At 45.3% G+C, this 417593-nt stretch overlaps 11 protein-coding genes, 1 non-coding gene and 4 pseudogenes across 30 annotated transcripts; 6 read left to right on the top strand and 10 right to left on the bottom strand.

Annotated features, from left to right (window-relative positions):
* Positions 1–4538: 4538 nt before the first annotated feature.
* On the top strand, positions 4539–5318 carry LOC117027497 (transcription initiation factor TFIID subunit 9-like; annotated as a pseudogene).
* An 8918-nt stretch (positions 5319–14236) lies between these two features.
* Positions 14237–15066, top strand: LOC117027059 (metaxin-3-like; annotated as a pseudogene).
* A 28357-nt stretch (positions 15067–43423) lies between these two features.
* Positions 43424–51348, bottom strand: KLF17 (KLF transcription factor 17). Its single transcript, XM_033113509.1, has 3 exons — positions 51289–51348; positions 43905–44754; positions 43424–43668 (listed from the first exon to the last, which is right to left on the bottom strand). The coding sequence occupies exons 1-3, from the start codon at positions 51346–51348 to the stop codon at positions 43424–43426; spliced, it is 1155 nt and encodes a 384-aa protein (XP_032969400.1).
* A 35718-nt stretch (positions 51349–87066) lies between these two features.
* On the top strand, positions 87067–87308 carry LOC117027674 (cytochrome c oxidase subunit 7B, mitochondrial-like; annotated as a pseudogene).
* Positions 87309–103081: 15773 nt separating this feature from the next.
* SLC6A9 (solute carrier family 6 member 9) lies at positions 103082–133604 on the top strand. Of its 6 annotated transcripts, none has more exons than XM_033114909.1 (14): positions 103083–103309; positions 108828–108942; positions 120512–120668; positions 121258–121389; positions 121768–122038; positions 127286–127418; positions 127656–127790; positions 127890–127993; positions 128352–128589; positions 128678–128812; positions 128920–129019; positions 129096–129196; positions 132057–132227; positions 132343–133604. In XM_033114909.1, the coding sequence occupies exons 2-14, from the start codon at positions 108913–108915 to the stop codon at positions 132535–132537; spliced, it is 1902 nt and encodes a 633-aa protein (XP_032970800.1). In that variant the 5' UTR covers positions 103083–103309; positions 108828–108912; the 3' UTR covers positions 132538–133604. The 6 variants fall into 6 exon arrangements, with proteins under 6 accessions (XP_032970805.1, XP_032970800.1, XP_032970801.1 ...); XM_033114910.1 differs by lacking the exon at positions 103083–103309 and adding an exon at positions 103493–103542; XM_033114908.1 differs by lacking the exons at positions 103083–103309; positions 108828–108942 and adding an exon at positions 114193–114472.
* On the bottom strand, positions 133605–137693 carry CCDC24 (coiled-coil domain containing 24). 5 transcript variants are annotated; one of them, XM_033114916.1, is made up of 9 exons: positions 137557–137693; positions 137228–137408; positions 136831–137006; positions 136573–136689; positions 135777–135854; positions 135167–135221; positions 134434–134503; positions 134242–134320; positions 133605–134154 (listed from the first exon to the last, which is right to left on the bottom strand). In XM_033114916.1, exons 2-9 carry the CDS (start codon positions 137351–137353, stop codon positions 133908–133910), a joined length of 948 nt encoding a protein of 315 aa, XP_032970807.1. In that variant the 5' UTR covers positions 137354–137408; positions 137557–137693; the 3' UTR covers positions 133605–133907. The 5 variants fall into 5 exon arrangements, with proteins under 5 accessions (XP_032970807.1, XP_032970809.1, XP_032970806.1 ...); XM_033114918.1 differs by having other exon boundaries at positions 133605–134158; positions 137228–137400; XM_033114915.1 differs by having other exon boundaries at positions 137228–137400.
* Positions 137694–138127: 434 nt separating this feature from the next.
* Positions 138128–148063, bottom strand: B4GALT2 (beta-1,4-galactosyltransferase 2). Of its 5 annotated transcripts, XM_033115830.1 has the most exons (8): positions 147980–148051; positions 147697–147869; positions 145814–146169; positions 145355–145590; positions 142161–142351; positions 141859–141981; positions 141643–141747; positions 138128–138999 (listed from the first exon to the last, which is right to left on the bottom strand). In XM_033115830.1, exons 3-8 carry the CDS (start codon positions 146115–146117, stop codon positions 138849–138851), a joined length of 1110 nt encoding a protein of 369 aa, XP_032971721.1. In that variant the 5' UTR covers positions 146118–146169; positions 147697–147869; positions 147980–148051; the 3' UTR covers positions 138128–138848. The 5 variants fall into 5 exon arrangements, with proteins under 5 accessions (XP_032971721.1, XP_032971719.1, XP_032971722.1 ...); XM_033115828.1 differs by having other exon boundaries at positions 147777–148063; XM_033115831.1 differs by lacking the exon at positions 147980–148051 and having other exon boundaries at positions 147697–147946.
* A 918-nt stretch (positions 148064–148981) lies between these two features.
* On the bottom strand, positions 148982–152281 carry ATP6V0B (ATPase H+ transporting V0 subunit b). The gene is made up of 8 exons (XM_033115360.1): positions 152141–152281; positions 151341–151389; positions 151026–151109; positions 150819–150896; positions 150552–150621; positions 150387–150438; positions 149980–150170; positions 148982–149288 (listed from the first exon to the last, which is right to left on the bottom strand). The coding sequence occupies exons 1-8, from the start codon at positions 152205–152207 to the stop codon at positions 149262–149264; spliced, it is 618 nt and encodes a 205-aa protein (XP_032971251.1). The 5' UTR covers positions 152208–152281; the 3' UTR covers positions 148982–149261.
* Positions 152282–153899: 1618 nt separating this feature from the next.
* DPH2 (diphthamide biosynthesis 2) lies at positions 153900–157678 on the bottom strand. 2 transcript variants are annotated; one of them, XM_033115357.1, is made up of 6 exons: positions 156850–157678; positions 156523–156635; positions 156059–156282; positions 155175–155858; positions 154910–155086; positions 153900–154828 (listed from the first exon to the last, which is right to left on the bottom strand). In XM_033115357.1, the coding sequence occupies exons 1-6, from the start codon at positions 156994–156996 to the stop codon at positions 154704–154706; spliced, it is 1470 nt and encodes a 489-aa protein (XP_032971248.1). In that variant the 5' UTR covers positions 156997–157678; the 3' UTR covers positions 153900–154703. The 2 variants fall into 2 exon arrangements, with proteins under 2 accessions (XP_032971248.1, XP_032971249.1); XM_033115358.1 differs by lacking the exons at positions 156059–156282; positions 156850–157678 and having other exon boundaries at positions 156523–156601.
* Positions 157679–158982: 1304 nt separating this feature from the next.
* Positions 158983–179191, bottom strand: IPO13 (importin 13). Of its 2 annotated transcripts, XM_033114687.1 has the most exons (20): positions 178247–179190; positions 175686–176422; positions 170318–170458; positions 170070–170211; positions 169795–169961; positions 169460–169580; positions 169229–169376; positions 168622–168803; positions 168515–168541; positions 168210–168344; positions 167811–167954; positions 166625–166705; positions 165666–165803; positions 165381–165477; positions 162365–162417; positions 160098–160164; positions 159951–160009; positions 159708–159797; positions 159241–159422; positions 158983–159149 (listed from the first exon to the last, which is right to left on the bottom strand). In XM_033114687.1, exons 1-20 carry the CDS (start codon positions 178328–178330, stop codon positions 159053–159055), a joined length of 2892 nt encoding a protein of 963 aa, XP_032970578.1. In that variant the 5' UTR covers positions 178331–179190; the 3' UTR covers positions 158983–159052. The 2 variants fall into 2 exon arrangements, 1 of the variants encoding a protein (XP_032970578.1); XR_004423883.1 differs by lacking the exons at positions 158983–159149; positions 159241–159422; positions 162365–162417 and having other exon boundaries at positions 159716–159797; positions 178247–179191.
* Positions 179192–184370: 5179 nt separating this feature from the next.
* ARTN (artemin) lies at positions 184371–190658 on the bottom strand. The gene is made up of 4 exons (XM_033113345.1): positions 190530–190658; positions 188711–188772; positions 188239–188377; positions 184371–188162 (listed from the first exon to the last, which is right to left on the bottom strand). The coding sequence occupies exons 2-4, from the start codon at positions 188768–188770 to the stop codon at positions 187699–187701; spliced, it is 663 nt and encodes a 220-aa protein (XP_032969236.1). The 5' UTR covers positions 188771–188772; positions 190530–190658; the 3' UTR covers positions 184371–187698.
* A 3137-nt stretch (positions 190659–193795) lies between these two features.
* Positions 193796–367622, bottom strand: ST3GAL3 (ST3 beta-galactoside alpha-2,3-sialyltransferase 3). The gene is made up of 12 exons (XM_033113627.1): positions 367471–367622; positions 351289–351433; positions 307501–307548; positions 288320–288362; positions 265191–265283; positions 220021–220115; positions 216806–216869; positions 215847–215942; positions 215363–215549; positions 198741–198887; positions 198399–198545; positions 193796–194235 (listed from the first exon to the last, which is right to left on the bottom strand). Exons 2-12 carry the CDS (start codon positions 351401–351403, stop codon positions 194146–194148), a joined length of 1125 nt encoding a protein of 374 aa, XP_032969518.1. The 5' UTR covers positions 351404–351433; positions 367471–367622; the 3' UTR covers positions 193796–194145.
* LOC117026700 (40S ribosomal protein S25-like) lies at positions 291227–293570 on the top strand (annotated as a pseudogene).
* On the bottom strand, positions 302661–304079 carry LOC117026677 (elongation factor 1-alpha 1-like). The gene has a single exon (XM_033113626.1). It carries the CDS (start codon positions 304062–304064, stop codon positions 302676–302678), a length of 1389 nt encoding a protein of 462 aa, XP_032969517.1. The 5' UTR covers positions 304065–304079; the 3' UTR covers positions 302661–302675.
* On the top strand, positions 358839–358973 carry LOC117027900 (U4 spliceosomal RNA). Its single transcript, XR_004424016.1, has one exon. It is a non-coding gene; the product is annotated as a U4 spliceosomal RNA (small nuclear RNA).
* Positions 367623–370437: 2815 nt separating the features above from the next.
* Positions 370438–410101, bottom strand: KDM4A (lysine demethylase 4A). 4 transcript variants are annotated; one of them, XM_033114670.1, is made up of 22 exons: positions 409976–410101; positions 407371–407547; positions 406555–406730; positions 403019–403133; positions 401607–401800; positions 399486–399535; positions 398617–398720; positions 398065–398202; positions 397120–397364; positions 396211–396410; positions 394745–394971; positions 385701–385821; positions 381168–381349; positions 379429–379633; positions 378899–378975; positions 378137–378192; positions 376353–376461; positions 375850–376035; positions 373565–373735; positions 371548–371667; positions 371170–371262; positions 370438–371056 (listed from the first exon to the last, which is right to left on the bottom strand). In XM_033114670.1, the coding sequence occupies exons 2-22, from the start codon at positions 407506–407508 to the stop codon at positions 370916–370918; spliced, it is 3048 nt and encodes a 1015-aa protein (XP_032970561.1). In that variant the 5' UTR covers positions 407509–407547; positions 409976–410101; the 3' UTR covers positions 370438–370915. The 4 variants fall into 4 exon arrangements, with proteins under 4 accessions (XP_032970561.1, XP_032970558.1, XP_032970559.1 ...); XM_033114667.1 differs by having other exon boundaries at positions 370806–371056; positions 394745–395127; XM_033114668.1 differs by lacking the exon at positions 409976–410101 and adding an exon at positions 409686–409770 and having other exon boundaries at positions 370916–371056; positions 394745–395127.
* Between the last annotated feature and the right edge of the window lie 7492 nt (positions 410102–417593).

Genomic DNA, 417593 nt, shown 5'->3' with positions numbered 1-417593 from the left:
TGCATTACAAAGAGGACCAAGAACACAGCCTCAAGCAGGGAGCGGCTGGAAGAAGTATGTCTAGAGGGAAGAAATTTGCTGATCTCCCTAGAGAGGGAAATTTCTAGAACAGGAGATCCTGAAAAAGGGCAGAAGGGACAGTGGAAGCAGCTCCCAGCTTCATCTTCTGCAAAGCAGCCTGCGAACATGGAGGACACATGGGCATTGAGCAAGGGGGATGGATTGGGGCTTGTTAAGGCATTAAGGAGATCAGCCCCCAAGCCAAGGCCTGCTGAAGATCCAAGCAGGACTGGAGGAGCAGGCAGCCCTCACAAGTGGGCTATCAATGTTGTAAACTGTTCTGCCTTGGGGGAGGGGGGGCAGAGATACAGCAGCTGCAGCCACAAAACCTAGCTAGACCCCAAAACATTGGAGAACTGGGCCTGGAGGTATAAACCTTGCCCTATTCCTGAGGCCTGATTCCGGGATGAATCCTCTGAGCTCTAAACAGTGTCCTGGGGAAGTCAGGGCCTTGCAGGGGAAATTGCCCACAGGGGATGGAAATGGTCCTTAGAGCCAAGAGTGGACAGAGCAGTGGGAGAGGGTCCTCCATTTCTGCCTCAAACATTTGACTCTACTTATTGATAATTCATTGTGTAATTATTTGTTTAATATATGTCTCCCTTAATACATTCATTTTTATGAGGACAGGGATCATGGTACATAAATGTATGTATTGCCAGGAATTGTTCTAGGCTCTGAGGATGCAGTGGGTGAATGAGAAACAAACATCTCCTGGTGGGGCTTATATCTAGTGGAGGAAGAGAAACACTGAGTATATAAACAATAAAATAGATAATGTAACTTTTGATGGTGACAAGCGCTATGAAAAATAAAATAGGGTAACAGGATGGGGGACTACTTTATGTAGTGTAGTTAGGGAAGGTTTCTCAGAGGAGCTGAAATCTGAGCTTAGGTTTAAATGATGGAAACAGCCACAGAATACCTGGAGAAGGAATCTTCATACAGGAGGAAAAACGGCAAAGTACCTAAAATGGAAAGAACTCTATATGTTGGAGGGACAAAAAGAGAAGAGGGCAGTGTGGTGGGTGTTGGGTGAGGAGGGGAGAATAGGAAGACTTGAGATCTGGGGCAAGCATTGGGGGCCATGGTCAGGAGTTTGTTTTTACCGTAAGGGCAATTGTATGTCATCCTGTCTTGGCCATGGTCTGGACTCTATCCCTCCCCTTGGAGTACCACCTTAGCTGCTATCTTTGGAAATCCCACAGAACGACTCATCCAGAGCTTCTCATCCCTTGGAGAAACTGAGTCCAGAGATTGAGGAAAAGAGGGTGAAAGAAGATGCCCCTGTCTTCACCTCTCTGGTGAGCCACTGCCTGTACTTCCTCTACCAGACTGCAGGTGGCACCAGGTCCCACAGCCAATCCCAGGTGGAGCTTGCTTTGCAGTGCTCACCCAGCTGGTCCACTCTGGGAACCCAGCAGTCACTTCTGAAGAGACTCTTACACTGCAGTGTCCTATTAAGAGGCCTGGGAAAGGGACTTCATGCTGGAGCACTCTAGAGTTCCAGAGCCAACTTTAAAGGAGTTTTTACTTGAGAACAATATGAAGCCACTGAAGGGCATATGGGGATGGGGATGGGGATGGCAGGAGAGTTGGGAAGAAGGCTGAAAAGAGTCAGATTCATCTTTTAGAAAGATCGTTGGTGGCCTGCCAGGGCGGAAGGTGGAGCCGGAAGCAGCAGAACCAGGTAAGTGGCAGTGATTGAGTCCCCTGGAACTAGGAACTGATTGGATGTGGCTGTAGGACGCAGAATAAGAGTCCCAACAGCCCGTTTCTCCTCAGTATGGCTGTTCACAGCTGGGCCCAAAATTAGTAAACTGGAGCTCCCAAGTGCCTGGCTTCTCTCCTCCCTTTCCTCCTCTCCCTTCTCTCCCTTCCCTCTGCCTTCTCACCCTCCTCCCTTCTCCTCACCAAGACTATGCACTCCTTCAGAGGGGCAGTGGGTATCCTCACCCTCTCAGCTCTCCCAGCTTGTGATGTGCCCTATTGTCAGTGGCTCATTACAAACTGTGGGAAAGGCGAGTCAGTCTGTACATGGTGTGATTGCAATCCAGACATCTCAATCTGACCTGGTCTTGCTCAGGTTAATTACAAAGAACATTTTCCAACTAATAAGGACAGATTTCTCACTTTTTAAAATGGGCAAAGAACATGATTGGGAAAGTTAGAAGAAGAGCAACAGCCGATTAAATCTATAGGTAAGCATTCAGCTTCACTGGTATTCAAAGAAATGAAAAAATGGAAAACTATAACGAGATACCATTTTTTGCCTATCAGATAGATAAAACTTTAAAATAATTGTGATATCTATTCTTGACAAGAATATGGATGAAATAGGCAATCCAAAAGACTACCAAGTACCATATTTCAACTAATCTTATCATCAAATGAAAGATTCACCTTCATTTATATTCTACTATGAAGAATTTTTTAAAGCACTATCAATTTAAACGTAATATGCCATTGATTATAAGATGACTTCCCATTTCAGAGATATTAAAATGAAGTAGGAAAAAACAGTGAGTACACTAAATGCCACTGAATTGTTCACTTTATGATAGTTAATTTTGTTATGTGAATTTTACCTCAAATTATTTTTTTTAATGTGAATCAATAAAATAGGGTATTCTGCCTCTTTATATGATAGGAGAGTATAAAGTAAAGCAACTTGTACTTAGGAGAGAATATTGTGACACTCCCTAGGACACTGGGTTTTCAGAAACATCATTGAGATATATTTTCATGGGGTTTACCTTATTTCATGGAATCTAAGATGCTTTGATCCTGGAACTTTTTTATTTTTTTTTTTTAAGGGGAACAGGACTTTATTGGGGAACAGTGTGTACTTCCAGGCCTGTTTTCCAAGTCAAGTTGTCCTTTCGATCTTAGTTGTGGGAGGGTGCCGTTCAGCTTCAAGTTGTTGTCCTTTCAGTCTTAGTTGTGTCGGGCGCAACTCAGCTCCAGGTCTAGTTACCGTTGCTAGTTGCAGGGGGCACAGCCCACCATCCCTTGCGGGAGTTGAACCGGCAACCTTGTGGTTGAGAGGATGCACTCCAACCAACTGAGCCATCTGGGAGCTCAGCGGCAGCTTAGCTCAAGGTGCCGTGTTCAATCTTAGTTGTGGGGGGTGGAGCCCACCATCCCTTGAGGAAGTCGAGGAATCGAACTGGCAACCTTGTGGTTGAGAGCCCACTGGCCCGTGTGGTGGGAATCGAATCGGCAGCCTTCGGAGTTAGGAGCATGGAGCTCTAACCGCCTGAGCCACCGGGCCGGCCCCCCTGGAACATTTTTGATTTACCAAAAGGTATCAACAGAAAGCTTTTGCAGATCTCTGTCACTATTTCCTCCTGTTGACAAGGATTGTCAGAAGCCACTCATTAGCTTCAGCAGAGGAAGAGGTGCCACTTCTGCAGGCAAGGCATGTTCACAGGGGCTAGGATTTTGGGTGCTCTGAGTCATCTGAATGCTTTCTTTTCTGGTCAGTGCTCCAACATTCACATGAGAGACCTGGCAAGGCTGTGACTGTAACTGGTATTGTACTGTAGTATCTCAGTATCGTACTATGGATTTGATTTTCAGTTATAATCAGCCCCATGACTGCAAGAGATAAATTGTTTTTGTCATAGACATAGAAAGTCGATTGTTTAGGACTTGTCTTGAGCCAACATTTTAGGGTTTTGAATTTGACATTCTTTTTCTTTACTCTGTCCAGGAAGAAATCCCTCTTCATTGCAGTTTGCAAATTCCTTCTGCCCTCCATATTGTTCTGGGGCAAAGGCCATTTGGTTCCCCAAAGCTTTGCCTTCAATGCATCTTTCATTCAGGCGATAATTGATTTCAGGTGATAATCTATTAGCAGAAGGCCAAGGGCTGCCTTTGTTATTAGCTGGATTTTCACAGCCCAAAAATAAATTAATGCCTGTTCTGATCCCAATTTCTTTATCAGTTAAAACTCATATTTCTTAGTTATGTTTTCTCATAAAAACAAGTAGTGAAAATTGTTCCAAGAGGAATACGAAAACCAAATTGACCTATAACCATAGAAAAAACTAAAATTACTGTTATTGAGCTACAATTTTAAAAGGTAACAGACTGAAAATTATAAATAGGTGAGTTGTAGTTGACCTTCAAGAAACAGATCAGTCCTCATTTTTTCCAGTTGACTATTGAGCATATAAGACGTTGAAAATCTTCTCAATTCAACTTATGAAAGTAGCACAATATTAGAGCCTAATAAAGAGAGAAATGCCTTTGAAGAATACATAATTTTCGTCTTATACAAACTAAGGAAAATAAGAGAAGACTGGAACCTGCTCACGGGTCAGGGTGCATGGCGGGATGGGCCTAGAGGGCCAGACAGGCAAGGTGCATCAGGGGTTGGGAAAACCACTCCAGGCAAAGAACTTGCATCAATACCAGAACAGAAATACATTCGTGTGGGTGATTTAGCTCCAGAAGTCTGATCACTGGATATCATGGAGTCTGTCAAGATCGCTTCTCCCAAGAGCATGTGAAAGGTGCACAGATGATGACACAAATTCTGAAGAATATGGAGATTACATGAGGCAAGAGTTATAAATCAGGTGTTGGAGTTTGCCTCCCGATTTGTGACCATAATTCTAAATGATACAAAAATTTTTTCAAGCCATGCTATGAAAGCTACTGTTGTTGCAGGTCATGTGCAATTGGCAATCCAGTGTTGCGCTGACCAGCTTTGTATCTCTCCTCCTCCAAGAGATTTTTAAAATTAGATTTTGCAAGGCAAAGAAATCAAACCACTTTGCCATTGATCGTGCCATATCCAGTCCCCAGATTGCCATTTGATGGATATTGCTTGACTGCTCCAAACTATAGACTTAAGTCTTTATAAAAAAATAAATTAAAAAGGCATGTACTTCTGCAGGAAGTATAACAGTTCCATGGTTAAGTGTTGGTTCAGTTACTAGCAGGCCAAATACTCCCACTCTAGGCATACCAACCCCACAAACCATGTTTGTTTCAACTAAGGTAAGGACTTCAATGTCCCTCACAGGGCAATGGTTTACAATACAAATGCCCACTTCATAGTCGCGAGCTGTAAAAACATCAATTTCTGCAACATCAGCAGTTCAGAATGTTCTGATTAATCCATCGTTAATGGGGTCCAAAAACATTCTCATAACCATTAACATAGTGTCATCACAAAATACTGCCAGTGAATCATCAAACACATTAAAAGAAAACATAAAGATGGTGATGACGGTGATGATAACTAAGAGTATTTGTAATCTAGCCTTGACGTATGTAACATGCATACTTGGTCTTGAATCCGCTGTACTGACGTTAAACATGCATACTGGATGTTTTTATGTTGTTTTAGAAAATGTAAATGGTATTTAATGAGTAAATATTGTTACCATACTTTTCAATTCAGATGTTGGATTTTCTTTAATAGGTAATTAAATAGGTAATAATTTAATAGGTAATAATTTTAGTAATTTTTCATTAGACTTTAAGTGTAAAAAAATAAAGTTTTCTTTCATGAAAAAAAAGAAAACATGGAAAGACACCCAACAGATCCTGAAACCAAAGCCAGATGAGACCAATAAAAGAAAAAATACATGATCCCACATATAAACAATGAAGCAAAAATCCTAACTAAAATGTTAACAAATTAAATCCAACAGTGTATTTAAAGAATAATTCATCACGTCCAAAGAGGATTTATCTCAACATTGCTAAGATGGTTCAGTGTTGGACTATATATCAATTTAACTTATTATATTAATAAATTAACGATAAAAAGTATTATTGTCTAAAATTCAACACCCATTAATGAAATAAAAGAAAAAAATCCCCTAGCAAAGTAGGAAAAGAACAGCTTTAATTTGATACAGTTTGTTTTTAATAAAACAATGATACAAACCTACAGCAGAAGCCATACTTCATGGTGAAACAATACACACATTCCCACTGAAGTCAGAAACAAGATGAAAATGACCTTTATCATCACTGCTATTCAAACTGGTGTCAGATGTTCTTTTCTAATTCAAGAAGAGAAGGAAAGCAATAAAATGTATAAACATTAGAAAAGAAGAGGCAAATTGTGGTTATTTGCAGATGACACTATTGCTTACATAGAAAAACCAAAGAAAATCAATTGACAAACTATTAGAACTAATAAGAGAATTCCGCAAGGTGACCACATACAAGATCAATGTACAAAAATCAATAGCTTCCCTATATACCAACAATAACCAATTAGAAAATGTAATAGAAAATAAGATTCAATTCACAATAGCAACCAAAAGTATTAACCACCTAAGAATAAACCTAAAAACAGAATTTATTTTGGGCTTTTACGAATAGTTCAAAATTAGGAAATCCATCAACCTGATTAATCACAACGATAAAATCAAGCTGAAAACTATACAATTATGTAGCAGCTGAGAAAATTCAAGAATCTTTAAGTAAAAACTTTAAGTAAAACAAGAAGCAAAGGACACTTTCTAACTATGATAAAGAGTTGGTTTGTTTTCTTTTTCAGAGAAACTAAGAGCAAACATCATATCAAATGGCTAAATATTAAATGCACTGCCATTGAAGTCAGGAGCAAGGCAGGGACCATCACTATCCCTCAAAATTGTTTTGTGTAAAAATGAAATGGAGGATTTGAAAATGGGAGTAACAACTTCTTTAGCAGAACCCATTCCAGAGTCCGCCAAAATAATAGACAAGATGACTTCAATTTTATATTACACAATAGCATGGTAATTTAAATCTCACCCAGAGACAGAGATTTGTCAAAAGGGTCTTAATTTCTTTTCACTCTTTCAAAGCCATTGCCAAACACTATCCAGATACTATTCATATTGTTTTGTCCTGTGCTTGAAGGAAAGACTTTTTAATTAGCCTAACAGTCCTGAGACCTTGAGCTGGTTTTGGCCATGGGGCAATGGGGGCTGATGACAGAAGTGCATGAAATACAGCTAAGCATCTAAGGGTGCAAATGGTGGTCACACCAACGGAAATGGGGTTCTAATACCTTTTATCACTTTCCTCCTGCTCTCAAATTGTAGGGACATTTGATATCCTATCACAATTCTTACCTTGTTTTGGATACTGAGAGCTAAGTTTATTCCTTTTTTTTTTTTTTTTTTTTTTTGTAAGGAAAAAAACCCACCAAGATGGGTTCTAAACAAGTTGAGGTGGGGAGGGCTTTTAAGCAGGGAGTTTACTGACGTTACATGTTTGAGTCCCATCTCTAGGAAGATGCCCACATACATTGCTTTACAGCAAAAGCCCAGAGTAAGTTGGAGGTGAGATGGGGGTTGTTTTGAATCTCCCCGTACCACCTCATGAAAACAGAGTACTGTGGTGAGGTCTTTGGGAAGCATACTTTGAAACAGATACTCTGATCTGTTTAGAAAGTACTTTTGGTGCCAACACCTGTGGAGGGAAAGGGAAAAGCAGGTCTGGGCCTTTCTATTATTCACATTATTCTATTAGTCAAAAGAAGAGTTTGGACTATTAGAGAGACAGAGAGACAGAGAGACAGAGAGATAAATAAATAATGGTATTTTGCAAATGTATTATAAAGGTAACAATTAGAACAGATATAAAACTTCCTAAATTACAAGAGAAATGTTTTTTTAAAGAGCTAGAGAATAAGAGAGAGACAAGAAAACAGATAACCATGTAGTAAAATATTTTATAATTGAAAAAAAGGTTTTTATCAATAAACTATTGATAATTTATTTTATCAATAAGTGAGGCTAACTCACATATTAAATGAAAGTATTTTCAAACTGTCAAGCAAAGCAAAGTTTAACCCTATGTTACATATAAGACACGCCTAAAACAGAGAAATTAAGAAAGTTTAAAAGTAAAAGAATAGACAAATATTCACTGGACAGAATGTGAAACACAAAGAAAGCACGGGTTATGACGTTGATATCTGTCAAGGTAGAATTCTGACCAAAAAGCATTAAAAAGAGAAAGGAGAACTTTTTATAATGTTAATAGCTAAATTAACAGCGGGGATATATATATATATATATATATATATATATATATATATATATATATATACTCAACACAGCAATCAACTTTCATAAAGTAAAAACTACAGGAAATAAGGACGTAATAGAAACACATTAACAATATATGGTGATGGAAGGAGAACTGACTCTGGGTGAAGGAACTGACTCTGGGTGGTGAACACACAATGGGTTTATAGGTGATGTGATACAGAATTGTACACCTGAAATCTATGTAACTTTACTAACAATTGTCATCCCAATAAACTTTAATTAAAAAAAAAAGAAGAAACACATTAACAAAAGAAAAGTTTGACACATTACTCTCTCTCCAAGACAAAGCAAGTGGGCAAAAAATGAATAAGGATTTAGGAAACCTAATCCAGTGCTACTGAAAATGTCGTTACAGACTGGTGTCAGTTCATGGACTGTGGTTACCAGATGCAATGAGATAAGAAGCTTGCTCAGAATATAAATCAATGTACCGATTCCTTCAATGGAAAGTCTACCCCCCCAAAAATCAGCTGAACTAGTCTCCTTGATAGACTGGCTACTTTTAGTAGCACTGACCTAAATAACTAATCTATATGGTAACTTACAAATATATATCAAATTCTGAATCCTAATATTAGAAAATATACTTCCTTTTGATGTGTACATGGAATGTTCATAAAAATGGGTATCCTGGCTCCCGGCCTCCCTGCCAGAGCCTTTCTTCTTGAATAAACTTTCTAACTTCTGGGGGAAAAAAAAAAAATGGGTATCTTGTGCCATAAAGAAAAACTGCAACAGAATGCAAATAACAAAACAGTCCTCTCTGACTACAATGCTAGAAGTTGATGATAATAATAATAAAGTTTCTTACACTTGGAAATTTTTTTAAATGCACATACTTTTTAATGATTTCTGCAGTGAAAGGGAAAAAATTTAGAATTCTTGAAAATAATACTTCTGATCATGAAAACATCACATCTGAATAAACTATATACAACAAAAAAGTTATGAGAGAAAATTTCATACTGTTAAATACTTATATCAATGAAAATGAAAGTAAATAAAGAAAATATTGATGTCACAAAGATAGAAAAAGTTCAAAGAAAACCAAAGGAAAGCTTAAGGAAAGAATAATATAAGAGTGAAAATTAGTGAATTTAAAAAACAGCAACAGTAAAAGTAGTACAATAAAAAGGCTTATTATTATTTGAAAACATTAACAATGTACACAAACTATAATATTAGATGACTTTTTTTTTTAAGAGAGAAAGTACAAACATATAAAGTAAATGACAAGGAAGATATAGCCATCAAAACAGAGCCGCCTAATTTGTACAACCTTATGCATTAAAACTTTCGATGAAACAGATAATTATCTAAGAAAATATAATTTACCAAAATTGACCTCAGTAGAGATATGAAGACCAAAGAGGTAGAATTCTGTAGAAATACAAATTTGTAAAACAGAAACCCAACAAAAAAAGCATCAGACCCAGATGGCTTCACAGGGGATTTATACTAAATCTTTAAAGAAAAGATAATCGGAAGGTTACTTAAACATTACTATAGCATAGAAGATGAAGAAACACTTCCAATTTCTTTTTGAGAAGTAAGTGTAACATTGATAGTAAATTAATAAAAGAGGTAAAATATTAGCAAACATAACTAAATGACACGTTAAACAAATACACATAACTAAATGGGGTTTATTTCAGGAATACAAAGATAATTAATATTAGGAAATCTCTTACTATAACATACCAAATTTACATACCTAAGGAGAAAATGAACTGATAATCTCCATAGATGCTGAAAAGGCATTTGACAAAATTTAAAGCCCATTCATGTTAAAGACTTCAAAAAAAACAGGAATTGAAGGATATTTCCCTTACGTATCTTGATCCCAAATTTAGCATCTTAATTAATGGGCAAACAGTAGGGGCTTTCCTGCTTGTGATATAATAAATTGTGGGGTTGTTTTGGTTTTTGTCCCAGACTCCTGGCACAGAGCTTTAAAAACCCTTGAAATTTACTGAGTGATAAGAATGTCTTGTTTTTCACAACGAGCCCCTTGATAGTAGAACTTATAAACTCAATACTTTATAAACTCATTACTTGAGTTTGTTAATGAGGTGATTCACAGCCAGGATTCCTGGGGCTAGGGGGTTGGTAGCTTCAGGATGGGGGCTGGGGCCAGAGGAACCAACCACGTGATTAGAGGGTTGTAACTCTTCCCCCACCTCCACCCCAAACCTTGGGGAACTGGGAGAGGGACTGGAGATTGAGTTCAATCATGAAGCCAATGATTTAATAACCCTGGGCCATGAGGTTAAGGGAGAGTCCCTGTTTGGTGAACACCTAATAAGCTGGGAGTGTAGAGGCTCAGATTTACAAGGGGAGGGCATGGAAACTCTGTGGCCCAACTTCTTCCCCCAAGACCTTGCCCTATGAATCTCTTCATCTGGCTGATCATTTGTACCCTTTATAATAAAATGGTAATTGTAAATATAGTACTTTCCTGAGTTCTGTGACTGGTTCTAGTGAATTATCAACCAAATGGAGCTGTGGGAAGCCCCAAATGTGTAGCCAGACAGACAGAAGTACTGGTGGCTTGGGAACATACAGCACTTTCAACAGTGTCTGACGTGGGTGCAGTGTGTGGATCCAGAGCCTTAATTTGTTGGGTCTTTGCTAACTGCGGGGGTAGTTCGCGTCAGAATTGAACTGAATTGTAGGACACCCAGTTGGTATCAGACAATTGGTGTTGGAACTCACAGCAAAGATCAGATACAAGACAGGATGCCCACTATTTTAACATAAGAGAAAGCAATTAGAGGCATAAGAATTAAAAAAGAAGGGATAAAATTACATCCATGTGCAGATGATATATTTCTAGGAAACTTACAATAAATGGAAAACCTCCTACAGTAAAAGTATTTTATAAAATAGCAAGATGTAAAATTAACATACAGAAATAATGAAGTCTTCATAACCACTGGGAAAAACAGTAACCACTTGGAAGAAATAATAGAAGAGATCCTAGATTCCATTTATAATAGCAAAAGTAAAATAAAATGCAGGCACAAACTTGATGAGAACTGTATAAAAACTACATGAGGAAAATTATAAAACGTTCTTACAGGACAAAAAGTATACTTGAACAAATGGAAAAATGTACCATATTATTGATCAGAAGAATCAATATCAGAAAGATATCAATTCTTTCCAAGTTGAAATTTGTAAACTTAATGTGATCCCGATACAGATATCTTCAGGTTATTTTTTTTCCCCTGGGGCCAGACAAGTTAATTATAAAGTTATTTTGGAAAATAGATACAAGACTAGCCAGGAATGTCCTAAAAAAGAAGAGCAAAGGGGGACTACCCCACATTAAAACATTTATAAAGCCCATCTAATTAAAATATTATAGTATTGGTGCACAAATAGACAGATAGCTAATGGAATAGGATATTAAATCCAAAGATAGATACAAAAGTATGTGGAAATTTAGTGTTTGATAAATAAATGGTGCTAGAACAAGTGATAAATAGCCATGTGGATAAAAATAAAATTGGATCCATTTCTCGCACCTTACACTAGGGTAAATTCCAAATAGGGCAACTATCTAAATGTAAAAAAATAAAGTCATACTAATACTAAAGGAAATGAGGAGGATTGTCTTGAATATAATTCCATATCTAGATTCAATAAAGAAAAAAAATGGATAAATTTGTCTACCTATAATTTTAAAACATTGCATGCTCAAAATACCATAAGCAATGTCAAAAGTTAAATAAATAACTGAGACAAAATTGCAACTAATATCCCAAAGGGCCAATACCCTTAATATATAAAATTTTTCTAAATAGTTAAAGGAATTCAAATCCTAGTCTAACAACTCTGTAAAAAAAGGTGGGAGTGGGGAATTATAGAAAACTAAATGCAAATAGCTCTTAGCTATATGAAAAGATTCTCAACCTTGTTCATAATAAGAGAATGCATACTAAACTAAACTGAGATGTCATTACTCATCTATCAGATTTGCAAAAAATCCAACCTTGACAACACACTGAGTTGGTGAGACTTTGGAGAGACAGGTACTTTCATGTATTGCTGATGGGGATGAAAAATGATATAACCATGGAGGAGAATTTAAAATATTTGGCAAAATTACATGTGCATTTACCCTTTGCCCAAGCAACCTCCCTTCTAGGTACATATACCAAAATAAAATGGCACAAACTTGAAATGATGAAATGCTCAAAGCTACTTATGGCAGCACATTTTGTAATAATAAAAAACTGTAAACAGCCCACGTATCTATCTACAGAGGACAGGTGAATAAACAATGGTCCATACATTCACTGGAATGTTATTCAGCTATAAAAAGAATGAAGAATATCTCTATATATCGCTAAAGGTTGATCTCCAGAATAAAGGTGAAAAAGAAGCAATATGCAGGAAAGTGTGTATAGTATACCTTTTGTGTAAGAATAAAATGAAAATGAAAGTATACATATTTGCTTCTATTATTTCCAAAGTTAAAAGTGTGTAAAACAAAAACTAATAAAAATAATCATTTATCAGAAAAAGAATAGGGATGGAAGCAGTATCTTTCTGCCTATTACCTTGTTTTATAATTTTGATAAAATACACACAATTTTAAAAACAAATTTAACTACAAGAGAAAAAAGTAATCATGATACAAAAAAACTGAATAAAAATAAACCTAATTGTCTATCAAGTTTTGTCATAATCCTACAAAGAAGAAATCTCAAGTGACTTTGTAACACAGTATGTTAGCTGTACAGTGTATAGTGAGTTAGAACTGAAACAAATACAAAGAAATCTTAAACAGTACTCAATAGACTTACTATTAATATAATATTAGTATTGTTTTTCAAAGCTACTGTATTTAGTATAAAGCAAATCTCATTAGAAACCAAGATTTTCAGTATAAGAGAAAAAAATGTATGTATGTATAAAATCAAAGAAGTTAAGTAAAAACTATATAATCTTGAATTTAAAACTATATATCTTGAATTAAACTATGGAATGAAAATATCAGTATGAACTTTTGATTGTTTATTCTCTCTAAAAAATAAGTATTTCCTTTCTATGTTAACTGAAAAGCCCTAGAAGCAATGGCAATCTAGTAGTGGTAAGTACCTCTAATGGTCAGATTGTGGTCTCTAAAATGCCATTTTCTTCTAAAAGGAGCCAGTGCTCCTTGAAGAAATAGACAGTTCCAATGCTGGAGTGGGAAATATACAGAATGAGTCTAGGATATCTTGTAGCTGAAAGTAAAACAACTATCAAAGACACTGGCCCATGTTAAAATGACAGGCATCAACTGGAAGAGGCTCTCATTGGCCAAATATGTAACAATTTCGGCATCAAGAAACATTATGACTACAATGAATGACAACACGTGGAATCTATAAACATCCATGAGTTCATGATGGTAACAGTTTTCTGAACCCTCATTGCTACGTGCTGATCTTTGTGACTCCGTGCCATAATAAGCTATCCCAAAAGACTGGTTTTGAAAAAACAAAAAACTCAAAAACAAAAAAACACCTTAAACTAATTTTTAAAAACTCTCATAAAACTCATTGGTCACCTCTGGATATTTATATCAAAACCAAAAATAAGGGATATTCATCTCATTACTCTAAAAGATGATTGTTTTTCTTAAAATGACTGATCCCAATGTCAACCCAATAAACTTTAATTAAAAAAAAAAAGTGACTGATCCAGCTGCCTTTTCTGCAGGTTTTGTATGCTATCCAAATCAATGATGAGAAAAAGTTGTTTACATATTAATAAAAACTACATCTAACAATGCAAAAGAAATAATGGGGGGGGGGAAGAAATAATGGGAATAGAAAATTCACTATTTTTGTAACCCCTTATGAACCTACACAACAACCATCAATCACTGCTAAAATGATTGGGTGAAAAGTTGATGGCAAACTTTAAACCAGACTGGAAACACATGAACCCACTGATCAATCTCAACATCACTAAAAGTTGGACAACATCATCATGTGCCTCCTGATGTGATGTAATAGGACATGTAGAGCATTACTTCAGAAGTATTCTTGACAAAAAGAAAAAATCATCAAGCCTCTAGATGTAGGTATCGGTTTATAGAGAATATGGAGCGTAAAAAAATAAGTTAAATGACATCACAAGGTTACAAATCCAAATCCAGAATGTGGGAAATCCTACATGACAAATTACCCAGTTTCTTTAACCAATAAATGACATAAAACTAAACCAAAATGAAACCAGTTTCAAAAAAGAGGGGTCATTCTACTGATTAAAAGAGTAGCAAAGTGTGGCCCCAGCAAGATGTCAGCTCAATGTCACTGATAACACATGGAGAGGTTCAGGAGGAGATGTACCAATTTGGACAATAGACAACATTGTTTCTCAGCCAGCAAAAATACTACATTTTTTAAGAAAACAGAAATGTATTGCTGATAATGAACGCTCAGCAAAACAAGGGGCAGATACGCTGGCTTACATCCTCCTCCTTGAAACAAAGCTGCTTCCTGTAGTGCTTCCACATTCTCGATTGAGTGACAATTCTTTACCATGACAAAGCCATGGTTTTGGTTTGCTTCATGAATTCCTTTTTTCTTGGGTTTGATCCTTCCTGGAAGAATATCTAAGGGAGCACTGAATAAGATTCTCCTGACCAAAAGAGAGCCTCCCCTCTACTACCTCTGAAAAGTGGAAGCACAGATATACAGAGATGCCAGGGAGTGCCGAAAACTTCTGTCAAACTCATTCAGAACAGCTCCATTTTGTTTTGGAGATACATCTTTTACCTTGGCTGCCTATGTGTTTGGTTTTCTTGCAACTCTTTATAAATTACACTTTCCTAAAGTTCAATTACATGAACATTTGAAACAGCTCTCTAACCTGTGTGTTTTGTGATGATGTAAACAGTTACATTAGGCTTAGTCTTAAAAATGGATGACAATCTTCCCCAAAGCCTTCAACTTCTTCCTCAGTGTTGGAGGAGTTCATTAAGAGGACATGACTGCCAGTTGACCCGTGAGCTGGACCCCAGCAATCGTAGACTCCTCAACCCCTCCCCTGTCCTTGGAATATAGGCTCTGCCCTCTATTCTCACACTAGAAGCCTTTTCAAAGATGCCTTGAGAGAGTAATGTGTTGAAACCATCTGGACTGGATTTGTGACTGAACCCCATTAAGGGCTCTATATAAACTGAAAATTCTGGCAGGCAAATGCAGAGATTTACTTGTCTTTCAGCCACCCAAGACAAGCTTAGTATATAAGTTCCCTTGCTTATTAAAACTGTCACCTACGAATCTGGATTGTATGCCTCTCTCTTCCATCTCTCCTAGCACTCTGTGGGAGGTAAGGGGTGGGGCTTTCAAATTTCTTCCAAGGAATTCCCCAGGTTTTGCACCAATACTTGGAAACTGCCAACACTCAGGTTGACTCCAACAGAGGGAGAAAGTAATTCCTTACAGGGGCCATCACCCTGACAGTTGTCAAGCTTTGTGCCCAAGCTTTTGCCTTTGAGTCATATGATTGTTGCAATAATCTCTTACACTAAGTGAAGGCAAAAATAAAATACCATTGATAGGTATAAGGAAGACTCTAAAACAAAAGAAACTTTTTATGCCATCTTTTGTTTTCTTTTCTTTTTTAATTGGGAAGCTTGTATTCTAGGTTGGCAGTGCATTTTAATATTGAGATGAATGCTAAGTGAATTTGGAGAGAGGAAAAAAGAAAATACATTGTGCTGTATATATTTTTTAAAAAGAAAGAAAAGAAAAAAAACCTGCCTCAATCTTGGCAGATTTTTGCCTTTGGTTCACACATTTCTGATCAAAAGCTACAATTCTGTACTGAAGATGCACTCTTAATTTACTCGTTAATTTATTCAATTTATTAGTTTTCGTAGACCAGTATGAAAATCTACTACATGGCTCTTTGGCTAAGGCTTTTTTCTTCTGTTTATAAACTTGATGCCTATTTTAGCAGCTAGGAAAAATGTAAATTACTTCAATAGAAAAGCCTGTATTTAACTTTGGGGAGAGAGAGAGAAGAGAGGGAAGGAGAGAGAGAGAGAGAGACTTAAGAAACCTACCAACAAAATAAAATATGTAGATCCTGATTTAAATAAACCAACCATAAAAAGACATTTTGAGACAATTGGGGAAAACTGCACATGAACTGATTATTAGATGGTATTAAGAAATTATTATATTATCAATTTTGCTGGGCATGATAGTGAAACTGTTGTTATTATAATATTAGTCTGTATGTTTTTTTACTGAAGAATTTACCAGTGAATGATATGATGTCTTGGATTGTTTTAAAATACTTAAGCAAAAAAAAAAATTGTGGTGGGGGGCCGGCCCGGTGGCTCAGGTGGTTAGAGCTCCATGCTCCTAACTCCGAAAGCTGCCGGTTAGATTCCCACATGGGCCAGTGGGCTCTCAACCACAAGGTTGCCAGTTCGATTCCTCGACTTCCTCAAGGGATGGTAGGCTCCGCCCCCTGCAACAAAGATTGAACACGGCACCTTGAGCTGAGCTGCCGCTGAGCTCCCGGATGGCTCAGTTGGTTGGAGTGCATCCTCTCAACCACAAGGTTGCCGGTGCCCCCTGCAACTAGCAACGGTAACTGGACCTGGAGCTGAGTTGCGCCCGACACAACTAAGACTGAAAGGACAACAACTTGAAGCTGAACGGCACCCTCTACAACTAAGATTGAAGGGACAACAACTTGACTTGGAAAACAGGCCTGGAAGTACACACTGTTCCCCAGTAAAGTCCTGTTCCCCTTCCCCAATAAAATCTTAAAAAAAAAAAAAAGTAGTGGTGGGGAAGATAAATAAGGGCAACATAATGTTAGTAATTGTTGAAGCTGCATGGAGGCTCATTATAGCACTCTCTCTATTTTATGTATGTCTGGAATTTTCCATAATACAAAAGGTATAAATTCCCTCACTCACATGTCTCCCCAGGTAAAGCCATTGAACTCAAAAGAGAAAGATTGGCCTTTTGAGCCTCTTCTTTTGCTTGGCCCGCTCCAAACTCTTTGGAGTATACTTTTTCTCCTAATAATGTCACTTGGGCCCTTGAGCCATTCTCTACTGCTCAGGTCCGCTTCTATTTCTTTGAAGTGTACTATCTCTTCTAATAAACTACTCCTTCACCACTTCATTTCTGTGTCTCATTCAATTCTTTGCTTGAGATGCCAAGACCCTGGGTTTCTTTGAAATATACTATCTCTTCTAATAAACTACTCTTTCACCACTTTAGAAAAAGAAAGAAAGAAAAGAAAGATCAAGTGTTAGATCAAATAAAAATTGTATAATGTAAATTACTTTCTTTTAGTTGCTTTCTTTGGTCTTGAAAGCTTCTTAGCAGATAGAAGTTAAAATATTAAGGACAAAGAAAAGACCATTGTCACAGTAGTCGGTTAATCCCATGTTTCCCATGAGAAGGATAAATAGTTATATGGCAGTTTTATGAGCCCAAAACAGGAAAATTTCTCAAAAGGCTCTCTAACATTCCATCCTTCCTTCTTCCTTTCTTTTTTTCTTTTGTTGTTGTTGTTTTTAATCAATGGGGCAAATGGGGGGAAATTGAGGCATGAAGTAGCCTCTTATTTGACTAGAGCAAAATATAGATGAGGGCTGATAGCCTTTGGTTTGTGATACTTTGGTTTGATAGAAACATAAGAACATTAAGGCTATAAGGACAATCATTTGAAATTGCTAAGTGCAGCTAACTTTACCCTAATAAACAGAGTATCATATAGAAACAATGTCCTCTTCAGCAAATGGCTCATCTTTTAAGAATTAGCACCTGGCTTGCTCCTGGGCTCCAGGAGAGTATAAAAACCCTTAACCATGAAATACTTGGTAACTATGCAAGCCAAACTGATCCCAAACCATGAAATAGAAAGCACTCCGCTCATCAACTGGGAGTGGGACCTGCAAGTCCAGGCCTACATCTGCATATACAAATAAGTTGCATGAGCGGGCTGCTTACATTCAGAGTAGTCTACTCCTATCATATGTCATCCATCCCTCAGCTATAACTATGACTTCACAGAGAGTTTGCTATGATAAGTGAGCAAAGAGGGACAACTGTTAGCCTTTTTGCAGAATACACAACAGAGTGTTTTATCCTATGTTCCGAGTGTCTCTGAAGAACAGCAGAGAAAGGAAATCCTTCTAGTGGGTAGAACTTCAAGTAGCACAGCTTGTAGTCCACCTTCCCTAGTAAGGAAGATGTCCTGAGGTAAGGTCCTATGGTGATACATAAAACATGGTACATTGTTAGGCTGTCTGCTCAGGGAGTTGGAAGGGTCAAGATAAGAAAATTGATGACAAAGAAGATTGGAGAAGAGGTGTATACGTGGATTTAAGACACTCTTAAAATAGGTCCCAACTATGAGAATATTTATGCACCTTGTGAATGCTCAAAATGGAAGAGACTCTCCATAATCTGGTAGACAAGATGACCTGTTCTGTGGGTGTCAGTCAGCTTTCCTCCCTAGGCATTCCAGTACTTCCTCAATGGATTCATAAGTTAAATGGACTCCATGGTATGAACTTCCCCTTATCACGGTTGACATGCTTATTTCTATTACTGATGCCCAATTTGCTAGCAACAGTAACTAATCCTTAGCCCCTTGCACTTGGTGACAGCCAGGCACTGGAGGTAACATGATCACATCATAAAGTGGTAGTGATTTGATTCCCACTGGACTAGACACTCATTTTCTAATTTGGATTTGTTTCCACTGCTCACCATGTCTCTGGCAGTACCACTGCCCAAGCCTGGTTAGGTGCCTTATGCACAGTTAAGCTGAAAATACAGTAAAGGATACAAACAATAGAAATGAAAAGAACCAAGAAAATGACTGAAAAGTAAATAAAGTTTTGAAATAGATCAAAAAGAAAGTGATAGCTATAGAAAACAGGCAAGGAAGATTCAACAGATGTATAATTGGAATCTCTGAAAAAGAAAATCAAAGCAGTGGAAAGGAACTAATTTTTTAAATTCTAACTCAAGAAAAAATTTTGAAATTAAATAGGATATTTAAAAGGCACCATATTTACCTGGATAAATTGATTCAGTAAAATCAACTCTGAGACATATCATGATGGGATTATTAGACTTTAAAGATAAAAACATTCATAGGGACTCCAAGCAGAAAAACTAAGTCATTTAACGAGGGGAAAATCAATTTGGTATTATGTTATTGACATAAACACTCAATACAAGAAAACAGTGGGATAACATCTACACAGGGGAAAAAAATTGTGGGACAGTTAACCTGTAATATCAAGGCTGTAGGAAAGCAACTTTAGACATGCCGGAAGTCAGGGAATATTGTTTCCATTAGTTCTTCCTGAAAGGCGGTGGGGATGGAGCTGCATAGAAGCAGTTTTTGTATGTTATTGAAGTTAAGCTGGCATAACTTCAAACTAGAGTGTTAAAACTTTAAGACATTAGCATAGTCCCCATGGTAACCACAAAGAAAATAGCTATAGAATTTATACAAAAGGAAACAAGAAAGAAGTTAAACTTACCAAAAAAAAAAAATCAATGAAATACTAACGAAGACAGTAATACAGGAAATGAAGGACCAAAACAATGCTATAAGCCATATAGAAAACAAATAGCAAAATGGTAGAATTAAATCCCTCCACATCAGTAATTACTTTAAATGCAAATGGGTTAAACACTCCAATCAAAAGTAGATATAAGTAGAATGTATTAAAAACCACGATCCATTTATATGCTATTTACAGAGACTCACGTTAGATCCAAAGACACAATAGGTTGAAAGTTAAAGAATGGAAAAAGATATTCCATGCAAATAGTAGCCAATAGAGAGTGGAAATTGCTTGCTATACTGATACCAGACAAAACAGACTTTAAATTTAAAATAAAAAAATGGTTACAAGAGACAGAGCAGGATATTCTATATTTTAAAAAGTTTCAAAACAAGAAGATATAACAGTCACAAACATTTACAAGCATAATAACAAACCATCAAAATATATGAAGCAAAACCTGACAGAATTGAAGGGAGAAATAGACAGTTCTACAATAAAAATAGTTGGAGACTTCAATATTCCACTCTCAGTAATAGACAGAGGACTTGAACAACACAAAAACCCCAACTAGTTCTAATTATAGGACATTCTACCCAACAACAGAATACACATTCTTCTCAAGTGAACATGAGACATTTTCCAATTTAGGCCATATATTAGACCACAAATCAACTCTCAATAGACTTTTTTAAAAAAATCAATAGCATGCAAAGTATTTTCTTTGACCACACAGGGTGAAGTTAGAAACCAAAAACAGGAGGAAAATTGGAAAATTCTGAAATTTGTGGAAATTAGACAACACGTTTAAACAATCAATGGATCAAAAAGAAAATCATAAGGGAAATTAGAAAATACTTAGAGGTGACTGGAAATGAAAATACACTGTTTTCATATGCAGAGTAATATAAATTCACAATAAAAATATCAAAACTTGTGGGGTGCAGTAAAAGCAGTGCTAAGGGGAAAATTTAAAGCAGAAAATGCTTATGTAAGTAAAGAAGAAAGATCTTAAATCAGCAACCTAGCTTTACACATTAAGGAGTTAGAAAAAAAGAACAAATTAAACCCAAATCTAGCAGGAGGAAGGTAATAATAAAAAATAGACCAGAGATAAATGCAATAGAGAAAAGGAAGAGAGAAAATCAAAGCAACCAAGAGTTGGTTCTTCTAAAAGATTAACAAAATGAACAAACTTTTAGCTGGATTGATTAAGAAGACTACATTTGAATTCAAAAGTTTTTCCATCACTGTCCCTTTCTTTTCTTTTTCTTTTTTCTTTTTTAGAATCCAGTCCAGGACACCACATTTCCTTAATTGTCATGTTTCCTTAGTCTCCTCCAATCTATGATAGTTTCTTCTGTAGTGCCTTGTTTTTCATGATCTGGACATTTTTGAAGAGTACTGGTCAGGTATTTTGTAGAATGTTCCTCAATTAAGGTTTTTCTAAAGTTTTCTCATGATTAAATTGGAATTATGTATTTTGGGGGAAAATACTACAAAGGTGAAGTGCCCTATTAGGGATACATGATATGAATATGACTTACTCCTCTTCTAGAAACAACCTTATGGCATCCTTGAAGTTTTTCTCTTTGCCTTGACAGTTTCCCCCACATCGTGGGCATGACAAACAAGGCGGTTTTTACTACACTGTTGAACAACTCTGGAAAAATTAGGAGCATAGCAATTCTTTTTCTAAATCCTTTGAGGGTGCACTGTCTTAGGATACCCAAGCAAGATGGGGAGCAAATCTTTGCTGATAGTTAGTGACTATCTGGGCCGGGGCACAGGCAAAAATAACGTGGGTGCAAAAGAGCTCTTGATCATAGAGAAAGTCAAGATCAGAAAAAGTCACCAGAAAAAAAAACAAAACTGGTCTCTTCACAAAGATAAGAGCAAAGGTGACTGAGAATGAGAAAGGGCTACACCCTTGCGTATGTTATTAATCGCTAACAATATTTTATTCCATCCTGACAGAAAGTAACATAGGACCATGCGAAATTTCTACTCCTTCAAGAGTGAGAAGCCCTATTGTTTCACAAATGTCTCAAGTTGAACTATCCAAAAATGTAATGCAAGTCAGTCCAAATGTTAACAGACTCTTGAGGACAGGATTCATGCTTGGGTGAGGCCACCTAGGCACAAGAGACAAAAGGGGAAAAAAAAAACATTTTTCTACCTAGTGTTGAGCACAGATTATGTACCCAGAGTCCAGGGGTTTTTTTCCCCCTCTGACCTACCAGTCTTTTTTATACATGTCTTTTATTTACTAACTTTATTATACATTGATAGTTAAGTATATACAGCAATACATATTTACAAAGTCACATCAAACAATATGTTTAAATGATAATACCAGGTAAAGCTTTAAAATGTTTTTAAAACAAAATTAATCTAACCAGTCTCGTTCTGGGCCAATTACACAGAATAATCTATTGGTCTGCAGGAGCTGCACCGCCTCAGAGCTTGTTAGGTTCAAATACTCCCGTCCTACTCCAGACCTGCAGAATCAGAATCCCCAGAGGTGGGGCCCAGAAATCTGTATTTTAATAATATGATTGTTACAAACACTAAAGCTAATGCAAAGATGCACTATCTTAGGACAATGATTTTTAAGACATGGGTTGACTTTACATCTTAATTTGAACATTCTGAAGAACAAATGTATAATCAAAAATACATTGGTTAAAAATTCATTTGAAGATTGAATGGCAATTAAGAATTTTATTTTCTCTCCATCTCTGAATTTTAATTTCTTTGAAGGCTTCCAAGATCCTAAAGTAAGCTAGCAATTGTAGGTAACATAATTAAATTATCATGAAAGAATAATATAATCACTGTTAATAAGAAGAATTTGACAGAAAAATATGACCTCTTAAAACTTTACCCAGTTAGCATAGGCTCACATAATTTTCTTTTTTTTTGAGACTTACAGGGCAATGTAAAGATATCAGTTATTTAAATTATGATTCAACTTAATGGCATACCCATATTTACACTTAGAATTCTTAAATATTAATGTAAATAATAATAAACTGTATGACTCACAAGGCAATTTTAAGGAACTTAGGTGATTCTTTCAATTTAGTTTTTTTATTTAAACCAAATCCAGAGCCTTACATAAATTAAAGTGACATATTTGCATGTTTGTTTCTCACAGTGGTAAAATCAAGAAATCATTAAGCCCCAGACTCCCCCAACAGTTTAATTTATTAAAAGGTTTACTTGATTAGGTGTATTAAATTAATTTTGATGACATTTTAATTTTTGATTTAGTTTACTTTCTAAATCTCCGTTAAAAGTCTTAGTACAAAGTAATTTCTTAAAATCTTTTTTATGAATATTAATTGTTGACTTGATGTCAACTTGCATGTTTTCATTCTTTACCTTCAACTCGGTGGGAATACTACTAGCGCCAACAGACAGGTAGCTTCTCTTTCTTATCAAACTCTTTAGGCAAAGGAATTGTATTAGAGGAATATTATTTAAAATTTTGCCAGTAACTTAGTTGTTTATATAGTTATTTATACGAAGTTCTAAATTTTTATTAGAGTGTAATGTTTACCTTTTAACTAAAGTTTTAGAACTCATTCTAGTCCGATTTAATTTTTTTTCACTTGGTGGGCACTTCTTTTCAAATAGAAAACTACCATAAGATTCAGACTACTAAATACTGACTTCTTCAATAGATTTACTGTATTTGTTTAAAGGATCAATGTAAATTAAGTCAGCAACATTGAATTTGAGAGGCTTACTTTACACCCTTTATTTTCTACACCTGCATGAAAGTGCGCTAGTCTGCCTTATTCAAAGGTAATTTCCTAAATTAGTCAAAGGAAACCAGAAAAAGAACCAGCTTTCTTTTGCCCTGCTGGTGTGCTCACATCAAATGCTTCTGTATTTGCCCTGTTTCATAATCTGAAAAGCCAGTCTCTCCTGGGACCCAGCGTCCTCTTGGATGGCCCCTCTCTCTACTCACAAAAAGGGAAAAAACAGCAGTTAAAGAAGTATACTAATTCTCTATCCACATGAACAGATCCAGTGAAAAAAGGCAAATTTCAGAATAATGCCATTTATATGAATTTTAAATCTCGTAAAAACACTTTACTTTGTCATTTATACAAATGCAATAGTGAAAGAAAATAGATCAGTAGTTGCTTGGGGATGGAGGGCTGTGAGTGAGAAAACAGTCTGGATTCTATGTTCTCCCCATGATAGCAGCTGCCTCTAGTGAGGGGAGAACGAGGCAACTGGAGATCGGACAAGGACAGGCCTTCCAGGAGTCGAGAGCAGAAGCCAGGGTCTGGGACACCCGGGGCCATCAGGCTCCTAGAACCCACTCGCCTCACCGCTCATCCCATCCTGGGCCCCAGGCAAAGGGACTTGGGTGGCTAGCGTTCAAAATTTTAGAGACCAAAGGCTGGCAGATGGCCCTGAAGGGGACTGGTTCTTTTTATGAATCGCTAAAATTCCAAGGCTTGTTGGTGATGGATGGGCCATAGGTGATGGGAATCCAACCGAGACCCAGAGCAAAGTTGGAAGGGTGTCAGATGTCACTCACAGGACCCCAGGCGTGTGTCACCCTGCTGGGTTGAAACAGTCTTTGTGGTTGGGGAAGGGAAGATGGGCATTAAAAAATAGCATTACCATTTCTAGGTGACCTGATCAAATCCTTAGGATTTCAGCCTAGAAGTAATTTGATTAAATTTACAGCAATCAAAGAGATAGAATCTGTAGGATGAGCGACTGATTGGATTTAGGGATTGAGGTCCCATGTGTGTTGAAGAACTCGGACAAAACCGTTGAAGTTCAAATCTAGAATCTGCGATTGACTCCCTTTGTGGCCTCCAGCAACTAACCTCCTTGGGCCTCAGTTTCTACATCGTATGATGACAATTATAACGTCCACCTCATAGAACTGTGGTGAGGACTAAATGGGCTAATTCATGTAAAATGGCTTCCTGCACAGTGGGAACAGTTGGAAAATGATTGTAATAACATCTCTGTAGTCTTTGTCTCCTGAGGTCGATATTACATAGGTCAAGACTACTGCGCCTGGTGCCCTGGGCTCCGCCCTGAAGGGCGTGGCCGACCAAAGGCGCCAATCAGCGACCCCAGTACATCCAGCAGGCGCAATAAGAAGCCAGGTCCTGTGCCCAGCAGCTCAGTTGATCCGCCGCTGAGAGGTTCCTGGCCACACTTATGGTGAGTCTGCGCCTTCCAATGCAAAGGCAAAAGTCAGGGTCTTGGGGTGAGAGGTCAGAAACTCCTAGGTGTACGGTCGGAAATCCTAGCAGGGGATCCGCTCCATGGGAGAGGAGAGGCTAAAACATCTGAAAAGGTTAATTTCTTCGGGGGGACCTGTTTACTGAGCACTCGCTCTTGCCTGCCCTGCCGAGGGCGTTCCCTCTTACAGACAGATGAGAGCCTGCAGAGGAGACAGTAGTGGGTCTGGTCCTGTGGGCTGCTGTCCCCCAAGGCTCCTCGAGGGCATGGCCGCTGACCTGCTGGTTCCCTGGAGTCCTTAGACCACCCCCTGGTCCTGGGGACTGCTAATGTTGGTGGAAGGGATGGAAGGATGTTTACAACACGAGGCAGGCAGATGAGGCGGAGGGGTCTGGGTGGGTTGGGTTAAAAATGAGAGATCAGGAGGGAGGGTGGGACTGCTGACTCCTTTTTTCTTTTTTCCTTCCTTCTCAGAAAATCTTTTTATTTGTATTTTCCCCAGCTTTATTAAAGTATAATTGACAAATAAATTCTCATATAGTTAAGTGTACAACATGATGATTTGATGTATGTGTAAGCTGTGAAATGATTACCACAATCAAGGTAATTAACACAACCATCATCTCAAGTGCTTACCTTTTTGTTTTTGGTGAGAATGCGTAAGAGCTGTTCTTAGCGAATGTCAAGGGTACAATGCAGCGTTAACTGTAATCACCATGCTGTACATTACATCCTCAGAACGTATTCATCTTATAACTGAAGTTTGTGCCCTTTGATGTTGTACAAACATCTCCCATTTCCCCAGCCCCTAGCAACCACCATTCTACTCTGGTTCTATGAGTTCAACCTGTTTTTATATTCCACATATACGATACAGTGTTTAACTTTCTCTGACTTATTTCACATAGTATAATGCCCTCCAGGTTCATCCATGTTGTCGGAAATGACAGGGTTTCCTTTTTTATGACTGAATAGTATTCCAGAGTGAGTCATGGTGGAAATGAAATGAGATAATACCTTTGAAATTTCATTAATTTAACCAAATCTCCAACACCAGGTCTGAGGAAGCAGGGCATCTTTGGAAAAGTCTCTGGGGCAAGATCTCTGCAGGGGATAGTGGGGCATTCATGCATTCATCTAGATTCCCACCTCCACTGGTAGGTAGGAGTAGCATAGTAAGAGGTAACATTTTAGAAAAGTCACTCTGTGTGGGGGTGGGAGTTGGGGGACAAGCACACTGGATGGAGTCAATTCCAGACTCAGGCCAATTAAAAGGCAATTGCAGGCTTTAGGCAAGAAGTGATGGAGAGCTGGACTAGGATAGTGTCAGCAGGGATGGACAGGCAGGGCGTGTGCAATTAGGATTTGAGTTAGGTTGGATCCCTGAGCTTCTAACTTTTTTGCAGGATCCCACAGCTAAAGATCCAGTTCAGTTATCGGGCAACAGCAAAGAGGCTTCCATGGACCCTTTACTTCAGACACTTGAGGAAATTGAGGAGCTTCTCCAGGACCTCTCTGAGACACAGGAGGCAAGAAGCGCAGCCCCCCCAGAGCCACAGCTGTATCTACCTCTGACTGCCTGTGATGAGAACAGCCAGCATGAATCCATTCAGAACGAGTTGATGACTCCCTTGAGGCCCACAATGATGATATCTGTATGTTCTAATGTCCCTGGGACGGTCTTTGTCCAGAATTCAACAACACCCCCTGTTAAAGTCCTAGATATGCCCCCTCGAGACCTAAGTGAGAATTTTTCCATGGACCAAAATGTAACCTTTGATCAGAGAAAACCCATAGCACCCTCCTGGATGACAGATGTCACTGACAACCCAAAGACATCGTTCACTGACTGCCAAAAGATAACCATCGCTGCAAACAAGAGGACGATCCCCAATGAAGGTAGCCAGATGAAGACCCTCAATGATGACCAGACCCTCTATGGAGGCCAGATGACCTTCAGTGGGAATCAAACCCTCTATAGAGGCCAGATGGCCTTCAGTGGTGATCAAACCCTTTATGAGGACCAGGTGACCTTCAGTGGGAATCAAACCCTCTATAGAGGCCAGATGGCCTTCAGTGGTGACCAAACCTCTGAGGACCAGGTGAAGACCCTCTATGGAGGCCAGATGACCTTCCGTATGGACCAGACCTTCACTGGGGGCCAGGTGGCAACATACAGTGGTGACCAGACCCCCTATGGGGATCAGAATATGACCCTTACGGGGGACCATATGACAACCTTCACTGATGACCACCCTCTCTATGGAAGCCATATGATGCCATGTCAGTCATCATCGCCATACCCAGGATGCCTATACTTTTCAAATTCCCATTTGACCCAAGGACAATCCCTAGAAATGCAGAAGTCAAAATTCAAGACCCAGAAATATCAGTTTCAGAAGAATCTTGACATTTTGAAGCCCTACTCTTGTGCATACCAAGACTGTGGGAAGTCGTATTCAAAGCGTTCCCACCTCCAAATCCATGAGCGCAAACACACTGGTGAGTGAGGGCTGAGGGTTAGGGATGACTAAAGATTTGGGCCTTTACAAAGCTTTGGGATCATTTGAGATTGTTGTCCCTCTGAGACTGAGAGCCCAGGAGACCCTAGAAAGGGTTGGCAAATTTGAAAGGGTAGATAAAGCAGTCCCAGGGACAGACTTTAGTTCTAGGCCAGAGCCAAACTGGCTGCAGCCTTTTGTGTTGTTACCTGTGCTGGGATGATGGAAATAAGTGGAGGAATTTGTTGGACCTCTTATGGATAGTCTCGACACTACCTCTACTGGGACTGTCACTTCATGGACCTCTCCTTAGACCCAACAGACACCCTCCCTCAACCTCCTTATCCCCCGACTGCCTTTCTCCTTGACCTCTACTTCTTTTTTTTTTTTCCTCTCTTCCTTTCCCTCCTTTACAGTTTTCTTCTCATCCTTCCAGCTCAGGCTGCCCGCTTTCTCTTCCTCTTTCACTCACCCTCTCCAGTCTCCTCTCCTTCGGCTCTCCCTCTCCTACACCAATATGCTCAAAAATTTTTCTTCCCCATTCACTTTCAACTTTCTTGTCCCAGGCTACCCTGAAGCGTGACAAGTGTCTGTCTTTCTCTCTGGTCCAGGGGAGAAGCCCTACAAATGCAATGCGAAGGGATGCACGTGGGAATTCACCCGGTCAGATGAGCTGAACAGACATAAGAGAAAACACAGCGGGGAGCGACCCTACGTGTGTACCACATGCAACAGGAATTTTGCACGATCTGATCACTTGAAGCAGCATCAAAAAGTCCACAACCCGTGACTACGAACCCATCAGCCCATGAAGAAATGAGTACAACTGAAAAGATTCTCCCTACTAAGCCTTTGTTTGCTCGGCACCTAGCACTGTGCCAGCACATAATAGGTGCTTAATATTATTTGTAAACTTTTAAGGTTTTTATTTATTTTCTAAAACATTTTTTCTCTTCATTCCCCCTCTCCAGGGGTAACTGTTTTTATCATGTGCTATGAATCCTTCTAGCTCTTGCTCTGTGTGTGTGTGTGAGTGTGTGTGTGTGTGTGTGTGTGTGTGCATATATATTGAAATGTATACATAGTTCAGATGTATAAGAATTTAACATTCTATATCTGAGCTTATGTTTCTTTGGAGCTCCATTTCTATGGGGTTAAGAGGTGGGGGACACTTGGTCGCTTCCAGTGTAAAACCGTCTCAGGTAAAATAAAACTCATTTGGATGAGTACTTAATCTATTTAAAAGTTGAACCTCCTGTCATAGCTTTTTCTTCTCTCAGGCAGTTTCCTTTTGCCCTCTGCCAGAATACAGGGGCTGGTGCCACTGGAGGACGGTGGTCAAGTGCTGGCAACCAGGGGAAGGATCTGTCCTTTCCACCGGACCTTGGGCTCTTCTTTCTTCATTGCTTCTTCTGACAGGTCTGCAGCTGGAGTGACCTGTAGTGTGGTGTTCTCCTGAGGAGCTGAGCCATCTTTCCCCATTGACTAGGTCCTTCTCCCAGCTCTCGCAGGCCTTTTAGGTCTGGCTTTGACTCTCATCCAACCCCTAGCTTGTGTACTATCCTCCTGCCAAAAAACTGGGTAAAGTCAAGGATGTGATGTATCCTACTCCTCATTTCCAAAGGGAGAACTCTGAAAAGTTCTTTCCCTTTCCTAAAAGGGAAGTAGGCCACAAATCCCCAGGGCTTCAATTTACCCTGTAACATTTGAGGTTCTTCCTGACCCTCCCACTCTCACCTCACAGAGTCTTTGAGGGACCCAGGCAGCAGTTGGGCAGTTACTTCTTTTTCTCCCCCAAGCAGCCAGTATTGTTTTGAATAGACAATGGTTTTAGGCACTCGTAGGTAATGGGGTAGGTTCATGGGTCATCCATGTGTCCCACTAAAATGCAGCAGTTCTTATCAGGGACTTGGGGCAAAGGCAAACCGGAGTACACATAGACAATACATCTATACCAATAATACATTCAGTAGGGGAGCCATACATAGCAAAGGAGGTTTGTAGGGACCCAAAACGACCCACCCATAGCTGGGGTTGAGCAAGGGTCTTAGTAGTGGCCTCAAACCCAGAACCAGAGAGCTTTATTTGTTTCCTCCTCATCCTGGAAACAGGGTTTCAGAGATCAGTCACCTGTGCACAAGCAGCCAAAAGCCCAAAAAGGGCAATTCTCTCTCCTATTCCCTTTGAACCTTAACCTTGGCATAAGCCTCTAATACTCCATGGGCATAGAGGGACCTTGGCCTGCCCCCTACTCTTATTTATGTTTGAATGCCACGAGGTCCAGGTAAGATTGGCAGTACGCTCTGATTCATCTCCAGGGTCACTGCGAGCCCCATCAGGTATTCCATGCCCCAGTACGGGGCCCTGAACTCCACGGCCTATCAGTCTCCTCCTTGGAGACTGCCTGCCAGTAATCAAATACGGAGATCGTTTTTTTGGGAAGGCCTTTGCCCAGGTTGCCCAGGAGAGGGCACCAGCTTATTACTCTTAGCTGCTCTTTCTCCTGGTCAGTCTTTGCTATTTTGCCAGTGGCCACTTTCTCCATGTCTGGGAATTTCACGTCCACATCAGTTAAGACCTGGACTGTGTCGTGGACCAATTGACCTGACCTCACGAGGAGGTTGAACGGCCTGGTGAGCAGCACGAGTGGGAGCAGCAGACAAACCAGACGTTTGAGTCTGCCTAACAGTCTTACCACCTACTGTTCTCAATCCTTCATTAGAGACCACAAGCGTGGCTTACAGGGACGTGAGAGCCTCTGCAAATGTGGTCCAAACATGGACTTTGTCGTAGGTGAGCCAAACTTGTCAAATAGTACCCACTGAGGAAGGTGGTCTTGGGTGTTCGTACTTTCTCATCCCCCTTTCTTCCTCCTTAGGCAAAGTGGCCATTGTCCAGGATTTTAAAAGAGGGGGTCTGTAGTCATATACCCCATAAGGCACCATCTCTGAGTTTAACAAGATGATCTAAGTTTAACAAGATGATCTTTTTCATTGTGGAGGCAAACTAACAAGTCTCTAAGGTCTCTTTGGGCCACTGGACAAAGTGATCCCGAAAGACTCTACCCTCTCACTGAAGGCATGAGTCACAATAACACTACATCGCAGGATATCCCTTGGTCCCAGGGACATGCTAAGAGCCAATAGTTATTGGATGCAATTCAGCACGTGAGATTGCTGGCAGTTTTTGGTCCCATTGCTGGAGGACCACGAACAGCAGTCAGGGAACTGCTTCGTAGCTTTCCCAGAGTCCCTTTGTTGGATTTCTAGTTTGACCCACTAGGGAGCCCAGCTAGGGGGTGGAAGGCAAGGAGGGCCAACGGTTCCTCTCAGAACTGAAAATCTTCTGTAACTAATTCACTAGCATTCCCCAACGCCCATTGGCATGGCTGTGAATGTGCTCCTTGAGACCCCCAGCCTTTTTTTTTAATAATGAGTTTTTATTACTTACACAGTTCTTTTTTTTAAATTTTTTTTTAAAGATTTTTTCATTGGAGAAGGGGAACAGGACTTTATTGGGGAACAGTGTGTACTTCCAGGCCTTTTTCCAAGTCAAGTTGTTATCCTTTCAATCTTAGTTGTGGAGGGCACCATTCAGCTCCAGGTCCAGTTGCAGGGGGCGCAGCCCACCATCCCTTCTGGGAGTTGAACCAGCAACCTTGTGGTTGAGAGCCCACTGGCCCATGTGGGAATCGAACTGACAGCCTTTGGTGTTAGGAGCACGGAGCTCCAACCACCTGAGCCACCGGGCCAGCCCGAGACCCTCAGCCTTTTTATTTTTCCAGAACAGGGTCGTGCTCAATTGGCCACCCTGCCCACTGCATCAGTTTGTTGAGTTGCCAGGTGTCAAGATGGTTGATCAAGACAACAAGCCAAACTGAAGGTAAAAATCGAGGCTTTATTCACTTAATGTGACAGTGCAAGCAGAGGTGAAAAGGAGAGATGCTGGCTCCCTAAGGCTCCATTTCCCCCAGGAAACAGCACCAGGCAAGGGTCAGATGAACAGAGGCAGAGAGGAGAATTATCTCACTGTCAGGAACCCCAAACAGAAGGTCCTGACTTCATGGACCTGGGGGACCTAGGGGAGGAAAAGGAGAAAGGGCTAGGAGTGGAAAAGAACTGAGCCTGAGTGAAGAAAGTACCTCACTAAGGGCCCAGGAAGGAGGCCTCTGACGGAGGTGACCAGGCTAGAAACAGAAATATACACAAAAACACATCTGGCCCAGTGGGCCCCGAGTCCTTGCAACAACCTTCAGAAAACATCAGTGCCCTGGCTGTACGCTGTGGAGAGAACAACTTCCCCCATGAGGCCAGCCAGGCAAAACGTTATAGTCAGGCCTAAAAAATCATACATAGGAATTTGGCCTGGAACCAGATTTCACTCAAGTTAAGAACTGGAATATTACTGATACTCTTGTATCTGCCTATGTACTTCCCACGTCCAGCCCTCTGTCTATCCTCCAGAATTGACTGCCACTCTGAACTTTGTAGACGTAAATTCCCTTGATTTTCCTTGTATATCCACACACTAGGGTGGGGAACCAAAGAGATATGAGAGTACACTTGGGTCTCATGTTAAGTACAACCACCATAAAAAGAAAAGATAATATAGCCTCCTTCATTATCCAAACCTAATCTGCTGGACGGTGAATTTTCAGACATTAACCGAAATATGAAAAATAACACATTCCCACCCCATCTAAAAACCCCAGCTACTTTCCTCAAATTTCATTAAAACACTCATATAACAATCCACCAAGGATTTCACATTATGTAAAGCACTAAAACCCCCAATTACATATTTATTTAAAACCTAATGAACTCATCAGTAGACGTGGTGTGCAGCAATGTTACATACGATGCTGGATGCTAACTGCATTCTTCTTATGTACCCCAACCAACGTGCTCTGTGACTGCATCAGTCTGCATCCAATCAGGAGAGAAAAAGCACACAGCGGTTTAAACAAGGGAAGTTTAATAGAATGAATAAACTATGATAAAAGAGCATCTATAAGATGTAAGAAAATATTACATGGTACCTTAGGGCTGAGAGCATCTAAAGAGGGACAAGCTTGGAAGGTGGGGTTCAGATCTCACTGAAGAAGGTATAGCTGCAGAAGGTAAATGGCAGAGAAGTTTGCTGGTTTGTAGTCATTGGGGAAACAGAGCTGGTTCACAGTCACTGATCAAGCTGGAAGCAGCCCTCCAGAGTGCAGGTGAGCTGTAGAAAGGGACCAGGTGCAGGGAGGGAGTGGAGGTGCTGATGTGGGCAGGAGGCATGGAACCCACAGCGTCCATGATGGAAGGGCTGTGGTGTTGGGAGAGTCAGCTTGGGAGACCACCTTGGGAGTCAGCAGAGGGACTGGGCGCACTGGTGTGGGTGGAAGGCCTGGGATATGCAGCATCTGCCTTGAGAGCTGCAGGAAGGTGCTCACCAGGCTGAGCTGGGGCTGCAAGGTCAGTGAATAATGAGCCGGTGAATGAAGAGACAAGTAGACCAGTGAAATAAAATAGAAAGTCCATAAATAGATACGAGTACATATGGAAAATAAGTATATGATAAAAGTGACAAAGCACTGGAGCAACAATGGACTTTAAAAAATGTGCTGGGACAGCTACTAAAATTAACCTACTAGCAAAAGCTAAAATCAGATCTGTGCCTCATTCCATACGTAAGAGTAAGCTCCAAATGGATCAGGTATCTAAAAGTAAAACATGAAATCATACTAGTACTAAAAAAAAATAAGTGAATTTCTCTATAATCAGAATTTAGAGAAAGGACTCAAATCCAGATGCAATAAAAGACAAAGGTTGGTAAAATTACATGAAAATAAGAATTTTTCAAATGGCAAAAAATATAGATAAAATCAAAGAACTGGCAAACTCTTAAAAATTGAGAGGAAATATCAAAACCCAGAGGAAGAAAATGGACAAAATCATGAAACATCACACAAAAAATTTTGATAGTCCATAAATATACAAAAAGAAATCTAATTCATAATTAGATTATTTTTTCATAATTTCTTTCACGTTTTCTTACTCATAATTTGAAAAGTGCAAATTAAAACTACGATGAAAGAGTGACATCAGTGAAAACGGTGGAATAAGGAACTCCAAAGTTTTTCTCCTCCATAAAAGCACTAAAAACACTGGTAAAAATTTTCAGAACTCAAGAAATTAATCAAAGGCTTGCTACACTCTGGGGAGAATTTATTCAAGAAAAATGACTGAATATCGTTAAGAAGAGTGAGCTTTGTGGCATTTCAACTTGTCCTAGTCCCATCTACCCCAGCTCCATGGTAGCCTTGAAAAGCAACAGCCTGCAATTATGATGTAAACCAGCAGCCCAGCAGCCACTGCAGGGGCAGAACAAGATTGGAGTTCCTTTAAAGCTCCATTCCCAGAGAACTGTCATTATTTGATCTGTCTGGTGGTTCCCTGGTAGACCCCAGTTGCAAATCTGTCTATATTTGACCTGACTCAGAACTTGCCCAGTGCAAACAGCCTTTTCTCTAAGGGCATTATTCAAAAATGATTAGCGGCAATTGTTGAACATCATACCTGCCCAAGGCAGTAGACAACAGTTGGGAACAAAATATAAACTAACCAAAAAAGTTAAAAAGGAAAAGCTGGGGAATAAGACATCCATAGGAGACTTTGGAAGGCTGCAACATATTTCTGGGAATCTAGAAGACTATGCACATGCATAGGACCTTGCTCATGCTATGGGCTCTGCGTGTGCTCAGGGAAGACCTGAGAAGGCCCCAAGCTCTCATCTCTCGCTAACCTTGAGACTGTGTGCAAGCAGGATGTGAGGCTAAGCTGGAGTTGTTGGTTGCCTGGCTGAACGTTGAAGATGTGCTACCCCAATATGCACGCAGAGCCATTTGGCAAAGGCTGAGAGAATCATTGGTTCCTGGCATCTAAGGAAATCTCTATCCAGCCATTAGCTGACCATGAAGGTCAGCAGACTTCGGTGGTCACATACAACAAAGAATACCCTGTTTCCCCGAAAATAAGACCTAGCCAGACAATCAGCTCTAATGTGTCTTTTGGAGCAAAAATTAATATAAGACCCGGTAGTATATTATATACTATATTATATTAATTATATATATTATATTATATTATATTATATTATATTATATTATATTATATTATATTATATTATATTATATTATATTATATTAATTAACCCAGTCTTATAGTAAAATAAGACCGGGTCTTATATTAATTTTTGCTCCAAAAGACGCATTAGAACTGATTGTCCGGCTAGGTCTTATTTTTGGGGAAACACGGTGCGGCCTTTGTAGAATTACTTCAGAATAATCAGATAACAACGATAAGCAGATAACAACAACAAATAACAACAACCAACCATGGGGAGGGGGGAAGTTATATTTCTAGAGTTGCCACATAATATTATTTAAAATGTCTAGTTTTCAACAACAAAAAATTATGAGACATGCAAAGAAATAAAAAAGTATAACTTACACATGGGGTGGGGCAGGGGGGAATAGTTAGTAGAAACTATCCCTGAGGAAGCCCAGGCATTGGACTTACTGAACAAAGAATTTAAATCAGCTATTTTAAATATGTCCAAAAAACTAAAATACGAAAGTGATGTCTCAGCAAATAGAGACTATAAATACAGAAACAGCTGGATATCCACTTGCAAAAGAATGAAGTCACAACACAAACAAAAATTTACTCAAGATGATCAAAGACCTAAACGAGCTAAAACTGAAAAACTGTTGGAAGAAAACAGGGGTAAATCGTTATAACTTTGAATTAGGCGATGCTTTCTTAGATATGACACCAAAAGCACAAGCAACCAAATTAAAAACAGATAAACTGAACTTCACCAAAATTTAAAACTTTAGTGCTTCAGAGGACCCTATCAAGCATATAAAAATACCTCCCACAGAGTGGGAGACAGTATTTGCAAATCATATAGCTGATAAGGATCTAGTGTCCAGAATATATAAAAACCCTTACAACTCACTAATAAAACCCTTACAACTCACCCAATTTTAGAATGAACAAAGGATTCGAATAGACATTTCTCCAGAGAGACTACAAATGGTCAATTAGCCACATGTGTAAGAAAAATACGAGATATGCAAATAGCCAATAAGCACATGAAAAGATGTCCAACATCATTAGTCATTAGGGAATGCAACTCAAAATCACAGTAAGATACCACTTAACATCCAGTAGGCCGGCTATGATAAAAAAGATGGACCATAACAAGTGTAAGTGAAACGGAAAAATTGTAACCCTCATACATTGCCAGTGGGGATGTAAAATGGTGCAGTCACTTTAGAGATAGTTTGGCAGTTCCTCAAAATATTAAACAAGTTACCATATGACTCAGCAGTTCCGTACCCAAGAAAACTGAAAACATATATCTACCCAAAAACCTGTGAATCAATGTTCCAATCATCATTATTCATAATCATCAAAAAGTGGAAACAACCCAAGTGTCCATCAACTGATGAATGGATAAACAAAATGTGGTCTATCCATACAATGGAATAGTCAGTCACAAAAAGGAATGTAGTCCTAATTCAGGCCCCAACATGGATGCATCTTGAAAACATTATGCTAAGTGAAAGAAGCCAGTCACAAAAGGTAACATTCTATGATTTAATTAACATGAAATGTCCAGAATAGGCCGATCAATGGAGACAAAAGTAGATTAGTGGTTGCCCAGGACTAGAGAAAGCAGAGAAATGCGCAGGTGATTATAATGGGTACGGCGTTCCATTCTGGGGTGATGCAAATGTCTTGGAATTAGAGTGGTGATGATTGCACAACTTTGTGAATATATTAAAAATAGTGAATGTACACTTTCAAAGGATGAATTTTATGTTATGTGAATTATTATTTGGATATTAAATGAATAAATAAATATGCTATCCTGGATGGAATCCTGGAATGGAAAAAGGACATTAGGTAAATGAAAACTAAAGAAATCTAAATAAAGTGTGGCCTTTGTTAATAAAAACTTATCACTATTGGCTTATTAATAGTAACAAATATATCATACTAATGTAAGATGGTAATAATAGAGAAAATGAGAATGGAATATATGAGAAGTCTCTGTACTATCTTCCCAATTTTTCTAAAATAAAGTTTAACTGCCCCCCCCAGGGCAATAAAACAAATCAGTAAGATTAAATATTTATAATTGAAATAGAAATATACTCATCTATTAAAAGACAAACAACTTTCTCCACATTATAGCAGATTATAGCCAATGAGCTGAACGTTCTTCAATAGAAGACTGATGAGATAAACATGGTACATCCATACAAGGGAATTATATGCATCAATTCCAAAGATTCTAGTAGTTCTATATTTGCTGATACAAAATAGCCTTCAAGATGGACTGACAAACACAGCAAGAGACCCAACGGTGTGAATGTTATTTATGTGTTATAGATTGGTCTGAAGGCACATAACAAAAAGTAGCATCACTTTCAAGGAGAGAAGTTCAAGAGTGGCAGGACTTTTCACTCAATATGTTCTACCTTTTGCATTTTGTACTATCTGTACATATTTTCCATTTAAGATGTTTTTAATGAAATAGGCAAAGAAAAAGATAGAAAAACTGAAAATAAGAGGGCTTGTTTATCTTTTATCTCAGCACTCAGCTGCAGGTATGAGTTGGCATGAGAACTGGATGAATGAATGAATGAATGAAAACCAAAGGAGATACTTATTGAAAAGAGGCATTATTTTCTTGCTATATTGAATGTAGAAGTGGAATAGATGTGCCAGTGTTTTCTAAGAGCCTTTTTTATACACCGTCCCTCTTACCCCTCCTTTTTCCCAAAATCTTTCTGCGTGCATCCAGGGCTTCATTCTAAAGGCTTCTATCCACAGTTCCCCAGGACCTAGGACTCCCTTTAAGAACTATCTCATCTATACATGGCTAAAGGGATGTCCTTCTCGGGACGTGGTCCAGGCTCAGGGAAGTGGCCTTCGGGAAGGCCTTAACTGCCGTCGCAGAGCCAGAAGCCCGGCAACCTCCAGCACCATCTTGACAGAAGCAGGATCATTTGTATCCTAGCACCTGGGGGTGTTGCCAGCACAACCCACCAGCAGGGATCATGGCTGGAGGTTGGGAGGGGACCTATAGAATGAAGTCAGGAGAAATTCTTCTCAGCTCAAATTCCTCATTCCAAACACAGCGCTTCACAATCTGTTTGACTGGGCAGACCACCATCTGCCCCCTTCCCTATACGCAATTGCCTCCTCTTCAGCCCAGATCTCCTACCCACCGTCCATACAAGACAATGGGCTTTCCAAATGCAATTGTAATCATGTTTTAGGGTCAGCCTTTCCTGCACTTGGCCCGGAGCTCCAGGAGGAGCTAAGTGACCACTTAGCCACTCAGACTCCTGAGCACCCCGTACATTTTTGAATGAGAATGAATCATATGAGGGTTCCAACACTGCAGGATCGATGTCTGAATAACTTTTGGAAAGCCTTCCCCCTTCCCAGGCCCTATTTACTGTCCTTCTCCCAAGCTCCCTCCCAAACTAGCCCACAGTACCCTCTGGAACTCCTGCTCCATAACCTGGGAACTCCCCTACCTCCTCCACTTCTGCGAAGAAGCTCCCTCTTCTGTTTTCCTTCACATCCTACTTCATCTCTTCCTTGTGGAGACCTCTCATTCTACCATCCAAACTATCTTTGGAACATAATGCCACTTAAAAATCACTATTCTCCCTCCCCACCAAAAACCTGTTCCATTGGATACTCTACCATTCTAGTCACTGTTCTCAACTCACCTCCTTGGTCACTTTCACTCGTTCTTAGAAGGTGTTACCTTCCTCATCTACTCCCTCTCCACCCAAGGTTTAGCCATACATAGTCCTAGGCACCATCCAAGGATGACACAAATAACACCTTGAACTCTCTACATTTCCAAAGACCTTCACTTCTAGTCCAGTCCCCTTCTGTGACCATATCCTGGATCTCATCACCATTCTACCTCCAAAACCACCCAAGCAGCATGCTGATCTTCACCACCATTTCTCTTGCCAGCCTCACTCAACTATTCTTAATATACCACTTGTCTCACTGCATTGGAACCTATCAGCAGCTCTACTGTGTCTGTTCCTCAGCATCCTCTGGACTTCACATTCCCGCCCACCCCAACCCCATCTTAAATTCCAGGGTCCCTTGAGTCTTTTGCCACTCCCTTGTTTCTTTATCCTGCTGTGGCACTCACCTAACAAAACCCCAACTCCTGCTGACTCCACAACTACACAAGCAACTGGTGACACAGGAGAAAGTCCCATAACAGGGTAGACTGACACTTCTATAAATTGTCACCAAGCTCAGCCAGGCTCTTGACCTTGCCCTGCAATCCTTTTGTTTCTCTAGTCAGTTCACAGCCCACTGAGTTAACAACCACCCTTTGAAAAATGCCTCAAAGAGAAACTTATCACAAGTGAAGCAGGAGGTTTAAGCAGGAATATTCAGGGCAGCACTGTTGTGGGGACAGAGCCAGGAGTGCAGTTTCCAGGCTCTCGCCCTCACGTGGAACGGTGCTCACTCGGGTAGTAAACGGCCATCAACTGTGATTGGATGGCCATCAGCTGTGGCTAGTTGGCCGTCAGCTGTAACCAGTGAGCCATTGGCCACTAATATAACTGTCGTGGCTACGCTAGCAACAAATGGGGGCTAGCAAGAAGATGATGGCTGGTAAGAGTGGATTGCAGTTAGCACGGCGGGTTGCAGCTAGCGAGGTTGCTTGGCAGAGAAGCGGACAGTGGGTTGCGGATCATGTGGCTCCTGCCTCCTGTGTCTCCAACCCAGCCGCCAGCGAGACTATAGTGGTGTGACTCCCCTATCTATGGCTCCATGAGTGTTCCTTTTTGTCCTCACCATGTCCTGTGTTCCTATGCGGGGAGCGGGAGCTGAGACCCCACATGACACCCTGCATGACTATGACATTAATAAATCTAAAAAGCATAATTGTGAGAAAAAATAAATTCACAGAATTCATTACAATATGATTCCATTTAGATGCATTTTAAAGATGGGGTAACAGACACTGCATTTAACTTCCCACTTTAAACAAATAGAGAACCACAGAAAATATATGAAGCAGTGGATTTCGGCAATGGACAGTAGGCAGCTCAGGACTATGACTCCTGAGGAAAGGGAGGAAAACCAAACTAGAGCATGGTGGTCCGAGTTAAGGAGACAGAGTGAAGTTTGAGAAGACCAAAGTGGCTTGAATTTGTCAGGCAAAATACTTGAAGGGATAGAGGTTTGCAGAGAGTATGCTAAAGACTAGAGAGGTGTCCCTTTGAGTCTTCTCCTGAGTACTGTACTGATAAAACATAAGAAGAAATTACCCAAGACTAGGAAAAATATCACTGAAAAGAAGTAGGCAGAAAAATTCCTGGAGCTTACACAGGGCTGGAAATAGTTGTTCCCCCTAGCCAGAATGCAGACATAACATAGGGATCAGGTAGAATCTTCGAGAATTTGCCTTAGTAGTGAGTGGGGCAAAATTTGCTCTAGATAAAAGGCAGTTCTGGGCCTGTCCAAAGGAAAAAAAATTAAGCCTCAAAGGGATCCAATAAATTCTTAGAAGTAAAATGCATATCAGAAGTAAAAGTCAACACTATTTAAAAGAATACCAACAACGTAAATTCACAATTGCCTGGCATCCAGTAAAAAATTATCAGTTATTTAAAGCAGGAAAATAAGTACAATTACCAGGATAAAAATCAATTGATAGATCCAGAAATGACAAACATGATGGAACTAGCATCTAAGGACATTTAAAATATATTGTGACTATGCTACATATGTTTAAGAAGATAGAGGATAGAAATGAAAGATACAAAAAAGATCCAGATTAATTTCTAGAGATGAAAAATACAGTATCTGAAAAACACACTGGTTGAACTGATTAGACACTGTGGAAGAAAAGATCTGTTAGTTTGAAGATATCTAAAATGAAGCAGAGAAAGAAAAAAAGACTGAAAAAAAATTGGACAGAGCGTCAGTAACCTGTGGGACAATATCAAGAGGTCTACTATATGGGAAGATTATGTGTCAGGAGTTGTGTGTCAGGAGGGGAGGGACAAAAAGGCCAAAGTTTTTACAAATTTTATTAAGACAATAAGCCTCTGAAGTTCGATAAACCCCAAATGGCGTCAAGTTCAAAATCACATTAAACCAATCACTATAGTTTAAGAATAGATACATATATGGTAAAAGAACAAAGAAAAGCAAAGACAAGATTAACCAAAATTCAGGATAGTGGTTACCTCTCTCCATGGAGGGATGTGATCAGACTTCAAACGTGTTAGTACTTTTTCTCAAATAACATAAAGGGTAAATATTTTTATTTTTATTATTCTTTAAATTGCATGTACACAAATACTTTTTGCATGTACAACAGAGAACACAATAAAAAATAGAAAATAAATTAATGAAGTTCGTTCATTCTTCTTGTTATTTATAACACAAGCCAAAAACTTGAGTCATCTTTGACCACTCCGTCAACCAAATCCACTTATCTTTCAATTTTTCTACTCTCCCACCTCCGCTTGAACCAACACCCTGGTTCAAGCCTCCTTCAACTCTCACCCAGAGCACTAAAACCCTCCTTTCCCTTAAGGTAAAGAAACCACTTTTAAATGGGATTAACTGTATCTCTTTAGCTTGAATCCATCATTCTTGCCCCACGTGCTATCTGAAGCAACAGATATAATTAAGTGCCCAAGGCCAGTCAGGAAATGGCAGACAGGGTTCAGATTTTACTGGCTTTACTCAAGAGCCCACAATGTCTTTCTCACCCACTGTCCTGCCTGGTGTTGAAAAAGACAATACCGAGAAAGGCTTAGCGCCAGCCTGGCATAGTGTAATCACTGGTCAAAGGAGAGATACATTTCTTCTCTTCCAATCACCCCCTCAACATGGAAGGGAGCCCAGGTGGGAATTAAAGAGACCTTGGGTACTTGAGACCTCAGTCCCTATGGCCAGAAATTGAGTCATAATCAAGTGCCCTCTTCCCCAACTTTCTCATTATCTACTGCTCTTGCTTGGCATTTGGGTGAAGGCACCTGGAGGCCCAGCCCAGTTACATGGGGGCCACTAGGAGAACGGATGAGAGGGGCATGCAGCACAGGGTTAGGGTAGGGATGAGAGGGGCAGGGGCACACACAGCCAAGGTTGTGGGACTTTCCCAGATGCCCAGAAGTTCAAGTCCACAAAGGTTCAGCTCTTCTCCTTGGCAGCATTGAGCGCTTTCCAAATCTTTGTGATCTTTCTGCCCTGCAGCAAGGCTCTGCCATGCACTGAGTCTTCAGCGTCCAACACCGGGCATGACCAAGGGTAGACATCCAAGAAACGGCAGCTCCTCAGCTCTGACTCCGGCACTTTCATCCCTGACACACCCTTTCCTTGTTTCCGTGCCCTCCACCATGAGTCCCCACAGCTGTGATGCTGTATTGTGGGCACAAAAGTATTTGCCAAATGGATGCTTGCAGACCGACTCTCGTCCGAGCAGTTGCCAGGTCGTGTTGGCTCTACCTGGAATTCGCTTTCCTCTTCATTCACCTATTCAATTTCAACATTTAAGAGGTTACTTAGATGTTACATATGCTTGCTTGCTGAGCTCAAGGGTCACCTTTCGGACCTTCCCCTTTAGGTGCTCCTCTCCTCCATGGCCACTGCACCGAGGGTAGACCCCATCCCCTCGTTAAGACGTCTGCCTCTGGAGTAGACAGATCCTGGCTGGGATCCCAGCTCTGTCATTTGAAAGCTTGGGCCCGTTCCTTTATTATTCGTTTGCTGCTCAGTAAAATGGCTGGCTGAGAAGTCCAGAAATGAGACTCTGAACTACCTGGCTGAGTTGCCAGGATAGGCAGGATGCCCTCAATCCCAGGGGAGGGGCAGGGCAGGACAGGCCCTTTAATCCCCAGTATTTGGTAGTCCAATTACCTGGGCTCTGTAAAGAGAGGAAAGAAGTTATAGTGGACTTCGGACTTCTCTGCCCTGGTCTCATGTCCCCTAAACAGAGCCTAAAACGAGAACTAAGTATCGATGTTTATTTGGGTGGTGTAAACCCAAAGCACTGAGAGTGAGAAAAAGGAGGCAAGCAGGAAGAATGGGAAATAATGCAAGTGAGGTCCTGCTTCACGACAACCATCGAAGCGGCACAGTAGGTGTGTCCACTGGCTACTTGGGAGATCTCCCCATTGGCTGTACTACTTGGAGAAATGGTGCCTAGCAGCAATTCAGGGAAGAAGGAATTTAATCTGCCTGGCTCTCTTCCGTCTCTCACTAGTCAAACATTACCCCAGGAGCAGTAACTCCCCTACATTTCTGGGTTGCTAGTGGCTACTGGTGCCAGATCCCATGCCCTGTGGTGGGACATCCCTTCCAAGTCTGGAAGTAGTGGGACGAGACAGAAATTCGAGGCATGTGGCTGGTGAGTGCTGGACAGAATCTGATTCAATATATAAGATGTGTCCAAAACAGTCTAATACTGTTTTATTCCTTTACCAGAAGAGGAAACACGGCATAGTGATCAAATACCTTTCCCAAGGTCACATGGCTAGTGTAAGTGGTAAATTCAGGATTTGAACATAGCCTAATTCTGGAAACTGTGGAAGACCAAGATAAGGAACTTAGTTTTTTTGTAGCAGACAAAGCAGAGTCACTAAAGGGTTTCAAGCTAGGGAGTGACGTAAGATAAAGAGCTTTTTAATAAAGCTCCCAATCTCTACTTTGCTCCATCTTCCCATGTGGCGCAACTCAGCAAAAGTAGGTGGTCCCAGAGAGGTCAGGGCATCCAAGACAGTTTTTGAAGAGTGGCTGACTGGGTCCAGAGCACATATGGGCTTCAACACTGCCCATAATCTTTCTCGGCCTTCATCTAAGCCTATACCTAGCTGGTCAGCGGCTGGCAGGACCTGGGTGGAGAAGCGAAAATGAGGGGAAGAGGAGGTTGAACTAAAGACCAGGAGCAGGAGGACCAGCTATCTGTCCATCGATGGCCTGTATGTCAGGGGATCCTGACGCCCGTAAATGAGTCCTTTGGTGTTGCCTGAGATGGTCAGATCTCATAAACTGTCGGCTGCACTGATCACATTTATGGGGTCGGTATCTGGTGTGTATCCGCGTATGTCGTCCAAGCTCATCGGAACGGAAGAAAGACCACGTGCAGCCTTCCCACTTGCATTTATAGGGCCTCTCACCTGGGGAGAGAAGATGACAAGGGAGGGAAGGAATTAGAGGAATTTAGGCCAGCAGATAGGAAGGTAGGGGTCTTATTCTATGAGGCAGAGCAGTCAAGGTTGGGGAATCAGTATAGCTTGATCCCAAGCTCGAAGGATGGGGGCTAATCTCCAACCTTTACAAACCAGTGGTCCAGCACAAATCTAAAGCCCAGTGACTCCTCCAACCCACCCCACCTGTCTGACACCTCATTTACCTGTGTGTTTGCGTTGGTGACTCACGAGGTGAGAGCGCTTAGTATAAGCTTTTCTACAGTCCTCATACTGGCAGCAGTAAGGCCTTAAAACTGGGGACCTCCTCTCAGAAGCCCTTTCCTGGGCCTTGGAGTTCTGCTCTGCTCTACGTGGAGCAGGTATGTGCTGCTTGGGTAGGAAGAGGTCTTCCTGGGAGGCTGGCTGGCTCACAAAAGAGTCCGAGGATTCTAAAGCCAGCAATGATGGGGACCCAGCTGGGGGAATTCCATAGTTGTGGAGATCTCTAGGAGACAGTATCTGAGCCAAAGAGGGGAGCATTGCCTGGCTCTCAGTGGAAGGCATGCTTGGGGCCAATAACATTTTAGGTGTTAAAGAGTCTCTGTTAGCAGATACGGTTGGAGGGCCCGAGTAAGGCGTTGTTGGTGCACTGATGTGGGACGTCATTGGGATTCCAGTGGGAGCTGAGACGGGAGGCTCATTGGGGGGCATCCCACTGAAGGTCATGGCCATCCCTGATATATCGGGCTCTCCTAAGGGCATCATCTGGTGCCCCTTGAAAATCATTCCTGGCTGAGAGGAAGACATTCCCTGATAGCAAATCATCTGGGGAGCAGTGAGAGTTATTTGGGGGCAGTAGTTCACGCCATGCTCAGGCAGCAACACACTGAACTGGGGCCCCACTTCACTTGCATTCTGCCTGGGTGCCTCAGCAGGGACCAAGGGGACATTCTCCAGCTGTGGGCACTGAGGGAAATGTTGAATGCCTGATGGGTCATGGTTCCAAGAGGTGTGCACTCCACTGTTTCCGGGAGATAGATCTATGTCCAAGACGCACATTGACTTCTCAGTATCCTTGGAGAGAGAGAAAGATAAAATTCACCCTCGCTCAAATTACAGTGTCCCATGTCCTTCCTCCCCAGCTCCGGATCGCATCTGAATCCAGGCCTCCGTCATCTCTGGCCTGAATGATCTATCCTGCCTCCAGGCCATTCTCCAGCCTGGGCTTTTCTAACATGCAGGTCTGGCTGATAACGCAGTGGAAGCCTGGGTGTGACTCATGCCACTTTTCCTCCTTGGCATGTTTTTGGTTTTTATTGCATAAAAAGCAACAAAGATCAAATAAAATATTCTACAATCTATACCTTCAACCACTCTGAGAAAACCCTTAAACTCCAGATTATGTTTAAATGTGAGAGTGAAAGAACATCTCAAACCAGCAGAATGGGTGCAGAAAGCCACAAAGGTAGGAAGAATGGAGGCTTCAGATGAGTCCTGGCTTTAGCAAAACTTAGAAACCATCTGCAAATATTTACCTACAGAAGAGGGTCTCACCTGAGTGGGAACTGCTGTGGGCAGGTCTGAGATCAAGGATTGGAGGAGGTAAGAAAAAGAGGCAGACTTTAAAAATCAATTTTTAAAAGGGTGGGGATTGTCTTGAAATTCAGGGGCAGTATCCCTTGATGACAGACTGATATGAGGGGAAGAAAAGAAGGGATTGGTGGTAGAACCTCTTGAAATAAGATAGGATCCAAAAAAACATATTTAAAAAGAAATTGTCCATTGTTGTAGCAATAGAGCGAGCTCTTGAGCTGGAAAACTGGGAAAGCTACCTCCATTATTTCCCATCCACGCCTCCACTGGGGCAGTAGAGAACAGACCAAGCCATTCAAATATGAAAACCAAACCGTAAGTTAAAAAATACAGACAATATCCATAAAAGGTACTAAAACATCAGAAAAGAAATTAGAGATTGTAATTTTCCAAAAGAAAAAGAAAATTTACCCGAAAAATGCTGCCACAGATCAAAGAAAAATTAGCAACAAACACAAATTTTAAAAAAAGAAAACTTAAGAAAGCAATTTCAGCCTTTACAACAACTATAGGATCACAGGGCAGAAAGAGAGAAATTCAAGGAAGTTATATCCAGACAATAGGCTACAAGTTATATTAAAGCAGAGGGAGAGGGCAATGATAAGCGTTGCTCGAAGGACTTCTGTGGTGTGGCAATATTTCACAGGTCTTTACTCCAGGATAATTCACTAAGCTGTACACTTTAGATGTTTAAACTACTAAACATTTAAAGAAGAACGCTGTTTTTAAAATTCTTCCCAAAGATTTAAAAAAGGAATATTTCCCTAACTCATTCTATGAGCCCAGAATTGCCCTGACACCAAAGCCCAACCAAAACATCACAAGAAAACAACAGACCAAGATATTTTATGAATATAGATGCAAAAATCCTCAACAAAAAACTAGCAAATCAAATCAATCAGAACATTAAACAGATCATATAACACAAACAAGTGGAATTTATCCCAGAAATGCAAGGGTGATTCAATATGAAAATCAATCAATGTAGTATCCTAATATCCTTCATAAGTAAAATAAAAGCAAACAAACAAAAAAAAACATTATCTCGATTGATGCAGAAAAAGCATCTGAAACAATCCAACACCCTTTCATGATTAAAAAACAAATAAACAAACAAAAACTATGAATAGAAAGAATCTTCCAACATAATACAAGGCATTTATGAAAAACCCACTGCCAACATCATACTCAATGGTAAACGACTAAAGGCTTTTCCTCTAAGATCAGGAATAAGGATGCCCACTCTCACCACTTCTATTCAACATTGTATTGGCAGTTCTAGCCAGAGCAATCAGGCAAGAATAAACAAACAAACAAACAAACAAAAGGCATCCAAATTGAAAAAGAAGTAAAACTATTTCTGTTGTCAGATAATACAATCTTATATGTGGAAAATTCTGAAGAACACATACACTGACACAAACCTCTGAGAACTGATCAACAAATTTAGCAACGGAGCAGGATACAAATTCAACACACAAAAATCAGTTGTTTCTATACCCTGACAATAACCAATCCAAAAAGGAAATTAGAAAAACAATTCAACTTATGATATTGAGAAGAACTGAATACTTAGAAATAACCCAAGAGATTAACTCAATCACTGAAAACTACCAATTAAAGACTTAAGTAAATGGAAAGACATGTTCATGGATTAAAGGACTTAACAGTCAACTGTTACCCAAAACAATGTATAGATGCAATACAACCTCCATCAAAATCGTTTTTTGGCAAAAATAGAAAAATCCACCCAAAAATTCATATGGAATCTCAAAATAGCCAAAACCAATCTTGAAAAAGAACAAAATTGGAGAATTCACACTTCCTGATTTAAAACTTACTACGAAGCTACAGCAATCAAAACTGTATGGTATTGGCATTAAGGATAGACTTATAAACCAACAGAAAAAAACAGAGCCCAGAAGTAAACCCTCACATATATGGTCAAATGATTTTCAACAAGGGTGTCAAGACCATTCAATGAGGAAAAGACAGTTTTTTCAATAAATAGGGCTGACATAACTGGATATCCACATCGTTCTTAGCTATGACTCTAAAGACATAGGCAACAAAAGAAAAAATAGACAAAATTGGACTTCTTCAAAATTTAAAAATTTTGTGCATCAACGCACACTATTAGCAGTAGAAAGGCAACCAACAGAATGGGAGAAAACTTGCAAATCACACATCTGATAAGAGACTAATATCCAGAATATATTAAAAACTCCTAAAACTTAACAGGAAAACAAAACAACCCAATTCAAAAATAGTAAAGGACTGGGGCAGCCGGTTAGCTCAGTCAGTTAGAGCTCAGTGCTCTTAACAGGGTTGCCGGCTGGATCCCACATGAGCCACTGTGACCTGCGTCCTCCACAACTAGATTGAAACAACTTCTTGACTTGGAACTGATGGGTCCTGGAAACACACACTTAAAAAAAAGTAAAGGACTTGACTAGACATTTCTCAAAAAACATACAAATAGCCAATAAACACATGAAAAGATGCTCAACATCACTAATCAAAACCACAATGAGATACTACTTCACACCCATTAAAATGACAAATATAAAAAAAAAATTGTCAGCAAGATGTGAAGAAACTGGAATTCTTGTGCACTTGGGAATGTAAAATGATGCAGCCACTATGGAAAACAGTATGGCAGTTCAAAAAATTACAAACAGAATTAACATGACCCATAAATTCCACTTCTGGAAATATACCTATAATAATTAAAATCAGGGACTAGACTGAATAGATATTTGTACACCCCTGGTCAGCAACATTTTGTACACCCCTGGTAAGCAGCATTTTTCACAATAACCAAAATGTGGAAGCAACCCAAGTGTCCGTCAACAGGTAATGGATAAACAAATAGGATATATACATATTAATATAATATTTATTCGGCCTTAAAATGGAGGGAAATTCTGTTACATGCTTCAACCTGAGTGAACCTTAAAGACTTATGCTGTAAGTGGATTACACAGTCACAAAAGGACAAATAATGTATGATTCCATTTATATGAGGTACTTACGAAAGTCAAATCCAAAGAGATAGAAAGTAAAATGGTGATTGCCAGCAACTGGGGGATGGAGAGGAGATTCGGAAGTCAGTTTAATGGTTAAGGAGTTTCAGTTTGGGAAGATGAAAAAAATTCTGGAGATGGATGGTGGTGACAGTTGCCCAATAATGTGAATATGATTAATGCCACCATACACTTAAACATGGTTATAATGATATTTTTATGTTATGTAGATCTTACCACAATTTTTAAAAATGTTTTTTAAAAGGACACAGAAGGGGTCCCCACTGGCCAAATTTGTGAAAATTTGAGAATCAAAAAGAACAATGATTGTTGATTTTAATAGATTGAATCTGAAAACTCACGATCCAAAAGTGACAAAGGGTAAGCTATTATCCCAGTGTCAGCCATTGTGAACTGAAGTGAAAGAATTTCGTATTTATTCTGTCTTTCCAGTAGGAAACTGTTATTTCAAAATCACCAACTAATTCCAGTAGTTTACAGAAGAATACAAACTAATAAATGTAGAAGGAATGGTAGAATTAGAAAATCATTATTTTACAACCCCTAAAAAAACTTTTGATCAAGGAAAAAATATTTGGTTGAAACCAGTAGCTGAATGATTGCTGGGGAACTGATCATTTGGATGCAGCCAAGGTAACATTACACAGATTACTTTCTGACAGCAAGCCTAAAAATAAATTTGAATAGAGACCAACAGGGTTTTTGCGACCTTAATTTAAGGACCAAGCCTAGTGTCACCAAATTGTGGGGAGCCAGATGAGTCTTCTGATGTAATGCAAGATGAAGCCTACTGTACCTATGAGGCAGTCTTACCAAAAATCAGGAACCCAATTAAGCTTTAAGATCTCACTCTAAGAGATAATACAAGAGATAGATGATCAAGCTAAATTACATCATGAAAAAGCAATCTGGTAAATCCAGAAAATGGAGTCTATAAGAAAAAAATTAGGATCATGAAAAAAGAAAGTCAGTCAGGAAAAAAGAAAACTATTCTAATTTCAAAGAGACCCAACGGACGTAATAAGCAGATGCAGTGTGTGGTCTTAAATTGGATCCTGGTTTGAACATATCAGCTCTAAAGGACATTTTAGGAACAACTAGGGGAATTTGAATAATAATTGCATCTAAGATGTATTAAGAGATTATCACTAATTTTGATAGGTTTGATAATGTTTTGACTATGGAGGGAAAACAATTTTTTTTAAATCCTAGAAGGGTTGGGGAAATCCTGTTTTATTCACCATTATATGCTCAGCATCTAGCGTAAAGTAGGCACACTATAGCCCTCAAATGTCTTTTAGATGGGTATTTCTGGGGTGCTCAGCCCCTTTTCCCTCCCTCTCAGTAATGGCCCTCTTTTATTTGCCTGATCCTTCATAGGTAAAAATCTTTGGAGATGGCGAAACACACCTTCACCACTACCTTGGCCTTATTATTCCCCCAAATTCACTCAGGGCCCCATCTCTCCACAGAACCAGCCCAAATATAGGTCACCGATGACTTCCCTGTCACTAAGTCCAAAACCTTGCCAGACTCCTCTTTGCTGGACCTCTCAGGAGCTTCTGAGGTTGGGAAGTCACTCTTCTTGAAATGGTTCTTTCCCTTGGCCTCAGGAACACAATGACGCTCTTGCCTAGTTTTTCTCCTTCCCTTCTCTCCAGCCCTCCTTTTCCTTTGCAGGTTTTCCTTAAGCTACTCTCGGGCAATCTTTCTCATGCTAATGATCCATTTCTGTTTACATTCCAATTATTCTTAAATCGATGCTCCAGGGCAGACCTCTCCTGAATCTTCCAGTTACTTAATGCTCAGTCCGTTTGAATAGCCACAGTCACTTTGGACTGTCCAATACACAGGAGCGTCCTTGCACCCCTCCCAACCCACCCCCGGGGTGGGGGGTTGGGGGGGTTAATCTATTAATCCTGTTTCTTCTCATCTTTTTCCGCTCTCAGATGTCACCACTATTCTCACTTGATTGTACAGGCTAGAAATCTGTTGTCCTGGGTGTGCCTCACCACCTAGATCCACGTAATCACCACATTGTAGAGTCTACCTCCAAAACATCTCCAGGATTTCCATCTCCACTCTCACCTCTCTGTGGGGCCGCCATCTTAATTCCTGCTCGGATTATCACACGGCGTTCTAACTATTGCCTGTAATTCTGCCCACATTCGCCAGGGGACTCTTTTAAAAACATTTAAATCTAGGTTAAAAAAAATTCAAATCTAATTGTGACTGATCATGGTTAAACTCATCAATGGCTTCCTACTGCTCTTGGAATGACCAACTCAAGCCCCGCACGACCGCGATGGTGCGGGGGTCCCTGCCTCCCCTCCCCTTGGGCCACTCTCCCGTCACTCTCTTGGCCTTCAGTCCCATAGTCCATCTTTCACTTTCTCCAAGGTAGCGGTATCCTGTCTCTGGTCTCAGGACCCACAAACCCTTCACCGAACCAGTTCTCCAGTCCCAGACCAAATCCGTAGCTGTCTTCTTGGCCTCCTAAATCAGATTAAACATCTCTATTTGCTCCCGTGGCCCCTGTACTTCTCCATCACAACAATTTGTACTGCTAATCATTAAGCTATTTATCAATAAAATGGTATAGTGTCTTATGGTAAACTCACCGTTGTATTCCCAGGGTCTGGCAAAGGCCTACCACTTAGAAGGGCTCCAATAAATATTTAATTTTTTCCTCCTACCCGTTTCCCGCTAACTTCCTAACTTTTGTCTCCTTTCCTCAGTACTCAGATCCCTCTCCTGGGACCTTTTCACGCCCAGCGCCCGACACAGGCTCTTACTTAGGCTCGGTGAGTATTAATTCGATAAACGACACACGATTTCGGTCCTCGATCTCCCATCCCTCCCAACCTCTTCCTTCAACTCCTAATGCCCAGGGGTCTGCTTCCCTCCACTCCCGCAGCCTCGTTACTCCAGCCCCCACGCCCTGCCCTGGGGCTGACGCCCGCCCCACCTCTGAGAACTGGTGCTGAGCTGCCGGCCAGTGGCTCAGCCCTTGGGCCTTCTGCTCCATCTCAGCCTGGGATCCACAGCACCTCGGGACTGTGTGCGGGTCCAAACCACATCCGAGGAGAGCTGAGCCCCGCCGCCACGGCGTCGCAGGTCAGTTGTCGCTGCACCTCCACGCCACAATCACGGCGCTCGGCTTCTACTTCCCGCCGCGCTGGGGGGGCGGAGCCAAAGGCCGCACCCTTCGACCCACCCAGCGGAGGCTGCCCCACCCTGCCGGGTTCAGCCTGTCCAGACTCAGCAGGGCCACTAACAGGACCGCTTACCTTGACCACTCCATAAGTGTTAGGTCTATCCCATCCTACCTCCCCATCCACCCTTAAGCCTAAGCATTTCTGCTTGGCCCAAATGGGGGTGGGGACCCGAGGTTTCAGAGTTCCAGCCAGGCTTTGTTGATCTCTTGAGTGGAGAAATGGGGAAGGAGGCTGGAGAGAATGGCAGATGGGGTGTAGGATCTCTGCAGACAGGAGAGCCTCCACTACCAGCCCACCAGATTACGGCTCTTGTCATAAGCTCCCAGAGGCCTGGATCTTCTTTGCCAGGTACCTCTCTGTCCCTTGTACAAACCCAAGACTGGGAGCTCCGTGGTACAATGTCTTTATTCTACCATACTTATCCAGTACCTATCGTGATGGGCTCTGTGATTTGGAACTAGGGATACAATGGCAAACAAGACAGAATAAAGTCCTTGCTCTCAGGAATTTTCATCCTAAATGAGCAGACAAATGAATTTAATCAAGTCAATAATTATAAATGGTGGCCAGTACTATGGAAAAAAACATAATATTGAAATGTGAGCTGAGAACTAAGGGCCTAAAAGGAGTCATGCATAGGAAGATTGGAGGGATCTAGGGCAAGAAAGAACTTGGTTGCCGTGCCAGAGGGAAATCAGGACGCCCAGGCGACCTCGGTGATATGTGCAGGCAGGAGAGAAGAATGAGCTGAGGATCGAGACGGGCAGGGTGTTGAAGATCCTGGCTGGTAGTTCGGATTTTATTCTAAGTGATAGGAAGCCACTGAAGGATATTAAGCAGGAAACTGATGTGATCTAAGTTTTTGAAATAGTCATTGGGTTACTTTGAGGTTTATGGATTATAGGGGACAAGATGGAAGCAGGAACACGAATTAGAAAGCAAAAGAATCTCGCCAAAAAATATGTCAGTATTTGGTGGAGGTTGGTGATGGTGATTAGAGAATATTTTTACATTAAATGAGATAGGACTTAATAATGGGTTGGAATGGGAAAGGGCTGGGAGGAAAAGAGGCATCAAACATGATTCCTAGATTATTGGCTTGAGCAACTGAGTGATGACTGCACCAATGGGGATATGGAAATATGGGAAGAGCTTTGGAAGCAGCTGAAATAAGAATTCCATTTTAGATACGTTGGTTTTGAGATGGCTACTAAATATCCTCAGGGAGAGGCTAGAACTGTAAATGTAAGTTTAGGTGTTTACAGCATTAGACATGGTGGTTATAAGGCCATTAGAGTGGATACATATTTCAACATGCCTGTATTTAAAAAAAGGGACTTGTTGGGCGGGCCTGGTGGCTCAGGCGGTTGGAGCTCCGTGCTCCTAACTCCGAAGGCTGCCGGTTCGATTCCCACATGGGCCCGTGGGCTCTCAACCACAAGGTTGCGGGATCGACTCCCACAAGGGACAGTGGGCTGCACCCCCTGCAACTAACAACAGCAACTGGACCTGGAGCTGAACTGCACCCTCCACAACTAAGACTGAAAGGACAACAACCTGACTTGGAAAAAATCCTGGAAGTACACACTGTTCCCCAATAAAGTCCTGTTCCCCTTCTCCAATAAAATCTTAAAAAAAAAAAAAAAGGGACTGTTCGACTGCATCAAATGTTGCTAAGAACCAGGTGAGTGCCTATTGGATTTGGCAAGATGGAGGTCTTTGGCGACTTTGACAAAAACAGTTACAGAGGAGATAGAAGTTAACTGGAGTGGGGAAAAGAAAACAGGTAGGTGCTGCTGAGATGGAGATACTGAGACACTATAATCAACTCTTTCAAAGATGTTTTTCTATGAATGGGGCCAGAGAAATGAGGTGGTAGTTGGAATGGGGATTAAGGGAGGCTGACGGGGATCCACCAATAAAAAGAAACCAATACCGAAGCAGAGAGAGAGAGAGAGAGAAAAATTATAGGAGCAACACTGATAAGTCAAAAAAGGACAGGACTCAGGGTACAAAAGGACAGGACTCAGGGTACAAATAGACAAGTGGGCCTTTGGTGAATGCAGGGACATTTGCTCTATTGTAACAGGTTGGGTAACAAGAGTCTTAAGTACCTTAGTGTCTCTAGCTACTAGCATGGGTTGGGGCTGAGAGCAGGTCCTTGAGAAATAGTGGCTCTGCTTCTATGGAGAATACCTGCTCAGGTATCACCTCTATGGACCATGTCTGATTTCCATTTGATGCCTCTTCCAGTTACCATGCACCTAGTGTTTCCTCCCGTCACAGCACTAAGAAAATATTTGTGGAATGAATCATATTTGATACATGGAGCAGATCATTTTTTAACACACCACTCTTCTATAGGATAAAACTATTTTCATAATTCAAATTTAATATTTGCAAATGATTAGGAAATGAAATGAATAATAATAATGGCCAGAAAAGAAATGTAGAAGTGAAAAATTTTCTTTTACAAAGTTTTATATGTATATTCATGCCAGTAAAATAAATAAAACAATTAGTATTATGGTTCAGAAAATGAAAAAAGTACAACTATTTATTTCCACATCTATCTAATTGTTTGAACTTTGATCCTTTAGTTGTAGACTGATATAATATCCTATGTAAATGATCCGCCAATAACTAAAGTGAATTTTAGTTCACAAAACTGCTGAACTGTACCACTGACATAACATTTATTATTTTCCTGATTTATCTTTCATTTTAAAACAACTAACAATATTTAAAGAATAATTTCCATTTTAAAAGTATGATTTAAATCCAGTAAAATAGTTCATCTATGAACTAAAATTGGCACTTAACCAAACGAAAATATTTTGCCTCTCATTTTGCACTGTTTCACTGTTTTTACCCAAAACTCCAAATGGTTACATTGAATGACAGAATTGAAATAAGTCAAGTTCTATCTCTTTGCCTTTATAATCACTGACTGTAAATCATGATTGTTTGTTCTGAAGCTACTGTGTAAATGCAGGGAGAACTAATAACACCGGGGTTGGCGGTATGACCTGTGCCTAAAGTCAGCTCCAAACATATGTGGCTGAGTCTGTGTGTGTTCGGGCGACCAAAAAACGGCATTCTCCAAATTAACTTCTATGCAAAATACAATGTTTATTAAATGGTCCGTAATAAAAGTATGCTAATGTAAACTTGTACCAATTTTTGTGGGATTTTTTTCTTTATTTTCTATTGAGCTATAATTGACATACAACATTGTATTCGTTTCAGGTGCACACATACATAAGGATTTGATATTTGTATATTTTGTGAAATGATCACCACAATAAGTCTAGTTAACATCCAACACCACAGTTACATTTTTCTGCTGTTGTTGTGATGAAAACTTTAAGATTTCTCAGTGACTTTCAAATATACAATACAGTATTATTAACTATAGTCACCATGCTGTACATTACAACCCCGGAACTTATTTATCTTTTTTTTTTAATTAAAGTTTATTGGGGTGACAATTGTTAGTAAAGTTACATAGATTTCAGGTGTACAATTCTGTATTACATCGTCTATATGTCACATTGTGTGTTCACCGCCCAGAGTCAGTTCTCTTTCCATCACCATATATTGGATCCCCTTTACCGTCATCTACCACCCCCCTATTTATCTTATAACTAGAAGTTTGCACCTTTTGACCACCTTCACTCATTTCACCCATACCCACCACCTACCTCTGACAACAACCAATTTGTTCTCAGTGTGAGTTCAGTGTTTTGTTTTAGATTCCACATATAAGTGAGATCATACAGTATTTATCTTTCTCCGTCTGACTTGTTTCACTTAACATAATGCCCTCAAGATCCATCCATGTTGTTGTGAATGGCAAGATTTCCTTCTTTTTTATGGGCGAATAATATTCCATTGTATATATGTATCCAACATTTTCTTTATCCAGTCATCCATCGATGGACACTTAAGTTGCTTCCCTGTTGCACACCCTCATGTTCATTGCTGCAGTATCGTAAATAATGCAGCAATGAACCTGAGGGTGCATATAGCTTTTCGAGAATTAGTATTTGCTTTTCCTTCAGATAAATACCCAGAAATAGAATTGCTGGATCATATGGTAGTTCTATTTTTATTTTTTTGAGGAATCTCCATACTGTTTCCATACTGACTGTACCAATTTACATTCGCACTAACAGTGCACAAGGGTTCCCTTTTCTCCACATCCTCACCAACTCCTGTTTCTTGTCTTTTTAATGATAGCCATTCTAAGAGGTGTGAGGCGGTATCTCACTGTAGTCTTGATTTGCATTTCCCTGCTGATTAGTGACGTTGAGCATCTTTTCACTAATGGCCATATGCATGTCTTCTTTGGAAAAATGTCTATTCAGATCCTCTGCTCATTTTTAAATCAGTTTTTTGGGGGGTTTTTTTTGCTATTGAGTTGTGAGTTCTTTATAATTTTTGGATATTAACCCTTATCAGAGATATGATTTGCAAATATTTTCTCCCATTTGGTAGTAGGTTGCCTTTTCATTTTGTTGATGGTCTCCTAATGTTTATATATTAATAAAACTAAATAAACTCAATAACATCTACAGTGATTGTTTAGAATTTGCACTAACAAAAGACTTTTTTTAGAGAGGAGTATTTTGTCACAGACATTATTTAAAGTTGCGAGCTCACAGTAATAATAAAAAGCAGACCAGTGGCCGGTTAGCTCAGTTGGTTAGAGCATGGTGCTAATAACACCAAGGTTGCCGGTTTGATCCTTACATGGGCCACTGTGAGCTGCGCCCTCCTTAAAAAAAAAACACAAACAAGCAGACCAATTTTTAGTTGGATATCTTATTTTCATGTTCTCTACATATGCATTCCCTTATAGCCTGCACCTGGGACAGACACTTTCTCTTCCCTCTGTTTCTCCCATCTACTAACTTCACTTTTTTAAATCAAAATTTAATGAGTGTCTAGTACAGGCTACTCCCTTTTACTCAGCTTGTGGTCACCTCCTTCAGGAAGCCTTTGCTGACCCCATCCCACTTCCATGCCCTTCTTCCGGAGATGGTCCTTGGGTAAACAGTAGGGATCAATTGGAATTTATTTCCATGTGACCACTAACTGTGGTCAGGAAAATTTTCTAAATGCACCATCTGGTTAAGAAGTAAAGTCTGTCCAACAACATGAATGGACCTAGAGGCTTTTATGCTAAGTGAAATAAGTCAGACTGAGAAACACAAATACAATCTGATCTCACTTACATGTGGAATCTGAAGAACAAAATAAATGAACAAACAAAACAGAAACTGATTCACAGATACAGAGAACAAACTAATGATTACTAGATGGGAGGGGGTTAGGGGATCGGTGAGAAAGGTGAAGAGATAAAGAAGTTAGATAGGTGCAAAAGTAATTGCGATTTTTGCAATAATGTTTAACCTTTTAAACCACAATCACTTTTGCACCAACCTAATACAAATTAGTAGTTACAAAAGAGTCATGGGGCTATAAAGTACAGCATAGGGAATATAGTAAATAATATTGTAAAAACTGTATAGTGTCAGATGGGTACTAGACTTAGTGGGGGGGATCACTTCCTAAATTATATAAATGTCTAACCACTATGTTATACACCTGAAACTAATATAAAATAATATTGAATGTCAACTATAAAAAAAGTTGTCGTGGGAACATATAGTATGGCATAAGGAATATAGTCAATAATATTGTAATAGCTATGTACAATGTCAGATGGGTAATAGACTTATTGGGATTATCACTTTGTGAGGTATATAAATGTCTATTCGCTATGTTGTTTTGTACACCTGAAACTAATTGTTAAAAAAACGAAGAAGTGAAGTCTAGAGTCAGGACTTGGTTTTGAATCCCAGCATTGGCTTCGGTTCTCAGATTTTGGGATCTGTAATTTAATCTTCTTTATTGTCATTTTCTTTATTAGCTACCGGTACCTGAGAGGATTAGCTTCGTGATTTATGAATGATCCATTAATTCCATTCATAAATAATCCATGTATTCTATCAAACTCTCCAGGGCAAGGCAGGACAGGACAGAGCCAGTACCACCCTTCAGCTTTTTAACCTAGAGCCTATTTTTGTTGTGAACATCTGGAAGAGGAGGGGCTCGTGGGGAAGACGAGCTTACTCTGGGGCCTTGCTTCCGGCCCCAATCTAAAACTACACCCCATCATCTGTTGACTATCCTAAAGAAAGATGCCGTAGGCCTGGGAATGGTTCAGGGATAGGCATTTCCTCCTGTTTTCCCCTGTCACCCCCCACCCAGAACCCAGGACTCTAGTCCTGGGTCAATGAGCTGTCCCCTCACCCACTGCTCCCAAGGAAAGAGGGGGTCATGAGAATCTCCAATCTGTAACCAGTCAGTCAGGAACACAGGTAACAACCTGGGCTCATTATTGGCCTCTGAAGTGGGTGGATGGGTGCAGGGGTAGCTTATAGGATTGAACCTTTAACATGTGGAATCTGATGCTGTCTCCAGGTAGATAATGTCAGAATTGAGTTGAATTATAGGACACCATGCTGGTGTCCAAGAGTTGCTTGGTGCTATGCGGATGTTACCAGGAATGATGTTTTGCCCGGTTCTTGTCTTCTTGGCCAGAATTCAGTCAAGAGACAGAGTTAAGCGAGTTACAGAAAAATAAGGTTTATTAGTAAGAAAGTACACTCTGAGACATGGAACGGACTGACCCAAGAGAGGGAAGCAGCCTCCTCACATTGTGTGAGGGTTGTTATTGCTATGGGTAGAATTGTGTCCCTCTCTCCCTCTCCAGTATCTTTGTCTCTTTCTAGTGGCCTGTCCCGTCCTCCCTTCTTGTTCCCAATGTTGTTTCCGAGGACGCAAATATGAACCTGTCAATTTCCCATTATTTATTTGAGAAGTTCATTTTCAAAGGGCAAACTGTAATTGTATGGTCCTGAGAAGCAGTATGTACCTTTTTTTTTTTTTAACTTTTACTGGGGAATAATGTTTTTGTGTGTGTGTGTGTGTGTGTTTTTACTCCAGGACCCATCAGCTCCAAGTCAAGTCATTGTCCTTCAATCTAGTTGTGGAGGGCGCAGCTCAGCTCCAAGTCCAGTCGCTGTTTTCAATCTAGTTGCAAGCGGAGGAAGAAGAGGGCGCAGCCCACTATCCCATGAGGGAATTGAACCGGCAACCTTGTTGTTAAGAGCTCGCGCTCTAACCAACTGAGCCATCCGGCCGCCCCAGTATGTACCTCCTGATAAGCGGAATGTTTTCCCTCCATCTCCGGCATTTGGTTTTGTTTTTTTCCTTCTTCTAACAACATATCTTCTTAAGCGGCAAGGGGCCTTCTAACCAGGCCTAGTTCCCTCCTTCTCCTGCTCATTTCTACCTTTCTACCTACCCTATCATGGAAGCCTCCCCAACATACACACATTGGAATTGGGTCCAGGAACCTGAAAGAGTGATAAAATGTGTGTACATGATAAATGGTTCTTAATGTCTCACCTCCCCATTCTTGCGCTGAAGCAGAACCAGTTCCTTTAGTAAAAGTTATAGTAAAGGTGATTGAGGCTATACCAGGAGCAACAGTGGCAGAGGGGTGTCGGGTGGATTAGAATGTTCGCGTCAACTATTCTCTTCATGAGAAAACAAAAGAAATCTTAAAAATCTAATAAACTAAAACGTGGGTTTGTATTATACTCTACACTGGTAAAATCAGGGGAAAGACATGTTTGTTTTTAAGGCAAAATTTCAGATAAGTCTGACTTGTCCAAAATTTCTTGCTTGATCACATAAACTTGGGTTTTGTATAAAACTAAAACTGCTTCTGAGCTAGCAGTTTCTATGAGAAAGGGTTTGTTTTGTTTTGCTTTGTTTAACCCGTTTAAAGTGTTAGAAGTTCAGCCTCTTTGTTTCCTGGGAGTTTGGGCAATATTGGATTTATATAAGCTCTTGTTAGTCTCTATAAACCAATCAGAAAAAAAATCTCCCTTAATCTGAGGCTTTATAATTGAATTTGTTAATACCCTTAGGAGGCAGGAAAATATTCCACACTTGCACAATGAGATTTAAGGCGTTTCTCATTTACAGTCTTACTGAGTTTGCAGCTTCGGTTTTATAACTTCAGTCACTAGTTGGAGTGGATGCAGAACCACAAAAATTCACCAGTCCAGATCTCCAAAGACTCTTCTTTCCATTGGGCACAAAATATTTTAAGTGATTTGGTCTCACAAATCAACAGTCAGACAAACAAAAAGAACAAACCAGATTCTCTGTCACCTCTCACTTTACTAAGAGATCACCTAGCAGAGATTACCAACGGTCAAATCATAAAACCAGGTTCCTGATCATTGCTGCTCCCCATACGGGAATCTCATCACTCTGCACAAATTAGACTCTTGCATACACAGCATGCTCTCAGCAATGCAGTCCAGCCTGGCCTAGTAGTCTGATACCCTCTTGGAAGGGATGGTTTTCCACCTCCTGAGGAGGGCAAAACCCAGTTTTTCCCTACTATGTCTTTCTTCCCTGTGTGTCTCCTTTACTTTTACACAGAACATGTCCCTTCTCCCCCACCAAGCCTTCGGTGTGACCCAAAAGTCACCTCATTAACACAACAAAAGACACCTTTATGTTCTCATCACTTAGGGAATTCCAAGGGTTTTAGGAGCTCTGTGCCAGAAACCTAGATGAAGACCAAATATATATTTCTTTTTATAAATCACAACATCACAGTAGGGAGGTGGCAGGGTAGCTTCAGATCAACCATCTTCCTTGGTGGCCACTGGCCTACAAGCAACTCCAAATCATAGGAGTAAAGGCTGCTCCATGGTAGCACCCTCTTGTTACCCTGCCATCTCTCTCCAGCTTCCTTTTCTCCTGCTCAACCAGGCACAGAAAGCAGACCAAATCCACTCACTGCACGTCCAGCATGGGCATAACATTCCAGTCTCCTTCTGACTACATCCAACATCTCTACAAGTAATTTTCTTAGACCACTCCTCTTGGGAGGGGTATGAAATATCCTCCTCTTTGTTCACATGAAAAGGAAAGAAAAGTCAAGGCTCTTCTCCCAAGTCCAAGACTCATGTCTCTAACTTCCTCTTTCCTTCTTCCTTTTCTTCTGCTTACCTGGCTGGGGGGAGGGGGAAAGGGTGGGGATGGGTTGGGATGGTGATTAGGGATAGTAGAGGTAGTGGGAGTGGGTTACCTCTTAGGTCCTCAAAGGGGTGGCTAGCCTTTAATTATTGCAGGTTTTTTTTTAGAATCTAGTGTACTAAATGATGCTTTGTTCTCAACTTTGGGCCCTCTGGAATAACAGGAACAGTCCTTTTAACGTCCTTTTATAACCATTGTCATTGAATTGATCAGGCTAAAACCAGATTTAGCTGACAAGTTGTTCTCTTCTCCAGGTACATATGTGAGTGGTTTTTCCCAGTATGAAGTGTGATTTAATCAGAACACGGTATGCTCTCATGAGATACAGTCATGAATGGTGGAGGGTCTATGTTGACTCCACTTGAGTGTGCTCCTTGTATAAAGTGAGTTACAAAATCTCCTAGGAGAATGTCTCCCCATGCATGTAGCCTGAGGCAGTCTCCCAGCTCTCGTTAAGGACACTTCTTCCAGACCTCGCTATCCTTCTTGAAGGAGAGTCTGGCTTCAGACTTTAGAAGGTAACGTTTCCAAGGAAGATAGTGGTCTATGTGAGGAGGTGCCCAGGGCTGGCTAAACCTCTTGAGCAATGGGTAGGTATGGGCTTCCTCTGTCCAAACTCACACTTTTCCATTAACCAGTCCCTACTTTAATATCACATTGTCTTAATTTCAATATATTTATAATAAATACTGCTCCCTGGCAGTGTAGGTCTATAGCCTGAGTTTTCTCTGAAGGTAGTTTGTAATCTTAGCACTTCACATTTCCACAAATATTTTACAATGTTCTCGTCATATTGGAATTTTCTTTGGGATTACATTGAATCTATAAATCCATTTTTGGAGAAACTTTACACATTTAAAGTATTGACTCTTCCAATCCATAAACATACATTTCCATCTATTTAGATCTTCTGCAATGTCTTTCATTGGAGTTTTATAATTTTCCCTGAAGAAGTCTGGCACATATTTTGGTAGACTTATTCCTGGGACTCCATTTTGTTTTTTATGCCACTGTGAAAATGGTTTTTTAATAATTTTAATTTTGGTTTCTTACAAGAATGTAGAAATACAATTGACTTTTTTAAATGTTGATTTCATATCTAGAAACGGTTCTATGTTAATAGTTATTTATCTTTAGATTAGAGGCATACTTAATTTTATTAGCACTTCACTTTATTGCACTTCACTGACATTGTGCTGTTTTTTACAAAACAACTTTTTACAAAAGTAAGACCCTTCACCAGCAAAAAGATTATGACTCCCTGAAAGTTCAGACAGTTGGCATTTTTTTAAGTTAAAATGTGTACCTTGTGTTTTAGACATGATGCACAGTTAGACTACAGTGTTGTGTAAACATAACTTTTATATGTATTTGGAAACCAAAAAAGTCATGTGACATGCATTATTGTAGTGTCTGGAACCAAACCTGCAGTATCTCTGGGCTGTGCCTATAGTTAAGGTTTCTAAATACATATAATCATAGTATCTACAAATAATGCTGGTTTTATTTCTTCCTTTCCAATCCTTTACCTCTTATTTAATTTTTGTCCTTTTTATAAATTGTAGGCTATGATCTCATGAACAATGTTGAATCGCAGCGATGATTACAGATACCCACGTCTTGTTCCAATCTCAAAAGGGAAATCCAGTTTTTGATCATAAAGGGCAATCTTAGCTATTCTTTATTGGTTGACACTTTATAATTTTTTAAAAGAATGATTATTAATAATTTCTAGCAACTATCATAACTTCCCCCCCTTATTAAAAAATGTCTCAAGTGTTTATTGTTTCTTTAGCCTAAGTAAACAGACTTTTTTCAAATTGGAGAGGAACGATTTGGTTGCTTATGTTGAAATTAGCAGAAATCCTAACCTCGCATTCTTTTATCCAGCAACCACACCCACCAGCCATAATAGAGCCGCTGAAACAACTTGAATCTTGCCAGCTCTTTTATTAAACACTTTGAGTATCTCAAAAGCTTTGAGTCTGTGAATGGACAAACAAAATGTAGTATATACATACAATGGACTATTATTCAGCCTCAAAGAGGAAGGAGAGGGGCGGGGTGGGGGGGAATAGTATGAAAGTGGTTAAAAGGTGAAGACTTCTAGTCATAAGATAAATGAGTACTGGAGATGTAATGTACAACATGATGACTTCAAATTAATCTTAACTGCTGTTAAGATTAATTTGAAAATTGCTGAGAGAGTAGATCCTAACAGTTTTCATAACGAGAAAAAAAGTATTTGTAGCTATGTAAGGTGATGAATCTTAACTAAACTTACTGTCCAATTATTTCACAATACACGTATGTCAAATCATTATGCTGTACACCTTAAATTTATGCTGTATGTCAGTTGTAGCACAATAAAAATAGAAAAATTACATTAAATTTTAAAAGCAAGGAAAGTCTGACATGCGCTATTACATGGGTGAACTTTGAGTACATTTATGCTAAGTGAAATAAGCCAATAACAAAAAGACAAATACTATATGATTCCATTTCTATGAAATATCTAGAGCAGTCAAATTCATAGACAGAAAGTACAAGGATGGTTGCCATGAGCTGGTGGGAAGGGAGAAATGGGGAGTTGTTGTTTAATAAGTGTAGAATTTCTGTGTTACAAGATGAAAAACGTTCAGTTTGGTTGCACAACAATGTGAATATACTAACACTACTGAACTGTACACTTAAAAATAGTTAAGATGTTAAAAAGAAACAACAAGCCCAAAATGGAGTCACTTTTGGTCATCTCCACCAAGACTTAATACCTAACCTAAAAGTAGTTTCAGCCTCTTCCGGGAGTGGAATTTTAAACCAGTTTGGAAATAATTCACTCTTTTAACTTCCTTGTCCCATCCTCATTCTACCTATAAAAACCTTCCATTTTGTACAACCTCTCAGAGCACCTTTCTGCTTACCAGATGGGATGCTGCCAGGTTTATGAATCATTGAGTAGGGCCAATTAAATCTTTAAGTTTACTCGGTTAAATTTTTGTTCTGTCATAGATGGTAAATTTTATGTTATTGTGTGTTTTACCATAAATACAAATAATAAAATAAAAAACAGAGTCTATAGTTGTATCAGTGCATCTGGCTGTTGGTTAATAAATCAGGTGTTTGGATTTTTTTTTTCCTTTTGTGGCATTATCCATATTTTTTTAAAGACACTAATCAATTTTTAAATAATGACAGCGGCACTTACAGTATAGCAGCACTTGGTATAACAGCTAAACAGTACAATAGCACAGAAAATCCTTTGGTGGTAGGAGATTTACAACTAAAGATGAGGATTTGAGCTCTGAGCTGAATGCAAATTTTATCAGATTCTCTGGGGGCAGATTCTTTGGGGGTAGTGTTTCTCTAAGGGGTGAATCAGGAGGTCATGATCCATCTTCAAACTCTTTTCCCACTCATATCCAAGTCTCAAACAGCTATCTTAACCTGGACATCTCCTCTAATTGTATTCAGAGTGAAATCCTTATGGCCTGGAGCATTCACTAATGTAATAATTTGGTTTCCTACTTTGTTATATCCATCATTACTTCCTTTCCCTATCTTTGCTACTGTCCACTGAGACCGAATATGTGAACAAAGATTTGCCAGCCTTTTGAGATGGCTGTTCATACCTACACACAGTTCTTCTGTTTATATTACCCAGAAGAAGCCAATGGCCCATCAGTGACATCTTCAACCAGACCTATGGCCACCAGGCTGAGCAGCTGATATTCCTCTTATACTTTCTCCAGTTCTGCAGTAACAAACAACTCTTACGTCTTACAATAGCATTTATTCTTGTTCATGTTAAATTTATGGCTGCAGTATTCCTATTTTCTTCATTCTGGAACCTAAATAGGTAAAGCAGCCTTTACCTAAGACATCCTACTCATGTTGCAGAAGGCTCAATGGTGGAACCACACAATGGCTCCTAAAGCTTCTACTCAAGTCTTTTGACAATATGGATAGACCTAGATAGTGTTATGCTAGGTGAAGTAAGTCAGACAGAAAAAGACATATGATTTCACTTATATGTGGAATCTAAAGAACAAAATAAATGAACAACAATAGGGATTCGTAAGGGTTCTTTATAATATGCCAAAAGGAAATATGAGTCTCTATATGGTAGACACAGAGATGCACCACCAACGTGCCCATTCAGGAAGAACTTGTTTTCCAGCTGCAGGGACTGCAGTAGGCAAACAGCCTCTAGCTGTCAGGCTATTTCAGGACCTGCCACATCTGCAGAGAGCTGCCTGCCCAAGGTCATACACTTGCCAGCACCAAAGGGCTGGGGGAGACTTCAGGACCTAAAGGACCAGATATTTTGGCCTAACATCGAACACTTTTATGTGCAATACGTGCTCCAGAGCGCCCTGCAGGGTCAGTTGCGGCTTTGTAGGACCTGCATCATCATTCAGGTTCTTCCTCTGCCCAGTCCTGCTTCCTCCCTCTTCCTTTCATACGTGTCCACTCCTAGTAAACAACGTCAGATTCCAACTCAGCATCTGCTTCTGGAAAATCCATCTGTGATATGGATTACAAATGTCTTCCTCTGTGACTTATGATTGGTTATGCTGCAGTTTTTTCCCAGTAGTCCTGCCTCATTGCCATGATCTATTTACTTTACGTTTTTCTCCCTCTTTCCTTGGAGGTTTGACTCACACATGGCTCACTGTCACTTTCTGCAACACTACTCCTGTGATAATTACTAATAATTTCAATATGCAGATATCTTTCTTCTAATGCTTTGGCCTCTCAGTTCCTTAGCATCTGCTCCTCCAGTGGTCTTTTCATCCATCCTATTTCAGTTGTTCATTCCTATGGATATACCCTAGATTGTGTCATTGCAAATGATGGCAACCCTTCTATAATCCCAATTTCATACACTCTACTCTCCAAACAACTCCTATATTTCCAGCTCACACCTAATACTCCAACTCCAGTGATCCTTTGGTCTAACTGCTACCTACAATCCATTAACCTTACCACCTTTTCACTGTCCCAGACCCTGTCATATACTTCCTTTCTTCCTGTCATGGATTGAATTATGTCCTTCCAAAATTCATACGTTGAAGTCCTAATCTCCTAAGTGATTGTATTTGGAGTCTTTAAGGAGACAATTAAGATTAAATGAGGTCATAAATTTGGGGCCCAATCTAATAGGAAATGGTGTCCTTATAAGAAGAGAAAGACGTTATGTTGTGTGAAACAAGTCAGACAGAGAAAGACAAATACTATATGATGTTGCTTATATGTAGAATCTAAAACAACCACAACAAACAAACAAAAAACCAAGCTCACAAATACAGAGAAAAGAAGATTAGTGGTTAGCAGAGGTGGGGTGGGGGTGGGGGCAAATGGGTGAAGAAGGTCAGAAAGTACAAACTTCTGGTTATAAAATAAGTAAGTCTCAAATATATAGTGATGGAAGGAGAACTGACTCTGGGTGGTGAACACATAATGTGAGATATAGATGATGTATTACAGAATTGTACACCTGAAATCTATGTAATTTACTAACAATTGTCACCCCAATAAACTTTAATTTAAAAAAATTTCTCTTCTCTTCTTGGATTACTTGTATATACTTTATGATATAATAAAACAAATACTACTTTTTGCTTCAAACTGGGAACACACTGCTTTAAGTTCCAGGAGGGTGTTTGAAGATGTAAATAATAATTGGAGATCAAAGGGGAAAACTATGTTCCAAAATAAAGCTTACAAATCTTATGTGAAAAAAAAAGTAGTTATACCACAACAACAACAACAACAACATAAATAAATAAATAAATAAATCAGTCCTGGGGATGTAATGTACAGCATGCTGACTATACCTAATAATACTGTATTGTGTAGTTGAAAATTGCTATGAGAGTAGCTCTTAAAAGTTCTCATCACTAGAAAAAAATTTTTGTAACTATGCATGGTAAAGGATATTAACTAGGCATATTGTAGTGATCATTTTGCAATATACCAAAAAATGTATGCCAAAAAATGTATGCAAGTGGACACTTTGGTCAACATTGCTCAAGCAGTAATTTGCCGTAATCCGAAGTGTCTGGACGCTGGATGTTAACGGTAACCACTTTGAGCACCTCTTGTAATTGCAGAAGTCAAACGTGACTTGTATTCATCTTTTGTTATTGGTATATATTTAGTATTACAATTTTAATACAGTTTTCCTTTCTTAAAATGTGTATTCATTTTTTGGCACCCTCTGTATTCAAATGTGGAATCATTATGTTGTACACCTAAAACTAATTATAATATTATATGTCAATTATACCTCAATAAAAAGTTAGAAGAGGAAGAGACACCAGATCGCGCGCTCTCTCTCTCTCTCTCTCTCTCTCTCTCTCTCTCTCTCTCTCTCTCTCTCTCTTTCCATGCACATAGCAATAGCAGAGGTCATGTGAGGACACAATGAGAAGGCAACTGTCTGCAAGCCAGGAAGAGAAGCTTCACCAGAAACCAACCCCGCTCGTGCTTTGATCTTGGACTTCCAACCTCCAGAACTGTGAGAAAATAAATGTCAGTTATTTAAGCCACCCAATCTGTGGTATTTTGTTACAGCAACCTGAGCTGACTAATACATTTTCTTACCCAGTTTATATTCTTTGATCAATCATAGTCAACTATTCCAAACACTCTCAACTCCCTTGCCCAGATCTTAGTTTGTATCACTTGCTTGGCAAAACCTAAACCTTGGTGAAATCCAATTCTCCCAGTTACTCCATGTCTGCATCAATGCTGCCAAATATGGCTGAAGAAAAGCAACTATGTTGACTGGACTACTTTAAATTCATGACCACTTATCTCCAGTGGGCACTTAACTTCCCAGCAATTATTCTACATTTTTCTAGTCCATTAACTCGCCTTCTCTCTTAGTTAATTATTTCACATTTTTTCCTCCCTTTTCATACAGGTTCCATCCTAACTCCCTGCTGATGACCTTGCTTCTTATTTCACTAATCAAGGCCACCAGGAGAGAATTTCCACAGCTCCTGCTATCAATTCCACCAATCTACCAGCATCTATCCACAAGCACTCTGCTGTCTCTCCTGGGCTGCCTGTGACCTCATTTTTTGCATCTGCAATTTCCCTAACTTTCCTATAGCACGAATATTCACTCTCTAATGGATAATTGCCACCAGCATTCAGAGATGCTATCTCCCACCTCCCCTCGAAAAAACCCTGAAAACAATAAGGCAAAGACTTCCCTTTACTCCCCTTCTAACTATTGTACTGTTTCTCTGCTCCCCTTTGAAACAAAAACCCTCAAAATAATAGTCTGTGCTCACTATCTCCAATTTCTCTCTATCTGTTCTCCCCTGAAGCCACTTCAGTCAGGTTTCACCCCTGTTGCTGCTCCAGAGCTGGTCCACTCTCTGCCCTCATTTTACTCAACTACCAGCAACATTTGACAGAGTTGGTCAACCTCTTCTCCTTAAACACATTTTCTTTACTTGTTTTCCAAACAACACAGTCTCCTTTCTTTTTACCTCAGTATAACTTTTACTGCTTCCTTCTCATCTCCCAGATCTCTAATAAGAAGAATACACCAGACCATTTCTCTGTTTTTTAATGGAACTTAGGTGTATAGAATTTACTAATAATCTTGGAAAGCTCTTCCCTCAGATATCCACATGGCTTCCTTCTGGCTTTACTCAAAGATCTCCTTCCCAGTGAAGTCTTGCCTTGGACACCCTGTCTCAAATTGCAATCCTCTTACCATCTACCACATACATACTTTCTATCACCTTCCTTTGCTTTATTTTTCTCATCAGCACTAAGTACCACGTAACATAATATATATTTTGCTTCTGTACCTTGTTTGTTTTCTGTCTTCCCCATTGGAATGTGAGCTCCCTGAAGGAAGGAATGTTTGCCTTCTTCTAGTCACTACTTTGTCCCCAGCATCTAGAACAGTGCCTGGTACAGAGCAGGTGCTCAATAAATATTCACTGAATGAATGGCCAGTAGTACCAACTTGCCCATAAATACAAGTAGCTCATTCTCTACCTCAAGGACAATTTGGAAATATGTAGGTGATTTCTACCCATGCGAAGAAAAGTTCTTCATTTGATTACGACTTGGTAATTCACCTACGGTTTTAGACCAGAGAGAAACTCAGCAATGAGTAAAAGCTTACACAGTCACCATTAGTCTAAGACTTCTAAAGCGCTTCACTCCCAGGTTTAGGCAACTTCATCCTTCCACAGTGATCAGGACACTCAGTTTCCAGGTCAAATTGTAAAGGAAGTATGTAAAGCCTTATTACACTAATACTGTCACTGCTCTTATCACCCATGATTAGCTCAGGATGGTAGAAAGCCAAAATGAGGTTTTGGAAAGTAAATTGGCCAAATGTAGAGACCAAAAATGGCCAGAGGTTTTGCCCGTAATTCTCAAGATCATGAGATCTATAGCCAACAGAGGAACTGGATAGGCTCATGAAACTTCCTGCTATACTTCCAGTGGTTATCCACTTGGAAAACATTTACATATTAAATGGAATTTTGCTACATTATTACGAAGCATTACTGAAGTGTGTCAAAACTTTGTATTCACAGGAACAAGAAGCCTAAACAATTTCCCTGGTAAAACTGAGCTATAATCTACAAACTGAAAATTGAATACACGTTAAGATTCATCAAAGGAAAGAAGCATCACTTGAACTTCACTGGAAGGGACCATCTCAGTTTGTACTTACTACTCAGGTATGCTGGTCCATGTTTCCCATCTTAAGAAGACATCTGCCCCAGGGACATGGCAGCTTCTTATACCTATTTCATGGACTTTTAACCTTAAGAACAACTTGGTAGATACTTTATAGTGGCTCATTATTTGCCCTCTGGATGCCAATTGATACTTATCCTAACAAAGGAGACTGGGAGTGGGCCAGTTTGTGAGCAACATAAGATGTTACAACTTTAAAGAGAATACTTCTGTCACTAATCTCTCTTCTGCAAGGAAAAAAGCTTAAGAAAATTAGCAATTTTTTTCCCACTGGACAGAAAAAAAAAGTGCTTGCTTGATTCTTACCTCAAAAATTCAGGGGCGGCAGGTTAGCTCAGTTGGTTAGAGCACAGTGTTCTTAGCAACAAGGTTGCTGGTTTGATCCCCACATGGGCCACTGTGAGCTGCGCCCTCCACAACTAGAATGAAACAACTACTTGACTTGGAGCTGATGGGTTCTGGAAAAACACATTTAAAATAAATAAAAAGTTAAAAAACAAAAAAAGTTCAAAGACACAGTGAGTGTGCTGGTCCCCTCTCCTCTGGTGAAGAGGCCGAATGAGGAGGTCACCAGGCAGTTACCACGGCATCTCCAAGTGTTGGATCAGTTCCTATGGGGACACCCTTAATACCAGTTTCCCTCCTCTAGAAAAATTTTTGAAGCCTAAGGACGCAAAAAAAAAATTATTTTTGATTGCTGCTGGAACAGAACCAATAAAACCTTCCCAATGCACCCTGTTCCCAGTGTAATTTCCAATACTTCCATACTCTTTCCACAAATAGCTATCACCATTAAAGGGTTTTAATGTTTCATTCAAAATGGATTAGTTCCTGTGGCCAGCAGCCAATGTAGTTATAATGAATGTTGTATTAATTCTTACGATATTTCCCTGAATTCAATACATCACTGTATTTCAATCTTCCGCTATTCAGTTGCTCAATTGCCCAATTAGACTGTTGGTGATCATTTATGGGGATTTATTTCATCTGTGGTACATGAGCTTACTTTTGGCACCCAAGGAATTGGTCTGGCGTATGTGATTATGGGGATATTATCCCGGTTATGCACCACTTCTAGTCTCTCCCCTAAGCAAAATTATAGAACCTCAGAGAAATAACTGAAACGGAAAGGCTCTGGACATTAACTTTCCCAATATATGGTGTTGCCAGGTCCATTAAGAAAAATCATCTAACATTTTAGAACAAGTTGGTAATGTCACACACTAGAAGATATTAACACTCTAGAAGATATTACAGAAAAAAGACTTCTGCTACCAGCAATAAAGCCCTCCTGCTTAAAAACATACTGATACTCGATAAATTTCAAAAATATATATTCATACACTTTGCTAGAACTATGGAAAATCTCAAGATGCCTAAAACAGATATGAAAAGCTGGAATTAGTGATATACTAACCTGGAAACTAGGCTATCATGAGGAAATTGCCAACACCAGAAACCTAGAGCTTTTGGTGGTAAATAGACATTATGGGAAATGGGAGGTAAGTCTTGGGCCTGTATGAAGCAAAGTGATAAGAAAAACCTGTCTGTCTCTATTGCGACTTTGAGTGAAAAATCAAAATAATAATAGCCTCCCTGGAGAAGTTTTAATCATGAACCTGTCCTCTCAGGAGTTTGGGGTTCAAGTTTATACAATCTTAATCTTACAAATTGTTTAGCCTAATATAAGCAAACAATAAAAAAGAAAATTTACCACATAAGGAAATAAACCACCATAAGACAGAGTCAGCAGAAATAGCAACAACAGATTTAGGGTTTAACATTTGAAAAACAATCAATGTAATTCATCATAGATTAAAGAAGGAAAAATAAGATAATCTCATTAAAAGTAGAAAAAAAGCATTTGAGAAAAATCCAACATAATTTTGAAGAAAATGAAAAGATGGAAGTATATGCTTTACTAGATACCAAGACTTATTATAAAATATGACAATTAAGACTTGCAGGCATTAGTGCAGGCACTGACAAATCAAAAAATGAGATAAAATATATATCCTAGAAACAAACTCAAGCACATATAAAGTGTGGATATGTGACAGAGCTGTCACTGAAGAGCAATGGGGGAAAGACGGTCTTTTCACTAAGTGTTGCTGAGACAGTTGGCTCTCTGTATGGAAAAGTGAAGTTGGACTCCTATCTCATACCATATACAAATCATTTCCAGGTAGATTAAATAGTTAGTCAGGGTTAGTCCCAGAGAGCAGTTTCCAGGCTCTCAGCCTCCCGTGGAAAGGTGCTGGCTCCGGTAGTAGACTGCCATCAGCTGTAACTGGTTGGCCATCAGCTGTTACCGATTAGCCATTAGCCATTGATAGAACTGCCATGGCTAAGCTAGCAAGCACGGATTGCAGTTAGGAAGTGGGGGCGGTTGGCAGAGAAGCTGACGGCAGATTGCGGACAGTGTAGCTCCTGTTTCCTGTGTCTCCAACTCAGCCTCCAGCGATAATATAGCGGTATGACTTCCCTGTTTATGGCTCCATTGGTGTTCCTTTTTGGCCTCACCATATCCTGCATTCTTATGCGGGGAGCAGGACCAGAGACCCCCGTGACATCCCGCATGACAGGGTCCTCTCAAGCAAAAGCAACCATACCAGTAATTTGAACTGGGAAAATTTAATATAAAGAATTACTAACTAGTTACAGGGGATTGAGTACTTAAAAGAGTAGACAACTCCAAACAAAATGGGTATGGCAGTTGCAGGGAGCAGCCACCACCTCTATGGCTAATGCAGAGTAACTAAGAAAGGAACAAATTAGGAAGTCAGCCCTCACCCAAGGCTGAGATGCAGACCCTGTTAGAGACAGTGTAGCTGGGCTCCACTGTGTGGGCGAGAAGGTGCCACAGATCGGGACTGGCAGGCAGGAAACCGCCCACTGGGGTGCTGGTGAAAACTGCTAGTAAACCATCTGTCAGGTGCCAGCAAAACTCTGAGAAGCCACCTGATGACCAAAAAGCCACTTACTGGCAGCCATGCCACTGGAACAAGTAAAAGCATCAGAACTTGGAAAAGTACCCTCCTCTTACAGTATCCCTCCAGCACCCTCTTCTGGCAAGATCTACCACTGTGTCAGAACCGTTTATAAACACCAGCTCCAGTAGTACACAAAGAAGGTAGAATTGGAGATGAGCGGTAATAAATTGACAACTGCATAAATACCTAAATGTGAAAAGCTGAACTGTAAAGCTTTTAGAAGATACTATAAAAAAATAACTTCATGGCTTCAGTGTTCCTAAGACAACGATAGCACCAACAATAAAGGAAAAGATTGATCATTTAACTAAACTAAAATAAACTTTTATTCAATAAAAGACATCAAGACAGTGAAAAACTAATTCTGCAAATGGTGGAAGAAATTTGCAGAAATATAATTAATGAAGAACTAATATTCAGAAATATTACGGTTCTAATAAAAAGAACTGTATGTGGCAGATGTATTTTCCAAAGATTGCATCATCTCCCACCCCATGTGCTCCTGTACAATCTGTCTTTGTACTCCTCCATGGAGAGGTAAGGTCTGTGTCTCCTCCTCTTTAGAGATTGCCTTGTAACCAACAGAATGCAACAGACGTGATGCTGTATAACTCCCAAGGCCATTCCACTCCTGCTGGGTCCACTTGGGACACTTAGTGTTGGAGCCCTGCGCTGACGTAAGAATTCTGATTATCTTGGGGCCTGTGCGTGAAGAAGCACAGGTCACGTGCAGAGGCCCCATGAAAGGGTTCATCCAACTTCCCCAGCTCCCGTGCTAGTCAACAGAATCAACCACCGGACATGTAAATAGAGACACCTCCAGATAGTTGTGCCACCACCACCACTTCCACCCCCATCGCTGAGTCATTCTCAGACTTTGAGTCCACAGCTGAGGCCCAAGACATCTCAGAGCAGACACAGGCCACACCTACTGCGTGCCGTCCAAATTCATGAACTGTAGTGAGCTTAGTAAAACACTTGTTCTATTCCACTAAGTCTTGAAGTGATTTTCTATGGAGCAATAATTAACTGAAACATCTTACAAATCAATAAGGAAAAGAAAAAACGATCAAGCTCATAAATACTGAGAACAGATTGGTAATTGCCAGAAGCCGGCAGTGGGGATGGGAGAAGTGGGTGAAGGGGATCAAAAAGAAAAAAGAAAAAAGATAGACAATTCAATAGTAAATTGGGTAAAAAAAATTTAAACAGGCACTTCACAAATGAGGAAATCCAGTGGCCAATAAACATATGAAAAGTTGGCCAACCTCATTAGTAATCGGGAAAATACAAATTAAAACCATAATGAAATGCACCTGATAGAATGACAAAATTTCCCCCCCTTTTCCGCCTCCCTCCCCCCACTCCGGTTCAAGCCATTGTTTCTCAGTCTAGTTGTGTAGGACACAGCTCCCTGGCCCATGCTGCTGTTATGACCCTTGTGCTGCCCCTCCTCGCTGAAGCAGTGGGTCACCAGTCCTTGGTCGGCCGCTCACAGCAGCCCATGGCAGCTCACGCTGGCTGCCGGTGACCAAATTTTTTAAGTCTGACAATTTCAAGAGCTGGTGATGGATGAAATGGGGTAATGGGAATTTTCTTAGCCTGGACCCTCTAGAAAGCAGAGCCTGAGACAAGGATTAAGATGCTAATGCTTTATTTGGGATATGCCAGCTGAGAACAGTAACAGTAAGGTGAGGGAGGAAGAGAAGCAAGGCAAGGAAAGATAGAATGCAATGTGACATGTTACTGTGCTGATTATTGCTTTACAATGAGCTTCAAAGAGACATAGCAGGTTCTTCATTAAAAGCGGCCATTCTTCATGTGGGAAGGGTTGCAAGGAGGAACTACACTTCAGAAGAGAGAAAGGAGGCTCCTGGCTCCCTCCTATTCCTGTTTCCATTAGTAAAGGTTTATGCCATGTGAAGTTACTCCCTTTCACTCCCAGACTGCTTCCCATGGTTCTCTGGCAGATCTCCATGGTGAGGGACTTCATACAAAACTGGAAGTGGCCACGTGGCCAGGTGCAGTTCAGGTGCTCAGAAAGCGAAAGAGACAACAGGAGACGGCTGAGGGAATCTGAGAAAGCACATGAGGTTTGTGTCACAATAAAAAACATTCATATACACTGCTGACAGGACAGTGAATTGGTACGACCACTTCAGGAAGACGTTTGGCAGGATCTGGTAAAGTTAAAGATGTCCACACCATGCAACCTAGCAATCTACTCCTAGGTTCATACCGTTTAGAAATCGGTGCATATGTGAACCAGATCACGTGAGAAAACTTGTTTATAGCAGCATTATTTGTAGTGGTCAAAAGCTGGAAGTAACCCAAATGCCCATCAACAGGAAAACCATTTGTCGTTTGTTCTTATCGTGTTATACTGTACACACTGAAAATGAACAAACCACGATTACATATATCCATATGGAAAAACTCAAGAACAAAATGTTAATTGAAAAAGAGAAAATCACTGAAGCATACATATATATGACACCTTTATATACTACTCAAAGATGCACAAAATTTAACAATATTTTTTAAGGTTATGTACATAACAAAAAGCAAGGGGATTATACTCATAAAATTTAGAATAGTCATTATCCTTACAGAGGAGGGAGGGGAATGAAGTTGGGAAGGATCTTCCAAAAGGCTTCAAAACTATTGGTGAGGTTCTACTTCCCAACCTGGACGATGGGTGCATTGGTATCCATGTATGCCTTATATTCCTTATATATTATCATTCCCTATAGTATTATTATTTGTTATATTACTTTTTGGGATGAAAAAAATAATTTGTTTAATAATTTATAAGAAAAGTCTTTTCATTTGAAACCTATATAACTTCACTAACCAATGTCACCGCAATAAATTTAATTAAAAAACATTTTAATATGTCAGTCTGAAGAATCTTGGTTAATATGGACCTTGAACAAAATAGAATGCTCAGAGATGATTGTTAAGTTGGTGATGCTTACTCAAACATTTTGCAGAAGAGAAAGTGACATGGCCTAAGGACTCTCTGTGCTTGATCGCAATAACAATGTAACCCTACTTTAGAAATCATTTATTAGATCCTGATTCAAGCAAACAATCTTTTATGTCAAATTTATATACAACAGTAATGGTAGCAAATTCAACCATGGTTTTTAGAAAAACATGTCTATTGACTTTATTCTAGTCAAGGAAAAAGAAGTTTGTACCCTTACTAGTAAAAAATACTACTATACATTCCAGAAATTTTCAAAGAAAAAGTATTAAACACCAGACTGAAAACTGAGACCTATGATCTTGGGTTGGTATCTTTCTTTTTTTTTTTAGTTAAAGTTTATTGGGGTGACAATTATTAGCAAAGTTACATAGACTTCAGGTGTACAATTCTGTATTGCATCATCTATAAATCATATTGTGTGTTCAGTTCTCCTTCCATCACCATATATTGATCCCCTTTACACTCATCTACCACCCCCCAGTATCTTTCTTTTTTTATTGGAGTGACATTGGTTAATAACATCATACAAGTTTCAAGTGTACAATTCTATAATACATCATCTGTATATTGCATTGTGTGCTCACCACTCAAAGTCTGGTCTCTCTCTGTCATTGGGTTGGTATCTTACTAAGAGAACTAGAAATAAAAGTACATAAGGAATAATAATTATATTGGGAGTAATAGTTTTGTTAATGACTTGCATGTTAATATGTGACAGTGAGTTATATGTTAATTAATTATAATACATAATTATTATAATATCTATATACAGTATCATTCATTCATTCATTCATTCATTCGTGTATGTACATATTTTTGTCCAGCCTTGACTAGAAGGAAATCCTAGGTCACTAATTGGTATGGGGGAAAACTTACAAAGAGAGTACAAAAATCTCAAGAACCTGAGAATATTTTATTTATACAGGTGCTAGGGACTGATAATTTCTCTTGAAGAGAAGATAAAGAAAGCTACAGAGTAATTATCACCCAGTGAGCAAGGCAAAAACCTTGTTAGCCGACTAGTCAGTCTAGGAAAAAGGCGGAAGTTCCAAGTGAGATTCAATTTGAATTGCTCTGTTTTTATAACTTACAGATACTCTCGCAGTGTTTCCTGACATTAGGAATTAAGAAGAAAAGGGCCCTCTGAGAAGTCAGATTGTTTTTACCACACAGATTGTCTTAATCTCTCAGGCTCAGAACCCCTAGTCCCAAAGCTTGTGAGAATGCCTATATTTGTAAAATATATTTTAGAAAATTTCAGAAAATCATTTATTATGTCTATTGTAGGGAATAGTGTCAGTTCATAAAACATGCTTGTTAATATTTACTTAAGTCACTATGAGTTGAAGCCGTTCCATACGTCTCTCTTCCCACAGCTGCTTGTATTAACCACAGTGTTGGCAGTTTCTAACTCATACACAATGCAAAGCTGAATTTCTTACCCAGGGTGATAAGACAGATTAGGTGATGATGGTGATGTTGATGGCAAAAAGGAATGGGGAAATGATAATGATAGAGATGGAGACTGCACGCTGATGGCAAGAGAATGGAATGGGAGAGAGGTGGAACAGAGGTGGTGTTGGCCATGGAAACAGGAATGAGGCCAGCCATCATGATAGGATGTTAATGACTTGCATATAAATATGTGACAAGATAGGATCAAGATGAGGAGGTGGGATGTGGGTGGGGATAGAGATGAGACTGGGGTCAGCCAGGGAATTAAGATGGGGGTTAGAGGATCTAAGACATAGAAGAGATGGGGATGGATATACACAGGATAAAGACAGTGTGGAGGACGATGGTATCAGAATGATGGAGATGTCAATGGCTATGAGACTAAATATTTTCTTGGGTGAACGGGAAAGGCGAATGGGAAGAGATGTGGGTTATAAAAGAATGGGATAAAAATAAGAACGGAATGAGAATTGAGTGTGCTGCAATGGGCATGAGTGAAAGATTCGCGACTTCCTTCATCCCCAAGTATTTACTGGGCAGCTACTGTGTGAAGAACTATTCTTGGTGCTGGGAATACAGGGATGAACAAGACCAAGTCTTTCCCCACATGGAACTTATATTCTAATGATGAAGACAGAAAATACATAAATTTTTAGATAGTATTATTATGAGAAGTACTACAAACGAAAGCAGGATAAAATGATAGAGAGTGATGGGGAGCACCATTCTAGAAGGGTGGTCAGGAAAGACCTCTCCAAAGAGCAGACATTGGAGTGAAATGAAGGGAGAAAGGGAGCCATGCAAATGGTTCAGAAGAGCTCCTGTCTCAGGCCAACCTCTCTGCTCCGAGAATAGGTTTCTTCCTCTCTCAACCTCTCAAAGGGTCTGTTCTTCGAATATTTCTTCTCTCTTGCTTCATCAATCTTCTCCACTCTGTTGGGAAAAATCCCATAAATATAAAGAAATAATCTGCTATTATTTATCCCATCTTTAAAAAAAATCTCTCATGACCCTAACTTGCCCTCCAGGTAGCATCCACTTCATTGTACCTTTTTTTATAGCAAAATTCTTTGAAAGAATTGTCTGTTCACCTAACTCCAGCCTTTGTCCTTCCTTTCTTGGACAGACTCCCATAAGCTTTTGCTCACACCATTTACTGAACTGCTCTTGTCAACATTAAGAATGACATTCTTGTTATTAAATCTAGTGGTCCACTCTCCTTAGCTTACTTGACACGGTTGACCACTTCCTCCACCATCAAATCCCTTTTCCACTAGGCTCTCAGGATGCTACATTTTCCTGCTTTTCCTTCTACATCACTATCTTTTCCTTCTGAGGCTCATCTCTCCAACCTCTTAATACTGGAGCTCTTTGGCCTCTTCTGTTTTCTATTCTCAGGCTTACATCCTTATATCCTTATATCCTCAGTGCTCTCATCCAGTCTTACGGCTTTAAATTCCACCTTCACATTGATGACTGACAGATTTACAGCTCCCGCTCAGGTCAGTCAGTCCCCTGAATCCAGACTCATAAACCTACCTAACTGGATTTCTAACAGGCATTTCCACTAACACATCCAAAACTGAATTTTTTTATCTTCCCACCCAAACCCACTCTTCCCACTATCTTCCCAACTCTGTTAATGGAACTCACTCTTTCTAGTTACTCAGGCAAAACAAAACAAAACAAAACAAAACAAAACCAAAACGACAAAATCCATCCTGGGAGTAATCCTGGACTCCTTTCTTTTTCTCTCCCCACCCTTCCAGATTCATCAACAAGTCCTTTTGTATCTGCCTTTAACGTACGTCCAGAATCTCACCGAGTTTTATCACATCGTTGTCACCACCTAAAACCAAGTCACTGTCATCGCTAGCCTGGCTCTTATTGTCCCAGAAAAGGAGGAGAAGAGGGAGAAGGGAGTCCAAGCAGCAGAGGGGAGAAACAGTGTGATGTGGCAAAGGAGAAGCTCCAGGTAGCTGCATATTATAGGAGCAGAGAGTGGGTGGCAAAGCGTGGGGAGAGCTGATGCTGAGGCGGTATCAGGAACCGGAGTGCGGAAAGTCTGAAACGCTATCCTAAGGAGCTTGGGTTTATCCTGAGTCCATGAGGAGTCACTGAAGCCTCATCAGCCTGGCTCCAGCATGGAAAATAGCCTAAGCAAGTAGACAGGGGAGACTAATTCAGAGGCAGTTGCAGTCAGGTAAGTGAAAGATGATGGTGACCTGGGCTAGGGTTGTGGCCACGGACATAAAGGGAACAAGGAGGCAAATTCAAGATATTTAGTAGATAGAATCAACGGGACCTGGCAGTTAATTGAGGATATGGGAGACAGATTTTGAGCTGGGGGGCTGAACGGATGATGATGCTTACTCACTGAGAAGAAAGGCTTTGGGGAGAAGGGGAGAAGTCGAGTTCAGACTTGATGTTAAGTGCCTGAAAGTGAATATAAGTGCCCGAAAGAGCTAAGGAGCTATGGCTGAACTAGGGAAAGATATCTGGATGGTAATTGAAGCCATAGAGGTGGAGAAGCTAGCCCAGGAAAGATGTGTAGAGGGACAGAGAAGGAGAAGACCCAGCTCAGAACTCTGAGCAACACAAACATTTCAGGGAGGAAGAAGGACCCAGAGGAAGTCAGAAAGGGAGGGGTTTAAAAGTAGAGGGAAAACCAGGAGAGCAGCTGTCACAGAATCCACAGGAGAGATTTTCAAGACTAGAGGAGACTTCTGCTGACATGCCCATCAGGTTTATCAATGTAAAGGTCATGGGTGACTTCGGCAGGAGCAGTTAGTAACTCAGTGGTGTCTGAAGCCACACAGGGTTGAAGAGCGAGAGGTGAGGAAGAGGTCTGGCTACAGGGCTGAATTAACACCTTTAAATGATTAGGGTTCCCATCCCTCCTATAAGTGATACAAAATACATTTTCGATTTTAAAATAATGTAAAACTCACATGTATGCTAAAATTCAAATAAGCCCTTTCTAAATTACTTTAAATGCAAAGGTAGTTTATTGCCCCTTTTCATGGACTATGGCTTCCTGTTCCTATCACATTATTCACTGTGAGACTCCTCTTTGCTGGCTCCTGAGGTGCGTGCGTGGTCCGTCCATGTGCTAATCCCGCAGGGTCTGGCTCTGATGGAGATGAGGAAGAAGGGAGAAGGGAGAGCATGGGGCAGGATATGTGATGGAGGGAGATTGGGGACTTTTTTTTTTTTCTTAATGAGGGAGGTTTTTGCGCGTTTGTAAGCTACAGAAAGAAATCCACAGACTTGGAGGCTAAAAATGCAAGTCAGAAAGATTAGTCAATAAAACAAGAAGGCCAAAGGTGGGGTGACCCAGAGCACAAGAGGGACAGAGGATGTGAGACCCCACCCATGTACTACTGGGGCAGAGGCACCCCCTAACCACAGTGGCCACAGCTGTGAAGGACGGTGGGGCATTGGGTCTAAAGGAGGGGGCAGGCATTGACTGTGGCCAGGGCAGGAGCTAAGGCTGGGCAAGAACGGGAAAAGAGAAAGGAGGAGTTGGTGCCTATTGGGTTGGAACATGGTGCTGACCCACCCAAGTAGCCAGAGGTAAAACTAGACACAGGCTTTTCCTCAGCACCCCCAAGACGAGGGCTAAGGAAAGAAGGAGAGACCACCAACCCAGGCAGAGCTTACAGAGCCTCCTCTGGCCAAGGCCCCTCCCCAGGGAAGTTCTCCTTCCTGCTGAGGCCCTACACACACACACACACACACACACACACACACACACACACACCCTGTCAAGATGTTTTCTATCCGTCTGCTGGAAGGATCTGGGAACTGGATTGTCCTGAAATATCTCCCACCCAGGCCTGTCTCAGCCTCTGAATTTCTGCCAGTAGGGTGTGCTGGCTGTGACTTCCTGTGTGAGTCCTCATTAAGACATACATTTCTGCTGGAGGTGGGCACTGGTGCCTGAGAGGAGGGCATGCTTCTGGGGAAGGGGAAATGTGTACAGAAGGCAGAGGCAAGGCCACGCAGTTAGTGATGTCATAATGGTGATTCCAGAAAGCCTAGATAGAAGGGCAGAGGGTAGCAACTGTGTTGGAAAGGGGTATGGGCCGGGGGTCCCCAATGTTAACTCAGATTGTTTCTTAGATAGCTTAGGTGAGAATGAAGAAGTATATGGAGTGTCTAAGGCCCTTCCCAAGGCTCCCTTTGGTGCCAGCCAGGAGAAAACATTTTCAGAATGCAGGGTTCTGGCCTTGGAGAATCATGCTAGCAGAGCAGGGGTTAATGCTACAACAAGGCCAGAATGTTCCAGATCGAGGCAGGCAGCTTGGGAAAGAACTGCCCATCACGCAATGAATCAGACACCACACTGAGCAGAGCCTGAGATCAAGGCCAAGGCAAGAGCGGGGGAGGGCGACGGAAGGGGCAGGTTAGTAAGAGAGAAGCCTCAGCTCTCTCTCTGAGTAACAGGGAGAGTGACCCTGATGACCAGGGATGGGGTGATGAGGTGCTTGGGACTCGCTGGAATGAAAAGCTAAGGAGAGGTCTTGGCCTGTCCTTCTCGTATCCAGAGGGAGAAGAAAGGTCACTGCTGCATGAAGCTAGGCCTCCAGGGTCTCAGGGAACCCAGGCTCGTGCTTCCAAGGTTCACTGACAGCCCCACGAATACACTCCCCATCCCATCAGCTCACCTGATCCTGATCCTGATGCTCGTCCCAAGGCGCCCCCACCCTTCCCAGTGGGGTCCGCTTGGTACTGGGTCACTGCCCAACCTGAGCCGCTGTGGGAAATGGTCACTCCTCCTTTGAATAATATCCGTCAGCCACAGGAGAATCAACCCCCCCAGGAGGTTACACACCCTCCCAGGGTTACAAAGTGCTGTCCATCCCATGTGCCTAAAACAGTAGCCAATTCTGTGGGACAATTCATGCTCCAAGGCTCCCTGTGGAACCAGGCTGAAGACAGTCTCCAGATGAAACCACATTCACATCCTTTCTTAACTTTCCTCCTCAGTTCTCTCCTCTCCCCTCACTCATCTTCTCCCGAGAGTACTCCTCCAGTAAATCATTTAAATCAGAATCTCCATGGCAGGCTCTGTTTTAGGGACCCCAGACTACCAAAGCCTTGTGTCACTCATAACCAGCCTCATCCAAGACCCCATGTTAGCCACCATCCATTATGTCTCAAAATTCGGCTTTACCCAGTACCTAGTACCTTGTAATAAATCCCTTTTTTTTAAAATGAGTATTGCAGATTCCGTGGCTTGCAACAAAGAACCATGATGAATACAATGACTCACATCAGAAATGGTTGCAGCCACTACCCTTCAAGGGAGTTGGAGTCTGACCTAGGACTGGGGTTGGTCATCTGACCTGGTTGGGTTTTAAGGCAATGAGGACCCTATTAGCATTAGAGATGAGACCATGAGGACTCTTTACTTATTTATTGTTTTTATTTTTTTAAATAACATAGTGAACACCCATGAGTCCAACATTCATCCCAAGAGCTAAAATATTATCAGTAACTTAGGTCTACCCATGTGGGCCTCTCCTCTCCAGTGCCCAAGAGGTCACCAGTGTCTGAGGGTATTATCACATATGTAGTTGCCTAAGTAAGATATTGTTTTGTTTTTGTTTCCATGCTTTATGAAAGGAATAGTCTTTTTATTATTATTATTATTATTATTATTATTATTATTACTATTATTAGTTTCAGGTGTGAAAAGAATAGTCTTTTGAGATTTGCTTTTTCACACAAAATTATGTTGCTAAGATATCCATGTTGTGGCAGGTAAAAGAATATCATTCATTCTTACTGCTGTGTAGAGTTTCATGTGTGAATATATACCACAATATATATCACAATCTATCCATTCTGTGGTCAGTGGGTATTTGAATTGTTCCCTTTTTTTAAGTTTTCTCTTACAGGTAGTGCTACTGGCAACATTCTTGTCACATGTCTTCTGATGAACATGGCCAAAATTTCTCTTGGGTATATACTTGAGTCGAATTCCTAGGTACGGGATTATTTAATAGTGTAAGATAATGCTAATTTGTTTTCCAGTATAGCTGCTCAGTTTGCGCACCCATTATTAACGTGTAAGAGATTTCATTGATCAATATTCTCTTCAGAAGGTATTGTCATACTTAGTTTTTGCCAATTGAATGTATGTAAAACAGTATCTTATTCTGGTCTTGATTTATAGTTCACTGATTATTAATAAAGTTAAGCATTTTTCATCAATTTATTGACCATACATGTTTCCTCTTCTGAGGATACATTTTGTCAAATTTTCTACTGAATTCCTTCTTTTTTTCTTAATGTTTTATAGTAGTTATTTATATATGCTAAATAGTAATCTTGTGTTGGTTATATGTTACAAGTATCATCCCCGTGCTTGCAATTTGTATGTTTATTTCTTCTGAGGTGCCTTTTAATAAACAAAAGGAAGACAGCTATTAAAGATTATTTTGATTAATGTTATGAATACTATTACACCAAACAGTTCTCCAAAATTGGAATTATGATAAAATCTGATCACTGGTTTTCTGATTTGTATTATTTAAATGGTTATAAACAGTTCTTGACTTTAAAAAATATGAAGTCTTTCTAAAGACATGTAGTTAGTTAGCATACTTTCTCTTAAAAACTGCACTGTCGATCTATTTCCATATTTAATTATTTGAAAGCTCTTAGTCATTCTTTTTGTACACACAATTTGCAGCTTTCAAATCATCATTATTATAGCATTTTATTCATAAAATATTAAATATTTATTTTTACTTCAACTGACGGAATTTCAGCATATAAAGCAAAGAAGGACATTTTCCCTGAGTTACGTCTTGAATGGTTATCTATTTTTTAAAGTTAACATTCAGATATTAATAATAAATCTAAATAACACGGCTTCCTTAATGTACTGATGTTGTTATGTTGATGAGATGTGATACAAATCTATACAGTCATGATGGAGGATCACACACAAATTCAAATATGTCAGAAATGATACTGAAGTAGGGATTTGGCTATTGAACTCTCTAAGGACTAAGGCCAAAGCCACAGCTGAAGAGCAGATGTGAGCCAAATACCCAGTCTGCAGCTACACTTTGGCACATCGTACATCATAAAATTATTTATATCTAGCCTTCTATATATGTTTGCACAGGCAGTTTCTAGAATGATGATGAGCAAATGTTGAAGATGGTTATTTTGGGGTAGTGGCTTTTGGGGCAATTTAAAAAACTGTTTTAGTACTTTCTGTATAGTACTTACATATACTTTGTATGACATGTATATATCCTTTATGAGAATTTATTTAAGGATCTTTCCACAATCGCAATATAAATAATTACTTAACAATAGATTTTACTGGTTTTTTTGCTCATTGCTGTGTTCAGAATATTATGCCTTTCTTGTTTTTCAGCTTACTTTTCTCATTCATTGTTTTATTTGGCTGAAGTACCTCCTCTAATAATCATTTCAGAGAGAACTGAGGGGCAGTCGTGCTGGATATTCTCCATTTGCTGCTTTTGGTCCACTTTCTACCTTTTCCCACCCTGCTCTGTGTTCCCTGGAGGCTGACCTACTGGAATTGCATCAAATGTCCCTGCTTCCCAACAGAATCCAACGTAGAGTCGGCTCCTGCGTCTCTAATCCCTTCTCAGCACAAGCCCAAACCCAAGTCTCCTTTACTGAGATAGTCCCGAGATTCTTTGGGGGTGGATTCTCCCTGCCCCAGTAAGCCAAATGAACCTAACTTTGATTCAATACAGGTGTGTTCCTAGTGGTCTTTTGCTGGTGGGTTTGATATACTATACAAACTCATTCCCCTTGACTCTATGGCTGGAGAAAATAAAATAGCAAATTAAAAGCAGTGTATTATTACTCTCAAGCTGTGTCTAAACCCCACAAGCAAAGAATCAGAATACATTCAAGTGATGATTCCTAAAAAAAGAAAGAAAGAAAGAAAGAAAGAAAGGAAGGAAGGAAGGAAGGAAGGAAGGAAGGAAGGAAGGAAGGAAGAAAGAAAGAAAGAAAATCAGGTGGTAACTGCCAAATCTTATGATTAATGAATTCTGGAGTGGCCTAAAAGAAGAGTACTCACAAATATTACAGAAGAAACAGTTTGGTTCTCCCCTTTCTTACAACGTGCCTATGAAAAATGGTATTTTCATGTTGCACTGCAAAGTCAACTGACTATAGGAAAAAGACTTAGTCTGCATTTGACATAAGGATATGACTCAGTAACATCGTTCTTAGTAGTAGGCAGCTGTATGATTTTTTTCCATTTTATTGGTGTATAATTTAGATACAGTAAATTGTACAAATCAATTTTAAATACATATACCGTCATAGAATCACCACTCAAATGAAAAATGGAATAAGTTCAGCCTTCTAGAAGATTCTCTCGTGTCTCCTGCAAGTTAGTACCACTCCCATGGGTAACCTCTGCCTGGCCTCTACCACTGTCAATTAGTTTTAACTTGATACAATTGTAATCATATAATATGGACTCTTTTATGTCTGACCTCTTTCAATCAAAACATGTGAGGCTCACCCATGTAGTTGTACAGTAGTCCCCCCCTTATATATGTTTTTGGTTTCCATGGTTTCAGTTACCCATAGTCAACTGCAGTCCAAAAATAATAAATGGAAAATTCCAGAAATAAACAATTTATATTGTAAATTGCATGCTGTTGAGTAGTGTGACGAAGTCTTTCGCCATCCTGATCCATCCCATCTGGGATGTAAATCATCCCTTTGCCCAGCATGTCCACACTGTATATGCTACCCAACCACCTGTTAGTGACTAACTAGCTGTCTTGGTTACCAGATTGACTGTCACGGTATCACAATGCTTGTGTTCAAGTAACGCTAATAGTATAGTAACCCAAGATTACGTCACAATGCCTCACTTCATCTCATCACGTAGGCATTGTATCATATCATATCATCACAATGAGGGTGAGTATAGTACAATAAGATATTTTGAGGAAGAGTGACCACATTCACATAACTTTCCCCCGTTTTCTTCCACCCCCCCCACCCCCAACTCTGGTTCAAGCCGTTGTTTCTCAGTCTAGTTGTGTAGGACACAGCTCCCTGGCCCATGCTGGTATTATGAGTTAGGCTGAGGCAATAGGTCAGTTGGCTGCTCACAACAGCTTACAGCAGCTCTCACTGGCGCACTCACGATGGCTGCGGGCCACTGTAGCCCACAGCAGCCCACAGCAGCCCACAGCAGCCCACAGCAGCCCACAGCAGCCCACAGCAGCCCACGACAGATTATGCCAACCTCCGGCTGCTCATGGCAGCCCAGCTCCAGGAAGAACTGTTGTTCACAATCTTAGCTGTAGAGGGCGCAGCTCACTGGTCCACGTGGGAATCGAACTGGCGACCTCAGCATTAGGAGCACGGCGCTCCAACCACCCCAGCCACCGGGCCAGCCCACATAACTTTTATTATAATATATTGTTATAATTGTTTTATATTATTGTTAGTTGTTAATCTCTTACTGTGCCTAATTTATAAATTAAACTTTATAATAGGTATGTACATATAGGAAAAAACATAGGATATATAGAGTTTAGTACTACCGTGGTCTCAGGCACCCACTGGGGGTCCTTGGAACATATGCCCATGGATAAGGGGAGACTACCGTATTATCCATACTTTGTTCTTTTTTATTGCTGCGTAATGTTCCATTGTATGACTACATAGCAATGTATTTACCCATTCTGCTGTTGATGGACATTTCGGTTGTTTCCCGTACAGGTTATCATGAATAAAGCTGTCATGCACATTCTCGTCCATGCCTTCTGGCAGACAGAGGCAATCATTTCTGTTGGGTATAAATCCAGGAGTATATTTGCTGGTGATGGAGTGTATGTATGTTCAGTTTTCCAAAGTGATTGTACCAACTTACATTCTCACCAACAGTGTAAGATTGTCCTGGTTTTCCTCATCTTTGACATTAAAATATATGATTTTTAAAGGACTGAAAAATAATGTTATCACTTTTAAATTTCAAGGGTATAGGTGTGTATAAAATAAGAGATGTCTGACTACTTGTATATTTGATCTTAATAAAATAAAACAATCTCTCTAAATTCTGTCTTACATTAGAGTTAAAAATACATTCAGTTAAAATTTTGATCAGGTATTTGACGAGAAGTTCCAACAAGCCAGCCACTGCATTTGCCGCAGCTCTGTCTTCAGGCTTCAGCTTCTCGATGTTTTCCTTAGCCAAAAATGCACTAAGTTGTCTCCGGCTCAAAGAATTCAGCAAACAATGGCAAGGCAGATTCACCAGAAATGAACACCTGATTTCCATGACAAATATGGTAATGCTGTATTAGCTAGTGGAGCCACTTTCTGTGTTGCTATGTGGACATATATAGCAACACAAATTGGAATAGAATGGAACCTGTTACCTGTTGGCAGAGTCACCCCAAAGGAATGGAGTGATCAGTAATCATCCCAGCTAGTGTAATACTGAATTGTTTCAAAACCAACTCATAATTGATGCCAAGTAAAAGCACTATGTGCCCATTAAAATACAACATGATTGAAGAAATAAAGTGTATTTGAAACCTTAAAAAATGGTTTTTGATCAAAAAACTTTTTTTAAAAAAAAATGCTTTTTAAAAAACATTATTATTACCTTTTTTTTTTTTTTTTTTTAAGGAGGGCACAGCTCACAGTGGCCCATGTGGGGATCAAACCAGCAACCTTGGTGTTATTAGCACCATGCTCTAACCAACTGAGCTAACTGGGCACCCTCGATCAAAAAATGTGTTGATCATTTCCTTTGTGGGGAGGGGATACCGACAATACCACGTATTGGAAAGCATGTAGAATCTTTGTGATAATGGGTATTGACAGCGGTACGCTGGTAACTAACGATTTAACAACTGAGAAAGAAACCCTGATTTGTAGACATTGCCTGTTGCTGTGGAGTGAATACTTTTACTATGGCTGAACTCTCACACATTGCTGGTAGGAATGTAAATTGGTACAACCTCTTTATAAAACCATTTGATGCTCTCTAGGTATTAAAGTTGAACATATACATATGCTGGGAAATAGCAATTCCACTCCTATATGTGCATCAAAAGATTTATTTTAAAAAAGAATGGAGATCCATTAAATATTTTTGAGGATGAGAATGATAAAAAAAGATTTACATTATTTAGAATAGTCAAAAACTGAAAAAACTAGAATGGATAAATGATCGTGTATTCATGCAATGGAACACTATACAGCAATGGAAATGAACAAGTTGCTGCTACACATAACTACATAGATGGATCTCAAATACAGAAGAGTGTATACCATATAATTCTAACGATATAAAATTCAGAAACTGGCAAAACTATTACATGAGGTTAGAAGTCAGGATAGTGATTGCCTTGGGAAGAATAGAGAGGGTAGTGACAGGAGGCATTTTTATGGAATGGTTGCTTGTATGGACTGAATGTTTGCATCCCCTAAAGTTCGTATGTTGAAGCTCTAACCCCCAATGTAATTGTATTAGGAGATGCGGTCTTTGGTGGGTAATTAAGTTTGATGACGTCATGAGAATGAGGTCCTCATGATGAGATTAGTGCCGTTACAAGAAAAGACCAGAGAGCTTTCCCTCCCCCTTCCCTCTCCACCATGTGTAGACGCATCAGGAAGGCAAGCCAAAAAGAGTGCCCTCACTAAGAACTGAATCTGCCAGCACCTTGATTTTGGACTGCCCAGCCTCCAAAACTGAGAAATAAATGTCTGAAGTACGAGCTACCCAGTCTGCGGTATTTTGTTATAGCTGCATGAGCAGATTAAAACAGTTATGCTTACACTAATGTGTTCAAGTTGTAATGATATATTAAGCTATATATTTATGATTTATGTACTTTTTTGTGTGAGTGACTTCAATTAAAAGCTTATATGTATATTTGCACAAAATGAAACAACTTAACATCATAATCAGAATAAGTCAACTTTTCAATGTCTCTAGTTTATAGGTAAATCTTACTGTATTCATAAATTAAATTATTATTAAATTGTACCATGGCCAGTCAAACACAAAGACAATTTCACCAAGAAAAATTTAGGCTCACAATGAAACAATTCATTTACATACTTAGGAGAAGCCATTCAAGCAAAAATATTTTCTAAATCCCCAAATGCTAATTTTTAACTAACTAGCTCTAAATCTAACCATATCAAAAAAAGTTTCAGTCTCAAAACACAAAGAGTATAGTACCTTCTTAGAAGGAGAAAGTGTTAAATACACATTTAAAGACAAAAACATTCACCGTTAAGAAGACACCTCTAACTTATCTGCTTTTATCTTCCCTCCCCCTCAAAAACCTTCTATTGCCCCATTCTGACAAACATGTCGCTTTATTTCACTGTGGGTATGATATTTCTTGGTCCTCCATCTGCTCCGGGTGAATTAAGGGAATCAGTAGAATCAGAGCATTTCTCAGCTTAACTGGACATCCAGAATCACCAGGCACACATCCAGTTCTGCTTGGAAAGTTACTGGCTATGCCTTCGTATCGAAATCACCTCAGTCTACTTTAGGAGAGGGGGAAAGTTCCTATCTCCAGAGCCTTCAGTTTTCTTATGTTTTTAAACAAAATCTTTGGGCCATTGCCATCAGCTACTCCCACATTTGGCCTCTATAACCATTTCCCTGACTTTTGCATGAAGTTAGGAGAAGCCATACAGCTCCCAGGACACACACACACACACACACACACACACACACACACACACACACAGAGAGAGATCTCCTATGGGCTTGTTTTCCAAACACTTTGAGGCCAACCCCCTGGTAAATAACCTTGCCCTTGATGGATTTAGCCTACATTAATTTTGCCCCATCCAAAATCTGATATTACATAAATTCCAAAAGTGGCCGCTAGAGGGTACTATAACCCCACCTCTGACAGCAATTTGTTGTAGAAGGGCTTCTCTGGATTCCCAAGGGAAGTTTCCTCTTCCTATCTAAGCCACCCATATTTTTCTATCTTATTATTCCTCATACTAAGCACCTAAGGAGGAAATAGGTGACATGAATAAGGAAGGAAGTAGCACCCCTATCTATGCCCCTAGTCTCGCGCCCTTGGTCCCAGGGGCAAGATAGTCTCACGATCCAGGCATTCTTTTCCTCAAGATGTATGTGACTGATGGCAGATGTGTTATTAGTAAGGTTGATCTGACTGTGCTGGATATTTGCCAATGCTCCAAGGAAAAGTCAAAAGGCTGAGTTGGGTCTTGGGTCATCATCCAAACATAAAGGATTTGTCAACCATGGTAGTGCCATCTCCTGACCAGGCTGGGTCCTATCTAGACTAGTTCTGGTCACCGCCACTTCCCTCCTCTGCCTCTTCCTCCTCCCTCCTACACCCCCACTCTTCACAGAACCAGATTTTATTGCTTTCTCTTCCCAAGTTTGTTATATCAAAAATCGTTAACTCACTCAGAGGAATGGGTGACTTAATGCTATTAGCACAACTGCTGTATCTGAGCAAAAACAAAAATGAACAAACTTTTGTAATGAAAACGTTTCTATGACCAATCCTTGCTCACTAATACAGCATTACTGTACATTTAAAAATCAAAACCAACATATCTAAACATAAATATATTCAAGATGGTGGCGTTGACAGGGCATGTTTTTAGGCCACACTACCTTGAATCAAATCCAGGGTTTGCTATTTATTAGCCATGTGGACCTGGGCAAGTTATTTAACCTCTGTGCATCGGTTTCCTGTTTAAAGAGGAAAGTAAGTATCTACTCCACAAGGTTGTTGTAAAGATTAGAAGAGTTAATATATACTTACATGATGAATTATTAGATTGCTGCAAAAGTAATTACGGCTTTTGCAATTATTTGTAATCTTTTTGTTTTTGCAATTATTTGTAACCTTTTAAACCGCAATTACTTTTGTAGCAACCTAATAATATATAAAGTGCTTAGAACTTATCTGGTACTAGTAAGTACTCACTAAGTGTTGGCTATTATTATCTCTTACCAAATCTTGTGAAAAATTCCTCATACATAGACCGACATCTGTTTTATTTTTCTTATATTCCAAGGTACGTGCATCCTAAATGGAATATTAGTAACTTTTCTACATACAACAGGACTGGGTGACAATGAATTGCGTAAGGAGTGTCTGGATGGCACAAATCTGTGTCACATTAGCTAGTGAGGACATTGGGTTATATGCAACTTGGTAAGAGTGATTCTGTGTTGTTGATGACAGAGTCTAGAAAATATTGGATGGCAAATGACTGTGGGAGATGCACACTCTGGATGGAAATGGGTTCAGGATTAATTAAATTGGGATTAAAATAGTTGCAGGACACCACTGGGTTGTATGCGAAATTAGGTTATAGTTGATAAAGGATTTGAGTGACATAGGGTTGTTAGGATAAAGACAAAATCTGAATAAAACCATGTTTTCGTGACAATGGTATTGAGCAATGGTGTGCTGGTAACTGTGTAACTATTGTGTCTCCAAGAAAAACAAGAAACTCTGATTTGTAGCATTTTCATATTCTGTGGTGTAAATACTCCCATAATGCCAATTTAAAGTTTCTGATGAGACATCATGATGAGCCATTTAAGAAGAGCTGAGAAAGAGAAGAGAGACTGGTGTTGAGCTTTGAGCACTTCCACCACTACCAGGCTTGGTAGGAGAGAGGAAAACAGCAAAGGAGACTGAGAAGTTGCTACCAGAGGGAAAGGAATTAAATCAAGAGCCTATGTTGTCAAAAAAGCTAGAGAAAAAAGTGTGATAAGAAGGAGAGTAGTCAACAGACTTGAATATTTCTGAGATGTTAAGACAGATTAGGTAGTTACAATATAGTCACAGAGATGTAAAGTGTAGCATAGAGAATATAGTCAATAATGTGGCAGCAACTGTGTATAGTGCCAGGTGGGTACTAGACTAATCGGGAGGAACACTGCATAAATTACATAAATGTCTAACCACTATGTACACCTGAAACCAATATAAAATAATATTTAATGTCAACTGTAATTGAAAATAATAATAATGATAATAATAATAATAATAATAATAATAATAAACAGATTAGCTCACAGAAACCACTGTGTACCACGATGTCATCCATATCCTTATGGATCAGACACTGTGTCAACTCAGGTTCACCCACAACTGGTGAAGGGGTATGTGTCATCTTGGCCTACTCAGCTGCCCTTCCCTCCTTGGTAACAGCACTCTCTCTCCTGCAGAAAAAAATTTCCTTCCCCAATCAGATGATTCCGATCTCACTCGTGTTGCCCTGCAAAACCACGGGTGATCACATGACCAAAGCTGAGCCAATCAGAGCCAGCCTTCTGAATTTACAAGGGAAAAGTTTATGTCTTGTCCTCTGATATCAGTAAGCCCTGCATGATGGAAGCCTTTTGGAGCTGCTTTTGGCCATGTGGTTTCGTGTAATGGAAGAAGCCTGCCTGCAGTAGCTGTAAGGACAAAGGGAGAGAATGTCTGAATCCCTGAATCTAGCTCTACGGTTCTCCTGTCCAGAGAGGAGTCAATAAACAGCACTTATTATGTGTCAGGCACTATTCTAAACACTATACAAGTAGCGACTCAGTTATCCCAACAACCTTAGTAGGGTGTTGAGTGCTCTGTGTTAGAGATGAGAAAATTTGCCCAAGGTTGCAGAATGCAAGAGTCGGGATTTCCACCTGGGCAGTCTAGCTTCAGGGTCGGCACTCTACATTTGGGCCAGCTAATTCTTTGTTGTGGGGACTGTCCTGTGAGCCGCATCCTGGCCTGTCCCCACTAGATGCTAATAGCACACCTTCCCCCCAGTCATGACAACCAAACATGTCTGCAGACATAGCCAAATGTCCCCAGGGGGTGAGAGGCAAAACTGCCGCCAATTGAGAAGCACTACTGCCGCTCTCCTGCCTCCCAAATTCTGAATGGCTATGATTGAGTTACTCAGATCCTATGTTAGCCACAACTCAGGGTCACCCAATCTGTGTGTCAAATACAAATAACCCAGTGTTCCTCAAACCCTGGATCACCCACAATGCACAGCCACCTAGACTCCGTGTTGTCTACAACCCCATGTCACCTACGAGTCTGTGCCCCAAGACCTCCTGTTACCACAGTGCTGTCATTGAGATCTGCGTAACCCATTACCCAGTGGTCCATACCCTATGTCACCAACCACAGTTTCACGGAGTCAGGGCCACAGAGCTCTTCACAGAGACAAGTCACAAAAAACACACAGAGACAAGGAGACAGAAACAAAGATGCACAACGCAAGGCAGGGAGGGACAGAGAGACCCACAGAAGCAGAGACTCAGAGACAGAGACAAAAAGAGGCCTTGGGCCGGCCTGGGGGCTCAGGCTGTTGGAGCTCCGTGCTCCTAACTCCGAAGGCTGCCGTTTCGATTCCCACATGGGCCAGTGGGCTCTCAACCACAAGGCTGCCGGTTCAATTCCTCGAGTCCCACAAGGGATGGTGGGCTGTGCCCCCTTGCAACTAGAAACAGCCACTGGACCTGGAGCTGAGCTGCCGCTGAGCTCCTGGATGGCTCAATTGTTTGGAGTGTGTCCTCTCAAACACAGGGTTGTCGGTTTGACTCCCGCAAGGGATGGTGGGCTGTGCCCCCTGCAACTAACAATGGCAACTGGACCTGGAGCTGAGCTGCGCCCTCCACAACTAAGATTGAAAGGACAACAACTTGACTTTGAAAAAAGGCCTGGAAGTACACACTGTTCCCCAATAAAGTCCTGTTCCCCTTCCCCAATAAAATCTTTTAAAAAAAAGGCCTGACTCCCCACAAGGCCACAGCTGGTTATGCTAAATGGGTCACTGCGGACCCACAAGTTCCCTCCCCCACCATTATCCCTGTGGATGGGAGGCTAGATTCTGAGGGTAAGGAGCTTAGACCCAGCGTGACAGCTAATCACCCACACGAGGCGTCTCAGTCACCAAGCCCTAAGCAGCCTCACCACCACGTTCACTCTTGTATTACTCCATCAGGCAGTGCACCGATAAAATCTCATTCCTGATACACCACGTGGGGTGGGGGATAGCGGGAGCAAGAGGTCATACCCTCCCAGCCTCCCCTCTAGCCCTGCTACCTGCATGCCAGGAGGAGGCAAGAGACACATAGCAGCATCTAGAGTGTTGGGTGGGGCGGCTTGGGGTTCCCTGGACAGAGAGCTTTAATTTCCCATTAGATTGTCTCAGGAAGGATCTGGCTGAGACCAGAGAAACATCTCTGAGTTAAGAGACATGGTGGAAAGAGGATGGTCCCTCCTCTTCTGGACCTAATCCACAGAGCACGAGCACACACACACACACACACACACACACACACACACACACACACACACACACACACACCTGAGCATTACCAATATGAGAGAATCAGGCCTATGTTTGGGGGCAATAAAAGACTTTAAAGTGCCCTCCCCCCACAATGGCCTGGCCTGGTTGCCATGGTGATGCCCCAGTTGCTCCAGAAGCGGCTGTTAGTCCTTGAAGTGGGGAGTGCTGGGGACAGTGGATCCTTGAGCTGAGGCGGGTTGGGGTGAGAGGTTAGCACTGTCTGGGAACATTCCTGACCATGGAGGAGGGGAGCTAAAAGCCCACGGTTCATCTCCACTCCTGCTTCTCTCAGCTCACGCCCATCTCCACCCACTGCCCTCACCCTCCAGGCTCCTGGTCCTCAGCTGCTCCCTGAGAGGGGCTCTCAGAGTCTGAATCCCCCTGTAGCTCAATGCTAAAGTGCAGGGTTCTGGTGTGAGGGCTGATCAAGGGGCTCAGGTATGTAAGCTCAGGTGGGGATCTCACGCATGTTGCCCCAGGTAAAGGCTCAGAGAGGTTCCAGTGGGGAGGATGGGATGTGAAGGTTTAGCATAAAGGTTCTCGGAAAAAATCCAGGCAACACACCATGCAAGCGTTCAGGTTTGGGGCAGACATGACCGAAACATGACTTGGGCTTCAGTGGGGGTTCAGGGGCAAGGGCCCAAATGTGAGGGCTCAGGTGGGGCTCTGGTGAGGACTTGTGCTGGTGTTTCCTTTTAATGGTAACTTGTTACTAAAAACAACTGTTACAGTACCAAACTTTAGATAAATAACTTTTTGAATGTATAAATTAAAAGGCATTTAAGGTCAGTTACAGTTCTAGAGGTTTCTCTTAACCTCTCTGGGGTTGAGTTTTCTTATCTACAAAATAGTATCCAGCTTGTAGAGTCATTGTGAGGATTAAATGAGTAAACGAATGTAAAGTTCTTGACACAGAATGTACTCAATAAATAATAGCTTTTTTTTTTTTTTTTACAAGTGTGCTTAGAAACAGAAGAAATGAAATGAAGCAAGAACACCAGTAATTGTGTAGAGCCCAGCCAGCCAGCGATGTTATCAGTCCTGGAGGTGGTAACTACTGAAGGATCAATTTTTCTTCTTATTAGGGAAGGCTAGGCTCAACAGGAAAAGGTGACAACATACACATTCCACAAGGGAGAGAGAATGCCTGCAGCCTCTCGAGGAACTGGCTGAAAACCTGTAGCTTATATGCATTCTAATGTAAGCAGTAAAACAAACTTATTAGCCAATAGTACCTTAATAATAACAAAGGGCCAGGACAAAAAAAAGTAAACGCTTTTTAAAAATTGAGATATAATTGATATATAACATTGTGTAAGTTTAAAATGAGCAAAATATTGATTTCATACATTTATATAGCAATATGATTGCCACTGTAGTGTTAGCTAACACATCTATCTGGTGGTGGTAAGAACAATTAAGATCTAGTCTCTTAGCAAGTTTAATGTTTATAATGCATTTTTGTTGTCTTTTTGAAAAAATAAAATTCTAATTCAGTGGTTCTCAAACTTTTTTTTATCTCAGAACCCCTTTAACACTTTTAAAAACAATTGAGGACCCAAAAAGTTTTATTTAAGTGGGTTTTATCTATTGATGTTCATTGTATTTGAAATTAAAACTGAAATTTAAAATATGTATTAATTCAAAATAACAATATAAATGTATTATGTTAACAGAAAAAAAAAACACATGAAAAATAGCTACGTATTTTCCAAAACAAAAGCTTTAGTGAGGACAGTGGCGTTGTTTTACACTTTTGTAAATCTCTTTAATGTCTGGCTTAATAGAAGACAGTTAGATTCTCATATCCACTTCTGCATTCAGTCTTTTGCCATATGAGGTTTTGGTTGAAATATGTGAAGGAAACTCAGCCTCACAATGCATGTAGTTGGGAAAGGAAGAAGCATTTTAATAGCCTTCTCAGTTAATTGTGAATATTCATCTTTGATAATATACCAAAACTTGACAGGTGTAGTTTCTTAAAGGTTAGTTGCAGTGTGGAATCTGAAACTGTATAAGTGAATTTTCCATATTCTGTTACATTAAAATCTATTGCTCAGTCATGCCCTTTGAATGGATCTTTTATTCATGCATGATTTTTATAATATCATGCATTAGTTATTTGGTGCACTGAGAAATATTGATTCACTGAGTTATGCAATCTTCCAAATAGTGAACCATTTCATTTAATAATGGAGAAAAAACAAACCCACACATTCATTAATGTTGTTACCAATCTCAACAAATTTGGGAAGTTTTCAAACTCATGGTAGCAGATAAAAGTTTTCCAAATTCTAATCTTCACTTGAAAGCTCTAATTTCATCATTGGCAACAAACATTTTTTTTCCTTAGAGTGACAGGCTCACTTCATTCACTTTCCAGAAAATCCAGTTCTGAATAACTACTTTTTGTCATTCATTCTTTTAAGTAAAATTATCATTCAGTGAGAAAAGTAACTTTCAGCTCACAACTCAACCATGTAAATACTTTTCCTTGAGATAACAATCACACTTAAGTATGCAGCACACACGCTTTATATATACTTCTCATTTGTCACACAAAATATTAAAGACATGTATTCAAGAGTTGAAAGTTAATAAAATTAATAATTTTACTGCTTCATCAAGGACATTTCTAAGTGAAATGGGCTGTTTTTTGGTTTTGTTTTTGGAGGGTTTTTTTGTTTTTTTAACTGTGCACACATCCTGGCAGAGACGAATACAAGGATTGCTAGTTCAGTTGGGAGCCACGCCTTGATTCCTACTTGGGTGTCAGCAGCCTTACCCACTGCTTCTCTTGCATCATCAGCACAAGTAACTTGGCGAGTAACAATTTAGTATTACTATGAAAATGGTTTTTGCTTTGTGGATCTCCTGTAAGGGTCCTGGAGACCCCCAGAATCTGTAAACACCACCTTGAGAACGAATGAGAACCAATACTCACATTCAAATTAAAGAATTAAAATAGCCATATTTACTTTCCTTTTTAAATGACTTTCTTTTTTTCTTTGAGATATCACTCAAAGGTTTGTAAAATGCTTTCACAAATATCCCATGGAAAAAAAATGAAAACCGACTCCATTTGTGGTACTATTTGCTTTACTTCCACAAAAAAAAAAAAAAAAAAAAAAAAAAAAAAAGAGGTGGGAGAGGGGAGAAAGAGGGACGGAGAAGGCCCATGGGAGTTCTTCAGCATGTGAAGCAATCCATCATGTGTGTCATGGTGAGCAGACACAGTCCTGGGACTGCAAAGGCAAGTGGTGCTGGGAACTCAGGGCCCTCTGTCACCTTCCCCCATACAGTCCCACTAGCCACACACCCCTGCACAACACACACACACACACACACACACACACACACACACCCATGCTGATGAGCCACATACTTTGCCATGGCTAATTTCACACAACGTAAATGACAAGCCCAACCATGGTTATACTCACACAATGCAATCATAAAACCACACGACGGCTACACAAAAAGTCCCAATAGTCAAACACCAACTTTATTGTGCTCAAAACCAATTCAAACTGTTTTATAACTATGAAGCTGGAGAATTTCAACGGCCATACACACCCAATCATAGTTTCACTCAAACTATCAGTCTGGCACATAAAACATCACATCTATGGGGGTGCCATGTGACTATGTATGCATATTGTTCACAAGGTGAGAGCATAGATTTTTGGAGACAGCCCAACCTGGGCTGAAGTTCAAGTTCTATCACTTACTGGTTCTATAACCTTGGGCAAATTATTTAGCCTGAGTCTTAGTTCGAGAAAATGGAGATAATTCCTACCTTTTAAACTTGATGTGGGGATGACATACAATAACTAGATAAGTGACAGCAACTTGTCTGGCCAGAAGTGCCCTGGGGATCCAGCTGTAACTGCCATGTATGGCTTTTGTCACCAGAGGGCACCAGGGCTCCAAGGGGTCCATGGAGGTTGCAGCAGGATACCGTGCTAGAAACGCCAGGATTCCTGGAAAGGATTCCTGAAGTGTGTGCAGACTGGGAAGGTGCGGGGATGTATATGGGGTCATGTAGCCCCATATACACACCCGCAGTGAGACCCAGGCCACCCGAATGTGCTGCAGGGTAAGGTGGGTACCACCTAGGGGGCATCCCGATCTCCTAGGAAGGAGGACGAATACTTCCTCCACAGCAGGACCTCTTCTATGCCTACTTCACACATACTTAATCCTCACAACAATACTATGATTGATAGTCACTACTAATAGTATTTCTACTGAGGAATATTGAGGAAACTAAGGTGCCAGTTTACCCAGCTACTGGGTAGAAGACCTAGAATATGAATGCAGGCAGCCTGGCTTCAGAACCCATGCTCCTAACCACTGCTCTACATTGCTGTCCCAGGGACCCCTCCTCCCCCTCTTCCCGGGGCTCTGCCAGCACTCTCTGACCCCGACTGTCTGCCCTGGAGCTCAGCCAGCCCCAGCTGACCCTTTCTCCTCTTCCAGCCTGCTCTCTGGGCCAGTCCATGGTAAGAGGCTTATCAGGCATGTGTGGGGGACAGACAAGGTAGGGCCCTCGAGCATGGTCTTATCCAGCCCTGCCATCCCCAGCTACTGGGAGTTGTGGGGAGGTGCCAACAGATGGAGCCCCACCCGTCCAGGCAGCCCTACACCAGGAGCCTGGTGTCACTCCCTGTGAAGTCATACTTCCCTATGATGTCATAATTTGTAGTGACATCATTGCTCTGTCCCTCTTTCAAATCTGCAGAGGTGACTTAGATAAGAGTTGGGGAAGTAGAGTCAGACAGGAGCCTACCCAGGCTGCAGGTCAACAGGCCAGGTTGAGTGCACTGGGAAGACGGAGCTGTCAGAGGATCCTCCCCAGGGTGCATGGCTATTTTTGGTGTTGGCTGCTCCATTTATAGCCACCACTCTTCCTGTCTTCCCAAACCAAAGAAGCTTCGGGTCCAGCAGGGGCAAGGGCGGTGGGAGGAATCTCCAGGCCTGTTGCAGGGTGGCTCTGGGGGTCATCCCCCCACTCCCCACAGGGAGGCCTGAGCTTCAGAACCTGGGGGGCAGAGGAAAGAGGGGCCTTATAACCTATCCCTTGGAAACGCAGTGAGGTAGGGAGGAGTTATAAGGATGGCCAGACAGATGGACATAGTCAGACCCGCTCGGACAGTCACACATGTCAACTTGCTGACACAGTCTGTGCTCACAGCCTCACACCAACCCCATTATATGCCAATGGCCATTCATTCTCACAGTCATGACCTTAGCCACACACGGGCCACAGATGGCAACAGGCTGACTCCCGGCGACACATCAACAGGCACACTGTTGCACGACTCATAAAGAAGAGCAGGATCCCCTTTTCTCTCATGGTGGGATTCCTAGAGATTAGCACAAGTCCCAGCACACAGTACCGGTGAGTAAACGGACATTCATTACACAGGTCCCGTGACACGGGTGGAGCTGAGGCTGGAGGAAAAGCCTCAGATCCTCTTGACCTTTCCAGGCCCAGAATGGGAATATCAAAGAAGCACTGGTTCTGCTTCCAGCACCACCCCCAATCCCAACCACCACTCCCCAGACAACACCAGTCACTGAAGGGACCTGAGTCATGCAGGGGCACCACTTCCTCCTCTCCAGGTTCTTTTCCAGTGAATTGGGACACTGGCACTCTGAAAGTTTGCTGTTCAGAACATTGAATGGTCTAGATGTTGAGCACCCTGGGCATTAGGTCTCCTGGGTGTTGGGCACTGGGGTCTCTAGGTATCGAGGGCTCGGGGTTTGGGGTTTTCTACAGTGTGGGGAGCTCTGGCACCCTTGGCATTGGGAATTCTGGATTTCAGAATCTCGAAGGTATTTAGATGTCTGGGCACTGAATGCTCTAGACATTAGGGTTGCCCTCAGGTGGGCCAAAGTCAGTGTTTCCAATGTGTATGCCTAATTTTACCTGGAACCACTGAGGGCCAATCTGGAACTTTGTTCTGAGTCCCATGATTGGTTCATGATGCCCCCATGGACCAGGGCCAGGGAAAGCACAACAGACTGGGCCGAGAGGCACATGGGGCCCCAGAGACAGCTCTTGGATCTAAACCCAAACTAACCTGCTCCTCTCCAGCGGGACAAGGGAGAGAAGGTGCTGGGCACTGACCACTGTGCTCCAACTTCCAGGGAGGAAGAACCTGACAGCATAGCTCCTGGGATTCCAACGAAGTGGAAACCATTGGACAGGCCAGACTGCAACTCAAAGCAATATCCACCCTCCCCCAACTTCTCAGCTGGGTCCTTCAGCACCCCTCCACCAAGGTGCCCAAGGCTGCCAGCTCCTATAGTGCCCTCCAGAAGTGGCCCACATCTGGCCTGATCCCTAATCCCTCCAGACACACTACCCTGATTCTATGAGTCCCAGCAGAGACTTTGATCCTTCAGGCTCATGACAACAAGTGAGGAAACTAGTCAGCTCCGGGGGATCTGACGCTGGATGCAGTCCTCCCAGGAAATAGCACTGTAACTCGAGGCTCTGAGACAACCTTAGATCACAGCAGGTGGCGCCTCGCTGGCTGCCTGCCCCAAGCAGAAGCCGGCCAGAGGGATGTCTGACCCCTGTAGTCCTCCTATCTGTCCTCAGGCCTGAGCCCCCTATTCTCCCACCCCGTGGGCCAGCTGCCCAGGGCCAGGAGCACACAGCTAGGGATGAAGGCTGTCGGAACTCTGACCTAGGCTCAGCCCAGACCTGCCTCCCCTGGGACCTCATTCTGGTTGGGAAAAAAAAACAGCGGCTCTAGTCCCTGTCTTGTGGAAATAGCTTTTCAAATGAAATCTTTTCTCCCAAGCTTCTCGGGATTCAACGCACTATGTGGTTGCCTCAAGCCCTTTCTGGGTCAACATGGGTAAAATACACACATCTGTAAATCTATATGTATACAAATACATTTTGTGTTTTGCCATCTGTTTGTCTAATAAACCCTCATGGGCAACATCTCTAACTTCCCCAAACATCCCAGAGAAAATCTCTTTCCCCTACCCCAGGGGCTAAGGTGCTATGCTGCCTGCCTGACCCCAGATTAATCCCAACTCTCTCTCCTCTCTTCGTAAGGGATGAATCTTGAACACCTGCCCCACCTCTCCTGGGCAGAGGGCCTCCAGGGAGTCTGGCTGTGAGCATACTGAACACCTCTCCTGCCTCCCTTCATAGTCTCTAGGGTAAGGCGGGAAGTCCCACTTTCCCTGGGCCATGACACTTCTCAGAACCTTCATTGACATTCTCAGTGTCTTCTTCTCGGCCCACTGCTACCCCCAGTCTTCTACTTCGAAGGGGAAGGAGGTCATTGTCCCGGCTCCTCTACCAGGGGCCTCTTCCAATAGCCTCCTTCCTGCCTTCCCTGAAGCTTTTTGACAAGCTTCAGAGGGGAGGGAGAGACCAGAAGCAGAATTCATGTCCTGGCAGGAGAGGCTTGGATCAGATATGCCCAGTCCCCAGAATTTGGCACATGCACCACTTATACAGAGCGGCTGCAGTGCAGTGCACATCCAGTCCCTCTTCCACACACACAGATCCCCCTACACAAATCCAGACATAACAGACTGCTCAGGCAGAGGCACAAGCACACTTGCAATTCCTTCATAGGAGAACATAAATCCTGAACATGCGATATCTGCGAGGTTTGGGGACAAAGTGAAAATGAAAATAATCTTGCTGATGAGACCAACACGTGTTCCTAGATCTGATCAAGTCTCCAATGTGAACAGGTTGTGAGTTCCAAGATGGTAGGGCCCTGGGGAACACCTGTGGAGTGCACTGTGTATGACCTGAGAGTCCCATCAGCAGGAAGTATCTGTGCCTGATACCTGCTATCTTGCTCAGTGCCTCTGATTGTAAATTAATAAAGTGGAATCTCACTCGTCAATTGATCTTGTGCGAGTTTGGCGTGTGTGCATCAGTTTCTTGGAGGCTGATTGTCCCCAGGGAACAAACAAAACCTGTTTCCTGACCAGACAACAGTGAGGAATGGACTCAGGATGCAGACGGCCCGTTCCCAAGGATATGCCCCACTCAGGCTGGGACAACAACGGTTCCTCTGGCAGCCAGTATTAACTGGCTCTTCTCCCTGAAAGCTGGTGGCTCTCACAAGGTAAGCAAATGTGGGAGCCTCTTTCCACCACTGCCAAGCATTACTGCCCAGAGGCAGCCTGGAGCTATGTGTTTCACATAGAAGTATCTGCATTACCTTAGCTCATCCTCTCCATTTCTCAGGGGAGGAAACTGAGGTTCACTAAAGCTCCTTTTAATAAAGTCTCCTTTAGCTGATATTGGAACTCCGGTCTGTCTCCCCAGGGAGAGAAGAGGGGGCCCAGGTTGGTGTCTGCAGCCCCTGTAACACAATGTTCAGAGGAGGGTTGACCAAACCAGTGGTCAAAGTAGGGTCCCTGGAGAAAGGATTACCCCCAGAATTCCAGTTCCAAGAAGTACGACCCAGGCCTTACCCATCTGTGCCCACAGTCCCTAGCTGCGCTGCTCCAAAGGGAATGGAATTTACTCTGACTTCTCTCTAGGGGGAACGCAGGCGCAGAAGGCCGGGGGCCTGGCAGGCTAACTCGAGACCCAGCCCCCCGAAGTGCCCCAGGCCTTCTGGCTTTATTCCAGCCTAGCCCAAAGGGGACGACATCTGCTTTCTCCAAGGGCTCCAGCTGGAGGAACCGAGACGGGGGATCCTTTGTGGAGCCCACTCCCAGGGGTTCGTGGGGATCAATCATCTGAAAGCTGGAGCGACTTGTAATTTTATTCCCTGGGAGGAGGAGCCTGAGAAGTCGGCCAGGAGGGTGGGGATGGGGGGGTTGGGCAGCCAGGGGAGCAGTTCAGGGAGGGGAGGGACTTGGCTAGGTCTCCCCAGCCTTCTCCACTCTCCAAACTTTCACCAAACTCTTGGCCCCTGCCTCCCCGAAACCAAAACACAACAAGCTCTGGACGAGCGGCGAACAGCGCGGCGGGGCGGGCTGACTCCGGGCGGCACCGAGCCTCAGGAGGCTGATGCAACTTTCCCTTTAAGAAAGCCACCTGGGCGCACCGCGGTGCGGACCCAGCACGCCTGGGCTGGGGGCTGCAGCATGGTAAGGGGGCTGAGGGAAGCGGGCGCTGCGGCCCGCACCTCTGTCTGTCTTGCCGTCGGTCTGGGTGTTTGGTGGCTCCGCAGGACTGAGCCCCAGGACTAGAGTGCGTGCGTGCGTGTGCGTGTATGTGTGTGTGTGTGTGTGTGTGTGTGTGATCGCGCAAGCATGCGGGCATCTGTGGGTAAGAGTGTGGGTGCATGCACGGGGATGTCTGTCTCGCCGCAAAAGTCGGGGTAGGTGCGCGCGTCTGGGTGTCACCACTGTCACCAAGAAGCCGAAGCGGGCAGGAACGGCCGCTGAGGGTGGGGGGCCGCTCCTGGAGTGGGGGCGCTGCGTGCCGACGCCGGCTCGGTCGGGGGCGGCGGGCGCAAAGCTCTGCTGGTAGCACCAGAACCAGAGTCTGTCACCGTCCGTCTGAGGCGCCAGTGGGTCTGCGCGCCGGGGTCTGCGGGGGCCGGGAACCCGCAGGCCGTGTCTGCGCCCCGAATGCGGGCTCCGAATCCATCTCCTCGCACCGCCGGATGTCCTGGCTGCCTATCTGGCCCCTGCAGCCGGCCTGCCTCCCTATCTGCCCGCCCACTTGCTGGCCCTTGCAGGTTCCCGCGCGCCCGCCGGCCCCGGGAAGCCGCGCCTGGGGTCCTGGCGCCCTCGGGTTCTCTTTGTCTGCGACTCCCGGCCACGGCTTTGGACAGAGACTATGGCCGTGGAGTTCTCTGTGGGCTGCTACCCTGGGAAGAATCCGCGCGCTCCCCAACCCAACCTTTATTCTGTATGTTTGTAGGGCGGGCCTGGGCGGCCACAGGTGAGGGCAGAGGCCTAGCAGCCCGGGGCGCCCACCCCCAGCTGGCGTCCGGCACTCTTAAGCCTTGGCGGGGCGGGAGAAGGCGGTGGGGCCAGGGCCAGACCGGAGGGGGGTTTGCCCAGAAGGCCGGGAGGGGCCGGAGCCGGCCCGGGGGCGGGGCAAGGGGGCGGGTACCTGGGCGCCCCGGTACTTTTCCACGGCAGGGGGCGGGGGCGGGGCCACCGCCTCCGCACCAGCCGAGAGGCCTACACGTGGTGGCTGATGTAACACCCGCCCCTCCCATACTCCTTGCACCCCGATTAAAGCAGACGCGCCCCGCTTCGAAGAATCGGGGCGCTCCGGGTGGTGCCGCAGCCCCGAAAGCGACCGCGCCCCTCCCTGCCTACCAGCTGGGCCTCCTCTCAGTCTGCGGGCCGCTTCTTAAAGGAGCCGCGCCTCCTTTCAGGCCTGCTTTCCGCAGACCACGCCTTCTCTCTGGTTACTCTTAAAGGAGCCAAGTCCGGCTCTCTGACAGCTCCCGCACAAAGCCTGGGTCTATTTGCTGAAAGAAGCCTGATGCTGCTGCGGCTGCTAAATGATAAAGGTTGGGGGGCGAAGAAGGTTGGAGAAGGAGAGAAAGACCTGGAGGTTAAAGACTCCCAAAGTGAGGGAGTATCAGAAGGTTAGAGAGTAGTGGGTGAGGGGACTGGTTCTAGGGACTAATAAGCGACACTGAGCATGCCCAAATGTTTACAAGGACCTCAGAGAAAACGCCCCCTTACTTGGCTTATGCTGCAACTGAGGCGGTACCGTTCAGTGCCCATCCCTGGGGACACAGAAAAATCACACCCCTGCCCCGGAAGATCTCTCCAGCTGGTGGGGAGCTACATTTGGATACAAGAAAACATGCCGCAACACTACGTGTGATGAGAGTATTAATCAGATGTACAGCGTGCCTTGCGGGTACAGTGGAAAGGTTGCAACTGGAAGGAGAAAGGGCGGCTTCTTGAAGATAATGGCGCTGGGACAGGTTTTGAAGATGGATAGGATATATACAGATGGAAATGGAGACAGGGGTGTTCAAGGAAGCGGGAACCACCGCAGCAAAGGCAAGGAGGCAAGAACCCTCTGGGAATGATGAATAGTCCCACAAGTGGCCGTGGGTAGCTGACCGGGGCTCCAAGCAGAACCAAGGGCCCTTCCCTGCTCCCACAGTCCCTCCACTCCCTACATCCCAATGAATGGAGATTATGCTTCCTTCTCTTTCTCTTAAAGTGTGAGGTCCTTGAGGGCAGGGAAAGAACCTATCCCCTTTCCATCCCCAGAGAGGACGCCAGGGCTTGGCCCAGGTGGACCTTTAAAATTGATTAACAGTCCTGTTTGCGGGGAGAGGAAAGACTGAGCAATGAGACTGTAAAGGTGGTCTGGGTCCTGTGATTACCCTCTCACCATCTGCCCTTGGGAGGCTCACAAGCAATGCAAACCCAACTTGCTCAACACAGTTATCCTCCCCGCACTGTCTCTGGGACTCGCACTGGCTGCTTCCTATTGCACCAGCAGAAACCAAAGACCTTCCGTTTCTCTCACTCCCCAAGACCAATTCATCACCAACTCCTACCAATGTTACCTTCTATATTTTTCTCAAATCTGTATACCTTCCTATCAAAGCTCCCTCATCTCTGGCCGGGCCTATTCCTGATTGATTTCCTCTCTTCCACTCTCCCTTCCCTCCAGTCCTTTCTCCATGTTCTATGTAGGGTGTTTTTAAAATACATAGCCCACCAAGTGCTCCTCACAGTTACAACTCTGCTTTAGAGCCTTCAATAGCTACCATTGCCTTCAGGATAGAGACCAAAATCCAGGCCCCAAAGGCCCAGACCCTGCATCTTTGTCCACCGTCAGATTGCGCCACTTTCTCCCTGGCTCTCTGAGTCCCAGCCTCTGGGTCATTCCATACACTATTTCATTTGCTTGAATTTTTCTTCCTCTTCCCTTCCTCACTGTTACCACATTGCCTAATTCACTGCTTCTGACCTTCAAATATCACTTCCTCAGGGAAGCCCTCTGTACTCTCAGACAGGTCAGACCCACCTACTGTGGACTCTCACAAAAGGATCTTTCTCCTTCACACCCTTTATCTCAGTCTTTAACTGTATGTATTTAAGACATCAGTGCCACTGTCCTCCCTATCCTGTAAGCTTCCGGAGGACAGAGACCAATGAGTTCTTGGTGCTAGCATAAGTCTGGCCCAGAGAAAACCTGAAATAAATATTTGTGGAATAAATGAATTGAATTGTGGTCAGCCTCAAATGCCTGCTAAACAATTTAGGCCATATCCTGTTGGTTGTGGAGAACTATTGGAGAAAATCAGGGCGTTGGGAAGATTAATGGATTTGAGGAGAGGAAAATATGGAGAACTTGCAGTTAAGTCAAAAATGAAGCAGAAGCTTCAGAATTTACAAAGGAAATATTAGTAGCCCCATCTTCCAAACTGAGAACACCGAGGCTCAGAGAGGTTAAGTAACTTGCCTGAAGTCATACACCCAGTGAATGGCAGAGCCAGAATTCCAGCCCAAGGCTACCAGGTCCCAGAACCCAAGCTCTTCTTCACATGCTGACCTGAGTCCTGCCCACTGCTTGGCAATGGTGGCCCCTATGTGGGTTAGAGGCAGGTCTGGTGCCTGGGTAATGTGGATCTCCAACATCTAGAAGAGAGCCTAGCATGTCATGGGCATTCAGTTGGTACTTTTTTAATGGATGGATGGGGCCGTTTAATAGTAATGTCAGAAGCTGGGGAAGCAGCAAAGTTTTATGCCCAACTCATTCTCCTAGAGTGGCCACCAAGTAGTCTTTTCCACACTAATATATAAGAGCCTTGAGGGCATGGACTGCGTTTGCAGTCAGTGCTCGGGGAAACTCTAGGTGAGAACACTCTGTAACCTAAGTTCTAGGGCAGTGTCCTCAGTTTACTCCCCTTCCCCTGACCAGAGGGCATAATGATTCCCAACCCATGAGGTGCCTCTAATGCCATCTGTTGTTATTACTGTCAACACTGTCGTTATTTGTTGGTTGACAGAGGGACAGCTTTTGGGGAAGCCAAATCTAGAGCTTACAGCTTGGAGGGAGGGGTGCGGTGAGTGAGGGGGCCAAGGCTATGTATGATCTGAAGGGAGCACTTCCGATCATACACCAGCACTTCTCCTGACTGCCCCAGGAGAACAAAGCCATGAGCAGGGACCTCTTTAGGAGGACACTTTGAGAGGCAGAGAGGCCAGCTTGGTTGACAAAAGGCGAATGGTTACAAGTTACATGCTCAGCTGCCTCAGGCCATGCAGAAGACCTAGTGACCAGGGCAAAGGCCTAAGGAAGCCAAGGCTGATTTGCATAGGCAAAGAACTTCTTCCTGGTTTCTTCTAGCCTTCCAAAGACTTCCTGGGCCTGTGGGTCAGAGGTGGCCCTTGACAGATGGCTGTGGGTGGGTCAGAGTGACAAAGAACAGCCTTTGGGGTAAAGTTTGCTTCCTAGGAGGGTAGGGAGGGCCCAAGAAGCAGAGCCCAATTCTTCCTGGGACCAGGCCCTATGGAGGTTGACTGTCCTTGTCTATCTGACCCAGCCAGGTTTTTCTTCCTCTGAGAGAATTCCTCGAGGCTCCCTAAAGGTTGATTTCTTTCCTGTGGCCTGTCAAAAACAACCCTCTTCCATCTGCGTCTAACGTTAAACCTGTATACACCAGCATGGCCGTTTGCCTGCTCCTTCGGTTTGCTTGCTGCCCCCTTCAGCTCACCAGCACCATATTGCCTCTCAGATTCTTCCTGCAAGATCTTGGCTGACCTGGACCCTCATTCCAGTGGCTCAGCCTTACCCATTTCCCTTCAATTCAGTTCAACCCACACTTCCTGTAAGCTGAACACTGTCCTAGGTGCTGGGCACTGAGGGGTAAATGAAACACAGCCCTCAGATAGCCCACAGACTCATGGTTGACAGCCTTAAATGCAAATTAGTCTAATATGACTTGATAAGAATACTAGTAGAAATCTGCCCAAAACAGAAAGGAGGAAGCAATTTATTCATTCTGCTGAGGGAGAGTGTCAGGAAAGGCTACAGAGAAGAGGCGACACTTCAGCACAGTCCTAAAGAATTTGTAGAATTTCACCTGGTGAACAAGAGGGAAGGTATTGCAGGCAGGGGACAGCCTGAGCAAGGGCAGGGAAGCATGCCCGCACATGGTGGGTTTGGTGTGTCCAAAGCTTATGGTCCAAGTTAGTGACATAACAAGCCCAACTGCCCTGGAGCCCAAGCTGAGTGGCACCAGGATAAGGAAGGACCATCCTGGCTGTCTGGCTGCCGTAAGTATGCTGATCCAAGCACACTCCCCTTCAGGGGAGAGGTTGAAGCCATTCACGCAGATGATGAAGGAATTGGACCCAGTTCAGTTCTGTGTTCATTTTTCATCTTTTATAGAATTGGGCATCTGGAGAGTCAAAAATAGACCTTTGCCCATTGGGACAGGAAGACTGGATGCAGGGGAAGGGTTGGGAGAGGATCTAGGGACATCCAGAAAGGAGCAAGATGAGAAGTGGCTTAGCAGAGGGATGGCCAGGGTGGGAGGGAAGTGAAGCCTGCCATCCGGTGGTCTGGACCCTACACTACTTGTTCTGGAGAGCCCTGAGGGCCATACATGTCCTGTCCCTGCCTGCCCTGGCTTGGTCCTCACCCCATTCTCTGCTCTCTCCACAGCTCTTGAGTTCTGTGGCCTGAAAGGTGCTGGAAGCAGAACGTGTGATTGTGGCCTGGGACTCCAGAGCCCCAACCCACTGCCACCATGGTGGGAAAAGGTGCCAAAGGGATGCTGGTGAGTACAGAGACCAGACTGCAGGGAGGAAGGGGGACAGGAGCGCTGTCCCCTCTGGGGCCTTCTTCCAGTCGCTTGCCAGGACAGGAGAGCCTAGGAGGCTCAGTGGGGCCCTGAGTCTGGCGCCGCTAGGACTCCTGAGTGCTAGGCTTATCCCAGGCCTGGGCAAGCAGCTTCTCCCCTGGCAGGTTACACTGCCACAGCTCCGAGCGCATAGCAAGCCAGATTCTGCCACACAGCCTGCTAAGGCATGCCAGGAGGCAGGAGGCCCACTCAGCATCCTGTCACAAGAGACACCCTGGAAAGAAGGCTACAGCTGTTCCTGCTGGAAGGACAGTGGGACCCCTGGGGCTATCCTGGGGCTGGGATACCCCCGCCCCCACCCAGTGCTCTGTCTGCCGCAGGGAGTGTTCACTTTGGGCTGATCAAGGGGTCCTCTGTCCCTGTCAGGTTTTTCTCTACTTCCACTCTGATAAGTAACATAGAACATTTCGTTTGACTCCTCTCTTGAGTCCTCTCAGAGAACCTCCCCTTCCTCCTTCCCAAGCCATGGCCCGTTCTTTGCCCACTGCCTCAGAGCACAAGAGAGGCGGTGGTGAGGGGCCGTGAGAAGCAGAGGGCAAGAGCAGGGCTCGGTGAGCGCTTTGACTCACACTGATGGACGGAGCAGGGCAGCACTGGCAGCAGGAACCAGGGAAAACATGCCAGATCCTACTCCAGGGCAGCGGTTGTGTGTCTCCTCTTGGGATCTTGCCTCGGACAAACTAGGCTGGGTGCTGTCAGAGGAGAAAGCCAGTGACGAGCATGGCCCCTGCCTTGACCCCTCTCTTTCCCACATCAATTTCTTCTGCTGCTTTTCTCATTTAGTGAAAGGTGGATTGGCCTAGGGTCTCTGCTGAGCCCTCCCAAAACAAGCCATCTAGCATCAAACATTTCTGGGACTCAAAGGACCTGGCCCACAGAAATGATTTGGGGGAGGGGGATAGGCGATTCTACTCCAGGCTCCGTCCCCTCCATCCTGCCCCTTAGGCCTGCTCTAGTCTGGTCCCATCCTGGTTGGAACAAGTCTGAATGAACAAAGCTTCTGCAAGTATTCCCGAGACGTCCGGATCTCTGGGTGCTCAGAAATAGGCAGAGATGGAGGTCTCATGACCTAAACACTTGCTAGGAGTGGATGCTGTGATAGAACCAAGAACGGCCTCCCCTTTCCCAGAGAAATCTTGGAATTGCCATGGGCCTATTGAGGAAGTGGGGTGTGGCTCTGCCTCTTCCTACTTGGAGATTCCGAACCCCATGAAACCTAAGAAACCCTCTGTGTACTCCCTGGCTGCGCTTCTTTCTCCAGAGTGACCCTGAAAGCACTGGGGCGAGCAAGCAGGAGAGATGTGGGACCCACGTGGGCCGTAGGGAGCATGAATCACAATGTCCCAGAAACCCTGGCGGAGCTGAGTTTCCCGGAGCCTCAGGCCAGCCGGGCTGTGGAAGGGAATGCTGCCTTGGGACTCGGTTCCCAGCACCAGGATGTGCCTAAAGATAGCTGGGGCTCGCTTTCCTCGTGCCCTCTGCCCTTTGGCTTCTGCCCGCTGCTGCTGCACTTGAGGCTCATAGCATCTGTCCCCTGGGCAACCCCGTGGTTGCTCGACATTCTGTTCTTGCCTCTTTTTCAGTTCTGCTGATGACCTTGGGCTACGCTATTCCGCTGTTCTTGGGCCCCGTTTGGAACTGAAGCCTCCTCCATTCACTGCTTGTCTCTAGGATACAGCCTCTGAGGAGCGCTCTCTTTCCTAGCTAACCTAGGTAGCTCGGCCAGAACTTTATTAGGTGCTGCGTTCTCCTAAGAACAAATGGCTAAGGATGCTTCTTTCAGACATACCCCTTCTCTAGATGCCATGGTAAGACAGGACAGAGGGCCATGCTTAGAAGCCAGTGACACTTGGACCATCCCAGGTCTGTGGCTTCTGTCACTGTTTGTGCCCTGGTAGGCAGATGGTATCCTCATTTCCATCCCCCCTGACCCCAGGTTTGGGAGTGAGGACATGGGCCCCCCCAGGTCTCTTCAGTGTTCACAGATACCGTGTGTTATCCTGGGGGCTTCTGCCGGGCTCTTCATGTGGCAGGCGCCCCATGGAGGAGCAAGCCACTTCCCAGCACGTGCCCAGGCCCACATGCCTGTTGCACGTGTCCCTCCCCCACTCCCAGCCCAGATGGTCTCTGCCAGGCCAGCTCAGCTGCCTCCCTCACGCCTCAGCAGCTCCTAGGACAAGGCTGTGCAAGAACCCAGCTGGCCAGGGTGCCTCCAAGCCTGGGAGCAGCTGGGATGCTTAGGGGCACTGGGGGTGGGTGGGGTGGTCCTTCCATGGAGACCTACGTAATATCTCCATGTGGGGTGGGGCTGCCAGGGGCTCAGAGAACAGGAAGCTGGAGGAGAGGAGCCCAGGACAGGAGAGCCCCACTGAGTCAGTTTTAAACCTCCAGGCTTACACCAAGTTCACAAGCTGGCTGGCTCAGTCCCCTCCCCCATGCCCACTCCCCACTCATACAGTGTCTTGGGCAGCAGAGGCCTTGGTGAGCCTCTTTGGTTGCTCTCCATGTCTTTGAGCTCCCTGGTTGCTTCCGCACTGGGAAGGTTCGTGACGAATAAGAGCAGAGTCACCTGGGCTAGGGCCATGAATGCCAGAGCATTTAAGTCATCCCAGAAGGCTTTGCAAGCACCACAGGCCACCTGGGGCCGTCCCGCCCTGGCCTGTTTGTTCTATTCTGCTTTGAAATGAAGACTTGGACGTCTTTTGTCTGCAGCATCTATTCCAGGGCCTGGCACACAGTGGGTGCTCACCCAGCCCAAGTCCTGGCATGTAACAAGTGCTCAACTAGCATCGGCTTGGCATATATTGGGCGTTCACCAAGCACAAGGCTTGGCACACGTTGGGCATCCCTTGGTAGAAGGTCTCACCTACTAGGCACGCACCTAGCACGAGTTCCAGCATGTGGCAAGTGCTCCGCTAGTAACAACTTGGCACACATTGAGCACTCCCTTAATATAGAGGCCACTTGTTGCACAGTGGGCACTCATCTAGCACAGTGCCAGGCACACAATGGGTACTTACCCTACTCAGGGCTAGGTAGACACTGGGTCCTCACCTGACATAGCATTTGGCATACGTGGGACACTCACCTAGTGCAGGACCTTGCACACCACAGGGGCTCACTGGCATGGGGCTGACACACAGTGAGTGCTTTCTCAATACAGGTCCTGGCACATAGTGGATGCTTTCTTTATGTAAGGCCTAGCACAGCGGGGGTACTCTCCTATCCAGGACAGCCTAGATGGTCCTAGAGGTACAACCCCCCTTCCCCAGTGAAATGGACAACATCTAGATCCAAAGGATAAGGCCCAGCCTTCCTCAGGCTTCCTCTCTGGACCGAGGACCCTGCCTGCCCTTCCCCTTGGTCTTCTTCCCCTCCCCACTCTCCCTGGAGCCCACCTCCTCAGTTCTGGGCGCTCCCCACCCCTCATGCAGCTTCCCGGCAGCCCTCCCCCCACCCCCAGAAGTCCTAGCTCAGCAGGACCTTCCCCCAGAGTCACAGGGCACAACAAGCCCCTCGACTCCTTACCCCTCTGGAAGCATGCCCACTCTTATTAAGAAAAGTCAGAGGTGGGGGCTGGGGGAGCCAGCCTCCCTAAGTGGGGCTGGAGCAGTTGGATCCCACTAATGAGGCCTCATTACAGCCAGGGCCCAGCTGGGCTGCTGCCGCCTCCTGTCCCCATGGCCAGAGCCAGAGAAAGCCGTCCAGCCAGGGCTGCCTGTTCTGGGCACCCAGCCCAGGCCAGGGCAGCCAGAACCCCGAGCCCACCCTGGGTGGAAGAGAGCATTTGGGCATCATGGGTGACCGGGCCTTCCTGGAGCCGGTGGCCGAGCCAGGGCCTTGGCCCTCAGTCTGTGCCTGCAGGAAGTCAGCAGAGCGTGTCTGGGGAGCTGGCTGCACAAGGCTGGCCCAGTGAGCCGCTGAGTCAGTGGAGTCCGAGGCCATTCTTAGAATACTTGCTTGAGCCAAGGCTTGCCCCCCAAAATGAGGATAATAATATACCTCCCTCAAGGGGTTGTTGGGAGAATTAAATGAGTTAATATATATATAAGATGTTTAGGAGAGTGTCTGGCTCATAGTAAACACTTAATATGTGTTAATCTGTTACTATTATTACTAATGCTCACTAGATTCAATAATGGGTGGATATTATTCCCATTTTAGAGATGAAGAAACGAGATGTTAAGTGACTTGCCTAAAGATATCTATGGTGGGAAACTGGCAGAGCTGGGCTTTGAACCCAGGCCTATCTGATTCTAAAGCCTGTGTCCTTTTGATTTCAATGTCATCCTGCCATGTTCCCTTTGGGGTCTCCACCCTTACCAAACTTGCAGGAAAGCTGTTCTTACATCAGAATTCATGCATGCTGCCACTTGAGGGGTGTTTACTAAGATCCTACCATGTACCAGGCCCTCTGCCAGCCTATCGATTTCCAAAAACAGCTATGCCTTGCCAGGACCAGACCACTCATGCCCACCTTCCTGGCCACTAGCTTGTGGTGTCTCACCAGCAACTGGACACTACCAGTGAGTGTGGCCTCAGAGAAGGATTGAGTAGGTCTGAGTCACATCTCACTCAGTCATGGTGACACCTGCTGGGCTGTACCCAGCCTGTGCAGCGCACACACTCCCAAAGCAACACCTCAGGTTCTGGGCAACAAAGTACAAATCCCCAAGGGTCCTTATTCTGTGGGTCCCCCTTTGTCTGGACTCTGTGGTGACCACCCTCTTGGCTAATGCCATCTTTCTTCAGACAGGTAAAAGCACAGTTCACTAGGCCATAGCTTTCTTTGCACAGACAGTCACATTCTCCTACAAGGACTGGTTGGGGACCCCCAAGTCTAGGGTGGGGAGACAGCTACAAGGCCCACCATCCCCCAGCCCACTCTAAGAAGTCTGAGATGCTTTGGTAGTGACCCGGGGGCTGCCCCCTTCTTCCTGCCCTTTCACCATCTCTAGTGACCAGTGGCACCTGGCCACCCTACCAGGAGCCTACCAAATGCCAGGCCTAAGGGCTTGGAAGCATCGGCCCTGAGGCTCAGCTCTGGGAGAGAAGTGAACCGCCCTCTTACTCTCTCCCGCGCCCGCTCTGCCTCACTCTCTGGTTGTGAGTGTGAGTGTTTTTTGTTCCAATAACTTGCTGGGAACAAGGGCAAAACCCAACCAACCCCATGCCTCACTCTGGCTCTGGAGACTCACACTGGGCTGCACGGGGACTGGCCGGAGGGGGAGGCCCGGGAGGGGGAGGCAGAGCTTCGCGAGGAGATGAGGTGAAAGTAATTGACGCTGCCCAGCCGGCCGGCAGCGGGAGAGGCAGGGGATGCGTCAGTGTCGCCTGGAGCTGGCAGAGGTGTGAATGAGCGGTGGAGACACGCGTGCTCCTCTCAAAGTGCTCACCCAGGATGGCTGCAGCTCATGGACCTGTGGCCCCCTCCTCCCCAGAACAGGTCAGTCACCTTCCAGAAGGTTGAGCCCCTTTGCTGGTGCCAGGCAGGCTGGGAGGCTGGGCGGGGGGGGGTGGGGAGAGGGGCTGAGTGGTCTGTGCCAGGGAGGGGCAGGCACAGCCAGCCAGTGAGACAGACACCAGCCAAAGTGACCCAGAAAGTTGCAACTGTGCGAAGGAGCGCAGGAAGACTTAGCTGTGTGGTGGGGGCACGGGGGAGGGGGTGGGGGGGTGAGGGCTCCCCCAGCTCAAGGACCTGCTGAGAATCTGCTCTGTGTATCAAAGCTGCATTGTCCGAGCTCCCGGGGAGACGGGCCGGAGGTGCCCAGGAATTGTACTAATCAATACAGCCCCATTGTGCCACCGCGGTTACTCCTATGGGGATTGTGGGTGACGGGGCAGGGGGCATGGTACATGGGCGCAGTGCTGAGGTGGGGGATGGGGAGGGGGGACATGGTACATGGGCGCAGTGCTGAGGTGGGGGATGGGGAGGGGGGACATGGTACATGGGCGCAGTGCTGAGGTGGGGGATGGGGAGGGGGCCAGATTCTCAGCTGGAAGGAGAGAGATCGACAGAATGTTCACTAGTGTCCAGGGCAAGTGCCCGAGTGGGGTGGGTACTGATGTGCCCTTGTCTCTGGAAGCGGGAGATGGGCAGGGATGCCAGGCACAATGGGGCTGATGGCAGTGACGGTGAGAGGACCAGGAAAGCCACCCCTCTCCCTGTAGGGCATCCTCACTTGACCTTCAGAAGGTAAGAGAAGGAATGTTCCCTGGGGAGACGTAGGTTGGGTTTGGGAGAAGCCTTATGCAGCGCTGCCTTCAAACCTCAGGACTGCTAGGGTCAAAAACCCAAGCCACTTCCCACAGGGCCAACCTGCTGCCAACTGATGGGTAGAGACTGCCCATGGCCACTACAGTGCAAGGCATTCTGCTGGGCTTCTCTAGGGCAGAGGCAGGGCCCACCCAATGTCCCCCGTCATTGCTCTGCAGGGCCTGGAGCAGAGCCTGGCGTGCCTGTGGGGTGCATCTTCTGTCTGCTAGCCACAAAACTGGCAGGTCCCTCTGTGCCAGTCATGGCTCTGGGGTGAAATAGCACAAGGCATGTCCTTGCCTCCCTTACCTGCTATTTGAGAGCTTGGATACCTGACAGGTGCCCAGAGATTACTCTGAGGTTTTCCTTGAGGCAGGAGGCACTAACAGCCCTGTGTACTGATCAGGTGTAGATTTTCCCATGGTCCTACTCCTCCAGCCATGGCCCTGACTCTTTCCTATGTCTGGATAAGTGAGACCAGGTGAAAGACAGAAGACTGTCATTGCAGGACAGGTGCTACCTAAGGGACAGCTGGGCCCCTGGACTGATGGGAGAAAACGGGGTAACAAGAACAAGAACCCACGGGTGTGAGGAGGTTGTGGGCTCCTCTCCTGAGGCAGCCAGTTTACTGTAATGGCTGTTCTGCTTAAATTTCCCCCTGAGGCTCAGAGAAAGTTGCCAGCGATCTGGATTTGGCTCAAGGTCAGTCTGGGATGTGGGGTCTTGCCCGTTCTCCTCCATAAAGTTTGTCTTGGATGGACTTCATCCCATGAGCAAACCCTGGGGCTGCAGAATCCCAAACAAGAAGCCTGCTAGATCCCAGCGGGGTCCGCCCAGCCAGGCAGCTCCAGGATTCCTTAGTGTCCATCGAGAGCAGGAGGAGGGAGCTAACAATTCACAAAAATATCTAGTGGACACTGATCTCAGAGGGCGGGAGTCAGGAGCCAGAGCAGAGTCGTAGCCTGCGGTAGGAATCTGGCCGTCTCTGAGTCTGTGCATGGAAAAAGGAGGGGTGCATCCCGGGGTGGTCACTTTGGGAGCCAGCTTTGCAGCTTTGTGTCCTCTTTTACACTTTGCTGTAGTTTCCAGTTTTTGTGTGTGTGTGATAAGCTTATAATGCTTTTATAATCAGGAAAAAAAGCAATAACATTTTTTTTTAAGTAGTCTAGAAATCTAGTGCGAACTAACGGAAAATACAGGAGAGAGTCAGAAATAGCAAACTTCCAGGCAAGGCAGAAGTACAGAATTTTAGGTCTATTGAGGTTGTCTAGTCTCTCCTCTGATTTCATAGATAAGGAAGCCAAGAGGGGAAGTGACCTGCCCAGGGTCACTGGCGGAGTGGGCTTCAGAACGCCAGGGTTCTACCACCCAGCGCTGACTCCCACCCTGCTAAGCCCAGGGCAGGGTAGGAGATTCAGATTCTGCCCTCAGAGCTGAACAGGCTTGATCCCAGGAGCTCATCCAGAGCCATGAACAAGTGAGCAGAAGGCTGTGTAAAGGACTTATGCAAGTGACTACTGGGGGTGGAGAGTTGTTAACCTAAGACAGGTCACAAATCCTTGTGCAGGGATGGACACTGCTGCTTCAGTGACTACTTCTATGGAGAAGGGGCACCTGAGGGTCCTGTGTGTGTGCCTATGTATGGTGGAGGTCACTCAGCTGTGGGAAGAGAACTCCAAAGCCTGCATTCTGGCCTGGGGGACGCTCAGTTACAGGGCAGGGTAATCCTCATCCCAGAGACCACCCTCCAGGCCCATGGCAGGGGAGTCAGAGGTAAGGCTAGGAGCTGCCCAGGGAACCTGGGGAGGACGTGCCCACCAAGAGGGGCCCCAGGCCACTATGGTTTAATTCACCACCGAGGTGTGAGCAAGGGAGGGCGGGAGAGCAGTGATGGGGAGGCCGTGGAAGCCGGGTGACGGTCAGTCAGCAGGGCTGAGCTGGGTAGGCAGCCGGGCCACCAGTCTGGGTCAAACTGTGAGCACAAAGGGTTCTTTTGTGGGCGCCTCACAGAAGCGACCACTGCAAGGACAGTTAAAAGCAGTGACACAGCCATCCACCCAGCAGATCAAGAAAATGAGAGGCGTAGAATATGGACGATTATGCAAGAAGAAAAAAACTATGCAGCCTTGAAAAAGGCTCTGCAGCCTGGACCTTGCTGCCCAGGAAGGAAGTGGAATGGAGTTTCAGAGAGGGGCTAGAGAAGGAAAGGAACTAGAGTCCCTATAACACCCCCCACCCACCCACAGAGCATTTTGGAGATCCTTTCCTCCTGTGTACTTGGAGAAAGGTAGGCTTGCTCTGTCCTCTGCTGAGAGCTAAGCCCTCCATGACCAGCCAAGCCACCTGAACAGAGCTCGAGCTGGAATTGAAATCAGAAGCCTGGCTAGAGGTTCCCACCACGGGAGGCATCCCATCCACAGCTCCCACAGTTGGGGCACCACAGTGCTGAGATTCGAGGCTGGGAACAGAAGGTGTGTGCAGCGTGTCATTTCAGTGACCTCCAGCTCCTTCTGCACAGCAGACCCCTAGTATTGTGGGTAACTTCTCACCAGAGCAGAATCCCCAACCCCCAGTTCCAGACCCCTCTCCTGGGGGTTGTGGGCTCCCCTGTGTGGGGGCCAACTGGTTGAACTGGTTAGCGCCTGCTCAGTGTTGTGCTGCTCAGTAGCAGCGCGCTGGCTCTCAAGGGCTCCGTGGCGTGGCTGCCCGCGGTGCATGGCTGGAGGCGTCACCACCCTCCTTGCACCCTCCATGCCAGGGAAGGAGCAGATCACAGAGATCCAAGTCTGTTCCTGCTGCACTTCGTCGGAGGGCTGGAGCCAGGAGAGAGGCCTCAAATTTCAAGCCCTGGGGAACATCTCTCTTTTCTAGGGGTCTTGCCCATGTCCTGCCCATGAGGCCATCCTGGACCCTGGGTTGTCTCTTTTAGAGCTGTAACCGCTGCTCTGTGGCCCCACCCATATACTCTGCAGTTGGCACAATCCCCCATTGTGCCCCTAAGTAAACAAGCCTTGGACAGAATGAAACTGTTATTGTAGGGTCAATCTATAGGAGCCCTATTTGGCTGGGATTTGTTTGGGAAGGAATAAACTACCCCAAGCAGGCCTCACACCCTCCAAAAATATCCCTGACCCTGCGGTATTACTAAGTCTGTCCCAAAGGAGGTCTTGGGATGTGGTGACAGGCTTAGGCTGGATTCCGTAGGGGCCTGTCACAGAGGGCACACTTGGGCTATAAGCCACCCTCTCCCAAGCTGGCCTTCAAGCCTCTGCATCAGAGAGGGCTTCCCTGACCTCACCCTGCTCCCACCCCCACCCCTTGCCCTCCTTCATGCTGCTGTGACTTGAGAAATACCCCTTTGTGGTCACATTGGAGTTGCATATAAAAATTATGGTATTTGTTTATTTCATTGATGGCTTGCTCCTCATTAGACTTTTCGCTCTGAGTAGGTGGACTGTCCTTTCACTGCTGAATTCCTAGTCCCTGGTGCAGGGCCTGGCACACAGCAGGTGTTAATAAATCTCCACGGTTGCATGAATGAATCAATGAATGAATGGATGCAGGCTCTTTCAGCCTGCCAGTTGCTCTGGGTGCTTCTTGAATGGGGCCCTGTGGCTCCTGGGGCTGTGCCCCCAAACTCCCAGGAGGATGTGAAGGTTGGTGTCTCTGCTGGGGACGATACTAGATTAAGTTTCTGCCCAAGGCTGTCTGTGCGGTAGTGCCCATGGTGTGCAAGCCCAGAGGGACCAAATGTGCCATGTGAGCAAGGGGTGCATGGCTGGGGCCTCCACTAGGCGTGGGGACCTTATGTGTCTGCATTCCCAATGCCTTTGCAGAAGGCGCCCAGGTCCCCAAGAGGCCATTCCTCCCCTCTGTGTTTGTCAGTCAGTGTCAGGGTCCGACAGCATTTCAAAGCACCAGGACTCTTTGTTTATTGGCCAGCATGACAATTGTCCTTGAATATGTTTCTTTCAAGCTGAGGGTCAACGTCACTGCTGCTTGTCCCTCAGAGGCCATGCTGCTCTGTCTCTGATCCTGGGTGTCCTCCAGGGACTCCTGTCTGTTTCTCTCAGGAGAATAGCCCATCTCTGTGAGGCTGTCTCTGTCATCAAGGACTCTGTACTTTTCTGTTGATGACTCTTGGGGTCCCTATGTCTCTTGGTGAGATCCCTCTGACCCCTGAGGCTCTGGCTCAGGGTAGCTTGATTTCCTGCTCACCTGGGAGGGGGTGGAAGGGCCATACTCATACTCATAAAGGGACTTGCTCAGCCAGTTGCAACTATGGAGGTGGGGTTCCAAAAGGGGCTGCCCTCAGCGGGGTCTCAGTCCACCCAGTCCAGCCCTGCAGCTCCCCAGGCAGGTCTGGCATCATTCCCTTGGGGCAAATCCCCTCATCACCCCCTCCTGACCAGCCCCTCCTCTGCAGCTCCCCCTTCTCAGCCCAGAGACCCTTTCCTGGAGTCATACCCTCTAGCAGAGTCTGTCCCCTAAGCCTGGTGTGGTGCCTACAACTCTGCTCTCCCCCCCCAACTCATGGCCAGCACCACCCAGCCCAGGTCAGCTTCCGCAGGGTCCGCTCCCCAGCCATGGGCAATATGGATGGCTCCACTGGGTCCTCCCATCCTGAGTCCCAGAATGCCCTCCCCAGGTCTGGCCCAGCTCAGTTGTCCCCCTTTCCCTCACACCATAGCCCTGCCTACCCTGTGCCCCCAGGAAAAAGACTTCAGCGGGGGGAGGGCTCCAGCATCCCTTCCTCTGCAGCCGCCTGTAGTGGGCAGCGTGCTCAGCCTGGTGATGTGGTGGCGGCCGGTGGGGGGGCTGTCTGGACACAGGCCCCTTTGTGCCCAGCCTGACTTGGCTGCTTGGTATGAGGCTCAGCTGCTCCCAGATTCTCACCCAGAGGGGAAAGGGGAGGCTTTGGAGGGGCTGGGGCGGGGGGCGGAGGGGACTCTCGATTCTAGCTGCCTTTCAGTGTCCCACCTGTCAGATGTTGGCAGCAGCTCCCCAGGTGGGCTGGTGCTCCTGGCATGGGGTGCTGGGGGCTGGTGAGGGAGGCCCCACTTGGCGTCCTCCGGCAGCCACTCCTCCCTGCTCCCCTCCTCTGCCAGGCAGGCATGCTACTCCTGCCAGCAGAGGGGGATCCATGGTGTCCTCGCTGGGGGAGGCACAGAGGGTCAGGCTCGGAGCTCAAATATCTTGCTGATGGTAGCTTCTCTCCTGTCCCTACAGAATGGTGCTGTGCCCAGCGAGGCCACCAAGAGGGACCAGAACCTCAAACGGGGCAACTGGGGCAACCAGATCGAGTTTGTACTGACGAGCGTGGGCTATGCCGTGGGCCTGGGCAATGTCTGGCGCTTCCCATACCTCTGCTACCGCAACGGGGGAGGTACCCAGTGGGCACAGGGCACGGACCACCCCCTTGGATAGAACCCACCCTTCAGGGCCTGGGCCAGCCCCTCCCTGGCACAGACACCATTCCAGATAAGCTGGCCTCTGGCCCTGATCTCCTTTGCCCCCGTCCCGGCTTAGGAGCCCTTTACCTAAAGCACAGACCACCCCTGACACTGGCGGTCTGCTGTTTTGGCCCTGATCTGCCAGCTTGCTCCCTCACCATGAGGAGAGCTGGAGAAAAGCACTGCAGTCTCCTGAGGTTCCCTGTCTTCTATTCCCAGTCCTCTATCTTCAACAGCCCCCTAAATAGTTCAGGGACATTTGAGGATCCCATGACTTATGTTTCTGAAATTGCTTGGCTAAGCCAGCAAATCCCACCTAAACACAGTGGCTTGAGTTCTGCTCAGAGCACACTTCCTGGGAGCCTCTGTCAAGATCAAAGACAGGCCGTGCGCCTCAGACCCAGTGCGTGGCACACCCTCCTCAGGTCCTAGCCAATCACAAAGGTTTGCTGGTGGGTTCTGAGCAGAAAGAGGGCGGGATCTCCCAGCCTGCCCCTGAGCCAGCCTCTCCCTGCCTGCCAGGTGCCTTCATGTTCCCCTACTTCATCATGCTGATATTCTGTGGGATTCCTCTCTTCTTCATGGAGCTCTCCTTCGGCCAGTTTGCAAGTCAGGGCTGTTTGGGGGTCTGGAGGATCAGCCCCATGTTCAAAGGTGAGGCCTGGGTGGTGCGTATACACACACACACACACACACACACACACACACACACACGGGCCTCTGGGGGTTGTGCAGGCTCACCCATCTGTACAAACACTGCCAACCCCTATGGAGCCCTGGTGCTGACCCCAAGCTCCACATCAATGACCAAGGCCGTGGACGCATGCTGGTATCCATGTTTGCCTGGCCTCCACCCTTCCCTCCTACCATGTGTAAACACAAAACCCCTTTACCCTCCAACCTGCCCCTCCCAAAGGCTTGACCTGTCCCTTCTGGGGCCCTCCATGAAAGCCTCCCCCTCGGGCCCTTTGAAATTAACCTCGCCTTCTTCAGCCAGATGTGTGAGGCTGCTATCCTCTCCCGCCTCCCCAGGTGTGGGCTATGGTATGATGGTGGTGTCTACGTATATCGGCATCTACTACAACGTGGTCATTTGCATTGCCTTCTACTACTTCTTCTCATCCATGACACACGTGCTGCCCTGGGCCTACTGCAATAACCCCTGGAACTCACCCGATTGCACTGGCGTGCTGGACGCCTCCAACCTCACCAATGGCTCCCGGCCTGCCACCCTGCCCAGCAACCTCTCCCACCTGCTCAACCGCACACTCCAGAGGACCAGCCCCAGCGAGGAGTACTGGAGGTGAGGCCCCCTTTGGACTTGGGCTGGGGAACACCTGGTGCCAACCCTCAGCCCTCCCTCTCGCCATCAGAGCCATCAGACAACTAACTTGTCTACAGACTTGGTAGGGTGTGTGCTGCATGTTTCGCCCTCTGCGGGGCACCAAGCAGGGCAGAGGTGTGTGAAGAGGTATAAAGAGCTCACAGCCTGTTCAGGAGAAGAGGCTGACGCACAGACAGCAGTGGAAGAGTTGGAGTCCTTACGAACTCTTGTGAAGTGAAGGAGGGCTCCAGCAATCAGGCAGGTCTGCAGAGGAGAGTCAGGAAATAGGGAGATGGTTTCCTGATGAGAACAGTCTGAGCAAAGGCCCTGGGGCTCAGATGAGCCACAGCTGGTCCTGAGACTGAGGAGAACCTGTTCTGATGAGAGTAACAGGTCTGTGGGGGAACTCATGGGCTGTGAGGCAGCCTAGGAGGGGCACAGGCCTTCTTGGAGAACTTATAAGAATGAAACTTAGATTTGATGCTGCACAACACAGCATTTAATGCTGCAACCAGGGAAGTTTCCTAAGCCCAGGGCTGTCATCGTCAAGCTGTGCTTAGAAAACACAGCCTGTGCTCTGTGGTAACAGAGACTGGAGTCTCAGCTGGCTGGAGAGCAGCTGCTGCTGGAGGTGTTCTGGAACACCTTGTCCCAACTGGGTGGGTGTAGCACAGCTGAATATCCTAGAGGAAATTCCTCATGTCCTGTGGGGGAACCCATAGGCAGAGGGCTCATTCATTCATTCCACAAACATTCGCTGCGTGGCTCTGCCAGTCCCTGTGCGCCCACGGGGTATGAATGGCATACGGCTCCTGCCGTGAGGAGTTCACAGTCCAGTGGCGAGACAGGTAGGCATTCATATCAGGGACAGGTGCTTTGGTGCACGTTTGCACAGGGTTGTGGTGGGGGCACAAAGGGGCTCACAGTCAGTTCTAAGGGGATGGAGGCAAGAGCAGGCAACTAAGAAGGCTTTTCAGAGGAGGGAGGGGGGAGGTGGAGAAGGGATTGGAAGAGACATGAGGCCAGGAGGTGGCAAACTGGTTTGGGAGCGGGTGGGACACTCAGTATTAATACAGAAGAGGCCAGCAGGCGTTACATGGTACAGGGCTTCCCAGGCCAGGCTAAGGGTTTGAGCCTTTCTCCACTAGGTGATAAGAGCCATGGGAGAAAAGGCCCCAGTGATACTTGAAGTTCTAGTGGGTTGCTATCCTCTAAGCCTGGTCCCAGAGCTCAAACCCTGCAGGTCCAGCTTCCTGTGCCAGCCTCTGCTGGGCTATAGACCTTCAAGGGTGTGTGTGGGGCCGGGTGGCTTCCAGTGAGGGGCAGGCAAAATTACCTCTAGGCAAACTCAGTCATTCGGTCCCTGGACAGACCATTTCTTGAGCACCTACCAGAGACTAGGCACTGCACTCAGAGGTGGGACAGGATGGGGAGTAAGACTCACAGGCACTGCCGTCATGGCGCTCACATCTGATGGGAGAGCTGAGCAAATAAGTACCCACTTGTGTGTTTTACTGCATTTGAGGCAGGGTGTGGACTGGCAACTTGATGTGGACTGTGCATGAACCCCAGGGCTGTTCCAGAAGTGCTCACCCCAGGGCTGTCTGCCAGAGATTCCCAGCTCAGTTGGGACACCCTGGGCAAAGCTCTGGAGATTTTATCCAGTGCAATCAGAGGGAAATAGCCCTCAAAGAAAACTAGTCATGGGTGGGGGCTCCACTTGGTGGCCAGTTGAACTCTACGTCTCAGTCAGGACTAGAGCCAGGCCTGCCTACCTAGGAGCTGGGCCAGGCAGGAGTCTTTCCCTGCAGGATGGCTCCCTGCTGCCCCCTCCTGGAGAACCTGAGAAAATGACCGTTGAGAGGGTTGCCCAGGCTGGCTTCAGAAGGAAGAGCAAGCACCCCCTTTCTTGGGCACCTACTATGTGCCAGACATATTATCTCATGTAACATTATCCCTATTTTTCAGAGGCTAGTGTTCAGAGGTTAGGGAACTAGGCAGCAGTGCTGTGTCAGGATATGTGCTCCCAGGTCCATCAGACTTCTCTGGACCTGATGCCTGGTGCCTGGTGTGAATTAGACCCGTGATATTCAGCAGGTGTTCTTGGTCCACACTCCTCAACGCCCCCTTGGAAAGCTGCATGATCTCATTTGAGCCCTACAACAACCCTATTAGCTAGCTTGTGCAGGTATTATGAAATATTCCCATTTTACAAAAGAGGAAAGTGAATCAAAAGAAAAATTAAGCACCTCCTCCAAAGTGGGAGAAGCCCAGAGGGCAGATTTCTGAGCCCATGCCTACCTCTGCTTGCCCTCTGGCCCACGGTCCTCCCTCAGTCACTGACTATTCTCAGTCTTGTTTTACAGTCCTGTGTGCCAGTCTGACTCCTGCTCGTAGGCCCTAGGCTCCTGACCAGGCCCTCTCACCCCTGTGGTGCCCAGCACAGCACCCAACACCCAGTGGAACTCAGATCCCAGTACCCCTCTCCCAGTGTCTTCATGGCAGCTCTGGCGTCACACAGATCTCATTCAAATCCCAGTTCTTCCATTTACCAGCTGTGTGGCTTTGGGAGGTCACCAAACCTCTCTAAGGCTCAGCTGTTCATCCATTAAATGAGGGTGCTTACAAAAACTACCTTATTGTTATAAAGATGAAATGAGATAATGCAGCATAAATCTCTAAGAACAGTGACAAGAGCTCAGTGAATACAATGAGAGCCACTGCTGGAGAGGCAAAGAACTAGATTAGGACATCCTGTCCTCAAGGCGTTTATTTTACCATGTGGTTAGGGAAATTTAAAAATAATGCAGAATGATTCCAGAGATGTTCTGCATCAAGAACAAACTTGTAAATACATTGGGTTCCAAAAATTCTTAGGTTAATGTTTGATCTCAAAAGCACATGGTCCAAGCACATGGTCCAACAAAAAAAACTAAATATGGTGCCATAAAAACAAAGGCAGAATTCATTATTTGTTCCCAGGTTAGCCTTCTAAATTCTTTAATTCCTAGTATTGTAACGCTATACTCTTGCTTAAAAAAATAGTATAAAATGCTGCGAAATTTAACATATATAATTAAGTTTAAAAGAATGTTTTGAACAAGCAATGGTTTGTTTACTGTGAATGCTGGTGTTTGACTCTGAGCAAAATGACTCTGAGCACTAGCAGTAGAAGGACCCCACTGGTGGGCAGAGCTGGTGGGCAGAGCTTTTCAACATGGATCTGCCCCCAGTAGGTATGCTAGTCACCAGCCCAGTTGTCTTCAGTTGTGAGTGACCTTGTCTGTTTTCTCCAATGAGCCAAAAAGAAACAAAGATTGGAAAGCACTGCTGAAGGGGAGCAGGAGCCTCTCGTTGGTGGTCCCACAGCTTCTGAACTTCTCCCTCCCGTTAGTCTTTGGTTCTCCCATAGACTAAGAGCCTGGAGAGGGCCTAGCCCAGGGCCTGGCTCTGATGCCTGTTTGAAGGAACCATCCCAGTGATGGGAGTTGGGCAGGAGAGGGAGGTGTTGGACAGCGCCCTCAGCAGGTCAGGGTGTAAAGGGCGGCCTGGAGGAAGATTTGAGACCAAGAGAAGGTAGGCCAAGGGCTTGCAAGTCTAACAGGCAGGCAGGCTGGCCAAATGAATCCCAAATCCCAGGGGGATATAACAGCGAATAAAACAGACAAAAAACCCCTGTCTTCACAGAGGACAGATGACAAATGAAATAAATAGGTAAAACTTACAGTTTGATAGAAGAATACATGTTCTGTGGAAGAAAATAAAGCAAAGAAGGGGGTAAGGATTGTTGGGCTGGGGCCAGAGCTGCAATTTTTAAGCAGGGTAGCCAGAAAAGGCTCCTTGGCAAAGAGGACACCAGAAGAAAGACCTGAACACAGTGAGAAAGGAGGGAGCCATGTTGACAAGCCCAGCTGCCTAATTTGTAGAGCCCAGTGCAAAATAAAAATATGAGGCCCCTTGTTCAAATGTGTTAAGAATTTTAAATGGCAATGGCAGGGCATTAAACTAAGTACAAGGCCCTTCTACGTGTGGGGCCCTGTGTGACTGCCTAGGCCTCACCCCCATGTGTACATATGGATATGTGGGGAAAGAGCACTCCAGACAGAGGGAATGGAATGTTCAAAGGTCTTGAGGTGGCATGTCTGGCATGTTTAAGGAACAACAAGGAGCCATGTGCAAATGGAGCGGGGAACAAGGGGGAAAGTAGGAGGAGATCAGAGAGATGGCAAGTAGGGAGCAATGGATCACGTAGGGCCTCATAACTACTGTAAGGACTTGGGCTTTTCCATGGCCAGAGATGGAGCTGCTGCAAGGTTTTGAGCCAAGGAGAGACCCCGAGAGTGCGCTTATAAAAACCTCCCATTGCCCTCTGGGTAAAATTCAAACTCTCGGCCTTGACTTCATAGCTGTCATATGATCTGGTCCCTCACTATCCCTTGCCCTTCTTTCTTCCCTTTACCTTCTCTTCCAGCCCTTCTGAGTTACCAAGAAGCCCAGCTGGGCCATGGTATTTCATGACCCCTGTCTTGCTGTGGGCTCTTTCCTCAGCTTGGCGTATACTTCCACTTCTCTTCACCCACCTCCTTTCCATTCCTCAAGCCTTAGCTCAAATCTCACCTCCTCTGGGAAGCCTTCCAGTGTGCCCTTCCCTGTGTGGTTGACAGCCCCTCCTGGCAGTATCCACAATGCCTGATCCAGGTCTCTATGCCCAACACCTAGCACAGGGCCTGAAACATAAATGTCCAGGTGAATGAAAGAGCACAGTTGGCATGGCACAGGGTGTCAGAACCATGCATACGGAGAGGAGAAATTCAGTCCATGTGCTTTACTTAGCACTCTGCTGCCTCTCTCAGTTCATCAGAGATGGAGGAGACCAGGGTGGGTGAAAAGTTCACAGAAGCCTTCCTGGAGGAGGTGACACTTGATTGAATGTGGGCCTGAGTGGGGAAAGGGAGACCCCCACATCCCGGGGGCTGAGAAGGCTGGCCTAGGCCTGGGTTATGGCCTTCAGAACTGCCTTTGGGATTCTGGGAAATGCTGCAAGCAGTGGATTCCCCAAGGGCAGCAGGCAGAGGGGGCTGGGGTCCCACAGTGGCTCCCATCTCACGAGTGGGCTCCCAAGACCTTGTGAGAAAGGAGGGAGCTACCAAGGTGGGTCCTGGGCCTTAGGAATTTGTTGCTGGGCAACAGGGCTGGCCCTCAATGACAGAGTATCCCCTTCCTCAGGCTCTACGTGCTGAAGCTGTCAAATGACATTGGGAACTTTGGGGAGGTGCGACTGCCCCTCCTGGGCTGCCTCGGCGTCTCCTGGGTGGTTGTATTCCTCTGCCTCATCCGAGGGGTCAAGTCTTCAGGGAAAGTAAGCACCCCTCCTCTGGCAGGGTCTGTGCCCACCCAAGAAGTTCCTGTATTCCCTACCTGGTGTGTGTGTGTGTGTATGTGTGTGTGTGTGTGTTTGTGTGCGCTCGTGCAGAGGGGATGATGAAGGGATATGGGAGGGGACAAGGGCCCCGAGGGCCAGTGGTGGTTGGGGACCAGTGAGGTGGCTCCCAGGGTGGGGAGAGCCCAGAGGAGTCCAAGGACCCGTCCTGTGCAGGTGGTGTACTTCACGGCCACATTTCCCTATGTCGTGCTGACCATCCTGTTCGTCCGCGGTGTGACCCTGGAAGGAGCCTTCACAGGCATCATGTACTACCTGACTCCACAGTGGGACAAGATCCTGGAGGCCAAGGTGGGATGTGGAGGGTGACTCAGAGGGACAGGGGGGCGGGGAGGCAGAGCCACGCCTGCCTCTGACCACAGCGCCTTGCTGGCCCCTCCCTCCCCGCAGGTGTGGGGGGATGCTGCCTCCCAGATCTTCTATTCACTGGGCTGTGCATGGGGAGGCCTCATCACTATGGCTTCCTACAACAAATTCCACAACAACTGCTACCGGTGAGACTCTCCCGCAGCCAGAGCCCGCAGGCGGAGCTCGGCTCCCCCCTACCCTGCAGTTCCAATGCAGCCTCCTGGCCCACCAGGGCTCTTCCTTCCACTTGAGGTTCTGGGAGGGCTGGGTCTGGATCAAGGTACTGGAGGGGGGATAGAGGACCCTGGCAGGAGAGAGAAGAGGGATGGGGACAGTGATGTCCCCAGGGTCTGTAAGGATTCCAGGGCTTCAGGCCCACTTACTAAGGCCCAGAGCCGATCAGAAAAGAGAACTTTCCCTGTCTCCAAGTCCTCTCTTGGCCCAAATCAGGCAGAGGGAGGCAAGCTGTGTGCCCTGACCTCAGCTTTTTTTCCTCTCCACCAGGGATAGCGTCATCATCAGCATCACTAACTGTGCCACCAGTGTCTATGCCGGCTTTGTCATCTTCTCCATCCTGGGCTTCATGGCCAATCACCTGGGTGTGGATGTGTCCCGTGTGGCAGACCACGGCCCTGGCCTGGCCTTCGTGGCTTACCCGGAGGCTCTCACGCTACTGCCCATCTCCCCACTCTGGTCTCTGCTCTTCTTCTTCATGCTCATCTTGTTGGGGCTGGGCACTCAGGTATGAGGTGCGGGACGTGGGCCAGAATTTTCGGGGGGCGGGGTAGGGACAGAGGTCATGCCCCTGCTCTGATGGCTGTATCCTGCAGTTCTGTCTCCTGGAGACGCTGGTCACAGCCATTGTGGATGAGGTGGGGAATGAGTGGATCCTGCAGAAAAAGACCTATGTGACCTTGGGCGTGGCTGTGGCTGGCTTCCTGCTGGGCATCCCCCTCACCAGTCAAGTGAGAACCAAGGGGAAGGATGGGCTGGAGTTCCAGGGTATGGGGGGCATAACATATCGGGGAGCCCAGCCTCTGCACTCCTGACTCAGCTGCCCCCTGTCCTGTAGGCAGGCATCTACTGGCTGCTACTAATGGACAACTATGCAGCCAGCTTCTCCTTGGTTGTCATCTCCTGTATCATGTGTGTGTCCATCATGTACATCTACGGTAAGTGCCCCGCCTTCCATGGCCTCCCAAATCCCAGCCCTGGGCTGCCCAGCCCCGCTGACCCACCTCTCTCCAGGGCACCGGAATTACTTCCAGGACATCCAGATGATGCTGGGATTCCCACCGCCCTTCTTCTTCCAGATCTGCTGGCGCTTTGTCTCTCCAGCTATCATCTTTGTAAGTCCTTGGGCTGGCTTCTCCCTTCCCCTGCTGCCTCTTGCAAGTGTCCTTCTCTTGGGAACCAGCAGAGGGAGAGCAGGAGCCCATCCATCTGGCCAGAGCTTCCTTGGGGGCTCCACAACTCTGACCCTTGGTGGTCTGAGGGACTGCATAGTCAGACAGGTATATGGAGACTCAGAACCACCCAGGCACTGGCCTTGGGTTAGGAAGGGAGCACAGAGCCCTGAATTGGACTGAAGATAGTGCCCAGTCTGGAAGGGGAAAGCAGGGTGGTGGCAGCTGAAGGTCAGCCCTTCCTTCCTGGCGTTCCTGCCTGGCATCCCCAGAAGGGCCTCAGGAACCATTATGATATTGGTGTCAGCCTCTGTCGGCCTCACTGAGCTCCTGTCTCCAATCCATTATAGCCCTGGTGTGAATGTATACGTGCTCCAGAAGCAGGCTGTACGAGTCAGATGTCAGTTCAGGATCAGGGGCAACCTGTAAGCCTCCCAGGCATTGGAGTGAGGGGCCTTGGGAGAGGGAAGTCTTGGTTTCCACCAGTATTCAACACCTGGGAAACCACCTCGGAGCTGAATTGGTGGGAACTCCCACTATGGCCAGGAACCAAGCACTTTCTACATGCTGTTCACATATTAACTCACGTAATACAACCTTCAAGGTATCATTATCATCCCCATGTTACAGATGAGGAAATTGAGGCACAGAGATGTTAAGTAATTGACCCAAGGTTACACAGCTAGTAAGAGGCAGCGTCACCACTGGAAGCATGTACTCCGATCTGAAGCCTGTGTGCTGGGCCAGTGCTACACTAGAAACCCCCACAGGAAAGAGGAATGGTCCATGGACTAAAACCGTCTGATTTTGCTCCTTTATGCTCAGGGTGGGAAACGGGGGCACAAAGGGTTTGACAGTGTGATGGTCACTCCACAGAGAAGAGGCGGGGCCATTTCTGAGTGGCAGAGGCTTCAGCCCAGTAGCAAGGGCAATGTCCAGAGTCATGCCCCTGTCACACCAGCTCCTCTGTGCCACAGGGATCTTAGCTGGGTTTCCACTTTGGCTCATGTTTCTGAACAAAAGGCCCCTGAAGGCTGAGGCCTCCACCACATGGGGTGTGGGATTTTCCCTGAGCCTGGCACAGACACCAGCTCTGGCCACTGGCCCAGCTTTGAAACAGGAGGAGCGGAAGTCTCTTCTAAGTGGTGAGAAGCCAGGGAGTGCAGGCATCGCAGCCAAGCACTATGCCCTCTGGGGGTGGTGGGTGAGGCCCAGGTCCTGCCTGAGGGGAGCTCATCCCCACAGCCCTGAGGAAGCTGCCACCCTGGGGAGAGACCTGGGGCAGCAGCCAAGGCAGGGCAGGAGGCAGGAAGGAGATGGACACAAGAAGGGATTATAGGGGCAGCCTCGGCCTGGGGCCAGTGTCTCCCAAGAAAGTGGGCAAAGTGGGCAATGCCCTCTGTGCGCTGGAGTTACTAAGGTGGCAACTTCAGGCTCTGTGGACATGTGTTTCTGGGCTGGCATGTTTTTTGGGGGGGTGGAGGGTGGGGGTCTTCTTAATATTTCTGAAAAGCTCTTTTTGACAAACTCCATCCTTCTGTCAGTTCACATAAGGGATCTGAGACTAGATCAGGATCTAGGTTTACTCAGGAAACTTGGTTCCACTATGTGCAGCATCCCAGGAGGGGCCTCCCGATGGATGTGGGTCTTGACCTCCAGAATTTGGTCACTGGGAAGGCTAAAGGAGCCTGAGGTCCAGGACGCAGCTGAGGGCTCAGGGGGCAGATGTTGAGCCCTCCTGGGCGTGGCACACACACACCCACGCAATCTGGTGGCCCATGGGCCCCCTGTCCATCATCTTTCTGCTTCCTTTAGTCTCTTAAATGTATTTTAAAAATATAGTTGACATACAATATTATATTAATTTCAGGCGTACAACCTAGTGATTAGACATTTATGAACGTTATGAAGTGATCACCCCGATAAGTCTAGTAACCATCTGACAGCATACAGTTATTACTTCAGTTTTTTTTTGTTGCTGCAGCCCCAAGCTTTATTTCTCATCTCACTCATCTCTTTCCAAGGCGGCTCCCAAGAGCATCCCCAGTCTGACACCATTTCTAGCCTTTGGAGCCTCCACAGCCATAGACAGGCAGGGCTTTGCCCTCCCCTCTCCCCCGTCGCTCCCACCTCTCTGCACAAGTCAATTCAAATCAGCAAATGAGATTGTGCCAGGCTCGGTGCTGGGCACTGGAGACGCAGAGCTGGTGCAATCCCAGGAGCTCCCAGGTCTCTGGGGACCATTAAACAAATGCTTAGCAGATGGAAGATACCTTTCAGGAGGAGACAGGAAACCTGGAGAGGCTTTTGAAAGAGGTGGTATTTGCATAGGGTTTGCCAGAAGAAGATGCAGGATGATTCTCTAGAGTAAATAAAGCAAGTGGAAAATGCTGGGTGTAGTTGAGACGAGGGTAACAGCTAGAAAGATAAGCTGAGGTCTCAGTATGAGGAGAGAAAAGTCCCGCAGCCCAGGGAGTTGGCCTTACTTCAGTAGGCAATTGGGAGCACTGCGAGCCTTTGAGCAGAACTGACTTCCAAAGGTGAGGGCAGCTTCCTTGTTCCCTGGCTGCTTCAGGATTATTGCAAAGACAGACCTCTCCCCTTCCACTGCGCCTACGTGTCCATCATGCCCTGGGACCCCCGGTTCCATCTGCTTCTTCCACTACCCAAAAGTTGACATTGGCCCTGCCCTCCCCCAAATGCCTCTTTCGAGTTTGGGAACCTCGAGAGAGAAAGTGGGTACTGTTAGAAGGCCTGAGGCCTGGGTGGGCCTGATGCCCCTCTGATCCTCCACTCTCTGCAGTTCATTCTCATCTTCACGGTGATCCAGTACCGGCCAATCACTTATAACCACTACCAGTATCCAGGCTGGGCGGTGGCCATCGGCTTCCTCATGGCTCTGTCCTCTGTCATTTGCATCCCACTCTACGCGCTGTTCCAGCTCTGCCGCACAGATGGGGACACCCTCCTCCAGGTGAGGAGTGGGGACAGGGGGCAGCCAGATGTAACTGGATGGGGTGGATGGATGGGGCTTAAGGGCTCCCTTCTGACATGCCCTGCCCCCCACCCTCCACACCTCTCTCCTGCAGCGTTTGAAAAATGCCACAAAGCCAAGCAGAGACTGGGGCCCCGCGCTCCTGGAGCATCGGACTGGACGCTATGCCCCCATCATACCGCCCTCTCCTGAAGATGGGCTTGAAGTGCAGCCACTTCACCCGGACAAGGCCCAGATTCCGATGGTGGGCAGTAATGGCTCCAGCCGTCTGCAGGACTCCCGGATATGAGCACGGCTGCCGGGGAGTACCCCAACCCCACCCTGTGCTCCCACCACAGAGACTAGGGAGGCAGTGGACAGGTGTCACCACCTGCCCCCGCCATGCCCTTGCAAGGGCAGCTGCTGTCACCTTGGCCACCACTGCTAGCGCGGTCATTCGTGCTTGTGTCCCCAGTGTTTACAGGTCCTTTGGATGCCAAGATGGCAGCTTGGGGGAGGGGGAAGGCAGGGTTGCCCAGTGGGGGGGCCAAAGCACTTTGAAAGGGTCTCGGGCTAGGTCCCCAGAGGCCTGTTGGGCTTTATGTGGCCTATGATGCCACCACACGCTACCCTGAACTGAGGTTCTGGGTGGGCCCCCACCTGTCCCTGTCCTTGGGCCTTCAGCTTCCTGACCAGTGTCCCTGCCCTCAGAGCAGACCCCAGCCTCTGCCCAGGCAAAGGCCCAGGGGCAGGGTGAAGGGCTAGGGGCGTGCAGTATTGTCAGGCTGTGCTTCCAGCCCTGTTTGTCTGTGCAATGATTTTTGTAAAAATTGTGTTATCTGTGGTTGCCACTCCCTTGCCCACAGTCTCGGGCTCAATCTGTCTTCCAGGCCTGACTGCACCTCGCTCGGCTGCTCTGGGGTTTCTGTGCCTCATGCCAGCCCTGGCTGCCAGGCCTAGCCAGCAGAGGCCCATGACTCAGCAGCCTGCCCAAAGCACTAGTTTCTGGGGGTTCAGGGGTAGAGTGCTGCTCAGCAGGCAGTCTGAGCCCAGAGTCCTGGGGAAGAGGACCCTACATGACACCGCCTTGCCCTCCCTCCACCAGACTACAGGCCCAGTCTTCCCAAATTGGGCTGCCCTTGTTCACGTGCCAAATGGCCCCAGCCGCGTGCCCCGTCCCTTCTCCGGAGCCAGAGCTCCTTCCCCCAAGCCCTGCAGTGTCCATTTGTCCATCCTATGTGCCCCTCTGTGCAGTGACAGCCCCTGCAGAGCTGCCTCTAATTCTCTGTAGCAATAATGGTGCACCGCCTACCCCTGTCCATCCGTGCACCACTAGGATTTTAAAGTCCATAGATTTTAATGAAATTTCTATTCCTGTCTCTGAGCTGCTACTGTGCTTTGTCTGGGTCCCCCAGAGGGACAAGAGTCAGGGCTGGGATGAGACCTCTATACTGTCCACACTCAGCAGGCCATTGTGGAGGCCTGAGAGGAGAAAGGCCAAAGGCTATGATGGTCAGGACCAGATACCAGGGACTTGGCAAAGGGGGGATGAGAGCCAGCCAGACAGACAGCCTTGGGGTCCTGGTGAGGGCCCGTCCAAGGCTACATCTGAAGCAGGCGGGGCTGTGGCTGCTGAGAGGTGGCAGCAGCAGATGAGGAGAGTTCCAGCGAAGCCAAAGTCTACTTTGTGACAAGCCCATCAGGTTGGGGCCTGCGATGCTGCACTGGACATTGGGGCAGAAGCTGGTCTTTTCCTGGGGCTGCACTGCAGCTTCCGTCCCCAGCGGCAGGTGGCAGCCAGGCCTTGAGGCCTGCGTTCCAGAGGAGGAGCAGGCAGGCAGCAGTGGAAAGGCCCAGCCCCAACTCCAGCAGCCCCACAGAGGTAAGGCAAGGGTCTGAGGTCCTGGCTGGAGGATCCCAAGGGCTGCTGCCTAAACAAGAAGGAGTAGCCAAGAGAAGGTCGTAACCTGACCCTTCACCCACCCTGTCCAGCTGTCCATCTGCTCTGGTTTACCTGTGGCTGGTGGAGACACAGGAAGGCATCAGAGGTTCCTGTAGCTCCTGCTGCATGGCTGCTTTCTGTTCCTTTAGCTCTGGAGGAGAGGTGTATCTGAGATGAAGCACCTAGCTCCTCTTCTAGGGTATGAACAAGAGTGGGGCGGGGAGCAGAAGACCGGGTACTCAGGGGCCTACTTAGGGGCCTCACCTGCCAGGCTGGGCTCTAAGGTGGCCTCAGAGGGCTGGGGTGCCCCTGTGTACTCCTCTTCCAGGCAGCGCTGCAGGCAGAGGTACAGAGGCCAAGAACCCAATGGCAGGGCCCAAGAACCAGCCCGTGCCAGCCTTCTCATTCCAACCACCTGAGGGCAGTCCCCAGGGGAACATCAGCCTCCCTGAAAAGCCCACTTTGGTGAGGTGGTAGCAAGCCTAGACCCACACTTAGGGAAAGGAAGGAGGCAAAAGCCTGGGAAGCAAATCCAGCAGGTTAATCTAAACGTGCTGACCTTGGACTTAGAGCAGGGGTGTCCAATCTGTGGCCCGTGGGCCAACTGCGGCCCGCAATCCATTGTTAATTGGCCCGCAGCAAATTCCAAAAATATATTTAGTTTACTTAAATAAACCAGGTGAGGCAACACGTACTTCACCTCGAGTGAGTGGCCCGGCTGTTTGTGTATTTTACCGCACATGGCCCTTGGTGAAAACCGTTGAAAAAAGTTTGGACACCCCTGACTTAGAGGCTCAACCAGAATCTTGGGCTTCTGGATTCACACACACAAGAAATGCACACATAAGAAACGGACACAGGACTCAGCCTTTACATGCATGTATGCACACAGACACGCACGTACGTGGGCTCATACACCAAGTGAGAGGTGGCTGTGTCTGCACTCAGCAGAAAGGCTGAGGTGAGGTGAAGAGGTAGGCTCAGAGTTGCAGCTCACCTGCAGGATGGGGATCTCTCTCGCCAAAGTGTGACACTCCTCCTCCAGGAGGCTCCTGGGTCACGGGGTGTACGGCAGCCAGAAGCAGCACCACAGGACCGGGTCTCAGCTGAGTCCTCCACACAGCCCCACCCTCAAGCCTCACCAGGAACCCCCTCCAGGCCCTCTGCTGCCCGGGTGCTGCCCAGTACAGCCTTCCAGCCCCTGCCTAGCCTCTTCCTGGGCAGAATGTGTCTACTCTTTGCGTATCTCACCGTGCCCACCCCGGCAGGCATCATTCTTCCTTCTGCACTATGGCACTGGGCCTGCGACACTTCCTGCCTCCATTCTCCTCCACATCACAGCTCTTCCCCTACTTTAAAACTTCTCTGTGGTTTCCCCCATCCCAACCTCAGGATAAAAGTCCTCGGGCCATGGCCCCTGCTGGCATCGGTACATGGCTACTTCCTGGCAGCAATCTGACCAGCCCTGCAGCAACGTGCCCTTTCTACCTCTGCCTTGCTCTCATGGCTCATCTCCCCCCAGCCGCACCCCCAGGGATGCTGCCTCCCTTTCCTCTCTCACAGTCTGCTCCCCGTTTCCACCCCCACTACACATTCAGGGGCCTCACCGTAGGTGTCCAGCGACCTCGTCAATGTTGCACATGTTCAGTTGGTCCTTGATGACACTGAGGTCTCTGTGACTGCTGCTGGCAGATGAAGTCCACATCACTCTCCTCATGTTGCCTCACCCCAGGCCTTCATGACACAAATGCCACTTCTAGACAATTTCGTGTCTTTTCTCACAAAGGCAACATGATATAGCGCAAAGAGGAGAAGTTCAGGAGTCTGGGTTTGCAAATGGGCTCTGCCACCTTTCACTGTGTGTGATCTGGGGGCCTTTCTGAGCTTTAGTTTCCTCATCTGCAAGATGGGGACATCACCCACCTTATAGGGTTGTGTGAGACTTAGAAATAAGTTGCTGCCGTTCACTTCTTACGGACACACTCCTGCTCGTTTATCTCATTCAGTCCCCATCCCTCTCTATCCCAGCTCTCGTTCCTGTTCTCTAAGCCTGAGGAACAAGTGACTAGTGGACACAGCCTCCTTCCCTCCCACCCATGTTTGAATACAGTGCTCCCTCTTTCTGCAAAGCTCTTCTTTTTTTGGTCTGCCTGGAAATCTGTTCCTCTACTCCAAGACCCAGATCAAACCTATCACTTTCTCCAGGAAGCCTTGCTGCCCCGAGGCTTGGCAGATGTTTCCTGGGCTTCTGCAGCCCTCATGTACTCATGCCTACTACAAGTGGCTGTAGAAGTGTCCAGCTCCAGATCAGGAGCTCCTGCATGGAGCCAGGTGGGACTCACCAATTAGCTGGGGCTGTCTGCCAATCAGGGACCGATCCCTCCTCTCCTATCACCACTTTACCTGGGTTCGCCAGCTCTCATCTGGAATATCTCCTGTTCTGTAAAATCACACCTGGGCTCCTTCAATGCAAAACGCAGGACTCTGGGGCTATACTGGACCCAAGCCTGCGTCTGGTCCCTGCAGAAGGTGTGCACAGGAGGGAAACTCAGGGGCTCCTTCTAGGGAACCACAGGAAAGGCCACCCCGGACCCTTGTCAGGTGTAGGACTAGCCCATCTGAGTTCTGGAAACAGCCCAGGCCCAGGTTTGAGGCTCCCACCTGCCCTCATAGATGGCCTTCTGACGGAGACCTTGGAGCAGCTGTCGCAGTTCCTGGCGCACGAGGTCTCTTAGGAGGGGCGGTGGAGCCAGAAGGGAGGATGGGTCAGAAGTGGGGCGGGAACCCGGGGTTTGGGAGGCTCGAGCCTCTTGGAGCAGTGACCTTAACATCATCACCTGCAAGGAGAGCTAAGATAACTTGCAACTGGGGTGGGAAATGAAGGGAGTGAGAGCAGCTGGGGGAGTGAGGCGGAGTCAAACAGGAGAGGGCTGGGCAGACTGTGAGATCCGACAGGATCTCGAGTTATCTGGTAGAGCTGGGGACCGGAGGAGGCGGAGGAAACCACCCGAGTCGTGGGACAGGCCTGGGGTGTGGCCCACCTTCCCACTCCCCCGACCTCTGCCCGCAGCTCCAGGCTCAGGTCCACCGTTGTCTCCCCCAGAATCCTCTTTACTTCGGGCCGCTCCGGGAACGGAACGTGCTCCTCCACCAGCTCCCACAGCGACCGAGAATCCCCAGGCATGGCCCGCCGGCGCCGCGGCACCCGGAGGCGCGACCCCACGCTCAGACCTGCGGGACTGACCGCTAGAGGTGTCGGGCGGGGCCACGCCCACGCACGCCCCGCCCCCTTTCCGACCTCATAGGCCACGCCCTCAGCCTGTAGCGCCCGCCGCCCTCTTCAAAGCATCACCCTTGTTCTGCCGCCGGGCCTCCCGACTTAATTACCCGGTCCGGAGCTGCCAGGCTTTGGCGCCGTCTCTTGTGCCCCGTTCTTGCTGACTTTCCCGGGCTGCAGTTCCTCGTCACCGTCCCCAGGAGCCGGGCCCCGGAGACAGGGACCCAAGCCCAGCCTCCTTCGCGCGGCCGTCACCCGGGAAACAGCACGCTACCCCAGGCCCCGCCCCCGCCGCGACCCCGCCCCTGCCTATTCCAGGTCTGGAGTCACCAGTTTACCAAGAGTCCGACCCACAGCTGAGGTAGGTGGTTTTGGAGTCCCAACCATCCGCGGGGCCCTGACCCCAAGTACCTTGGGCTCATCCGTGGGCACCTGTCGGTTTCGGGACAGGTGAAAGAACCAAGAAGTCTGGGCCCACTGGATTTATTACTTCGTTGCCTCTTTTGGCCTGGAGGCAGTGTGGCAGGGAAAACGTTTCCCCTTGGAGGGGCCTGGGGAACTGGGACAGACTGGGCTAGACCTGGCCAGAACAATAGGTTGGGCTAGACGCCCTCCCACAATACTTTCAGGGTCTGGGTCCAGGGACCCAGATTCCCATCCCCAAACAGACAAAGGGGCTGCTCCAATAACGTTTTTTACTAAAGCACCCACACAAGTTTCTGTGCAATATACAAACACGAGCTGGCCCTGGGGCTAATGCCTTCCCTCTGAGACAGGGAGGCGGGAACCATACCGATCCAAACCCCACCTGCCACCCATGCAAATCCCAACCCCAAGATCCCAGGCAGCGACACAGCACCCACTCTGGTCCCCTCCTGAGGCTGCTCCTCAGTAGGGGGCCACCAGTTTGCCCCCTACAATGTTGAATGAAAAAGGTTTCCCCTCCCCTGGGAGCAAGGGGGATCCCCATGTCTGACAATTCCCCCTGGAAGCAGCACTGCCCCCTAGTCATACCTCCCACTCTTCCAGGCCCTAGAGGACTCAAGGGAGGGGAAACTGAGGCACAGAGAGGTGGAGTGACCTAGCCCAGGCCACTCGGTGAGGCAGTGCAGGGGCTGGCCCGACCCTGACAGTGACGGGGGGCTGGGATGGGGAGGGAGGGGCAAAAAGGAAGGTTGACCCCAGAGCGGGCCACACTTGAGGGGCCTCCCCAGGATGGAAACCTCCCCCCAAAGTAGGTTCTGAAACTTCCAGGTGCAGCTGGGGGGGCCTATTGAAGACCCTCAAAAAACAGAGCCCACAGTCTCAGTCCTGGGGATCCCCCACAGAGCAGCCTCCAGCCAGGCTGTAGGTCAGTCCTCTGGCAGGCAATCCTTGGCACGGGAGCCTTTGTCCATTAGTGTCATCCCCGAGGGGGCCATGATGGGGGCCGCCCAATGTCCACTGTGATGTTGGTGAAGAGCGGCTGCCGAGACACTTCCAAGACCTGGTACCGCACTGACCCAATGCCATCCTGCTTCATGGTCAGAATCGTGTTTTGAATCTTGGTAAACCTAGACAGAATGGAAATGGGTCCAGATCAGGGCTAACCGCCAAACCCAATGTGGGATCTCTGGGGCCAAGGCTCAAACCATCCTGGTTTCTCCCAGGGGTGAGTCGATTCTCCTTGCTTCCCCTCTACCCTCCACCTGCCTGGAACCTTTTCCTCTTGCATCTACCCTCAAAACAGAGATCTCACCTCCTTGAGTCCAAACTGTGACACCCTTACAGCTATTTCTCTCATCTCAGACCTTCCAAATCTTAGTATCAGACATGAGGCATCCCATAAGCACCTCAAATGCAACGTATCCTGTATCAGATATATAATCTTTACTCCCCAAACCCATTATCTCTGTGCCATCTTCTCTGTTCCTCATCATTTAGTCACTCCTTCACCATCTATCTATTGAGCAGTCCCCATAAGCCAGGCTCTACTCCAAGCACCAGGGACGTAGCTGTGAAAAGAACAGCAAGGTCCTTCCTTCCTCTTATGACAAGTCTATTCTACTAGGGGAGTTAGGTAACAGACAAAAAAACACATCCGGGTGCTAAGGGACATAGGAGAGGGAGACGAAGATGACTGACTTGGAAGGGCTGAGTATGTGGTAGCAAGCTGACAGCAGGGGCAGAGCATTCCAGGCAGAGGTCATAGGCCAAGCTGACCCTCAACTGGGAATGAGAATTTGTGCAGTTGAGTGGCTAGAGCTTACTGGGTCAAGGGAAGAAACAGTAAGATTAGCTCGGAGGTTAGAGCACGTATGAGCAGGGCTCTGTAAGTCGGAGGGAGCAGTTTGTTTTTTCTTTAATTCTGTGAGAAGACAGAGGGATTTCTAGCTCAGTTTGGGGGGAGGGAGGGAACATGAACTATAGAAGGGCAAGGGGGAAGCAGGGAAACCAGTGAGAGGTCATTGCAGTAGTCCAGGCAAGATGACAGAGGCTGCATGAGAGAAGAGTTCACAAAGGGAAAAGTGGCCGGGCTCAGATATGTTTGGGGCGTGGCACTGATATGACTTGCTGATGGTTAGGTCATGTAGGATGAGGGGAAAAAGAATCCAGGAGAACTCCTAAATGTGAGGCAAAAGCAGCTAGGTAAATGGAACCACCATCCAGAGTTTCTTTAGCTAGAATGTCTTGTTGTCTTACAACTTCCCCACCCAAGGCAGGTATCACTCACTGAGGATGGCTATTCCTAAAACAGGACCAAGGCGCCTGGCATTCTCGAGCTCCACTCCCACCCTCAACCCAACTGTTTGGATCATCCCCATCCTTCTGAGCTCACATCCCTCTCTGCAGCCATCCCCACACTGAGCACTCTCTCTCATATGCCCTAAAGCCCTCTTCTCCCAGTCTCTCGTCTCTTCCCTGCTCACCATGGTTTTTATCTGAACTGCTTTTTCATCAGCTCCCTGGACGCCCAGTGCTTCACACTCTGCCAAAGAGCAACCCTACATCAGTGCAGCAACCTCCCTCCCCCACTCTTACACCCAGGGTTCAGAGCAGAACAACCCCACTGTTCCAGCTGGGGCATACCAGCCTCACGCCCAGCACACCTCCCGGGTCCCATTGATCTTTCAGGCCTGGTGGACTTCCCTTCAGCGCCACCCAACTGCTCTGCCAGCCCTTCACCTTCTTCAAGCTCAAAGGGTGATCCTTCTAAACTCCCAAATCTGATCCTGCCCCTTCCCTGCTTAAAGCCCTTCCATGACTCCCCAGCGCCCCTGGGACAAAAGTAAAACTCCAACCTGGGATTTGAGACCCCCAAACACCCAGCACTGACCCCGTCTACTGTCACTCCCAGCCCTCTGAAATTTTAATACCTGATAGTTTAAGACTCTTAGTTTTACCATGCATGTTCACATTCCAGACTCCTAAACATACTATTTCCTCTTCCATTAGCCTGGTGAATACATCACTGTGCCCAAGGTAGGTGTATGACAAATATTTGTTGAATGAATAACTCTTTTCAAACTCCAGTTTAGTATCACCTCCTCCAGGAAGCCTCCCACCATCACTCTGCCAGGACAGCACCTTGCCCTGATCACCTTGTGCTGTAACTGCCAGTCTCCCTCCCTAGAATGAACTTTAGGCGGGATATCCAGCTCTGGGCCCCTCTAGCCCCAAGGTCTGGCACCAGACAGTCCCAAGCACTGTCAGGAAACCTGGTCTACATTTCCCATGCCCTTCAGCACACCTCCCAGCCAGCATCAGACACCAAATGTTGCTACGTCCTCAGAGACGGGAACTGCCTGCTCCAATCTCAGAGGGGTCAGTCCTGTCTTTCCGGTCCCCGCCCCACACTGCTCAGGCCGCCTTTGCTGGGTCCCCAGGCCCAGAAGCTAAGCCCAGTGCCTGCTACATCTCGTCCTATCGGCTCTGGCACAAGGGAGGTCTGTGAGGGCACCGATGTGAATGCAATCTACTCAGTGATGATTTGAGCCCTGCCTTTATTTAGTCACCTCGAAGAACCGGGCCAGGGGTGAGAGCTGTCTGAGGTGAGGCTGAGCCGGGCGGTGGGAAACGGGATCAGCGGTGCTGAGAGTCATCTCTGAGAGTCAAGGCTCAGGGGCCTTGGAATCCCCTCTGGGGATCCATGATACTGGGGGTCACGTCAGGGAGTAAGGGGTTAGGGGCCCTGGGGTCAGGGGTGCTGGGGTCACCTCTGAGGGTTGGGCTCGTTATGCTTGTCCCGGTCGTGCTTGATCATTCGGTAGCGGCCTATGCGGATGTCTGGGCGCGAGATCTTCATCCCACTCAGGGAGATCCTGGGGACGGGGACAGACGGACTGGAGCAGGCACCAGGAAGGGCAAGGAGCCCCGCCCCCTCTGCTGCACCCTCTCACACCCAGTCTGCTCCCCACCCAGTCCCTACTCACCGGTTGAAGATGTCGTCATCCTCACCACCCCAGCCCCAGTACTCATTGGGGAAGCCATTGATTCTCAGAAACTGGGCTTTACTCAGGCCCGACACGCCTCCAAAGTAGCCAGCATAGGGCAGCCTATGGCATGGGAGGGCACGCGTCAGTGAGGGGCCTGAGGGGATTCCCGACGGAGGACCCGAGATGGGGTGGGGCGAGAGTGTGCCCAGGAGCCAGGAGCAAGGGACTGCGTGTGGTGGGGGGAGATGGGGATGGTGGGGGTGGGGAAGTCTGGGTCCGGCTGCAAAGGGAGCCCTCACCGGAAGCCGAACTTGTCCACAGCAATGGCAAAGTGGCGGGGCTGGTCGCCACAGTGGTACAGGTTGCGGTCATCCATGGGGACCAGGTCCACATCACTGAAGATGAAGCAGTCGTAGGTGGCGTCCTCCTTCAGCGCCTCTAGGAAGCCTACATTGAGCAGCTTGGCTCGGTTGAAGGTGTCCTCACCATGCTGGGGTTGGTAGAGAGGACAGGTCAGTTCTTGGCCTGAAACTGGCAAGCACCTGCCACTTCACTACTGTCCAGAGCACTCCCCGTGGGCCTACTACCCAACCCCAACCCCACATGGCTCCTGCAGACTCTTAGGATTAAGTCCAGCTCAGCCTAGACCGGCCTTCCAAGGCCTTTCATAATTTGGCTCTAGTCTTCTCTCTGGCCACTGGCTTCAGACCCCAAGGCCCAGCTCCACTCCACTCCTCAGGGGCCCAGAACATTCCAGACTCCTTGCTTAGGCCTTGGTGTTAGCAATGTCCCCTGCCTGGAACGCTCTCCTCTGCTTGGCAAGCCCGTCTAGAAGGTCTCCCTGACCAAACCTCCTTGCCAAGTATTATTCTTTATTCCCTCCTGTGTGCTTCATGTGTGCCAGTGGCCCCTTAAACTGTGATTTCGAGGTATTTCATGCATTCCTTCACTCAGACACACCCTGTGGCCCTGTCCCTTGTGCTAGGTGTCGTCTTTGCACCACTGGGGATCCTGGAGATGAGCGGCCCTGAGCACACTATCCCTGCCGAGCACAGTCATGAAGTGAGACAACAAATGCCCCAAATGACCAGTGTCTAAGAGGCAGAAACCACAGGGACTGAGCTACTGAGCCTCAGCCACCTGACCGCTCTGGCTTATATGGATCCACATCCACTCTCTGGGCAGCCACTGAGGCCAGGACAGGACTGGGCTAGATTCTCTTGTCTCCCAACCAAATGACAAGCATGGGTTCTACAGGCAGTCATAGTCCAGTGAGTCTGGGGTCCCCTGAGAAATGGGGCTGCAAGGCCAGATCTCCTTGAGGCTGGGATCCTGGCCAGCAGGCCCAAGCTCCAAATTCTGGCCAGAACAAAGAGGATTCTATGGAAGGAGCTGGCCCCGGAGCCCCCTGCGCCAACACCCAATCTCTAGGCTGGAGCCAGAGACGTTCCTGGAGAAGGCGTCTTTGAGTGGGCCCTTCTGGAAGCACAGAAGGAATAGTGCCCCTTCCTCTCCACCAGCCAGCCTGGGCCCAATGGGACGGGAGTTGCTCCCTTGGAACCCTGAACTGCCCAGCCCCCTTTGCTCTCTTCTCTCCTTCCCCTGTACCTTCTCTCCCACCAGTCCATTTTCTCCTGGCTCATCAGCACTCCTTTCTAACCTCTCTCACCAGCCAAGAGCCCTAAGTTTCTCCCACACAGCTCATAAACATGCGCAATTCTCTCCCATCTGAAAAAAACCTCCCTCTAGCCACCGCCCTACCTTTTGCCGTCCCTTCTTGGCAGAGGTTTTTTTTTTGTTGTTTTTTTTTTTAAGGAGTTGTCTCCAATTGGCTATTTCCATTTTGTCAAATCGGATTCCTTCCTCAACCCACTGCAATCTGCTTCCGCCCCCACCATGCCCCTGAAATGGCTCTCGCTGGGCCCACCTTGTTGCTAAATCCACTGGACGCTTCTTAGTCCACATCCTTCCTTACTCCCCCGGCAGCCCTCATGCAGCTGCCATGCTTCCTTCTTGACACTAATCCCTGGGCTTCCAGAACACCACATTTATCCAGGTATCCTCTAACCTTTCCAGCCAACCTTCGCAGCATCTGTGGCAGGCTCTCTCTTTCTCCACCCATCTCTCACGTGCTGGCTTTGTCCTCTCAGGTCCCATGCTCCCTGGGCAGGTTAGACGTTGTTGTTTTTAGGGACCATCTACATACAGAAACCTCTCTCCACCTCAGACCTCACTCCTAGGTCGACTCATTTGTCCAGCTGCCTGCTAAACATTCCTCTGACACTTCCCCCAGGCACTCAAACTCCTCACGTGCAGAAAAGAATTCAGAGTCATGCTCTCCCCCAGACCTTGTCCAGCTCCTGTGTTCCCATTTCGCTCACAGGCACAGCCATTCACACAGCAAAGAGCCAAGACAGAAGCCCTCGAACTGTCCTGGCGTCCGCCTTTCCCTACTCTCCACTGTGTCCTACCACTCTGCCCGACTCATATGCATGTGCACCGTCTCCTTCCTCAACATCGTAGCCTTTCCCCACCGGCCCCCCTGCCTCTTGTCTCCCGTTCCATCCCATTCTCCACGTGCAATCAGAGCGATCTTTCTAACCTACATTACTCCCCCTTACAACCTTACAGTAGTGACCCTCCTCCTTCAGTGCATTTCAAGTGCTTAACATGCTTCCGAAGACCCTCTGGATTTGGCCTCCATCAGCTCCTCTGGCGTCATCTTTGTTACTTCATGTTGGACCCCACACTTCAGCCAATAATTCTGAACACACCAGACCGGTTCTCCTGCTGGGGCCTCGGTCCTGGGTCCCTCTGCCTAGAACGCCTGCCTCCTCCAGTCCCTCTACGAGCCGATGCCTGTTCATCCCTCAAGACCCATCTCAATCATTGCTTCCCAACCCCAGGACAACAAGGCCTCTTGGTGCTCCCACAACCCCCTGCTCCAACTCCAGTCACACACCATCGTCCTGGAGTCTACAGGGATCCAAGTCCAATTCTGGGAGTTCTCTGTGGAGAAGAGGGCCTGCGTCAGCTCCTCTCCAGGCCCCAGTAGCCAGCCCTGGCCAGGCCCATGGCAGGGCTCAGATGGTAAGCTGGGTTCCTGAGCCTAGCTGTGACCAGCACTTGGCCCTAAGGTAGACTTCACCCCTCTTTCAGAGGCTAACTCTCCCTCTCCTTGGGGCCTTCAACATCTCATAGCCAGCCGACCCTAAGCCTCCAGTGCCGTGGGGTGTGGCCCACCACGGGGGGACAGTGGGGCTCATCACCACTGAGGCCATGCACACACCTGGCAGTGTGCTTGCCAACACTCACACGCACGTACTCCCCGTTCATGCACTCACACACACCTTCCTACGTGCACACTGACACGCATGGACCCCCACAGCTACCTTCACATATCCACACAACCATGGCAGACAAGGACCCACGAGCGCCCCAAACCCACACATACACCAATAATAACCCAGCCTGGGGGTCACGAGCAGCACACCTGGTTAATGACGTAGATGCCATAGCGTAGCCGCTGTCGTCTCAGGATGGGGTGCAGATAGTGGAGCCAGTAGCGTAGGTGGTGCTCTCGGTGTCGAAAGGGGATGATGACTGCCACTGTCTGGGCTGGGGTGCAGTCAGGCGGCGTATAGCGGCCCCCCAGGAGCACGCCTGGGTTCTCCCTCTGCACCCGCTCCAGTGGCATGGGTGAGGTGAACTCAATCAGCAGTCGGCCCACTGCAGACAGGACAGTGGCAGGAATCAGGCCTTCATCAAAATCCAGGGACACCAGCCCTCTCCCTCTGCCTGGGGGTGGGCAAGGGAACCCCAGCAATAGCCCTCTTACAACAGACCTGAACCTTTGGCATCCCCGTGGGTCAAGACAAGTCTCCATTGCCCCGGTCAAAATGGTTAGGCCCTTTGCCCACCCCTAGAGGCAGGCCCTACCCTGCAGGCTCACCAAGACCAGGTGGCGAGTCAGGACAGGGTGGCAGGATGGGAGCCGTGGAGCCGGGCCGGACACTGGGGGCCTCAGCGAGCCCAGAGCTGGGGGCAGTGGTGTTGGGCCGGGAGCAGTTGGTGCTGCTGCTGGCAGCTGGGTGAAGGGCACGGGCAGTGCCACGGGCACTGAAGCGGCTGAAGAAGGCCAAGTGCTGGGCGTAGACGTCAAAGTAGAGGATGACGGCCACAAGAAAGTGCAGCAGGCAGAGAAGGAGCACAGCCTTGCAGACGCGCTCCAGCGTCCCCCCCAGCAATCTGCTCATCCCGCAGGCGACCTCCGGCCCACCCAATGGGCCCGGGCATCCAGCTGCCGGCCTGAGCAGGGGTAGGAGAGAAACCAACCCAGCAGGTCAGGCCAGATGGGCAAAGCTACCACCCAACTCCTGCCCACCGCTCACACTTACGGACCCTCATCCTCACACTTACCTGCTTATACCCTCTGACACTCATGGACTCACATTTGACCTGCAAATAGGCACACAGACAGTCCCTGGCAACTCACACATCTTCACACACCTGAGCACTCATCTACATACACCTGCTTTCCTCAGCCTCGCTGACACACACAAGCACAGCCTCACGCACCCTCACACTCAGGTACATGCCCTTACTGCGTGACTTTTCACATACACACGCCCATGGATTCCCAGGAACGTGGGACATGTGACCTCTGACCACACTGGTTCATACCTAAACATGGAAACACGTGTACTTACAGAGCCACACGTGTACCTGTGCCCCAGAGAACAGACACCCCACAAGGCAGCATCCTCAACCCCGGACTCATGATGTGAGGAACAGAGACCATTTACTGAGTAACTACCATGCAGGAGCGCTTTATACTCATGACTTCACTTAGTCTTCCCAGGAGCATGGTGGGCGGTGGTTTGGTCCGACAGGTCTCAGTGGCAAGCAGGCCAGGCCAGCTGGGACCGGGTTGGAAAGTGGCCCTCAGCATCCAGTGGCCCAGTTATGCACAGGATGTTTATGGGATCCCTTCCTTCTGGAGCAAGAGGTAACAATACAAGGTGGGGCACAGGACACCCCTCCCCTAAGACCTCCAGGATTGGGATGAACTCTTTGGGGTCTGCCCAGCACTGATGGTTCTGATTCCCAGAGGGGGACTGCCTGGGCCCTGGAGACAGATATACGGGACTCAACATCGCAGGAAAAGGTCTTCCCTGGGCCACAGCTCCAGCTGTGGTTCCAACAGAACAGCAACACTTCTGTGGGCACTTCTAGCGGTGCTTCAGGGAGAAGGGTGCACCTCACCCACAGGTACACAGTACCAGACAACCTCACAGACACCCTGGGTCCCAGCTATAGTCACCTGCACTCAGACACAGAGAACTACATAGAGAGTCAGGGACACACCCGATGACAGTAACACACAGAGTTACACACTCACAAACAAAGCCGCTGATACTGCACTTACCCAGCCATACCTACAATCTCCCGGGTAGCTCACAACACCCAGCCCCACGTGCAAGCATCCCCACACCTCCTCGGGGCAGGGGTTCTGGGTCAGGCTGACCGCCAGGCTACGAGATGCGTTTGGGCGGGGCTGGAAGGCTGAGCCGCCTGAACACGTGGCACTAGGGACGGAGGAGGCAGCAAAGACCCGGTAGGTGTGGAGCCTGGGGTGGGGGGGCGTGGATGTGGGGCGGGGGCCGAGGCAACGGGCAAACGTGAGTGGAGCGCCTCCCCGCTCCACGAGGCCGGGGCAAGCAGGGACAATAAGGGAAGCTGGCCGGGGGCGGGCAGAGGAGCCCACGGGGAGCCGAAGGATGGGGGTAGGGTGGGGTAACGCTAGGCCAGGGTCTGGCCGCCAGCGCCTCTCACCGGGTCCTGGGCGGGGATCGCGGGACCGGGTCTGGAATCTCGGGGCCCTGGGCTGAGGGACGCGCGCGCTTCCCTCTCACCCGGCGCTCGGGGCTCAGCAGGGGGTGCCGCTCCGGTTGGGGCTGGCTTCCGGGCTCCGGCGGCTGCAGACTGCTCCATCCCCCATGGCCCGGCCCCGCCGCCTCCCGCCGCCCGGTCAGCGGCCCCCGGGCCGCTTCCCGCCGCCGCCGCGGGCCATGGAGCGGAGCCGCCCCGGGGGGGCAGGGCGGGGCCGGGCGCCCGGGCAGACCCACGGAACCGCGGACCGTTGGACCACAGTGCCGCCGCCTCCCTCCCGCGCTACGGCGCCTCGGAGGGGCAGGCTCGGCCGGCGCGCCCGCGCGCGCGCCCCCGCGGCCCCCGCCTCCAGCGCGCCCGCACCCGCCGCGCGCCTCCGATGCCCGCTCCTGCCCGCGACCAAGTGCGATGGAGCGAGGGGAAGGAGGTGGCACAAGACCAGGAAAGAGCGGAAGAAATCAGGCTCATCCAAGGAGGTGCATTCGAGGTCCTGACTGGGGAGGGTGTGGATGGGTCAGACCCGTCTCGGGGGAGCCGGGTCTGGGTTGGAGAAGGAACTTAGCCAAAGAAAGAGCCTGGAAGTTAGGCCGACTAGGGCAGGGAGGTTAGGGATTTGTCAGCTCATTGATGGAAGCATGATTAAGGGTCGTCCAGCGTCCAGCGGAGGGGGCTGCTAATTGGACAGAACCCCTAAACGCGCGGATAGAAGTGTGTAGCAGGGGCCTGAAGGTGACTGGGGTTTTAGGGTAACAGGAGATTGGGTTAGAGGTTGGATAGGAGTGGGAGGAGCTGGACGTAGCCCTAGGAAAAAGGGATCAAATTAGTCACTGGCAGGGGCTGCTGCTGGGATGGGGGCAAATAAATGAGTTCCAAGCTCCACAAGGGTAGGGAGAGATGGTATCTGAAGGTAGAGCCAGGTAAGTAGATGTGGCCGATTTGGGTTTGGCAGACAGAGCCCCAAGGACACAGGACTAGGAGGACACCCTCCTCCCTCCCCAACACAAATGTCTGGGACTATAACCCCAGACTCCCTGTGCCCTTCAATAACCATGTTCAGGGCTAGCGAGTCCTCAGTCCAGCACCCTTACCCCACCCAGGAGCCAGCTCTGTCTAGAGCAGAGACTGTGTATGAGTCAGAAAGTGGCAAGAGCCTGGCATGATGTTGAGGCCTATAGGCCTGTTTACTCTTCTTCTCTGAAAGGAGGTGACGAAGGAGGGCAACAGAAGCGGCACGACCCAGACAAATACCACGTTTATTTCACAAACACTGGGAAGATGGTTTGGGGCCGGACGCGGGACATGGGTGCACAGCCGCAGTGATCAGCAGCCCCCTCCCCACACTGAGGATCCAGCCGGGCAATGCCTTCAATTCGACAGGCAGCAAGAAGTGAGCGCAGGGAGGGCTCTGAACACCAAGCCCCTTGAAAGGCTAAGGGGCACAGCTCCAGCTGTCCCAGGAAAACCACCAATAAATAAGAGTGGGGCACGGCCCCACCCACACAGATCATCTAGTCGCCCATCTTCACTGTGGAGGTCTGCAAAAGAAGAACAGGAGAAATCAGGTAGGGACAGAGGAATAGACAGTGACAAATGACGCAAGATCAGACCTAACTAACTCATGTAGGATGGACAGACAACAGATGGATGACTGGACCAGAATAGAAAAGCAATGACAGACACTTACAGATGAACAGGAACAACCGCAGTTAGGCTGTAGGACAGACAGATGGAGAGAAGTGGCATGTGGACAGTGCCAGTCACCAAGAGTCCATCCAGTCAGGCGCCCACAATCACCCTCAGACCCTCAGGCTGATTCTCAGCCACAAACTCACACATCGTCAGACAAGACACAATTCAGACATGCTGTCCTCCTGACAGCACAGATACACAAAGGCCATGAGAAACAGTGAAACACACCAAGACAAACTGATAAAGAGAAAATCCCAACCCAGTCTAGACTACAGAGAAAAAAATAACAGAACAAGAGAGACTAAATGAAACATATACATACAAAGTAACAGAGAAAAAACAGGACCGTTGTCAATGTTTCCAGATTGAAAACAAAATTAAGTTGAAAGCTTCAAAAGTGGAAAACAGGAAGATGGGAATGAATTGGTGAAGGCTGTTGAGGGGTTCAGGTGGAGAAAGGAGTACTGCAGCTCCTCTGGAAGGAAGGTGAGCCTGGGTTAGGGTCAATGACAGAGGTTCCCCAGGAGGATTCAGCACCTGAAGGATTGCAACAATGACCCCAAAGAGGCCGATGGCGCTGCCAAAGATCTCCACGATGAGAATCTTCACAAAGAGGCTGGGGTTCTGTGCGTCAGCCAGGGCGGCTCCACTGCCCACAATGCCCACGCAGACTCCACAGAAGAGGTTAGACAGGCCCACTGTGAGGCCAGCTCCAAACATGGAGTAGCCTGGGGGATAGAAAGGGAGTACTGAGGCCGAGCCATACACAAGGGGAGATGAGGACAAGGGCCCCATGTGGACTAACGGGGCCAGTCACCACCCCGACTTTGCAAAGCAAGCCCAAGTAGGTGACAGAATATCAAAATGAGGAGTCTAAGCTTGGGATACGAGGGGGGAAGCAGGTGTGAAACCCCCGCTTTTTGCCTTCACACACACCCACCTACCTGCGTGATAGTTTCGATGGCCAATGGCTTGAGGGTCAGTGGCACTGAAAGGCTGAGGGAGGCAGAGGAGTGTCAGAAACTACCCTTACAGCCTTCCCCCACTATTGCTAAGCAAGGTACAGAACACACTGGACTGGATGCCCACCCCATCCTGGTCCTCCATACCTCAGCCATGTTGCTAATGACAATTGCCATGATTATGCCATAGATAGCCACAGCCTCACAGAAGATGATGCTGGTGGGCAAAGGGAATGGAGAGAAGAAAGAGATGAGAAAGAAACCCAACTTTCCTCCTCTAGGAGTCCGTAGCCACCTTTCCCCCACTCGCATCCACCCCTTCGGGAGGCTGGTCAGGAGCAGCATGTCAGGTCAAACACACAGGCAGTTCCCAGTGCAGATGGTTCTTACAACTTTCCAAGGGCCCTAACTTACCTGACCAGGTTCTTGGTCTTGATCCTAGGGGCCTTCACCCCTCCCCCAATGATGGATGAGCCAGTAATATAGATGCCCCTGGTGGAAGGACAGAAAACCAATGAGCAGAGCCCAAGCTTGTCACTGCCCCCAGGGTAACTAATAACCCAATGACACCACCTGCTATGACTCAGCCCCTCCCCCTAGTCACACCACCCCAACACTCACCATGCTGCCCCAACCACAGACAGGGAGATAGCTAAGCCGATGCCCAGGTTTGACCACATAAAAGGGGAAGTCTCGGTCAGGAACCTGGTGTGGAGACAGGAAAGCAATTCAGCCCTGGTGAAGAAGTGGGCACAAACCGCCCCATTCCCCAACCCTACCAGTCCTGGATGCTAAGAACAAAAGATTTCGTATCTCCCAAGGTCCACATCCCAGGCAGCTGGGGATGGGGTGGAGGAAGGAGCTCAGGTCAGAAAAGGAAGGCTGCAGTGAAGCAGCTCCTGGGGGAATCCTCTCCCTCTCCTCTCCTTCCCTTACCATGCCACATCAAAGCGGAAGCCCAAGTCAAAAATGGTGTAGCAGATTCCTGCAGCAGAGAGAAAAAAGGGGTTAAGGGCTGCTCTCTATAGAGATGCTCCCCAACTTAGACAAGAAGTTGCTACCCAGCTGATGGGCCACCTCCCGAAATGTCTGCCTATTCCTACGTCAAGGGAACTGCACCCCCTCCACTCCGCGCGCAACTATAGCTGTATATACAGATTCCTCTGCTCAGGCCTCCATTTTCTGCCACTCCCTCAGCAACATCTCCCTCAGTGACACCACCTACTAGACCAAGACCCTTCTCGTGCAGACGCCTGCAGACTTGAATACCCTGGAGGAAGGGTGAGAGCAAGGGCCCTGGCCAGGCCCCACCGGATCCTGCCGGCCCAGTCCCAGTCGCTGTTTACCCAACAAGCTGGGGGATGGAGGACTGGGGAAGGCTAATCCACCAGGAAAAGAGGAACTGAAACAGCCGGCTCGTGACCCAAGTAGGCCGGTCAGGAGCAAGAAGAGGACGAATGCCGTGAGACGGGGGAGAGAAACGGGAGCGACAGAAAGCGACCAAGGCTGCTCTCGCGGCCCCCACCTATCCCCTCCCGCGCCCCTCCTAAGCGGCTGGAGATCCGGGTCTCGTCTGTCGGGGTGTGAGGCCCCGGCAGGCGTAAGGCAAGTCCCGAAGCCCGAGGTACAGAGCCTGCGCTGGGGCCCAGTATTCCCGGGACCCCACGTCCCCCGCTGGGCTCCAGCCGGGCCTCTTCGGCCCGGATGCTGGCCCCGCCCACCAGGCCCGGCCTCACCCACGACGACCATGCAGGCCCAAAAGGCTACGAAGACCCCGGAGTAGAGGAGCGCTAGCCCCGTCATGGCGGCGACGACGGCGGGGCGCGGGTTGGTGGGGCCAGAGCTAAAACTACGTCCCTGCGTCCACCGTCCGCCCCGCAGTCCGTCCGCCCGCCCCGCACTGTCACCTGACTCGCCCACGTGACGCGCCGGCACCACGTGACCCCGCGCTGTGCCCTGCGCTGCTGCTGGTCCAGAACTTGGCGACGCCGGAACTGTAGGCGCTGAGGATTGTGGTTGTTGTAGTCTCACGCTTCGGCAGAGGCTCCGGCTCTAAGTGTATCGACTTCTGACGGGTCCCGCTCGCGTCTCTCCAAGCCCCCTCCGTCTCAGCCCCGACACTCCGCCCTGCTTCAGCCCACCAGCCCTGCTTTACACCCAAGCCTGCTCTTGGGCTTCCCTAGCTTAGCCTCCAAGCCACGGGCCTCCGCCCTTCCCTTCCTACTCAGATTCACGAGGGTGTCCTGCTCTCTTCTTTGCTCAAGCTGTTTCCTCTCCCTGAAGCACGCTTCATAGGGCTCAGGCTATCGCCTAACAACTCCTGGTCCTCAGAAATCATTTTTCCAGGAAGCCTTCCCTAACACACAGGCAGGGTGACGCACCTGCTCTGGGCTCCCCTTCGGCCCTAGTGATCCTTATGAAACTTCAGCAAGATCATGTCACTCCGTTTAAAATGCCGAGGTGGCTCCCATTTCACTCTAACGCCATAGTCCTTTCAAAGGCCTACTAGTCTTCTGCCAGTGTACTCTGGACTTCATCTCCTAATACTCCCCCACTAATTCTCCTCTGGCTTCACTGGCCTCTTTGCTATTCCTTGAACACACCATTCATACCCTCACCATACTGACCTTGTCCTTGTCCCCTCTGCTTCTCCTAATTATCCATGTGGCTCCCTCTGTAACTTCCTTTTAGTCTTTGTTCACCTTCTTGAAAAGACTGTCTCTGACCATCCTGTTTAACAATGCAACCCCCGTCTCCCTTAACACTCCCTTCCCAGCTTTCTATTTCTCCATAGCACTTATCACCATTTGGCACACCGTTTTGGTTGTCCATTTCTCCTTAAAGAGAATGTAAGCACCATGAAAGGATTTCTGTTGAGCTCATTGCTGTATTCCAGTGCCTCACACACAGTGGCTACTCGATACATATTTGTAGAATATGTTTGTCGCCCACCTTGTCCCAGTTACCACAGTCAGTTCACAGATCTGCCTCTACCAGCAGACTGGGCCCTCCCTAAGGGCAGGGACCACGTCTCCCTTGTTCACCTGCTTCTTCAACACCTTGGACAATAGCACCATGCCAAGATTCTCAGCAAATGTGGGGAATGAAGAAGTGAGTTGTTTTATTTCACCCCTCTCAACCTTTGGGATCTAGCAACTCCACGCTGCTTTAAGCACCCACCATGCTGGTTCATGCCTGTGTGTTTAAGCCTGGTGTATCCTTTGCCCAAATGTTCTTTTCTCCTGATAATTTCTTTTTTTTTTCGTCTAAGAGATTCAGCTTAGGTATCACCCCTTCTGGGAAGCCTTCTTTGGGCTCCAGCTACCCCTGGAGGCTTCCCTCCTCACAGAGTACTGTTTCACCATGTGGTAATTGCCTACTTAACGGCCTCTCTTCCCAATTACACTGTAAGGACAGGAATCCAGTCAAATACAACTGAGATCTCCACTCGCAGGGTCTGTACAGAACCTGCAGTATTTGAATAAAAAACGGAAGGAGAAAAAGTATCTGGTTTATTCAAGTTTCTGTGATCTCATTGAGAAACAAATCAGTCTAACAGAATTTTCTGTGATAATGGAGATACCCTATAGCTATGTTGCCCTCTCATGTGGCTATTTGAGCATTGAAATATGACTAGTGTGACTGGGAAACTGATTTAATCTTAAATTTATGTTTAAATAGCCACATGTGTCTAGTGGCTGCTGTACTGGACAGCACAAATGTAGACCAGTGGTTCTCAACTGGGGGCAATATTGCCCCCACAGGGGACATTTGTCAATGTCTGGAGATATTTTTAGTTATCACAATTGGGAAAGGGTGCTACTGGCATCTAGTGGCAGAAACCAGGGATGATGCTAAACATCCTACAACGCACAGAACAACCCCTCACAACAAAGGGGCCTAAAATGTCAATAGTGCCAAGGTTGAGAAACCCTTGTCTAAACCACCTATACCTGCCTTTGACAATGGCAGACCGTCAACTGCACACCAGGACCTGGGATTGGCCAGAGGTCCTAGACTGCTCTCAGGAGGACAGATGGGCCTAGAAGGCTTCAGGAAAGCCCCAAATCAGTCCCCATCAGTTAAACAACAGGCATTTACTAAGCCTATATATGCTAAGCCTTGTGCCAGTGCCAGGACAAGACAAAGCTAGAACCTATCTTCAGTGAGAGGCGGCCTGCTCTCCCTTCCATCCAAGCTTCTTCAAGGATCCTAGCAGAGGGGTAAGATTGGTGTAGGGAGCACCAAGGTCTTAGCAGTGACTTTTAAGTGCATTTGTGTCTCTGGCCCCACATGGTATCAGCTGCTTCCCTCGTCTTCGTAGGCAATGGCAATCCCTCGTCTTCCACTCACAGCTCCTTTCACTGGTGTCTGACCCAGGTGGGGCTGCAGCCCTTGCCAGCTCCGGGAACTAAGGAATGAGGCTGCAAAGGGAGGGAATTGAAGATGAGTGGGCAGAATCTGGGGGAAGAGTTCAGATGGGAGTGGAGACTTGGCACACTTACCTGCTGGGCTGCTCTCAGCCAGCTCCAGCTGGGGCCGCAGGGTCAGGGCTGAGCATCCAGAATCATTTGATGGCTTCCAGGAAGGTGGGGGTCGGAGCTCCCCGGTAATGAGTGACACATCTGGGGTGTCCCACAGTTCCGATTCAGGTGGGGGGAGGGGCACGTGGAAGGGAGAGCCTAGGAGGGAGAAAGATGATCCATACTGGCCCCTTGATTCCATGCCCCAAGTGTTTCTAGTTCAGGCAGTGCCCCACCCACCACTCACCAGGCAATAAATCTGCGTAGTGTGTGAGGTAAGGTGCCAGGCCTGGAGGTGGCCAGGCGGGGTTGCAAGCAGCCTCCAGCTCACATGGTGCCAATACAGGCCGAAAGAAGCTACCAGAAGGCCAGGGAGCTAGGGCACCAAGAGGACAGGCCAACAGCACAAAGACGTCCACCTCAGGGAAGTTGGCAAGCTTGGGAGGTGTGGGCCGCCCCAGAGCCAATACATAGCTACGTTTGCCAGCAACCTGAGTCAGGTTCCGCAAGTGTGCTAGTGCCTCACGGTGCCGGGCCACACCTAATGTCCCCACCAGCAGCCCCACTACTCGGGCATCTCTGGCCCTCTCTATCAGGTAGCGTCTACGTGCCCTTAGCCTCCCAGCCCGGGCACTTTCATCCTGAGTCCGCCCTGTGTCTGGGCAGCAGGAGGAGAAGGGCCGCCCTGGTGCCCAGCCCAAGAGCAGTCGGCTCAGGTCAGGGTCAAGGTCAGGGTCAGGGCTGGCCTCAGAGCCTCCTACATAGAAGGCACCATACTCTTCTAGACACCTTCCAGGAGCCAGGGGAAAGCGACGCCCAAAACGCTCCAGGAACTCAGACTCTGGATTGAGGGAGCCCCCTGGCAGGGGGAGGGCTGGGCTGGAGACAAGCAGGTCCAGGTACCGTGGGCGCAGGAGAGTGGCCAAGGCCTCTGGAAGAAGAAGGCAGTGTCAAGGTTGGGGCCTGGCAAAACAAGAGCCCTCTCATGCCCCAGAAGACTGAATGTGACCCAAAAGCAAAGGCTGGGGTCAAGCCCTTATTGAGAACAATTTGGGAATGTACTGAAATGGGGAAATTAAGGCACAAAGTAGTTGACCCACCCTTCATGCATGCACAGGCAAAACCCCTCACCCAGGGCATGGGCGCAGGCCGGCTCACTCAGCAGCACCACAGGCTCTGTGGGGTCTGGGTTCTGGGCCTCAAAGGCTTTGGCGCAGAGCTCTAGGACCACAGAACGCTGACCAAGGACGAAGGCAGTGGGCAGTGGGCGGGCTGGAGGGCTTAAGCAGGCAGGGCCAAAATGTACAAGGGCCTCAGCTCCCGCTTGCTCAGCACCCAGGACATCCACACAGCAACTGCAAGGGAGATACCATTAGTGAGAGGGGCTCTCGGCAGGAAGACAGTTGCTGTCCTCAATGGGAAATGTGGTCAATGAAGAAAATGATGTTATGAAAAGAAAAGGAGCTGTATCAGGAAAGCAGTCACCATCAAGGAGAAACGCGGCCACTGGGGGCGGACACTGTCACAGTAGGGGAAAAACAAGCCCAGGATCACCAGGCCTATCCTACACTCCATCCTTCAGCTCAAGTTCGCACCTGCCATAGGCCGTGTCCCCCAGAATGAACATCTTCGACTTCGTGCTCTCCTCCAGTCGTGCAGCCACGACCCCAGCATCTCCCAGTAGGCGGTCAGGGAACTGCAAGGCCACCTATAAGTATAAACTATGGAATCAGGAATGGCTTCTCCTTCACCGCGGGTCTCTTCAAGGAAAAACTTCTTGGAGTCCCTACACACTCTTCAAAGCCCTTCGTCCCAGAGGAGCACACCCCTACCATCTTCCTCACAAAATTACCCCAAGACCCCGATCCTTTGGGCGACCCATCCCCAGAGAGGTGAGCTACCACTCCTTAATTTGCCCTCACCCGTTGACACCCCAGGTCGCGGACAAATTCGACGACTCGTTCCAGCTCGTATACTCGGTCCAGATCCGCGAGAGGAGTGAGCAGCCCCGCGGCGCCCGCCTCCCGCTGCAGCGCCGCCTCTGCGGGACTGCTGAATGTAGACTCCATGATCTTGGGTGGCGAGAAGCAGCGGTGACCTCCTTCGGTCAGCTTCAGGCCTCACGTCCTCAAAAGGGACCCCCAATGCGTCAGTGAGTCGGTCCGCGCCTCCAAACTCGGGTTTCCCCGGTACACATGGGCCAACAGGAGAAATTACTTCCGGGTCTTTGAGGCGGGGCTGATAGAAATGTTACCAATCCTAAATCAGCACGGCTCCCGCCCTCCAATCCTTGCCAACAAACCTTGCCCACGGAGAACCAATGGTTGGCCTCAGAGTCCGAGGCCAATCAAAAGCGCCTCAGGAGGAGGCGCGAAGCCTTGTGGGAGTTGTAGTTCTGTCCCTCCTCTCCAGGAGCTGGGAGTTTACAGGTTCCGCCCACCCTCGGCCCTCAGAAACTTCAACTCCCTGAAAATAACTACTTCACTTTCAGTAGCTCCAACGTGTCCATGGTCGTTTCCTCATCTGCTGAATGGGGATTGTAGCAATAGTCTAATAGGATTGTTGGGGCAAAACAATTTAGATATAAAACCTTAAAAAGTAATCCTTTGCATATCCCATGCATTGAAAGCATTTGCTATTATCCTCACAGCAGTCTGTCAGCGAGGCAAACATTGAGCACTTGCTGTTCACCAGGCACTACATTCTTAGTTTATAGTCCTTAGACTAAGAACTGTCTCATTTTACAGGTGAGGAAAGTAAGGTTAAAAGAGGCTAACCACCTGTCTAATAAGATACAGCAAGTCAGTGGCACAATCAAACCCAGGTCTGATTCCAGAATCCGGGTTTTATTCCTCATTCTCTTAGCTTATATGTGCTACACTGGTCATGGAGGGGTGTGGGGGTGAGGGTGGGGGTGGGGGTGGGGGTGGGGAGGAAACACTTGGATATGTAGTAGAACAGGTCTAAGTGAGAAATCAAGAGTAAGGTGAGAAAGGTAGGGGAAGGGGGACAGAGTGAACTCAGATGATGGCACATGAAAGGCTGGCATGGAAAGAGATTGAGCGAGAATGAAGAATGGAGGATACAGAATTTGAGCAAAGGTTGGGAAAAGAACAGGGGAAGGAGACAAATGTGGGCACAACCAGTTCTATCACCCCTAAGGAGACTCAGGCTCACAGGCAGGATTGGGGAGAAGCCAGACCTGCTCATCAGATCTTACTGAGAACGCTGGGGCACCTGAGAGGCAGCCCGGGTAGAAAGGGAGGGAACCCTACAAAGGGAGACGAGCAGCAGCTGGGCAGGAGCTGTCCCTGGTCCTGACCAAGCCCTGACCACCGTGTGCTGGTCAGGTACCTAGAGGTGGGGGGTTACGTGTACACGGACAACACGAGGTCCTGCTTCCTCTTCCTCTGGGGTATACAATACCTCCTCCCGCACATGCACAGCCTCACTTTCTATACCTCTCCACTACGTGCAAGTTTGGGTGCTCCCATAACCCCACACCAGAATCCCATCCAGGAACTCAAAGCCACTCTCCAGTTCCTCCCTCCCAAATGGACCCAGCCGCACCTCACCTCCATCCCAAGGCCCCAAGTCCTCTACCTCAGAAGCCTCCTGTTCCCATCAGAAATGAAACTTCCTCCACGTAGCCTTCCTTCACTGTCCCATTCTCCCAGCTTGGCATGGTCGCTATGAACTAGATCGACCTTTGTTTAGACAGAACAAGGCAAGGCAGAACTAGGGGCCTAGTACTCAGCATTACTGATTAAATAAATGCATGCACTTATGAACATTGGGACTAATGTAATGGGGAGGTTGCTGATACCACTGCAATCCCCACCCCACCCCAAGGACAATGGCAGTATTCTGAATGGCTCCAGCCTAGGAGCAGCTTGCTCCAGCAGTGCCCCTTCCACCCTAGGAGCTAGAGGTTGGCCCCACTACTCCCTACCAAGGCCTGGATCCAAGCATCCTCCCATCTTTCCCCCAGGCCTTCTGGGGTCACCCAGTTAGGCGGTGGTGGAAGCAGAAAGGAAGCGGAGACAATAATGCAGTGAGGGTCCAGGTTTACTCTTTGGGGATGGGGGGGGTGACGAGGATGTGTGGGTGGGACAGGAGCGCCCCTCAGTAGTCAGCTGTATAATCTGTGCCATGTAGCCCCCGGCACAGCAGTGTAAACTCCTTCACCATCTCCTTCACCCGCCTCTTGTTCACTCGCTCACTACAGGAGAGAAGGGAGCGCAGGTTAGCACCATCCACCACTACCTCCTTCTCCTCCAGACCTGAGCCCAGGCCCCACCAGCTCTGCTCACCGAAGGATCTGCTGGCTGAAGGTGTCCTTCTGTTCAGGGCTGAGGCGGGCAGAAGGAAAACCAGGTGGCTGCAGTGCCTCCTTGATCCACATGCTCAGAAGGCTGAAGCAGTGTTTGTTCAGAGCAAACAGGATGTCAGCAAAGCAGTCCATGAGGCTGCGGGAGGCCTGGCCCCCAATGGCCTGAGGAAGACGGGTTCTCAGCACACCAGAGCCTTGCCCCTTCTGCAGCAAGGGTGCTGAGCCACGACCCCTCCGCCTCAGCTACACTGCACATGGCAAGTGACAGCTGCTTTTTGAGAGCCAGCTGATCCTCACAGCAACCCTGACAACTTCCAGCCATTTAAATGAGGAAGAAACAGAATCAAAGAGCTTAGAAACCAAAGGCTCAAGACTCCCAGAAGGTGCAGCTGCTTCAGCAGTGAGGGTCACTGCACCCCCATCAAGCCCCCCACCGCTCCATCTCACCTCCAGTACTGCTATGAGCAGCATACGGCCGTCCTCCTGTACTACCTTCCCCACGGGTTCTACTTCCCCACATCGAGGCAGTAGCTCTGTCTGCAGAGGATGGAGAGGCCAGTCAGTCCCAGCTCCTTCCCCCCTCACCCCGGAGACAAAGCCTGCACACCACACCCCTACCCTCTGGAGTCCTGGGCAGAGTAGGACTGGGTGTAGGGGTGGTGGGTGTTCAGGGGTCAGCATGGGACTCACAAAGAAGCCACAGGAGGCCTTGACAGTAGGTGCCTCAGGGAACTTGAGGGCCAGCACAGCTGTAGGAGAGGCAGAGGCAGATCAGATAGGGCCTAAGGATCTTCCCGAGGAGGCCCCAGGCCCACCTGTCCACCTGGCCCCACTTACCACACTGGAACACAGTTTTGACATCCAACCGTTCACACAGGAACAAATCTGGCTTCCGCTTCAGAGCCTGTAGGAGGTGGAGCTGGTAAGCCCAGCTCCAGCCAGTTCCAAGGACTATCCCCCCCCACTCATCTGCCACCTCAGGCCCCAACTTTACACACCACAGGTAGAGGCTGCCAAAACCAGCTACCAGCCATGTCTGGGGGACCCGACCGCCCCAGCGCTCAGTAGGCCAGGAGAGAAGTAGCTCAGGGATACTATGTACATGTATGTGTACACGAATGCATAGGTGTATATGAGAGGTTGGGAGGGGTCATAATGCAGAAAGCTCGGTTCCCAAGTCACTCCCTGAGCCAACACCTCACCCTCTCCCCTCCCTCAGGGCCAGACCTCCTGCAGGCTGTCACCAGCAGTGACTTCACTTCGATTCACAGAGGCAGTTGAGGCCCCCTGTATTTATTAACAGAGCAGCAGGAAGAAGAGATGGCAGCTGGATGTGGAACACAGTCCAACAGCCCCTTCCCGCGTCCTGCGTGCATTCCTCAGACACCCTCCAGATCAGGAAGAGGAAAAGTAGGGTAGGAGCCTTGGAGCCACGGCCCCGCCTTTCACCCAGGGTACTCTGTGTCAGGCCCTTGGCAGTCATACCCAGCCCAGGAGCCACATTGCCATTTGGGGGGAACAGATGGAGTACGGGGGGCAGACAGCCCACCCCAAGCGGTACCAGGACATGACTGGCACATCTTCAGGTCACAGGAGATGCTCTGCACAGCTCCAGCAGTCATTAAACACGGCTGTTTCCCAGCAGCACCCCAGCGCATACCAAATAGACCCCTAACCCTCCAGCCCTCACATACCTTCCACTCCACCATGTTAACTCACGTGCAAACACCCCCAACATGCAACCTCACTTGAAACGCCCTATTTACCCTCAAACGCACTTCTATCACATCTTTTACACTCTCTCTCCCACATTTGCAACACACTCTCACTTCATAGTCACAGCCCCAAAACTCCCCACATCCCGACACCATGTCCATACCCACACCCTCAATCTATCCAGGCCTCCAGCACACGTACTCGCCCATCCACAAGTACACACTCAAAGACCCTCACCCCTAAGGTACACCCTCGCACATACCTCCACACACGCCCAGAACTTACTCCGTCCCCCCACGCCTCTCACCCTGTCCCCTAACTAAAGTGTAAGTTCCAAGAGAGTAAGAACTGTGCATGCTTTTGCTCACCGTTATACCCTCGGCACCTCGCAGAGTACCAAGCATGTATTACATACTCAGTAAATACTTGTGGAATGATTAAGCAAATAAATGTATTATTCACTTTAACCCACAGGACCCCCAAAGCACAGGAACCCCCTAACACAGAGCACTCCCGTCATACTAATCCCACATTCCCACAACTCAACACATGTATCTTCCAAAATAGACACACCCTAATACAGACATACCAATACCACAATATATACTCCTATCCCCCATAACACACATTTCCACAGCCCAACACGCACACGCCTCCAACACACAGCAACATTCAAACTCCATCATCGATGCCTAACACACAGCAACATAAAGCACGGATCCACGCACCTGTGCACACTTCAGCTACACGTGCACCCAACACCCAATACACATACTACTTAACAGCAGTTACGTGATTTCTGTTCCCTTCCCAAACCAAACTCAAAACATACAAAGTAAGGTCCAACACACTTGAACACACACCAAACACAACCCCACTTCCCAGCAGCAACGCAGCCTGTCCAACAGCCCAACTATGGGCTCCCCGCAGCACATTCATCTCAGCCCTCCCTTCAGAGCTCCTCCCAGCCTACCTCTCCAGAGCAGGCTGGGGCACTGAGGCAGGGAGTTCCCGGCAGGAGCACGGGAAGCCCAGGCCCTTCACCTCCAGTCTTACCCCTGCACTTCTAGGACACTCCAGCCACACAGGAGCTGCTGGGAATGGTCACCACCCTGCGCCCCCCACCCCCACCAGGCCAGCCCAGCTCCCTCCCTTCAGGATTAGCCTCTCCCTGGTCTTTGGAGAAGACTGAGCTAGTTGAGGCAAAGGGGCTCTAAAGGAGGATGTTGGGTTGTCAACTTCCACGGAAACAGATGAAGAAACTCTATTCAACTGAACAGAAAAAAAATTTGTCAACAGAAAGCTAAAAATAGGCTTAAATTGAATTTCAACATAAGAGAAAGAGAAAGAGAGAGAACAGAACGTGAATGAATAAAACTAAAACACACCTGTGCCAGGAGTTGCATAAATGAATCAACAATATCAGGATGATCCCTGGGCCCTAAAATATAATAAAGATGGAACTTAAGAAAAAATTATACAAACAGCAACTCAACCTCATATAGTTATGTGGGACTGAGAGCCTGCAGGGAGACAGCATGGGGGCACATGAGCAGCAGGAAGCAAGATAAAGAAACAAAACATACAAAAACCATGAACGGGGAGAAGCCCAACAGAAAGAGACGGCAAAGTGAAGGACGGGCCTGCCCCAGCTCCCTCCCAAGGGGCCTTCCACCTACTCCCCACTCCTCCTCAGGTCAATCCCCCAAGGGATCCTTTGGGGTTTGACCCCTGCTGGATTCCACATAGCTGAAGAAACAGCCCCCACACTCTTGTAGCCTCCGGCAGACTAGGGTGGCCCTACATTGCTTCCTAGCGGATACCTCCCCGTCACTATCCATCGAGGAGTTGGGCAGGGCTGGTGGGAGTTTGGTTCTTGTACCCCCTTTGGAGGCCTGGCTCAAAGCCCTGAAATGGCCACGGGCCACGGGCCATTTCAGGGCCTGAGAAGGTGCCCTTCTTCACTTCGATGGCCTTAGGGCTCTTGGTCTGGCCAAAGAAAGGAACCTATTGGGTCCACTTAAACCAGAGGACTCCTTCTTGGATAGGACAGTGGCCAATATGCTATGAGGCTGGCCAGGCAAACCACTGGCAGGGCCTAGGGAAGGAAACTGCACCCTGAGGCCAAAACGGAAAGCCCACCCAGCAAAGCCCCTCCACATGGACACGGACCCAGCAGAGAACCAAGCTCAGGGCTGAGGACCAGCTCCCATCAGGACACACGAAGAAAGAGGGAAACCAGTCAATGTGTCACCCCATGGTGCAGGGGGAGGGCAGAGCCTGAGGAAGGAATGGCCACACTGGGACAGCATCCAGGTAAGGGGGCCATCCTGTCCAGCGAGACAACCAACAAGCCCAACAAACAGGACGTTGGACACGACTCTGCCTCCAATTCTGATGACGCCTGTGGCAAGGGCAAGGCTTGCGCCAGAGCTCCTGCCCGGGCCACTCCACTCTCGGGAGAAGGCACTGCCGGAATATCTGCCTGAGACACCACTAAGGAGCTGTGTGATCTTGCGCAAGCCACAAACGCTCAGTTTCCCACTGTAAAACAGATCATCGTCTCTTCCCCGCTTCCTTCTCCAGGCTATGCGGAGCCACTGATAAAGCCCGTCCCTTTCACATCTGAGCCCCAAGTTACTCAGGTCTGGGAAGGTGAGGCCCAATGTGCCCCATGCCTGGGTCCCACTGCAGACAGCAGGTTCGACATTCAACAGCCACCCTGCTAGCAGTGGGAAGAAAGGTTCCAAGGGCAGGGAGCCCTCATCCTCCTTTCTTCAACAGCGTCTGGTGCCTGCTCTAGGCTGGCCTCGCTTTGGGCACTGGGGATGCCTAAGAGAGATCCAGCCCTGCCCTTGAGGGGCTTAGTCTAGGGAGAGAGACAGACAGGAAAGCTGAATTTAGTGTAATCAGTGCTGTATCAGCAATGCGTACATGATGCAGTGTGGGCACAAAGGTAGAAGCACCTGATTCTGCCTCCGGGAAGCTTCTGGGGAATGGTGCATGGGTAAGTCATGAAGGAGTGAGCGCTCACCCAGCAAAGGGCACAGGGCATTCCAGTCAGAGGAGCAAGACACAGGGATCAAATGGGACACGGGAAGGGAAACGTCAGTGTGGCTGGACGGCTGGAGTCACGGGGACGCTGGCAGGAGAGGACACCGAGAGGTATGCAGGAGCTCCATCATGTGCGGGGGAGCGGGGCAATAACCCGAGGACAATAGGGGAGGAATGAAAGGGTTTTAAGCCAGGGAGGGAAAATGTTCAGCTTTGTGTTTTATAAAGAACATTACAGATTCAGGGTGCAGAATGGATCGGACAGAAGGGCAGATGCAGGAAAACCAGTCAGAAAATTGTTGAGGCAATCCAGACACCGTACACTGAGACTGCGGCCATGGGGGCAGGGGAAGTGGGCAGACTGAGGGACAATCAGGAGCCAGGACCACCAGGACTGGTCCCCACCTGGATCTGAGGAGTGGGAGAAGTGGAGCTGAGCATCACCATGCCTGGGTGCTGGCTCAGGTGTCTCCCCACTTTGGACCTACCCAGAGCCCATCAGAGCAGAGACCAGCGTCTTGGGACTGGACACTGCAGACATAAGCACAGAGCACTCCAGCTCCACCTGAGACCCCGGGTGAGCCTCAAACCTGCAACCACGAATCCAGGCAAGACTCAGAAGGCTGGCTGAGCAGTGCTATTTCATTTCCGAGTTAGAAGCCCTGGGTTAGACAGCAAGGGAAGCCTGGAGGCCTTGGCTCCCAACTTTCTCAGGCAAAGGGCCACAGTGAATAGGGGGCTGGGACCACAGCCAAAGGCTTTTGGCATGGAAAGGAATAAACCTCGATGCAGGGAAAGCAATCAGCACTCCTGAGTACTTCGTGAGCAAAAACCACAAGTCATGGGTCCAAAAGATGCTCCTTTAATGTCTATAACAATCCTATCAAGTATAAGAAATCTCCATTTCACAGATATGGAAACGAAGGCTCCACAAAGGTAAGTGACTTGCCCAAGGTCACACAACTAGTTGGTGGTGATGAGCTTAGAATCTAGGTGGACCTGACTTCAAAACCCGTGCTCTTTCCACTTTTCATTATACCCCAAAGAAAAGGAGCCAGCCTGGTACCCCAAGTCCCTCAGAGCTTCTGGCTCCACCTTCCCCGACATCCAGACTGGCCCTGAGCCCAGCAGGCCAGTAGCAGACATCATTCACTCTCTTATCCACTTCCACCTAAGGTGTCAACTATTTGTAAGGTGACAATTATGCTGTGCTTTATCTCATAAGTTTCCCATCAAGTCCCATGTGCAACTCAGGGGACGGAGAACAGAGTGGGCAGCTTTGGCTCCCCGGTCAGAGCAGCAGAGGCAGTGGCAGTGGCAGCAGCAGCAGAGACCCTGGTCAGGACCTACCTTGCTGGAAGAGAGTGAGTGTGACGGAGGTGACGAGCAGGAAGAGGGCCTCGATTGGGGGAAAGTGGGCAGGCTCATGAGCAAAGATGTGGACCAGCTACAACAAAGCAGGGGATGCTGGTCAGCGGAGGCCCCGTCTCACCGGGACAGGCCAGCATCCCTGGGATGCAGGTGAGGACCCTGCCAGGGCAGCCACCCACCCCCTCCACCCACCTCCCCCTCCCTGAGTCCCATCTCTGACTAGGATGAAATCTAGAATGCTGCTGTCCGGGTCAGGAGGCCCACCTGCCGAGTGAGGTCAAGCGCAGAGGCCTGGGGGATGGTGCTGTACATCCGACCCAGCATCTCACACAGCTGGGGCACCATGGGGGCAAAGTCATCCAGCAGCGTCTTAACAGACTTCTCGAAGATAGCGCATACCGCCTGGGAAAGAAAGCAAAGGGGCCCACGAAACAAAACAATATTGTGTTATAATCCTCAAATTAACTAAGAGACTAGATCTTAATTATTCTAACAATGTTGTATTATAATCATCAAATTAGCTAAGAGACGAGATCTTAATTATTCTAACCACTAAGAAGAAATGATAATTATGTGACATGATAGAGGTACTAATTATCACTATAATGGCAACCATATTATAATATATAAATGTAGCAAATAAACATGCTGTACACCTTAAATTTACAAAACGTTATATGTCAAATGTATTTAAGGTGAAAAAAAGAAAGCAAAGGGGCCTGGTCAGCAAGTCACGAACAGCTGGAACACAACTGAGGCCTCGGAGAGAGGCCTAAGAAGGGGCCCTGGCCTGGTTCTGTGAATCAAGGAAAGTAAACAAGTCTGGCCCTTACCCTGCAAGGCAGGAAGCAGAAAGGCCCTTCTCAGAGGGGCACAGGATGGAACTCTGTAACTCAACTCTTGCTACTTACATCTCTACCATTTCCTCTCAGGGAGCAGCCCTGAACTGAAAAGAGACCCAAGGCAATGCAAGTCTCTGCTGTGAAAGTGGGTCCCTGACTGTCACTCAGCCCCAACATCACACAGTCCTCTGGTCGAGAGCTTCTTGTGATACTGGGGAGTTCTGAATGTCTTCCCAGAAGACTCCCTGGATGGACGGGACAGAATCCATCTCCTTTGCCTCCTCCACACCATCACAGGCTTAACCGGAGCAGCCACACCTTCCTCCTTGCTCACCTCTGAGCAAAGTCACCATGGGGCAAACAGCAAGGGTCGGGGCTCACCTCCACCACCTGGGCATCATTCAGCCATTTGCTCAGCACCTTCTGGATAAGCTGGAAGACCTGCTGCAGCACCACCACCACCTGGAGACACAGGATGAAGATGCCCCCACCACCACTGTCACCCACCCGAGAAGGACCTGGTAGTAGGAAGTAGACCAGGAGTTCAAACCTATCACCCCAGACTGCACATCGAGGATCCTCTCAGAAGAAGCCTCAAACTGCACAGCGGGGATATTATGAGTGCTTCATAATATTATTAAAACTTCGTAACTTTTAAAAAATCACTCCCTATCAATTTCTGCTCAGTAAAACTCTTCGTGCCAAAAGCCTATGGGCTAGCCCCCGGAAGTGGAGGTGCTGTCTCACCTAGGCAGGCTTAAGGTAGACAGCCCCAAGCGATGTGCAAACCTGGGCAGCTTATGAAGGAGCAGAGAGCAGACTGAGGTCCTGGGGGTGAGGGAAGGCAGGGTGACGCCTACCATAGAAGTAGAAGGGGCTCTGCGGGGGAGGTGTGGTCTGGAGCCAAAAGGAGACCTGGGGTGGGGAGTTGAGCAGAGGAGCCAGGATACTGTGGCTTCCTTTTGTCCAGGAGAAACACTGGAGCAGGTACTGGTTAACAATGACCAAAGCAGTCCCTCACATGTATACAAAATGTCAGTATGCAAAATACTTTCACTCAAGACCACACCTACAGTTCCATGAGGTGAGCAAGCCAATAGACTGATGTTCACAGTTTTGAACGGGAAGCTGAGGCCCGCCCCAGACCAAGCAGCTTGTAAGGGGCCCCCCCCCCCGCTCCTGTGCCCGAGCTGAGCACAGCACTGTCACCTGCTGTTCACAGGTATTTCCTCTAGACTGGGAGCAACTTGAGGGTAAGAACTAGTACATGGGAACATGTAAGCATCACTTAGGGGTTGGAGGATAATGTCAGTGTCCTCCATGGGCGGAAGAACCACAGTGACGTCACCCCAGTTGGGCTGGGGCCAAAGACACCAGCACCCACAGGGTGAGACAATGCTGTCACTCCCTACCCGGTGAGGGGCGACAGTCAGCTCGTTCACAGGGTGAGGACCTGACGCACAACGTCCCAGGGAACGATGACAATATTGCCCACAGAGTTGGGGGTGACAATGACACTCCCACAGGGTTGGGGGCTGGGGTCAACGGCAATGACAACATCACCCACGGGATTGGGTCCCTGTGGCACTGGCAGCTTCCGGAGCTCAGAGCCTTCGTGATCATCCTCATGATGACTGACATCCAGCGTGGTGAAGAGGTTGGAGAGAAGCCCCAAGATGTGAACAATGGCCAGCTTGTTGGAGGGATTAGGCTGTGGGGTGTAACGAACCAAGTTCTGGATCGCCCAGCCCAGCTGGGCCCCGTGGGCCCAGCCTGACTGCCAGCTCCAACCCCAACCCTCAGCAGCCACAGCTCACACAAAGGGACACCCCTGTCCTGCTCCTCCCTGGAGACAGACAGACAGACAGTCAGACACATATACCCCTACCACCCGCCCTAGAGTCCCACCCCTGCTCTCTCCTGGGGAGAGACACACACCCCCACCCACCCGCCCTGGCTCACTCACGATCTCCTCGGCTAGCTTCTCCAGCTGCTGGATGTAGGGCGAGATGAGCGAGTGCAGGTTCTTAAGGATCTCCTCCACCTGCAGGGCTGACAGCAGGAAGCCCAGTGCCTGCATCAGCCACATGCACTGGCTCGTCTGTGGGACACAACACGGAGGTCAGTCCTGGACCTATCTGGTTGTGGTGCGAAGGCTGAACCGACTGGGTAAGCTTCCAGGAACAGAGAACAGGGGACAAGGCAGAAGACAGAATTTCTGTGGGTTCCTCCAATATCCCCAAGGAGCCCCCAAGAAACTTGTGCGCTCACCTTGTGGATCTGTTTCATCAGCACGTCCTGGGGATACAAAGGTGGAGTAGGGATCAGAGCAGTGCCGATTGCGCCTGCGGCCCAGCTCCACCCGGGCCCCTGCGCACCTGGGAGACGGCCACGATGTTGGCAGCGTAGGGCGGCAGGTCGTACTTGCACTCTCGGCAGATCTTCTTGAGGGTGGACACAGAAGAGACGGAGAGCTCCGGGTTGCCGAGGGCATGCAGTACGAGGGGCAGGACGCTGTTGATCATGACGGGGTGGTCAGCCAGCCATTCAGACAGAGCTCCTGGAGGAAGAGGGGAGAGGGAGGACCTTTGAGGCAGGCCATGTCCCTGCAAGGCAGGCAGAGCTCCTGTCCCGGACAGGGTCACGTTGCAGCCCTGGTATAGATCACCGCTCATTCAGAGGGCTGAAGAGGCAAATATGCTTGCACACGATCCAACATGCTCATTACAGCTGAGAAGCAGGAAAGAGTTGCTCGTTAGAGGCCCAACACTGGCACTGACTTAGCTTCACCAAATCGCAGCTCAATACACTATAGGAAGGACCCCTAGACGTGCAGAAGGACCCCTAGACAGCCAGCTGGCTGCAACGCTGACTGCATGTGTGGGCACGTGTGTCTCTCCCACTCTGGATAGGCCCCCGCAGGCGGGCTGTGGCTGGGTGCCGGTGGCTCTGGGAACGTGCTCGTGGGTGTGTGCCAGGCCTCACCAATCGTGAACATGACAGTGTCCGCCAGCTGCACGTTGCTGATGCTGATCCGAGGGATGAGGCCAATGAGCCCAGGCACCACGTCAGAATAGTTAACATCGATGGTCTCTGCGATGGATTGGAAGCCATAGAGCAGGGCCTCTGTGTGCTGGGGAGAGAGGGTGCCACTGGCTTGGCTGAGGAGGCTGTGACAGGTCTGGGAGGGCTGAGGGAACCGGGCTTGGAAGGTACCTGCCAGGAGTAGGGCTCCTCTGAGCTGGTGAGCAAACGGCCCAGCTTGTCATAGAGGTTGCTGAGCAGCTCGGCCCCCAGCATCTCGTAGACATACATGAGCGTGTCTGAGATGTCCACCCTGAGAAGCAGATGAAGGCCTTATGCACTGCCAGGGTCCAGACTCCTGCCCCCAAGCCCAGGAACCCACCCTGTACCCCATAACCCTGTAAAAGTTCCTAGAGAATAGAGGAAAGAGCCCCAGGATTCAGGAAGTCTGGCCTTGGGCCCCTCCTCTTACTGCCTTCATTATTTCAGGACTCCATTTAGAGCTAAGGTTGGCCTGCTAGCATCACCTGTAAATTCGGAACTGCTCCTTCTCGTCTGAGGACCAGAATCCATATTCCTCATCAGAAGGGAACTGGGCCTTGTGCAGAAGCACATCCACCAGCTGGAAGTAGACCGGCCGGTACACCTGCTGGTACACAGCCTGTTTCTCCGCCTCAAAGGACAGAATGTCATCCTGCGAGAGCCAGGCAAGAGTGTGAGCCACCTCACCGGCAGCCACAGAAGCCCACGACCCACCGTCTTCCATCATGAACCCCTCCTACTGCAGGTCACACAGACACACCTGCAGCGTGTACCAGAAGGTGAGGGTCAGGGAGCTGGTGGTTTCATTGACAGGATAGTGGCCAGGTATGCCCGTGCAGAACATGATCATGTTGACAAGGGCCAGGAAGCTCTGCCAGTGCTCCACCTGGTCCAGCAGGGCCCTGGAGGGAGGGGAGACAGTCAGGTCATGCCGCCTCCCCCAAGAGGGCTCCATAACGCCACCTCCTAGAGGGCCCTGCAACCCCCCCCAGCTGCCCCACTCCTCACCGGGAGTGGTTCTCGCCCAGGGCCACAGCAATGCGACAGATGCCATGGGAGGTCTCCATGTCCCCACTCTGCACTGCCTGTCGCAGTTGATCCTGCAGTCCCAGCACCAGCGGGATGAGTTTCAGGAGTGTGTTCACATACCTGGGGGCAAGAGAAGAGGACACCCGTCAGAGCTGCCTGCCCATCGCTCCCCATCTGTGAAAGAAAAGTACATTCTCCCTGTCTTCCATCAAAGACCCCCTCCCCACATCAAATCCAAAGCAAAACAGAGGTCAGGGCCTACAGGGCAGCTCCGACGCTGCCATGTTAGGAAGAACCTTAGGTCAGAGACCTCCAAGAGAACTCTGGAAAGGAAGTGCGAGGTCAGTGTTATGGGGTGAATTGTGTCTTCCAATTGGACTTAGAGTTGATGCTGGAAGGGGTTAAGACTTTTGGGGAGGTAGGGATGAGGTGAATGTATTTTGAATGTGGGAAGGACATAAATTTGGGGGAGGCAGATGGCAGACTGATATGGGTTGAATTGTGTCCCCAGTGGGTTGGATCATGGGCTTCTGTGGCTGCCGGTGAGGTAGTTAACACTTCCCCGGTTCTCTCAGGATGACATTCGGTCCTTCGAGGCAAAAAAGTTATGGTGAAGTCTTAACCTCTAGTTCCTCAGAAGGTGACCTTATTTGGAAATAGAGTCATTGCAGATAAGGTCACAGAGTGGGGAGACCCCTAAAACAATATGACTGATGTCTCTATAAGAAGATATCCATGTAAAGACAGAGTCCTCCAGGGAGAAAGACATGTGACAACAAAGGTGGAGATTGGAGTTATACAGCTACATGCCAAGGAACACCAAAGATTGCCAGCAAACCACCAGAAGTAGGAGGAGGCCAACAGGTTTCAGGGGAGCTGACACCTTGACTTCAGACCTCTAGCCCCCATAACTGTGAGACAATTAATTTCTGTTGTTTAAAGATAACCAGTGTGTGGTCCTCATTGTAGCAGCTCTAGGAAAGTAACAGAGATAGTGTTCAAGGAGCTCGAACAAATACAGGAGACAGAAGAGTTAACACAGACTCAGGAGCCCTGGTAAAGACTTTAGAAGGCAGCAACAGCTCCTAAGAGTATCAATCCCAGCCTCCACTCTACCTCCTACACCGAATCCTAACTCCTAGGTACTCTGGGGGCAGTAGGAAGGGAAAGTAGGTAATGAACTTAGAGAGAGCTAACAGGCAAAATGGACAGGACCTGATGACTGACTGGACGTGAGGATGGGAAAGAGTCAGGGACAACTCTCAGGTTACTGGCTAAACAACTAGGTAGATAGTGGGGTTACTTACTGAGACCTTGGCGGGGGGAGGCGGACAGTAACAAATTTAATGGGAGGCTGGAAGGTTCAGTGTTAGGCACATTGAATCAGAGGTACCTGGTGAGATATGCAGGTAGAAGTGTCCAGAGAGTTGGAAATAAAAATCTGAAGCCCAACAGAGAGACATAGATTTTGGAGTCAACAGTGAACAGCTGGTAATTGAAGTTATAGGAGTAGATGAGAATTGCGCAGGCAGAAAGTGTCGAGTGAGAGAAAAGAAGAGGGTCCCGGTCAGAGCCCTGAAGCACAACGACCCCTAAAGGAAGCGGACTACACCCAGGAGACAGAGAGAAGGCGAGCTCTATCCCACTGTCCCCTCCTTAGTAGCCTGCTCTGTGGAGATCAGACTAAGAGGAAGTGATACTCTCAGGGGGGGTCAGATGCTTGGGACCCCTCTGCTGTCAATCATAGTGTCCCCATAGCAATCTATGGAGAGGTGGGTGGAGTACTGAGGGTCCAAAAGGAGTTCTATCCGGACCTGCCCCAACCAGGTTGCTAGGCAGGTAGCCTCCTAACCTTCGGGGTGAGATGAGGAGGACAGGCCAGAGGCAAACAACCCAAGATGCTGGCCTTCTCCACATTCCCATTCTGGCGAGACAAGGCATCCATACCAGGATATCCCTAGCCCAGAGACGGCCCCAGAGGGCGCAGCCTGGACACAGCTGAGAGGGTGTCAGTCTCATGCCCTGACACGGGCTGTACCACCAGACAATGGGCACCTTCAGGCCAGACTCTGGCACAGAGAGCAGGGGCAGGGCCAAGGCCATGACCCTCAAGCTCCCCACGGGTTGAGACGGGGGCAGGAGGTAGTGCCCTATCCCCACTGTATTCCAAAGCTCCCTCACACCTGCCAAAGTTCATGTACACAGTAGGTCCTCAGTGAAGGTTCTTAATTGTCTTATCCGAAACTCATAAGATAAATCAAGGACAATATAGCTCAGAAGGGCTCAGAGTAGCACCCAAGGTCATCCAGCAACTTAGAGACAGGTCCCAGGCAGGCCCCTTATACTGCTGTAGGTCTGCTTCTCTTTCAAAGTCCAACCTGAATTTCCTCAAAGGATCTATACAGACCCCTGCCCATCTCAAGTCCTAACTGATGGGAGCCCCCAAGAGCCCGTCTAATTCACCTTCTCTCTTCCCTCAGTCCCCAGTGAAAAGCTTTTCCAAAATAAAAACATATTATAGGAGAAAAAAAAAACCATTTCGGAGGAGAGAGGGCCAAGCAAGCAGAACAGCCGTGGAGGAGTGGGAAAAGGGGGAGTTGAGTACAAGCTTTGCCAAGGGGAGGGCCGAAGTCAGGACGCGTGGGTAACGCAGGAGTCAAAACCACTGAAGATGACTTTCTCAAGCCAAAGCGAGGAAACTAAACTACACAGAGCAAGGCCCAAACTCTGACTCCAGGCTGGGTGCAGCCCACCCATGGGGGAACTCTAGCATAGATTTCCTACCACCTGGGCACCTGAGACTTGTGAGGAGATAGGAGACCAGGCTTGAGGCACCCCAAGAAGTTTCTAGGTTTGAGGGAGGGAGATAAGAGAGGATGTCTTTAGGGTGATAGCTGAGACTGGGTTCAAGAGGGTTGATTCCCATTGGCCAACTTGAGCTGCTGGGACTCCTTGGCTGCCACTCACACTGAGCTCAGCCCAGACCTGCAATTAGAGCTCTAGGAGCAGAGCTGAGAAAATGGGGAGAGTTGCTAAGCAACAAAGGGAGCTGCAGCCAATGGGCGCTCAGGAGGCTGTGGGTTCCCTCACTGGCTTCTTGCTCGCTCATTCGTTCAGAGGAGAAGAGGCATCAATTACCTACCAAAGCCCTGGAGACTGGCTGGGCGGGTAAACCTGGGTGTATCCAAGGACACCCCACATCACCCATGCACTAGCCCTAGACAATTCCCCTCAGCCATTAACTGTCTGAGCCCAGCCAGCACCTGAGATGTGGGTTGCCAAGAAAAGCCTTGACCTGGGACTTGGTACCTACCTTAAGTTGGAAAACCTGGGAAACCAGGGCAAAGGCATACTAACTGCCAATGTAATAGTGATATGAAATAACAGCACTGCCATTTATGGAGTGCACAGGAGCCATGCTGAACCTCTCACAGACATCCGCGTATGTATCCTCGTACCGAAATATTCATTATAGAATAGCAGGGGCAGGCCCTAGGCGCATTATCCTATTCAAACCACTAAAACTCTCTGAGGGCGATATGATCACACCCAATTTACTGATGAGGAAACTGAGGCTTAACAGTGGCTTACCCAAGGTCTCAGATCTAGTAAGTGGACCATCTGGAATTCAAACTCTGATGTGATCAATGCCAAGGCTAGAGATCATTAACCACTCCCCAGTGCTGTCTCTTTCGATGTTTTCCCCCCTCTGACTCTCCAAGGGTTCTCAAAGCCATGTCTCTGAAATGTGTCAGGCCTCCAGTCTTGCCCTGGCCAATCCAACTTATACCAAAAATTCATCATTTTCTCTGCCTAAAATCCTTTAATATCTTTACATCATCCTCAAGATGAAGACCAAAATCTCCAGCATGGCCAACAAGGTCCTACTTGGCCTACAACCGGCCCTTAAATGCTGCTGTCTAATCTCACCCACTCGCAGGCTCTCTCACACCCTTCCCTTGCTCAGGCTCCTTCGTCTCTCGGAAATGTCCTCGCCATATCCATCACCCCAGCCTAGCTCAGTTGTCACCTCCTCTGGGAAGCCTTTCACAACCCACAGATTGGGTTAAATGCCTCCTCTGGGCCCTTATAGCCCTGCTCTCTCCATTAGAATAGTCACCATGTTGACTGTACTTGTCCACTCGTGCATCTACGAGGTTATGAGCTCCTGGCTTGCAGAAGTCAACCCATTCACCTTTATGCTCTTCGTACTCAGCACAGGGCCCGACACACAAACAGGTGCTCAACAAATGTTTGCTGAACCAACCCCTCACTACACTCACCTTCTTTCGGGTCCTTGAACGTACCAGGGTGCTGCCCACCACAGGCCTTTGCACCTGCTGTCGCTCTTGGAGCCTGCAACACTCCCTCCTCCCCCAACCTTTCCCACGCCCGCTCACACCCCTCACCACTCAGGCAACTCCTACTTTTCAGCCGTTCAAAAAACACTGAATGCTACCAAGTGCTGCCAGGCACAAAGTGACAAAACAAAATGATGGAGTGCCTGCCGTCACCGAGCTGAGAGACTAATGGGGAGACATACATTAATTTATAATGAAACCGTCTTATGGGCTAAGAAGGAAAAACACTGGAAACTCTGAGATAAAATAAAAGAGAAGACCAAACTTAGTTTTAAAAATCATTGAGGATGTGAAATTTAAACTGAGGCAAAGTACACGTACAAGTGCATGTAATGGTTCCAAGCCTGAAAGGAGCATGGAACATTCAAGGAACTGAAAAGACTGTGAGAGTGAAGAAAGCAAGGAACACGGCACGAGGTGAGGCTGGCTATGCCATATTGTGTAGCATCTCTGTGGATCACATTAAGGATTCTGAACTTTATCCTAAGAGCAGTGAGAAGCCACTGAAGGGTTCTGAGCAGAAAGGAAAGGTTAGACACTCACTTTCAAAAGATCACTCTGGTTGCTGGGTAGACAATGGAGGGTACAAGAGTGAAAACCAGGGGACTGGTGAGAGAGCTCTGGGGAAAGTAATCTGGGGAGCAATGATGGCAGCTTGGACTAGAGTGGTGGCAATGGAAACGGAAAGGAAAAATAGATTTGCAATATGGTCAGGAGCAGAACAGCCAGAACTTGGTGCCTGACTGGCTGAGAGAAAGAGAAGAGTCAAATATTTTAACTGACTAACTCACTGGACGGTTGGTTTAATGTCTGTCTCCCTCTCTGATCCGTAAGGACAGGACCATGTCTTTTCTGGTTCCTTGCTGTATGTCCAGCACAGGACCAGGTACACAGTAGGCTCTCAGTGTTTACTACACAGATGGATGAGTGCACAGGGGTCTGGCCACGCAGACTGTCCCTCTCTGGGAAGGTAGGGACCAGCTCACCTCTGGGCATCCGGCTGTGAGATGGCGTTGACGATGGCCTCCACGCTGCTGTCGAAGAGCTCGGAGTCCTGCAGGGCCGTGAAGGCAGCCTGAATGAGCGCCTCGCAGTCCTGCAGTGGCACCTCCAGCTGAACCCAGCTGGAAAAGCACTTGAGCACCTTCTGACGTACACAGCTGGGTGAGCTGGGCTGCTGGAGCAGCTGCTCCAGCAACGGGAAGACAGCCCCACACTCCACAGCCAGGCTGGTCCGCACCAGGCCTTTGCGATACTGGGGCAGGCGGCTGGTCTGAAATTCCTCAGGCAGCACTGTCAGCAGCTCCAGCAGAGCCAGACAGCGGCCCTGGCCATCCACTGGCGAGTCCTCAGCCTGGAAGAGCCGTACCATATCTGCCACAGCACATGGCCAAGCGTCAGGCATCATGCTGAGAGCCAGTGAGGCCAGCGCCACACACAGCCGTGTGAGCACAATCTTGGAACCACTGGCGAAGCGGGTGATCTGAGTGAAGAGCTGTGCCTTTAGACTTTCGTACTGATCGGTGGGGATGTCACTCCAGTAGCGAGAGATCTTGATGTGCAGGGCACTGGCCCCAAAGTACTGGATCTCAGGCACCTTGTCGGGCTGCAGTAGCTGCCAGCTGAAGTGCCAGGCCTGTGGGGAGACCTGGGCCTGCATCAGCCACTTCTGAGCCAGGTTCTTGTTCTCAATGTTGGGGTCGTAGTAGAGCTGGTGCAGCGCCTGCAGGACAGCACAGGCCTGAGCAGATGCTGGCCACTTTGGACCCTGCCCGAGCCCAGAAACGGGGGCATGACTTGGTCCTGCAAGACTGCTCTCTCTTTCTGACTGGAGGGCCGAGCAGGAAGGGAGAGCTGAGGGCTCTGCAGTTTCATGAGCCTGGGGTCCTGCCAATATCTTAAGAACCTGAACTTGGCCCATGCTCTACCATATTCTCTTCTCCTTATAGCAAAACGTTATGGGTTCAAAGAGTGAATCTCCACAAGAAAGCAAATAATAATATTATTATTATTAATTTAAAACAGAGAAGGCTGAGCTCGCCAAAGGGGAGGGGGCACTTGAGGTAAAGGACGAGGCCCAGGTGGAAGGAATGGTTCCACAGGAATGAAGCTAAGCCCGAGAAAAGCATGGAAGAGCCTGAGGGGGACCCCCCCCCCCGACCCTCCCAGACACAGCTGCTCCCATCAACTCCAAAAGCTCCATTCAGCTCCCCCAGGATCATCACTAGGTCACTCCAGATGCTGGCACCAAAGCCAGTGTGAAATCTGAGCAGGACTAAGACTTTGCCAGGCAGCCTACGACAGAGACATTCTGGAGAGAAGGATGAGAACACCCCTCAGAGAGCGCACGTAAGGGTCCAAAAAGTTGGTCCAGAGAAGTCTTGATCTTCAGCCCTGGCAAATGAGAGCCTGGAGCTCTCAACTAGCTGAATCCCCAGGGTCCCAATTCCACTGCGACCTCACACAGTAAGAAAACAGAGGTTTAACTCCCCGGTTGCACATGGAACGGTGCACCACCATGCCAACACTGCCCAGCCCCAGGCGGTGGAAGAGTGAGGCCAGGACTCTGACTCCCTAAGCAGTCTCCATCCAAGTAGGCTTAGGCCATATCTGTCCCCTGATGGCCAGTTATGGTCATTGTCCTTGTTTGGTCCCTTGGGGATGCAGAGGCAGGCAGAGAACAGAAGCAGAAGGGATGTATCCTCACCATTTGGTATGGCAAACAGGGCTCAAGAATAACAAATGAATATCTGCAACCATTGCCAATTTTGCAGCAAGGTAGCCCCATCTCACCATTCATGGGTGGCGGGGTGCTTGGGGGGGATGCATTTCTACATTTCAGGCCTCTGCAGGTAAAACCCAGAAGAGAACAACCAGAAAAGCAGTTTTCAAAAACGATTGCAGTGGGGGAGTCTGGGGGTTCCATGGCAGGAAGCCATGTGGGCAGGTGAGTAGGAAAGAACCCCGAGACTGCCAGCAGGACCAGGTCCCTTGGGCCCAGCACAAAACAAAGGGGGCCAGCCCTACTCCTGCCTGCCCAGGGCTGGTCTGGCCTCCATCCAATAAAGGAAGGACCTTTCTCCAAGAAAGAGTGAAAACACAATCCAGATTGTTTTAGTCCCAGACTATTTTCTGAGACCCTTGGCTCAACAAAACATGTCCAGGATGGGTCAGCATCAGTATGGTTCCTGGGGACTAAGCTGCAGGTCTCCTGGGCTCCTGGTTTCTTACTGCACTGCTCATGCAGTTCTCACGGAGCTGGAGAATAGCCAGTCTGGCTGGAGGTCTAAGCCATCAGCACTCTGGAGAGACCATCCCAAGACCCTAGAGTATCTATCCCCAGAGGACCAATGTCTAAGGAAAGCCATAAATAGCCCATTAGAAATTGTAACACTGCTTTCCTGCCTGCCCAGAGAGACAGCAAATGCCAGGTGTCCTGGGGGCACCATCCCAGCGGGCACTCAGCCCAGGCCTGGGCCTTGGCATCAGTGTCAGTCCCCAGAACTTCTGCTCTGTCACTAGAGTGCCCACCCCAGGGCCCTCGTACCTTCTCCACGTTCTCCACAGTGAAGTCCAGGGCTGGTGCTTCTCCAGCCCCAGCAGCCCCCCGCTGCTCCTCCCGCCGCTCCATCTTTGCTTCTTCCCCAGCAGGGAGGTGGACCCTGACCTGTTTCCTGCCCCAGCCCCTTGGCTGCTGGCCGCCTGCTAGACCCCGGCTTGGGTGCCCAGGGAGTGGTGGGGTGACAGAGGACCCAGGGCGGGCATGGCTGCCGAGGTCTCCCCACCTCGGCTGGGAGTGGGGGACTTGCCAGAAAGCAAAAGGGGTGCTCTTAGGAGGAGACCCAATGAGGGGGACTCAGGAGGAAGCCGTCAGTGAGTTCTCAGGGGGGTCTCCTAGTGGTAGGTCACGGCTCTGTTCCCAGAATCTGCGAGGAGGGAGTCATAAGGGAGGGAGGCCTATGGGGGAAACCGAGCCCCTGGCCCGAGAGGGGTCACAGGGTCGATGGCCTGTACCCACAACACCCTCGTCTGAGTGAGCTCCTGGGTCCTATAAGGAGGTCACGGGGGTGGGAGGTCACGGGGGAGAGAGCCCTTCGCGGGTTACGGAGGCGTTCCAACGAAGCGCGGGGGTGCAGCTGCGACAGTCTGGGGCGAAGAGTCCGTAATGTTGAGGGGTTGTGGCAGGTCCCCTCCGCTCGGCCTGGCCCGCGCTCTGCTCACCGCCCGGCTCTGGCCCCGCTACAGCCTCTGCCTCCGCCCCAGTGACTGACAGACGAGCCGGCCCGGCGGGGATGGGGAGGGGACCTCAGCAAGGCGCGGGCTGCCCCGAGCGCCTGTCACCGGCAAAGCCGACTCAGACGCCGTCCCTCCCCTACGCCTACCCTGGCCCGGCCCGGCACAGCCCGGCACTGCCCAGCGGAACTGCGCGGAAACTCATTCCGGGTCTTCGGTCCTGTCCTCGCGCCAGCCGGCGCGACCCCGAGCAGGCGATGGAGCGGCGTGCCGCTCGAGGCCTTTGCCGAGCCGAGGTCCCGCCGCTGCGCACCCTGGGAAATATAGTCCGTTGCGCCTAGCGGGGGTGGGGGGCGGCGCCTTGCGACTGAGACCGGAGCACGTGGGCTGGTGACCCGCGGAGCCCCGCAAGTCCCAGGCTCACTGAGACATTCCCAGTCAAACCGTCGGGAGGAGCTGCAGAGCAGCTCCCTAAGAGTGTGTGACTCCCGAGGGGCGGGTGGATGGAGGTGGGAGCCCAGACAGGCTCCCACCTGGAGATAAGGTGTGTGTGTGTTGGGGGAGTGAAGTAAGTGTGTGTGGGGGGAGGGGGCATAGCACTCTAGTGCTCCGCTGTGGGTACATCCTGGGGGCCGTCTGGGAAGAAGGCGTCAGCACCACTGAGAAGAAAGGGGGCTTGGCGCGCCTCAGGAATCAAAAAGGACGGCTCTCAGAATCACCCACTGAGCAACCGGGAAACCGCATACCATGGACAGTGCTCGGAGAATTCCATAAGTTTCTTGGAAGCAACTTCTCTTTACGAGTAATTAGAATAAGAATAGCTCACACTTAAGTGCTAGGAACAATACTTTGCATACCTTAGGTTCAATTCTCTCCACAGTTCTGAGGTGGGTATTTTTATTCACCATTTTTAGATGAGGAAACTGAGGTTGGGGAAAGTTGAGCTTATCTTGTTCCTGGACACTCAACTAGGGTAGCAGAGAGCAGCCACAGATCTGGTCGGCGGCAGACCCCAGCAGCCCCTTTCTGGTGCCCGTCCACTTATCCTTTTATCAACTCTTGCCAGCTACCCCAAAGGGGGCGGGGGTGGGGGTGGGGAAACATCTAAAGGGAAAGGACCTCTGTACTTGTGCTCAGTGGAGGAAGCCGGCGTTGGCAATAGCTGCTGAGGCCTGAGAAGGTGGATACAGGCTTCCCTGAGGAGGAGAAACTTGATCTGAGCTTGAAGAATGGAGAAACTGGGGCGGACGGGGACTCGATTAGCTTATAAGCAAAGTCCAGTGGGAATTCAGTCACTCAAGAAATCTTTCTCAAAGTGAAGTACAGCTAGTAATTTGTGTTCAGGCTAAGGGGATAAAATGTATGTGGGGTGAGGAAGGGGGAGGGGATGAGTAACAGGTGAGGTTGGAAAAACAAGTTGGGAGCCGTAAACTCTTGAAGGAGTTTAGACTTTATCCTAAGTGCAATATGAGACCATGATGGGGATTCAAGTGAGCACTGATGACTGGATTTGCATTTTAGAAAAGTCTACTTGTTGTATGTAGGCTAAATTGAAGGAGGAAAGAGTAGAAGCAGGGGAGATTTGGAAGGAGGAAACAGGAAGCCACAAAAAAGTAACTGATTCCAAGTGGGTGCTTAGAGCTGTGAAATGACCTGGCCCTGATAATTAACAGATTTTACTGTGGGAGGTGGCGGACGACGGGGAGGGTTAAGGCTCTTAGGCCATGTTCAAAACCTGTCTGTACTTCTTTCTAGCCATAATACCTTGACTTCTTCTGAAACTCACTTTAAAAATAAAATGAGAACAGGAATTTCTCCAATGAAGGACATGAAATGGTGTATGAATAGGCCTGGGCCCAGAGACCACCACTTGGTGAATGCGTTTTCTTTCTGCTTGCAATCCAAGGCTTCTTCTTGCCCCTGGAGGTTCCCCTGGCAGAGAAAGAAGCCAAGTTTCACCAACAATGGCTCCTGAACATGCTTCACAAACATCACCTAGGACAGACGGATTGAAATAGGCCTGAGGCGGGTTAGGGCATTTCTGGGTACCAGATCAAAGGGGACTTCAGGAGATGTGGATAGCAATCCACGATAACTTAGAGCCAAGTCAGGAATGAATCTTTGGGAGCTAGTTACAAATGGGTTTTTCCGTCCTCTGAGTGACAAGAGTAGGATATATAGGGGCCAGAACCTGTGACAACTCTAGGAGGGGGTTCCCCGTTCAGGAGAGAGCATTCCAGAGCTCAGGAGAGGAGGAGAGGGAGCTTCTGTTGGTCACCTGGAACCACTAGCAATCCATAACTATGACATATTAACTTCTTTGAAGGTTTGAAGATTTGAAGATTTTCAGCCTTCCAAAATAGTGTGGATTTAGTTTGCAAAATTAAATAAGGGCTGCTTGTAATTAAGTATTTTGGGGAGGTTTTCCCCACTTCCACTGCACCAAGGTGAAATGTGAGTAATTTTCTCTGTAGTCCCCTGGTTTGAGGGAGAGAGGTTAGGTAGAAAAGGGGCAGGATTATTTCTAGTTCATCCTTAAGCGTGATAGTAGCCTTTGGGGTCCTGGTCTTATGGAGAAGTTTCTGGGTAGGATTCCACCATAAACTCAGGAGCCCTCACAAGCCAATGCTTGGGTTCACCAGGTAAGGCAAATGCCCTCAAGGTGAAAGCCAACTACTTAGCTTCGCTTACCTTGGTAGCTTCCTGCTTTCACTTATTTTTTTGGCCTGAATATTTCTTATGTTTACCAGCTCATGGATGCATTTCATTTTTAAAAATATGTGTTTTGTCTAGCACTTCTAGTTGTTTTTAGCAAGAGGGTTAGCCTGAGTCCCTAGGTTACCATGTTGCAAGACAAGCCAATGGGCAATTTCAGCCCTTATGTGGCTTGATTTTACTGCTGCATTTGGCCCTGTTGACCACTCCCTCCCCCTGTTCTGTTTTGGTTTCCTCTACTACTCTGACCACTCCCATTTGGGCCCCTTCACAGGCTTGCCCCTCTTCCTCTCTCTGTTCCTTAAATGTTGGTTCTCCAGGCCTTAGCCTCTGCTTCTCTTCTTATTCCTCAACCTCTCACCACTTGTTTGGCTTGGAGCTGTGACTCCCAGATGTCTCTGGTCCAGACTGTTGTGAGTTACAGCTGCCGGAGAGTCCTTGCCCTCTGAAGGTGTCACAGGCACCTCAAGTTAAACATGTACAAAAACAAACTCATGACCCCCCCCATACCTTACCCCATCACACGCTAAAAATACTACATCCTCTATGTTCCTTGCCAGCCACCTAAGCCAGAGCCCTGGAAACCCTCCCTTTCATCAAGCGCTCACCACCAGTTTGTCACCAAGTCCTGTTTATTGTGCCTCACGTCTCGTCTGTCCTTCCACACTGCTTCTGCTCTAGATCAAGGCCAGCATTTATTTATTGCCTGAATGGCTCTGACTGCAGCAGCTGTAACTGGTGCCCGCTGCGTTGGCCCTTCTAGTTCATATTAGATACAACAGCCAGTGATCCATCTGAAACGTCTCTTTAGCCAGTCCCGCGTAAAACCCTTCAGTGGCTCCACTCAGGATAAAGTCCAAGCTCCTTTGTATAGCATTCAAGGATCTTTATGATCTCTCTAGCCTAGATGAGGGCCTCCCCCTAATTCTACATGAAATTGCTGGCTATCCTGGGACACACCGGCTGTTCCACACTTCCCCGCCTTTGTTCATGCTACTGCCTCTGCTTAGAAGGCTGTGTCAGGCTGGGCCCAATCAGGAGAAACCACATAGTAGGCACACAGAGACAGTTTAATATAAGAATTTTGAACTGTAATGGGATTGAAGTAAAGAGTGATCGGCTAGTAAGAAGTGAAGAGAAATCTAAATAATTTAGGAGTAGCTGAGTTCTAGGGATGAGATAGAGAGCCCAGGAAGAGGCCCTCACCCCCAACCCCTGCCCAAGGCTGACACCCAGACCTCGATGGACAGGGCATGGTGAGTGAAAAGGGTGAATTTCAAGCTGAGAGATAAGGAAGGCGATAAAGGATAATCAGTACAGGCTCAATGCCCCTCACTCACATTTGGCAAATATGTCACTTTTCAAGCCTCAGCTCAAGTGCTGCCTCCCCCATGAAGGCTTTTCTGGCTCTTCTTCCCCGTCCATCCAGGTGGAACTGAGTCCTCTCTCTTTGTGAGTGTAGAAAGTCTTCTCCCTCCCTGACACACATAACTGTATCCTAGTCATACTTCTACTGGGGCACTTATGACGGTTGGTTGCATTTTTTGTTTACTTGTTTACTCCCATTTTTGGTTCCCAGAAAAAAAATACAGGACACCAACTTAAATTTGAATACCAGCCATTATTGCATGAGACATAAAAATAAAGTACTTATTGTTTATCTGAAATTCAAGTTTAACTGGATGTCCTGTGTTTTTATCTGCTAAACCTGGCACCCTTCCCCCACCTCCACCTCCAACTATGGTCTTCTTAATGGCAGACCATGTTTCTGGCTGACCTCTGAATTCCCGTAACTAGCCCAGTGCATGACAGTTAGTGCTCAATTAATGACAAGAGAATATTGACTTCTCTGGCTGCAGGCTTGAGAATGACTGGAGGCAGTTGAGACCTCAAAGAGACCAGTTAGGAGGATGACCAGTTTTGGGAATAAACCATTCCCCAAATCACGAAGGCCTCCACAGAATAACATTGGGAATAGAGAAAAGGGGATGCACTTGCGAGATTTAAAGATTTGAGGACCAATGGGTAAGGGAAGTGACTGAGCTTAAGGAGTCTAGAATGTTGCTCACGTGTCTGGCTGGTGTCACTGGATGGAGGTTGGTGCTGTAGAGCAGGCAAGCTCGTTGATGTGTGGCTTAGAGCAGGGTAGAGAAGCATGGAGAATGGATCTGAAGGAGTGAACAGTACATTTACAGGACAAATATGTTAAGTCTGAAGTTTCAGAGGATGTGCAGATAGAGGTATGGGAAATATGGACTTGGAGCTCAGAAGGAAGGACCAGAGAAGGCTCAGAAGGCTGGAGGTACAATGTGTGTACCATCAGCATGGAAGTGATAACTGAAACCATGGAAGTAGATAATGTTGCTCAAGGAGAAGAGTGGCAAGAGATGAAGGCCTATATCAGAGCCCTGAGGAACACTTAAGAGGCAGTGAGCAATAAAGGAGCCCCCAAATAGTCTGAGAATGAGCAGATGGAGGGGTGGAAGAAAAAGCAGGAGAGCATGGGATCAAGGGAGTCAAGGGAAAGTAGGGTTTCAAGGAGGGTTGATAAAGTTGAATGCTTCTGAGAGTTCAAAGGACTAAAGGCTAAGAAATGGCCTTTGGGTTTAGTAATCATGAGGGCACTGGTGCCCTTAGCAGAGCTCAGATTATATATATATATCACAGTGCATCACAATGTCAAGTTTTTTTAACGCTGTGATATATTTGAGCAAGTTTAAGTGCAGAAGGAAAGGAGAGAGTCAATAGAAAAAGGTTGAAGAATGGGGAGGTTTGTAAATAACTGAGACCAAGAGCCCTGATATGGAATCCTGAGTGCAGATGGAGGAATAAATCTGGCTACAGGAGGACATTAATAATAGTATCTAGAACAGAGCATGATACCTCGAGGGCCATGAACTTCTAAGGAATCTCTGAATGAGCTTCATCATCTGTGAACCCCCTAAAATTGTTTACCAGCTTTACACATCAGTGTTTTTTTTTCAGCATTTTTTTTGGGTGGGGGCGGGGGAGAATCATTGGCTTTTATGATTCTCTAAGGACTCCACAACTCCAAAACAGGTTAAGATGCACTCCTCTGAACAAGAAAGGTAATCTCACATGGCGCACATTCTAGATCTTTGATTTCTCAGTTTTCTACCCATCTTCCCCTTTTAAAGATGAGACATCATCTAGTCAGCCAGTCCACATGTACTCTGTCATAGGGATCTCTAGCCAGGGGAAATATGGCAATCCCTGGACAAGAGAGGAGGCAAGCCATTGGCAGGGGCAGGGGGAGCATATGGAACCCCCGACCTTGATTCCTGGATGAAAGAAACCTAGAGGGAAGTTTTGGGTGCTCCCTGAAGCTGGAAAAACCATCATTTTAAAGCCACCGATAGTTTTCCATCTTACAGGAGGTGGTGACTTGATGCCCCTTTGGAGACCATGCTATTATTCTGGGAAGACCACTCAAATGGGCCATGTAGTTTTGCAAATGTGAAACAAAGACTACAGTAAAAAAATGGAGATACGAGAGCCACCTGTGGCCCCTAGGTGTGAAGGTGCTCTGCCTGGTGAGGTCATGTGCCAGGTGACCTCAGCTAAGTTGTAGGCAGAGATGTGCAGCTCTGCAGCTCTTTTCCTTTGGGGAAAATAGTTTTATTATTATTATTATTTTTTTAAGAGGATTTGGGCTGTTGTGAGCTGCAAACTGATATGAGTTCTTGTGGGAATGTGCCTCCTGAAGTTGCTGTTTCATCTGGGGCTTTGTGAGATGTTGGGCACAATCTTTCCGGGGCCCAGAATACAGCCTTGAGTTGGGAGGATCCTACTCCCTCAAGGACCAGCAGTTTTGGGGAGAGCCAGCCTCCTTGGCTTGGGTTCTGACCTGCCTCTTTTGCTGTGAGCATTGTCAGAGATGGCTTCAATTCATCTCCTTTAAATGGCTCTGAGAGTGAAGATGTCCAACGAGAGGGAGGGGCTGGAGAGTTTGGGGACTCGGCCAGGCTTCCAAGTCTTTCCAGCAGGAGCTCCCTAGCCCCAATCACCCTGGAACTGACAGGATGTCCCTCTTCACTCTCAATCAGGGCCAGGGCCAGGCCTTTCTGAGGTGTGTGCAAATGGTATGGCAGTGGTACCATTTTCTTTGGGGGGAGGGTGTGTGGAGACTGAGGATCTTGAATCACTTTGGAGGCAGAGAGAGTGGGCAAGGGTGTGTTTGACGGCAGCAAGAGAGCGCCAAAGTTTTGGGAGCACTCAGGACCGAGGCGGTGAACACAGAAGAGTGGAAGCAGAGGTTTGTTTCTCCTCCTTGACCCCGAATGCGCACAGCCCTGAGAACTCTTGCCAGCTCCTCACTCTAGCCCGGGTGAAAGGGCACCTGTGCCAAAGCAGGTAGGCACTTCCACCGTTTGGAAGAACTTTTGGTCAGCAGTGTCAAACGCCTGAGGTATCCCACCCTGAACCTGCCTTGCTGTCATGCATCCTGGCTGCAGACACTGCCTCTGCTCATAGCTGCCAAATCGACCTCCAGCCTAGACCTCCCTCCTCCACTCCAGACTAGCTTACCTCATGGCCTCCCGATGGGCCCTCCGGATGTCCCCCCGTTCCTCAGACTCTGCATGCTTTCCACACACATGTCCCCATCTTATTTCCAAAGAAGAAAATCATAGAGGACAGAGTCATAGGACCCAGGAAACAAGGTTTCACAGGACATGCAGAAGAGCTCGGAGCGATGGCATTGACTTCTTGGAGATGACGCAGGGACAGTGTGAAAGGCCAGGGTCAACACTAACCTCTTCCTCCTTCCAGATGAAGGTGTGCGCCTCTTAGTTTCCTGTCCTTTTTCATACTACTTGCCAAATTGAATTTAAATAATTATTTATGTAACTATTTATTGTCTGTCTCTAGGTTAAGCTTAAGGGCAGAGATCATGTCCCTTTCCCTTCTGTATCCCTCGTGTCTACGCAGTATTTGACATATAAAACGTACTTAATAAATACTTCTTGAATGAATAAATGAATATCCTTGTTCATCACCCAAGATGTAGGGCCCTCTTGGGGCCCTCAGTCCTTTCCTGCATTCTTAACCCTTTGATGCTCTGTCCTTCATCCCCCTAAGCCAGCCTCCCAATGGCCTCTCAGACGCTCTCTTGCCCTGGGCTGCTTCATGCAATGTGGGTAGTGAGCTCCCCATGCTGGACCATCTGCAAGTGGAGGCAGCGAATGCACCTGTCAGGGTGACCTGGAGGGTTAGGACACTGATCTATGAGAGGGGAGTGGAGCAATGTGTGATTCTCTGTGTCTTTACCCATTAAGCAAGGTCCCCAGGATGCTTGAGGTTACCGGTAAGGTAGGGCTTTCCTTACCGGTAACCCCAAGTCCCAAGTGCTGGGGATGGTGCAAGGCGTTGTGAGCTGGCCTGCCAGGACTGGTGCACGCACCTTTGCCACCCACTCTGTGTTCCATGCCCCCTCGTGTCCCAGAGCTGCTGGCTGGAACAAGCAGTTGGAGATCTGGGTCAGGTCTGCTGTGATTGCTGAGTCAGCCTGCAGTTGGGATGGTCAGGGCGTGATCTCCAGACACCTGCTTCTACACATACAGCCCCCACTGCCCAGGAAAAGATCTGACAAACCACAGAAGTAAATAAATAACTTAGAAATAATAAATAGGGGTCCAGCTCCCAGGAGTGAGTACCAGGTCCCCTCCAGCACAGGCACTTCAGCAATGCGACTGCAATGTATCTCCTCCAATTCTGTCTCCCTGGGACCTGGGCTGAGGCTGCCACCTCAGACACTGCTGGGTTCTTCAGAGGAGGCGTCCTGGGTCTGTGGTCTGGTCAGTGCCAGAGTCTGTGAGAAGTGGGTCCTAAGGTCTCCATAGCTGAGGTCTCTGGTGTCTGTAGGGCTGGGACTCGCAGGGTGAGGACCGTGGGCTGCTTGCCTGGCAGTCGTCCCTCTGTCCAGGGCTGATGCCCATCACTTGCCCCCATTTCTGGCTGAGGCCCCTGGCCCCTTCCAGAGGGTAAGATCCCCAGGTAAGGGTGCCATCTGCAAATTCTTGGAGAGAGCCGTCAGCCCAGGCAGCCGCAGGCAGTAGCTGAGAGCCGGTCCACCGTCCTCCAGGTGCTGTTGACGTCCATGAAGGTGACGGCCTCATAGTGCGTGGGTCGGCAGCAGGGCTGGCTGACCAGCCGGGAGCCCGGAGGCTGCCGCAGGGCCCTAGCGCCCAGCAGGCTGGCCAGGCTGAGGTCGTGCGGGGAGCGAGCCCGGCGGCAAGAGCCGCTGCAGAAGCCGAAAGACACCAGTTCTTCGGAGCTGTGGCCCAGGCCAAGCAAGCGCACCGGCACCATCTGCGAGCTCAGGCGGCAGTCCCGCGTCCCCGGGACCCGCGCGCGTCCGCCCCGGCCCCCGGCACGCGCCGCGCGGCCCCCGCGGGAGGGCGAGGGCCAGGGCGACGGCGGTGGGGGCGCCGGCCGGGGCGGCTGGGGCGGTGGCCGCCGGGCTCTTCCGCCGCACCAGCGGGCCGCGCGGCTCCCTGGAATGAGACCGAGTCAAGGGCGGGGTCCCGGGACAGCCCCGCCCCCACCCAAGCCCCTCACCCTCTCACCTACCCGGCATGTGGCCGGCGGGGGACGCCGGGACAGGCGCGGGGCCTTCGCGGGTGGCGGGGAGGCGGGGCGAAGGGCCCAGGGAGGCTTCGGAGACGCTGCTCAGCAACGCCAGAGCGGCTAGGGTTGGCCACAAGGCAGGCTGCACACAGAGACAAAGTGGAGCCTCAGGGAGGAAGACGGCACCCTGGTGGGCTCAAGGTGGAGGGGGCCCAGGGAGGGGTTGGGGCAGTGGAGATCAGAGAGGGTGATGGGCTCCTAGTTGGGTGTGGGGAGCTTAGGAAGGGCTTAGGTTGGAGGATGATGGGTCTGCTGCCTGAGGGAGCCCAGGGGAGAAATCAGCTGAGGGCAGTGGGCAATCACCTTCCTCCATCCTCCTGGTCCCTCCCTGACCGTTTCCCTTTCACTGCTCTCCCTCCCCAATCAAACCACCTTTCCTCAATACCAGGTGGGAGTCATTGGGAGAGCCACTCACCTGCCGCCTAGGCGGGGGCCAGCAGGGCAGCACAGAAGGGCCTCTATGTCCAGGCTCCATCTCTGTCAATACCAGGAGCTCCCATCAGCCTAGTTGACCTGTCCCCCACCCTCCTCTTGAGGCAGCTTGGAACGTTGAGAAATGAGTTATCCTTTGATCAGGTCATCCCTCCACTTCAGTGTCTCTCCAGGTGAGGAACAAGGAGGGGCTTAGGTAGCTGGACTCAACCCAGGAGAAATAGCTGCATCAGGAACTGTTGTTACCTGTCTCAGTTCTTACAACTCCACGAGATAAATGGTACATTTTCCAAATGAGCAAACAAGGCTCAGAGAATCTCAGCCATTGTCTAAGGTCACAAGGCTAGACCCACACGGCGGTGGGGGAGGAGGGAGGAGTGTGTGAAAGGGATTTTTTTCCCCCCAGGACCTTCCTGGTCTCTGCTGCAGGGATGGTGATGCCAGGACTAGCTGGAGAAAGGAGTAGCTGGACCTCGTTGGTCCCACAGAGAGCTTTCTCTCCACGGCATAGAAGAGGAAGCTGTGGCCTGAAGAATTAGAGTGCTGGCTGGTTGACCTGAGTCATGGATGACAGGAGGCCCAGGCCCCAGCCTGTGTTGCCCACCCAGCGCTGCTGCACCTTGAGCCTCTGTGATCTTTGTCTGGACCCAAAGCCTCCTGAGTTCTCTCTTTTGACCATAGATTGTCCGTCAAGAGCGAGCAGATGGTGGGAGTTGATGGACCCTCTGAGAACATGGGGCCTGGGCTCCCTATGGCCAGCAGGGGGCAGTGTCTGCCAAGCCTGCAGACTCAAAGTGGGGTGGGCTTTTCCTTACCCTCAGCCAGACTCAGGCCTGAGCAACTTCCAGGATGGCCAGCCAGGCCTCCACACCAGCCTGGTCTCTAAGAGCTGAGCCACCCTGAGAGCTGGTCCAGATCTGTCTCCCTTCCAGCTTCCTGTGAATCTGAGGGCCTGGCCCTGCTCCTAGAAGTTTCCCCATGAGCCATCCTTCTTGAGCCCAGCCAGCCTTTCTGAGCGCCACCAGCTTTTGTGAGCCCACAATGTTTCGCACTCCCAAACACCCCTTGGGGCCCCAGAGCCCTCATGAATCCTCACTAGCTGGCCTGCTCTTGGATCCCAGCTGTCACCTGCACCCCTACCCCCTGGCACACAGAATATCTGCATACTTGTGGGTCAGACCTCCTCAGGTCTCCGCCAGCAGCAGGTCCATCCCACTGAGATAGTACGGTCCATTTCAGGTGTGCTCGACTAACTGAATAGGGCCCCTGAGGGGCCAGGCCAGTGACTATTCTCACTGAGGGAAAGCGGGGCAAGGAAGCTTTCAGGGGCCCCTGCGCTAGAGGGAGCCCGGGAGCAGGTCTCTTGAGGGCAGCGAGGCCCTCTCTCTCCCTCCTGGTGGTCTGGGGCCACTTGGTCCTCCCCATCTGCCAGCCATATACTCACCACCGGGGTCCTGCGCCGTGTTCTTTTAGGCACCTTTCCTGGGACCAGTGCTGGACTTTCCCCCGCAGCTCAAGAGGCTCATGCCCAGGGCTGTGCACCTGGCAGTGCCTCTTTTAGCCAAAAGCGTGGCCTTGGCTGCCAGTCTGTGCCCTGTAGCAGCAGCAGGAGCCTCCCATTACAGTGGGCCGGCAGGGCTAGAACGGTCTGACTAGCGACTAGAGGGACTGAGGGGGCTGGGAGGGGCAGAGAGCTGCGCAGCGGGCCCAAGAGAGGGAGGATGTGAGAGGGGGTAGTGGGGGCCTCTCCTGCCTGCTCCCGGTGGAGCTGGGACGAGGGGTGGGCCAACAGGTTGGCTTACCGTGGGTCTGGGACGCAGCAAGGGCTTGGGACCGAGGGACCTGCTGCTGGCGGAGCCCGTGGGCTGTGTCTGGGGGCCGGGCCCAACTCCATCTCTCAGCAGCCTCATGCCTGCCGCCGTCCGGTGTCAAATTCCAGCCCCGGCGTCACCGGATCCTGGGGTGGGGCCCAGAGTGCCCCCACCCCGCCCCACCTTTCAGGGCTCACCTGGTCGCTCCACCCGGCAGGATCCGGTCCCCACCCCCCCGGCTCAGCTAAGTCCCCCAAGGTGAAGGGGAGGACGCTGGGAGTGGAGAACGCAGGACTGAGTGGAGATCCCAGGCGGTGGAGGCTCGGAAAGTGGGCGTTCAGAGTTTGTAGACAAGCGGAGTAGGGAGTTGGAGGCTGGGCTGAGGGCGGGAGAGGGAGGGGACAGGCTGGTCCCTGCCTTGGGCTACCAGCTCTCTGGTTTGCATCGTCGCTGGGGTTCTGGCTGGCTGCCCCGCAGTGACTGCTCTTGCCTCTCTGGTCCACCCCTGGTTTCTCTCAACAGACCCATCAAAATCTTTGGGTGGGCCAGACACTGCCCTGGGGGTTTCACGGTCTACCCCTGCTCTAGCCACCTCACCACTCCCTTCCTGCCCTGCCTGGGGCTTGGAGTAGAGACACTCCTGCAAACCCCGCTGCACACCCACACTGCAAGGACAGTGCTCATAGGAGTGGGTACCCAGGGCTGGAGTAGGGGAGGGTCACGGAGGAGGAACATTTGCGTTCAGGCTTGAGGTAGGAGCTGGTGGGTAGTATTTCAGAAGCCTGATTATGGCAATATGGCAGGTGGGGTGGAGGTTGGGTAACATGGATAAAGGTAAGGAAAAGCCAGATGCTGTGTCATACCAGGGACTCTGGACTTGATCCTAATGGCACTGGGGACCACCAGAGGGTGTCAGGCAGGTGCATGGTATATCAGACATGCATTTCAGGGACTGGCTGCAGTGGGGGAGGATGGTTTGGAGATGAGAGGTGGAGATATGTCAGGAGGATGCTGGGAGAGTGGAGTCGGAAGCAGAATGGTGGAGAGAGTGTGAGGTTTCACGGGCTCTTTGAGAACTCAGCTGGTGCCTGGCTGGATGGGGTGAGGGGTAGGGCAGACAACAGTGTGCCTCTGGCCTGGGTGACCAAGTGGAGGGGGTGCATTCTGGCAGTGGGAGCTCCCCGGAAGAGGGGCAGCAGCTCGTGCTCAGTGTTGGACATGTCAAATGGGAAGGACCTGTGGGTTATCGTAGTGTGTTTAGGGTGCAGCTGAATTTGTAGCATGGAGCAAAGTGGAGAGAGCTGGGCTGGAGATGGCAATTTGGGAATTGTCACCAACTGATGATTGGAAGCCGTGGGAGGGAACGTGTGTGGACCAGCTATATCTTGACTATGCATCAGAACCACTTGTGGACCTTTCAAAACTATCCATGTCTGGGCCCCACCCCAGACCTGAATCAGAATTTTGGTGTGGGCATGTGCAATGTTTCAAATCTGCACAGGTGATCCTGGTGTACAGCCATGGCTGAGAACCACAGCTTTGATGAGAGCAGTTTCTGTGCACGGGAGGGGCTACCAGCTAGACTGCAGAGACCTGCGGGTGGTGCTGGTGAGGGGGGCGCTGTCTGCAGGCTTGAGGGACCGCTGTGGGGCAGGGGGCTCCGAGGTGAGCAGCTCCACTCTGTGCCGCTTCCCTGGGGCTTTATCAGCTACGGCTCTGGCTTGCAGTCTATGTCCCGTACAACTCAAGGGGGCGCCATTCACGCAGAATAGGACGAACACTGGAGTTGTGTATCATAGCCGCCCAGTTTAATCTGAAGGGAGTTTCTGGGTTTGCCTGTCCCCCAGTCAAGGCCTTGCTTTCCCCTCAACTGAGGAGGCTTCTGTCTGAGGACAAACCACAGCAGTAAGGGGACACATGGGAAGTCGGTGGTCCTTGGTATGGCCAGGAATCTTGGGTGGGGATGGCAGGTAAGGGGCGAGTTGCCCCTTACTGTCAAGGTGGCAAATATGGCTGGAAGCTCGTGCTATGGCCTCAGGGCCAGGCCTGCATGGGGATGCTGAGGGAAGGGGAACCAGATCCCAGGGCTCGAAGGGGTAAGATGGGAAGAGACGTTCTTTCTAATATTTGCCAGAGGGTGCCTAGAGCTGGGCTCTGCCTCCGAGTTGTGTGGGAAGGAGGAGGCTGAGGGGGGAGGGTATGCGTGTTCTTTCCAGGGCTCAGCCAGGGCTGAGAGGAGTGGGTGAGGTGTGTGCGCCTCTCTGTGTTGGGGGCTCAGCATCCTATCTTTCCTGTGCTTACAGAAATCTCTGTCCCTGCAGTGCTGGGGCTGTGGTGACTCCGAGGTACTATCCTAGGACTGTGCGCTTCCATCCCCTGCCTCTCGCTCCTTTAGGAGGCACAGGGTAGACTCTGGGGCAGGCGTGGTACCCCTGGTTTACCTGTCGTTAAGGCTAAGAGGGTGGAGGGCTGTGGGACGGGAGAGGCGCCTGCAGACCCTCAGGGGGCTACCCAGGACCTGCAGTTGACATGAGAAGTGAAAGGGACCCAGGAACCTGTGGGTTGGAGAGATAGCCCTTGGGTTTAGCATAGTTGCTGAGGCTCCAGGAGAGTCAGAGAAAACAAGAGGCCAGGTTCAGGGAAGAGCTTTATTGCTTCCATGATGGCTGCTCAGGATGGCTGCCACAGCCTGGGTAAGGTCCTTGAGCCTCACTTCCCTCTGGTCCAGGCTAAAGGCAGAACCCAAAGACCTGGCAGTCTCATTGCTGAAACGAAGAACAGCTGCCAAGTTGTTAAGTCCAGGCTGGGGGCACTGTCCTATGGATCAGCAGCAGTTGGGGAGGGGCCATTCCCATCAGGCGGGGCCAGGCCTCGCCTCCTGAGCTCTGAAGTTCTCTGCTCTAGCCCAGGGGCTGTCTTGTTGGTTTCAAGGATGGCTCCAGAGTTTCCCTGTGGGACAGCTAGGGGCTGGTATGTGGGAATACCCCATTTCTCCCCAAGAAAGGCCAAACAGTGTCATGAGCGGGAGGGGCCTGGCAGGAGATCCTGCCCACCTCCCTGTTGCCTTGGAGCATCGTCCAGTCTAGTCATGGCACTCCCCCTCCACAGGGAGCCCCCTGGGAACACTGCCTGATGGGCCCTCTAGTGGGCCTCTTTCTGCATGGCAAGTGGACCAAACTTGACATCTTCAACCTTATTTAAAAATAAATTATCCCTCCCCTCCCCCTCGCCCCAATTCACAAAATAATACACGAAACACTGATTAGAGAAATAATTCCAGCAGCAGCCTTGCTGCCTGTGTCCACCTCCTGCATGCTGGGCCTGCTGGGCCTGGCCAGTGGCCTCCTGGCCCTTTGGCTTCAAGGGCCCAGGCTGAGTGAGGCCAAGTGCTGGTCTTTGAGGCTGGCCTCTGAGCAGACATAGCTCTGGCTGCCCTGCCAAGGCCCTGCCACGCCTGGGGCCTCTTGGCACTGTCCTCTGGGTCTAAAGACTCCTGCGCCTCTCAGGCAGGGCCAGACCAAGGCCAGTGAAGTGTGCAGGTGGCGGGGGCTGCAGCTTGCTCCTGCGGTGCTGAGACCTCCATGGCCATATGCTCTCTGGGCCCACCTCAGATGCCACTGGTTAGGTCAGTGATGACACGTGCTTTCACTAGCTTCCGCAGAAACTCTTTCTCTCGCTGAATGTTGTGTGTCCAGGACTGGAAGGAAAGAGATGGAGGAGAGGTCAATTGGGCAGCCCAGGTGATTGCTGGGACACAGCCACGCTAAAATGCACCATCCCAGGGCTTGGTGCCCTCTTCTGACCACTACCTTCCGATGCTGTGACTGGGACATCTGCTCTAGAAGTGCCACAGCTCACCCTTCCCGGGACTCAGAGAACGTGAGCTTCTAACCCCTTTTCCCATCCCGGAAGAACTATGCCTCTTAACTTCTTCCAAGTCTTAGGAGATAACAGGCTTTTCATCCGTGTTCCCACAGACTTTAAGCCCTCCTTGTCCGGCAGCATGTCCGGGGCACCCAGGTCCTAGGCACCCTATGGACAGGCAATGTGAGTCACTTAGGTCCGGCCCAGGCCTGGGGGTGGGCCCTGCTGGAAAGAGCTGCAAGGGGTGGCTTAGTCATTCTCTGGCTTGATGCAATCCACTCTCCAGGCCTGGGGGCGGCTGATGAAATCCTGCCTCTCAGATTGGAGCCAGGGGGGCAGAGGACAAGAGGCTCATCTTACTGTTAATATGGAAATTACAGGGAAGAAGCTGCCTTCTCCGAGGGGAAGGCTGCGCCCAGGCTCAGGTTCTTTCCCTTTCCCATCCCCAGTATTCTTACCAGGAAGCTTTGATGACTAAGTCTCTTAAAGAATGAAAAAGGATTGAAGGATTGAATGAATGAATGAAAAAACCCCAACAGCCAACGGCCTTATCGTCGTGTGTACTCGCTGACTGCCCCGTCGCATCTGTCAGCAGTGACCCTCACTGTAGTAATATTAAGAGCCACGACTTCCTGGTACCAAGAACTTAAAGCTCTCTCCGGTCCTTGGTCTGATCCAGTTAACCCTCTCCAACCTTTCAAATCTTTTCAATTTGAAACTCAGGTAAAATTCCCTATATTCCTCTTCTCGAACATACCCTTCAACTACTCGTGCTAACCACAAAGCTGGCAGCCACTAAGGACAGCGTTCCCGGACACATGCTCAGTGGTGACTCTTCCCACACGTCCACACTCCACAGTGCCTAGAGGTGGGCAGGTCTTCCTCATTCTTTATTGCTGCGTCCACACAGCTGTCCCTTGTCCCTCCATACTCCCTCAAACCTCCGGCTCCTTTGAGGCTCCTGTCATACTCTGCCAGCTACGAGTTGGCCCTCCATGGCACCCCTGGGTGGTTTGCCCTCACACCTTGAAGACGCAAGCATCTATCTCACTGTCTCTCTTTGGAGACGAGGATTATTTGGCACAGAGTAGGTGCTCAGTAAATATGTGTTGAATGCAATTAGATTTTATAGGTAAGAAAATGGTGGCTTGGAGAAATGGCAGGGCCAGAATCCAAGCAAATGGAGAAATTCATACAGCTCTCTACTTACCCAACCCCTCCCTCACTCCCCAAGAAGAAGTCTGATAGGTCAGCTTCAAGAGTGCCCCTGGGGTCACTGAGGGGTGAAAGGGCAGCAGAGGACTGGATATTTGATGATATTAAGGAATTATTGTTAATTTTTCTAGTATGATAATGGTATTATGATAATAAAAGTAGCCCTTATCTTTTTGAGAAACTTACTGCATTATTTATGTTTGGAATGATGTGCTACCTGAGACCTGTTCCCAGGTAGTAAGTGGGGAGGGGAAGGATGAGAGGAAGAAGGGATGAAACAGCAAGGACGGTGACTGTGGGAGGCAGGTGACAGCTACACACGCGCTCATTATATTATTCTCTACATCTATGAATATGTTTGGCAGTGTTCATAATAAAAGAATATAAACAAAAACGTCTGCCTGGAGTGTAGCTCTTAGCCCAGGCAGTGCCACCTCTTCGGCGCTCTCTTTTCCCGAGTCCTCCTTCTGTGCGGGCAGCTGGGAACGTTGCCCACACGGTCTACGGGCTGGGGCGGGATCCTGGTCATCCCAGGTCCCCCGCCTCACCAGGGCCCCTGGGTGCAGCTGTCCGCCCCACTCACAGCCCATACTCTGAGGAGGGCCGGCCTGCCTTCTGACAGCTCTCTTCCTGGCTTCATCGCTGACCCTCCTTCCCTCACCCAGCCATTAAATATTGCTGCTCCTAGGGTGCTGGCCTAACTGTCTACACTTCTTACTCTATCATCTCCCTAAGAAATCTCATCCCTGCCTGCCTTGGACATGCAGTCTGCTCATTAGTCACAAACCTACATTTCTAGCCCGGATTTCTCTGCCGTGTTCCAGGTTGGGGGTGTTCATCTCTTGCTTAGACTGCTGCGATAGCCTCCTAACGACTTGCTATTCCTGCCCTGCACCCCTCTATATTTCATGCTGCAGCCACAGTGACCCAAAAGCTTCCGCTTTTATGGATTCCTCCAGCCTTCAGAGCAAAATCCAAACTCCTCACTGTGGCAGAGAAAGTACTTCATGATCTAGCCACTGCCTATGCCTACGGTTTCTCACCCTCTTTCACATCAAGTTTACATGAAAGAAATTTGTAAGAGAGCAAATATACAAGTAAACAGACGCCAGGAGGCAGGTAAAAGCTGTGACAACAGTTTGGAGTGGGTGCTGGCAGGGCACAAAGATACAAAGAAGATACATCAAGACAGACAGATGGAAAGACTAACAGGGTCAGGTAATAAGGCAGGGTGAGGGGCTAAGACATTTCTGGAGCTCCTGGGCCCAGGAGGGGCTTCCCACTCCCGAACCCCATTCCAGGCAACAGGACGCCCAGCTGGAAGGCTGTTTCTGGTTCCCTGTGAGATTCCCAAGTCTCTCTTATTCCCTTGAGATAACTTCCAATAACTTGAGGTAATCTGAATGAACCAGAAAGCCTAAAACAGTATAAATGGTAACTGAAGCCACGGACGGGGATGTCAACCTCCTGGAGCACATGTAGTGTGAGGAGAGAAGATCGTCCAGGAGGGAGCCCTGGCTAGTGCTGACTCTTACGGGGCGGACTGAAATCAAGGACACTGAGAAAGAGAATGAGAGACTGGCAAGTGAAATCAGAAGAACACTAGAAATTACTGACTCGAAAGTCTAAGCAGGAGAGAGTTTCAAAGAGGAAGGAGAAGTCAACATAAGAAAGTGTTTGCGAGATCAGGAAAGACGAGACTTACATGTGTCCATTGGATTCAGCAGCCTTGAGAAAAGTCCCTGGTGACTCTGGTGGGAGTCATGCCAGGTAAGGGGGAAGCAGGGTATGAGGGCCGAAGGGCCAAGTGGGTGTGGGCGGGCCATGGATGACCCAGCAGGAGCCGTCACTGGAGGAGGGGAGTGTGGTGGGAGCTTTCGGGAAGAGTACGGCTCTGGAACAGTGTAGTGGGCACTGGAGAAGGGAATGAAAGACTGGTGAGCAGGGAGGAGGGCAAGCTGAGATGGGAACTCCTACATTTTTAGAACTGTGATCTGCACAGAGGGAGATTTCCTCCAAAAGCCCTCCACCCAGATGCAGGAATAGAGAAGCTGCTCAGGCACTAGCCCAAGATGTCCAGGTTCCAGGCTGGGATCAGCGGAAGGCTAGTGGTACAAGTGAAGGCGGTTGTTCAGTGGGGTCCAGATTTTCCACATGGGCTCTCGCTGTGAGGGGAGACATGCAGGAGAGGCTGACTGACAGGCTGGGAGAACTGTAAGGCTTCTTGAACTTTAAGGTACTTGAATATACGGTTACCTGGGAAGCAATTCTGGGTGCTTGGCCATAGGGAAGGGTAGAGGGGTTACCAGGGGTGTCCTGAGACTGGAGGCAATGTCTATAGGTTGTTTGAGGGGGCAAGGAAGTCGTCTGGGGAGAAGACAGGACTTGAAGTAGAGAGGATGGCTCTGAACTGGTGCCAAGATGAGCGTATGATGGCTGGGGAAGAGCGAGGCAGGTGCGGGACCAGGGCGGGGAGAGGGCCAGGGAGGGACAGTTCAGGAAGAAGGCTGCGGAAAGGGGTTTTGGGTTCAGGGGCAGTCTGGGGATTGGGGCACAGAGGATGCTTGGTGGTCAGAGGCCCGCAGGCAGGGATGGACCTCCAGTGTCCCAACTTAGCTGAGGGTGGGGCGTCTTCCTGGGAGCTCTGGGCAGCCGGAGCAGCTGCCGGCTCATCCCCTTACCATTTACTTGTGTACATAGTCAGAGCCTGTCTTTTGTGCTGGAAGTGCCCCCGCCCTCAGCCCTGCCCAGGCTGAGGCTGTGCCCCACCCTGCCTCAAACCTCTTTGATGGCTGCCATGCGCACGGTCTCATAGTAGTGCAGGGGTGCATTGGGGGTGCTCATGTCGTAGCCAAAGCCTGCGACTGCCACCTCATCACAGCCGTGTAGTGCCATGGTCACTGCCACACTGCCAAGGGTCGGGATGTTCTAGAGGAGGGAAGGGAGGCGCAGAGTTCAGATGGAGGGCAGAGTGAGGCTGGGACCCTCCGCTAAGCAACTCAGAGCTGAGCTCCATTCCCGAGGACCGAGCCCTCTGTCCCCGCCCTGCTGCCCTGTCCTTCCTTCCCAAGGCCACTCTGACCCAGTTCCCGTCCTTCCTCTCCTAGGGCCCAGCTATCTCACCCCGCGGCCCATGAGGCCGTTGTTGAAGGGCAGTCCAATGAGGGTGAAGGCAGCTTCCTGGATGAAATATGGGTTCAGGATGCGAATCTCAGGGGGCTCCTTGGGCACTCGAGTGGCCACAGATTTCCAGAAGCCGTCCGATGCACTCTGTGGACACAGCATAAGTGGGCATGAGCTGGGCACACAGCTTGTGATGGGACTGTGTGAGTGGCAGGGGCCCAAAGCGTGTACAGGCAAATGAGAAACAAGGTGGGGGGCATGAGGTCATACTGGGGAGCCTGGGACACGTGGGATAAAGACAGCTGGTAAAGGGAGGACTTGGTGTGTGCGGGGGACACGGGATGTGTGACACAGACACGGGTATATCGTGGGAACAGTGAGCATATGGTGGGGCCAGTGCGTAATGGAGGATCCAGTGTGAGCTGCATGGTGGGGCCATCGGGTGTGGAACCCTGGGGCGTGCTGCTCTGGCCTGAAGAGTTTCTTGGGTCAACTGGAAGACCCAATGGCCCAGCTGTCCCCCACCCCTTCACAGCTACCGAGGGGCCCAGGAGGAGCCTGCCCTTGCTCTCCTATCTGCTCTGCTGGGCTTGCCTCCTTTCCCTTCTGCTGACTCTCCTTGCTCTCTCAGTCAACTGTTCTAAAGTGAACCTGGAAAATAAAGACAAAATGTAAGTGCTGTGGAACAACCCTCAAATCCCAGTTTGGCCACTGACTAGAGTTGGGTGACTTTGGGCAAGTGACAAGCTCTCTGAGCTTCAGTTTAACTGCAAAATGGGGTCATTCTTCCCTTGGGGATCTTAGTACCAAACTGTGAAAAGGCATGAGCTCTGAAACTTGACATTCCAGTGTCCATTCCAGGGCTGCAACTTCTTTTCTAACTCTCTCCATTCCTCTAGTCTCCAGCCCTGCCTTTCTGTTCAAGTCCCTGAAGCATATCACTGTGCTCCTCTCTCCGAGCTTCCTCAGCTCCCCAGCCCTTGGCCCTTCTATTGCCTCAGCCCAGGGAAACCCTGAACTCGGGACCAACCCATTTTTCACCTTCACCACCCCAAAACTGGGTCCTGAATGCTGCTGAAGAAAGTCACAAACCAACTCAGAAGACTGGAGGCATTACCAAGCCATGGACTCCAACTTGTTATTTTCAGGGAGTTTGTCATTTGCCTAGAAAATCTAAAACAATTAACTAAACTTAGAATGGATAAAATAATTTAGTAATAGGATCTGTACTCCAATAGGAAAGTCACCACATGTAATACTAAAGAGATCCCCTTTGCAATCGTAACAAAAAAATAGTCAAATACTGATCAATAAACTTAAATATGTGGGACCTAGAGTAAAAAAAAATAAAAAAGCTACAACCCTTTATTGAGAAATCCAAAAAAAATGACTTGGGAAAAAAAACGGGACAAACGACATCTTGGATGGGAAGGCTGAGTATTAACCTAATACCAATCCTCCACCCTACCCCCGTCCCAGATGAATGTAGGCTTAACATAATTCTAAGAAAAATTCCAATAGGATTTTTGTTTTCAAATTTACCAAAAAGATTCTAAAAACCCATCCAAATATTTAACAGATAAAAATAGCCCCCAAAATTTAAAAACTAAATCGTATATTATGAATTTACAATTATAAAAACATTGATAGACGTGTAAGAATCAACACAAAGATCACTGAAAGAAGAGATAGCCCAGAAGCAGATCAAACACACACTTAGGTTATGATAAGGAAGCTTCACCATTAGTGAGAACAAGATGATCTTCTCAGCAAGTGACGTTTGAAAATTTACTATTTAGAAAAAAAAATGTCCACTTACTGCCTGTCTTCATACTACACACAAAACAACTAGATGCTAAAAAATACTGAAAAAAAATTTGGATGTATATTTTATCACTGAACTTCCTAAATGTTAATGCAATGTTAGAAATAAAGAAAAAAGTAAACAGATTTTGATTTTGTAAACATTTTTAGTGCTTTGGTACATCAAAATGTAAGCAAAATTAAGAGGGAAACAAAAAAGTGGGAAAAATTTTGTCACAAATAAATACTACATATTTGAAAAATTCATTGAAAAATCAACGAGACTCCATAAAAATGGGAAAAGAATATAAAACAAGGTTAGTAAGCATGAAAAAGTCAACTCGATAGTGACAAAAAAATGCAAATTAAAATAGCCAGAAAATATTTTTTACCCTCTGAAATGTGTCTATGTGTATCTATGTATTTATCTTACTGCTTATGGTGGTCTGCTGAAGTGAAACTCCCCTACACTTTAGGAGTAAAGTTTGGTGTAGCCTTTCTAAGAAGCAGTCTGAATACGAATCAAAAGCCTCAAAGCTGTTTATACCTGACGACAATAACATTTCTCTCCTAAAAGTAATCAGAATGGTGAAGACCTTTGTAAAAAGCTGCTTATTGCAATGTTATTTATAACAACAGTGAAAAACCAGAAGAAAAAAAAATCCAAGTTTACAATAGAGGTTTGGTTAAATGATACACCTCTATAACCGAATGTTACAGAAGTCAAAATTGTCTTCTATGAATTTTGTCATAGGGAGGTACATAACGTATTTAACCAGATGTCCTCTGTTGTTGGACATCTAAATTGTTTCTAGTTTCCGCAGATCTGCTCCTGCTCCTGTATTCCCTATCCTCTCATGTCCTCCAAACAACCAGAAACGTACCAGAAACGTAGGAATCCACTTTAGATTCTTCTTTACAACCCATCCTGTCCTGTCCGACTGGTCATCTAGTTCTTTGGAATCTATCTTCTTAGAACCCCACAGACCCACCGTTCTTCCCACACCCACTGCTACCACCAGAAGTCCAGGTCTCATCACCTTTCAACTGGAGTATCCTAGAGACTGGCCCTTTACAGCATCTGTCTTGTTGACTGATCAGAGCCCAGAGCCCAGTAGAGTGAATGGAACAATAAACGTTAAATTCCATCCATTTGTTCAACATGTAATGAATGCTTAGAATGGTCTGCCTCTGCCTTCCAAATCACTTTCTACTCTCTACCAGAATGATCTTTCTATATACAAGCAGATCACATCACCATTGCCCAGAGAAGATCCAAGTTTTTTTAGCCAGTCAGCCCGATCTGCCCCTACCGTTTCCATTTCAGGCCATGTGAAGTTCCCACCTGCTAATTCATACCTCCAGGCTTTCGCTGATGCTGCTCCTTATGTCTCTAACGGCCTTCCCACGTCTCTCCACCTGATCCATCCTGCTCGTTTTTTAAGACTCAGCATATCCTTCTTCTTTTTCCTCTATCCTGACCCTCTTCCTCCCAAGGCAGAAATGACCTCTAACCTTTGGGAGGTGACAATATGAACACCTAATGCCCAATGTGATTTATTAGGAGGTGGAGCCTTTGGGAACTGATTAATTCATAAGGGTGGAGCCCTCATGAGTGGGATTAATTAATGCCCTTAGAAAAGAGGCCCCAGGGAGATCCCTTGCCCTTCTGCTAAGTGAGGACATAGCGAAAAGAAGGCCATCTGTGAACCAGGAAGCCCTCCCCAAACACCAGCCTGCTGGCGCCATGGTCTTGGACTCCCAGCCTCCAGAACTGTGAGAAATAAAGTTCTGTTGTTTACGAGCCATCCAATCTGTGCTATTTTGTGATAGCAACCTGAAGGGACTGGATTCAACTTCAGTCTGGTCACTTACTGTGTGGAGAGCCTGGACAAGGAACTCACCATTTCCTTATGGAGAAATCAGGATACTAATAGTTTTTATCTTACGAGCTGTTGTGAGAATTAGATAATTCAGGCCGAGTGGCCAGCTCACGGTTTCCTGGTCATCACTGGCGGTGCGTTGTGACCCTCCACCCCGCAGGGCATTTCTGTAGCCTAGTACAGCACCTGGCAAGCAGCATGTAAAAGGAGACATGAAATCCACCCAAGGCTCCCCCACTGCCCTCAGCGGCAGCAAAGAGCTCCCCACTGGTCAGTACCTCCTCAGGCTCACTTGCTGCCTTCAATGGACCGTTTCTGCTCCAGCCATGCCCTCCTCACGTCACCCCACCTCTGTGGCAACATCTTTCTCTGGCAAATTCTATCTGTCCTGCAAGGGTCAGCTAGAAGGACAGGACCTTGGGGCCAATTTCTCTGTGTCTCAGTACCAGTGAGACTGAGAGCACACCCAGTCTGTCTTTCTCCTGTTGTCTCCCTCTCTGCATCCAGGAGAAAAGTAGGTGCAAGGGAGGTAAAGGTAGGGATAACAGGACCCAGTAGGAAAGGGAAGGGAGGAGAAATGGCCAAGATTTTATGCAGAACTGAAGAGAAGCCCCTCCTGGGAGGGCTAGATGTGGACTGAAAGGAATGGCAAGTGCCAGCAGGTGCCAGGAGAGGCACAGCCCGTCCCCCATTAGCTCCCCACCCGGGGTTCCTGCCCATGCCTGCCCCACACATACCTAATGGGGAGGAAGTGCAGGGACTGCTTGGGAGGGGTAGGGAAAACCAGGAATGGGCACAGCTTGGGGGGTGTGCCAGGCTCCAGACTAGTTTTCATAGACTTGACTTTATTTACATCTCTTCAACTTTCACCCACTTCCCGGGTATGGACTCAAGATGAAGCAACATGATCAAGGTCACGCAAGGAGCCGTGCCAAGATTCAAACCCACGTGTTGTAACTCCAAGATGGGTGTTCTTTCTGCCTCACCATTTATCATCATCACTGTTGTTCCCACCTCAGGATGTCTGGGGTCAAGGATGAGAGCTCCCTTCTGACCTCCAGGAGCTCTAAGGTAAGCTAGGGTCCCACATCCCATTTCACAGACAGACAGGATCAGAGAGGTGGTGGGACTTGTCCAAGGTGTACACATAGCTGGGAGAATCTGAGCTGGAGCCAACTTCAGAACCTAGTTATTTCTGTGACACGAGATACCCTCTCTGAAAACACGTCTCTCAGCTTTTTCCATGTGCTAAAAGTCCCATATGTAACCACTACGTGAAACTGTAGGAAGTTAGCTTATTGTGTCAATTGCTCTTTGAGACTCTGACAAAAGCTTCAGTGGGCAGGGTAAAGCTTCTGCCTTTCTTTCCACTTTTACTCTTTCCTGGGAGGAGAAACGACGGATACAACTGATCTGACTGCTTAGATTTGAGGATTCTCTCTCTCTCTCTCTCTCTCTCTCTCTCTCTCTCTCTCTCTCTCTCTCTCACACACACACACACACACACACACAGCTCCCTGCTCCTACACAGCAGCGGGTACGTGCAGGCAGAACGTGGCTCCTTGCAGCAGCCTCCCAGTCTCTGTCTCAGCTTACTGGGTGCTGGGAGCCCTGCAGCTCTTGCTGCCTTAGGGCTCGATGCCAGCAGCAGCGCAGAGCAATGGGAGGACTTGAGGGAAAGGAGGCCTGCGCTTGGGTCTCAGGGCCCAGAGAGCCCTGTGTTTGAGTACTGAGAACCGGCACAGCGAACAACTCAGGGCTTCTATTTTATCCCTCCCCCCGCCATTGTCATTGTCTCGAGGCATAGCACCTTCAAGAAGTTCAGGGAAAGGAGGCACATTAAGACCAAGATATGATTTGGGCATTTCGGTGCTTCCCCCAGCCATAAAAATATCAAGGACCAACAAAACCACAGCCTGTTTCCTAAAATAAAAGCTATAGCTTTTCTCCTCAGAAAAACGTACACAGACACATACACATTACATTTGCACACCACTGCCGAAGGTCACAGAATCCCGTAAGTTAAGGGGATTTGTTGACCTCAGGTTAGGAATCTCTGGCATAGGGTGAGAAGAGATAGGAACCTGGAACAGAATCCTGTAAACAGCGATATTTAAGGGGTAGGTGGAAACAGAGGGGCCTGAGGAGGACACAGAACAAACAGGAAGAGGGGTCAGAGGCACTAGGGAGAGTGTGGTACAGTGGGAGACCACGGGCCCTGGAATCTGGAAAGCCTGGGTCACATCTGGATCCCACATCTGTGTGACCTGGGCATGTCCTGTAATCTTAATCTCTTTAAGCCTCAAGTTCCTCCGTGCATAACCAGAATGTCAAGACCTACTTCTCAGGTATTTGTGAGGATTACATACTGTGTTTGGCATACAGCAAAAGCTCAATAAATCTTATCTGTTGTGACTATGAGTGTCACAGGAGCCAAGAGAGGGAAGCAGAGGGTGTGGTCGGTGATGCCAGATGGCAGTGGGAGGCCAGTACACAGACAGACATGTATTCAAATGAGGCGCCAGATTTTCCCTCCGGTTCCCTGCAGGAGGGCAGTGAGCACCGGAGGCCTTCCTGCTCCCCGGTTACACTGCCAAGCCTGCCACCAGAACACAGCCCTGTCCCAGAAGGCCTAATCAAATTTGGCCCAAGGCCTCTCACATCTCATTTTCCTGAGCCAGAGGACACAACACAGAGACCTATAAAGCCAGCCAATGACGCTGGCCCCGAATGGTCAAACCTCTCTTCAAGGTCAGCTGAGGGCTGCATTCTTTGTTGAATCCCTCCTCCTCCAGGAATGTCCCTGCCTCAGTCAAGTCTAGACCCAGCTCATCTGTGTGGAGCTGCCAGTCTCCTGCTGATGCAACTTGTTCTGCTCGTGTCAGAACAGCCAAGAGCAATGGGGGAAAACATCTGGGGAGAAAGTACCTTCCCAGCCAGGCCCTGAAGTGTGGCCTGCGCCCTGGCAGGGTTCTTCTGCAGCCTCTTCCTTCCTGTTAGGAAAGAAGCAGTCTACGTGCCAAGATGAGAGGTCTGGGGGCAGAGAGACTGACCATGGCCTTGCTTTCTGCAGCCAGGAGTAGGGCAGATGTGTTCACTCCTGCTCCCGCCTGAGGACAGATCACCAGCTCTCCGTGGGGTCACTCAAACAGCCCCCATTTGCTTTCCTTCAGTTCCTTCTCTTCCCGACACAGATCTGATCTGGACACTCTCAGGGCTAAAATCTTCCATGGCTTTCCACTGCCCACCGAGACAGCTTGTCTGGATAATTCAGAGTGTGGGTCTGGTTTTTGTTTTTGTTTTCCTTACCCCAAAGGAGTTTGTAATACAGTGGAAAAGACAGGGTTGTGCACAAATGTCTCAGCACATGGTATGCTTATTATGATGTGGGAAAGAAACTAAGAGAGGTTTAAAATATTAATATCTGCTATACTTATTTACTAAAATATGTACATATAAGACGTATCCAAAGAATGTTCACATGCACAGTACACAAAACGGAGGAAGAGCCAGGTGACATACTAAGAGAACTACAAGCAAAAAGAGAGCTCGAAAGAAGGTATCTACAGATGCAAATATTTCAGAGCTAAGGATTAACCTGGAGCAACCAAACAACAGATACAGGAGTGCCTGTTACATAGAAGCCATTTACTTTCTGTACAAATATATCCTATAATATTTCAGACAATGAACAACCCTCAAAACATGGATACAATCATACAAAAAGACCTTTAAGAATATCTTGTCCAGTCTCCTCCTAAAGAAACCAAGGCTCAAGAGGTTTCTTTTCTTATTCTATTTCCCCTGAGGGATCTAGCCATCGCCATTCTTTCCTCACAACTCAGACTGGAATCTTGTCTCCCTTGCCTTTTCCCTCTCCCTCGTCCCCAGGAAACAAGCAAGGACCCAACCTGTATTCTTCTTGTCATGCTCTCTGCTAGCCCACTGTTTGCAGATTGGGCTGCCTAGTCACTCTGTTTTTGAACCCTGACACCCTAACTACTAACTCCACGTCCCTAGGCAAGTCTTTACCCTTTCTAAGTCTCATTATCTTCATCCATAAAATCAGGGAAATCAGACTAGCTTGAACTTGGTAGTGTGTTTGTGCTATGACAATTAAAAGTCATGCACATAATATATTAGACACAAAGTTAGTTCTTTAGCTTGTTATTATTAACCCTCAGGACAAAGTCCCAGCTCCTTGATATGACTTTGGCTCATAAGACCCTTCACCATTTGTCCCCCGCCTACTCAGCCTCATCTCTAACCCTTGCTCCCATATCCATGTGGGCTCATCCCTAACATTTCTGGGGCCGGGGACAAAATTACAAGTGGAAGTCCATGTACCATATGTCTAAATTTTAGATTCTACGTATTTGAAAGTTATAAATCAAACTGTTAAATAAAACATATTCTGTGCTCCCTTGAAAAGTGATCCGGAAGGCCAGGTTTGGATTTAGAATTCTGACTCCAAGAGACCTGTGCTGAATCATGGTGGTACAGGGAGACTGGCCAGCCTGCCTGCTTCTCTTCCCACTCCTGGTCCCATCCCACACCACGAGCACTACTGGGGCGCATGTGTGGATCCCCCAGCCGACACATCCAAGTTCTGCTCCCAGCCTCTGCAAATCTCCCTCCCTGGGCTTAGGGGAATGCACAGCGAGGTGTGTTCTGCCTTCAGGGGGATGGAAGTGGACTTGGCACTGACTGCTGGGGCAAGACATTCCGAGGTCTCCAGTAGCCGGCAATGGCCTAGCAAGGGAGGATGGGCCTGGGGTGGGCATTTCTCTCTCGACCCTACATATTCCTTTTCACTCCATGGCAAAGAATGTGGCTGGAGGAGAGCCAGGCACCCCTTTCCCAGGTCTAAGTGCAGTGCTGCACCCATGCCACACACCAGTTATATTCAATTATTTTTACTTCACTAAATATACCACACTTGTTGCCAGTGCTGTTCTCTGTGCCTGAAACTTCATCATCATCTGGCCAACATCTACAAGAGGTCGGGGCAAGCAGCTCAGTCAGGGTCCAGGGCTTACGTAAGTGTCCTGGAGGCCAAGAAGTGGGGTGCAGACCATCTTGGCCGGGGGGTGTTGCCCTGTGCCCAGGCCGTCGCTCTGACGCTCATACCTGGGCCCTGTGGCTGGGCATCCTGCCCTGCCGGCAGGCAGTGCTCACCTCTCTGAATCTCACCTCAGCAGGTGATCACCACTCATGGAGGGGCACCTCACATGCCCTGCCTCACTCACTCCTTAGAGGCATAATGGGGAGCCACTCGGGGAAGCTTTTACTCTCCGCACCACCGTATAGAAGGAGAACGTGAAACTCCAAGATGTGGGCTGAGGCAGAGGAAGAGACTGGTTTCCGTGGCCAATACGAAGTCCAGTAAGGTTTCACTGCCCTTACCGGCACTGAAGGAGCAAGGGTGAGAGTGGCTGTGATAGCTGGTCCAAGTGCCCGGACCCTCTGCAGGGTTGCTGGACTTGCTGCTTTATGGTCTGTCAAGTAGTTGAACCATAATTTGCATAATAAACCCTTTAGGTTATGTATGGGTTGGGCCATTTTAAGTTTAACATTATAATAAAAATCTTTGTGTACAGTTTTTTCCTTCCTGTGGGGGATGGCTACTGGTGCCAAGTGTCATCTCCTTTCCAAAAAGCTTGTCCCCACTGACCAGTAGTAGCCTTTGAGAGCACCTGTCACTGCACTCTTGCCAAAATCATGTATTACAATTTAAACACATACTTTAAAGGTGTGGTAGGTGATAAATGGCATCCTGTTGCCTTCACATGGATGTCTCTGGCTACTAGGAAAGTTAAACATATTTTTGTTGTTTACCAGTTAAATTTCTTTCTGTGTCATATGTTCAGTCTCCTGCCTGTTATCTGCTGGGGTCCTGATGGTTTTCTTGACAACTTTCCTGATAATAACTATCTATCTGTCATATCTCCTGAATATACTTTTCCGAGTTTGGTGCATTCAGTCTTTTGTTTTTGTTAATTTAGTTTAAATTTTCATGTATTATCACATCTGATTTCTCTTAGCACTTCTGTCCTTTAAAAGTTCTTTTGCCTCCAGGGATTTGATTTCTATTCTACTTTCTTCAAAATTTCCTTTGGTTGTATTTTTATGTTTTACTTTTTAGTCCATTTGGAATTTCTTTTGATGTACGCTATGAGGAGTGGGTCAAAAACCTTTTTGAAAGCTATATTTGGAAACCGCAATGAACAAAAAGAAAAGTCGGCTTGGGGCCGACTTTGTGATGCTGACAGACAAGTGAGTGAGGCAGAGCGCCAGAGACTGTTTGGTTTTCATTTCTTTATCAAGAAGAATGATCTTGGAACTGCAGAAAGAAGATCAAACATGGCTAAGAGGAAAGAGGTGCCCAAAAGAGGCAAGCGGAGAGCAAAAGGACGCAAGGGTCTGAATCTAAAATAATGCTCTCCCAGGGCAACGAGAGAGAAAGAGCCCTGACTGAGAGGCAGATTTGGGTTGGAATACTGACTTTGCCGGAAGTTACTGCCTGACTCTGGGCCTCATTTTCCACATTTATTTATTGATGTATACCAGCTATGTTTTAAACACTGCTAGAGGTGATGGACTTACAGAGATAAACAGGACAGTTTCTGCCCTCTAGGGGCTTATAAAAGATGACAGATAAGTCAATTCTCAGCTATAATAGAGTGATGAGTATTATGGAGGCATTAAGCATGCTTCCCAGGATTCTGGCCATGAGCTTGTAAGAATCAGGGACTATCCGTAGACCTTAGCACTGTATGGGGTACACAGTAAATGTTCACTGAATACTTGCTGACAAGTTGTTCCTTTAAATGGAGGAACAATCCACTTGGGTCCACTGGGTTTAGAATCCACTGGGTTTAGAATCAGAAGATCACTACCAGTAGAGAGAGGTTTGAAAGCTAGGCTGGAGAGGGTTGAGAAATAGAAGGAGAAAACACAGAGATACATGATGGACAGGTGATGACTCTCTCCAAAAACTTGAAAGAGAAGGAAAGCGAACACAAATTAAGGAGAGGGCTTTTATTTTTAAGGTGAGAGAGGCCTGAACAAATTTACAGATGTGAGAGGAGGATCCAGTAAAGAGGTGACAAAAGAGATAAACAAAAGTAGACAGTTCCTGAGAAGGTTGGAGGAGATGGCATTCAGAGCATAGGAGACAAATGACCTTGAACGGGAGAGGCACAGAAAGGATGGTGGAGAGGGACGTAGGGGTGGAGAGGGATGCAGGTAATTTTTCTAGACTGGAGGCTGGGAAGTTGAGACTTCTTGACTGGTGATGACCTTGATTTTCTCTGCAGAGCTGGATATGAGATGCCTGCTTAGAATAGGGATGGAGGTATAGCAGAATTAAAGAAGATGGTGATGGTAGGTTCTGAGAAGAACAATGACCGGGGACAAGACACAGGAGTGGCAAGTAGCAGCAAGATGCTAGAAGCTACCACCACCAAGTGTTGCCATCTCCGTTGTAGTTCTCTCTCTCAACAGATGACTCCCGGGTACTGGACTGGCTGGACAGGGGAGTCATGGGGAGAGGGAGTTGTCAAGTGAGAAAGACAGTATTTGAAGCATGGGCTCCACGTCGTTTCGGTGATTGACTTGGATTTGCTGAATGACTGAATCAGTGAATAAATGAGAGGTGTGATAGTGCAATGAGATGAGTTTGGTCCAAAACGCTGCTCTACCATTCACTCAGAAGATCAGCCTCAGGGTTGTTGAAATAACTGGCTGAGATATGACTGTGTATGAGCCAGGTAGCCCTGGGCCCGGCATGTGAAGAGCTCAGTAAATGGTGGTTCTTCTCATTCTCACAGGCCATGGCAGGTAGGAGCCAATCAATGGAGGCTTCCAAGCAGGAGGGTGATGTGGTCAGATTTATTTCTTAGGAAGAACCCTGGGGCGGTCAGAGCTGGGTTGAATTCAGCTCTCCCACCTAACTAGTTGTGTGATCTTGAGCAAGTAACTCTTCCTCTCTGTGCCTGTGTCCTAATCCCACAAATGGGGTTAAAAGTTCCCATCTGACAGGATCATTATGAGAACTGAATGAAGGAATACAGAGAAGGCTAGAAAACTGAAGAGCTTAATAAATGACAGCTGTGATGAGGATGATGGCAGGAGGAGGAGGAAGAAGAGGAGGAAGGACAGAGGCAGGAAGAGGAGCAGCAGGAGGGAAGCCAGGAGATGACATGGTAATGACTACGAGACTCGTAACTAAGAGGTCACACAATGCGTGAAGAGGAGCAGAGGGTGGTGGTGTCCTGAGCCCCAGCTCCTGAGCACGTTCTACCTGAGGCGGGAGGAGCAGCAGATGGGGGTGGTAATAGGGAATGAGCACGGAGTCTTCCTGGCCCTCACAGGGATATGAGGTGCGTGTGAAAGGGTGGTGTCCACTGGAGACGGCTGCAAAGGAAATGGCATCCCAGGAGAGCTTGTCTCAGGGTTGGAAAGGAGACGGAGGAGTGGGGACCATGGATGCTGGCTCAGCAGAAACCTCACCATGGTGTGTCCCCACGTAACTCCATTTGGATGCCCTGCACTGAGTTCCCCCTGAGGTGAGGGGGTGTCCATACTGAGCTCCTTCTGGACAGAGCCTGTCCCAAGGCTCTGCATCCCTCTCAGGCCTGGAACAGAATATACATTTAGGTGCAGATGGACATTGTTGGGCTTGGTCCAGTGAGACCTCCTACACAGGGACCTGGTGACCGCAGATTTCCCAGACTGTGAGCCCACCCCTGCTGCCTTTCCCAGGAGCTCTGAGTCTCTCCCTCCTCTAGTCTTGGCCTCTGACCTTGGTCACCTCCTAGGTCAGGCTCTATGGCCTAGACAGACAAATGCTTCACTCCCTAGTGCAACTGGGCTTTTCTAACGGCACCACCACCAATGACAATAAAACAATAAATAGCATTAATAGTTGCCATCAACAGCACTTACTGTCAAGCACTATGCGAGGTGCTTCTGTATTTCTTCTGGTTTAATTTTTAAAACAATCCAGAAAGATGAGTCGTACCACTTCGATTTCATAGAAGAGACTAAATCTAAGGGGCCTAGGTAACTAGCCTAAGGTAACCCAGCTAATAAGTGACAGCACCTAAATTTAAACCTAAGTCGACATAACTCCAAGGCCTAAGCTGCCTTCCCCTCTTAAACCATGTTGTCTTTTCCAAACTCAGGGGCCCAGTCCTCTTGTGCATGAATGTGGGAGCCTGGTGGGCTTCTTAGAGCCCTCCCTCCTTCCCCAAGGACTGAACTACAGCTGGAAGGTCAGGCCCGTGTCAAGGCCGTCCGGGAGCCACCTCCCAGAACTTGTCCTCTCCCCTCCCCCCGCTGGGCTGGAACCAGGCCTCTGGGCCTGCTCACTGAACTGACCACCAGTCAGAGGTCTCTCTGCAGTGAGGCCAGCCTTCCAGTGTCTGGAGTGAGGATGGCAGTTTGGAGGAGGAGGGGAGGCAGCCCAGGGGATTGGGAAGGCAACTCCCCCGGGCCTCTGAAGCCCTGGGTTAGGCATCTTAGGGAAGGAGGTGGACAGGCTGGCAGAGGAATGGGAAGCTGTGCCTCTCACACGTCCTGTCCTCTCCAGGCCCCAGGGCTCCTTCCTCAGGACCATGGATGGGGAGTCTCCAGCCTTCATCAAAGGCTGGAGGAGGATGCTCAGGCCACAGCACCTCCCACCTGGATTACAACTCTAGTTTCACGACTGTCTCTCCAGACTGGGAGAGACTTTGGGTCAGAGGTGCACTGAACTCATCTTTGTACTCCCAGGGAGCAGCCCGGTGCCAGCACAGAGAACACCACAATGATGCCTGGCCAACGAGTGAGTACATGGAAGGATGGAGCCCAGGGTGCCTCTGAGAAGAGTTTCCCAAGAGCTGGAGGCTGCCGCCCCAGTCCCCCTCCCCCAGGACTTCATACACCGTCCCCTGCCCCAAAAACCTTCCCCCCCACGTCTCAGGTTCCACCTTTCCACCCTCCCTCCCAACCTCAGCTTCCCTACTGAACAGCTGCCCCGAGCACACATGGCTTGCAGAGAATCCTTCCACCGACTTGCTGGCTTGGTCAGGGCTCCTGGGATCTGGGACATATAAGGCCTTTTGGTAACTTATTTGGAGTTGTCTGTGCTACTGTCCAGTGAATGAGGGAGCCACAAATGGTGATGCGAGGTCCCGTGTGCATGAAATACAGCCAGCCCTAGCAGTCTTCCTTTCCCGTACCTTTCCATATCCCATGAGGACTCCTGGTACCAGAAAGTTACCCACTGTGAACAACTGCTCACATAGCGATCAGCAGGCAGCAGCCACGACTGAGGTCTAATACCTGTTCCAGCCCTGCCCAGCCAGGCCTTGGCACCTGAACATAGAGCTGCCTCCTGCCAGAATTCTGCAGGTGAGGCTCCAGACAGGTGCACAGAGCTATCCAGTGTCCCAGAGGCTTCACGGTTAGAAATGTCACTGCAGGAGCAGGACAAGCCTATGGCTGGGCACCAGACAGGAGGGAGAGAGGCCTAGAGAAGCAGCTTCTCTCACATGTACCTGGGTCTTAGAGACCAGAGAAGTGCAGTAGAGCATGGAGAGGTCCTGTGAAGGCATTAGCCTAGGCTTGGGGTGGAGAAGCGTACTAAGAAGAGGCTTCCTGGCTAGCCAGGAAGGCCTGGGCAGGCCTGCTCTGAGCGCTAGGAGATAGGCAGGCCTTCTCTCAGTGCTGGGATTGGTGAAGACATGGGCATCACTGGCTTTCCTCTGGCAGCTCATTCTGAAGCCCCAAATTATCTTTGATGTTGGAGCCAGGGGAGGCTCACGGAACTTCAGAGGACTCCTCCCCGTCTCCTCTCTCTCCTTCCCACTCACCCCACCAACCCTGCGAAGGAGTTCTCACCAACACAAGGCTGGTCCTAGATCCCTGGGCATGGCCTGGACAAGACAGGAATAGACATCAGTACAGGTGAGTGTGTGCCTGAGCACAGCCCACACTTCCTCATCCCAACTGCTCTAGTACCTTCGATCCAGCCTGTCACCAAGGCCAGGCTAGGCGGCGAGCTCCTCAGAGTCTTCCTAGGAAAAGTGAGGCCCTACTGTCTGCTCCCTGAGTGGCCAGAGTACAGTGAATCTTCCATCTCTAGTTAGCTTCCTTCCTTTTCTTCTTTCTTTCCTTACTCCCTTGGATGAATTGTAAGAGCCTTGAATTAACTGACCTTGGTGTTCTCGGAAGGCATATGTGATAACCCCCAGCTGGCTGGCCCTGACCCACCCCTTAGCCTCCTGATTTGGGCTGCCTGTCCTATCCCAGTCTGCCCAGCAGGATGCAGGACCTGGTGTTTGAGCCAATTCCAGATCCTTTATGGTGGCTGGGCACTGAGGGGTTAAAAAAAATGGGACCAGGGTCCTGCTGTCCAGGAGCTCCTTTGACAGGTGTCCACGGGCAGAGGAAAGGAGGGGGTGGGCCAGGTCAGAAGGCCAGAAGGCCAGGGTGAGAAAGCAACCCCAAGGCTACCTGGGGTTCATCAAGGCAGACCCAATTTCCTCCCATTTCTCGCTTAACAGTGCCGACCTGTGATCCTTATTCCACTGCCTTCAAGGCAAAGAGAAGGGCTCCCTCAGCTCTCTATTCTCTGTCTGGTTTGCGTGTTAGTGGGCCCGCCTGTAGCTGGGGCTGGCTGAAGCCAAACCCCTTCCTTCCCTTTGGGGAGCCTGGCTGCCTCATTCAGCCTGGCTCTGAAGTGGGGTCCCCTTCCCCACTGTCCCACCTACCTGAATTTCTGGACCTGACTTCTGTCTTCTCTCTCGCTTGCTACCTACTTGACACTGCCTGCACTTGGCCTTGCTTGGGAAAGGGCTGTGGAGTTAAACCAAATTGCACTGAGATCTCCATAGGCAGGTTCAGCTATTCCCGCCCCGCCCTTTGCCCCCCAACGCGCCTCTAAACCTCCAGAAAAGAACAAGTAGCTTCTTCCTGTAGGCAGAGAGTTGTCTGTCACCATTCTCCTCTGGCAGGAGGCTTGCGTATTGGAAGATGAATGGCCTGAACTCTGCAGTGCCCCTCTCCGGGGGTGGCCGGTGACAGCTGGTTGAGGGGAGAGGGGGAGTGGGCCTGGACAAGTTGGCAGGTGTCCCTGTAGGCCCAGAGCTGAGAAACAGAGGACTCAGGAGGGGACTCAGTGGGTGGTCCACTAAGGAACAGTCTGACCCTACTCGGTCACATGAACCCCCTAAAGAAATGGGCCCTGACTCTTGTCTGCCTAGAACATCTGATCATTTGCAGAGTGGAACCAGACCAACGGCAGGTTGGGAGCCCAAACGCAGGTCAGTGGTAAAAGTACACAGTAGAGAAAGGCTGGGACTTATGTCTGAGTTTGGGAACTGGTACCCTCAAGTTGAGGGGTCTGTGGTCCCCGCAGGATGGTCCCAGGGTCCAAAAAGACCTTCCTTCCTTGGCTGGAAATGAGGGTGGACCCACAGGATCAGAGTCAGAGAGACTTCACAGCGGGTAAGAGGGGTTTGAGGAGGCAACTACAAGGTCAGGGCAGGGAAGGAGGAAGATGAGCAGTGACGCCAGGGCTAGCCACATCAGAGCTTTCCTTACCAGGGGATCTAAGGCCAGGGAAGGGCCTGCAGGGGCTGTTGGGGAGGGACTTGGGGTCTGGGTTGGGGCGTGGCTAGAGAAGACTGAGAAAGGCCCTGTGGCCTGGCTATCTGGAGGCAGATAGCAGACATCAGGCATATCAGCTCCAGGAGTCTGGGCCAGTTACCCTTGGCATCTATAGGCCTCTATGTCCCTCGGTTGCATTAGGTCTTTCAGCTTTGGGTCATTCATGCTTCTTTTGAAAATTTCCTCCTTGTTCTTTGCTGGGTTCAGAGGAAGGGGCTGACCTGGAGGCTGGGCAAGGCGAGGGCAGGAGGGGAAGGAGCTGGTGCACAGGGGGCTCACCACTCTCTCCTTGTGGACGATGTACTTCAGCCACTTGAAGTCCTGCCACTTGAAGCCAGCGAGGACAAAGAGGGAATCGCGCTCGTATTGCTCGGGCCGCTGCATGGCGCCCTCGGGGTAGGTGATACGCAGTGTGGTCTTGCTTCCCACGTCCTTCTCAAAGCCTTTCACCGGCGCCGAGTTCAGTCTACAGAGGGTGGGCCCCGTCAGAGCCTGCCTGGGGCTCCCTGCCTATGTTCTGGGGCTCTGTGTTTGGGGAAGCACTCCAGTTGACCCCAGAACACCCCAGGTGCGGAGAATGAAAGCTCAGGTCACCTGGTCACCATCTAGCTTTCCGTTCCCAAACCCTCCAACCCAGGGTTCTTGAAGCTTCTGCTCACCTCCTACCCCACTGGCCAAATGGACAGACAGTTCTCAATGGGCTCAGAGACCAGGTTTGGACTGGGACATGCAGAGGCCCCAGGCACTGCTTTGGGGAACTCACCTGACCACAATGTCATAGTCATCAATTCGTGACCCCAGGGACTTGTTGGCAAGGACACCTCCATTGCCCACGATGATGCAGCGGCGGCAGCTGAGGCTGAGGGGAGAGAGGTAGAGACCTCTGAGTGCTGTCCACCACGTCTTCTCCCCGACCCCTTTGGCTTCTGACCCCATGCCCTCGGCCAAGTGCAGGCTGGGATAGAGGAAGAAGACCAATGGGCTTCCGGCAGCCCATCTGAGAGGAGGCCAGAACCATACTGTGGGTAGCGGGGCCACTTGGAACTCTCAGACGTCCCTCGTCCCTGACACTGCTCCAGGTAAATGTGGGTGTGGAAAGGGCTCGGGCACTAGCTCTGGGGAGGTTAGAAGAGGCTCTGGTTAGATGGTTTTCTGGGTTAAAGATTCCCCAAGAGTTAGTGGGGTTTAGACAGCTTTTAGGAGAGGAAAAAGTGGGCTGAGCTTGAGGGCTATGCCAGAAAAGCAAGAACAGAGGAATGGGACTGGAGGCTCTAGGACTCAGGGCTGGGCTTATATTTGACTCAGAAGCCTCTATGTTCCCAATAGCCACCAGGGATCCCGACTCATTTTGCTCTCCTGTCCCTGCCTATAGGACTTCCCCCATCTAGGCTCTGTTGGCTTCAGAGCTGCCACTGCGTCCTAGATATAAGCCATGCCCCCTTCGGCTGCCCCTACCACCGAGCTCCTCAGTTCCAATGCTCGGCATATCCCGGCTCAGTGTCTTTAGTTCTTACCCTCAGATTCTGCTGTCTGAGGACTGAGATGTCTTGCCAAGTGCTTATAGCGCACAGGGTGCAAGCCCAGCGGGGTGGCCCCACTTTTCTGCTCACCCACCCCAGCGTGTGTACTGTGTGTGCACGCGTGGATACGCTAAATCTGCTCCTGTCCAAGAAAGGCCAGCTGGCAGCTGAGGGGCGGGAGGCTGGGCAGCAAGTGGCTCACCTGTCCAAGGCAGGGGTCAGGCGGTACTCTTTGGTGACTGACAAGATGGCTTTGATCAAATTGTCTGTAGATAGAGGAGGGAGGTTACGGTTAGAGGATCACTTAAGTTCTCATGAAATGTTTTGCCAATGAACCGATTTGAAGGCACACGCTCCTGGGGCTAGGGTAGAGGTGGAAGTGGGAGAGGGAGCTCTGGGCACAGGTTGGTTGGGCCACTGGCTGAACTTTCTCCCTGAGAAAGCACATGGGGGCAGGAGACTCAGCTCTGGCATGCAGCTTCTTTCCCAGCCCTTCCATGGCAGTGTATCTGGCTTTGGGAGGCTCTGCGGTCAGGCCCCAGGACTTGCCCAGGATGGGAGGACCTGCTCAGAGACAGAGACCACGTTGTGCTCATCTCTGTGCCCCCACTGAGCAGACACGAGAGAGCCAAGGAGGAGACAACCAATGATGAAGAATAGACTGGTCCCAGCCAGCTACCCCAGCCCGACCATTCAGCCTCATTTCTTCCCCATACTTCCCCCTCGAACACTGCCGACATCTCATCCTTTTCTTGCCAGGCTATGTCTACCTCCTTACCACCTTACTTCTTCCAGACCTGCGGCCTGGCATCTGCCCACCTGCACCCCACTCAGGCTGCCCTCAGCAAGGGCCCCAGGACCTCTGTGCTCTCAGATCCTGTGCCCACTAGTCAGACCTCATTCCTCTTGGTCTCTCTCTGGATTCTGCAATGATGATTGGGCTCTTTTCAAACTCTGGTATAATGAGAGCATTATAATATACTGTGTAATGATACTGGCTTCGGAGTTAAATCTGGCTCTGCGACTTACGACCTTAGATAAATCACTTTCTTTGCATTTCAGTTTCCTCATCTTTCAAATGAAGATGGTAATTCCTATGCTGCAGAATTGTTAGAAATATAAAAAAGATACATAAAGATCTAAAGATAAAGTAAGTAAATTGGTACAACCACAGTGGAGAGCATCTTAATAATACCAAGTAAAGATGTAGGTGTGCATAGATTGAGATCTTGCAACTCTACTCTTAGGTGGATAGCATTAAAACATTCAGACATTTGTTTAAGGAGATTTGTACAAGAATGTTCATCGCAGAACTGTTTATAATAGCAAAATGTTGGAGGCAATAGAAATGCACACCAAAGGAAAATAGATTAAATGTGGTACATAGAATACTAAACAGCTGTCAAAAACAAAACAAAACAAAACAAAACAAAACAAAACAAAACAAAACCCAGTGACCTAGAGCTATATGTACCAACACAGAAAAATCTGAAGAACATAAACAAAAAAAATCAATTTGAAAGCTACACAACTATATACACGGACACACACACCTTCACACAATACCATTTGTAAAGTTTAAAAACATGCAAAAGCAATGCCATTTATTTAATGGATATATACATATATCATAGAAATATATAAACAGACATTGGAATAACATCAAAACCAGGATAATGGACTCCTGGGGAAAGAAGGGCATAGAGTGGGAAGGGCCACGCAGATCTTGAATTGTATCTCATGCTGTATTTCTTAAGCTGGGTAGTACACGGGTGCTCATAATATTAGTCTTTATGCTTTTTTATATGCCTGAAATATTTCATGTAAAGAAAGGATGCTTCCAAAATGAAAAATAACAGCCTCATAATTTTTTAAAAGACGGGATGGACAACACTGTCAGATGCAGCTGAGAGGTCAAGTTAAGGACTGAAAAGTGTCCTTTGGATCTCACGGGGGCACCGAGCGGTTTTACTGTAAGGGGTGGGGGGAGGAGAAGATGTTCTTCAGACGTAAATGGTGAGAAAGAGGAGACAGTAGACACAGCGAATCTTTCCAGAACTTGAATGCGAGCAGGATAAGGACACAACCTTTAAGGAATGTTTTATACCAAGTGCCTTCAGATATACTTTATGGTGGGCCGCAGGGAAGGCCACAGACCCCCTCCTTTTTCCCACCTCCAATTTCACTTCTGAGGAAGAGCATGTTGCCACTAATTGGCCAACTGGGCTTTTGTTTTCTAGAAGGGGAACCTTGGCAGACAGGGCATAGACTTGCAGATGCTCTCTTGCTGGCCTATGGGCAGCTTAACAGTCAGAGTGTCGAGTGAGGATTCAGAGAAAAAAGCAGGCTGTCTGGCGACCTGTACCCAGGAAAAAGGAGTTCTTTATATGGTTCAATCCAGCCCGTGAGGTCTGTCCTTGAAGGCTTGAGGTCAAAGGTCCATTTACAGAGCATCCTTTTGCCAGCCACTGTCTTCTTTTCAGGGAGAGCTGGGCTGACCGCGTAGAGGGTTCTTGGATCCCCTGGCCAACAGCTATCTTATTTAATTCTGACCACAACCTATTACAATGGCATTATTCTCTCCATTTAACCCATGAAGAAACTAAAGCACAGACAGGTTAAGTGACTTGTCCAAGGTCACGGCTAGGAAAGAGGCAGTACTGGGGTCTGATCCTAAAGCCCAAACTCTACCATGCCATGAAATAGTACAGGAACTTGACAAGGAAACAGAACTGTTCAACTATCAGGGATGGGACACTCTTAAATTAGGATGTAACTGCATGGGTGAGGTCCCGAAGGCAATGGAAGAGGATAGTTCTGAGACCATAGAGGGCAAAGGTTAGCCTTGGACAGGATAGGAAAGGACTGGGGATGGGGGAGGAACTAGGTTAAGGTGAAAAACATAAGGAGGGGATGATGGAGGAGCCTGCGGTCATTCATCGGGGACGGGCTCTACTTTCCCCGGGATTTCCCTCCTCATAACTAGTCATTCATTGAGGACAGGCTCTACTTCCCCTGGGATTTCCCTCCTCGTACCCAGTCATCTAGTGCTCATGTCTCTGGCACTCGTTTTCTATGATCTCACAGCACCGTGTTCTTCCCCCACCAGAGCCCTTGCTGTCCTGTACCCTAAATATCTGTATCTCCAGGAGACTGGAGCTTTCTGAGGAGAGGGGCCATGTCTGTCTACTCCACGGCTGTACACCTAGCCCCGACAAAGTGGTGGGCTCTGAGTGAATAAAGAAGACAAAAGACAGAAAGGGAAAGAGGGAGACAAAGTGAGGCATTGTTGAGAGTGGGGAAGAGGGGCAGATCCCCAGCATGGGGACTCCTGAGGGTGCAGCCCTGTCCTGAGTGTAGGGAGATGCTCTGGGAGATGAGATGTTAACGTAGAACGGGTCAGGGTTTCCAACATACCTTGACCTTTGATCCCGAAAGGCGGCACAAATTCCCGGATCCTAGCCCACTTGCGGAAGGAGTCATCCAGGAACATGGGTGCTGGCTTGGAGAACCTGGAATACAACAGGGCTGTTGAGGATCCCCAAATGCAATAGGCTAGAGTAGTGGCTGGCACTTCTGGACATCTGTCGCGACTATGGCTCTGCTGGAAGCCACCTTCCACATGCCAGCACACCCTTCCTACCCCAGCCTGTTCACTGGGTGCTATGCAGGGTGGGACAGATCTCATCCAGTGGAGCCTGGGTTTAAAGGAGCAGGCCTGGCCAGTCCTTCTACGGCCAGCTGCAGGAGTGCAGAGAAAGACCTGCTCAACAGAGATCAATATTTCTCAGCTGGAAGCTCTCGGGCCAGTTATCCAGGCAGCACCCATCAAACAGTCACTGCTGACCACACTGTTCTTGTAATCTGGGAACAGAGATGAGATACTGTCCAGTGGAACAGAAAAATAACCCAAAATACAGCCAGTGCAGGGAGATAATTTTGGAGAGAGTCCTGGGAAGTGGACCACCCAGGATGAGGAAGGAGAATTCATGAGGAGAGGGCAAAGCAGGTGAACAGCCCTAGGAGACAGATGTCTGGAAGAGAAGAGTAAAACTGCAGTATCCAGTGGCTGGGAGGCAGGGCTGCGGGGAGGCGCAGACAGGCGGCAGCCTGAGTGCATTTGCTGGCAGAGAGGAGGACAGGGGGAACGCGAAGCTCCTTAGAAGGGGAGAAGCATACGGGGCTCAAGGAGAGGGGGTGATTTTGGCCTGGAGGAAAGATGGGAGGGAAAAGGGGAGATAAGGAAGGGTGAAGTGATGCTGCATTGAGGAGAAGGGAAAAGGCAAGCTTCATTTTCCTTGGGAAAGCCGAGGAGGAGTGGGCAGGGCCGGGGAGGACAGGACAAAGTCATGGGATGCAGAAGGAAGTGAGGCCAGAGTGAAAAGTACAGGAGGAACCAAGCTCTTCAGAGATGCTTGGACAGCACGACTTCACATGGAACCCGGCACCCTGGTTCTGAGACCTTTCGAGGGCACCTGGCAGCCTAGAAGGTAGCTGGTACCTGGTCGTCCACTGCATGCTGAGTCTTGCTGTGGGCCTGCTTAGGGCCCAGGAGCTAGAACTCACCCCCGCCAACATACTCTAACTCAAACATACATTTCTCATTGCCACCATCATTGACACCGTTATAATCACTCTGCTCAGGAGGGATTCCGTCAATAATCACGTGGAGGTCTACCATTATTAGAGATTTTGAGGGGAACTCGAAAAGACAGAAATCTTTCCATCCTGCTCCCTCCCCATTACTCAAGCTAGGAAGAAGTTGCCAACACTTGCTAGCAGGGGAAGGCCATGCCCACAGGGCAGCTTTCCTCTGGACTTCTGAGTCAGCCCACTTCCCTGCTGAGTATAAGGGTCATGCAGGTTTCTCATACCTGGTATGTACAACACAAGTGAATGAGTACATGTGCCGATAGAGCAGAGGCACTGAGCATGCTGGCCGCAGTCCACACGTAACAGCACAGGAAACAAGGTCCCTAGGAAAACCTGCAGCAAGAACGTCTCCTTCTGTGTCAGGACTGAGCTTATAGAAGTTTTACAAAATTTCTCAGTCAGGCTCAGACATGATTTTATCTGCTTCCCAGGATGTACTGGATGTCATCTGCTAATAAAATATCCTAAGGTCTAGCCAAACAGTTTCAACATTTTTTCCTTTTCCTCTCCCTTCCCCCTTTTTTCAGCTGATTAGATAGTTCATTATGTTAATTTTGACTTTGAAAAAAAAACCTCTTATTTTTGGTGTCACTTGTAATATGTTAATTTTTGGGGAAAATACAGATAGGCAGGTACACACACAATCCATAAGAAACACCCATAATCCTACAACACAGAGACTATTAACCTTTTGGTATATGTCTGTACTGATTTTCCTTTTCCCATACTCTTTTTTAGACTGCTCTGTAGACAATTTTTCCCACTTTATAAAATCATGAAAGCATTGCTATGCAAATGGACACAACAGAGAGCGGGTCACTAACTAAAACCATAATCTGCTGCTACCCTGAACACAAATCAATTCCCCAAAATCAAATATACAAGGATACACAAGTGAAAATATGACCAAAAAAGTAGGCGTTGCAGTAGTAGTGTTACAGTCGGGACGTTTGTGTCCCAGCAAAATCCATCTGTAGACATTTAATCCCCGATGCGAAGGGATTTGGGGATGGGAGCCTCTGGGAGGTAACTGGGTCATGAGGTTGGAGCCTGCATGAAGGGGACTGAGCCCTTGTAGGAGAGGCCAGAGAGCTAACGAGCTCTATCTGCCACATGGGGCTCCAAGAAGCCACCATCTACATCCCAGAAGAGGGTTCTCACCAGCACCCGACCACGCTGCCACCATGATCTCAGACTTTCAGGCCCCAGAACAGTGAGAAATAAATTGCTGTTGTTGATAAGCCACCCAATTTATAGTATTTTGTTTCAGTAGCTAGAGCTAAGGCAATAAGTACGTAATGGGGGAAAAAATTCATGGGAGAGATCGAGGCAGAAAGCATTAAATAGGCCTGAGGAGGGTTTCTTAAAAATTTTTGCCTCTAGTGTATAACTTATTTACTGTTTGTTCTTACCTCTCTTCAAACATTTTTCATTTCACCTCATTCTTTTATAGGGCTCTCATATTTTAGATGCTTAATTTGTAGACCCTCTTTATATTCCGTGTAAGTTTGAGCCAGCCCTGCTCTAACATTTCTTTCTGCTAGTTGGGTGCACCTTTGTGCAAAGGCTATTCTTTTCTCCTCCTGTGGACATATTTTAAAAATCTTTTCTTATGGAAAATTTCAAATGTGTACAAAAGTAAAAATCATCAAACAAACAAACAAACAAACAAACAAACAAAACAGTACAGTGAACCCCCGCAGACCCATTACCCAGATCCAGCAATTAGCAACTATGGTCAATTTTGTTCCTTTTATACCCTATCTACTTTCTTTCTGTATGGTTTTGGAAAATCCCAGAAAATCATGCCCTCTCACCCATAAAATAGTTCAGCATTAATTTCTAAAAGATAAGGATACTTTAAAAAACATAACAACACCTAAACAACTCCTTTTCAAACCATGATTACACCTAAAAATCTAACTCCAATTTCTTCATAGCGATAAGTATCCAGTCAGTTTTCTGATCTTTCCTACTGTCTCATTAATATTTGTATTATGATTTAATAGTCAGTTTTTATAGATCAAAATGAAAGCATGGCCTACACATTGAAGTTGACTGATCTCTACCTATGTCACTTTCACGTCCATAGGTTTCCTCCTCTCTCTTTCCCCCGCTTTGGCTTTTTCATCTTGGCTCCTGAATCCTTTTGACACACCCCAGTAATTTTAGATAATGTCCTTGCTTTCTAGTATGTAAAGATATTCCAGGCTCATCTCGTACCTTGCTTGCCTCCACCTGGAATCAGTCATTTTCCCAAGGAGCCCTGGTTCCTTTTAATTGGAAATGGTATTTCGAGACCACCATCTGGATGGCTAGGGATACTCACATTACTATGGGTTAGACATTGTTTCCAGGACTTTTCACGGGGACAAGGCCAGGAAATAATTTTTTGAAAAGAAAATACATCATGCATGTATACTGGTATTTCCAACTCCAATTCAGGATTACAAGATTTGTACTTATCTTCTTTTTCCTTTTTAATAGCTTTATTGAGATATAATTCACATACCATAAAAGAAATTTCCTCACCGTCTTTGATTTTATATTTGTATCTCTTATCTCTTAAGCTGACATCTTTGTTTATAGTGATAGTAACACAATTACTTATTTGCTTTATCCTTATACATACATATACATATATATAGAAAATATGTATATAATTTTGAAATAACTTTACTATCATCACTAAGACCGATTTAGTTTCTCTGCAGTTCTTTTTGCCTTAGGGTATACCCCCCTAGAGAAGTACAAATAACTTTGCTTTTGCCACTTGAAATAATCCGGCTGAGTTTAATTCATTAACAATACATAGGTTCGTTTGTTTAATTTTGCTTTTTAGGGATTGCTTATCCCTCATTTAAACTTAATTTTGTTTTATGATGATATAAAACTTTACGTAGTTCCAAAAATAAATTCACAAAACAAGATATATTCAGAGGAGTCTAACCTTCACCTCTGTGTGTGACTTCTGTTACTTCTGTTCCATATAGGATTCAATTTTAATAGCTTCTATTGTATCCTTCCCGTGTTGTTGTTTTTGATGTAAGCAAATACGTAATACAGGTATCCCCATTTCCCTTCTTTATTCAATAAAAAGGTAACATGCCATATACACTGTTTTACCTATTGATTTTTTTCACTCTACAATATACCGTGGTGACCATTCCATAGTAGTATAAAGTTATATACCTGATAATACTCCGTGAAGTTATGCACTATATATTATTTAATCAGTCCCCTAGGTTGTTCCCAGTCTTTTGTAAAGTAGGTTCCATCAGAAGTGGTTACAATGAATAACTTCATGTATATGTCTTTTCTAGTTGCCAGTGTATCTTTGGAATAGATTCCTAGAAGTGGGTTTGTTGGGTCAAAGGGAAAATGCATATATGTCATGTTCCATTCTGTCCAATTCCCCTCCACAGGGACTGTGCCATTTTACAATACCCACCAGCAACATATAAAAGTGCCATTTCACTCCCGGCCTCACAGAGTACATTGCTGAACATCTCAATTTTGTCAGTCTGTTAGGAGAAAAATAGTGTCTCAGCATTGTTTTAATTTGCATTTTTAAAAATAGTGTCTCAGCATTGTTTTAATTTACATTTTTTAAAATTGTTGCTGGTGGGTATTGTTTTACATATGGAAGGACCATTCGCAGTTCTTTTTCTGTGAACTTGGTTCATCTCTTGCCCAGTTTCCTAGTTTCCTACAGTTTATTGGTCTTTTTCTTCTTTTCGTCCCCCTAACTTTATTTTTAGTGTGAGGTGAAGATGAACAATGTGTGATTTGATGCACTTCTGTACTGCAACATGATTACCACCAGAGTTTTAGCTAATAATCATCTCTTTTGAAGCTCTTTACATATTAAATATGTAAACCCTTTGAGATACAATTATAAATATTTCTCCCAGTTTCTTTGTTTGTGTATTTACTTGGCTTATGATGTTTTCTTGCTTTCTTCCTTTACCCCCCTTTTTTGCAATAGATTTTTAAAAGTATAGTCAAATTTATCAATCTTTTCCCTTATTGTTTCTGGATTTTGAGTCTTACATAGAAAAATTTTCTTCATTCCCAGGGTCTAGCTCTTTTCTGGCTAGAATCCCACCTACCTCTTCAATCTCTCTCTTGCCAGGACGCTGTACCCCCTTGTTCCATTGTCTTTTTGTCCCAGCTATTAGACAAAACCCAATCAGAGACTAATCTAAGTCTATACTCTTGTACTTTTTATATTTGAAGTGCTGCTAGCGCACGCACACACACACACACACACACACACACACACACACACAGACACACACACATACACAAACACCCATGCACTCACATGGACTGATGCCACCACAAATTCATGGACTTGAATGTTAGTTGGACCCTCAATTTTGCTCAGTAGCTATTCCAAACCTTCTCCACTCTCCATATAAACTCTCTATCCTTTCCAACTTTCTCTAGGCAGATGTCTCTTTTCTAGTTTCACAGACAAACCGAGATCATCAGTCAGGAATGTCTTCAGCTTCTTGCCTCCTTACCCTATCCCTACGCCCACCAAAGCTGATCTCTCCATCATGCTATGGATCCTATTTCTGTTTATTTCCCCTTAAGCCTAATGAAGCTCAGGTCTCTCCGATTTGAAAACAAACAAACAAACAAACAAACAAACAAACAAACAAACTTTCCCGACCATGTACCTCCTTTAGTTACCAGTCTCTCTCTCTATCCCTTCATGAATGGGAAAACTTCTAGAAAGAGCAATGGATATTTATTCTGTCTCAACTTCCTCATCTACTATTCACACCTCAGTCTAATGCAATCTAGAGCTGCTCCTCGGAGCCTCCTGCTACGTTCCACCAGTTGTGCACATTTATAGCTCCTGAACATGCCGGTCTTAGTGCATTTATTTACACATGCAGTCTCTCGGCCTGAAGTGTACCCTGCCCCCTCTATTCCCCAACCCCCTTCCCTCTCTGTTGGCCTGGAAAATCCTTTTTATTCTTTAAGTTCAAATGCTACTTCCTCTGGACAGCCTTGCCCCACTGTCCCAGGTAGACTAGAACTCTTCCTCCAGTGTTTCCACTACACTTTGTGGCTTAGTGCCTGCAGAGTCTTGGAAGCTGAGCCAGGGACCATAAACAACAGGAAATAGGGTGGGTGTTGGTAGATGGTGTGTGTGTGTGTGTGTGTGTGTGTGTGTGTGTTAATTCTGCAGGCGGCCTGGGCAGAGACTCATGCTACACCTGGAACAGAATCCAAAGGCTTCTGTCCAGAGACTAGGGTGCCAGTTTGGGGGCCTGGACAGGGCAGAGGTGGCCCCTGAAGTACAGAATGCCTGGTCAGACTAGCGGGGGTTTGGGACAGCTGACCTGCTTGCCCTGGCCTGGGGGTAACGGGGCAGGGTGGGGCAGGCTCCAGCAGACAGGCCCCAGCCCGCCAGCCCTGCCAAGGGCCCCAGCACGCCAGGCAGTCTGAGGATCAGGTTTCAGTAGGGTGTGTGTGAGTGCGTGAGAAGGAACAGAGGAAGGAGGGGACCAAGATGTACTAGGACCTGCCCTTCTTTTCCCCTTAGATCCAGGAACGTAGTAGTTTGGGGATCTGAGGCTCTAGGAGGGCACATGCTGAAGGTGGGTCTGATCCCTGTGTCTCCCACAGCAAGGCTGGGACCTCAGGACCCAAGAGTCTGACCTGCCCACAGACCTATAGACTCTGACCGGCCAAGAAGGGCAAACTGGGACCCTCTGAAGGGTCATCTAGCTCATTTAATGCCCAGTGGTGTAGCTGAGGTGTGGTGTAGAAGGTGATCGTTCAACTCTGGCTCACCGACCTAAACCTCTCCTAAGGCCCAGGACATCAGCCCATGCCCAGAGACCAGGAAAGCTGACTGCGTCTTTTTAGAGGCTGAGGAGTAGTTGTATGTGGGTACCAGCTGACCCAGAGTAAGGCCTTCATCCTAGTTCTCAGCAACCCAACTGAAAAAGGCACCTCCAGATGTGGGGTTGCTGAATTAGTGCAACACACAGCTTCAGCTCTCCATCTGTGCCTGTTTGGTTGGGGGGCCAGCCCTCTAGCCACTTTTCCCAATAAGTGTGAGCAGCCCGAGCAGCCCAGGAGACAAAGGGAAGGCAGAACCCAGTAGTGGGTCCTGACACCAGGGATTACAGCACATCAGCCTGTTATATTCAGCCACTGGTCTTGGCCCCCTCAAAAGTGAGACTGTCATCCAGTGGGGAGAAAGCCAACCCCACAGATCCACCTTCCTAGAACCTGCTCTGGGAAGGGGTGGGGTGGAGAAAGCAGAGGGACACAGATTTCTAGAATCTACCTGGTCTCGTTTGGGATCTTGCTGTGGCAGCCCCACCATAAATGGCCCCACACTGTACATGTCCAAGCAAGCACTTTCTAAAGGCCTTATCAAGCTTACATCTTGCTGCCACTTCCCCTGCCAACCACCTGAATGGGATCCCACGGGAAAGCAGGAGTCTGAGCAGAAAGGATGGCAAATCTGAGGGGCAGGTGGGCATATGTCCAGTGGGAAGCAGACCAGAGGTAGAAAAGACAAATCAACAAGTACTACTCACGCATGAGCAGGAAGGTCCTGTCCTGTCCAACCACTTCTTGCCTACTCAGTGCCAGGTCCTGCGTTGTATGCGGTAGGGACCTAAAGGTAAATGAGCCCTGGTCCTTTCCTTAAGGAACTAATGATAGGCAAAGGTAAACAAATAATCATAAAAAAATACGTCTGCACATCCTGTGTTTTGGAATAGGCAGGGGTACAAAGGTCTTAGACCAACTTAGGGGTATAGGAAAATCTTGAAGGAGATGGCAACAAAACCGAGCTGCGCCTTGAAAGACAAGTATGAGCCCGGTGGATAATGTTGGGAAGGGTATTCACGGACAAGGGTAGTGTAGGCGAAGGGGAGAAGAGAACCTTCCCTTTAAGACAAGGAGAGACTGCCGAGGCTGGACGGAGTGAAGCTGCTGCCTGGGATCTCCGCCCCCCCAGGGAATGTTCCCTCTAGTAGCAAGCACCCAGGCAGGTGGAGCAACGTGTGAGGAAGGAATGAGTGGGCAAGTGCATTCTGACGAGGTGTAAACCAGGCAGCTGAGGTGCAAACTCTGCACAGAGGGAAAAGGCCAGGGCAGGGCGAGCATCAGCAGTGCCAGGGTTGGCCTGCTGCCCTGCGGCTGTGTCAGGACCAACTGCAAGCTGGATCATCACTGCTAACTCGGGCCACTCAGTTGAAACTCTTTCTTATTGACACATGGCAGTGGATATCTGCCTTCCTCCCCACCACTCCTGTAAGTGCATCCGCCTTTTAACTCCATGTGGTCCTAGCTGAGCTGACCCCACCACTACTACTGGGATGGGCACATGTTCCAGGCTGGCCAAGCAAGATACTTTACCCCTCGGAACCCCAGTAATTGGCTCAACCATGGTAACCTGACCCAAGTGAGATAAATAAAATTCTTCTCTGAGATTTAACGTTTGACAGTGGGGGTGGGGTGGGGTCTCTCTTTTCCTCTGACATAGTGAACTATAAGTACCATGGAAGCTTAGAATAGGGCTTGTGCAAACTGTGGCCCAGAGACCTGCTGCCTGCTTCTATAAAGTTTTATTAAAACACAAACACGTTCATTCATTTACCTAATGTCTATGGATGCTTTAATGCTATAACGACAGAATTGAGTAGTTGTGACATGGCCCACAAAGCCGAAAATATCTCCGGTTTGGACCTTTAAGAAAAAAATTTGCCGGGGCCGGCCCGGTGGCTCAGGCGGTTGGAGCTCCATGCTCCTAACTCCGAAGGCTGCCGGTTCAATTCCCACATGGGCCAGTGGGCTCTCAACCACAAGGTTGCCAGTTCAGTTCCTCGAGTCCCACAAGGGATGGTGGGCTCCGCCCCCTGCAACTAAGATTGAACACGGCACCTTGAGCTGAGCTGCTGCGGAGCTCCCGAATGGCTGTTGGTTGGAGGGCATCCTCTCAACCACAAGGTTGCCAGTTCGATTCCTCAACTCCCACAAGGGATGGTGGGCTGCGCTCCCTGCAACTAGCAACGGCAACTGGACCTGGAGCTGAGCTGCGCCCTCCACAACTAAGATTGAAAGGACAACAACTTGACTGGAGAAAAGTCCTGGAAGTACACACTGTTCCCCAATAAAGTCCTGTTCCACTTCCCCAATAAAATCTTTAGGAAAAAAAAGAAAAGAAAAATATTTGCCGAGTCTGGGCCTAGAACTGCTGGAGCCATCTTCTGTGGCTACATAGAGAAACTGTCTGCAGAATAGTCTACAAACCCAGAGAAAAGCAGAGCCGAAGTACGTGGAAAAAGACACTGTTTGAGTCCTAGATTCAGTGGGCATGAAGACAGTTCAGCCCTGAACTTAACAGTTTTATAAACCGAGACATTTCCTTTTTGCTTGAGTTAGTTTGATATGGGTTTCTACCAACTGCAACTGCTACTAGAGGATAATGTTTCAGCTCTTCGTCTAGTTCACAAAGCCCTGACACCTCTCCCGCCTCAGACACCTCTCTCTTCACTTCCCTTTCCCTAAGCTCTAGCCATATCCAACTCCTATAGCCTCCAGAATCTGCCAGGCTCTTTAACACCTCCATGCCTTTACACTCACTGTTCCTTTTGCTTGGAACTCTCTTGCCCTTTTCATTCACATGCTGAATTTCTGCCCATTCTTCAGAGGACTTCAGCTTCTCTACCTCTACAGGTAGGCATCTTCCTGAGCCACACAGGGCTGCCCAAGCCCTCCTCGGGTCTCCACTCTTCCTCTTGCACTCTATCCTCATAGTACAGACCACACACTGAGATAACCGCCTGTTTCCACCCTAGCACACAGCCGCGCACAGCAGGTGTTCAGTAAATACCTGTTGGCTGGAAGAGAGAGGAGCAGCTTGGGGGACAGGCTCCACAGTGTGGCCAAATTTCTGCTCACCTGTGGAGTCCGGGGCCGGGTGGTGGCTGTCTTTGTGTGGCTTCTCACAACACTTTGATCTCCCTGTTCCTAAGAGCCAGACTTCCAAAGATGTCTCTGCTGTTTCATAGCAAACCCCTCCTAGGTCAGCAATACTGCCAGCTACTGCCCTGCTGCCTGCTTAGGGACTGTGCTACATCTGTGTCCAGACAGGCTGGAGCCACATGCATGACATGGATGACAGGCAGGAAGGCCCGTGCTGATGGAGAAGCGGACAGGCTGAGCGAGAGGCCCTCAAGGGGGCACTGCCTGGGCGCCTGCTGACAGGGCTGCCACTGATTTTGCTGACAGCCTGTACCTAGTGTGGATGAAGGAAGGAGGGAGGGGAGGGATGCGTGGGGAGGTGGAGGAGAGAACTGTGAGCTATGAGAGGCAAGTGCTCCTTCCCCAGTGAGAGCCTGGATGACAGCTGGATTGTCTGCAGAGGCCACATAGCCCAGAGCCCAAGGACACGGTCCCAAACGGTCCCCACTGCTCACCACCCATCTCTCCAATACGTGCTAGGCCCCAGCTGATCCCAGGCACTGTGCTAGTCATTGGAAATAGGACAGACAGCTCAGAGGCCCTGCTTTTGCAGATAATGGGCAAGGCAGCTAAATACCGACACAGGCAATTGTGAAATATATGATAAGCACAATAATAACAATAATAATAACAATTTATAGTTATTGAGGTCTTATTATGTTCTAGACACGGTTCCAAGGGCCCTATACATATTATCTTATGTCATCCTCACAATATTCCCAGGCTCAGCACAATCTGCATCCGTATTTTCATCGCATTGCCTTTGAACATACATGAAAGTCACTGGATGCTTCAGGAATTGCACTATCGGGGTGAGAGAGGACAGAACCAGACTACAGGGGCTTGAGGAGGCACCAAACTGAGGAAGTGTTCAAGAGAGATCAGACAATTCCTAAAGAACCTTGGCAGTGAAGGAGAGGACAAACACGCAATGGTAGCTGGAGAGTGGAATGGGAGGGGGAGAACTGAGCATGTCTGGATTGGGGGGGGGGAAGGAGACAAGCAGAGAAGAGGGAGGAGGTGCAAGAGACAGAGGTAACAGTGGGCTAAGGCCCAGGGAGGAAGGAAGGTGACAGGAGCCAGCCTATGAGGGGGGGGACGCAGCAGGCAGGATACCCTTTCCCTGGAGCAAGGGGGAGGATGTGAAGATGGCTACACAAATAGGAGCGTTTAGAGGTAGGGGCAACAACCTGAGAGAATGCTCACCAGATTGACTCTTTTCTCTGGGAAATCTCTGGGGTTGGGGACTGTGGGTGTGAAAGTGTGGACTGGAGTAATTTGTGAATGGTAAAGGTTTGGAAGAATCACCGTGGAAAGTCAACCAGGGACGAGGATTGCTGAGCAGTGCTGAGCATTCGGCAGAGGCTGGAGACCACGAAGCTATGGTGGGGTCCAGGCACTCGAAATCTCATGTTTGTGAGTCTCCGTTAACAGGTCAGCAGCCCAGAAGCAGAAAAGGGGGCTGGAGAGATTTCACCACTTCGGCCTTGCTCTATGAAGTTAGGTGGAGGGACAGGAGTGTGATGGAAGCTCCAAGAAATGGTGAGAATACCAGTGACGCACAGGACCCTGGTGCAGGGGTTGGGGTTCTGGCTTTAACGGCGAAGAAGGCAAGGCCAGGCTAATGGGGCTGACTGACCACACCTACCAGTCATGCTTTTCTTTTTTAGTCCCATTTGCCCGGGATCATCACACTCAACAAAGAGGAACACCTACTTCACAAACGCACCTGTATCTTGTCAGTTGGCGTCATTCTTGACTCGTCTTTTTCTTGGCTGCCTCTCACCCAAATCGTCAGCAAATCCTGTCAATCTCTACACCCATGCACTTATCGCTGTTCCTACTGCTACCACCCAGGTCCAAATCATCACCTCTTGACCAGTGAAATGGTCAGTGACCGGCTTCTACTCTTGCCACTCAATCCGGTCTCTAGAAAGGCCAGAATGATACTCCTAAATCAACCATATCGCGCCGTTCCTCTGCTTAAAACCTTCCCACTGCCCCCTGCATAGAAGCAAACGATAGGTTACTAGCCTGATCTTCACCTACCTCTCACATCATTTCAGATCCTCCTCCTCACTCACTCTGCTACAGTATACTGGCCTTCTGTCCAGTCCGTGAATACAACACACTTTTTTCTGCATCTAGACCTTTCCAGAACACCTCTGGACGGCTCTTTGTTTTGATTCAGATTTTTGTTCAAATGTCACCTCTTCAGAGAGGTCCCCTCTGACTCCTCTGTGGAGAGTGGGTTTCCTCCTTTCGTCACTATCACCCATCTTGTTTTCTTTTCTTTAAACATTGAACACTATTTGAAATTCTCTTGTTCATTTGCTTATCCTTTCTCATGTACACTAGTTTATTATAATATAGGCAATGTAAGCTCTTTGTGAGTAGGGATCTGTCTATTTTGTTCACTGCCATATCTCCCAGCACAGAATTGTGCTGAATAAATATTTGCTAATGAGATCAGAGATCTGCCTTCCACCACATCTACAAACCACCTGCATCTGTTCCACTTCTTCCCCTTTCCCTCTTGATAAAACCGAGGATGTGCCCATTCTTCTATCCAAGGATCAGTCTTTCCACACGTGCAATGTTCTTCCTAGCTCAATCAGAATAAAGACTGAACTCCTTACAATGACCATCATGATCCCTGACACCCCATCCCACCCCATTTCTTCTCTAATTTCATCTCCTACTACTCTCCCCCAGCTCACTGTACCACAGCCCTACTCCTTCCTGCCTTAGGGCCTTCACTTGAGCTGCTTTCTCTGCCTAGAACATTATTCCTTCAGATATTCAGTTGGCTTACTCCCTCACCTCCAGTCTCCATTCAAATCTCATCTTTCCCATGAGGTGAACTCTGATCACCCTATGTAACATGGAAAGATGCTCCTATCACCTTGCCATATGCGTTCATTTTCCCCCACAGTATTTATCTTGCTCGAATTTACTAAATAATTTACTTACTAGCTGTTCATTGTCTGTGTTTCCCTGTTAAAATATAAGCTTCATAAAGGTAGGATTTTGAGATGAGATTATCCTGGACTATTCTGTTGGGCTCTAAATGCATTCACAGTGTCCTTAGAAGAGAGATGCAGATTGAGATATTACCATATACAGAAGAAAGGGCAATGTGACCAGAGGGCAGAGACTGAAGTGATGTGGCCACAAGCCAAGAAATGCCAGCAGCCACCAGAAGCTGGAAGAGGCAAGGAACAGATAACCTCCCAGAACATCTGGAGGGAGTGCAGCCCTGCTGACCTTGATTTTGACTCGAAGATGCTGCTTTCGGACTTCGGGCTTTCAGAACTGTGAGAGAATAAGTTATTACAGCAGCTATAGGAAACTAATACACATACATTATTTTCTGAGCCCCATAGATAAATAGAATTCCCAGAAGAAAGGGTCAGCCACTTTTTTCCCCTCTGCTCAGGAACAGGACAGCATGACAGCGAATGAGCAGATGCTGTCCTGCCAGATAAAACCATCCGTCTTCAGAGAAGGGGCTGAAGAAGGCAGCCCAGGTGAAGGGTGGGCACAGGGCAGCTGACCACTATCCGCTCTGCATCCTACTACTGCGTACAGTGCCAGGAAGGACTAGAGAGAAAAGACTGAAAGGTGTGACTGTTTCAGGAGGGTTCAAGTTCCAAACATCCAGATGCCTATGTCCAACCTGTGGCTGCTAAAGCTCCACCTCAAACTCAGATCTATGCCCTGGGCTCGAGAATTATGCACACAACTGCATCTGGACCATCTTGCCCAAAATGTCCTACTGGCACCTGGGTCAACATATTTTAAAAAAGGGGAGTTCAGTATCTCCCCCTAAACCTATTCTTCCTCTCTTCTTCTCCTTCTCCTTCATCTATTTGGTTGTTCACTGCCTCTGGGGCCTGAGTGTGGCCTAACTGCTTCTCTATAGGGAAGTGTGAAGGGTGTGCCACCTTTGCTGGCCAAGGAAGTCTAAACCCATGTGCCTGGATTACATCACACATTTCTTCACTGCCCCAGGGTGAGCAATGCATTCATGAAGATTGTTCCTGGAATTTCCCATGCAGGTCCCTCTTGGCCCTAGCTGGGGACTCTTTCTATAGGAAATAGTCTAGCTATGTTCTTTAGGGCAGGAGCTCCAGCATTTTTGACTTTCGAAATCTTGGGTGAGGCTGCAGGAGCAGAATTCTGTCTCTTCAAACACCAGATCAATTGCCAAATAGAGCAGGTCAAGCTAGTGATAGATGGGAATCCCACCTATCACAATCCTATTGCTAAGATGCACAGGGAGAATTGTCCTACAGTAAGAATTCCAGCCCCTGTGCAAACACAGATGCTGCTACTCCCACCACTTCTGCCATTTCTCACCTCTACAGATATCCTGGCCCCTGTAAACCCAAGAAGTCCTATATCTGAACTCAGGGCAAGCTAAGAGGTGCTCTGAGAGACAGATCATCTTATCACCATGTTTTATCTTTACTGTCACATCCCTAGTACTTAGGATAGCACATAGCATACTGTAGATAATCAATGAACAAATGAGCTTCTGTACATGGACAGGGACCTGCCACAGCCACAAAGCACTGAGCTTTGGCATTCAATTTCCTCTTTCACACGCATCCATTCTGAGCCCCCTACTCCCTGCCACACTCAGCATCCCACGGCCATCCAGCCAACCATCAGGAAGAGGACCAGACAGCTGCTATAGGTCATTCTAGGTACCTACCCAAGACATGGCACTGCCAATGCCTGGTAGTAAAGGGTCCTGGAGACAAGCAAGGCCCAGCTCATCTTGTCCCTTCCTTGGAGGATCTTCAGAAGCTCCATATCATTGATATTATTGACTTAGTCTCAAATCTCTAGCCTTTCCTGCCCTCAGCACCTCATGAGAGCCTCTCTGACTTAATCTCTTACATCTGCCAGCCAAGACCCTCAACACAGATGCTTGATGGGCTCTCTTCCCTCAAGCTCTGCTCTATGACCTTAACTGCCTTTCTGATCTCTGCCAGCCTTGACTGGGATATAGATTCCTGTGTTTGGCGAAGTTTAGCACCACCTTCCTCAGCAAGTCCCTCTCCCCACAAATGCAGGCTCAGTCAAAACCAAAGTGAAGAAGAGAAACTCTGAAGCAATTATTATCAGTCTCAATACTTTTCGTGTATTCCTTCCTCAGAAAGCAGGAAATAGGAGAGATGAGCTTCCTTCTACGCCTAGAAACTGGTAAACTCCAAGGCAGACGTGCCTTGACCTCCCTGCTCCAGTGATCTCATTCTCTACCCTACGTCAGCTATTTGTGCCTAAATTATATCCTAAACTGGGTCATTACTCATAACCAAACCCTCCCAATCTCAATCTCAAGCTCCCACTCTCTGACTGCCTCCACCTGTCTACACATCTGTAGCTTACTTGCTCTGGTAGCTAAGCTCCAAAAGTCCTTCAACAGACTGGGGTCTTCAAGCCATCGATTCGACCTTCTTTTTACTGTCCTTCACCTACCTATGTCCTTATTGCAATTGTCACCCACCTTAAATTTCAAATCAATCATTATAATCACTTCCTTGCATTCATCCTCAACTTCTTTGCTCCTCTCTCACTTGGTTAAAACACAACTTTGGTTAAATTCAACTTCCTACCTACTCTGGGCATATACCTGCACAGAAGAATATAGCTGGCTAGAGAAAAACACATGCTGGTTCACCTCACTTAAATTTGAATAAAAGATATGGAAACAACCTAAGTGTCCATTAAAGAGTGAATGGATAAAGAAAATATTATATATATATATATATATATATATATATATATATGTATACATACACACACATACATATATATAATTCAGCCATAAAAAAGGAATTAAATATTGCCATTTGCGACAACATGGATGGACCTTGAGGGCAATATGCTAAGTGAAAAAGTCAGACAGAAAGACAAATACCATATGACCTCACTTATATGTGGAATCTTAAAACAAACAAACAAACCAACAAAAACCGAAGCTCATAGATACAGAGAACAGAATGGTGGTTACCAGAGGTGGGGGGTAGGGGGGTGGCAGGTGGGCAAAATGGGTAAAGTAGAGTCAAAAGGTAAAAACTGCCAGTCATAAATTCGTCATGGGGATGTAATGTATGGCATGTTGACTACAATTAATAAAATTGTATCAAATATTTCAAAGTTGTTGTGAGTAAATCTTAAAACTTCTCATAAAAAATAAAATCTGTAACTGTATGATGATGGATGTTAACTAGACTTATTGTAGTGATCGTTTCACAACGTATACGAATACTGAATTGTTATGTTGTACACCTGAAACGAATATAATCTTATATGTCAATTATACCTCAATTTTTAAAAATCTCAATAAAGCTGGAAAAAAATTCTTAAAAAAAGAATTCATGTGAGTAAGGCCGTGATGCCGCCTGACAAAATGCATCACATGCTACTCGCCCAATTATTCTCCCATTCTCCTGGATAACTATTCATACTTCCTCCTTTTTCTACACATTTCCCTCTCCCTCACTCTTATCTTAACAGATGACCTTGCTTACCATCTCACTGACATATCTGAAACAACCACTAGCCTGCATTTCTGCTGCATTCTCTACTTTCCTTTCACTTTGAGCTACCCATACTTATAAGTAAGGCCAACTTTTGTTCCTCGAACTCTCCCTTCCCATTAGTATACAAATGTGTCATTTTTCCTACATTAAACTCTCCCTCTCCTTTTTTTTTAAGTTTTAACACATTTACTTTTCCAACTCTGTATTATGAAAAAAAAATTTCAAACATACAGAGGAGTTGAAAGAATAGTACAATGATCACCTATACACCTACCACCTCGATTCAGCGACCCCACATTTATTTCTTTCTCTTTACTGAAACACACCTTGAAAGAGTTACCTACAGTTGCCGTTTCTGATCTCTCTAACCACTTCTCTTCAATCCATTCTAATGACTCTTAAACTAATCATTCAAGGTCACCAATGACTTTCATGTTGCTATATCCAAATGGTCAATTCTTACTGATCTATCAGTAGAGTGACCATATAACATTGTGATTTGCCTGAGATGATCTTGGTTTATGTGTCTTATGCTGGAGTAATTATTAATGAAGTCAACTTCTGCTCTCAAAAGTGTCCTAGTTTGGGGCCGACCCGGTGGCTCAGGCGGTTAGAGCTCCATGCTCTTAACTCCGAAGGCTGCCGGTTCGATTCCCACATGGGCCAGTGGGCTCTCAACCACAAGATTGCCGGTTCAACTCCTCCAAGGTCGCCGGTTTGACTCCTGCAAGGAATGGTGGGCTGCGCCCCCTGCAACTAGCAACGGCAACTAGCAACGACAACTGGATCTGGCGCTGAGCTGATCCACAACTAAGATTGAAAGGACAACAACTTGACTTGGAAAAAAGTCCTGGAAGTACACACTGTTCCCCAATGAAGTACTGTTCCCCTTCCCCAATAAAATCTTTAAAAAAAAAAAAAAGTGTCCTAGTTTGGACAGTAACTTATATGATCACCCTACCTACCAGCAACATATTACACAGTTAATTACTCCTTTCGAAACACTTTCTTTCTTTCTTTCTTTTTTCCCCCAGAAGACAGGCAAAAACTACATATGCAGAATCATTCTTAGGAAGTAGCACTAGATCCAATCAAGGATTAGGATTAGCTGGATTTCAGACTTACTATGGGCCAGTGACTACTGTGGGCCTTTTGTTTGCCCCTTTTTGAATTGGAATGCGTATTGCAGTTATCCTTTGCTGACCACTATCATCATATGTGGGTATGTGGGGAAGAAGGGAAGGTGAAGATCACTTGTCTCTTTAGTTCAGAAAGGACTTCAGTCAAGACTTCAGATCAAGCAGGAACCGTGAGGAATTGTACCCAAAGACCTGAATTCAAGGATGTTCATTTGTCTTGAAACACTTTCTTAATTTGGTTTCCAGAATACCAAATTTTCCCAGTTTTCTTACTATCACACGCCATTCCTCCTTTTCATTCTCTAGTTTCTTCCACAGCTCCTGCACGGCTAATGTTGGTACGCTCTAGGGCTCAGTCCTCGCTTCTTCTCTCCACCTACATTCTCTCCACCTTCTCCTCTTCACCTTATTTGGCAATCCCTTCCATTTTCATAGCCTGGAGCTCTCCCTTGAATCCCAGACTTCTATGTATATTTCCCTCCCTTCTCAGTATCTCCATTTGGATGTCTAAGAGGCGTCTCAAACTTGCATGTTTAAACTTGAGTTCCTAATATCCCCCCTAAAACCTGGTCTTCTTGCAGTCATTTCTCCCTCTTGGTAAATGGCACCTTCATTCTTCCAGTTGCTCGGGCTAAACACAAGTCAGCCTACATTCTTCTCTTTCTCTTACACCCACATCTGAGCTGTCAGCTCTACCTTCAGAATATATCCTGGACACAGCAATTTCTTAACACCTCCTCTACCTCCACCGTGGACTGAGTTGCCATCGTCTCTCTCTCATAGATAATTATAATAGCCTCCTATTGGACTCCCTGCCTCACAACAGTCTATTCTCATCAAGGCAGCCAGAGTGATCCTTCAAAACCAGTTACTCTGCTCAAAATCCTCCATTCTTATAATGACCTACAACCTCCCTCTGCTTCAGACTTCTTTTAACTTTCTGACTTCATCTCATTATTTCCCTCTCCAGTAACTTAGGCCTCTTTCCTGTTTTTGGATCCCACCTCGGAGCTTTTGCACTGGCTGTTTCTTCTGTCAGGAGGGTTCTTCCTGCCCACCCCCCCCATATTAGCACGGCGCCTCCCCGACTTCCTTCAGGTTTTCACTTAAAGGTCACCTTTCCCAGTCGCCCTCCCTACCTTTCTATTCCCCATTCCCGCTTTATTTTTTCTCTAGCACTCCCTATAATCTAATATACATTTTACTATACATTTTATTTATATATCTGGGTTTATTTTGGCCTGCTTCCCCATTAGAATGTGAGTGCCACGAAGGCAGGGATGTTTGTTTTGCTCACAGCTGTATCTCTAGCACATAGAGCAGCGCCTGACACTTAGCAAGCACTCAATAAATACTTGTTGAATGAATTAATACCAAACAGGGCTAATAATACCTCTACCTCACAGATTCTCGTGAAGATGAAACGAGATAAGGCATGCAAAATTCGTGCTACACTGTGTTGCTCAATAACTCAGTTCCTTCACCTCCTTCCCTCCTCTCCCAGGCCTGATATCAGCCATGCTCTCCTTCTCCGGCAGGGAGTGTCATGTCAGAAGTAGGGTTGAAGGCAGGAGCTGTCCTACCAAGAGTCACCAACAGCCCCACCAGGACTCCCTCCGCTCTGGACCAGGCTCGGCCTTGCTCCTCGACATTGATTTCTCTGGTTAGACATAAGCCAGCTTGCTTTAACTCAGGAAGCTGAAGGCTCCAAAATGACTGAGTGAGGAATTCAGAGGTCCTGTCCTCACACCACATCTTTGTATCAAGGACCCAGGGACTGTTCATAGCCCAGGCTCTTGCACAAACCCCATCAACATAGCTCTGACAGCCGTCCCCCAGGGGCTAATGTCTTAGTCTCACAGGTTCATGCAGCAGCACTGTTAAACTGCTCCCCTACCCTCCTTCTCCCGAGTTCTCTACCAGGGTTCTTCTGGGCCTTTGACGTTCAGTGTCCAACCTGCCAAGGACTTTGGTCACCTCATTCCAGGGGGGCCGGAGTACTCTGTCCACCAGAGACTACTGCTGTCTCCACATGCAGGGAGGGTCCTGGGAACTCACCATCCTTGGCCAGGGGCTCGTCTGGCAGCAATCCATTCCAACCAGGCTGCTCCCTCCGGAGTGGCCTGAGTTCTGTCCCTACCCCAATTCCTGGCACCTTTCTCCTGACTTTAGGAATAGAAGCTGTTTCCTATCGATGAATCCCCTAGGAAGCACAGTCAATCTGGGCCCCGATTTCTGGTCCAGAATCTTGCCCCTATACTTGGGGACAACTGAGCCTGCTGGAGAAAAACCCACACGAGCACACAAACTGGTGCCGTAACAGACGCCTGGTCTCCCACGTGGCCTGCTCTGCTGCCTGACAGTCTCTGGGTTGCCCTAATAAGTAACTCTCTTCCATTCTCCATAGTGGTCTTACAAGCATTCTCCACTCTTCTCAAACTTCTCTCCTAGCACCCTGCCCTTCATATGCAGCACATGGTCCCACCTCCTGCTTCCTAGAGAAAATAAAAGCCATCAGAGCGAATCCTTTCACCTTTACACTGCACTCACTAGCCTATCTATATTTCCACCACTCTCCCGTGCTGTGGAATTGTGGAAAGGAAGCAGTGTCCCTCTTGAGCTCAAAGGCCAATCCCTCCCCTCATTGTACCATTTCTGCCATCATTCTTCTCCGTATTTCCATTTTTCCTCTTTGTGCACAGAACCCTTCCCATTGGTGGTCCAGACACCCACTGCACCCTCTTGGCCACACCCCCTCAGCTTTAAGCCTGTCCTTTCTCTCCCTTCACAGGCACGCTCTCCGGGGAACAGTCCACGCACTGACCACAGAGCCTCGCCTCATGATTCAGCGGGGTATCAGCTGGCTTCCACTCCCTCTACTCCAGAGACACAGCTCTCACCGAGGACGTCTCCATCTCTAGTTCCAACCTCTGAGGTCTCATTCCTGCCTTGTCTTCTGCAGGTTTCAAGCCTCTTATTCTCAACACAGACCAGACTAGTGAAGGCTAACCGTTCTCAACCTGTTTGCAGACTCTTCTGGGAAGCCCTTATTCTGCCTTGTCTTGGGTCCCTGGGCAATACTTCCCCTGCCCCCAGGTTCTACCTCCCTTGTTCCTGGCATGGCCTGTGACAGCAATGGGCTGTGGCACAACCAAACCTCCTGATGGATCAAAATTCAACAGGGTTTGTGTGATTTCTATTTGTGTCACTCATAGCGCTTATATATTGGCATGTTTTCAATAAATGTTTATGAACATCACCTTACTCTTACCTACTATTTTTTATTATACTGTAATCCTTTCAACTCTCACACAAGCCATTTGAAGTAAGCAGGACGGGCATTTCCCCTAATTTACAGATGAAGAAACTGAGGTTTAAAGAGTTTAAGTGATTTGTCCCATGTGAGACGGGGCTGAGCCAGGTCTGAAACCTGAGATTTCTGATTTCAAAGTCAGCGCTCTTTCTATGACACCACAGTGCTTATTTAAAGGATGAGCCCTGTGCCTGTACACATGAATTGTGACAAGGTCCCAGAAGGGCACGTGGAAAATATCCTCACAGGTGGATTTAACAAGGTCTGAGAGATGGATAGCAATGTGGCTGGATGACAGGATGATTTGAGAGTCCTGTAGCTGGTGAACACTTTAGCTCATGTCTACCAGGTCAGTGGCAAGGTTCTGTTCTAGGCTTATCTTGGTCACCGTTTTTATGTATACTGTTTGGACAAGGACAGAATAGCTTAATCATCAAATGTATGTAAAACAAACAGAAAGGAAAGAAACAGCTTACATTGGAGGTCCAAGGAGGATCCAAAAAGCTCCAGGTAGGCAGCTACTTGGCCAGGCCTGCTTTGGGCCCATAAATTCTACCACAGTCCCAAGGAGGACGGGGGTGGGGACTTGGCAGCAGCATGTCAAGAAGAGGCTTATGGTTCACTGTGACATGACCACTAAAGTCTTGTCCCTTGGGTATCAGTCACAATGAGGGGCATCAAAAATGGGGTGGGGATAGCTTATCCTGCTCTCCTTTCTCCCTGGCAGGCCACCTCTGAGCAAGCAGGAGCTCCACTCTGGGTGCCTCCTAAAGGAACAGTAATAAAGTAGAAGTGACTTGGAGAAGAGAACCACCATGATAGGGAGGGCCCTTAAGAGCAATGACGTCGGGCTAGAGAGGACTGAGGGCACCTGATCACCACCTTAAATCTCTGAACATGTGATGAAGGAGACTAGACAGGTTCTGTGTGGCTCAGACAGGCCCACAAGTGGAAGTTACAAAAGGTATATTTTGGCTTTTCTTAGTTAAAACTCTCCAGGTACTGAGTCTTGAAGTGGATGGGCTGGAGGTTAAGAGCCTCTGGCTATTGGGAATGGGGCATGGACTAGGTAATCTCCATGATTCTGAGAAACAGGGGTTCTAGACCCACCAAGCCCAACAAAGTTGCGGGAACCATCTCCCCCTTCACTTCCCCTGGGCTGAAGTAAGGCCCGAACTGGCAGCAGGTCCCGCCTCCAGCCCAACCTCTGTGGCCGAGGCTGCGAGTTCAGTCTCTTTAGTGTCAGTGTCGAGGGAACTTCTTGGTAGGGCTGTCTACCGTTTAGATAACTTGCTTTCTTTCTTTAAAAGGAAAAACTGTAGAATGGGAGGAGGTTGTGGGAGACTATTTCTATCTTGGGTGTCTATTCCAAAGCCCTGGTGTTTTGCCAGGATATAAGCATGGTATACACAACACTGTTAAAAATAACCACTTGATTGAACAGAAGGCGTGGGAGAGAGGAGATAGCCAGGCAATTTTGCTAAAGGGCTAAGGAGAGGAAACTTGCACCCAGAGACCCTGGGAAGGGTGGGAAGGGTTTTATTCCAAAAGAGTTATGGAGACTCAAAGGAACTAAGGACAGGGGAATACTGTCCCTAGCTGCTCCTTTCCAGAGAACTGCCCAGTAAGTGTTCCGTTTTGGGTAGGCCTAGGATACAAACAAGCTGCCAGTTTTGAAGGGTTCTGCCAGGAGTGAGCCTGCCATTTCCCAGTCCTGAATGCCTTTGTCCCCTAGGGGACAAAGGTCAGGGAAAGATGACAAGGAGCAGAAGCCAAGAAAGGTTAACAATGTCAAAAGCCACAGAAAGGTCAAAGACACAGATGCCAGAGAAAGTTCTAGTAGATTTACTTACTGGGAGGTTCTTGTGATTTGTGTGTGAAGGCTTCCACACATTTCCTTCTATAACTAGACATTTAACATAAATGGAATTATCTTATATGTACTGTTCCATAATTTGCTCTTGAAAAATTGTGGGGTCATGTCAGTAAATATAGTCTGACATCATCATTTTTTATGACTACATATTATTTCATCATACGGACATGCTATATTTACTTAATCATTCTCAACTAAGGCATTTATGTTGTTTCCAATTTTTTGCTATTATAAACATGCTGCAACAAGCATATTACAATAACTTGCGTGCACAGATATGATTATTTCCTTATGTCAGATATTTAGAAGTGGAATTGTTGCATCAAATGGAATCCACATTTTATACTTTATTACATATTACCTACATTGCTCCTATAATTCTGAAGAGAACAAAATACTCTTCTCATGATTTTCTCCAGTCTCTCTGGCTAGTCTTCCCCATTCTCCTTCTTTATTTTTCTCCTATTCATTCCTTATGAGTTGGTTTCCCAGAGTTACGTCCTTCTGTTTTCTTCTCCATTCAAAAATTATAACCTCAAATGCCTGCAAGAGCCAAGAAGGTAACATGAATATCTTAACTGGGCCAGACAACAAGAAGTGGCAGGGTAACAGCAAGTTAGAGTGGACACACTTCCTAGAAGTACTCACTATTTGAAAACACTGTGCCAGCCACACAAGGCATGTCTGCAGGTGGATTTAGTTTGTAAGCTGTCAGTTTGGGACCCAGTATACACAGCTGCCCTGCACTCTGCTCTTCACTACCTCATCCATGGGCCCGTGGCCAAAACTTCAGCTATATGCTGATAGCTCCCACTGCCTCATCTCTAGCTCTGACCTCTGCTCCTGGACTCCAGACTCTCACGTGCACATGACTACTCTACATGTCGCCTTCAGTGCCAAGCATCTCAAACTCATTATGTCCACAACCAGATTCATGATCTCTGCCCTTACCTTTCCTCCTGACCAAAGCCAGAAATCTAAAACCAGAAACAACCGCCCTTCTTTTTGGGTTCCCTATCGCAATGAATGGCACCCCCACTTTTCTTATCTTTGAAGCCAGAAACCGGGGAGTCATTCCATATTCTTCCTTCTCCCTAGCCTTCCATACTCAGTGATCAAATCAATTCAGTAGGCATAATAGGCACTTACTGAGCACCTAATCAGTGCCAGGTACTATTAGCTGCTAGGGTTGGCCACAAAGAGGAATGATATGCTCTCTCCTGGAAGGGAAGACATAACAATGTCATGATCAGATGTGGTGGTGGGAGAAATGCCACACACGATGTTCTGGGAGGAGAGGAGGGACACTCAGATTCTATTTCCTAAGTGTTACTAAGTCTCTATTCTCTGTCCCCATAGGATCGCCTCCAGCAGTTACTGCAACAGTCTCCTAACTGATCTTCATGTTTCCAACTTCCCGCCTCTACGTTATCTTTCATATTGGGCTAGAGCAACCTCTCCAAATAGCAAATCTGGTCACATCGTTCTTTATAGTCTCTTGTCCAAAACATGTCAACAATTCCCCCTTTCCCCATTTCCTTCAGATTAGAACCAGATTAGAACCAAAATCCTTTTAGAATGACTTGTAAGGTCTCCCGAGACCTGGCTGGCCCTGAATGACTTCTCCAGCCTGTCTTCCAGCACTCTAGGACACAATGCTATGCCCCAACATGCCAAACCACTTGCAGTTCTCTGAATACCTTTGTGCATCTCATACTCTTAGTTTATACATTCCCTCTGTCTAGAACACCTGCTCTATCATTTTTCAACAGCCTAATTCCTATGCAATCTTTAAGACTTGGAAAAAATATCACTTCCTTCAAAAACCCTTATCTAACCACTTCACCCAAGAAAGATGGCTTCTCTAGGTGTTCTCTGTTACACACATTCCCAGTGCTGCTGGCTTACAGTGGGGGAGGGAAAGAAACATCTAAGGCATTTTGCCCAGGCTGCTGAAGGGGACCATGACAATGCCCTTACCTGGATGTCTTTGAGAATAGGCAGTGTTGAGAAAATATGGGGGTTTAGGGGCAGACAGTGAGGGATTCCAGAGGAGGTCAGGAGACCAGGAAAAGATACAGCTCTTCGGCTCAGGTTGGACATGGCCTTGAGAGGCCCATGAACATTTCGGGTCAACAGACCACATATTTTGAGGAGCTACTGAGATGAGCTATCTCACTCATTGACATTTGTAGCACCTACCCTTGCCGTATAGAAAACACAAACAAAAATGGAAAGAAGTTTTCAACTGAATGACAGTGAGACCCCACTTACCAATGAACCAATGAAAGGGTCATCTCTGGTTTTTAAATGCTAGAAACAAATTACTATAATGAAGATCAAGAGGTACTGTCAATAATAATGGCAGAAGAGGAGTGAATCCAGAAATCCTACTTAGGAAAACGAAAGCTTTCTCTGAGCACCTCAGTTTAATTTTTTCTGTTTAATTTTTTAATTTTTAATTATTCCTGCCATCCTATACTTTCATCTACCACAGCATCAACACTCTATATTATAATTTTATTTCATGTCTGACTCCCCCTCAAGACTGAATTTCTAGGGTAAAAATTATGTAATACTTTGCATCTTTAGTACCCAGCATATGGAAATGCTTATAAGATAAATAATGGGGGAAGGAATGAGAAGGAAGTTTAGGCAAACAGATTTCAAGTTGAGAAGTCTGGTGATAAAGAGGGATAAAAACAACAAATCAGTGCAATATCAAGAAAACATTTCTTCCACTATGTCAGAGACATGAGAAAATTGTCAAGGACTGCATAAAGACTTAGTTATGTGAACAGAAATACATTGGGGGAAAAAAACACTAAAAGAGTGCCAGTACTCTACATCTGTACAGGATAATGCTCCAGAGGAACTTCAAGGTCAGCATTTGCCCAAGTGAACTCAACAGCTGCCCCCAATCTTGCCTTTCCCACTGTGTTCTCTACGTTGGGAAGAGGTGTTACCATCTCCCTAGTTGCCTGAGAAAGAATTTGGAAATTGGCTTTTACTGCTCCCTCCCACTCATCCGAATGCCAGCCATCGACTGGCATTTCTCCTCCCCTAGCATCTCACCAAGCCCTCCTTGCCTTATCACTGCCTCCCAGGGTCTCCCCTCCTCAGTCTCACCTCCTCTAATCCTTTCACCTCCATTTCAGGTAGTGACCTTTCTAAAGCACAACTGATGGTGTCCCTCCCTCCCTGCCTTGAAACCTTCTGACCTCATACTAAAGCGCAAACTCCTGATCATGGCCTTCAGAGCCTCTTCCCACCCCAGGACCTGTGCTCTGGACAGCCCAAATTGCTCGACAGTGTGTCTCCCTCCCTCAGTGTGACTGTCTCTCCTAGATTCTATGCCTGGCTGGATTCTAACTGTCCTCCAACAGTCGGCACGGGTAGCATCTCCCCAAGGAGCCTTTCCTGCCAGCTCGGGCTCAGCGAGGCGCATATGTGCGCATGCGCAGCTCCGGGCATGCGCAGCTCCTGGGCCCCCTGCTACTGCAGTCACCACACGGTTCTGCTTGTCTCTCGTCCACTCAGTTCCTGGGGGCAGGAACTATTTCTTGCTTATCACCATCCCCCCAAAGCTCTGCACAAAGCTTGGCAGACAGGGGGTGCCTGGGGGTCTGGCGTGGGGCACGCAGTCACCACAGGCAAGGGATCTATGAGGCTTGGTCCTGGCCCCACAGAAGTGGAGGATGTGGGAGGTTTTCTCCCATGACCCGAGGGCACTCTCTGCCACTCTGGAGCCTCCACAGGGGGCTGGGGATTAAGACCACATGCTGTGCAGACATGCTCAGTTCTAGGGGGTGGATGCTGGCTTAATGATGGAGCCATGATTTCCCCAAGCCATTCCTCATTCTTTATGGCCTCTGAATTGCAGAAGCAGAAATTGTTCACCCTTCGTCTGAAGCTTTTCGTGACTTGTGCAGAAGAAATGTCATCAACAGCCTTTTGTTTGGGCTTGACTTGGGGGAACATGCCAAGAAGTCTTGCTCAGAGTCTTTTCAGATGTCATTTCTGTCTCTCTATAACCCTGCTCCATGAAAGCTATTCACAAGCCAGTGTTCTGTGGCTCCAAAGCTGTCATCCTCTCAGTCCTGCCACAGCCCACAGAGCTACTGTGTGACACTCAGCCATGAAGCGTGCTGTTGCCACACCAGGGCCAGGTGAGGGGGGTGGGGGTGGTGCAGAGGTGAGGGGACTCTCAGCTGTCTCTCACTTTTCAAACTTGCCTGAATGTCATAGGAACCCTGAGGTACAACTTCAACTTACGTCCCCAGATGGTGATTTGGCACTATGCCTGCATTCTTCAAAACCATCTCCCCAGTGGCCAACACAGGCATTCAAAAAAAAAAAAAAAAAAAAAAAAAGAAGCATTAAATGAGCTTAACAAACAGATATACAATTCCCAATTATTTGAGCTAATTGAGGGGGCCCATCAAACTAAATGTTCTGAGGGGAGAATTATTTACGATTTAACGTCTTCTTAGAATCATTTTAGATTCTTCCCACTGTTAATGCTGGCGGTGTGGCTGTTGGGAGGGAAGCCCGGGGTGCTGGGTCCAGCGAGGAGGTCAGCAGAACCCCACACTTTCATTTCCCTCTTCAAGCCAAAGCCGGCTGCGACAATTTGTTGACAGGACAAAGGAAAGGGAAAAGGGAGCTGTCCCTAATTCATTCTCAATAAGTGACACAGGATAAATTAAAGGTGAAAATTAGACCAGGATTCGTGAACGACCCAGGAAGGCAACTACAATGCAATGTGTGAAGTGTTACAGACAGAAATGCACAAAGAGCTGTGGGAGCCCCAAGTCTGACTCTGCCTGGGGACCGAGGGAAAAACTTCACAGAGGTGACATCTGCGTTGGATTTAAAAGGTGGAGGCTGTGAGGAGGGACATTCCAGATAGCACAAGCATGTGGCCAGCCCCCAAAGCTGAGTGCACGCCTCAGCCAGGCCCCTTCTGAGGGAGAAGCCGCCATAAGCAGCTCTTTGATCAGAGATCGCCGTGCTTTGTGCCAGGCGACATTCGAGCTGCTTGTTGAAGTAAAAATAGTGGTTCTAAAGGCAGAGAATCGGGGGATGAGCATTCCAGGTCAGGGGAACGGCATGTGCACAGCACAAAGGTGTAAGAGACTATGGTTTGTAGGGCAAGGCCACCCAGGGTTAGGGCACCAGGAGGCATCAGTCCCCTGGTGCTCTGACAGCTCTGTCAGATGGTCAGGAGCCCTCTTTACTAAATGACAAGTTATCAGTTTCATCCTGTGTGGCTGGAGTTGCCAAAAGCCATACCTCCTGATATGCGGAGGCATTCCTGTATCAACAAATGCCAATCACTGGGGTTTGTACACACAGTCTATACAAGTCCTGACGGCTCCCAGTGAAACACATACCGGAAGGTCTCGATGAAAAGGTGTGAGGACAGAACAACAGTCACTGCCACTGACTGAGCCCTCACTGTGGGTCAACACCGGGCCCCAGGCCTCAGGGATCAGCTCACGGAACCCTCATAACTGCCCATGACGTAGAGATGGTTACTCCCCGATGAGGAAACTGAAGCTGAGCACGACTAAGGAGCTTGTCCAAGGTCACTCGGCCGGCTAAATGGCTAAGTTGGAATTCAAACTCAGGTTTGCTTGACTCTAAAACCGCAGCTCTTTTCATCTGCCCACACAGGGGAAGGGGCGCCCCCGGTCCCATTCAGTCTTTGCTAAGATAGCCTGAATGTGACCCTAGCATGGCACTGACAAGGCCTGACCTCAAGGGATCACTTACTCAGTGGTGAAGTCAGGTGCCAAAGGTGACTCCTCCCCAATCCTCCTGAGCAACTGCACGGCAGCACCAAATGATGACAGTCTGAGTGGGGTCGGACTACTTCTGCCCCAGCTACAAAGCTCTCTGCTTCCTGAAATCCAGGTCAACCCTCAGAAAAGGGTTGAAACGTAGCCAGTAATTGGGCATAGTCAAGGCCTGGGAAGAAAATGAGCAGCCTCCAGCTAGAGGGAACATGGTAGCTGTAGCCTTGTACTCTGGGTCGCTGCCCTACCCTCTCCGCATCCAACTCCTGAGCCCTGCCTGAAAGGGGCTCATGAGTGGACAAGGATGAGACCTGCTGCTCAGAGAGGTCGGTCCTGGGGATCTGGATGCAGGGCAGAGCAAGGCTGGTCCTTCCTTTGTCCCTTCAGCAAATACTGCTCTGTGCAGTCCCTGAGTGAGTACTAGAGCAGCGACGGATGGAGACAGGCTCCATCCTGAACTTGCTCCCTATAGGCAGCTGTGCCTGTGCTGACAGCTCTCCTTGGCCAGACTGCGGCCCCCGAACCCTGTGTTTCGTCCCAGTAATTTGAGTGGCAGCAAAGGAATGCATGTCGGTGAGGGTGACTTTGTGGGAGCCTGCTGGAGACAGGGCTGGGTAAGCAGTCTCCCCACAGCTGCCGGCACGCAGGCCTGGTCGCTGTGCAGCACCCAGCTGCCGCGTGCACTGCTCTTCATGCTGCCTCAGGAAGACGAGGCTACCAGCAGAACTGCCTACACCAGAGGCAGCTGCTGACCATATTAAAAAAAACGTCATTGCCTCTGAGGAAGGATTCTTTCCATCAGGGGAACCACATAGGCTCACAGGACCTAATCAAACCAGTGGTCATTCTCATTGCATGCTCCCTCAGGGGGAGGGGAGAAGAGGAGACAAGCCCATTATGGGGGAAGGAACCTGGATATCAGGGGCACCTGTGCATGCAACGTCCTCTGAGCAGGAGAGAGAAGCACAGAGCTGACAAAGTCCTGCCCTTCATCCTTCTGGGAATGAGCAGGAGGGTGGGTGAAGCAGATGGGGAGTGAGGTACAGACAGCTCTTTACCTGGCCAGAACCACGCTGATCACAGCCACCCGTGGACACGTGGGAGCAAGGCCAGTGGGGACAGCAGGCACAGAACCATCCCTAATTAGGCTCCACAGAACTGGTTTCTGAGCCCAGGCCCCATGTATTAGGTTGGTGCAAAAGTAATTGCGGTTTAAAAGGTTGAAAATAATTGCAAAAACCGCAATTACTTTTGCACCAACCGAATACATGCCTTGCTTTATTTGGGGGTCTTGCTCCACTGGGGGATATACTTCTTGGGGCAAGCTCTGCAGCTGGTCTCTGGCCCAGACAGACACTCTTGAGGTATTGAGCAACAGAGTGCAAGGTGTCCTTTTGTTTTTTTCCAACCATCTGTTTTCATTCTGTGTTCTCAGGTTGTCCTGGTACAGGAAACTTACCCATATTAAGCTCTTGGAACATACGGAGGAAGGATGAGTTGGTCCCAACACAAGAAGCACAGAGATGTCATGGGTCAGCTGTCAACAGGCCTGCCTTTGTGATGCTGCCAGCAGTCAGGCTTATGTTTTCCTCATCAGGGTCTCCGAAGAGCAGGGGCCATGTTGCCCACTACTCCTCGCACACCCTGGACAACCTCACCCACCCTCTGAGATTTCTGTGTGGATCATCTGCAGTTTTCTTCTTCTAGCCCAGACATCTCTCCCTGAGAGAGTCACTGAACTCAGGCTCCTTGGGCAGGACTGTGGCTTCCCTCTGGTTCCTTTGTTTGCCTGGGGGTCATGCATAAATAATCCCATGCATGGCATGGGGGCAGAGAGTAGAAAGCTCTCCTGACAGGAGGCGGCACGGATTGGTGTCCTTCCTGCACCTGGGAGAGAGGCGTCAGCCCTGCTTCTCCCCTCTAGCTCTGGCTGCTTACGTAGGGCGGCCAGTCACTCAGGGGTCCTCTCCACCCCATTCCCTGGTTGCATACAGAATAGGGAGAGCAAGACCAAGTCCTGAAAATGCCAGCATCCTCCTCTTTGCAGAGCTTCTGCCTCACCCTGGGACTGTGTGGGTGGAGCTCAAACTTGGGCCCTCCATCACTGAGGAACCCGTGCAGGGCGGTTCCTGGCCCGGAGCCTCGTGCAGCTTGGGAGAAGGGCCAGGATTGCATTCTGTGCTTTCCTTAGCTCTTGCTCTTCCCCAGCGCCCCACGTGGGGATCTTGTACCTGAACCAAGAAAAGCAAAGCTGCTAATCTATGAGATCAATCTTCAAACACTACAGGAATGCAGCCGGCCTGCCCGCTCTCACCAGAGACTGCGCTTCTGGCTAAGCATATCGAAGGTTCCTGCTCCCCACCACTGTGATGAACCTTGCTACTGAAGTCCCATCCTTCCTGGCATAACTCAGGTATCACCTGCACCGGGAAGGACCCCATCAAGCTCTCATCATTCCTTCCTCTGTCCTTACCTCTCCCAGAGCACAGAAGCCTGGATATATGTTTGTGTCCATGTGCTTTCTCCCTTAACCCGGAGGTCAGTAGGTGCAGATGAGGAAACAGAGGTTCAGAGAGGTTAAGCCAACCCCAGCCCTATTCACTTCCAAAGCCTGTGCTTTTATCACTGTAGTCCCGTGCTTCTCAAACCATCTGTGAAGAAGGACCACTTTGTTTTGCTTTTTCCATTTCAATTCTGTCACAGAGTGATATATTTATAAAGTATAATAAAAATGAATCACTAGAAAAATTAAAACATATATAAACTATAAGCTCCATTTTTAAATTATTAGGTTCAACTGATATACACTTACTCTAATTGTTAGATGTGTTTACTTCTAAAACTTTATTTACAATTTCTGAAAAATCTTGTTGTAAACCAGATCACATCACTTTTGATTCCATAGCACACGACAGGCTTCCAACTGACAGACAGCCTACTGGGGCATTTTACCAAAGACTGCCTGACACCGACCATGAGGAGAAGTTAGAGAGAGGATGAGACACAGCTCCTCAGGTCCTGAACTGGGGCAGAAGAAAAAGCACACTCTGATGCCATCAGGAACAGTCAGCAGACTGAGGCCTAGCACTTTACCTGCAGCAGATGAATTTATAACCAGGGAAAACCCAACAGGTGGGTCTGCAATATGCACCTGTGCAAAGAAGTGTGGGTCCCTAGTCATCCAGGGAAGATTTTTTTCAAAGAAAACACAACTTCTGGTCATCTACTGCAGACCTACCTATGAGGGCTAGAACACAGAGGAAAGAAGAGGCAGATGAGGTGTACAACCATATGGTACTGGGGGGCTGAGTTCCTTGGATGGTGGGAGAGGCAGAAGGGGTAAGCTGAGACAAGAAGTGAAATTCATTGAAAAGCAGAACATGGATCAGTTCCTGGAGGAGGTCGGAACAACTAACACTGAGGAAGATACGAAAAAAAAAATGATGGCAGAGAAATCAAGAGGACACAGATGGCAATTCCTCCAGCTTTTAGCTGGAGTCCAGGTCAAACACAGGCATTTCAACTGTCTAGTCCATGCAGGGCTGTCAACCCTTGGACACTCTGCTGAGAGGAACACTCTGCTCTTCCTGGAAGGGCCCAACACCCAAAGATTTCACTGCAAGGGGTACCTACTGAAAATATTTAAAACATTCTCTAATCAAAAGAAATCTGCATTCCCCTCTAGGCTCATGGTTCAGAGCCATGACTCAGGATATAAGGTGGGGTGGGTGGGATCGATTCCTGGCTCTGTGCTACTGTGACCTTGGGTAAGTTACAGCTTTTTCATCTGTGAAATGGACATAACACTCCACAGGGTTGTTGTAAAGACTAAATGAGGTAATGAATATACGGTATTTAGCACAGTGGCTGGCACATAGTTAGTGCTCTATAAAACTGTGTGACATTTTATACACACAGGCTGTCTGTGTCTGCCAATGGAATATAAGCTCTTGGAGGGGAGAGATTTCATGTACCTTATGTTTGGTTGGTGGAAAAGCAATTGCGGTTTAAAAGGCCAAAAATAATTGCAAAAACCACAATTACTTTTGCACCAACCTAATACAATACTGAAGCACCTAGCACCTAGAAAAATGTCTGGTACATGGTAGGTGCTCAATAAAGATTTGATGAATGAATGACATGGTAGCTATTTATCATTAGGTTTATAGGAGAGTAGTCAATGTGGCAACTTTCTATGAGATGGGAGAAACTTGAGCATGATTAAACAGTGCTATGAAGGAGTCAGTAAAGAGAATAAAGATCCAGGTTCCTAGATCTTCAGATCCAAGATCCAGGAGAGTTTGGGGAATCAGGGCACAGGGGAAGGGACTCACCTCAGAGAAGAGGTATTATAGAGGGTAGAAGTAACAGGACTCAATGACTAATTGGATATTTGGTTAAGAAAGAAGGAGAAAGAGTAACTCCCAGATTTCTGGCTTAGGTGACAGAGTGGATAGTGGTGTCAGTCACTGAAACTGGCAATGTGGACTGATTAGATTTATTAGAAATTCGGTGAGTTAGATACACTGAGTTTTAGATGCTGGAGAGTCATCCAAGTGGAGCTGTCCAGCAGGAAGTTGGGTATTTGGGTCCGGAGATCAGGAGAGATCTGGACTCCAAACAGATTTGAGAGTCAGCACATTATGTGTTACCTGAAGCAGTGGAGTGAGAAGAGGGCCATAACTGAACCCTGGCAGACATCAACAATGTTAAGATTTTTTTTTGACGTCAATATTTAAGGGAGGGAACAGGAAAAGTAGATTGTTTTCAAAAGAGACTGAGAAGGAACAATCAGAGAAGGAGGAGAACTCAAAGGGAGTTTGAACAAAGAGTGAGTGAGAAGAGAGTTTCAAATGTTCAAAATGGAGGAAGAGCTCAATACTGCCAACTGCTTCAGAGAAATCCCCTCCCCCTAAAAAAGAGGTCTATCCATTGGATTTGTCAATTGGTCCTTTTGGGTGATCTGAATGAGAGCATTTCAGGAAGGAGGGGTGGGAGAGGAAACTAGACTACAGATTAAAAGGTAGAGGGATGTGAGGAAGTGGAGAAAGCAGCGGTAACAAACTTGACATTCATAGGGGTGGGGTGGGAGACTCAATTTCTCCCAGTCTGGAAGGACAATGATTCTGTTAAGTGGGTGGTGTCTATTCTGCCCCTGTAATTTATGGCATGTGACAAAGCTTAGCAAGGATGTCTCTCAATCTTACCAGCCCTCCCTAGTGCAATAATGATAAAAGTCCCAGGATCCTTCTCTGGAAGGGCAGAGAGGGAGAGGCTTTGGAATGTGGGGATACCCGACACCCAGCTACCCTGGCCAGGAGCCCACAAGCTCTCAAAACCCCCAGGGCAATGCAACAGGCCTCCTGTAACTTCTCACGCAAGGGTCCTAAAACAGACAGCTGGGACTGCCTCAATACTCCAGACTTGCTGCTTCAGAGAGCTCAGCAAGGTTTCAAAGGCCATCCTTGCACTCTGCAGAACCCATCTGACTTGGACCATAGCAATGATTCCTTAGCAATATGAGAATCACAGACACACACAATCACAGATACACACCGTGCACCTTGGCCTTCCTAGAGCAAAGTGCGTCTCAGGAGAAGTGAGGTTTTCCTCTGTAGAGCTGGGCAAGCAGGCAGTTTCTGCACTAATACCTCACTAGCCACCACCAGGCATCTGGTAGACCTCTGCACTCTGGCCACTCGCCAGCCTGTCCGTGAGACAGCAGCTGTGAGAGGAAGTAGAATGCGGCAGGTAAGCATGTGGGCTCTGCGGTCAGGGTGCTTGGGTTCAAAACTTCCTATCTGTGCGACCTCAGGCAAATCACTTGACTTCTCTACACCTTCATTTCCTCATATTTAAAACTATATTAATAGCAATACCTATCTCACATGATTGTAGGGAGGACTGAAACAGAAAATCGAGGACCTGATACATCAATAGTGACACATCAGTTGGTGTTAGCTATCATGGTCGCTGCTGCTGGTATTGCTCTGCAGCCTGGGCCACCGCCTGGGCTTGGGTTCTGTTTTCTGCTGAAGCTGTTTGCCATGGGCTTATTAGCCTGTGGCTGCCACACCTGCTCCCAATGCTGAGTGGCTTCACTGGCTACCATCTAAAAGACACAATACTCAATCGTTCACCAAAACACACAAAGCCACTCAAACGTATGTAGCAAAACATTGCTAGGAAAATGGGGTGTGTCAATTAGGTTTTATAAGTTATATTTTTTTCTTTAAACCTACATTTTAAATGTTTATCATGACCTATTCTGGGACCTTTATTTCTTCCTGAAAACTTACATGACTAAAATGAAAGTCATTAAGAATAACAAGGAGGGGCGGCCGGATGGCTCAGTCAGAGCGCGAGCTCTTAATAGCAAGGTTGCTGGTTCATGGAGCTGAGCTGCACCCTTCACAACTAGACTGAAGACAATGAGCCGCCGCTGAGCTTCCGGAGGGGCAGCCAGATGGCTCAGCTGGTTAGAGTATGAACTCTTCACAGCAAGGGTGCCGGTTCAAGTCCCGCATGGATGGTGGGCTGTGCCCCCTGCAACTAAGATTGAAAACAGCAACTGGATGTGGAGCTGAGCTGCGCCCTCCACAACTAGATTGAAGGACAACGACTTGGAGCTGACGGGCCCTGGAGAAACACACTGTTCCCCAATATTCCCCAATAAGATATAAAAAAAAGAAAAAGAAAAACAAGGATTCACTTAGTAAGTGTCTAACATTAAAATTTTGCTGGAATGATCTAACATTTATAGCCCCAATATATAGCATCTCACTTCATTCTCTTGACTAATAAGCTAAGTAATGCTCAGACTTTCCTAACACCACACAGCCTGTTAAACGAGAAAGCTGTGAGACCTTTCTGTCTCCAAATCTCATGTCTTTCCAATCTATCATGTACTGGTATATGTCAAGATAATTATTTTTCTTCAGTAACTCTCTCCACTGAAAGAGTGTTTACCAACATTCATCACACATTCGGATTTTCCATCTCCTGAAGGCAGATATTAATATCCATTCATAAAACATAGCCTACTGGGGCAGGCGGTTGGAACTCCATGCTCCTAACTCCAAAGGCTGCCGGTTTGATTCCCACATGGGCCAGTGGGCCCTCAACCACAAGGTTGCCGGTTCAACTCCTCAAGTCCCGCAAGGGATGGTGGGCTGCGCCCCCTGCAACGGAGATTGAACACGGCACCTTGAGCTGAGCTGCCTCCAGGATGGCTCAGTTGGTTGGAGCTTGTCCTTTCAACCACAAGGTTGCCAGTTCGATTCCTCGACTCCCACAAGGGATGGTGGGCTGCGCCCCCTGCAACTAACAACGGCAACTGGACCTGGAGCTGAGCTGCGCCCTCCACAACTAAGACTGAAAGGACAACAACTTGAAGCTGAACAGGCACCCTCCACAACTAAGATTGAAAGGACAACAACTTGACTTGGAAAAAAGTCCTGAAGTACACACTGTTCCCCAATAAAGTCCTGTTCCCCTTCCCCAATAAAAATCTTAAAAAAAAAAAGAGCTTTTGTTTCAAAATATTGTTGCTATAAAAATCAAAATTCTGAATTTATTTAGAACTTTTTGGTCACAATATCAAGAAACATTAGCTACACACACACACACACACACACACACACACACACACACACACAGAGATCTCAACACCAGAGATCACTCCTAACACCAAAAAACAAAACAAAATAAAATGAAAACCCAGAAGGATTAACAATTCAAATATAAATAATAAAGCTTAAAAAATACTGGAAGAAAACATAGAGGTAGGTACCTTTGTAAACTACCTTGTGTAGATATAAATTCAAAAACTGCTATAGTAGGTAATTTGCCAATAACTTTCAAAATTACTTTCGATTCACAAGTATCACTTTATTCTAGGTAATCTCACATGTGTGGGAAACGTAATACAAAAAAGGTTATTCACGGAAGTAATATTTTAGTTGCAAAGATTGGTAATTACCTAAATATCCATCAATAAGGAACTGATGAACTAAACTATAACACATCTTTATGATGGAATGCTATGTAAAATAAAATAAGAAATTCTGCTTCCAGCCATGATGGAATAACAGAGATATGACAGGACTTACCCTCCTACATTAAACAACTAGAATACAGGTCAAAATATATGAAATAACAATTTTCAGACCATGGCAGGGTTGGGGAACCCAAAGAGAGCCCAGTGGTCTTTGTGAATTGAGAAAATAGATCAATTTAAGGAGGCCAAGGAGGCTAACATTTGTGGAGAAGACTGCCCCAGAGGACAGAGCTACACAGAAAGCTCCAGAGATCTGCAAAGGCGTCCCCTCAGATCTGTGGCTCAGTACCGATCTGTGCAGACCTGGGAGGAAACTCTGAGGCTGAAGAAACACCACCAGAAAGCAGTAGACCCCACAATTCCTGTTGTTCATAAGGGCTGGGAATTGCTTGTATTCACACAAACCAGCGTGGAAATAAATCACTCAGAGTTGAAATACGTCATAACGCATGAGGCATTGGGTTAAGTCTTCAGGAGGGTACTGCATCAGTATTGGAGATAAATTAGCCAGAAACCGGGCTGCTCAAGACTTATACTAACAATGTTAAAAGCAAGCCTCAAAAGGATACAACTGATTCCAAGTAACTTAACTACATGCCCAAGGAAAACTAGCACAATTTAAAGGAATACAACAAAATCTAGCAAAGAAAAACGTAAAATTTGCATTGTCTGGAATCCGATAAAATATTACCTGGAAGGCATATAAAGAATCAGAAAAAAATATAGACCAAAAACCAGGAGAAAAATCAATCAACAAAAACCATCCCAGAAATGACAGATGATAGAATTAACAGACAAGGATGTTAAAACAGCTATTATAAATATGTTCCATATGTTCAAGAAGGCAGAAAAACATATGTGCGTAAGGAATGAAATGGAAGATATAAAAAGACCTACGTGGAACTACAGAGATCAAAAGCACAATATCTGAAATGAAAATACACCATGGGATAAACAGCTGTTTAGAAAATACAAAAGAAAAATCAGTGAAAATGAAAATGTAGCAATATCAACTATACAAAATGAAGCACAGGGAGAAATAAGATTGGATACAAAAACAAAAACCCAGTAATGTGTGGGACTAATGGTAAACACATGTAACTGGAATCCTGGGAAGGGAAGTGGGACAAAAAAAATATTTGAAAAAGGACAAAACAAAATCCAAATTTGACTAAAAAAAGTAAACTATGAACCCACAGATTCAAGGAGTTAAATAAACCCACGCCAAATAAATATAAAGAAAACCACAATAAGGTACATCATAATCAAATTGCGAAAAACCAGTGATAATTAGAAAACCTCAAAAAGCAGCCAGAGGAAAACAGAAACATTACATACGAAGTAAAAATGATAAGAATGGCAGAAGACTTTCATCAGAAACTATGCAAGCCTAAAGAAAATGAAGTTACAGTCATGTGCTGCATAAAGACATTCTGGTCAACGAAGGGCTGTATAAACAATGGTTGTCCCATAAGATTATAATGGAGCTGAAGATTCCTATTGCCTAGTGATGTCGTAGCCATTGTCATAGCACAACACATTACTCACCTATTTGTGGTGATGCTGGTGGAAATAAACCTACTGCGCTGCCAGTCATATAAAAGTATAGCAATACAATTATGTACAGTACATAATAGTTGATAATAAATGACTGTTACTGGTTTATGTATTTACTATACTATACTTTTTATTGTTATTTTAGAGTGTAGTCTTTGTGCTTATATAAAAAAACAGTTTGCTATAAAACCGTATGCCATTTTATGTCAGCAGCAGCTTCATGCATCTCAAGTTTGCGGCGTCTCCTGAATGTATCATTAGTTTAATCTCGTGTTATTTTGTACAGTAACATGCCTTGCGGGCTTATAAACTAGGAGCAATAGGCATACTCTATGGTCTGGGTGTGTGGAAGGCTATACCACCTAGGTGTGTGTACGCACGCTCTATGATGTTCACACAATGAGAACATTACGTAATGACACCTTTCTCAGAAAGGATTCCCATCGTGAAGTGGTGCATGGCAGTGTGTGTGTGTGTGTGTGTGTGTGTGTGTGTGTGTGTGTGTCTGTAAACCTAGAATTGTATACCCACCCCCCCGCCAAAAAAAAAACCCCTTTCAAAGCTGAAGGAAAATAAAGACTTTGTCAGACAAACCAAAGCTGAAAGACGTCATTGCCATCAGATCTTTCTCATAAGAAATGTTAAAATAAGTTCTTGAGGCAGAAGAAAAAGGGTAACATATAGACATATGTATCTATACAAAGGAAGAAAAACCAACAGTAAAACTAAGTTTGTGGGTAACTACGAAAGACTTTTATCCCTAATTAAAATTCTTTTAAATGTTCTTTTGTGGAAAAAGACACATAAAATTTCATACCTTAAACATTTTTAAGTGTATAATTCAGTAGTGTTAAGTACATTGAATTACTTAATAATGTCAATTTTTAAGCAACCAATCTCCAGAACTCTTTTCATCTTGCAAAACTCAAATTCTATATCCATTAAACAGCAACTCCCCATTTCTCCCTGCCCCCATCCCCTGGAAACCACCATTCAATTTTCTATATCTATGAATTTGACTACTCTAAGTAACCTCATATAAGTGAAATCAAACAATATTTGTCTTTCTATGACTGGCTTATTTTACTTAGCATAAATGTCCTCAAAGTTCATCCATGTTGTAGCATATGTCAGAATTTCTTTCCTTTTTAAGGAAATAAATAGTATTCTGTTGTATGTATATACCACATTTTGTTGTGCCATACTGTTTTCTGTAGTGGCTGCACCATTTTACATTTCCCCCAACGGTGAACAAGGGTTCCAAATTTTCCACATCCTCACCAACACTTGTTATTTTCTGTTTCTTTGTGTTTTGATAGCAGCCATCCTATCAAATGCGAGGTAGTATCTCATTGTGGTTTTGATTTGCATTTCTTTAATGAATAATGATGTTGAACATCTTCACATGTACTTGTTGGCCATTTATGTATCTTCTTTGGTGGAATGTGTATTCAAGTCCTTTGACCCCCCCTTTTTGTTGTTGTTGTTGTTGAGTTGTAGTTTTTTATATATTCTGGACATTAACCATTGCCAACCACCTGACAGCCAACTCGCTGAGGCTCAGGGTAAATACAAACATACTCCTTCCTCACCAAAAAATGTAAAAGGATAAATATATATATATATATATATATATATATATATATATATATATCATGATGAAGCTAACTTTAAAAAGGCTGGAATGGTTATATATTAATATCAAACAAAGAAGGTTTCAGAACAAGGATTACTACCAGGGAAAAAGAGACATCTCAGAATAATGAAAGAATCTATTCTGTAGGGGTAAAGAAATCCTAAATGTATATGCACTAAATGGCAGAGTTTCAATATATATGAAGCAAAAATTGATAAAGGGAGACTTCAACATCTCTCTGTCAGTAATTGACAGAAAATCAGTAAGGATATAGAAGAGGAGATTTGAAAAACTCTATTAACTAAGACAGCTAATCTAGATGTCATTATAGAATGCCCAATAATAGCAGAAATGTTTTCTTTTCAAGTGCACACAGAATATTCACCAAGATATACCATATTTTATCCCATAATTCAGGTCCTTGTCAATTTAAAAACATTAAAATCATATAAATCATAAATCATAAATCAGTATTCTCTGATCATAATAAAAATAAACCGAAATCTATAACATAAAGTTATCTGGAACACCTCAAATATTTGTAAATTAAGCAAAACGGTTCATAAGAACTCAGAGGGAAATTTATAGCATTAAATGCTTATTTAGAAATAAATCAAATCAATGGTTTAAACTTTTACCTTAAGAAAAAAATACAACACAAAAGAACAAATTAAATCCCAAATAAGTAGAAGATAGAAATACTAAAGAGCAGAAATCAACAATATAGTGAAAAAAATACCAAAAGAAAAAAAAATAAATGAAACCAAAAGCTAGTTCTTTGAGATCAATAAAAACAATAAACCTCTAACCAGGCAATTTATGGAAAAAAAAAAAAAAAGAGGAAGAGTAAGAAGAAGAAAAATACAAATTACCAATATCAGGCATGAAAGAGAGGACCTCTCTAGAGATCCCAGGCATTAAACGAATAATAAAAGAATATTATGAAAAAAAAAAAAGAATATCATGAACAATTTTATGCCAATAAATTCAACAACTTAGATGAAAGGCACAGATTACTTGAAAGACACAAACTACCAAAAATATAGGAAAGCCCCGGATCTATTAAAAAAATTAATTATTAAGAAAAAACCGGTCCACAAAGAAAACTATAGGCCTGGATGTCTTTGGTGGTAAACTCTATCAAACACTTAAGGAAAAACATTATCAATTCTCCAGAAAACTTTCAGAAAATTGAAGATAAACGAATACTTTTATACTTATTTCTATGAGGTCAGCTTTACCCTGATACTAAAAGTAACATTACAAGAAAATTACAGACCGATATTTTTCATGAAGAGAAAAACAAAAATCCTTAACAGAACATTAGCAAATTAAATCCAGCAATATACAACAATTATATCAACAACAATAATAATAATAATAATCAGGATCACATGAAATGTATCCTAGAAATGAAAGGTTGATTTACCATTCGAAAATCAATCAATGAAATGTCAATCAATGTGATTCACCATATTAATAGACTAAAAAAGAAAAGCCATATATATCGTGATAACAATTCTCAATAAGCTAGGAATAGAATAGAGCTTTCTCTACCTGAAAAATAGGGTATCTGTGAAAAACCTACAGCTAATACCATAATGGTGAAAGACTAAAAGCTTTCCTGCTAAGACTGGGAACAGGCAAGTATGTTCTCTCTCCCCTCATCTATTCAAAACTTAATGAAGAGTCTAGCCAGTGTAGTGAGGAAGAAAAAGGAGTAAGAGGCATCCAGATTGGAAAAGAAGAAATAAAACAGTCTTTATTAAAGAAGACATGACTGTCTATGTATATATGATACTGGTGCAAGGATGGATATAGAGATTAATGGAATAGAATAAGGAATCCAGAAACATATATATATAACAGATTTTCAACAAACATGCCACGGTAATTCAATAGAGAAAGGACAGTCTTCAACAAATGGGACAATGAACAGCCACGTGCAAAAAATGAACCTCAACCTTTACCATTTACTATATACAAAAATTAGCTTGAAATGGATCACAGATCTAAATGAAAGAGCTAAACCTATAAAAATTCTAGAAGAAAACAGGAAAAAAACCTTCTCACCTTGGGTTAGGGAAAGACTTCTTAGATAAAACACCAAAAGCAAAATCCATAAAAGAAAACATTGGTAAACTAGACTTCATCAAGATTAAAAATTTCTGCTCCATGAAAGACATTGTTAAAGAGAATGAAAAGACAAGCTGTGGACTGGAAGAAAATATTTGCAAATCACCTATCTGACAGAACTTCTATCTAGAATATGTAAAGTCTTCTTACAATTCTGTAAGATAAACAACTGATTTAAAAATGGCAACAGGGCAGGCCCGGTGGCTCAGGTGGTTGGAGCTCTGTGCTCCTAACTCCAAAGGCTGCCAGTTTGATTCTCACATGGGCTAGTGGACTCTCAACCACAAGGTTGCCAGTTCAACTCCGGGAGTCCCGCAAGGGATGGTGGGCAGCGCCCCCTGCAACTAAGATTGAATACAGCACTTTGAGCTGAGCTGCCTCCCGGATGGCGCAGTTGGTTGGAGCGTGTCCTCTGAACCACAAGGTTGCCAGTTCGATTCCTCGATTCCGCAAAGGATGATGGGCTGCGCCCCCTGAAACTAGCAATGGCAACTGGACCTGGAGCTGAGCTGCGCCCTCCAAAACTAAGACTGAAAGGACAACAACTTCACTTGGAAAAAATTTCTGGAAGTACACACTATTCCCCAATAAAGTCCTGTTCCCCTTCCCCAATAAAATCTTTAAAAAAAAAATTTTTTTTTTAATTAAAAAATAAATAAAAATGGCAACAGATTTGGATGGTTCCCCAAAGATAAAAGAATGGCAAAAAAGCACATGAAAATGATACTTAACATCATTAGTCATTAGTAAAATGCAAATTAAAAGCACAGTGAGCTATCACTCTAAATCTATTAGAATAGCTAAAACTGAAAAGACTGATGGCATGGATGTAGAACAACTGAAACTCGCATACATTGCTGGTGGGAAAGAAAAACAGTATAGTTACTTTGGAAAACAGTTTGGCAATTTCTTATAAAGTGAAGCATACATCCTATACACAAATGTTTATAGGGGCTTCTTTTTTAATAGCTAAAAACTGGAATTAACCCAAATGTCTAGTGACTGTTGAACAGATAAACAGACTGTGTTATATCCATACAACGGGATACTATTTAGCAATAAAAAGGAACAAACAACTGACACACAACATGTGGATGAATCTAAAATGCACTTTACTAAATGAAAGAGGCAGACTCAAAAGGCTACATACTATATGATTCCATTTATATCATGTTCTGGAGGTATTAGAGACAGAACACTGATCAGTAGTTGTCATGGATTGGGGGTCAGGGAAGTGGTTAACTGCAAAGGAATACGAGGAAACTTTCGGGGGTGATGATGGAAATCTTCTATTGATTGTTCTGGTTACACAAAGGTATGCATTTGTCAAAATTCATATAACTACACTATAAAGTAAATTTATTGTATATAAACTAAACTTCAATAAACCTTATTTTTAATAAAATTATGATACATCCATATAATTATATATTATGCAATCAGTTTAAAAATAAGATGGACCCATATATGCTTGTAATAGGATAATCTCTAATATATACTGTTAGGAGTAAAAAGCAAGATACAGAACAATAAATACAGTATGTTCCCATTTACAGTATTATTGACTATCTCTGGGGAAGGGGTCTGGAGTGGGAGTATATACATTTTGTGCTATTTGAGTTATTTATTTTTTTAAACCACATGCTTGTATTACTTTCAATTAGAAAAAGTAAAAGAAACCTATATATAGGTCAAGGAAAACTCACAGGTGTCTGGCCCAGGGCACTGAGTCATCTAGGTTTGAGAAAACACGTGTACTATGGAACATAGTGCCAGACACTTAAGAAGCACTCAATAAATAGCGGGGGGAAGCAAAATATTTGGAATCAATCCAGAGGCAAACCCTGGACAAAGAGAGCCCTATAAGAACACCAGATATTCAGCCAGCAGAGCCCATGTTTTATACAAGGAGCTAAGCTTGCATTGGTCATGTTAGAAAAAGAGCATAAAACCCAAATATCCTGGATTTACGTTTGGGCAAGCTGTTTTTCAGCGTTCCTGTTCAAGCACATTGTGTGCTCTAACCTCAGGCTTCTAAGGGATCGGGTGCAAGCCCCTCCCTCAGTGAGCAGAGTCCTCCTCTCCCCCCAGAGTTCCTCTGGGGGTCCAAGTGCTGCACCCCGACACCCTGAGGGTCCTGAGCAGCCCTTCCTCCAGGCCCTCCAGTTTAGACACTCCCATAACTTTCTGAAGGAACAAATGACCCCAACAGCCTCAGCACACTCGGGACTGCAGAGAAGACAGTCTCAGCACGTCAGGCCCTTCTCCACACTAAGGCTCCAGGAGAAGAAAACCTGAAAGGAAAGGCAGATAAGCAAGCGAGGGCCCTCAGCAGAATCTGGCAAAAGGAACTCCCAAGGGTTTTGCACAGCTTCTTTCAGTAAGTCTGATATGAAGAAAATAGGAATCCAGAATGTACAAGGGACAAAGAGGGAAGGTGCCAAACTCTTCTTTGGTGCCTGCTTTATTTGGACATGTCTCCCTGAAGCCAGGTGGTCGGTCCTAGCTTCCAAAGCAGTTTGGCCACTGATACTAATGACAAGGCCACTGTGCTGGGTGGCCTTGTCTGGATGCTCTGGACACCTGGCTTCCACGGGGCAACCACAGAGTTTCCATCTCCACCTTCTCCTCCACAGAAACGAGCTGCACTGGCAGGTGAACGGGGGGAAGGTATGGCAAGGGCACAGTGGGACCGGGGTGGGACCCAACTAAATGCAAAGTCCTTTCCAGGCACCCACAGACTTGAGGATACAGGAGGGAAGTTACCACAGACTCGTTTTCCCCGGAGCACATCACTTGCCATGAGGGCAGGGTTTCTGACTCCTGTGCTGGGGGAAGAAAGAGGAGCACTTACCGGGGGAAGATGGCGGTCATCAAGGCTGAAGCATAGCCAGGCTTGCAAGCTCCCTCTGAAAAGTTTGCGTACTTGGTGGCCAACTCCGCAGGCCTACGGGAAGAGAAGGAAAGTCATAGCTTGCCAGGCCCTGAGCAGTCAGTGGGTTATTAGTTTATGAAGAGCTAAAGGTGTTTACACCTTGAATAAAGCTTCATTCCCCACAATCAGCACTTAAGCCCCTCTCCCACGCCAAGGCTTCAGGGGGAAAAAGCTCTCCAAACCAAAAAACCCAAAAGGAATGGGTAGATAAATAAGCAAGGCCCTCGGATGGAATTTGGTAAAAGGAACTCGCTGGGTTTACATAGCTTCTTTGCAGTAAGGCTGATCCCAAGGAAATTAGGAAATCCATCCAGGCTCCCAGACTGGGAGAGTGGAGCCTGGAGATCTAAGGGGAGAGCCACTCAGGCTTTGCTAAAGACAGAGGCACTGCCCTCTCAACCTTCTTTCTACGTTCCGACACGTCCAGCCTCACCTGCCTTGATTCTCTCCACACACAGATCCAGCCAGTGGGAACCACTCACAGTACCCAGATATAGATGATATGTGCTGGGGCCATGACTGGAACATCAGATGTTCCGTGGAGGATGCTCTCTGCCTGGAACATTCTTCCTTGTCCTTCTCCACTTGGGTATGCCCACTGGCCTTTCACAACTAAGCTTAGATGCCAACTTCACTGGGAGTAATTCCCTGACCCCCAGGCTGGTCTAAGAGTCTCCTCTGTGCACCTATGGTCCACCCGCTGCCCCCCACATGACGTGCTTATCCCCATCAGCACTTGCTATACTGTGCTGTAATTGTTGGTACTATGTACTCCTCATTATACAGTAAATTTCCGAGCTCAGAGTCTTCTTACATAAGACCCCTATAATTTTCTGAAGGAACAAAATGATCCTGACTGTCTCGCTGCACTTGGACTGCAACCAAGACAACCTCAGGAACCCACAAGGCAGAGATTGCTTAATATTTTTCGTAAGACTTGTGTGTTCTAGCCCTGGCTTTGTTGCGGTGTGACTGTAGTCAAGTCACCTCACATCTTTGGGCTTCAATGCCTTTATGTGTTCAAGGTGGGGCTGGAGTCACTGCCCTGCCACCAGAAACTGCCCCGTGCAGTCTAGAGAAAACTACAATGGAAGAACAGGACACAGTCAGTGACGGCTGGGCTGGAGGCCCTGCAGGCTGGGTACCTGAGGAAGTCCTGGCTGGTTGCCAGTCCCCAGGCCCAACCTCTCTGCCTCCACCCTTGGGCCAGCTGCCCAAACTCTGACCACGGATGCCCAGCTGCTCTGCCGTGCTGGGGCCCGGTGACAGGTCTTTCCTCGGGGCTGCCTTAGGAGGTGGTTGTTGGGGGGTAGGGGAAAGGAAGGCTGGCACCTGTATTGGACAGCCAGAAACGATGACGCCACTGCCCACTGTGTGTCACGTGTCATTAACTCACGTGCCCCTGAGGGCCTAGGCCAGGGCCTTACCCGGAGTACTGCTCAGTGAATTTAGGTAAACTCATCTGTATCCATGTGCAGTTTCTTCTAGAAATCTACATGTTTTAGCCGTCCCTACCAATGAAATGTAAAGATGCAAACGTTGAGTGACAAGCCAGAACTGACTTTATTTGGTAGGCAAAAGAAAGTCAAAAGTTTAACAAGATAATTTACATAACAATATTTCCTTATGTAAACAACTGCATTTCAGAAATGAAATATAAACTTCAGTTCAATTACTAAACTTACTGGAAGGTTTTGGACTAGGCACAGTGATTAAAAACATAGATTTTTTTTTTCAGTTACTCCTCTCAATAGCATGTGAGTAGGTGCTATTAATTATTAATTTACACACAAGCTCAGAAAGATGAAGTGACTTAGCCAAGATCATATAGCTAGTAAGTGGCAGATACTGGATTTGAACCTGTTTCTAACACCAGTGCAGGATCTCTTAACATGGCACTGCCACCAGTGTGGGTCACAGTAAGAGCCAGCACACAGGGACAGTGCATGAGCTGGCAGTGCAGTTGTAAGGGGTAGACAGGAGGGACAAGAGGGCCTCGCACAGCTCCTGGATCGTGTGCATACGGCAGTGAGGCACCACGAGTCCCTCACACCCGGTCCCCAATCCCCCGCCATCTGCTTGGCTGCCTCGTACAGTGGGTTCCTGTGGTCTTCCTGAATTCCAGAAAGTTTCACAAAGAAGATGAAAGATGGATAGCAGCTGCCTCTTTGACACAATGCATTGCAGAAATACATGTACAAGAGACCACCTCTTTCCTCTCTGGTGTACACCATCAACTTCTGGCAAGGTGCTTCAAGAATAAGGGCTATGGGGGCCGGCCTGGTGGCTCAAGCGGTTAGAGCTCCATGCTCCTAACTCCGAAGGCTGCCGGTTCGATTCCCACATGGGCCAGTGGGCTCTCAACCACAAGGTTGCCAGTTCGATTCCTCGAGTCCCGCAAGGGACGGTGGGCAATGCCCCCTGCAACTAAGATTGAACACGGCACCTTGAGCTGAGCTGCTGCTGAGCTCCTGGATGGCTCAGTTGGTTGGAGCGCATCCTCTCAACCACAAAGTTGCCGGTTCGACTCCCACAAGGGATGGTGGGCTGCGCCCCTTGCAACTAGCAATGGCAACTAGACCTGGAGCTGAGCTACGCCCTCCACAACTAAGACTGAAAGGACAACAACTTGAAGCTGAACAGCACCCTTCACAACTAAGATTGAAAGGATAACAACTTGACTTGGAAAAAAAAAAAGTCCTGGAAGTACACACTGTTCCCCAATAAAAAAAAAGTCCTGTTCCCCTTCCCCAAAAAAATCTTTAAAAAAAAATAAAATAAAATAAAAAAAGAATAAGGGCTATGGACAGCCCAGGGTCCAAGGACTCAGGTGATCTATAAGAGAAGAGGGAGCACTGTCGCTGGAGCACAGCAGAGCTAGAACCTGGCAGAGAAGGCTCTTCCATAGCAGTACGAAGTAGTCACATACCAACGATGAGTAGCTCTAAATCAATCTTACCATTCCGAAAGCACCAGAACTTCAAAAACACACAGTCCCGGGTGCAGTGGGCCAGTCAAGTTATTACCGAATTAAAATGCCTTAGAAATGGCCTCCCCACTATCCCAGTGAGAGAAGAATAGGGGGAGTGTTGGGGATTCTGAGTCATACAGCAGGCTGGGACCTCTGGGGCAGTTAGCGGTCAAAACCACCAAGATTAACAGTCATCAACTCCCTCAGGCTAGAATAGTTAGTTTCTCTAAGGCACTCACACTCCAAATGCCAGGAGGCCCCCACAGATGTCTGATCAAATCATTCAGCCCTTGTTCTTCTCATACTCTGCAGCTGGCCTTTCATTTCGAGAGATTTAGCATTTCAACCAGTAAGAGCATCCATTGTCCTGCAAACGTGACTTCCAAGCCCCTGGGGTGAAGAGTGTAAACCACTGCACTCTCAAGAGGAAATCCAGATGGACAGACTGGAACCCAAAGGAAGGAACCAGACTTGCACTCCCCTGCTTCACTCAGAAGCACCTAATTTAAGACCAAGCAATGGGTTGTAAAATGGGAAGAGTGTAGGATCTGGAATCAGAAACTTTCACAGAGGACACTGGCAAGCGGTGTGACCTTGGGCAAGTGATGGGAAATCTGATTCTCAGTTTCCTCACTGCAAATGGGAACCACTCAATTCCCAGGAATCTTGGGAGGATGAGGTAAGGCAGCACATTTGGCTGGCTGCCCTCTAGAGCACCACACGAATGTTACGTGAAAAAGGAGGTGGCAGAGGCAGGCAGCCAGGTCATGGAGGCTTTGAACACTTGCCTCAAGTTTGGATTCCGGCATAGGGGACAGTCACTGAATGATTTACAGTGGGATAGTGCCTTGATCGACGTGTGCATTTTAAGGATCAATATTCAGGAGGTGAAGAGTAGCACTGCAAGAGGCTGAAAGGAACAGTACAGAAAAATAATCAGAGAGAGTGTGATGTCTCACTTGCCAAGGGAAGGAAGTATCTTAAGAAGGACAGAGGGACCAATTGTGTCAAACACTGCGGTAGGTGTGGTAAGGTGTAGTCATAGGATTGACAGCTGAATTTGACAACATGAAGATTATTCCTGACCTTGAAGGTTACTCCTGACCAGGGCTGTTTTTCTGGAGGGAGGGAGGAAGCGAAGGAGGAAGGGAGGAAAGGAGATGGAGGGAGAGGAAGGGAGGGAGGGAGGGAGGGAGAGAGAGAGAGAGAGAGAGAGAGAGAGAGGGAGAGAGAGAGAGAGAGAGAAATGGGGCAATAGCTGGAGGAAAGAAGCAAGGAAAGATATTTTTTGAGGTCAGGAACTATTTTGGCATGTTTGTAAGCTGCTAGAATAAGAGAAAAAACCCATGATGCAGTAGAGATGGGACAGTTGTAGGAGAAATGTCCTTGAGTAGGTGAGAGGGGCAAAGGATCTAACACAGAAGGAGAAGCGCTGGCCTTAGCTCTGCATCCCCTGCCCTGCCCTGGCCAGTGACTACCTCTTCATCCTGCGATATTCAGTTGAACACCACTTCCTTTATGCAGCTTTTCACGATTGCTTCCCTTCCCAAATAGAACCAACCTATCCTGCTTGTGGACCCCATCTGACCTAGAGTTCACCGTAGTTCGCTCACTTGTTCCCACACAGGCTCTCTCTCTCCTGTCTCCCTTAGTTCGTCTCATTCATTCACTCAACAAATATTTAGAGGCAACACAGTCACTCTGCTTGGATTTGTGTCCTGGCTCTATCCCATACCAGCTGTGTGACTTTGGCCATGTTATTTAATTGCTGTGCCTTGATTTCTACATCTTTAAAACTGAGATTATACTGGTACTTACCTCATAAAATTGTTGTGAGGATTATGCTGAGAATAAAGTGTTTAATACAATGCCTGGCATATATTATCTCTCAATACATGCTAACTGTTAAGAGTCTCGTTGTTATGTGCCAGACGTAGGCCTGGGATCAGGGGTGCAATGATGACTAGGTATAGCCCAGGTATGGCCCAGCACTTGTTCCACTGAAGAGCAATTGTCCATTTAAATACCTTTCTCTCCTAGACTGTGAAAATTGAGCACAGTGCATAGCACAGCGTACCATGCATGGCAGAGTACATAAGTACCAAACAAAATGTTTGTTGGACTGAACCCAATTAGTTACCTTGACTTGGAAGGTTAAATGACAGGAAGTGTAGGGGAGAGGTAGTGATAACTGGGGAAAATGGAGAAGGAAGGGACTTTAAAAGTTATCCTTGGGAAGACAAGATGGCTCAGTTGGTTAGCACACGAGCTCTTAACAACAAGGTTGCTGGTTCGATTCCCACATGGGCCAGTGAGCTGTGCCCTCCACAATTAGACCGAAAAAAATGGCTTGAGCTTGGAGCTGAGCCGCCAGTGGGCGGGCAGTTAGCTCAGTGGTTGGAGCACGTTGCTCATAACACCAAGATCGCTGGTTTGATTCCTACATGGGTCAGTGAGAAGCAATGGCTTGAGCTTGGAGCTGAGCTGCTGGTTGGCTCAGCGGTTACAGTGAAGTGCTCATAACACCAAGGTCGCTGGTTTGAGACCCACATGGGCTAGTGAGCTGTGTCCTCCACAACTAGATTAAAAACAAAAAACAAAAAACGACTTGACTTGGAGCTGAGCTGCGCCCCCCACAACTAGATTGAAAAACAACGACTTGACATTCCTGGAAAAACACAGTTCCCCAATATTCCACAATTAAAAAAAAATCATTAAGATGGTAAATTTAAAAAAAGAAAAGTTATTCTTGAGGACTCGATAGATCAACGATGGACATCTTCTGACCAATGGTCTAATTTCTAGAATCCCCTGAAAGAGGACGAAACTCAGATCAGTCCCCTACTATGCCTCCTCCCTCATTCCACATGCTAGCTTACTGATACAGAGGTCAAAGAACTGGTTGTGAGAATGAAATAAAACCATGTATAATAACTAGCACACTGCCTGGAAAATAATAGTTAATAAATATCAGCTTCCTTTCAAGCAAATATAGCGACTTGAAGCTAGCCAATATCATTGTGCTGTGAGGACGCGCATGAACACACAGGTAAGAGGCCTCACCAGAGCTCCCCCCACCGCTGCTTCCTCAATTTTATCCTCTCTCACCTTCCTGATGAAGATGCTTTTCTCTAATATTACTAAAGGGGTAATATTACTAAAGGGTTGTTTCTGAACTATGACATGACTTGGGAAATGGCAGAAGAAGGTTAGGTTTGATTTAGTAATTCTATTCTGTCATTAAATATTTTTATTTTAGCTTTTTTCCTGAAATAATCCTTATGTAAGAAAGGTTACTTAATATTGCCATACATCCTTTCAAGCTCCAAGATGGAAACTTTTCTCCTCAAAGACAATTTTCTCTCTCCTGACTGCCCTTTCTCCTCCAACCCCATTATTACAGGTCTGCTGGCTCTTCTTGCATTATCTCTTCATTCACTCACATTTGGGGTGTTGCTAATCTATCCTGCCTTGGGTGTCACTGGCCCTTTGCTCTTTGTGAACTCCAAAGCAGACTCGGGCTTCTATAGTTTTTGCCTCACTTAATAGCAATCTGTGATAAACTCAGCAGCACTCTCTCATGTCTCTCCCACCACTTTAAGAGAAGAGGGATTGCTTGATCTGAGCCATCTGGAATTTGTGCTATTTCTCAGCTCTGGAGGCCCTGCCTTTCAGCTCTTGGTACTGGGCAAGGCAATAAGTTTTCAATAAACAAGGCCTCTCTGCTGTTTGATCAGTGATTCTGGAGCTGACATCACTGCAGTTTATCTTTGTTTCCAGGGCTTCGTGATTCGTTTGGACTGGGAGGACGCTCTCCAGCATCTAAAGCTCTTGCAAATGCTTTAACCTGAGCGGTACTGGCCACTCTCACAGCCTCTCCACCAGGGATCTGTGGCGACTGCTCCGATTCAATTTCTGGGTGGTAGTGAAAAGAACAAGGGAACTAACATTTATTGAGCATAAACCATGTGCCAGACAGTTGATCTAATTATCTAATTTAGCTTTACAATAACCTTGTAAGGCAGTATAACCCTTAGACCCAGACATGTGGGGCTGAAACAACCTAAGACAAGACACAGCTGGAAGAGGTGCTGTCCTATGCTTATAAAATTTCAAATGATAAATTGTGATAGGTATTGCATTGAATCTGTAGCTTGCTTTGAGTAGTATGGACATTTTAACAATATTAATTCTTGTAATCCATGAGCATGGAATATCTTTCCATTTATTTGTGTCTTTTTCAATTTCTTTAATCAGTGTCTTATAGTTTTTAATGTAGTGGTTTTTTGCCTCCTAAGTTACTATTCCCAGGTCTTTTATTCTTTTTGATGCCATTGTACATGGGATTGTTTTCTTAATTTCTCTTTCTGATAGTTCATTATTAGTGTATAGAAACATAACTGATTTTTGTATATTGATTTTGTATCCTGCAACTTTACTAAATTTAATAGTTCTAACAGTTTTTTGGTGGAGTCTTTAGGGTTTTCTATATATAATACCATGTCATCTACAAATTACAGACAGTTTTACTACTTTTTTTTCAATTTGGATGCCTTTTACTTTTTTCTTGCCCAACTGCTTTTGCCAAACTATAATGAATAAAAATGGCTAGAATGGGCATCCTTGTCTTTTTCCTGTCCTAGAGGAAAACCTTCCAGTTTTGCACCATTGAGTATGATGTTAGCTGTGGGCTTGTCATATACGGCCTTTATTACGTTGAGGTATGTTCCCTCTATACTCACTATGTTGAGTTTTTATTACGAATGGATATTGAATTTTGTCAAATGCTTTTTTTCCATTTATTGAAATAATCATGATTTTTGTCCTTCATTTTGTTAATGGGGTTTATCATACTGATTGATTTGCAGATTTTGAACCATGCTTGCATCCCTGGAATAAATCCCACTTGATCATGGTGTATGATCCTGTTAATGTATTGTTGAACTCAGTTTGCTAAAATTTTGTTGAGGATTTTGCATGTGTGTTCATCAGGGACATTGGCCTGTAATTTTCTTTTCTTGTAGTGTCTTTGTCTGGTTTTGGTATCAGGATAATGCTGGCCTTGTAAAATGAATCTGAAAGTGTTGCATCCTCTTCTGTTTTGTGGGAAAGTCTGAGAAGTATTGGTATTAATTCTTCTTTAAATGTTTGGTAGAATTCACCAATGAAGCCATCCGGTCCTGGACTTTTGTTTTGAGAGATTTGTGATTACTGATTCAATTTCCTTACTAGCAATTGATCTGTTCAGATTTTCTATTTTTTCATGAATTCAGTTTTGGTAGGTTCAAATGATAAATTTAACACAACCAGAAAACTAATTACAATTCCCATTTTCCCTGCGTACTCTGGGGAAGACTTACATTTGCAGTCATCATCGACAAAGCACAGTCATGACCTTTGAGAGTCAGTATTTATGGGCAGCATGAAAGATACGTCTTGAGTAATGCTGTAATCAGCATGAAGTAAAGGTACTGGAGAAATGCAGACACAGTACGATCTATGCTGTTTCTATAAAACAGGTCCCTGAGAGCCATGGCACTGTAATAGCACTATTACTACCTTTTTCTTGTGGTGGGAGATGTGAAATTAGCCAGGAATGATGCAGTTGACAATAAAAATTATGAAGAGATGGTTTTTGAACCTAAACAGAAAGAGATGGTATCTAGATACTACGAAGAACCTTCATGTGCACTGATTAGATAATAAACAAATACATAGCATCTCTTCTTTGCCTACTGTTTGTTCTAAGTCCTCATCAATAAAGTTGATGGACCCATCAACTTGTTTAGACCCAGAGGCTTTACAAAAAATATTTAGCCAGTGCTCTGTACACCCTTAGTGAAGCCCTACTCTATGGTAAATTTTATTCTCATTTTTGACAAGAGAAACTGACACTAAAACCGATCTTTTGTTCTCATCAAAGCCCTTGCTTTCTTTGGTAGGAAGAACAATGGGCTTAAAGGTAAAAAGATTGGAATTTAAGCAACTAACTCTTCCACTTACTAACTGTGTAACCTCAAGTAAGAGATTATCGGTTTCCTTAACTCTTAAATAGCCATAATAATACACATTTTATAGGACGAATGAAAGATCAAATGATTTCCTGCAATAATGTAGGTCAGAACATTCTTTGAAAGGTACATAAATGTCAGTTACTGGTCCTATTGTTTTAATATTTGACTTTTGCTATTAGTACTTCTAGATATCTGATTTATCATCATTTCACTAATTTAATGAGGGAAAAAACTTCCTTTTATTTTTCCTACTTGGATTATTCTCTACAACTCATTCGGGGGAAAGTTGCAGAAGAGGATCTGAGTTTTCCATTTTGGTTCCTGTTGTAATAATTGAAGCGAGAGTTAATAAAAGATTACCTTCAAGTATCAGTACAACCACAGAGTTATGCACAGGGCATGGAGGTAGAGACATGAGACGATTAAAGTGGCCTAGGGGATTAGGAGGGCATGTTGAGGAGGTGACGTCAAGAAAACAGGGTGGAAGGGCATTCTCAGCAGAAGATACAATACATGCAAAGGCCCAAAGAGGGCCAGGCATATTTGGGGAACTGCAAATACTTGAGCACTGAGGAAACAAAGCCCGTGAAACAAGATCACGGTCTTACCGCCAGGACAAGGAGTATGGACTTTGTGCTGGAGGCAGTGGGGAATCATTTAAGGACTTTCATGCAGAGGAAATGACATGCACTAGCCCTGGGAGCAATGAGGAGGCCTGGCTTGAGAGGTGACAGAGGAAGGAAACTTGTAAGAGATTTAGGAAGCAAAACAATAGCAAGTGGAAGAAATGTAACCAGCCATTATTGAGCAATACCAGAGATTTTGTTTTTATTTTACTTTTGTACACTTTTGTTAATCCTCAGACAATTTAGTATGATGGGTCTTATTATCCTCATTTTATGAACAAGAAAAAGAGACACAGCTAATACGCAGCAGAGAGAATATTTGAATATAGAGCTTTCTTTTTTCAAAGCCCTTGGTTATTGGTTGTTTTTTGTTGATGATTAATTAATAAGACTTTATGTTTTAGAAGTTTTAGATTTATGGAAACACTGAGCAGATAGTATAGAGTTCCCATATACTCCTTGCCACTCTCCAGTCTCCCCATTATCAAAATTTTGCATTAGTGTGGTGCATTTGTGACAATTAATGAACCAATAGTAATACATTGTTATAACTAAAGTTCATAGTTGAGATTAAGATTCACTCTTTGTTTCACCTAAGTCCACATATACTTTCATAACAGCATGACTTTTAATAAAGGTTAATGAAAACAAAAGATTCACTCTTTGTGATATAGGTGCTATGGATTTTGATAAATGCAATTGATAAATGCAATGCAGGTTCCTCCCTTTTCCCCCGTCCTCCTTTCACCTGGCAACCACGGATTTCTTTATTGTCTCCATAGCTTTTCCTTTTCCAGAATGTCAATGCTTAAAAGCATATACTATGTAGCCTTTTCAGACTGGCGTCTTTCACTTAGCAATATACACTAAAGTTTCTTCCATGTCATTTCATGGCTTGACAGCTCATTTCTTTCTAACGCTAAATATTCTACTGTCTCGATGTATCACAGTTTGTTTATGCATTCATCTAATGGACATCTTGATTACTTTCAGTTGTTGGCAATTATGAATTTTTTTTTTTTAAAGATTTTTATTGGGGAAGGGGAACAGGACTTTATTGGGGAATAGTGTGTACTTCCAGGACTTTTTTCCAAGTCAAGTTGTTGTCCTTTCAATCTTAGTTGTGGAGGGCGCAGCTCAGCTCCAGGTCCAGTTACCATTACTAGTTGCAGGGGGCGCAGCCCACCATCCCTTGCGGGAGTCAAACTAGCAACCTTGTGGTTGAGAGGACGTGATCCAACCAACTGAGTCATGTGGTTGAGAGGACGTGCTCGAACCAACTGAGTCATCGGGAGCTCAGCTGCAGCTCAGCTCAAGGTGCTGTGTTCAATTTTAGTTGCAGGGGACGCTGCCCACTATCCCTTGCGGGACTGGAGGAATCGAACTGGCAACCTTGTGGTTGAGAGCCCACTGGCCCATGTGGGAATCGAACCGGCAGCCTTCGGAGTTAGGAGCATGGAGCGCTAACCGCCTGAGCCACCGGGTTGGCCCCAATTATGAATTTTTTAAAGTTAACTAAACAAGCCTGAGCAATGTGTAACATTTGTGCAATATTGCAACACTTGTGTGTAGTTTTTGTACAGACATAACTTTTCAACTTAATTGGGTAAATATCTAGAAGAACAATGATTGTAAAGCATAGTTAGCTTTATAAGATGCTGCCAAACTGCCTTGCAATGTGGCTGGACCATTCTGCATCCCCATCAGCAATGAGTGAGTTCCTGTTGCTCCACATCCTCGTCAGCATTTGGTGCTGTCAGTGCTATGGATTTTAGCCATTAGAATAGGTGTGAGGTGGTGTTTCACGTTTTAATTTGAATTTTCCTAATGACATATGATATGAGCATGTTTTCACATGCTTATTTGTCATCTGTACATCTTCTTTGGTGAGGTGTATGTTAAGGTCTTTAGCTCATTTTTAAATTGGATTGACTGTTTTCTTATTGTTAAGTTTTAAGGGTTCTTTGTACAAGTCCTTTATCAAACGTGTTTTGCAAGTATTTTTTTCCCAGTTTGTTTTTTCATTCTCTTAATAGAGTCTTTCACAGGACAAAAGTTTTAAATTTTAATGAAGTCAAAGCATTGATTTTTTTCTTTCATGGATTGTACTTTTAGTTTTGTATCTAAAACCTCATTGCCAAAACCAAGGTCACATAGATTTTCTCCTATGTTACCTTCTAAAATTTTATTGTTTTGTGCTTTATACTTAGGTCTATTTAGGTTCCATTTTGAGTTAATTTTTGTGAAAAGTACAAGGTGAATGATTAAATTTCTGCACATGGATGTCCAATTGTTGCAGCACCATTTGTTGACTATTCTTCTTTCCGTTGAATTGCCTTTGCTCTTTTATCAAAGATCAGTTGGCTACAGACAGTCCCTGACTTACGATGGTTTGACTTGGGACTTTTTGAGTTTACAATGGTGCAAAAACGATACACTTTCAGTAAAAACTGTACTTCAGATTTTGAATTTTGATCTTTCCCAGTCTAGCAATATGCTGTAAGATACTCTTTCATGATGATGGGCAGAGACAATGAGCCACAGCTCCCAGTTAGCCAGGGGATCATGAGGGTAAACAATACAGTGTACTGTGTTGCCAGCATTTTTTGGATACTGTGTTCTGAGCACGTTTAAAGTAGGCTAGGTTAAGCTATGTTTGGTAGGTTAGGTGTATTAAATGCATTTCTGACTTACACGATATTTTCAGCTTAACAATGGGTTTATCGAAACATAACTCCATCATAAGTCGAGGAGCGTCTGAATATTTGTGTTTATTTCTGTGCTCTCTATTCTGTTCTACTGGTCTGTTTGTCTATTCTTTTACCAATACTATGGTGTTCTGATTATTGTAGCACTATTGTAAGTCTGAAGTCATGTAGTGTCAATCCTTCAACTTTGTTCCTCTTCACCAGTATTACGTAGGCTATTCTGGGTCTTTTGTCTTTCTGTATAAACTTTAAGTTTGTTGATATCCACAAAGTAACATGCTGGGATTTTAATAGACATTATGTTGAATCTACAGATCAAAATTGGGAAGAACTGACATTTAAACAACATTGCATCTTCCAATCCATGAAAATGGAATTATCTATTTATCTAGATTTCTTTGATTCTTTTCATCTTTTGTAGTTTTCCATATATGTGTGTGCGTGTGTTTCATTAGATTTATACCTAAGTATTTATTTTTGTGTGTGTGCTAATGTAAATAACATTGTGTTTTTAACTTCAAATTCCAATTTTTCACTTGCTGGTATATAGGAAAGCAACTGACTTTTGTATAATAACCTTGTATCTTGCAACCTTGCTGTAATTGCTAATTAGTTCCAGGAGTTTTTGCCAATTCTCTGGGATTTTCCACATAGACAATCATGTCATTTGCGAACAAAGACAGTTTTATTTCTTCCTTCCCAATCTCTATGCCTTTTCTTTTCTTTTTCTTATTGAATTGGTTAGAGCTTTCAGTATAATGTTGAATAGGAGTGGTAAAAGGGGACATTCTTGTCTAGTTTCTCATCAGTAAGCATGAGGTTAACTGTAGGGTTTTTTTTGTAGGTGTTCTTAATCAAATTGAGGAAGTTTCTCTCTATTCCTAGTTTGCTGAGAGTTTTTCTAAAATCATGATTGATGTGGAAAGCATCAAATGCTTTTTCTGCAACTTACAGATATTATCATATGATTTTTCTTCTTTAGCCTGCTGATGTGATGTGATAGAATATAGCAGTTGATTTTCTAGTGTTGAACAAACCTTGAATACCTGGAATAAATCCCACTTGATTGTGAGGTATGAATCTTTTCGTACGTTGTTGGATTTAATATGCTAAGATTTTGTTGAGGAGTTTTGCACTATGTATGTTCATAAGAGATACTGGTGTGTAGTTTTCCTTTCTTATAATGTCTTTATCTGGTTTTGGTTTTAAGGTAAATGCTGGCTTCACAGAACAAGTTAGGAAGTGTTCCTTCTGCTTCTATTTTCTGGAAGACACTGCAGAGAAATGGTGTCACCTTTTCCTTAAATGTTTATTAGAATTCACCAGTGAAACCATCTGAATCTGATGCTTTCTGTTTTGGAAGGTTCTTAATTATTGATTCAATTTCTCTAGTAGATATAGTCCTATTCAGATGATCTATTTATTCGTGTGTGAGTTTTAGTAGTTTGTGTCTTCCAAGGAATTTGTTCATTGCATCTAAGTTATCAAATTTGTAGGCATCAAGTTGTTCATAATATTCCTGTACTATCCTTTTACTATATCCATGGGATCAGTAGTGATGATCCCGCTTTCATTTCTGATATTAGTAATTTGTGTCTTCTCTCTTTTTTCTTGGTTAGCCTAGCTACAAGTTTTCAATTTTATTAATATTTTCAAATAATCAGCTTTTGCTTTTGTTGATCTTCTCTTCTGATTTCTGCTTTTTATTTTGATGGTGGCTTCCTACGTACTATCTCCCTTTCCACGTATGCTCCTCTCCAATCTATCTACCTTCCCACAGCCAGTCACGTTCCTTGTCATCCGTCTAAAATGATTATGTTTTTCACCTACTTAAAACACTTCAATGGCATCTTCTGTCCCCAAGATGAAGCTCAAACTTCTTATGTATCTCTAAAACCCTGCTTAATTTGGTCTGTCCATTCCTCCAGACATATTATGTTTCATCCTCAGAACCCTTGGAGCTTTGACAGCATAGAAAAGACAGATATTAAGTCTTTACACAAATATTTATTTCAATTGTATATAAGAAAAGATATTGAAATAGGCCAATAGAATGTACAGGAAACTCTTCAATTGATTCAGATTTTAAAAAACCATGAAGAAAAAACTAGAGAAAGGGCTAGTAACCAAAAATTAATATAAAATGGATTTTTAAAAATAGTGTTTAGAGACCTAGAGATAACAATGAGAGTTTGAAAAAAATTACAGGAAAGTCACATCCAAATATATTTTTTCATTATAAAGGTATATAAGGACAATACGGAAAATGCAAACTCAAAAGGAAAAAAAAATACCCACAACCCCACTATCCTAACATAACTAATGCTACATTCTGTAGTAGCTATTGTGCAACGTTCAGATATGATTATAGTGACAGGCTTGAAGGCGAGACCCCCATGGTTCTCAAGCCGGGCATGACAGAATTACGTGGGAGAACGTTTAAACATTAAGGTACCTAAGCCCTGATCAACTAACTCAGAATCTCTGGGTGGTGAGGTCCTGGGTTGAGAAATACAGACATACTCCTATGTGCAGGCAGGGGTCCTACCGCAAGGTGAGTTCTTGGCATCAATCATGTGGGAAAGTGGAGAGTTCCGCAAACAGGAAACAGAATCTTTTAGAGCAGTTGTTCTCAACTTAGCTGCATATTAGACTTACTTGGGGAGCTTTAAAAGTCCCAACGCCTGGTTACACCTCAAGCCAATAACTTCAGAATCTCTAGGGGGTGGCTGTAAGCATCAGTACATCTTTAAGCTCCCCGGGTGATTCCAATGTGTAGTCAAGGTTAAGAAGCACTTACGAGAGCTGAGAGCTCCAGGTAAGGTACAAAGTGGGGATTTCGCTTTTTGGGTCTTGATCACATAGGTACCAAGATGCTTAGGAGGAAATCTTTAATAGTGGGCTGTGAAACAGGCTAGAAGTTATGAAGCAAAGAACCCAGTCAAATCCTACAATGCTGTGCTCTCCTGTTGTGAACTAAGTATGGTCCTGGCTTGAGCTACCTACAAAACAGACAGCACTGTATATTTTGCAAACTAGACTACTTCTTTGGGTTTCTTATTCTCTCAGGGTTTATTTCTCTGTTGTTCTCTTTTAATCATTAGTGAAGTATTTTTAGCTTTGCTTAGAGGAACCAAGAGAAAAGGTGGGTTTTTGTTGTTGTTGTTTCTTGGTTTGGGTCTGTTGCTGTTGTTGTTTTCTCTCTCTTTGTTAAAGCATTTAAGAGAACCTGTGCTCTCTGGAGTGAATGTGGCGGTGGCAGCAGTTCTTGAAATGAGAGCTCCTCCAGGAGATGGTGAAAGGAAGGGGTCGTCACTTGGCAGTACTCATCACTGCACTTCCTATGCCCCCAAAATCTTCCAATATTGATTCTCAGGGGATCTGGGTTTTGTTGCTAAAGATGGAGCTGTTCTTTCTTATATCCTCTTCTGCTGTCCTGAATTAGTTTAACAAGCATTTACTGAACATTCACTATGCACCACAGACACTGCACTAGGTACTGGGAACACATCTGCAAGCAGGACATCCATCGTTCCTGCCTTTACAAAGCCTACAATGTAGTTGTCCAAACTTAGGGTCAAAGTGACAGTGTGAATTTGGAAAAAACAGAAAACTATGTTGAATTGTGGGATAAGCAGAAAGTTTGGAGGCAGGCAGAGAGGATTTGGATGCTGGCTTGATCACATGTAGTTCTGTGAACACAGGCAAATTGCTTCTATGGTTACTTTCTCATTTGTTAAAATGCATTTAAATACATCTACTTCATAATGCATCTACTTTATGAAGTTTTCTATCAACTCATTCATTCATTCAACAAATCTTTATTGGCAATTACTAAGTCCCAGCCACTGTTTTAGATGCTAGGAAATAGTAGAGAATAAAATAGCCATCCCTGCCTGCCCTCCCTCTAGTGGGAGGAGACAACCAACAAGTAAGTAAAACATGGATATCAGTGATAAACACCCTGGAGAAAAACGACACGAGTAGTAAGGAGAACAAGGAATGCCAGTGAGGGATGAGATTATCATCATTTTAAATGGGATGGGCAGGGAAGACTTCACTAAGAAGGTGACATTTGAGCTACGGTCTCAAAAGGTGAGGGAGTGACACAAGCTCTGCAGGTATTTGTGAAAGAGCGTCCCAAACAAAGGAACGAGCAAACACCAAAAGTCTGAAGCAGGAACAGGCCTGGAGGATTTGAGGCACACCAAGGAGCCCAGTATGGAATAAACAAGGAGAGTAGTAAGAAAACGGGTCTAGACCCTGTAGGGCCTTGGTTGGACATGGTAAAAAAATCTGGCTCTTATTCTAAGAGAAATAGAATCTGGCTCCAGGGGAGCCACTGGATCGTTCTGTTCCCAGGCGTGATCAGATCCATCTCGGGTTTTAACAGGATCATGTCAGCTTCAGTGTGGAAGTAGACGGCAGGGAAGCCTGCCTTGCGGCTAGGAGGGCAGTATTGAGGTTGGAGATGAGGGTCCTCTGGACAGAGTGACAGTGGTGGAGGCAGTGAGAAGTGGCTGGACTTGGAGATAGTTAAGGTAAAGTCAATATGGTTTGCTGAGGATTAGTTTGGTGTCAAAGACATCATACTAAGTTTTTGTTGTTGTTTGTTTTTTGATACTAAGATTTTTGACTCAAGCAATTGGAAGGGTGAAGTTGCCATTTACTGGGATAAGGAAGATTCTGGGAGGCAGGGGATATGAATCAGGAGTTTGGTTTTAGAGAGGTTAAGTCTGAGATACCTAATACATATCCAACTAAAGGAGGCAACTGGATAAATGAGTCTAAAATGTGGGGAAAGAGGGCTGGGCTTAAATTTGGGTGTTATCAGCATATAGATGGTATTTAAAGCCATGAGACTGGATGAGATAATTTAAGTAGTTGTTGTGTGGAATAGGTAGCATAGACAGTACCTAGTATGGCATTAGGCATACAGTAGGTGCTCAATAAACATTTTACCCTTGCAGCCATAGGGAACTTCTCAGGCAGTTCTAAAAATAGTAAACTATGCCTTAGGGTATATTTTAGACTGCCCCAAGTATATAGGCCTTTCACAACTGGCTTGCTTTTCATAAGCCTTTTGGGGTTAAAAGTTGTTGGTTTGGCTTTCATATCTTAGTATCTTCACATGGAATTCCTTATGAAATTAGAGCATGAAAGTCCCCAGGCTCTTGCCCACACAGCGACTATAAAACACCACATTGTGGCAGCAGACAGGAGCTTACCTGGAACACAGAGCACCCAGCTGAAACAGATGAAACCGCCATGGAGTTAAATCAGCTGCCAAAAGACTGACACTCAGGAAACACACCCCTGGACATCAGGGTCTGGCTCCTTCAGGGTTCCAGATGGCTCTTCTCTCCACTCCTGGCTCATGGTGTCATATTCCTCCTCATAACTGAGACTGAGATTTCCTCAGGCTTCTGTCCAGAATGCTTTGCCTCCAGATAATGGCAGGGCTAACCTCTTCTCTTTGAGCCTTTGCTCAAATGTCACGTTCTCAATGAGGCCTACCCTGACGTCCCCATTTCAACTTGCAATCCCTTCTTCGGCATTTACTTCCTTCCATAGCATTTATCACCTTCCAACATACTGAAAATAGTAGGTTGGTACAAAAGTAATTGCAGTTTTTGCAATTATTTTTAACCTTTTAAACTGCAATTACTTTTGTACCAACCTAATATTTCTTATTGACTACACTTTTTTGTTTATTGACCGTTTTGTTCACTGGCATATCTCAGAGCATGGAATACTGCCTGACACATAGTAGTTGCTCAAGAAATTTGTTGAATAAACAAGGAAGTGCTTATCTTAATGTTGGGGCAGCAGCCGGTAGCCCTGCGCCTTTCCCCAGGTCCTCAACGTTGAACAGCAGACTCCTTTCAGAGAACCCAGAGCCTCCCCAGGGACCAGACTGAACCTCCTGGAAGTATCCTTCAATCAGGCTGGAGCTGAGTGCACTGAGCAGCCTGAGTGCCCATCCCCAGGCGGAACACAAGATTAATTCTTAGGCCACCTATGGCCAGCAAGACCCAACTCACCAGCCTACATCCTGGTTATTCTCACTGCTTAGAGAATAACCTGGTTAGTCCACTCCTTCAGTTACATCCTTGCCAGTTTTCTCATCCTCAAATCACTGCTCTCTGCTTCGTCTTGGCCCAGTCTCCCACTTCTTTCCCCCTGCACCATACTCTAACTTTCCACTGGGTTCTGGGAAGCCTTGTTCCTTTACATCCTGAGCTTCTTCAGTGAATGCTCCTTCTACCTTCTGCTTTCACAGAAACCTGGGTCTCGCTGAAAACACCATTTCCTCTACAGCCCTGTATTACGGCGGCTGCTCCGTCTTCTACATCCCATGCATCTGCGGAGCCCTCATATCCTCTTTTACTCCATTTACGCTTCCGAGCCACCAGTATATCACACTGATTTAAAAACAAACAAAAAACCTGTTCATTACTCACGCTATCCAGAAATACTACCTCCTACGCTCCCATGCTATTCTCATTTACTCCCTCCTCATTCACTAAGACCTTAGCTCACAAGACATCCTTTCCAATGAAGTTCAGAAGGCTGTTCATACAGCTTAGAATTTTTGCAGTTTTATCCCAATTACAAAATACACACTTGGTACTCAAGAACTATTTGCTGAATGAGGAAAGAAATGAAATCTGGGGCACAGAACAAGGGGCAAGCTGAGATTCAAGTCTCATTTTGGGGCTATATCCTTCCCAGTTCACCAGACACTGATAAGGAAATAGGACAGGTTGAATCTCATCCTTGGGTGATAACTATCATTCCCACTATACAGTGGGAAACTGAGTCTTAGCTGTTAAATAACTCACTCAAGGTTATAGATAGTAAGATGTGGAACCAGGCTTTAAAAATTCATGTCTGACTCCACAACCCATGTTTTTAACGGGCAAAAACCACTGCCCCTCTGAACAACAGCTTGCAGTTAAAAGGCAAGGTTTTGTACAGCTCACTGCATATAAGTAGTCTGAATAATTTCCATAATGCCGACAAGTGATTTTTGTCATGTATATGTAAGCAGCAGGGAATTCAAAGGAAACAAAACTATTTATGCCACAAAGACATAATATAGGGAAGACAAAAAATTCAAAACAACACAACTACTTCCAGATTTTTGGAGTATCACTGGAATATAATAGAGATATTTTCAGAGCTTTTCTATATAATAGGATCTCAAGAATAGAAAACACCTGAGGTGGAGAAACAATTCTCATGCAGCTATATCTGTGTTGCATTCTCAGTTAAGGGTCAGCCAACTATGATTTGGGACCAAATCCAACTCTGTTTTTTTTCATATGGCCCTTGAGTTAAAAATACCTTTTACGTTTTTAATGGTTGGGGAAAAATCAGAAGAGTACTATTTCATGACACATAAAAATTATATGAAATTAAAATTTCAGTGTCCACAAATAAAGTTTTATTGGAATACAGCCATACTCATTTGTTTGTATGCTGTCTATGGCTGCTTTCATGTTATAGCAGCAGAGTTGAATAGTTGCGATTTAGACAATAAGGCCCCTCCAAAATCTAAAATATTGACTATCTGGCCCTTTACAGAAAAAGTTGGCCAGCCCACGTTATAGATCATTTCTTCTGAGTTATTTTTCAGTTCACTAACTCTGTCTTCAGTTGTATCTAATCTGCTTCTAAATCATTCTATTGGTTTTTAAATTTTAGTCATTGCATTTTTTTAATTCTAAAAGTTGTTTTTCAAATCTAATATTTTACCTTTTATAGTTCCCTATTCCATGTACTAGCTTAATCTGCTGTTTTATTTCCTTAACTATAGTGTATATGATTGCTTTATAAACTGTGTCTGGTAATTCCAATTTCAGAAGTCTTTGTAAGTCCTTCTCTGTTGTCTGTTTTCTTTCATGGTTCTCACTAATGGAGTCTTATTGCCTTAGTTTTTTGTTTGTTTGTTTACTGTGTGCTGCTCATTTCCTTGAAAAGTTATTTGTGAGGAATTTATATGTCTTTCTCCAGAAAGGGTTTGCATTTGCTTCTGCTAGGAGCTCGGAGGCGCTGCCAGTCTGGAATAACTTAAACTGAGTTTGGGGATCACCTGAGTGGTGAGAACTCTGGCTGTGAACATCAAGTGTTTCTGTTTTATTAACTTATCGCCCGGATGCACTCAGAGCTCTGGCAACCTTTCCTGCAGTCCTGGTTTGGGTGTGCAGGTTTAGTTCTAGTTTATCCTTATGTTGAGTCCTTTGGGGTTCCAGTCTAATGTGGAAAGGATCAAAGACGGAAATGTAAAAGAGAGGTTAACAGACCTGGAGGCTAGCATGAGAAGGTCTAACATTTCATCAGAGTTTCAGAAGAGAAGTAGAGAGAGAGTGGAGCAGAGGCAATATTTAAAGAGAAAATGGTTGAAAAATTTCCAGAACATACGAATTCTTATATCTAAGAAGCTAAATGAATCCAATCAAAATAAAAAATTCTTACATTTGTATACTTATTCATACTTTGTAGATGCTTTATTTTATTCTTCATAAAACTTAAAAAGTGGATATTATTATCTACATTTTTCATAGGGGAACTCTTGAATTCAGAGATCTAAAACACATTATTTAAGGTCCTGTAATTTGAAGCAGCAGGGGCAGAATTCAAATCCAGCTCTTCGGATCCAAGTTCAAGTTCTTTATACATACAGAGCAGAACACAACACAGCAGAGAGAGACTTTGTAAGGGGAGATCTAAACATTACCAAGGAATTACCCCCAAAAACAGAATCCTTCACTTGGAAACTTCTCCCTGGAAGCATGTAAAAACCTCTCCCACATATCTGTGCTTTCTTCTGAAGACAGCATTGGATTGCAAAAACCTCTGCAGTAAGAAGCAGGAAAGTTCTATGTTGTACTTTAAATTGTGAGTTAAATCAAATGAGGCCAAGCCAGATTTCTGGGCTAAAGACCAGGTTGACTCAGATGGTTCGTGGAACCAGCCTGGCATCCAAGAAAAAGCTACACAACAGCCTACTGTGTACCACCCAACTGTCAGGACAGCAAGGCAGGAGTGTCCTCCTAATTCTCCTTACACCTTTGAAGACAGTTTAAATACTGTAGTTAACATGTCCTATAGAATATGTTCTTTTGTTCATCAGTGTGATTCAACTTGGTAATTACTATACGTCCCATTCTGGTGGCATTTCACTTGCTCTAGGCTTGTACTTATTTTATTTTATTTTTTTTGACCAGAGCACTAAATTAAGAATTTTCTAAAAGTGAACCCTGTGGCTTTCTAGCATAAACGATTCCCATTCTCCAAACATTAACATGTAGCTGACATCTCTCTACTAGCTTCGTATGAAAAGCAGACCATTTTTCCCTCATGGCTACTTCCATGATGTATACAAGCTGGGAGAATTACAACTCCTGAACTCACAATATGAGACACCAGAGCCAGATGCCAGGAAAAGGGGCTAGATGCCAGACAATTCAGTGGGAAAGCCAAAGAGCCCTGGTTTAATGTCTTATATGTAGGTACAGCCATCACCATCAGAAGTAGCTGTGGTCAAGGCCTCATGCAAGAGAGGAAAAAAGGAGACACAATTCTGATTTTTTATGTCTGTCTGGTACAAGACAGAGGAGATAGGTATACAAAGATGACTAACAACAGAAAGAAGCCACAGGCAGTTTTGCAGCCATTTATTGCACATGAACCATGTGAGAGGGCCTGTGCAGGGCATAAACACACAGAGCGGATAGAGGCTGATCTCGAGGTATCCTGGTCTAGTCATCTACCTACCAGCCAACCATCCTTGTAGCCATGTGCTCAGTGTTTATTGAGCACCAAACAAACATATGCCAGAACTGTCTAGGTGCTAGGGAGACCAAGAAGGTGAGAGCAGGGATGGATTCTGGAAGAATTAGGTACCATTTACTTGAAAGCCATTATGAATTAGTCATTGCAATTAAATCCTTACAATGACACTGTGAGGCAGGTATATTGTTATCCTCATCTTATAGAAGAAACTGAGAGTCAGAGTCATTAAGTAGCGTACCCCAAATCACAAGGAGAGTAAATGGCAATTTGGGATTTGAACCAAGTTTTGCCTGGCTCTGAGCCTATGCTCTTAAATTAATAATTATTACACAGTTAATTACAGTATAATGAGATAACTGGTGACAGAGGTAGAAAATTCAGAGGAAGCGATAATTAATTTTGTGTAGGAAAGAGGCAGTCTTTGAGTTTTCCTAGTGGACAAGCAAGGAAAAGAAATTTAAGGCACAGGTAACAAACATATGCAAAGGTAGAGGGAAACGGTGGGTTTACCTGTAGAAGGGCAGGAGAAAGAGGCCTGATTGCAGAAGGCTTTGCATGCCGGGCTGCAGAGCACTTTTGAGAGGCTACCACCTCCTGCGGCAACTCAACCATCCTCCACTCCAGAGCAGAAGCCTTTCCAGGGGCCTCCCTGTTCCTCACACTCCTTGCAGTGGTTCCTTCTGTAATAACCTGCCTGTGCCAGCTAGCCAAATCTAACATTATGTGTGTACCTGCAGTCCCACCCTCTCCAGGCACCTGCAGAAGGTAACCTACTCTAGGATTCTGCTGACAGACTGAGGACGGAGGCCCCCGGGAAACCCACCCCCAACGACCACAGGGGTGATGACAGCTGACCCTTCGAAGCTGGAGCCCAGATGTCATAGACTCCCACCACCACAGAATCAAGGCACTGTCTCATTCTACTCACAGTTTAGAGTCCAGCTTCAGGAGGAATCCCAACCGATCATACTCTGAAAAAGAAAAGAAAAGCAGAAAATGTCACTGAAGGCCAGCCACTGCTGACACTAGCAGATTGTATTCCCCAGACCTAGACCATGGGGATAGACAGCTGCTTCAAAGAACAGACCCAAACACATAAGCCACCACTTAAGTCATCAAACTCTTGCTGAACACCTGTTTTGTGAAAGACCAGGTTCAAGCCAGGTACTTCCCACGCTGTCTAGACCAAGCAGTCCTACGCTGATTTATAATTGCCTTCCTCTTTAAATGTGGTGCTTGAAACTGAAATTTAGTAAGCCACAAAACAGGACCCTTGGAGAAGTAAGACGGTTAGAAGAAATCTCTGCTTCCTCTAAGCTCGAAGCACAATTTTTGCTCTGTCAGCCATGTTAACTATGGGGTAAAGATGTGGCAGCCAACAGGTCCTCAGATCCACGGCAACGACCCTTTTCATGACAATCACAAAGAACGGATAGATCTAATTACATAAGGAATAAGAAATTTAAAATAGAATCTAAAAACAAATTGATGTTTGCAACAAATGATAAATACTAATATTGTATTTAAGTTCTTTATATCTTGCCTCATTCTAAAATGAAGTTGAAGCAGTTTTAAAAATTGTATGAAGTACAAGATTTTAAAAAGAAAAAATCTGGGGGCCAAAGGGGAAATAAGCATAGGAAAAAATAATAAAATGCGGTCAGGATAAGAATACCCAAAGAGGATATCCTCAAGACCTCTGTGTTTGCTGGGGAATTACAGATCTACCCCCAAGATTTCTCACAGTTAAAACTAAGTGCAAAGCACTGATATAAATGGTTGACAGTGTCCATAAAATAAACTAGGAGAGTCACAGCTCTTCCTGATACTGAGACTTGAGGGACATTTCCTCTGTGTCCCCAAAAATATTTGTAAAAAGAAATGATAGGCAGTGTCATAGGATTGTTTCTTCTAGCTGTGTTCAATGATTGCACCGTGTGTGTGTGTGTGTGTGTGTGTGTGTGTGTGTGTGTGTCTGTAGAATGGCTTCAGTAAAATAAGGTGGTCTGTGAATGCAGTCCTCAGTTGGCCTGGCTTCATCTGAGGGTAAACAGAATACTAAGACCAAACAATTGGATGGAAAAGGCCAGGCGGCAGGGCTTTCGAGGAACTCAGTCTTCAGTAAGCAACGAATGGCCAAAAGAGGGAATTACACATGCTGACAAGTACCTCACAGGAGTCAGTCTGCAGGGCCAATTAAGGCGAGATTTGTATGCTTTCATAAACCGCTGAGCTGCAGTGAGACAATAATTCCTCTTCTTAAAACTGATGATACCAACTAGGACACATAACTCAATGGAAGGCTCGCTTTCCAAGAGAACACGCTTGGGCAAGTGAAAGCCTTTCCTCAATAATTCTGGTTTGGCTCTAACTCAGCTACATGGATGACAATTTGCAGAATATCAGGAACTTACAAAAACCAGTAAGAAAAACAAAAAATAAACTAAATTTCAATGTGAAAAATAAACTAAAAACAAAAATTGTAAAAAGTTAGTTTCAAAGTTTCATAGTCTTTCAACAATCCTATTTTATGGGTCCCTGAAAAAAGAAAATCCCATTAACTTGCTAAACACCTGTTGCTTTTTCCCCCAGGTGAGCATAACCTTGGGGCAACTATCCTGCTATTGTTCCTCTGACTTTAGTTACGACCCCCTTGGATGTGGATGATCCCCACTTGGGCTGATGGCTTCCAGAGGCCAGAGAATGTTTATTTCCTGCTGTAGACTCAAACGTCAGGGGCAGAGCAAGAACATAACCCAAATGAGGGAAGTGGGAGAATGGGATACCTCTCACAGCAGCTCACACCACTTACTTTAGTGGCATTAAAACCAAATTCTGTTGAAATGTCTTTTTTTTTTTTAACCACATATTTTCTGTATAGGAACCATAATTATATCTGTGGTTTATTTTCCAATGGCTTCTTAAGTTTTGTTTTACACACACACACACACACAGCATATGAAACATGTGAGAACACTGCATTTCTAAAATTATGTCCTTTCCATGCCTCTCTTGGACTATTTTCTCTCTTTGGTTAAGAGACGTGAGGACCAGAAATATGTCACTTTATTCTTTAAGAAAAGGTAACTGTGTGGCTCAGTGATAATAAATGGCAGCAGACACTGGCTTTAGATCACAGAACCGGGAGGGAATGGAGTCCATCTGGAGACTGCATGCCCTGTCAAAGGGGGCAGCCTCCACCAGCTCCAGCACTCTGCCAGGCTGTGATGTGTGTCCAGCATCACCACATCTTCCGATGTTTCCAAAGCCAAGAATCTGGATCTTTTAAGGTAAAATTTCTCAATTTGTAAATATTGGCAATAGATGCAAGAAAAATTTAAAGCTCATGAGGCTCAAACAAAACATGTCCATGGGCAGGTTGCAGCCATTTATAAACTCTGCCCTAGACTGGCAGCTCATCAGGGCTCGAAGCATTTCTCTTTTGTGGCTGCACACAGATGTTCAGTAAATATTTGTTGACTGCTATTGTCAGGATTATCTGGTCACAAGGTTCATAAAACCAAATTAAATTAGCCTAACTGGATGCTAAAAGGAAAGTTCCAGCCAAGTCTCTAGCATGATAAATTTCAGGGACTAAAGTGAGGTGCAAATTTTCAAACACTTGTTACATAATTCCAAAGGCCCTCCCTACATGAAATATAAAAGTAACTGGTTGTGAGAGGTTAAGGGAGAGACGATTTGAAGAATTTCTTTGGAGACAGCAGTGCTATGAACTCCATCTCCCTTAAGGGGCAGAGTGGGTGGTACATACTTGTCTCTCACCCAGGCCTGGTGAGGGAAGCTTAACACCTGACCATTAAAGAATAGGGACACAATGGACTGCCAGGTGCCTGACTTTTACCTGACAAGTGTAAAGGACACAGAAGGGCTGGCTACGAAGGAGTGAATGCACTGCAACTGGCCTGCACTCCCAGAATTTTTGCGGAAAGGATGAGTGCGTGAGAGTGTGGGGTTGTTTTAGGTCTTTTGCAAAAGACCTGCCCAGCAGGTTGACAGGACCTCAGCAGGTAACAGCAGGGGCAGACTTTGGGAGTCCTACGAGCTGCAGAAGGAATGAGTGACAAGGTTTTGGCGAGTGCATTACCCACAGCAGGGGAACTGCAAGGAGAGGTCCCCAGATGGCGGGGATCTCCAAAGTGCCTACGTGAGCACCCCACAAGAGTGCCAGTGGAGAGTGCCAACACTATCTTAAGTTTTTTTTGCTCACATTCTCTCTCTCCCTTCCCCACCAATTCCAGGGAGGTCAGAAACAGCAAGCAGCAAGTAGGGGAGGAGAGGAAGGAGTGGGACAAGCAGGGCACATCCCCTTCCCTGGGTCAGGCACCTGCTGGTACTGCGGGAAATCACTGCAGCTTTGAATGAACTGAAAGCTATGACTAGTACATAAGGCTGGACACTACATTTCGAATTGGTGACTCAATGTGGCCACAGGGTTTTTATAACCTCGGCGGTATTAAAATTTTTCTAGACTTCCCACACTGAAAACATTTTTAAGGGGACAAAGGGAGACAAAATGAAGGTGTCTGTCCTTACCTCCCAATGTCTCCTGCATGTTCAATACCCTGGTTGCACTAACAGGCAAATAGGACAATTTAATGGTTCACATAACCACAGTGTGAGAAAGGCCAGGGTGCAAAGGGCTTCAGGGATGACGGAAAGCGACTGGAATGCCATCAGGTCTCTTCCCATTAGCTTTACTCACCCCTGCCTAGATTTCTTCCTAAGTGAGGAAACAGTCACCAGCCACTTTCAGGCCGTCTTTCGCTGTGCCCCTGGAAAGGGAATGAGACTGATCTCTCTGCCCCTAATGGCGCAGCTCCTGGGAAAAGGCTGGGCGTGGTCTAGCTTGCATCAACTGTTTATACCTGTCCCTCAGTGATCAAGGAGACTGGGTTTGTAAAACGTTATGATTCCCGCGTGACACACACGGTTAGGAGCAGCATTTACCAGAAGGAATGTGCTGTCCTGAACAAATAAAGGCCTCTCAGGAACAAGAGGAAGTCTCTGGAAAACTCAGAGCTAGCTAAATCGCCCAGGTCTGATAGGAATAACCACTGTTAAATTGGGCCGTGGACTTTTTTTTCTCTCGTTCTTATTCCACTATGGGTTTTTTCCTGCCCTGACCCATGTCCTTTTTAAATCTTTCTCTTAGTACCTTCTGGACTCTATTTTAACCAGCTGGCTTACCTCCCTCTACCTCCCAGCAGACCTGGAGCCTGGCTCTGCCCTGTGAGACCTCCCTCTTCCTGCGGCTTGTAAGGGGAGACCGACCACTTCCTCTCTCAAATGCCAAGAACCTGTGGGTAGTGAGGAGGGCAGTGCTTATGATGTGTTGTGGTACAGTTCTCTCGTTTTTCTTGTGTTTCAGGTTCACTGAGCTTCTTGGATCTGGCGGTTTATAGTTTTAACCAAATTTGAAAAAATTTTGGCCATTATTTCTTCAAAAAATTTCCTGCCCTCCCCACTTTCGGGGGGGCTCCTATTATATGTGCATTAGGCTGTCTGAAGTCCCACCGCTTACTGATGCTTTGTTCGTTCCCCCCCCCACGCCAGTAATTTCACTCTGTATTTAATTTTGGGTAGTTTTTAGTGATATACTGTCCAGTTCCTACTCTTCTTCTGCAGTGTCTAATTTTCTATTTATTCATTCAGTATATTTTTCATCCCAAACACTTATTTTTTCATCTCTAGAATTCTTTTTTTTTTTTCTGTCCGACATCTTAGCGAGGCTGCCGTTGTAATCGCTGCTCTTCCAGCTTCGCCATACTGCCCAAGGATGACAAGGAGAAAGATGCTGGAAAGTTGGCCGAGAAAGACAAAGACCCAGTGAACAAACCTGGAGACAAGGCCAAAAAGAAGTGATCCAAAGGCAAAGTTTGGGACAAGCTCAATAACATAGTCTTGTTTGACAAAGCAACATATGACAAACTCTGTAAGGAAGTTCCCAACTATAAGCTTATAACCCCAGCTGTTGTCTCTGAGAGACTGAAGATCCTGGTTCCTTGGCCAAGGCAGCCCTTCAGGAGCTCCTTAGGAAAGGACTTATTAAAGTAGTTTCAAAGTACAGAGCTCAAGTCATTTACACCAGAAACACCAAGGGTGGGGCTGCCCCAGCTGCTGGTAGAATTCTGTTTTATATCTTACATGTCTTTCCTTAATACTCCCATGCTTTCTACTACCTTCTTGAAGATGTAAGTTTTAATGTCTTTGCCTACCAATTCTATCATTTGTGTTATCTTTAGGTCTGTTTCTATTGATTGTTTTTTTCTCCTCATTATGGGTTGTATTTTTATACGTTTCTGAATTGCCCGGTCATTCTTGATTGGATACCAGCCATGTGAATTTTACTTTGTTGTGTGCAGGATATTTGTGCATTCCTTAAGTATGAGGTGCAATTAAATTAATTGGAAATAGTTTGATTCTTTCAAGGCTTGCTTTTAAGCTTTGTAAGGTAAGGATTAGAGGCAAAAGTGGACTTTAGGGCTAATTTTGCACTATTACTAATTTTGTCCACTACTAAGGCAATACGTTTCTGAGTACACTATGTGATGCCTCATGTATTACGTATTACGTATGACATTTTCGCACTATGCCCAGCTCTGTGTGAGCTGTTGCAGGGACGGTTCTGCTGTTCCTTTCCAGTGGTTCTTTCCCTGGCTTCCAGTCATTTCCTCACAAACATGTACTAAACAGCTGAAGGGTCCATAGGGACCCTCAACAGATCTTTGGAGCTCTCTCTGTGTGCAGCTCTCCCCTCTCTGGTACTCTGCCTGTGACTTCTGGCTGCCTTGGTCTCTTCATATTCTCAACTGTTTCCTTTTAGAAAGACTCTTGGATTTTGTCTGGGTTGTCCTTCCATGCAATGTGGTGTGGAAACACTGCCCAGTCCGTTAGCTTAGGGCTAACCTCATTTGTTTCCCTTCTTTCAGAGATCAGTGTCCTGTACTACCTATTATTCAATGTCTGAAAGAATTTTTTTCATATATTTTGTCTGTTTTTTAGTTGTTTTTCCTTCTTCACCTTTTTCCTTATCCATGCTGGACATCACCTTGCTCAACTACTTTTAGCCTGCCCAGTGATGTTTTAAATCTCTCATTCCTGCCCAACTCTCTCTCCTGAGCACCAGACTTCTATATCCAGCGGTCTCTTGGATATGTCCATGTCCTACAGACGCCTAAAATTCAGGCTGACCCACATAGAGTTCATTTTTACCACCCTCACACACACAGAACCTGGTTCTCCTCCTGGATTCCCTACCTTATGAATGGTACCACTATTCACCCAGCTGCCAAAGCTTGAAACCTGAGAGAATTCCTTGATTCCTGCTTCTCTCTTATTTTATTTAATTACCATGTCCTTTTATTTTCATCTTCTCAATGGATCTCAAATCCACTTACTGTTCTCCATTTCCACTATCCATGACTAAGAAGCCAGCTTCCCCCATCACCTGGACAACTGTAACAGCCTCCCACCACGTCTCCCTGCCTCCTGTCTGTCTCTAACAGATTCTCCATGATATAACCAGAGCTAGCTTTCCACAGGCTAAACATGCTTATGCCATAACTCTGCGTAAAGCCTTCTACTGTTTTAGAATGAATCCCCGTCTCTTGGTTTACAAGATCCTTCATGGCCTGGCCTCCAGCGACCATTCCAAGTCTACTGAGTCCCTGCATTGCTCCTCACCTGCCCCTGCCATGCTCTAGCCCAACTAAACTATTTTCTTTTCCTCCAAAGTATCTTTACTACCTTCACGCCTTAAAAGATTGTTCCCAACCCCTTTTCACATTGCTTATTTCCTAGACATTGCTCCTAAATGACCCACAGTCACCTCAAACTGAAAATCAGATTTCTTTCACCCTGTCCCCGACCTATTTTTGGTTTTGTTTAGTTTGGTAATAGCATTACTATTCAGTTCTCCAAGAAAGAAAGTTTTTGGTGTACCATATCTCTCTCATGTCTAAGTACCGATCACGCTCCCTATACCATAGTCACTGCTTTTGCTGGAGTCTTCACCATTGCTCAGATAAGGCAACAACCTGCTAACCTGTCTACCTGTCTTCCCAGCCTGCCCTCTGCCACTCCTCTAGGCAGCCTTTATGCCCCACAGCGACCGCCATCTTTAATGCCCTCACTCACTTTGCCGACTTGGAAAACACTTGCTCAGCCTTCAAGATACAGCTGTTACCAAGGCTAAATCTAACAGATATTTCTGTAGTGCCACAAGGACCTTCATGGTTTACCTTTCCATCTCTATTTTGCACGATTTCTTCCCCTGTGCTCTCTGCTCGAGTCATTTGGCCTTCTTTCAGTTCCTTGAATAAGCTATGAGCTCCCTCAACAAGGACTTTTTCTTAGAAGCAGGTTGTTTTCTGCCTGAAGTGTGTCCTCATCTCTTTAGTTGGGTAATTCTTTCTTATCCTACAGACCCTCGTTCAAACATATTCTTTTAAAAGAGGACTGTGCCCCCTCTTACATGTTCCTTTAACAGTATACTTGTCCTCATAGCCCTTAAATTTCAGTTTGGAATTACACATTTATCAGGCTATTTGACTACTGTCTCTCCTCCACTGGACTAGAAATTCTACTAAGGCATCATCACTAATACTGTGCTTGGCATGTTAAAAGAATGATGAATGAACACCTTCTCTGATCGAAAGCATGTCTAAGTGTCCATTTATATGTGCTCATCACCAGACGTATGGAACTTAAGACATTCCTGCCATTAGCTGCTCCTGAGTCTGTAGTGCACAGCTGTTGCTGTTGTCCTCTTTTACAAATAAGCCCCTTGAATTTCTTTCCGGGAAGTACTCTTCTCTCATTGCTGGCAAGTGATGAGGCTGTCTATGGGCGATGCCTATCTAAAACGTAGGTTACTTGGCAAAAGCTAGGTTGGTTGGATTCCTTCTCTCTTAAGCTGAGTGACACCAGGGAGAAAAACAGTATGATGAAGAGATGGACCATTTGTTGCAATCTAGATTCCTGGCACTGCCCTACATGTCCTTTCTGGGGACCAGCTGTTTGGCTTTTAATTTGATTCTGTGTGTACCCATATACTTCTGGTAAATTCCATTTTCTTTTGAGTTAGTCAGGGTCAGTTTCTGTGTCTTACAATTAAACAATCCTAACTATACATATCTGTATCTCTAGCACCTAATATAGGGTCTGCCACTGAGTTGGTGTTCTATAAATATGCTGAATAAATGGAGTGACCAAATGACCAAGAGAGCCTAACAAGTAGCCCTAAGTCCTGGATTCTTTGTTTCCCTCCATCCCTTGCTGCCAGGCGGCAGTGTTAATGGTGGCAGCGATGGCAGCGGTAGTAGCTGCCTCTCTGAGTCACTGACCACCTCGTACACTAGTGCTTCCCTTGCTCTGGCCATTCATGGCTCCCGGCTTAGACAGCTATTACCTCACAGTCACCTGCCTATGGAGAGCCTGACCTGGCTCCCTCATTTCAGTTTCTGCCTTTTACTCTGAGGTTCCCTTTTGATGACTCCCAATTGGCCAAGGTAATCCCCTCCTGTCATTTATAAAAGCCTAAAATTTAACCTTCTCCCCAAATACTTCGTGAGGCTCCTGAGTAACCAATGACAGTCCCATCTCCAACCGAGCTAGGGATCTTACCTGAGAAGCTCTCAACTCTCATAGGTGTGAGCTGTTACTGAATATGCCACATAGTTATAAGCTGGTACTGATGGTCTAATCTGTGCACAGTTCCTCAGAGTCCCCAACTAGCAGGAAAGCTTAAACATAATCTTTAGGGAATGTAAACTAGAATAGAAAAAGATGAGGAAGGCATGAGCATAATACTTGTGAGGGCAGGAGCAGAGCTTCTTACTGTTGGGTTTGGGCAAGGCTGCAGATCCCATCGCCTCTCACTGTATACAAATGTGTTCTTGAAGTTGCATGTGAAGTCGGCCTATACGATGGAAATGTTATATTGAGTGTACCAACTCTTCGGGGACAAGTCACCTCTGGGGAAGCTAGTGGTCAATCCTGGTTCTCCCTGGCAGTCCACTGATGCCAAGTCTATTACAGAACAGAGAGACTCTGGGATTCCCAAGTCAGCACAATGTACGCTGGCTGATACGCAGATACAGGTCTCCCAGCACCTGAGGGCGCTCTCATCCCAGGCGTCCAAGCAGCAAGCTGCAGTGAAGGAGAGATGTTCAGCCTGGTGGTGTAGGCTTCCTGCCTCAGCCAGGTTGGAAAGCCCAGCATTGCAAAACACCCCTGACCGAGGACCACATGTGTGTCCTCTGCCTGGCTCCAGGGGGAAGTAGCATAGGTGATGCAAATCTCTGCTCTTCTGCTTCCACACCCGCACCAAGTCAGACCTATGAATGCACAGAGTGCTGACACACGTCGAAAGTCTTTAAAATTAACCATGATCTCTTCCATTGCCATTTCAAAGGGATAAGTTGGTATTCTAACTCATATAAACTCCTAGAAGGTTCAGAAACTGGACAGAAACAGAAGGAGGGCGGGCACTGAAGTGTGTATGTACCTAATAATGAAACTTTTTTCTATATAAGTCAAAATTAACAGAATTACAAGGAAAAATATACAATGGGTTTCCTATCATCATAATGAAAACACATACACCACTGAAAAATCAGGCTCACAAAATCAGGGAGAATTGAGAAGATCTGAACAGACCAATTAATAAATGTGAATTGCTACAGAGAGTACCTTACACCCAACAAGCAAAGAAATGCATACTCTTTTCATGCATATATAGAACATTTATGAAAACTGACCACCTGTGAGGCAAAACCCTGATATAAAAATTTATGAACATTGAAACAAGCTCAATTTTTTATTCAACACTGAATATACTCCATACTACTTTGTATTTCATTTTGCTTATCATAATTCTATAATGTAAAGAAAATTATAAATGTTTTCACGATGCCCTACTTAGATGACCTAAGTTCCCTCCCGCTTCTCTTAGCATGGTGTACAAATGTTATCATTTTCTACCTACACCCTCATGTGTAAACAGCTGGGAGCACCACCTACAGTGAGACCCTACTCTAAGATGAGGGGAGAGGTCCCTGAAAGTTCACCAAACCCAATGTCCTACTCTAGGCTCACCATCAGGACACTGGGCCCCAAAATGGAATTTCAGGGAGTAAAGGTGCACCTCCTGAGCCAAGTGTGCTCCTGGTATTATTGGTTCCCCAGTGATCCACTTCCTTTATTCATTCTAAAGAACCACCACAAATTCCCATCAGCTGTCATTGTGCTTGTGTAAAACTGATGCTTGTTAAATAACTACTGCTGGTGACTACAATGAATATTTCCCAGGAAGACCAGTTTGAGGAACATTACTGGGGTACATAAAGTTTAGGTTATGGGATAAAAATACGGACTTCATTCTATCAGAAAACTGCAGTGCTTTATATTAGAATACATAAAAGCCGGAAAGGCAGGATAGGCTATTAGGAAAGAAAGTCCAACCACAGAAGAAACTCTGCAGCCAGATCTTCGTGAAAGGGGTCTTTGGCTCCAATCTCCGAGTTATAATTAATTTCTAAGTGCAAAGGGCAGAATGGTAAATGGAATGAGGACTTATCCTAAGCAAAATTGGTCCCTCGTTTCTGAAGAAATGACACTGCACAATCTCCAATAAAAGTCATGAGCTATATTAAACATAAGTAATATATGCCATGATTTAGGCAGAGGAGGAAGTTGGCAACAGTTCCAAATGGACTGTTAGACATGCCAGACGAAGGGAAAAACTGAGGGGAACTACTGTTTATTGAGCATCTACTATATATTCATGCTCCTCTCAGTACTTTCACCTACACTCTCAATTTAATCCTTACAGTGCTCTTAAAAAATCTCTTTTTGGGGGCTGGCCCGGTGGCTCAGGCAGTTGGAGCTCCATGCTCCTAGCTCCGAAGGCTGCAGGTTCGATTCCCACATGGGCCAGTGGGCTCTCAACCACAAGGTTGCCGGTTCAACTCCTTGAGTCCCCCAAGGGATGGTGCGCTGTGCCCCCTGCAACTAGAATTGAACACGGCACCTTGAGATGAGCTGCAGCTGAGCTCCCGGATGGCTCAGTTGGTTGGAGCACAGGCTCTCAACCACAAGTCCTATTCCCCTTCCCCAATAATAAAAAAAAAATGTTTAAAAAAAAAAAATCTCTTTTTTATAGACGATGAAACAGAAGCTTAGAGAGGGGAAATAACACGTTCAATTTCCCCACCAATAAGTGGACCACCTGGGACGTTGCTCCAAACCAGGTCTGACTCTGAAGCTTCTTTTCTTTCCTTTATATATATACGTTACATACTGATTCTCCGAGGAAGGAAAAAAGGAGACTTTCATATTAGGAGAGCGGCTGCCATGAGACAATTATCTGCTATTAACTCCCATGGTGGTCTCAAAAGGCCCTAGCCATGCCCACCCGTGAATTGCAGGAGTCCACGGAGGCCCGAGGGGGGCTGGCCAAAGTGCAAACAGCTCCCACATCATCTCAAGCCAGGGAAATAAATCATAACACAGGATCAATTAATCAAAGACAAACTAAAATAGGAAAAGCAGTTTTATAAAATAAACACAGAAAAATTCACTGACCTAGACTAAATTAACTGACCCAGTAAAATAACTTAGAAGTTCACAAACTGAAATCCAGTCTCAAACGTGCATACTGGCATGGGGGAGGAGAAAGGCCTGGCAAGAAGCTCCTGATAAGACGGGGTCTCTTGTGACTATGAACCCTCCATCTCAGCACAGCACGGCTCTTCTCCATTGTGACACTGCTGGGGACCAATGGAGAGTGGACCCTTCCGTGGGAGGTGGAAGCCCCATCCCAGCGAAGGCAAAGAGGTTATACACCCATATCCCTTCTGTCCTGGGAAAATAGCAGATGTCTAGAGCTGGGCATGCAGTGAATTCAATTTGATTCATGATGTCGAGTATGCCCAGACCATGCCAGGGTATCCTGCAGGAGGATTATAAGGAACAGCATGTCAAAAGAGCAGCTGGAACATGAAATAGGAAAAAATGGCTCACTCTGCAGTTTGTATCTTAAACTTCATCGAGTTTACCACCTAGTACGTAGATAAGTATAAATAATCAACAAGCAATTATTACATAAAATAAGACAGTGTCCCTCTCTCCAAATATAATGTTATTTTTCCCAGTTGTAGGAATAACACATGCTTACTGTAAAAATCCAAATGTAAAAACCTTATAAAGAATGAAGTAAGAACCACCGGAAACTTCCACTATCTAAATAAAGTTAACTGCTACAAACATTTTGGTAAATGTATTCCCAGAAATATCTTCCCATAAATACATGTGTGAATGTGCATATATAATTTTACATACACGTGGCCTCAATATAAATGCTGTTTGTTCCTGTTTCATTCACTCACCAATATCTCTACATCTTCTGTGTTAATAAAAACAAAATTGCATCAGTATCCAGTGGATGGATGTTATCATTTATGTAATCCTTAAGTATCCATTAAGTGCCACCACTTAATTGTTTATATTTTTTCTCCTCTTCACTCAACGAATATTTACTGAGTACCTATTATGTGCCAGGTATTGTCCTAAGTTCTAGGGACACAGTGATGAACAAGATAGGCCAGGTCTCTGGCCAAATGAAGCCTACATTCTAGTGGGGGAGACCCACAGTCTGCAAGTAAATAAGCAGATTAATTTGAAGGAAGGATGACTGCTAAGAAGGAATAAAGACATATCTTCTTAGAGAACGATTGGGTGTCAAGAGAGTAGATGACTTTAAACAAAGTGGTCTGGGAAGGCCTTCCTGCAGAGGTGTCATTTGAACAGAGTCCTGAGACAGTCATGCAGAGGAGGAGGTACAAGCATTTGAGGTAGAGGAAACAGTGAGTACAAAGGCCCTGAGGCTGGAGGGACCTGTCATATTCATGGAATAGCAGGAATGCCAATGTGGCTTGAGATCAGTGAGGGATAAATACACTAAAGTGAAAGTACTGAGCTAAGTAGAGAGAAATTGGAGTAGGAGCCAGCGAGTAGGGCCCTGTAGGTCACAGAGTGTGGATTTTACTTTAAATGCACCATGAAGTCACTGGAGAGACTGCAGTGGGAAAGACATGATCTGATTTCCATTTTTCAAAGATCATTCTGGCTGCAGTGTGGAGAATGGGCTGCTGGGAGGCAACAATGAGCATGGAGAGACCGGTGAGGCGATGTTTACTTGTCTAGGGAAGAGACGACGACGATACCTTGGACAGTGGTGCTAGAAAGAAGTGGCTGGACAAGCACACACTGAGAAGACAGAAAAAATGGAAAAGGTGGGGAAGAACAATCAGGAGGTTCCCAGGTTGTGGCTTGAACAGTGGAATGAATGGGGAAGAAAATATGGCAGAGGAACAAGGAACGACATACAGATCCTACACCTTTCAAAACTTGTGTTTTATACACAAGTATTTTGGTTTGGGGGGATACTGTAAATGTTTTCTTAAATTTTCAACTGTGCATTGCTAATATACAGAATAGAATACATTTTGTGTGTGTTTTGATCGTGTATCCTGTCATCTTGCTAAACTCAATTATTAGTTGTTGGCGTTTTCTTGTAGATTCTTTGGGATTGTCTGTGTAGGCAATCATGTCATCTAATGGGGAAGGTTAGTTTTTTTCTTCCTTTCCAATCTGTATTCTTTTTGTCTTTTCTTACTGCACTGGCTAGGAGTTTCAGCAGCGGTTGCTGATCTTAGAAGGAGAGTAGTCTTTTACCATTAAGTACGACGTTTGCTGTTTCTGCAGGTTTTCTGCAGACACCCTATAGTATCAGATAGAAGAAGTCCCCTTCTAAGTTTGCCGAGAGTTTTTATCAGAGTAGATGTTGAATTTTGTCAGATGCTTTTTCTTCATCAATTGACATGACCATTAGTTTTTCTTCTGTAGAGAGTTAATATGGTAGACTACACTGATTGATTTTTTTTTTCTCATTAAACTTTGTTTTAATGGGTCTCAAAATTCTGTGACAGATTTTTTTTTTTTTTTTTTCTGTGACAGATTTTTGGTCAAGTTGTTTCCATTAAAAAGTACTGATTTTAAAAACTAATAACTTAAAAACTGCCACACAAAAAAAACAAATGGTCCACAAAACATTCTCCTTTCCTTCTGAAGGTTTTACCATGCATTGTAATCATTAACCAGTCTTTTACTATTACACTTAAATGGCCAATTGAGACAAACAGTTCTGAGACCATTCTTCCACCACTGATTAAGACTGGGGTGGCAGGTATAGGGGATAATATTCATTTAGCCTTCTGAGCTTTCTGGGCAGACTTGGTGACCTTGCCAGCTCCAGCTGCTTTCTTGTCCACTGCTTTGATGACACCCACGGCAACTGTCTGTCTCATGTCACGAACAGCAAAACGACCAAGAGGAGGGTAGTCAGAGAAGCTCTCAACACACATGGCCTTGCCAGGAACCATGTCAACGATGGCAGCATCACCAGATTTCAAAAACTTGGGGCCATCTTCCAGCTTTTTCCCTGAACGACGATCAATCTTCTCCTTCAGCTCAGCAAATTTGCAAGCAATGTGAGCTGTGTGACAATCAAGCACAGATGCATATCCGGCACTGATTTGGCCTGGATGGTTCAGGATAATCACCTGAGCAGTGAAGCCAGCTGCCTCCATTGGTGGGTCATTTTTGCTGTCACCAGCCACATTGCCACGACGAACATCTTTGACAGACACATTCTTGACATTGAAGCCCACATTGTCCCCAGGAAGAGCTTCACTCAAAGCTTCATGGTGCATTTCAACAGACTTTACTTCAGTTGTAACATTGACTGGAGCAAAGGTGACCACCATGCCGGGTTTGAGAACACCAGTGTCCACTCGGCCCACAGGGACAGTGCCAATACCACCAATTTTGTAGACATCCTGGAGGGGGAGACGCAAAGGCTTGTCAGTTGGACGAGTTGGTGGCAGGATGCAATCCAGAGCTTCAAGCGGCATGGTTCCACTGGCACTGCCATCTTTACGGGTGACTTTCCGTCCCTTGAACCAAGGCATGTTAGCACTTGGCTCCAGCATGTTGTCACCATTCCAACCAGAAATTGGCACAAATGCGACTGTGTCAGGGTTGTAGCCAATTTTCTTACTGTAGGTGCTGACTTCCTGAACGATTTCCTCGTATCTCTTCTGGCTGTAAGGCGGCTCAGTGGAATCCATTTTGTTAACACCAACAATCAGTTGTTTCACACCCAGTGTGTAAGCCAGAAGGGCATGCTCACGGGTCTGCCCATTCTTGGAGAGGCCTGCTTCGAATTCACCAACACCAGCAGCAACAATCAGGACAGCACAGTCAGCCTGAGATGTGCCTGTAATCATGTTTTTGATAAAGTCTCTGTGTCCTGGGGCTTCAGTGATGGTCACATAATACTTGCTGGTCTCGAATTTCCCCAGGGAGATAGCAATGGTGATCCCACGCTCACGTTTAGCTTTCCATTTATCCAAGACCCAGGCAGACTTGAAGGAGCCCTTTCCCATCTCAGCAGCCTCCTTCTCAAATTTTTCAATGGTTCTTTTGTCGATCCCACCACATTTGTAGATCAGATGACCAGTAGTGGTAGACTTGCCGGAATCTACGTGTCCAATGCCAACGATGTTGATGTGTGTCTTTTCCTTTCCCATTTTGGGTTAGATTCAGCGGTGGTTTTCACTACACCTGAGTTCTGGCAGCAAACCTGTTGCGAAAAAGTGATTTTTTTTTTTTTTTTTTAATGTTGAAGCTTCCATTCCCAGGATAAGCCACCATTAGGCCAAATTTTGGAGGTTTTAGCCATTATTTCATTGAGTATTTCTTCTGTACTGTACTTTTTCTCTTCTTCTGGGAGTCCAATAACACAGATGATAAACCTTCTGGTATTGTCCCACAAGTCACTGAGGCTCCGTTCAACTTTTCAGATCTTTTTTCTTCTGTTGTTCAGATTGGATAGTTTCTATTGCTTTATTTTCAAGTTCACTGATTCTTTCCTCTATCATCTCCATTTGTTACTGAGCCCATTCAGTTGAGTTTTTAAAATTTCAGTTACTGTATTTTTTTCTTATATCTCCATTTGGCTCTTCTTTATATCTTTTTTTTTTTTTTTTTTTTTTTGCACTTTCTACCTTTCCATTCATTTCAACAGTGTTTGCCCTTACGTTTGGGAGCAGTTTTATAATAGTTTTTTTAAAGTCTTTGTCAGATTATTCTAACATCTGTGTCATCTCAGCATTGATATCTATTGATCATCATGCAAGTTGAGATTTCCCTGGTTTTTCATATGATTAATTTTGAATTGTACTGCACTGGATATTTTGAATATTATGTTAAGAAAACTTAGGTCTTATTTAAATCCAGTGGAGAATGTTGATATTTTTGTTTTATAAATTAACCAGGTTGGAGTTAGGTGGCAAGTTCTGAGCAGCCTTCTGTAGGTTGTGGTTTCAATGACGGTTCCATTTACAAAACCTATTCAGGTGTGTCCTCTGGCGCGCCACCCAGTGTCCAGTCTGGCACTCAGGCTGCGGTCTAGTCCTTAGTTCAGTTCTCAGAGTCTGCTGGTTAGAATCAGACGCACACATGCACAGCTCAGGGGTTAGCCCGGAAGTTCATAAACAAATTTATGGAGTCACTTTCCTGAGCTCCTCCTCCTGCTTTTCCTGTACTTTCCAGCTCATTGGGCCTTTCCTTCTCAGTCCTCTGAAAACCAGGGTTTTAGTATCACATTCTGCCACCTGTTTCCTGAACTGTACCCCAAATCTGGGGCCACACAGCATGGAAGGCAGAGAGAGAAAAAAGCAACCAGATTTTACATCACCCTCTTGGGATTCCAACTCCTTTGATCGGAGAGGAAGGTTTCCCTTCCTCAGTTTTCAGTACCTGAAGGCCCCACTGTGGCCACAGGCACTAGCACTACCACTGCCGTGGGACTGCCTGGGAACTAGAGCACGAAAAAACAGAGGGGAAAAAAACAACCCTTGGGATTTCCCCATCTGTCTATCTGAGCCTTAGAGCCCCTTTCCCGCCCCACGGCCGTAACGAGAGGTCTTCTGGAAATCTCTGTGCCCTGGTGTCCACTGCCAGGTTTGGGGCTGCCTCGAGTCCAGGACATGAGATACCAGAAGAAAAATGAGAAATTCACTGCCAGTGTGGTAGGGCTTTAAATTCTAGTCTTTTCCCCTAATTTATCTGCTGCTATTTATATTTCAAAGTCCTCAAATAGCTGCTAAATGCATTATGTCCAGACCTTTGACTGCATTTAATGACAGATAGATTCATATATCTGTATGTTGTCCACATATCCTATTAAGTATAAAGCATCCCTTTATGCATGGAATATACTTAGGGAAGGAAATGCCGTTATGGGGTATGTGTATATTCAAATTTAGCTGGGTACATAGTCTTTTCCAAAGTGGTTATAATCAATCTAACCTCAGACCAGTAGAAACTCAGTTTCCACCATACCACACACTCATGAACACTGGAATATCCAGTTTTTCAAGTTTTGCTATTTTGGTGGCTATGTAGTGGTATCTCACTGTAATTCTAATTTGACATCCCCTAGGTACTAATGCAATCGAACACCTTTTTATAGGTTTACTGGCCATTTGGATTTCCTTTTTCATAAAGTACCTATTCGGGTCTTTTGCTTGTTTCTATACTGGGTTGTTTCTTTATTGCTCTTAATTTTTGTAGTTCTTTATTCTGGAACAAGCCCTTCGTTGGTTATTTGTGTTGTAAATGTTTTTTCCCACTCTAGATTGCCTTTTCACTCTCTTAATGATGTCTTTTGATGAACAGATGTTCTTATCTTTAATGTAATAAAACTGATCAATCTTTTCCTATATGAATAAAAACTCTTTCTGACACCTATATCTCCAAGTGACCGCTCCTGTCTCAGCATTTCGGTGGGGGACACCTCAACCATACAAGGTATGAGGTAGCAAGATGGCAAAAGAGACAGTATAGGCTCCAGAACTGGACAGAGATCAGTGGCCTTGGACAGATGACTTCACCTCTTTTAGCATTGGTTTCTTTATCTATAATTAAAGATATACTGTCCTCCCTGTGAGATGTGCGTAAAGCATTTAGCACAGTGCTGGCACATGGTAGGTCCTCAGTAAGCAGTGGTGGCTGTGATTATATATGCTCTGAACTCATTCTCTTGCCCACACTGCCTGAATCTCATGGCTGCTCTGGGAAACATCAATCTATTGCATTCAAGGATTAACTGTCCTAAGTAGGCCAGCGAAGTCTCCCTGTTATTCACAGGCAGCATTCACAGTACGAGGACCACCATCTCCAACTGGAAACGCGGGCTTAATGCACAAAGATGCTCTTCTTAAAAGTAAAGTCATTCTGGGGCAGTCACAGGGATGCAATGGCAGCAAGGTGAAGAATCAAAGTGACCTTTCTTTCTGTGTATTGCCAACAGCACAGTCGTGTGGAGCAGGCAGACTGCCTCAGACATGTGAGCCAAGCCCCAATGAGCCTGGGTGATTTTGTGTGAAAAGGGCAGGAGTGTCAATCTGTGTGTCCTGCACTGCAGATACAGGGAAGATGGGAGTGCGTGGGCTGCCTGAGATTTGACACAAGTGCACAATAAAGTGCACCTCCTGGAGGAGACGTGTACTTGAGTGTATGGGGTGTGCGTGTCAATGTGCAATGAGGCGCATGTCCTCAGGAAACTTGATGCCATCACCAGCCTGGCATTCTGCTGGACAGCCCTGATAGTTATCTATTCCAGGGTACCCAGATGTTGGGGTCTCTCAATGTCCTCTGCCCCACCCTCTGTGACAGAAAACATATGCTTTTATAGAAACCTGGACCACTCCGAGTGAAGGAGGACCATCTACTGCAAACTCCTTAGTACACACTTTTAAAGCAACTGACGAAGTCGCCTGGGCGTTGTATCCCACCGCTGCTTTCTAAACCATGAATCCCTAAAAAGCTTCTTGAGACTTTCCCACAATTCTGAGAGATTCCATTGCCCATCCCGACAGACACCCCCACCTCCTTAGGCTCTACTTCAGATGTGGCCACTGTTGAGTGCTGAAAGGATGATAGAAGGGGAGGGAGTGGTACCTGAGCCTAGCGTCTGTCCAGCGGAGTCAAAGGATAGAACCACTGAATCTGCAATACAAGAGGACAAGTTCATTTCTTTCTCCTTACAGTAAAAAGACAAGCCCCCACTGGCTCTGCCCAAACCCTCCCCAAGGGAAAGACAACTGGAATGGAACTCATTTGTACAGACAGCCTCCACAGGTCCATGCCCACCCATCCACCGGGCCAGACGGCCCTGCCAAGCCCAGCCCCTGCCATTGGGAGAAATATCTCAGGGCAGAGACAAGTTCTTCAGAAGCATTTCCTGCCAGGTGGGGGACAAATTTACTTCTGCTTCCTTGTCATAGTGAAAATAAAATTAAAACAAAGCAAAAGAAAACTTCCCTCTTGCATCTAGTTAAAGACACTAACATTTCCCTTTGACTTCTCTTTTTTTCCTACCTATTAATATATACCCAATTGTTTATTGTTTCTTCCCCCACAAAAGGCTTAAAGTGGCCTATAGGAATTTACACTACACATTGGAATAGAAAAATGAAGTCAAAGAAGGGAAAAATATTATGTAGTCAGGGAAAATGTTAGTACACAAAATGCATGCCATGAGGACATACACAAATGATATAGATAGAATCAAGGAGGCCTGAGCTCCCAAACAGCCAAAGGAAAAGAAAACAAATGAACAGTTACAAAATTCAGTGCCCACAATGCATGCATTCATTCATTCATCTGTTCAGTAAATATTTATTGGGCTCCTACCATGTGCAAGATACTATACTTTGCAATGCAGCAGAAAACAAAAAATGCATGGTCTCTACCCTCAAGGATCTATCTGCCATCAATCTAGGAGAGAAGAAAAGTTACCAACAACAAATTATTCAACTAAAAACTGATTTAAGTAAAAAAGAAAACAGTTCTGTGAAAGTTTCTATTAGGAACCAGACCTAGTTTGGAAAGGGAGTGGGTGTTGGTTAGGGATGGCTTCCCTAAAGAAGTGACACTTGAATTAACAGCAAAAGGAGAAGTAAGGGTTAAACCTATCAAGAATGGAATAGGGCATTCCAAGCAGAGAGATTGTCACCTGTGGAGAACTGAAGCAAGATGGAATGGGGTGCTTTAAAGCAACTAAAAGACCCAAATATAAAAGCAAATACTCTCCAGTGATCAGAAAGAAGTCTCCCCTGTGGGTCTTCATAAAGGGGGATGCTGCATGATTTGAAGACTACCTTCCACAACATTTCTATAATAAGTACTTGTGAATCTTGGATGGCTGCTTCTTACAACATGAGCCAATACAAATAATGGCATAAAGCTGGTGTATAGTTCAATAAAAGCAATTATAAGGGACACCAAGTAATTTAAGACCCAAGGTAACCTCAGAGACCCCAGACTCTAGAGGGATCACATTCAAAGGCTCACTTACTACAAAAGAATGCCAGTTGGATGGATATAGGACCAGTGTCTACAGTCACACCTGCAATCCAACATTATCCTTCAGATCTCAGTTTGTACATCATTTTCTCTTATTGCACATGGAAATCCAACACAATAGTTATCACAACTGTAAATAACATGTGTCCCCACAGCTAGACTTACAGCGCCATAAAGGCAGACGCTATATCTGCTTTTTTCACTGCTATTAAAAAAATTACTGGCATAAGATCTGGCACTCAATAACTGTTTGCTGTATAATAGTCCTAGAGAAACGAATGGACCACAATTCCTTCAGGCAATCTTTCACATATTTTTTTTTTTCTTTCTCACAACCAAGTGTTTACGAAGAACTAGGTGGCAGAGAACTAGAGGACACGGTTTTTTATAAGAATCCATAGGCAGGTATTCTGTATTGCTAGTTGAGGGCAAATCCATATGCTTTGAAACCTACAAAGTAAAAGGTGGGGTTGACCTCTTTTCACAAAAATGTAGCAGCACAATTAGGACACTTGGCTGAACAGATAGGTGACTGTTGTGTGAGATACAATCAATGTCTAATTCTTACAAATTCTACTTCTTTATCAATGTTTCTCACATGGTTCTCCTCTCAATACTATTGATCTTTCAGAAGAGAAGCCCCGGTTTCTGTTTCTCTTTCTAAGAGCTTTATTGAAGTATAATTTACCGACTATAAAATTGACTCATTTTAACTGTACACTTCAATGATTTTTAGAAAATTTACAGAGCTGTGCAACCATCACCACGTGCAGTTTCAATGCATTTCCATTACACTAAAAAGATCCCTCGTGCCCATTTACTCTCACGCCTTATTCCCAGCTCCAGCTCTGGGCAACCATTAATTTACTTTCCGTTTCTACAGATTTGCCTTTTCTGGACATCTGCCTATCCTTCTTTGCTGAGACTGTTCTAATAGCCCCCTAACCACACCCCTACCTCCAACTTAGCCTACTTCCATCATCCTGTATAAAACTGCTGCACGATTTTTCTAAAAAGTATGCCTGACTGTGTCTTTGCTCTTGAAGACAATGCTTCCGTGGCTTCCCATAACATGTAAGATACAGTCCAAGTTTTGAAATTCAAGGTCTTCACCATTTTGCTTCATTTGCTACCTCTAATATACCTCATGTTCCAGATACGCTAAACTGCTTCTGTTTCCCCAAACAGACAAGCACCTTCATGCCTTCAGACATCAGACATACTGTTCTCTCTGCCTGTTTGCATGATAAAAACTCCCACTTTTCCATTCAGACCCAACTCAATCATCCCCTTTTCTTGAAGCCTTCTCGATCAATTCTGTACATTCTCTTCCTTACACCATGGCTGCACTGCTATTACGGCATTGTTATACCACATTATAACCCTTGTTTACTTCTCTTTTTCCTCTCATTGAACTGCAAGTTCCCTGAGGACAAAGACTGTATATTCATTTTGAGGCTTTGATGCCTAGCTCAGTAACTAACTCACACACAGACAGTGGTCAATATGTTTATTAAACAAAGGAATAAACTAGTAAATGTCCTTGCTTTCTTTCAAAGATCTGAGTGATATTTCACAAGTTGGGGGAAATCTATTATGCATATAGATTCTCATTCAATTCAAGTCAACCTTGAACTGTCCTTGTACCTGGAAGTTTCAGAGGTTCAAGCCTGGCCTCATCCTAGGAAGATAAAAGTATTCCCACAAATCAGTGCAGGGGGGATATGAAAAATGCCCATGGAGCCTTCTAGGTGAGAGAGCACATTCACCTGGAGATTAGGAAAGGCTTTCTGAGGAGCTGGCTGCCCAGATGAACAACAATAAAAACAGCACCTCAAATTTTTATTGCAGTTGACAAGTATTTTTCCAATTGCAATTTACCATCTTTGTATTCACAAGCTGCCCTAAAATAATCTCTTAAACTTTTCAATCTAAACATAAAGAAAAATGTTAACTAAAGGACTAAAACTTAACTAAGACTAAAAGAAAACAAAACTAAATGTTAACAGTGGTTGGCTCTGGGAGAATTATAGGTGCTGTTTATTCTCTTTATTTTTGCAAAATTTCTACAGTAAACATGTATTACTTATATCATCAGGAAAAAAAAGTTAACAAAAAGAACTCTCTATTCAGCTCCAGGATTTTAACCTAACTCATTGGTATCAATGCAGAAGGGTGGAAGGTTCTTGACCACCTTCGTTACTCACTGTACATGCTGCAAAACGGTTCAGCTTTTCCTCTTAGTTACTGAGGTATCCTTATGTTTCATGCCACTTAAATATACCTCAGCTACATCAATTCCTAAAAAGTCCGAGCTTTTTAAAAAATCTTCTCCCCTTCTCTGCCTATTCTGTACCAGATATGGGCATACCTCATTTTATTGTGCTTTGCTTTATTGAGCTTCACAGATGTTGCGTTTTTTTACAAACTGAAGGCAAGACCCTCTACCAACCAAAAGATTACAACGTGTTTTATTGTGATACTCCCTCTACTGTGGTCGTCTGCAACTGAACTCGCAGTATCTCTGAGGTTTGCCTGTACTTGAGATAGGGAACCAAGTAAGAGAAGACAGACAAGTTAGTAGCCACTATTAACTTTAACTTTATTTCACTTCAACTTTATTTCAAGTATTTTTTGAAATAAAAATAGTTTGATAAGGGTATGCAAGGGGTAAGTACCAAACAGATGCAGCCTTACTGGAAAGAAAAGTCAGAGTTTTCGCAAATATTATTTCCCACATGCTCCCAAGAGCATGTGTCTTTAAATTGCATACGATGCAAATGAGAGCGTAGAAATTTCAGGAGGAATTTAGTGACATATTCATGTTTTGTATAAATTTTGATAGCGATTGCTTTGAGCATTAAAGCCACAGACCTGAGAATCAGTTTGACTAATCATTGTTTTTGTTTATTCTAAAGGATGTAAGATCATTTTAGTTACAAACCATTTTAACAGCTAAAGGGAAAATTCAGTATTCAACAAGTTACTAAGTCTGTTTTGCAAGAAACAGCAAGAATATCCAGACTTCTCCTTCTCAAGATAACACATTTGTCATTTTTATTTCAAGCAGCCCAGGCTCCAGCTGTTTCTGGCTCCCAGGCCAGAGGCAGGCATCTGGTATGCTCTACAAGTGACCGAACAGAATTCCAGACCAAAGTACAACACAGCATTGCTGCACATGTCTTTGTTCAATGAGGAAACCTAGAATTTACTGGAAATCTTTCATTATGGTCAGATGTTTCCTGTGTCTGGTTTCTGAAGTGGATAAAAGGAATATAAAGGGAGTATGAAGAATGGGGCTCAGTTTTTCCCGCCATTGGAGAGGTTTCCAAAGCTCAAATTATGCAGTGAACAGTTATATTTTCAGGTACTACCTGTAATGACACCCACTCAAAACGTATATTCTGCTAGCCGCCATGTGTAAGTACTAGAGATGTAAGAATTTTTAAAAATTGCTCCCTCAAGTAGCTAACAAGTAAAATAAAAACACATATAAAGCTAAGCATTCTGTAGTTAACAGTACTGTATTGTATACTTGAAATTTGCTAAGAGAGTACATCTTAAATGTTCTCACATACACTCACAAAAAGGTAACTGTGAGGTGATGGATGTGCTAACTCACCTTATTGTGGTAATCATTTGACAATTTGTATGTATATCAAATCGTCACATTGCTCTTTGTCAATTATATCACAATAAAGCTGGGGGGAAAGTATAATATATAGGGATGAAAATAAGAGTAATGAGGGAGATATTTCACTGTTCATTAATTTAAGGTATTTATTAAGCAACTACTACACACCAGACTTATGGACACAACGGTAAGCAAGAGCAAGAATGTTCCTACTCTCAAGGAATTTATATTTTGGTCAGGGAGAGTCAAAAAAACAAGTAAACAAACAAATGGACAAAATAATTTCTGACAGTGACAAATGGTATGAAGAATATTTAACAACGTACTAAGGACCAAGGGTGGAAGTACAGGCAATGCTAGATAGGGTGTTTCAGGAAGGTTTCTTCTCTGAGGAGGTGACGTATGGGCTGAGACCTGAAAAAAGAAGCCAGCCAAGAAAAGATCCAGGGTAAAAGAATTCCAGGCAGAAGGAAAATCAAGTCTTGGTACATTTAAGGAACAGAGAGAATGCCAGTGTTGCTGGAATACAGACCAGGGAAAACACGAGGAGGGTGGGAAATAAGGTCAGAGAGGAAGACAGGAACCAGCTCCACAGGAGGCCTAATGGAGGAGGCCATAAAGACACCTGCACTGTATTTCAATAGCAGTGAAAAGCCCCTGCTCAGAACCAAGTCAGTAACATGATCTAGTTTATATTTTTAAATATAAACTTTGCTACGTGGGAACTATATTGACTATTCTGGCAACAGAGCAAACGGTGGATTAGGAGAGAGAGACTGAAGGCAAGGAGGCTAATAAGGAGGAGAACACAACGTTCTAGATGAGAAGTGGGGGTGGCCTGAGCCAAGGCACTGGTAACAGGAATAGAGGAAAAACATAAATGCTAAAACTGTTTAAAAGGGGAAATTGACAGAACTAGTGATTGCTGAGACATGAGAGAGAGATAATGAAGGATTATATCTACATTTTGGGCTTGGACCAACAGATGTCGACTGTCGCTTGATTGGAGCAGCCTTCATCTAGACAGCATGACTCTGCCCCTCCTCTGGCCACTGACGAGTGGACCATAGATGAGTACCTGACCCGGTGGATGGCACTCCATAAACTGATGAGCCATCTACGAGGCAGATAGCTTCCACCTTTTAGAGACTTGAACTGGGAAGTACCGAGAGTTGGGGCCATTGAGAGGAGACACAAGAACACAAAGAAAGAAGAGTAGAAACCAGGAGGCTATGGGACGGACTTGATGCTGGACCCTGAAGCCAGCAGAGCGTCAGATGAAGAGCAACAACCCTGCTGTTGAGGGCAACACGACACCTTAGGGAGCTGCCTGAGATCCAGAACGTTCTTCCAGGGCCAGTCTCTGTGGCAGCCAGCTATACCATGGATCATCTTTCCACGAGACCTTAGGGTTTAGCTTTTCCTCAGTTCCCTTGAGGCTTGACCTATCATTGCGATTCTCCTTTTATGTCTCTTGCTATCTGGGCTGTCTATGGTCAGTGGGCTCACCTCCACCACCTTGAGTCCTCACGCTTTACTGCCCTGGAGCACCCTCTGCTTTCCTGATGACTGGGTGGTAAGGTGGACCTGACGGCAGGTTGGACCTGCTCCAAGCACAACTCACCCCACAGAGCCTGAATCTCAGAAGAAATATAAATAGAAGGCCCTACTTGGACCTTGGGTCTCATCTGTATTCTCCAATCTGGCTTTATAAACGAGCTCTCATCTTTGGGGGTTTATTAGTGCCCATAGGGCTACCTGTGTCTTGTTCCATTTCTTCCATTGCTTAGATCCTAGGGAGTGGGGGGTAGGGAATCTAACCTCTAGTCTTAGCTCCTCATTTCTTCCCTCCGAACCCCAATCCCACAACAAATAAACCTGAGTAATGAGATTCCTGAAGACACACAGACAAAAGTCTGAGGACACAAATAAAACAAACCATTAATTTAGGGGAATGTGGTATACAGAAGAAAATCAGCGAAATAATCAGAGAGGAGTAGCAGGATAGAAGAAGCCAAATGAGGTGAGAATTGGTGACAAAAAGGAACATTCAAATGTGCCAAAGAGGTGGAAGAAGCCGATGGATGAAAAGACACGACAGAATTATTCACTAGGAGGGCACGTGTAACTTTAGTGTGAACAATTTCTGTACAATGGTCAGATTGTGGGGACTCAGCTGTGAACGAGTTAAGTGGATGCTGTTGATATAGGAGACTTAGTTCAAGAAGTTTTTCTTAGATTTATCGCATTAATTTGACTTAACAAACATATATATAGTTTTTACTAAGCTCAAGAGACTGTATGGAAAGATTAGGCATGGTCCCAGACATGAAAGAGTTCATGAACTGTTAGGAGAATAGAGAGATTCGAGTAACTATATTACAAGCCTCTAGAGAAGTTGTTCTAGTCAGATGCAAGAGGCAGACTTTTCGCTGGGAGAACTTGGAAGACATGGAGGAGAGAGTGTATGAGCTGGTATGAGATCACCTTATAGGGACAGGGTGTGCTGGTAGGATGGGAACAGCTAAAGGGAGGCAATGAAGCATGTAAAGTGAGGGGTGTGGGATTTCAGGAAGGTAAAATCATACACAATTAATAGGATTTTTTTCAGAAGGCAAAAATGCATGTGACTAAAAGGGAACTAGTCAATACAATCTGTTTAGACCTTCAAAAAAGGCTTTGACACATCAAAGATTATTTTTAAAAAGTGAGTCACCATGAAATTGAGGAAGAAACTGCTATGTCATCCAGGAGACAAAAGGCACTTGGCTGAGGATCAGGGACAGGACAGCCCCTGGGGCATCAGCACCCACAGGAAGACCAGGAAGTCTGGGAGGAGCTAGAATTCTACTAGCTGCTGCCCTCTAGGAGGTGGGGAATGAGGACGGAGGCTCTGCGTACAAATACCTGTGTGTGCAACAGAAGCAGCTGGAAGGAAAACAGAAATAGGCATGTCAGGTGAAACTGCAAGTGAAATGGTAGGATGAGGTTGGAACTTCAGGGGTACAGAAAGTTTTAGCACTGGTACCTTAGAAATAGGAAAGGGCTGAATTTGGTGCAGGAACCATAGTTGGGTGAACACTGATTTAGGTTACACACATACTTCTGATCCTTCCAAATCCCTTAAATGACAGAAAAGATTGTCTGTTTGTTGTAAAGCTGAAATATATTAGACAAGAAAACAGGAGAGGAAACATCACAACAAAGTCTGGAAGCTGGAAAGCAAACAAGTGGAACTGACTCAGCAAACCCAATAAAGCTGAATCGCATACTAGTAATGGGGAAAACTGAAATGTAACCTGAAATACACTATAGAACTCCCTAACGACTCAATTGCCAGCAGCACCAGGTACCATTGGTAATAGGAGAGAAGACGGCACTGTAATAAAAACAAGAAACCCCGCTCTTAGATATGAGCTGACAGCCAAGATCACAAGGCATTATAGGAAAGTATCTAAAGTAAAGACAGAGACCAAAACAAATCAAAAAATACACGTAATGTGGAAAAACAGAAAATATATATGGAAGTGAAAACTTAGAAAAAAATCATTAAAATCCTCGGAAAGCAGATATTTTATTCATGAAACAGGTAAAAGACGCCATCTTTTTTTAAAAGTATATTTAATGAATAAAAAATAACTCAGAAATTAAAAATGTGATAGCAGAAATAAAAAGGAATGGAAAATAAGTAGAGGAAATCTCAGAATGTAGAGCAAAAGACAAAGATGAAAATGGGAAAGAAAGATTTTTTAAATATTAGGAGCATTAGGACCATTCTAGAAGACATGATATCTAAATACGGGAGTTCTAGGAAGAGAAAATAAGAAAAAAATGGAAGGGAGAAAATATTTAAAGAAATAATTCAATACAATTTCTCCATAACTAAAGGACTTGAGTTTTTTAGCTTGAAATGGCCTTCTGCATGTACCACTCAATACAAAAATAGCCCTCCACTAAGGTACATCATCATGAAATTTCAGAACATCCAAATTTCCAGAGAGAACAATAACAAACAGGTTTTATACAAATAGTAAAATATCAAAATGGCATAAGATCCCTCAACAAGAACACTGAAAGCCTAGAATACAAGGAGGCAATATCTTCAAAATACTGAGGGAAAATAATTTCCAATCAAGAATTCTATATCTAGCCATACTATCAATTAAGTATGAGATTATAATAAAGACATTTCATACAGGCAAGATCTCAAAAATTTACCTCTATGCATCCCTTCTCAGGAAATTAGTAGAGGATGTGTTCAATTAAATGAAGAAGAGGATGAAAAAATCATGGAATCCAAGAAATGAGATATAGCACAAAAGGAGGATGGTGAAGGGACCCTTGAAGATCATAGCTGGGCAACAAGGGATAGAAAGCAGAAAGTCCAGAGTAGTGCATGTCAGAAGGCTCCTCAAGCGATTTATTCAAGAAAATGAAACTACAGACTACCTAATGTGTTTGAACATATGGAGAAAAGATTTATACAACTGAAGATGATATTAGGGTTGTATAGCGATAAGTACATAGAAAACCAAGCAAAACAGAAAGCAAGACTATACTGACTTCAGAAAAACAAAATGTGCAGTGTAAAAACAGTAATCATGGTATCTATAAGTAGCATTTTCATGGTCATAATATACAGACTAACTGTTGTTCTAATTATTAGGAGAATGGAAGGATTGACTTCATATCTGCGGTGAAGGAGTCGTGAGTGTGATAGAGTACTAAATCTTTATCTTCCACTGTATAAAGTCAATAGATAACACTCAAAGTAGAAATTATCAAACTGGCAATATATGTTATTTAGAGATTTGTAGGTAAATACCAAACAAATAAGTTTAGAGAGTTGAAAATGGATGCCTGTTGGAGGTAGAAAATTGAGCCATGGTGATAATGGGAAAGTGCTTTTTTGTTCATTTTTGTTGATAACAAGCCTTGTAGAATTGTCTGTTTGAACTATGCACATGTATAACTTTAAGAAGAACAAACACAAAATAATCTTGTATAAGACTACACAGCCTACAGTGGTAGGGCCAGGGCTTCAAATCTAGTTCACCTGGTTCCCTAACCTATATATCACATATCTACCAATAGGGCCAACAAAGAGTCTATTAGAAACCTCCTAGATGTCTCACATTTGATCATATCCTACTTAATGCCTTATTAATACTGCCTTACATTATTTTGTGATTGTTTTACTTATCTAAGTATGAGCTATCAAAAATAATTAGTCTAGAATAAAAGATAAATTAAAAAACAAAACAACCAAATGTGTAGACTTTGTTTGGATCCAAAGTGAAAAAAAAAAAACCAACTGCAGAAAGGGCTATTTAAGATAATTAGGGACATTTGAATACGGAATAGGTATTAGAAAATATTAAGGAATTATAGTTAATGTGAGAAAATAACACGATGGCCACATTTTTAAAAGTTCTTATCTGTTAGAGATGCATACTGAAGTTTACAGTTAAAATGACATGTCTGGGATTTGCTTTAAATTCCAATATAATTTTTAAAATCCAAATAATAAAAAAGATATGAATCTCTATGAAAGCAAGGCCTGCATTATTCACATGTGCCTTGGACAGGATGAGACTCTTAAGTCATTTGCCATATGACATTCTTTCCTTCATCTGGGAAAAAGATGTACTTGATAGGCTATAATTAAAAGAGCATGCTATCATTCCATTCTCAAGAGATAACTTTGTTAAAACAAAGGGAGGGAACAAAATAAAAAGTTGCTCAACAAAATTTTAATATTTTGTCATGAGAAATTTTATATACCAAAATTTTATATTTTGTCATGAGAAATATTACTTTGTAATATTTCTATTTTTAAAAAAAGAGGATAAACACCTCTCAGTACCCATAGTAGAAAGGAAAAGTTGTAAGTGGTTGTCATCACTGTTATTCATCTTAAGAAGAAAGAGTGGAAGGCCTGGGGAGAAACGGAACACATTCCTGGTAGAAATGTAAAATAGTGAAACAGCTGGAAAACAGCATGGAAGTTCCTCAATAGGTTAAATATAGACTTAACCATATGATTCAGCAATTCTACTGCTAGGTATACGTACTCAAGTGACATGAAAATTTTATGTCCACACAAAACATGAATGTTTATAGCAGTTTATCCATAATAGCCAAAAAATGGAAGTAACCTAAATGTCCATTAACTGATGAATGGATAAATAAAAGGTGGTATATTATTTCATCACAAAAGGAATAAAGTATTGATACATGCTTCAACATGGATGAATCTTGAAACATTATGCAAAAAGAAAGAAGCCAGTCACAAAAAGCCACATATTATTAGGTTGGTGCAAAAGTAACTGCGGTTTTTGCAAATTTTTTTTTTATTGGGGAATGTTGGGGAACAGTGTGTTTTTCCAGGATGTCAAGTCGTTTTTTCAATCTAGTTGTGGGGGGCGCAGCTCAGCTCCAAGTCAAGTCTTTTTGTTTAATCTAGTTGTGGAGGGTGCAGCTCACCAGCCCATGTGGGAATCAAACTGGCGACCTTGGTGTTATGAACACCGTACTCCAACCACTGTGCCAACCAGCCACCCATTGGCGGCTCAGTTTCAAGCTCAAGCCGTTGTTTTCAATCTAGTTGTGGAAGGCGTAGTACACTGGCCCATGTGGGAATCGAATCGACAACCTTGTTGTTAAGAGCTTGCACTCTAACTAACTAAGCCATCCGGCCACCCCAAGTTTTTGCAATTATTTCTAACATTTTAAACCACAATTACTTTTGCACCAATCTAATATATGATTCCCTTTATATAAAATGTCCAGAATAGCAAATCTATAGTGATAGAAAGATTAGTAGCTGCCTAGGGTTAGGGGTGGTTGGTGGAAAATGGAGCATGACTGAAAATGGGTACAGAGTTTCTTTCTGGGGTAATGAAAATATTCTAAAATTAATCGTGGTGATGTTTACACACTCTGTGAATATACTAGAAATCAATGAATTGTATACTTTCAATGGGTCAATTATACAAATGCAATTACATTTAAGAAAGCTGTTACCTTCACAGAATAGAACAATTATAAATTTGTATGGAACCACAAAAGACCCCAAATAACCAAAGCAATCTTAAAAAAGAAGAACAAAGCTGGAGGCATCATGCTCCCTAATTTCAAACTATATTACAAAGCTTAGTAATCAAGAGAGTATGGTATTAAAACACTAATTTGAAAAGATATATGCATCCCTATGTTCACTGCAGCATTATTTACAATAGCCAAGATATGGAAGCAAAAGAAGTGTCCATCAATAGACAACTGGATAAAGAAGATGTGGTACATACATACAATGGACTATTACTCAGCTATAAAAAAGAATGAAATCTTATCATTTGCGACAACATGGATGGACCTGGAAGGTATTATGCTAAGTGAAATAAGTCAGATAGAGAAAGACAAACACCATATGATCTCATTTATATGTGGAATCTAAACAACAAAATAAATGAACAAACAAAAACAGACTCATAGATGCTGGGGTAACACTAATCATCAGGGGAATGCAAATCAAAATCACAACGAGGTATCAATTCACAGCTGTTAGAATGGCTATCATCAAAAAGACAAGAAATAACAAGTGTTGGTGAGGATGTGGAAAAAAGGGACTGCGCACTGTTGATGGGAATGTAAATTGGTGCAGCCACTATGGAAAATAGTAGGCATTTTCCTCAAAAAATTAAAACTAGAACTACCAAATGATCCAGCAATTCCACTTCTGGGTATTTACCCAAAGAAAATGAAAACACTAACTCGAAAAGATATATGCAACCCCATGTTCACTGCTGCATTAGTTAAATAGCCAAGATATGAAAACAACCTAAGTGCTCATTGATGAATGAATGGATAAAAATGTGGACATACAGAGTGGAATATTATTCAGCCATAAAAAAGAATTAAACCTTTCCATTTGTTGACAACATGGATGGACCTTGAGGGCATTATGCTATGTGAAATGAGAAAGACATATACCATATGTTCCCACTTGTATGTGGGATCTTTAAAAAAATAAAAATAAATTTAAAAAACAAGCTCACAGACACAGAGAACAGATTGGTAGTTGCCAGAGGCAGCTACCCTCTGGCTTCACCCATTTTGGCAGGTGGGCAAAATGGGTGAAGGGAGTCAAAAGGTACAAATATCCTGTTATAAAATAAGTCATGGGAATGTAACATACAGCATTACGACTAATTAATAATACTGTAAATCCATATTTAAAAGTTGTTAACAGAGTAAATCTTAAAATTCTCCTCACCTGAAAAAAAAGTTATGTGACTGTGTGGTGACAGATGTTAACAAATAGACTTGGGGCCGGCCCGGTGGCTCAGGCAGTTGGAGCTCCATGCTCCTAACTCCGAAGGCTGCCAGTTCAATTTCCACATGGGCCAGTGGGCTCTCAACCACAAGGTTGCCGGTTCTACTCCTGCAAGGGATGGTGGGCTGTGCCCCCTGCAACTAGCAACGGCAACTGGACCTGGAGCTGAGCTGCGCCCTCCACAACTAAGACTGAAAGGACAACAACTTGAAGCTGAAAGGCACCCTCCACAACTAAGATTGAAAGGATAAGTTGACTTGGAAAAAAGTCCTGGAAGTACACACTGTTCCCCAATAAAGTCCTCTTCCCCTTCCCCAATAAAATCTTTAAAAAAAAACAACTAGACTTATTGTGATCATTTCGCAATATGTACAAATATCAAATCATTATGTTGTACACCTGAAACTAATATGTTATATGTCAATTATACCTCAATGAAATAATACATGAAATAGAAAGGAGAGGAAAAAGCTGTTACCTTAAAAAAAAGAAAGAAAGGAGTGTTAGACTGCTCACCTCACCTCTAGGAAACACGGACCCCTGTGGTCATGGAGGCTGATCATGGACAAATCTCCCTTTGCCTGCGTCCCTTGCAAAACAGAGAACTTTACTGTTTGGATTTTCTTTCTTTCTTTTTTTTTGATGAAAGCAAGAAAGAATCCTCACCAGTGGAGTGCTAAGAAATCAGTGAATGTTAAGTAATAATTATTAATATTCATTGAGGAGAAAATAAAAAGGACATGGGTTTTAAAAACCTCTTTTGGTTCCTTAGAATTCTGAATCTTTTATTCAGTAACTTAATTTTTATTTTAATTTCTATTTTAGTTTCATCTAATCTTTGACTCAGACGTCTCTGGTACCTGTACTTCTGTGCTCCCTCAAGCAGATGTTGCAAACTGGAGGCTCACAGATGTTTTATGACTAGCCCCCAAAGTGTATGAAAAATGTTGAATTTTTACATTCATAAGTCAGGAGATTTCACATACAAATCTAGATTCCAGCTTTTCTTGAAATAGGCAAATTTCTGGCAGTAGAGAATAGTGCTTCTTTTATTCAACAAGGATAACAAGTTATCTTTATAAATTGATATCCAAAGTACTCAGGAATGTTAGCCAGTTCTCTAAAACGACGGAAGAGACTGTAAAAGAATCAGGCAGACAGACACTGGGTGTAATCAAAGGCAGAGGATGGAGGTGTGGGAGTAAACAAACATCAGAGCTCTATTTTGAGGTAACATGTCTGGGGGAGACGGTCTTCCTATTACTCCCTCTCACGGAACCTCCGTCTCGTCTTTGGGGCACTTACCACAGATGGAACGGGGTACTTCTTGTGTTTAATGCTGGTTTCCTCATCTAGACTAAAAATTCCAGGTGACAGATCCTGTCTTCTTCACAATACTCTTCATTTAGCACAGTACCCGACACAGCAGACACTCAAACGATATTGTGGAATGATAAATTAATAAATGAATGAACATATGTGGAAAGGGATCAGGAAACAGGTAATCTTTAGGAAACAAAAATCCTACCACTCCCTTTTTCACTGTAAAGAAAGGATCAAATGAACTGGTATAGAGTTACTAGAGATACTTAGAAGTCTGTAGTTTGGAATATCCTCAGGATGCTTGGTTCCACCTCCCGCAAAGAGATGATTAATGTTTTGTTTTGTACAGGGTTTTCCCATACTTAGTCTTTACTACTCTAGTCCTTTTTCTGGCCCCTATCCTAAAAACTCCATTTCATGGTCAGCAATGCAAAGGTCCTGAATCTGCCAGAGAGGGGAGCCTGCTCAGTGGCTCAGTAACACCTACATATATATAGTGAAATGTGGTGTTCTGGAAACACCCACTGCAAAACTCTCCACAGCGAATGGGACAGAAAACAGCTTTGATTTTATTAAAGTATATTATAAGGTATCCAGTTCCATTTGCTCAGTAAACTAGAATGAAAATATCAAAAGGAAAAAAGTTAGAACTAGAATCAAAACTACTAACATTGTTTTATAAGAATAACAAGGATTCAATATTGTCATATACAGTCCATATTAAAATTACCTAATTGCCCTCCAAATGTCTTTTATGTCTTTTTCCCCCTCATATCTGGGTTCCAATCAAAGTTCACCATTATAGTTGCCTATTTTGTCTCTTTAGCCTCTTTCAGTTAGGGACAGCCTACCTCTTCCATCCTGTTTACTCATGCCACTAACTTTTTTTAAGAGTTCAGGTCAAGCTCAGGGATGATGTAGATGCCTGATCACTGCACTATACACCTGATGCTGAAGCTGAACAATAATGAATGTCAACTACAATTATCTATACATATAGTTACAAGAAGCGGAGTACAGCATTAGGAATAGAGACAGTGGAAATATAATGGCTGTATGCAATGTCAGAGGGGTAATAGATGGGGGAAGGGAGTTATCACTGGGTGAGATATAAATGATAAACGTCTAACTATTACACCTGAAACTAATAAAAAAAAAAAGAATCCACGTCAGCTGGTTTGTATTTGTCCGATTATTTCCTCATCATTAGATTTAAATTAAAACTTTTGGCACAAACACTCTGTAAGTGATTAGTATTTCTTATTGCATCACCCCAGAAGGCATATGTCACACTATCACATTGATGATGTTAAATTTGACCATTTGGTTAAGGTGTTGACCCTCAGAACATTTTTCCCCTTGTGATTAGTAAGTTAATAATTAAGTATTAACACAACAATTTTAAGTTAATTTTCTTAGTGTGATAATGGTACTGTGGCTATGCAGGAGAATATCCTTGTTTTCAAGAGATGCAAGCTCAGATATTTATGAGAAAGTGTTAAAAACTCTGCAACTTACTTTCAAATAAAGGAATACCATGAACAACTCTATGCCCACAAATCTGATAACCTAGATGAAATGGACCGATTCCTTGAAAGACACAATTTGCCAAAACTCACACAAGAAGAAATTGACAATCTAACTAGGCCTAGATCTATTTAAGATATTGAATCAGTAATATATAACCTTAGAAAACAGAAAGCACTAGGACCAGATGGGTTCACTGGTGAATTCTACCAAACACTTAAGGACGAAATTGAACCACTTCTCTACAATCTCTTTCAAAAGACAGAAGCAGAGGAAATGCTTCCCAATTCATTCTATCAGGTCAGCATTACCCTAATACCAAAACTCTACAAAGACATTACAAGAAAGAAAACTGCAGATCAGTGTCTCTCATGAACATAGATATATAAAAATCCTCAACAAAATGTTAGCAAATTGAATCCAGCAATGTATAAAAGGATTATACACCATAATTAGGTGGGTGTATCACAGGTATGCAAGGCTGGTTCAACACCTGCAAATCAATTCATGTAATCCATCACATCAAGTGGCTAAAGAATACAATTACATGATCATATTATAGATGCAGACAAAGCATTTGACACAAGCCAACACCCAGTCAGGATAAAAAAAAAAACACAAAAAAAACCTCAGTAACTAAGAGAAGAACTTCCTAAACTTGATAAAGAATTATATACAAAAACACCTACTGCTAAGATTACATAATTTCAAGACACTAGAAGCTTTCCCACTAAGATCAAGAACAAGGCAAAGCTGTCCCCTCTCACCACTCCTTTTAACATTCTACTGGAATTCCTACTAGTGCAATGAAACAATAAAAGGCATACAGATAAGTAAGGAAGAAATAAAACTCTCTTTGTTTGCAGATGACATGCAAGTATCTCCTGGAACTAATAAGCGATTATAACAAGATTGCAGGATACAAAGTTAGTATACACAAGTCAATCGCTTTTAAACCAGCATTGAACAAGTGGAATTTGAAATTTAAAACACAGTATCATTTACATTAGTATCCCCCCAAAATGAAATACTTAGGTATAAATCTACCAAAATATGTACAAGATCCATATGAGCAAAACTCTATAATGAACAAAATCAAAGAACTAAAGAAATGGAGAGATATTCCATGTTCATGGATAGGGGACACTCGATATTGTCAAAATGTCAGTTCTTCCCAACTTGATCTATAGATTCAAGGCAAACCCATAAAGATCCCAGCAAGTTATTTTGTGGATACCAAGAAACCAATTCTAATGTTTATATGAAGAGGCAAAGCCAACACACTATTGTAGAAGAATAACAAAATTGGAGGACTGGCATTACCTGACTTCAAGACTTACTATAAAGCTACAGTAACCAAGCTATTGTAGTATTGGTAAAAGAATAGAAAAAAAGATCCGTGGAACAGAACAGAGAGCCCAGAAATCGACTCATATAAATACAGTCAACTGATCTTTGACAAAGGAGCAAATGTAATACTATGGAGAAAAAGATAGTTTTTTCAACCAGTGGTGCTGGAACAACTGGATACCCAAATGCAAAAGACAAAAACCAAAAACTGAAAACTAAAAATGGATCACAGACCTAAATGGAAAACACAAAACTGTAACATTTTTAGAAGACAGAGGAGAAAACTTGGATGACCTTGGGCTTGACAGTGACTTTTTAGATGTAACACCACAGGCACAATCCATGGAATAAAGAATTGAAAAACTGAGCTTCGTCAAAATTAAAAACTTTTGTTCTATAAAGAGAATGAAAAGACAAGCCACAGTATGAGGGAAAACATTTGTAAAAGATACACCTAATGCAGAGTTATTATCCAAAATATACAAAGAACTCTTAAACTCAACAATAAGAACAAAGACAACCCAATTTTAAAATGGGCCAAACACCTTAACAGACTAACCAAACAAGATATACAGATGGCAATAGCATATAAAAAGATGCTGCATATCATAGGTCAACAGGGATAGCAAATTAAAACAACAATGCAATACTACTATACACTTATTAAAATGGCCAAAATCTGTAACACTGACAACACTAACTGCTGACAAGGATGTGGAGCAACAAGAACTCTCATTCGTTGCTGGTGGGGATGCAGAATGGTCCAGCCACATTGGAAGGCAGTTTGTCAGCTTCTTACAAAACTAAATATACTCTTACCACACAATCCAGCAATTGCATTCCTTGGTTGTTTACCCAAAGAAACTGAAAACGTATGTCCACACAAAAACCCACATATGGATGTTTATAGCAGCTTTATTCATAACTGCCAAAATTTGGAAGCAACCAAGATAAGATGTCTTTTAGTAAGTAAATGAATAAATAAACTGTGGTACCTCCAGACAATGAAATATTATTCAGTGCTAAAAAGAAATGAGCTATCAAATCATGAAAAGACATGAGGAAACTTGTATATTGCTAAGTGAAAGAAGCCAGTCTGAAAATGCTACATACTATATGATTCCAATATACAACATTCTGGAAAAGACAAAACTATGGAGATAGTAAAAAGATCAGTGGTTCCAGGGGCTAAGAGGGAAGGAACTGATGAACAGGTGGAGCAGATTTTTAGGGCAGTGAAACTATTCTGTATGACCCTATAATGGTAGATACATGTCATTACACATTTATCCAAAGCCATAGAATGTAGAACACCAAGAGTAAACCCTAATGTAATTACGGATTTTGGTTGATAATGATGGTCATTGTAGGCTCATCAACTATAACAAATGTATAACTCTGGATGCTGATAATGGGGGACGCTATGCATGTGTGGGGGCAGAGGGTTTATGGGACATCTCTGTACTTTCCCCTCAGTTTTGCTGTGAACCTAAAACTTCTCTAAAAAAAATAAAGTCTTAAAAATAAAAACTCTACAACTTACTTTCAAATAGTACAGAAAAATGTGTGTCTTTCTATCTGCTTGCCTAGATATATAGATAGATAGATAGATAGATAGATAGATAGATAGATAGATATAGATAGAATAAATGTGGCAAAATATTACAATGTTACTGGGAAATCTAGTTGAAAGAACCCTGACAGTCATTGTACCACTCTTTCAATTTTTCCACTGGTTTGTAATTTTTCCAAAGCAAAAAGGTGAAGTGAAACAAATAAATAAAAAGGATTAATAATGGGTCAGAGCTGAAGCCCTGAGACCAGAGCATGTAGCAACCTCAGTAGAATAACACTGAGATGCTAAGGCTTTTGTCAAAATCTCTCCACTCTTTGGGGAAAAAAGAATTAAAAAAAAAAAAAAAAATCACAGGTAGGATGTCAACCAGGATCCAAAAATACAGCCATTAGAGTTAGATTAGATGTGGATCTATAAACTGAGGTAACTGAGAAGGCATTAACCTATTGTTAGGACACTCAAACTCCTTCAATCTTCTTCTTTTCTCACTTCCATTTTTCTACTTATGAAAGCATTCAGAACCTAATGAAAAAATTCATTAATATAGTGATTTTCAAAAATGTTTAAAAAGCAGTATCAGCCAAAAAAGAAAAAATATTTCCCCATTTTTTCGATGTATTTAACAATTGTACTAAATGAAAATAAAAACCTTGTTTTAAAAATCCATATGGAAAAAAAAAAAAACCCATGTAGGATAGGAAAGAGCACAGAGAATGTAGAAGAAAAGAATAAGATGTGAGCAATCAGTTCATAAAGGAAAGTCAGTTCTGTCACAAGAGCTCTGGATTTCAGGAAATCTGTATAGCATTAGAAAAAGCACATACATACAAGAGGATAAAAAAACTAGGCTGCTTCTGCGAGACCTGTTCAATTTCAAGTCAGCAGACTTCTATTCCCTCTTTTCTTATTTTTCCTTTTAACTTCCATGTTACTGGAGGAGAGAAAAATGATGTTCAAATCGAGGAGCACACATCTCTGAAACTGACAATCTTCTGTAAAACGAGTGTTCATTTGTTAAAGAAATTTATTTTCCTGAATTAATCGTATAATCATCAAAACTATAAGCAACATAGCCTTGATGGTAAAATACTACACACATACACAAAACACACATTCATGAAAAATGGCCTGGAAAGCTACACACCAAACCTTAAGAATTATGTGATGGATAACTTTGTTATTCTGTATCCTTGTTTGTTGAAATTATTTAAATGACCATACACTCATGTTTAAAATGTATGGCTAAAGCTCCGTGTCTTATAATTTCAGACTATTAGTGCTATAACGTAAGTTACACAATTAAAAACTTTAAAATATATATGATACCTATACATCAATGTGATAAATTATATACAACAAGGAAAAAGCTAGACATAGGAAAAAGTTCAGGGGAAAACAAAATGAAAATTACGGATTGCCTCTGAACTGTAGGTGTTTATTCTAAAATGAGCTTTATCTTATAATGGCTCAAAGCTTTATTAAAAACTATAATTTCTGAGTTCAGGTCTAATTTTTAGGTCATCGAGTCAAAAAATGGTTTCCAAAAACACCACCCAACAGTCTCACTTATTTACATATAAATCATTATTTTCAAGAGTCTGTTTTGTAGAACATGGAAAAGAGGTCTCTAATTCTTGTGTCCTAAGCCAGTCAATCTATTTATTGCATACACATTCAATCACTCATTTTGGATATAAAATAAATACAGAATTTCTATGTACATATGAATAAGTGAGCATGTTTACTGCCCAAAGGGAAAGAACAAGGAAAAAGTGGAGGATAGAAATGTCAGGGAGAGGAAGATAACTGATGGTGAGAGACAACTGATAAAGGACAAAAGAATTCCATTGAACTTGACAACTAGATATAACTGGAACAGTAAAGATCTGATTAATGCAGATAAGGATGCAAAGCACTGCAATGTGATGATAGCTGTCTTTGTTACTGTGGCAGATGGGGCTGCAAAGACAGTGGGAGATCAGAGCCTGAAGGGCTGTGTTACCATGAGAGGAAGTTTTGGACACTTCCTGCTAGAGAGCAGAGCTCAGAGCTTCCTTTTGGCTCAGAGATTGAACTTCGTTTGATTTAATATCCCAGGCACTTGGCAAAGTAGCTGGCATGCAGAAATAGTTGCTAAACTGAATAATTTCTTCACCCTTCTAAGCAATGAGAAGCAAGGCAAGATTTTGTCAGATGCTTTGTTTTTAGTATTAACAGTCAGTCAGTAACTGTCCAAGTAACTTCCACCCCTATTCTCACTTCCAGGATAGCTTCCTTTTCTCCAATAAATGTTGTCTTTGAACGGGACATTGTCCTTCAGTATGTTTTTGTCATCAGTAGAAGTCATAATGCAGTTACACCTCCCTCCTTGTGTCAATATTTTAAAATAAATCTGTTGTTTGTGTTAATCTTTGCATACAGCTAAGGACTCCGCCTGTCTCTATGGAGAAAGAGGTCTCCTATCTCTCTCCTTCCTTCCCAATCCCTCCCTCCCTCTCCCTCTTTCCTTTCCTTCCCCTCCCCCTCCTCTCCTGTCTCTTATAGTCTTTTTTTTTTAACTTTTATTTATTTTTTAAGTGTGTTTTTCCAGGACCCATCAGCTCCAAGTCAAGTAGTTGTTTCAATCTAGTTGTGGAGGGTGCAGCTCACAGTGGCCCATGCAGGGATCGAACCGGCAACCTTGGTGTTAAGAGCACCGCCACTATAGTCTTACTCAGACTCTAACCATAGAATATTCTGTTACCCAAACCACTCTTCTAGGACCCCAGCATATTTCCATTTCAAAAATCATTTGATTATGTGCTTTCAAGTCACAGTTTATGTGAAAAAGTCTTGGTCCCACATTGACACTAAGCAGCTAATCAGTGTAATCTTATAGTAGCTTCTTCATCTACAAAATTAGAAAAGACCATTTGCTGGACTTCAGTCTATTTCAAAGACCTGCTATATGGATAAAAATGAGTTAAAAAATATATTAGGTACAACATATTCTTAATACCTAAATACATCCTGAACTAGTATTTAACAATGAGAATGAATTTATGCAAATGTTTCATTTCGCTCATGCATATACATATGAATTAAGTAAAATATGTGATAGCACCTAGTCCAGAGCTTTCAGAGTAGGAACTGAATAAACGTCAGACCCTTTTTGTTTGCTTCATCTCCTTCCTACTTTCCCATTGCACATTAATCAACAAAAGAAATGAATACATGAACCCAAGTCATGGCAAGGCTTCCTAAATTTCTCAAACCCATGCCTTCACCTCCATCCTATTACTTCCTCCGGTTAGATTTTCTTCATTTTTTTTCTTGCCTCATTGCATTAGGCTAGAGATCAAGCTTAATATTGAAAAACAGTCATTTTTGGTCCTTGTCTTGTTTCTGACCTTGAAAGGCAAATTTTGAAAATTTCACTATTCAATGATGTCTTATGTAGTTTTATGAATTAAAACAAATCAGATTAAAGTTCTCTACTAATCCTAGTTTGCTAAGCAGTCCTAGCATGAGTGAATGCTGAATTTTAATGTTTTTTCTGTATCTACTGACATGATTTTCCTTTTTAATCTGTTAAAATGTATTTAACTTAGTAATGTGAATAATTACATTGATGCATTTCTCTAATGTTAAATCAATAATGTATGTATATTCTTAGGATAAGCCCATCTAGATCATGATATATTATCTTTTTTATATATTGTGGGATTTGTTCATAATTTTTACATCTATATTTTTAAGTAGCTTGGCCTATAATTTTCTTTCCTTGAGTTGTCTTTGTTGGGTATTGGTATCAAGGAGGCACTAGTCTCAAAAAATGAGTAAGGGGTAGAGTTTATATGAAGTTGGAATTATTTCTTTTGAATCTTTTGAAGAAATCTCCAGTAAAGCCATCTGCACTTGAAATATTCTTTGTGGAAAGATTTTTGATTATTGATTTCACTGGTTTAATTTTTATAGGATTTTAAGGTTTTCCATTAATTCTTGAGTCAGTTTTGGTGAGTTATGTTATTCTAGAAATTGACTCATTTTCACAAAATTCTCAAAACTTTTCGTATAAAATTTCTCATAATATCCTTTTTTCATCTTTTTTATGTCGGTAGCTTCTCTAATTTTGTCCCTTTTTATTCCTGGTATTGCTCATTTGGCACTGGTGCTCCCACGCTCTCTCCCCCAACTCCTCAATGACCAGTCTTGCCAAAAGTTTGTAAATCTTATTAGTCTTTGAAAGAACAAACCGTTAGCTTTGTTAATATTCTATATTGTAAGGGGTTTTTTTCCCCATCAAACTCTGCTCTTTATTATTTTATATGTTCCTTCTTTTTAATTTGCTGAGCATTTTCTAACTTCTTAAAATAGATGTTTAGATTATGGATTTTCAGCCTTTCATTTTTTCTTATTGTTGTTTCTCTAATATATATGCATTTAAGTCTATAAATTTCCCTCTAAGCTTGGTTGTTAGTGTTTTTTTCTTTTACAAGTTCTGACATGTAGTATGTTCAGTATCACTTAGTTCAAAATATTTTCCAACTTCTATTACAATTGTTTTCTTTAGCCCAATGATTGTTTACAAGTTTATTTCTTAATTTCTAAGTGTACAGGGATTTTCTAGTTATCTTTCTCTTATTGAGTTCCAGCTTAACTCCACTATCCTCAGAGAATTTATCCTGCATGCTACCAATCCTTAGAAACTTGTTGAGACTTCCGTTATGTCTGGTCTGTGGCTTCCTCTTCATTTACTTATAAAGTCGACAAACTCTTTACTGTGACCTGAGTCATTACCTACCCACCAAGTGAGTCTCATCCCCCCACTCATACCCCATCTGTCAGCCATGCTAGACTTCTCATAGTTTTCCAAAAATGCCATGCTCTTGCACACTTTGTAGCCTTGTCCATTATCTTCCTTTTGCCAGAAATGCCCCTACTGTTCTTCTTAGCTCCTCTTTACCCTTCTCTATTCAGCACAGATATCCCCTCCACCAGGCAGCCTCTACAGGCTTTCGCCCCATCCTGAACTTCCCCAGTCGGTGAAGTGCCGTGGCAATTGGTATCCCTACCTTCCTTCTTTCCATCTCATCTATCTGCCACTCTGTTGCAAAGTATCTTCCTAAAATGCAAATCCAACCACATCTCTTTCCTGCTTAAAACTCTTTCATCAGTGGCTTCCATTTTACACAAAGTCTTCAAACTCAGCATTCTGCACAAGTCTTTCTCCTGGCCCTTTTCCAGGTCCCTACACCTTTATTCACGCTATGTTCTTTGCATAAACTACACTTCTTACCTTATCCATTCATCTTTCAAGTCTTGAGAGTCACTTCCGCTATGAAGCCTTTCCTACAACCATCCCCTAACATACTTTTAGGTCAGGAGAACAACTCGCTGATAACGGTAATAATCAAGGGGAGGATGTCCGTTAATTTTTAATCATGTTTATTTTAAAATATCAATTAAGGGGGGCTGTAAGATTTCAATGTTTTTAAAGGAGAGTGGGCTTTTTAAAAGTTTGGCAAGCACTGTAAGTACAGCTATACATCCCTCTATCTTAGCACATGTAACAAGTAGTGCACTTACCTTTTAAAAGTATATCAGACTATAATTTCTGATGAGTCAAAAAAAGAGTTAATAACAAGTCTGGGAGCTAATTCTATGCAATACAATTTCCTCAAAGTAGGGACTAGGGCTTATTTAATTTTGATCTTTAGAGACTGGAACAGTAACTATCTTAATAAGTACAATTAAATGGCTGTAAAATGAACTTCGTTGAGGAAATAAAGGACAACTTTAAATTCTAGGTACTCCGATAGAAATCCAGAAGAAGCCTCTGCTCTGTTAATTCTCCTTCACACAGAAATCCAGAACACCACATCTTCACCAGGTCTTAAGTGTAAGAAGCTTTAATGGCTCTGCTGCATCAAATCTGAACTTGCATACCTGACATGAAGGCCCTCAATAATCTGACTCTGCCCTCCCTCTCAAATCTTCTGTCCTACTGCTCCTCCCCCGACCATGCATGTCACACTCAGCAAGCACTGTTGCTTCAGAAATACAGCTAATATTCTACTTATCTGGAGCACTTTCCCCCGGTCCCCAAACGTCCTACCTCACCTGTCGGGTTGGTGCTGCAGGGCCATCTCTTTCTCAAAGGCTTCCTGGATTTCACCTTTTCCTTCCTCTCATCTCTGAAACAGTTCATCTGGCCCTGTCTTACCCTTGGTTCCCTCCGCATTCAGTCTGCAAACTTCTCAGGTCCCGGGCTTCCCTTTCCATCTGCCCCACACTGCCTACAACAAAGCCGAGGACCTAAATGTCACTCAGCAGTAATACTTGCTGACTGACAAAAAGTGACTGGCATCTCTAGTTTGGCTTCTCTCCTTCCAACTCAAAGGCTGCTCGGGTAGTATTCACAGGAATCAGTGCTATTTACATGAATATTTCTTTGTAATCCTGTATCTCATAACTATCTCCATGTTACCACGAGGAAGACATTCCTGCTATAGCTGAGGGAGAACTTGTTTTCATAGCTATATGACAGGATCAGAGGCTTGGCTATTTTCTTCTGTGCCACTAAAAATACTCTCTCTCTCTCTTCTCTCTCTCTCTTCTGAAGTTATTTTGCCTTTTTGCCTTTCCTGAACAAGGAATCCTTAAATTTTCAGCTCTTATTACTCTGTTCTATCCCTTCTCTCTGGTAAAATTTTGCTTTCCTATGCCTTTTAAAATACTCCCAGGTTAAAAACAAACAAACAACAACAAAAAAAACCCATAGTATCATGATGGTGATAATTTAAATACGTAACTTTGGGAAATTAAAAACATACAGTTTTGAAGTGTCTGTGATTCACCAAAATGAAGAAGTCCAGCCACCACAAGGGTATGAGCAATATAATACTGTAGCAGTGAGGGTTGTATGTCCTTCCTTCCCCTCCTGGGCACACGAATACTCTAGTGGGTCCTCTCGGTAGAAGGGACCGTGTGACTGGGGCCTAGTCAGTGGAATGTGGGCAGCAGAAGGATATCCCCTCCAGGCCTGGCCCACAGAGACCTTCTGTACATTCTCCAAGTTCTCACCGGTTTCTCCACCAAGAGCTGGATCAGAGGACCCAGTGGAGGGCTCCAAGGTCCTAGGAGATGGGGGTTACTAGATGGAAGGAGTTTGTGTCCCTGAATATAGTAGGTGTCACAGAACTCCTTCCCCAGCCCCGACAGACCTGCACTAGATTGTGACAGGAGAGAAATAAACCTTCACTGTGTTAAGCCATTGGAATTTTGAGGTAGTTTGTAATAGAGAGTCCATGCTGACTGAAATGATATTGTTCTGAATTCTTAAAGTTATAAATAACAATTATTCCTATGCATTATTTACAAGCAACTCTGTCTAAAGCTATTGTTTGTCACATCATATTAGCCATATTACTATTTTCTCTTTCAGGTGACTTGGTGGAAGCTGTGGTTTACCTCTCAGATCCCACTTCAAGGAATGAAGGAGCAGTGTCCAGCTGCTGGGACCCAGCCAGGTGGAAAGGCCCCTCTGCAGGCCCTCTTCAGGAAGTGCCTTGGCTGAAGGGAGCCCTCTTGCCCAGGGTCATGCCCTCTGATGACTAGTGGCATCCGATAACTAGTCAAGGAGGAGCTATAAAGGCACAGCCCCCTCCCCCAACTCAGAAGGGCCATCCCAACTTCACAGTCCCTGTAGGGTTGGCGGAGGCCTTTCTTGGGACTGAATCACAGCCCAACTTCTCCTCTGTACAATCATGCTTCCTTCTCCTCCCTTTCCATTCTTTTCCTTCGGGGACTGTTGATCCCAAACCCCTCCCTAACAAGCTTTCCACACCCTAATCGTTACCTCAGTCACTTCCCTGCGATCTAACCTGAGTCGGGCACTGCATCCTTGATGCAGCATTGTGTTGCCCAACTGAGTTGGTATATGGCAAATACCCTATTTTCCAATCAAAAAGAAAAACACACAAAATCACAATGGGATGGAAGCTTTAAAAGTGAGACTCTCCACAAAAACTAAGAACATATTATACTATTAAAAGACTAATTCTTTGCAAGAAAAGAAAGAAAAGAAACCACACATTTTAAGAGTCCCTCTGTGAAAAGGAGCTTTGAGATTGTCCCAAAGAAAATATTACCACCTTGCTTGTAATCAAATACTGTAATTCAGAACATAAAAAAGAGCCGTATGACGAACAAATTCTTGAGGATCTATTATCCATCCGCGCTGGTATCTGGTATTATTATAATTAGAGCAGTTACTTCTTGAATGCTCACTACAACACAGTGCTAAGAGCTTTACATGCATTAGCTCACTGAATCCTTAACTCTGTAGCTCTGTAGGTGATAAAATTCAATTACCCAGTCACAGAGCTAGTACTCCAAGTCAGGTCAGGCTTACAGCAAAGCCTCAACTCTCTAGTATGCCTTGCATTGTCTTGCATATTGCATACACGTCTTGCATATTCAAGCTCTGAGAGAGTTTAAGTACTGCAACTAGTTCACTAAATAATTTGCAAAGAGGGAAGGAGAGCAAAAGGCAGGTAGGTATATGAGATTCCAAAATCTATGTTCTCTTCTCTCACCCGTGTCGCCTCCACTGATGACAGACATAGGCCCTGCCTTCTAAGTGCACAAAGTCTAGTGAATGAGTTAGTTCAGGAACAATTCCATGCAGGATTTTGCCAGAAGGGAGATACCCAGCACAAGCCTGCCCAGTGGCAATGAAAAGCTTCTTCTGCCCTCTGGTGGCTCAAGGAGACTGCTACATAGCAATTAAAAACTATGCTACATATAGTTCCATTAAAAAGCTAAAATACCATATAAAGACACTTGGCAGTCAGACACAAAACAACAGGAGGCAACTGTGATTGGCTCAAAATGGAGCAGATTTAATAACTTAAAAATCTGATTTTCCCACTCGTCCATGCCAACTATTTCTTGTAATAAGAAAGCTCATAAAAACAGAATATTAGAGCTCAGAAAAAAAAACCCAAAAAACAAAAAAATCAGTATTTTGCAATGGTAACAAGGAATATGATAACTAGCTACATCCATTCAACAACGATAAAAGTTTAAAACATCCTAAGCCTGAAACAAAACTCCTGATCCTTACTTTTCGCACATCACAATATATTTTACAAATCTTTGCATATCAGCACATAGAAAGCCTCCTCGTTCTTCAGGTGCAGGGCATCCACTGGAGGGGTGGACGTGGCCCCTATTGGTGAACACTGAAGTTGCTCCCAAACGTTGTTATTAAAAACAGTGATGCACACAAATAAACAAAAAATGATGCAGTGGGGGCCGGCCTGGTGGCTCAGGCGGTTAGAGCTCTGTGTTCCTAACTCTGAAGGCTGCCGGTTCAATTCCCACATGGGCCAGTGGGCTCTCAACCACAAGGTTGCTAGTTTGATTCCTGGACTCCCGCAAGGGATGGTGGGCTCCGCCCCCTGCAACTAGCAACGGCAACTGGACCTGGAGCTGAGCTGCGCCCTCCACAACTAGGACTGAAAGGACAACAACTTGGAGGAAAAAAAAAGTCCTAGAAGTACACACTGTTCCCCAATAAAGTCCTGTTCCCCTTCCTCCAATAAAATCTTAAAAAAAAAAAAAAAAAAGATGCAGTGGATAATTTCGTACATACATTATTTTGCAAGTGTGCAAAAATACCTGTAAGATGAATTCCTAGAAGTGGAAATGCTGGGTTAAAGGGCACACACAAGCCTTGCACTCCTTCTTTTTATTTTTTCATGTACTCCTTCCTTTTTGAAACTGTTCCTCTGATTTTCCTTCTTGCTCTCACTGCTGAGTCTTCTCCCCATGCTTTCTTAAAAGCTTAAGAACCACTGCTTATTCAGGGTGACTTTATAAGGGGTTGCTCACCCCTTAGTTGGTAGTTCCCTGAGGATTTGGCCATTCGTCCTTTTATCCTATATCCTCTCATCCAGCTATCAATTTTCTTCCCTGAAGGCAACCACAATTATTTGGGTTTTTTTGGTTCCAGAGTTATGTTATGCATATATATGCAAATCTATATGTAATATATATATATATATACACACACCTGTGTACACATATGTATAAATCTGAACACACACGTACAAGACTTTTTCCCCCTTTCTATATAAATGGTAGCATTTCTATCACGAGTTGAAGTGGTTTTAAAGGAACTCCTCCAAGCAGCAACCATGACAGGAGGTAAAACCGTGGCCCAAAACATTTGTCAACCTATAGTTACCTGCCTGACAATGGGAGTGACCCACAAGAGAAGATCAGATTAAAAGTATTGTCTTCCACTCTAAAAGCCTACTGTCTCAAAATGTCTCACAAAGTAGCCACAAATTAATTCAAGGGCTAGAGGGAAGGATAGAGCACTGATGTCAATGAGTGAAAAAAATCAGAGTCTAATAAGATCTTTGGCAGCTGTGGTTAGTTACCTACAAAAAATTTGTCTGATTTTTTTTTTTAATGAACGTTTTCTAACTACAGGAAACAAAAGAATGTAATGAACCCATCCTACATATTAAACAATTGAAACATTTTGCTACTGGCTTCCTAGTTTTGTTCCTTTCCTCATTCTTCCCTTTCTTTTTTCGTTCTCTCCCTTCCCCACCCCTCTTTTTTTCTCCTTCTCTGTTTTTTGGCTGCATAACTTTAAAACAAGTTCCTGAGATTATGCTGTTTCATCGCTAAATACTTCCTCTGGACATAATTATAAAACACAAAGACACTTCTTTACATGACCACAATACCATTATCACACCTGACAAAGTTAATAACTTCTTAATATCATCAAATGCTCAGTCCACATTCATATTTCACAATTATCTTTAAAAAATATTTTTACAGGGGGCCTCTTAAGATTTTGATGGAACTATATAGCCAAAGAAATTCCAAGCCCACACTGAAATAGCCTGTGACTATTAAATTTTAAAAGAATTCCCAGTCCCAAACCCCTACCAACAGGAAATGAATTGCTAAAGCTGTACAAGTCCCAAGGAAGGGCATTCCTGCCCACCCTGCTGTGGCTTTGGCAGATAATGGTTAAGGAAGACCCACCCTATACTCTTTAGCTGTCATCCTCCTATCCCACCAGTCTTACACAACCACATAATCTATTTTTCGTCTCTACGGATTTCCCTATTTTGGATATTTCATACAATATGTGGTCCTTTGCGACTGGCTCCTTTCATTTAGCATGAAGTTTTCAAGGTTCATTCATGTTGTAGGATTTATCAATACTTATTCCTTTATATTGCTGAGTAATATCCCATTGTATAGACATACCACATTTTATGTATCCATTCATCAGTTAATGGACATTTGGGTTATTTCCAAATTTTGGCTATTATGAATAATGCTGCTATGCAAGTTCACGTACAAGTTTTAATGTAAACATATGTTTTCGTTTCTCTTGTGTTTATACCCAGGAGTGGAACTGTTAGGTAAAATGGTAGCTCTATGTTTAACTTTTTAAGGAACTGCCAAATTGTGTTCCAAAGTGACTACATAATTTTACATTCCCACAAGCTGTGCATGACGGCTCCAATTTCTCCACATCCTCACCAACACTTGTTATTATCTGTCATTTTGAATATAACCTCCCTAGTATCTCACTGTGATTTTGATTTGCATTTCCCCAGTGACTAATGATGTTGGACATCTTTTCATGAGTTTGTTGACAAGTTTTATATCTTCTTTGGAGAAATAGCTATCCAGACCCTTTGTCCATTTTAAAAATTGGATTATCTTTTTAATTATTGAGTTATAAGAGTTGTGCCTTCTATTTTTTCCCATCTTTTCCATTGAGAATAAAAGGTTCCTAACTATCTAGGAGAGTACTGATTGTTCTTTTTCTATAACAGGAAGTAACCACCAGAACTGGTTTTAAACCCATCCAAGTCAATCAATGACAGCTTCACACCATTATACAAGCTTCTGAATACCAGACAATTAACAACAGCTTCACTTCAATGACCATGCTTCTCATTGTCCTCCAATTCAACAACCTGTGAATCCACAGCTAAAGGTCAACCAATCCCTAAATTCTCTTACTTCTGAAAGTCCACCAATCCCTGAATTCCACTCTTTTGAAGACTCTAGAATAAATAGTGGTTCTTAAACTTTTGGTATCAAGATGCTTTTACACTCTTAAAACTTACTGAAGATGCCAAAGAGTGTTTGTGTATATGGATTAATAATTATATTAATATTTACTATACTGAAAATTAAAACTAAGAAATTTTAAAAATATGAATTCACTAAACAATAATAAACCTATTAAATATTACCATAAATAAAACAATTTTAAGAAAAAATAACTATTTTCAAAAAAAATTAGTAGGGAAAGAGGCATTGTTTTACATTTCTGCAAATCTCTTTAATTCACAACTTAAAGAAATCTGCAACTTCATCAGTTTCTAAGTCAATCTGTTGTGAAATGTTTTGACTATGCACCCAATGTAGGGACACCTAAATATATAAAGCAAACATTGACAGACATAAAGGGAGAGATCAACAGTAATACAATGATAGCAGAGGATTTTAACACCCTATTGACATCAATGGATAGATCATCCAGACAAAAAATCAATGAAACAGTGGCCTTAAACGACCCATTCGACAAAGTGGACTTAATACATATTTTTAGAACATTTCACCCAAAAGCAGCAGAGTACGCATTGTTTTCAAGTGTACATGGAACATTTTCCAGGATAGACCACATGTTAGGCCACAAAACAAGTCTCAATAAATTTAAGAAGACTGAAATCATATCAATCGTCTTCTCTGATAACAATGGTATGAAACTAGAAGTCAAGGACAAGAAGAAAACTGAAAAACACACAGACATGTGGAGGCTAAATAACATGCTACTGAACAATGAATGGGTTAACTATGAGATCAAGGAGGAAATCAAAACACACCTTGAGACAAATGAAACTAAAAACATCATCCAAAAGCCTATGGGACACAGCCAGAGCAGTTCTAAGAGGGAAATTCATAGCAATACAGGCTTACCTCAAGAAACAAGAGAAATCTCAAATAATATAACCTTACACCTAAAGGAACCAGAAAAAGAAGAATAAACAAAACCCAAAGTCATTATCAATAGATGCAGAAAAAGCTTTTGAAAAAATCTAACATCCACTTATGATAAAAACTCTCAGAAAAGTGGAAATAGAGGGGACATACCTCAACGTAACAGAGGCCATATAAGACAAAACCACAGCTAACATCATACTCAGTGGTGAAAAGCTGAAAGCATTCTCCTTAAAATCAGGAACAAGACATGGATGTCCACTTTCACCACTTTTATTCAACATAGTACTGGAAGTCCTAGCCACAACAATAAGACAAGAAAAAGAAATAAAAGCATCCAAATTGGAAAGGAGGAAGTAAAAGTGTCATTATTTGCCGATGACATGATACAATTTAAGAGAATCCTAAAAATTCCAGCAAAAACTATTAGAACTAATAAATGAATTCAGTCAAGTAGCAGGACGCAAAATTAATATTCAGAAATTGGTTGCATTTTTATACACCAATAACAAACTATCATAAAGAGAAATTAAAAAAAGAATTCCATTTACAATTGCATCAAAGAGAATAAAATACACAGGAATGAACTTAACCCAGGAAGTAAAACACCTGTACTTGGAAAACTATGAACACTGAAGAAAGAAACTGAAGATACAAATAAATGGAAGGTGATACTGTGCTCATAGACAGGAAGAATTAACATTGTTAAAATGTCTGTACTACCTAAAGCAATCTACAGATTCAATGCAATCCCTACCAAAATACTAATGGCATTTTTCATAGAACTAGAACAAGTGATCCTAAAATTTATATGGAACCACAAAAGACCCAGAACAGCCAAAAGCAATATTGAGAAAGAAGAACAAAGTTGAAGATATCAAATTATAGTACAAGCCTATAATAATCAAAACAGCATGGTACTGGCATAAAAACAGACACTTAGATCGATGGAACACAATAGAGAGCCCAGAAATAAACCCACACCTATCTGGTCATTAATCTCTGACAAAGGAGGCAAGAATATACAATGGGGTAAAGACAGTCTCTTCAATAAATAATGTTGGGAAAACTGGACAGATATATGCAAAAAATGAAACTAGAACACTGTCTTACAACATACACAAGAATACATTTAAAATGGATTAAAGATCTTAAACCATAAAACTCCTGGAAGAAAACATAGGCAGTAAATTCTTTGACATTGCTCTTAGCAATATTATTTTTGGATATGCCTCCTTGGGCAAGGGAAACAAAAGAAAAAAATGAACAAATGGGAATACATAAAACTAAAGTTTTTGCACAGTGAAGGAAACCATCAACAAAACAAAAACACAGCCTACTGAATGGGAGAAGATATGCATCAATGATACCTCTGATAAAGGGTTAATGTCCAAAAACATATAAGGAACTCAAACCACTTAACACCAAAAAAACTCAAACAATCTGATTTAAGAATGGGCAGAGGACCTAAACAGACATTCTCCAAAGAGGACATATACATGGCCAACAGACATATGAAAAGATGCTCAACATCACTTTTTTATAATTACATTACGAACATTTTTATAATTACATTAAAATCCACTGGTCTTATACTTTGAACAAATCTTTTATCCAAGCATGATTTGGTAACGTAACAGTGGTCGTTTGGACATTGGTGGTTCAATGAGTTATGTAGTTTCCAATGTTTTCACATTCATTATATCAAAAAATCACATTGTTAATATGAATATCAATCTCATCAGAAAAGTGTTTAAATATTGAGAAGGTGCCAGTTGCATGGTGGCAAATACAAGGTTTCAGAACTCTAATTTTTACTCAAAAGCTCAAGTTTTATTACAGCAAAAATAAAAAATAAAAATAAAATAGTTGTTTCCCTTCAAGCAACATCTTTACTTCATTCATTTTTTTTTTTTAAGATTTTTTTTTATTGGGGGAGGGAAACAGGACTTTATTGGGGAACAGTGTGTACTTCCAGGACTTTTTTTTTTTTTTCCAAGTCAAGTCGTTGTCCTTTCAACCTTAGTTGTGGAGGGCGCAGCACAGCTCCAGGTCCAGTTGCCGCTGCTAGTTGCAGGGAACCGGCAACCTTGTGGTTTAGAGGACGGACTCCAACCAACTGAGCCATCTGGGAGCTCAGCGGCAGCTCAGCTCAAGGTGCCGTGTTCAATCTTAGTTGCAGGGGGCACTGCCCACCATCCCTTGCGGGACTTGAGGAATCGAACTGGCAACCTTGTGGTTGAGAGCCCACTGGCCCATGTGGGAATCGAACCGGCAGCCTTCGGAGTTAGGAGCATGGAGCTCTAACCGCCTGAGCCACTGGGCCGGCCCCTACTTCATTCATTTTTGAGAAAAGGTCTGCCAAATATCCAAGTCTAAATAACCACAGTTTGCCTGTCAGTCATTTTTTTCAAGTAAAAATGGTGTTCCACCAAAGGAGCAGCTACTTTGGTTTGCAGTTCAATCATACAGTGCTTTTCCTTGAGACAACAATAAAATTTCATTGTGCAATAGTGGTGCTTTAATGCATACTTATGCATATTTTTCATTTCACCTTCAAGTTTGCTTTTAGCAAAATGATACATACTCAAAAGTCAAGACTTAGTGAAATTAAATGTTTCATCAAGAACATTCTTAAGCGAAACTTTTTTTTCTGTGTGTGGTAGTGAAAAATACAGTAACTACTAGTACAGTGTGGTGCTACTACTTTGACTTGTGCTAAGCTGTGAACTGTCTTACCTATTCATCTATTGATTTCTTTCTGTGCTGGTATGACAGCTTTAATTACTGCAGCTTTACTATATATTTTGATACCTGGTCAAATGCTTTTCTTCTGCAACTATTAAGATATGTTTTTTCTTCTTTAGTCTATTAATGTGATCACATTCATTAATTTTTAAATGGTGAATCAACCTTGAAGTCCTTAGTCATATTGTATTATCCTTATTATGTATGTTCTAAACCCCGCTTTACAGGGTTATTATTTTTGCTTTAAGCAACTGTCTTTTAAGAAAGTTATGAGAAGAAAGGAAAAAAAGAGTATTTTATATTTGCCCATTATTTACCATTTCCAGTGATCTTCATTTTTTCCTATAGATCCAAGTTTCCATCTGGTATCACTTCCCGTTGGCCTGAGGGATATCCTTTAGCATTTTTTGGTAATGCAGTTCTGCTAGCAACAAATTATCTTAACTTTTGCTTATTGGAAAATGTCTTCATTTCATCCTTATTTGTAAAAGATATTTTCATTAGATAAAGAATTCTGGGATGACAGGTTTTGGGTATTTTTCTGTCGACACTTCGAAGATCTTTCATTGTGTTCTGATCTCTATTGTTTATGGCAAAATGTCAGTGGAATTTCTTATCCCCACATGTAATGTTTCCTTTTCTCTGCCTGCTTTCAAAAGTTTTGCTTTTTTTAATTTCAGAAGTTTTACTATGATGTCCCAAATCGCCCCCCCCCCCCACCCCAATATTTATCCTTCTTTGGGTTTGCGGAGCTTCTTAGATCCCTAAGTCCATGTTTTTCACCAAATTTAGGAATTTTTTGGCTATTATTTCTTCGCGTCTTTTCTGCCCAATTCTCACACATAGTGGACAATTTTATATTTTCCCTGAGGCTCTGTTCATTTTTCTTCAATATATTTTCTTTCTGTGATTCAGACTGGATAACTTCGAATGCACTCTCTTGAAATTCATTGACTTCTTCTTGACACCCAGTCTATTGTTAGGTGAGATCTTCATTTCTGTTACTATACTTTTCAGTTCTAGAATTTGCATTTGGTTCTTTTATAATTTCAATTTCTCTGCTGAGACTACATTTGTTCACTGTATTTTCCTGTAATTCTTTATATTATTCACAATAGCTACTTCATCTGTTAAATCCAATATCTGGGCCATCTCATTTGATGAAATCATGTCTTAGTTTTTTTCCTTGCATATTTTCCTGTTTGTATATCTAGTAACTTCTTATTGAACACTGGACACTGTGGATATTACATGTAGAAACTATGAATACTGTTATCATCCTCTGGAGAATGTTGATTTGTATTTTAACAGGCAGTTCAATTACTTGCCTGACCACCTTGAACCTGTGTAACCAACATTTTATGTTATGTTTAATATGTAACTGAGGAAAGTCCGTGGTATTTTTTAGTTCTCTAACTTGATGGGACCCAACCTTCCAAATCTGCCTTGCTGGGGCTTGGTTTTAGGCCTTGTTAGGGTGAGCCTTGAATAGGTCTCACTCTAGACTGAGATGTTTATTCCTAAGGCACAGCCTTCCTGGTATCTCAGCTGGATGCCAGGAGTGTTAAAAGTGTTACTGAGATCTCTTCACTCTGGCAGGGCTGTAACTTCAAAGTTCCTGGCACTTCCTTACCCCCAACACTGCTGAACCTCCACTTTCATCCTGTAGCAGCTGCTACCGTGTTTCCCCGAAAATAAGACCTAGCCAGACAATCAGCTCTAAAGCATCTTTTGGAGCAAACATTAATAGAAGAGCCGGTCTTATTTTACTATAAGACTGGGTATAATATAATAATATAATACCGGGTCTTACATTAACTTTTGCTCCAAAAGAAGCATTAGAGCTGATTGTCCAGCTTGGTCTTATTTTTGGGGAAACAGGGTATCTACCTGACTAAGCCTCAGGTGGTTTTGCCCTGTGCATATATAGCCCAGTCCTCAGCTACAGACTCACTGGAATTCCCCTCCAGACTTCGGAAACCCTCTCTCTGAAGAATTCTCTACTCAGTGATTGCCCATTCCAGATTCCAACCACTTCAGCTGCCCTGAACTCTGATCTCTGCCTCTTCTGCTTAGTGGAAGCACCGATGTCTGTTTAGATCCCAGCTCTCTGAACAAGGTTGGGAAATTCACCCCCAAAAGAGAACTGAGCAACTATAGAGCTCACCTCATGAGTTTTCCTTCTGTTAGTGACTGAAATTTTACACTAGTTATTATCCACTGCTTGACAAGAGTTGCTTCATTTACTTTATCCAGTTTTATAGCTGTTTATAGAAGGAGGGCTAGCCTGATACCACTTACGCCATTATCATCAGAAACAGAGTGCCACCCTAAGCCACAGGCCGGAAATGCCAGCCTCCATTTAATTTTTAAGATGAAAAACTAAGAGTGAATAGAATGTCCTATGTTTATTAAGCTAAGTTAAATCTATCCTTTTCCTAATATCAGACCCAAATTCTAACTAACTTGCCAGATGGTATTCTCCACAGCAATCAAATCTATAATGCATACTTTATAATCTCTCTGGTTACAATTGTTTGTAAATATGAGCAAGAACACAAAGGGAATTGCTATATTGATAAACGTGGTAGTGTGAATTTTTAAAGGTCCCATAATACAGAATTAATCCTATGAAATATCTACTTTAATGTATTAAATAAAATAAATAAAAATTAAAATACATCAAAGCTTCCATGACATGGACCATTGGAATCTGGTCTATTGATACAAGGCAACTACCCAACTCTTATATAAAACACTGTCCTGAATAAAGCATCAGAGCCAAGAGAAACATAAGTATTTTATCTCCATTTTGGAGATGAACTGAAGCACATCCAACCTTTCTAACTCCAAGACTCTGTTGATTCGTTAACTTATTTAAATACGTGTACATATATTTTTATATACTATAAATGCACATGTCTGCATATACGTGCACAGACATGTATATATACAGAGTATGATAATTCTAAATACTTTTTTAAAACTTTTATTAGCATATATCTGATGCTGAATTTACTCCAGGCCGTAAGTTTTTGTTTCTTCAGTTTCTTCTGAGAGAACTTTTTCTTCTGAGCAACCTCCTCTCTGGCTTAGGAACAATCTGCTCTTTCTCAGTTAGGACCATCTCAGTGTAGCAGGGGGAGGTCATGTGTGGGGTTAACCCGCCTGTGAGCTTTGTTAAGCTCTGCGCTGCCCCCTGGGAGCTTTGTTCACCTGGATGTGCTCAGTGACCAAAGAGTCTGCATCTAAACCCTTAAGTTCAGCATCACTCTCCGCATTTTTAAGCATGTGCAGTAAAAATTCTGCACTCTTTTTGGGCCACCGACCCTGCGTCTAGCCCCACTGTCCGGCCTGAGCACACCTTCCAACTCCACCATTGTACTGACGGAATGGCACACATTGCTTTTGTAACGTGACATCCTTCAGATACTTGGTGGCTTTTCGGATATGCATACCCTTGAGGGCCTGGGCAGTTTCACAAGTGTTCTTAAGATGAACACGAAGATTTGAACCTCTCAATTTTTATGATTTTGTGGGGCTCTCTGGGTCAACCAAATAGCAAACCATTTTCAGCGGTCACCTCAGGCTACTTATGGGAAGAACTCTAAATACTTGATTTATTAAGACTTTTTTAGAGCAGTTTTAGGTTCACAGCAAATGGAGGAGAAAGTACAGAGATTACCCATCCACCCCCATTATCAGTATCCCCCACCAGTACAGGTTCATTTGTAAAACTGATGAACCAACATTGATACATTATTACCCAAAGTCTACAATTTACATTACATTCTGTACAGTCTGTGCTGTACAGTCTGTGTTTAAACAAAAGTATAATGATATATATTCATCATTATAAAATCATACAGATTTACTGCCCTAAATTCTCTGTGCCCTGCCTATTTATCCCTCCCTCTACCCCTAACGCTAGACAACCACCAATCTTTTTACTGTCTCCACAGTTTTGCCTTTTCCAGAATGTCATATAATTGGAATCATACAGTACATAGCATTTTCAGATTGACTTCTTTCACTTAGCAAGATGCATTAAGGTTCCTCCATGTCTTTTCAAGACTTGATAGCTCATTTCCTTTTAGCACTGAGTAAAATTCCACTGTCTGGATGTACCACCGTTTATTCATCTATTCAACTACTGAAGGACATCTTGGTTGCTTCCAATTTTTGGCAATTGTGAATAAAACTGCTATAAACATCCACGTGCAGGTTTTTGGTAAACATAAGTTTTCAACTCCTTTGGGTAAATATCAAGGAATGCAATTGCTGGAATTTAAGTGTGTATTTAGTTTTGTAAGAAACTATTTTCTAATGTAGCTGTATCATTTTGCATTCTCACCATCAATGACTGAGAGTTCCCGATGCTCCAGATCCTCGTCAGCATTTGGTGCTGCCAGTGTTGTAGATCTTGACCATTCTAATAGATGTGTAATGGTATCTCACTATTGTTTTAATTTGCATTTCCCTGATGACAAATGATATCAAGCATCTTTTCATATGTTTATTTTCCATCTGTATACCTTCTTTGGTGAGGTCTTTGGCTCGGTTTTTAATTGGGTTGTCTGTGTTCTTATTGTTGAGTTTTAAGAGTTCTTTATATATTTTGGATCATAGACCTTTATCAGATGTGTCTTTTACAAATGTTTTCTCCCAATATGTGGCTTGTCTTTTCATTCTCTTCACAGAACAAAAGATTTTAATTTTAATGAAGTCCAGTTTATTAGTTATTTCTTCCATGGATTATGCCTGTGTTGTATCTAAAAAGTCATCACCAAACCCAAGGTCATCTAGGTTTTCCTCCTTTATCTTCTAAAAATATTATATAGTTTCGTGTTTTCCACTGAGGTCTGCAATACATTTTGTACTAATTTTCATGAAAAGTCTCTAGAATTGGGGCCAGCCCAGTGGCTCAGGCGGTTGGAGCTCTGAGCTCCTAATGCCAAAGGCTGCCAGTTCGATTTCCACATGGGCCAGTGGGCTCTCAACCACAAGGTTACCAGTTCGATTCCTCGACTCCTGGAAGGGATGGTGGGCTGCGCCCCCTGCAACTAACAACGGCAATTGGACGTGGAGCTGAGCTGCGCCCTCCACAACTAAAATTGAACAACTAAGATTGAAAGGACAACAACTTGACTTGGAAAAAGTCCTGGAAGTACACGCTGTTCCCCAATAAAGTCCTGTTCCCCTTCCCCAATAAAATCTTTAAGAAAATTTTTAAAAGTGTCTCTAATCTTTTTCCCCCCCCCTATATTTTGGTATCCAGTTGTTCCAGCACCACTTGTTGAAAAGACTATCTTTCCTCCATTGTATTGCCTTTGCTCCTTTGACAAAGATCAGTTGACTGCATTCACATAAGTCTATTTCTGGGCCCTTTATTCTGTTCCACTGATCTGTTTTTTCATTCTTTTCCCAATACCACACTATCTAGATTACTGTAGCTTTAGAGTAAGTCTTGAAGTCAGGTAATGCTAGTCCTTCTAGCATTTGTTATTCTTCTACAATGTTGTGTTGGCTATTCTGGGTCTTTTGCTTCTCCATATAAACATTAGATTCAGTTTCTTGGTATCCATACAATAACTTGCTGGTATTTTTATTGGGATTGCCTTCAATCTATAGATCAAGTTGGGAAGAACTTGACATCTTGACAATATTGTGTGTCCCTATCCATGAACATGGAATATCTCTCCATTTCTTTAGTTCTTTGATTTTGTTCATTATAGAGTTTTGTAGTTTTCCTCGTGATCTTGTACGTATTTTGTTAGATTTATACCTAAGTATTTCATTTTTAAGGGTGTTACTCTAAGTGGTATCGTGCTTTTAACTTCAAATTCCACTTGTTCAATGCTGGTTTATAGGAAAATGATGATTTTTGTAAATTAACTTTGTATTCTGCGACCTTGCTGTAATCATTTATCAGTTCCATTTTTTTTTTTTTTTTGGTCAATTCTTTTGGATTAAGGCTGTTACTGTAAGTGGTATTGTGTTTTTAACTTCAAAATCCATGCATTTTTGGATTTTTCCAGTTACCTTTCCGTTATTGAGTTCTAGTTTAGTTCTCTTGTGTTCTGGAAGCAGACATTGAATGATTTCAACCCTTTTACATTTGTTAAAGTGTGTTTTATGAGTAGCGCTGAAGTCTCCAACTGTGATATCTATTCATCTATTGGAGTCATCTATTTCTCTTTGCAATTCTATTAGTTTTTGCCTCTGTTGTTTGAGGCTCTGTTGTTAGGTATGCATATGTTAAGAATTTTCGTCTTCCTAGAGAACTGAGCCCTTTATCATTATGCAATCCAGTCTTTCTCACTGATTGCTTATTCCCCTTGCTCTGAAGACTGCTTTGTCTTAAGTTAATATAGCTACTCCTGCTTTCTTTTGATTAGTGTTAGCATAGTATTTTTTTCTCTTTACCTTTAATCTATGTATGTCTTTATGTTTAAAGTGGCTTTCTTATAGACTACAGATGGTTGGGTCTTGTTTTTTGATCCACTCTGACAATCTCTGCCTTTTAATTGGTACAGTTAGACCACTGATGTTCAAAGTGATTATTGATATAGATGGAGTAATACTAACTATATTCATTTCTGTTTTCTACTTGTTGCCCTTGTTCTTTGTTCCTATCTTTGTCTTCCACTTTTCATATCTTTTTGTTTTTTAACGGAGCATTTTATGATTCCATGTTCTTCCTTTTCTTAGCATATTGGTTATACTTCTGTTTTTACTTTTTTTAATGGTTGCACTACAGTTTACAATATATATTTACAACCAACTCAAATCCATTTTCAAAGAACACTATACTACTACATAGGTAGTGTGAGTACCTTATGGTAACAAAATAATCCTAATTCCTACCTTCTATCCTTTGTATCATTGCTATCATTCATTTCATTTATATATAAGTAGGCACGCATGCACACACACACACCTATATGATCTATATATAAGCATACATAATCAAATATATTGTTGGAATTATTATTTTGAATAAACTGTTATCTGTTAGGTTAATTAAGAATAAGAAAAATAAAAGTTCCTATTTTACCTCTACTTACTCTTCCTCCAATGCTCTTCCTTTCTTTATGTAGATCTGAGTTTCTGACCAATATTATTTCCTTCTCTCTAAAGAACTTTTTTTTTCTTAAAGATTTTATTGGGGAAGGGGAACAGGACTTTTTTGGGAAACAGTGTGTACTTCCAGGACTGTTTTTTCCAAGTCAAGTTGTTGTCCTTTCAGTCTTAGTTGTGGAGGGCGCAGCTCAGCTCCAGGTCCAGTTGCCCTTGCTAGTTGCAGGGGGCACAGCCCACCATCCCTTGTGGGACTTGAGGAGTTGAACCGGCAGCCTTGTGGTTGACAGCCCACTGGCCCATGTGGGAATCGAAACGGCAGCCTTCAGAGTTAGGAGCACAGAGCTCTAACCGCCTGAGCCACTGGGCCGGCCCTCTAAAGAACTTTTAAAAAACATTTCTTGTAAGGCAGTCTATTAGAAACAAATTCCCTCAATTTTTGTTTGAGCGTCTTAATTTCTCATTCACTTTTAAAGAATAATTTCACAGGTTATAGAATTCTAGGCTGGTGTGGATTTTCTTTTAACACTTTAAATATTTCACTCTAGTCTCTTCTTGCTTGCATGATATCTGAGGTGAAGTAGATGTGATTCTTATTTGTGTTCCTATATAGGTGTTTTTTTCTTCTGGTATCTTTCAGGATTTTTTTTCTTTATCTTTGATTTTCTGTAGTTTTAAAAATTATATGCTTAGGTGTAGTTTTTTTAGGCATTTTCCTAAAAATTGGTTTAAAACTGCTTCAGTTTGGGCCATGTGAGAAATAAATGAACTACTTCATAGAAATAGTTCTCAAGTGAAGGTCTCAATACAAGGCCAACTGGCAGTTGCCTCTTCCAACTCATCTGAACTCATCTTAACCTCATACCTAGAGACTAACTATTCTCAAGTGACTTCTACATTTGTTAACTGGTAGATGTTTGTAATAATAAAACTACTTTAGAGAAAATACGTTCACTAGGAATCAGAACAGACTAACCAATATTTCCTACACCAAGCTCAAGCGGCCTTCAGACAAAAGAACCAAAAAGGAAAACAACTTATGGTCACGATGTGATACTTCAAGCTATAGCCAAGAAAAGGATGTGCAAAGCTGGTGCCTCTCAATGCAAGTCCTTCACCTGCAAGCCTAAAACCACAACGCAGGCAATACTGGGTAAATCAAAACCCTGTCAGAGGGTTCAGGCAGCAATGCTGGGTAACTCGAGAGCTAAGTACAAGTGGAAGAAAGGGATTAGGAGTTACTGGTTAGGGGGGAAAGTCGTTCCTCTATCCAGGTACAAGTTCAGTACCAGCAAAGGCTAAAAAGATTAAGTAAACAAAATTTCTTCAGGGAAAATAAAACAAAGGCAATATTAAATTGAAAATTGAAGGAAAAGGTAAAAATAAATGTTTTTAGGACAAAAGAAAACCAACTTTACTTCCAAGCCCTAAGGCAATAAAGTGCAAGTGGGAGCAGCAATACACTAGAGTAATTAGAAAAAACAACATTCAAGAACTAGAAGTACTGATTGAGTATAAGTTTTTTATTGAATAGCACACTCTCACTGAGTTCATAAAAGGATTTGCCATGGCATGCAGTTTAAAAAAAAAAAAAGTTCTTAACCTACAGCAACAAAAGTGGTAGTCAATTTCTAAGCCTAAATCCCAGAAATGGTCAGTTTACTAACACTGCCCATCTCTGAAGAACATGAGAACATTGCAGCCACACGAAAACCCAGTTAACTGATCCGCAACAGGCATTTCCTGGGGGTAGGCTAGAGTGACCATACTTACTGGAGTCCTCCCACTGGAGTAAATGTAGCTTCCATGCAGAATAATACAAAAATCCCAGTACCAGAAAAAGGCAGAGGGCTAGCAGCAGATTGCGCACAAATACCAAGAGTCCCATCTTCACATGATTTACGATTTCCTACATGACCTAAAAAAATAAAAAACACACACAAAAAAACCAATTTAGGTCTTAAAAGATAAAGCAATCATGTTATTGATATACTCTATCTTAAATAAGTATTTATAGGAGAATTTCCCAATGAAGAACAACCTGGAACTACCAGTGAGTTCAAGACACTGCGTCCTCCCACGTGCTCATCCCCATGTCAAGAAACAGCTTTGCCAGTCACTCAGCATCCAAGCCAGAACTCAGCGGTCCTCCTGTGTCCCACCTCACCCTCATTGCCGATATCCAATCAATAACCAAATTCTGGCAATTCCAACCTCCCAAATAAGTACCAAATCATATCCCCTCCCCACCATCACTACTCTCCATCCATGCCGCCATCTTCTATTCCCACAGACAAGTTTCCCTGCCTCCAAATTTGCATTCTCCCAAATCCATTTCCCACACAGCACAGGAGTAATCTGTTAGTCACACAAAATCTGACGTTACTTCCCTGTCTAAACCCCTTAGTATTAGTATTCTACAGCTGCTGTAACCAAGTACCACAAACTCAGCAGCTTAAAACATCAATTTATTTTCTCAGAATTCTGTAGGCCAAAAGTCCGGGTATAGTGGCTCAGCTGGGACCGCTGCACAGGGTCTCACAAGGCCAAAACCAAAGTGGTCAGCAGGGCTTTCTGGAGATGCTGGAGATGAATCCGCTTTCAGGTTCACTCAGGCTGTTGTCCCAAGTCAGCTTCTTGCAGCTGTAGGGCTGAGGTCCCCCATTTCTTGGCTGGTGACAGTCATTGCTCCTGTATTGCCTTCTCATGTTTTACATGTTGTCCTCTTCATCCATGGTGTGCAAAATCCCTCTCACTCTGAGTATCACCAACTTCCCCTTTTACCACATCCTGCTTCTGCTGCTAGCCAAAGAAACTTACTTGCTTTTCCATTTTCAGGCTCATGTGATTAGATTGGGCCTACATGAATCCAGGACAATAGCCCCCCTATGTTAAGGTCCATAGCCTATTTCCATCTGCAAAGTCCCTTCTGCCACGTAAAGTATTTACAGATTTCAGAGCTTAGAGTATGAACTAAGCCATTCAGGGCCATTCAGCCTGACACACCTTTCATTACATTCTCAATTCCTTTAGAATAATCGCTCTTAGAGTCTAGCAGCTTCTGACTATGCTCCTATTTACTCTCCAACTCATCTCTCCCTTCCCCTAACCTCATTTGTGTCCCGTGCTCTAGCCATTCTTCTTTGTATTCACTGAACATTGCCTTACTGTTTCTCTCCTCAAAGCCTGTTTGGAATACATTCTCCCCCACGTTATTTCACCTGCTGCACATTCTTGGACACTTCCCCTAAATGTAACACCAGCCAAGAAGACTTCCCAGGATCACCTCTTCCTATCCCCACTCAAATATCTTAGCCACAAAATAACATATCAAAAAGAAATTATGTACAAACATCATAAATGAAATGATAAAAAGTTATCATTTGCAGATTATGTAACTGTCCACTTAAGAAAGCCAAGAGAATCAATTGTAAAAACATTAGAACTAATAGGAAGTTCAATAGAGTGGGTGATTGTAAGATGAAATCAAAAGCTTGTTAAAAACTACACACACAATAACCAATTAAAAAATGTAAGGGGTCTGGGTGGTGAACACACAATGTGATATACAGATGATGTATTACAGAATTGTACACTTGAAACCTCTGTAATTTACTGACGATTGTCACCCCAATAAATTTTAATTAAAAAATTATAAATACATACATACATACATACATAAAGAAAATGTCAGGGGAAAAAATTCCATTCATGATAGCAACAAAATCTATAAAATATCTATAAATAAACTTAGGAAGAAATGGGCAAGATTTTCACCAAAGGACATAAAAGATCCAAATAAATAGAGATATAAGCTTCCTAAGTGAGAGGATTCAATAATGAAAATACGTCAGTTCTCCTGAAATGTCAGTTCTCTATAAATTCAGTCTAACTCCAGTCAAAATCCATAATTTTTTAGTACTTAAATTTAAAGTCAATCAAAAGACTTCATATCCAAGAGAAGCCAAGAAATCTTTTAAAAATGAAAAATAATAAGATGAGGATTTGCCTTACCAGGTATCAAAACCATTTGCTGTGCCTGAAAGTACGACAATGCTCAGTGTGAGGACCTATCAAAAGGAAAAAGCCAGCTTGAAGGGCTCCAAATGTCCAGATCTGGAGCAATTTGTAATCCATTAAGTAAGAATCTAATAAATGAGAAAAGGAGAAAACTCTCCTTCAGAGTTGAATGTCAACTGATGACTGCAAAAGGAATAATGCAATTAGAAAATCACCATTTAGCAACCATTTTAGTAATAATTCAGCTAAAAAAAAAAAATCAAAGGATGCTAAAATGGATGAGTAAAATTTTAAGAAATGATGTATTATATAGTCCTCAAGTATCTTCCCACAATATACTTATTAATTACAGGGGGGAAAAGAGAAACTTTACAATGGAGAACTCTGATACACCACCATAAACTAGCGGAAGGATATGGAAGTGATTTGTAATATATTTGCAACTTTCTGTAAGTCTGAAATTATTTCAAAATTAAAGGCTAAAAAAGAATTTTAAACTAAATGCTCAAATAAATGTTCAAATAAACATCCAAAAAAAGATACCATGTTTCCCCCAAAATAAGACTTAGCTGGACCAGCTCTAATGCGTCTTTTGGAGCAAAAATTAATATAAGACCCAGTTATTTTAATATAAGACCTGATCTTATATAAGACCACATAAAATATAATATAATACCCAGTCTTATATTAATTTTTGCTCCAAAAGACACATTAGAGTTGATGGTCTAGCTAGGTCTTATTTTTGGGGAAACACAGTATGTAGCCATTTAAGATGTTGTTTATGAAAATATTAACATGAGAAATGCTTATGATATAATATTGAAAGAAAATGTTAACATACAAGTATCGTATACTTAATATTAAAAAAGACTAGACTAGGGCCAGCCTGGTGGCTCAGGTGGTTAGAGCTCCATGCTCTTAACTCCGAAGGCTGCCGGTTCGATTCCCACATGGGCCAGTGGACTCTCAACCACAAGGTTGCAGGTTCGATTCCTCGAGTCCCGCAAGGGATGGTGGGTTCCACCCCCTGCAACTAAGATTGAACACGGCACCTTGAGCTGAGCTGCCTCCTGGACGGTTCAGTTGGTTGGAACGCGTCCTCCCGCAAGGGATGGTGGGCAGCGCCCCCTGCAACTAAAATTGAACGCGGCACCTTGAGCTGAGCTGCCGCTGAGCTCCCGAATGGCTCAGTTGGTTGGAGTGCGTCCTCTTAACCACAAGATTGCAGGTTCGACTCCTGCAACGGATGGTGGGCTGCGCCCCCTGCAACTAGAAAACGGCAACTGGACCTGGAGCTGAGCTGCGCCCTCCACAACTAAGACTGAAAGGACAACAACTTGAAGCTGAACGGCACCCTCCACAACTGAGATTGAAAGGACAACTTGACTTGGAAAAAAGTCCTGGAAGTACACACTGTTCCCCAATAAAGTCCTGTTCCCCTTCCCCAATAAAATCTTAAAAAAAAGACTAGACTAAAAAATAAAAACGCTAACAGATTAATGCTGAAAATTTTTCTGGCTGGGGGAGGGGTTAGCACTTGACATCCCTGCACAGCCACAGAAAAGCACGCAGGTAAAGAGCTGCAGCTGCTCACAGCAAGCTCTCCTCAGCATGGAGGGAAGGCAGGAATCTGGACTCAATCCCTCCTCACGTACTCATCTTATCTCAGAGAAGGAGGTGTCTCTTCTGTCCAAAGCTAACGCAACAAACACTAAGTGCCAGGGAGTATGTCAGGCACAGAGGACACTAAAATCAAACTCAGGCCTTGCCCTAACGGAGTTGTTCGACTTCTCATTTCCTGTTTTTACTCCAACCCACCATGATCTGTTCTGGCTTTCTAGCCTACCCACGACTTGACCTTCCTAGGGCATCTGAAACTGTGAGAGGAAGTACAGCATGGTGATAAGAGCCCTTTCTCTGCCTAGCAATGCCAATTCACCTTTTAGGACTCTGTTCAAGTCTTACCTCCTTCAGGAAGCTTTCCTTAACCATAGCCCTACACTATGCCTGTCTGTACTCTCATAACATTCCATGCTTACCTCTATTATAGCATTTATAAAACATCTTCTTTATCTTTCACTCTACAAAGAATTAGCATAAATTTGAAAGCAGAATCCATAACTTAGGTCTGTGACTCACCTACATTTAATAGCATAGCATCTGACACATAGCAACACGCAAGAAATGTTTGTTTAAAATTAAATAAATATATTTCTAATTATATGCCCTACTATAGACATAATTAATATGTGTACACATTCCAAAACGTAACATATACTAAAGGTATAATGTGTGTGTGTGTGTGTGTGTGTGTGTGTGTGAGTATATATGGCAATTTTAAATGTAGAGAGATACTTGGGGTACTGTCTCAGGTTTTTTAAATTTTTCATTCTACAGCTATCCCCAAGGCAATCTTACTCCACTTCTGTGACTTCATGTACCATCACTATCCCAAACTTTGTACAGTCCACCTAGGTATCATCATCTAGATGTTTCACAGATGCCTTACATTTCCCCTGTAAGCCTCCTCTTTCTCCAGTGTTCACTGTCTCAATAAAGGGTAACACCTACACAGGTGCTTCCATCAGAAACCCGGAAATTATCCTTGACAGTACCCTCCTTCTCACTCTCATCTCACCCTCCAAATATAATCAATCACCGAATCCTGTACATTTTACCTCTTAAATACTTCTTGAATGCACCCATCGCTCCATCTTCACAGCCACCATCCTATTTCAAGTCACTGTACTCTTTTGCTTGAACTACCACGTTAGTCTCCTAATAAGCCTCCTGCATCCATTCTTATCCTCTCCAATTCATTCTCCATATAGCAGCCAATATGAATTTATTTCACTTCGTAAATTTCCTACTATCCTTAGGGTAAAGTCCCAAAACCTTTAACAAGGCCTATAAGACTCTGCATGATCTGAACGCTGCCCACCTCTTCTCCCACATTTCTTGCCATCTCTTACCACCTAACCTGAGTCTGCAACACTGAGTGTTTTGACCATCTCTCCCAACATCAGGCTAATGCCTTCTTGACCCCACCATTTCATCTAGCCAACTCCCAGTCATCTAAATCTCAGCTTAAAAGTTAATTCCCCATAGAAGTCTACCTACTTTAGGTTACGTGTCCCTATTAATCTTCTTGCAGCACCTGTCTATCCCCATCCCATTATATAACGCACTTATGATCTTATAAGGATTTGTTAAACATTTATGTTCTGGTTAATGCAGGCAGGGAATACGTCTATTTTGTTCGCCATTATATCCCTGGTAGGTACTCAAAAACTATCTGTTTACTGACCAAATATTCAGTCAGTTATAATATGCTCCAAAAAAGGTACAAAAGGCACATAAGGTACATAAAGCTAGGTTATTTTAATTAGCCATAAAAAATTAATTAAAATTTGAATTCACCAAAACAAACTGCACCAAACTACTGTCATTTCTAAAACATCCTATAATATAGTTATTTTCAGAATGACACCAGGCAACAATTTTTTATGTCTGAAATGTCAGAATTTTCCCAAGCTTCAAGTATCAGCTATAATGGATAGGAACTCAATTATGATGAAATTACACAGAGCAAAAACCACAAAGTATTTCCTGAGCATGTTTCTTGTGAATGTTTTTGACACAAGCTAATTAAAAGTTATTACGTACTATTTATTATCCAGCTTCCCAAACAAGTTACTGAAAAGCTCATCAATTTTTTATAACATTTTTGCTGAATGTACATCTCTTATTCAGACTTTATGCATGACTAAGCAGATTTAAGTAGTTAATTAATATGCAATATATTAAATTATTCTATGCAGAAGAACTGTGTATTTTCAAATTGCAAGTCAAGGTGAGGCATAGAATAATTAATATTGATAATATTCATATAGCATTTACTGTGAACCAATCACAACTCTAAGAGTTTTGCATGATTTAACTCATTGAATCTTCTCAAAAATCCTATGAGTTTATCATTCCCATTATATAGAGAAGAAACTGAGGCACAGAAAGGTTAAATTATCTTGTCTAAGGTCATACTGCTAGTAAATGGCACAGCCAGGATTCAAATCCAAATGATGTGGCTTCAGTAATAACACTTTTCATTTGAGGGGGGAAAAGTATATCAGGACAATAATAAAAAGGAATTGGTACAGGATCTAAACAAAAATACTGTAATGAAAGTGGAAGAAAGGAATGGGGAAGGCCAAGGGAGAAACATAGTAGATGAAGACAACTCAACAGAAAAAAATTTTGTCCCAGAACAGATAAAGATCATTAACAAAGATTCTCCCAGGCCTGACCTAAATGCTCTATAAAACAAGAGCTAAGAGCAGAGATTAAAGGGAGAGCTCAGGGAAAAAGCAGTAAAACAACATTTTTAAAAATAAAATTAAATTAGCACTCAGGAAAAGTGAACAAAGAAAAATGACACCATCACAAAAACAAAAGCCTCAATATTAGAGAACAAAGTGGACATTGCTGAATATACAAAAAGAGTCATACAAGCTTTGATGGATAAAAAACAAGCAAGAAAAATGAAAATTAAAACGTTTAAAAGGATTACCAAAACAAACCCTAAATACAAAACAAAAACATGTAACAACAGCCATCATAGGAGACCCAGCATAAGCAAAATTGGGATCTGAAAAAGGGAACTAAGCAAAAATGGAACAAAAAAAGATAAGCAAAAATTAATAATTAGAGTTGGGCTAAGTGCAAGAATCACACTGTGGTTTTGCTTTGCATCACCCTGACAGCTAAGGATGCTGAGTATCTTCCCATGTGCTTAATTCTTTACTTCTTACTAGCTTATCTATGTTACTCCTGTTCTCTGAAATAGTTAATATTGCTTGCATTAAACTTTACCCGTTCAAAGGACTATGTGGTTTCTCTCTCCTGAGTGGACCCAGACTCCTGTAACATGGACAGTGAGTGACTTTCTAAGTAGAAATTAGATATCTATCAAGGTTTTAAAAATAGAAGACAGAAGAGAAAAGTTGAAAAATATTTTGTCACTGGTCAGATGCTCCCTTTAGAAGTAGCTGAGAAAAAGCCTAGGGGAGGGGGATAAATATACAAGGGAAAAAAACCTTCAGTTTTTCATGTTTTAGTTTATCTTTGGTTTACGAATAAAAAAATAAAACAAAATCTTTCTGAATAAGAGCTGTTAAGGTTTGGTTGTATTGGGATTGTGCTTATTTTTTTAATGGTGTTTAGAGCACAAGGTTTTATATATATATATATATAAATATATATATATATGTATGTATGTATGTATTTTTTTTGGAAAGGTGACTTCTAGCTTTGTGCAGTGGCAGTATCGTAGCCAATGAGGTTTATCCGAGGTGCAATTATTGCTAATTGTAAGGGGCTAATATCCAAAATATACAAGGAACTCATGAAACTCAACAATAAAAAAACAAACACCCAGTTGAAAAACGGGCAGACGACCTGAAGAGACATTTCTCCAAAGAGGACATACAAATGGCAAATAGACATATGAAAAAATACTCAACATCACTAATCATCAGAGAAATGCAAATAAAACCCACAATGAGATATCACCTCACCCCAGTCAGAATGGCTATCATCAACAAGACAAATAGTAACAAGTGTTGGAGAGGCTGTGGAGAAAAAGGAACCCTCATACACTGTTGGTGGGAATGCAGACTGGTGCAGCCGCTATGGAAGGCAGTGTGGAGGTTCCTCAAAAAATTATGAATAGAATTACCGTATGACCCAGCAATCCCTCTCCTGGGTATCTACCCCAAAAATATGAAAACATCTATACATAAAGACACGTGTGCTCCAATGTTCACTGCAGCTTTGTTTACGGTGGCCAAGACATGGAAACAACCAAAATGTCCTTCAATAGATGAATGGATAAAGAAGTTGTGGTATATATACACAATGGAATACTATTCGGTGGTAAGAAAAGATGATATAGGAACATTTGTGACAACATGGATGGATCTTGAGAGTATAATGCTAAGCGAAATAAGTCAGACAGAAAAAGCAGAGAACCACATGATTTCACTGATATGTGGTATATAAACCAAAAACAACAAAAGAACAAGACAAACAAATGAGAAACAAAAACTCATAGGCACAGACAATAGGTTAGTGGTTACCAGAGGGTAAGGGGGGTGGGGGGTGGGAGATGAGGGTAAGGGGGATCAAATATATGGTGATGGGAGAACTGACTCTGGGTGGTGAACACACAATGGGATTTATAGATGATGTGATACAGAATTGTACACCTGAAATCTATGTAATTTTACTAACAATTGTCACCCCAATAAATTAAAAAAAAGAAAAGCACCACATAAGGGATTAAGTAATGTCCTAGTCAGATCTGCATTTTAGAAAGATCACTCAAGTAGCAATATGGAAGATAGCTGGGAGAAGGCTAAAGCAAGGGCAAAAGATGCTATTTTAACGGCCCAGCCCATTCACCTTCAGAGGGGATGTACAGTCCTCCCTCAGTGTCCGTGGCGGATTCATTCTAGGACCCGAGGATACTAAAATCTGGGGATGCTCAAGTCGCTAACCTAAAATGGCACAGTATTTGCCTTATATAAAATGGCTTCGTGTTTGCATATAACCTATGCACACCCCCCATGTACTTTAAATCATCTCTAGATTACTTATAATACCTAATACAATGTAAATACTGTGCAAATAGTTGTTATACTATGTTGTTTAGGGCATAGTGACAAGAGAAAGTCTGTCCATGTTCAGTGCAGATGCAGCCATCGAGGCTGTAACCACATAGCGCACACCAACCACAACATAACACTCCACGCGCCGCCCCCCCACACACACATGCTGAATATTCTCGAGCCTCAGTTGGTTGAATCCGCAGGTGCGGAACCCACATGAGGGCCAACTGTACATCTCAAAGGGGAGTAGTCAAAATGATTCGCCAAGGTATCAAAAGAAAATACCAGAACGCTTATTTATAAACTTTTCTGGTATTTCATTTCAGTTGACACTAGCCTCCTCACACAATCCCTGCGTCAGATGTCTTGCGGTACATGAGGTTTGGGAAGAATCCTCAATTAGTTTGCAAGTTCCACAGCATGGTGGGGGCAGTGGTGTCATCGCTTACTCATTCACTTTGTGATGCAGTGCAGTTTATGTGACAAAATAACATCAATGTGGTCAATTTCAGAAAAAATTGGATTTTTTAAATAGGATCATAAGTAAACTTGACAATGAGGTGGTGAGTAACCATGAAACTCTGTGTATCTCAAATTTCTCTAACTATGGCCAAGTATGTATAAGATTTCTAGAACTCAAAGATCAGTTGTGTATTTTTCTTTTACAAAAATACTGGTGTTCCAAGTTTGCTGACTTTTTCCGGGATGGCAAATATAAGAGGGGTGTACCTAGTAGATATTCCAAAAATACACACATCCTTTCAAGATAAAGAAGATGCCATAACAAAAGCTGGAAACTAGTTTTTCTTTTAAGAAACAATGTTGACTGCATTTTGAAAACAGATATTTGGTAGTGTTTCTATCCTTATGTTATTTTTCCACCAAAAAAAAAATGCGTGTGTCACTTATAAAAAACTCTTACATCAGTATGCCAGCAATTCTCAAACTGTAGTCCAAGGATCCTTGAGGGTCCCCAAGACCCTTTCAGTGGATCCACAAGTTTAAAATCATTTTCATAATAATTCTCAATTATTTGCTTTGTTCACTCACATTCTCTCACAAGGGTCCAACAGAGTTTTCCAGAAGCTATATATGACATGTGACATCACTATCCTGATGGCTAGTGGAATATCTGCCCATGTATTCTTGTGATATAAAACCTTCCCAGTAATTTTTAATACATTAAATATCAACAGACCAAATGCACAAAAATAAAAAGTCCTCTGGGGTCTTCAATAATTTTTAAACTTATAAAGGGGTCCTGAGACCAAAAAATATGGGAATCACTGCCATACACTTTAAAAACTTAGTAACAGAATTTTCTAACATGTTTAACATATCTCAGACAAAAGGTTGGTTTCAGTGAGTTTTCAAGTCATGTTAAAAATATATAACATGCCAGGGTGGCCGGATGGCTCAGTTGGTTAGAGCGCGAGCTCTGAACAACTGGGTTGCTCGTTTGATTCCCACCTGGGCCAATGAACTACGCCCTCCACAGCTAGATTGAAGACAATGAGCTGCTGCTGAGCTTCCGGAGGGGTGGCTGGATGGCTCAGCTGGTTAGAGCGAGAGCTCTGAACAACAGGGTTGCCAATTCAATCCCCACATGGGATGGTGGGCTGCGCCCCCTGCAACTAAAGATTAAAAAGGGCAACTGGACTTGGAGCTGAGCTGTGCCCTTCACGACTAGACTGAAGGACAATGACTTGGAGCTGATGGGCCTTGGAGAAACACACTGTTCCCCAATATTCCCCAATAAAATTGAAAAAAATAATACATAACATGCCATCTTTCCATTATTTTGTAAGCAAAAGTGACATCAAGAAAAAGGGAAATTTACTGACAAATAAACCAATAATGATAAGGCAGTAGATGACATTCAATCAGAATAACATAAATGAGGTTGCACAGGAGTTCAGAGGGGAAGAACTCCTGTCAGCCAGGATGACCAAGGAGGAACCTAATGGAGAATAAACATGAACTGAAAGCACATTAACCTCTTTAAAAACATGCTCAGAAGAAGACTGAGGAGGCACAGAATTTCAGGGAGAAGCAGTCAATGACAATGACAGGCTGAGGGAGAAGTGCATAGTTTAGCAGCCCATGCAGTGAGCACAGCGTAGTACCAATGGCGAGAGTATATGCACACGCGCCTGTGTGGCTTCTGAGTGAGGGCTGGGAACAGCTGAATAGCCATATATAACCTGCTAGAATTTAAAGAATGTTTATGTTGGTATGATATTCATACCAATTCTTCCCTTTGTGACCTCAGAATAATTCCCTCATGCTTAACACCCCCAGGGCAGCAGCATCAATCATTTAAGACATATAAATAAAACCACAATGTTAGCAGTGGTTATCTCTGAGTGTGGTGGGACTGAAGGCTAATGATAACCTACCACGAACCAGGTAATATACTAAACATTAGGAATCCTGAAACTAGAACTTTTATTATAAGAAGTCCCTATGTGTCTAATAGCACAGAACCAGGCGTTTTACAAGTTTGCTTAATCCTCAAGCAATCTTACAAGGTAGTGATTTTTAACCCCACTTTAAAAAGTTGAAAACGCGGAGGACACAAGAGGCTCTGAAGCCGGCCTGAGGTTACACCACAGAAACTGGTGAAGCTATGACTGAAATTCTGGTCTACGCACTCTAACTGACAATGCCTTCTCCTATGCTCAGAAAGGACACGGACGCAGCCCTCATGCTACTGCTGCAGCCTAACTGTATCCTCCCCTCCAGTCTCCCGTCATTCTAATCTCTCCTTATTCATATCACACATAAATAATTTATGACTCTTGTGTAGTAGGCACCGTACTATGGTTGCAAACCTCAAAACTTCCATGTCAGAGAAACAGGATATTCACTACTCTGCTTCCTCCACAGTGATCTTCCTAAAAGACAAAGCTGCTGAAGTTATTTTCTACCTTTGAATCCTTCAAGTGGCTCCTACTCATCTGCAAGATGAAGCTGTAACTCTTGGACTCACAAGGTCTTTACAATCTGACTTTTGCAGCCTCCACATACTTCCCAAACATACCCTGCTCTCTTGTCATTCAAGAGTCTTCAGGATGTAGACACTCTCTTGTGATTCAAAGCCACTGCACAGTTGTTTCCAGTCTAAAAAGCCTTTTAAACTCACAGCTACCCAGCTAATAACTAGTGATTCTTCAAGACTTAGGTTAGGTGTGAGCTTCTCCGGAAAACCATTATTTATATTCTCAGTGTGAATATAGGAGATCCCACAGGACCCATAAACACAGCCCTTGTTACAATGTATTCTAACTGCTGGTTTACTGGCTTCTGGTCCTACCACACTGTAGGCTTTGTGAGGCCAGGGACATACCTTTCATATTAATAATGCCTAATGCCCTGACCCAGCATAGAGCCTATCACAGAGTTTGTGTTCAATAAATATTTGTGGGATGACAAGAGCACCTAGTCTATTGGGAGACACAAACATACACACGATTAAGTAAAATATGATAGATAAGAAAAAAGTAAGTGTGGCAGGAATACTATCTAAGGAAGGGGAAAAAGGTTGGAAAATCTGAGGAACCCTTCTACTTGAATTCCTGGGGTTTCCTTACCTGATTTCTCAAAGTTTCTTCAAAACCTGCTGCTGCTGGTGATGATGGTGATGATGGTGAATACTTACTCTGAACTTCGTACTGTGCTAAGCACATGACATAAACAAACTCATTTAATCCTCATAACCACCGATAAGGAAACTGCATTTCACCGGTAAGGAAACTCAGGCTCAAGAATAAGACACTTGCTCAATGTCACACAATTAGTGGCAGAGCTACGCTTTCAACCCAGATCCTATCTCCTGAACCAGGGCTCCAAACAGTACTCTATGCTTCTATTCTTTGTCAAAAGTGAAATCTCCTTCCCAAATACCAAAGCTTGATAGCCTCAATTAAAACCAATTACACCAAAAAGGTTGAACTAAGATTCCTTTTTATTTTAACCATTCAAGTAAAAATGTACCTCAAGTTACTACACACTTCCTGGCTTCTTGAATTGAATATCTTGAATGTAATTTAATTTTTGGATGCCCTAGGACCACTCCTGTGTTCATTACTGAGGGTGCTATAAAATAGTGTATCCTCAGGAATGGATACATTCCTGGGATATAATAGTTTACTTTTATATCAACAACCTTGGTCTGTGAGCATTTACAGTGCTTATAATGGGGTTCTGAGTTCCCAATCCACCCTCGTTCCATGCCTGGTTAGAGCTATTAGTTCTTGATACTGTTTGTCTCTAGCAGCGCATCTGATTTTGCTACCTTTAATTTTCTATAGGCCGTGATACTCAGAGATGTAGTAGTCATTTGTGCTGTCCACAAACTATTTGACTCTTTGCTTTCCAGGCACATGGTAAGACTGCAACTCCCTGTTTCAAGCGTGGCTATGTCACTTGCCTTAGCCAATGAAATGTGAATGAAAGTGACACATTCCACTTTGGGACAGAAACTTCCCTTGACCACCATCTTTCACTTGATCAAAATGATCATGGAAGAAAAAAAAAAAAAGATCATGGAAACACCATGTTAAGATGGAGTTTCCATCAGCCTGGGTCCCTGAGTGACAGTGAGGAGCAGAGTTCCCTTTTCACTCACGTTTGACATATGGAATGAATGAGAAGTCAACTTTTATTGTGGTAAGTCACTGAAATCTCGACGGTGTTTTGTTAATGCAGCCTAACCCAGCCTATCCAAACCAATACATCATATCTTACAGTAAGGAATTCTCTCACATAAGTAACTTTATTTACAGATTTTGTGATGAAGATTTTGTTTGCACAAAGAATTTTCATTGCTGCCATCCTGGTTCAAAGCTATGTTTAATATAAAATATATGTGCCAAGCATATACTATGTACAAAACACTGTGCTTAATGATAAGAAGATAGTCCATGTCTTGAAAAAGCTTCAGCCTTATTTTGGCAATTGTGGCCAAAAGGCAGACTCTGGTGTTATAATGGTTTAAACGAGAGAAGTCCCATTTAGATGGGGAGAAAAGTACAGAAAAGTTTCACAAAGGAAATTCCTTATGAAATGGCCCTGAAACGTGGATAAAAACCAACAATTAGAGATTGACAGGGGTCAAGATAAGAAAAAGCAACATGAGCAAAGATACAGAACACAAAGAGCAAACAGTTCCACTGACCTGAAAAATATAATAAAAACTAAGAAAATGGCAAGAAGAGTTTACCCATAGTGCCCATACCATGCTGGTCTGTGCTTAATTCAACAACCAGTGGGGAGCCATTAAGTTTTAGCTGAGGAAGTGAGATATCTGAAAGTGACAGTAGTAGACAAGATATATCGGAGGACAGGAGGGAAAAAACGTTAGGGGGTTTCTTCAATAATTCAAGGGAATGGCCTATCAAAGACCCCAAAGCAGTGTAATGACAGTAGAAATGGAAAGAAACAGATGCCAGAAATAATGTGGAGGTAGTATCAACAAGACCTGGCAACCCAGGGGGACAACAGAAGAACGGCAAGAATGGATCTTGAGGTATGAATCCTGGGTGGCTGCGAGGTCTGTAATTCTAAATAGCTGAGCTTAGTCACAAAAGTAACTAGGCAAATAAAGTGTTGCTGTACATCTTTTCTAACATGATGGCTCCAGTTTCATGTGAAGTAAATACTACTACTTGTTTATCCTTTGCCTCAACCCAGGGCCAAGGTTACTACTTGATTTGATACCATCAACCTACTTTTTTTGTACAACCTTATCTCCTGCTTTTTCCAATAAGAAACTCCCTGGAACCACCATGAGCATTTCTGTTTCTCTCCTGCCACCTTTATCATCCTCACTTTCTCATTTCCTCACTTCTCCCTCCCCATCATCCACTCAGACCTACCCATTCATGGCTCAAATCAACCCCTTTTCCTGCATTCTTATAGTACCCACTGTCTCACAATTCTAGAAACCATCACAGTAGTTACCATTTTCCTGTTCCCTTTATTCCCACAACTAACTTGTAGGCCCATTAGAATAAGTCCCACACCTCACCGGTCTTGAGTTCCCCCCCAGTCATACGGCCTAGCACACAATACATACTCAATAGACACTACAGATGATCCAAAGTCAATTAGTCTCTAAGAATATACACATCTTATTTACTCATGCGACATGTGAACTGGAGAGAATCATCACTTAATACCTCAAAATGTCCTTGAGTTAAGAATCTTTAATCTTAGGAGTTGCTATTGCCTGAAGAGATTATTTGAAAACACCATCTGGTCATAAATTCTTGAGCCAGCTTCCTTTTAATCCTTTTAACTTGAAAGTATACCAAACAGTTCAGTATTCATCACTCCAGGGTGATTCTGATGTAGAAATAACCTAATTTTCCATGACGACTATTTTACTTTCAGGAACCTAGTAAGTGCTTTTTTTCTACCTTCATGTTCAACTAGATATAGTATAGCTAATTCAAAGTATATCTACCAAAAGTTTTTTGTTGTTGTTGTTTTTGTTTTTTAACAAAACAACTGTCTTCTTTGGTCCCTCTCTCAGCTAATTACAATGATTCAGTTCAGTTTCACTCCTAACTCATCTGTGAGGGAAACACAAATAGAAATGAGGTTTATTAAGGGCACTGTTGTAAAAAGGAATCCAAAACATGCGTGGAGCACTATCCTAACCAAACCTGCTCTGGTCATTAAGATATTTCGTCTTGCAAGCAAGATCACCGAGTAAACAATAAAGAAAAGTGCCAGAATGAAAGGAAGAAAGAGGGCGTAACTTTTTGCCAGACTGACCCCGGTCTCCTAAACATCTGACTGCCAGTGAAGCAGTAAGCAATGACAGCCGCTACCCGTACGCTGCGGATTCCCGCTCAGACTGTCCCTGGACTTTTCGTTTTTCTCCCCATGGCGGAGGCCAGCCTGACCGTGTGCTCCTCTGCGCCAAGGTGCGCAGCGCTGCGGGGGCGCGCAGGCAGGTGACCTCAGGCCGTTCGGCCCGGGTCCACCTGTCCTCCCCGCTCAGGCCTGGCCGCCACTACCCAGCAGAGGTCGTCCAGTGGCCGGGCCCTCGGCGCGAGCCCCCAGACCCAGCCGGATTTTATTATCCGAAGAGGACCAGGCCGTGCCCCAACCCGTCCTTCCCCAGCAAGAGAGTAAGCGAGCTCCGCACCCGGCCTAAACCCGGCAACTGCGCGCGGGCGGCGGGGGAGGGGAAGGGCGGCGCGGTGACCGTTAGCTGCGGTGGCTGCCGCGCCCCAACACGCGCAGGACCGGCCCTTACCGCAGCGGTGAGGGAGGCAGCGGGGAGGCGGCGCCTAGCCCGACGCGGGCGGGAAGACGCAGGCGACGGCGCAGGCGGCGGCAGCAGCCGCGGGGGACCCCGGCGGGCGCCCACGACGCGGTGGGCGGCATGGGCGCCGCCATAGTGGGGACGCAGCGGCGGGCGGAGCGCTCGGCCGCGACCCGGGACGGCGGGACCACCAATCCCGCTCTCCGCCTTAGCGTTTTCGCGCGGGGGATCGGGCATCCGCGGCCAATCGGCGCGCGGAAGCCGGGCGGGCGCCGGGCTGACCAATGCAGAGCTGCGCTGCAGGCAGTAGGCGGGCACAAGCCCAGAGGAGCCCAATAGTACAGGAGCCTGGAGTTTCCCTACTGGGCTGTGGGAGGTGTGGGGCTGCGGGAGGTATCCGGCTGGTCGCTGGTCTAGCGGGCCCGGCCTGCCTGTTCACTGCGCCCTCGCCTCGGCTCCCCGGAGCACGTCCAAAGCCTTGCGGAATCCTCCTCCCCCGGCTTCATGCCCCAGAGGGCGCGCGTTCGGGATGCGAGCGTTCAGACGATCACAGGGCTCGCGGTCGGCCGGGATGATCCAGCCCCTCCACAGCCCGTTTCCTCGTCCGTGCGGGGGACGGGTGGCCTCTCAAGCGCAATGTGCAGGACGGCCACGGTCGCTCCACGGCGAGGAACGCCACCAGTTCGTTCCGAGGCCCAAGACTTTGGATGTCCGGGCTGGGCGACCCTGCCTAATGGTGTGGGTAGGAGACGGGAGTCCCAGGCTGCTCGTCTGAATTACCGATTTCAGAGCCTCGCAGAAAACTTTGTTGGGACACAGGACCACTCCTTCCAGTCACATCCCGTCTAGCTTCAGCATCTCGGGAGGTCCCAGCTCTCTCCCACCCTCATTCCAGCAGTTGAGCCCTGGCATTCATTCACCTGGGGCACAATTTAAAACTGATGGAAGGACGAACTGTCATGTCGGGATCCTTGGTTGCCAACCGAAAGATCCTACCTTACTAACGGAGGGCAGTTTGCCCTAGTAAAAAGGCCTCTAGGGGGTAGCTGCCTAAGACAGACTGGTGGGCTTTTCCCTGGAGTGGATCCTCTTGAGGCCTAGGCCTGACTGACAGTGAGGAAGAAAGGGCCTGTTCTGTGTAAGAAAATCTCATTACCTCTTTAAACCTCGTTTTCCCAGGGTTATTAGGCTGACCAAAGTGAAAATGCAGTTTCTAGAAAAATTGTGTTGTTAGGAACTCTGCTGGGATCAGACCAAGCATCCCAGCTCTGCAGGTCCTCCAGGGAAGATAGGGTCAGTGGAAATAGGGCGTTCTGGGGCCCTGCCGAGCCTGGAAGTGTTCCTTCCCTCCACAGGTATGTGCGCTCCCAGGGCTCTCCAATCCATTAAGGCATGTCCCGCCCAGTCTTCCCAACTGAATCCCTGGAGTTATCAGGTGCTGCACAAAAGCCAACGTCCCTTTTCTTGGCCCCAGGAGGGAGCTGGCGTAGAAAGCTATCTTTGAGACCTGCTGCTCCTCCTTTCCCCTATGATACTCAGAAGCAGCCACCTCCCAAGCCCCAGGATGCAAAGCAGCATTGCGAGGTGCTGAGCCTCTCGTACACCTGGATAAGGCCATGAAATGGAGTGCCTGAGCCATCCAAGGACCAGCTGGAGCATCTTTGTTGTGCCCAAGTCCTGCACCAACTCACTGGCCCTTCCCTGGCTTGCTGCTGCTCTATCCCTGTCCACCTGGACCTTTGGAACACACCAGGCAAAGGGCCTGGGTCTTCTTCCAGGGAAGTTTCTCACCAATTATAGGCAGCTCACAGCTTCAGGATCCCACTGGGACACCTCTGGGGGTTGAGTCCCTTGCTCTTCCTCTTCAAACACCTAAAATGTACTCCCTCCCTTTCAAGCTGGTCTACAACCTGTATGGAACACAGACTCTGGCATGAACTTGACCAGCTCAATGAAGCGGGGCAGAAGTGAGAGATCAAATTCAGGTTTACAGGCTGAGTGGTGGTCTGGTCTTCCCTTTATTACCTCCTCCTTCCCATCTCTAAGGCAGGGAGAAGCAAAAAGAACCAGAGGTGCCTCTGCTCCCCATGTCCCACCATGCTTGGCCCAATAGCCACAGGACCAGAACTTGACGAGGAACCCGTCTCTTTAGGATGGCTTCCTACTTCTTTCTAGACTGACTGTTAAACTATATGGCCCTGCTCCAGAACCTATGACTGGTGATACAACCCTGGCCTGACCCTGGGCCACTTGGGCTCCTTGGGGCCGACACAGCCAATCCTCTGCTCAACATATTTTATTGCTAAGGACAAGGTGATGCACCAGTTTTCAAAATAATTTGGTTTATAGCGTTCATATGTAACAAAAAACAGGGAAGTATTATAAATCTGACTCTTGTATACACAGGGTACAGGTGTGAAGCCCTCCAATCCTGGGCCTGGGCAAACAAATTCATGAGGAGCAAAAACCTGTTTAACCCCTTCAGTGTTGCCCTCCAGTCCCGCCCCCCTCCCTCCTAAATATGCTCCCTCCCACCCCCAGACCAGGGGCAAACCTGCCCCAGGGAACAAGTGGCCCCAGTTCATCTTAACCCTCCCAGCCCCTGCATGATTGCAATTTTCTGTTCACAGAATCACCAACCAGGCTCTGCCTGCTTCCATCATTAAGATACCCCTTCAGAGTATTCCCCACCCACACCCTCTAATACTGCGCCACAGGGGCTCTGTGCCTCGAGATGTGGGCACACACCTATGTTACCCCTATACTTCAAGAGATGACAGAGGGGGCATTAACTCCTTAGCATTTCAATACTACAGCGTTGCCAGCACTCCCTTGAGGCAGCTGCAGGGACAGATGCCACATCCATCTCCAGCCAACCCCAGGGGCCCTTACTCAGCTCAGCTGAAGGCAGAATTTCACATTTTGTTTGCCCTGGATAGGCAAGGAAGAAAGTAAAGGCCAGGGGTTGGCAGAAGCTGGTCCAGACCACACACACACACACACACACACACACACACACACACACACATAAATACAAAAGGGGGGAGGGGACAGGGGGCAAGCACCAGCACCTCTTCCTAGTTGGTGCAGGTGATCATTAGGAAGCTATGTCCTAGGCCAGGAACAGGGCAACCAGCCCAGCCAGCATAGTCGACCCTATTAGAGACTGGAGACAATGCAGCCATAGCATTCCAGTGCCCAGCCCCTCAGCTGGGAGCTCAGCGGCTGCTGTCACATGTCCAAGAACGGCTTGTCCTTTCCCTAGAGCAGAATGCGATGAGGGTGGAGTGAGAAGATGATGGGATTGGTTATTTCATTCCTTTTCATTTTACAACTTCATTTTAGAGACGTCAGAGGTCCAGGTGTCTGCTGTGCTGTGGAACCCCCAGAGTGCTCTTGCCTTGATGGCTGGGAACCTCTTGGCCCCTGGAAGCACCTACTCCATGATGGCCCGGTATAGTGCAGGCTCGATGTAATCTTCCCGGTATCTTGAGTTGATAACTCGTTGTCGTTTCTTTTCCTGTTTAACCTCTTTCTCTGTGAAAATCTCGTTGAAGCGCATGTCTGAGGCTACTGACTGCAGAAGAATAGGCAAGCAGATGAGCACTTTGTGGCTAACCACCAAACTAGAAAAATAAAGGAATATATCCTTGCCTTGTACCCTCCCTCCCAGACAGGAAACACACTCACCAGTCTAGACTTGACTCTCTTGGGAAGCTCTTCCTCCAGCGTGTACACATCATCTCTCTTAACCACAAGCTGTGAGCCATCTTCAAACTCCACCTGCCGAGGAAACATAAAGGCCCGTGGCTAAGATATCCCTGCCTCCCTCCCTGGGCTGCCATGCACAGGGGCAATTTGCTGTGGTCAGAGGAAGGATTCAGAACACTGAAGGACTGCTATGTTTGAAGCCACGCCTGGCACACTGGACACAGGGCAGCTCCTCACTCTGAAAGGGTTGTTACTGACCTCTTAGCTCTCCTAAGAGCAAAGACTCGCCTTTGGTCCAAGAGGAAACACTGAAGTAATCAAGTAACCCCCAAACCCCAGCAAAAATCCTTTGGCTACCTGGTACATCTGGATGGGGTGGGAGGCCACGAACTTGGCTCCATAGACTTGGCCATCTGTCCATCGCACCTGGACCACTTCCCCTTCAGCAGGAGGACCCAACTGGAGACAGTCCTGACTCTGAGGGAACAGTAAGGGAGAAGAAAGAAAGGAAGGTCCACCTGAGCACAGTGAAAACCACCATCTACCTCAGGGAAGACTGAACCAGAACAAATTCCTGCTTGTGTGGAAGTACTCAAAAGACACTTGTACTTGCCAAGGCATGATGGTGGTCTTGAAGAAAAACACTGTGTGTAACGGTTTGAGTTGTGAGTTGAAGTAGCTGTTCCTTTCATGGAACGCAGCTTTATTTGAAAAAATGACTGTGAGACAAACTATGGTTATTCATACTTGGGTATTGACAGATATCTTTCTGAAAATGAATGAAGTGAGCCTGTCACTTCAAGAAAAACAACCGACAGTATCACCAATGATAAAAATCTACGCTTTCAAGCAAAAATGAAAATTTCAGGAAAGTTGCATCACTAATACGAGATTGAAGCTTCCCAAAATTTAAAGATTTTTCACAAATGAATGTGATTTTTGACATTGTATAAGAATTTAACAACATTTGGAAAGTCTGTATAGCCCACTGTACCAATACGTATAATGTTATAAAATAATACATGAGTGAAAGATCCATTCTCAGTGCAGACAGACTAATGGATTTTAATGTAACAGAGTATGCAAAGTTCAATGACCTGCTTTCAGATTCCACACTGTAGCTAACTTTGAGGAAACTACCACTTGAGTTTTGGTGTAATAGCAAAGAATAACCAAAATTATCTGAAAGGCTATTTATAAAATACTCCTCCCATGTCCAATTAAGTATCTGTGTGAGACTGAATTTTCTTCATATACTTTAACCAAACAGTATTTCACAACAGATTGAAGATGTGACATTAAAGAGATCTGTAAAATTACAGAAAAACGGCATTCTTCCTAATATTTTTTGTTTTAAAATGAAGTTATTTTTTTATTTAAAAAAATGGATTATTCCAAATCAATCTGTTTTAATTTCTAATAAATATTGAAAGACATAATCCACAAAAACACAAGCTCTTTGGGGTCCTCAGTAACTTTTAGAAGCGAGTTCTGAGATTACTGTTCTGTAAATTAGAGCTAATACCACCTACTTCTCAGAGTTTGTATGAGAGATGACAGAAATACTTGACATAAAGCACTTAGCACAGTGCCTGGCCTACTGGAACAGCTTAATAAGTCATAGCTACTCTACTGCCACAGATACTGTTATCATCATGTTGACTACTGTGTGAGTCTACCTTATAACTAATGAATGTGCTTTTAGCAATTGCGTTGCTAATGTGGCATAAACGTGGGGAATACCTGATTTGTTAAAGAAAGAAGTGGCTCTATCCCACCACCTTGGTGGGGGCAGGGGAAACCTGAACTAACTCCTGAGTACTGAGCCAGGAAACCTAGGATTGGGTCCAGGCAGGGCCATGTGTCTCAGGTGTTGGTAAGATAAGCAGGCCAGGTGTCTCCAAGCGGTTTCTACTCAGCCCCAAAGACTTCAACTGTAAAGAATCAAAAGCCAATTCCATATATCTCTAAGGGTGCATGGTAGAAAAGAGAGTTGGGTAATTTTCCCAAATCTACACAGCTAATAAGCAATGAAGCTGATACTGGCACATGGGCCTGACACCAAAGCCTGGCCTCTGCCACTGCAGTAGAATGCTTTCAAGGGTAGTTTAGACCGAAATACAAGGATGTTTCAAAGAACTGCAAAAAAGCTGACTTCTACGAGCTTCTGGAGGAAGCAAGGTACCCTAGCAGCATGCGATTCCTTTGCATGGAAAGAACAGTACAAAGGCTTCTTTCTGTCTGGGGACTGAATGATGGGACTTGTGGCCTGGCTGAAAAAAGGCAGACAGGCCCCCAGCCAGTCTAATCTGCCCTTCAGACCTAGAAACACCCCCAGTCCTAAACTGCCCAAAAAGCTCCTTGCAGACATTACCACTATGTCCTCAGGATAGAGATTGTCGCTGAAGGAGCCATCATCAAAGTTGACTTCATAGAAGGTTTCGGTGGTGAGCCTGACCACCTCACACTGGTAGAAGCGTCCATTTTTGTGCTTGCTGATGACCTTCTGGCCCGCAGTGATGCTCTGCAAGGCCCCCTTGGCACGCTGGAAAAACAGAGGCATGGGTTACCGCCACATTAAGTTGCTAGGTCTGGCCAATGAGGCCCAGGACCAACTGGTTCCTCTTTACCAGGAAAAGCTAAACATAGGGATGAACAAAAAGGAGTAAGATGGGAGTTAAAACAGGTCTTTCCAGATATCCACACCCCAGCCAGGACACTGGAAGAAATTAGTTCTCGTATTTTCCTGCATAAACGTAGCTTCTCCCTAACTCGCAGTCCGCAACTGTCCTCACACCGTACTGTCTTACCTGAACTCCCAGAACAGACTCGTGACTTTCCCATTGTTGGCGGGAATTAACCAAATAGTACCTACTAACACAACTTAGGCTCACATCAAAGTAGACACTCAACATGAAGCCCAGCGCCCCCAGACAATGCTTCACTCCGATCTTAGCACTAGCTCTACCCTCAGGGCTAAGACACAAAGACCAAGGTTCCCTGGATGTCCTCAGCTGCACACAACAAATGGCTCCCCGTTAAAAGGGCCCTGCCATTTCTGGGACCCTCACATCACCATTCTTCTCATTCTGAACTTCCCTTTGATACAAATGGGATCATAGATCATCTGTGGCCTTGTGTCCAACCACTTCTCCCCAAGCTGCTCAAGCACTGCACTCCAGCCATGCTGGCATCCCTGCTATTCTGAGCATGCGTGCCAAGCGTGTGCCCACCTCAGGGTTTCTGCACTGCTGTTCCCTCTACTGGAAATGCCTTTCCCCAGTTACCTTACACGCTGGCTCCCTCACGTCCAAATGTCAACACTGCTCCTCACTGCCTCCTCTTTCTTTCCCCTTATCGTGCCTTATCTTTATCCATCACACTTGGCCCCCATCTGATATCCTGTAACTTTCCTTGTTTCCTGACATGTAGTAGATGCCCAATAAATATGTAAAGAATGAATTAATGATAAGAAATACTCAACAGTACCCCCCATTTCCTCACAGCATCAGCGTTCTATGGCCACCAATTTAAGGATGTGGAGTGCAACTGATAATCACAAAATCACTGTCCTGTTCTGTGACAGAATTCGTATTTCCCTACCAAAGCCGGAACTCAATGCTACTTTAAGTTTTTACTCCCCCGGTCTCATTCTTAAATTGATTATTTTTCCATCTTCTTAAGCCCCTAACCGATCTCTTGTACTCAGTGAAACACCTCTATAAAAGTGGTGAATCCAGTCAGCCAACAAGAACTCGTCCATGACCTCAAATAGTAGAGTGAAAAGGGTTTGATGTGACCTCAAAGCTCTGCCTATGTGTTCCCATTTCAGCCCTCACATCTCTCCTAGGCTAACTGGTCTCCCTGCTCAAATTCTTATTTCTCAAATCCTTGAATCTAACACAGAGACTGATAAAACAAACAAACAAACACAGACAGACAAAAAAACATGGCTCAAAATCATAATGTTGGAACAGTTCGCCGTATCTGATGGAAGCATAACAGTCCAGGGCCTTCACCTATTGGAGCTACTTGCCCTTCAAGCACCATCCCCACCATGGCCCCAGAACCAGTCTTACATGTTCATTCTTCTGAGACTTATCTGTGCTATTCCTACAGCCCCAAATGCCCACCCCCACCCCACAATTCCTACTTACTGTTTCAGCCTTACTTCAAATGCTCCCTTCTACCCAACCCCTTCCATAACTCCTCTAGCTACAAGTACACGTATCTTTCTCTGAGCTTCAACATTTAGAGAAGTACAAAATCTCTACTACGTGGCGGTTAATGGTTCACTGTTGTTGGAGCTCTCCCCATCGGTTCACAACAGTTACACAGCTGCTGCTATGTCCCTGACACCGCGTTAAATAACAGGGACACTCAGAATAATGAAATGGACCCTCAAAGAGTATGTCTTAGAGGAGAAGCAAACAAGTAAACAGATAATCAAAAGGAATCAACCACATGCAGTTTGGTACCATTGAATTAGGAAGCACCAGGCAGGGAGTAGCGATGGACCGGGGCCATCGCTTACTCATGAGCACTCTCCATAAAGCATAATGCTTGAGGAAATCTTGGCTGACACAATAAATGAACAGCCTGCAGAGAAAATGATCCTGGAGACTGTCAAGAGGATTCTAGAATGGCACCCTCCCTCACCTCCAAATTAGGAATCTTGTGCCGAAAGCAGGTAATGAAGACGACGAAAGGCCAGTCATCTGGCTGCATCATCACTCCTGCAGCCTGGGCACAGCTCACGTGGAAGGCAGTTGGGCAACGGCCATGAGAACATTGCACACAGCAGCCAGCAGTTCTTTTCCTCCGCTTCTTACAGAAGACACATTTCTACAACATAGGGGAAGCAAGCCAATGATTCCAGGAACTAACAGTACAGTTTCCCCTATCGTTTCCCGGCCCAAATGTAGAACAAAACCAGCAGGAAGCAACTTCCTTCCCAAACACGAGCGCACACACACCCTCTTTGAATCTTGTGTCTGATTATAGGTGAGAATCATAAACGCTGACCAAAGCCAAGGGGTAAAGGCTGACTGCGGGGTCAAAGGAAACAGCCCTTAGAAGTCCATACTATGTTCTCCACCCACAGACTTGTAAACAGGGTAGCGGTGTCAACAGAGTCTGCAAGCCCATCTCATCTTCCTTACCAGTTTGAAGCGGGGCAGGGGGATTTTGCTCACATCCACTGGACTTCTTTCTGCAATGTTGACAAACCTTGCTTCCAGAATTGCGACAGCACATGAGACGTGGACCCACCTGCCAAAAAGCAAAGGCTACCTCAGTCACCGCTGGCTCCAAGGCCCTATGGCGCTCTCACCTCAGGTGGGCGCGCTGGTGGGGTTTCCTCCCTTACCCAACATGACCGCTGACTCCCACCAACAAGTTCCTGGGACCCAATGAGGTAAGAACCACAATGTCTCCACACTGAGTGTGTGGAAACAAATCCCTACCACACTGCCCTGGGTTAGCACAGGGATGCTCTTCTTATAACACTAACTCACAATCTGTCGCAAAATAAGCAGAGTTAATTGAGTGTGGCAGATTTCGGGGAGTCACAATAAATTAGAGAGCTCTGCATACAGACCTCTTTTACCACAGGACTTGGGTGCTTCCTCAAAATATCTCCAACTGGGCCCCGATCTGCCAGTAATCACAGCTCTCCCCTGCAGGCCTTTGCTCAAACCTTTCCCCTGAGCTGAAATGACCTCTACCTTCTGCACCCTTCACCCAGAGCAGACTCACTCTTTAAGGTCTGACCCAAGCACTCACTCACTCTGACAGGTCTTTTCAATGGCCAGCCTTAAAAGCATTAACGTAAGCTCTGGACATTTTGGGAAACTGTCATGCCCTAAGATGAGAACACCTGAGATGGTGAAAGCACTTAAAAACAGGCCAGGTGAAAACCTACAATGTACAGTGTTAGGGCCACACGGAAGCTATCTGCAGTATTCACAGGACTGTTATGGGAACAGATTTGTTTCGCGTGGGGCCCTGCAGGGCAGAACAAGGATTATAAAGTAAAGGTGGGATGCTCAAGCAGAGCCATTTCCACTCCAAATAAGGAAGAACTTTAACAGCGCTATGTTGCGATTGTGAGGAACATGATGACCTCAAGTCAAGTGAGCAAGTCAGCCTTTAAAGGAGAGCAACAAACAGAATAGCCATCTATCTGGAACAGCATGAAGGGATCCCTGTGAGGCAGGGGGCAGGATGGAATGTTGCTCCAACTTCCCACAGGATTTTAGCTGGAAGCAGGATACTGACCACTAACCTGGGGTGTGTGTACCGTCTTCTAGACAGCCAGCACTTCCAGGGCAAAAACCTTGGTCACCTTACATTTCTACCTCAGAACAAGTAAGCCAAGACCAGGCACAAAGACACAGCTCAGTGAAAATGAGCTGTCTGACAGCTAAGAAGCCCACGTCTGGGCTAAGATGCCCAGAAACTTCTGTAGATTTGATTCAATAGTGGGTCGGCTTGGCTGAGCTCTCCTCAATGCCCCACTCCCTTCCTTGAGGACACTCATCCTCATTCCAAACAGCATGTCTGAGTCAAGGACAACTACCTGTGGAAAAGTGTGTAGTAGTCGCCCATGGCCACGGGCACCTCTGCGGTCCCAACTGTAACAAGGTAACTGTCCTCACTTCCAGCCCACAAAGCCCCTACGTCACCTCCACAGGATCCTCACACCCTCATATGAGTGCATCGTGGCTCCTCCAAAAGGACGTTACTTATCTCTGCCTCGAAGGGGAAAGGTCTGGGAGTTCTGGGCTCCCCCTCGCATCTCATTTAAAAACTAGCCTTGGAGATGCTTTTCCAGCTCCAAACAATGTGCTTCCCAAATCCTCTTCAGTCATTGTGATAACAGCCACTGCCCTCTGAGTACCTGTGCATGCTGCTTCAGAAGTACGCATTCTGAGACACTGCTCACCTGTCGTCATTTGCTCTCTGCAGGGCTCCTCCTCGTAATGAGCATAAACAGCAATCCTGCCAAGAAAGGAGGGGAGGAAAGTGGTTACCACCAGGTCTGCAGCCAATCTGCTCTCCCCTTGACTTCCTTTGCGCTACTGTAGCCTCCCCATAAGAAAGCAGCCAAATGGCATGTGGGTGTCACCTACACAGCCCCCGTGAGCAGGACTCCCCTGGAGGAAGACGGGGAGGCCACTCAGGGCTAACGGGCACCCAGTTTCACTTGACTTAACATAATTGTCTTCACTGTTACTGGTAATAATAACAACTGTGAGCAAAGTCACGAAGGACACTCTGCTGAAACTGGAGGCATTGCAGGGCTCTGACTGTCTGCCCTGTGGGGTACTGCCAGGTTTGGGGGGAGGGGCAGCGGGAGGGTGATGAAGAGAAAGCTACAAAACGAGCCATCTGAGCCCCATTCTGGTGCTCCAACCCCCACGGCTAGTTCTTTAAAGGGGGTTATGTCCTTGTAGGATTGTCTACAGGAGGACTCCACTTGGTCCTCACACAATGGAACAAACACAGCTTCTAAACTCCATTCATGCCCAGGTGGACAGCAACCACTCTCTGTCATGCCATTTCTCCTGACAATACTCACTTTCTGACGTCCCTGTGTACCAGGCCCTATGCAGACTGCTGGGAATAGAAAGTCCATAGGAAACAGTCTGGCCCTGAGCGAACGCAAGTCTCATAGGGAAGAGAGCAACAGTGTGGACGCACTCACCTCCTCCAGGGCATTGGCGGAACACCGAGAACACATCCAGTCTTCAGAAGCCTTCGCAGGGGGGACCCCATAGCAACCTAACAGGCACACCAAGATGAGCAAATTAAACCCAGAGGCCAGAGTCAGAATGAAGATTTGCTACTCTTTACCATATACGATGTCCCAAAGCTACAACCAATTCTTACAGAAACTCCTGAATTCTAGAGTCAGGGCCCCACAGCCTCAAAAAAAAAAATCAGCAATTGCAGATTCACAGGGTACAAACACCTAGTGAACAGTGGGAACGAATGCCCTCCTGCTGTCTGCAACCAAGAGGACAGCAGAGTTGACTGTGCAAGCAGAGACCCAGAGTCACACGAAACTCAGACTCAATCACTACAAACTTCCTGAGAACACAGAGGCGGTCTTTGCATTGGGGGACTGGGGCAGCCACAGGGAGGTTGGGGGGAGGCCAATGGGCGCAAGGACTTCCAATGAGAAGGCCCATGCCCCGTGGTACAGTATGCAGAGAAAAGGCGAGAGGCACTCACTGGCATGGACCCGGACACTGCACTTCTTGCAGGAAACTAGAATGCTGGTGCCATCCTCCTCCAGGTAAGGGGTGGAAAGGTTGATGTCCGTGCTGCAGCCAGTTGAGGTGAAGCACATTTCTGGAATCAATGGCTTAGTCCTCTGCTTCTGCGGAGCTAAATCTGGAGCATTTCCACAGTTCTGACCAAGGCCTCCAAACTCAACCTAAGGAGAGAGAGCAAGGACATACCTCAGTGAACATACGCCTATGCCCTCGGCTTTCCACCTGCTCCGTCAGCAGGAAGCTGGCTGTCTTACTGACATGACGATGGCTCCGGCTCCCGGGTGCACAGCCATTATCCCCGAGCTGCTAATTGAAGTTACCTCTAATGACTCAAATTCAATTTCTCATAGCAGCATCAAGCAAAGGCCCTCGGGGATGACTGAGAAAAGGGAGCGAGGTAAGAGGCAACTGGGACTTTAATCTTCCCAAACCAAGTGGTAATAAAATGCACTGAGATGTTCTCAATGCTGCTATGTGGGCTCCCTCTGCAGAGCACCGCACAGTGGCCCCCACCCAGGGGGTGCACCCAGAGCAGGTGCTCCTATGGACCAGCACTGATTTCCTCTTGTGGGCCATGCCAGCAGGTCACCTGAGCTACAGCCCCACCTGTGAGTCCCAGTCCCAGCTCAGGGCCCCTTCAGGGAGATCCTTATGTCCACGTACATCCCTGGGCAAACATCCTGACTACAAATATTTGCTGGCTCTGTGGCTGGATGGCATCATCACCCCCATTCCAAGAACAGCATCCAGAAACATGTCAACCCTAAGCCTGTGCCATTCATGAAACCCTGAGCACCTCTCAGTTTATCTGCTGACGGTACAGCTAGGTCTTTCACTTCCCTCACAGGCCAAGGCACACAGAGTTCTTCAGTTTTGCTTTTTGTCAATGGAAAGACGTAGTGAGTTCAATCCAAAGTGTGTTGGTCTGAGGGTCCATTCTTTGATAAGCATGAACCTCACACGCTGCCAGGCTCAGTGGCAGCCTTGCCCCTTTCTAACCTCCACTGTGCGGACTGGTTATCTACATGCCACCCTGTGAAGGTCAAAGCTGAGACTGAGCTGGTCACCTGGCACATGCTGCTATGGATCCTTCCTGGCCTCCTAGAGCTACAGCCAATGAGACCCATGATGGTGGAGCCATCAAACGCCCCAGGAGCAGGAGGGGCAAAACAGCCCAGCCACAGCGCCTTCCCACCTTCTCCCTCCCATAAGCCCTCTGCTCCTATCCCTCCCAAGTTCCTTTTGACTACTGCCAATACCCACTGTGGCAACAGGAAAGAAGAAAACACTGAAGGATGTGGCTTTTCATCTGAAAGTCAAACTATAGTAAAGAAACACACAGTCCTCCAGAATGACTGGCCAGGACTACAAACCACCTAGAAGGAATAATCACTGACTACAATGATAACAAAAGAGCAGATTCCTCTGTGAACAGTGTGAGTGCCAAGGGGCACAGGGCATCAACCCTGAGCCTAAGCCGCACACTCTGCTCTTCTCCAAAGCATTCTCAGTCGAAAACCTGCATTGCTGGGTTATCTGCCTGGAGAAGCCTGACCAGCACACAGATGAGGCGAAGAACATTAGAAAAACATGCCTTTCCCAAGACAACCAGTGATAAGCTCTGTACCCACAATTAAACTTAGCTGCCCTCTGACTGCTGGTCCTGTGCAAACAGAGAGGATAGAGTAGGCTCACCTGATGATAAGTCTGAAAGATCATACAGACAGAGCAGTGAGGGGCCTGCTGGGCCATGGTCTCATTGAATTCCTTTTCAGCCTCAAAGTTCGGGGGTCGGTTCTGCCACAGTTGGCTCAGGGGCTTGGCCCAGGCTTCTGTCTCCTCAGCCTCCTCTTCAGGGGTCAGCTGTTCAGATGTCTCTAGAGGAAGAAGCAAAGTGTGAGTCAGCACCAGCCCTGCACACCTGAGGCTCTGTGTGGAGAGCAGGTGAGCTCAGCCAGTACTCCTGGGTCCCAGGTCTGGACTAAACCCCAAAATCCTATGGGCGATAAAAGCAAAGGGCAGAGAGATTTTCAATAAACTGGCAATACTTGGGTGATGTGGTGGGGAGTCCTGCCTACAGCCTCTTCTCTGGCCAGAAGACTCATGGTTTCTACTCTCCTTACCCCAGGAATTCAGCCACTCTCCTCGCTCCTAATAGCTGCCAGCATTCAACCCCTCTGAACAAGGGCAACAGAGTGAAACACCGTCTTACTTGCTGACTCCAATATTTCAGCATGTTGAGTCTTTACCTCTTAAGAATTTTCTCTCGAGTCGCACCAAAGAGAACCAAGGATGGGGAAAACAAAACAAAACAGGGAAATGGCAAGGCTTAAAAAAGTTTTACATCATTGTCCTTAGTCAGAATTTCCAGCTGCCTCTGGAAAGGTCAGTGGGATATCTGCCTTTTCTAGACAGGGCTCACCAATCTTCTTGGCTCTGCCTCAGAGAAAGGCAGAGTGTGTCCAAGATGAAACCTCTTCCCAACCACAGGATATAACACCTTGAGTCTAGCCCAGGGGCTCATACATGGATGAAGTCCAGCCTGTTTAGGGGGCTAAGAATTGTTCTTGCATTTTTAAAGGGTTGGGGGTGGGGGCGTGGAGAAAAACACGTGACAGAGACATAAGGCCTGTAAAGCCTGAAACAGTTACTATCTGGTCCTCCACAGACCCCTGGTCTAGATGACTACTTTGCATCTCTTCACTGCTCTAGACAGGAGAGCATATACTTTCCGGGCCTTAGCACTGCCTGGAAAAGGAAATCCCCTCTGGGAGTTATCTTCCCAAAAGAAAGGGACACACTCCTGAATGGAAAACAAAAAACTGTGCTCACAAAACAAGATGGAAGCGTAAAGGTACACACTTTCCAGTTGCCCCAAATCAGTGAAAGAAGAGCACAGCCCACTATCTCCCCGCAGAAACAAGTTCAAGGAGATAAGGAAAACCCCGTAACTCTAATGTTATGATGAAGGGGGGCAATCTTTGGTAGAAGAGGCAGCAAATACCAAAATAAACTGATGTCCAGAGTGTTTCTCCAGATGCTCCCACAAATGAGGCAGGTATAGAGCACCTGACAGGAGGCCAGCTCTGTGCCAGCCTCACCACAGGAGGCACCTCTTGGGATCAGTACACCTCACCATGTGTGGGCATCAGCAATCCCCAGCTTCAACCACTCCAATGATCTAGCTTCTTCCCTTTCCAAGAGGCCCTGGAGACCCACGCAGAGCGGCCCAAGGAACATTCATTCCAGTATACACCTGCTCTAGGTGCCCATCTATATGTTCACTTCCGGCAGTTCCAACTCAGGGCTCAGTGCAGAGAGTTACCTAGTCTGCCTTTATTGTCATGTTTAATCTAAAGGGATCCAGCAGCTTCCGTGTGTGACCTCGTTACCCTAGAGTAACGAGGCGAACGCACACGATGAAAACCAACCCCTACAAGCTCCATCATCAGGCTCAGCCAGGAACCGGGGGCCAAAACCAAAGCACAGATATTGTCTGCACCCTGGCCAAAACAAGAGTGACCAAAATATGACATTAGAAACAGAAACAGAGCCTCACAATCACAACAGAAAAATTCACACACTGACATCTGTTCCGTTTTAGAAAACCATAAATGGCCAAAGCATTCCACATGTGAATACTGAATGATTAGAAATGTTCACTATGTTATGTAAAAATTGCAAGAATCAAGAGGCTACAGTTTACATATATAAAACTTCATTGAGCTGTACAGTTAAGATGTTATGCCTCAATTAAAAAAAAAAATTAATGCGGAGAGGAACATACTACACTAAAAGAGACTAAAAAAACAAAACTTCCAAATGTGTGAGACCCTTATTTGATCTGTACTGGTTTAGAGGAAAAAGCTATTAAACACATTTTTAAGCAGGGAAAAATGAGTATGGACTGAAGATTGGAGGATATCATTGCTTATTTTCCAAGGTGTGGTAACAGCAGTGTTTCTGCAGGAGATAATCCTTCTACCAGTGTACTCTAAGTCAAGTGACTTGACTACAACTTACTTTCAACAGCTATAGCGAATATGTACATAGTAGGTATACAAACAGTGCAGATGGAGAGACGGAAAGCAATTAAGGCAAAATGGAAACAGCTGTTGAATGCAAGGGGCACACACTGGTTTTGTTCTTTCAACTTTTCCGCATTTGAAACTTTTTCTCATAAAAAGTTGGGGGACTCTGTATTATGATCTCAACTATATTACCCTGTTTCCCCGAAAATAAGACCTAGCCGGACAATCAGCTCTAATGTGTCTTTGGGAGCAAAATTTAATGTAAGACCCGGTCTTATGTTGTATTATATTATGCTATACATTATATTATATAAGACCGGGTCTTATATTAATTTTTGCTCCAAGACGCATTAGAGCTGATTGTCCGGCAAGGTCTTATTTTCGGGGGAACATGGCATTCTAAAAACATGTACCTGGATATAATTTAGTATCTGAGCAGAAAAGTCAGGAAGGTTAACACATTAAAATGTTCACAGAGGTCACCCTGGCCGGGTAATTTTGTTGTCCTCTTTATAACTTTTCCTGCTTTTCCAATTTTCTACAACCTTCATTGCTTTCCTGCAGGGGTGTCCAAACTGCGGCCCGCAATCCATTTTTTATTGGCCCACAGCAAATTCCAAAAGTATATTTAGTTTACTTAAATAAACCAGGTGAGGCAATACGTACTTCACCTCGAGTGAATGGCCCGTCTGTTTGTGTATTTTATCACATATGGCCCTTGGTAAAAAACGTTGAAAAAAGTTTGGACACCCCAGTTTAGAGCATTGCGGGTGGGGGGAGAATATCATGAACCTAGGCTGGAGGATGACCAGAGGACTTCCTACGACTGGCTCAAGGTCTGACTGACTTCTGACTACAGGCTCTCAAGAGACTTTCCCCACCCAGCCTATCATGATCTTTCTACCAAGGAAAACAGTATAGGTGAGTATTGACATCAGATCAGAAAAGACATATGGGGCTTGTGGAGCAGAAGGAAGGCTGATGACACTCTGGACCTTCCCACCCAGCCAATGAGCAGGAAGGACAGAACAGAGAGAGAAAGGGCCTGGCAGTCAGAGTAACAAGGGACGAGTGCTCAGCAGACTCATCTGACTGGCTCTCTGGGCTCCAGGCAGCACAGGAGACCAAGCTGTGCTGATGGCAATCACTCCCTGAGCTCCAGCGACACACTTCCAGGTTCCGTCTCCGTCCAGGCTCCTTTTCTTCCTCTGTCCTCCTAACCCCAGCCTCTGTTCACCCCCTCTGTGCCTCTCCCCAAGTGGCCTCATTTACTCTTAATAAAGGTACCAAAGACCACCTCTGTACAACCCCACGTCTACATCCTCCATAGACACTGAAATGTAGGTTTCCACAACTCAACCACAGCTAGAAACCAGGGAGGCACTCAACTCAGGCCTCTCCATTCCCTACCACCCTCGCAGCCCCACATCCAATTGCCAAATCCTGCTAACTTTATCTTCACTCCATCCCCTGCCCCCACCTCCAGCATCTTAGTTCAGATTCTCCTGTCTCACAGGGACCAGGACAAAAGCCCACTTGCTCCTCTCAAAGCCATTCTCAAGACGCAATCACTATGAGCAATCTTTCTAATGTAAATGTGACCGTGTCACTCTTCTGCTTAAAACAAGTCAAAGGCTCCTGAACACCGATGAAAAAAGTTCTCACTCATTAGTCTCACAACCATCTTGTTCCTCCTACCACACCCATCACTCCCTGGCCTGGCCTCCTAACTCCAGTCACACTGAGCTGTTGCCAGCGAATATATATCTCCCTGTTTCTCTTCTCCATGGTTACTCAGCCTGGATTACCATCTCCTTTCTTTAGATCTGTTTACCAGTCACTACCCTGCGAGCTTCTCGAGGGCGCAGACCTATCTTAGTTATCTTTGTAACAACACATTCGGCACAGAGCTTGGCATCAGTGACAGTTTGCTATCCCCAAAAAAATCAGCCTTGTACCTTGGAGGAGAAAAAAGGGAAGAAGATCCCCTATTAGATACATTCCACGATACTCAAACATATCATGAAATCTAGTAATAAATCAAATGAAATCTTAACCTCTTTATTGAGTACCTAGAGGAAACGCTAGGCCACAGGCCCACCCTTGGCCCTCAGCGTGGCCTCCCGCTGACCTGTCAGAGCAAGTGCTAAGGTGGTGAGCTGCTTTCCTCCTAGTGAAGAGAGAAGTCAACACTTACCATCATCGCTGATGCAATCCTGCAACACGAGGGGGTGGTGGCGGGGGAGCTTGCTCAAGGGCTGACGCCGGCCCTTGGATTTCTTATTCTCCTCCAGGGAAAACATGTATTCATCTGCAACCTGGACAAACCGGAAGAAGGAATCTCATTGGTATTGCTTCCACTTGGGGACACAGCAAAAGTTAGTCTTCCAATGAAAACCAAGGGAAATAGCAGGCAGAGAAACACAAAGAAACAGAAAACCACACACAAACCTACAGCTCTAAAGGAGACTCACGCCCCCACTATTAAGCTCACTGTCATGAGACTGCGTCTGAGAGCCTCAGAGAAACACAGGTGACCCTCTCCTTGAACCTGAAGGCCAGCAGCACCTGTTACAAAGTGCCAGGCAGCTGGGTCACAAAGACTAGATGACATTCAAAGGGGTGAGCAGCAGCTGACCCATTAAAGGTAAAACAGGCCAATTTCTCCTTATGCACTGCTGAGCCCTCAGCTCTAGCTGATACCATTCATTCCTCTTCTCCAGGGGAGAACACGAGCCAGGACAGACAGTACGTCTAAAACGCTGGCCTAGCTGCAAAGGGAAAGGTTGATTTAACGCTGCATTTACATGATGTCAGAGCAAATGCAATGAGGATGAAGATCTGCAGGATTGAATCAGCAACACTACAGAAGAGTTTCTTTCTAATCAACCCATTTAAACTCAGTTATACTGATATTAAGAGACACGGGGTTAAGCAAAACCCATTCAGCAAGGAAATGAGGCCTGGAAGAGGGTGTCTTTGCACCTGTGACAAAACCAATGCCTTCGAATGCTGTAGAGAAGTGACAGCACTTCAGCGTCCCTTCGGAGAAGTTAACACTGGGCCTACGGACTCCACGTGCAACTTCACAGAACCCTAGAACTTAAGGCCTACACTTGGAATGTAACCAAATACTAAGCAGGCACGTCCAAATAGAACAGAACCTGCTCTTCCAAACACAGATTTAACCAACAAGTTTCAGTATCCATTCACCCATTCATTCAACCAATATTTACTGCGACTCCACTGGCTGCACAGGCCTGCCTAGGACAGGAAGAGGGTGTGGCTAAATGGTCCAATAGGATGTGATCCCTGCTACCTGAAGAGAGTGATGCAGACTCCATGTGCAGGAATGCGGTGGAAAAGTGAGGACGTTAGGGACCTTTTACTACTGATCGTCATGAAGACTCAGAGGATCACAGACTTTTAATCAGAGCTGAACCTTATCGATTAGTACAAGTGATTTCCAAACGTAGATCAAAAGGCCCCCAAGAGCCTCCATTAAAGCAAACAGGCAGGGCTTGAGGCCCCACCTCCATTTCAACCAGAACAGCCCTGCTTTTCATCTACATTTTTCCCCTCTTTCTTCCACCTCCCCCCACTCCATTGTTTCTCAGTCTAGTTGTATAGGACACAGCTCCCTGGCCCATGCTGGTATTCTGAGCCTTGCACTCCCCACCCCCCGGCTGAGGCAGTCGGTCACCGGTCATCGGTGGGCCGCTCACAGCAGCTCACGGCAGCTCTCGCCAGTGGCTGGCCGCTCACGATGGCTACTGGCCACTCACGCTAGCCACCAGCCGTTCCTGGCAGCACTAAGCAGCCCTATGGCAGCCCGCGCAGCCCACAGCAGCTCACGCCGACCTCCGGCTGCTCACCTCAGCCCAACTCCAAGGAGAACCATTGTTCACAATCTTAGCTGTAGAGGGCACAGCTCATTGGCCCACGTGAGAAGTGAACCGGCGTCCTCGGTGTTAGGAGCACGGCGCTCCAACCACCTGGGCCACCGGGCCAGCCCTCATGTACATTTTTTTTAAATGATTCATATTTCACTTAAAGAAAGAGTTCTTTAGCTACAACAAACTAGAAAATCTATACTGACCAAATTTATTTGATAGTGCTGTCATGGAAATAATTTAGGGACATGCACCCCAACACATGCATACTTATTAATGAACTACACACACGAATGTACTTATGCACATTTTAAAACAAAAATCGACTATAAAAGGATTAAGATTTTTAAGTTTCATTATTTTATTCCTATACCCCAATAATCTTCTTGCATTCCCCACTCGGAAGACCACCGAGATAACAGGCCTAAACCTAGGAAGTGGCAGAGACTAGGAAATAAAGGAATGAGAATAAAGGAACCAGAGGTGGTGGGGATTTGTAGCCCAAGTCACCAAAGAGAGACTTAAGAGAACTCTTGTGGATAAAGGAGGAGTAACAAGCTAAGTTAAACACGCTTCATGTGGTTCACACGGCCCGTATCTGTGGGTCCTTCCTTTGCCGAGGCCTAATAAGAAATCCAGCCGGGGTTGCAGAGAAGAGGTCTGAGTAAGAGCTGTAGATGTGGGGATCCTCAGCATCAGGTTCAGAATTAAAATTGTGGGAGTGGATGAGATTATTGGTGGAAGATAAGCTGACTGGAGACCAAGCCTTCCAAGACAGGGGGAAGGAAGAAAGAAAAGGAGATTTGGAAGCGGATAAGTAAGAGGAATACAGAAAGCAAGGAGGGGAGAGCTTTCAAGAGGGGAAAGCCACAGGGCCAAAGAGTACAGAACTGCTGAGCAGGAAGTGGCCAGAGGACTTGGCAAGTGGGAGGTGTCAGGACTTTGAGAGGTAGGTGCCAGCAGACAGACAGTAAGAAACTAAGGAGTAAATACATCATAGAGTCTATTTTTGAGAAGATCAAGGGAAAGAATGAGATCATAGCTTGAGAAGGAGATTTCCTGCAATTGTATTGTAGGATAGAGGCTATTATGAGTATGGTTTTACAGAGAGAAAAGAAGCTTGTGAAAGGAGAGCTATTAGGTAGTACATGTGGCAGACAGAATAATGGTCCCCCTAAGATGGTCAGTCCTAAACCCTGTGAATGTTAACAGGACAAAGGATTATTAAAGTTGCTAATTAGATGACCTGAAAATAGTGAGATTATCCTGGATTATCCGCTGGGCTCAATGTAATCAAATAGTGCTTAATAATGGAACAGGAAAGAAGAGTCAGTGTCAAAGTGACGTGATGCAAGAAAGACTTGCCCAGATATTGCTGCCTTTGAAGATGGAAGAGGGCCACAGGCCAGGGAACATGGGTAACCTACGGAAGCTGGAAAAGGCAAAGAAATGGACTCTCCAGGAAGGTCCACAGACCTGCAGACAACTTGACTTTAGCACAGTGAGGTCCACTTCAGACTTCTAAACTGAATTAAAGATAATAAATTTGTGTTAAGATTCTAAGTTGGCGGTAATTTGTTAAAGCAGCAAGAGAAAATGAATATGGGGTAGGAGTTGGAGACAGATCATCTTATATGTCCAAGTACTGGAGGAAGTAGAGGGGTCAAGACCAAGAATCCCAGAATGCAGCTGTGGAAAAGGAGGACGCCTTTATTCACATCTGTTTAGAGTGCCTCCTATATGCCCAGCCTCCGTACCCAGTATAGACATGCTTGGTGCTATGACAATGCAGACAGGTGAGACGTCATCTCTAATCTCAAGCGCTATGACCCAGCCAGAGGGAGACTTGGCATCGGAGTCTGTACCCTTTTTACTACTATCATGCTGCCTCTGACCTAAGTAGTCAGATCTGTTCAAATATTTGAAGATACTCCCACATTTCCCATCTGCTGGCTAAATGGTCTTCTTACTACAAGACATTCACACCCTCCTTCAGTGCTGCCTCTCCCAGCAATGTGCTCCAATCTCTATATTCCTTCAGTATATAACAGAAACCCTAGTTCAAGCAACTAGCTGTGTGAGCCCAGGCAAGCAGCAACCCACTAGTAAAATGGGTGTAGCAAGCGTGGCCGCACAGGGCTCTATGCGAGGACGGAGTGGGACAGCAGGTAGGGTCTCCCCAGCCCCCGCCTGTAGCAGAGCTGGAGCTCAAGGCTCCTGAGTTCGCTGTGCCTCCTTCTAACACCGGGCCCCCAGGATCAAAGCCAATGTTCCTGATGGGGCTTGTTCTGTAGAGAAAAGAACCAGTTGTTCTCTCCTTGTTTTGAGAACTCACTTTTTCAAAGCAGCCTAAACTAAGGACTTTTACAACCGACACATCACTGTGGCTCAGTCTGCAGTTAAATGAGAACTCCTAAGGTTTTGGTGCTTCAGTAGCCAGTCAACCAAGGTGATTTTACCAGGGCCCTTAAGACAGTGACACATAAGCTGAATACCAAGAGGCCCAAATGACACCATGGGGAATGGTTCAAGTGGGGGTGGAGGATGGGGGCATGCACAAGGGTGCTCTTAGAAACCCAGCTGTCTCCAAACACAGACACAATGCTATTAGACCTCCCTAGGGACAGGCAAAGGGGTTCAGCTTCTGCCCCAAGCCTTGACTGTTGGTTCCCCATTCTACCCTACCAATCAGTCCTGATGTGGGCTTCTTACTAAAACTCAATTTCTAGTCATTCCTTCCACACATACAGAAGGCTCGTGGGTGAAGGCCTGGGGACCACACTGGGGCCTCAAGGAGCAAGGCTGCATGTGGCACAGGCCTGGCTCCTAAGGCTTACCTTCCTCACCAGCCTATGACAACTGCACTGAGACCAAGATGGAGGGGTCATACAAAAAAGAGCCAAGTATTACTGCAGGGATTCAAAGGACAAAGGGGCGTAGATGGGAGGCAATGAAAGGTTTCTAGGAGCAGTGGCTTTTGTGAGGGGCTGGGCTCCAATAAGCGAGGCAGATATCTGACTATTCCTGGGGGGGCTCCTTGTCTCCTCCCAGCTCGACACCATCTGCAGCCTGGTGACAGCTGCACAACAAAGTGAATGCAGTTAAGGCCACTGAACTGTACACTAAAATTGGTTAAAATGACAGATTTTATGTCATGTATCATTACCACAATTAAAAAAACAAATGAACCCATTGTAGCCACCCCCCCTCCTGTCTCCAGCTGTGCTGCAGACCACACTCCCTCCCTCAGACCTCCCTCCTGCTCAGACCTCCAGGATCCACTCCCTTCCCTGGCTCCAACCTCCCGCACTGCTCTGACTCCTCCCCTTCACCAGAGGCAAGCTTGGCCACAGCTCCCATGGTCTTCAGTCTTTCCCTTCCCCTGGCTCTGGACACACTCCTAGTTCTCTCTCCTAGTTCCCCCAAACCCCTAGCTGCTCTTCTCATTCTCCTCCTCCTTCCTGGGCCCTCTACCTCCACCCACACTGTGAAAATTATTCCTCACGCTCCACACATGAGCTCTTCCATGCCCATCGACACCCCCTAGTGACGCCCAAACCTAAGGACCCCTCCCAAGTGAGCTTCAGGTCTGTGTAAACACATCTCCACAGCCTACCTCACAAGCAGGTCACACTCAACACACCCAGGCTAAACTTACCTCCTGAGCCACACTCATACACCCCTTCACTTTTCTCACAACCTCTATCTTCCTCTGATGCACCCCTATCCGTCCCACAACTCAAGCCAGAATCCCGAGTCAACCCCGGCACTGCCCCAGAGCCCACAGCCTCCTCCCATCCTACGCACCCACCTTCTAAGCAGCTCTCAAGCCCCCCTTCTGCTCCCATCCCTATCTCCACTATCGGTCAGGGCCTCACAACCCTCTTTCAGACTAAGGAACAGGTTCCAAAATTGGTTTCCCTGTTCTAATCTTTTTTTCCCTCCTTTCCGGAAGTAGAAGTATTTGATCATAAAAATAACATTAATCGTGAAAAACACTCACACACTTTATAAATGTAGGAAGCGAAAATCATCCCTAATTCCATCTTCAAGAGAACCTCTGCTGTTTCTAATTTTGCCTCCTTCTTCCCATCCAAAAACCTTTATACTTGCTTCTAGAATCATCTTCCAAAACATCAGTGCAGAGCTTAAAAAACCCTTCACTGGACAATCTAATGAACAACTGACACGGTTTCTTAAGTCAATGGTGGGGTAAAAAAGAGGGGGACGCTGCCTCGGGTGAAGGCAGACTTAAGAGCCATAAGAAACAAATGTAAAGTGTGAGACTAGATTAAACCCTGACTCAAACAAACCTACCGTAAAACCAATTTTATTTAGACAACTGGGGAAATGTGATTATGGACCGAGTTATTAGATGATGCTGAAGAATTTTTGTAATTCTGTTACGTATAATAATGGCACAGTGATTAGGAAAATACCCATATTTTTAAAAGATACACACTGAAGTAGGGGGAGAAATGACACAGTATCTGGGATTTGCTTTAAAATACTTCAGCAAATTAAAAAAGGATAGATGAAGCAACTGTGTGGCAAGATACTGACAACTGTTAGATCTAGGGGATGAGAATTGGTGTGTTCACTGTATTATTCTGCATGCATCTTTGTGCATTTAAAAAATGCATTATGAAGAAACAATGCATCACGGAAATCTTCAATCTCTAAAAACACATGCAGGGAACTTCCCAGCGCTCCTCATACCACCACTCTACAGTCAAATAGCTTCACAAGGCATGAGGCAGACCCTCGAGATCTGGGTCCTGACTTCACCTCCACCAATACCTCCCAGAGCCCTCTCCAATCCCATATGCCTGAGGGAAATAAACCACTGTAGACCCCCCCGTGGGCTTTGACCTTGCCATGAGCTACCACCACCATGTAGATAGAACTCTCCTCTCCCAGACTCCCTCTCCAATTTCACTCTACCCTCCTGGCATACTCCTCCTGCCAACCTCAGGCCGAGCTAAAATGCTTCCTTCTCTGCAGTCTCCCTGAACGCCTCACCCCAACCCCAGGCTGCGCTGCTAACTCTTCCACTTGTGCCACAACATGGGTCCTAAGAACTAGAATTATTTGCTCATGTCTGTCTACTCGTCTAGGCTGTGAGGTCCCTGAAGGCACAGTTCTAGCCCAGAGTAGGCATGCCATGACCGATTACAGAGTCAAGTGAACAGGCAGGCTGCCAAGACATTTTTAGATAATCTGAAGTAGGGGGGAGGGGGAAGAGCTGGCTGGAGTGCAGTGGAGAAGGGTTATCACCATCACGTGACAGCTAGGAAGCCCATACAGAAATAAAAGGGAGCCAGGAAGGCACTCAATGGCTTCTGAGCGAGGGCGGAATGAGAGAAGCATGTTACCTAGAGAGCAGCCTCCTTCCCCCAGCCTATTTCCACGTGGAGGGATTCCTGGCTTTTCTCCCCAGCCCTTGGACATTAGTGAGCTTCACTTAGCTGGGATCTGCCTTTGGCAGAGGAGTAGTTCTGGTCTGCGTCCACAACACATGGGAGATGAGTGGAAAACGCTCTGCCGCGGTGAAAGGAGCCCATGTCCTCCAGGACTGCCTGCGACTAGGTAGATAACCTGTCTCATTGAGGGTAAGTGAGCAGCAAGGCCACCTGGCCACAGGTTAAAAGCCACTTTCGTCAATCATTTTAACTGGTAATAAAGGGCCACTCTGAGCTCCATGTGCCTGACTCCTATATCCATTACTTAACTGTTTCCTAATTTGGGAGTAAAAAAGATAGGTGTTACTTACTGGCTTCCTCCCCACCTCCCCAAAAAAAAAAAACCCCACAAAAAACTTGATTCTGTGGTTACAGTAATTAAGCAGATATAGTCTGAACAATGCATATCAAGCATGTAATACATATTAAGTCCTTGCTATTGTTAGCTGCTTTTGTGGTTGTGATTGCAACTGCAGGCAATAAAGTCAGGAAGACACTGCAAGAGAAAGCCAGCGTGACCTGTAGCGTGACAGCAGGATGAACGAGAGGGCACGAGAGCTTTGTGAAGGAAGAATGGCTCGGATGCGGCAAAAGGGAGTGTAAGGGATTCTGGTTTCCAAGCTGGAAAGAAGCCCTCTCCTGCGGGAGTTGCCATGAGAAGACAGAGAGCAGCAATCAGAGGCCAGGAGGAGACCTGGTGGTCACCATCAGCTCATGAGCCTGCACCCGCAGGAGAGGGAGGAACATTCACGTGGAAAAAAGAAGTCTACAGACACTGAGCCCTGACATTCTCTCTGTCCAAAGGAGGCGGAAAGAATATTACATGGATATTATGAAATTATTTGGATATTAAAGACAAGGGGACAAACCAACCACAAAAAGGTATGAGTGGGAAGACTAGAGGAATTTTATTATGGACTATTAGTACTTCAGCCCAAGAAAAGATAACGCCAATATGCCACATGTTAATGCAGAGAGATGAGTATATATGTGGGGTTTGACGGTATCCTAGTTGTACATAGTACTTTAGAACTGTTTCACACTAACTTCTGAAGATAAAAATTTCAAAGGTAAGGCAAGGGGCTGGGGAATACAGGAGAGCTTCTGCACTGACTCCTACTACCCACCAGTTACCCCACACACCCCCACTCAAGGCTGCAACTTGACTCAAGTAAGCGGTAAGGCTGGGGAGTAAGAACAGGTCACTTGGGTAGGTGTGAGGCCAGATGCATCCATCACAGGTCTGCTATATCCCACTCAGACCCACCAAGATCCTTTTTACAAGAAACAAATAAAATACATAGCTTTTGGTGACAGTGTTCTAGGAGGAAGCCTGAACAAACATGTTCACATTTACGGCTTTGGGAATTCATCCTGGTCTCCAAAATAATTCTCTGTCAACAATGTTATTCTGGGAGACGAAGAATGTTTGGGGGTGGCGAGGGGGAGGGAGAATTCTCATGGCAGTCTACAGGGCAGTCAAGATTTGCAAGGAAAAAAAACTTGAGTTTTAGGGTAAGAAAGGCCATCTCATTCCCAACACTCACACATCTGGGCTGCAACCACTGCCACTCTAACCTTTGTGCCTCTAAGATGAGAAGGGTCAGAGGGACCAAAGGATGCGCCCAACTTGGCCACCGCTGCCCAAGGCTGCAGTGCAATTCTTTGGAACAGTCACAGTCACACAGAGAAAAGAGAAAGGAACTCCCAGCAAAGAACAAGCTGGAAGTGAGCCAATGCCCCCTGGTTTTCTGCATGACACAGCAATGGCAGACTGGAGATCCCTCCTGAGGGTCTCTCCTGCCATCTTGGACACCCGCAGCCCCCCTTTCTCCACAGGATCCCTTCCAGGCAGCTCACCCCCAACCAGAACCCAGAGCCCGTACCTCCGCCAGCTCCCGCTCACTGATACTTCTGGTGGCGCTCCCTTTCTTCCTCGTGCATGGCTCTCCCCCGCTGACCCTGCCATCGCCTTTGGCATAGCTGTGCACAGTGAGAACTCCTGTTTGCCCCTGGGCTTGGCAGGACAGAGGCTCACTGGTTTCTGAGTCGGAAGAGATAGAATCCTGTGACGAACTGGAGCCCAGGCTAGATGATGACTTCTTTTTGGAACCTGAGAAGACAAGGCGTCCCCCTATAGAGGCAGGATTCACAGAGAGATCCAAGGCAGCCGCTTCTTGTTCCTCCTCCTCCTCCTCCTCCTCCTCCTCTTCTTCTAGTTTGACGTTTTTAAGCTCTTCAAATTTGACTTCAGTGGAGTCAGAATAATCTGAAACACACACACACATTGGACAGAGCCAATATCCCCCCCGCAAGTCTGAACCTCATAAAAGGCAGTGGCAAAGCACAAAGAACATGGGCGGTGAGGGCCTGGTTTGGAATTCTGGCTCCGTCACCTAGGGTCACTGTGTGATGTGGGCCTAACTGCTTAGCCTCTCAGGGCCTCCAGTTTCGTCCTCTATGTGAAGGTACCACCAGGGCTCTGTGTATCAGATGGAGCATAGCCCAGCACACAGCAGACACTCAGTAAGTGGCAGCTGTCATTTCCTCAGAAGTCTCCTGCAGGAAATGAAGGCCTGAGCTCAGGACGGATCTATCACTCCAGGCTAGAAACCTGAACAGAAGGCAGCTCAGCCCGAGTCCAAGTCCATCGTGCTGTCTGGCTCTCAGCTGACACACCAAGGTATTGTCAACACAGAGATTCTCCAAGCCTGAGTGGAGACTGATACAAGCCTCTTCCCCAAAAATCCACCCTCAATAGCCATCTGAGTGACTGAGTGCTCTGGAACACCGTGACCACACCACTCCCCTCCCACAGTACAAAGGGCTTCTCAAGCTTCCAAGTGAGCAAACCTACGACAGCAGGCAGTCCCTACATCACCTCGTTCTTCTTTCTCTACCCTCATCTCCTGGTAACACACCTGTCTTCTACCTTTCCACTCCCACATTCACATTATAGGAAATCACCACCAGTTCCCCAAATAGCTCGTGTCCTTTCCCATCTCCATGCCTTCTCCTGCTACTTACTCCTCTCAGGGATGCGCTTTCTATGTCCCCCACTCACTGTCTGCGTGGAAAATTACTACTGAAAATTGGTTCATCGTCACTTTACCAAAACCCTCAGTGTTTCCGTGACCCCTCACCAGGCAAAGAGAGGGGGCCATTCCCCTGCGTTCCTCGTCCCTCCTGTGTCCCTAATCAAAGTGCTTCTCCCACCACTTCTCATACCAACGACGCTATCTGCTCACAGACCTGTCTCTCTCCTTTTTCACATGTGACCCTGTGACTCAACATGGCATCTGACACAGACCAGAACAGTTAGGGTTGTGGGGGAAAAATACAACCAACTGACCTGGGAAGGTAAGACCATCCTCGACTTGCCGCACAGAGCTATGGGTGGGCCTCACCGGAGCAAGGGCAGCCTGGCACTCCGTCATATCATACTGTCCGGAATTCAGCTCCTCCTTGGGGAAGAGCTCGCTCTGACTCACCTCCTGCGGTATTTCAAGACAAACTCGATGCCTCTTTGTCCCTATACGGTGCTTGGCTAGGCTGTAAGAAGGAGGGCAAACTTTTTTTAAGAGTCCACATATACATCCCCTTACACAAACACATTCACATACAACCCCAAAACGAGTGGCCAGAGCCTGTCAGCCTGCTTCACACTTGGGTAACACCTCTTATTTGTGGGACCTGAGACAAGCGACTTCACCTCTGAGCCTGTTCCCTCAAATGGAAAATAGGGATGTCACCACCTACCTCACGGACTTGATGCGAGGCTAAAGGAAAGGTGTGCAGAGTACCTGGAAGAGCACCTGGCATAGAGCAGGTACCCCATAAATGTCTTTTCTTCCCTACATGAAGCAGGACGAGTGCTCCTCACAGGAGATTCTCTGGCTCAGACACCAAAGACACCAGCCAACTTCCAGACACCACTCCCTTGCTCTTGTCAGTCTCATTCCCACCATCACCCTCTCGTTTTTAAAAAAGCAGAGAGACTTTTCTGGCTCAGAGGGAGCTGTGCCCTGGCATGTGTGTGACTCAGCAGAGTACAGGCCCACGACACGTGCTATCATTCCTGGGTCAGAGTCACAGGGAGGGCCTGAACCCCTCACTCGCAGGATTCTGGAGCGTTTACCAAGAAGAAAACTCCCTCAGCTGTGGCCCAAACACCCCACTTAGAAACAGCCTCTCAGCAGGTTATGGGGGGCTGCCCAGACGTCCCTCCCTCCCACAGCTGGGCCCGAGGGCTGCTGGGTACCTTCTCTTCAGGTCACCCTCCTCTCCATCCTCAGCCCCTTCCATGTCCTCCTCTGGGCACTCCTCGTTCGTGGCTCTTGGGGGCAGTTCATTCTCCTTAAGAAACTCGGCGGCTTCTGGCGTGGGCAGAGTATGGTCGATAACTGTGCTGTCCTTCCCAGCTTTCCAAAGTTTGTACCTTTCTGGCTGGAACTTCCGCACAAACACATCCATGGAGATCTTCACCATGTCCTTTCTACAGGAACACTGTCACAAGGCACCGGAAGAGCTCCAGCTGAGCACATTTTAACTGCTTCCACCTGACCCCGATTCCCCTCTCTTCCCCCCTCTCCTCCCTTCAGGTGGAAAAATGCACAAGACAGTTTCAAGCCAAACTGTTTGGGTTCACAGGCTGAAGGCATACTGTCTTTGCAGAGACTTCAAACATGGCGGAAAGCAGGGAAGAAAGGGCAGAAAAGGCATGGTTCTGGGGCGCCTCCCACCCCCCGGGGCACTAACGTGGGGAACCGTTAGAGAAGCAGCTCTGGCCTTAGACCCGGGTGGTCGTTACCCACCTTCGCTTTGATACCTATCCAAGCCAGGACCAAACAAGGGAATCTCCTCCTGGTCAGAGGTCCAGCCCTGCTGTTTCCCGCAGGTAAAATTAAACCCCTAAGAATTTCTCAATAGAGAAACCCCAGAGTGGCTAAGGCAAGAAATACCATGTGAGGGGGTGTGGTTTCAATGCCCAATGGACTTCAGCCTGGAAACCTCACTTTACACATCCCAAATCTGAACAAGTTTTTAACGGAACACAAGGTGTTGGGCACTTTTGCACATTCCCAGCCACGCTGTTTCCGAATTTCAGAAGTTCAAGGAAAAGTTCTAATCACCAGCCAGTGTACCTAACAGAAACCAGACGTTTTCAGTCATGGTGCGATAGAGAGAAGCAGCCAAGCAGACTCACCAGCACCGCCTGTTTACCATACTCAATCCACCGCCGGGTAGCAAAGTTGGTCGACTCCGCACAGTTGAAGCCATGGTTAAAGCCGGCATGGTAACCATAAGGGAAAGTGATCATAAATTCTCCAGCTTCCTGAGTCACCTGAACAAGAGCAGACTTGAAGCCGCTGCACCAACGGCAGAAGTCCACAGGACTGGAAGTCTGAGCTCCAGCTCTGCTTCAACTTAACCGAATAACCAAGGGTAAGTCATAAAATCACTGGGGTCTTGGTGCCTTGTGCAAAATGCAAAGCCCTAACATCTCAGATGCTATGACTATAGGAACCATTCCTCCAAACGAACACTGTTCACAGGGATTTCACTCTCCTCTGGGACTGGGAAGGTATAGTAGCCTCATCTCTAATACCCTGAGATCAAAGTGTTGTTATATACAGGTTAGCTTTGGCCACACCTGGCACAGAGTGATGAACTAGAATAAAGCTCCTCTGTGAAACACAGACAAGAAAGGGTGGTTTCCGTGTAAGCCTAAGAACTCTTGTATGTAAAATTAGCTCACCTTGTCAAAAGGAATTCCGTATTTCTTCAGCATTAAAGGGGAAATCAAAGTCATCTTATGGCGAAGAAAAGCCTCACAGCTTTGAGCACTTCCTGGGAAAAAGCCTGTTTAATTGAAAATGGGCCCAGGTTAACACACTGCTCCACACTAGCTCTGTAACCCTAGCATCAATTGTCACTTTACATCTGGGTGTCTAATCTGGACAATAAGAAGGATGAATCACCAGTGTCATCTCCATGGATCCTTCTAGCTTCAGGCCAATTCTAAGATTCTCCAATGAGCCTCTGGGCTCCCTTCCTTGAAGACCATTACATGGGTAATCAAATTCTGCTTGGGGAATTGGGATGACTCAAGCGGCCTCTGGTCTTATAAAGAGCTTTGAAGCTATTTAGGACCTTTTTCCATTCACCAGTATCACAAGACTTGTTAGTAACACATCTACTATAGTATAGACTACACAAGCTCTCTCGAAATGGGCTGTCTAGAGGTATAAATCTATCAAGATCCACTTAAAGGATCAAATCATAAAATAATTCAATTTTGACTTTAACATTTGGGTTTCTGGCAGGAGAATCAGGCCCAATATGACTGGTATATTATCACTGGTCAACTATACCTGTGCTTGATAAAAATGAGACAAAAACAGTCTGAGAAGGATTTACTAAGTCCCTCTCCAGGACAAAGTGGAGAAAGGCTCTGATTTCAGTTGCTCCGCTAAGATCACCTGGCTCACCCCCCCTCACCCCCCCCCCCCGCAACCTGCAGGCCTGATAAAGGCCAGGTGAGAATCTGATCACAGAGAATGGACACTTCAGAGCAGTGAGCACAGCTCCTAAGAGGGTCTGACTCAGCTATGGAGGAGACAGTACCTTTGGCGAGGCGCTCCAACCGCTTTCCGTGCTCTGGGGGGACGGAGTACCTGCAACCACATAGAAGTATTGGATGATGAACAGAGGACAGTACCGGAGCTAGCGGGCTCATTCCCACTCTCAACACAGCTCCAAGTATCCGATTTTTCAATTTCCCAACTACAAAACCTAGACAGGAATCTGGAGAAATGAAACACTAGACTGTTTGGCAGAAGAGTGGGGAGCCCACACAGAACGTGTGAGTGAATTTCTTTACATTCATTCACTAACAAGACATGTATTGAATATTTACCATGAGTAGGATTTAAGGTATGCACTCACTGTTGCTCTCCTTTATAATGTTGTTAATGAAATGAAATAAAAATGCAAAGATGGCACTAAAGTGCTCCTGGCAGAGCCTGAAAGGCCTAACTGGGACAGGATGAAGGAAGAATGAAAAACAAGGTAAAAATGGATTAGATGCTTAGACGCCTAGCCCCATATCTGCTGCTGAACCTATTCTCCCCTCATCTCCGTAAGTTACGAATTACGTAACTGGTTACCCAGTAATGACTCCTCCACCTAGTAGGTTATCTACACACCACGGAAAATGCTCTTCAAAAAGAGAAACACCAAAAAACCGTATGCTCAACTTTATATTCTGAAATTCACAGTTAAGTATTTTAACCTTTATAATCGAGTCCAAAGACTATTCCACAACCAAAAACTTCCCATCCCAAACAAAACAGACCAGGAGCTGAGGAAAATGTTTGCCACGTAAAGGACTTAAGGATCCATGAGGCACCCTGCACAGAAGTTGGAGTTCTTACTTCAGATGACCTAACTAACTTCAGTGTATATAATAACCAGAAAACCTGCTCCTGACATGAGAACGGAAATACGATTTCAGGGAACTTTGGAGTAAACATGGTGAAGACACAAAAGCTACGTTTATCGATTCTAGCACTCTAGTCATCTAAAGAAACAAATGGGACGTAGTTAGTGGGTAATCACAGGCTAAAAAAAATCCCCCCGCCCCCCGCCCGAGATTAGAAACTGGAAAGTATCTGAAAGAAGAAAGGGAAACCCCTAGGAAAAGGATGTGGCTGAAGATGCTGGAAAAGGAAATGAAGATGGATAGTTTTCATGACTCCCCATAACACAGCCCATGCTGTTCCCTCTTGTACACCACACCCAAACCACTAGGAATTTCACTATGAACTTCTCTGAAGACATCATGCTCTCTCCTCAGCTTACGATCGCTGCATGTATTGTTCCAACCACCTACATGCACTCCCTTCACTCTCCCCTCTCCTGAACCCTCCGTCATCATCCCACCCAGTTACAGCTTCCTCATTTATTAGGTCTCAGCTTAACTGTCACCTCTTCCAAGAAGCCCTCTCTAATCCCCACCTCACCCCCTTATGCACCATTCCCATGTGGACCTACAGCACCGTTTCCCATCAGAGCTCTTCTCACACCATGTTATTGTTTTTTCACACTTTCTATCCTGTCTGTGTGAGGATAGATGCCTCATCTGTTTTATTCACTGCTGCTGAATGTAACACCTTCACTAATCACTAAATGCTGAGACTGAGCACAGGGAGGGAAGAGAGAACAAATCTTTGATTCCCCAACTAAAGTGAGAACATCCTGGAGAGCATATCCTGAGTAGCCTTGCATCCTCTCTTATGTTAAGCACACACTGCTGCTCACCAAATAATTTTTCCATGAGGAAAAGAAAGCTTTCTATCATCTGAAGGAGTGACTCCAGTCTTGGAAATCTGTCTCTAAGAAAGGCCTCAGGCCTATACAGAAAAAGAAACTTAGAAAGCCGTGGGATAGCCTAGAATAGCCTCCGTGGCTCTCAGTCCCTCAGCCAACGTATGCTTTCCAACAATGGTGTTAATTGTATTAATTGCCCTTTCAAGCCTTGCTACTCAAAAGGCGGCCTGAGCACCAGAGCTCCAACAGCATCTCATCACTTGAAAGTCTGTTTAAAATGTAAAATGCCAGTCCCATGCCAAGCCTACTGAACCAAAGTCTGAATGTGAACACGATCCAGAGGCGTTTCCTAGGCACATGAAAGCTGAGAAGCCCTGCTCCTGAGGAGCCCCGATGCCAACTGCAGGCTGACTTTACCAGGACTTTGGTTCTCCGAAGTGCAGGTAATTAATGCTGTATAGGTCCATGTCTTCAGTATGCCAGGCAAAGGATGTCTTCCACATGCCAAAGTACAGGTACGGGGTATTCACACCCTCAATGGTGATCCCACTCTCCTTTTCCACCAAGTCCAGGATTGTTTTCAGCCGACCGATATTCCACTCATCAACATGCTGCAAAGGGAATGACGGTGCAGGGCAAGTTATATGGAATATAAACAAATCATAGAGTAGGTCACAGATGAGCTGTCACCTCTAACAAGGATATGGAATAATGTCAAAACAGCACGGAAGTGAAGACCACTGACTCACTCACAGCCACCACTGGAACTGACACCATTATACCTCTGAAGGGAAAATGTCATTCAGCGAACAACACTAGTCTGTGAAAAGTGAATAAGGAGGTGACAGCAATCTGTTCTAAACCCTAAGAAGAAGAGTTTGAACTGAAGCTCAAGAAACTTAGGTCAAAATAGGAAAAAACTCTTAAACCATAAAAAAATACAAAACACAGGAATTAATTACACCAATTTGTGACTTTTCTAGCCCCAATTTCCACTGGGCAGGGTCTTCAGTAAAAAGTCGACAATGCCACCCAAATCCTTTACCTGAGTTGTAATGGTCAGCTAGGAGCCCACTTCCTACAGGATGTTCTGGCCTTGCTTTTGTAGCTCCCCGTCCCAGATCCTGACAGTATCTTCCTGCCATTTATGTCTCTAAGCTTCACTTACTACTGCCCAAAAAACTGTCATCAACAAACTTGGAATACACTTTTTAAACTACTTCCTTCCAATAATTTACAAAAACATTGAAATTAATCTGAGTGATAATCCCTGAAACACCCTACAGATTTTTTACTCATCTAAAACCGGTCCCAAACATTCCTTCCTTACACTGCCTCTCAGGCTGTTCTGTATGCCAAAAAGCACGACATCCCAAGCCAGTGCAACTCGTTAAAACAACTTTTGCTATGAAATCTGGTTTCAGGGTTCTAAAAATCTAAGTAAGTTTCTCTTCTTAGATATATGCCCCTTTCATCAGATTAGTCAGTGATCTTTTTTCTGCAGAAACCACAATGCCTCCCCCAACAATTCATTTACTGAGATCCCACCCTTTTAAGAACTCATCAGCTACCACCCACGGACTATTCCAACAGCCCTTGCAAAGAATACATCATCATCCAATTCACATGTAAAGTGAGAGAAGTAAAATTCAGTCACATGCAAAAATACCCACAATTAAGTGATCACAGCACATCAGCTGGTGGTAGATCATTCCTTTGTTCATCTACCCATTCAGCCAATAGCTTTTAGGGGCCTACTATGTGCTGGGCAGATAAAAATGGCATGACATTACAAAATTACAAAAATGCTGCACTCCTGTGAGTCTCACCTTTTCATAGAGAGTGCCATTCACATCTGCACCATAGATTGGGGGATTGAATGTGAGATTTTTCCAGTATTTCCGTTCAAGCTCTTCAAATTCACTGTAACGTGGGGTACAGTACCTTTCAAAAGTAAAGGAAGTGTTAACCACTTACGAGGGACCAAATTCATTAGGCATTATGAACACAAGACACATTTCCATTCCAGGAACAGCAAGACATTTCTAATGAATATAACATAACCTTGGCTTTCAAGGCTCCAATACAAAGTAACTCCCTCTATATCCCTTCTGTGAGCTCTGAGCTCACGGAAGGTAGCATACATGAAGATGTAAGCCCATCCTCCTTAAGAAATATATTATCTTCAACTCTTTACAGAGATTATACTAAAACCACACCTTGCTAAAGTTACGAATGGCCTGGCCACTCAGGAAGAAACTAGGCTTACAAACTGGTGAGACTCAAGAACCGCAAATCACTATACAGTCAACCCTTGAACACGGGTTTGAACTGTGCAGGTCCACTTACGCATGGATTTTTTTTCCAATAAATACTGTAAATGTATTTTCTCATTATGATTTTCTTTTCTCTAAATTACTTTATTGTAAGAATACAGAACATAGTACATATAACATACAAAATATGTGTTAATCGACTGTTTATGCTATCAGTAAGGATTCCAGTCAACAACAGGCTATTAGTAGTTACATTTGGGGGGAGTCAAAAGTCATATGCACATTTTCGACTTTATGAGGTGGAGGGGGTCAACGCCCCCTACTCCTGCATTGTTCAAGGGTCAACTGTATACCCACAGACAACCAAAACCCACCAGCCCGAGAAGAGCTAAGCCCTGACCAAGTATGCACTTCCCTGCACTCGTGTAAAGGAAGTGGCTCCAAGAAGGCTCATTTGTATTGTAGCTGCTACATTCCTAACACCCAATGCAGTGGCTAACATTCAACAAATAATCGTGCCTAAAAACAAAATATTTTATAAAAATATATAAACAGATTTTTGCATACCAAATGTTCTATTTAGGGAAATATACATATGCACATATATACGTTTATACCACATTTTGCCAAGCACAATGTGCTCCCATGTGTAATGCGCACCCATGTTTCTGGACCACACTATCAGGGTTAAAAATATTTCGTTTTAATTTTTTAATTCAAATTTTTATTTGTTTATATTTAGGTACCTGTTTTTTGTATTATAAAGGAATTTTAGCATTTATGCATTTATTTACTTATTATTACACTTTTAACTCATAATCATAAGTAAAAGAATTAAAAACATTTATACAGATATGGAATTAGTACTACCCATGTACAATGCGCATCCTTATTTTTCCCTCACAAATTTGGGCAAAAAAGTGTGCATTATACACAGCAAAATACGGTATGTGTATGTGCGTGCGCGCGCATGCAAAAAGCCATTAAAAATATCTATACTCTTTAGCTTAATAACCACACACTGATAATTTACTCCAAAAAAAAAATCTTTTAAAAAACTAAAAGCCTCTCATGCATGTGAGATCTGACTCTCCCATGTATGCTGAGTTCCCATATATATGTATGTATTAAATTTGGTTACTTTCTGTTGCTAATCTGTCTCATGTCTATTTGATTATTCTCTACCAGCCAAAAGGGTAGACAAAAGTTTCTTCCTCCCCCCACCACACACACCCTGCCCAACAACAACAACAAAAAAAGTCTTTTAAATTAAAACCACTTAAAAATCATTAACAGCAATGTTGAAAGAGTAATGCATAAACCTAATAGGTATTTGAAAATGCACACAATAACGAAAATGGCAAAAAAAATACCATGAATGGATAAAGAGCGGAAGCAAAGACCAAAGTGAAAGGTGTGGCCATAATGGGATGAGTTAAAAAGCGAATCTTCCTTTAAACACTGCCTTGCATTTTAATGTCAATGTGGTGAATAATAAAGTTTAGTATTCTAAAGTTCCTTTTGAAATATAAATAACTCTTCTACCTCCAACTGATCTGCTTTATAAATTTAGATTTTTACCTACTGGGTTTTCTTAAAGTTGGCTGACCATGCAAATAGCAATCAAAGATAAGAATTTGTCGTATTTCAGATGAAAAGAAAAGACGTAGAACTGCTTAGTTTAAAAAGAAAAGAGGTGCTGTGAAAGAAGAAAAGGCCTCCCATAGGTTCACAAGAAGACAGGCACCGCACAGGAGGCTAAGGCCTCTGGTGGAGACCCGTATGAAATACAAGGCAGGTGTGCGTGGCCCCATGCACAGCTGGAAATCACACATAAAGGATGACACAGCCTCTCAGATGCAGAGCGTAGCACACTTAACATGCAATTACATAAATTCTCTCATTAGATAGCAGGTTGGCCAGCAATATAGATGTTCTAAGAGTTAAGCTGTCAATAAAACTGGAAGACCATATTTAGAACTGTGATAAGCCAAAGGAAAATGCAGAAATAGAAAGAGAGAGATCTGATGTGATAAGGCGCATGAAGTCACGCTCCAAAAGTGTGAAGACTGGCAATCTACAGATCTCGCCCTGGGTTCTCACACAGTGAAGGCACAACATGTCTGACTGACTGAAATCAAGATGTGTGTAGATCAAAAAGGCCCAAGGAAAAAAAGCAAGGAAAAGGGAAGAATCTCTTGTGGAAACTCAAAAATGAGGAAGAGTGCGGGAAGGGAGAAGATCCAAGGAAGAGTATTAAGAAGGAGCACTGAGAGCTGATGAATGAAAGACAAAATTCCCTCACCATACACCTGAGGACAAATGAGAGCTAAATGTTAAAAAAAAACAGCAGAGAAAAACAACTGAAAACAGCAGGCCTACACAAAGAAAGACATTTCTAACAGAGACCAGAATGGACAGATGATGAAGAATGGAGTGAGAGAAAACAGCAATCAGCTTGGTAGTTTCTTCACATTGTGATACTATCAAAATGGAACAGAGATAGCAGCTTGATGGGTAGTGAAATTTTGAGCATGATTAAATACAGAAGGACCCAGAAGGAAGAGATTAAACTACTAACGCCACTTTTGGATGAGCAGGTGGTATCAATACATCTGACAAATGCTCCTTTTGAACCAACTCCAACTTTCTCCTTTGCAAATCTGCAACTTACCCGAGTCAGAAAATGATTCTGCAAATATATGGTGATGGAAGGAGAACTGACTCTGGGTGGTGAACACACAATGGGATTTATAGATGATGTAATACAGAATTGTACACCTGAAATCTATGTAACTTTACTAACAATTGTCACCCCAATGAACTTTAATTTAAAAAAGAAAGAAAATGATTCTGCTTCTGACGGCAAAAGAACGGAATTACTTTGTGTAAGAATATGGACAAGTTTACATTGTGACACAGAACTGAGAAGAGGAAATGCTTCCATAAAAAGGTCAGAGGCAGGAGTTAGAGCTGAAGAAACTGGTCTTCAGTAGGACAGTGGCAGCCTTGAAGACAGCTACTATGAGGATGAGATGTTAGGTACTAGATACTATGACAGGTAAAGGAAGAAATGTGTTTTCACTCACTTATCACTATTGGCTATCTTGCGGAACTCTCGAACAGTCATGGCTTTCTTCTGTATGTTGTACTGAGTAAAGAGGCCAGACTGCCCAGTCACCAGCTGCTGGATGGGGGCAGGAATCACCAAATCATCAATGTCATCATAGGATGCTCGAGGTCTCCACTCCTTTGGAGGAACAACCTGTGGTGAACACAAGAAACAAAGAGACAGATCAGAAACCTGGCAAGCTGGTCAGCGTCCAGGAAGTGTGTAGGCGGCTATGCAACCTAACAGTTTTACTAGAAAGTTACTTTGATTTAACCATGCTCAACCAAACACCGCAAGTCACACTGTCATGCTAACCCTGATCCAGTTGTGCTACCAACTAGCTGCCTAGTTGCCATGCCCTAAGGTAAGTAATACTTATTCTCAGCCTCAGTATCGTATCTGGGAACCAAGAGGAGATTGAAGAGTCGATTCTCTCTAAATCTAACAGAAAGTCCACATGGGAAGCCAAATTACTATCAGAGTCCTGGCTGAGAGTGAAATAAGAACAAGAGAAGTTGAATGGCACAGGCACTCAACGACAGATAAAAAACACTCAAGCACTATCTCCCCAGCAGCTGGCCCTGAGACACTGGCTCTTTCCTTCCCTTTTAAAGATTCCAAGCTCTCCTCTTACCAAAAGAGATGCTTCTAATGTTAATGAAAGGAATTAACTTGCAAATAGGACAGCACACACTCAATTCAATCACCCTGCCTGGCTTGCAGTAAAACTCAATTCTTCTACCTTTGCGTAGGAAGTCTTACAATAGCCATGCAGAACAAGCCCACCCCTCACCTTGGCCAGCCCAGCCCGATGAGCTCCTTGGGATTCAATGTAGGCAATGTATCGACTGAAGTTCCGGAACTCCTCCATAGTTGGATAAAAAGTCATTATCCGAGCACTGGGATTCAGGGTTTCAGATTCAGAAGCCATTTTCCCTCCTTTCTGAAGTCACTTTGGTCAGACAGGAATCTGAAGAAATACATTAAGAGCACAAAATTATATGAAACGTGATTAAAGTTAAATGCTAGGAATATCAGTGCTGAAAACTGTAAAAGATGGGGTGGCCGGTTAGCTCATTTGTTTAGAGAGCGGTGCTCTTAACAAGGTTGCCGGTTCCATCCCCACATGGGCCATTGTGACCTGTGCTCTCCACAATTATATTGAAACAACTACTTGACTTAGAGCTGATGGGTCCTGGAAGGGCACACTAAATAAAAGTTAAAAAAAAAAAAAAAATGATGTAGGAATTCTCAAGAAACATTAAGACCTCAAACCTGGAATCTGCCTCTAGATAAAATTATTTAAATGAGCTGGAAATACAGAGAGAAAAGGCTCCTAAAAGAACCTGATGTATCAAAATTACATGTATGCAAATCTCATTTAAATGGAGATACTGTTTCAAGCTAAAAAAAAAAAAGGTAAACTAATTATTTGGTTGTTGGTCCTTATCTAACAATACAGCTGCCCTGCCCATATTTTAACCTTATCTTTTCAAGCTGCTCCCTTATTCACACCTTGCTAACTGCTTCTAAGAGTATTAAAGATAATATACTACAACCAGATTTTAAAAGCAACCCACAGGCTCCCTTCTCCAGCACAGCTTTAAAACGGGATTCTAGATTCCTAAGAAAATTTATTTAGCTACAAGATTACAAAATTTAAGGGTTAATAAGTACTCTGATATTAGTAGCATGAGCTATGATTTTTTAAAACCCTAAAGTGAAATTGTTTTCACATCTAAACCAAAATGCAGTTTCAGCAGTACTTAATAAAGTCACTCACGCTAGAGACTAGTTCAACTGCACTATACTCAGAACTCAAAGGACAAAATTTAAGCAATACAGGGCAAACTTCACAACTGACTGGAGAAGGGGAAATACTTTGTTTTTAGATGAGGCCTCCAGCTAAGTGGGTACATTCGCATTACCAAGCACCACAATAGACTATTTTAAATGATTAAGAACCAAGCATACTGGCTAAAAGGAGTCAGTTTAGAAGCAATAATGTCTCTCTTCCTGTAGGAAACTCTAGAACTCCCCCAACCTGGGCCCCAAAGCCATAGTTCAGCTCCAAGAGTATCCTTGAAAGGTGGAGAGTTCAGAAGGGAGGAAACAGCCTCCAACCTACCAGCTATCCAGTGACAGATTGGGAAGATAGCAAGGAACAGACCTAAGGTAAGAGAGAAGAACAGGACCCCACCACCACCCGCATCTCACAGGCTTCCATTTCACCAAAAATGTGTTCCTGCCCGAGCACTTTTCATGCTCCTTGCCAAACCTTTGCATGGCAGGTATATTGTTATCCCTGTTTTACATATCAGAGCATTTGCCCACAGTCCTGTAAAGCACCCCTGGTGCTCCTTCCATTACTCTTTGTGGCCTACATCATAACCGCCCCTTAGACTAAGCCCTTTGCAAGGGCAGATTCAAGTGTGGAGGAACCTTAAATTTATTCAATTTTGAAGATCCTCTTTTTAAAAAAGAATGCAAAATATCTTACTTTTGCAAATTTTACCAAAAGATTCAATCATGTGAAAACAGTGTTAGTGCCCGTGCCCAGTATTAGGCCTATCGCCTCTGGCCTTATGCATCTTTGGATGCATAGAACAATGCAAGGCACAACACAGACACTCAGTAACTGTTGAATTACTGATTCCCTCACCCTCACCTCAGTTGCTCATTCCCTTTCTTCAACCCTAGAATTCCCTTCCCCCAATCTATTCTCTGGGGAAAGCTCCTGTTCCCTGCCACCTTCCTTCTCCCATCCAGCAACAAAGCCTAGTGGTTTAAGAGCACCGGCTCCGGAGTCAAAACAACTCTGAATACAGACCTGCCATTTATTAGCTGTGTGACCTTGGCTGTATGAGTTGCCAGAGCCTCAGTTTCTCCACCTGTAAGATGGGGATCCCAATCTCCTGGCCGGCAGGATTGCTATGATTAACTCAGATGATGCAAGCGAAACGCTAAGCACTAGGCCCGGTACTTAACCACTCAATAAAGGTAGCTATTGTTAACCACTTCAAACTCTCTTCCCCTCCCCTCGCAAGCCGCTCCCGCGGTACCGCTCCCAAGGTAGCTCCCCCAGCTCCCAAAGCCCCCGAACCTCACCGCATAGAGGTACGACCCCTCCCGGCCCCGCCGCCTAGGCTAGTGGGGCCCGGCCGCAGGAAGAAAATAAGGCCCAGTAGACCTGCCCCCCTTCCCGACGTCCATTGGCCATAAGTAATTGGAAAGGACCAATCTCAGCACCCATTTTAGAAGCTCCTGCTTCCATTGGCTGAGAGCCGTGCCCATCACTCACTGGTGGCACCCCCCCACACACACCCCTCCCCCACCGGAGCTCCCGTTCGAGGCCACAACAACAAACTTAAAGGATTCCAAAACCGTATGGTTCTCACCTAAAGCCCACCGTCCTGGCAGGGCTGAGCCCAGCTTCTGCTGTTGCCACTAGCCGATCTCACTGCTTTTCCATCTGGCGAAGAACGAAGCTCCACCTCCTCTAAAGTCGGCCTCTGCGCAGCCGCACAGGGCCCCACAGAGTCAACCAATCCGAGGGCCGCTATAAACCTTTAAACAACCAATGAGCACGCGCTGCAGCCGCCCACAGTCTGGGCATATAAGTAGGCTCAGCCTATGAGCGCCGGCTCGGGCTGTTGCCAGGAGGAAATGCTGTACCACTGGGGACCGCGGCCACTGAGCATCTCGGCTGAATCGCGGAACTGGCCAATCATAGGCGGGCTTCTGGCCGCCCATAGCTAATCAGGATAAAAAGAGGCGAGTGCCTAGAAATGAGATGGTCCGGAAGGGTAAGAACGATGAGGTTATTGTAGGGTGATTCTAATGAAAGGGTGGGCAGAACCTTTTGGGGGTGAGTAGGACATTTGCCTAAGATAGAAGTGCGCTGGGGACACTTAGGGGCAGCTTCCGAGGTCACGGAGTTCCTAATAAGGTGACCAACTTGTCTCGGTTTACCTGGGACTGTCTCGGTTTTTAAAACTGAAAGTCCCGTGCCCTGGGAACCCCCTTACTCGCCGGCAAACCGGACCTTCCTTGAAGGGGGCAGTTCTTGAATGGGAAGGAGCTCTGCGGGTCATTAGGACAGGTCCTAAGAGGAGATGTCCTTAGAGCCATTAAAAAGCTGTTCCTCAGTGAGCGAGGATTTGGGGGTCATTAGGAGCAGCTCTTGGGGAGGAGATCCTGGGAGTCATTAGACGCACTTCGGAGGCTGGGGGAGGAGGGACTCCTAGAAGTCATTAGCGGTTCCTAGAAATCATTAGCGGGTCGGGTCATTAGTGAGTCGCCATAATTAAGAAGCTCCCAGGTTGTCAAGGGTGATGGGGAAAGAGAAGTACAGGACACTCTGATAGGTCAAATAGAAAAACAGGATAATCACAACCAGAGCATAAAAAATGTACAAAATTACCCATAGATGAGTAATGCTGTAGTGCACTGGAAAGAAATATGGAGTCAGATTTGTGTTCCAAACCAGTGCTCCTCTGAACCTGGGATTTCCCATCAGTAAAATGGAAAAGACTACTAGCCTTGCAGATTGTTATGTAGATGAGAGTTAATATATGTTGGAAAAAAGGATGGTATTACACACAGTGGTATTGCCGTGGACCAATCACGCACGATATGTCTCTTGGGGCTAGGCACATGCTTCCTCCTCCTCCCCCCTAAAAAGCAGAGTTCTGTTTCAAAAAAAAAAAAGACATGGGAATGACCCTTGGTTAGGCAACCAATAGTCTTTCACAATTATAAAGTTTTTCTCCTTGACCAGGTAATAGATTATGTTAGGTAGCTCACAAAATTGCTGAGTCTGAAAAATCCAACTTGGAGGATACATAATAAGGAAAGTCACCCCAAATCATGCCACAGAATTCATCCACCACTGTCCTTGCTGCTGGGACCAAGCACAAGATACTGCAGCTCGCCTCACCAATTCCACTGTCCTGGATATGGATACAGTTAGTAGTACTGCTGTCACTACCAACTACTCCCTGAATTTGATCTTGTTACATTTCCTACTGCTGCCAAAGAGGATTTCCCAAGACTGCTGCTACTTTGTATCACTGGCTCTCAATTGGTGTGTGCACATGATAGGTGGAACCTCTCTCTGACCAGTTTCTCAGTCACCTTTTTAAGCTCATCTTTTCTTTCCCACTCCTTAAATGTTGGTATTCACAGCAAAACTAATCTCTGGTGAAAAGTCAAAGTTGTGGTTACCTTTAGATGGGGGATAGGGAATGATGGGGGGCCAGGGTGGCATAAATAATTCTTCTGGGGTGTTGGTAATGTCCTATGTCTTAATCTGGGTGGTGGTTATTACACTGGTGTGTTCACATTATAAAAATTATTTGAGCATATAAGTTGTGCATAACATTTGATGTGTTTAATACTTTAATTTTTAAAATTAAATTACAAAATTAATATTTTTAATTTTAATTTTTTTTTAAAGAAATTCATGTTAATGTCCTCATTACTGTGTGTTCTTTGTCCTCTTCTCTCATTCTACAAACTCGCCTTAAGTATTTCTGGTTTCACAACTCAATAGCAGTATGACCTAGGGCAAGTTACTTAATTTCTCCAATCATCAGTTATCTAATAACTAAAGCGGGAATAGTACTTTCCTTTCTGGTTGTGAGAATTGAATGAGATAATGCATGTAAAGCACTCTGAAGTTGAATTGGCGTGTAGTAGGTGCTTAGTAAATGTTAGCTGCACAGACAGATGATTATAATGACAGTAATGATAGAAAGCACTTAGCATAAACCCTGAAACGAGTTCAATACACTTTCACTCTGAGGCTTCCCTCACATGTGCACATTGATGACACCCATTATATACTCCAGCACAATCTCCTCCCCTGAGTTCAGATCCATACATCCTCCTAAGTCTGGATCCCTCCCCTTTGGGTGTCCTACAAGTACCTAAAACCCACATGCCCAATAAAGAACTAATCTCTGCCCCCCAAATGAACTCCACCTCCTAGGTTTCCTATCTCAGTGGAGCAGCCATCCACCCAACCGCGTAAGCCAGAAACCAGTATGCAACCAGGGACTCCCTCGTGGATCCATTACCTCACCCTGTACAAAGTTCCACAAAGTCAGTGTCTTACAAGTGCATGTTTGTTTACATGTCCATCTTCCTCCACTAGACAAAAATCTCTCAAGAGTATCATATCGGTCTTACTGGTAGTCTCATTTATAATAGAAAGGTGTTCCATTACCAGAAATAGGACCCTAGCAATAGTGGCTTAAACAAACATAAAATTATTTTTCTCATGTAATAAGTCTGAAGGGGAGCCTTTATGGACATTGGCTCAGTGTTCAACAAAGGCACCAAAGATGGGCTCCTTCCATCTTTCTCCATCATACTTCACAACCTGGGTTTGGCCCTCACATGTGCATCTCATGGTTGTAGGGTGATTGCTGCAGCTCGAGATATCCTGTCCACATTCATGGAGATGAGGAAAAAAGGGACCGCGTCAGCAGCACCTGTTCCTCCGACCAGACCCAGCAAGAAGTCTCCCGGAACCTGTCACCTGTCAGTAGTGAATGGAACAGTCCTTTCCCTGCCCTCATGGTGTTTACCATCTAGTGAGAGAGACAGACATGAAACAAATGCTCGAGCAAATAAAATCACAAAAGTTGTGCTTGCTATGAAGGAAAGAAAACAGGAGAGAAGAACTTTTAGAGTGACTTGCTAGCAATAGTAGTAGGATTTGGAGGTAAAACGCTGTCATGGCATAAAGTTCATGCCATGCCCCTAGCTCAAGGATTCTTTCCTGGAGCTTCACTTTATTCAGCACCCAGCACAATGCCTAGCACATAGTAAGCATTACATCAGTAATAATAGTGGCAATATTGTTAGCTTTAAAAGTTAACTACATTGACTGAGCTCTTATTATGTTCCAAACACTATGCTGAATGCTTTATATACACAAAAGTTGTTTGCGTTGTCATTAACATTTTTCTTTCTATAAAAACAATTTTATTGAGGTATAATTTACATACCATAAAATCTGCCCATTTTAAGGGTAGAATGATTTTTACATAAGTTTACAAAGTTGTGCAACCATCACCCAATCCAGTTTTAGAACATTTTCATCACCTCAATAAAAGCTGCCACCTCAATAAGATCCCTCGTACCCAGTTACAATCACTCTCCGTTCCCATTCCCAGCCCCAGGCAACCATTCATCTATAATACTTTCTATATAGATATGCCTTTTCTGGACATTTCATATAAATAGAGCTATACAGTAAGTACTCTTGGGAGGCCAGTTTGCTCAGTGGTTAGAGCGCAGTGCTCATAACACCATGGTCGCCGATTCGATTCCCACATGGAATCGTGAGCTGCACCCTCCACAACTAGATTGAAAACAATGACTTGACATGGAGCTGATGGGTCCTGGAAAAACACACAGTTTCCCAATAGTCCCCAATAAAAAATTAAAAAAAGAAAAAGCCATACTCTTTCGTGTCTGGCTTTTTTCACTTAGCATAATTTTTTTCAGATTCATCCATGTTGTAGCATACATTGGTATTTCATTTCTTTTTAATGTTGGATAGTATCCCATTGCAGTATTGATTGACATTTGGGTGGTTTCCACTTCTCGCCTGTTATGAATGGGGCTTCTATCAACATTTATGTGCCAGTCTTTGTGTTAACATGTTTTCATTTCTCCTGGGTAGATAATTAAAAGTGGAATTTGTATTGTACAGCAATTTATGTTTATCTTTTTAAGAAACTGCCAAACTGGTTTTCAAAGTGGCTGTACCATTTTACTTCCCACCAGCAATGTATTCAAGTTCCCTTTTCTCCGTATCTTTGCCAACATTTGTTATTGTCTGTCTTTCTGATTATAGCCATTCTAGTAGGTGTGAAGTATCTCACTGGGGTTTTAATTTGCATTTTCCCTAATGATTAATGATGTCAAACATCTTTTTATATGCTTATTAGCCATTCATATATCTTCTTTGGTGAAATATCGATTCTAATCTTTTGTCAACTTTTTAATTTGGTTGTTTGTCTTAATATTGAATTGTAAGAGTCCTTTATATATTCTGGATACAAGTCCTTTATCAGATGCAGGCTTTGTAAATATTTTCTCTCATTCTGTGGCTTGTGTTTTCATTTTAATAGTGTCTTTTGAAGTGCAAGAGTTTTTAATTTTGTTGAAGTCCAACTTATCAGTTTCTCTCTTTTATGAATTGTGCCTTGGGTGCATTGGTGTTAACATTTCCATAGTTCTGCTGTGCCTCCAACATATATCTAGAAACCAGCAATTCCCTCCACCTCCACCCACACTGCCCTGGTCCAAGCCTGGATAATTTCTTTGGTATTTTTTTCATCTGTAGCCTGATCAGGATAATTCTCCCTGCTTTTGCTCTTGGCCCCTGCAATCTCCTCAACACAGCAGAGTGATTCTTTAATACTAGAAGCCAGATCATGTTACTCCTCTTAAAACCATCGAATGACTTCCATCTCATTCTGGATAGAAGCCAAGTCCTTATAATGGCCTATAATCTTCCCCCACCCCATCCCAGTAGAACCGCCCTCCCCCAGCCCTCCAGTTCCCTATTCCCCCATGTCTGAATGGCTTGCTCCCCCACCTCCTTCAGGGCCTTGCTGACATGTCACCTCCTTAGTGAAGCCTCCCCTGATCACCACTATATACCTTATTTTTCTATTGTTTTAACTCTCCTCATTCGAATACCTTCACCATGAAGCCAGGGCGCTGTGTTTTGTTCACTACTATCCTCATCACTCAGGACAACCCTAGCTCTTTCTATGAGCTCATTAAATATTTGTTGCGTGAATGAATAATATTCCTTAACTTCATCCTCACAATAAACTTTTGAAGAAGGCATCATTACTGTCTCCATTTTATAGCTGAGGAAACTGGGGTGCAAGGAGGTTAAGTAAGTTGAAACGAACACTGAACCTGAGGATATTTGTTGAATAAATTAATGATGAGCTAAATGAGGAAAGGAACAGGAAGGATTGTGTTTGTACAGTAATGATGCCTTTGGCCTTCACCTCTGGGTCATACTCCAACCCTTGCCTGCGGGCACGAGCTGCAGACACAAAGTTTTTTCTCTGGAGCTTTGGGAGGCTCTGGGCCAAGGGCCTGACACGAGCTGCCCAGAAAAGAACCCCCGATCTCTCAGCACCAGGAACATATTGACAGCCTGACCTGCTCAGCCTGGTTCCCTGGGGAGGCTTCTGCAGCCAGGTCAGTCCATGTAAATAGAAAGAGAAGTCAGCCTTAATTCAGTCTTGCAGACAAGGTCAGCTGGAAAGACCAGGGCCTTCTAGCCTACGAAATACAAAAGTACAATTATAAAAATGCTTAGAGGCAGACACACGTACCCACAAATGCACCTTAGATTCCTCTGTTTAACACAAACATAGTGTTTCTTTCTAGCTCTGATTTCTTCTCCCACTCTGGGGAGGATGGCTCAGTGTAACAGACAAAGGCACAAAAAGCCTTGGTCAGCAGCGACCGGTACCCCATGGGCCACTTTTACATTACATTCAGTCCTTTCTCTTTAGCTTCCTATTGGGTTTGTTGTTCTGTTGGGTTTTTGTTTTGCTTTGATCTCAGCCACCAAAATATCTTCATCTCAAGGTGAAATCCCATCCATTCTTCCAGACTTGACTCAAGCTCTGCATTCTTTTAAGGATTTTAAAATTAGCACTTATTTTGTACCGACTCTGGGCACACAGAGATGAAGACAACTCTGTCTCTCCACTTGGACAATGATACGCACCTCAAACTCAACAAAAGCAAACTCTTGGTTCTCCCCTAGGTCAGCTCCTCCCTCAGTGTTCCCCATCTCAGTAAAGGCACCAGTATTCATCCAGGGGTCCAGTCATTCTTGATTCTTCTCTCTTGCAGCCCACCTCCAAGCCTGTTGGCCTTTCAAAACTATACCCTGAATTCTATTCTTCTTACCTCCCCGGCATGACCAGCCCCCTCCAAGCCACAGCACCTTTTCCCTAGACTGCCGTAACCATTGTCCCTCCAATCCGGTCTCCAAACAGCAGCCAGAATGAGCTTTCTGAAAAGCAAATTGGAATGCACTGCTCTGTTGAAAACACTTCAAAAGCTTCCTATGCCCTCACTGTGTGTCCTAAGTCCTTGGGCTTGCCTACCAGGCCCCTGTCCACTCTCCACCCCATCCTGCCCCATTCCTCCTTTGCTCTCTGGGCTCCAGCCATGCTGGCCTTCATTCTGTTTTTCTAAAAAGAGCTATGTTCTCTCCGGCCTCTGAGGGTTTACTCAAGACCACCTCCTCGCAGAAGCCTAACTTCCAAGCTAGTGGAGGTCCTGCTGTCTTATGCTACCCTCACTGCATTAGGCACTTTTCCTGCAGAGCATCTATGAGTTTCTGATTACATATATATGTGTAGGATTTCTGTGACTAATGTGTTTCCCATAGACTAAGCCTGTAAGGGAAGGCACTTTGGTTTTCCACTACCGAATCCCATTGCCCTGTACAATGTCTGGTTCATAGCAAGTACTCAATAAACATTCCTGGAATATTGTTTGTGGGAAAAGTGGATAAATGAAGCCATATGGATTGCAGTTTGTATAGTAGTTAAGTATTCAGACTCGAGTCATACAGATCCAGGTTGAAATCTAGGTTCTGCTCCCTTACTAGCTGTGTGACTTCAGGTGAGTTATTTGACCTCTCTGAATCTTAGTCTTCAGCTACAAATGCAAGGTATTATTCAGGGCTGTTGGGGGAATTAAATTTTAACAATGCAAGAAGAATGAGTGTCACATTTAAGTGCTTAATAATGCTAGCAGGTATTATTATAGCATATAATAGGCGTGTAACATGTTTGTTGGATTTAAATTTATAGGCACTCAGATGGGAGTAACTGCAGAGAATGCCCTGAAAAAGTGACAGAAAGGAGGCTGGAAAGGGTCATCCCCGGAAAGCAGTCTGGGACACAAGGTTGTTTTTTTTTTTTTTTTGGGAGGGGGGAGATTGAGGAGCAC

The sequence above is a fragment of the Rhinolophus ferrumequinum genome, chromosome 9 (genome assembly GCF_004115265.2).
Source record: "Rhinolophus ferrumequinum isolate MPI-CBG mRhiFer1 chromosome 9, mRhiFer1_v1.p, whole genome shotgun sequence".
Lineage (NCBI taxonomy): Eukaryota > Metazoa > Chordata > Mammalia > Chiroptera > Rhinolophidae > Rhinolophus > Rhinolophus ferrumequinum.
Note: the sequence above shows the minus strand (reverse complement) of the source record. Positions and strands in the feature narration are given on the sequence as shown.

Excerpts from the sequence above, each read along its gene's own strand:
- KLF17 (XM_033113509.1), bottom strand. The coding sequence starts at position 51,348 with ATGGAGCAGAAGGCCCAAGGGCTGAGCCACTGGCCGGCAGCTCAGCAC. Across the intron at positions 44,755-51,288 it reads CTCAGCACCAGTTCTCAGAG|GATACTGAGAAGTCAATGTG; the intron begins GTGGGGCGGGCG and ends TCTCTCTCCAAG. Across the intron at positions 43,669-43,904 it reads TCACCAACGCAAACACACAG|GTGAGAGGCCCTATAAATGC; the intron begins GTAAATGAGGTG and ends TTCTCTCCCCAG.
- SLC6A9 (XM_033114908.1), top strand. The coding sequence starts at position 114,428 with ATGGCTGCAGCTCATGGACCTGTGGCCCCCTCCTCCCCAGAACAG. Across the intron at positions 127,419-127,655 it reads GGGTCAAGTCTTCAGGGAAA|GTGGTGTACTTCACGGCCAC; the intron begins GTAAGCACCCCT and ends CGTCCTGTGCAG. Across the intron at positions 132,228-132,342 it reads ATGGGGACACCCTCCTCCAG|CGTTTGAAAAATGCCACAAA; the intron begins GTGAGGAGTGGG and ends TCTCTCCTGCAG.
- CCDC24 (XM_033114916.1), bottom strand. The coding sequence starts at position 137,353 with ATGCCTGGGGATTCTCGGTCGCTGTGGGAGCTGGTGGAGGAGCACGTT. Across the intron at positions 137,007-137,227 it reads GCCTGGAGCTGCGGGCAGAG|GTGATGATGTTAAGGTCACT; the intron begins GTCGGGGGAGTG and ends CTCTCCTTGCAG. Across the intron at positions 135,222-135,776 it reads GAGGTCGCTGGACACCTACG|GAGCCTCCTGGAGGAGGAGT; the intron begins GTGAGGCCCCTG and ends CCCGTGACCCAG.
- B4GALT2 (XM_033115827.1), bottom strand. Across the intron at positions 141,982-142,160 it reads GTGGACAAGTTCGGCTTCCG|GCTGCCCTATGCTGGCTACT; the intron begins GTGAGGGCTCCC and ends CCCATGCCATAG. Across the intron at positions 141,748-141,858 it reads GATGACGACATCTTCAACCG|GATCTCCCTGAGTGGGATGA; the intron begins GTGAGTAGGGAC and ends CCCCGTCCCCAG.
- ATP6V0B (XM_033115360.1), bottom strand. The coding sequence starts at position 152,207 with ATGACGGGGCTAGCGCTCCTCTACTCCGGGGTCTTCGTAGCCTTTTGG. Across the intron at positions 151,390-152,140 it reads GGCCTGCATGGTCGTCGTGG|GAATCTGCTACACCATTTTT; the intron begins GTGAGGCCGGGC and ends TCTCTGCTGCAG. Across the intron at positions 150,622-150,818 it reads AAGACCAAGAACCTGGTCAG|CATCATCTTCTGTGAGGCTG; the intron begins GTAAGTTAGGGC and ends TTTGCCCACCAG.
- DPH2 (XM_033115357.1), bottom strand. The coding sequence starts at position 156,996 with ATGGAGTCTACATTCAGCAGTCCCGCAGAGGCGGCGCTGCAGCGGGAG. Across the intron at positions 155,859-156,058 it reads GGCCTGCGCCCATGCCCTGG|AGGCCTTGGCCACTCTCCTG; the intron begins GTGAGGGGTTTT and ends TTCTTCTTCCAG. Across the intron at positions 154,829-154,909 it reads GGCTGAGAGCAGCCCAGCAG|CCTCATTCCTTAGTTCCCGG; the intron begins GTAAGTGTGCCA and ends CTCCCTTTGCAG.
- IPO13 (XM_033114687.1), bottom strand. The coding sequence starts at position 178,330 with ATGGAGCGGCGGGAGGAGCAGCGGGGGGCTGCTGGGGCTGGAGAAGCA. Across the intron at positions 170,212-170,317 it reads CTGGGCGAGAACCACTCCCG|GGCCCTGCTGGACCAGGTGG; the intron begins GTGAGGAGTGGG and ends CCCTCCCTCCAG. Across the intron at positions 159,798-159,950 it reads AGGCCTCCTGTGGCTTCTTT|ACAGAGCTACTGCCTCGATG; the intron begins GTGAGTCCCATG and ends CATCCTCTGCAG.
- ARTN (XM_033113345.1), bottom strand. The coding sequence starts at position 188,770 with ATGGAGCCTGGACATAGAGGCCCTTCTGTGCTGCCCTGCTGGCCCCCG. Across the intron at positions 188,378-188,710 it reads GGCCCCCGCCTAGGCGGCAG|CCTGCCTTGTGGCCAACCCT; the intron begins GTGAGTGGCTCT and ends CTCTGTGTGCAG. Across the intron at positions 188,163-188,238 it reads CCCCGCCGGCCACATGCCGG|GGAGCCGCGCGGCCCGCTGG; the intron begins GTAGGTGAGAGG and ends GTCTCATTCCAG.
- LOC117026677 (XM_033113626.1), bottom strand. The coding sequence starts at position 304,064 with ATGGGAAAGGAAAAGACACACATCAACATCGTTGGCATTGGACACGTA.
- ST3GAL3 (XM_033113627.1), bottom strand. The coding sequence starts at position 351,403 with ATGGGACTCTTGGTATTTGTGCGCAATCTGCTGCTAGCCCTCTGCCTT. Across the intron at positions 307,549-351,288 it reads ACTCCAGTGGGAGGACTCCA|ATTCAGTGGTTCTATCCTTT; the intron begins GTAAGTATGGTC and ends CTTGTATTGCAG. Across the intron at positions 288,363-307,500 it reads TGGACAGACGCTAGGCTCAG|AGTATGATCGGTTGGGATTC; the intron begins GTACCACTCCCT and ends TTTCTTTTTCAG.
- KDM4A (XM_033114667.1), bottom strand. The coding sequence starts at position 407,508 with ATGGCTTCTGAATCTGAAACCCTGAATCCCAGTGCTCGGATAATGACT. Across the intron at positions 395,128-396,210 it reads GGATGGTCTTACCTTCCCAG|ATTATTCTGACTCCACTGAA; the intron begins GTCAGTTGGTTG and ends TGTGTGTTTCAG. Across the intron at positions 379,634-381,167 it reads TCTTTCAGACTTATCATCAG|GTTGAGTTTGGAGGCCTTGG; the intron begins GTGAGCCTACTC and ends CTCTCTCCTTAG.